This window comes from Corvus cornix, chromosome 1 (genome assembly GCF_000738735.6).
Source record: "Corvus cornix cornix isolate S_Up_H32 chromosome 1, ASM73873v5, whole genome shotgun sequence".
Lineage (NCBI taxonomy): Eukaryota > Metazoa > Chordata > Aves > Passeriformes > Corvidae > Corvus > Corvus cornix.
In genome coordinates, this window is record NC_046332.1 from 99905475 (window position 1) to 100482190 (window position 576716).

Below are 576716 nucleotides of genomic sequence, written 5' to 3' on the forward strand. Positions count from 1 at the left end.
ATACACCAAAGTATATACCAGTAAAATTTTCAGTAATTTACAATATGTCCCTGCAGAAAATAGTAATTGAAACACAGTTATAGATCACTCTTTTCTGGTATGTATTCTGGAAATAATTCCAGCTTCAGCTTAATTTCATTTAATTTTTTTAATGAAGAAGTCCTATTTGAAACCATTTGACTGGAATATATCAAACAAAGTACAGTGTTGATAAAGAGGTAACATTGTTATAACTTTAAATAGTATTCCTACATTATACCACACCTTCTGTAAGTCATAAAATATTGGAAGAAAATCAGAACTCTATTTCTTATAGAAATAAACTGTTCATAAACAGTTCAGTACAGCTCTGGGTGCATCATGTTCTAATTGCCTCTGGTGAGCAATAATATTTAAAAGATTTCCAAATAAAAACATTTTCTCTCCTACGCAGTTTATATCTGCAAATGTTAACTGATCCTTTTAAACTATTAAAAGGAGATTTTTGAAAAACTGTTGTCCTTATCTACAGACTGAGGAACAGGCATATCTTCCAGTTAATCAACAACCAAGCTGTGACAAGAACCCAGAAATTCTAAGCTCAGAACTTGGCAGATGCCTTCTGTCCAAAAGGAAAGGACAGAAAAAAATCTGAAGAACATATCTGAAAATATATTTCAAATATATTCAGCAACAGATAAACATGACTAAGAAAGCAATTACAACTAAAGCATGTCAACAGTGTATACTTATAATTAAAGTGAGGCTTATGATTTGCTTTCCCAACACTGCATCATAAGAACTCACAAAGATCAGTATATTGTTGTTTAGTTAATGATGCGGAGTGCCTTAGTTATGACTTTTCCTAACTTTTGAAGCTCGACATCTGAGATTTTAATAGTCCTGTTCCAAAATCTTATAGTATAAAATGAGTAAAGAAGTAGAAGTGATTGATTCAGGATGTTACTGATGCAAAGGAACTGTCAAGATTTTAAAAATATGCAGTAATTTGCATTCATTAGAATAGCCATGAAAATTTCACAGAAGAATAAAAGTTGAATCAATTCTCACGTGGGAGGCCAGACATGTCAACAGCAACTAGGTGAAGAAGAGCTCCTTCAGCCCATTCTTCCTCCAGGAGGATGGCTCACTCCCAGGAGGAGGCTGGATGATCACTGATGAAGATTCTGCTTCCTCTCAAAGACAATGGTGGTGCAGTCTCAGGCATGGTAATAGAGTAGCTAGAATAACTGGAATTTTAGAACCTCTCTTAGAGTAGATCGTATCCTTGTGCAGAGTTGGTATGTACACACTGCAAGTCTGCATTGCAAAAGTTTTTCTGACTTCCTCAGTAGCTTCCTTGAGAAAGCAATATTGGGAAAACAACAAACAGGCTTTTCAGTTTTTCCAAGTTTGATTTAGCAGTGAAAAAGTACAAGCAGTGTCAAAGTACAATATCCTCTGCTCAGTCTATTTTTAAAATTAAGCACAAAGAAGGTTTAATGTTTAATAGCACTTTTAATACTGAAGATTTTTATGTCAGAATTTTGATTTAGCAGAGGGATACAAAAATCTGCTGAAATCAGAATACAAGGACAATATAGTAAGTGCAACTTACAACTGGATCACAATACGCGTCATAGCCATTTCCAGTCTCCCTGTGGACACTTTCATGATGTTTGGCATCCTCAGTCGCAGGGAAGGAATGCACAGGTTGAAGCCAGTTCAAGCACGTTGCTCTCTTTGAAGTTCATTTTATTGATCATTACTCTGTGCTAAGCCATGTATATCCTTTCCCCATGCTGGTCTTGCTGACTCAAGAAGACATTCACACCTTTTTGATTAACTCAGGGAAAACTCAGTTTATTAGCTGATCCACTCAACTGATCCCACCCTACTTTGTGTTGAGATGAACTCAGCTGATGTGCAATAGCTGTGGTCAATAAGGTTCCTGAGCCCATCTCTTGCCTTGTGAGCCCTCTTCCATTATAGGATTGGTCCATCACTCCCAAGCACATGATGCCAAAGAGCTCATCAGAAATTATCAGCAATTGCTCCACAGACTACAGGTAACAAACCCTTGAAACAGCAGAATTTCTCCAATGCCATGAAGCTAATTCCAAAAAGAAGGGTCAGGGTTCACTTAAAAGTGATTTTGTATGTTATTCTGGGGGATGGGGAGCAGAGAGAAACGTAGAAAGCAAACACCCTTCTCCCCTGTCCAGAGAATAGCATTTTTTTTCTAAAATAGAGGAGAAAAAATAATTGCATGGAACACTTGCTTTTTTCCCCTAATTTTTCTCACTGCACTGGACTTTGGAGGGCCAAAATGGAGCACCTGGGCTCACTGCGCTGCTCACCCTAAGCAAAGCATGATTTATGCATCATAGAGTCTCCTTATATATCACCCAAAGAGTAGAATCTTACTCTGGTGGGTCTTATACAGCAGCTTGACCAGAGGAAATCCTTTAGGAAGAGGATGATACTAAACCCATGCTCTCACATTTGCTAAGGTTGGAACTGACAAAATATTTGGGTTTATAGATCTAGAACCAGAAGAAAACATGCAAGTAAAGCATTTTGAGTTGGACCAAAATTAATTAAATGCTTCTTTTTTCTTGCCAAATAAAGCAAAAACCAGAAGGCGTATTTGAAGGCTTTCCATGCAATCTAAAAAAAATCCCCTTATTGCTTTTGAAAGGAATTTGAAAAAAAAAAATTCAAAAAAGCAGAAGATTTATGTGTAGAAAGCTGTTGGACAATAGCTGTAACCTTGTTCAGTAATTCAGTAATTTTTATATTCTCTGCCCAGGACTTAAGAGATCCAGGTGCATCTCTGCCTGTGGCAGTTTGGACTCACATCCCCTACCTCTGAGACAAAGGATTTTAATCACCAAACCATAGGATATATGTCAGATTGCTCCCCTTCTATTGCAGTCTTTTTAGCTTTGGTCATGCTCAGTCTTTTCAGCCAGAAGCAGATGTGAATAGCATCTCAGGCTGCTGGCGGGAGCGTTAAGGTGGCGTGGCCATGGGTGCTGTGAGGAAACCCCAGCCCCACGCTGCATCTGTCCCCAGCTCTGCTCCAGCTGAAAGACTGTGCAAGGTGTGAGGCACCAGAATTCAAGTTCCTGGCCAGCTGCACCTCTAATCAAGTGCACAAAGCATCTCTGTAACCATAGGAGAGTAAAAGTCTGTGCACGCAAGTTTACACAACTGAATCGTCCAGAGGTGTGGTTTTAAAGGCACAAAAAGGATTTTAATCCAGCTCTTCCAGATAAAGAATGAGTTGGTCCAAAGGGCCACTCATTTTGTTGGCTTAGATCTGTTTTTATTAACGAAAAGTAATGATCCTATTCCACTTCAATTCATAACTTTTTTCACAAAACCACGTTTTTCAGAAAATCCTTGGAAAAAAAGAGTAATTTCCTCCAGCTCTATGCCTGGCATTGTGCTGATATGCAAAATCACATTATACAATGCAATAGAGCAGAATATCTGATGGAGAAAAGAACCATAATGACAGCTGCTTTATAAGCTTCTCCTGATAAATACGAATGGTTAATATAAGAATGTATATATATGTATATCCAGGTTAGTAATTTCCATGTCCTAGCTATCTGTCTTCTATCTGGAAGAATATTGACCTGATGGTCTTCCACAAAACCTGAATATTGCTATTCTTCTGCATTGTTATCAAGTTAATTAGGGAATAGGGCAATTCTCCCACTGCAATTCTTCCATCTGTTTCTGCCTTACCAGTTTCACATATTATGAAAATGTGCCAGACAGCAGCTCCATCCAATATGTTTCATGTTCACAGTATATGTATGAAAGACGGTTTAGTATCAGCAATTAAACATTTACTGGCCTTCATTTTAGCTCAATATTTCTTCTGTGGAGGGGAAAAGCTCCAGCTCCTGAATGATTTGTCACAGTGACTCTGTAGCATGTATAAGGCATAAGGAAAATTGCATTTCAGCCCACTTAGGGGCGTGTCAGTAAATTGCTAAAGGATAAAATCCTGATGCATATAAAACACTCTTGTTTACATGATTATGTTCCTGGAGGTTCCAAAAAATCTCTAGATTGCATTATGCTATATCTTGTCCAAATATTTAGTGAAAGGCAGCCCCTACCTCAAAGAACTTATACCCAACATAGACAAAAAAAGGAGTAGAGGAGGCTAAAGCATGCAGGGCAGGGAGAGGCCAGGCAACAGATTTCCCCCAGTAAGCAGGAACACTGGCACTGCCTCAATCCCAAGTCATTGCTCTAGTGACAGAAACACACAGCTGCCTACAAGGATAGCAACATTTCCAGCTATCCACTTTTGTCCACCCAGTAATAGTTTATGTCTGAAAGAAAAAAAAAAGGAAAAAACAAATTAAAAACATGGTCAGTTGCTGCATGAGACATATAAAGGCATACACTGTCGTTCATAGGGCTGGAATGAAGCAGCAACCCAAATCATTGCAGACAGAAGAAAAGTCACCTAAGCAAAAACAGTAATCCATGGGTTTTTGGAGTCATTGGTCCCCAGGGTCAGGAGCTATCCCAGTCTTACTGGTAGTTTTCTGTCATGAGTATAAATATGTATCAGATTGAGGCAAAATAGTCCATAAGATGCAGCACATTTATAGGGTTATATAGGGAAGCAGAAAAAAAATGCCTTCATATAACAATGAAGGCTACACTGAAGAAATCAGGTGAAAAAAGAGACCTGGTTAGGAGGGTACAGTCTTCTGAAACTCTTTTAAATTACAGTACTTACCATCTTTGTCATTTCTGTGATATCAGGGCACTCACTATTTTACTTTCCAGTGTTTCTGGCTCATACATAATACTGAAATGCCCAGAATTTGATGGCATCGTGTACATTATCATCAGCTGATAAACCACACAATCTAGTCTAAATCATCTGATGTAGAATTTCTGAGGTTTTTAAAGTCAAATGAAAGAATCTTCTGCTTCTTCTTCCTTACCAACTTCAAATTACAGTGAATATCTTGTAAGCTACTGGACAGCCCTGTGGGTCTGAAAACTCATACTCAAATGCAAGTGGTATTTGTCAGAGTACTGTAGTTACTAAAAGTATACATTCCTTGTAAATGTCTTATCTATATAAGGAACACTTTTATCAGACAGTGGCACAGTAATAAATATTAGGATTATGCAGGCCTCCAAATTGCAAGAGATCACCTGAATAGCTATACTTACCAGAAGCTCACTCTCTGCAAGAAAATAACATTCATTGATATAAATGGCAGGCTGCTTCATTATGCAAGAGCCTGATTCTGCAAAAATAATTTATATGCATGTATTTAATAAAATTTATTCAGAAAATGTACTCAGCACCTGCAGACTGATTTGGATTCAAATTGTCCTGGTTTGAGGAGTGGAGAAGTTTCTCTCCTAACTCTACATTTGTCGACTATAGTCAAAAACATATGTTTAAAAAAAGCTAAAATACACACAAAAGGCAATAAAACAAAGATACAAAACCCCACCCAACCCTCCAAAAACCCCCTACAACTTGCCTACAGAAGAGCACCATGTCTTTTTTGCACTGCAAGTACATATTTTATTCAAACAGTCATATTTTACCTAGTAACATAAGATAGAAAAGCAGAACTTTTAAAACTGTGGATCACATCAGCACAAACATACCTTGCACTTCAGCAAAATGTGGCTACAAGTGGTTTCCTCCCAGCTGCCCCTGTGCCGGTGGAAGAAGTTTCGAACCCTGCTCTTAGCTGCTCACCGCTGCCTCTCCATGCAATCCCTCAGCCAATCCATCAGCCATGCCATCTGCCAGCTCCACTACCATCTAAGATCTTCTCACCTGCTTCACTTAAAACCAGTCAAGTTATTTAAATATATTTAAATATATGGTCCTATATAGGAATTAGAATAACACGGCCAGGCACCCTTCCACCATGACAGGCAGCAGCCTCCAACTGAGGAGCAGCAAAAAAGGAGCACCAAAGGCAGTATAGGGAGAGGCAGGAACAGCGGAGGATACTTGCGAGAGCTAAAGTCCCCACTCCTGCATTTAAAAGCATTTCATCCATTTTCCTGTCAGAAATCCTGAACAGAAGTAATGGCTGTAAATCTCTTCTGTCATCTGACTTTTTGTGTTGGATGATTTGTAAAGAGGTGTATGATACAGCATAATTTTTTTCTCAAGTCCATAAAAATCAAAGTGCAATATTTTATTTTTGAGTGGTTGGATACAATCAGAATGTATTTGCAGTCTGAATTACTCCAAAGCTTTGTCTGAGTTTGGAGGGGTTTTTTTTGAGCTGACATGAATAAGCACACTAACTCATTTTCCTAATGAGTTAGGACTTCAGGATTTCCATGGTCTGTAGCTGAGGACTTCCTTTCTCTTGAGCTTTTGCTGAAGTTGGCTTGCCTTTTTTTTTTTTTTTTTTTTTTTGGTAACACGTGTGATGCCTTTCTGAACAAAACTGTAGGATTTATCTTGGAAGCCCTGGGATTCAGAAGGCATTACAGAAGATGGACTCAAGCCAAGGGCCCTGCTCATAATGTGGGAATGAATGAGATTTGGTACTATAGCTCCCTCAAGACGATACACAGTCATGATCTGCAGTTCAGTGTTGAAATGAATAAACACAAACCATTGTCATGCTTTGAATAGGCAAAAGAAAACATTTCAATGAACTCCAGATTTTTTTTAATAATATTTTTTCCTAAGAATTTTATAATTTCTATTCCTAGGAAGGTTTGGAAATCTCAGCAAGGTTTGGAAATCTCTTGATTTTGTCCTGTTGTGAAATGAAAATAAGTATTGAGATGCCAGCAATTTCGATGGCAGCTCTAAAAGTAATATGGCTCTAAACATGTATAGCATTTTTTTGGTACTATATTGAAACAGAGTCATGGGTATAATTGCAGATATGTCAGGACCCTTAAAAGACTAACCCCTCAGCTTTCCCCATAAGCCACATGGTGACTATGTAAGTATACAACAAATCCTACAGGGGATATTTTATTCAGTATCATCAGAAAGAGGTTTTCTCATTTCTATTTCTGGATCTTGAGTCCCATGTACTGTAATCTCAATTGTAAATACAATCCACCTAGTTATAACAAAACGTCTTTGTAGAGCACACACAGCCTTTGTTTCAGGGCCTGATGTTAGAGGAGTATAAAGGCTACATTCAAGGCACTCCAGTGTGCAGCTGGAAAAATGGCTGGAAAATTACTTCCTGGCCCACAGCCAGCCCTAAATTTGCTCAGGATATAATGCAATACAGGACGTGCAAGGCTCTGATCCATATCTGGTCTTAACCTGAAATGGGGAAAAACCACTACTTCTGTATCTACAATTTGCTGCCAGTCATGTATTTACAGCACAGCACAAGTCCATGTTGCCAGTCAGGATCCTGGGAGCAGTCACGTGTCCATCCCAGGGCAGTGTCTCCCCCTGGTCCCCATCACCAGGCCTGGTCCTGATGATATCCCATCCATGGACTAACAGTCTGTCCCAGCCTTGGCCCATCCCTTTCCCCATGGAGGGGCTCAATGTCCAGGGCTGGGGCTGTCCCACTGTCTCCCAGCAGCCCAAGTCCTGGCTGGGGAGTCAGATGGGCCCTGGTTGCCACATCCTGCCCTGATGTGGGGAGCCACTGGTGCTCCCAGACCCCAGGGAGTCTCCAGTCCCTGTGGGGCCCTGGTGTCATCATGTATTGCCCTTTTGTGAGGCTCTTCAAATTTTAAAAAAGATGAGTGGTAAAACATGCCATTTTCACCTGTTTCTCAGAGTACCTATGAAATCACTACTGAGAATTGAACCCATTTCAACTCATTGTAGCCTGAAGAAATGGAAAAAGATATCAATTCCAAAATGAAATATACTGACTGCTTGGTTATTTTTCCAAAGAGAAATAGGCAAAACAGAACAAGAGAGGGGAGATCTCATCCTAATATATCCACAGGGTTAGAAGCATCACCTGTTCTGTGGGAGCTTATGTTTTAATCAGAGAGTGAAGATTATTATAACCCCTCTGCAAACAGCTAGGCCTAAACAATGGGCTGTGGGGTACACAAAGGGATTTCTTGATGGCCTTTCTAATACTCCTTGCTTATTCACTGAAGCAGTGATCAGCTCGTCTGTTGGCTCTTCTTTCCTCTGTTCACCCTCCAAGGTAATGTCCTACCTTTGGGCTAGAGGGTGGATGAAGTCAGTATCTCCCTGGCTTTGGGGAATCCACCTCTGATTTTATTAAGCCCTCTCTTGGGCCCAGCAGGTCTTCATGCACCCAGAACCAAACTTATGCTGAAAAAGGGACCAGCATGTACCAGGGATGTACACCATTGGCTGGCTAAGCACAACCGCCTTCAGCAAGAGCAGACAAGGTGGCCTGGAGACAATAACACAGTGAATTTACACAGAAGGGAAATTCTATAGAGCAGTAAAGGCCACCTCCAACTCCTGCCTCTGGACAGGCCTCTATCAGAAGGACTGATCTACTCTCCATCCCCTTTGTTGAGTGTGGCATCAGCAGCTGAGGCACCAGCACAAAGGAGCCAATGGCCCCAGAGAGGGCAGTGGTATGTATCTAACCCTGGATGGGACTGTGGGGAAAGTCAGTGACTTCTGAGCCTCTCCCTGCAAGCACTAAGCTGGAGATACACAGCCATATCCTGAGCTCACCCCCAGCACAAGCACAGGGAGGATGTTTCCACTTCCCAAACCACACTCTCCCCTGCTTCCAGCTCCCATTGGACCTGAGGCTGCAGGTTCCCAACACCGTGAAAGATTTCACCCTGACATCAAATGTTAGAAAGACAGAAAGATCACAGAATAAATGCGATCAATAAATGAAAACCCACTACAAACATGAGATATAATTGGAAATATATATCAAAAGTAGGTCAAAGGACAGGAAAGAGGAAGCCTCTTCTCTTCTGCACTGAGCGAATCACATGAGAGAAAACTACCACTTAAAAATACTTCACATAATAGAGTGAAAATCAGAACTATTGAATGTTCCGGTCACTAAGGAAGATATTTGCTTTAGAATAATGTAAAATTTAACTGCATTCATGACAGCATTGACAAGATTTCCAAGGTGATGTTGTAGCACCTACATTCACACAAACACAGAAAACATCTGAAGATGCTATGTGCGTGTTGGGTGTGTGTGAGAAAAGGGAAGGGCACAGTAGGAAGTTGTGCATTGATGGTGATCAGGCACAGCATCACCAGGGAGGGGATTGTCCCACTCTGATCTGCACTGGTACATCCTCAACTTGAGTCCTGTATGCTGTTTTTGGCACCACAATATAAAAAAAGATATTAAGCCATTGGATGTCCAAAGGAGGGTCACAAGGATGGTGAGGGAGTCACAAGTGTCTGGAGGGGAAGCTGTATGAGGAGCAGCTGAAGTCACTTGTTTTGTTCAGCCTGGAGAAGAGCAGACTGAGGGGAGACCTCATTGCGGCCATCAACATCCTCACGAGGGAAAGAGGAGGGGCAGTTACTGACCTCTTCACTCTTGTGACCAGTGACAGGACTCAAGGAAATGGCATGATGCTGAATCAGGAGAGGTTTAGCTTGGATATCAGGAGAATGTTCCTCACCCAGAGGGTGGTTGGGCACTGGAACAGACTCCCAGGGAAGTGGTCACAGCACCAAGCCTGACAGACATTTCAAGAAGCATTTGGAAAACATTCTCAGGCACATGGTGTGATTCTTGGGGTGTTCTGCATAGGGCCAGGAGTTGGACCTGATGATCCTGATGGGTGCTTTCCAAATCAGCATATTCTGTGGTTCTTTGATTCTATGATGTGGACTGTATGAACTGTAATTTAATTTAGTGGGTTCTCTGAGAGATTTCAAGCTCCAGTGTGACTGTAGTGCTGAGTGCCTTCATTACTGTCTTTCTACTGCCATACATTGCTGAAATTCAATGGAATTATGACACATAAGCCTGAGAAACCCTCATTAAAATGAAACTAAATGGGGAAATGGAAAAAGTAAAGTTTGCCGGGGGTAAGTTTTTCTACCTTCTTTTCAGGGAGCTGGAGCTCAGAGCACTGGAATTTCTCCCCAAGGCAAAACAAAAAAATTAGATGTCATTTTGCAACTCTTTAACTAAAAGTGATTTCAAACCTAAGGACTACTTTTTTTTCAGGAGAGAAGGTATTGCTTCCTTCAAAGTAGAATTAGCCAAGGAAAAAGAAAAATGGCTGTGAAAAGAGGAGAGATTCAAGAATATTCAAAAGAGGATCCAAAGAACAACTACTACCCCAAATGACAGACAGTTCAGAAAGTAAAGATAAAAAGATTCTGAAATACAAAAAACCCCCAAAAAACGAGGGAAGGAAGCAGAGGCATGTATGTTTATTATTTTGTCTAGTTCTGTATCCTTCCTGTGCTAACTGAACTGGAGGATAATTGTATTTAGAAACCCATATACATCTTGGGCATCTGTTAACTTTCATCTGTCCTGTATTACTAAGGAGTAACATATAAATCCAGGATGCTGTAGGCTAGATTTAAGGAATTCAGTGTGTTTAAATCACTGTGGTGTCTGGAAGCTTAGGACAGGCTGGGGGCCATTTAGCCCCATTTCTGTGAAGAGACAACAGATATCCATATGTTATCTAAGAAGTGTCTCAGAGGTGCCAAGGCTGGGACGAAGACCAGTAGACCAAGAGAAGATGGAACTCATATGTCTATCCTTGAGGTCCCAGTACAGCAACCTGGTTAGTGTTTAGCTAGTTAGCCACACCAGAGCTGAAACGATAGGCAAGGATAATAGGAGAAAGATACAGTCATAGTAGTAACTGAGCTTGCAAATTGCATTCATCTTAAGCTCTTGGTCTCAAGCCAGAACGTCTTCATTTAAATTATATGTTGAAATACCACTGCCCTGCCCTCTTCCCTCCCCCAACCACCACCACCACCACCCCCAGTTAATTAATAAAAGCCTCTTACTGAAGTGCAAAGAGTGAAGCACTGAAAATACAGACGCATTTTGAGGGCTTTTTTTCCCCCTCAGCCACCTCCTTTCTGCTTCATCAGAATTAGCTCTGAGTTTGGGAAATTTTATGCAAAAGTCCCTCTGAGCTTGCTTGCTTCTGCCTCCTACAAAGTTTTTTCCTACTGGTTTGTGACCCCACTTCCCTATCAATAAGTCTTCTCAGCGAGCTGAACTGGTTTAAAATCTTGTAATATGGCTATGATACCAAGGAGGACTCATCCATGGAGCTTTCTCCGAGGGCCACTCGATCACATTAGGTGTTTTTTGGTTTTCTTTTTTGGTTAGCTGGTTTTGCTTTTGGTTTGCTTTCTTAGCTAGAAACTTATAATATTAGTCTTAGCCTCCGGGCAGTAAAAGGACTAAGGGGGAGAATTGGAGGGGACAATGCTTATCTGAGGTGCTCATGTACTGGAGCACACGATCATCAGTTGATCACCACTTTGCCACTTGTGTTACAGCTGGCAGTGTTTGCATTACATTGCAGTGTTTGCATTACCTTACAGTGTTTACATTACATTACAGTGTTTACATTAGCCCAGCATTCCCTGACCACCTCTAGCTGTGAGACAGGACACTGCCATTTTAGAGTTGTGAAACCACAAGCTGGAAGTATTTCAAGAAGGAGGCACTTCTTACCCATCCATCATCAACCATCTCCTCTACATTGTCAGTTACTCTTAATTTACTTTGTACTTTTAAAAAGCCCAGTCTTTACTACAGCAGCAAAACAAGGCCATCACCACACCTATCTATTATTAAACTCAAACTCAGTTATAAAGACATATTGCAGTCTAATTAAAGCGGTGGGTGCCCCACTCCAGCAGTGATCATACTGAGCTCCAGAGCCCAGGACATTACCAGGTGACTCAGCCTAGGCCAAATAGTTAGCTAATGATTAGTGCCATTTATATTTGTTTGATCTTTGATAAAGTTGTTTCAGATCATTTTTCAATCACACAATGACAAGGCCATTCGAAGCAAAATCAAGTACTTTTTGTAATATGAGGCAGCACAAATCTTGGAAGTAGATTAATTACTTTTGCTTTAGGAGATGGAGACTATAACTACAGTAAAACTAGTTATGGCTGGAAGGGAGAGGTCAAAGGAATGAAAAAGATAAAGCACTCTCCTTTCATTATATTTTCCTGTGAAGTCAGTGGTGCATTTTTATATCACTACTCTCATATAACAGCAAGGAAGGGACATAATCCAGAGTACCAGTGACTTTAAAAGGATGTGACACCATTAAATGAATTCCAGTTTTAGTGGTGATGATATTTATTATTTTGGATTTGTAAAATGACAAAACATACTCCCATTATTAATACGATTGTACAGTTTTGTGCACAAATCATCATCTGAAATATTGCAAGAACCTCAGTGCAGAAGAGCTAAATCTGCCTTCAAAAGCCGAGCAGTTGGGACAGTTTTCAAAGAGCAGTATTGACAGCCTTGTAAAGAATTTCGGGAGATAATCATGGATGTTTGTCATTTTACCTGTTGCAAATAATCTAACTGCAACACCTTGAGACCACAGTTCACATCACAGCGCTGAGCTGAATTTGGAGTAAAAACCAACTATCACACCAAAACCATGCAGTTCAAATAGCAAATAGCCTCGAAGAAGAAAGGGCACCATTCAATAATGTGTGGTAATGAATTCCAACTGTACTTCTCCCATGACAAGCTACATTCCCTCATTTCTGCTAAGCTGACAAAATCTTCATTTTGTGATGTTTCTTCTATCAAATGTTCTTACAAGTTTGTTTCTACAATTCTTGCTTAATTGTAGCTTTTCAGTATTAATAAAAAATATTATTTCTGGAATGCACACATTTTCCTTCTCTTTTTCATACTATTAAAAAATCTCAGTAGAACAAAAGGAAGTGCAACAATTTGGGGGAGATGAAGAAGGGAACTGCTTTGCAAATGGCAAATATTTTAAATACTAAAATTTAAAAACAATGCAGAAAAAGCTCTTTAAAAGATTACTTTTACATAGGAGCTATGTAAAAATAGATACATAGAGCAGAATAATCTATATTTTAGAGCTTTGTCAATAACAAGATAAAAGAAAACTACAATTACATCTATTTGTAAATAATAAATAACTGATACCAGTCTTTTTTACTTGCTAGCTATTTTAATTTGGGATTATCTTTGAAATACATAAAAAGGCAGAACCAGAAAGGCTATTCCACCATCTCCTTACTGTAGTATAAAAGGCTTACTTAAGGGCTGTAATAGAATAACCCATTTTTTATGGAAAAAAATGGATCTACTTTTGCTAAAATGGATCTTCTTTTTAGTAGTAACCAAACCTAACATTTACAAGTCTCAGAATGTGTATGTGGAGGGCATATTTCATATCATCTATGTCACATCAGTTAAAACTGCTATATCAATGAAAAAATAAAGCATTCCTCCACTTTTTTTTTTTAATAATAAAGCATATAGTGTTAAGTGCATACTGGAAACACATCTTGTTTGCCTGTTTGCTTCAGCAGATGTGGTGGAGATAAGGAAAAGAGCACAGAAGGATTAGAGACATTTACGCTACCCTCCCAAGCTCTTTTCTACTGCTCTCATTAACTGCTCTGTTAAACTGGCTAAAAATGTTTTACCAGCTTAATGGAAATGGCATTTCACAATTATTCTTCTTCTCTAAACTTCCTCTCACTTGAAGGCGAAATAATTTGGAGTGAGAGGAGATCAGAGGCAAGTCATAGGTTAGGGATTATGAGATTACCAGGGCATCCGCAGGAGGGTATAATCCTCAACAGGACCCAGCAGGGGAGATTTCTCTGTTGTTGCTCTGTGTGATCACACTGAAGCCCTTTGGGGTCTCTCCCCTGTCTGAGCTCAGGCATTTCTGTAGATTCCACAAGACAACTGATTTTTGTTGTAGGGCCCAGCACGATGAGTCCACCTGACTAAAGAAAACAATGAGAGCAATAAACAAACTACATGGGAAGCAGCACACAAAAGCAGGAAGTCCTGTTTTGTTTGTGTGTGTGCAATGACTGTGCCTGTAATGTCAGATGCATTTACGTGCTTTTGGACATGACAAAGTCTCATTACATTATTTATTCCTATTCTATGCAGAAAGTAGGTACTATTGGTTTAGCTTTACTTTGCACATAGCTTCCAGACTGATTAGACTCATAAAATTTACCAACCACAGACTACCAGCAATAAAGGAAATTTGGTGAGTTGTAGTTAAAAATATCATGGTTTCAAACTCAAATACAGGACACAACAACCAGATGATGTGCAAAGAATGCTTTTGTATAACAGACTGTGTCCATTGCCTCTGTACTAGCTGGTTTTTCCACAGCTCAGCAACACAAATTTGCCCCAAAAGAGCTTTGAGAATGCCCTTTCCTTATGAAGGAAGGGTACCAGGCAGGACAGTGGACAGGACTGGAACATAATCAGGGCGGCTGCGATGCAACTGGGTGATTCAGGAAGAAACAGCTGCTCACCTGACCTTCAGCCCAGTCACGGTATGTTTGGTACAAAGGTCCCTGAATTTGTCCTAAGAAAGCTTGCTTGGGTGCAAGATCAGCCCTAACATGGAAATATAGTTCCCCGGCATGCTTAACACTCTAAAACTTAAAAAAAAAAAAAGAAATTATTTGGAATTCTGAAGGAGAAGATTAAGGCTCTTGGCACACACACTGGGAACAAGCTATGATATGTCCCATCTTGATGTCTAATGACATTAAGTATTATCTTGGATCATGCAATACAGCAGAACCAGATGGGATGTGTCACTGAAGTACATGGCAAAAAGCAGACAAAGAGGCTTGGAAAAGGGGAGAAAATAAGCTAAAGGATATGACCAGCATCCATAGTTCTGCTTTCTTGCAAAACCATCTGATGCTGAAATATAAAAGAGAAAAATAAAAAGTAAAAATATAGTCATATCTTTACTGCAGAAAGAGTAAGACATCAGGCAACCCACAACTACGTTGATGCATCAAAACCATCCAGGCTTCAGAATATGTGTCACTCTCACCAATGACCCATGTCAGGAGAGGGACACTGCCCAAGGTTCCTGCCTTATCATCATTATTATCTCTTTACTGCTTATGCATGAGAAATGAAAACATTTTGCTCGTGTTGTAATTTTATTTACCCCAAGGCTTCACTGTGCAGAATACACTGCAATCCCCATCGAGCAGTGACAGACTCACAAGGGGTCAAATCCTCCAGAATTTCTTGGGGATACAAAACACATTGCTTGCTGTTGTTCTCTTTACTTTTTAGTCACATACTGCCTTTTCTGCTCCATATTTTTCCCTCCTGTTGTTTAACCATGCTTGTGCCTTGCTTTCATAAAGCTGTTACTTTCTCATGTCCCTATCTCCTAATATTCATCAGTAACAAACAGAATTTTGAAATACTTGTTCAAACTGTGATAAAAACAATATTAGTTTTCACACAGGAGTTAAGGGAATATTCTGCTTCAGATCCAATCTTTATTGGAGAAGGAGGGAGAATGGTCTTACATTTTTTGTCAAAAATAATTGAATGCTTTTACTCCATTTTCTTTGAATTGCTACATGGTGTTTAGCTTGGTTGTTCAGATTAACTATTTAAAAATAAAGCAATTCTCGGTGGATTAATGAAATCAACACATTGAATGAAATGTACAGACTCAGGTATGTGTTATTTTGGTTTTTTTTTAGATGGTGGAAGGCTTTAGAATGGCTTCTGCTGGCTTCCATTCCACGCACACCAGCTATTAATATGCAGGTGGACCGTAAACTCTTCAAGACCAAGACACCCTGCTTCTATGTGGCTACAACAAACTGACCATGATCCTCAGTCTTCATCTGGCTACTGTTCCAAACCAGACCATGAGTCTGGAGACAAACTGAACAGTTCAAGCTCCTGTGTGGTTTGATTTATCAGAGAGTATTTGCTTTGGGAGTTGAGACCCTCGCTCTTTGCATTTGGAAATAATTCTTGATTTTGGGGCAGAGCCATCTGTTTCCATAAAACATCATTCTCTTTATGGGATCTAACAAATTATCTCTGTTTGACTTCCACAGGTCAGCTCTGAATTTACACACTTGATGTGCTATTATGTATAAATATCTGTATGTACAAGTCTTCATTACAGAGTAGAAACCAGCTGAAAGGTGATATTGTTTCAATTGAAAAAAGTTCTAATGATTACTCAAAGGAAGTGCAGTGATTTCTGAGGAAGTGATCATTTGACTACATTCAAGAAAGCATCTCTGAAGAGTATCTGTAACTACAGTCTTGATTCATATTATAGAATAAAATTATCAGATAGACTATAGTGAGAGTAGTGCAGACAGAGACAACTGATCCTAATCAAGACTCCTTACTATAATACAAGGAAGCAGAACCATCAGATAGCTTTTACAAAATATATAGAAATGTTTGCATTGAAATGATAAAATATATATATGAATATATGTTCACCTTATTGAATACATACTCCAAAGTGTTTTCAGCGCTTTTCTTCTAATGGATGTTTTTCTCAGGCCTCTGCTCTTGTTGAAGCCATACTAAAATTGTTGTCCTTGATTAAAAACATTTGTATAGTCTAATTTTAAAAACTTTTACATTTTCATCTTCTTTCATGGGGAGCCTCTCCTTCAGCCTAATCACACTCGCTTCAGCCATGTTGATGCAAGGCAAAGCTGTGACAGCCTTCATATGACCCAGTAAGAAACATGGGTCTCCTCTCCATGGGCCCTTCCAAGCCAGTGCTATATCCTGCTATTCAACATAATGTTTTCTCCTGTAAGGGATTTTTAGAAACCACTCTGTAAAATATCCCTTTTTTTTTTTATAAGTCTGCTCTTCAAAACAAAACAAAGTGAAAAGGATTGCTCAAAAGTTAATGCAAGCCACATTTCCACATTTTTGCTGAGACCAGCCATTTCCTCAGAAGTGAAGTTCTGCAATTTCCTCTATCTTTAATCCTCCTTCCTCTGGAGTAACAGTTTCCCCTGTGGAAAAATAGATTATTGACCTGAATTTTACCATCAGGTGAAATTTTTTCAAGTTTAAATCTCCAAATCAAACCCCTAAGGAAATAACTTACAAGTGAGTGAAAAAGTATAGATAAAGAAGAGCCCAAATTGCTAAGTTCATCCCATACACGCAATTCTCTTTTCTCTGTGTCTCTGTATGGATTTATGTTCTCATGACCTTACAGAGCCAAAGTCCAATGCAACTAATTAGCACTCCTGTAAGGTTCACCCTTAACACAACCATTCCCAGGGAAGTGGCAGGACAAAGGTATGGGAGAAGATTAGGTCTCAGTTTGCTCTCCACTACATTCTGTAGTTGATCCTTCCCTGTATCCCACTCCCCTTTCTTTCTCTTGTCTGCTGATTTGGCAATTCCTGAATATTAGCTCTAAAGCTAAATGTTCAGTGTAGTTGGAGAGGGAAAAAAATGAGCTTGTCTGTATCAAAGGGAAGGAAAAAAATATAAACTGAGTCCTATCAGGCATAAACCCCCCCCCCCAAAAAAAACAAACCCACAGAAATCAGAACAGCCAGCCCCCACCCCCTGCAAACAAACAGCTGAGTGAGCTTCAAGCTGACCCAGTCAGATTCCTTGTTTTATCAATAAATTGCATTATCTCTGCCTTGATTATTTCCACTACAGAGGGTATCTGCAAGGTTATCAAGACCCAAGTGACTTAATAAGATCACAAAGAGATACAGCTGATAATTGTTTTCTGACAGGTTTATGTCCACAACTGATGTGCCTTTTAGGAGTTTGATTTTTTGCAGACAAGTCTAAGCAGAAACATATGCAGTGCCTTATCATGATGGAGTCTGGGGTGGAGCTGGGGAGAGGCAGAGGGGGAGGTGGCACTGATCTGAAGCAAGGAAGCCCCTTCTTGTCACTCAGCCTTGAGAACTTCTTAGCACCTTGTTAAATCCACTGATAAATGCATATCTCAGTGAAGCTCCAAGAGGACAACTGCATGTTAGGAGATTTTACTTTACAGATTGCCTTATAGACAAGAGAAATTTGATTTCTGAACCTACACAAAAGGCTTGCTGTGCTTTGTGAGTGTATTGATCTGGCAGCACTACAGCAGCTGGGAGCTCAAATGTCTGTGCTGCTGGCATAATCAGAAACATGCTACATGCAGGATGCAGCAAGCTTCAAGAGCTTAACAAGCCAGATAGGGGACCTGTCAATTTTTTTCAGGGTTAACAGCAGGGTAAAGAAGCAGTGTATATGGGGAACTATCAAAGCAATTGCAAAAAAGAGATGAGGGAACGACAAAAGAAAATTAAAAAGCACACAAAAATCACTGGAAGATACAAAAGCACCTGATTATTCACCTACTGTACAGATATGTTAGCTTAACAGTACTTAAGAAAATCCAATATGCAGCCCAATTGCATACAGTCTGAAAAACAAATCCCTGTTTCAAAATGTCTGGGTGATATCATTGTTCTGTGTTTACCTTTCTCATATTTTCCAGCAGTCCTGAAGCCCTCCTATGCTGAGCAAAGCTTTTTATGGTAGGAAAGAATCTGCTTTGTTATTCTTAATGTTTTCCAGGCATCTTTCATCATATTTTTGGCTTGTGAATATATTTATATATTATTTTAATCTTGATTTCAGTACATACATGTTTTGTCCTAATAGCTTTCTGGTAAATGTATGAGCTGACTTTCCACAGTTTGCATCTTGATATAATACTTGTACCTGACATTTTCTGAAATTATGGGTTTTGTTCAGGCAATAGCACAGTGCACAAAAGAAAGGTAATAGTGGTGGTTTATAGCATGTGGATTTGGCTTTGAGGTTAGTGAGTAAGTCGTTAACATATGGTCTATTCTTGCAAATGCTCACACAGAGAGCTCCTCCAGGGTACAAGGAAGCACAATGAACTGGGAGCACTTCCTCCGCATGACTTTGCAGAGTGCTTCTCAGTTTTCTTTTTCTGGAGGCACACCATGGAGGTAGAAGCTGAAAACCTGTCTGTTCTGGTCAGGGTGAATGCTGCTGGAACGATGAAGTGTGCTTTTTTTGCTCCTTATGCTTGTTATTTGTGAATCATGTTAAAAGTACAGCAATATCAGTTCTGCTTTCTCCTCTAGTATGTGAGTCTCCTGAGTGTTCACTAACCAGGCTTTGCTAGGTAGCTGCCCTCACTACACTGTCATGGTGCTCAGAATCAAACAGGCTTTTAAAACAGCTTTTGTTTGTCTTTCTTTTGTGCAGTTAAATGTAGAAACTACTTCTGTAGTTTTTAATTAATGAAAAGGAAGGTCCAGAGGAGGATTAAATTTAAACAGCAAGTGTCCCTGACCACACTGGTAACATCTGGAAACCAGCAGTTATCTCTCTTGGTAGCTGTGCAATTACAGAATGTACCTATGAGTGAAAATCCTCAGTAATGCATTACTCTTCTCTAATGGCTGTGCTAGGGAAAGCATCCATTGACAGGAAGACTGGATCTTATTCATCCATCTAGATGAATCAGACCTAACTGTGTGCTAGAAATATATCATTCCAGTATCTTTGCTTTGGTAATCAAGAATTTAGAAATGTGGATGCATTGAGCATTTTATAGAGATAGGTACATTCACCACAGAGCTAAACATACCATTTACATCTTCATGATAGCCTGTATTCACTCTGAAAGAGAGGTATGTATCTTTAAGACTTAAGTGTCAAAATTGTGGCTGTCAGCCACAGAGCTCTTTTGAGCTAATAGGAATTTGTCCCATAAGTTGCAGAGCCCACAAGCCCAAGTCACCAAACCTTCTGTTCTCTACTACTCAGCTGGAGAATATGACCAATATTTAAGACTCGCTCTTTAATGGGTAAGGCATGGAGAAGGCTCCAGAGTTCTGGGAGTCCTTGCTCAGGAACCACCAAATTTAGAATTTGGACATCTCTGAACATATCAAATGTGCTTTCATTTTAATTCTTTTTCATCTCAGAAGTTAGCTATAACAATATCAGTTTTCCAAGAACTAGAGAAGGGTGGCAAAGCCATGGGATTTCTTCATTCCTTTTGTAACAATGAACTCACAACCCAGCATGCTGGGTTCCTGCAAAGAGGAACCTGTATGCCTTCATCAACTCAGTACAGAAATCAGGCTCGTGCTTCAGGAGGACTGCTTCATGAGACATTAAAAATACAGATGAACTCATTCACATTCCTAGTTCTCCTTTACTTCCACTAATGGAAAAGCAGCATTAGCTACAGAAAAATCCTTTATTGCTCTACATGATCTCACTCATGTCTCTACTAATCTAGGCCTTGGTCAGAAACAATGGATGCAATATTTCTTATTGCAAAAGTGTGTGAAGCGCTGGTTCAGAGTCAGGCACGGTTGAGCTGCTGATGGGCAGAAAAACGACACTGCAGTGTCTCCTCTCTCATGGGACTGGCTTACAAGTAGCTCGAGGCAGAGTTAATGGGGGGACTGTGCCAGCCCTCTTGCTTCTGCCTCTTCCCTCTGATAAGCCTGAACCAATGCAGTTGTAGTAGCTATCTACTTACTTAACACACTGCTTCATCTGTCTTTTCTCCTTTTCTGTGCCTCTCACTGTCTTTCATCTCTCATCACATGTTGAGATCACTAGGTCATTGAGAGAAGGATTGATATTTATTTTGTGTTCATAACATCTATTTTGTGAAGTGTTAAATGGCATCTGTAGGCACTTTCAAAAAACAAGCGAGCAATATAATGTCTTTTGAGCAATTACTGTGGCAGTGTTAAGATGTATTTGCCCCATCGAATGAAATGATGCTTACAAAGCAAATAAAATTCACTCTGGAATGTGAGGGGTGGTAAATCAAAGTAAGAGGAGATTAATATAGCAACTTAGCTAATCTTACTGACTCAAAAATACTTAAGTCTGCTTAGCTTACAGTACAATTGCTGGAAATTATTCATGTTGTTTTCTATCTTTTCTCCAGGTTTTTTACTACTGAAATGGATTGAGAGCAGCCCTGAGAAGAAGGACATGGGGTTGTCAGTTGGTGAAAAGCTCAACACTAGGCAGTAATATGTGGTTGCAGCCCAAGAAGCCAAAAATGTCCTGGGCTGCATCAAAAGCAGCATGGCCAGCAGGTCGGGGGAGGTGATTCTGCACATCTACTCTGCTCTTATGACACCCTGCCTAGAGTGCTGCTTCCATTTCTGGTCCCTGACATAGGAAGGACACGGACCTTCTGCAGTGAGTCCAGAGGAGGGCCACAAAGATGCTCAGAGGGCTGGAGCACCTCTCCTATGAGGACAGCCTGAGAGAGTTGGGGTTGTTCAGCCTGAAGACGAGAAGGCTCTGGGGAAACCTCATAGCAGCCTTTAAATTCCTAAAGGGTTTTTATAAAAAAGATGGAGAGAGACTCTTTACTAAGGCCTGTAGTGACAGGACAAGGGGTAACAGTGGTAAACTGAAAGGGGGTAGACTTAGATTAGATATCAAGTAGAATTTTTTTACAATGAGGATGGTGAGACACAGGAACAGGTTGCCCAGAGAAATTGTGGATGCCCTATCTCTGGAAGTGTTCAAGGCCAGGTTAGATGGAGCTTTGAGCAAATTGGTTCAGTGGAATGTGTTCCTGTCAATGGCAGGGTGATTGGAAGTAGGTGATCTTCAAGGTTCCTTCGAAGTCACACCATGTTATGAGTCTGTGATTGTGTGAAACACCACTAATCACAGTGCAGTCTGCAAGAATGAAGGTTCAGTCACATTGTACTGGTACACAGACTCCTTACTCTGTTTGGAAATTAAAACATATAAGGACCAGATTCATCTTAGTAACAACATGCCTTTATGTAACAGACGTACTTTAAAGATCTGACCTAGATCTGGAACTCAGCCGTAGTATTTAAGGAAGCAGCGGGTAAGCCATTTTAAATCTTGAAATCATTAAGATCTTTCAAATCATTGAGAAATGAAATGCCTTTGGTCATGTTAGTAACTTAATAAAATAATTTGGATTTCTTTGTTGTTGTTGTTGTTATTGTTTAATTTGATAGTATCAGGAGAAAGTTACATTTGGGACACCGTAAACTGGAAAAATTCACAGGCGTGTTCAATTTCATATCTGTGAAGGCAGCTGTAGCAAGAGGCTGTCTTTAGACTCAAACACAAGTTTGGCACCCATATTTCCTAATACTTCAAGCACCTGGATCTAAAACATCACCTGTGTTTTAACACTGTGACTGGTTACATTTATGGCAATGGCTACAAATATGTGACGAGAACAAAAAACATTGATGAGCAAACTTCTCTATTTTTCTATGACTATTCAAAAATACATAAATGTGGACACAGTGGAAAGGATGTATCCATCAATATTTTAAGTGATATCTTTAGCACATATGTTCAATAAAGTGACTATGCTTTCAGTGGACCTGCTCTGAATCTTGTCCTGCAATGATGTATACACACATACTCTAAAAGCACAGCCATCACCCTTTCAAATGACAAGCGTTCAGACAGAGAGAGGGCATTCATTCTCTAGTTGGCACAAAGCACTTCAAAAAGTAAAAATATTTATTTGATTCACTAGGATTTAAATGGTTTTCCAGGAGAACAGTTTCCAGTTACTACTCTCTATTTGCAGAAATGGGACTGTCATTCAGGGTTGCCTGTGATTTCAATTGAATCTGCAACAGTGATCAGGAAATAAAAGACTTCTAGTGAAAACATGTATATCCTTGGCTAGCCAGTTGCCCTACAGACCTTGTGCTAGTTTTATATCTGGTTGTTGCTATCTAGATGGTGTTTTGTTCAGATCTCAGCATCTGTTTTGTTCCCACACAAGCACACATTAAACTTCTCTTCCTACAATATTTAAGTAAAGCCTCTTGCCTTCCAGAGCTTTCTCAACGTTGCAGCTCAGAACACACAAAATATCAGGTGAAGCTGAAGATTGTGCTCTTGAGTCTTTGACAGTATTTATCAAGGCCTTCCAGGTCAGCAGAATTCAGAGCTTCTTGTTCTTTGCCAAATTTAGGACCTGGTTACAACAGCTCATATCCAATTACCACTCAGCAGTTAAGTCATACCTTTTAGGTAATGGCAGTTGATATGAATGGACTTAATCTAAATTCTGCCCCTTGGACATTATCCCTGAAGACTTCAGTAAGAACTTGACAGACCTATTAGTTAAGGGTGCACTCATGGCTTCTTAATATAATTTTGGCTTATTAATTAATGAACCATGTAAATCACATTCAATATAGTGATGAGGTGGCCTCAGGTCAAGTAAGTATGAAGGTCAAGGAAAGGAGGTGAATAAGCTTCAGGGGTTTGTAGCCTTTGGCTGTATATGCTCTCTCTTCTTTGACATACCTGGTTATTTCATACAGCCAGCACTGAGGCAGGGGTGTCTCTATCAGCATGGAAAAAGCTACCAATCAGCTAGGAATCTTTCCCAAGATCAGAGAACATCTAAGAATGAGTCCTGAAGCAACCTGCAGAAATGTCATTAAAAGAAAACACCTTTTTCTTCTTTCCACATTTCAAAGGATTCATTGTATATGTGACCACTTGGTCTTGGAGGAGATCCAAAAGCTCTTTCTTTGTGCTATTTTCCCAGCCTAGGGCTGACAACCTAAGAAAAATAATGGAGTTGGACACATTGTACTCTTCAGTCATACAAAACAAAAAAAAAAAGGTCATAAACACATCCATTTCAAAGGGGAACAGCATCCTCATGTATTGCAGGGGACTCAAAACTAACAGATCTACCCAGGTACACCACTAGTGAGCAACAGGCTAAAAGATGGAAACTAAAAAATAAAGCCATAGGAGCAAAAAAAGAAATGAAAGAAAAAAAAAAATCACAGAAATGAAGTACAGGTTGTGAATTATCAGACAAATTACAACAAAGGCTGCTAGGATTATCACAAGTACAGTACAAGAAACAGTTGGAGCTCTGAAGAGGTCTCATGGTGGAGGGTAGCTCCAAGAAGGGTCTGTCCTCCATCCCACAAGAGGAAGGCAGCAGCACTGCAAGGAAGGCTGCTAGCTCCCAAAAGGCCTCCTGCCCAAGAGGCTGCCTGCACCCCAGTGCTCCTTTGCACTGCAAGATTTCTTGTCATGGGAACAGATTGTGAAGCCAAAAAGGGGACATTACAGGAGTCTGCAAAGTGGGAGCACCTGCACCAGTCCCAGGTGAAGGTAAGCCATAGCAGACAGAAGCAGGAATGTAGGCTGCCCTTGTGTCAATATTTGTTTTTCCTGAATGCATCATCTAACAAGTATTTTCCTGGAGTCTGGCTGTTACTCTGTTCTGTCTGGGCACCTTCAGAGCACACAAGTGCTGAGTGTGAGTCATGCCAACGTGATCCACATCAGCACCAAGAAACTTCAGCACAGGCCATGGGATGGCAGGTTATCCCATGTGAGTGATATCCCCAGCAAGGCCATAAGCCCCAGGGAGCTCAGGGCATACCTGAGATATCACTAGCTAGGACAGCCTATATGTGTTGAAAGAGTCTCTCTTTAGTCTCAAGCCATTCATAGGGCTATTTCACCAGGATAAAAAATCTCAGCTTTTCTTCCCTTTTTCTAGGGTTTTGGTTTGTGCAGGCTCGTAGTTTTTTTGGAGAGCAGTGACAGTTGAATAACTGGACTGGTAGAAAAACCACCAAGTTCCTATACTGTCTTTGCCAACTTGTTGTATGACTGACAGCATGTCATTTCACTTTTTGTCTCAGTTTTCTACTAGTATATGAGGATAACAATAGTCCAAGTGGTTTTGAGAGACTAAATTCACTAATGTCCTAAGCCAAAGCCCATTGAAGTCAATGGAAAAGCTCTCAATTACCTTGAAAGGCTTCAGGCCAGACCTTGCTTATTCAGTCTTCCAAGAAGCATTTGAAAACCCTTAAAACAGTGACATATGTGTGCAAAGGTATTGGTGGTTACAGGACTGAGGAATAAACTTTTCAACTGATACAAGTACACATGAATAATGCTTTTTGACGTCTCATTTTTAGTGAACTTTACTTCTTCTGGGAAAAAAATACATATAAAACAAATAATGTCAATACTCACAATTGTCTTCAGTAATCTAGAAAACAAAGCATTTATTCTGTTAACCACAGACTCCTGTTGATTTGGACAGATCTGAAGGCAATGCAGTCATGTACAATACCTGTCATTCTTTACTAATTTATGGCCAGTCTTTGCAAACCTTTGTGACAGGTTTCAGTTGATTGACAGCTTGTGGGCCAGAGACACACAAACAGGTTTTAAAGCTCCAAGACAGACCTAATTTTCTCTAATAAGATTAGATTCCTCCGTATAAGACTGCCCTATGAATAGAAGGCTGTCATTTATAGTGGTCTATCTACTGTTATGCTCTACAGAGACTGACAGACTTTACTGAATCTCTGGACTAAGGTCAATAATCTTGTAGATTTTTTGGGAGACTTTAGGGTGACAAGGATCAATCTGATGTCAAGGTCTTCTCTGCATCTGGGTAACTTGGTAGAGAAGCTCAGCGACCAACTGGTGTGTAACAGAAAGAAAGCACCAGTGCTGGCAGGGATGATGATGTCTAACCCTGTTCTGCTGAAGTGAGAGCAGGGAAACCCCACATACTAGGTAGTTCATGTTGAAGGAAACAAAGAGGAGAAAGGGGAAACTTGCCATTTTAGAAGCACTTGGAAATGGCTAAAGTTAAAATTTTGAACTATGAGATATTTAAAAAATAATTTTCAGAGAAAAGAAATTCAATTGCTGACACTGAACTAATTTAGATACAATCAAATTGTTCACTTCAGTTACAGACACAATGAAAAAACTAAGTCAAATGTTTTAGTGTTTTCTATAAAAAGATGCCCTGTTTCTTCACTATGTGGCAATCTTTACCTCATTGTTTTTAGAAATCTTCACTATCTGCCTGAAAAGATTTTAAAACATCAGAACAAAGCACTTTCAGTTGAAGTGAAACATATTATTCAGAACAGCTTGCTTGTTCCTCTGTATTTCCAACGTGATCAACAAATTAGAACACCAAACACACACCATTATTCATCCAGTCCTAATTAAATAATTGCTTAGCAGAGTTGTGCTCAAGGGTTCAGAGTCCCCAACAGTTACAGAGTATAGAAAGAGAGAAAGTGGGAAAGATAAGGTTGCAGGGGAACTCTAACCCAGTAACCCAGACATTTTGCAGGCAGTAAATTCAGAACTATTCTCATAGTAATTGACATCACAAATGCTCCAACCTGAATATATTGATTGCCAAGGTCAGCATTTTAGGCAGCAGCAGCCAACATCCTCATCCATTAGCCCTGAAATATTGATTTCAATCAGGAAAATAGAAAACAGAAAAAAAAATACTCCAGCAATAAAATGATCTTTCTCTATCTTTCTCTCCCAGACATGGGAACAGACATGCTATTTAGAGTATATCAGTATTTATAGGATTGCTGAAAACCCATATGGATTTCCCGTTCCTCAGCCTATTAAACATGCATTTGTATTCAAAATGGCTGAAAAAAATCACTTCAAATGTGAAACCAGATAACAGACAAGAGCATAGCTTTAGCTTTGCCCTGCTTGATACAGCAGGATGGATCTCAAAACTGCAAGTTTCTTCTTAAAACAATTAGAGAAGGTACAAAGTGTTTTTCAAATGAAACCTGGTATTTGCCAAATGCTTAATTATACAGCAAACACTAACCACTAAGAAAGTCTCCCAAGGCTAGAAACTCTTGTTAAAATTGTTTTCTCAATGATTATTGCTTCATCTTTTTAAGCGATATTACTTAAAATGAAAAACAGTGCAGTTAAAAACAATTCACTAGATTTTATAAACCTGGACAGAAGTAAAAATTTTTCCCAAACACTTAAACAGTTCACAGTATGTATTTTTTTAAAAACAAAAATAACAGTCAATGCCTTTTCTGGCTAAATGTGTGACTAAATATTATTCAATGCTAACTCATATCACTGGGTGAAACTATGCTGTAGAAACATGCTTTATGAGGATGACTTTAACTATTTTCTAAATCCATATGTAAAAAGGAAAAGTAAACAAAATTCTCAGAATAACTGACTTCCATGAGCATGATCCTTTTTTAAAAATAACATTCCTTGTTCCCTGCTAGGAATACTTAATTTTTGCTTCTTTTCTGTCACATGACAAATTTTCAGGAGGAATGTAGTGAGGCTAGAATGAAGCTGAGCAAACTGACTGCTGTATGCATAAGGGTTTAGTGGCCAAAAGCAGGTGGACAAAGTCCACCATGTGGGATTAAAAAGCTGGCACCCGCACAAATAGAGCCATGCAGCAAGAGCTACAGCAGTCATAACTTCAGCAAGCAGTGCACAACAGAAAAGTGATGGTTGTATCCCAGGAAACTTGAAACACGTAGCAAAATACAGCATGGCTCGAAGCGAAATTGATGCCTTTCAATTCAAGGGCACAGTAAGAAAAGGTAGCACAGTAGGTGGTTATACAAAGTAACACTGAGATTGACCTGACTATTTTTGGTCCCAGCATTTATGTCTGTGAACTATCTCCTGGAACCAGAACAATATACACACTGTATGTTTTCTTTTTACTCTATTCTAGTCACAAAATTAGTCCTGCTTCAACATGTTTGTATACTGCTGCATTACATCTTGGAAACTTTAGTCCTACTAAGTCTTAAATCTATGTTGTCTCTTCCTTCCTGTAAGTTTCCACTATGTATTAGCAGACTACACATGCACAATGCAAATATAGCTCTTTCCTAGAGAAGAACACAACAGCTCAGTATGATCCCAACTTGGACAGCAGCAGAGGGAGGAAATTTCTGCCAAGAACACCAGGAAAAAGCACCATGGGAACCATTAGGTTTACGCAGAGGAAAAACACATCGTTAATGCGAATGACCAGTGCAATAAAACACTGAAACATATTCCTTTATCAGTTTGTTCCCTTGGGAAAGTGAAGGAGTGAAGTCACTCACTTAGACTTGCATAAGCTGTTCTAAAGCTCCCAATCTATCTCAATCTATTTTAAGAAATTACTTGTTTGGAAAGAGGGAGGGAGGAAGAGGGAAGAAGAGGGGGAAAGTAGAGGAGACTAAACTAAATCCTCTTTTTCTCAGAGGACATCACACTTCAACATAATGGTGTAAATAGAAAAAATTGCAGGAGTTGACTACGAGGATAGGCACAAACAGCTCAGCATCTGCTCTACCTGTGTTCCAAAGCAGCCAGGTGCAAGGCAGAAATGGTCTGCATAGTTTCAACGCCCACACATACAGGTAGCTTAGAGCAGGGGTGAAAAAACCACACTCAGTGATGTGCCAAGGCCCACTTGCAGCTGGTAGTAAGCTGCAATGCCGGTGCAGACATGGAGAGATCAGAGAAGCTTTGGCCTGAGCCATGAACATAATTTATTGCATCCTTCCTGAGGGCCAGGGCTCACCTGCTGTCCCTGGACACCAGCGCCCACATTATCAGAACAGGACCTAAAGTGGTGGGAAATAATTGAAATCTTTAATTTCAACAGTCTTTAGGACTGTTAGGTTTTTCCATAGAAAAGATGTTTTTCTCTGGTCTTCATCTTTCACAGCCTATCCACTGGCTCTCAGCAGTGAGGCAACTACCTACTACTCTGGTTAAATCAGCCATGGAATAGTAGTAATTTTTCAAAAGTGATTTTTAAGAAGGAACTTGAAAATAAAGAGTGATGGATCAGTAATTAAAGCAGGATGACAACCTTACAACATTCATCCCTAACGTGAGTAAACAAAAAGGAGCAGTAGAAAACTGGCCAACCACTATAGCTGGTCTATGTAGTAAAGTCAAAAGAGAAGCCCCTCAATACCTAATACTACAGCAATTTGTATTATTATGTAATCTCTATTACGTATTGATTTCCAGCACAACTGGCAGGACTCAGTACAAAGGAATCAGGCCTGCTGCTTGCACATAGGGTCAGCAGTTTGCGTCCTCCCTTCTCTCCAATGGTCTTAAATTAGATAAAGCTGTCCAAAGCTATTGCTGTTTTCAATTTTATCCTGTCTATCATGGGCCAAATAGTCCTGTGAAAATCATCCATTCTGCTCTCACTCCAATTTTACAGGAGGCACTCAGGTGACTTTACTTAAACTTTCCAAATGTATGTCTTCAATGAAGGAGAGCAAAATTTCATCCATTGTAGAAAAATCCCAGTTAACAACAGACAGAAACTAGCTGCCCTCTTTTACTAAAACATCTGTCAAACATCAAGTTTAGCAGTTCAGCATGGGTGGAAAAAATCTTACAAGGCAATTTATGAGTTCTTCTTTGTCTTCAAAAAAAATTAAAAAGATTTTAACCACTTCTTATTTCTCAGAGAGTCAGTTTAGATAAATATAGACATCAGCAGTATTTTCAAGTGAGACAAGTTACCAGTGATTAAACAGTCAATGCCTTTAAATTGAAAGTATTTCCTTCAAGAGGAGAGAACATTCACTTCTCTGGAGGAATTGGTTTAAACAGAAAGCTCAACTTTATCAATATTGTTAATATTTTCCACCTCTGACTGCAAGGTAACTAGAATTAGTGGAGTCCATAGTCTAATTTCATTGGGTGCATATTACCTAAATTTTCAAGGATAGAAATATAAAACTTGATTGTTTTTGTGCACGTCCCAGCAAGCTGAAAACCCCAGAAATATTGTCTCTACTATCTGCTACATTCCTGGCTGGTTGAAGGTTTATGGCTCTTTTGCCCTCTTAGTCTCACATCCTGCTCTAAACCAAATGTTATCCAACAACATAAAACTCTTTTATACATAAAAAATAGGAAAAAAATTAGTTGAAGTGGAGTGAATGACAAATATTGGAACTGAATGAAATCAAAGTCTAACATGCAATCTACGTAGCTGCAGGTTGATCTGCCCCTGGGGTGGACTTGGAAGAACAAACAGCCTTTGAGAAAGACTCCTGTGGAGATTCAAAGACACTTGAGGAATATACAAGTACTGGAGGAAAGAGCTGTGCAGAAAGCACTCCTGGTAACCACACATTTAGCTCTTCAGATATACAAATATGAACAAAATATGCTGGCTGGGCTCCTGCCTGCTAAAAGAGAGATTTTTCTATCATGTTTTGCACAGAGCTAGACTTTTAGGTCAGCAGTCATGTATAATGCACATCCTCTATAGATATTAGGAAATGTCTGTCTTTTTGACATCATTATGGATACCGACTTTTTGCGTCTGGTTTAGAAAAATGCTAAGCACATATTGAAAAAAATAACTTGGGAAACAAAACATTTTTTCAGACATACAGCAACAAACATACCATGACTGCAAATCCAAACACATTTACATCAGTTACTATATAGATATGGATATTGATTCCTAAACTCTTATTCCCTAGACCAGACTGTTGAGGCTAAAGAGATTACACGGGGAAAGTTTAACCAAATCCTTTAAAGGACCAGCTCAGGCTGTAGCAGCACCTAAACAACAATTTAACCATAACATGATGTTATTCATGGAAAACAGACAGCCTTTTCCTGCCATTAAACATGGAAAACCACTGTAGATGCAGAATAAGCAATTCTTTCCCCCTGTGCAAATGTGTCATTTGTCAGCCAGACCCAGGAGCAGATGAGTATTGTGATCTAGTACCACTTTCATGGCTAAAGCAGAACAGGAATTGAAAAAGACCCCAAACAAATAGAAAAGGTACTTGAAATGTTTGAAGACAGTCCATGTCTAGCCATGGGAATTTCTCTACTGACCCCCTCAGACCAACACAAATAATTTATTTCCACAAGTATAATGTCACTGCACATCAAACACATACTATGGCTGCAAGAACCAGGCCAATTCTCTCCATGTTGCCCTTTTGTATCAATGCCATTAGCTCCCCAGCACATCAGGTCTCTAGTGCAGGAGATGAGTATTTGTGCATTACCATGAGCCTTTGTCCACCCTCCCTGACAGATTGGGATTTCATGGTCTCTGGGAATATTTATGTTTGCTAATCCATTTTGGATTGCCTCTCTTTTGTTTTACATCTAAATACGATACTCCTGTGGAAACTGGATTAGCAGGAAAATACCTTTTATAAATGAATTAAATAATTCCAGTCTTTATTCCTTAGAAAATGAGAAAGCCACAGAAACAAAGACATTGGTTATCTTCTGTTAAAGGTTTTATAGTGCAATAATCATCTATAAATGAACACTTTCTTGTGTCAAATTTATAAAAGAGAGCAATTAAAATTTTGACAGGTACTGCACTATAGATTGTTGAACAGAAATATCACAAAATTGTGCTCTGTCCCTACATAAAATTGTGACAGCTCATGTGACAGACTAGGAATATATTTCAATATCAACCACATAAGCTATAATACCTGACCCAGAATCTAAGTGGAATGACTCCTTATGATTTATTTGGCTCTTAGGTAAGGCTTCAGCCCAATTGATTAGCTGTCAAGTAACTACACTGTTATTTCTGATGACTACACTATCTTAAACCAATATTGAAAAAAATCACAAACAAAACAAATCAACATCCCAAAAGAGCTAGCAGTCAATAATTATGGTAATCCCATACTGGGAAAATAAATCAGCTCCAGTGTAAGCAGATGAGTTTTAAACATCTTCATATGAGAGGGTGGTAGCATTTCATCCATTAAATATAAATGCAGATACACATCTGGTCACAATATTTTATTTAGCCTTTGCAGTAGCACTAGTATTGAGTACTGGCCATTCTGCTGTTCTTCCAAATAAAATCCTTTCCTTTTTCCTTCTTCAAGTAAACATAGGCTTCCGAAGAGCGCTGCTGGCAAACTCTGTGCTTTCCCCAGCTTTGCTTCCAAACACCTCCAATTCAAGTTACAACAAATTGCACCTACAAATTCTCCACAATCTCCACAGTTCCAAGAATCTCATCAGCAAGAAGACAGAGAAAATATTTTAGGAAACTGGCAAGAAAAAAAAAAGCAAAATGTTCTGCAGAGAAATCAAGGCTCAGAGCCTGATATGAAAAGGGTCTCAGCGATTGTGATAATGAATAGCACAATGCCCAGTACTCAGGTGCTTGGCCCCGGGAGCACAACTCTGTCGTGAGTCAGATGTTTATTGTTTGACACAACAGGACAAGCATGAGGAACGTGATTCAGCTGTGAAGATTGTGTTAACAGTTTTTAATTAGATTTTCTTTTTCAAAACAATTTCTTTGCATGCTGGTGAAGGAAAAGATAAAGCTATTTTTTTTTTTTCTATCAGATTGAAAGCATCTCTCCTGGAAAGGCATGGAATTCAGTATTTCTGAACATCACAAATGAGCTATACTTTTATCCTAATTAAATGCAAGATTATAGCACTAGGCGTTTTCTTTAACTCTGGTATCACCCACTCAGTTGCAGGGTTAGAAGAGCAGCTCACAAACCCAGGTCACTCACGATGTGTCTACTGGCACCAGACCTCCCTCTCTACTCGAGGTGTGAGCCATCACTGTGCTTGTGGCAACTTCCTGTCTGTCAGACATAGAAGACAGTAACTAACATCTGAAAGCCAGTGAATAAAGCTTTGCAGGGCTCTTTATTGCTGTGCTGAAGAAGATGGCTGGCACAGCCCTGCACCACATGACAAAATGAAAGAAAAGATTGCTGGAGGTCAGATATCAGTGTGGAGATTTGAAGATCATACAGCTCATGAAGTTATGAAAGATGTGTAAGTCATCTCAGAATCTGATGCATTCTGAATTGCTTTGATTCAAGGACTACTTAAATAAATACTATTATCAGGAAATTATTTTTAATTGATTTTAAGTTTCTTTGAGAGAAAAAAAATGTATTCTCAAACTGATGGTAATGAACTTCATTTTAAGCAACAGCTTAATTCAGTGCTTCGGATTGTGACCTCCTAACTTACATGGGTCAGTCACCCCACAGCACAAAGGCTCCTGTGGTGCAGAGCAGTGAGGTGACTTGAAGCAAATCCCCTCCCTGACCCAACTTACCATGCATCAGTCCAGTCTGCAGAACATCCCTGATACATGTAAAGCATATTCCCTTCAGAGGAAATGGAACCTGAACTTGTGCCCCAGATATCTATTTATATGTAGGTTACTGCAACTCCGGATGGGGACACTGAGGTCTGCATAAAGAAGTAAGGCACTTCACCACTTAATCTTGTGGCATTTATCAAACATGCACAGACCTAAGAAAGGCCTCAAACCATGAGAACCCTCCTTCAATGGCTCCATAATTCTGCATAAAGTACTAAGTACTGCATGTGTTTCCTATTTGCTGATGACTGACAGTCCTCAAATCACCTTTGCTGCTCCTTCCCTCCCCAAGAATTAAAGGATGGAAGTCTTTATCCAGTGTAGTGCTCTCACCCCTTTGCTGAATCCCTCTCTTTCTCCTAATGTTCTTTGTGGGTTTTTTCCCTTCCTATTGCTTCCTTCTATAATAATGGCAAATTTCAGCATCCCTGGAAATACAAGCACAGCCTAACTCCAAGGTCCATTGTAAATCTGCACTGTAAGTGTACTGAAAGCTTCTTGAGCAGCTGCACAAGCCCATGCCAGACCCAGAAGGCTGTTAAACTGCAAGAGGATTGGCAATCCATGGCACAATAAATTAGGTGATAAAGCAGTTCTCCTAAACCTCTGTTACACCACCTGTCCTCTACCCACCACAGCAGGCAGGGCCATTCCATTCCATTCCATTCCTAGTTTTGGCAGAAAGAGGCATGCACCCCATATCCTGACTCACTCCTGTGGCACTACATCCCTTATTAGCGCAGAGTTTGCTGTTCCTTGGCAGCAGTCTGCTCTTAAATTTGAGGGCAGCTCAGACAGTTAGAAATAACAGGTTCTGAGCCATGGCTTCTTCAGATCTCTCTTACAGAGGCAGCAGGTTTTTGAAGAAAAAGAAGTACAGATTTTGAAATCATTTGGTTCAACATCAGATTAGGAATATGTCAGCAGCACAGATAAAAAGATAATTAGGTTTCCAAGAGACCAACTTTTAAAAAGTAATTAATTTTGTTCAGGGTAGTCAAGAAAATTCACAAGAGTTTCTCCTCGTGGCACAGAAGGTAAAAAGAGAAAAGACATCTGCCTTATGAAATTTTAATCTCCAGCACAGTTTGCAAAATTATATATTATACAAATACATTAATCAGGAGAGTTCTGTGTCTTCTTTGACTTCTTGACCATTCTTATGTGCCAAAAATGTAATTTTTTTCAAAAATATGGAAGTGCCAGGAGGATGCATAAGGTGCTTCTAAGGGAGATAACAAGAGCTCAGAAGTGGGGAAAAGATGGAGAATTGAAATGAAATAGCAAAGAGTGTTCACGTCAGTCATGCAGGCTCTCATATACACCTCCCCACCTCTTTGGCAACAGATTTAAAAATTGGAACTTGAAGGCATCTAGCAACTCATCTAAACTAAACAAACACCAGCAGAGCGCATGATCTCTCCTCCTCTTTCCTCAGATTAATCCGATTTACTGCATCCTGTCAGAGATATGGAACAGCTAAGGTGCAGATAATTGTTCCTAATAAACCTGGGATTTTTCTTATGGTTTTGGCCAGGAAAATATATTAAGCCAGACTTGAGAGTTGTTTTATTTCCTATGAGAGCAAGCGAGGATGAGGAATGGTTCTCAGGTTTTGCGGGAATGGCTAGGTTGGGATTTGCAGATGGTGCCAGGTTCCCTCTTCAACCCCCCAGCACTAATCACTCTTGCCAGTGTCCTCTCCCCTTCTGCAGGCCTGGCTGGATGTCCTGAAGCTTCTGCCGCCCCATCCCCTCCTGGAGCTGGACCGCTGGCACACATGCTGTAAACTTGTTCATACACACAGGCCATATTTAATTAGCTACTACAGCCTAATAGGAAGGCCATAAAAGCCTTCATTGACTCCTTCTGTGTAACACTGCAGACAGCTCCAGTTACTCTGTCTGCTGAAAACAACTCAGTCAACCAGCTGTGATGGTCAGCAATCCAAGTTTAGCATGTAACTTCAGTTACAGTGAGAAACCATGATTCCCTTGTTCTGCCTTTTGCACGTTTTCTCCCAGTTGGTTAATGTTTTCCCCTTCTTGTTTCACGTATGAAGTTATGTATATTAATTTCCCTTCTTTATATGTATCAGTTCTAGAAAGTTCTTTGTTCCTCAACGCCCCCATTGGATCCTTCCCTGAGTCCCTCCTATGTGTTGTTCCCATTGGTTCCCTTCCTGTCAATCCCACCTGCTTGTCTCTATCCCATTGGCTGAGATCCCTTTCCCCACCTATTCTGTACCCAGTATAGGATCCCTGGACCCTTCTACCAATGGGTCTCTTTGTCCCTGTCATTTCATGGGGTTAAACCTGCGTGGAATGCATATGGAAAGTCCCCTCTCTTTCTTCTTTGCCTTCGCCTGTGTGCCTGCTAAACAGTGACAGAAGGATACAGCCCCTTTTGGGTGAGGGGCTCTACCCCTTTTTCATTGTGTGTTGGTCACTGAGTGCCACCTTCCAGAGGGGTTTCAGTGTTGACCTCCGGGCTTTGTTGTGTCGGCATGCAAGGGGTAAAACCCCCTTCTGCCAGCTCCCAGTGGCTGCTAAGCCATCACTTCTGGATGGTGCTAATGGTGAGAGGAGGGAGGTTAAGGATCTACCCTGGGAGGGCATGCAGAGTGCCCAGGCCTTGAAGGAATCCTTCTAGGTTACTGTTTGTTTGTTTAGCATCAAACTAAAGGGAATAATAAAACAAGTAATAATAATAGTGAGTAAGAATAATAAACCAGTACATGTCCTTATGTCAAGGGCTGATGTGAAGAACAGTTCTTGAAAATGCTGCTGCTTTCACACTGATACCTGTAGCTGCCTCTTTTCCCACTAGATCTTGCCCCAGGTGCCCTGTGTTGTGGCTGGGCTTCCAGCTGGGCTGAACCCAGGCTGCTGCAGCTGCCCTTTGCCTCTCAGCTGGGCACAGGGCTGTTCTCAGCACACCTGCAGCTTCCCTGTGTGATGCTCTGGTTTCCCCCAGCAGACGCAGACGATTTAATCATTTCCACAATAACTTTTTGTTTCATTTCCATGACTTCCTCCGCTTGATGGAAGACAGGGATGATTGCTGCTAATGTTAACATGTCACTGGGGCCTGATGTTGCACATCTTTCCTTACACATAATGTTACGCTTTGGCAGCAGTCCTTAGATGAATAATGAAAATTTAACCAAGTAAAGGAATTACAAGATCAGGCCCATAGTGAGATTTATAAACACAGTAAATGCCTTAGATTTTCTACACTGAGTCTCCTGTTACTTTTTTTTTTTGCCATGGAAATACTGAGATCGCATGAACCAGGGCAAACGTGGGTCACAAGGATTAATATACAGATTCATCGTGTCTACAGTATACAACTGTACATGCTGGATGATCCAAAAAATAGTGAAACCTAAGATGAAAGTACACACAATAAGGGAATTTTGATCATTTAAACAGCTCTGTTCATTTTATAATGTTCCGTTACCCCACAAATAATGTAGCTGTCATAACAAATAGTAACAGTGATAGATACTAAGGAAAGCTGGATGGCGTGCAAGGCTGTGGATATAGCTCCAGTGCTCAGATCTGAATTGACTTTAAACTTAATATTTCTTGGACTTCTCAGCCCTGGCAAGGGCTGCTACAGTATTTCTCAATTTACAAATCTAATCTGTATCAAATAGCATGTAGTAAAATGTAACACTGAGTTGACCTGAGCACAGTTAAGGCCATATATGGTTTTTACAGATGAACTTGGGTAGTTAGGTTTCTATCTGGAAGACTCCCACAGACCTCAAGAGCTTCTCAAATACCTTTAAAAAGCAAAAAGGGAAGAATAACATGGCCTGACATTTGCTAGTTGGAACTCTCCATCACATCTGCAATGAGAGGCTCAGTGCAGCTGCTGTCAGCTTGGCAGCACTGCCACTTGCTCAGTGTGTTTAGAGCAGTGCCCCATTTTCAGATGGTTGAGATTAGAAGATGATAGGTTAAATGAGGTTGGGAGAGACCCAGTCTACCCTCCAGTCCAAAGGGCCAGCACTGGGGTCAGACCAGGCTGCTCAGGGCTTGGACCAGTAAGGCCCTGAAACCCTCCAGGGATGAAGGCAGCACACCCACTCAGGGTGACATGAGTGGCCTCCTCATGGGGAAGGTTTCTCCCTATACTCAGCCTGAACCTTTCTCATTCCAACTTGTGGCCATTACTTCTTGTCTTCCCATCCTGTACCATTGTGAGGAGTCCTACTCCATCTCTTCCATGACCCTTTGGTGGTGCTCGGGACTGTCAAGTGTCCCAAAGACATCCCTTTTCCCAGCTGACCCAGACTAACTTCCCCAGCATCTCCTCATGGGGCAAGTGTCCAGCCCTACCACCCTGGGGGCCCTCCCTTGAGCTCCCTCCAGTCTGTCCATGTCTTTCCTGTGCCAGGTCCCAAAACTGGACTCAGTATTTGGATATGATCTGGCAAGTGCCACACAGAGGGGGACAATCCCTTCCCTTGACCTTTGAGCCATACCCCTGGTTGCACAGTTTAGGAGCTGCTGGCTGCCTTTGCTGTCAGAGCACACCTCCGTGGTGTTCAGCTGATTGCCCCATCCTCTGACACTGTCGTTGCAGGGGGGTCATCATTTCTAGGTGCCAAGTATCTGCATCAAGGAAAAGTGCTTCCGAACACTTTGGGTATATATTTTTAACGACCTCTGTCAACAAAGAATGAAGATGTTTTTGCCAAGTTTAAAAAAATTCAGCAACATTTTCTTCAAGCAACAGTCATTCCCCAGTCTCTGGGATTCAGGAAATGCATTTTTCCATCTTCTGAAAAAAAGCCCTAATGGTAGCAAAGCTGTCTGTGAAGAATTGCAGGCTGCAGAAGGTTGAAGGGTAGCACGATTGAAATGCCAGAATACTTTTGGCAGAAAAGCTGTCTCATGAAACCAAAACGTTTCTTCGGAACTTGAGTTCCTGCACAGCTCTGCAGAAATGCCTCGCTGGTCTGTAACATCACAGAAAGGCAGGCCCTCCTCATCATTTGCAACCACGGTGTTGCAAAGTGCTGTAACCTGGGCAAAATGTAATCCAAGCCATTCCTTTTAGGAATGTGCATCTGACACTTGGGTTTGGAAGGGTGCAGTTCAGGTTTCCTCATTTTCACACAAACTAGACTTGTCTTGAACAGAAATTATCTATTCCTTCTGGTTTCGATCATTTCATATGACTGAGGGTTCCTGATTCCCTACAGCACCTGCTTCAATGGTAATTCAGCCATAAGACACCACATTTTATTTATTCTTTAACATAACCACAGGGTTGCTTGCAGAGATTTGAGTATGATTGGAAAGAGAAAAACATCACTTCAAAACCTATGAGGAAATTGGCTGGGTATCGGCCAAAGCTGGTCCAGCTGGAACTGAGGGACATCAGCCCAATATTACCAGAAGTAGTGCAGATCACAGAAATTAGACCTCTGGTGTCAGGAGCTCACATGTGCTTCAGGGACTGCAGTGAACAGCTCAGCTCAAGAGGGACAGATGCATCTGGCTGTTGGCTTTGCTCAGGGTAACAGAACATTAGGCTGTGTATTTAGGCTCTGTGAACAATTATTTACGATGCTGGGAAACATGCATAGCTTATCCTAGGGGTATCCTTCTAGTATTACTTCATTACTTCCTCTGTGTGTATACCCTGCTTACATTGAAATGTTTGAGTAGCCAATCCAAGCTCTCAGAAGTTAAGAAATGCCAAAATTCAAGCAGTTCTCCTTCACCTCTCTCATGCTTGGGGTCATGTTGTTTTACTGCCTACACATCAACCAAAGCACTAATTAGTTCAAGCTATGCAAATTGTTTTAAAAAGCTAAAAAGCCTAGTTTGCAATTTAAAATGGGATCCAGATGCCCTCATCACTTCAAGGGAGAAAAAAAATGCATTAAGTGGTAACTGGATTTTTGTGTTACATGGCACACATCCAGGCTGAACTTGCATATAAAAATAAACCTCATGAGTTCATTGTTCCGAACTTACAGCCAAATGTCCTCTTTGTCTTCGGTTGACTTTGTTTTGTGACTAAGTTGTATAAAACATACTTTACAAAAAACCCAGTAACAGTAACTAGTGAAATCTAAATAATACAATTATTTATTTCTTTGCATGCTTCTAGATGTTGCACAACCTCTGGATATTCTGATAGAATTAATGTGAAAATAGTCTAAATATTCACTTATTTCTCTGTTCCCATAGAAACTCTGACAGCAATGATTCATACCTAAGAATTACGAAGTCCCTGACCATGCAATTTGTACTGTTCTTCTCCACAAGGCTCCAATAGCTCACACATTGTACTGCAGAGAAAGCTCACCTGAAGGACAGATTATCTATTTTTGTTTGTCAGCTTCATGTTCTTGGAAATGCACAGCCCTGTTTTTTCACCACAGGTGATTTGCAAAAAAATCCCTAGCAAAAAAAAACCCCATAAGCAGAAAAAAATCCTAATCACAACTATTGTGTTGTGCCATGGTGAGGAGAGGAAAGAACTGGATTTGCTCTGCCAAACTGAAGCACGTGGGATGAACGTAATCCTGCTGTAAATGGAGAGGGACCCTGCACAGCAACTGTCTCATACACCACAAGAAGGGACAACACACCAGCTGGGACAAAGTGAGGGGGTAAGGTCCTGACAGTCTCTCTCCTGACTCAGGCTCGTCCTTGCCTGGCTTTTCATACTCTGCACAGCAAGAGTGTCTTCCCCAGAACAGCTGGAAAAATGGAAACAGCAACTGACAGAAAAATGTCAAGCAAAAAATGGACCCATCATCTCCAATCTGGACACATGCTCTATGTAATTAACCCTTCATACTCAATATTTCCCTGGAATTGGGACTTTTCAGACCTTTTCAGTCCTTAGTCTTTGTGTCAAGACCATCAACTGAGGTGACAGAGACACTGATTTTGACAGCACTTTGGTGTTAAAGCACTTGCTTGGTGAAGCTACCTAAGAAAATCAGCTCTGTCCTATGGCAAAATAGCTGAGGGACATCACTTACCTCCTTAGCAACACAGTGCTTGCTGAAAGAAACACAATGAATGGCTACTCTGGCAGGAAGAGGTGAGGTTGGTGCAGTTCATGAGGGTTTTTTGCCCTCAGAATTACAATGGAGGAGCAGAAAAAGATACACCAGCTCCACTACTGCAGAGTCATTTTCCACTATAAGGATGTGGTAGCATGGCTGGCTCAGTAGTGCACAACACACAGTTGAACTTCGAACTGAACAACTATTTTTGCTCCCGAGGTTTGTCAAGTAGACATCAGAGAATCAGCTGCAGAAAACACCCCATAGCTGCTACCTGCCAAGTGATTATCAGTCTGTTGTGCAGTGCTGAAGACCAGCTCTGACACTGACATTCATAAAGAAATACCCAGAAGATTACAGTTGTTCCTAGGCTGCAAGGACAAGCCAAGAAACATAAAAAGAGTTACACCTGGGAGTAATCTGGAAATTGGGTGGTGGAAAGGAAAGTCACATGGAGTCAAGTAATTCTTTTCCAGGGCAGAAAATAGATACTGGCCTTCCATCATAGAGCAGTGGAGAAGTCCTGATGCAAGCCCATCAAATCAAATGACTGTACCTATGGAAACTTCCAAGGTTCAATTTTTAAATGAATGCAAAATAAAATTAAATCATATGAAAGAGAAAAACAAAACAAACCTTTAAAACCCCCTATCATTTGGTAATGATGCTCATTTAAGTAATGCTACATTTAAGCATTTTTTTTTCAACATTAAAGTATATATTTGCCTAGAGATTTGTGGGTAATAAATGAGTAATAAAACATATTTCCATTTACAGATGCATTACAAAAAGAATCTATGGTATAACAGAAAATAAAATTATATATGCAGGGACTTCTCCCACTTCAATATCTGTAAATGCAGTTTGGTTGGTTAACACAGTGGCTCATGAGTTCTGGTGGGATTGTCCCATGAATAACCATCAGCAGGGCAAGGAATGGAAGGTAAAAAACAAGAAGCACCACTGGAGTTCATTAATGAGCATGAAATTGAGCATACACCAAGCACAACGAGTTCCTAACAAGCTTCAGACAAGTTGGTCAGACTTGGTCAGACAAGTAAACAACCCCTGGTTAGAAGTATCTTCAAGATCAAGAGAACTGAACAGTGAGCTCCATTATGCTTACAAATGATGCACAGAACTGGTTCGGAGCAGTTTTTGCTCCTGCTCTTTTTAGGCCTTATGCAACATTTGGGTGTACTGGATAATTTACAATGGGCAGAATTTTTCAAACACAATTCCCATCACACAGTGCAGAGAGCCCAGGAGCAGTGGCAGTTTCAGTACAGTAAAAATAACTCAAGAAGGCTCCACCTGGGCTCTGTGATACACAATCACACCGTGGTGCTCATTGCAGCAGATTGCATGGGTCAGGAAGAAGGAAAGCATTTTCACTCAATGACCAATTGCAGAAAGGGAAGTCCCCATGGGTGTGATCCTGATGAATAAGTAAAGGTAATGTCCAAGTTGGAAGTGTAATTTAAAGCATTAACACTGTAATTTCCGTATCAAGAGTATAATTTAAACTCCTTATGGACTGCAAACACTGCTTTTGGAAACAGAGAAAGACTAAATGGAGGGTAAGTCACCAACCAGGAATGTCCAACACAGATCAAACATCTGCCTAACTACATGGTGTGTTGATGTGGCAGCTTCCAGTGTGCCTCAGAAACCCAAAGTGAGGGTGTTTGAGACACGAGATAACAGTTACTGTAGGCTGAAAATAGAGAGCTTTTTGTCCAGAATTTAGGCTGCTTGGCTCTATCTACTGTAGTTTATCTATTACAGTGTCAAGGTGTGTTCCTAGTGCTCAAAACTTAATCATATGTATTGTTAATTTACTAGAACAATTACTGGCAAGCCTTCAGAACATCCTACTATCACAATCTGCAGGTGTGGTTTCAGAGTTAGCAGAGCCTAGAGACCATTCCCAGCTGGCTGTTTTCCTGCAGCCGCTCTGTGGTGGGGGGAGAGAGAAGGTGATACTGTGGGTGGAGGTGACTAATCCCTGCCAGCTGCTAAGAACACTCCTGGGCATGTTCAGCCCACCACTGGGGATGTAGCCCTTGCATCTTGTGAAAGATGCACCAGCTGGGAAGAAATGGAGTCAAATCAAGTTTCATTTCTGGCTTTTTTTTTTGCCACCACTGATTTTTCAGGGAGCCAAATCTCTAAGGAAGAATATGTTCCATCTCTTCAGTTGGGACTGATGCATCTACCATTGGCAGTCAATACATTGATCATTTGTAGTTTAATTGAGATGGTTGACTTTGATGCCACAGAAATGGCTGAGACTTAATGACTGTTGGACACAGAGAAGTACATAGAAGATGGTGTGGCCACACCTTTTTGCATCCAGCCTAGATCTGCCTAACACAGGAGAAAATACAACACATTCCTGCAATTATTGAGAGAAGTCCATCAAGAAACTGTTCACAGGGTGCCCATCTCTTGTAGGAATAACACTTGGTGTGGCCAGTCCCCGTATTCAGCTTGTCTCATGGGGTTGACACCTGGTGTCCCTCCATGTGTTTCTAGTTCCTGTGACTCAGCAGGATTTGATTGTGAGAACCTGAGAAATCCAAAGCTCAGCCCACACACGACAGAGATGCTGCCGACGGGCTTGGAAAAGAGCTCAGAGCTGGTAGGGTTTGCACTGACCAGTCAATTAAGACCGTGCATCTGCTCTCTGTTCATGCTTTACAGATTTTTATTGCTTTTTATAGCAACAGATGCTTTTAGTGGCACTTTTAGTCACCCCAGTGCTTTCTCACCTCTTCTTGGTCAAAAACCTACAGTCTTTCCTTTAAGGTGTGGAACTTGCTAATGATGCCCAGGCTGTAGCCATCTCAAAAGAAGGTCACTGCAGTATATTTGGCAGAGGAGGAGATACACATTGCATTAAAACTATCTGAAGATGGAAACTTACAACTGGTTGGTGATGGATGTTGTATTGGAAGCATGAAACCAGTGATCTGCAAGAGAGACCAATTACCTTTTCATTTAAATTACTGCCTCCCTCTCCATCCATGCTGAAGAAAGCTGAGCTATAGATCTCAGACTACAAGAAGGAAGGGAGACTGACTGGCAGGCTATGATGATGGAATTCAAACTGATGCTTTATCCAAAAGCAGCTAGTTCAGTACATACAAGTCTGCAGACCTTCAAAACGTATAATTTTGGATAGAGGTCAGGAAAAAAAAAAAGAATGGGAAAGTATCTAAGGAGAATGGGTTATTCTACCTCATTATCACTAGGGTTTTTTAGGGTTCAGTTTTGTAAGCTGTTGTCTTCTGGTTTAGAACTAAGTACAAATCTTTAAGGCATGAGATGCAACTTTAAATGATAGTAGAGATTAGAATTGGTACAGTTGGGGTTTTTTTAATTCTGTTTAAATAGAGAGGACAACAATGAAAACAGTTGGGGCCACACTAGAAGCCATACCAGACTGAAATCAGGCAAGGGTAGCAGTTTCTCACTGTTTCCTTCATTTTTGTTAAGAAACCTTGTCCAATCTCCTTGAAACAAAGATATCAGTGACTTCAGAGCAGCAGAGGGTTTGAGCTAGATAGACAGATCACAGAATCACAGAATATGCTGAGTTGGAAGAGACTCACAAGGTTCATCAAGTCCAGCTTCTGACCCTGCACAGGACCATCCCCAAAAGTCATGACGTGTGCCCAAAAGTACACACACACAAATGGCAAAGCTACAGTACACTCACAGTGTCTCACACTCCAGCAAACCAACCCTCAAGCAAGGGGTTTTGAGGTTGCTGAAAGCTGTTGGGATTGCCTGACACCCACGCCAGTGGCTGGGCATCCCTCTCAGATGCAAAGGCTCAGTGCAAATGCTCAGCTTGGTGTATGAAGAGGGGAGGGGGAGGATCCAAACGCATGTCTGAACATGGGGTCTAGGTATGGCTTTAGGACAAACCATAAAATAATGAAGAAAGAGCTATTTTAAAAGTAAAGTTTGCATTGACTCAATTTGTCCATCTTGTTCTTTCCTTCATCTTTTCTGATCAGTAGAGATTAGATACATAAATAAAGTTTTCTGGGCTAGAACTGCTCACTAGCTTGCCAAACAGACTTGGACAGAGGCTTTTAAGGTACATTGTAAGTACAGAGTTACTACAAATAAGCCACAGAAATGACTTCTAGGGTCACTTTCCTCTTGCCATGCCTTTCCCTTCACGCAGCACGACAAGCCATGCTTGCTTTGCAGCCAGCAGCTGCAAGCAGCAGGGGACTTTCCATGGAAGTCCCCTGTACAAGGCACACAGGACATCTCTGAGGCTGGGGCGAACAGTAACGAGCAGCACCCTGGGGCAGCCACAGGGGTTATCGGATTTCTCAGGGCATGGCAGAGGAGCATTACCACAACTGGGTCACTGTGCCACTGGTGACCACAAGAAGTAAAATACAGCAATTTAGTAAATTATCTGTAATCCAGAATAAACAAAAACACATTTTCACTTAGCACATTCCCTGAAGTCTCTAATTGCTCCTTTCCAACTTTTTACTAGAATAAACACTTCTGTTATTAATGTAAAGGAAGCAATCTGTCTTTGAGTGTGCTTTTTTTGTTTTCTTCCAAAGGCTGTCCACAGGGAGGAATTAGCATGATCCTGAGCTAAATAGTGCCTTCATTTCCAACAGTGCAGCCCCACTAATTTCAGAAGCCTTCAATTTCTCCACCTCCCCCATGTGGGGAGATTGGAATAAATTATTAAAAATGCCAGCCCTCCTCTTTCCTTTCCACTTCTGTGGGAGAAATGGGTCTTGAAGTGAGCAGACCACATGGGCTCTTCTGGAGCTGTAAGGCTGTGAAGAGAAGGGAAGGAAAAGGTTGGAAACACACTCATGGATGGGGGCCATGTATATTAGAATCTGGGAATTAAGAAGCATTCACTGGATGTTACAAACATTGTCTCCAATGGGGTTTTTCCCCCTCCAATGCACAGAGACAGTAACAATGGTCAGTAATTCAGGCAAGGTGTTGCAGATGACTGAGGGCAGGTGTCTTTGACCAGAAAAGCAAAGCATGACAGCATTGCTACATATTCTTTTCGGTGATCAGTGGAACAGTTCACACAGTCCAGATTGCCTATGGATGGGGCAGGGATCATATGCTGAGAAACAAATCTAGCCACACCTTAAGATCAACATGCTAATTAAAACATTTAGGATCTCTTGTGTCCTTCATGTAATAGTTCCCAATTTGCACCTATTACTGCACAATTTGTTGAACGCTATGTAAAATATTATAAGGACAGATTCTGATTATTTACTAATATGTTATAATAAAAAAACCCTTCTAATATGCTTACATTAATTATTAGCAATTATTAACAATTAATAGGGAAAGCTTCTTTCTAATTCAATTGGAAATGAGGGCCAAATCCAGCTTTAGAGGTTCACATTTGTATTTCTGTTTGCTCCTAGCTTTACTGAAATAATTTTCTTAGGTGAGTGCTACTGTAAATGCTTTTATAGGTTTTGCAAAGGACTCATCATCATCTGTCCCCATGACCCATCTGTACCTCTGCTGGAATCACAAAAGAACACTGAGGCAACTGAAAAACAAAACCAGTACTGGGAGAATAATGAACTTCTGATCATTTGCAGTCTGCTTCGATTTTCCTTTTGTTTGCATTTGTCAGAAGGCTGGGATATGCCTCTGCCGAAGGGGAGATGTGCTGTGGGTGGAACAAATGTGAGCAGGCGGGGATTGGATAAGGTATACACAACATCTGCTCTCAACATGAAGCCAACCTCCTGGCCCCTTGGCAAGACTGCTTTCTTAGGTCCATGCTCATCACGGTGGTACCTGCAGCCTCTCTGAAGATATGCCACTGGGATGGCTTCCTCCATCTGACCCTAAGTGAACACAGTTACATGTCAGGAGGTATAAAATGCAGCATAGTCTATAACCAGTTTCTTCCCAAGATTAACTAACTGAGATACGTATTTTCAGCAACATGATGCCTCTGTAAACAGGCATGCTGTGAACCAGACAGCTTAAGCAAGAGAAGAGAGAGATGGAGAAAAGGGTAGAGAGAGCTTGGGAAATGGGAGTTTGGAAAGAAAGGGAAAGGCAGAAAGAGAAAATCATGCGGAAAAACTGTCTGTCATTTCTCTGAGAGATGGATGCTGCTCAGTGACAGCACTGATCCTCATGCAAGCAGGCAGTGCAGTTACTGCTCACTGAAGGAATCTGTCATTAAGCAGGCAAATATGTAAAAAAAATCACAAAACTGTACCTTTTTTAATGCACGTTTTTTGGGATGTTTTTAAACAACCATGTCAAGGCCCTTGCCTGCAGGCTATTGTTGTCCACAGTGACTCTCCATCTGTCTCACATGCACACAGGGAAAAACCACATTCATCATTATTGATTACTTTAGGTCTTGAAGGCCTTTGTAATGGAAAGGCCGATGTCAGTGTAAGACAATAGATAAAGTGAGACCTTTCCCAGGGTTCTTTGTTTAGGCTCAGCGGGTGCCTCAGGCACTTTGTGTATATGTCTAAACCAAACATCAGTCAGAAACCTGTCATGTCCGTGGGATACAAAAAGCTGGTATCTCAATGCATGAGAGAATTTCATCACCAGGGTCAAGTTTACTTTGAAGACTGTGTCATGAGGAGAGAAACGTTTTGGATTTTTAATTGGACAAAAGTCAGTGTTGTTCATTTCTTGGGTCTCAGATTGTCTTAAAACTAGAGATAGGATCCAGAGTTTTATTGCAACTGGGACTTTGACATCATGAACACTCACAAACACTGGAAATCACCCATACTCATGCTTTATTGTAAATCTTGCCCATAAAATCAGCGGACAAAATTACTCTTGTTGAGAAAACCCCCATTACTTCAGCCTATAGGAACAAACTGGGATACAAAAAGATGATATGCAAAACTGAGCTACAGTAGCAGTACCAGTTTCTATTGGCATTTTTGTGTCATCTACTATAAGAACCCAGAGAACAGCTGTGGTCAGATACCCTGCATTGTAAACTGATGTAGAATAAAGCTTAAAAGGCTTTTTACCTTTTGCCATCTTGTTTCCAAGACAATTATAAAAAATCATTCAATTTTGGGAAGGCAAAGGGAACAAATATTTAGAAACATACAAAGAGATTTAGTGAAGAAATTTTTTGCAGAATTTTTTGCAGAATTTTTTTCTTTCCTTTTTTCTCTCACATTGTTCTTTATACAAATAAACACAGCATATGTACTCCATCTAACTTCACAATCAGAGAAAGCTTTTAACCATTTCCTTCTTTCTGTATCTGATTTTATCTAAAAAAAAAATTGAAATTTTTATTGAAATTATTTTGAAATAATTTATATTGAAATTTTATATTGATTTATATATTTTATATATATTTTATATATTGAATTTATATTGAAATTTCAGCTTGAGCTACTTAAACAGAAGCTAGGGAAAATGTAGAAACAAAAAGAAAGCTGAACATAGTAACCTAAAGACATACCTTAAGCCTATCTGCAGGACAGTCAACTACACAGCTGTCTGTGGAGTACAAGAGGCTCTTAGTCATGAGGAAACAGCTGTAGGAGAAGTTGTATTGTCTTCTTTCTCAGACTTGCACCTTCCAAGACTAATTTCTGAATTTTATCAGTTCACTGAAAAAGTCATGTTTTTGAAGCCTGCACCAGCACCCCAGCTGAATACTAGAAAAATCAAAGTAAGGGATGTGGCCTCCTCTCAGAAGGTAAAAGAAAGGATCTACAAAAATGGAAAAATGTTAGGGTAGTTTAGTAGCCATTCAGCAGTGTTCCTGCAGGGTGTTCTCCTCTGCAACACCACCTATGCTGTGTTTGGCTAACTGCTCCCACTCACACAAACCCCACAGCAGTGCCTAAAGCAATACACCATGGCCCTGTCTTTAAGCTCAGTCATTCCTCTTCAGGTATTCTTAAGTGCTTTGCACTACTATCACTGTGAAGCCTTCTTGGAAGAGCAGGGAAGTCAAGGACTCCCAGGGTTGCAGTTAGGTACTTGCATCTGAGAAAGGAATTTGTACAAAAAAACCTCCCGAAGCCCATTTTTAATTGGAAGTGGCTAATGGCAGGCATTTTTGTAGCCATGCCTATCCAAAAGTCAACTTGACTTTGCAGGGCACCTCAGCACCTTGGGACTTGCATGCTTTCACCCTCACTTCCAGGGTTTTCATTGGCAAATAAAACAGTGCATGGGGACTTCTCTGGTCAGTGGAATAGGTTTGTCTAGACTAATAAACTCTGAGGATGGCCCATGGTATTAGATATGCCCACATCAACCAACTTTCTCTCAAGCAATTCCTGAGCATGGTTTGGGAGTTGGAGGGTTCTAGGGACCTTTCCCAATAGACACCATGCATGAAGTCTCCCAGCTGCGAGGTGAAAAAAAATTCCTGCCATAAATGTAGGCTATTCTGTGAGCCAGTTGACTTCAGTGCCCAGGAAGATCTTCATTCATTTAATTTATTAATGCATATCTAGCTGAAGACGGTGAAATCTGGTCTGTCCCTGGGTTTGCCTGACTCTCACTGGTACTGATGTTAGTGCACTGGAGCCACATCAGTGTGCGGGAAGGAGTGAAAGATCAATAGTCCCAGAGAGTGAGTAAGAAAGTATCTGCATTCAGCCTGTCCCCCAGAGTGCTCCCACGCTTTGGGGAGTGGATTCTTGTTCCTGCTGGGGAGTTGATTGTGTGTTTTTTATCTAATGACTCATTAATGGATATACATTCCCGAGGAGCTGGAACAGGAAAACCGCTGTAATTGTGTCATGACAGAACAAGCTCTATGGAGCTCTAGTTCCACTTAAAGAGAGGAATTTTAATGATATTTATGAAGGAAAAACCTCCTGTATGTCATTAATCGCTCTAGTCAATGACTAAAGAAAGTAGTACATAATTCAAACATACATTTGAAAAAATATGGATGAATCAATACAAAATTAATTTTTAATAATGGCAAACTTCCAGGACTAATTAACTTGCTAGGCTGATATACATGATAACAAAGACTGGTATATCCAAACTAGAGATGGATAAAACTTGAAAAAATAATTAGAAAAACAATTCCCCCAAATACTGATTCAAATCAACTGAAGATAATAAAAAAATTAATGATGATTCAGGAAATATTTAATCTCTTTAAAAAGAGTATTTTTTTTTTATCACAAATAAACTCACTGGTTTTAAATAAATGGTAAATAAAGCTACTTAATCTCAAGAGAAAGAAAATTAGGTCTTATATAAGTTTATTCAAGTTTTAATTTTGGAATTCAAGCAAATGCTAGGATTGGTAAAAAGATGCTATGGCACACACTTCTTTCAAACATGCTAATATATTTTAATGTGACTTTTTGAACATGTTCAAAGCTATTTTTGGAAGACATGGGAAGACTAAGACATGGGCCATGTTATATTCCATTTCCAAGTACTCAGAAGTTTATACTTGCACTAACTATTATTTTTATTAATTTATTATATTTATTATTTTCCCTTTTTTTTTAATGTTTGTTCTTAATGTTTTTCTGGTATTATTTTTCTAGGCTGTTGATCAAACTAAATTGTTCACTCAAAAGTTCACAATAATATATAATTCCTGCAAAAAATCATGTCAGTGTTCATGGCATCTGCTACTGTAATGTCATACACAAACGAATACGATATCCTCATTCTTAACAGGCTGAGACTTTAAGTGGTAGAGATGTGAGAAAATGATTTAAGATTCAGAATGGAGCTATCTGCAGACTAAGGTAACAGTCAGGGTTAATGGAGGGCAGAATCAAACAGGTGAAAGATCTCTGAGGACAACTACAGGAGAAATAGGAGGGACCACAAGGTTTCCAAATCCAAAAACACAGCTGGAACTGTAAGATCATCTTTCAGTCAACAATAAATTTGAGGCTGCTTTTTTTACCCCTCTTTTTTTAAACACAGACTTGAAATTCCTACCTTTGTCAAGAATTCAGGCTTGAACATGTTCACCTCAAAATTATGACAGCATTTATATGACAAGATGCTGCTTGGTAGACACAAAGGCTGGAAAAACCCCTTCTAACAGAGTGTCTGTGATTTTAGCTCCCACTGAGTACAAAAATAAATGAAATAATTTACTTTTCACATTTCTTACCTAGATGAATGCCAACAAGCATTAATACTAATTTTTGTGAGCTATTCCAGCATAAAAACAGAAGGAAGCTCTAGGTGTACTCACAGATAAATCAGTAACTGTCAATGAGGACAGAATTAATTTTTTCCAAGTTTGCCTCATGGTAAAATTGAAGTACTTTGTCTTCACTGATTTTTTCCAAAATTATAGAAAAGCACGTTATCTACCCTGAAGTAAAATACATCTTTCTCAGTAAAAAACATCCCACCTGGATTTTACAGTGAGTTCTGAAAATTGTATATCCCTTCTCATGCTTTTCCAGACATTATATTGATTGCTACATAAAATTACTGAGTTATTGCAGCTGTCACTGTCTTTTGAAGGTTATGCAACTTAAAATAGTTAAACTAACCTTTAGTCTGACCTTTGTAAGCCATCAAAACATTATTTGAAGCAGCTCTGTTTAACCATTGATGATTTTTAGGTACATTTGAAGTAATATCTGAAAACCGAAGGCCAGTGTCTCCTTTGGGAAGATTAAATTCCACTTCCCACACAATATTTTCTAACATTTTTAAACTTGCTTTACTGAAAGTAAATCAGTCATTGAATGAAGAACATTTTCTACTATTTATGAAATGAACAAGCCAGCAAGCAAAAACCATTAGTTAGCCAAAAGCTTCCTCATCCATTTGACCCCCACAAGGGCAGATTCTTTTCTAAGGAATTTAGGTATTATATAGTCTCAAAAGCAGCCTGTTGAAACAGCTGTGAGAGTGAATGCAGATTAAAAGCATGAGGTAACAAACCACACTGTGGTGAGGATAAACTAGCTGTTAAAACGTGAGCCCTCATAGTTTTAACAAGTTCTGAGGAAAACAAGCAAAACTGAAGTGAGTACCACAGTAGGGCAAGAAGAAGGGAATCCATCTGAGAGGCTGAATATTTTGCTCATATAAACAAATTCACTGCATATTAGATGTCTGGTAGTCATAATACATTCTTGTAAAATGGAAAAAAACCCCAGCCAACCACTTTTAGATTTGGTCTTTTGTGCAGTAATTTAACGGGAAGGGAGTGGTGACCCTTTGCAGAGCAGTGATCTGGAACTGTGGACCTGAAGGAGGGAGGCTGGCAAAGGCTGCAGGCTGATGTCATTGCTGCCTAACAACACATTCCTGGCTTGCCTTAGTATTTCTCACTGGACTGACTATGTTCCATTTGTCAGAATTCCTTGAATTGTGCAGCAACAAACATATGTACAATTAATTTTCTCATATCACATACTTAACCGTATAGTGTCCTAGTTTGCCTTATTCTGGTGCTATTGCTGGTATAATGTATTTATTCCACTTCCTATCCATAAGAGTGAATGTAAAGGAGTTTTAAAGAATACCATTAAGCATTTTAAGCCTTGATATACAAACATTTTCAGAGAAGAGGCTAATCATGAATCTTGTTCCATTTTCTCCAGCCCAAAACTCCCATATCTCTTACAGAAAATATCTCAAGGTTAAACCCGACCTGCACTGAACAGGAGAAAATGTCTTACTGAGGTAGGTATTAGAAGGGGAGGAGACACATTTTTCATCTTTGTTTACATATTGAAATACTTAGATGATAGTGAAAAAATAGAACTATGAGATTACTTTAAACATGTTTCTTTGTACTCTCCATGCTAAGCACACCTTGGTGATTAGACATAAGACAGTCTCCCTGCTCTCAGACATGTCCCACAAAGTCATCTATAGCTTCCAGCAAAGGGTTACCAAAGCCTAAACAATTACTTTGATTACTCTTCAATATGAGTAAATTTGGTCATTTTAAAGGACAAGCTCCTTTTGTTTATTACCAACAAAGAAGATGTAAAGAAGAACATAACATTTGATGCAGTAAGACATAATTTCCATTTGTTCTTTGCTCTGTGCAAGTGAGGAGAATTATGTGCATCAGGATTTGCCAGTTCAAGTATGTTGCAAGGAACAAGATTGCTTCTCCATGCTGTTCCCTTGCATACATTAAGCTTTCCTGCCAGGTAGTGTGTAACTCTGGATTTGCTGCCAGGATAGCTCTGGTGGACAAACAGAGCTGCATGTGCAAAGCAGCCACGTGTACAAAGTGGCACGATTTTTGGGCTATTTGAGCCCTGTCCTACAGTTCAAACATGGAGACTTGTCTAAGAAGATCTCGCTTTTTTGCTATCCAGTATCTCCCCTTCGCTGATTAAAGCCAGTGTTTTAATTTGGACTCAAATTTCTACAGAATGTTCTTCACACAAACCATCCACAGCAATGAGGCAGCTTTCTACTTGGAGAAGGATCAGGAGACTGAGACCCAATATGCACCCACAGCTTGTAACAGCCTTTGTTCCCTTTATTTCACAGAGGTGTTTGAACTTTTTTAAAGGACAGACACAGCCTCTGGCATTTAATACCTAGATGGTCAATGATAACAGATAACTAATTTAAAACACAGAGGTATTGTATTTGAAAATGTTGGCCTAGTGGTTTGACATGTGTACTCAAATACCTTGGTAAAATAATTTCCCTTTTGTTTGTATAGAGATAGAGCAAGAACCTTACTGTGACAGAGGGAGTTAATTCAGCTTTGGGCAGTAGTAATTGAGTTTAGCAGGAATTCTACTAGTGATGAGGAAGGGGTCTCTAAACACTGTGTGCATTATGTCAGGTTGTAGTTCTGCAGCTCAGCTGCTCCATTCTGCATTCTCTGGCTCCAGTGCTGCAGCATTAACATTGAAAAGAGCAAATACAAAACAGTGCATTTTCCACAGATTTGTCTGCAACCAGTCAGTGTGACAGCCAAGGAATAACTGCAGTAGCTCAAGTGCATTTCTGTTTCTGCAGAACAGCTTCTGACATACAGAAACCTTAGTGCTCAGGTCTCTGCTAGGAAGGTGAGATTTACTCTTTGTACATCAAAGGCAGAGTATCAACAAGCTGTATAGAGCTGAACTATTTAAAACAAGTTTATGCTGTCTGAAGAGCAAACAGGTTGAGTTTGGTTTCTTATTTTCATTGTTTTTTAAAGAACATTGTTTTTTAAAGAACTGGAAGAAGTGGTGCTCTAAAGGAGCTGGCTGTCCAGAGTGCCACTGCACAACCACAGGCACCACACCGGCACAGGGAGTGCTGGCTCATTCAGTCCCAGTTGAGTGAGTAGGGTCAGCCACTGTGAATATCACCAAGTTGTTCTGTGCCCAACTGTCACCCCAGCACAGCCCCATCCTTCATGGGGTCAGGGGATCCAGGGGGAGCCATTGGCAGGGGATCACTGTTGGAGCAGCCCACAGGATGTACCTACCCAACCATGAGGGAACTTCCTTTTGTGGCTGTACCATAAGAGCAGGCCAAAGGGCAGACAGGTTTGAGCCTACTACCTACAGCCATCCTCCTCATCAGAAATGCAGAGCTCTGAAATCAAGTGGTGGTCAACGTGCTATAACTGAGCAATCCAAATACGTGTCTATTCCAGAAGACTGAACTTGAAAATGTTTCTTCTGACCTTTCTCAAATGCTGTTCTTTATCGTTGCCAAGTAGAATTCCAAGCAGTTTAACCAGAGAAAGATTTGGAGTTGTGATGGATGTGTTTGGGGGTCATGACTATTTTTCAGTTTTGTAGATGTGTTAAGCACAAGCTGAGCAATGTTTTTTAAGGCTCCTAGACCTCTGACCAACTCAGAAAGTTGTTTCCCTACACCATGCCATCCTCATCATGTCAAGGAAGTTGCAAGAGGCTTTCTGTTTTATTCCAGTCCAGTGACACACATTTCATCTTGTCATGCAAAGGAAAGCAAGCAAGGCAGTAGAGGAGGAGTGTGAATTTACTCCACTTGTCTAAGCTCACATGTAGGTCATGAATGTTGTGATCACTGGAACGTGACCTGACATGGCACCGCAGTGAAGTAATTTAGCAAGTGGTAGAACTGTGGTGATATGAAGCAAACACTGTATCAGTGATTTCAATTTGTGTCTGCATGCGCAGGTGTCATGGTTAAGCCCTTCTATTTCAGGGGGCACTTCTGATCCTAAGCATTCTTCATTTATCAAAGACAATGAGTCCAAAATGTGAAATGCAAGTTAGAAGCTAATTGCTGTAACAGCCCTCCTTACAGACAAATTGCCAATGACATTATCTGTCTTCACCAGGCCAAAAGAACAGACCCAGTTCCAGCCACAGTTCCTCTTCCTACCAAACAGCCTTCAGACACATATTTTACCCCACAAAACTGAGAGACAATAGCTGTTTACACTGTTTGCAAATGAAATTTACATCTTCTTCCCATAACTAACTGGCACACAATCACAAGGATGCCTTTGCTATCCTGGACTCCAGAACTGAGCCTTGTGGATGTCAGTCAGCACGCTCCTGAGAAAGCTGTGCACTCCCATCCAGGAGTCCATTGGTATGCTCAAATGAGCAGCTCAAGACACAGCCCTTCTAGCTCCTGTCTGCATGTGTGTGTTGGGAAAATCTTTTTTATGGAAGATAAATTATGGGTGCCCTTCTCCACATTACAGTTGTTTTTCTGAAGCCCTTAAAGGTTTTTACAGCAGGAAAGAGCTTACTGAACCTCTCTTTTTAGTCTCTGTACTCACCTAGGCTGAGGCAAGACACTTCAGTTGCAGGCAGGTATCTCACTATTCAAAATTACTTCAAAGGTATCTGCTTCCTTTGACTTAAATCTGAATCCCAGACTTGTTAGGCACTTAAAAACCTAGGAGACAATTACAAGCTTCCCAACTATCTTTCTGGTATCAAAGGCAGACAGAGGGACAATTACTCTAGAGCACTGAGAGCAGCATTATTATTTACAAATAGTGTTAAGAGCAGTCTGCCTTGTGAATTCTGTTCTGATCATGTCTATCAGTCATTACACTAGCAGAGAAACTCTGGGAATTGTGTGTGTGCCATCTCTTTCAGGCAGATTACTCTTGTACAGTGTCGTCCTCCTGTTTTGCTACTATAATAGAGGGTATATTAATTTGAAAAAATCCTAGGGAAAAAAATGTTTATCTCTCTTGCTCTGTCTTGGAGACTGGAGGGAAAGCCATGACAGTAAGAAAAAATGCATTGTGATTGTGCCTTGGTAGATCCTTATTTAGGAAAATGAGTGTGATTCAATACCATGGTGTACAATGTGCTTTCCATGTAAGAGTCTCATTGGCAGCCATTGGCTCCAAATGAACAGCAGCAATTCTGCTGACTCAGAGAGGAATAAAAAGCCTAGAGGTTAATGCTAAATAACTACTTTTAAAGGAATCTGTATTTCTTAAGAAAAAGGAACTAAAGTTGTAAACTACCTGCATAACAAATTGTAGGCATTTTACTGCTGGGTGTTGTGCTAGTTTCATGGCTTATGGCCTTGTTGTCTGCATAAATTACAAAAGATCAGAAAAATAAGTTCTTTCTTTTAATATAGATCCAGCTATAAAGAAACAACTAATCAGTGAGCAATATGTGAAGCTGTCTTAGTAGAAATGGCCTTTTCAGAGAACATGGAGTGAAATCAAGCTTCCTCTATTTGAGACTGACAGTTAAAAGAAAGGTTTTAATCGAGGTGGTTTCTTGTGTAGGCTTCCTTGTATTTACACACGCAACAAGTCTTGAAGAGCTCACTTTTAAGCATACAAAATGAAAACTTCATCTTGCATCAAGTTGTTTATGACTGGTCACCCTCCAAAACCATGTAGCTATCTCCCAACATTTTGATTTGTATTGTACCTAGTCTGTAGTGTGGAGCAAGAGCAAGGAAAATGCAAGCCAGAGGAAGTACTACACAGGGAAGTTCTCCACCTGTGTCTTGTTCTTCTGTCTTCACAACAACTGCCAAACAAGCATTTCAGAAGAACTTGGAGAAATGGAAGGGGGTTTATTCTCTTGTGAATTAAAAAAAAAAAGTAATTTTCCTAAACACCACACAGCTATCACTCAAAACTTCTACAGATGGATAATAATGTATGTGATATTTTAGGAGCCAGTGTTCAAAAAATCTCCCACTCTTTTTTTTTTTTTTGTAATATCTTTTTGAAGTGAAAATTGTGTTTTGCCAAACCCTGACTTTTGTCTGCAAAGTTCCTGATTTTATCAGTGTTCTCCATGCATTTATCAAGGCTAGAAATATCCATTCGTTTTATTCACATCCTCCGCTTTTTTATTCCATTCACCAGAAGGAATTTGCATTTGCACCAGAACAACTGAAATCCAAGTTTTCCCTTTTCCAATCTAATTCAGAGAGCAAAAGAAAAAGTAAAGAAAAAATTTTTCAGTCTTTATTGATCAATGACTCATAATAGAACATTCTGTGTGTACTCTCAGGATAAATTCATGAGCCACAGGAAAATGTGGGTTAAACGAAACTATTTAATAATCAATGGAATGCCCAGCTGTGCTGTGCAGTGGTTACAGACCAAGAGGAGTCATATTTTAAAGGAAATTTGCCAAGTCAAATCAATCAAGTTTTGTTCTCTGAAGCTGCAAGTCTCATTGAAAAAGCAAATATGAAGGTTTCATACTTTTAGGTAACTGCCCAGCATGTGATTTCATATTCAACTTGTGCCATTCTATATTTACTGTAGAAAAAATGCAATCTTCTAGCAATCACTGGAGGATATGTTAGGTTAAACAAGGACTGGTTGATTCACAGATCTTTAAAAAACAGTGGGGAAGGTGCAGAATCTTAATTGTCGTTAATCATCCAAAAATAAGTTCAGAATTGCTGATAAAATATGCAGGTATTAAAAAGGTTAGAAGAACAGTCAGAGCAATTTTTCTGCCCTGTACACCATGCCCAGTCAAGCAAAATGTGTTTTCAAAACAGAAGCTTGGGCAACTGGGAAGAAAGAATGGAGATCAGCCCTCCACAATGGGGAAGTGCCTTGGGGCTCTACAAGACAGCTAATTGAGCAGAACACATCATATTTAAAAGCATAAAAGAGTTTTGGATGGAGAAACTGAAATAATACTGAGTGGCAAAGGGATGGCACTTTCTCTGAATATAGCACCCATAAGCTCTCTGCTAGAACACAGTGCTCTTTGGGGAGATCCAGCTTCAAAAAAGGAGGCTGAAAATCTGCAAAGAGCTTAGGGATGGATGGTTAAAGCAGGAAAATACAGCTGTTTGCTAGAGACTGAAAAACCTCATCTGTTTATGTTTATTCAAGAGGTTAAGAAATTACTTGATTACAGCCTACATACATTTACAGTGAGGGAGGGTTTGAACAAAAATAATGCCTAATGAGATACAGTACTTGGAAGATGAAATGCAACAAATTCAGCCTTGGACTCTAAAGTTCAGTGATGATAACAAACCAGTAGCTAATAGATGTGTAACAGATTTGCTGTCTGTTAAAAGTTTTGGGGACAAAAGTGAATGGGGATCCAATTTTCCTTGCCTACCCCCCTTTGGAGCATGGCATTGCAGAAGCACAAGAGAATAAGCCCAGAAAAGGGTTTCTGCTTGTCCACACCACCAAACCCTAATTTCCTCCCTGGCCCTCCTTTAGGCCACTGTAAGAAGCTCTCCCTGAAACAGTTACGCACATGTGGCCAGTTCAGAAACACTTCTGTGATCTGCAATATCCTCAGGAGATGGAATGTTGCAAATTTCCCCCAGCTGAGGAACTATTACAAAGAACAAATAAATCCATCCATTTGAGCCTAGTTTCCCTTATCTCTGCTCAAAATAATGCTTCCCCACTATTTTATACTACTGTACCTTTCACAGTTTTAGCTTACTGCACATCATATGCCAACTCTGGCTACCTCCTTGCAACCATTCTGTTAGCCATTCAGACACAACAAATTCAGAACTATCAAAAATGCTAAATGAAAATGCAACTGCAGCAAGGAACCTGATGCTATAATATACATACATAATACAGAAAGTAAATAGTGATATGTTATCATAGTATAGTATTATATGTTCTATATCTATTTTATGTATTTATATTTTTATTTGTATGATGTTATATCTGTAGTATAATGTGTTAGACAAAACCTGCTAAAACCCCTTTTTCTCTTGCAGGAAACAGGGCTCGTCTTGTTTTCACATGATATCAAGTGTGCATTTCCTTTAACGACTAAAAAATTTATTAATGATCTTAGAATAAGCCAAAGCCCTTGCAAGTAAAAGTATATCTTCATATCATCACAAGGCTGGTGAAAGAACTTTGCCTTGAAAAATGCAAACACAAAGGAAATATATGGAGATACCTGTAAATCGTCTAAAATTACAAGCAAGCAATTTTTACATACTTACCTTTTAGTCCATTCCCAGGTGCATGATGGTCATCCCATGAGCTCCCTGAATGCTGATCACCAGTCACACACCCTGACCTCTACACACTGCACTGTACCATCATGAACATTTCTACTCAAATCATCTTGATCTTAGGTGGCCATTCATCCCAAAATCACTGACATGACAGAGCATGAGGATTGAAACTCACCTCTCTCGGAGCACAGCCCTTCATCTTCCAGCTGACACACACTCTCCCATAACTGCTTCCACCAGGAGACAATACCCTATCTCCTGAGTCCATACATTTAGAGATGTAATTGGTGGATTGTCACTATGATGGGGCAGAGGGTATCAGAATTTGTGTCATTAGTTGGTTAAGGCAACAGGCAGGACAACAATTCATTACACGGTAGGGATAGTAAAAGTCACCTCAAAATATGTTAGTTACCAGAGGTGGCTGAGTGTCAGAGATGGTTGGAGAATTTTATTCTGTTTGTTATGGCAGTTATATAGCATGACAGAGAAATGTCTTGAACATCTCACCCTGAGTGGCTTCTATTCAAAGCACTGTAGAGTGTTGCATTATGCAGACCACATTTCTAGCCAAATAGTAATAACATCTTTGCTGGTATCAACAAAGCCCAAATTCATAGGCATAGAGATGTAAAAATCCAAAAAGAGGAAATATATTCCCAGTATGGAAATAATGATTGACACAGCTGGCATCTTTAAATTTGTAATACCTACATAATGTTTTACAGGAAAGTCTCTTCTGAGTGGGAGTACTTACTTCATCCAGTAGTGATGCCTGAGGTTCAGGATTAGTTCTGCAGCTCATGAAACAATTTAGGAAAGTTGGTTTCCTACGAAATTGCATTCTTTGTTTCTTTTTTTCTCTTCTACTTATGCAGGAGGAATTTCTGCCCCTAATGTGTTTGCTGCTGTCTTCCCACTCTGGCCCTGCTTAGGCAGTGCTGGCTCGGCAGCCCATGGGCACAGTCTGGCCAGCTGGCTGAGCTCTAGCTGCTTTTCCTTTCTCAGTAGCACAGATGTGTATCACCTCCTCACAGTGCAATTATTTTCATAAAACTCTAAATGCACAGACTGTAATGACTCTGAGACTGCCACCCCTCTCACAGTTTGGACTTAAAGAGGCCAAGGATTTAGTAAGGTACGAGGAAAAGAGTGGGAAGGTGTTAGACAGACACTGTGATCATGTAAGTTGCATTTCCTTCAGAAACCATTTAGTAATTTCATGAGAGTGCTATAAAAGGCACAGAAAATATTTCTCAGCCTCATCAAGACACCTACAGAGCTTGCTCTGCTCAAGTCACCAAAATGGAGACTGAGAGGTAATATGGTTATAGGTGAATAAATGCTCTCCCAAGAGGAAAATAAAGATTTTTTTTTTTTATGTAGTAGAATAAACTGTAAAGAGAATCAACCATTACAATTCATAAAGACAGACAAATCCGAAAAACCCCAATGTTAGCAATGAATGGATTAATTTCTGCCATGTGTGCACAAGTTTTGGTTTCAGCATCCCTCAGTGTGCTCAGATGAGGGACCAGTGGCTTTACCATAGGACATGATTTAGTAGAGACAGAACACCAGGCTCGGTGTAAAGACTGTCTAAGTAATAAATGAGAGTCCAAATAACTGAAAATGCCATTTTGGATGATCTTATGGACTTTTTTTACTTTAAGAATGTCATAGGTTAGCAAGCAGTAATGAGTATTTTGGACCAAACCACTACAAAAAGTCATTGAGTAAAAAATTAAATGCCAAGTTAAAGTTGTCTAAAATCAAAATATACAATGAAAGCGACAAAATGCAGTTATGAGTACAAGGATTAGTTGTACACTACATTACTGAATTACAATAGCACACCTTCCTCCCTTCCTTCTTGCTGAAGTATTACGTACAAAGGTTTATGAAGTGACTAATGTATTAAAAGCTTAAAAATGTATTTAAAAAAATGTATTAAAAGCTTAAAGTTTCGGCCACATTAGTTAGTGTGAACATTGCAACAATGTCCATATTAGAACATAACTTTTCTGTTTTAACAAATCATGATGCTGCAGTTCACAACAGCAATAAAACTGCAGTGCTTATAAATCACTCCATAAAAGAGAGTAATTTTTTTTTTCATGATAACAAGGCTAGAAATATTTCAGTCCCAAATGACTAAAACAATTCTTTGTTTAAATAGGAAGGAAGCTTGGGAAAAAAAATCAAGGAAAGCTGGATATGCTGTGCGTAGAGGGAGAGCCTTATAAGTCACTAATGACAATGTGTTATTTTGAATGAGGAGAGGAAAGGGAAAACAGTGACATAGCAAAGAGATGTTTTAACAATAACACTTTGGAAGTCTCATGAATAGACTCCTGACCTTTACTGCAAAACACTGAGGCACAAGGCTCCTACAGAGGTCTGCATTCATTTCACAAAAATAAATAGTATCAAAGCATTGTTTTAACCAGTCGGAGCAAACACATACATGAGGATTTGTGCTTTAGTGTTGTACTTCAGGCAAACATGAACAAACCCAAGAATAGAAAGAAGTGAAGCACAATGGAGGGAGTTTCATTCAGACCCCCGGACTCTTCTTACTTAAATTAACAGGTTTTCCATGTTTTTTGAGTGGTGATGGAAAGAGTTTTAGTTAATATTGAATGTTTTATTTTATTTATTTTTAATTTTCTGAATGTGGCTTTTGTGCTGTAGATTTCTCACAGTAAGTCTATCCTACCTTGACGTAGCACACAGTGTCTGTCTAGTGTGTGCTACACTAGATAAGGTGGGGAGCTGCACAGAGTAGAGCTGAATGGTACTTGCAGAAATAATGAGCTCCATTTCCATAGGTATGTCAACACCTCAGTCATCAGTACACTGTTGCCACTGACCTGTCTAGACAAGTGTCAGGTAGATAGACAAGCTTCCCCTGCTGCTGTTTATATGCAGGCAGTATGAAACTGTGTAGTCTCAGGGACACTACAAAGATGCAAACCTTAGGCCAGACCAACATGTTACAAACAGTAGCTATACTACTTGTATGCAAGTAGGCTCCTTGGCTGAAGTGCTACCATCTTCCAGGAGCTACAGGGCCACACTGCTGTAAAAATGGGACAAAATGTGAAACAGGAATAATTTGCACTGAACTCACAGCTGGTGTTCACTCACATGTGCTAGCCCACAACACACACTCTGCTATGAGTTGTATGGTCTCCAGCCTTTAGCAAAGATCTGACTTTTCAAGGTGTGAGAAGACAAAGCAAAAGGTGATATTTTTAATTAGCAATACAGTCATAGTCTACACATTCTGTGCTATTGTGCCCTTTAAAATAAACAAGAGGCCGTAGGGGAAGAGTTTGTGGAAAGCAGTGCCTTTGTTTTAACCACAGCTCAGAGGCAGTGCTGGCAAGCAGCAAAGCAATAGCATCCCTGCATATGGCACAGAAAGCTCATTGTAATGAGAGCATGAGTGACTCAGAGCACTGGAATGGGACATGGCACCTTTAACCTCCAGGTCACTGGTTTCCATCCATTTGCAGCTAGCTGGGACTAGAAGTTATTGCCATCAGAGGGGTGTCCAAGTGAAATGAGTCAGTTGTCTCCGTGCAGCCTGGAAGGGACAGCTGCCTAGACCCCACACACCAGCCCCACAGTTATTACCCTGGAATAACACCACTGTTCTCCAGGCTCCAGCCATGGCTATCCAATAATCACCCGAATGGCCTGAAGCTCTGAGGGCCACCAGGCATACACTGCTGCCTTCTGTTTCACACAATAACAGGCATGTTCACCCCACTGAGAAAAAGACAAAGACCTTCTCATGTCCCCTTTGCTCCTCACTTCTCTTTCCTTAGAAAGTTCTGCAAGAAATATTGTCTACACTTCTCTGTAGCTTTTCTACTTTCGCCAAGCCTAAGCATTGAAAAGTGATTAGCCATGCCACAAAAATCACGAGCATTAAAAAGCATATTCTATTGTTCCATTCTCTTTTGATTTTTACATTTGGTTCATATTTTCAACTTATCTCCTTCTTTCTTTCTTTCTTTCTTTCTTTCTTTCTTTCTTTCTTTCTTTCTTTCTTTCTTTGTCTACTGCAAGTCTCACAAAAAGGCCTGTAAAGAAATTAAGATTCTCTGGTACAAACTCAACACAGCTGTGGTCCCAGTTGCTTCTCATCCCTCCCTGCAGAGGCAGTTGGAGGCTGTCTTTGCATTCTCTTAGAAAGCACAAAAGTCTCTTGATCATGTCACGAAAAGTATTTCACAGGTTTTGTTTTTAACTCTGAAAGTTAATTTTCCCCTTTGTGCCATTATCCACCCTGCAAGAGGATTCACATACAAGATCATGGCAAAGAACACTGTGTCTTCAGAATATTGATTTCTTCTTGCATTTTCACATATTCAATTTATTTGCCCATTACGTGTTTCCTCCATATCCCTGTGCTTCCTGTACTTCCAGGATGCCCACTGCATCTTCCCAGTGTTGCTGGCCATGGGCCAGGACCACAGCAACTGACTACATCCATCACTTCAGCAGCTTAATCACACCTTTCCTCTGGCTTCCCCCTTATATCAAGGAAATGGCCTGCAAATCTCACAGATGACACATTCAGGAATGAAAACCTAATCACTGCTCAGTCGAGCCGTGACAGGGCAGTGCTGAACCTTTGTGCAGCAGAGCTGCAGAAATACACCAGGGCAGCAAACCCACCCCTGCTAATTTGGTCACGCAAGGTCCCATCTAAGATGTCCTTTGAATTCAAGGCCTGAAAGTTGTTCACTGAAAGCTTTGTCTGATGTCAGAGGAAGCAAAAACATGTTACCTTCCTTTTGACTCCAGAGACACACACCAGGCTGCAACTATTAAAAGCTTTAGACATTGGATGCTAGCAATGCATGTCATAGTCTAAAATCCCTGCACAGTGCTAAGCACGTAAATATTTAGTTTCATAATATGCAACACTTGCCAGTGAAAAACAGAGTGGAAAGAGGGATGTGATTTTTTTCTGCCACCCTGTAAGAGATGCCAGTGGAAAACAAAGATTCTTCACAAGAAGGTCTACAGATACACTCAGATACCTGTTATCCCTCTACCTATGCATATTTTTACATTTTAAAAGAGGGCTCAAGGAGGAACAACTGCCACTCATATTTAAGCTCCCTCTACCACCAAGGCAAATGGCATTCAGAAGACTACCTGGTACTTCAGAAGACATACCTTAACCACCATCTTCTGCACTCTGTTGGGTAAAGCAGAAGGAGAAAGACAGCATTTCATCCTTTTGAAACTGGGCAGGAATGTAAGATTCAAAGTATCAGAAAGAGAGGATATCATCAGCAAATCTGTCGCCACAGCCAGCAAAGAACTGAGTGTTATGGGCTTTAGTCCAGGACTGACAGGACTCTGGGTGGGTCTGCTGGTGATTGGAGGTGATAATGGAAATAAATATCTAAGGCATTATATGGACTTTTTAAAAATAAATCACACTCAGAGGTGTCTACGATGAAATTTAAGTCTTGTGTGTCTGAACCTCAGTCAATAATAGGCCTTGTATTTTTCACTATATTATGCATAAAGTGTGCATTAATGGATGTTTATGTGCTCTCTCGAGGCTTGAACAAGCACTTGAGCCAAAATTGCTAGGATTTTGCAGTCCAGTATCCTGTTTGAAATAATTATTTTAGGGTGACCAAACCTGAATACTTTTTTCCTGACTTTCTAATAAATGGAAATAACTAGATTTCCAGCTGACTTAGATAATGCTCAAAAACTTAAGGTATTGTTAATTGCATTCTTCTGGGCTGTAGGACACTTCAGTTCAACTGTTTCTGCTCCCTGACTGATGAACTGGGGAAATCAACTCCCTCTGATTTGAACAAAACAAGCAACCAAAAAGAGCAAGCTAAAATATAGCCCCACACTTGGACTTTAGATTCTCCTACTTTAAACTGAACTGCTGTGTCTTTTGAGATCCACTTATTGTTAATAGTAATACTGAGATTTTTTTTAAATTGTACCAAAACTGCTTGAAGCTAAATTATTGTTTCTAATAAAATAAATCTTTAAATATAGCAGGTTATTTTCTCCACCCTGTCTGACATGAGCTATAATCTGGGTTTTTTTTCTCCCTTTCATGGACACCATCTGTTTGTGACCATTAAAATCCATTTTCTATGCTGAAGGGATGGGAATTCAGAGGGATGTGTTCAGCCACTGTCCAAACAGAACTGTCATTCCTAAGGGATCCATTACACTTTGACACACCCAAGTATTTACGAGCTATAAACTGCAGGCCTAAAATGGCGATTAATCACCCTGTGCGTGGGAGACACTGACAATGACAGAGCGTCCTGCAGCTGAGAAGGGAGAGGGGCTGGATGGGGTGTGAGATTTTTTTTTTTTTTTTTTTGAATGAGCAGTGTTATATGGCATCAGGTTTTTCCCCCTACGGCACCTTGTTTCCAAGCCATTTGCTCCGACAGTTCTCACAGCCAATGTTAAATTAACAGATGTCTTGGAACTGGATACCTAATGAGACCGCTACAAGGCCACCACTTCTCAGCAGCATTGTCTCTCTGGAGTCACCACCCACTCGCTGTCAAAGCATCCAGCTGCTTTTCTTGGTGCAACACTCCTTTCAGGGCAGTTTGAGGGACTGGGTGCAGCTCTGACACCGGTTTGAGTGAGCACCCTCATCACATCCAGGCACAATCACAGCAAAACAGTCACGTGAATGAGATTCCTGAAGACTTTTTCCTGTTATCTCTGAGGCAAATTGTATCCCCCCATTACAAAACTGATGCCGTTATAAAACTGATTAGAAGCAGCACTGTCTCTGAAGAAGTCAGACAACACAGCAAATGGTGTTTTTCAGCTAAGATTTAATACAGAAGAGAGATAATTTCAAGACTTTTGCTCCATATGGCAGGGGAACACATCACATAGTTCTCACACCCACATAAGAAACTGCATAAGGGAACAAAGAGAAGGAAATACAAATGCTGGTTAAAAAAATGTAAGTGCAAGGACAATCAGAATATTTGCTCTGAACACTTCTGAGGCTTTGCAAATCCAACAGACTACTGTAAAATTTAGACGAAATTTATAGCAAAATCAAAAAATCACAGCCAGTGCAGAAACCACCTTATTTTTATACTTGCCAGCCTAATATTCTAGCTCTGTGCATGCCCAGAAAAGCAACTGTCTTGTCTAAGCTGAGCTTCTCAGCGCCTACCAGCCTTTGGAGATTTACAAACAAGGCTCCCGCTGCTTACGTTCCCAGGGGACCCAAGCTCACAGGCATGCTCAGTGAACACCAACACACATCCACAGCACTTTCTTAAGCAAGGCACCATAGACACAATTCTGTTTCATGAAATAGAAAATAAAATAATGGGAAAATCATGGACAAGCTGGAGCAGTAGATCTTAATTGTGATAGATTTAGTAACCATTGTGCATTCAGTGAAGCGTCAAATGACAGATGTGCACAGATACTTGGGACTGAAACTGCACTCCCCATTCCTTGCTAAGTGTTCTCACCAGTGGATTTCAGGGCCTGAACCATTAAGCCTGTTCCCATGCATTCCTCATCTCCAAATCTTCAACTGCTTTTTTTCACAATAGGACAGACACAGCAGTGTCCCAATGGCAGCCTGGGCATTCCCCCTCAGCCCCAGCTCTCCCACTTTCCAGGTAAGTTCTCTCAGGCAAGTAAAGAAATGCTATATAAAAACACCATTACCAGTGGCTCCTTTGAAAGCAAATGGATGATTTTATCACCTGTATCCAGTGGGATGACTTTAAGCCTCTGCTGAATCCTTTTTAGTCTGAGCATCCTGTAGGATGTGAGCTGGCAAAAGGTACCTGTGCTTCATGGTTTCTACCAGCTAAAATCCAGGTACCTTCCCGCTTAGTGTGCAGTTCTGATTACCATCTCCAACCACCTCTCCTGTTGCCTATACTTGCAATTTAGGTTTCCAATTCATATTGAAAAATCCCAGGCCTGAAAACAGGGATCTAAGAGGTCACCTTTCTTCACTCCTGTACCAGACCTGAGCCCTCAGTGACTTAAGGCTGTACACCTTGAACACAAATGATAGCATCATCTTTATCAGACTGTGAGATGCCATTGAAATGGGAGTATCCTAAATGCCAAGAAAAATGAGTTAAAAAAAGCACACAATGCTCATTCAGCAGACCCCAGGAAAAAATATTTGCTGGCATGCTACAGCCAATTTATATCTCTCAGTACCATTCAGCCACACTCACGAGAAACATGGTTCAGAGAGCAGCTTATGCATATTCCTCAAATTCTAGTACATGGAATTGCTGACATGTTTTTAGATATTTTCTCCCTATTCTTAGGTTATACCTCAAGGATGACGTAATAACTCTAGACCTGTACAGTAGCTGAGCAGCTTTTTCACCTGTATCCTATGAGATCAAAAAGCTGTATGCTAGTGAGCTGTAGTAAAGAGGGGCAGTGCATTCCTTGGTTCCTCCCAAATGCTGTGAGCACTCTGGTTTTCTCTACTGCATCAAGCAAATGAAGACCAAGTTACACAGTACAGATCTATCTCTAAAATTTCTCCAGATATTCAGAGGTTTGGGGGATTAACCCAGCTACTAATGAGGCTGTTGATCTTAGGTAATTGGAAAAATACTACAGTGCTCATTAATCTTAACAAAAGCTATTTAAGGGCAGAGTGTAAATATATTGATAAAAGAGCCAGAAGTTAAAAAAACTACTCTGCCACCTTGTAAAACATGCAAACTATTTGCTTTCGGGGGCTCTGGCCAAAGATGTAAACAAAAGTCTGAAGAAATTCGCATTAAAATTTGTTCCTTTTCTTAGCACTGAAACACGATGGAAGTCTCGTACTCGGCGAAAGAAGGCGGCTTGCGAAGTTTGCGGCTTGCTGGTTTTTGGCTGGCTGACAATGCCCACGCCGAGAGGCCGTGGGACGGCAGGCAGCGATGGCTGCCGAGCTCTCCTCGCCGCGCGGCTGCTGAGGAGCCGCTTCCAGAACGGAGTGAAACCGCTGGATGCAGTAGCTGGAGCGAAGAGCTCCCCGAGCGGGCACACCCCACCTCAGCGACAAGAGCCGGGGCTCCTAGGGGGTTGTCTGCTGCATTCTACGTGCTACTGATACCTAAAAGGGAGGCTTAAAGGGCTTTTTATCGTATGGTTTTGATATTCCTTGAGCGCAGGCTCTGCCTCCCGCCCCGCACGGGCGCGTCCTGCAGTGCGCGGGCGCAGCCGCTCACGAGGCACGGTTCCGCAGGGGTTTAAGCGCTGCCTGAGGCGGGAGCGCTCCTCCCAAAATGTCCCCGGACGTGCTACAGCTGCTGCTGGGGGACGAGCCGGGGAGGCGCTCGGTCCCCTCTACCCCACAGGCACCAACTCCCTTCCCTCCCTCCAAGTCCATGACGGCGGGGTGACAGAGCCGCGGAGCAGGTCGCATCCCTGCTCGTACAGACGCCTGCCCGCAGCCGAGCATCCCTCCCGCGCGAACACCCGCACCGCCCCCTCCCCATAGGCAGGGGCGGGTTCCCTTTGTCAGAGGCTCCCGGAGGCGTCCTCCCCGCCCGTCCCCCGCCTCCGTGCCCGGTCGGAGCGGGGGGACCGCGGGGACCGCGGGGTCGCAGCCGCCCCGGGGCGGGACCCCCCGGCAGCGCCGCGACCTCGGGCGCCACCTGCTGGCGGCCGGCGGCGCTGCAGCGCTGCTCCCGCAGGGCGGGGCCGCCGCCCCGGCCCGGCCCCCCCGGCCCCCGGCCCCGGCCCTCCGTCTCTCTCGAGGAAAAGTCGCTTCCCGAGGCATTTGCGACCTCTCGTTTGGATTCCCCCCACCCCCGTTTCCTGTTATCACAGCAGGGCTTTGCAGCCCCGTGCGCAGGGCGGGGCGCGGGTGGTTCCAGCCCGGAGCGAGGGGGGCGCGGCGGCGGCTCCTGTTACACGTGGCTGTGATCTCGGGTTTTGCGCCACGGGCTGCTGCTGGAAAGTGCCTCTAAGAGGGTGGCTGTTCTTAAAGGAAGACAATATGTCTCCTCCAGTTTTTTGTGTAACCCGTGATCTGTGCATCTCACTGAGGAAGGAGAGCATCAGGTAGCAGCAGTAGGCTGCCTTTGTTGCCTGTACGCACTCCGTGGAGTCAGCAATGCTGAATTTTATCCAGGAGATTTGCGTAGCTTTAAGTGAAGGCAAGCTGCCCCTTCCAGGAGGATGTAGAAACAACAGGGAATCCAGCCTGAACTTCACATCCCAAGCCATCAGCAAAAGCTAGTTTTCCTTCGCAGACATTTCCTCTGGAGTCACAGAGAAACCCTGAACAATGAGCACCAAGATGCTGGGAAACACCCTTGTTCTTTGCAAATAAAGACATCTCAAAAAGAGCCTGAGCTCACATTCTCGGTTCCAAATATTCAGCTCTTGCTTTGCAACTTGCAAAACATCCTCAGTGTCTGAAAGTACTGGGAAGAGCCCTTGGGCTGAGCACTACATCCTGGTACCACTTCGGCAGGAGACCTAGGAAGGCCTGGAGCAACTCTTCCCAGCTGAGCAAACACAGGAACCTCTTGATATGGGAAAATGAAAAAATCAGAAGGACAGCTTTTCCCATGCGCCTCTCTCGCTTTATGCCTAGGCCATGGTGAAGATAAGTTACACACACACATGCAGCTGTGAGCAGGAGCAGGGAAGAAATTTTCTGTGCGCCCATGTATGACAAGGACACAAGTGAAACAGTCCTTAGATTACACCGACAATATTGCTCAGCTATGCTGTGCTGCAGATTCACCAAAACAATCTAGCAGTCTCTGTTTAAGCAGTATCCTCGTCTGTTTCATCCGAGTCCAATTCCCACTTACATAGAGAACAGCAACGCCCTAGAGCTATTTACTCACGTGTTTCTGGAGAGGAGGTGATTATTATTGCTGGTGGCTCTCAGAAGAAATGTATGTAGATAAGATCTAAGGAGAAAATGAAAAGGAACAATGGTCATTTGGAAACAGGCTATTCTCTGAGGGTGATATTTTCAAGCAAGTGTTGACTTGTGGGGTCAATGAGAAGCTGAGTGGGAAGAAGGTTGATACAAATAAAGTACACACAATGAGAGGCTTGACTGAAGTTGAAAAGTTTATGGGCTTCCTCATAAAATTTCCACTGCTCCCTTGTTAAAGGCCACATTGGAAAGTTCGTATGAGCAGCTTATCATGAAACAGTTCATGTCACTGTTTTCTCATCCTGATAGAAAGCAGAAGAATCCATTATTATTTTAAGCAAAGTTTTGAACCCAAAGGTGGCGGGAAGTCTTATAAGTAATTCTTTGAAGAGAATAAAAGAGAAAACATCATTACAGAGTTGCATTACGAATGCAGAAAACAGCATTTGGAATATAACAATTCATGGCTGCTAAAGCAAGCATTCAGTGTGGATTCTTCATTTTCCCATTCTCCTTCTTGTATTAATCTCATCTACATGCCTAGGGCCCACAGGGTGCCTCGCAAACCTGTGATGACACACTGCATCCATCCTCCTCTGTTCCTCCAAACTCCGAAGGAGAGACTGCTGCCTGCTGCCAGGACGGAGTGAAGGGGAATGCCTGCACAGATGGGCTCCAGTCTCAGCCAGGATGTGCACAGATGAGGGGCAGCCAGAAACTGTGTCTTAAACCCCACCTCAGCTGGGATTTGCCTTTTGACCCACAGGCAGGTAGCTAACTCCCCTCCAAGCTCCAGGGGCTCTGGGAGGGCTCCAAAAGCGAGTAAAGGGATACCGTGGGCCTTTGGGATTTGCATAAGGGTGCAAGTAGGGGTTTAATGTTCACATAACCTTTATCAGCCTTCAACACTGCAGAAGGACCTGCCCAAAAACCTTCCAATAAATTGAACAGTAAATTCATAGAGCAAGATATTTGTGTTTCATTACTGGATCTGCTGTATTGCTGCCTGACATATTGCAGCATCTGTGAACAATATTTCTGTTCATCCTTTTTTGCATATGGCATTTTTAAAATGCAGTTTTCAGGGATCAAAGCTGTGGTCAGGATTCCCAGTATGACAGTATTCTTTTTTTGTTAAGTACCTGACATCACACCTAGTGCACATTTTTGCTAGGTTGACATACCCTTTCTTCTGTTTTCTGGTGAAATATTAGTTTCATCCAGGATAGCTTCAGGATATGATTGATCTAAATGTATGTTTTTATAGAGCATGTGTACTACTGCAATATCCAGATATTATGGGCAGTAATTAGGAATTAATTTGAACTAGGTATAGTAGAGTTTATTAAAGAAATTATTGAAGTGGTTTGTAATTAAAATAATATACTAATTTAAAAGATACTTTTGCTTTTATTTTAAAGAAACAAGTAATAGCAAACACCAAAATAATTAGCTTTGTTAGATCAATTACTAAAACAGTAATTAAAAACCCAACTGTATTCTTTATATCACTAATGGGAATCTTCAAATTAATCAGCTGCTTTTTTTTTTGCCTGTTTTGCAATGCAAGCCACATAATCAGATTTTTGAAAACTGAAACTTAATTCTCTCTTTCAGTGGCAAAGATGTATGAAATAAAGACAGATGGATCTTCTTGAACTGAAAAGTTTATTGAACACCAAGCACTTTTTCAGCAGATACACATTCATATTTCCTGGTTGAGAGGTAGAAGCAACCAAAATATGTAATAAGCCAGGCACTGTTGTTTAGTGTAGGTTCCGTTGATTTGAATAGGTTCTGTATGATACTGTTAGTCTATTAATATGTGAAGATTACATACCCTGAGCCACTGCTTAAAGATGTATCATGTTTCCAAAAGGCTGGTTTAAACATAAGGAAAAGCAAGGAAGTACAACAGGGATATTTGGAATCTATCTGTATTTTGGGGGGATTTTTGAACCTTAGCTCTGTGACCAGGAGTATGGACAGGATCAGGTCCAAGCTGCTTATGAGCGGCTTCATCCAGGACATCATCAGATGGCCAGGGAGGCAGATAGGAGAAGGAGACTGCCAATTAAGAAACAGTCAAACCTGTTCTTTTCTTTTATTTAGAAGTGTTAACACATCTTAAGGCAGCAGACAATGTCTGTGCAACACACTGCAAATGCATAAAAAATGCCTCTTCTGAATGGATTTCTCCTTCTTCCAGGGAAGCACACATAGAAAGTAGGGGTCAGTTGGACTATCCATGACCAATGACTGTTGTATGACTGTAGCATCTTATGCTCAAGGAGCATGGTAATGACCATGATAATGACCACATTTATTTTTTCAAAAAAAGAAAACCTTTTATATTAAATTAGATGCCTAATTCACTGGGGCACGTTTAATGTGACGGAATTTGCACCCAGCTGCAGCATCTGGAAGTTAACATTACAGAATGAATGAGTTACAGTATGAACTGAGACCTGCAGAGACATGGAGGTGCTTGAGTGTCTCTGCTGCAAGTGAGAGCACTGTGGGCAGTGTGACTGGTGCTGGCTGGTGCTCAGCACACACAGCTTGGAACTAAGTCTCCAGGCATCCATTAAGATGCTTGCAAACAATACATTCTTCTTGCTTTTCTAATGATGGATGATTTCCTTCTCATTCTGCTAGACTAAGGTATTTTTTGACCAACCTCATCTAGTAGATGTCGCTGCTCATTGCAGGGGCGTTAGACTAGATGACCTTTAAAGGTCCCTTTGAACCCAAACTATTCTGTAATTCTAAGATTTACCTTCTTGCGCCACCTCCAGATTCGTGGGCATTGCAAAACCTCTATTAGGACTGCTGTAATTTGCAATATATCTGTAGTGTGCCACTCAATTTCTTCTGTTTAGGATAGAGTGTGGACTGGAAGCCAAAGAGTGAGTAAAAGTACACTTCAAAACAAATAAATCTATAAATGTAAGTCAAGACAATTAATGCTAAGGCATAATAATCCTATCTGACCAGTGAATAAACTCACTAAGCAGCTAACAGAGAAGAAACTGGAATTCCTTTATGTATACAAGAAGAAATCTATTGCGTAGAGATTATGGAGGTTTTCTGCCTTTGGGTTTGCCTCACACTACCTTCACATATGCTACTAAAGATTTTCTATTTCATTTACACATTTATATTATATTCTTATGTGAGGCAGCTACCCTGGGAAAGTAACCCAAGTGATAAATCTGGGCAGAGAAACCTTGACCTACACCTTAGTTTTCTTCCATAGGAATGATAGTGTTTACTGCTCTGCTAATGCAGGAGCTGAGCTGCAAGAGGAGCTTTAAGCTTGTGTATGAGATGATAGCAACCATTTGCCCTTGCTTGGGTCAGTCTGCTCTTATCCCTTTATTTTAGTAACTAGGTTTCTAGTGGGGCAGGATCTTTGCCAAGATAGATCTTGTCCTTATACTGATACTTTTGTTTTCTACATAGATACTATTTTTTTCTTGGGTATTTCTTTTTAAGATGGCTTCAGATTTCAATCACTACAATATGAGAGTGTCTCAGACTTAGATAAGTATTTCTTTTGGCTTCTATATGAAATGGGAAAAGCTTTGTGGTTTGGTTTTTTTGTTTGTTTTGTTTTTTAATCCCAGTTGCATGGGGAGAGACCAGAAGCACAGAGATTTTATAGCTCTGATTCTCAAACACAGTGAGCTGCCCAACTCCTACATGGCAGAAATTCTTCTGTGTGTTAGAGAGTCTGAGCATGACTTGGTTGGAATCACTCAGAAAGCACGTGGCTGACTGGGGAATCTGGACAATGAATTGGCCTCCTGTGTCTCCAGTGAAAACAGGCTTGGTGCATGTGCACTGAACAGCCCTCCAGCACCAAAGGATGAAGATAAGTAAGCAGAGGGCTTTGAAGAGGGTGCTACATCTCAGCCAAGGGCCTTTAATGAGTCTAACCTGATCCTCTCTTTCAGCATGGCAGTACCTTACAGCATGAATTATTAGATTGTACTGAGAGGAGGCAGTTCATTGGTAGAAATTAAAATCCAAAACACAATTGCATTTTCAGGATTTGTGAGGCATAGAGAAAAGAAAGTGTGTTCATACCAAACATTTTTAAGATGAATATATTGGTGTCATTACTCCCCATTTCTGACTCAGTGTCCACAGTGTATGTGTATGAAGCGATGAATTTTTCCTGACTGCATTTGCTGAAAGAATTTTGTTAATTTTCACTTTAAGCACAAGAGCACATGTGCTACAGTCTTTTACACGTCTTGCTTTCCCTTTTAACCCACAAAATATTCCCTTAAAATTTTATTTCTAAAGACTACAGTGTAAAAAAAAGTAATTAAATGGGACATACCTTTTGGAAAATCTGACATTTTAATGGAAAAAATCTTCACTGAAAATCTGCTGTAAAGATGGTCCTGTTTTATTTAGCAAAATAGATACGGCTTTGAGTACCCATTTTTGGTTTTTTCTTTGTAGCACAAATAAAATGAAAGTATTTGAGCATTAGTGTGACAAGGGGGCAAAAATGCACCATGAGTTAACTGCTACCCATAGAAAACCTACAAAGAGGTTTATTTAAAAAGCAAACACTTTGCACTTACAGAGGCAAAGCCTGAATGAACAATTGCAGTCTCAAAAATGCCTTAAGCTGAGGGGTTTTGCATTTCTTAGGACCACTAAAAAAGTGAATTCCCAAAAAAAAAGCTCATGCACTGAGACCATTCTGCTATTAGGTGCCCAGGACACAATCAGGACTGTTACCTCTAGGTCACCAGCCTACACAGATATTCATCCTGGTTAGACAGTGTGCCATGCACTTAATAAAGGTCTTCTTTCATCCCCTGCAATCTTGTGTAAACTGTCACTTCTCCAGAGCTTTGCAAAGTGTGAATTCAAGCATGCAAACTCCTAACGATACAACAGGAACTTGTACCAGCACAATCCAGCTACCACGTTAAGGTCAGGTCTGGAGTTCACTGTCATCTGTTGGAGACACCAGTCATCAGTAAACTCCCAAATAATGTGTTCATTCAGGGATACAGTGAAAGAAAGTTCAGTTGAGTGGCAGGAGACACCAATATTTACATATATTCCTGTACTATGAAGTACTGAAACACAGTAAAAGCCTTTGGAAGTGAGATATGTGGGGGTCTTTTCTCCACCGGCTGAATTTGTGCTGAGGTCGACAGCTCACAAATGAAGTCTGTAGCAGAAAGAAGAATAGAAGCCCTTATCTGCTGTGCTTTCCTGATATATAACTGCATTTCCTCTGTCCCTAGACATGAACACCCCACATCTGCCCACTCTTACCCCACACTCTGTATGGGGAAAAGTAGTTGTGCCACTTGTGCTAGTTAATTTTTCTATAGCTTGGTATCAGATACATTTAGGATGGTAGCAACACCCTAATACAGCCTCTACTACCCCTCCCTCATTTATGATGAGGATTTATTTATTCTCTGCTTGGACTTGTTTACTCAACAAGTAGTAATGATTCCACACTGCCAAACATCCATGACATTTGTGACACTTTAATGGCAATTGTAATTTCCTTTCATGCAAAGGAAGAGTTCTGGCAGCACAGTTCAGCAAGGGCAATCATCTTTTCTGCAAAAGAAACTGCCTCTGGAAGAAAATCCCCATTTTGTGAATATATTTGGGCTTGTTTTTTCTCTACAAGAAATTCTCAAAGTTTTCAATAAATAAAATTAAGACAATCAATGATAAATTTAGGAATAGACACAAGCTTTGTGCTTGTGGTATGCAGCAAGGATATGAAAAGTCAGTGATTAGTCCTGGAAAAAGAGACTTTGGATGCTGTCTTTTCTCCATTCCTCCAAAAGTCTTTGCAGCCCCGTGTTTAGATCCTTCACATACAATACAGGAGAGTCGTGTTCAACTCTTTGCTCTGATGTATATTTAAATTGTTTAAAGAGCTCCAACAAGGGCAGTAAAAGAAATCTGACACACTACTCCCTAACCTTTGTCGTCCCCCCACCTTCTCCTCACTCCCTCTCCCCCCCAAGTTACTTTGTGGCCAAAGTAACTTTTAATGCCCTTTGCAAACAGCGTCAGAGCAAGTGTTGGATGTGGAACTCACACCAAGCAAATGTGCTGTTCACCACCTCATGTGGCTGTAAGAGATTTGCTCCTACCTGGATATTCCAGCATGGAACGAAGAAACCCTTCCTGACTAAACTGCCCAAAAATATTGGTATGTTCCCATGAAACACTTCTTTTGAAATACGAACCATTTTCAGTTTTCACAGGAGAAGCCCTGAGTCAGTTACCTCCACCTCTTTGCACACTTGCTGTTGCATATAGCACATCTTAAGGGAACCCATCTTATCAAGAATTCTGTTGGTTTCTGACTTTTTGGGGTTTTTTTCTGTTCCAACTGTAGTTTTCCCCTTATCCCAGACGAGGGCAGCTTCTTGTTCTTCCCACCATCCACTAGAAGAGCTTATCTCCTGGGACACTAACACCCTTCAGCTTTTCACTGCTGTCCCTGCAGGCACAGCAGACACTGCTGTCACTGGTACAACGATATCAGCTTGCCTGTACCCTGCATGGTGTTCATCCAGCAGATGTCAGAGTGGTTCAAGACCCAGCATGAGAAGCAGGGCCTGTGATCAGGGGACTTCTTCCAGTTTTTTACTAAAAGCTTTGTTCACCCTCTCTTCTTGACTTGGCAGTCCAGAGAAGACTCCTACAACTCTGTCTCCTTTGTGACTTCCCTCCTGATCCCATAAACTGTTGGCAGATTTATCATCTTTTCCATACCAATGCTCCATGCAGCTGAGCTGCCTTGCTGTGTACAGCACAACCCATCAGAGCACTGGAGTCATGGGGGCTATCCCACAGTGTCCTGGCAGGAGCACTGGCTGAAGAAGCAGCTTTGATGCAGTGTTGCAACTGGGCAAATGGTTGACTAGCCAAAGGGTTTTCTTAGAGGTCTCTTTGTTCTTAGCTCTGACCCAGAGATGATCAGTCTGGTAACTGGTTTGATAAAGCCACGCAGAGAGATGGCACTTTTATGCTTCCCTCTACTTGCAGAGCAGCAGTCAACTGCTGTTAGACAGGTCAATAGATAGTTAGATAGGTTAGATTTTAGACAAGCAGCTCCTACAGCAGTTCAACAAATGGGAGGTGTTCTGATGAAGAGCAGACTAAATATGCTCATTCTGTAGCTAGTGAAAATGTAACTTTTCTCAGTTGCTTTCAGGTTGTGAAGTAGCTTTTTAAAAGAGCATCTTAATCCACTGTTTGGCATTGCAAGTTTCACACCATGGACCATCTGCCTCTTGTTTACCCTCTTCTCTCTGGTCCTTCTCTTTCATTCTCACCTCATATTAAATTTCTGGCTGAAGATATGCTGAACAGTTGGTCTGAACAGCAGAGGCACCTGACATCTGTTTTCAGAAAACAAAGCTAATCAATTGACAACTCAAGGACCAGACCTTTTGGGGGTTTTACATACACTTCTGAGAAGCTACTGACAGCAGCGTTGCCAAAAAATCTGGACATAATGCTCTGTAAGAGTAATGTCTCCTTAATCTGACACAACTCTTCATGGTACTAAGCTCTCTTGAGCATCACAGCTATTATACTCTTACCAGTATTAAGGACTGTATACAAATCCTTCCTTCTTCATATCCTATAAAAAATAGCATTCTGCATCACCCATGGAAAACAGAGGCCATTTTGTATTGTAGATGATACTGTATCTGTAATCCCAGTGTGCACACATATGCATATCTACAGCTTTCTGGTATCTCTCAAAACAAGTACACAGGCATACATATATATGCTATGGAAAAGAGGCCTCGGGAAAGTATTTCTTCATAGCAGCTTTAGAATACATCAGAAATTTCTATGTAATATAAGAAAAAATGTTCAGGTCTGACTGCTCTGACAAATGACTGCCCACCTGCACAGCAGGTACTTCAACTGCAAAGCTGACAAAACACTTGGCAAGACTCTTGGGGACTGAGTTATTGGTAAGGCTCAAAGCCAACATGAGTGCCACAACTAGAGCTGGAGAGTTGCCTTCCTTTACTAAATTAAATATGTATTGCCACCTACTGGCTATATTGCTATATTACTATAACAAACCGGTGATTGCAAGGATACAAAATCAACCACCTGTGTTCTCTCCATATGAAAATTATATACACTAGTAGGAGAATAATTAAAAGTTTGTTTCCATCTTTTTTTAGTGAGGAAATGATACTTAAATAGTTTTTTCTCCTTTTACAAAATATATCAGTAAAAACAGTATTGTACATTTAGAGGTTCCATCATGTGGCCATATTTGGGTATGAGGGTATAATATGACTATTAATAAATGTAATTAGTGTCCTGGCTGCCTGTACCCGCCTCTTTTCTTAGACACACACAGTATGTCTCAGGGAAGAGGACATATTTTTAGTCTGTCTGACAAAAGCAGAAGAGATCACAGTTGCTGGTTGGCTGTAGGTACTAGAAATATAATCAGATTTAAGCAATGCTGTGGTCACAGTCTGGCTGAAGAATGGTCATGCATCAATAAATCTACTGTATAATTTCTGCTGTTTGCAATCTGAATCAAACTGCACTAAAAGCGCTGCTAATTATCCTATTCTATGAAGCAGCAAGGCAGACTGGCATCACATTCTGAAGAAAAAAATTATATGAGCACAGTTAATCTGTAAAATAATATAGTACTGCAATAGTGCGTTTTTCCAAGAAAATCCAAACAAGATCTAATTCAGGGATTTTGGTAAATGATAAAGACAAGTTGCATTTGATTCTGGTCCAACCCAAGCTTTGCCAGTAAAAACCCAAGAATTACACAGGATGATGAAAACCACCTTCATTTACATTGGCTCTAAATTTATTCTGCCACCTTCCTCCAGCTGATTGATGTTGTATAATATGAATATTATTCTACCAATTCAGCGGGTAAAGGGCTTTTTCAAAGCTTGGATGCAAATTACATGGCTTAACTTAAAAATAAAAAAAAAAAAATCAAATGTGGTTTGCCTGAATTTATAGCGAAACAGGTCAGAGAGTGCTCACTGAACCTGCACCAAGTGAATGGATAAAGTCAGTAACCTTTGGCTGCTGAATGGAGGGGAATAGTTGCAGAAAGGAGTTTCTTAGTGTAACCAGAATCACAAGAGGATGTTTTTCACACTTCCTAAATTATAGCCTATTACATAGTGTTGTAAAGTAATCTTACCATTTATCTTAGTCTGCAGTAAACTGAAGTATCTCTACTCAAAGATGAGATTATCTTCAGAGAAGTTTCAGATACAATAATTTAGGTGTGTTGACTTTATATGTTTAGCTGATTTCCTTATATTTATAAATTGTTCCTGTGTAGGAATTGTTCCTCCTACATTTCACATATGGCTATGTTTTCAGATTTCATTAGTGTCAAGCACAATGCAATGAAGGAAAATTACATATTCAGCAGAAACCTGTATTATATAACTACATAAATGCTCTCTTCAAAAATTGGCATCAGCAGTAACCATTTCTAGTGGGACACGTACCAACAAGCAGTCTCAAACAAACAGCTACTTGACTTTCATAAACAGAAAACTGCTCAGTCCTTTCCTGCAATTGTTGGGATTTACTTTGAGGATTTCTATTGAAAACAGAAACTGTATTCTTAAGTTAAGAGAGCTCTGAAGCCATTCTTCAGAAGACACTTGGAGAATGAGCAGTTGATGTCAGCTTATCTTAGAAAGCATCTGTGAAAACATCTATGAAGGGTAAGCTATCATGGGTCCATAAACAGTATTAGGTATTAGACCATCTCCTCTGAGAAGCTACAGTATGCTGAAGTGCTGTGCAAATATGGAATTAGTGTAGCCTCACAGTTTGCCTCTTTACCAAGTAACGTTAAGGTTCTGGAAAGAGAGTAGGGTTAGATAAGATATTAGAAAAATACTCTTTACTGTGCAGATGATGAGACACTGGAACAGGTTGCTCAGAGAAGCTGTGGATGCCCCATCCTTGGGAGTGTTCTAAGCCAGGTTGGATGGTGTCCTGAGCAAAGTTATCTAGTAGAAGGTGTCCCTGCCCATGGCAGGGGGGTTGGAACTAGGTGATCTATGAGGTCCCTTCCAACACAAAACATTCTATGATTCTATGATAGCTCTGCAGCAGCACTTAGATTGAAAAGCGGGAGCATCCAAAATACTTATTTCAGGAATACATATATCTATAATTTTTTTTTTTTTTTTACCCTGGGGGTCTATAATACAAGTTCCTTTTAATCTCTCTATGCCATACTTCTGTTTTAATCTTCCCCTGTGCTCTTACCCTTTGGTAACTTTTTACAGCTATAAAAGTTACCTGTTGTAGGCAACTAAATTTGCAGATTTTTGGCAGCTGTGAAGTTTAAAATAGTGCACAGCATGGCAAAACATGATATTTAAAATATGGTGAGGACAAAGTGCTACCTTTTGTTTCAGTACCAACACCCTTCAAAGAGAGACGGTGATGGGAACAGCCACTGTGTGCTGGAATTCCCGTGAAAACTAACCTGTGAGCAGCCATGGGATGGCGATCTCGATCCACACAAGTACGGTTTGAACACCAGAATGCCGGAAGACTTGCACAAAATAAGTACACCCGGTCACTTGCTCTTCATCCAAATCCGTAGCAAGTTAATCAATTCCTTTTCTCTCAGCTAGGCTTGGTGTTAGTAATGCCACTAAGATCTACAGGCTGAGAAGTCTAATGTTTATCCACCATGCAACAAGGAGGGTTTTTCAGAAACATTTTATTAGAGACTTCAAAAGTATTCAAAGAGAATTTAATAAACTGAAATATTTTAAGATACATCCAGTGGCATAATGAATAATGGCACTTATAAAAAAGTGATCAATTTTATATTCAGATTCTCTGTACTCTTCAAATTCAAATTTGTACACTGTTTTCTATTTCAGGTTCTTTTCTTTTTTTTCAGACATCAGATTAAACTTCAGGGTAGCTACTGTAGAACAGGTACAATCATAGATATTTTATCAGGTAGAGAAACTGAGTTGTAGTATTAGAAGTGACAGTAAAATAAAGGAAGACTATTTTTTTTTTAAGTGAAAATCTTGTCACACAACCATGGTGATAACCTTGTAGTCCCTGAATCTGATTTGGATGTGTTTAATAAGACAGGAGCTGAATTTTCTTCAGGTATGTCACAATCTGAGGTCTCTGTGCATAAGCAGGAGGTCAGGCAAATATGAGTCACATCAGCAAAACCACAAACAAATAACAAACGCACAAAGTACCTTTAAAATATTTCAAGTTGCAGCTCTATGTTTTGAAACCACACTAAGTTTTTCAAGTGCTTTCCATCTTCAGACTCACTTGAATTCAAATTCCCTTTGTGAAAGAACAGAAGACATCAGAACAAGAAATGACAACATACAGTTGTGTGGGGACAGGCCAGCTCTATTAACTGCACTATAGCACTACAGCATATTATACAGTGAGAAATGCTCTAAGATCCACTTCAAACCCATCGACTTGCAGGAACATATTTCAGACTTGCTTGAATCCCTGCTGGTCCCTGTCTGCCAGGGCCATGACAGTGCATACATGAAGGCACATAAAATTAGTTAAAGCTCTAACAGATTTCAATTCCACTTACTAGACACACTTACTGTGTCTTTCCAGTCACTTGGAATTTCCCTCACCCTTCTATGAAGATTAAAGCAAGTTAACTACTTTTATTCAATTTGGAGACTATATCCAGTCTCTAAATTTCTTCAAAGGGAACTTCCAACTGATAGCTCAAGCATAAAAGCCCAAAGAATAGCCAAAGGTGTCTCTCTGAGAGCTGTTGGACACTGATTGCTGCTGGTGCTGCATTCAGATTTTTAGAAGGTCTGCACCTTTGAGAAATGCTCCCACAATATGCATGCAGCTAATTCCACCAGTGAACTGCTTTTTACCTGTAGCATCCTACAGTTAGAGATCATGTTGAAAATAACAGAAAGGTTGAGTTTCCCAGTCAAGACCTGGATGTTTAATTTTTGTTAAGCTCACAAATTCTCAGAGAAGCATTATTTTTTGGCTTATCCACACAATAAAGTTAAAGTACAGATAAAGAAGTGTGTGGATTTACAGCCAGTTTTCCATTGGAGTCTTGAAGCAGCTCTCTGTATGTTCTAAGGTAAGTCGTTTGATACGGTGCTCTCCCTGTAGGTGTTCAAGCCAAGAAATAGCATCAGATGTCTGGTCAGTTATCAAGTTCAAGTTTCATTTACTGTGCACTGACTTCTCAAACAAGCTTGGCTTGAGCAAGATCAGGAAAAGAGTGTGTCTAATTGACAAGTTATCAAGGAACTGGAAAAGAATGGAAAAGAGCAAAACAGAAAGCTACAACTAATTTGCAAGGGAAAAGTTTTCATACTACTGCCTTTTTAAAACTTATTTTTCATGTGGCAAGTGGCTGGCTGCTGCCCAGACTTTCAGAGTTCAGTGCCATAAACAAATGCAAGAAGATTCCCTGATCTAATTCACTGAAACTCTCTAAAATGCAAATGATCTCTGATGAGCAAATCAAAGCCACCTTCCTTTCCAAGAAACTGGAAAAGAATGGAAAGGGGCAAAAGAGAAAGTTACAACTAATGCAGGGCAGAGAAAATTGCCCTGATGCTCAGCACTAAGCAGCATTGGCACCAGGCACAGAAATGCACCTGCTGTTATGTCCTATGACATCTCCTGTGTTTGTGGGGAAAGGGGAATAGATCTGGATATATTCAGAAAGGTTCAGTACAGCTTAGGCAAGTTAGTGTCCCTTTGTTAAGTTATAGCAGGAGTTTTCAATGTATGGTCTGTGAAATCAGGAAATAGGTCTGTAAATGCATCTGAGAAGAGTGAACCTCTTCTGAGTGAGCTGCAGCTTATCCTCAGGTCTGAACTTCCATTGGGGAAGCTGGCGAAAGTCTGCAAAGCAGCACTCTGTGGTTGAGGAGAGGTTCTTACAGGGCACCTGGACATGTCAGCAACTGCTTAAGAGTAACCTGTGAAATACCATAAGAGGCTCTGCATAAATATGGTCAGCAAAGACAAACAGCTCTGTGTTTGCTGTGTGGGGTCAAGAACACAGACAGGAGCCACTGTTTTACAGATAACTTCTCTCTTATCCATTCACACCTTAACTTGCTCTCAGCTTACATCTGCTCCTTGTAGCTTTGTCTACCGGTATAGTTGCACCATTACAATAAAAAAGGCACAGTTTTACAACTGCTGACTTTGCAATCTGTGCAAAATCCCTTTGACCAGGCAGCTCTCTGTCAATGGATAAATGGACTCACAGCACACATGCTGTGACTTCAAAAAAAGCTTCAAAAAGTTTCTGGGTAAGGAAAAAAAAGCATACTAGGAAAACCTGAATATATGATAACTCCATTCATACATCAATTTCAATTTGCCATATCAGATCATGTTGCACCTGGATGTTTGATGTTGTCAAGGATGATTTAAATTAAAGTGCAGCTTATCTATTAACACAAACCCTCACATTCCCTCAGACTCTTCAGTGCAAAGATCATATCTTTGACTTTTGTGAAGTGCCTGAAAAAGAGCCCTAAAAAGCCGTGAAAAATACTAATATTATCTTTGGAAACAAAGATGTGATATATGAAGTGAAATAACCTTGAATATATAAGGGAAAATTCTCTATATTTGAGGCCAAGATAATAAAAGCAAATACAAATCTGATAATTCCATTTTTTCCACAATTTCAATCCACACACTGAAGCTGTATTTCAGATAAGCTGATGTCATGTTCAAACCATAGGCAAAAATTTTCAGTGTCAGAAAGTGCAAACTGCAATTTTCAGTCATTAGATTAAAAAACTGATTCTGTAGCTGATTAATATGTCATGAATGTTTTTGCTTGCGGTAAAAAAAACCTCTGCTTTAATCTGGTGACTCCAATTATTAAACACGTTGCTTTAGTGTGCTTAAATCATGTTGCCCGTGGAGTCTAGGAGAAAAATCACTCTAACTATGAATTACTCTTTATAATTGTCATCTTTAGAGCCCTGAAAGCTTAATCCTCACATTAAAACACCTAGTCTATCCCAAAATTCTCATCCTTGAGGCCAAAGCCCAGAAATAATATAAGAACTCATGGAACATGATATGAACATTAGCATATTTAAAATGTAAAAACTTTATCAGATGGCCATAGCAGATGCCATCAAAAGCAGAGCAGAACAATCTATGTAGAGTAGTATTTGAACATTTTCCTATCTGGAACCACCTGAGATTTGTAGAAAATCCATAACAGCCTGCTTCAAAATAGGTTAAACCTACTGGTAGTCCAGATCCCATTCCTACTGTATCCCTACACTATTATTTTGCAGTATTTAAAACAACAAATTCTCAGCAGCACCTTCAGAACTTGCAATGCTGGACCTTTACAAGGAAACACAAGGAATGTTGATGGTGCTTACCAAAGAGAGAATTCAACCAGAAGAGTCCCAGACCCCTCTTGACACTCAAAGATGCTACTGACATCCCAAAAGGCAGCTTCTTACACAAACAAAGAAAAGACAGACATGAAGTCACATAGTAGTGTATTGGGAGGAATGCTTTTTGGCTTTTCATGTTTAATAGGAAACTTAATTGTATAAATATGTTATACAGTGCATCAAAAATTGAACTGTAGAATATTACATTATGAGAAAGATTTTAAGTTAAGGATGTTCTCCGTAAGAGTATGACCAATATAATGTTCCAAAGGGTATTCAGGTAGTCTGTAGTGTGAAAGCACATAAAGTGAGAAGAAAGGATTTTGCTACACTAGTAATGAATCCAAAATGGGTACTTGAACTGACTGATGGAGCTTTTGGTGAAATCAGGAGCAGAAAGGAAGCACAGGCCACTCAACCACTCCTACAAGATTCCTAATTTTCCTGATTTTTGGTCTTTTTTTCATTTTTAATTTGAGTGAAATTTACATCTTTAAGAGAGGCCATGGAAAGAACATGAAAGTATCAAATGTCCTGATGATTTGCACTAATCAGGAACTCCATCTTGTGGCCACCTCACAAGATGAGGACTGAGGGCACCAGCCAAGTCACATGAGAGGTCATCATGCACTTGCATGATATCCCCCAAAATCTTCACTAAAGAGGAATTCTTCTCTTCCCACAATTCTGGAAGGAGTGCAGCCCCAGGCTTGTCTTGAAAAAATTTAGGCTGAACTGAAGAGGATTTAGGTGGTTTTTTCTCTCCACCTGTATTCTTGGGATAATTTTTCATGAGGCATTGATGAATTCTAGAATCTCAGACAATAGTAGTCTTCTAGCCAGGAGTGTAACTATCTGGGAGAAATATGAAAGGTGTTTTTCACTTCCTACAGTTAACCTACAAAGCAAATGACTACTTCCACTAAAAGTTTGTCATAACACAATTGCCCTGCTCAGCCCCTCAGTAGAGGGATTAACACACATGGAGGGCAGAGGCAAAGGGCAATTCGTGTGTGCCACTCCTGCCTCTGAACAGGAATCCTGGGGGGCACAGACAGCACAGGACCCCTGGCAGGGAGGATATGGCGGATTCAAGAGTGGAAGAAGAAAAGTGAGCTTCTCACAAAACTGTCTGCTCTTAGCAAAAAGAGAATAGGGAAGAGCAGACAATGAGGAAGATCAGAGACACAGGACAGACAGTGTCTACACTCAGAGCACGACTCTCTACACGGAGAAAGTGGGATGTGGCTGCCAGGGAGCTCATGCAGTGGGATGCTGAAAGTATGCACAGAGCAGGCTCTTAGTGAGCCAACAAGCATGAATGCATTTTGCTTTATGTAAGCATGAGAGAAAAGCTGTAGCTGAGGTTATGTTGCCATGGAAGCCCAGAAAAAAACAGAGCAAAGCTGCTCTCCCATGAGATTGGCTGGTCTTTATCTTAAGGTGTTGAGATACAGACGCTGCTCTGTTGTACTTACACAACCGTGCAGCTGCTAGCACTGCATTTCAGGAATATTCAGAACTTGATAAGGCCCTCCTGGGTCCTTCCCAGTCCAGTTTACACTACTCTTAGGTGGGGGAGATGTTGTGTTCTCTGATCTTATATTTTAACTACCATCTGGAAATTTATTTATCGACTTACTGTGCCTTTTCAAAGCAATTGTGGGCAATTGAATGTACTTCGAGAACTCCTGAGAGTTCTCACTTTTGAAAAACCACATACAGAGTTCCTTGCTGGAAGAAAGTCACATTTTGGCAGAGATATCAGTTGGTGAATGGCTTTGTTTCATCATAGAAAATGGGGCCACAGAGAGCTGAGATATAAAGGAAGTCTTTTAATAGCAAAGCAGAATGAAAGCTGGGAATTGCTTCAGCCCACTAGTATGAGGACTGCAAATTTTTTACAGTGAAATCAAACATAGCAAGTTTATTCTATGCTTCTGTTCCTTACTGTTTTCTTCTTTAGTCACTGTATTTTCAGTTAGTTTCAGAAGTTAGTTCATTTTCCCCTCAGATGAATTTGTTTCAACTCTATGTTCTTATTTAGACACAGGGTGTTTTTAAACATCACTTCTGAGGACTCCTAATATTTGCATTACTATGGATGAACCCATCTAAAGACTGACAAACAAATCACTACCACTAAATGAATCCTCTAAACACATTTCCACTTGTGCTATTTCTTTCACTTTCATAGGTATCTGTAGTCCATTACTACTCCTGACAAGGGAAATGCATCCACTACCATACTGAAAGGGTACAATATGCATATCTGTAGATTATGGCTTTCATTTTTTATATAAAAAGGGAAGTTACTGGAGTAACTGGTTATACTGGAGTTAACTGTATGTTCCTTTATTCATAATTCTAATATGCATGATAAATAACTGCAGCTAGCATGAGGTGTGTGTCTGATTCCCAAAATACCACGTCTTTGAATGCAATAATGCACTCATTTCCTAGACAAGGCAGAGCTACAGATAAGCATTTTACTATTGAGTACAGAGTGACCAGAATGAAGAGACTAAACAGCCCAACTTCATTAACTTGCTGTCATGGGTTAGCAAGCATAGTCCTGGAATTGATTTTCCTGCAAAGAGGTGCTTACAGCTTCCTCTGTGACCTGACAAAACCTATCAGCTGGCCAGTTTGAATATGGACAATTCTTTAAGCCACTTAGAATTCTGACCGCCTCTGTGGTCCACATTTAAGAATGGACAAAGCCTGGGAAGCTCTCTCCGTTGCTTCCAGCCAGAGGACTGGTAACTGGGCTGGGCCCTGCCAGGACCTGTTCGGTTGGGTCGGGCCAGGCCACAGCCATCCTGGAGCCGATGGGCCTTGTTCCACCCACGACCCCCCCCAGCCCTGCTATATGCAGATGGGCTCCTCCCCCTCTCCAGTGAAGCTGAAGATGAAGATTCAGATGAAGCTGCCCACTGCCCGGCAAAGATCATGTGACCAACAGCGATAAGCAACATTCCAGCTGTAAGGCCCAGGTGAGATTAACCCTTTTAGTGCTGTGAAGAGCTGAAAACCTGAGGGAGGAGAAAGAGGAGATGCTTAAAGCTGAAATTCTGTTGTAAAGCTATGGTGGTGATGGACAACGATATATCAGAGTACCCATTGTAATTTCATGAAGGCATGGGGGGTGGAGCGTTTGACATCTACTTGTGAGCAAAAGTACCTATGCTGAAACAAGCAAATGCTGAAGCAGCTGTAATTTGATGAGAAGTTTGAACAGGGAGAGATGGAAGTGATGAGGACTCTTGCTCCAATTGGAAGGAGAAGACCTCTGTTCCTAGAAATACTCCCAGAGATGGTCCTAGAGATGAAGATGATGAGGACCCTTTTCCTCCCAGGGAAGGGGAGGGCCTCTATTCTTAGAGATGAAATGCTCCCAGAGATGGGTGAAGAGAACTTTTGTTTCTGAACGGCTCAACCTTAAAATTGTACCCCAGTAGCTCAAGATTGGACCCTCGAAAGCAGTTGTGGGAAAAGCGGAAGGGACTCTCACATGATGCGAGCAGAGAACCAACCCGGGCGGCTGTCTTGTTGTGATAATGTCTCCATAGCATGAGCAAGAGAGACTCCTCTTCCTAAATGGACTGAACAAGGTTATTATGGAAGTGGTAAACAGACTGAACATCTCAAGGGTTGTCTTTTTACATTGTCACTGGGAGAAGGGAGAAAGGTGGGGGGAGGAGAAGTGTTCTGAAGGTGTGGTATGATTTTACTGTTTTTCCCCTCTTTTAGGTCTATTAATAAACTTCTATATATTCTCTCAAGTTTTGTGCCTGCTTTTCCTTTCTCCTAATTCTTATCTCACAGAAGGTAAACAGTAATGAGTATTTTGGACCAAACCACTACACTAAATTGGTGTTTCTGCCCAGTTACCAACTGAACCTGCTACACTTGCCTTTCATGAACCTTTTAAATCATTATTACGCTTTTATCAGTATCAATTTTCAGCAAATCACCATTTCATTTAAACTGGAAGGAGCTGTATAAATATAAGAAAGAATAATGACTCTTCTGAAAGCTGAATTGCACATCCTTGTAGATGACGACAAGTGCTAACACTTAGGAGCTTCTTTCTCTCCTGCTTCCCATTCTTTTTGATTCTTGCAAAATTTCCCTCTCAGAATTGCCTCTGACATAAGCTTAGCTCACTGTAATAGTTGTTGTGGTTTATGCCTTGACAAGATGCAGTCCTGAGCTACAGAACAGCAGCACCCAGGGACTCTGTGAACTGTGACCACACAGCGACAGAGGAGAACCTTTCTTCACATGAAACTTCATCCTGTTTGTTCCTGTCACCAGTTCCACAGCACTGCTCTCCATTCAAAATGCGTTCATGAATGTTAGAGTTTCATGTTATTGACAAGAATATGTCAGAATGTTGTAAGCAGCTGGAGCCTAGGAAATCTAATGTGTCTCAGTATTACTGTCAGTGGGGTCCCCAACTACCTCCTAATGATAAATGAATAAACTATCACTAATATCAGTGTGAGCAGACCCCCTGTTCCCTATTTGAATAGTGGAGTTCAAAACTAAACTTTAATGTATGATTTTGAACATAAAGAAAGTTTATATCGTTTTAGCACTTCAGTGTTTTAGAGATAACATGATAACATCATGTATGCACAAAAGATATGTTTATAAATATAAAATAAATATAAATATCTATGTGTATATATAGAAAAACAAATATAAAAATAATATAAGTATGCTTATATGTCCTATGCACATATTTTAATTTTCCTTTTTTTCATAACCCAGTTCTTTCACATGCTTCCCTTTTCTCTTGCAGATTTTCTTTGCAATATATTGTCCTGTTAAAAGAGATTGAATGAATGACTAGGGAATAAATGGGAGGAGACTTCATGCTCAGTTTCATATTAATTTAAATTTCATATAACTAACACTGCAATAGGTCATAATTGCCCCAAATAGGCCCCCTACATGGCAAGTCATGAGTTTAAGAAAGAGGGAAATATGAAGAAAAATAAGTTTTTTAGATCTTGTTTTCTAATTCCTCACAATTTACTGGTCTTAAGATAAATTCTGAAGTCTGTGAAGAGCAACCAAAACTAAAGCAGTAGAATAGGAGTAATCATTCACATAGCACTAACACAAATGGATACAGCAGAAATTAAACTGGCAAAAGATAAGAGGCTTTTTTTCAGGGCCCTAAGGGAGTCTAATTAACTTATTTCCAAATGGGATAGAAACATCATACTAATTTTACTGTCAGATATTTGGCTAGAAATCAAGAGGTTCAAAAGACATTAATGGGCAAAAAGGTAACATCTGACAATATAGCAGACAGGCTCACATAAACGGTGGGCTCCTTAATTTAAGAGTTCCTGAGGACATACTGAGAGCAGACAAATTATGGGCTGCAAAAAGGAATCTGAATTAAGTACCAAAGATTAATCATACCAAAAATAGACTATCAGCAATTTCCTTTCCATGTAGTAAGAGCTACCAGCAGTCTGGAAAATGAGCTATAAGGCTCAGAAAATAGGTTGCAGGGTTTGCTCTGACCTGCTGTGCTGCTATGGGATTCAAGCCGTCAGCATATCAGCATTGCATGTAAGTACATGAAATCATTACTGGATATAGGCATGCCAACTCCTCATTTCCATTTATTACTTTTTCTTCCAAGGTCATGAAAAAGTATCTGATGAATGTGCAATATTCCAGATGATGCCTGACAGAGCAGGCCACTTGCAAGCCTTCATTTATTTAATATTGCTGACTGACTGATGCTCTTTTCAAAGGTGAATTTAGGTTGGTGTTAATTTCTTTGATATTCTACTTTTGATTAGCAGTGTTTCCAGTGCCATCTCCTACAGCAAAAAATGGTCCATCATCTTCAGGAATTTACCATATGTAATCCAGAAAACTTAAACCATGTTCTTTTTTTTTCCACAAAAATATATCAGACGGGGAGAAGGTTGTTAAAGGTACAATATGCTGTTCTCCTGAGACAAAAAGCTTTCTAAAGGAATGATATTTATAAATAAAATCTACTGTTCTATACTAATTAGATCTGGTAAAATACAAACCCTTTCCAAACATACATTGTAAATGTAAGCATGTAAATTCTCTAAGGAAAGTAGCTTTGGGGGTAGAAATTCCAAACGCAAGGTATTTCAGAACTATGATGGACATACTGTGGGTTTCAGCCATAGTCTACAAAGAAGCATGGAAACTTTTTTTTCCACTCTTATAAAACATTTTTTCAATTAGAACTGTAAGCAACAAACTGTTCTCTTAACTGCAATTTTCATGAATGCTCACTGGTTAACCTTAGACAACCATTTTCAGCCATTCCCATGTTTTCCCCTCACTGTATGTTTGTGCTCCCTCAGGCCACTGACTGGTTTGGACACATAGGACAACTGCAGAAACAAAAAACTCCAAATAACTTTCTGAAATAATTAAGATTTAATCAATTAGTCTAAGATCCACTTCAGGTAGCTGCCTGATGCCTTGACTCCCACTGACTTTTTCCCATGCAGATGTCTTCACACCCTTAAATGTGCCAAAACCCAATGCTCCTCTTTCTATATCCAGACTACAACTGAGATGGTAAAAACTCTGGCAATGAGACAGTAGTAAAAACTGGGGTTAATCTTATCCAAGCTTCATACCCCACCCTATAAATAATTATAGGCAATATTTACAAGTACCACTGAATATTTGTGGTTTCAACAGATATAATTCTAGTTTTATCATATATAATTTTTAAATAGTCCTGTGGTTTCAACTATAGGTGCTACAATTCCAGTTCTCTCTCTGTCTGTTTAAATTTCTTTGGCCTTAGAGCAATAGAATACAGAAATTATGTAAAAGAGGATCCCTTGATATCTACAAAGTCACCATGTCTGCGAAGTAAAATTCAGAACAATACTCAAGGAGAGAACTTAATGAAAACGGCCATTATAAATCTCAGAACATTTCAGTAACTTGTTATCTCTATATAGCAATGTAATGACTCTAAGAGAAGAATAAAAAAAGAACACCCTCAGGTAAAATCACTGTGAAAATAGTTTCTGTTTCAGGAAAACAAGATTAAAAAAATAAAAATAAGGATCACTACTCGCCTCTTTAAAGGATGAAAAAAAAGGAATAAATACTCAATGACTCTTAATTTGTTTATTCCACAGAATTGCTTCTAGGGTAAGATGATATGCAAGCTAATTGCAAGGAAACTGGCTGACTACTTAGCAAAAAGAAACCTGTGTAGCTCCTCTAACATCATCTGAGCGTTGTGAATGTGTAATTCCTCTCAGTCTGATTCTTCAACACACCTACAGCATTTTTGGCGGACTCTGGAACTACAGACCAGCTGAGGAAACAGCCTTGAGCAGTGCCAATCATAACATTTTTTTAAATCGTGAAAACTTTAAATTATTCAGGTCTAGTACTGAGTGAAGCCGTACAAACCTACTGTGTGACTTTCCTTCTCTTTCTCATATTGTACACAGGACACAGGTTCCCAGTGACATATCCAGACTTACAGCACATCTTTCAGCAGAGTAAGAACCAAAGGCAACTTCTAGTCACCTTCCTTAAACGATGGTCAGTTCTTTTTTTTCCAAGGCAACGAAACTTCAGTTTCAAAAGCACTTAGCCTTGAGCATTTCTGGACACACTCCTCTGCACCTGCAGCCGGAAGGTATTTGCTGTTCCAAAATGCGTTCCTTCCAGGCTTTAAATTTCAAGATGATGTGAACAGTGATAAAAGATAAGAATGTGTCTGTGAGTAACTGACAATTACTAACCTTACACCTGCAAGAGATACATGAACATACATACATGAACACAGAGTTGAAATATCTACCATATATTCCCACATGTGAAATACTTCCCAGTCCATTCTCACCCCTCTCCAGAAACCAGACATGGTTAGGCAGCAGTATAAAGGAAAGATGAGACATTCACAAATTGCTGTGGGGAAATTAAATTACATTACATTTTTTCTAGTTAAACTATCAATGATCTTTCTAGTCACATGCACAATTCCTGGACTATTTTTAGATTTAGCTTCTCCACTTTATGCCAGCAATTCTCTGGATGCCAGTGATAATCTCATAGCATCTCATGGGGTTATTGTTATCCATGCCTCTGAGCATGACTCTGAATGAGCAAACTGCCAAGGTATCTGACAAGAACAGCTAAGCAAGAGGTGGTTTGTGTGTCACAGAGATCAGTATTTGGTAGTCCCTAAATTGCCACATCTATGTGTTCCAGCCCCATGACCCGTAAGCTGCTTTCTGCAGTGCTGAAAGTCAAAGAAGAGCAGCATGGAGATGACTGGGAGAAGACATTCACCGGAGAAGACATTCACATTCTTCACATGTGCAGTTCTCTACTGAGAGCATGAACAGCAAAGCTACAGTTTCATTATAAACATGAATCAAAATCAACAAAATCTACAAAGGAGTCATTCCTCTGGCTTTAAGGATCATTGGGTTAGGAACAATCTTTCAAAAAGTATAAAATTCATCTCTTCCAGGTCTGATGACAATCAGCTGGTCCAATACACAAGAAATGCAAAGAATTCAGTTTGGGGTGTTTGCACAGGATTCAGTCCCCATCTTGAGGGGCACCACCACAATGAGAAAGATTCATAATAAAATCTCACTCATCCCAGTTATTTCACATCTGTCTGTTTTCTTATACAGTTACACAGTAAGAGGATACATGTTGTAAAGTGCAGTTATCTCCAATAGTTGGTCGGGTGCCTATAGCTGTAAAACAGAAAAGCTATTTGGTATTATCAGGTCATTTGAGTGACCTATCTGAAATCAGACTGCTGCACTCAGATTGGAAACAGGCCCCAAAATGCATAATTCTTGATAATACCCATGCACACACTAGCTCAGCAAGCTAGTGAGAAAGGCAAATGGGAAAGGGAAGAGTGAAAGTATTTAACTTCAGAAGAGATGTACAAATGTTTACATATTTTACACCAGTGAGCAAGTCTCAAAGCTAAGACTTATTTTTCAGACCACTAATTCTAAAATATTACTAGTTGTTTTATAAGCTGGGCAAAAATATTTTATCAACATTTCTTTTGCTGAAAATGCTAAGCTGGATCAAAGACATTTCAGAGATTGATATGGTTCACAGCTGAAGCACGCTGCCAAGTACTCTGTGGGAAATATATTCTCTGTGCTGTAGAGTCACATTTTATGATGATAGCCAGACTATTTTTTCTACGATGTAAAGAATTATATTTTCTTTGTTAAAAATGCTCAGCGCTACTGACATCTTCTCAAAGCATTTGATGTGAAATGTGATAACATGTTTCTTTGGACATAATTCTGCACACTGATTAAAAGTCTATCTTTTAAATGTAGTTCAAATTATTTTTCTCTGGTAAATTCAGCTGACAATTTCCCACAAGCCCAAGCTGCTTCTAGGCAAGGACAACCAGCCAAAAAAAAAGTATTCAATGTCTTTTAGGTAGAATGTACATGTACAGGTGTTGCTGCCATGTAATTCTGTAAAAGTATTTGCAAATACTTTCAAAAGTTCTGGTTTCCCAAGCTCAGGAAAAATCAAGGTTTGTTGATTGTTTCAAGCACCTTTTCCTGATAGTACTCAGTTCAAATATTCTTTCTATTCTTTATCCTGCTGAACAAAATGCTTTTGCAGAGCGTTTTGGGCTTTTTGTGCTCCTTGTTTTACTTTTTTGATTCTCCGGCTCCCCTTTCATGAGCTTTTACTTACAAGCTAACCTGGACCCACTCACAGTCTGTGTTTGCTCTTGGGAATCATATTATTTCAGATATCTTATAAATGAGCTTAAATTTTCCTGCATTTATGTTAAGAGAGGCTCTGTTCACATCCAATCTTTAACAAAATATTACTACTGGAATAATGAGCCGAAGGCATACAATTGCAGGTCATTCTGAGGTTCTGGGTACTTCTTGGTTCCTAAAAAGTCTATTTGTTGTTAAAATGTCATGATACTTTGCCTGTAGAGCAGCTGGCAGTAAAGAAATTGGGCTCTATACAGACAGGAGGGCTTCTTATCTGGAAAATACTTCACAAATATCCTCAGATATCATGTTGCATGATCATATATTTTTGCTCATAAAGTTACAGAGTCAAAGTACTTTTCAGCAGCATATGAATTACACATGAAAGCTTTAGTATAAATATTAACATTCCTTAGCTAATCAGTGAGAAGTGAGGAAATGTTAAAGCCAAGACTTCTTCTTGCAGCCACCAAAGAGCATTGCACTGGCAAGACTTTAATTTCTTTAGTTATGTTACCAGTTCAAATAACTGCTTTTACACTTCCACAGCCCAGCTGAAATCCAGCAGTCCTCTCTCAGTTTTCCATCCCCTTTCACTGCAAAGGCTGCTGCAGCTATTTAGTGTTTCCCTAATCAATGTTCAAGCAAATTTATCTCACATGTGTCCCCCTATCCTAAGGTGTTTCTTTTAGGTCCACTACTGTGGAGGCCGGTGGGCCTACAGACCAAAGGACAAAGGGAGTCCATTGGTGGGACTGTCCCTAAGTCCAGAGATCCTCCCAGGTTAGGGTGACCAAAAAGGCTTCCCCCAGGCTGCTTTGTTCCATTATGTTAACGTACCCCAGTTCTGTTTCCCCGGTTGGCCCGTTGGCCTCCCTGCCCCTTTTTACCTAGTATGTCCCCACTCCAGAAGGTTCTCCACTCCCTATTCCCCCACTGGCCCTTGCCCCATTGCTACGCCCTCAGAGTTTCCCTACTGGCTTCCTTACCCTAGTCCCGCCTGTGTACTGCCCCTGCGCCCTCAGATCATTGTCTCTGACGCTCCCTCTGCTCCCGTATATAAACGTGGACCCTCCCCTGTTCTTCGTCTTTGTCCCTGGACCCCTTCACGCGAGTGGCTGCATTAAATCTCTCCTGTGGAACCCCATACGAAGACTCTTCCTGGCTCTTTACTGTCAATCCATTCCTGGAGCTATCCGCACACGCGCGTGCGTGTGTGTGGACGTGTGTGCAAGTGTGGTGGCCTCGCCGAGCAGCTTCCTCCTGGAGACACTTTTGGGAAGGTCATGGCACTTTACCATCCAGCCCTGTGCTGCAACACACTACACTGGAAAAACTGTGAAAACTAAGTGAAATATCAGGTACATTAAAAATATAGAATTTTTGAGTATTTTACTATAATCAAATGAAAACACACCTACAGCCATTTATGCATGACTGAAAATAGTGGCACTAGTGAAGACATTTCTTCCAGAGAAATAAGATAATACCACTTCTGACTTCATCCTTAAGGACTATTTTGTGTATAGTCACTTCATTTACCACTTGTTTTAAGATCAGATAAGTTAAAAGCTGCATTTTGAGCAGCTACTGAAAATCGTTAATAACTCTATCACAAATTAGGTGCAAGTGTCTGGTGCCTGGAAAACTGCTGTTCTGTGGGAGATAGTAGTTCTTCATCAGCATAAGTTTGCTGTATTTTACCAGAGAAGTTACATCTGGAATATGTTAGAAACCTGCTTTCTTCTGTGGATTTTGGACAGACATTGCCCAAAGGGCCAGATGAGACTATTTCATTTACTAATGATCTGGATTATGATAATTTGATTCTACCAGAAAGTTAGAGGTAACTGGTATGTGTAAGGATGTGATTTGAACATTTTCTGTAGTACAGTCAAGGAGAGCAGCAGCTGAGAGTTGTCTGCCCAAGCTGGGGTGTCTGAAAGCCTGTGCGCAAGGAAATCATCCTTTGTTAGCTTTCCAGCAGGGACATAGTCACCTTCAGAGAACCACATGTCCCAACCATAAAATGGGTCAGATAGAGCTAGGTAAATTGAATCTCACCTTTTCCCGCAATTTTGTTTCCATGTAACTTCATAAAAATCAAACCACCACCCATCACGCAGAAGTATGGGGTTACTTAACAGAACATGGGTGGGAACTCAATAACTAATGCCAGATGATTAACTGAGTGATTATCATTCAGCTGCTTCCTCAGTCAGAAACTTCTAAATACTTGGGAAATAGGTCCTCAGGAGGCCCCTTTCTGAAGGCTCCTTCTTGTTGCAGCAGGAGCAAATTCAAAGTTCTTCAGACTGTGCATCTCTGCTTTCAACCTTTATTGTACTATGGATCTATGCAGTGATTTCCTTCAGCTATCCCATTGCTGATTTAATAATCTTGTCTTTAAGTGTATGACTTAAGTGCTTGACTCCACATAACTAATTTGCTTAATTTAGCCTCAAAGCCAAAATATGACTGAAAAGCTCAGTGTGTGTTCTTTAATTTACATTCCAACAGAAGAAAGTAATTCCTGTACTGCTCCAGCGTTTTACATAAGTGGAACTTCTCAACAACTGAATTTCAACTGGCTTTTACCCCCAAAACCAAGGATAAGACCTACATTACCCATGGTGACTAACAAGCTTCAGCTCTCTTTCTTTGGTAGTAGATTTTTTATAGTACCTCACAGGCTTCTTACACTTACTTTTTCTCTTTGTCCAAAGCACCACGGTCCAAGACATATTCTGACAAAATATTGCAGGATTTGAGATCGAGAAAGTACTTCAGTGCTGCAAATATTCACTTTTAATTATTTTCAAGAAAAGGCTTGATGAATTTAGAGCTATGATTTTAGCATAAGGCACCCTGTAGCAATCACCTTGATTGTGATTCACTTACTCCAGCTTCTTTTCTAGCCACAGCAAAATGCTGTTAGTCAGCACAAATCTAACAGAGTCAAACCCACATCCCAAAGCATGTGGAGCCACCACCAGATCAAACCAGGTATCAGGTAGCAACTTTCACTTGCCTCTTTTCAGAAAAAGTCCTAAATATTAAAGAATGGTCTCCTCATACAATGGCTTTGCAATGGTAATGAGCTCCCTGCCTACAAATTCTTTCAATTGGGGCAACTGGTGTGCATGATAGATCTAAACCCAATACTTCTAAGGAAGGAAGAATGGTCTGCTAGGTTCCTTTTAACAGTCTGCAAGTCCTGCTAACATTTCTGGGATACCAAAACAAGTCCTGGCAATATATAGAAGGCAAATATTCAGGAACCTTCAGGAGCTAAAAGAAATACAGTTTTATATTTCAGATTAATACAGCAGAGTCTAACCACTATGAAGACAAAAAAGCAATAGAAACAGAAAAGACAAAGAGGTGTCTCAAATCCCTTTTTACTAAGTTGGAGAACAGATGACTTCACAAATGAGAAAAGGGGTAAGAAGCATTTTTTGGTTTGTTTTTTTCCCAAGAAGTGTAGTCTCACAGCAGACACAATATAGTTTATGTATTTGTCTCAGGAGGTTGGTCATACAGCCAGGTCTGTAAAACCGTGCTGTAAGGCCAAGTTCCTCCCTTAGATGCACATACTTAATTCCCATTGAGAAGACAAGCCATAATACATCCCAGAGTAGAATCTGATCCTTTTCTGTTCTCTGGTTTCCTGGTTGCTATTAATGTGTGGACTAGAACCAGAACACCATTTACTACTTGCCAAAGTTCCCTACTTCCATGCCAAACTTGTGTGGAATTAATACATTTCAATGATAATGCTTCATGTCTCCTTAAAAGTTTGTTACAAATTAACTCTTAATTTGGTGGAGCAAGTGCACAAAAAATACAAACACACAGACACCCTTAACCAGCATCATAACATAATATCTCAAGAAATGAGCATTGCACAAAAACTTGAATGTATTTGAACTGCTTTCCATTAATTTTTATATCCCCAAATCAGTAATGCTATGAACATGCTCCTTCCTGTTCTGGTGCTTAAGAGAGCGTAAATGGTACCTTGAGACCTGTATTTTACTACAGAGACGCAGAAACAGAGACATTTGTGATATTAAACATGTGCTCATGTGCTCAGAATTACCATGAAACACAGTTATCCCATAGCTGAGGGAAGCAGCGTCCCCCTCTGCAAAGGCTGCGTTCATGAGATCCATTAAGAGCTCTGGCAGACCCTGACTGTGACAGGCTTAGTGTGGCCCAACAGAGCAGGGAGCAAGGATTAGCACAGCCATATATCCAATTTTATCTATATCACTGCACACAGTTTCACAGTAGCAGTCCCCTCAGAAAGCTCAGCGTGCACAAAGCAATTCTGTCTACAGCTAATGGGACCTGGGTAGGATTCAGCCTGAAACGTGTCACTAATCTGATAACACACAGGCACCATGGCCTTGAAATATCCACCATTCAGCCTTGCAGAGCACAGGACACTGGGTCCTTGTTTAGCTCATCATCTGCAGTACATTCCCACTGTGCTCTGGACACACTGTCACCATGTATCCTGAAGGAAGGGTAGTTAGGGCATGTGTTTGCTTTTATTGAGGAACGAGAAGACTAACAACCTTGTAGGCTTTAGAAAAATCGTACTTAAACACATCATTTTATTGGCACATCTTTAAAAGCAAAATAGGTCTACTCTGCTGTCGTTGTTCAGAAAGGTAAATGAATCTAAAACTGTTATAATCTCAGTTTTTGACACCCTTGGCATGATTCACCATTTGCTAACTATAGCATTTTCTAACTATAAAATAATTTGGATGTTAATTATAATCTAAAAAAGACAAGTTGGTTTCAATTCAAAAAAATACAGAGATAACTGGTTTGTAGCACTGTGAGAGGAATAAAATGATATAAATACCAGTCTGTACAGAATTTAGACATAATGGAACAGCATTTAAGCAACCATGACATTATCAGCTCTTGGACCAAAGTATAGACTTTTGTGACCACATAACATGGGTAATTTGCTTATATGCTTTCCATATAAGCATATAAGAAACAAATGCTACAGTGAGGTTCTAAACCCACAAAATTTCAAAGTTTCAGTCCAAGAGCTTGAGCAAAATGGTCTACCTCCTTTTACTAAACTAGATACGGGCCTGAACGTCCTTTCACTCTGAATTCAGACCAGATTCAATGTCCATTTTCATAAGCTGCCTAGTCATAATTTCAGATTTTGATTCCTGTTCATAACATGATAGCATAGGCTCAGTTCTGCTGTGGGAGGCAATTCGAATATGAAGAAAAAGTTATTTTTAAGATCTGTCCACAAATGTGGAAGCTAGCTTGCTGAGCTGTAAAATCTGTTTCCACACTTTGTTTTCTTTTTCCAGCCCATCAGGTCTTTGTAGAAATAATCCACACAGAGATAAGCAATAGTGTAGGAGCAGGTTTACAAACACACTTTCAAAATGTGGAGCATATATTCAACATGTATAATCCAAATTTAATAGAAAGATTATCTCAATTTGGCAATTGTAATGTTATCACTTTGATGTTATAAAATGCCTCCAATTTTACAAAGGCAACATTTACTATACAAACTCATTTTCCAAGGAATAGCTTTGTAGTTGTAATAATCCTCTTGACAGATTTAATGGTCATTTTCAAAGCTGAAGAAATAACATTGTTTATTCCTTTTACTGTTAATTTGAACAGAAGATTTAAAAAAGAAAAAAAATACGTTTAGCTTAGTATCTCTCAAATTTCAAGAGTATTTTGTTACAGCTGGCACATTTAGGAAAACCCTAAATATGCATTTTTGAGAGAGATGTGGAAAAAGTCAGGTAATAATAACTGCCCCTTTAGCAATAAAGGAAAAATGGTTTTCCACCTTTTCTCAGTCTGTTACACCTAAGCTACCCCCAGTGCATCTCCAAAGTGAAGTTAATGAGAAAGTTGTATCTATTTAAAGTCTGTAAAGCCACAAAGTGAAGCTATTATATGTACAAAAATACATACACATCCACCTTTTTGCTCACTAAGTGGGCCACAGGAAAAGAAATTAGATAAATAAATAAATATATAAATACATTTGAAACTGTAGTCATAGTTAATTAAGGCTTTCTATTTTTCAACACCATCAGATTTTTTCTCCCGTTTTGGTACTATGGAAGCAAAGAAAGTGTTAAAGTGCATACTTTTTCTTATGCTTCTGGCAGTCTTCTTTGCATCATTTAGTAATGGAGCAGAGGGAGTCCCAGTTCAAAATAAACAAAACAAAACAAAACTTTGCATATAAATATGTTTGAGCAGAAAACTCATTAATCTGTTTCTCAGACCTGACTCTCCATATCAATACCTCATAGCAAAAAAGCATTCAGATTCTTGTAAAACAACAGCACAGTGGAGTGGCTCTGAGGTGAAAAATGAGCAGATGGAGATCGAAAATGTTCAATCCAAAGCTGCAGACAGAAAAATGCACATCAAATTACTGTCCAAAAGTGCTCAAAAAGTTAGAAACTTCTTATAAGCCCAAAGTGGTTGTGGTCAGGATTTGGGGTGTTCTTAAGTCCTACAGCATGAATGCAAGCAGGTTGAAAAGAGGATATGACCTGCCTTCAGTATTTACCTGATGTAGTAAACTAAAGCCCAATTCCAGAATCCCACCACCTTTTGGATTTCTTCATCCTTTAAGAAGAGTATTATCCTGGGTTGTAGTGTATTCTATTACCATCCTCAGGAGCTGTTGAAATCAGGTGGGGCAGTGTTTCCTTGCCTCCTCCCCCCAGACTATCTTTCTGTTAATTGCCCATCATTGTCCTGCCGCATGACTCAGAGATAACTCCCTCCGGACTATCTTCTGTTAATGAGCCTAATCAACACTTTGCCTCATGACTCATTACCCCATTGTGAAATGCTCCACCCAGAGGGAGAAACCAAGCATTCCATCCTGGATATAATCTGAGACTCTGAACACCACAGACATCCTTGCCACTCGATTCCCAGAGGACAGGAGCTACACAGCCACCACTGGACCTTCTGAGGAGGAGCAGACCCTTTCTACAGGATCACTGCTTCAATTGAACCACATTCACCACTTCAGAGGACTGCAGCCACCATCTTATTGGACTGCTACCACTACCCTGACTAACAGGGTGTCAGGCTGTATCCTGACTCTGTCAATTTGAATCAGTGTTTTCTGCCTTTTTTTCTTTTTTTTCTTAATTTCCCTATGAAATTGTTATTCTGACTTGGTACCTCCCACTGGTTTGTTTTCAAACTAGTACAGTATTTGGCTGACAAAATTTGGACAGGAAAATTTTTTGCTAGGTTTGAACACCTTAGATTCCTTGTGGTCTAGAAATGAACCATGCCAAGATGCCCTTTTTTGCTAAAGACAAGTGGCATGGCACCTCAAATGCAAGCTCATCTGTGTTTATGTGTATTGATTTATCTCTTTATATCCATAGGTATATGTAAATATATGTAAAGGAGTGGCTTGAGTGCATGGAGGCTTGTCTTGGGACAGGTGACAAAACAGCAGAGAGATATTACACTGAAGCAATCTGATTGTTCTCTGTGAAAAGACAAATAACCTTGGTAGCTGGTCAAAGCACAGCCTTTGCCACAATCCCCTGATTAACAAACCAGTGGCCAGTAAGGCAGGTAGGAAAATGGACAGAGTGGTGTCTCAAGGAGTTGTGATGAGTAGTGCACAGTCCCACTGGCAGGCAGCAACCAGTAGCATCCCTCCATCTATTTATCTATCTATCTATCCAACTAACTGTTAATACAAACACACAACCTATATCCAAGGTCTGAGAATGGATGGTGTGAGAAGAGGTAGATTTCTTCCAGAATACAATTTGGGGGTTATTATTAGTACTAGTAATAAAAATTTTCTCTGAAGATATGCAAAAGCTATATTTAGTTGTTCCCTAGGTTCCCATTTTGATTTGTTTTTTCCTTCTTTCCCTGAAACAAATTTACTGTAATTGAAAGGAATCATTCATGATTTACACAGCTTATCAGCAGGGTGTTGTGGGAGGACAGATTAGTGAGTTTTATTGCTGTGTTTCTTATGAAAGAATGAGACAAGAGAAATAATAACCCAGAGCTTTCATAGCAATAGAGAAGGAGATAATCTTCAGGGTGACCTATTTTGGGATTCAGAAAAACATAGTAGAGGAAGTGAGCTGTGGAGTGCCAGACATATTGTAATGCAATTTCTTTATTATGAGTTATTTATATGCATTGGGATTTATACCAGTTTGGTTCAAGGCATTTACTCACTCTCTATGTGCTGTGCTATCTTTTGAGAGAAATAAATTCAAAAATATAAACAAATGTTTTGATGTCCACAGGAGAATTTTCCCAAGTTACCAAAACTTATTTCCATTTCATTTCAAGTCACTAATAACAAAGCCACTGTCCCAGTCGGTAAAGAAGGCAAGTTTTTCAGAATCATACCAAAAAATAACCAAGTTAGGTTATGTTAAATCAGGGAAGGTAGAGAAAAGGAACAGTAACATTAAGACATGCCATGCAAAGCAATTTCTTCATCTTTCAGCAAGGAATGTCATTTAACAGTGTGATGCAGAGACACTGTTTGGTGTCATCATGACCATAGATGTTGGATTAAGTTGCCTACTGAAGACAGTGGACCACTTCTTGTTTATCTTTGATATGTCTGTGACCACAACCTGTAAGTCAAAATCAATGCCTTTTTCAGAAACAAATCGGAAGGTGGTACAGACTGTATCTGCTGGTTTATGCTGCCATCCCAACCCTGAGTATCTAAACACCATTATCAGGCAGTACCACCCCAAGAGAGGAATCCAGCCTGTGCATAAACTATGTCTCATCATTCCCAACTTGTGGATGTTTATTTTTTTGGTATCAATTGATTCATCTTGGCCGCATTTTCACATGTCAAATTCCACACTACCACAAGCAGCAAACTGTTACAGCTGAGGAATGATCATGGTGGGATTTCTGCTGCTGGCCTGTCTGAAAAAACCTTTGGATGCTGTAATTGCTATAGTAAATGATAACTTCCATGTGTCTTTATACCTGTCTAACAACTTGTTCCCACCTTGGTTGCCCACATCATGTTTATAGACAGAGCAGTTGATGAGTGGCAGTACACACTCCCTAAATACCAAACTTCCAGGCTGAGCATGTACTACAGAAGTTCATCAGCAATTTAATTTTGTGTTTTGTTGAACATGAGGGTTGTTAGAAGAGACAAGGAGGATTTCGTATTCTCAATCCCTGCAGAAATCCTTCTCAGCCAGAAGTACATTTTTCTCCTCAAGGAGAAAATAACAAGAAAAATATGTGATAAAAGATAAAAAATAATTTTTCCAATGAGACATTTCCTTAGTAAATTAGTTGTTCAAGAAATCTAGCATAACATTCCTATATGGACCTGAGTCACGAAATCCATGCTCAGCCACTTAGTTCCTGTTGCAGACCTGGGCTTAAAGGCTGAAGTTTCTGAGGAATGCCCCCACACAGGAACTGACCTACTCACTTCTAAATCATGAGCTCCATTCTAGGCAAATAAAGTACACAGAGTTATGAAATAGAAAAAAGAATGCAACACATTGTGTGCAGCACAAAAAGGCCCAGATTTTGCTGTGAGAGGGCTGGGATTTCTCCCCTTTGTATTTCCTGCCATTTTTCCTCACATGGGGCTGTTTTATCAATTAGCAGCACATGTGTGAAATAAAGGTTCAATTAAATAGAGAGAACCAGCACAATTATGCACATTAAAACACAGAAAGATACTGGCATTTATTCAGTATTATAATCTGCCTTCAGAAAGCATTACACTCTGGGACACAAGCCATGCAATTGTTTCTAAAGAAGAGATTTTCTCCAGAGACCACTATTGTTCTAGGCAGGAGATGTAACTTTACTCTCTTAAAAAGATTGCTATGGAGAGACAGGGCACTGTCCATTGGGTTCCAATTCCAAGAGATGCAAACAAAAGTTGCCTCTCTGTGCATTATTAACTGCTCAGACTTATACCATAAACAGCATTAATTTCAAGAACAGGAAAGTCCATATCCTACAGAAAGGTCAATGAGAAAGATAGCCTTCTTTAAATACTGAAACAAAATGTTTTGACACTCTAAAGCTCATACTTGTTCCTTCGTTTTTCTCAGCAAGATGCACTGGGCAGCCAGAAGTTCTGGGTCACAACTCATCTTTTTACTTTTAATCCTCCTTCTCATTGCATTCTGCTGCTTGCTTAGCCCACAAGGTCTACACAGCTTCCACTGTCACCAGAGCTCAGCTTTACTCCACTAATGCACTGGATGCCTCCCATAGGCCAGATTCTGCTTTTTAACAAACTGCATATTATATGATTTGTATCTAAAATTAATAAACATGTCTATTTTACTGATAATGGTATTGGAAATGGAAGACAGCTTTCTGACAGGCTCAGAATCATACAGATGCAGAAGGGTTCATTAGCTACTAGTGCAATTTCAAACCATGGCATATCAATTTCTGCTATTTCTAGCAAGAAGATACTCAATTCCTTCATTGTGATGATTGAAATTAATGATAAAGAAATTAAAATCCAAATTATTGAGCAAGGTAGATGATTGATTCAACTTTCTGGAAAGGAGCAGTTCACCTGTTTAATCCTCTATCAGAACACTTCTGTCAAGATATGATTAATGGACAAAGAACTTTTGGGATTTTTTTCCAGAAAATGGTGATTATATAACTCAGGTAGGGTTAAGGTGCAGAAATGTTGGGAACCACTGTAATAAAGGACAGAATTACTTGGAAATGTTGTATAAATATACTTCAGATTTGCCCTTCATGTACTCACAGACCCATAGTGGGAAAGCAGAATTGATACTGAAAGAAGTACAGTGAAAACTGAAGACAATAAACATTTCCAGTCCTCAGTTTCATCTTGAAAGCTTCTGCAATCTATGCACTTTCTATGTGATAACTTTGCACTATTGGCCTGCAGGAGGTGGCATTTAGAAAATATTTGTTACAATGAGACTGATCCTACACTACGCGTGCCCATATGCATATCTAAACTGCTTGTAGGCATCTGTTTGCTAAGGAATATCCCAGTGTCCAATCTCTCATGGCGCCCATTTACACAGGAACTGTGATTACACAGCACAAACACAAGTACAGAGCACTGACAAAGAGTCTGTAATTCCACCCAGCCTAAATTGGACTTCTGTTTAGCAAGGCAGGATTAGCCATAACTCATTCTTATAAACCATCTGAAATTACTACACATGGTCAAGAATGATGATACACAAAACACATGGTGCTCAGTAAATCACACCAAGACAATGGTTGCAACTGCTGACATGAGTCTGGTTTTGTTACTAGCACTGTGGAGCTCTGCAGATTACATCATACAGATGGTTTCTATACCTGGCATCCATTCAACCTGCACATACACTTAACCACCTCCACCTGTCTGCTTAGCCAAACCAGTAATGGAAAAAAAAAAAGCCAGGCAGCATATAAATCCATCTGCACTGAATACAGAAAGTTAATATTAAATGCTGTGCAATAGAGAAGTCCTTTAGATTTCAAAATGGAAACGCTCCCATTTAGAGAAGCAGGGAGTTCAGTCCACAGTTGACGCAGAAAAACTGAACACTCTTACGTGTTTAAGCACAGCAGATACCATGAGGGTACAACATTTCAAAACAAAACCAGCAGGTATACAGCTGTCTACTCAATCCTACCATCAGTCAGTATTGTCTTGCACTGTTAGCCTACAATATCTATTTTCTTCAAACCTATGTTATAGGGTCCTTGCTTCCTCAAACACAATGGCATCAAAATCCCAGAGTTTATTGGCAGGGGATATAAATGAAGATACAGAGGAAACACCTACTCAGTTGAAAAAAAAAATTTCTTTTTCCAGAATAAGAATTCTGACATGGGCCGGTGATAAATATGTTTAAAAAATTAAAAGTCATTATACTCAAGGGATAATGATTTCATTCTCTTTCTCCTCAAAAGGAAGATGATCCTCAAGCTGAAGGTTAAAAGCTTTCCCATTCTTGGCATTATGACACACAACCTGGCAGTATTTGAATGGAACAGAGAGATGGCCGCTCCTTGGCAAATTTTATGCAGCTATGCATAGGAGAAGGTGTGGGGTTTTGTTATATTCTCCTTCTGTATAAGCTTTACAGTTATGCATCTTCTTGGGTTGTGTTGTTTGCCATATTATGTTCTTATAATGAACCACAGGCAACTCTTGTCTTTTCCCGGTACAGGGAAAGCACCAGTTATTCACACTGCCTAAGTCCCGCACAGCTGTAATTCCAAGGTTTTCCTACACTGTAACCAGGATGGAAAGACTTGTAACCAAGGTATTGAGGTTGCTAAGAATTAATTATGAATGGAAACATGTGTGAGAAAGAGATAGCACTAGAAGAAACAGCATAAAAAGGGTTAAAAAAATAATATAGTGAACAAGGCAATTCCCAGTCAATCACACTGAGGAATGTGTCAAACCCAGACAACACACACTGTGATAAGACCGCAGCAGAAATTACTCATTAATGTAAGACATTCTGAGAACAGAAAAATGGATGGCAACAAGGCTGCAGAACATCATACACACCATCCCCTCCTCTTATCACAACAGGAGAATAAACACTATTCCTAAATGGACATGAAATATTTATTTTTAAAAGTAATTCATCACTGCCAATCATGAAGAACCCCAAAGCTGTGACAAGGACTCAGGACCTAGTTTCCCTGGTCCTTTGTGTCCCACACAGTGCCAGACCACTCAGGCACACTTGGTGCCTGTAGTAAGTGGAAGTAAGAATGAGTGTGAGTAGAATCAACTTACTCAGAGCTTTTGCAAGCAACTTTCACCTTTCCCTTCCTTTTAGACCTGATCTGTTTTGCTATATCACTTACCAACAAATTTCTCTGTATAACATCTATACTAACACCATACAGCCATGTGCATAAGGGCGACCTGTGTTACGAAGTCTTAAAAGAGTTCAAAAGATTTTTAACCAGATAATAATCTAGAAATTAATATTCATCATTATAATGTTATTAACTTCTTTTCCCATTAAGGATTTTTGTCTTATAACACATTTTCCTCAACAGTTCTTGGGCAATGGGAAAGAGGAGAGCTTTTCATCTTCCTGAACTCAGACCACAGGTAACTGTAAATCACCTACCAAGCAGGCTGTAACAATGATTGCTTTTGAGCTTTTGTTATCTGTCTGGACTAGTTTACAACCATACTGTGCATTCATGGGAACAAACTGTTTGTTAGTGGTGTCAACAAGGAGGTTCTGAAGTATTTCATAAGTTTTGAAACAACAACTATTATTTTAACAGCAGTAATTTTCCAGTTACTGTGGTAGGCACACCACCCCATGTGATTGAAGACTGAAGAGTGTAAGAATGGAATATTTCAGGAGGTCAGGCTTCCAGGCAAGAAACTGAGCATCATGACAGAGCTGCCAAAAGCTTTCTGGAGAGTTTATGGCGAGAAAATAACAAAGGTCTTCAAGAAAAAAACTGGGAGGTCCTCTTTCTCTGAAAGTTGCCATGCAAAAGTTAAACATGGAAACTTCCTAATGAGCACTGTTATTGTTTTCTGTTTGACACAGAGGGTAACAGAAAGCAGATGTTTCTGCATAGCCGTCTTTAAGGAAAGGAAAGGAGAAGAGGGATGGAGGAGGGAGAAAGGCAGTTGGACATAAACACTATGGCTTCAGAGTACAAATTTATTTACAATATGTACACAGTTGGGAAGGGGCAAAAAAAGCAGCAAAATTATTTTCCAGGAGGGATGTAAGGCATACACTTAACTTTACACTGCATATTAGCAACAGAGAGATGTTAAACAGATGTTTATTTGTAAAAATATCCATAACAATACATCTCCACAAATAAGCTTAGGAAATATGTGGTCACATGCAAAATTTAAAGGAGAGGAATACACATTGGAGGAAAAGGTTCCAAGACAGAGTGGTTAAAACCAAAGAGACAGATGTCTACTCAGAAAGGCAAATCATTGAATCATAGAATGGTTTGGGTTGGAAGGGATCTTAAAGATCCTCTAGTTCAAACTCTCCTGCCATAAGCAGGGACACTTCCCACTACACCAGGTTGCTCAGAGCTCCATCCAACCTGGCCCTGAACAATTCCAGGAATGGGACATCCATAACTCCTCTGGGCAACCTTTTCCAGTGTCTCACCATCCTCACAGCAAAGAACTTCCTCCTAATATCCAAGTTAAATCTCAACTCTCTTAGTTTTAATCTGTTCCCCCTTGTCCTTTCACTATCTGTCCACAAAGAACATCACTCTCCCTCTTTCTTTATGATCCCCCTTTGAGTGTTGGAAAGCCCCAATGAGGTTCCTTGGGAGCCTCCTCTCAAATGCAGAAGTGAGATTAAGTGCCACCTGGAAGACAGAGTGACATGGAACAAAAGTGCTGAGTGGTGAAAGATGTCTGCATCATCCAGGGAAAATAACACCGTTCAACTCCAAAAGCCTGCAAAGATTTCTAGCCCATGGAGAAAGATAGCAGATCAATTTCAAGAGGACAGTTTTGATTATGCAAGAAACACAGCTCAAAAATCTACCTGGATCTCAGACTAGGACCAAAACCAATGATAACAGTTTTAAAGCACCAACGCAAAAAAGAATGAAATGTGTGCACTTGCAAATACGAAACTGTATCCACCAAATGTTTGTGTGAACAGTCATTACTGAAAAATAAACTAAGTTTCATAAAATATTGCATACTTAGTAATTTTTTCATTTGACTTAATTCTGCATTGCTTCTGTTTTTTGTCGGATCTTCTCTGGATTTTCTTAAAATTTGTATGAGGGCAAAAGTATTCATAACTTCTGTGAGAAAAAGAGGCAAAGGACACTGACCAAATGAATTCAGGGAAGTTGATGGAATTCAGACTGTTCATCTGAAGAGTAAGAATATGTCCTCCAAAACTTTCATCTGCCATTTCAGTATCATATTTGACTGGACTCCAGACTCCTCAATGACTCCTGCATGGCTGCTGGGGAGTGGAGTGAGCATTAAAGTGACAAAAACTCTGTTAGGCTCTTCCTTTCTAAGTACAATTTTAATCAGAAATTGTTTGGATTATTTTTGTCTTTTTCTATTTTATAATTCATAGGGGGTGCACAAATGTTTGGTTATTTTATAACCAGTTTTATAAGCATCAGAAGACGTCACAAGAAGGTTTATGAAGTATGTTATGAAAGCTGTTTTTGTTGTACTGAGAGACATTTTTGCAGGAGTTCCTAGGAGCCCAGGAAACTCGGGAGATATTCTTTATTTTACCTTGCTTTGCCCCCACACCTTTTTTTTCTCCAATATTTCTGAGTCAAATCAGAAGGAGAAAACATGCAAAATATTAATCAATGGTTTCTGTTATGCCCACAATAATTGTGAATTAAAAAACTGAGCACCCATCACAGCAATGCATCACAATCCACCCCCAGAGAGACAGACACCTCTTCTGGCCTAATGTTTGGGACAAACCCAGTAATATCAGCAAAGATCCAGGAACAAATTACAAGAATCTGACTGCAGAAGTGAAAAGTGAATATCCCAAGCATGGTGTCTAGAGGTGTATTAGTGGGCTTGAAGAACAGAGAGTCAGTGGGTGACTTCAAAGCAAAGGGCTAGAAACTAGATATCACAGAAGAAAATGACACAGAAAGAATAAAACATCCTGTTCTGCAGGAGGTTATAGACATATAAAATTATCAGAAACACAGAAGATACACAATCTCATTCCAAGTAGGATACACCTTTGGAGATGCTAGTTTCTGCTTAAGAACAGATGATCACTACAAAAAAAGCCATACTTAGATTATTTTGATCAACAAGAGAAGCAACCAAAGAAATAATTTCTCATTCATTAGAAGGCACTGTTTTGTGACAAAAAGTGAAAACAGACTAAAATGTTCATCTAAGAGGATATCTAGATGTGAAAAACACTTTCTACACATGTATGAGGCAAGGTGGTTCTTTCAGGAGCGGAGATCAGGAGGGGAGTATTTTCAGAAAAGTGCTATATCCCCATTTTTAAGCATTGAAGATTGTGTAGGGAAGAGAAAAGAGCTTATGAAAAGGTCTAATAAAAATAAGTGTAGACAGTGAGATAAAAAACTTGAGGTTTTGAAGGCATCCCTTTGGAAAGATTTTTCTCCAAAAAGCCAGTATTTATTTATTGTAATACCAGTAGTGTCCATAATGCAGCTACAGATGGTGTTTCTACACCTGCATTTTACTTCAAATTAGAATTGCACTGTGAAAGTAAATCTTGTGACTGACTGTTCAGCGTGCTTAGGTTCATGCACACCATGTGAATTGGACTTAGGGGATTTTAGCTGAAACCTTAAGAGGCACTTTAAAAGCAGACTGGCACAACTGAACCAGTAATGAATATCCATGCCAGAGAACCAAATGACAGCAAAGAAAACCTTGACTAGACATTTCCATGCATATTTTCATCTATGATGCCCTCGGATTTTTCATTAGTTCCATGTTGTCTTCCTTTCATTTAATAACCTTTGTCTTAGCTGCCAAAATAAACTTCATCAGCTTTTGCTGCCTTCTTCACGTTCTCCTCAACGAAGTCAGCAAACAGGCACATATATCCTTCAGCTCAGCTCCTTCTGCCAAATAAATTTATAACCTTGCTTGGAACCCAGGCTGTGGAATATAAACCCAATATGTGAAACCTCTTACTTACATGTTTAGAAAAGTGATCTCAAGCCCAATGGTGTAATTTTAACAGGCTCATGTTCATGTTGTGTTAGGCCACCCACTATCTTGAGTGCGTGATTTTTAATTATTTAAATATTATACAATACAAAGCATTTCCTAAACACTGAGCTTTAATGCTTGCAATTACTTTTGGCCAGAAATAAGGATTCCCCCACAGAAACCATAATTTTGTCAGCTATACACTGAACCCTTCTTAGGGATATCTGGGATCTGTGGTGAGGTTGTCAATGGATTCCTACTCTCTGCTGCACAAAGGACAGCGAGCATTACCCCATGGACCACAGGGTTGAGTTTAACCATGCTAGCAATCTGAAAAATGTTATCAAATATCAAAGGAATGTAAACAGACCACTTTTGAGAGTATTTTATAATGCCAGCTAGAAAATAGGTTGAGGTTAAAACTAATTTTTCCTAGTAGCAAAGGTTTGTTAATCCTGGTGCTCTGCCTTTAGCAATCTAGTCTGCCAGCTTTTCCTCACATGTATAGTCTCAGTGAAGCAATATTACTAGGTCTCATAAATCTCTGGATATTTGATAGTTTTCCTAAAGCCTCAGATCATAGTTAAATAACTGTAAGAATTTCAACTTCAAACCTAATTTTGTTTGTCAAGGTATCCTGAAGCAATACTCAGCAAACCAAAACAAAAAATAAACTCAATTGATTTTATAATCATGATTTTATTCAGGATTTCCAATTCAGAAATCCCATTCATGGCTTTTTAGTGTTTCAAAATAGTCATCAAACTTGATAAAATGGTTCTTGAGAAAAAAATGAATGGTTTGCTTTTATTTCTCTGTTGATTCTACTCCATGAGAAACCTATAAAATAACTTTATCTGTACTACTTGGCAATATAAATGGAACTTCAGTTAACTAAAAAAAACGACATAGCCAGGATTGCTATTACAGCAATATTTCAGTCCTTAATGCTCTGAGTTATTTTTTACTCTATCTATGCTTAATGTAAATGTTTTAGCTGAAGTATGTAAATTTCAACTTCATCAGTTCCTTGTGATTCCTAATTAGAGATTGAATAATTTATATTTACAGCATAAGAAAAGTTAGAATCTTACACCAACTCCAAATATGAAGACACAGAGAGAACCTGAACTCATGATAACAGAAGTGCAATCTGAGAATTCAGGACGAAATATGTTTGTGATGTGAAACTACAAAGATCCTCCTGTTGGTTCCATAAAGTCACACCTAGTCTGTGCTTCTCCACTGGGCTAAGGTTTCTGCTTTATTACTGAGCATGCCAGCACTGAGATGCTCGAGGGGAATAAATGAGGATAGAACCTGGGATCCAAGTAAAACAGAAACCTACTGCCATTCTCCATACAGTAATCTCTAAAGGCAGCAGCAAATTAGCAAAAGTTGAAAAGTAGCAACTGTGGACCCATGATAACTGCAAGATAGGTCCAGACCCTACCTGGTTTCATCCCTACTTTTTTTCATTCTTTTGCCACCTGGTGAACAGTTACATTTTGATAATTCAAATAAAAAGGACAAACTGTTAAAGCTTAAAGCTGCAAAGCACTGAACTACAGGACAGTCAATTGGTATTTAACATTTATTAATATGACAAAATAAAGGTATCGATTACATGAACTTCACATTTTTTAAATATAGTTAAAGGCTGAACAATCTATAAAATCACTGTGTTTTTTTCTGTCAGAAGAAAACCCCAAAAACTACTGAGGCACCATGTTATTGGGCTACCATATGGAAAGTGTTATATAGAGGATCACCAGTGACTGAATTATTTTTGTTATAGGCTAATGTAGTCAAGCAATGAAAGATTTGTGTGTTAGCATGTAGAGAAATAATATGAGGGAAAAAAATGTCTAAATCTTTTTGGCAGGAGACCTGAAACTAAAGAAAATCACATCAAAAGCCAGGAAGCTATACTTATAAAATTCCTCCCTGAAAACCACACTGCGATCTCCTATTACATTCATTCATAAAGCTTCTGGAAATGGCAGTCCCTGATGCACACATGGATTGTGTAGGTATTAATTAAGATAGGCCAGGTGGGAAAAAAGGGCTCATATGGGGGGCATTATGTATTAGATACTTGGTGTTGGGTTCTTCACATGGGACTTGCAGAACTTTTCAGAGTTCAAGGCTTAATTTGAAAATGTAACCCCTTGCTTTCCATGGGAAGGGACACTCAAAGTGTGGAAAAAACAGGGGAAAATCTAGTTCTCTCTTCCATAGCCTCGTAAACCATCTTCCATCCCACCTTTCCATCCTTTTATCAGAGCTACTGCCTCAGAGGTAAAAAGCATATTAAATCATGGTACAGCCAGGGTTGTGTCAGGGCCTGTACTTCGTGTATCTTCAGCATGCTCTGGAGACTGAATCTCCTCCTCTGCCTGGAGGCTCCAGGGTTCATGAGTCTATGGAGCTGTTCCACAGTAACTTTCAGAGAGAAAGTAGCAAGTGGGACAAGTAGGAAAAACCTAAGCAAATACAAATCTGGTGGATTTCTCAGCACTTTCCAAAATACACCATGAGGAGACTGAAGTGCATGAAGAGACTTATTGCCTGGCTGTATTGAGCTGAAGAAATAACTTTTCTACCCAGAACCTGGAGTCAGAGATTCCATAGAATGAAGCAGTTACATGAGAGAGACAAGTCTTTTCATGATTACCATAGCTACATTATAGCATACCTGGTTTTTAAAACCTGGTGAAAAAACCAGCAGGAGTATTGACAGCCATAAAAGGCTCTCAAAAATAATTTCACTTTTTAAAAATTATTAACTTCAATTTCATTTTGTTTTCCTTTTTTGTGTTTTCTTTCTGTTTACTGTCACTACCATTCATCTGGAGCCATGGAACACACACAGTGTGAAACCAAAATGGCAACATCATCAAAAAAATTGGTTCTTTGTCCACTAAGAACCGGACCAGTTTCTGGCAAGACGGGTCAGTCAGAGCTTTTGCAAACCTCTGCCAAAGCAACTGAGTTCCAACTACAAGCAGGAAACAGATACTAACTTTCCATTAGCATTTAATTAAAGGTAAGCATGTGTGTTCCACTTGTGCCTTTACAAATCATGTAATTGCTGCTTTCAAAAAGTACACTTGAAATATGGACCCTAGGGAATCTTAGGTTCTTGAATCCAAGAGATATTTTTCATAGAGATTCTGAACATGCTCTCTCTATACCAGCTCAGTCCCAGTTTAGCAGTGGTTGCCACTGATAATGATGATGGCAGCTAATGATGATGAGGTATAAAAGAACTGTGGCTGTGTCTTAGCTAATCTGATCTATACATTGTGGCTTAAACCTACTTAACCATACTTGTAGCAACTGTGTGATTACCTAAAGGACAGCTGATTCTGAAATTCATATCATATTCTTGCCAGTATTACTTTAAGACTATTTCTGGTAAAGACAAAATGGCATATCTGTATACTAAAATTGCTTTAAGACAACTTCTTCATCCTAAAGGCAAAATATCTATCACTTAGCTTAACATTTGTACTGTAAATAATTGCAATCTTTATGAACTGCAAACCAAATGATGGTAAGTCTTTCCATTATGTTGTTATTGACCGGGCAATTTTACAGACAGCATCCTGTACATATCACAGAATAACAGGTTGGACAGCACCTCAAGAAATATTTGGTCCAACCTTTCCTGGCAAAAGCACAGTCTAGACAAGATGGCCCAGCACTCTGTCCAGCCAAATCTTTAAAGTGTCCAACACTGGGGAATCCACTGCTTCTGTGGAGAGATTATTCCAATGACTGACTATTCTCAGGAAAATTTTCCTCTTGTGTTCAATCGGAGTAACTTGTATCCATTACCGCTCATCGTTTCCATGTGACTCCATGTAGAAAGGAAGCCTGCATCATCCTTGTAGACAGTCTTTAAGTACTGAAACATGGTGATAAGGTCTCCCCCAAGCCCTTCTTTTCTCAAGACTGAACAAACTCAGTTGTCTCAGCCTTTCCTCACACAGCAGCTTCCCATTCCTTTGACCATCTCTGTGGCCCTTCTCTGGACCCTCTTCAGCATGTCCGTGTCTTTTCTGTATAGCAGGGACTAAAACTGAACACAGTATTCCAGGTATGGCCTGACAAGTGCTAAATAGAGAGGGACAATTACTTCTTCATCTTTGCTTGGTGGTGATTCTCTTGTTGATACAACCCAGCATGTCAGGCAAAGGAGGAAATGAGGGGGGATGAGCAGGACTCCCCCCACACCAATTCTGAGCTGTTATGTCCATTCACCCCAAGTGGGAAATGGTGTCTTCAGTGGGCAAAGCACTCTTATCATGGGGCCTCACTTTGGTCCAGAGATGACAAACTGGAATAAAAAACATAGCTAAGACCCAAAATTAGGGGCAGCATTTCATGAAACAATAACAAGAACTGTGTTCAGTCCAGCAATAGGACTAATAATTGTCATCCCACTAATTTCCCATTTTGCATTCTAGATATTAAGAAAATACATGAACAACAGCAGCCATGAGGTGTGCTTTGGGATAAGGATTGTATGAAGTACAGAAAGATTTTCCTAAAACCTGAGGGACGTTCCTGTAAGACATGTTATATATGACCCTAGAAGCCACAGGCCACTCTTATATCACCTTGGTATGAAAGAGCTCCTGTGAGAGCTCAGAGCAAGATTGGGAGGATAGTCCAGAAACTGCTCATTAGCTTTCACTTGGGAGATAGCCATGACTACAACCTCAATAAACATTTCCCTAATAAATCACAGGGAATGAGGGAGACCCAGGGCCAGTCCCATTCCAGCAGGAAATGTGAAATACTACTTAGGGACCACCAGGGCTGACAGACCTATCCACAAGTCACTCTGTAAAAAGTAACGATTTTGAGGGAATAATTATGGCTCATAACAGACTACATGCATCACAATTCAGAAATTATTTGTCCTCTGACCAAAAACATTTGTCTTGAACACTGATCAATATTTTAGTGGCAAGCTCAGCATCAAATGAAAATTCATATCTGTTTGTTGGAATAAATGTGCATAATAAAAACTGTGAGTCATTGAGTACAGTTTTAAGTAATTAGAATGCTTTCTACACGATGCTGATTTAACTAAAATCAAAAGCCTACTCCTCCCCTACAGGAAGACAAGTCTAATGAAGGGAGTTGGAGACTCTCAAGGTACTGCTGCATTTCAGAAAGACAGCAGCACAGCTGCAAACCAAAAATGGCTTTTGTGTCCAGCATCCAGAAGAAAAAAAGTCTTTACCATCCTGTGCAACACATAATCAGTACAAGTTTGCACAAGTTTGTTTCTTTTAAATAGATTGAATTTTAATCAAATGTAATTTGAATCCTGGGGCTAAATTTGCCATCTTTTGGTACTTGTTACTTTGCACTGCTCCTCTCTACAAGGTGACTTAAACGTACTTTGGAGGAACATCTGTACTTTCAGAAGTCTGAAGAAATCAGCAGTAGATGACAACAACCTGGCACAGGGTAAAGAAGGTTTTTCCTACCAAGTATTTGCCTTAGCAGCTTGGAAAAAGTTTGTTCAGGGATGGTCCTGCAAGGCAAAGTCTCGAAAGCATTCGGCGCAAATGCTGCTTCCCGGTGATGGAAACCCATCGCCGCGCTGCCCCGGGGGACGGCGGGTGCCTCCGGAGGCAGAGCCCGCGGCTGCGGCAGGGGGTACACCTCCACCAGCGGCCGGTCTCGGCTCGGGGCCGGGCTTCGTACCGCCCGCCGGAGTGACACGGCTTTCCCCGGGGGAGCATCACCGTGGCTCCATGCCCGGCTCCGGGGCAGCCCGCCCTGCTCCGCCCGGGACCACCCGCCCCTCTCCGCCCCGGCTCAAGGCGCGGGGGAGCGCTGCCGGAGGCGGGTCCGCCCCGCCCCGCCCGGTTATACGGCCCCGTCCCGCCGCCCGCCCGCGCTCCGGCGCTGCGGCCGCCCCGCCGAGGGACAGCCCGAGGGACAGCCCGAGGGACGGCCCGAGGGACAGCCAGACAGCGCCGGGGCCGCCTGCCCGCCCGCGGCCGGGCGATGGTGCCGGCGCCCGGGAGCACCCTGCTCGCCGCGCTGCTCGCCGCCGGGCTGGCCGCCGCGGGCAGGTGAGCGGGGACGCGGGCGGGGGGGCGGGAAGGACCCGGCACCGCCGCCCCGCTCCCGGCGGCTCCGGCCTCCCGGGGCTGGGGGCCGCTGTCCGTCCGGCGGCCCCGCGGGTGTCGGGCGCTCCCCGCCGTGCGCGGGGTGCCCGCGGTCCCTCCCGCGCCCGGGTCCGCGGGGCTCGCCCCGCCGGGGGCCGGTCCCCCGGGCCGTGGTGCTGAACGGCGCCCGCCCGGTTCGGGGGCTCCAGCGGGCGTGAGCCGCTTCCCCGAGGTACTCGCACCAGAGCTGGGGACTCGTGCTCTGGGAAAGGCGGCAGCTTCAGTGACGGTCCAAACTGGGGGAACAGCTGCACCATCTGTGGAAAGGTGTGGGCGCCTCCAGTTCTTGGTCTGCCAGCACAAACGGGCCCTTCACAAGCAGCCGGTCATCACAGGTGTTGGGTTCTAGGGAGACAGGTATACTCTGGAAACAGAATGAGATTTTGAGAGGATCAGTAAAACCACTTACTCCAGACCAAGGCATTCCAGTGTTCCCTCTCCCAGTTCTCCAGAAGCAGAAGTGCTGCGGCAAGGAAATGGCTCATAAAAGGAGAATTCGCAGCAACTGCATATGAAGCCTTCAAGATGTTGTGTGGTTTATTTCTTTAGTATCAGATTTGTGAATGGAAACTTTTGTCATCAACAAGTTGCAGTGTGCTGTTCCAGCACGTGTGAGGCTATTTGAGTGGTCAGCTCCTCAGGAACTGGAAGTTCATGAACTCCAGACCTGCTCTTATATCTTAGAGAAAACACATTTGTTATGTCTATACCATCTCACACCATTGTTGGGGGTGGGGAAAAAGAACTCTTTTCTGGGAAGAAGGGGTTCCTTCCAGTCAACAAAACGTGGTGGAGGGAGCCTGTCCGGTCTATCACTGGGGTATTTTCATATGAAATGTTTCTTTTCTTCTACCTTCTGTCAGCATTGTTGCTGTTACTGTTCATTTCCTTATCTCTTTGCTGTTTTCAGTAAATTGTTCTTACCTCAATCTGCAATCTTTGCCTATTGTGCCCCCAGTTCTCAACTCCATCCTGCTGCAAGGGGAAGGGTGAGGGGAAATTGGGGGAGCAAGAGAGGGTGGCAAGTGGTTGGTGGAGAGTCTTGGTGGGGGGACTAAACTGAGGAATACCATTCCTAAACCACAACAGCAATACATGTTACAGCAGCAGTGAAACTTAGTCCCACTTAGTTTAAAATGGTGCTAATGGCTCACAGCAATCCTGTGATAGCTAATGCAGCCAGCTCTTTCTTTCAGACACCTCAAACTCAGGCAGCCCTGGGTTGTTGTGGTTACTATTCATCTTCACTGTGTTTTGCTAGATGTCACATAGTGCTGTCAGCAATACCACAGCCACATAAAACCAATTACTTCCCTCCCACCTGGGCACCCTGGACTGCTAAGTAGCCACTTGGTGCTGCCTCTCAAAGGACAGAGTTCTTCAGTCACCACTCTTCCACTGACCTGCGCTGTGATCCGACCTGCAGTGTGTGCCTTCTCTTGCCTTTCTTCTTCGGTCACATATTTTGGCTGCAGGTTCTTCAAGGCCAGGAATTTTTTGTACACTGAGCAGACAGTGACAAATCCAGCCATCTCACTCAGGTACTTTAGGTAGTCCCTCTGAAATCCTACAGGAATATAAGACAAGGAGGCATCAGAAGTGCCCTGTGCCTCCAGTCTACATTAGTTCTTCCCCAATATCCAGGAGGGTTCATGTGACATTCTCCCAGAAAGGGTCTCCCTGCCTGAAAGAATCTCCTCTTTCTAAATTTCTTTCTTCTTCAAAAAATGCTGAACTCCTGATAGAAATAGCTAAGCTGATGGGTGTTGTTTCTTCATGTGTGAGAGGGACTAACCTGGCAAAACTGGTTTTCCTCCCAGATTTTGGAATCTAGTTGATCTTTCCCTCTGCCAAAGGTAAGTTTTATCTTGATGCTTGCTGTGGAAGTCAGAACAAGTGAAAGACCATGTCTAGGGCAATATCTATAGAGTTCAGTTATGTTAATTTAATTTGCAGCTTTATGGAACATTTCCCAGTTTTAAGGAAAGTTTATACTGAAATCTTGAGAGATATTGTATACTTTATAAAGACATTGTTTTCTTGATTTTAAGGTGAATTATTAAATAAAATATAACTGAGTAAGTTTTTCCTGTGAAAATGAGCACCTTTTGGAAAGGAATGAGATCTTTTTTTCTCCAGGCTTTAGGCATTTTAACCTTCCAGGGGAGTCATGGCACTATCCAGATGCATCCAAGGGGATTTTCTGGGATGTAAGCAGAATGTACATTTACTACCCAGGTGAATTCAAGGCCACTTTCTCATCCGCAAGCAGAACATATGTTCTTTAACTTGTATACTTGGCAGTGATGCAAGCCAGTGGCATTTGGATAACAAAATGGAAAAAGGTTCTTTTATTGTCTGTAGATGCAGAGGTAGGATGCTGATTTGTCACAGACATGCACAGAGGAGTTATAGCTGTTCAGTACACTTTTTCACCTGTCTGAAGATGTACATGTACGAGTACATGTACTGCTGTAAACTGCATCACTGGGTTGATGGCAAAGGTTGGGTGGCTTCAGAACAATTTATTCCAACAGTGAAGATTTTTCACTTGCCAGGTGACATGAAGACCATCTCTTTGTTTAGAGCATCTCAGATACATAAGCTTATGCATTTCGTCTGAACTCCCTTCTCTTTCCGATGATACAACGGAGTAACATCTTGTATCTTTGAAGTGTAAACGTATATGTGTTCTACTAGTTTGCCTCAGTGATGTTTGAAGGAACTGTTTTGATGTGAGTGCAACTGTTACAGATAAGCACAGGAGGATACATGCAAAGCACTTCTGTAATGTGATAAAGTAATACCTTTTTTGTGCCTCAGACTAAAAAATGCAAAAGTTCATGCCAGATTACTTTTTTCCCCCATTTTTTTCCATCATGAGATTTTTGTTGCAGTGTGTTGCCCCCTTCAGTACCCCAAATCACTTACTATAAAGCTCTCACCAAAAAGGTATTTTCAGGGTCAAAAACAACACTTTGGACTCTTTGAAGAAAATGCATTTTAAATTATGGCTTGGATAAAGCAATGGGGACAGAGGATTTTGGATAAAGGAAAGAATTTCATAAAGGGGACAGGCTGTGGTAATGGACAACTTAAGTAACAGCAAGCAGAGGCAGAATAAAACTAAAGCCACAGCACTCACAGAAGCACAGAGGAGATCTAGAAGATTTACACAGTGGTGGATTTCCATCTGATTTATAATTTTGGCAATTAACATAGCAGGTTTTCCAGCTCTTGTAGCTGTTGATCTGCACAATGACTTTGAACTCCCTGGACTTATTGGCAGGTGAAATGGACATTAATTTGTATGGTCAGGGAGTCTCAGGCATGCTTGGGACTATGTGAACTTATGCAATCACTTTGCATGTATGAGCATGCTATGAGCCTGCAAGTCACTAGCTTTTATGGGGATGACTGATGTTCACAACATGGTTTTCTGTAGAATCAGTCTTTCATCATCTGAGGCAATAGTGCTGTCAGTTATGGCATCATATATTCCATCCAATTGTTCATGTGACACAAACTGAGGCAGCCCCATTGACTTCACTGATATTAAAATGACTCATTCTAGCAAGTGAGCTGGCTGTATTTTTTGCCTGTGCCATGTTTCTCATTAGAAATGGTTTACCTTGCATAGTTAATTTATTGCAGGTGAAACATTTCCATCATCCCTGTTTCTCTGATCAAATGCAAGTTTGCATTCCTGTCTAGGAGCACTGCCCTAGGTTTGGTGAAATGAGAATGCCTGACAGTGGATAAAACATAAGGGAAACGTACAACAGGGTGTACAGAGGAATGGACTAGTGCGTTTTCCTGAGGGAGCTAGTGTTTTTCCTTCCTTACGCAGCTCAAGAGCTCATGGGCAGCTGGGGGCTGTAAGCCAGCCTGGGGTGTGTCGCTACGGTTCCAGGTTGGACTGCTGTCCTGGCTGGAGAAAGAACAAGGGCCACTGTGAAGGTAACATTAACTTTCTGCTTGTTTCCTCTCTGTGGCTGCATACCTGGTACTAATAAAGGAAGGTTTCTTACATGTCTGCCAGAAGGTACAGAAAGAAAACTTCTGAGGAGTGAAATCTTCTAACTCTATGAGAGAGTGAATAAAACATGCTTGAGAGACCATCTCCTCTAAAAAAAGAGCAGATCTTTGGGTAAATAACACCAATCCATAACTTGCATGTTCAGAAATTCTTAGATCCAGAAGGCACCATCTGTTCTAACCTCCTGCACAGCCCTGGTCAGGGGTTATACTGTTACAGCTGTTGAGTACATACCACAAATGCAGTGTTTTCTGATGCCATATAAGGACCCCTAAAATGATTTCATATCAGTTGGTATCCTTTATCTTCAGAGTATGCAGCCTCTGAGAACCAGAAGGTTTTAACTTTCTAAAAATATAAATAAAACTCAAGCAATAAGTGCCCCTGACTTGAGCTTGAGTAGCCAGCTAGAGTTCTGGTCTGTGGATCGTTTGCTTAATGAAGAGACAATGACTCTTAAGACACTTCTAATTTGTAAAAGGTCTACATATCCCAAGGAGAATGCAGTGTGGAATCTCTCTGTCCAATTTTACTTGGGCAAAACACAATAAAATCATAAAATACATGTTTTAGAAATCTTTTTCAGATGTTGCACCTGTTGTCCCAGAGAGTTTGGCCTTTTATATCTAGTGAATTTGTCTAGAGGCTTAAGATTATTAATTGCTGAATACCCGTATACTAAAAGGGAAAGATGCTAAAATGTCTCTGCTCTGTATACATTATATGCCATTTTAGAAAAGGAAGAAGGGTTTATTGTAGTATTTCTTGCATTGCTTAATCACACTTTAGTTTTGATGCAAATTAATACCTGGAGGGACAACTGGCAAATGTAACTTTGATCAGCCAGTGAAGTAGGTTGTCTTTTTTTAAAGCGATAGGTTTTCATAAAATTTGAAGACTCTTCTTTGGAAAATCACTTTAAACCACCTATAATGTAATTCTGCATTGTAAATCCAGATGTGGTGTTTTTCTCTGCTTCAGTGCTATAACACTGCAAGCTGGTCTTTGGCTGTCTTGCACCTCCTCAGTTATAGCAGAGGAATGTGTCCATCCTATGGGAGAACATCCCAAGCAGGAATCCTTGGGATCGCAGGGGAACAAGCTGGTCTTGCAGTGTGCCATGCTGTATTCAGGGATGGAAGAAGTGTTGAAAAATGCCTCAATCTACAGAGTTAGCACCTTTGGTACATCTGAATGCATCTGTTAATAGAGGGAAGATACTTGAAGTCAGAAAAATGAATGTTAACATTAATTTTACTATATGCTAACTAAATTTTCCTATAGTTTGCAGATCAGCTTAACTAATAAGGAATTGAGATTCACATCCTGGTGCACACTCTTTCACTGTTTCTCCAGAGCTAGTCCTGGTTTAAATGCATGTTTGGTTTGCTCTTCCAGAATAACCACCATGCTGAAAATCATAATGATTTCAGGAGCCTTGAGGCTTATAGAACTCAGCATTTAATTTCTGATTGATGATCCAGAGGGTTTAGAGTTGCTTTTTAATGCATCCAGGTTAAATGTAGCCCTCTCAAATTATTGTAAACCTGATGCAATTATACTTACTGGGATGTGTGGTAAGGACAGTTGTCTGATGACAGATGTGCTCTGGATATTCCACCATGGGATAGACACGTTCCTCAGCTGTAACTGGGGAGATCCAAGACCGTAAAACTGCTGTAGGATTATGTGTCTCCTTTGGCTCTAGGAGAGTGCTGTTACCTCTTTTCTGCTCCAGATGCCAAGCATAGCAATTCAAGCTGTTGGCCAGCTGCTTCCCACATAGGCTTCTTAAAAAAAGGAAAAAGGCAAGAGTATGAAACTAAATGTGAGTTGTAAGCATTGCAGAAAAAAAAAATATGAGGGAGAGACCTTTTGTCTTTATAAACCTGGAAAAAACCAAGTTCTTGTAATTTTTGTTAGCGCCACTATTCTTAAGCCCGAATAAAGTGCTAATCAGTAGTTACCATGCTCAGACCAGAGGGAGAGGTATGGAGGATGCTGAACGTGTTCAAAAGTTTTTAGGCAACTAAGCAGGGCAAAAGTTCTCCAATAGAATATTTTTAACTTCTTATTTTTCTCTCTTCTTTCTCTGCCTGACTCCACCAGCTACCTGTGGACATGGCTGCAAGTATGGCGAGTGCATGGGACCAAACAAATGCAAATGTTTCCCTGGGTTCACAGGGAAAACCTGTAATCAAGGTTTGTGCATATGCTTCAGAAAGGAGACTGCTGGTTTTCCATTTCCTTATCTTGTACTATGGATTGTGTCATCTTCCAAAATAGTAAACCAGGATATTTTCTTGTTTACCTAGAAGAACTTAAGAATTTTAGGCTTTTGCATCTCAGGCATCCCAGGCAAGCACTAAGCCTCCTTCAGCAAACAAAAGTTTGAACCTATATTGTGTATCTCTTATGGGCTGATGACAAGTGCAAACTGGCATGTTTATAGTCAGACACAGAAAAACTATATAGGAAAGTACCAGAAGAGATGGGAGTCAGTTCCACAACTCATGTTATTTTCTTAACTAGCAACCCATGTTTATTTTTAAACTAATCTTCTAATCAGAAAAACATGCAGTTGTATGCTAGACATGTAGTTTATCAAGCTGCCCGGGTGGTTTGTCTATGCTGATGGTATTTCTGAGAACCACCATTGGTAGTCCTTAAAATTGCATTTTAAGAAACTTTAAATGCACCATTTTCCCTCCATAAACTTGGAATTCAACATGGAAATATTTCAGTTAATACATTGGTAAGAACTCGGCTTTTTTTCTCCTGTTCCAAAATATGAGACCCCTGTTTTGGATCAGATGAAGGGAGGAGGTCACTGCATGGAGAGGCTATCCTACTGCAGTGCAGATGAGTGAACTGTAGGTGCTATGATGGAAGCATGACATAAAGGCCACACAAATGACTAGGTCTGTCCTTGCTAGCTTCCTAAGATCCTGCAGACTTTGCTTGAAACTATTGCATTGACATGCTAAACACATTTTTTTATAGTCAAAACAGCCCATCTATTACACAGTATCCTTCAAACAATATACCCTAAAGATGTACTATTAAGTATTTTGGAAAAATCCATCTTTTGCACTTTTGATGTTTCTCACAGGGAAAGAAGTTTATTCCTCAGAACCACTAGAGAGGAAAGGGAAACAGCAGCTGTGTTTAAATATAACAGATACGTAGATACCACTTACAACTTCAGCCCCTAAACCCAGAAGTTTAACCTCAAAAATTATTTGGCAGCCTAAATGTTACTAAAACGCAACAAAGAAGCCCCCAGCTTTTAGGTGTTTTCTGTGCAGTAACTCCACATGCATTTGACATGCTCTCCATAGGCAGTCACATCAGTTCTGTGCACTTCAGTAGGTTCAGAGACGGAGGCTTGGAGGAAGCACTGCACAAACCTACACATGCAAATTCCCTATTATCTCCTGGGCTTTTCTTCTGAAGCATGGCCAGGATTTTTTCAGTGAAGTGGTGGCTGGCACAGGCCAGAAGTGTCCAAGAGCTGTTTGTTCCATCAGCCAGGAGTGCTAATAACCACTTTTAATTTACTGGCAGATGTAGCCTTGGTCTGTCCTTACAGCAGAATGTCCCGCTGAGCAAGCTCAACACGAGCTAACTAAAATAACAGAGATAAGGGGACTGTATTAGTCTGCCACCAAGTCTGAGCTAAATTAGTCTTATCTCCATAGGTTCTTTTTTGGAGCTGTGTATGCTATCTGTGCATTGTGAGAGATAGGTGCAGATAAGCACTTTTGAAAATGTATTGTCTAAGTGGAATAACTTTTGTTCTCCAGTTTGCTCTCTAGTTTTTTTGTTAAGAGAGTCTTAGTTATTTAATGGAGTCACACTAGCACAAAAATCCAGTGTGATTTGCAAGCAGATAGGTTGTCCTTTTTCAAACATACCCTATGTTTAAATAATAGAATGCAGCCCTCTCTCTTCCCTGGACTGAGCTGTAACAAACACTTGTGCACCTCCACAAAGTTTATGCTTTGAATGGCCTGGAGGTTTTTTTCCTGTGGTCTGCAGGGTGTGACACAAGACCAGATGCTTTTCCCGTTAGAAGTGGAGCTGCTCAGTGCTTGCCTGGAGAGCTGCATCTTTACTGAAATTATGTTATCGGTCATATGTGCTGTTAAACACATATTGAATAGGCTGCATGTGCTGGTGCATTCTGTAAATGAGTTCTGTCTGCTTACAAATCACAACAAGAAGTAGAGATGTCAGTTCATGGAAGCCAAAAACACAGCTGTTGTCCCCTTGTCATAGGCCAAATATCATGGTCAGCACTGCTCACCCTATACCTCACAAATTAAACGGTTTAGAATTCTTTTTCTCCCTGCGAAGGATAGATGTTGGGAATTTGAAATTGATTTAGTTTCTGAAAAGTCTTTAAATCTTGGATTTTGAGAAGGATTTAGGATGTTTTATTCTCAGGATTTTGAGATTTTTGAGATTGATCCTTTTAAAGTCACGTAATTATTATCATATACTGTATTTCATTTCTGCTATTGATAACCTTGGTGCCAGTGTGTAGCTCAGAAAAATTAAAGTAAAAATCTTTGTTTCACTTTATCTCAAACTGTTTTGCTATTCTCAGTCTCATGTTTTTGCCTTTCTAGTACAGAGGTCAACTGGAGGACTATAATCAGAGAAACCCAGAAAAATAACTCCCAAAAAGAGATTAGCTACAATTCTCTCCACCCCTCCACTTCGTCCTAACAAGCGGCCAGATGTGGCCAGAGTTTACATTAATTTTTCAAGTGTAGAAGTCTGTGTATGTTGGTTTTACTAGCAGTCTTTCAGCCAGATGGTCTGCTAAACTCTCATCTTGCAAGGGGCTGGCTCATTTTCCATCCAGACGATTTTACTCTGGGGAACTCAACACATTAGGCACCATTATCCACCTATATGCATGAATATATGTATAAAAGCCCAGCACTCAGTCAGTTCCAATGACTTCTGCAGATCTGAACGAATGTGGACTGAAGCCACGTCCCTGTGAGCACAGATGTATGAACACACACGGCAGCTACAAGTGCTATTGTCTCAACGGGTACATGCTCATGCCAGATGGCACATGTGCAAGTAAGTAACAGAGCTGATGGAACAGGCACACCCAAATAATCTAATCACATTTAATCCCAGCAGATTTTCTTCTTGTGCTGAACAGATTTAGTTTATTCGGGATAGGGTCTTTGCCCCAGTTCTCTGGTACTGTCACAGCTGAAAGAGACTTCCTATTTGGTAGTTCCTGGGTAGAGTAAACAGGTCATACTTATATTTTGGTGTTCAGAGGTGTTTTTGTCCTGATAAGTCTTTGATAGTGTTTATTCAGATGAGGAACAGCTAGTACGATCTCAGTGTGTAGTCCTGCCAGTTCATCTGTTGAATAAGGATGACTGAATGTATTCAAGCAAAGCACCAATACAGATTACTTTTTACTGCGCTGAATTTCATGCCATTATTCCTTGCTTTACCTTTCTGTGCTCCACAATTGATTTATTTTATCTGTGTTGATATGCTTTCCACAGTTGATGAAAACTGTTCTTGCAAACATTTCTTGTGTGATCTAAGGCTTATCTAAACTTGTTGTAAAAATAGGTATTTCTACCTATCTTCTGTGTTTTAAGCCAGCATGAAATGGAAAGCATTCTGCTTTTTAAGCCAACCTGATTTTTCAGACCTGAGGAAGCTTCTAGTTTTTCAGTGACAGAGTTTTGTTTGTAGAAAATATCTCATAGTTTCCTGAATTTTTAATACATTAATGTATGAATAGCTTTATTTATAATGAATTAAATTTTGTTGTTCTAATTAATTTCTGTGTTCATCCATATCTAACTTAAAATTAGTGTGTGATTCCAGCCTAGAATTTTGCTCTCTTGTTATTTTAAATCCTGTTTTTAGGTTCTAGGACATGTGCCATGGTGAATTGCCAATATGGATGTGAAGAAGTCAAAGGGCAGGTGCAGTGTCTCTGTCCATCAGGTGGCCTTCAGCTGGGACCAAATGGAAGGACATGCATTGGTATGGTTAGAGAGCTCACTCTCAGCTTCTTTTGTGCAGGATCCCCGAAGCCATAAGATTCTGGGGAAAGGTTAGGAAGTACTTAACCCTCCTTGCTGGCTTAAATAGTGCTTCATGTTATTCTCAGTGTGATGTAAAGTTTTCATGCTTTTTTAAAAATAATTTTTCTTGTAATATTGGCCATGTAATTCTTCAGATAAGTCTCATCCCCAGTACATAATTCAAAATTTTGACATGATTTAGAGTCATCAGCAGATTCAGTTTCTGCCTATTGCTATGAGGCCATTAAATACAGTGCTTTGCCTGCAGGAAGCTGTCCTGCTGGCATAATGTGTTATAGGATTTGGGCATTTTGTTTGGATGGGGCTTTCTTTTATTGTGATGACCCACAATACAAACTTCTCGATCTTTCTCTAGAAGCCTTAACATTACCTGTGAGTTTCTTGTGATGAAGAAAGCATTGCTTATAATACTTGGTACTGTGTTCTTCCACAAAGTTAGTTCACATTTTACTGCTTCACTTATAAGAACACGTGCGAAAGCCACCACCAAGTGTGAAATTATAGGACTTACTTATTAAGCTTATTTGTGATAAAAACCAAACCACTCCCATGCAAATCCCAGCAAGTTCTTTCTTTCCCATTTTACCTTCTTGTGGATCTGACCAGCATCCCTTTTCCTGCTGCAGACATTGATGAATGCTCCACTGGCAAAGCTGTCTGCTCTTACAACCGCAGATGCGTCAACACATTTGGAAGCTTCTACTGCAAGTGCCAGCTTGGTTATGAACTGAAATACACCAGTGGCCGCTACAGCTGTGTAGGTAAGAGTTAGCCCATGGATGCTCCCTCTTCCTTCTTTTTATTCCCACAGTGTGCATCTTCCCTGTTGTTGCCTCAAGCATGTTGGCTTGTCCTGGGGATGCTGCCTCAGAAATGGGTAAAAGATGTCACACAAAGAATATTCTTGATGGTACTTTGAATTTTTCTCTGTTTTTTCTTCTGTAGTCTTATGAAAATCTGAATCACTGGCACTTACAATTTAAATTGCCTCATTGTACCAAGTCAAGTTGGGCAAGAGTTTGTTGCCAGTTGGCAACTGCTGACTAAAAAAAAAAAGCTATTCCTGGTAAAGATTTAGTTAAGGAACCATTTTTTGTTGTCTTGGCTTTCAAACTGGGATGAATAAGCAGTCCCACAATATTTTTTTTTTCTTCTTTTCATGTCATTATTGAGGAATGTGAATTAAGTGCCTTCAGTAAAAACAGTTATTTGGATGGATAGTACAGAACTTGGGGGGTAAAAAAGTATGAAAATAGTAGGTTTCAATTACTTTTCGGATTTCTGTTGCATGGCAAAATTTCTCCCTAACAAAAATAAATACAGGCAGAAAGTTATCTTGACATGCTCAGGTGTTAAAACAAATGTCAAAACACCCTTACTCATGTTTCAATCCATTAGTTGAATGCTGGAACGACAGCCAAGTATAAGTTACTGCAGCAGGTGCTGTGGGAGTATTGTTCAAGCTGTTGACTACACAAGGGCCTGGAAGGGTTAGAACTACTATAAGTGCATTAAAAAAGACAATTAATGTGATTTGTTTATATTTAATGAATATTAGAAGTGAGGGGTGGGAGGGAGATCATAAGGCAGGTTTGGAGACTTAAGTTTGCATTTCATGTTGTCTGCAAATCCTGTGAGATTTAAAGTGGAAAAAATATTTACTTTTCTCATACAATATGTGTGCATGGGGCAAAAACTGGAAAGGCCTCAGCAGTCAGGATTTTATTTGCAAACCTAAATCTCACTCTCAGACACACCAGACTTTTGAGTCAGTCTTCCTGCTACTTGTTTGTTTGCTGACATACAAGAGGACCTGTCAGCTGCTAAAAATGATGCATTCTGGATAAAATGCAAGTGGTGCAAACATTTGTGCACCAACATGACTCCTTCATGTGGGAGAAATCAGAAACATCAAATACTCTTGGTGCCTGTACAATTTTCTGTGAGTCGAATGTAGTATTTTCTACTGAATTTTCCTGATTATACCTTGTTTCATGCAGCATCATATGTTTTCTGGAGTGTTAGAGGTAGATTAAAGATCTTGACATCTTGGCATGCTCAGGGTAACTTTCTATTACATTCTTTCTACAGTGAATGAATGAATGAGAGACTTGGTGAACGGTTTTTTGATTGATGTCACACATTCTCTTGGTGCCTTGTGCATTGTGTTAATAGACGTCTGTGTACAACCTATAGTTTGAATCCTCTTCTCAGTCAGAAAATCACTGCATTCACTTTGTCTTTACTGGGATGCTCTACATTTTCCATGGATGCATATTCCAGCATCGGTTCATTTGGAGCAGACACCAAGCATTCTCTCCTAGTGTGAATTCTGCTTCTGAGGGTCACTGCACTGTCATGGTCTAACATTAGTGCTTACAGTACCTGGAAACAGATGGGTGGCACAAGCAGGCTGTCATGAACCTTGGGTCTCAACACAGTTTTCACTGAAGCATTTATATCTTTCTCCAGATGTAAATGAATGCGTGACAAATACACACAGGTGTAACCTCCACGCAGAGTGCCTCAACACCGAAGGGTCCTTCCACTGCAAATGTAAACAGGGCTACCGAGGAAGTGGAGTTGATTGTGCTGGTGAGTACCACTGGATGTCAGGAATGGTACTGTATTGTTTTTCTCCAGTGACTGATCATTACAAGGCATGTTCTCAGAAATGTCATGCTGAACAGTGCTGCAATACCAACCAAGCAAGACCTCTCCACAAAATAATATATTAATTGTATGACTCATAATATAATTAATACAAGTATCACTTGTTCAAATTAATTTTGCCTGTAAGTCTCCAAGTCTCATAATATCTCTAGGAATTGCAAGCAGAACAGAGAAGTGAATTTGTCTTGAAAAAACAGAGAAAATAGTTTTAAAAATCTACTGTGATTTTTCCATGAATTCCCAAGTTAGCCCCTTGGAGGGTTGTGCAGTCCCTCCCAGAAGAGTTTCAGGCTAACTTAGCAAAAAATGAGAAAAGGGAGGAAAGCTGTGACTTCTGTGTTAAACTGTTTTCACTTAAAATTTTGCCTTTGTTTGTCTATTGAATATGGAAGACCTCCTATAAAGATGTCATTTCCCACTTTAACTGCATATGATCCTCCAAGAAGAAAGAAAGAAAGGCTGTTCTTGTATATTTAAAATGAACCTTTTAATTTCTACCTTTATTAAACCTGGCAGATGTTTCTCCTGAAACATCATTAAAGATGTTTTCCTCAAGAGGACACTTGACTCCTCCTCAAACATTTTAAAAGTTTTTGTCTACAGCAGATGAAGCCTACATAATATATAAATCTTTTCAAGTAATTCTTGATTAGCTATGTATTATGATTATACTTCATGTCACAGATGTTCTCTGAGTCCCTCTATTATTCATGTTCCTACTCCCATTATGATAGTAATTGAAAATTACAATACACATTGATAAATTAATATTTTCACAGAATATTTTGTGTTGCAAGGGACCCATTAGTCCAACTCTTGGCTCTGCACAGGAGAGCACCATTTTCTTAAGTTTCAACTTCCAGTAAAAAAATGTTGACTTTTAACAAGCAAAAAGAAACACACAAAAATCTGACTGATACTGAAAAGTTTGATATGGACATAGATTACCACAGCAGAGCTGTTTAGAACATTCTTCCACTCAAATTCAATCCTATGAGCCAGTTTCCTTGCTAGTCCACATCCCTTGTGATACGTCACTGTAGTTCACTGAAATGGAAGGATGCATTTGACTGGATATCAAAGCAAACTGACATGACACATATGTCACATATGTTGATATGGTTTTGTTAAAACAAAATGTACCACAGGTGAAATGTTAAACAAATACATCAGATCAAAATAGTCTGGGGTTTTTTTGTTCATTTATTTGGCTTTTTCTTTTTAATGAGAAGGCAAAAATTTCCAGAGAAATTTTCTTGTTGACTAACTCTATGTATAAAATATTCCTTTGTCAAGCAAAAACAATTCAACGAGAATGATTGCTTAAAGATGAATAACAGAAATATTTTCACTTGTGGAGAGATATTTTTTGATGTCTAGCCCTGTAAAAAAATCGGTTCTGAAGTCAGATGATTCCTATCTTCTCACTGGTGTTTCTCTTACATAGTTTGCCCTCTGTCTACTTCCTCATGTCATATTTCCAGTTACTGAACTCCTTCCAGAGGAAGGATCCATGCCATTCATAAACTTAATAGAATACACTAAATGGAAAAGAGATTTAGTAGAAGAGAGGATAGAGGAATAACACACAGTAATGACAGCAGTCAGAGCCATAGGCAGAGGTCAGCCTATGGTGACCTAAGCTGAGGATCCAGCTAGAAAGATGTAAACAACAAGAGAGGAAGAGTAAAATACAATCAGTGGTAGGTGAACCCTGAAATGCAGTGGTGCTAAATAGAGACTGGTTTCTCTGGTGGTAATTCCGACACGTATACCTTATTTTTAAAAGAAAAAGGAGGAGACTCTTTTAGGTCTGAATGTTTCAATGGTTGATTTTTACTGCAATCCCCAAGAACATCTGACCAGCATAACTGATGGGGGCAGGACATGTCTTGCTATGGGGGAAAATGTTTTTTCAAACAGTGACACAAACAATTGGATGTACCAGCCTACAGTGAAAACACTAAGTGTTCTCCATGTCATTTGGCAGTTGTGGAAAAGCTTCGGCTTTTTCCTGCAGCCAAAAGAAATTTTGCTATTGGGTTTAATGGGATGAGGACACCGTCTTGGGAATTTAGGGGCTGAAGGCTGTGGCTTCACACCTCTTTTGGTGACAATGGCTACAGTTCCTGTGGTCCATTCCAGCTCCCAACTGATGGGCCTGGGCTTGTGCTGCAGATGAACAAAAAGCTTCTTAAATAAGTCTCCAGTACTCCACATAATTTTTCCCACAGAGCTGGAATCCTGTTTTCACGGGGAAGCATTAGTTCTTTATAGCAATTGTCTCTAGTATAAAAAAAACAAAAAACCAAAAAAAAACTGGCTACCATGGAAGCAGTATTTGCTTTTTTTAAAAAATGAAAACCATTTTAATATATAACTTAATTTTTGGAGTATGAAAGGAGAACAACTAAGCACATTGTTTATAATGAAACTCCTATGGCTACAACTCCTCATGCCACCAAATAACCTAATAAGTGAGGTAATATATAATTCGCTGTGCACAGAAGGTGGTGGAAATTCTTTCATTCAATTTGTATGTCAGTACACTATCTTGGAGAAAGCTGCTGAAACATCAGGCTGCAAACACTGTTGCTGGTACGAATACGAACTGTGATTATTAAGGCACCCTTCTGCCATTTAACACTCCTGTATGTATGAAACATTAGAGACTATTTCTGAACTGTCTGTAGCACACATTTTGTTTGAGAATCCATAGAGATGGATTGATTTGAATGATCCCTAAAAGGGTTCTAGTCATTTCCACATCTGGCCTCTATCTTGCTGCAATCTGTTGCTGTTCTCAGGTTCATGTGTTTCCTGATTTCCTATTGTGCATTGAAAACCCACATTTCCCCTGCCACATGCTTCTATGTGCATTTCAGCTTTTATTTAAGAATAAAGTTTCACAAGGTTCCATAAGCAATTAAGATTCCTGGGAAAAAAATGAACCTATTTTTGTTTCACTTTTTTGGCCCTACAAAATAACAGGAAAAAGGATTACTATCTTAAAGTCTACAGGCATCACTCTAAGGAGCTCAACAATGACACTCTTGTTATTGCCCAGCTAGAGGCAGAGGTTACTCTTCTTCATTATGCTTTGCTGGGTATCTAAATGTCAATAAAAATTCATGCTGGCTCTCTCTCTGCCTATTGTATTACTTGTTCATTCTTGGTGATAGGGTAACCCTTAAACCCCGTATACGATTTTGCTTTCTTATTAACTTGCCAGTCCTGAGAAAGGTTTGATTTGACATAATAAAGTTTCAAAGCTTCAGAAGCGACTGTGGTCATATCACTGGTGGTATTCTTAAAATTCAATTCAGTATGGAGTCAAATACTGCTGTCACCCTTTAGTGAGTAACACTTAGGCTTTGTCAGCACACATTTCCTACTGGATGCCTTGCTGGCTGGTGTAGTCATGTATTAAGCACAGTCCAGCATGACAAACTTGCCCTGATTTCTCAAAGTATCCTTTCCTAAATAAGACAGTAAAAATTTTAGAAATGAAATAGAGTATGAATACATATTGGTAGATGATGTTCCATGGTGTTTAGAAGAAAATAATAGCCCAGAATATGTCTTTTTAATGTATCTGTGAAAGCTTTCAGACTCTCTTAAGACAATCTAAAAGAGGTTGATAACTTTTAGAATGATTTCTGAAAGTATGTCATGCTAATCTAATCTTTACTCACATCTACAGACTCCACCTACACATGGTAAGCGGTTGTCCGTCTCCCCCGCCACTGCTCCAACTCTTATATAGAGAAGCTGTAAAGGGAGCTATGAAAGGATTTGTAAGCCAATCTGCTAGGCTTGTCTCTCAGCAGGTTTTTAAATACACTGTGAGGTGTGAAGGTGGAAGTAGTGGGGTACCTGCTGGAGTTCAGAGCAAGCTGCCTCCTACTGCATCCCCTGTATGTTCAGGGCCAGCACTGGCTGCAGTCACAGGGTGTGGGGAAGGAAAACAGATCAGTCTGTCCCTCTCCTGTATCATCCCCTGAGCACTTCCCTTTACACAGTGCAGGACAGAGTCAACAGGTTGGCATATGCTCTCTATGAATTTTTTTCAACTCAACTTTCACAACTTCGTCATTAGACATCCTACACCAATCAGTTTCTGTGAGTTTATAATTTTGTATAGCAACTGATGACAGAAAAGTTTTACTTTTAGCCCTCAGCCACCATTTGTCTTTGTTGTTCTACTTCTTGTCTTAATTCTCTCTAATTCAAATAAAGAAGATACCTTTGAAAACTGAGATATTTTCATATTAGGGCAATAAATAGAAACTGCATGAGCAGGAGGCATTAATCTGCATGCTTCCTGATTGAAGGTATGTAAGGAAGAGCTGGGGTGGAATGCACTACATTTCTTTGCACTTTCCAAAATTCTCTGCAGTTACATGGACAGATATATGCACAAATGTTTGTGACCAACATCTCTGCATTTATCTACATGTCTTGAGGTAAAGGGTCCTGAAAAATCACTGCCTCAGCTATAGAACCCCAGAGTGCCAGCGAAGGCGAGCTGCTCATTCAGGCAAGTCCACAGGCATTGGATTGGAATCCACAGATTCAAAAGAACAGGCTGAGTTTAAGGTGGTGTATCCTTACATTGCATTAGTCCTCCTGCAATTTATGGGTAGACAGAAAAAGCTTTAAATCCACACCTCTGGCTACTCTAAAGCTGAATGCAGGTTAGAAGGAGACGAGTGCTGTCTCCTAAAATATGCTTAATGTCTAGAGTCTCTTTGTCTCCACAAGCATGGAGATTTTCATAGTGCAGCAGCAAATTGGAGTGTGCAAGCACATGGGAATTTATACATTTTCATCCCCCTATTTTTCTCACTCCTTTCAGTTGATTTTCCACACTGCTAAATTTTGCACATCCAAGGAGATTGGTTTTCTGACACCACGGAGGTTATTATGTTGAACTGTAAGAATTTTTCATTTCATGAGGAAAACTTCAAAGCAGAAACTAAAAGCAGATGTTCAGGTTTGCTGAGCAATCAGTCCTGTGGCCTTGAAAATCCCCATAGCCTCTTTATTAAAAGTGTGAAGTTTCTCGTTACTGATTGTCAAGAGGAAATTTGTTTGGAATTAAGCTTTCCTGTTAATTTTTATTGCTGAATTCTGAGTTTAGACCCAGGGAACCTTACATCCTTCATGACATCATCCTTCAGAGGATACTTAGTGGAGTATTAGGAAAGAGTTTACTTCCAAGTATTTGACAAGCAAGCCTACAAGTTTTATCCAAAAGAAAGGAAGAACAAATCCTCAATTCTGACTTTTATTTTATTGGCACGTTTACTCCAACAGCAATCTCAAAAACACCTGGATGCTACAGTGAGCACACCAAGAGTCATTCTGTTCCTGACATACTAATAGCATGTAGCTGCACTTGCCATAAATAAAATGTGACAAATTCACAGTGATAGGATTGTATTTTCCAGGAGTGGGGAACTTTCCCCTTTTCCTACTAGACTGCAGTTCTATTCTATTAAGTGGTGTTTTCTCTTGTGCTGTGTCTCCATGAAAAGAAGCACAGAGAAAATAGTACTACCCAAGGTTCCAAGTCCAGTCCATCTGTCTCAAAGTACTACTATAAAACTTTCATAAATACAAAGTGAGGAGAATAGGAACATATTCTTGCCCTGATAATACGATCATTAGACAGCAAAAGCAGAGGGAAATAAAACCAGCTGTCTTCCACCATAATTTTTAATCCTAAAAGACTGCAGGTACTGCAACGTCAATACTGATTGAGAATCAAAGATGGGAAGCAGTATATGAGGCTATTCTGATGCACTGATGAAAATAGTCTCTCTCTATGAAAGAGCTTTTTTATAGCACACTGGAACTGCTCAGCTTTCATTGTTTCCTAGGTAGTTCACATAAAGGACTCAAACTGCAGAAGGCTGTGAGTAGTTTATGACATGGTTGTGCACAACATTTGATAGTAGTATCCAAAAGGCTAATTCCAGAATAATTAAAGTAATACCACTTTATCCAAAATTATAAGCTATAGTATTTCACTTTGAAGAGGAATCATAAAATGGTAAATTCTCAGGAAATGTTACACTTATGTTCTAGTCCATCTTGGAATTGCAAGATGGTAATAATTTGGCATTCTTGGATGCTTCTCTGAATTGTGGTGTTTACCACGTACAATTAAATATCCCTTAGAGCTAAAAGAAATATGATGGAGCAGCTTGATGTAGGTCTTCTCAAAATATCCTCCATTTCAGTAGCTTTCAGCCTGCCATGGAAGGAAAATTAGGCCAGAGAAGTTCATGAAAGATAGCCAAGAGAAATGCTCATTATTTTTAGGCTGCAGTTGTTGTGCAGGGGATCCCAGCTCCATGGACAATTTTAATCCACAAATTGAAGCAGGATTTTTTTTTTGTTTTTTACCCAAGCTCCAGTGTAAAAATAATTTAAGTAAGGGGCTCTATGACCTGTGTCACTCCTGTGTTACACGAGAGTCCAAAGAGATCATTACAGAGGATTGCTTTGGTCTTTTCACTGTAACTCAGACAGAGCTGTCCATACAACAGAGCTGAGCAAGTCGTGTGTTAGGTTCTGTGCAGAACTGAACTTGTATCTTGTTGTAGAGAGTTTAATTCTATGGGTCTCTGGACCTTGTAAAGAACACCATGGTCCCATTGCTGAATGATTCCTTAGATTAATATTTTCTGTTTTCTTCTTGGTTCTAGTTATCCCTGAAAAGTCAGTGAAGGAAATTGCAAGAATCCCTGGAACAGCTAAGGACACAATTAAGAAACTTCTTGCACATAAAAGCAGTGTGAAAAAGCATGAAACAATCAAGAATGCAATCCCAGAAGCAGCTGAGACACCACCTTCTAAGACCCACTTGCAGTTACTGGACTATGAAGGTGGTATTGGTCTTGGTGGGAGCTACAGTGAGGAAGAGAAAGAAACTGAAGCTGCTGCAGAAGAGGAGGCAGAAGAGTCAGATGAAGAGGAGAAGGAAGATTTTGAAAATCAAATTGATGAAAGAAGCCTTAGAGGAGATGTCTTTTGTAAGTTTCTTTATTTTTTAAAAACTCTGGCTTCAATGTAAACATATATAAACACTAAAAAAATCCTCACAAAACACAGACACTTTATCAGAATTTACTTGTAGAAAATGAATCATAGAATCATAGGATGGTTAGGTTCTAGTTAATGCATTTGAAAATACATTTGAAGACTTTGAAAAACACAGCAAGAAATTGCACAGCATATTGGAACTAGATGATCTTTAAGGCCCCTTCCAACCCAAGAAACTCTATTATTATAATTGGTGTTTAGTACAGCTATCTCAGTCAAACATTCTTCAAAAATATGGCAAAAATATGTAATATGAAAAACACACACTGTCAATAGTTCATTCATTATGTTTTCCCTTTTCCAAAGTATGGAAAAATAATAAATAATATCCCACAGCAATTAAAACTATAATAATAAAAATGAAAAAAAAAATAAGTTAACATTCAATTTATTGCTATTTAACTTGGAAAGACAGGTAAGTATGTATTTTTTAAAGGAAAGATAATTTTAAAGTCCTCTGGAAAAAATGGTCTGTAATATTGTAATACTGTAAGACAGCCAAGAAAAAATGTAATTATTCACTTAATACATCGGAGAATACAAACTTCTTTGCCAAAGGCATGTTCCTAAAATTGCCCTTTTTTTTTTATTTTCAGTGGTAATTGGACTGTTTCAGTTTAAGCAAAGGATATAGACTAATATTGCTACCTCAAATTATGCCAGGGAGCTGATAAACAGAACAAAGTCAGGACTTTGCTCACCAATCTCCTCCCTTCCTGCAAATATTAACAGTGAGTGCTAATGGCATGTTTCAAGTTTGCTGACAATACCAAAATGTGGAGAATGACCCATTCATTGAAGGGCAGCACTGCTATTAAGATCTGGCCAGGCTGTGGAGGTACTGACAGGAACTTTATGAAGCTCAACAAAAGCAGATGGAAAGGGAGAGAAAAGCCTCATGCAACATTATGGATTTGGGATGACTGCTTAGGAAGAAGCTTTGCAGTAAAAGGCAAGTTTTGGACTTCCCATTACAAGACAAATGAGGACACACTGGCATGAGTCTAGCAGTGCTCCACGAGGGTCAGGGGCCTGGACAACATGAGGAGAGGCTGAGACAACTATTTTTTCCAGCTTTGACAGGGGAGGGCTAAGAAGAGACCTTATAGATGTCTTCAGCTATTTAATGGAAGGTTACAGGGAAGGAATAGGCAGACTTTTCTTGAAAATATACAGCAATAGGACAGGAAGTGATGAATACAAGTTGGAACAAAAAAAATTCCCATTAGATATAATGAAAAGAATACTTCACCATGAAGGTGGACAAAATTTGGGACAGGTATGCAGAGAGGTTGTGAAATACCTATCCTTGCAGATATTCATACTATGACTGAACTGGGCATTGAGCAATCCCCTGATCAGGAAGTCAGACTAGGCAAACTAAAAATGGCTCTTCCAACCTACATGATTCTGTGATTCATTCTGTGTTTTCAACCAAGAATTTCAAAGTAGTTTAGAAAATAGTGTGTGTAGACCTGCATCCTGGAAGATGCTTGGATTTCTCTCTGGTACTGTAGGCACATAACGTCACAATTCAGGAATCAGTAATATTTCTAAAAAAGCAAAGCAGCTGCTTCCTAGCTGCATGCATCTGTTTGTCAGCTTTTAACCATATGAAATGGTGACAAATTTCTGACTAATGGTGCCATGTCTCCCCAGTGAAGGATCCTATGCTCAGGACGTCACTATCCCTCTAGCCAGCCACACCTAAGCCCTAGACTATGTCTTTACTCAGCCTTTCACTCCTGACTAGCATGTGCCACTTCCTCTGAAGAAGTGGCCCTTCCCTCTTCTGAGGATACCTTCATAAATTACTTACCTAAAAGAGGTAGCAGGTGCAGGAGCTGATGTAGAATTGGGGTTGAAGTTTCCACTGTATGGTAAACTACCCTTGGGGTTCATCCTTGCCATGCTGGTACTGCCAAATGCATTTGAGAGTCCCAGGGCAAAGGATTAAGTGACTTGCCTCTGTTCTCTCACAAGAAGCAATAAAACACAGGTCTTATGATGGTCATACGTTTACATTTAGAGAACCATGTGTCCCACACATTTCCACCAAAATACTATCCTGAAGAAGGACATAACTCTTCCCAGTCATGCTAATTAATCCAAAGCTGGCCATAATTTTGCAGAAACTGTGGAGAAAGTGAGCAGAAGATAGTTGCAATATATATGTTGATGTTTGTTAAGATTAGGTTCTCAGGTACTTGGGCTTCTTCATGAAGGTAAGCTAATGTGCCAAGAAGGTGGTGTGAATTGACCAGATATGTCATATGAATGTGATTAGACTGGGAAGGACTCAAAAAGATTGACTAATTAACAGCAAAATGCTTGTGGAACCTGAAAGGAGGTTTACCCTTGGCAAGGGTGTTTTCCCCTGCAACTGTGATTTCTGTAGGGTTAAAAGCTTTTATTTCTTGACAGAATTGCGGGTATATTGCTGATCTAGCACTTTAAGGGGCACACTACTAATAGGTTCCATTAATATTTACTGTAAATAATAAATTATTTATAAATAATACTCTTATTAGTTATAGATATATTTATTCAGAATTTTGTGCCATAAAGGACTATGGCCTTTTCTGCTTCCTCAATTGTGAGGCACGGCAGCCTGTTAAAAAAAACTAAAACCCAAGTCAGCCCTTCTATCCCTTTCTGCCTTTCTGGGAGGGAGGGCTGGCTGGCTGGCTGGCTGGCTGGCTGGATGTAACTCAGACATCAAAACAGGTGTCTTTTTTAGCCTGCTTGGACAGGTCACGAAGGATTGCCAGGAATATTGCCCCTAGGGTAGGGCCACCCTGCGTTTTGGTTAAAAGGACAACGGGCTCTGCTCTATCTGCCTGGTGATTCAAGGGGAACTTGGTCTCCTGTACTGGGCTACATGACCTAATGCAATTGCAAAGGGGGGATTATACAACCTTCCAGTTGAGTACTCAGTGCTACTCTATTTGGAGTGCACTAATTTTCCAGATTTCAATTTGATTGAGGGCACACAGAGAAAATCCTTTGTCCATAGGAAAATCCAAAAAATATTTTGTTGTCATGATGATTGGTAAGATTATTTTTCAAGCATCTTCCCAACAAAATCAGGACATTTGAACACCTTATACCTGGGCTAGGCAGAGAGGAAGAGTCTACTTGTTTCTACAAAAACTACCCCTACAGCTGACAGCAGTAACAATGAATATTACTGCTTGAAAATATTAAAGCATTGTGGTTCATCTGTATTTTTTCCTATAGTGTCTTTGTTTCAGTCACATTTGGCTGGAATTTTCCCTTACAGATGTAAGAGATTTATATGCTGAACTTGCTAGAGAGATTTTATTTTGCTAGGGGATACTGGCAGAAAGCTGGTGTGGTACTTGATGCAGAGATAGCAGCATGCCCAAGATGTAGTTCCACTAGGTTCGTGAACTCTGTATTATTTGTGGCTTTCTTGTTTGATACCAACTGTGATTCAAGGACTTAAAGAATTGTGCCATGTTCATTTTCATTTTGAATACATTGCTTAACTGTGTTTTCTTTCCTTTTAAATTTCCATGTGTTGTACTTGATCCTTGCTATCATAAAAATTCAGTCATGATTCAGGTGCTTAATTGCTTGAACATTTGGCTTTAAAAACACTTTCAATTTTAATGATATTGAGTGATCCTTCAGAGAACATCATTAGCTCAAATTTACAGCTCATAAATTTGTACATTTTTTCCTTTCTTTGCTGATGTCTATTCAGCAGATTCCTTTACTACAACATGAAATTCCTCCATATAATCCCCTCAAGTATTCACATAGCATCTGCCTTTTGTATTATTAATACTGGTATTGTTTGTCTTCCAGGAAGAGTAGTTAATTAGGAAAAATAGAAAGGTCTCCTTAAATTGATGTGTTATTTTATCATAGTAGTTTTACTACAGAATAAACATATAGGGAGCCAGAGAAAAAATATTGTAGAGGGAAAAAAAAAAAAAGGAAATATTATATGGAGATGGAAATTATTAAAATAGGCCCAGCTACCAAAATACTGGACCTTTGTGAGAACTGCTACTCACAATTTTTTTTTTAAAAACCACACAATAGCTAAAGATAGCAAAGTGAAGCCCAAAAAATTTAAGAAATGTTGAAACTAATTCATCAATGAAAACTTAATTTTTTTAATATATTTTTATATCTTATGATACAGTCTGAAATTACTTCAAATTACTATTTTCTGTGGGATACTTGCCTTGTCCAATGTGAAGGAAGGACCCGTCCTGTTGTGAAAGGTGCAGTTTAATAAATATGAATATTTATTTATTAACAGATGAATTATTTATCAATATGATTATTCATCATTATTTATTCATTATTATTAAATAATATAATAAATATGTCCTATTTACTGCAAAATTTGCAGATGTATAGAAAATGAGAGTAAACCATAGTATTGGAAAGCTCTTTATTACATGAGAAATGCCCTTTCTCCATATGGAAGAAGACACAGAGAGCTGGACCAAAGTATTTGGTTATATAAGCAATGATTGTAGAGATGCTACACTCAAGGTACACTTAAATAATTAAGTACAACCTTAATTCTGACAGTTTCTAACATTTCAGTGCTTTTTGGATACCACTGGTAATCCAGAATGGTATTGCCAACTGCAACCGAATTCTATATTCTGTACTTCATCAGGTTATGAAATTCCCATTGGGCTTAAAACTCCTGTAGTATCACGTAGCCAGCCACATTATTACATGGAGACACTTCCTTTGGTAGCACCAAGAATGATAAAGAGAGTTTGGTTTCTGGCTTATTTGGCAATACTAAAAGTGGTCTGCTTCCCTTATGGCTTCACAGATCTTAATGCTGAACAAGAGGGCTCCCACAGTTAATCATGATGTTTGCTCTTAATCTTATTATTTTTTGATAATTACACCACTCTGTGAGCTATTAATGCTCAGATCACAGCTCAGTTCATAGCTGTACATGTCAGACTTCTGGCAAATGTAATTTTTTCAGAGCAGGATGTGGTAACAGAGAAATGGGATATTCAATGTGAGTCCAAAATAGTAGCATACCACATACATAGGAAGCTCATCTTAAATTTACTACATCTTATATTCTGCTTGGTTTTTTTATGGTGCCCACTCTGTTTTTCTGGTTTTTGGTTTTCTTAATGGGCTTGATGACATCAGTGGTTAAGAACATGTGGCACAATGATATGAAGGGGTTTGTATGCAGAGATTACATATTAGCTATTGCTGCAGATAAGTAGATGGAAGGGCATCTGCAGTACAGAAAGGATGGACTCTGTTGTACCTGGAGTGGGACATATGTGTTCTTTTGTTGGTGAGAGTTTGTTCTTAGGGAACATGAAATGAGACCTGCCTTTCTGTAAGACCACTTGACAGCAGAAGAGCTAAAAAGACTAATTCTGACTTCTGCCTATTATTTATGAAGGAGTAAACTTCGGATCCTGGCTATGTGTGAGGATGGTCTGATGTAAAATGTAGGCACTTTTCATGCAGTAAGGTTTCTCTGAAACCCTTCTGTAAGCTGAACCTTACAGTTTCTCATAATATGCAGCTGATATCTTTCAGTGAGTGCAAAACCTGACTGTAATGCCTGACTGAAAACAAAAACAGATTTGGAAATAAAACTGGACTCTTTTTCTGTCCATGAAAGTTCTTTGCTTGATAACACATAGCTACACCTGCATGTATCTCTCTCAAGTGAATTCAAGTGTAATTCAATAACAAATAAATCATCCTGGCAGCTGTTGTCTTCTGTTAAATCACCCCACTCTTTCCAGAACTGATCATATTTTAATAGCTCTCTTCATTTTGGCAAGGGTTTTCATAGCCTGACCCTCTTCCATGAAGTACAAGGCCAAGTTTATGGCATGACAATAAACTTAACACCTAATCTCTATGTGCCTATTCCTAAATGTGTATATGTAAACATATATTAATTGGAGAAAGATGTATTTTAATCCTTGCCTTAAGTATGAATATTATCCAGGTGATCTAAGCAATGGTCTGGGTGAGGGGAAGGCTACAAGGACAACAAGAGAGCACATGCTCCTGGCAATTTATCAGAAAGCTCGTAAGATTGCATGAGTCTTCTTCCTCAGCTCAATTCAGCACCTCTGGAAGTGCCTCCAGGGCCTCTTTGTTAGTGTGTGTTTCACTGGGGTACACAGAGCAATTTTTGACAGTTTTGAAGGAGAACAAAGGTGAAGTGGATGGCATAGCCTTTATGGTGTTATGAAGCTCTTGATTGCAGTAGTTTCTAAGTATATTCTTAAAATTAAGTATGTGTGAACATGTTGGAGTATTTAAATGGAAAGCCCTAGCTCAGTCAAACGCATGGGAAAAAACCTCCCTTCTGAACAAATGTGCATCCATGGGAAAGTATTGACTTTTAAAATATTTGGCATTTGCATATATGATACAATGCTGAGTAGGGAAAAGTAATTTCCATAGGTCCTATCATCTGGCATTTTTGAGGAAGTCTGAGCTTTTCTTAGCACAGCTGCCCACAGGGCGTGGCTGAAAAGTGAACTTCAGTGTTCCAGGCTTTCCACTAATACATTCTCTAAGCAGTAATCCAAAGGCTTCTCCCTCACTCCTCTAAAATGGCACTTTTAAGCTCCTCCTGTTTTCATTGGTGTGCATGAATATATCACAGGTATCACCTGTTTATGTGTTTGCAAGGATAGAATACCAGTGAAAGCAGATCTTCCCCTTATGTCATGTGTGATTAGTTACTTAGGGTATGCATAACGAAGTTGAGACTTATGATTATTTTTTGAGTGAGAGCACTTATCTATTAATCACTTGAAATAATACAACAAAAGCTTAATTATAGAACTTTAAAATACTTATAGTAATTTAGAGTATTACTTAGCGTAAACAAGAATATGTAAGCTTCTGTCTCACCAGATAGGAGAGGATTTCCCTTGGTCTCTGAGGCTGAGAAATAATGCTTATTGAGTAACCACCTCTTTCAGGCTAGTATCTTAGAGAATGTCCCTAACATTCATTGGCTGTGCTGCTTTACTGACTCTTCCAGTTTGGCACCAGACACATCAACCAATTTTTAAAGAATAACTCACTCAGGGGTTTCCACTGAGACTGGTTATCAAAACATCAGTGTGTGCTTACCAGCTGTAGCAGGGAGGGTGAGGAAGGGGAAGGGCAGCTGCTGGAGCCTTTCTTCCCAGCAGACAGCAGAGCTGATCAGGTATTCAGGAGGACCCTAGCAGAGAGTGTGACTTCAGAAAAATAACTTTCTGGGGCTTCTGTTACAGCAGCACCAGCTATCACTGCCCTGAATACAGGGCTGTAGGCCTTTGATGCCCTAATGTTTATGGCTTTTACAGTCTCTGACATTATCCATTTTTTGAGGCTGCTGTTGGCAAAGTGCTGCCAAGTCTCTGCTGAGTTCTGGTAGAATTCTCTCACTGACTCTGGTAGAGTTCAGTGCAATTTGATCCTTATAGCAAGAAAGCAGATCAGCCCACTAAAGAAAGATCAACATTTTATGACCTTGTGAATCTGTAATTCAATGAAGCTGTAGCTCCAGTGCTTATAGGTTAGAAGGCTCAGTGCTGTGGAAAACAGCAATTTAAGCAAAGTTTTAAAACTAAGAGTATCTAAGTGCACTTAGGAATCTGGGTTTGGTGGTGGAGTGGAAAATACATATATTGATTTATTTAAATAAATGATGGCAGGTAGTATAAAGGAATAAAGTTCCATTTTCTGTTCCTGTGATGACTCAGTACTTGACAAGTTGTTTTCCCCAGTTCCCAAGGTAAAAGAAGCAGCTGCCTTTGTCCCTCACCTGGCACAGAGGAAAATTCCAGTGTCGAGACCAGAGCAAGAAGGTGGCTTATTTTTATTATACAGCATTTATTTTCCTGTGTATTGTATCTTTTTGTGACAACCTATGTTAGCCAAGTCAGAACCAGTTTAAAAGCCTTTAACATAAACCAAAGATTTTGTGAACACTTTAGAGAAAGTACCTGGCCAAACTATGCTGCCAGTTCCAATGTGTCCTTTTCCTGTTTATAACCCATGCATAGAAAGTTTCCCCACATTAGAACTTGACTTGCAATTGAATTTCACTTGAATAATTTCATAGTCCTAAAAAAATAAAGTAGCTTCTATAGTCTATAAAATGAAAACACGTTGCACAGCACACAATAACCCTAAACAAACAAGACAGATGTGCTGGTTGACATTTTTTCCAATTTAGAAAGCAGTAGTCTCAGAAACAACAGATTTATACAGCAAAGCTCTCAAAATGCCATGTCTCTGACTCATGATAAAATACATTAAAATAACAAGAAGGATGCCTCTTTCTGAGGAAATTCAGATGGCCAACGTATTACTCTTAATCTGATCTGTCATGTTTGCATTGCACAGTGTTCCTTTGTGTGTGTAATGCTTCTCATCTGCACAGTCACGAAGGCCGTGGTGTGCTCTGGCTGACACCCTTTTTCAGTGTGCTCCAAAGGTCAACTGATTTGGGCTATTCCCAGCACCATGTAGTTGGAGTATGAGGCACTGATATAAGGGATTCTTCTCATGGGAGGCCAGTTTCTCCCAGTGGATAGAATGGGAACTTGAGCTGACTGCAACTACAGCAGTGTAACAAATGGAGAATGGAGAGCTCTAAAGCTGGCAGATCTCAAATAATTCCTGATGCTAGAGTTAAACACTAACACCTCCTCCTATACTTGGGGATTTGCAGGCACTCGGTATACAGAAGTCACAGCATATAAACTCATGTGCAGATGCAAGATTGGCAGTAAAAAGACACTGAGCTAAAGAAAGAATCACTACATAAATTTGAATATTTTGCTTTTTTGAAGTTTCATCTAAGTCAACACTATCTGAATTCAGATTATAAATAATTTTAGAATGATATGTACATTAATAACTGTATGAATACAGAGCAAAATGTTTTAACAGTACTTAGGATATAGTGCTCCTATTATCTCTACCAATTTTTTTTTCAGTTGATTGCAGCTTCAGTCGAGGGGTGTGTGACTGGAAACAAGATACTGATGATGACTTTGACTGGAATCCTGCTGATCGAGATAGAGGTATTTAACTATGTGTCATCTAGATAGGCTTTGATTTGATGGCTTACCTCTTCCAAAAAAAAAGGGTGGTGGGAGGAAACAGAATCCCGAATTCTTCTTTTCTATCAGTGGGTTTTCTTTATAAAAGAAGAACGTAGGCAGAGGACGCTAGTAGTGGATATTGTTTCTTTGAAATATCCAGTAGCAAATGGTAATCAGCAGCATATTTCAACACAAATAAATCAAAATGTAAGAAAAATTTTTAGAACATAACTGTTCTGAATTACAAACTACAAGGCAATGGAAACCTTATCAGCTACGTGTTGTGTCTCTCCAAGATTGGTAGGACATTTAATCACACATCTGTCATTTAGATGGATGTGGCAATGTAGTCACTCACATGGCTTAGACATCATGGGGAAAACTGCTCAGAAATCTCAAACTTGGCGAGACAAACTCAGAATAAGCCAAGGGCAAGGGGCTATTCAAGAACAACCAATACATGAACAGGTACCAATGGGATCCTGCTAAAACCCGAGAAAGAGTTCCATGAGAGCAATGTGGGACTGCTGGGTGGGTGTACATAAAAAGGTGTGGACAGGAATGGACAAGTTTGGTTGAAAGGATGTCTTTACCCCTGTTGCAGAAGTTGCTGCAGTAGTGACCAGTGGATCCTACAGATCCTGCAGGCTGCTTGCACCAGTTCCCACATGCACATTCTCTCCCTCCTCCCTTAGAGTCTTTCCATGTTAGTCTTTCTTCACTAATCCTTCCTCTTCTGCTCCATGTAATTCCCTAAATCCCTTCTCTGTGCTGTCACTCCCAGGAAAACCTTACCCTGGCCTTATCCTGTCTCCCTGAACTTATATCTGGGGATTATGACTCATTTATGGGCCCAGATGTTTTATTCCTTTAAGACTGTGTGTGTTTGTGACTTCATTGGTCTTCCAGGACTTGGGAAATAAGCTGTCAGTTCCCTTGTGAGTTTGTCATCAATGCAGAGGACAGTGGAGAGAATATTGAGCTAGCTCAAGTACTGAAATAATCTGATCACAGAGGCACAGCAGCATGTTTCAGACTGTTGCATTTGAAAAACAGATGGTTTTGCCTTTGAAAGATGGTGCAAGGAAGAATGACTGTAATTGCCAGTGAAATATGAACTCATCTCCTCTGTAAACTGATCTGACTTCCAACAGTACAAGTTCCTTGCAAAGTACACTCCCTACTGCTTTTCTCCAGTGTGATTTTAAATTATTCAAGTAAACAAGCTTCAGCTTCCCCTTATTTTCTTAGCAAACATGGATTCAAATTGCTAACAAATAACACGAGTGCATTAAAGATGATGTTTTTAAAAATTATTTTCTTTTTACAAGGCGATGGCTACTACATGGCAGTTCCAGCTTTTGTGGGGCACAAGAACGATATGGGGCGTCTGAAACTTCTCCTCACTGACCTCAAACCAAAGAGCAGCTACTGCTTGATTTTCAGTTATCGGCTTGCTGGTGAGAAAGTGGGAAAGCTTCGAGTGTTCCTGGCAAACAAAAAAACTGCTCCTGTCTGGGAAGAGAATAAAGGAAAAGATGAAAAGTGGAGAACTGGAAAAATAGAGATATTTCAGGGGGCTGAAACAATCAACAGTGTAAGTATAACACAATTTATAAGCCAACTACTGTAACCAACATGCCGGTTTAATTTCCTAACCCTCAAGAGTTCCACCAACTGTTTTATAGGCATCAGCAATCAAAAGGCTTATCTGAAATGGAAACAGGAGCCCACAATTTAGGGGCCATAAAAGTTATCACCTGATTGTAATTTCAGAACTGAATCTCCCCAGTTGGTTAGAACACTGATGCCAGTAATTCTGTCATTTTGTAAAAGTACTGCATCACATCATAAGTTAACACAAGTAATCAAAATCTGCCCTTAACATCTCATGCAACACAAGCATACATACATGCCGGAAAAAACGAAAATTTTTCATTTGATAGAAGAGGATGCTCTCAAACCACACTAAACCAGACCATTAGAGCAAAAGGAGACATCATGTATAATCAAGGGGGGGCCATCACCTTTGGATCAGGGCATACCAACAGGGAACACTGTGCACTGATGTATGCCTGGAAACTGCCTCAGTCAGGACTTCAGCCAGTTTCTCCTTGAAGTTCTGGGGTCTGCTTTCCATTTGTGTGATGGAACATTTTCAGTGCTGTGTAAAGACTTTTACTGTATAATTGAATACAGTGAATATAAAGGAAATGCAAGCCCTTTTCAAGGTTTTTTGCACAGCTGGAATGATGTAGAAAAACTCTTAAATAAATAAGAGTCAGACTATAAAATAAAACCAGACATCCTATTCATAAAAATAAACATCCTCTTCATATATATAGTATACATACTATACTCAATACATACGAGAGAGTATAAATATATATAGTATATACACACAAAACCTGAGGAACCAAATAGATCAAAAATGAACAGTTGTAATGTCTTCAATAAATAAAATGCATGAGCATCACATACCGTGATAAAACTACATTATAGGAGGATTTCATTCAATTTGTATTTTTTGTACAATAAAAATAAATAATCTTATTAAAGTAATCCATTTAGCATTGTAAATCTGTGCAGAGGATTTTACATCTAGTTCAAATAATGCTCAAAAGTTTTAAAAATGGCAAAGATTCAAGTCATTAAGTCCTTAAGTCATTAAGTGTTGTAATAAAATATTCTTCATATATAGCATTATAACTAATTAAGAGTTCCTAAATGTTTGGATAAACTAAATTTTTACTCTTAATGCGTATCTTTTCTTATGACAGGTCACTTTTGAATCAGAACGTGGGAAGGGTAAAACTGGAGAAATTGGAGTGGACAATGTTATACTAATTTCTGGTCTATGCCCAGAAGATACCTGATAATGGACACTTGAGTACACCAGATTTAATCCTATTTTTCACATTTGCCTTATTAGTAGTGTATTTTTCGATTCTTTTCTTTTTTTTAAAAAAACACGCAAAACTATAAAATTGTGCCTTGAACCTAATGCAACAATGCAAATAGAAAAAGTGATGTGCGAGATGCAGATTATGCTTTTTTACGAGTTATTCTAATTCTAATACATGTGTTGAGTGTAATACTACTGTATTTTATAATCCAAGGTCAGGGTTTCTGAAGTATTATTTTTCTGGCTTTTTTACAAATTCTACATGCTTTTATTTCTTAAAATCTTCTCGAGGCTATTCATTAGTCTTCTATTTCATTTCTTCTACTCCACAAGAACATAAAGCAGTATTTAAGAGGATGTTACTACTTCTGGTGACATAATTTTCTTACTTAGTGGATATGTTGTTCAAAAAATCAGTATTCATCACCCTGTGTGCAGTAAGGCAATCATACACAGAGCCAAGGTGTTTGTTGATTTACATACTTGTGCAAAGATGGGTGCTAGGTGGAAAATCCACAAAGCCAGCACAGCAAGCAGAAATGATGACCACTATTTAAATGTTAATCTTGATATATTCCACTTACCTAGTATATATTCAGTGTTTACTACTCTACTATTGCTGAGTTGTGCTCAGCTGGCTTCTTATCTTGGGCAGCCTGGTGGCCTTCATTGTTTACTATTGTATTATTGCTGAGCTGTGCTGAGCTAGCTTTGTTAATTTCTTCTTATCTTGGATGTCCTGCAGTAGCACACACTTCCTCCCAGATTTTGTTACCCCTCTGGGTCTATGATCTTTGAAGCATGTCAAGCCCTAAACTTTAAAAAAGTAATTCTATTGACAAATAATTTGTCTTAAACATCAGGGAAATACTCAATCTATTGAAGAAGTAGGAAGAAAGGGAGGAGACTTCATTTCTCTTTTGATGGAGCTAAGCAAGTTGTAAGTGGATTCATGTCTTTGAGGAATATTTTCATTACCAATAAAGTATGTAAAATACCTTCTTTGTCATCAGTGTCTTTGAATCACACAAATCATTGTTAAGAAATGATCCCTTTACAGTTTTATAAGCATTTAATATTCACCATTAACAGATGATGTTACCAACTGGCACAGAAAAACAAGAGCAAAAAGAATGACCCATTCTTAATGTTTAAGAAGCTTCACATTATGTACAGACCTTCAGGAACAAAAGGCTCCTGCTGGATTGCAGGCCTACTTTGACCCCATTAGAGGTGAGAAAGAATGATTTTCATTGTCCAGGAGACAGTATGACCTAGTGGCCACAAAATAAGGCTCCTCTTACACAATTGAAAAAAAATAATCTTTGTTGTGAGCTCCTTCATGACCCTTCAAACATCAGCAAAAGGGGGGGAGATTATCCACCATCCCAAGGAGCAGGAAGGTGAGCAGAACTTTCTCCCACAGACCAGGAGCTGCCACCCACTGCCATGCTTGCCCACGCACACAAGAGTATGTGCATGTACAAATACACATTTGAGAAGGGACAAGGATCCAGGTCACATTTCTGAAAGGAAGTCAAATGACAATGCTGTGGAAGATAACACTATTTCTGTCGTGTGATCTCTGCAGAATGTACCTAATGGCATGAGTTCCAAGAGAACAGAGAAGCCCATGGAAAAGCCCTGGTTCAGTCAATGTTCAGTTAAATATGTGTACATACATTTTTCTCTTGATTAGCTCTGTGTATCCCCTTCCACGCTGGCTGCTCACTGTTTATTATTAGTGACTCTCTTATTTTAGTTTTTGTATGAAGAAGGGGACATCCAAATTGACTGAATAGAATTTCAGTCTAACACTAAAGAATTTTGAAGAATTCAGCCTATATGAAACTAAGCTTTTTAACAAAAACATTACACCAGTTCAAACACCTTGAATTGCACCTACGAAGCTAGTCAGGGATGCTTGAGAGATTCCTTGTTGAAACACAATATTTTTTGCACTGTGCACACAGTTGAGGAAAGGGTAGGCAAAACCGAAATATCTAGAAAGTTTACAATGGCTATGTAACCAGGAAATGCTGCTTTTTTGTTAGAACTGGTTTGTGTTACAAAACAGATACTCTGAGAAGTGTGCATGGACTTCAGCTTTGACATGGGAAACTGTTTCCTGGTGTCTTTGGAGCTGCTGAGGAAATTGCAGAAAAAGGACTTGGGAAAAGCAAACTCTCTTTAATCTCAAGGCAAAGACTTTGGTAGCTTCAAAGTGAGGGCAAAGTTCCTTCAGCATCAAACTGGATGCTGACTGTGATTGATCTCAGGATGCCTGAATAACTTGGTCACAGTAAGGCAGAACAGTATTTTTCTGGATTCACTCCTCCTTGTCTGACTCTGAAGTTGAACAGTTCTTACTGAAGATCAAGAAAATGAAAGTTCAATTTTACTGAAATAAAATTCTGTGTCTAGTTTCAAAGAGCAATAATTTATGCAGTGCCTCTAAATACTAAGAAGCCTAAGAATCATTACAATCTTGAGCACGGCAGTGTTTGAAGTGCAAATGAGGTACATGTATGGAGCAAACTGAGTCCACCTAAAAAAGTGCAGCTGGGCATTTCTTGCATGGGCAGTTACTAGGCATAGAAAGATAAATACTGCCTGTGGAAGGCATAATATCTAAAGGGTATTAGCTCAATACACAAACAACAGAGAGTAAACAAACAAACACGGTCTCATACGGAGCTGATATTTATTCATTGTTGGTTGAGTCGTAGCCCACCATGAATCATCACTGGGACAAATACTTTACTGGTAGAATTCCATCCAAAAGTCAAGTCAAAAAGATTTCATGGAATGAGTAAGAAAATTATTTGCACAGATCAGTACAAACTAACTGCAATAGCTGCCATAAGACCATCTGTAGTAGATACAGAAGTGGTTTCCCAATTGTTTGCAGTGGATTATCATACACCTGATAGCTTGCATCATAGTGGATGAGAATTTTAGCAAAATAACATCTGAATAGCAAAACTGAAACCTTTTTTTGTTGCGAATAAATTCAAAAATAGCTTCCGCAAAAGCAACAAAATAAATCCATTCTGTATAGACAATCAGATAAACCACATCAGCACATCAGCAAATTAACTGGATTTGTTTGCAACATTCATTCTGAAGATGGAACTGCTAAGGGCAAAACCTCCATGTTTCTCCTTCAGATGAAAACAGTTAAAAGACATATTATGCCTATAGTCATTAATGCCTCAAAATGTTCCTGACAGTTTTCCATTACTGTGAAATGTGGAATCCATTATCTGCTTGATTATTTTAGACAGCAAGGAAACTGCACTGGGAGTATTTGAGAAAGTTACAGTTATGCTGTAATCAAGTGGCTTGAACTTTGATAACATTATTAGTAACTCTTAAGTCTGATAACACACTTTAGAGATGGTACTCTGCCCACAAGTTAATGGAAAAAAAAGAGCTTCCAGCTAATTGCCCAAATCTGTACTGCATCCTTCAAAAGCTACTCAACAGATGCGATCACTTAATCTTGAATGTTGTAACAAAAGGTTTGAATCACTTTTCTTCAGCTGCCAGAATAACTAACAGAAGCATTTCATTTTGACAACAGTGAATACATGGAAATGCTGAAGCATGTTCCCAAAAGATGGTTATCTTTTAACCTGCAGCTGGCAGGAACTTGAAACATTTTCCAGCTATTAGATGTTATATTTATATACTAACAAATGATTCCCAAATGCAATTTTTCAGGATCACAAAGGTCAAGATGATGAAGAGAGGTTTTCAATGACTGCTGCTCGTATTTACTTCATAATTGCTATATTGTTAATGACAGAGTCCTATACCTGCATGTATTGGAGGTATTGTAACTCATGAAAATATATTAAAGAAAAGTTAAATAGCAGCGTGAATAGTAATTTACTTGGTCGTATGTGCAACTGTTACATTAAAGCTCCTCACAGCAAAAAAATTTTAATAGAAAATAATTTCTAATTTTGACAGTTACTAATCTCTCAAATACCTGACTTTAAAGTTTGATTTCAACAAAAGTAAACATGCAGTCTCTCTAACCCTCCCCAGTTCTTCAGGAAGGGCACATTATACAACCGTTGAGAGAATTGATTATTAATTTTTTATTTGGGGAATGCTAAACTGGGGAATATTCAGCCTTCTGTGAGTCAATGATTTTTTTTTTTAATAGCTTGATACTCTGAAAACCTCTCAATTTCTCAATATTTCTGTAATGCCTTATACCAATGTCTATTTCAGATATACTTCTGCAACTTCTCTTTCAATAGATTTGAGAAATCATTTTAAAAGTGATCCTTTTAGGTCCTCAGATTAAAGCTAACTTAAATCACACATTTAGAGTGTTTTATTAATTAATCTAAAATGAAAGGGAGCTATTTCAAAGCCAAATATTATGTAAAATTATACAATATATGATAAACAACTAGTGTATTTGATGCTGATAGAAATAAGGTCTGAGCTAAAGGAAAGAGCATGTCCCTAGACTTGCCTTAAAACAGCATTTAATTATTTTTTTCATATGCTTCCTTTTACTTCCATAAAAAGATGGTGCTTCTCCAACAAGTTGGGTGGTTTGCAGGAGCACTAAATAGCTCCTCAGGTACATTCTGACAGGGGCCAAGTTCAAGCTCTCCCTCAAATGATTCCCATTAAGAGCTTGGGAGTCAAAATGCTCAAGAATCACTCCCAGGAGGCAGTTCACATGCAGAAGTGCCACTTTTTTGGTGTGTAGAGGAGGAGGTGACATGTTTATTTTTCTGCTGCTTGTTGAGACAGACAATAGCAAAGTTAGTAGTTCATTCAGGTACTTAAAATCTTTGTCCAGAGCTGACTGCCCTGCTGCATTGCCTTCTGCTGTGGTACAGCAAACATCAGTGCTTAACTTTGATGCCCAAAATCTGTTTGCTGAACTGGACACCTCTGGGCCACAGTCAGTAAATCTGACTTAGGCAGATAAAGCAAACAACCAGAGTCTGGTCCTTGGTTTCAGGTTGACAGCAGTTTACTGTTAAATCCCTGGGGTTTGATTCACTGCAGGTTATTACAGTTATTATAATCTCTGTATTTTGACTCACTGCAGTATTATATTTTCTTGCTGTATTTGATATCTCAATTCATTGTATTTTTGTGTACTGCATAAGGATTCATCTTCCCACTTGAAAAATGACTCAATTTACAATTATACAATACCATAAAAAAAAAAAAACCAGAAGTCACAAACATGATAAAATGGTACAAAATAATGATAAAACCTTTTAGAAATACATGCCATAAAGTAATCAGAAGCTTTTGAAATATTTCAAAATCACCCACAAAAAAACCTATTCTCCCCATAGGCATTAATTTTATTCCAAACTAAGTAATGTTCACAGCTGATTTTAAAAGTACTAGAACAGATACTGTACTCAAGAAAGCCACATTTGCTTACAGTGAGTTAATCATTTGCATCACCTTCCTGCCCAGGATATAAATATATGGGAGTCCTAATTTTCTATGGCTTCTTTGAAACTGCCAGAACGTTAAAACAGTCACCCTTTGTAGAGGCAAGGGGGCACTTGTAGACTGGCCCAAGTATGTGCATTATTGAAAATGTATGCGAAGGTGTGAATAGATAATAATGTTTGCCTTTATGGTTCAAGAGAGTTAAACTGAAAGGCGGCTGCAAAGAATCTTGTGATACTGAGTGACTGTGCAAGCAAATGGGATACGAAAATTAATTGTGGGTCACCACAAGTAATGGAATAGGAGTAAATAACCTTCTTTATGTCTATATAGTCAGTGGCTCCAAATTAGCTAATACCTCTAAGGAAAATGATCTGAGAATGACTGCATTTTCTTTTGAAACTCACTTGCACTGAAAAAACCAGAAAAAAGCACATCAAGTGTTTAAATGTCCCCTGTCCAGATCCAGTTCCTATATATTTTTCCCATGTTTCCTGTACTGGCATTGCTGTCCACCAAGCCATGTAGTGATGGAACACAGGAATAGTTTGTAGCTGATCTACTTGCTGGTTCCTTCAGGAGGAGAGTCGATGCAGTCACATCATTGTCATCACAGTTTGAGAGCTTTCTTTAACATCTAGTAACTATTTCAAGAGTACTGTGTGTATGTAAACAACCCCAGGACTGCCACAACAAATTAATATTTGGCTCACCAACACCTGACTGGTTCACTGCCTATGCATAGAAGAAAAGGAGACATAGAGAGAGACAGCTGTTTATCTCAATTTCCCTCAAGTGAAGTACTCTTCAGTGCTTAACTAATCAAGTTACTCAGATGGCTTCATTACCCTCCAGTGACTCTGGCAGAATTTCTTCATAATCCTCCTGGCAATTCAATTTCAGGTCTTTCAGGAGGTATGATACCCCCACTATGTACTGGAACTCCTGCCAGGAGAAAGAGCCAGGAAACACATGGGAAATATCTCTCATTAACACTACCCAATTAACTTTATGTGCATCATCCTCATAATCCTAAATTCAGCACATTCCAGTGTTACAGAAAATGCACAGGAATCTCAGGACATGGAAATAAACAGCATGGGCAGCCATATCAGGAGAACTGAGCAGCGTTACTGCCAAGCTCGTCCACTGCTCGGTGCTGGAGGTTTTATCTCATCACACATAAGCAGCATCAATTCAATTGCCAGCCTACAGAAATCCAGGGCCTCATCCACCTCCCTCTCAGAACTGGATCAGAGCCTAAAAATGTGAAAGTGACTCTTGAAATGAAACAGCCACCCAAGAAGTCATTCTTTGTGGGAATCAACACACTTCAAATGCTGTGATGGAAGGTACTCTCATGAAATTAAATCTGTCTGAGTCCCAAAGTATGGCCCAATTCTTGGATTTTTGGAGTCTATGGATATGACATTTATATAAGATTCCCTTCCACATATCATTAAGGATGGAAGGAGATAAAGTTTAAAACTCTTTGGCCCCTATTTAATTTAATTTTATTCAATTATAATGCTTTGCTTCATGGTGTTCATACTATTTTTTTCCTCACTTGCTAGTAGAAAGGTAGCGAGCCTTTTTATGAATAGAATCACACTTCTAGATTTTGGCTTTTTTTCTGGGAACTCTAAAATCAATATAAATTTAGACTTATTGACAGGATAATGTTTTCTTTAAACAAAGAAAACCTTAAACTGAAGAAAGCTCTCCAGAAAGAATTACAGTAGTGCACCATGAAATGAATGTCATAGGTCCTGTTATAACATTAAGATAGGACATAACTTTAAAAATAAAGTAAAAATATTTTAAAAATTATTAATAAATAATATCCATGCATTTGGTTTTGTTTTTTTTTTTCTTTAAATAGAACCATTGTTTCAGAAAAAAAAATAAATTACAGAAGCTTATTTGAAGCATATACTATTCTCTACAGGAACCTTATGATGGACATTGACCAGCATTTTTCCAAGTAGTTCTCTGGATACTTAATACTTTCCCAGCTGGCAGAATATCTCACTTTGTTGAATAGAAGCCTATGTTTCTAGAAATGCAACTACTCATCACAGCCAATACTGAAGTTTCAAGGAAGTTGTCACTGTTAGAGTAGCACTGATATTATCCTGGTAAACCATACAAACACATAGATGGACACATATATCATTACACACATACCCATATATGTATTAATTTAATGAGTGTATAATTTTTGTTTTGATTTGCTTTACTTCAGAGGTAATTGATAAAGCATTATTGCATCTGTTCTATAAGTGGGAAATTGGAATAATGATCCCTTATTCATTAAATCAAAGACAATTTAATGGAGATGCCCAACCAGTCTTTTGAGTGAGAAACCAGTCTGCAGGAGGGGCATCCTCAGTTTTGATCCCTTCTCTAAGGAGGGCTAATCACAAGGAACAAGCCAGGCTCCTTTTTTGCTTTCCTGCCAAGGGAGCTCTCTGCTTCTGTAGGAGGCAAGGCACTTTCTGTTGAGGATATAAGGAATCCTGTATGTACTGTTCTCACAATCACACAGGTAGAGAAAGATTAAAGAAAACTGGCATTTAAAGCCTTGGAGTGTCGCGATGGAGCTCCAAACGGAAACTAAACTGTGAACTCTTGCAACAAGAGCTGCTGCTGAGTTCCTGACATATGTATGCTGCAGAAATACTTCAAAATATGTAACATAGGCCACTGGATGACATGCCACATTTGGACCTCGAAGGTCTGATCCTGTTCTACTAATATGGTACTGTGCCATTTCTGGACAGTCATTCTTCATCTCTTGTTTCATAAAACTCTTTGGCATAGGTAGTCTCCCACACTTTTTTGCCGTGTGAGACACAAAGACAAGGCAAGAAGGAAGCCTGATTTCAACTGTGGCCTTCAGCTAGTCAGGGCTAACCACTGCATCACATGTTCAATCACTGATGAATTCATGAGTTTGGCACAAACACATAGTGAGTTAGGAATTGAACAGCATTAGCAATCAGTCTATAAAGCAACCACTGCAGCATTAGCAAGGAAAGGTTTGAGATCACTCAGTGATGAGCACTGATCAACTGGTTCACTACAATAATTTAATAAATTGCTTATCTAGGTTTTTTTACATCCTATACAAGAATGCAAGGCTTTTTTTCCCTGTGTGATTAGTAATGGTGATGTTCATTATATCAAAATAAGGAAAAAGTGGTCTGCAGTACGTGATATTCTTGCCAAGACATATTTGGCACCTTCAGGTAGGTAAAATCATATTACTGACAGCAAAGGGCAACACAGACCTCATAAGTAAATGAAACCAAAAACATGTGTTAAAAAATCATACCAGCTCTTTACTATATCTGAGTATAAACCCCAGCATCATCTGTAGATTTGCTATAGAGCCAAAATCCTAGAAGTATTATCTCTTAAAAAATAATTTTAAACACCTATGTAAAATATATGTGAAAGAGGAAAGCAGTGCAACAAAGACAATGACAAATACCTTTGCTTTGACTAAACTACATCAACTTTTAGATGTTTACTGCATAATCTGATATGTCTAGCACACTTCATCATATCCAAAAGCTATAACCCTGTGAAATTTTATAATTATTTTCTTTGTGTATACAAATACTCCATTTATCATCCCAAAGACTAGTTGGTTATACCAAAAGTAACACAATACCATGTTGAAAACAAGAAGTTTTACAATGGGGTTTTTTGTTCTGTTAGCCTTAGGTCTGATACTCATTTACCTTGCATGTCACACTGCCTTTTCAAGCCGTGTTTGCTTGAGAAGGACTATATCATGACTGAGGTTAAACTCACATGAATATCATCTATTTTTCATTCATCTCAGGGAGTTGAACAGAGATGAACACTGAAGTAAGGCCATGCCCTGCACAGGACCAGCATCAAGGTGTCCCTTTTGCCCCACAGCCACATCATGTGCCAGATCCACGCCAGCCCAAAACAGCCGGCAGCCTCAGTGGAAACTGCCCTCACACCTGAGGCTGCAAGGGGAGAGCAAGTTACTTCCATGGCTGCTGCCCGCTCCAGAGTGCTTTCACCTTACGGCAGGCCCGCAACAGCACAGGAGCCCACAGTGAATACACCTGCCATGGTCACCTGACAGCAGAATCACAGGGTGAGTTAGGTTGGAAAAGACCTCTGAGATCATCAAGTCCAACCCCTGACCCAACACCAACCTGTCAACCACACCATGGCACTGAGTGCCATGTCCAATCTTTCCTAAAACACCCCCAGGGACGGTGACTCCACCACCTCCTTGGGCAGCCCATTCCAGTATCTAATCACTCTTTCAGTGGAGAAATTCTTCCTGACGTCCAGCTTAAACCTCTCCTAGCACAGCTTGAGGCTATGTCCTCTCATCCTGTCACTAGTTGAGTGGGAGAAGCAGGCCGACCCACAACTGCTACAGTCTCCTGTCAGGTGGTTGTAGAGAGTGATAAGGTCACCCCTAAGCCTCCTCTTCTCCAGGCGAAACAACTCCGCTCCCTCAGCCACTCCTCATAGGCCATATGCTCCAGACCCTTCCCCAGCTCCGTTGCCTTTCTCTGGACACGCTCCAGCACCTCAGTGTCCTCCCTGGAGTGAGGCGCCCAGAAATGAGGCCACGGGTGTGGCCTCAGCAGTGCCGAGAACAGGAGAAGAATCGCCTCTCTGGTCCTGCTGACCACACTATTTTTAGTACATCGGGACGCGGTTTCTTTTTCCGGGAGCACCCCGCGCCAACCGCAGGGCTGCCCAAGCCCGGTGTCCGCCAGCGCTCCGGCAGCACCGGGGCCAGCGCGCAGCCGCCCGGGCCGCAGCCGCGCGGAGATGGCGGCGGAGCAGGAAGCGGGCGGGAGGCGCCATGTCGGGCCCCGCTGCGGAGGTGAGGGCGCCGGCCCGGATGCCGGGGTACGGGACGTGCGGGAGCAGCGTTGTGTTTCCCTGGGGGCAGCAGGAGTGTGGCTTCCCCGCCTTGGTGGTGCCCAGGGAGCTGCTGCCCTTGCCTTGGCGCTGGCGGTGAGGTCGGGGGGTGGTCGCAGGAGGCACGAACCGCCCAGCTGCTCCCCAGCCCCGGTTTGCCCTTCAGCGCCGTGCAAGGCCCGGCTGGCCCTCGGGACCGAGGGGAACGGAGAACAGCGCCCTGAGAAGCGGGGGAGGGTTGGCAGGTAGGGCCGTGCCTGTTTCTCCTGCCCGGGCTGTGCCACGGGTCTGAGGCGCGGTGGCATTTCGCCTCTGAGCAGGACAGCAGTAGGTTAAACTTAAGCTAGAGGGGTCCGGGGATGTGTAGCAGGAACGGGTATGAGGTGCCAGGGGAGGTTTAGGTTGGACATTAGGAAGAATTTCTTCACAGACAGGGTGATTAGATGCTGGAATGGACTGCCCAAGGAGGTGGTGGAGCCACCGTTTTGGGAGGTGTTTAAGGAAAGACTGGACGTGCGATGGTCTGGTTGGACAGGGTGGTGTTGGGTCATAGGTTAGACTCGATGATCTCAGAGGACTTTTCTGATCTAATTGATTCTGTGATGTTTAATGAAGGATTTGGAGAAAACCCCGCAGAATTAGCGTGCCCGTGGCATTCTGGATCACAGTTACAGAGTGCACTGGCCTACCCGTTTCCTGGGAGCGGCTGCAGGCAGATTTGCAGGCTGATCTCTCCCAAGTTTCGTGGGCTGGTGTCTGAGCTGGAGGTTCCAGTGGTGATGCTCAGCCGCTGGTATCGTGAGCCTGACCCCAAACCTCGGCCAGACAAGCTGTCACCTGTGGCTGGCTTCCACGCCAAGGAAGTGTCAGCTTCTTCCAAATACACACGGCTGGACTGCTGCTCCCAGCTGCTGTAACTACCCTTCTGATTTATATCGGAAGCGGCCGTAATTCCACTCACAGAAGAGGCTGACCTTGGAAACTGCAGGATGGATATCTGTGATGGTACTATTATGGGAATTCTTTATGTATTTGTTATATTAGTCTCCCTACAGCATTGATGTCTTGAAATAATGCACATGTTGGCACAAATACAGAAAGGAGTTAGAGTTCATGCTTTTAAATGTAGTGTTATTTTAATAAATACATAAAAATCCATTTAATTTCAAGTGTATTTCATCCTTTATTTGAACCAGTACATCATGTGTCTTTGATCAAGATTCTCGAGTATTAAGAAATTATTTACTTTCGCTTTTAAGTGTTCTTTTAGCATAAGGAATTTTAGCAGACACTAATAATATTTTACAAATACCGTTTCTTTAAGTCATACTCTTTATCCATTCAGGATGGATGGCCTTTTCAGGAGCATATATACTCTCCTGCATACAAAGGATTTCTTTTTAAAGGAAAAAAGTTTTATAATTTTTCAGTGGAAAACCTGTGAAACAACAATAAAGTGGTATCTAATCTAAGTATGGCCCTGGCAATGGTATGACAAATAGAAATAGTATAGACCCAAGACTTAACTGAAAAAATGAATGTTAAAGCAATGCAAAGACAGTGTTCATTTGACAAATGATGAAAAGCTTGCAGAAGTTCATAAAGCATGTTTTTATTACTTATGTGTTCCATTTTTATATGAATTTGTCAGCACAATTTTCCATAAAAAGACATTGCAAACTAAACATTTATCTTTGCTTGTAGTGTGCTAGAATTGAAGTTTTTGCTAGCTCTATATGAATAAGAATAATCTTCAAAGCTATTTTGTAAAGGAAATGTATTCAAGAGAAAGAATTGCTTATTTCTCTCCAAAATGATTCATTTTTTCTTTGTAAAGTATTAAGTTAACAAATGTACTTTGGATGGATATGTCTTAAATACATTTTTACTTAACTGATTTAGGCTTCTGTCTTCAAGACAGTCTGTTTTGTTGGACTTTTGTGCCAATACAAAGCTCAATGAAAGAAGGAAGTGTGATCCACTTTAGGAAAGCTTTTTTTAGATTGAGGTTGTCCAGGTTTCAAATCAGTACATCTGCAAGAGGATATAAACAGTATTTATGGAGACTGAAAGATAGAGGGACACACAAGAGAAGTCTGATGAACTCTATTACTTAAAAGCGAATGTTAAACCTGCACCTCACAACATGTTCTTCTTTTCAGTAGGTTTAAAAAGTGCTAATTACACTTGAGTAAATGAACAAGAAATTTAAGATGAAATTACAAAATAGTAGAGGAAAGCTGTAATGCCAAGAAAGGACATGGGAAGTAACATCTTTATAGGGAAAGAATTTTCAGTCTTTTGTAGTTATAACAGAACGTGTAAAAGTCTGATTTTTTTTTCAAGTATTGGCTGCTGGAGCCATGATGTGCACAACAGTGTAACCTTTCCTTTTCAAAAAGGTATAAACTCCTAATCATTTTGTCTGCGGTGGAAAGATGGGAAGACTAGAGCCTTACAGCTTTAAAAGAAATGCAGAACAGTTTCCATTTTTTGTACTTCTAAGAGCATTATAGTGTATAAGCCAATCTCAATGTACTGGGAATTTTGAATTATGATTTCCCAGTGTTTGGAGGGCGATGTTACGAATGCTTCTTGTGCCCAGACATTGAGTAGAGGGAGCAGAGCAGCTGAGTGATACAATCCCAGTGGTGTTGAGAGAGCACCCAAACATTTCATGAACTGACACTGTTACCTGTATAAGGCAATACAGTTAAAGTATGTTGAAGAAACTAGCTTCTACTTGGAGATGTCACAGCCTTCCTGAAATTGTTTCGCTGGTTTGCTGTCTGAAGTGATTGGAAATACGAATATGAACATTTGCATCCATCCAGATGAACAGTTTAGGAGACTAAACTATATTGAATAAAAGTAGTTAAGTAATAAATGATGACACAAATCTGCTTAGATCATATTTCTATCGCCAGGTATTTTTCTTGAGTGAGGCACAATGTTTATAGCATCCTCTTGCTGTGGGAAAATAGTGAAACATTGTTCATGTTGTCTGTCAGGTTTAATAATTCTTTTTTGTTACAAAATCAGTTACTGTTGGAAAAACATGAATGTTAGGAAATGAACAACTAATTCCACAAAGTGCAAAAAGCTCTTTTTCACCCAGTGAAGTTTTGGCTCAGTACTGAAGCGGGTGGTGCTAAAGGAGTGATAATAGCATTTTCTGCTTGGCTTAGCTTAAGTTTTGCTCTTCATGATAGAGATATGTTGGGAAAATGCCAGATGTATTTCTAACAAGCTTGGATTTTTATGCAGATGGTAAGCTGTACTCTTTAGCTTTCAGGAGACTCTGTTAATGTATAATCACAAAAATTATTGTATGATTTGTGAAAGATTGTGTGCAGCCTCACCAAAGGCCTGAATCCCATGATAAACTTTACTGTAGAAGCTCAGCTTAGTGCAAAATACATGTCATAATCTGTGTCTCTTCTGTAGCTAGATAGCATTGTCATGTCTGAGTCATTGGCTTAAATTTCATTCAACACACTTCTTTTCCTCTCTATTTGTCACTTGAGACCAAAATGGGAGTTCCTGTTTAGAAAATGTGCCCTGTGTGTCAAAAGCCTGACTTTTGACCTGCTTGAAGCCCCAGCTAGTACCTCATACTGACAAGTAGTGGAAAGTGGCTGAGAGAAAAGGGATTCCTCTGCCAGCTTTGACAAGGCTTTGTCATGAAGATTTGAAAAACCAGAGAGCCCCATGGAACATTTCTGTGACCTTGTGCTGAAACTAGGAAATGGATTTTAGAATAAAGTTAGTTAATATTGAAAAATAACCTGGTTGTAGATTAGAGAAACCACACAAGTGTTTCTTTATGTGAAATGGTGCAAATTTTAAAGGAAATTAAAGCCCACGTTGTTTATACATAATTACCAATGAAACTGTTGATGACAAATCTCTCAGAACTATATATACATTTCATTATTGCCCCATTGAATCACAATGTATTATAATGTATTGTGAGTCTGTATAGCTGTCCTATTGTGGAAGAGATTAGCTAATACCTCCACTTGACACTTGTAATCTGTAACTTGTTAAAAGTAAATTTCATAATTTTTTAAACTCCTTAAAATTATTTTATTAACAAGGTCAACAATATCAATAGAAATAGAGATTTCATGTCAGTGGAGTAATTACTTGTAACATTTTTTGTGTTTCAAGTAGTTAACTTCATTTAGTAGAAAAATTCATGTGATTAAGGAAGACAGGATATAGGAAAAGCTAAAATATCTTCCAGTGTGAATCAGTTTAACTGTAAATGAAGTTATTAAAAGGAGCCATTAGCAACGTAATGTCTCTGCTGGGATGTGTATCCTCTCTAACATCAGCTGAGCATCCTAGAACTCAAAACAGCTGTAGCTATTCAATTTCTAAAGTATTTTCTCATTTAGGTTTTGCCATGGAACAAGTCAGGGTTTAATTCGTCTGGTGTAGCTGTAATATCTTGAACATTTTCATGAGCTCTGGCTTACATACTGATGTCAAATGAAGCCAGTGGCTAAGCAGCTTGTCTGGTAAGGACAACAGCTTTTCCTATCTCATTAAATCTATGCATGTTTGATCTTATTAGAAAAATGTGCTGAGAGCTCTGCATTGAGGTTGATCCCTGAGGCTTGAGAATTTCATTATGTACTCTATTGATTGTTTTATCTTTTTTCTTTTTTTTTTTAAGAATATAAGAATTCTATTTTAATTAAAAGTGGGGAGTCTAGGAGAAGGAACTCCAAATAAGGATTAAAAATTGGCCTTGTAAAAGAGGATACTCGGTGCATCTTCACATGAATGTGATACACTCTGCCACCTCTCCTCTTCAAACTCCCCTAATTTGGGAAGAAAGCTGTGGGAGAATGATTTCACTGAGAGAAACACAGGGTCGAGACAGTATGGCTCCAGATTAGTTGAAAGTGCTGTAGTTCAAGCAGTCGCTGATGTAAAAGATGCAGAACAAAGCTACTTCTCCATAGTGCTGTGTACTTCACTGCTTCTGGATCTGTGAGTGAGAGGTGACTCTTGGTCAGTGAGGTGTCAGTGGTCATGGACAGCTGGAAATTACACCGCTGTATTGCCTCAATTCTCATTGTATTAACTTAGCTTTATTCATGTGGCTATTCTTTGAAGATGAACTTTACCTAGTTCTGTATTTTTTCAGTGTGGGAGGCAGTCCTGTAGAGAGGCAGGAAGAGCTCTGCTTTTTGCAAAAATGAAATAAAACCTCCAGTAAGTGGTTTCTTGGTGACATTGATGATATCTGCTCTCCCACTGTAGATAGGATGGAGAAATGTTTTTGGAGTTGGAGGCTGGCTGTGAGAATTCTCTGATTTCTGATTAGGCTCTTGAGTTTAAAATAGCATTTGATAATTTTCATAGTTTATATGGGATTTAGGTTGCCCAAAGTAAGTTGGTGTTTCCAGGATTATGCTATGCACCATCTCTGCTATAGCATTAACATTTTTTAACACAACAGTTGCAGAGAATTTATTCCAGTGTATCATGGTTTCACCCCAGCCAGCAGGAAAGCCTCATGGAGCCTCTCATTGGAGCCGTGGCCCCACCAGCAGGTCTGGGGAGAGAACTGGAAGGATAAAAACCAGAAACTCATGGGTTGAGATAAGCACAGTTTAATAGGAAAAGTGAAAGCCACACACATAAGCAAACCAAACCCAGGAATTCATTCACTGTGTCCCACAGGCTGGCAGGTGTTCAGCCATCTCCAGGACAGCAGGGCCCCACCATGTGTAATGGTGACTTGGGAAGACAAACTCAATCACTCCAAATGTCCCCGCCTTGTCCTTCTTCCCCCACTTTATATACTGAGCATGATGTCAGATGGTCTGGAATATCCCTTTGGTCAGTTGGGGTCACCTGTCCTGGCTGCGTCTCCTCCCAATCTCCCATGCACCCCCAACTTCCTCACCATCGTGGCAGTAGGAAAGGCAGAAAAGGCCTTGGCTCTGTGTAGGCCCTGCTCAGCAATAACAAAAACATTTCTATATTATCAACTCTGTGCATAAGTCCAGAACACAGCCCCATACCAGCTGCTGTGAAGGAAATTAACTCCACCCCAGCTGAAAGCAGCACACACTATTAGGAGTACTTGACTTCTGATCCTTGTCTGGGCTGTAGTCTGGATTTTTTTCCAGTTACATAGAATTTCTTGTAGAAAAGCTCACCTACATTGAAGGTTGGGATGAGGGAGAAGAAGACTGGTGTTCAGCCTTCCAAGACATTCATACACACTTGCTTGGATGCATTCTGAGTTTGTCTTGGTTTTTCAGCGTTAAGACAAAATGGGCTATGGCTTTACACAAGATAAGGTGTAAAGCAAAGACAAAGCATTTACCCCAAATACTTTTGGAGAGGGCAGTGTTTTTCTCGGGGACTGAATTTGCACTTAACAGCAAGTGTCTCAGGCTGTGGTTTTTTTTGTTTGTTGGTTTTCTCTTAGTCATTTTACTGTTTAAAAATGTTCTTACTCAACTTGGCATTATTACAGGATGGCTATATTTTAAACCTGAGGTAGCCTGATATTCTTTTTTTTTTTGGAAGCGAACTGGCTTACAAGTTTTTTATTGATTGTCATCATTTATTCTTGTACACACAAGTGACTCATTATACCATGCAGTCAGAGTGAGAGCTCATAATGATTTGGCAAGAAAGTGCCTCATCAGCACAGCATTACAGAGTCTCATTGTAAATATGAGCCTTGTAACCTTCAGTGTACATTTGGAACTCAAACAGATGTTGTCATGCATATTTGGAAAGTCATGGCAGTCAGTTGAAGTCCCTGGTGACTGGAAAAAAGGAAACATCACTTCCATATTAAAAAAGGGGAGAAAGAAAGATCCAGAGAACTACAGACTGGTGAGCCTCACCTCTGTGCTTAGGAAGAGCCTCCTAGAAGATGTGCTAACACACATAAAAGACAGGAAGGTAATTCAAGGTAGCCAGCATGCCTTTACTAATGGCAAGTCATGCCTGACCAACTTGGTGGCCTTCTAGGATGGAGTGACAACAAGGGTTGACAAGGGAAGACTGACCAATGTCAACTGGACTTGTGTGAGGCCTTTGTTATGGTCCCACATGACATCCTTATCTCTGGATTGGAGAGATACGAACTTGATGGATGGACTCATTCTTATTTAGTGGATAAGGATGGATGGATGGAGCCAGGGAGTTGTGGTCAGTGTCTCTATGTCCAGGTGGAGGCCAGTGATGAGTGGTGTTCCTCAGGACTCTCATGGGACTGGTGCCCTTCATCAGTGACATGGGCAGTGGGATTGGTGCACCCTCAGCAAGTTTGCAGATAACACAACAGCAGGACAGGATGCCATCCAGGGGGCCTTGGACGAACTTGAGAAGTGGGCCCCTTGTACTATATCAAATTGTACAACTTCTCCATCTCCTACACTTTGCAGGTAATTTTTAGGGTTATTCCTTTTAATGGCAGTTCTATGGATGAATAAATCTTCCCCTGTATCATCTTGTGTTATAAATCCATAGTTGTTTTTCCACAAGCACCTCATGAGATTCAACAAGTCCAGGTGCAAGGTGCTGCACCTGAGTCAGGGCAGTCCCAGACATGAGCACAGACTGGGAGAAGAAGTCATTGAGAGCAGCCCCGTAGAGAAAGACTTGGGGGTTCTTATGGATGAGAAGCTGGACATGAGCCAACAGCGTGCACTCATGGCCCAGAAGGCCCATGGCACCCTGGGCTGCATCAAAAGCAGCGTAGCCAGCAGGTCGAGGGAGGGAGGGTTCTACTTTGCCCTCATGAGACCCCACCAGGAGTGCTGCATCCAGCTCTGGGATCCTCAGCCCCAGAAAAACATGGACTTGTTAGAGCAAGTCCAAAGCAGGACCACAAAGATGGTCAGAGGGCTGGAGCACCTCTCCTATGAAGATGGGCTGAGAGAACTGGAGTTGGTCAGCCTGGAGAAGAGGAGGCTTTGGGGAGGCCTTACTGTGACCTCATGTTGTGACTTTTTATATGGGCAGATAGTGACAGACCAAATGGCAATGGTTTTAGATTGAAAGAGGGCAAATTTAGATTAGATGTTAGGAAGAAATTCTTTACGCAGAGGGTGGTGAGGCACTAGAACAGATTGCCCAGAGAAATTGTGGCTGCCCGATCCTTGGGAGTGTCCAAGGCCAGGTTGGGTGTGGCTCTGAGCAACCTTGTCTAGTAAATGGCATCCCCTGCCCATTGCAGGGGGGTTGGAGCTAGGTCCTTTCCAGCCCAAACCATTCTGTGATTCTGTCATTGCTAAACTGAAATGCCTTGTGCCGTTGTGGGAGGGATGAGGATGTTTGTTTTCTACTGCACAAAACTGTGACGCTACCATTTGTTCGTTCTTTTTCTTACAGCTCTACCTTAACAAAGATGCATGATTCATTTCATAACTTAAGAAAAAACCCTAGTCTTTCTGGGATTTCTTGTCTCTTGGAATTAGGAACACAGCAGAACAGTGCTGACTGAGTTCGATTCAGTTAGTTTTATAAGTACTTGCTCAGCAGCATTTGTCAAATTGCATTAAATCAGGTAGAAAAGCGGTCAAATTCCAAATTAAAGAAAGAAAGAGCAATATACAAACAATAGCTGAATAAGGGATAAACCCCTTTCCCTTCTGTCTGTATCCCAACATCGATGGACTCTACAGGGTTTATTTGCCAAAATTAGGCAAATACATACCATAAAAATGTGAAGTCTCCTAAAGGTCACAGGGTAATTGTTTTATCTTTTTTCTTCACAGAGGCTGGAGTTACTCATGCACATTTCAAAAGATTCCATGGGTTTGCTATGCCACAGCTCCCTCAAGTGGTAGAATAATTTTCCATTTGGAATTGCAGCTTTATTTCTGTGACACACTTGTATTCTCTTCAAAAGGTTTTGGGGCTTCTCCCAACTTACGTTCTGTCTGATTTATAACAGAAACAACAGAGTTCAAAGAACAGGAGTCTGAGCAGGGAAGAACTCAGGCTTACTATACTTGGGTTCCCAGTGAACTTCGGCTAGAAAAAACGGCAGTATTACAACTGCGTCGGTAATTTCAAGTTTCTTCTTATAAGAATGCAAAAAACATGTTTTCTACAGTTGTCTAACACAATCATGTTGTGCCTTGATTAGAAAAGATGCTTGATATTCAGACTTGATATGAAATGCAGTGCACTTTTCCCAGTATTAATTAATGAGCTTTGCTTCATTCTTTGAAAGAAACCATGGTAGTAAAACGAACTGTTGGATTACTTTATATGGTCTTTTTAAGTTGAGGAATCTCTGTTTAATTTCTGTTTGCATAAAACAATGGTGTCAAACCTTGGTGATAAATCTGGTCATTACATGATTTATAGGGCAACAAATGTACAAACAACTTTTCATTGTTTTCATCACACTTCCTTTTAATTTGGAAATCAAGATGAAATTTATGCTTGAGTGGTTAGTGTAGTATTTCAGAAGTATGTATTGCTTTTCACCTTGAAGGATTCTAAAACTTTTTGCCAACTAGGTACGCACAACAAAGCCAGGACCATTCCTAGAATATTTCGCTGCAGAAACCTCTCTGATGTCCCTGATAATAATAATATAATATAATATAATATAAATAATAATACCTTTATTCAGTGATTTTTTTCTGCTGTTTCTTATGCTTCTCCCAACTACCAGTAAATATCCCTCTCCATTAAAATATTTAATTACTTTTTCTGTTACTTTTACTTAACTTTGCATATTACATTTGAAGGGAGTCAGTCGTACCTCTTTGCTAGAAGTTGTACATTTTGAGACAAGCATTTCCTTAGAAGTGATTGTTTTGACTTAAGTGTGAGGAGTCTATTAGGTGGTTTAATTTCCAAAATTATTTTAAAATAGTTGCCTATAATTTGATGTCCATATTTGTGTTTTCAGTTTGTTTATTTAGCAGCTGCTGAAACATTTACAAACTTGAATTTAATGTTGCATGAACTTGAAAAGTCAGCACATGACTAAGAAAATTTAAAATTTCTGATAATTAAATTTATTGCCATAGTGTAAGAGTCCTAAGGTAGAACCTTGCCATGCTGGGGGGCTGTGTAGGATCAAGTAGATAATGATGAGCAAGGACCACTACCATGAAGCAGGTGATACCCACAGACTCAGCATATGGATCTTGCATGTGGATTTCTTACATACAGATCCTCACCCTGCAATATTAGAGAGGAAACTTCCTATGAAGCATAGTCCTCAATGAAATATCAAAATACCTCACCTTTGCCACAGGGTAGAAATATATGCACTGACAAATTATCAGCAGAGTAGTTTGTGTCTGATAATTTCTTTGTGTGTCCATTGTCCTATATGCTAAATACTGAGAGCTCATGAAGTCATCTTGCCTTAGGTAAGTTTTACAGTGTGTGAGCATAATACAACGCATACATAGACACAAGATCTGGAAGAAGCACAACTGATTATAAGGCATAGCAGTCATACTGCGTTAACATTTAACTGTCACCAACTCTGCCCTGGATTGCATGAAAAACAGTAAATCAGCAGATAATAATTTTCTAATGTCAACTTCTTGGTATTCTGGAGACAGAGAACTGTTCTTGCTTTGTGAGGGCTCTCCTACGTTACAAAACACTTCTTTTTGTTCACAGCCTCCGTGTGTTCCTGTAGCAGAACAGAGGAGTGGATGCACTTACATGGGCTTTTTAGTATGATGATGCATAGGGTTCAACTTAAGTATGTGAAAACTGCATCCTGGTTCTCTGATTTTGAAACTTCTTGAGTAATAACATCAAGTTTCTGTAATTGCCATTATTGAGGTTTTGTAGGACTTCAAAACGTAAGACAGGAGTGTTTAAATACAGCTTAAGGGAATGCTGAGAACGTTCACTGTGCAGGGTGGGTTGGTTCTGTTTGTATAGAAAAATGTCTTACCCTCTCTGCCTTTTGATTTTGTGGAACTCTGAGGTCCTACCTAAAGTTGGAACTTGTTTCTGTCCTGCAAAAGACAAGTTAGCTGGTGGTGGTCATAGAAACAACAGAGTGTGCAAATTATACAGCTGTATCTCTTGTCCCTCCTCTGCCCCTGTTCTCAGGAGTTTTCATCATGGAAACAGTGATGCTGCAAGAAACCTGCTTGTGATTCCTTTCCCATATGGACATGTGTAGCTAGCCTTGTCTCTGTCAGGCAGATGAGTTTTTCTGGAGTAGAATCAGGATGTATGCAATTTCAGACAAAACACTGATTTTGTGCGTAAACTAAGACTAACTGTAGAAAAGAGGAACACAATACTTACAAGACACCATTCATTTCTGCATTCTACATTTAATTCTCCTTTTTAGCAGAAAAATAATAGTAGGAGTAGAAACATTTTTTTGTATGCAAATTGGCAATAACAATGCACTGAGCATTTTTTGATCAAAGGACTTGATGAAAAGGAATCAAAAGGAAATACTATTGAAACCATGAGATTCTGCATTCTGAAGACCCCCTTTGATTTTCCTTTATGCGTCAGAGTATATGGGAGCATGCTTTACTAATGCTACAGCTGCAAGAAAATACAGAGGGATCTGTCTTTAACCTTCAAGAATTTTCAAAATTTGTAGATATCAGTGTTTTGAAACTGTTTTGCTGGTGTCACTGGTTTTGAGCTGCCCCGTCTTGATAATCCATCTGTAATATGATGCCAGAGCTAGTGAGGGAAAGGGCAGCAATAGGACCTCAGGTAAAAGTCACTACTCTGACTTGCATCTCTGATAGCTCTAAGGAGAAACTTTTGAAAGAGATGCAGCATGATGTCTTGTACAGCAAGTGAAAAGTTGAGGGTCATGTATGAACCAGGATGGTGTTTCAGGCTTCTGTACACCATTTCAAGAAAATGGTGGCAAACTCAGTGATATATACAAATAAAATAGAGTAAAATAGCATAAAATGAAAAGAAGACCTTGTGTGAATATACAGAAGATGAATTAATGTCATAACTGCAGGAAAGGTGATGATCTTTCTTTTGTTTTCAGGTTTAAAAATGTCTGACCTGGAAAATATTGTACGCAGAACCCACAGTATTGAAAAACTACTGTCTGAGAACAATTTGCAAGATATTGAGGATCATCTTAAAGAACTTGAAGATGTTGACATGACTGTAGAATATCTTCAGGGGACAGATGTTACCAAGGCTGTATACAGAGTACTCAAGAGCTGCCCTTCAGAAGGGTTGAAAAAGAAAGCAAAGCAGTTATTATCAAGATGGAAAACACTTTACAAGAATAACTCTGCTCAGTCAATGCAACTTAAAAAGTCCGTTTCTGTGTATGTGAAAGAGGAAATGGAGCATCTTGGTGTAGTTCCTAGAGAGCAGTTGCTGTCTGAAGGACCATGTCAGCAGGAGGCATTAGATGGTACTAGTTCCAACATTTTGGTCCCATCACAAACTGTTAAAAATGCGGTATGTAACAATGCAGAAGGCAGTATGAATCAGCATTCTTCTTTTGAGGAGCAACACACTGTTCATGAAGATTCTAAATCTGTTGTTAGCAAAGCAAGTCTGCAGCAGCATCCAATGAGAGCTCTGAGGTGTAAATGTGTGGATCTTCTTTATAAAGCTTTGATTGGTTCTGCCAAAGATGAAGAAGAAACTGTTAAATGGCTAGAGTTAGCTAAAGACATTGAAGAACATATTTTTGTTCTTCATGCTAAAAATGATAAAAAGTACAAAAATTGCATTAGAAGTAAAATCTCTAACCTTAAGAACCCTAAAAGTTGCCACTTAAAACATAACCTTTTTTCAGGGACTTTGAGCCCAAAGGCTTTTGCTGAGATGACAGTGATGGAAATGGCCAGCGATGAACTGAAACAGCTCAGGGCTCTGTACACAAAATCATCTGTTCAGGAACATCAGCTTCCGCAGGTTATTAATGGCACACAGACAAATAAAATAAAATGCAGACGCTGTGAAAAATTTGATTGCACTGTAACTATGATTGCCAGAGGAACTCTCTTTCTTCCAGCTTGGGTGAGAAACACAAACCCAGACGAACAAATGTTGACTTACGTTATTTGTAATGAATGTGGAGAACAGTGGTATCACAGCAGATGGATTTGTTTGTAATGCTATCTCTCTTTAATAAGGGATTTGGTAACGTGTATGAGAACGTACCTCTGTTGAAACTCTGTAATTTTAAATTCTGCACTGATATTATGTGAGTGCTGCCACTAAAAACCTCAAAATCAATTTTTAAAAAAACTGCTATTGTATTTTTAAAGATGACTTGAATGAATCTTACGTGTTTTTAAGTAATCTAAATAGGTAAAGAAATAAAATGGTAAAGAGGAAAAAATGGTTACACTGTATCTGAGTGGAATATTTGCTAGTTAATCCATTAAAAATATTCTAAGTGCTGCAGTTTTTTCCTGAAGGGACTAGATACTTGGAAATTTTTTTTTATCTTCAGGAGGAGTTCTTTCACAGAACATAAGTTTAATTTACAGTAAACAAACTGTTTCCAGAACTGTAGTTCACATACTTGTGTGCATTGCAGAATGTTCAGCATGGATTCACTCCTTAATTAAATCACTATTTGCAAGCAAGTGTTAGATTATTAAGTTGGTTTGAGAGGTGATTTCTAACAGGGAAAAAGAAACAAAAAGAGCATTAAAGGGGGAGAAAGCAGCTAGCAAATTAAAGCAAGAATTACATTATGCTTTAGTTTTATTTTAGCTCCTGGAAGGAAAACAGGAGCTGTGACAGTCTATCAGTATGCGGGCCAGATTTATAATGTAAGATGGTATGGCCTGCTACTGCAAAGAAATTAATGCAGGATCAGATAATGGATTGTTTCAGAAAATGATGTAAATATATTATTTATGTTTATTTAATAAAATTAATAGGAGTTAATAACTTTCTGAGTGAATATCGTCTCTGGAACTGGGACATCTGTCCTGAACTGAGAAAATTAATGTTTTTGTATAGTGCTGGTTACCCACAAACAATGAATAGAAGGAAATCCAATAGCAGAATTTTTTATACATATTTTTGTTCCAGAGTCAACAGGATTCTCGCTGATTTTTTACAAGAAGTATTTATTTTTTTAAAAAAAAATTAATTCTTCTCACTGTGAGAGAAGTATCTTTTACGTATCTTTTACGAATGTGCAACAGGCATTTTGCACTTCAACGTTAAAATGTATCAGCAGAGCAGAGAAACCTGCGGAGTATTTGCTGGAGGAATTGAGGACAGTTGTGCACCCATCTGACTATGACACAGCTGAGGCTGGTCGGCTCCTCTGGGCTGAGCTGCATGACCTCTTAGAGAAAGGAGTTGGGGGCATGAAATGAGAAAATAGCTGAACTAAAAGCCAGCTAGGACTGAAAGACAGGCCTTTATCTGTATATGGGGAAAATTACATGTAACCTGATGTTGCAAAGAGACACTTAACCTGTTCTACTGAAAAAAAGAAGAAAAATCTTTCCATTCTGTGAAGTGTTAACAGTTAACTTTCAGCGGCATTACTTAGATTTTTATCATGTGAAAAAGTGTGTTTTAGGGGAATTGCACTGATGTAAAATACACATTAAAGCTTTAGGCCAGACCCCCAATGTTCAACTGTGTAACCAAGGAGTTGCTATCTGGCCTTCCTTCCCGGCCCTTACTTGTGTGCTGAAATTGATGCTTACAAGTAGTCCTGCTTAAGTGGGAGGACTTTTGTGTACAGTATTATTGTTAGCTTTCAATGAAACTACAGGAAAGCAAACACTCCTGTGTTAGTGGATCACAGTAAGCACAGGATTGTGTGCAGTCATTTTGAAGGTCATGGTCCTATTGAGGAGAGCTTTATGCCAGCACTGTGCTGTGTCAGAACACCATGTAGCAGAAGACATTATTTTAGCTGTGAACAGCTTATAAATAATTTCTGCATGCAGTTCGTTTTGAAGCCATTCCAGTAATGTAGAGCTCATCCAAGTTTTATCTTGGCAAAGGGAAATGTAAAAAGGCATGGAGGGTGTTTTTGACAGAATATATTTCAAGGGTAAAATTTGTATCTGTAACACTGACTACATTTGTGACATAATATATAACATCATTTTCTTTTGAATTGCCCATCACTAATATGTAACTGTGCAGGCTTAAAATATTTGACTGGCTAAGTTGATATGCTTTGTCTCAGCTAACTTGCAACTACATAGTGTGTACAGCAGCAGGAGGGTGTAGATCACTGAAGTACAGGAAGTATAGAGTCCAGAAACAAAAGAAACGCTTTGAAAAGTGAGATTCTTTTATATTGTTGAAGTCTCTTTTTTTTTTTCAGTTCATTCCAGGTGAGAAAAATATCTCTTTTTTAAGCAGAGACAATTCATTTGGGTATGATGTTTAGCATGTCCAGGCAGCTACTCCTACAAGGACCGTGACATTAGAGGTGATCCCCACAAACACAGGAGAAATGTAAGCTGAACAAGGCTAAAGTCTGTATTTGTCTCCACAGGGTTTTCCAGAGATTCTATAAATTCAACTGCTTCTTGAATCCTGTGATTTAACAGCAGCAATAAGGCCTTAAACATAAATTGCGCTCAAAGATCAAGCAGCCTGTAGCTGCAGAACTTGTGATACATATCTTAAGAAGATGAGAGCTAAATTAACAATGAATTTTACACAATTTTCAATGTAAAAACAAAGATACTATTCTATATCTGAAGTGCTCTATTAATTGTACTCAATGTTGCTCCCTTAACACCAGTAACAAAACTTCTGGTTCCTAGAGATCCACTGCCAGATCCACTTCTGTTCTGTTGAGTGCCTTTTCTATCTCTGTCATACCCCTCTTACTGTGCACTTTTTAGGGAGGTACTCAGCTGCCATTTGTTGTTTATAACTCTTTCTTCTTTTCAAAACCAAAAGTAAATTTGTGCTGTTTATTTTTCATTTAAAGTGTATTCGTTTCTGTCTGTTGTGCTATGTATGTTTGCTACTAAAGCAAAGAACTGCAACTCTTTAAACAAAAAACACCTTTTTTGTGCCAAGAAAGAAAGTTAGCTGGTAACAGGCTGTGATTAAGGAGCAAATATGTCGAATTACAGTCCTTCAGGGAATCTTCAGGATGTAATGGCCCAATTCACTGACTGCCTGGAAGATAAGGAAAGAAACAAGAGTACTTTGTTAATTTCTTGGATTTGCTTGGGAGTTGGCTTGTTGCATTCTGGTATTAACAGAGCCATGAAGGCAGATGACTTCATATCCCCTCATTTTGTGCTGCTGTAATTCAGCCAAGAGGTGACAAAGTCATGTTTTACTGAGGCCATGTCCTCACTTGCCAGGATGGAACATAGTCTCCTTGCCAACTACAGATGGTAAAAAGTATTATTCACAAACTCTTATTATAAGAGAGCTTTGCTGATACAGACCTTCCCCTACACACACACAAAAAAGTTGTCCATTATTTTCCATTGGATGTTTTTTGTGCTGTTCACTCTGATGTGACATAACACCACTTCATGAATACACCTCTGTGAACAAAATCCTTAAGGTGCAAAGTCAGCTTTCAGATGAAGGCGTGTGTGATGGAGCAGCAAGGGTGGGTTACTGTGCAGGGGGAGGCGAGCCAGGAGTGGATGGTGAGTGTCAAGGCATATAGGGACAGTGGCTTCAGTTAAAAGGGTCACTGTCCAGCAGCACCCAAACAAGAGCAAGGCAGGTCCGGTGACAATAATCTGCCAAAACTCCAGTGAGAAGCAGGCAAGTCTGGGGAGGTGCTGTCGGATGGAGATTTGGTGCACAAGGTGGGGTGCAGGAACAGGATCACCAGGCTTGTACAGTGTCTGAGCTGAAATGGGGCTATTGCTGGCAGTGGGAATCTGAAGCAGCTGCCCCCAGCAGCACTGCCCCAGCCCTGCTGCCGTCCACTGGGATGGTCAGGCAGCAGCCTCGGGTGGGGCAGCCCCACAGCAGCCACCACTGGGACCCTCCCTGCCTGTCTGCAGAATTTAAACGGGAGTGATTTTGGTGCACATGTTTTAAACTGCATCCTAGCTGGGCATGTTCCTCTGTCTGACCTCAGAACTGGCAGGTGTACTTCATGTGACCAGCCCTCAGTGGCATTATTTGTTCTAAATTTGTATTGTTCTATAGCACTGTTGGGTTTGTTACATACACGGTATGTAACAGTGGACACAGAGAAAAGGGCCTTCAGTTCCTGATCCTCAAGCACTCATGCATGTGTATTAACCATGAGAGCAACCCTGTGATGCTCCATTATGCCTATGAAATCATAAGCATAGTAGCCATGGTTACACCATAGTTCTTTTCTATTTTCTTATATGTTCCCATGTTAAAGAAATAAAAATACATCTTATCTGAGAAATTCAAGAATTTTGTTTCTAAATAGAACTTGAATAAATTTCGAGGTACCTGGACAAGCTGAAGAAGTGGGTCCAAGTGGATCCTCATGAGGATCAATGAGGCCAAGTGCAAGATGCTGCACCTGGGTCAGTGCAACACCTGGTATCAATACAGGCTGGGAGTTGAATGGATTGAGAACAGCTCTGAGGAGAAGGACTTGGGGGTGCTGGTGGATCAGAGGCTGGATATGAGCCAGCAATGTGAACTTGCAGCCCAGAAAGAATCAAAAGCAGCATGGGCAGCAGGTTGAGGGAGGTGATTCTGTTCCTCTACTTGGCTGTCGTGAGACGCCACCTGCAGTGCTGCATCCAGCTCTGGGGTGTCCAGCACAGGAAGGACATTGACCTGTTGGAGCAGGTCCAACAGGAGGCCACCAAGATGATCAGAGGGCTAGAGCATCTCTCCTATGGGGAAAGAATGAGACAGCTAGGGTGGTTCAGCCTGGAGAAGACTGTGAAAACCTCATTGAAGCCTTCCAGGACCTAAAAAGGAGCTTATATGAAAGATGGGGACAGACTTTTTAACAGGGCCTGTTCCAGTAGGATGAGAAAGGAGCATAGATCCAGACTGGACAGACTGACTACATTCAAGCTAGGAATACGTTTTTTCACAAGAGTGATGAAACATTGTAACAGGTTGCCCAGATTGATGGTGGCAGGGCTCTGAGCAATCTATCTAGTTGAAGATGTCCCTGCTCATTGCAGGGTGATTGGACTAGATGATGTTTAAAGGTCCCTTCCAAGCCAAACTATCCTGTAAGTCTAAATTTCCTCACATGTATGCAATGTGTTTCAAAACAAAATCCAGTGTTGTTTCAAAACAAAAACATGATAGCTTCTCCCCAAAAGGTATTAAGTTCAAAGTAGAGTAATTATTTCCTCCACTTCTTAAATGCAGCTTTTTCTTCTTTATAGGTCATAAAATAATGCCATAACTGATCAGAACTTATATACCTTAGCATTACCATAATTTAAAATCCACTTTCCTACCTCTCCAGCACTTACTTGTGTTTTATTCTAGAACTGGATGAAAGCAGATTCCAGGAAAAAAGTGCTTAAGAATTTTCCAAGTCCAGATTTGTTAGATAAAAATGGGTCTGGTATCATCACATTTGCCTCTAGCATGGCCTGCCTCTTAACAATCCTGTTCCTGTCAGTAGGAGACATCTGCTTTTGTTGATACTGAGATCTTGTTTTCCATTCCTTGGGCCATGTTGATGTCTGATCCAAACAAGACAACTCTACAAGTGGCAATTCCAGTCTGATTGCATCTGCCTTATGATCAGAAGCATGTGATGACTGCTTGAGCAAATGGGTGTACTTATGTCTGTCATCACCTATCCCTCTTGATGATGTGGGAACCTCTTTAATTTGTTTTCTTCATTTCAATTATATTTTGCCCTTGTGGGGAGGTTGTAAGAGCACAGAAAATACTCTTATCACTATTTCCTTTAGCTTTTTTCCCTGTGATCTTATTTAAACAGTCAAGTTGGTGTTATTCTGAGTTACTACAGAAAAAAAAAACGTGCCTGGCTACTTTTTTAAAATAACGTGCTTTGTATTTTGATGAATTTCTGCATTGACACAAGCACAATTTTAAATGTTTCTACTTAAAAAGCGAAGCTGCCTTACAACTGTGAGTTTGCATACCTGGGCCCTTAGAGGGGAGCACAATGAGACTACTGCCTTTGATAAATAACTGACCGGCAAATACTTGATAAAGGCATTTTCAGGCTTAATAATGCCGGGCATTCTAGAGCAAGTAAAAGTGTTATCTTTTCCAGTGAACGCTCTTAAGACAGCGCACGATAGTGATCGATGAAAGGTATGGCTCTCACTGGGGCTTTCTGTGCCCTGTCCTGGCTGGGGGCACAGCCGTTCCCGTTGCCCGCTGTTCCCCCGTTCCCGTGGTTCCCGTTGTTCCCGTTCCCGCTGTTCCCCCGTTCCCGTGGTTCCCGTTGTTCCCATTCCCGCTGTTCCCCTGTTCCCGTGGTTCCCGTTGCCCGCTGTTGCCCGCTGTTGCCCGCGTTGTTCCCGCTGTTGCCCCCTGTTCCCGCTGTTGCCCCTGTTCCCGCTGTTGCCCGCTGTCCCCCTGTTCCCGCTGTTCCCTGTTCCGCTTCGCCCCTTTCCCCTGTTCCCTGTTCCCGCGTTCCCCTGTTCCCGCTGTTGCCCCTGTTCCCGCTGTTGCCCCTGTTCCCCGCTGTTCCCCTGTTCCCCGCTGTTGCCCCCTGTTCCGCTGTTGCCCCTGTTCCCGCTGTTGCCCCTGTTCCCCGCTGTTGCCCCCTGTTCCCGCTGTTGCCCCTGTTCCCGCTGTTCCCCGCTGTTGCCCCTGTTCCCGCTGTTCCCCTTGTTCCCGCACGTTCCCGCCGCTCGGGGCTGAGCAAACTCCCATCCCGGGGGCGCGGCCTCTGGGCGGTGGGCGGTGCCGGGGTCACGTGGTGCGCCGGCCCCGCCCCCTGCCTGTCCGCCATGTTTGTTCCTTCCGCAGCGCCTGGCGGCGGTGGCGCAGCCCGGGACCCGGACCGGCGGCAGGAGCGGCCATCCCCTTCCCGCGGGCAGGGATCGGCCTCTTCAGCGCGCCCGGGAGCGGCGGCAGTCCCCTTCCCGCGGTCTGGAGCCGAGTCAGGTTGCGTTATTTTCCTTTCCCTTGTGTCCGTGTTCTCCGCTCGGTCCCCCGCCGCTGTCCGAGATCCCAGGCGGGCTCCCCGGTGTTCCCTGGCGCAACCTCCAGGGAGCGGGAGGACAGCCCCGGCCGGGCCCGCGGTGGGAGAGCGCCCCGGGTGCTCGCCAGAGCCGGTGCGGGTGGCGGGGAATGTGGCGTGATCCGGAATCCCGTGACTCCGGGGCAGGCGGTGGCTCCTTTGGGAAGCGGCTCTAGCCGGTGCATGGCCGGTCGCCGACCCCGCAGCGCTTCCTCGCCACTGAGAGAGATCGCTGGTCTGTCAGGGTGAAACTCGGCTTAGTACTTGTGTCCTCAACACGTTTCACATTGGGAAAAGAAGAAATATTAAAACTCCTTTTATCTCCTTTTTCTCGTTACTGTGTGCTTGGAGCGGGCTGCCCAGGGAGGTGGTGGAGTCACCGTCCCTTGGAGGTGTCTGAGGAAGGGCTGGACGTGGCACTCAGTGCCGTGGGCTGGTCGGCAGGGTGGTGTTTGGCCATAGGTTGGTCTCGGTGATCTCAGAGGTCTTTTCCAACCTGCTGGGTTCTGTGCTGGAGAGGGGCCGCCTGCTCAGGGCGCCCTTTGGTTTCACTTCTTCTTTTTTGCAGCAGTGACTCGGCTCAGCCCCTCCGCAGGGCCGGGGGAGTTCCCAGTGGCGGCAGGTGGCTCTGCGGGCTCAGGTGTGGTGATGGCTGGGTAGGGAAGGATGGGGATGGGCCAGGACTGGGAATCGCTTATGTCTGGGTGGTTAATGGGCTGCTCTCGGTGTAAGTAATTCCGTGTTACATATAACTTGTATAAAGCAATTGAGTGGATAACAGAAGAGGGCAAGAAAACTAGTTTTAAAAGCCTCCATTAGTGGCCTTTATAGTAAGGTTACATATAACTACATACATAGCATTTAAGTTTTATTAGCTTGGGTGGAACAGTCAAGTAGGGACCTTCTTGGCTAAGTTTTGTTCAGGAATTAAAATGCTTGTTTGCAGATAGCTGTCATGTAGCCTTCCATCTTACGTGTTGTTTTCCTTCTTGTCCACAATAATTTACAGCTATACTAAATAAGCATGTGGGTTTTATTTGTCTTTACTTTTAAAGTGTTGTGCAACACTGAAGTTGTCAGTGCTCGCTTTTTTTAGAGCAGGGGTGGCTGTGTGTGACTAGGTTTTTTTGGTTTTTTAAAAGTGTTTTTCCATGACTTTTTAGTAGCATAGAAGGTGACAGGCTGTAATGGCAGACTGGAGGGAGAGCAGACATACCCAAAATAAATCCGAAACGTTTTTTTCTTAGTAGTTTTATTTTCAGAGAAATCTAACCTAAGGATGGTACAGCTATATCTGTGTTTCATACCAACATCAAATTTATAATTAACTGTTACTTTTCTCTGTCTTCATTCAGGTTGTATGCCTTTACTGTCTCAATACATAAAGTTAAAAAGCGACAGTGTGTATTTAAAAAAAAGAAAAAAGATCTAGCAGTGGTTAGCTTTTGAGTGCTCAAACACCATCAGTTTCCTTAAATCGAAAATATGTGGAAAAAAAGAATTGCAGAGGGTCAAATAAGATATTTAGACTTCAAGCTTTGTTCTATTTTGTGTCAATTTCGTAGTAAATCCTGGGAAACAGATCTTCCAGCTCCTTAGGATTGGAATTTTACATAAATGTTTCACAATGAATAAAAACTTCCGGGCAAAAAGGCTTGTAAGAAGTCCTTAGGGTTTGTTAGGTTATTTGTTGTTTTTTTTTTTTTTGAATAGTGTTCATTCTCTTGTGTGTTTTGTTTTCGTTTTCAATCTCTGCAGAGCAGGCAGTGTGTTGGCCTGGTACAGTGTAACCCACTTAATGCCCTAGGGATGGGGCTTTCGTCACAGTTATACTGGGAAGAATATGAATGTACAAGGTAGCCTTGTACCAATAGAGGCTGCTATTACTAAGATTCCCTGAAGGAAAGGGGAAACTAATGCAAGGGAGAAAGATGAGCACATTTGAGCAGAAATAATTGCTGGATAGGTTATTGAGAGAGTGGAGGCAGTAACAGAGAAGTAGGTTGCAAGGAGAATGTCAAATAGCTCAGGCATTGTTAGCAGTCTTGGACCAGGAGCAGCAGCACCGAAGGGTGTTTTGAAGTTGGCTAAAAGTAACAGAATATTTAAGTTGGAAGATGCTTAACTGTGAACTGCTGAGAAACGTAAATTCTGATGAAATCCGAATAAATAAGTTTGCTCATTCTACTTGAACTTGTGGAATGAGGCTGGAAGTGAAGGTTAGGCTTCTACAAGATTAAACTGGCAGAGATACTAATGTAGGTATTTCTCCTGACATTTTCTGATTGACTTTGTGTCTAGCTAGAAGTTAGAATAAATGAAGTGATTCTGGCAGTAGGTACTGGAATGATTCCATGATCCAAGGGTTATGTGAACTTCAGGATTCCTTCCCTTGGCCACTGGTTCTTTCATAGTCCTGAGTCATGCCAAGCAACTGTTTGAACTAGAATCCTGAGCTTCATAGGAGTTAAAAACAACCTTACAAAGAAATTGCCAAATACAACTTTTTTGGTATCCAGATGAGTGCTAACAGCTGAATGACAGTTCATTTTGGGTTGGGCTCATATGAGAAATTACAAGTAAATTCTAGTGATATTATGGTGTTAGATCAAGCATATCTAGGCTGCTTACAACTAGAGGCAATTTTAGTCTGTGTTTTCTTCTGGATAGATGTTCAATAATCTGCTGACAGGTTATCTTCGTAGTACAGTGGTGAAATCACAGATACAGGAAGGAAGACTTGCAAGGAGATTAGGACTTTGGTAGGTTGAGCTGTATGATTGAAGGGCTTCCAGGCAGCTGATAAGTGGCTGTCAGTAAAGGGGTGTTCCTGATCCACAGTTCTTACGTCAATGCCCCGTGGAGGGGAGGGTCAGTTTGGAGGCTGACTAATGTCACTGCTTGTAACATATCCAAAAGTACAAAACCTGTAGCATCTTGACTTCATATCTGGATGTTTTCGTTTGAATTGAGAAAAAAGTATTTCAAAGTCAAAAGGCTTGTGGCTTCTTATGCACTAAAAAAAAAAATTGTGCCACTTAATTGATCAGGGTGTAAACCACTACCTCCTAAATATAAGAACAAGGATTGGCTAAGGGGAGAAAAGTGAGAAAATGTGCTTCTGTCCTTTCTTTTCAGATTTTTGGAAACTTGCAGATCTGCTATAGACAACAAGTTTAACCACTGTAGTGATTGAGGGCTGAGAAATGTAAAAACTCCACAAACAGTAAGTGTTAAAAATTATGTAGTTTTGGATTCTGCTCTTTCTGCTGCAACTCTGGTAGTTCTTGGGACTTCTTCTCAGACATTTCACAGAGAAGTAATTAATGTCATTCTTTGATGGGCCACTGTAACTAACAAACTATGTTTTCTATGCTTGCCTGGCAATTATTGTCAAATGCTTTGTTTGTGTGAAAAAAACCCACTACTAATGAGGGAGGGAGTTTACATTTCTATTGAAAGGCAAGTGTTTTTTTCAGTCAAAATACTTGCAGTGGTGTGCCTTTTTAAACTTTTAATCTGATACCAGTGGTTTAACAAAATACGGTGGCTTAGCAAATAAAATTGTTAATAAGCTTCAAAACTGAAATGGATGTGCTGTATATGTGTAAATTTGAGGATAGGAAGTTATGAAACATGGTCAGTGTTATGCTAGTTGTAGAACTGCTAATTCTGCTTGTCCATAACTTGAGTGTGTTTTCTTAAAGACGGCCCCTTTTTTCAGTAAGTCTTGGCTGATAGCACATGAGGTTGTAAGCAAACATGACTAGTTGGAACAAACCTGAGTCTGTCTTACCTTTAACAGCTTCAGTTAAAGGACAGTGTAGCACATAGCCTCAAGAAAACCTTTAGGTTTAGTCTTGGTTTCATATAGGACGTGGCTCATCAGTGAGCATTGAATGACAGTGATAACTGAAACAAATTTTCTCACCTGTTTCCAAGTCAGGAAGTAAACACAAGTGGAGAAGCAACTGTCTGGAAATTAGAAGTGTCCCTTACACCTGTTTCCTCAAAAATGCTGAGGCAGTTCAGTGGTGGTATTGCAATAGATCCAGGTTTTGGTGCCCTATTAGAAAAAGGGGAGCGGAGGTGAGATTTCAGTTGCTATGTGTGTTTTTTTGTTTGGGTTTTTAATGGTGTGCTGCAGTGGCTGGTATCAGTGTGGTAAAAATGAAACTGTAAATAGGTCCAATGAACTGGATTTTGTAATGCAAACTGATTTTTCTGAGGTTGCTTAGCCTTCTGTCTTTCGTTGTGACAGCAAATATTTGGACTGATAATGGAAATATTTGACTTGCGATTCATTTCAGTGTTTAAAAGGGACATCCTGAAAGGCAACAATTAATTTACTTTTTTGTATTACGGTATATGGTCATGCTAGAAATTACATTAGTAGAAAATGTTCCCCGCTTTTAACAGGAATACCGAAGTCAGTGATTTAAGCACTGTAATCCTTCTAAGTTAGTGGAAGCAATTCAGAAATGGTTATCAAAATGAAGCAGGGTGGGGCTGCTTTTTATTTATTTGCTCTGACTCTCTTTGAATATTGAAATGATTGAAGAACATGAGGGAAAATTACTCTTGTTGCAGACTCTTTGTCTATTAGGTTGAGAATACTTTTACATTAAGTAGTTGTGTAGCTCACTAAGAAATAACTGGAACAAATAATTACCTGTAATTCTATACTGTGTTGCAATTCCCGATGTTGGGTAAAACAATCAGATGCACATTAGAAATTAAGCTTTTGTTTTGTTTTCAGATGATGAATGATGATTGAACAATTGAGGTAAAAAATGTTCAGAAACATCATACTGTATGTAAACCATCCCTTCCAAAAATACTGTCAAAAGCACATTATACAGATAAATTATGTAATAGGAGTAATAATATTAATTCTTGTAGTGTTGTAAGTATTTTATCGTTGTTTTATTTGTTGGAAAAAACTTAATTCTAGCCTAGCATGACAGCTTCTGCTGTGGAAACTTAATGTCCTGAAAAGCAACGTTGCCTGCAACATCACAGAAGACTCTGTAGCTTTTGTGTTAAAGGACACAAATGGTTTGTGGTTGGTCTGTAATTGTCTGCCTAGTAAAACTAATTTTATGATCCTCAGTCTTAGACCTTACTGGAGTGGCCCACATAGTTGAAATTGTGCAAATTAACTTTGCAGGTTCTAGATGCATGATGTACTAGCTACTGTTAACACTTTCCTTACATGTATTTTGTTTAAAATGTGGCTTTGTGGACAATTTCATGATAACTGCCATCGATAAAAATGCAGAAGCTAAAGAAACCAGTGCATAGTACCAGTCAGAACTACTTAAGCCAGTTATTTATTCACACTGTGTCTTTTAGGGAACTTCTGATTTCTGCAGGACTGGAAAAATAAATTGTAACTTGTTCCCTACACTGGAGTGGAAGAACAGGAGAACATTCAGTACCCTCTGTTCCCACGAAAGCATTATTTATTAAGAAGCAGCTCCTATCTAATGGTGTAGAAACAGGAGGCATAAATGAATATGCTGGACCATTTTCAGGAGTTAAGCATAAACCTGTAACTCTTACGCAAGTAGTCCAGTGACTCTAAGGCTTTTCACATGCATTAAAATGTATGTGTTCATAACCTGAGCCATAGCTGTTACCCTGTAGCTCTCTGAAGGGTAAATGAACAATCTGCTCGTCGCTTCTAAGCAGCTTTAACGTCATCATACAAACCTGTCGAGAATTAAGGCTTCATAAACGTTGTTAATTACACAGTATAAATTAATTAAATTACTTGCTCTGAACAAGTTTTTAATGGATGCAGTCAGTTCCTTGTGTTTTGAAGTTTTTTTTGTGTTGAGGCTTCAAACTACTCCTGTCTTACTGTAGATTATGTCTAGCAAATAAATATTCAAAGATGGAAAGTCACTGATAAAAAAAATTCCTGAAATTTCTCACTCCTACTGTAGGCCTTGATTGTAAGGCAGCAGAGAGTCATATGACTCTCACACCAGCTTGTATCAGGTACTAATTCTACCGGCACACTGTGGGTGATGTATATGCCAGTAATGCTAATTACTACTAGCAAGACCGCATTCCTTCCTTCAAAGAAAGAGACGGACTGGGCAACTTATGACCCATTTCCATTTTAAATAGATGCTATTTTCAGAGAAGCCTGTTGGGGTGAAGCCTTTGAACTCTTTTACTATCAGGCAGGTTTAGGAAAAGTTCTCCTCATACAGAAACTTCAGTTTGTTAAACAAACTGTTTTTTGTTTGTAACAAACTATGTTTGTTAAAATTAAACTTTAGCCCCAAGCAACTAAAACACCATTTTACAGTATTAGATGACACTACAGTTGTGAGGGCAAAGGTTGGGTACACAGCACTAATGAACAAACCACTTTAGTGCTAAAGGGTTGGGTTTTTTTAAAATTTCTTTATAAGTCTGACAGTTAAAAAGCCTTCTTTGGTGTCACTAATTTGCCATCCCCATGCTGGCAGCCAGACTATTCACTAGCACTTCCAGACTTTTTGACAGTTTTACTATGGGAAGTTGACACCTCCTAACTGAACTGTCACTGTAGGCTTGGCCTAGGTATCTGGCATTTTGAGTATCATTGAAGTAGCAACTGCTTATTTGCTTTTGTGGTAGTTAATAGTATTCCATTCATCAATGCTGTTCTGAAAGGAGGAAACTATAAACTATTGAATGCTTGTCTAAATAAAATTACAGCATTTGTTCTGTAGATAACTGTGTTGCTAGTGCATTGGTTTAAAAAATAACTTTGGTAATAAAATACAGCACTGAAGTGACTAGTTCAAGGCACATGCTCTATAAAATTCTCTCACTCCACTTTTTTCCATAAACCTTTTCTCAGTGAACGTAAATGAATAATTTGCCTTCTGAATGTAATGTGATACCCCTTCAAGCACAAAGTGGGGGTGGTTTGAAGGGTTTGGGGGTTTTAAAGGGTTTTAAGTGACAGACCAGTAATTTATACAGCATACTGCTTAGATGCAGACTGCAGTCTGTGAAGAGACACCTCTTAAATGTGGTATTCTTGAGCGGGTATTCTTACTGGAGTGTATCTACAGTTCACCTATTTAGTGGAGTCCTGGTTTTGTACATGAAACTTGATGTTGGTGGACTTGAAAACACATTCTAGATATTTATGTGTGCAAAATTTGCTGCTCACAACTATTTTCCTTTTTAATGATTTCCTTAATCTTTACAGGTCTAGGAAACCAGGAGGATCTTTTCCCGTAACAATGGCAGCAAAATCATCGCTCCTTAAAGTAATACTGCTAGGAGATGGTGGAGTTGGGAAGAGTTCCCTCATGAACAGATATGTCACCAACAAGTTTGATGCACAGCTGTTTCATACAATAGGTGTGGAATTCTTAAATAAAGAGTTGGAAGTTGATGGACATTTTGTTACAATGCAGATATGGGACACAGCAGGTCAGGAACGGTTTAGGAGCTTGCGGACTCCTTTCTATAGAGGTTCTGACTGTTGCCTGCTAACTTTCAGTGTGGATGACTCTCAAAGCTTCCAAAACTTAAGCAACTGGAAGAAAGAATTCATTTATTATGCAGATGTCAAGGAGCCTGAAAGTTTTCCATTTGTGATACTGGGTAACAAAGTTGATATTGATGAAAGGCAAGTATCTACAGAAGAAGCCCAAGACTGGTGCAGGAATAATGGCAACCATCCCTATTTTGAAACCAGTGCAAAAGATGCTACTAATGTTGCAGCAGCCTTTGAAGAAGCTGTTAGAAGAGTTCTAGCCTCTGAAGATAGATCAGATCACTTTATTCAAACAGATACAGTAAACCTTCATCGGAAACCAAAACCCAGTTCATCTTGTTGTTGACTTAAATTTCTTTTTGCCAAATTACGCTCTATAAAAGAATGGGGAAGGTGTAGTAGATAAAATAACAAATGGGTTTCACTCCAATATTAAAATCTTAATATTCTGCTGCTTTCATGGGGGAGAAAAAGAAAAATGTCCATTCATGGGTGACCCGTTATTGAATTAGTGATGCTTTCTGTTTAGGAAGATGTCAAGTAAAAAAATAATGTAAGAATGTAATTTGCCAAGTTTATTCAAATGATAAATACTTTGAATATAATTAAAACTTGAAAGTTCTAGAAGCACTACTTTGGAGAAGCTGTTCTGGAATTCAGGCACAAAGATACTTTTATATGTGTATATTTTTATGAAATCGGCATTCCACTTTTGTTTCATTAGATGTCAGTTTCTTAACAATGCTAGATATTAAACTTCAGTCTCACTACATTCCTTTTGCTGTGAGTGGTACTTCATCTCTAATGTGGTTATTATAAGTTAATATTTACCTCCAGGTCTTCTAATTGCCTAATGTTGCTGTAATTTGTGTAGGTTTATAAGTAGGAAATAAATTTCCTACATATTTAATGTCCATTTTTTCCCATCTACTATTCTAATGCTGCACTAATTTTTCCAGCGGTTTAATGCAAAATACTGATAATTTTTAAAATTAATGTATGTCTTTGCCTTAAGTCCATTCTAGCATGTTTCTGATCAATAAGGTGAAAAATCTGAGTAACTGAAGTATAACCGCTTTTTGAAAAAGAAATGCTTTATTCAGTCAGCTTTAATAGCACTTGAAAGGATCCACATTACAACAGTTTTGTAGGAAAACTCCTAGTCTACAGCCTTAGAAGTTCCAAACTTCTTGTTCCTGTTAACCTGAGCTATGAATGTGTTTACCAGTAATATCTGCACTGTGATATTAAGGATTGGCAATACGTAGAGAACTCAGGAAGCTCTTGACTTACAGTAGATTTTGACAGCTTTCAGCCCTAATACAGGTATATAACTATAGATAGTGTTTGAGCTGAATTTGATCCTTATTTAAATTGCTATTTTAGGATATGGACTTGTACATTTAAGATAATGTCTTTTATATTACTGAATTCATTTCATAATGATGAACAGGAACAAACTCTCTATTTAATGGACAGTCTTTTTTGCAGTCATGCAGACAAAACTACAGGTGTATTTGAGGTTTCAGGTGCAGTTTAAGTGGTAGAATACTTGTATGAGAGAAATTGTTCAGTATTTGCTCTCAGAGTAACCACTGTCCTTGCAATTGCAAAATTGCTAGTGCACTATTGCTTCCATCTGTAATCCATGTGCTAACAGGCACATGTGGACATGTGGTCTGAGAAAGGAAGTCTGAGGCTGCAGGACAGGCCATGTTATTCATTAAACAACTGCTTTCTGTACAGCAACTTTTTTGTTCAATAGAAAAGCCTTTCTTGAGAGTACATTACCAGCAAGTATTTTATCTTAAAAGTATCTAATCAATCTGTACCAGGTGTAATTATTTGGAAGTAAAGCTTGCAAAAACAAACCCTTCTTGTTGCTCTTAGTACGCTTTTCTGAGTGTATTGTATTCTTGCTTGAACCTGTCCAGGACAACTTTACCTGGCAGATCTGCTACTCCTGCTTAAAAGTGCCATCTTTTTACCTTTTGTGCATTCCTAAGTTTGATTCATTCTTGCAGTCCTGCATCTACACCAACTGAACTGTGTTTTAAACTTCAGTCCTTGAGCAGTTAAATATAGGTTGAACTACTTCTGTTATGTTTAATTTCTAGTCAATGAATGAAAAGATCTGTGAAGAAAATCTTAGCTAATGAGAGAGCAAAAAGCTTTAGAAATTAAGATTGCTTGTGTTAGGGGCTACCAAGCTAGTGACATGAAATTGTTGTAAAACTACTACCTTAGTACTTAAAGCTTCCTTTAACATTCATTTTAGCAGAGATTAAGGTTGAAACAAAACAGGAGCTGAAGATACTGTGACTAGAGTACTATAGATACCATTCAAATAAGATTTCTAAAAGGGAAAAACGAAGGATGAGAACCACTGTGGTCTTTCTTGTGCCCAGGTATCCATCTGCGTTTTCCCATCTGACCCCTTTCCATGTAACATCCTGATTACCAAGCCTCCATCTGAGAAGTAGGTTTAATAAAGTTAAAACATAATTCCATAGAAGTGCATTACTCATGCCCTGGGAGCTGATACACCACAACTGTACACTAATCACAAAAGTAGCTAGTAAAGAAAGGGGCATAGACATGTAGTAAATAAGACAGTATAGGATTTATGTTTAGGTCAGGAAGTGCTCTCAGAGAGCAACTACTGAGTGCCTACAGAATCAGAAAGCTTCTGACATGCAGGTGTAGGTGACAGGTATAAAATCATAATGCTTAATAACAAACATTAATTTCTGTACTTTGTAAAAGCTTTGTATCATTCCATATGGATGTAAGGTAGGCACTTGTGGCTTATGTTTCAGTTCACTGATTTGTTTCAAGAGCTAACAGACCTCAAATATTAGGGGGTCGTGTTAGCAGTATTTGGAGCTCTGTAGATTGACAGAGCATACTGTGTAACATTTATGCAAAGTCCAGGTGTCCTTTGAAATGAGAAAAAACTACTGTTGTGGCAGATTGGTTAGACTGCTGAAAGCTATGCTTGTAAGAACAAAGAGCACAATGGGAAGGGGCAGAAGAAACTGCCTAGGACAGCTGACAGCTCATGTCACAGCAAACTGTATCAGTGCTTACATAAGCTGCTTCAACAGCTGCTCCGTACCTCAAATGGATCTTACTTCAAGTCACCTGACAGCTTACCTAAACAGTAATAGAACCTTGTAGAACATGGAGTCTGAGTTGCATTTCCAGCCCAAATTTATTAAGGTCGATTCATGTTAGCTTGTGCTAATGTTCTCATCTCCTCATGCTTGATTTTTGAACGACTTAGGGTAACTCTAGTCCCTTTAACTCATAAAATTTTTATTGTCTTTATTGCGTAATGCAGATTATCTCTGTTTTCTTGTACTGCAATAGACTTTGCTTTGAAGTCTTACTCCTAAGCCCCTGAGAGGGTGGGAACATAATCCTTGCAAAAGAGGTGTCTCTTCATGGAGAAACTGTTCGGTGAAGCATGCTGGAACTGCAGCTTTCAGACCTGGAGTGAATTTGTGAGTTTAGTTGATCACAAGATAAATTTCACCCATCGCTTCAGCTAGTGGTCTTCCAGCTGACTGAGTAGAATCATAAACTAAAGCATAAACAAGTGTTTGTCCATGTACAGAGAACTTGGAGCTACCTCCCCAAGGCCCTTCATAGTTCTATCACAAGACAATACTCCTGACCCACAGACTCTCTAATGACAAAGATGATGAGCTAGGACATAATTCTTCCATTCCTGTGGCCAGTAACAGTCTGTCTTCATAAAGCCTAGGTGGACCTGAGACTGCATTTCCCATCTACAATTCCTATATTCAGAAGAAAGAGGGAAAGATGTAAGGGGGGCATAAGAACAGGCAACATTTGGCTAACTGCCTTCAGAAATCAGGCAAGAGAGAAAATGCTTTTATTTTACTTAATGTTCTACTGCAGCAACAAATACAATTATAAAAAATGCAGCTTCTAAAAGTGGTGGAAACTGTTAGCATTAATCCTTCATATTTGCCAAGCCTTTTCTTCCTGCTATGTATATGATTATTTAATTTAAGTATTTCCTCAGTGAGTTGTAACTGTTAGTATTTTTCCAACCATCATGCTACAGGGGAGGAGGCAGAAAATAACTGCAGCTCAGTGGCTCCTTATCATATAATCAAGAACACTTTACCTCAAGTGTGTTTCCATTCTGTACACAGAAGAAAAAAAGGTGATTTACATGAAATCACATGACATTATCAAAGTGCTGTACAATGCAGTTTGTATGCAGTAACATTGCAAAGACAACTATTCCCATCTTCACTGGCCACACCACCAGATAAGAGTTATTGTGGTTATCTAGTTTTCTTCTAAATCACTTCAAGTATACTCAACAGGCATCCATACATCATTCCATGTTTTATTTAAGGTAAATATTGCAACCTCTATATCATGTTCTTTTTTCTCATGGAATATTTTACAGCGACAGTTTAGCAGTAAGTGCAGAAATGATGGCTGACTGTACACTTATAGCACATACACACGTGGTCCCCTTAATTATACAGACTATGCAAAATGTACTTCTTAGCACAGCATACCACTTCCTTTGGAAATTACTTTTCAGACATTTAAAAAAAAGTACAAGAAGATAGCTTATACAGATTTCCTGCAAAAAGGAACAGAATGCTTAAAAGACTGTAAAGCCAAACAAAGTATTAGGTACATATATATGCCAAATGATCTATTTAAAGATTACTGGTTTTTGGAATGATGTTATGTTTTACAAAATGGTTCCTAAAACATATTACAATGGAATAGGAGTCAGACAGGCCAAAAAATGCCTTTCTGAAACCTCAACAAATAGAGTTGCATGGTTCAAATATCCTCCTCTAAATTCATTTACAAGAAGAAAATTTCAGCAGTTGCAGAAATAACGGGAAAAAAACATGGGTTTAAAGATGTAAATTTAGTTTGGGGCTTTTCGTGTGTGAATTACAATTAATGTCAGGGCAGATCTGGTGGTTCTGGTCTACTTCATTGTTGATGCAACACAGCAGCTAAATATGTATTGCACTAAACATACAGAAAATTTGAAATTACATGCTTTTAAACTTAAAGGGTTTTTCTCAAAATTTCTTGAAATACTGGAGACAGAGCTTTTCTGATCTATCAATTTTTTATTGAGCACTTTATATACATACAATTACATGTTAATAAATAGAGGCCTGATTTACTACCACAAAGTATAATGTTAGTCTGGTTAGTCTGCAGAGTGAGTACTCTAGTGAAAGAATACAAGTAGGAAAGTTTATAATAAAATTAAGCACTTAGGCCAAACAGTCAAGAAGTCCCTTTTGCTCATATTAAACCAGCTGTCTGGCAACATCTTTTCCATTTAGGTCTGATTTCCTCCCACCCTGTATCAGAGGCTTACACTTTGCATATGCATTAACACATAATGTCTCAGTTTCTTCTTTTGTACTTCTGCAGCTTCTGACAGTTTAAAACTTTGTTTTCATACCACATGAAAGGAAACTTCTTGAGATACACATTTTAACCAGAGAAGCTTGGCTGTTCTGATCTATATCAGCAAAAGAAAAAGCTGCTTCAGCATCCAATTAGTCAGTCTTCAGAAGATGAATATCAAACATGCAGGGGACTAACCAGAAGAAGTACAGTTCAAACAATCAGGAAAGTAGGGGAAAAGCACTCACTCAGGAAATTAATTTATTCAGCTTAAAAGGTGTTTCTTCCCAAGGAACTGGACTTTCCTTTCAAAGGCAGTGGATCGAATAGGAGTATTGAGTTCATAAAATGGGTTCATTGCAAACTGGGGAAAGAAGAAAAACACATCAGTAAGCACAATGCCCAGCCCTGGAAAATATCACTTCAGGTGACATCGACTACTAGCTTTCAGCCTATTTAGTGCCACTAAGGGCACAGAACTCCTAAACAGTCCCTGCTTTCCAGGCCCTTGCATTCTCCCCATACATGTGCAGAGCCATCCCCTAGCACCAGCTCCTCAGAACAAATCCATCACACCAGTGGAAATTAGGATCGTCTGAGTGCCCACAGGAGGCTGAGATGGTGATGCTTCCCATAACTGTTTGCCATGACCCCATCTAGTGGAAGTACCACCAGGATTTGAGAACAAGGGCTATGTGTTCTGAGAGCAAAGCTACCAGGCTCTGTAGAACAGTCCTTTCATTATCATAATTAATGACATAAAACTGTCACAAAATGCATCACAAGAAGTTGCCCCACAACTTCTCTGTTGCCCAGAGAAGCTGTTGATGCCTCACCCCTGGAGTTTTTCAAGGCCAGGCTGGATGGGGCTTTGAGCAACCTGGTCTAGTGGAAGGTGTCTCTGCCCATGGCAGGGGAGTTGGAACTAGATGGTCTTTAAGGTCCCTTCCTACCCAAACCATTCTAATCTATTCTAGAAAAAATCACTGGACTAAAGTGAAGAATTCTAAAATCACAGTTTATAACAATTTTGAAAAATCTATTCTGTTTAATGGAAAATACAGCCTTTGTGTCACATGTTACCAGCTCTGGCTGATGTGGCCTGCATGGGTGCTTATACAGGGTCCCAAGAGAAAATATGCTAATACAGCCACACCTGAGCATGTACAGCAGAACACGCTTAAAAGTACTGCAGCATAAAAAATGAGTTCTTACCTTTATATACAACTCATAAACATCAGTAAAGAAGTTCTTAATTCCATCTTCTTGCCTTACATCATGAAGCATTAAAAATCTCATATGTACAGTAATTAAGGAGAATAAAACTTTTAAAAAAAGACATGTAACTTGTCCTGAGATAAGCATTTACACCTAATTTGGCATATAGCTAAAATGTTTAGCTGCACATGAAATAGCAGTTACTCACAGGAGGAAGCATTTAAAGAAGTAATTGAAGCAATGAAATTTGGAAAGCATTACCTTTCTATTTTAACATCCCCCTATCTGAAAATAATCATCTCTCTATCCAAGGTTGCTCTTTTAAAAATGATATTATTCTGAATGTGGATGATGCTCTCTGCACCTCTGCCACATACCCCTGAAGTTCAAATGACATTCAATGTTACTTGCTATATGTAACAAATGGTTCACAACAAACAGTTCTAGGACTACCTGCACATAGTATCAAGCCTTGGCACTGCATGTTCACCGTTGGAGTCACTGACACCAGGCATGTTCACTGCCACTTCTCTAGCACGGTCGAAGGGGTGGGAACAGAGAATCATAAAAGCTTGCTCAGAGCCTCTCATACCTCTTTACTCCATGTGAGCTCCTCATATCATTATGTTATTTTAACTCCTACAAAGGTAAAACTCCACCTTTCCAATTGTTCCCAGTTTTAAACAGCTGCAGTGCCTTCCAGCATAGTTCTTCGTGAAGCTCCTGACTGACAATAATAGTGAATAGCCAGAGAAATCTGTGCCAAACTCATTCTGTCTAACTTACCCCTTTCTGGCAAAAGGCTTTTCTTACAAAAATACGAGAAGAGATAATAGGGAAGGATATGTCCAGCTGTGACGAAAGCAGAAACAAACCATTCATTAAACTTGTCCACAGTCTTCAAATACATGTTGTTAGAAAGCCACATGTTCTCATCTACCAGGTCAAGAGCAGCATGGGCAATGAACTGGTTGAGATGGCGATGATCATCCTAATGCATTTCCAGAAGACAGTAGATTAGTAATTCAGTGAAAGAAATGAAATATAAACAATAATTTGTTCAAGTTGCTATGGAACCAGTGTTCAAGTTACATAATGTTACATATAGCCTGCTTTTCTGTCACATGTGCCATCCTGTAAATGAAACTAGTATATGTTGTCATGGTATTTGGTTTCAAGGGAGAAAAGAGGTCACAATAAAAAGATCATGACAAAACCAGTCTTGAGAGCAACAGAATCAGTAAAGCCTGTATTTATATCTCAGGAATGAACTCAAGCATGAATTCTTTTGTTTACTGATGGGCAAACTCCCACCGCTAACTTATTCCACAGCAGAGGCTCTCATACGTCTTTCTCTCTTCTTTGCAGACATCTGTTTTTGTGATATTCACAACAATGTAGCATTTTTTGGACTATAACGTTTCTGTCAAATTTGGCAGAAATTGACCCATAGGTTACATTTTGTAAAAGCTGGGGGACAGATGGAGAAAGCAGAGATACAGACGACAGGTATGCTGATAAAATCACCTAAAGATTCTGTTTTTCTCATGTTGTTTACCTAGAAACAGGATTGTTTTATTTTGTTTGGGGTCTTCTTTTTTCTAAAACCTAGTGCAGAAAAACATCATGCAACTACTATTAAATACATGCCTGCAGATGTAAATTACATCTCTTCCTATAATAAACATGAGAGTGATCACAGTGTTTGGCCCATATACTTTGTAGACAATCTAGAGCACCAGAGGACATCTGCCAAGAAGAGATACAGGACAAAACCGCACTGGAAGCTTTTATTAGACTGGAAAATAAATAGTCTTGCACTATTTTCCATAACAACAGGATGCTGTTACTGCTACTCTCACCTCCCAGTTTCTCCCTCAAACCAGCTTTTACACATCCTCACACAAAGTCTAGTCCAAGTAGCCTTATTTATGATCTTTTATGGGACATTAGTTCAAAATACAGATGATGCCATGCAGTTCCAGTCAGTGACAGCATATACTTCCATTTTTGGATACACTCACAGATCCACATACCTTTTATTTTGAAGTCTGCTTTTTCTCTGATGTAATACGACTTACGGATAGATTTATTCTTTTTCCACTCTTAACACTATTTATTGAGTAGTCTTACATTTCTCACATTTTCAAAGTCTTTATTTATCAATATAAGTTTTAAACTTTCCTACTTAAAAGTGAGTATGACTAATGAAGATGATTAAAAAATTAGGTATTTTATAGCATAAAAAATAAAGGAATGAATAGAGCTTTCAATTTTATGTTCCTTACTTTACCTTATTATTGTATATGAATGCCTTAAAAGTAAGTGGCATTAAACAATGAACAGCTATTATAAAACCTCTACACACTAAGAGAAATTACCAAAGCAAAACTAAGAAACATATTCTATAACATACAGCAGGGAATGTTTAAGGAAGCTGTGTTTTGTGAAGAACTAGTATAATCTGGCAAAGACTTTTTAAGAGACTTCGGAAATCCAGAGTTCTACTCCCTATGAAAAAGATTCTGTTTAAAAAACCTTGAAAACGGTAGATAGTACTTTTAACAACATGCTGGTCATGCTTCTAATACACTGTAAAATTATAAAAGAATCACAGGAGTCTCACAGAGGGAAAAAACACACCTTTGACTCTACTTTTCCCGGAGGCAGAAATTCCATTTCAAATATGGGATTATCATGATGACCAACTATCACGAAGTAGAAACTTCCAGACATTCTTCAAAACAGTGCTCCTTATAAGAAAAAGACATGCTGATGAGTCTATATACAAACTCTTAATCCATGTAGAAGAACTCCTAAAAATCAGTCAACGTGCTCCCATTCATATCTACCAGAGGCTAAAGAAAGATGAACATTAAGGTATGCACATCAAGAGGATGGAGCCGAGCTCTTGGTGGTGCCAGCCACCAGGGTAAGAGGCAACGGGCAGAAACTGATGTCCAGGAAGTTCCACCTGGACACGAGGAAGACCTCTGCTGTGCGTGTGACCGAGCACTGGAACAGACTGCCCAGAGAAGCTGGAGTTATTCCAGAACCGTGTGGACACAATCCTGTGTCCTGTGCTCCAGGATGACCCTGCTTGGGCAGGCTGGGCCATCTAGATGCCTGTGGTCCCTCCCAAGCTGACCGATTCTGTGATTCTGGGGGAGCCGGAGAATATCCTTGGGAAGTGGACCTGGAAGTGAACCTAGGTACCTAAACCAATTCCTGCCCTGCTCACCGATGATTTACCCCGTGGGAGCCGCCAGTCACCCGGACGCAGCGATCCCAGGCCGTATCGCACCCGCCTCCATGGAACCTCCTCGCCTGTCTCTCCCCGGGCCCTGCTCACAGGAGCACAAAGGGGAAGGGCGGCAGGCGGCGGGCGCCTCCTCCCTCGCACACGGCGGCCGAGGGACAATCCCACGGCTCCATTCCCGGACACTCCACAGATAACCGGAAAGGCCGAACCATCCCGCCGCCCGCCGGCGTCCCCGGGGGAAGGGCCGGACTCCGCGGGGCCGCCGTCCCCGGGCGGGCCCTCGGCACAAGGGGGAGAGGGAGGCGGGGAAGGAGAAGGAGCCCAGCCCGTAGGGTCCCGCGCGGGGCCGCCGCCTACCCTGCACCGCGCCCCGTCCGCCGCCTGCCCGCGGCCCCCGGAAGCGCCGCGCCCGCCCCATCCGGCGCCGCCGTGACGCCTCAGCGGCCGCCGCAGCCGCGCCCGGAGCGGCCCTGCCTTGCCCTGCCCTGCCGAGCCCGGCCCCGAGCCCGGCCTCGCTCCTCGGCCCTGCTCCCGGCCCCGGCGCTCTCCCCGTGGGTAGCGGGAGGCTGCCCCGGGAAAGCCCGAGCGGGCTGAGGGGAGGCGGGGACGGCGAGAGCGCTCGGTGTCTCGCCAGCTGTGGGTCGAGCTGCGAGTTAATAATGCCCCTTTTTGTTTTGGTGTTGTAGGGCAGGATGGCTTCGGTTGAAAGGGAGACATTGTCCCAAGAGGAGCTCCGGAAAAGGCTGTATCAGACTTTTAAGAGCCGAGGCGTACTGGACACACTTAAGGTGTGCTTTATTTTCAGCAGGTGCTCCCTGTGATCCGCTGTACTGCTTTAACATTGAGAGCCTTGACAGCCATGCCGAGTACTCTTCCCCTCAAAGTACTATTTTCGCCACAGCCTAGTTAGTATTCGGGGGGTGTGTGGGGGGTGTGTTGTGTTTGGGGTTTTTCTCCCCCTCCATATACAAGGTTCTCCCTAAACGGAATGGCTTTTCATTATGCCTTGGCCTCGGAATCTTTTTCAGGAAGGTTAAAAGCCTGTATTAGGTCTTTGAAAATATCCATGTTTGAAAAAAAAAAAAACAAAACTCAAGCAGGGGAGAGAACAATAAATTAGAATATAAAATAGGAAGGGATCTCTTAGGTCACTGGCTGTGTTTATTGCCTACGATAAATAAACATGCTATATGAAGAATACTTCTAAAATACTACAGTTCTGTTTTAAAACTACTTCATCTGTTTTGTCCCTGTCTGCTCGTTCAGGAGAATGTATTGGGGAAAAAACTCAAGATCAATATTTCAAAAATATCATCGATAATCCTATAGCCAAGAATTTATTGTTCAGGACGATTTGTTTCTGTGTTACTCATCTCCATACCAAGCTTGTAATGCTCGAACCATTTCTTGTTTAACTTAACGAATATTCTGTCAGGTGACTTCCGGTTTAAGTCAATTTTCCTGCTTTGTTTTAGTTGTCTGGAAAGTTATTTCTGCATTCCTTTTCTGTACTAGGGATGGGTGCTTACCACCTGCACTTTGCCACAAGATGTTTAAGAGGTTTCTGTTCTTGGTTGTTTTTGAGACAACATCAGCTCTGTTGAAGTTGGTTGAAACTGGACAAGTTCAGAAATTAATAAGGAAAACAGTTTTTTTCAGTTGTGTTCAAGAGTTGAATTCAGTGATCCTTTCCAGTTCAGATTACTCAGTAGTTCTGTTGTCAGCCTAATTTTTCTTGAAAACCATGCTAAAATATCAGGCTAGTCTGATGATCCAGCTTTGTTAAGTTTCAGTAAGTATTTTGTTGCATTTTGGTGAAACACTGCCTCTTTATTCAGTTGTGTCACTGTTGCATACCTGTTGTTGAAAGCTTAGAACACTATTTGTGTCATGATCTTTTCCTGTAAGTGGTTTGTATAAACAATTTATATAACTGTATAATGAAAACAATTATTTCTTCCTTTTATGGAGGGGAGATCTTCTGATTTTAGGTTACTTTTTTCTCTGTTGTAACTCATAGAATGCAAATAAATAATTTTAAAATGCCATTTAATTATTATTAGTGACTGTAGGTCTTTTTGGTTAGTACTCTTTTGCTTCCGTATAAAATAAATGATAGTAAAGACATTGAATTTTTTGTTTATTTTGACATCTACTTTTGTGATGGCATGAGCAGCTTCTTGATATGAGACTCAAAAGAGGACCAGTGAGGGTTCCAAGAACACCTGAAATGGATGCCATATCAGGAAGGCTTTATTTAAGCCAAAGGGAAGGAAAACAGGAAAGCAATGATCTGAAAATTAAGCTGGGGGTCCTAGAGTGGTGTTTATGTGAGCTCTTGCCTGGGAACTTCTTTTCAGTCCTGTTTTTGATACATTTGAGGGAAAGTCAGGGTTCACTGTATCCACCACTAGAGGGTTTTGAAGAAAGGCATGGTGTCTAGCTTTTGCCAAAATTAGTCTGCCCTATTGCGTTCTGTAGTAAACTGAGGCTCCCTGTGGATTTTGAAAAATTAAAACTCTCATGGAATCACATGTAAACTGGTAATACAATGTTTTTTTCTGTATCAGACACAGCTCCGAAACCAGCTAATCCATGAACTAATGCACCCAATTTTGAGTGGAGAACTTCAGCCACGGATGGTTCCAAGTGAAGACAGTTCACTTTTGACCACTGCTTCCAACAGTTTGGTGGCAGATCATCTAGAGAGATGTGGCTACGAGTATTCACTTTCTGTTTTCTTTCCAGAAAGTGGATTAGAGAAGAAGAAGGTAAGTTCAGTATTTTGCCTATTCCCCGATGTCTCTTTGCTCTCTGGGGCTTGTCATATTCTAACAATTGAAAAAATCCTTTTTTGTGATACGGAACACAAAGATAAGTACAGCCTCTGAGCACCTCCACAAAACATTCCATCATTCAGGGTCATTTTCATGAATACTTTAAACTGGCAATGAGCTAATGATGCTGTTCTGGAAAGGTGCAGCCACAATCTGTGTGGCAGAGCTCTTGAGAACTGAACCTGATGAAAGGTCATTTGGCCATTCTGTTCCCTGAAAATGTGGTTCCTGCTCAGTTCAAGCTGTTGTAACTACAAAGTGTGGCTGAAAAGGGCAGTCCTTCCCCTCCCTTTCCTTTGCTTCTCTCTAAGTGTGTGATAGGGTGAAGTTGTTTCTAACTGAAAATGAATTTTTTGACCTGGTGAGTAGTTAATCATCATTTGGATTAGTGAGCTCATCTGATTAGTATAATAAATCAAGAAAAGAGACAAGGAAAGTAGCAAGGACATGTTGGGGTAGGGAGGGAACAAAACACTCTTTTCACGGCTTCAGCTGATGATGAAGCTACATGCTGGCTGCCCTATGTCTGAAGTAGTGAAGATAAGTAAATGCAGAACAGCAGGCTTCTGGAAATGATTTTACAGGCAGTAAATTGATCTTTTGCAAATGGAAAAAACATTTACAACTGTGAAACAGTGCTGTTTGCATACTTGAAATTATTTTAAATTAGTTAACCTTTTCCAAATGATCTTTCTTTTCCCCAAAGCTGTGGACTATGCAAGATCTTCTTCAATTGATGAGGATCAATCCAAAATCCAGTCTTTACAAATCACTGGTAAAGTTATTTTGATTTTGAAAATAAGCTTAAATTACAGTGGTGATGAAAATAGACTGGCTAAAACTTCTTTTCTTTCTTACAGACTTCAGGAACTCGGAAGGAAAATAAAGGTACAAAATGTTTACATGTGTGATGCAGACAAGGATAATTGTGTTAGCTTCATTTTTGTTAAGATGTGAGCAATAAAAAATCAGATTTCTTGAGTGTGTGTGGGTATGGAGTAATCTGGATTTAGTCGGATTTTGAAACTTGCAGTACACCAGGATGATGAATGTTGTATTTCAGGATTATCCATCTCGTATTTGTGGTGTGGATTAACTGTTAATATTCACTTACAAAATAAATTACTTGTACATTAGAAATATGAGAAAAATCTGTAATCAGGTATTAAATATAATGCTCTTTGGAAGCTTTTCCTGCTAACTTTGGAAAACTCAGGTTTTGGGTTGCCTTTATAACATTGTATTAGCTTGCAGAATATACTTCAAAAGTTACAGATTTAATTGACTTTCCATTGTATTGTGTAAGAAATAATTCTTTTATCTACAAGACGAAACCTAACTATACTGTATTACCTAAAGGAGCTTGATCTTCAAAAACCCTTCTTGCCTATAGGCCTCCTAGTTAAGTACTAACAATCTTCACTCTCAACTGATCCTGGGAGTCAAGAGACATGGATGGGAGGAAAAGTTGCAAAAGTACAGCTTTTGCTGACTGAGATGGACTGCATTATGCTTATAATAAAACCGTAATTGTTCACAAGAATTGATTTTTACAGAAATACTTGTTCTTTCTGTAAATCAGATAGGTTTTCTTGTACACTGAAAATTGCTTTGTTAATTACAGGCTCAAATTCCATTTTGGTATGAAATCAGAACTAACTTATCTGTTGGATCTTGCTAGGTTTCCTTATGCAAATTTTAATCGGACTTACAGAGCATCATCTAAATAGGGAAACTCTTAACACAGAAACTCAGACCACCTCAGTGCCTCCTTTCAGAGAATCTCTTGGTAAGTGCAGGCAAGTCTCCCCATGTATTTTCATACTGGTGTATGGTATAGCTTTATATAGATTTTGTATGAATGATGTTATTTCATTACTTACTCAAATGCAGCCTAAAGTTATAATGAGGAAAGGTCATGTCTGTCACTAGTACATGGAATTTTAAAATTTTCTTAAAATAAAGCAAAATCAGGATAGGAGTTTTTTTTAAAATCATTTGTGTGTTTTCTTAGGCATTTAGCTAAGACCTTTGACAAATGGACTGTAACGTTATTTGTTGAAATATGTTCTGGAGAACAGAATTGTAAATGCATGGTCTCTTTGAGCAAGTTAGGCATAGATTGGGAGTTCTTGAATTTATAATATGCATGCTGTTATTAATATATTAATACCAAAAAGCTAAAAGTTGCATACAAAAGGAAATTCTTGTCTGCCCATGGTAAAAGAGGGTGAATGAGTATGTAATACCACAAATAGTGCCTAAACAGCCAAGTGCCTTCTCCTAGGTATATGTGGTGTTTATGTTTATATATGTATATATAAAGCAGATAAATGGCATTTCTGTGCTGCCTCTGCTTTTGTGCCACACAAGTCTTTCTAGGATAGTGCTGCTTGGATAAGCTGAAGAATGTCCTGCAGAGAGAGAGATTCCTGCAGCCTTTGGTAAGGTAACTGCAGTGAGTGTTTTTAAATTATGGTGGATGTGTTGTTTTTTATAGCTGAGAAGCTTCAGCTGATTGATGAGCAGTTTGCAGACTCTTATCCTCAGCATCAGAAATTTGAATCTTTAGAAGTAAAACTTAATGAATATAGAAAAGAAATAGAGAAGCAGCTTCAAGAAGAAATGCGTCAAAAGGTATAACTCTGGTTTATGAATCTGAGGGAGACGTTTATTAATTTTGACTTTACATGTTGCAAACTTTTAATACTTAAGGTAAATTGAAAGAAAAGATCTAATCCTTAGTTACAACAAGCACAGAAGGCTAAGTTAATCCAATATCTCTTGTTAATTTGATGATATAACATGTATGTTTGCCATCCCCCTTTCTTGTTAAATGTGCACAGAATGTTAAGCTTTTTATTCTGATGTTAATTTGTAGCACAACATTTACTTACTCTGATTGTCTTAATTTGGTAAATTTTGTCTGCTCTTTGATTATTTTGTTTTATGGAGAAATGTTTATACCACAGTTTTAATTTTCCTTCCCAGTTAAGATTTTGATGCTTGAATTTCAATATGATGCATAGCCTCTGCAAGGTATGAGTTACTGTTGTGTAGCTTGACAGACAGTTAATTTTTAATACTGATGAGAATTTGCATTCTATTTCAAAGCATTGCACAGAAACACTAAAGTCATAACAGACAGTATTATGAATAATTTTTGATTTTTTTCTTCCTATAATTGAAGACAGCTCTTCTAGAGAATTTTCCTTCATTTTAGAGATAAGATTAGAATTTTGTCACATAATCCTGTGATAATCCTTATGTCTGAAAAATGGAGCAGAGGGAATATACTGCATTTCATTTAAATACATATTTTTTTCTTCCCCATAAATTTCTGTCAAGATCATCAGTTTTTTTGGATAGAAAAAAAATAAATCAACTGTGTTTCACATTTCAATATATTTTTTCACTAATTTCTGTCAAGATCAGTAGTTTATTGGTATATAAAAATGATAATCTAATAATCAGAATTCTTCCACACACTTTAAAAGGCACTCAGCTGATATAAACTGTTTGAAGAACTCAGTGTAGTCACCATTTTTTCAGTCAGACGGGTAGAAGGATGGAGTGTTAAAACTCTCTTTTACCTTCATTCTTCATTTAGTCTTTATTCCCCAACTGGCTCTGTCTTTTTTGGTATGTAAAGCATGTTAATTTGTGTGTTGTGAAGTTTGTATCAGTTTAAGCAAACCAGCTGTAACAAAGGAGATGGGAATCTTAACCAGATGTAAATCTCTTCTAAATTCAGTTAGCTTTACATGAATTACTTAGCAACATGATGGGAATTACTGTACGACATTTCTAATCAAATTTGTATATATACAAGTAATGCTGTACTGTCTCACTGTTTCTTTAGTTTTTCACAAAATTTATGACCACAGACCTGAATTCCTTGATCAGACATTCCTACTGTTCTTTTTCCATTCTTTAATCTTTTCTCCAGTCTCACAGTTTTTCTGTCATACTCTTTTTATTCTTTTGCTCAGTTTTTCCTCACATTTTTTGTTTTGTATGCTTGCTTTCCATTTTCTTCCAAATTTTTATTGTAATTCTTTATAATCCCATTTGCTCTCACAGATATTGTCCTTCACACACTGTGTGGAATCATGTTCCCAGCGATTCTTCTGTGTAGTTCCAAGATTGTGCTTTCCTATTTGTGTGCATTTACTTTTTTTTCAGTTGTGCTTAGAAGTCAGTGAATCAGGACTTCTCTTTCTGTAACCTTCTTTAGATGAAGTTACATGTTCTGCATTTTTTTCCATTTCTGGCACTTTTTTTTTATATCCTGGTGAATTTCTTGGTTTCTGAGCAACTCAGGGTGTGGGTCTGTTTCTGCTGTTTCTGGTATCACTAGTCAAAAGTGGTTCTTTGGGAAAGGGACAAGAATAAAGACAGTGTCAGAGAAGGAGTTAAACTGTGGCCATTCCTTAATTCCAAGCAGAGTATCACTCCTGCAGTGCAGTTTTCTTCATAGGCTTCTGTTCTGCTCTTGTCTAAAGCTGATAGTTTCGTGTAACATCTGCTTTGGGATGCCAGGTAAATACATGAAAACAATGTGAGATATGCAGATAGTATGTGCTGCTAAGATACTGTTATCATGGTAATTAATTTTTATCAATTTATCATTTCCTAACAAGAATTTTGAGGTGAAATTTTGGATTGTCTTAGGAGGAGTTGTCTTTGTTGATTTGAAGATGGCCCTATTTAACCCTCTCTTCCTCCTTTATGTAAAAGCTTGAACATTTTAAAGAAGTTGAAATAGCAAAGATTAAAATGGAGGAGAAAGCGCAGACCCAGAAAGAAATCTCTGAGCTGCGCCATGAGTTAGAGAAGACGCATCAAGCAAAGTCTGAAGCCTTGATTTCTCGTGAAAAGAATGCTATTGAGAGACTTCAAAAGCAACAAGAGGTAAAGTTCCAAATATTTTTTCCTAACCTTTTGCAAATGATTCAGTGAGTTGGTTAGACTTTCTTTTATCTTAGGGAGATTTACCTTCAGATCTTGCTTGGCTTATTAGGGAAAACTTAGAATTCACTTTTGTTCTTATAAATTAGGGGAATGCATTTGGCAACTGCAAGAATGAGTATGGTTAAACATCTAAGTAGAGATTGCTGGAAAAGGAATAGTTCTGCAAGCTGGGATCTAAATGTAGGAAATGCTTTTAAATCTGTTAATAATTTTGCTGAATTCAGATCACTGATTTTTTTTTTTCACAGAAAGTTGAACATAGCTTTTAGTTGCACTCAAGTTCTTTTAGCAGCTGAGAAGACTCTAAATGGAATAAATAGCTTGTATGGTACAGATAAGCTGTTTCTGTTTATATATTGAATATTATGAATAACCACCATCTTTACCTACCATGAGGTAGCATCTCATTTCATTTCTTTGAACACTTGTGTTGATGAGTTATTCCTTTGGGCTGTTAACTCCTGGTGTTTTGCCAGGGTAGTAACTGTTACTACAGCACACAATAATTTGTATGTAGTTCTCAACTGCTTATCCCAATCTCAAACTGTTCTCAGTTTCTGAAAGAACAGTTTCTCTTCTCTTGCCTGTTTGCCTTGCCACCTCCCTGCTATCTGCAGTAGACCTTCCTATCCAAATAATAGTCATCCACAAATGTTACCATATTTTTGCTTTGATGTGGTGGTTTTATGGCTTTCTTTGTCTTGTTTTTTTCCCTGAGAACACGTGGTATTGGTTAACAAGGCAGTTGTGCAGGTCTCTATATAGATTATTATAATATTAAACATTTTATCACCATGCCATGAATTTATTTCATGGTTATGTCCTTTGAAGCTGACAAGAATACATCTATGTTATGCTCTCAGTCTTATTCTGTGGGCATGAAATTAATTCAGTAATTAAAAAAACCCCTACCAATGACTAGATCAACACAGCTGTCAAGTATTGTGTATGAATATTTGATTTCTCTTATCAGCTTCTGCACTCACTGAGAACTTTGTTTCATTTACCTGGGGATTCTTTTAACAGAGTTCAGGTATATTTACATTAAAGATGTCAAGTCATTTAACCCTTCACTATGATTGCCTTTATGTCCAGGAAATGTGGCTTGAGAAACTGCTCTATTTTTTGTACCAGGAGCAGCAGCTGAATCTGTCAGCACTGTCAAATGCACATAGCTTTCAAAGTTGATATAAAGGTCCATATGGCAAAGTCATAATTTTCTTCTTAGATTTTTTTTTTTGAGAGAAATAATGTCTTTTGTGCTTAAGGGCAAAAAAAGCCATTTTTATTAATAGGAAGATACGTGGGTTTTGGTGTTAATATGTTCATCACTTGGAGAATCCCTTTTACAGTTTTTTATGAGTTCTATAAATTAAACTGCAAAAACTGAAAAGCTGTTGGTTTACTCAGTTTCAGTTTTAATTCATGTTTTATCAGTGGGTTTTGGTATTTGTTTCTTCAGTTACATTTTTGTGAAGAGCATACAAAACCTGTTTATTAAAAAAAAGTCAAGTGTTTGAACATGTTTATTCTGTAATTTTCTAAAACAGTTTTTCCTTTTACATGAGTTTTAATCAGTGCTATATCTTAAAGGAAGAGTGTTTATGGGTTGGCAGAAGTGACTGCATCTAGAACATTTTTACTCTTGAGTGAAAGTAGAAAGGGAATTAAAAAAAGATACTTAAAGTCAATTCTAGATGTTATTTCATATAATGGCTGTAATAAATGGTATTTATGGAAATAAGTTCAGTCAGTCCCTGAAGAGGATCCTTATAAGTTCGAATGTGTTAAACAGTAAATACCGTATAAAGTGTGAAGTAAAACTAAGGACAATATTTTGTGATTCAGATAGAAGCAAAGGAAGTGTACACTCAGAGACAAAGTCTATTGAAAGATATTGAAGCCATAAGGACCAGGGAGGCTGAACTGAAGCAAAGGATGGAGGCATTTGAAATGTAAGTTGCTGAAGGATGTGTACAATGCTAAATGATGCTTCTGCAAAGCATGCCTCACGGTGTTTCTGCTTTTGTGATGTTGAAATAGATTATATATCCTAGAAGTTATGTTTTATGTTTTGAGCAGTATTGTATACTGTCTCTATTAGAAGGGATACCCCATACAAAAAGATGTTTCTGGTTTTTTTTCTATTCCACCTTGCCCAACCGAAACAGTTCAGCATTGCTTTGGAGGCAAGGAAACAGATGTTTACTTTCAAGTGGTTAAATTAAAAAAACCCAACCCCCAAACAAAACAGTATGTATCCCTAACACTCACGAGATACATACATGGATATTTTGCCTCATTAGCCCTATGTTTTGGGGTTGGTTTTTTTGGGTTTTTTGGGATTTTTTGTTACTTAATAAGATCCTCAGTAAGATCAGTTTCCTTTCATTAAATAAAAAAGTAACAGCCATTTTTGGCTAAGCTTTCATTACTACTTAATGTTGTTACTTTGTCATCTGTTTTCCATAGCAAAATGAGTATCCTGCTAAAAAAAACCTGGGTTTTTTATCAACCCAGCAGAGGGTGCTGATAGAATAGCATGCTCAGCACTCTGTCCTCTGAAGTGTTCCTGGTGTGGGAAACTGAGCCAGGGTTAACCCGGGATAGCTGCATAATTGATTGGTACTGAATTTTAAGTAGGGCAATTTAGTTTTTGTCACATCTCCGTGTTCTTAATGAACTACAGTGACAGAGTCTGATGATGATTTCAAATTGCTACGGTATTCCAAGCAAGCACATCACCCTTTGATGTCTATAAATGTTATTGTAAAAAAGAAACAAAACCCCAGACTAAAGATTTGATTTTATAACTCGTCATTGTCTGTATATTTCTGGATATTTCAGCACCCAGAAAGTTCAGGAGGAGAAAAATAAAGCTATAGAAGATGCACTTCGGCGTCGGGAGGTTGCTGTGAAGAACATAGAGGAGACATATGACCAAAAGCTGAAGACAGAACTCTTAAAGTAAATTTTTCTTTTGTGTCTAATAGGACACATGGTATTTCCTACAAAAACAGATTAATAAACTCTATAAGATCTCTTTAAAAGCATAGCAAAGCAAGGACTTTGAAAATATGCATTTATGTTTTTATTTTAGTCAGATTGAATTTTTTACATTACTGCTTAGCTATTTGCTAGTAAGCTTGCTATAGAAAATAATTCTCTTTTGGTTATAGGTTATATTATTGCTGTAGTTTAAATTCTGTGTCAATAGCTGGAAAAGAGATGTGACATTAGCTTAGACAAGAGGATCTGAAGCAGTATTAGTTACTTCCTTTGACCACAGTTAAAAGGCCTGACCATTTTATGAATGCAGAAGAGGCATGAAGGGGAAATCAGCGTTAAAGAGATGCTACAAGTGTCTTGGAAAAGGAGTGAGAGACGCACTAGTGTACAGACAGACTGCCTCTTACCTTCACCCTTTCCCATTTTTGAAGAGGAATTCTCTGATATAGATCTCCCTCTTTTATTGGCTACCTTGTGCCCGAACCTGGTCTTAACGTGTGACTTCTTTTGGGGTGTTGCAGTGGGTATATCCTAACTTTGCTGTTGTACTTGTAGTACGTTGGTCACTCGAAGGGTTCCTTGATAGTTCAATGCAGACAAGTGCTCTTGCCGTGTCATGAACCTGTCTCAGGCAGTTAAACCAAATGACTGATGTATCATCATTTTTTATTGCAAGCCAGTGAGCAGTATAATCTGTGTTTGTAGGTCTTTAAATTAAAGAGCAAAGATGTTGATAGTAGGTTTTGATAAAAATAATACCTCAGAATTTGATGGTTTTGTTAGAGAACAGTGAAATGCAACTAATTGACTCACCTTGGTATCTTATTTTATCTAGTCTATAACAGCTAGTTACAAATAGTGATTGTAAAGTCCTTTCAGTACATGAGGAGAAGCAAAGCATTTTAAGGATAAACTGCTGCTTGGCTTATTTTATCAACATACAAAATATTTTAAGGCATGCTGCAGGTGTTCAGAACGACAAGATCCATGTCCTTTTTTCCCAAATCATCAATGAAAAGTATTAAAGAACTACTATTTATTGTACGGAAGTAGTGAGGATTGCTAGCAAATCAATTTTTTTTTTTTTTTTTGCAGTAAACATTAAATGCTGTATTTGGGAGAAGGATCTGAATGGTCTGCACCATTTGCAGAAATGCAGGAGGGTGGATTTGGCTATATCTGAAACCATGAATTATGTCCCAGTCATGTAAAATGCTTTCTTAGCTCCTGTAAATTCCACTACAATGGAACGGCACAGTTGGATGACTACTGGGCTTGAATAGTGGTGAACCTGGGCAGTGCTCAGTGTCTGGCTGGTGACTGGTGGTGTGCAGAGAACCCCTGGGGCCAGTTCTGGGGCCCTTATTATTGTTATTGTCCAACAGCTTCATCTGGATGTGGGCACAGGGCATCCTCAGCTTTGAACATGAGGCTTAATTAAGAGGAATCATTTCCACAAAAAATGGCAGAATTTCAGCTCAGGCAGACTTTGACAAGGAAATCAAGCCAGTGCAAATCTTAGGAATTTTAACAAGGAGAACTCCAAAGCTCTGTGCATGGGACAGAGTATAGTCCTATGAAGTTGTATAAATGGGGAGAAGGAATTGGCCGAGGAGCTGTATTTCTGAAGAGGAGGTGGATGAGTTACAGTGAATGCCAGGTTGATTATGAGCCAGCAGCATGCTCTGGCAAATAAGGCAAACAGCATGATGATGGGTAAGACTAGAAGCAGCATGGCCAGCAGGCTGAGGGAACTTAGCGTCCCTTTAAAGGTACTGGGGAGGGCTGTGCTAGGAATACCATGCCCAGGTTTGGGCTCCTCAGTTCAAAAAAGTCATGAAGAAACTGGAAACTAGTAAAATCTGTCAGGATAGTTACTGGATTCTCAAATGTGACCTTTCCGTTCATATGATGGGGGCTGGAAGTTGTGGCTTGGGAGATTTAACTTGGACATAAGGAAAAAATCTACTGGAAGAGTAGTGCAGCATTGGCACAGATCATCCAGGGAGGTGGTGGTATATATGTCCTTTGAGGTTTTCAGGACTTGGCCAGGAAGAGCCCCAGCTGCCCTGCTGTACAGGTGGCTATAGGCTGGCTTTTTGAGGGGGTGGTTGAATGAGATGATTGGCAGGGCCCTTTCCAACCCTTTTGGTGGCTCTGCAATAGTTAATTTTGTCAATAAATAACTGCATGAATATTTCTAACCATAGCATTAGTATGGTTAATAATGGTAAGAGAACATGGCGTTACTATTTAAGTGCTTGCCTGATAATAGTAATAATTACAAAGTATTTTTAATGTGCATTTGAGATTACAGGAGAGTACAGATGTATGCACAGTTATGTAAGGTAAGGATATGTATTTTTCTTCTAGTGTAGGATAGTCTGGGTCTAGTTTGGGAAAGAATGGAATTAGCACAAATGCCTGTGCGTGTGTGCACACACGTCATTTGGAAATACATAATTCTTTTTGCTTCTAGATATGAGCTTGAATTAAAAGAAGAATACATAGCCAGAACCAATAAAGTTACTGAAGACGAGAAAAAAAATAAAGGTAACCATGTGTCTGAGGTTGATAAAGTACCTGTTTATCTCCAGAACTTTTACTGTCATATGCCAAACCACTGTTGTTACTGAACGGTCCTGGTGTTCCATGGTACAAGGGACAGAAAAGCCATCACAACGGGTGGCAGTTCAGCAACAGTGACAGTTCAGCCACTCATTGCTGTCCAGAATGCAGTGGGAACCATACACTGCTGCTTTGCACAGAGGCTGCAAAGCATTCATGGTTTTTCAGTGTCCCATTTCCTTCGGAAGTCCTACTAGCTCATTCAAGCTTTAACTGGACTCTGATAGTGTACCCTGGAACAGTTGCCAGTTTTGACATTTATTGTGCACAAGATGTTTAATTGGAGCTTGCGGAAGGGAGCCAGAACAGATAACAGACTTTTAAGTTAGGGACATGTAAGAAATGATATATCACAGGCATATGAATTTGATTTACTTAATTCTAAATGTGTATATGCATATGTATACATTTATACATACAGCATGATTTACTTAATTTTGAAGGCGTGTCTATGACATTCAGTCATTTTTATGTCTTAAATTCAATTCAATTTTGAGCTTAGCAGCTTAAAACTGTTTTCTGCTGATACAGTTTTTTACTGTAATACTCTACTAATTTTAATTCAGCATTTGTAATCCTCCCTGCAGAGAAAGCTATGCTTTTGCATGAAGAAGCCATTGCTGTTAATTCAAAAAAGGAGGAACTCAAGCAAGCTGTATCACGCACCAAAGAGCTTGAGGTAATTGTAAATATGAATTTAAAGAAGCCTGTATTCTAACTGGTGCAGTTGAGGTATTTTACAAATAAAAAAGAAAATGTGAAATAAAAATAATCGTTAAGTAGTACAGCGGTTCATAAGCTTCTAAACTGTTCTTTATCTGCAGCTGGATTTGGAGTCAGTGAAAGCCCAGGTTCTGTTGGTAAATAAACAGAATCAGTTGTTGACAGAAAAACTGAAAGAGGTATCAGACTATCCTTTGCTAAAGGAGGAGAAATTGGAGCTCCAAGTGCAGAATAAACTACTTAGGCAACAGTTGGATGAGACTCGCAGTGAGAACCAGCATCTTCGAGACAGTCAGTTCGAATGACTTATTTTCTTATTTCTCTACAAGTATTTGTTTAGAAGTAAATTTTCATTATAATGCTTTCTTTGTATTATATTTGCTAGTAATTTGCATGAAGCCCAAGCTAGTGTTTGGTATAATTAAACAGTCCTTGGCATAAGTTTATTTTCTTTGATGTGTCTGTATGGGAGAAATCCTGAATTAAGCAGTAGCTGTAATATGGAAGGATATCCCTTGCACCCTCTGAAAAAAGCAGTGCAATATTTCTAACCATAGCATTAGTATGGTTAATAATGGTAAGAGAACATGGCGTTACTATTTAAGTGCTTGCCTGACAATAGTAATAATTACAAAGTATTTTTAATGTGCATTTGAGATTACAGGAGAGTACAGATGTATGCACAGTTATGTAAGGTAAGGATATGTATTTTTCTTCTAGTGTAGGACAGTCAGGGTCTAGTTCTTAAAGGACTATACCAGTGAAGATTTTCGCCCTTTGTAAAAGGAAGAAGAAAAATATCACCAAGTACTTTATTCAGACAAAGCCTTTGTTATGTTCCTAAAATCAATTCAGCTTTACATATTCATGGAGTATTGTGTAGAAAGGTGCGCACTCATTATTCTTTGTCTGAGTGTCCAGTGTTTCCCTTTTGGGGTAGAGCTGTCCCAGCCCTCAGCGGAGTACCTGGCCTGCCAAGTGGAGCTGAGGAGAGCAGAGCATTCTAAGAAGCTGGTGCTGGATGAATTTGAAAGTCATAAGCAGACGTTGGAAAAGCAGCTACAAAGTGAGGTAAATTATTATTATTATTAAATGATTTGAAACTTTTCTTCTTCCCATCATCTCTTTTGCAGTTATCCATCTGCTTGTGCAGGCTGCTTGATATGCAGTTACAAGGATTGTTTGTACTGTGCTTATTTTTATGTTTTCTAAAGAAAACAAAACATCACCACACCAAAAAACTACCAAAAATTAAACCAACCCAACATGACCAAAGTAAATCTCACTGAGTCAACAAATTATCAGTGCTGACTTTCAGTAGGATACTATGTGTATATGGTCTCAATGGACCTGAAAAATATTTAGAAACCAAGTATTCGGCCAGTTGAGATTATACTTTTTGTTTGAATGATGCTGGTTTTTGTTTTTCTCTTGATTTCCTATAGGTTGAGCGTTGTGCCCAGTTAAAGGCCCAACTGTTAGACTCTGAAGCTGCTGTCAGGAAGTTAAATGTGCAGGTTGAAGAACTGAAACTGCAAGTGAAACAAACACAGACAGGTTTGTATCTTACACCAGAGCAGTCCTTTATGAAGGACAAGTGTAAGAAGTTCCAGAAGCTTAAAAAAGCTGCAGTTGCAGCTAGAGCTAATACATCACCAGGGAGTAGATGTTAAGTTTAAAATCAAAATCTATTTAAAGCCCAGTTTAAAAAGCAGACTCATTACAATTTCCTTTCAGAAAACAAACAGATAGGAGGAAAGGAAAATACTCCTCCCTGAGCACTTGCATATTTTTACTGTCTCTTTTTCCTTCGGTATGGAGACATTAATGTTTGATGATAACATAAATGACATTCTCCAGCAGGCAACTTGTGTTTTAAAGCATTTTGATTCTTGAATGTTCATAATAAAAATAATCAATCTGAAATTGTATTTTTGTACCTCAGAAATTTAAGTCTAACTCTTAAACAGATTTAGTCAAGTTTAGTAATTTTTGCCTAACTTATGCTTAACTTACCTCATATGGGTGTTAGAAACAGGCACTTACATAAAGCAGTTCAGTCTGCTGAAGAAATGTACTTTTAAAGATACTTGTCTGTCAAATTGCTAATATCAAGTATTATAAATAAAAGGGTTGGTATGTATATTTAATGTAAAAATATGGAATTCAATTCTGCAATGATTATACATTACATACAACATGTGTTGCATCATAATTCAGTATATGCAATACTTTATATTATTCACTAGTGATAGGTACTTATTCATTTATGGTACATGTATCAGTACCATTTGGAATTGGAAATTTGTTATATCAAAATAGCAAATATATATTTTAATTAAATGACTGAAAGTACTGTAGGAGCTTTTATTTTACATCAGAGTTAATGAAGTCATTGAAGAACCATTTATGTAGAATAAAAACAAGGTTGTAAATTTGCCGAGAGAGATACAGCCCCATAGGTTGGTCTTTTGGGCTTGTTGAAGCATGAAAGTGCAAGGAAACAGACAACCCCAAAACATTCAGTTTAACTGGCAATTTTAGAGTACTTTTAATGAACAAAAAAAACAACAAAAACATTTTCTATGTGGTGTGTTGTTTTTCTCCAAAATTATTTTTTGATCTAAATAAAGTGAAACTGTTAAGACTTGTGGCATGCCCTGTATTCCTTAGGCTTTTAACAGCGTGATTAGATATAATGTGTCCAAAGTGGGAATGTTTTCATGTTTGTTTATTTATTTGCTTAAACGTAATTTAAAATTGTAGAGTACATACTTAATGGTAGTTTTATGTGGAAGAATTATATATTTAAAAAATAGCAGTGGTAATTTGCAGCTTTGGAGCTGCATTAAAAATACATTTAAATCAATTTCAATTAAATCATTAAATTCTCGAAACGTAAGCCAATTCCATGGTAGAATAATTTTGATCAAACTGGAATTCAAATGCCACATTTTACTGTGTCTGTTTTGTTGTGGGTCTCTTGTATCTCTCTTTAGTGTCACTGACTTTCTCTTGCTACCATTTAGCTCTGGAAAATGAGGTGTATCGGAACCCAAAACCTTCGCTCGTCGACCGCTCCGTCCTGGACTTCCTTGGTGACAGGATCGTGCCCCATGACATTTACATGGATGGCACATTCCTGAGGAATCCGGGTCTGACTGATGTGGGGAGGGTCGGCACTGTGCCAGCGCCTGGCTATCGACAGCAGCTGCAGCCACGCAGTGCTTCCCTGGACTCTGACCTTGAGAGCATCGCTCAGGCCCAGGCAAGGGTGAAGGAACTGGAAAAGGAGGCTGAGTACTTGGAAGAAGCCTACAGGAGCTACCAACACAGAGTCATGCAGAATGCAGCTGCAAGCAGAACACCAAGGAAGATGCAGCCTCCTTTAATTCTGCAGTGTCCTCTTAATAGACACCCTTTGACTATCCAGCATGAACTGCTAGAGGATAATCCCAGCTCCCCACATTCCCCTCTGAGCAGCCCAAGAGGTGAAGAACACATCAAAAGAACTGGGCAGGTCGATAACTTTAAAACTCCCTTAACCCCACCACACAGAGGAGCATCTTCTTCAAGGCGCCTTTCTTCTACTCCCATTCCCAAATCGAAGAGAGACATCAGTAACAGGAGAATTCCAGATGGTAAGTCAATATTCTTAATGGGGTGCAGTATTGGGTTTTACTTACTGTTCATCTTGGGAAGAGAAAGATTTAGCACTTTTAGTCTTTTACTCGTTATTTGCTAAGATGCAGCAGAAATCAGGAGATGTGGTTTTGCAGGAGACAGAGTAACCAATTGCTTGGAGTATTTCTTCCTCCTGGAAACAAGTACTGGAGAAGTATGTTGAGGGAAGTTAAACATGCTCTAGGGAGCTTTCAAGAGAAGACAATGCCATATAAATCACTGCAGCTGTAACCTTGCGATATAGAGAGTTTAATTCAAAACTTGCTGTTAAGTATAACTGCTTTGCAACATTAACTGTAATTTCTTAAACCTCCTATATTTCTAACCTTTCCTTTAACTGTTGTAGTTAAAGTGTGTGGCAGAAGCTGTCTTTGGCTTCTCTTAAATGGAGCTTTCCAGTCTGAAATGTCCAGATTTCCTTTTGTTTGTCCTTTTTGCTGTGACATCTCTATCAAATACTCCTGAGCAATTGTAAGGAGGAAGGTTTTAGTGTTCGGTCATGACTGGAAAATTTTAATTTGCTGTTAGTATCACAGTTTCTAATAATTGCTTAGTCTTTTTTTTTTTCTTAAGGACAGTACTCAGAAAAGCAAGCAAAATAGAAATGAAATGAAAATTTTTTAAAAAATCTCTTGTTTCAAATTTGCAGTACATCTGCTTCTTGGCTCAAAGTGGATTTAGTAGGATGAAAAAAAGAGACAGTAACCAAAAAAAAGATCAGCTTCTCCATGAAGGAAGGTTAAATACAAGGGCAGCTTAGTTTGGAAGAGAGGTGGCTGAGATGCGCTGTGGGAAACCTGGAAAGCAATGAGTGATATGAAAAGGGTGAAAAGGGTTCATTTGATTACTGCTTCACAGACCCCAGAATCCTGTGACATTGGAAGGAAATGAAATGGAATAAAATAAAATGAAATGTTTTTTCATACCATGAGTAAGTTGTGTAATTTATTATTCTCTGTCAGGCAGATCCAAAAAAGTATTGATTGAAGAAAGGTCGGGGTGGGTGTTGCCAGAAGTAAGATACGAATATTCTCCTTTTTTAATTTTAGTTTAGTTTTGTTTGGTAATGGGCACTGTTAGAAACAGGTCACAAATACTGATTGATTGTGGCTGTCCCTGTGCTTCTGCATGTAGAGTATCATACTCTGTTACTGGTAACATATTTGAGATTTGAACTACCAAAGCAGTCTTTTATGTTGTAAGTTCTCTCTGTCAGCTTCTGTATAAAGTACCCACAGACTATTTGTTTAGCACTGCACACAGACAAAATCTTTCATAATACTAGGGTTTTGTTGAAAATTAGGGAATGTTAAAACTACAGTTGCGTGCATAACCTGAAAAATCCTTCCTATCTTTGTACTTTTCAGAAGCTAGTTACAGGAGGGCAGATCTCTTTTTTCCATTCGATCTGTTCTGTGCTTAATGCATGAAACTGGTTCTGGAGAGGGGTAAGAGTTGAATAACAAAGGAATGCATTACCTGACTTAAGAATTGCAGAAATGGGGTGGTATGGAGTGTAGGAAACCAGGCTGCAGCTGGGTGATAGGATCTTCAGGTTAGCTTCAGTGCTAACATGCTGTTAGTGTGATTTGTCAGCTCCCAGTTAGACTGCTTCCCCACTGAGATGTCACTTCTCTCTCATGAGTCTTCTGAGGAGTGCTTTTATACTGGTATATGTATATTATTCTTTTCTGCTAGAGATGGTTGAAGCAGCAGGTGTGGTTTTGCTAGAAAACTCTTAAGTCATTCTGGAAGCTTCTGTGGAGCTTTTCGGTGCTGTTGAAAATACCAGTCTGAACAACTCAGGGTAAATTTCAAAGGTAGAAGATACCATGAATGTGAGTCTGAGATTGGTTTTTCCTTTAAGTGAGGGTAAGTGCTCAGCTGTCAGCACCTGTCTCTGGAGAATGAAAGGAAGAAGTATGTCCTCCTCTGAAACACTTGCAGTTGGCAGATCCAACAGCTCTTTTACTGCGTAATCTGCCAGTGGAAGGATTATGCAGTTTTTTCCTTTAAATTAGCTCATGCATTTGACTGTTTTACTTCCTAAGTCCATGCACATTTGGACCAATAATGCATGTGTTGTACAGCCAGCCTTGTCTGAGGAATGGTAGGACAAATAACTAACGCAAATTGTGGGATTTTTATTCTGCAGATGCCAAGAGCTCATCCCTTACCTCTTCACAGCGGAGTGTTGACCAGGTTCTTTCTCCTATTTCAAAGCCATATTTGCTTTCATCTTCTGAGTCTGTTCCTTCCTCACCATCCAGTCATGGCCAGAAAATCAGGTAACATTGTTTACAAAGCAACATTTTTAACCTGCTTTTTAAAGAAACATGTATCTAATTGTTCACAGTGATAGCTGCTTTTACAAATCAAGCCAGCCATTAATTTTATACGTGAGAACTTTTCTAAAGGTGAATAAGGATTTCCATTTTGAATATCATGCTTCAAGTGGAACTTAGTTGTAAAAAACCCAAACACTTTGGTTTGCTCTGAGCAAAGCTATGTCTCTTTAACTGTGTCTCTGTTTTTCACATCTGTGACCTGACTGATGAGCTTCTGCTAATTGAAGCATTTGAATTTCTGCTGCCTGTTTGAGAATTTAAATCAAGGCAGTTGTACATTCTCACTTCATTCATTAACAAACTGTATTGCTAAATTTATTACTTTTTTTCCTTCTCTGAAGAGCTTGGTCATGTGCCTGTTTTCAAAATAGGATTTTCCAGTCTCCTTTGCATGTAGGAATGGGATGGGTAGCACAACTTTTCTCTTTTCTTTTGTTGCTTTTTTTAAGATCTTCTTAAGGTAAATTAATAACTTGACAAAATTAGGCTGCATTAAAATGACTTTTCTTTCATCTCTGTATCTCCTATTTCCTTGCCTGAAGTTCTTCTGTTCTTAATGGCCAGTGTTCCCTCCACTCTCCAAAACTAAGAACATGTGTCTTCAGAAGCAGGTCTAGTATTTAACTTCTAGTAATTTTTTTAAGATGAGACAACTGAATTGTCCTTAACCTGCTAGCCGTCATTCCTGATTTGATGGCTGAAGAAAGCTTGTGCTGGGGCACCTCTAGCAGGCATTTGTAGGGCTTTTTTATTTTGTTGTTATCAAGGCCTCAACATACATTTAATGCAGAGAGGGTCTCTTATCTGGTTAGAATTTTGGGAGAGCCTTTATGGTTTTTGTCTTCAAAATGAGCTGTTGGGATTTTCAGGGACTGTGAGGTCAGTTTCCTTTAAGTATTCCCTTGAGGCTGTGTCTCCTTTTTCCCTACTCATTCATGTTTTCTGTGGTGTGTCAGATTTCCTGTACTTCTCTGACAGGCCTTAAAAAGTGAAGGTTGAATGTTAACCTGCATGTTAAGGTGACAGGGGAAAATTCTCTAATCCTGTGAGGGACTTCACTTCTTTGAAGGATTTTATGGACTCCATCCTGTTTGAAGAGTGAACAATATGAGCAGAGGCCAGACCTAGGTCTGGGAAGGCAACTATGGTTTGTTGTTGATTTCTTGGGTTTCTTATGACAAAGCAAGGGTATAAGGTCCCAATAATTGTCTCGAACTTGCTGCTTTCCCAAGACTTTATTAAAAGAAAAACATTCTTTTGTTGCATATTTTCTAATTTCACGTGCCTTGGACTGTTTTCTGTTACATGAAATATTTGAGAAATGCATGTGTGGGCTTTTCCAGTTATTTACTCTTATTATTAGGCAAATGCCACATCACTGATGTGTATTGTGGGATTAGTTTATGACCTGTAGATTTTAAGTGGTAATGGGAACTTCTTTGAAAAGAAAAGAAAAGCGAATATGATGCTGTAACATCTGTGACAAGCTGTTAGAAGTCAGACCTCAGTCAGTGGGGAAGAACAATTGCTTCTATGACTACAGGAGCTCCTCGTTTATTTATGTTCCAAGATAAGAGTGGTATGAAGGAAGCCAGTAAACACAGACAGGAAGACTAGAGTGGTAAGGCAGATTATTACCTAACTGTTTGTTTGTTTGTTGTTTTGGCCTGAAGAAACCAGTTGAGGGTTGTTACTGAGGCATTGGGTTCTCTGTCTTTTTAGCAGTGTTGCAGGACACAGTATTGAAGAAAGTGGCATGTGTGTCCTTGAAACTTGCACCCTTAAGAATTATTTAGCACTTAATCATTTCTGTGAAGGAAGGACTCAAAACATGAAATAGACTTCCAAAAACTTGAAATTTCATTTACTCTGTGCTATTTAATTGACAGGGTATTTTTCCCCGCTGACATCACTGAACTATCCTTCTGACAATGCAAATTTATTTATCTGTGCCCAGATTCACTTTTTGTTTATGAACAAATCTTTTTGTTGGGGGTATGTTTTGTATTGTTTGTTCTCCACTTTTGCTCCATGAAAGACCTGTATTCCTTAGAAATTGTAAGCACAAACATACTTAGGCTGTGATGAAGAGCACCAGCTGGTGTGAAGTAAGCTCCTTTATGAAGTGCTGATGCTGAATTTCATTAGTGACCTGCACTCCTTTTACTGTTCTAGTTCTGGTCAGAGTTTAGGAGCTGGGTCACGTGGGAGACATTATTCTTTCACATTATCTTTCTGATGAGATAAACGGGGATTTAGAATGAGGGCACTAGCCCCATTTTTGATAGAACCCAGATTTTCACCCCTGCATCTCTGTTTTGCCAGACATCTAATCCTAATACATTTCAAACACATCTGTTAAGATGACATCAAAATGGGAATTAAACTGTAACACAGAGCTTAAAAAGGCAAATTTCTTAATTTTCAGTTGACTGTCACAATTCATTGTATTTCTCCTTTTTTGTTGTTTTTTCTTACTCCCTTGTATTTTGTTTTAATGTAATGATTTTACGTCACATAAAGGCCTTGGGGAAAGGCTGCAGGGAAATGGAGTGGACTTTTACTAAAAGTTAGAGAACTGGATTTAAATATCCTGTATTTGAGTCAGAAAGTTTAATGGATTTTAGTGTTGGTTTAGTCTGTTGCTTAGCGAGTGAATTTCAGATTGCTATTTGCTTAAAAGTTTAGCATTTATATTTATTAAATTATTTATATTCTTCCTTATTTTTTCAGACTTCAGAGTCAACAGACAGATAAACAAGATTTCAGCGATGTCCACAAACCAGAGAAACTAAGGTATGAGGATCTTGAAGAACACATTTATACTCTTGAAGGTAAGTTTTAGTGCATTTCAGACAGTTTGTTTAACCTTAGGGCTTAACAGTTACAGGACAACTGTCTTCATAGTTTTAAGACTGTACTTGGAGAGAAAAAATTCTGACTGATTTTGGAATTAAGAAAAACAAATATCTCAGATGATGAGGGATTGATTTTCATCATTCTTGCATCTTTAGATAAGTGTATGTAGTAATAAGCAGACATTAAATTGAGTTGGTTCTGAAATCTGTGATGTAATTTTGTTCAGAAATCTTGCATAACCTTGTTCTGATTAACGCTGTAGGTCTGACCGTTGTTTTGGAATGTTTTTAAATGGTGTAGAATTCTTATTTAAACAGAAAAATGTACTAGTATGTGAACTAAATTGAGGTTTATTATATTTGCTGCATAAATTAGAACCAGGTTCTAATTCTAAAGATAAGTTTCTGTGGCTGTTGTATGCACTCCTAATTTTTCCTTCAGTAAGTGAGGCATAAATAGTATTATGAATTAGAAGTTGCTCTAGGGTGTGTGTAAATGTGTGAAGAACTCCTGCAAGTATGCTGTCATTAATCAGCATCTCTGAATAGTTTTGGAGCATATGGTTAAGTTACTGAAACCTGAATTGTATCCTAACTTCTTTTTCTCTGAGGTCAGCATTTTATTTATTTGCATTTCTGCTCTCTGTGATTGCATGCTATAAAATGTTTCCTTCTCTCTAAATGCTACAGGGTCAGTTTTCAAAAATCTTTGATGTAACTAAGGTACTGTAGAAAGAGGAGGATAATAAAACTTAGTGTACTTTATAGCCATTTGTATATGGAGTGAGATATAGAAGCACAGTTACTGGCCTTACTTAGTTTTTCAGCATTTGAGTGACATCCTAATGTTGAACCTGAGCAGCCTGATCTCTCATGAAACTGTGGGTTTAAAGTAATGAAGTTGTCAATGAGAAAGCTGTGAACAGCAAGTTAATCTTTCCTATTTCCAGATTTTGTTAGGTCTGTAAAGTCCTGAGGCTGGTGGACATGTGGCATTGTGTGGTGTAACTAAACTCATAGTTGGTGAAGAGATTGTGATTGCTGTATGGGAGAGTTAGGGATATTTTCTTTGAAACCAGTGATTCTGACTGGTGTGAGTGGTTTCCTGGGTCCCAGACTGGCTTATGCTTTTGGTTGTGGTTAGGTCATATGGAAGGTGGAGTGGACCCCTTGCTCATTCTCCTGACCCTGTGAGAATATGGCTTTCAGTATTTTAAAAGGAACTAACCAAAAAACGATGTTTGTTTAAACAGCAGATGTGCTGATAGTGTTTAGTGATAACTAGCAGAAGATAATGCCTCATCCGTGCATTTCTCTGTGAAGCTTTACGCATTACTCAGTTGGGTTTATTTATCTCATTTAGCTTCCTTTTTATAAGCTTTAAATGTATTATTTGAATGTGAACCAAGCCTGTAGCCAGTAATGGTTTCTATTCATCTCACATTTTAATTAGCCTTATAATTATTTGCTTAATTTTGTATGAGAGGCTTTTGGGAATATGTTACATATTTCACTTTTATTTTATTACATATGACAACAGACTGGCATTTTCTTGGAAATTAGGGCTGAGTAGATGCTGTGCCCAAGTAAGGTATTACTGAATCATTTGGTGATGTGTGGTGGTCAATAATTGTAGGAGTTCACATGTGCTGATGATTTCTCAATCAAGAGTACTTTAGTTGGGTCAGACTGCATCAAAAGACAATCTCAGTATATAGGAGGAAATCAGAATGGCTAAAAAGGGGAGGAGGTAGCTCAGGAGAAGTGGCTGGGAGCGGCAGGTAAGAAAGTAAAATCTGAGAAGTAAATACAGAGAAAGATACAATGAAGGACAAAGTGGATAACAGTAGGAAAAAACAATGAATTAAAGGAGGTACCAGAAAATATGGAAGTCTTTTAATCCTACTGTGAGTGAGTTCTAGAAAGAAAAGGTCAGCAAGTTCTCTTGGCAGCAGCTGCTTTTAGGTGATGAGCTCATCTTAAGGGAATAATGCATCTCTTGCTGTCCACCCTTAAAAAGGGAGTGAAAGTACACAGAGTTACCTTTTTTCTCCTTTGCAGAGTAGTTAATTCATTTTATACTGTAATGGTTTTGGTTTGGGTTTCTTTGTTTGCTTATGTTGTTAGCATTCATTTTGAAGTTAGAAGTAATATTTAACCAGGACAAATTTATGAAAGGAATTTTTTTATTATTTAAATATTACATACCCTGATGCTTATTGGTGCCTCATATGGAAATAATGTTTTTGTTGATAGCTTTATAATTTAAAGAGAGAGCAACAAAACAGAATAGATTTTGAGTGTGATAGCCCATTATTTTGGTCTTACAAAAACCCCCATATATAGGAGTTATATTCCTAGGTGAAGCTGGTAGGAATTACTCTTGCTTTTGTAAGAAACTGAAAACATTCTCCTAACTTAGTTAGACTGACAGCTTGACAGAAATTTTCCATCATGCTTTCTATAGTTCCTTTCATCTATAGTTCCTTTAAAAGAGTTCTAATTTAAAGAAATTCAAACCATTCAGATAGAGGCTGATCCATGTGGTTGACTTGGTTTTTTTCATGCAAAATATTTCAATTTTATTATAATGTGAAAAAGAAAAATGCTTGATGGTATTTGAAGGATGAAAAATTGATGTTTTCTAAAGCTTCACCCAAAACCTAAAGAGATATATAGGGTATCTGTGCTCTGTTACACTAAATGCTTGGGAGAATAGTCCTGTGTATTTCAGGTTGGCTATCTAGAGGTAATGGCCACATCTTGTTTTATCTCTTTTTTTTTTTCTATCTCCCATCAAATGAGATAATAGCAGTCTGCATACTTTGCAAGTAAATAATTAAGAAGCAGTTGAGTATCACAGCAGTGATCAAAGAGGAAGGACAGTAATTGTGTTTTTGTGAATTCAGAGCCACCTTTCACGGGGAGAAGATAGTATAATGCAGAATACCTGAGTTAGCAGCATCCATCCTGTTCACTGAAGAAGGCAATGATCCCATTAAAGAGTGTGTCATCAAATAGTTAAAGATTGTTTTTATATTCATAAAAAGGATGAGCTGAACTTGGACATACAATTTTTCTGTGACTTTTATCTTGATTATGTAAGGAAATGAAAACATCTTGGGTTTCTGTTGTGTATTTCTTCAGTTTTGGCTTTATAAACAGATGTGTTCCAATAGCTAATTTCAAAACTAACAATTCTGTAATGAAGGAAGCAAGTACAGCCTATGATAATTCTTAATTCTCAGGGAGATGATCAAGTTGAAGGGAAAATGCTCAATTAGTGCTGATATTTTTGTGTTCTAATTTAGCCATTCCCACACTGAATCCATTGCTGTGCTCCACTTTTGCAATTACAAAATAATGAAGCCATTGTTCAAATTTCTTCTCCAGCTCAGGGGGACATACCAGAGGAGTGTGAAAGTGATGTCTTGCATCCATCTGGGGACATCGTTGATGGAAACCATGTCACAGCCCCTGTACCAGCAACAGCCACTTCATTGCAGGACTTAAGTGAGTTCTCAGCTCAGACTCAAAAGAAAGTACCCTTTTAAAATGTCAAATGTGTATAAAAGTCTGTATGTATGTATGCTGGTGTGGTTGAAAAATTTTCCAAAAAGTGCAAGTTCTGTACTAAAGAGGAAAGAGTGTTTTCTTTTGCTGTTCTGTATGAGGATTACTTTTTTTCACCCTGGTTTTAGTTAAATTTGGTTTTAATTTAAACATTCTTGCCACCCCTCCCAACCCCGTTGTCCAGCATCTGGTGAAATGATTTTTTTTTTCTTTAGGGTAATTATTAAATATAATTTCTGTTCTTGATAGGAATGAGACATTAAATATTTTGGTTTGAAGTATTTTATGTACTGCTTGTCTGGATTTTTTTTCAATTTATTTTTGACTGTTGGTGAACTGTATTATCACAATGCAGTTTTAATTCTTTGGGTAGATGAGAATGATTTCAATCAGCATATTGTTCTAGATGGAAACATTATGGTTCTTTTTATTTAGAGAAGAGCTTTGTAGCTTCTCATGATTCCCAGTACTGAGTTTGCCCATCTCATTGCTATTTGATGCTGTTCTTTGTAGTCAGCTTTTTAAATACACTGGTCACATCAACAGTATGTCCTGCAGTAATTTTCAAAGGGATTTTAAATACTTTGCTTTTTAAATATAAAGAATTATATCCAAACCCATTGCAGAGGGGGAAGGAATATAGTAACATGGAATTTGGGATAATTAAGGTTTAATGAGAATGCTCATGAAAGGAATGAGAAGTGCAGTGATCTATCAAATCTCTGGCCTCTACTTTGGCTCTACTCCTTAACTATTGGTGAGTCATTTATCAGTTTAGAGGTGGGAAAACACATTACCCAATACTCAAGAATAAGTTTGGTGTGTGTGTGTAAACAATATATCCAGTTGTTCTCCATTTACTGCTAACGTTATACAGGAACCTGGTACTTACTTGTATGCTCTTGTAGTGATTACTGAACTACATAAATCAAATGACAGATGTTGAAATAATTTTTCACAGCAGTGCTGGATCAAAGGCAGATTGAAGAACAGAACAGAGAAGTTGACAAAAACTTCGAAGAAGAAAGGAAAGGAAGAGAAGAAAGGAGCGAGAAAGAGCAACAGGACGCTTTGGAAAGTGAGAAAAAAGAAGTGGAAAAGCTTAATGAAGAGGTGGTAATTTAATTAATTTCTGACAGTGATGCAGCTCTGTAGTCCCTTGCAGTTTAGGATTGTTACATGTGTTACTTAGTTAAAAATAGATTTAATTCCATGAAGTGAAAGTAGTAGAGACTGAGTTATTTTATGTACTTGTGTGATAAACCAGAGTGTCACTAGAATGTCTCCTTATGCCAAGTAACTTTTTCACTGGAAACAGATGCTTTTCCTTCCATGCTTCATGAAACTGGAAGTTACAGTTTTATGGCCACTGTCACCATGCTGTTGGAACAAGCTGAACATTTGCTGTCTCCGTGGTGTGGCCACTGCAAGTGGGACACCACCAGAACATGTTAATGTCCATCTGTTCATTAGCCTCTGTCAGGGTGTCCAGGGTACTCTGGAAAGCAGAGGGTATAAGGAGACCTTGAGTTTGCTTAAATCCCTTTGAGCTTAAACACTCCATGTTTGTTTATGTAGTGTTCTGGATTTTTAGGTCCTGTTTAATGCTGTTTAGACTGGTATGTTTACTGAGGTTAACATGAAATTCTGCATTTATTGCAGGTACTAAGGTATAAATGTATTTTCCTAATCAGTATTTAATTTTTATTTTTGTGTCTTAAAGTATATCCAAGACTCAATGAAAACAGATGAAGAAATAGAAGATAAAGGGGAAGTAAAATCTGAGCATAGTAACACTGGTGCTGAAAATAATGTAAAGGATCCTCCTTCAAATCCATTAGAAAAATACATGAGAATAATTCAGCAGAGCAGAGAGCAGGAACTGGCAAACAAGGTGATTACTCTCAAAACACAGTTCCAAAAATATTATTGACCAAATTTGTGTCTTGCTAGGCATGCTTAGGAATGAAAACAATATTCACATTTTTAAGTTTTTCTTCATGTAGAAACTTTATGTAACAACCTGCAGAGTGTCTGGATTTGTGTAATGTTTGGAAAAGTGTGATGACCCAAAAGAAAAAACACTGAAAACTTTCTTCTATAAGGGTTGCTGGTGTTCTCTGGGTAGGAAGTTTTTTTGTTTTTTAAGGTACCAGGACAGTATTTAAATGTCCTCAATTTTTAGCTTAAACTGCGTTTAAATACAGTTTGAACCTACACAGGTCAGTTTGTGTTCCTCTAACACAACTGATAGAATTTATTCTGGCAAAATGGAAAATTGGACTTTTAAAGAAGAGGTATGGGTGGGTATTACTTCAGTGAGGGAAAGCAGGATGCTTTTCTTCAGACATGATCCCAGTCTAAATTTCCAAAGTGTTACTATTCTAGGTCCAATGTAGCATTTGTAGAAATAGGGTTGGTCATTCAGAAGATTTTTATTTTCAGTTATGTGCCTTCAAAATACAGATACTATTAGAGTCACTTAAACTTTGACTTTAGAACTGGTTAGAGAAAGTGTATTTTCCTCTTGGTTGCCAGGATTCAAAAAAAGAAGACATAAGAGAAGTGTCACTTTCAGAAGGACTTCTAGCTACTGAAAAGGATGACAGGTAAGGCTCCTGTATTAATCACTTCTAGAACACCATATTAACAAATAGTAATAATAAATTCTAAATTAATACATAGATTTAATATGAATTACATTAAGAGACATCTGCCTCCTTAAAAAGCAACATAAATTAGTAATCAAAGCAAGTGTGTTGGAAAAATTGAGGATCTTTCCAGTTCTTGTACATGCAGGTTAAGCACTGTTTGGAACTCACAGCTGAGAGCTGCACTCCATGATCTGTTTCAGTAGCTGTGGCAGTCACAACTCTTTACCTGCAACTGAGCAGCATCCAAATTCCTTGACAGAGAGCTGGAGTTTGAGGGATTGTTCTTATGTGATGACCCCCTGGGTGAAGGTTTGTCTATGCTGCACCTCGCCCATGGTCTGTTCCTAGCTTTGACTTTTCAGTAGCATCGTGGCCTTTTAACACACTTTATTCAGAGATTTTGGCTGCCTGCACTGAGTTACAACAGCCCAGGCATTTCCTCTGGTTCTCTCTACACATTGATAAATAAGGATATGTAGGTTTTAGTTGCTTGCAAACGATAAACCAAACAATCTTCCATCAAATCTTTCAGTTTCTTTGAAGATGGAGAATTCAAAATAAGCAAAAAATGTGGAGCAGATAGAAAAAAAACCCATAAAGGTTCACCATAACCATAGGAATGATTCTCTATTATATGTGCTGTTGAACATAGCAAGCCCTACCCTGCTGCTCCTGAATTGGCAGCAGTTGTGTTGTTTTCACTGGGTGAGCACAACAGAAGATAGCTCTGCTTTTTGAGATACAGGTGATGGCTTTCAGTTAATGAAGGCCCAGATCCTCCTCCTTTAGGGCTGGTTTTATTGCCAGCAGTTCACTGAAACAGCAAGAGAATTGCAGCAAAGGCAGTCTCTTAACTATTGCTTTAAAATGAGTATTAAGATTTAAGATAAACTACATTGGACTCATAACACCTTTTTTTCCTCTCTCCTATAATCAGTAGTGTTGCAGACATTTCTCATGGAGATGTGGATGAAAGCTTCTGGTGAACAATAGCTACTGATTTTTTAATTGTTATTCTTATTATGAGAAAGATGTTTTTACAGTAGGTTTCTGTGTGTAATAAATGTTAGGCACCAACATTGCAGGCTGTGCAATTATAAATTAATAAAGCCGATTTTGATCTGTTTCACCATTTCAGTCATTGACTTCAAACAGTGAGTCCTGATGTGTTACTAATCCAGGAGGAAGCCCTTGGGTGGGGTGGGAGAAATAACAAAGCAGGGAACAAAAACTGATCAGTATGTTTGGGTAGATTTGTATTGACACTGAATTCCTCTAAACTTTGTCAACTTTGCCAACCCCCGCCCCCCAACCCCTTCTGCTCCAAATGGTTCAAAGTATGGTGGAAGAAACAAAAAATTCCATCATCATCACCTGCTTTTAAAGGTGTCCTGTGGAGGCACTTGGCTCACACAGTTTCAGAGTGTGGAGTGTGACAGACCCAAACTAAGGTGCCCCTTCTACTGCTATGGCAGGGGCATCCACTTTCAGAAGCAGCCCCTCTCATGGATCACCTCGTTGGTATTAACCAGCCCAGAACGGAAAGATTAAAATAAAAATGCTATTTAACTCATCTTTATTTAAGCTTTGTATTTTGTGGGTAGATTATAGGCAAGATCATTAAACTTTATTTACAGTATAAAATACAGTAGTTTTTATCAATGAAGTAATTTTGGGTGGCAGCATATATTACAACTTGCACTGCATTTGAGGCTGCTCATCTTGACCTAACCTACAAGAACATGAAGCCAAGTTTGACAGAATTTAGGGGCAAAAAACAAAGTTCTGTCTTGAATTCACTGGATGTTGAAACACAATGTATCAAAACCGTGACAGATCCAAACTTTGCTTTTTGAAATGAAGCTAAAATGTGAAGTGGTGGCTACTCTAATTTTACATGCTGCTTAATTTGCTGTTGCAGTCACTCTGGCCTTTACAGAATTTCTGAGAGACTGCTCCTGTTGGATGTTGGGAAGGGGTAGTGCTTGTTGCATTATGCTGGCCTGGAACAACTACCACTACTGCATGCTGCACACAGCTGCTGCTGCAGCTGCACCTGCAGGGCAGCCCTGCCCCATGCAGGAGGGCAGGGAGCTCTGGAACAGAAGCTGTTTCACTTCAGATAGAGATGTAAAGCCTAGAGATGCACTGCCATGGAGTAGCTGTAGGTCTGGGTTCAAATAAGCATACACAAGTGTTGTCTATTATCTACAAATATTTATTTTAACACTTGGATGTAACTACAGGAAGCCCTTGGCACTGATAGAAAATATTGATTCACTGTTAGGTTACAAAAATTTATACATAGCAAAATTTAATGCTCTTTACATAAAAATATTAGACTACTTAAACAAAACTTCAAAAACTCCCAGTAATAGCTACACTGAATTAGAAAAGAATTAGGCTTTAAGACACTGCCTCCATTATTACCCTTATGCAAACACTGGGCTAGAACATCACCTGCATTGCTGTAGAAATGTCTCCTTCATGCAACAGGTAAGAACATACACTAGGCTATTTTGTCATATTTGCTCTACATCAATCAACTTTGCCCCTTTTTTGAAACTGTCAAATTAGACTTCAATATTTAACAAAAGAAATTATATTTGAAGTTGATACCCCCCAAAAAAATGCCTTTTCTCTTAATACTGATTTGAAGGAATTTGTGCTTCCTTTGATGTATATTCAGCAAACAGTCAAAACTACCAAACCACACATCAGCTTAGCAGGGGTATGACTTGAATATTTAATTTTTTTCAAATGAATGATGTATTTTTACTTTTCCCCCCCAACATTTATATATATATATATATATATATCATATAGAACAAACACCAAATATACCATCACTAATACTCAAGATATCACTGAATGCTTCTGAAAAAAACCATTAATTAGAAGGCAGACTTCTATGGGAAATGACTTTAAAATGGCACCAGTTTGTTTGTTGGTTTTTTTTCTGAACACCGTGTTTTCTTAGTGTGCTAATTAATTTGTAAAAAGGAAAACATATAAGCACTGACTATAAATTTGCTAAGCACCAAGATAGAGAAAGGTGGACATCCTGTATTTTATGGCTGCAAATTTTATTGTTAGTGTAAAACTCTGCAAACTTTCTCATCTGCTCATTTGGAATAGTCAGATCAGTGTCATTTTAATAAGGTAACACTTTCACTTACTTAAAATGTAGGATAATGGTCTCCTGCCACTATATAAATGCTAAGACATTTATCGAAAATAAATATTAAGGCAAAGCTGACATTTATTTTCAAAGAAGGGGATCATTATCCAGATCCAGGGATCTACATTCCATTAAATAGTTAATAAAAAGATTAGAAACTGGGACATTTGCTCGACACTCAGGTGAGCACAGGGACATGACAGCCTCATCATGGATGCATGTGGCACAGGAGTGGAGCTGCTCCCGTGGCCCAGGCAGGGGCGTTCCCAAACAGCCCCCCTGCAACCTGGGAGGTGCTGCAGCTGTGCCACCACACAAACACGAGCTCCTCTCAGAAATGCCAGCTGGGCACGGGTTCCTTTGGGAGGTGCTCAGTCGCAGGCCATGCCTGTGCCTGAGGTCTGCACAGATCTACTGCCTGCTCGGCACCTGCCAGCGTTTGTGCAGGGCGGCATGCTGTAGAACAAGTCAAATATTAAATACCACAAGTCTCAAAGAAGAATAATTTGGTCACTTTTTGTAAAGTGTTGCCTTTTAAAATGCCTGGAATAAACCATCCATTCTCTGTTAGAAAGGATGGAAGATTACCCATGGGAAGATTTCCCTAAAAAAGTTTTCCAGGAGCTGGAATGTGAAGCTTTTACACTTCTAATTTTGTTTGGTAGACACACATCTGTACTGCAGAGCAGCTATTTGCTGATTTGTCAGAGCTACAGAATTCTTCTGCTGAATTACTGTGGCAAACATTTATGTGTAAGAATTGAGTTGCTCTTTTGACCGAGACTGGATATCCTGAAGCTCCTGCTCTTCTTTTGCTTTGATATCTTGGTAGGCCTGCATTTTGCTTGCATCCTTTAAGTAGGCCCAGTTAGAAGACAGTATCATGAGGAAGTGGATCTGGAAGAGAAGGGTGAGCATGATGGCGAGTGAGCATGTCAAGAGGCAAAGCAAGCTGCTAGTCAGATTAATAGACGCTCTTTAAAATAACGACCAAAAAAATAGTTATTCTACGTTAATAAGCATTCTGTTATTAAAACAAGCACAGAGGCTATTTTTCAAAGATCTCTAGAATTTGGCATGCTAATAACTCAGTTATTCACAGTTTAGAGAAAGTTAGTACAAGGATATTAAAATGAGCTACAGAGTTGTACGGGTCAATTAAAATGCAGAATGGGGGGAAGCAGGAAAACAGTTTTGTACATGGCAGTATACAGAATCTGTAAACTACGAGGTGCTCAGAAGAACTGCTTTCTAAGGTCGTGGTGTTTATGCATATCCAAGCCCAGAGCCCGGCAGGTCTTTTCCCCCAACAAGCAGATGAGAATTCCACCCTCCCCCTGGAAAAAAACCTGAAACTGTGAACTGTTTTATTTATGCGAACAAGGCTACATTAACACATCGAAAAATTAAACATCAAAACATGAGTCCAAAACTAAGCAAAAGCATGCAATCTCTGGGTTAAGAAGTCTTAATCTTGTATTTTTATAGCTACATTTTAAACTTCCATTGTCCAACCTCAGGTGAAGAGTTTTATATTGTATATAGCAAATGGCTCCTTTTTTTAAAATTATTATGTGTTTGTTGTTCTAGTTTGTGCATTCGTCTCTTGCCAACTTCTTTTGCCCATACTTCATGCAAAAACATGTACATCTGAAAACATTGATTCACTTCTCCTTCTTTTTTCTCCCCAACACTGTAAAAAGGTCCCTGTGATCTATGCATGGTTTTGCTTCCTGTGCAGTCATACTTACATTTTTGAGATCTGGCTACTGAGAAATCAGTTACTAAAGTGCAGCCATACAAGAACAGAAGTTATTCATATGCTGTTTCTTACTAGTTCAGGGTCCAAAAGAAAGAATGTGATTGTTTTACGCAGAGCTAAGACAAGGATTTATTTTTTGAGAGAAAGAGTATCATTCGGCACTTACTTAAGAGTAAGAGAAAATAATTGATTTCATCATGCATGGAATCACTTGGAAATAGAAGCAAATTAATTCATAATACCTGGGCTTCTGATCTCTGCTAAAATAGACTGGCACTACTTCATTATTCCCTTGCTTTCACACCATATGTATTTTGTATGCTTGGAGGGTATTTGTATTTGGTGTTCATGGTGGAGAATAAATTAGTACATCTGACCCTGAACTGTTCCAGTATTTGTTTGAGATGACTGTTAGAAATCAAGTGGAGACTTGAAATGAAAACATCCCCTTCTCAGAAGGATGCTTTATAAACGCCCCTACAGTAACTGAATCCTCTCAACATGAAAAGATAGCCAGATCTCATCCACATCATAGTTCATATACAAGAAGTCATTTCATTAATCTGATAAGCTAAACGATGCTTACTGAAGCTATTTACAATTACTGTAACAAAATTCAGAAAGCTAGACTTTTAGTCTAGGGTGTCAGTGGTATTTCAAGCTACGCAATGCAGCTTTTTACTGGGCTTATACAATTTAGAATTTAGTGCAGCAATCTTCCCGACTCTTAAACTTCAAAACAGCATAGTTATATGTAGTAGCCATCATGTAGATCAGCTGGTGGAAGAGAACAAAATACAGGAGAGTAAGATACAACAAGGTGACGGCTCAAGCCCACTTGGGCAACTCTCGATACTTTTACAACAGATGTTACTCTGAGCTCCTTCCAGGGTGACGATGCAAGATAAATAACCTGCCATTTCTCTGGGGAGGATAACCCAGCACAAACCCTAAGGCTATTTTGTCAACCAGCTGTGAGTATTGGGCTTGGCTGGCACAAGGTTAGCAGCTGGCCACTAAAGGAAGTGTTAGACAGAGGAACAAGTCATCTTGTTAATGTCCCTTTTCCCAGCCGCTACCTGGAACGGGCACTGCAGGGTTGGACCAGTCAATCTGCCTGGGTCCAGGCAAAGGAAACCAAGAGGTTACAAGCAGCTGATCAAATAAACTACAAAAATGAAAATAAATAGTCGAAATAAAAGCAGAAACAGTGGACAGAAGTAGGATTTTGAAAGGACATGCAAATAATTTTTTCCTAAGTATGTGGGAGGCGGGTTAAGATGACTTCTTAAAGCAAAAGTTGGGGACCTGCTGACTTGTGATGACCAAACCATAGCAGCAAATAGTGGTGATTACAGCTCACCCTCCTTCATGTCTAGTATCACTACTTTTAATATACACAAAATTTAATCTAAAAGCATCTTAAGCCTAAAATTAACATTTTAAATTATAAAACAACAAAAAATACTACCCACCAATGCTATGACAGTGGCACCAGCTCCAGCACAAGCCACAATGAACAGGTGATAAGACATGTAGAACTAGAGAAAAAAACATGTTAAAAACATTGAAGTAATTCATTAGGAATAGTACAAAATGCATTTCAAGTGTTCTAGAGAGTAAGGATAATAAAACAGTCTTTGTAGCATGGTAGCAAAGCTCTAGAAAATACAAATGTACTGAAAATAATTTTTTTTTGATGATGTAACAATTGCTTCAGTGTTATATTTAAAGCAATCTCTCTACACTCCTTGCATGAGTTCTCTCCAAAAACTTTCATCAAGTATTTACTACAGGGTGCCCAAGTGACCTGTAGTCAAAAGCTGCACACAGGTTAAGTTTCTATACCTCATTTGTGTTGCAGATGTTCTCTAAAATTGGGCCACAGGCTTTGCCAGGTACAGCATTCCAAGGGATAATACCTGAAATACCACAGAAAAGAAACCACTAATTTCAGCAATCAACACACACTTTCTGTTCCTCTCATCTTTTCCACCCACTTGCCAGTTGTGTTCCCATTCTGGGCATCCGTGCGTTGACCAGTACAGCTTTGAGCTGGCAGCAGGAATTAAAACAACTCCCTCAAGTTATGCTTTCTCCTCACACTGAGGGCTGCTGCCAAGGCATGTTCTCAGATGTGGTTTTCCCATCTGGCAGCCAAACAGTTGGTTGGGTTTTTGCACTTTGGGTCCAGTTGCACACTCTGCCTACTCCCCCACTCAGCACAGAAGAGAAAATCTGCATCTCAGAGGCACTTGGCACCTTCAGGATAACACTTACTAGATGAGGTTCTACTTGAAGAAGAAACTACTGTAGAAGGGTGTGAATATAGAGCTAGAGGGAAGAATTACAGCATTTTTTTTCTGGTTTCGTTCCAATAGGTAAAAAGCATCAAGTGAACACTGCTACAAGAAAGTTCAGTCTGCTGCACCTCATATACTCCCAATTACTTTTCCTACATGATTGAAAGTCTGAAAAGTCAACAGAATCTAGCAGATGAAAAATAAACTTTTAGGCCTATAACAGATGTAAAGCTTAAGCAAAACCCACTTGAATTAAGAGAAACCCAGTTTGTTTCCCCATACAACTTTGCATTTCCACCCAGCTGGTTGGAATTAGCAACTCTATAAGCAGCAGGTCATTGAAATTATCTCAGGATGGCACAGCTTTCAGAAAGATTTTATAGGATTGACTTCCAAGTCAGCTGCTTCTCTGCAACTGTTGTATACAATTCCAGCCTTTCAGCTACCACTTCCATCCAAAAACGTGAGGAAAGCTCAGTGACACCAGTTGTCTGTTAGGGAGCTGCTCTCTCCCATCATGCACTGAAACCCAAATGGTTTTACTGATCAGGGGAACAATACAGCACAAATACAGCTGCAAAACAGCCAGAAGAAACAGGAAGGTGGAGGAGCACATCTCCCTTCACTCCTAGGCTTTGCTGCTGAAGAAAATGTCTTCCCAGCCTCTTGCTGTGAGCTGCTAAAATAGAATGTAAATGTTTAACTGATTGAAGACTTCTTGCTTTTAAAATTAGTATATCTTTTCTTCTACTGGACTTACCCGGACAGGAGAGCAAAGCCAAGCTTTCTTACTTTTTCAACTTTGAATCCATTTTCTCAGCTTTGAATGACTTAGTCCAAAGAAAGAAACATTCCTAGAAAATGCTAGCTAGAATGAAGCCAAAAGTAATGGTGACAAAAGATCTTCTGCACAAGGGAAGCTAAAAAGATTAACTTCAAGAAAAACTCACCTTAAGAAATGAAAAGCCTGACCCTATTTTAAGTTATTGTCCCAGGTTCCTTAGGTTTCTGCATGTCATTGGAAAGTAGCATTAATTCATTATTAGTTATGGGCAGACTTTTAATTGCAGGTTTTTGTTTTTTTAACTGAAAGTAATTCTCAGAGCAACATTCAGACATTTACTTCATCTTTAAATGTAAAACAGCTTTCTGAAAGAACATAATATATGCATATGGGTTCAAAACCCACAATGTGGTTATTTATTTCTCAGCACTGTTTCCAAGAAGTTTATTTTGAGGCTGATCTATTTTCAAACCTAATATAACAGTATTGGAAACCACTACAAAATCATTTCAGATAAGTGACTTGTCACTTCAGTGAAATTGATTGCATCTGGAAAAAGATCAGTGTAATGTGAATTAATTAGAAAAGTAATAGCACATTCAGAGATGGAAGATACTTTTGCATTTGATTCATCTGATAAGGCTGAGACAAAACTACTGAGGAAAGACTGAAGAGAAAGGATGAAGTTTTTAATGGGGATTAAAACGAGTACCGTATTGCCTGATGTCCACGCAGATCTGGTCCCCTGGCACGGTCACATTTGTCTGAAAAGATTTGATGACTTCACAAGTTGACCATATGTTATAGAACATAAAGACAGGCACAGCTGAGAAGCCGAAGACCCCGAGCCAGGCCACTCCAAGCACATAGGTGAGGAAAACAAACTGGGCAGAGAAAACACAAACACTTTGTGTTTATTCTTTGAAAAGACTACTTAAATTTTCCTTTAAAATTCTTCAAAATAATCTTTAAGCATACTTTCAGAATTCAAATAAGAAAACATTTGGTTTCCAAGCACACAAAATCAGTATCCTCATTGCTTACAAATACTATGGTAGTTTAAGTGCTACTGAGAAAGTAATTCAGGCATTTCCTTTTTCATCAGCCTGCTTGAGTAAACAGATTGCCCTCAAGAAAGAGCAGCCCATTGATTTCTCAAGATTCTCAGCTAAGCAGGGATGCTAGTCGTAGGCTAAAACCAATAAATTCCAACAAAAATCAATTTAAGGGTTTTTTTTAAAATTAACTATAATATACCAGCATTTCTGTACAACTTACAAATCAAAACCACACAGTGAATCAATGCTCACAGAGCTCTCCCATACTCCCTGATTTATTGAAATCAATTTGGAATGTAACATTTGAAAATACCTCTTTTTGCAAACATACCATGACGGTTAACAGCAGATCTGAAGGATTCAGTTGGTCTAATACACATTGCCAAGCAGAAAATGAATTAATTCACATTAGAGAATCATGGATTTGTCCACTGAAATTTGCTGGTTTGGGTTTGCTCTTTTAAAAAAAACTACATTACAAGCATTTTCTTTGGTAAGATATAAGATGTGGCACTGATTGCTCTGGAAATCTCCAGCTCCCTCCTCCCACTGAGCCCTGTCCCTTTTCCCCTCCTCTTCTAAGTGTTATGGTGAAACAGTAGTTCTGGCATCAGTTCCTAGCTCCCCCCTCCTGGTGAGACTAGGATTTGGATCCTACTTGGAAGGTGGGGGAATGCTGTTACATCTTCTGTGCTCTCTTCTCACTGTTAGCTGCGGCTGTTCTCTTAGCTGTAGGTGGAATGGAAAGCCTTTACTTCCAGTAAAGCACTGGTGTCCTACTGTCTTACTTAAAACTTAGTGCCAGAGGACAAAAGCAAGGATGGGAAAGGCTCTCAGGGGGGAGGATTCTCAGCCTGACCCAGAACCAAGGGACTGAACTAATGCTGCACTGGTGGAAGTTTGCATCCCCCCAGGTTTTTTCCAGAATAACCAGGCAAGTGTTAGAGCAAAAGCTGAACAACTGATCAGGTTTCAGCCAACGGGGGTGGAGTGTGGGGAGGTGGAAACTCTTGCGAAGCTATGGCCCATAAAACCCCAGCTAGACTTTAATTTATAGACAACTCAGCTGAATACCCTATTTCATATTAGCGCCTATACCAGACCTGTATGTTTTGTGTGAGAATTGAAAATCCTCTCTTTGGATTTTGGGAAGGAAAAAGTAGACCAGGTTAAAGGATTTCTGTAAATACACTACAAATGAACCATGAGTTTGCATATGTGTATGTGGAAGTGTGCATGAGAGGAAGTGCACAAAGCCTTTAACTCCTAAAATAGCCAGGAAAAAATAGACTCACTCTCACATTTAATGTGGTAACTGTGGGAAATGGCTATTTTGCATTACCAGAGCCAACAAAAATAATTTAGGGAAGATGGACGTCTTTCTTCTGTAACAACCTTATGCAAGATGGGACTGTCTTTCAGGACTTTGCTCAGCAATGTAATGGAAGAAGAAGAAGTACAGAAGCTCTTGATCAAAGTGGCAGAAGATCCCTGGATGTCCAAAAGCCTGTTGCCTGTCCCCAGCTGCAGTCACTAGTCTGTTAAGTATTTTATCTCCTCACAAACCTTATTCTTGCCCTAAGGTTTTACACAGCAGCATACAGGCACTTTTCCTGTCACCACCAAACATTGATGCATCTTACAAGAGCTCTAAGCCATTACTCAGATGGTAAATTCTCTCCTTCATTGTGTGGACAAATATGGATAAACATGAAAACATGTTGTTCTGCTGTATTTCCATGTGTCACACCGGTGTTTGTATAAGCAGCGACAATCATGTGCCTGCAACTACTCAAATGCACAAGCAATTGTCTGCACTGATGAGATGCATGGATGTGTATGTTTCTATTTTATTTTGGATCTTTTGAAAATACTGCTTCAGATCTAATTTTGCTCCTTGGTGAAGACCATGCTTGCTAGAAAAAACCTGAGCAAATAGCTGCTTAACTGGAAAATTATCAGATGCCTTATTTTTATTAGCTCTCGAAAAATTCAGTAAATACCCAACAGCACAGTGGAAAATTGCTAACTCTCATGAAAATAAACATGCATTTCTTTTGTATTTAACCAGCTGAAAGTACATATTTTTTAAGTACAGGATCTAGACTGTATATTAAAATGCAACAATCACATCAAAAGCCTCTTCTCTTTTCACCCACACTTTCCCGTGGGCGATCTGTCATACTGCTTAGCTTCCTCCATAACTACGAGCTTTGAATTCAGATTTTCAGTAATAGCTTTGAAATCTTCTCTCAGAAACGCAGTTATGGCTGTTCTTGCACGGTGTGCCCTTGGGGACAATGTGGGTGAGAAGCTGAAGTTTTATTTTTAGTTAAACTTTGCTTACAATTTTCTTCAAATACAGAAGTATACGGAAGAGAATATGGCTGGTAACTTTAGAGTTCCAACTGCTTTGGCTTTGTGAAAAAGCCTCGCTGTTCTATCTGTCTGCCTTTTGCCATCTGCAAATCAATACTTGATTCAAGTGCAAAGATGTTGCGAAGTTTCATTCATTCATTACTGTTTGTTGAAGGATCCAGACACTCAAGCACAATTGACTATGGAAGTCAGAGCCATTACAGTTTGATATTTAAATAGCTCTGCAAACCACAGCCATTTTACAGTCTGCCTTTAAGCATCACTCAAGTGTTCCACGTTTAAAAGCGCAAATTTCATTTTGGCTCACATTTAAGTGTTTTAAAATTAGCAGTCTCCCCAGTTTAGTTTAGACCAGTGGGTTCAGCTTTATGTCAGGGGAGGCTATGGCAGTTCCCACCCAGCCCATCTGCAGCAGTTTGATTTGACCAAGCACCCTTGAAGTTCAAAGAAGAACCAAGACATGGATTGACCCTGACCACCCACAAGGAGTTAAACAAAGAAGGCAGCAATATCCTGGTGTTCAAAACCCAGGAGTCAAACCAAGCCCAAGGTTTTAGCCAGCAAAGACTGCTGTTCTCATTTCTGATCCCACTCACCATTCCACTGATGCAGCGGCCACAGGCTGTTGTTTTGAACTCTCCATGCAGCTCCTTCACAGCACTTGTGGTATAAAAACCTTCTGCCAAAAGGATTATTCCATATAAGAAGAAAAATGATGCAATGCCATAGATTACATACTGCATTAGCTGTATTCTAAAACGGAAAAGAAAAAAAAGATACAATTAGATTTCAGTCCTATAAAAACAAAGTCAGTCCTCTCAAATTATAATAAATGAGAGATAACTCCTAGAAACAAAGTTCAAGGCTCCTTAGCATTTTAAGCAAGCGGACTGCAGGAAAACACTGGTATGACTGTGCCCCTTCCCAGGTAAGCAATCCTGACGTGCCTTAGTCCTGCACCCACCCGAGCATCCCCGGCTGCTGCTGCAGTCCTTACATTGACTGGTGTTTGTCACCAGGTTAAAGCTGCAATTTCATGCCTCCACTATGAAGGTTTTCTTTTTCCTCTTACTGATCCTGACGCCTCACTTGGGAATGTCTGACAGGGACAAAGCAGGGCCTTGAAATGGCAAAGCATGGAGCCAAACCCCTGACTGAACTACCGGGCTCTGTGGCCATTCCTTCGGCTTAGGGAAAGGAAGCAGTCCCTGAAATTCATCATTTCCACCTGTGAAATCCAATTAACTTAAGTTTGCAAAAATTTCTAAATTCAATAATACTTGTCTGATACAAAACTCAGCAAACACGCAGTGACTTCTCCTGAGACTGCTCTACAGCCTGGAAGGGTAGTTCCAAGTGAGCTGGTAGTTTCAGTGCTTTAAGTCACAGCGGTGTTGAGTGCCTCAAAATGTTAAAAATTCTCTTAAAAAATGAAAGAGTTATTTAGGAAACACTTCCACTTTAGGTATTCTGGAACCACTTAGAGGAAGATCATCTCAGGGCACATGGTATAAGCACTTCCCTCAGATGGTATTTGAGAAAGTTTTTGATTCCTTAAACATCTACCATCTGCAATGACATTCTAACAGTATTTTTCCTTTAGCTAGAAGAGGTAGATGGAAAGAATGATTTCTAAATACTATCAATCAGATTCTGTATCTGAAGCTAATTGTTTTGGAGGACCAGAATGCCAGATCTTCCATACAACACTTCTGGTCTCCAAAAGTCATATTTCGTTATTAGCATGATTACTCCGGAACTTCTTAAAAGGAATTTGATTGTTGGAATGGTTGTTTTGGATGAAGCTATTCACAAAACCAAGAGGTTAAATTTATACATCCACACTACCAGTTTTCTGAGGATAAATGTTTTCCTCAGATTATTTTTTCCCAATTCTTGCCACTCTCCACAATGTAGCTGCTAACATAGATCTCCAAAGAGTATCTGAATGTTTTAGCTTAAAGAAAATTAATGACTACCATTTATATAGTTAAATGTTACCATTGTATCAAAATAGAATATTGCTCATTTAAAATTTTATGTTGGAGGTGTTATCTTTTTTTTCCAACCTGATAAAAAATAACAGGATACGTCTGTTTCACCTGTGCTGTAAAGCACAAAAAAATTAACTCAGGATTTCAGAGAGCATAGAAGAAATCATTTCACCATCATTGATAGTCCAGGAGAGACTCAATGCATGCTACCAGAAATCAGTAATAGGAAAAGGGGTTAAAAAGTCTATTCCATAGGGTGTCTTACTAATGTATTTTTCTTTTTTTTTTTTTTCTTAATGTCTCTGTAGCCTGAAATTATTTGCCCCTTTCTAACACTTCTCCCTTGCTATCCCCTTCGCCCAGAGCCGAGCCCTGAGCTGCTCTGGTAGGAATTATGCATTTCCCCAGCTGCTGGTGCTGACATGGCAAGAACCATTGTCAACAACTCTCCAAACCATAAAACTTGCTGCCTGTTACTGCTGCTTTTGCAATTTCTTCTATTTTGCTCAAATGGAGACTGATGCAAGCACAGGGTGTTTTGTTACCCAGTTGCTGAAGAACAGCTGCTTACATTTTCTTACTAAATGTTGTGTCTAACTGCAGGGCCCTGGTGGCTCATGCCCTGGAGCTGGGGACACACTGCCTGGCCACAACCAGGGACTGAGCGTGTCCAGTGCTGGGAGGCAGGACCCCAGCGGGGAGCAGGCCCAGAGCAAGTCTGGAGACAGAGTGGAGAGCAGAAGCCCTGAAATGGTGCTGTGGGACTGGCACCAGTGCTCAGAGGGCATGCAACAAACTGGCAGGTCTATGCCTGCAAGCGTATAAAAGGAGTCAGTGACAAGAGAAATCAAAAAGAAAGTAAGAATTAAGTGTGCTGCATATGGCCCTGATACCAAAGCCTTCAAATATCACCCTAAAAGCTGTGTCCTGCTTGCTGCCTGTGCACCCCTGCATGTGCCATGCCCACCGTGCTCGTCACAGGGGCCCCTCATCACAGCACGCACAGCCAGACTGGCTGCCGGACATGGGACACAAGGCAGCACTCCAGGCCTTCCTCTGCCCTCACAGACGAGCCTCAGGAACATAAAAGACCCAAGGTTATGTCCAAAGGCTACATTTGCAGATCTTTCCAGTTTTTTCTCTTTTTTCTCATATACCAATCCAGCTTCTTCTGAAGAGGGATAGACAGAACCATGCTTCCCTGTTACTCCTGACATCCCTTCCAACTTTATGTCATCAACAAAAACTAAAACTACTCTCAGAATAAAATTGTTACCCCTTGTTCTTTTACAGCAGGCCCTGGTAAAAGTCCCTCTTCAGCTCTCTGGTAGGTCCCTTTAGGTGTTGGAAGGCTGCTGTAAAGTCTCCCCAGAGCCTTCTCTTCTCCAGGCTGAAAAGCCCCAGCTCTCTCAGCCTGTGTTCATGGGAGAGGTGTTCTAGCCCTCGGATCATCTTGGTGGCCTCCTCTGGACTCGCTCCAACACGTCCGTGTCTTTCCTGTGTTGAGGACCCCCAGAGCTGGATGCAGCACTGCAGGTGGGGTCTCACCAGAGCAAAGGGGTAGAATCCCCACCCTTACCCTGCTGGTCATGCTGCTTTTGATGCAGCGCAGGATATAATTGGCTTCCTGGGCTGCAAGTGCATATTTCCAACTCATGTTCAGCTTTTCATCCAACAGCACCCCAAGTCCTTCTTGGCAGGGATGCTCTCAACCCCTTCATCTATATATCAATACATCAGCATGTATTGATACTGGGCATTGCCCTGACCCATGTGCAGCACCTTGCACTTGCCCCTGGTGAACATCATGAGGTTCACACAGTCCCACTCCTCAGGGCTTTCAAGGTCTCTCTGGCTGGTATCCTTTCTCTCAGGTAAGCAAACTGCACCACTCAGCTTGGGTGTCATCTGCAAAGCAGCTAAGGATGCACTCAATTCCACTGTCTATGATACTGATGAAGATACTAAATAATACTGGTCCCAATATGAACAGGTGTACCAGGATTCACACTTTGGTTCTTTGTATGCGAGCACCAATAAATGACTGAGTGCTGTTACAAAAACAAGCAACCTAATACTCAGGAGCGGAGACTGAGGTCTGAATCCATCTCTAGTTATTTAGCATGAGGGTGTTATGATGAATAACGGGAATGGGAGGCATACTTACACTTCACTCAGCAAAGCATGGTCACTGGCAGTCGTGGAGAAGTGCTGCTCGAGGATAGACACAGTTCCCGTGAGTGCCACGTGGCCACAGCCACAAAACAACGCTACCCCCGAGAAGCAGAGAATGGTTGCCACGAGCGAAGCATATGGCACTCCTCCTAGGCACTTAATGCAACATTCAAAGCAACCTAAGCAGAAGAAAGAAAGCAAAAGAAAGGTCATGAGCAAAAAGCAAATTATGAGGAAAAGAACATTCGTCCTCCACTTGGTAAAAGCCACAGGGAATAAAAGGCCCAGGCATTGACATGCTAAGCAAAAAATCTATAGGTGGTACAAGACAGCATCACCCTCTAAAGCAGTGACCTACAGATCTGTTGGTATGGACTCAAAGCCCAGAAAGTGGGCTGAGTGCTTCTGTCTTTACAGGATCAAGAGGAGATCGATGAGACAGCCTATGAAATGGAAAAAGAAAAAAAATCACTGTCTAAAGTGATCCATCGCAATTCAGCTGCTCATCCAGGACTCACCGTGTTTCAGCATTACTAATGGCAGGAGCACCAGCTATGATGGCAACACTCTGCGAGCCAGAGTGCCAAATACTCAAGATAATAAAGGCTTTTGGAAAAGTAGGAGGTATTTTGCACTTTCATTGGAAGATGAATAAATTTAGGTCTGCAAAACCTAACTACCCTACACTCTCCCAGTACTCTCAAGTTATCTTTTTATATAAATCCATATGAGGTTACAGGGATACAGACACTTTAACAATAGAAAAATTGAATGGGTTCCAAAGAGTAACAATTTTTGTCGAGGGCAGCTGTATGAAGCTGTATTACACAGACAATACATTTCCAGCTTTTTATAGGATACACAGGATTTACAGTGATCCCTGAATACAGTTTGCAGTAGCGTAATCAACTGAAATGCATTGTTTAACTGGTCTGAGTTAACAAAACACCCCCCCAGAGCTGCTATTTGTATGAACACTGTAATAAGGAGGTTGCAGCTGAATTGCCAGGTTCCTTCCAACTGCGTGGCCTGAAAACCCATCTGCTTACAAAGCTGGGAAATGTAAATCGGAAACAAACACAGCTTTTAACTGCGCTATAATGGTAATGGCAATCCATACCAATTCATTACTTCAGGGTGATGGCATTAAGCTGTCTCCATTAATGTGCATTTCATACAACTGCACAAAACACAAGCCATTAAGACAACGCTTAATGGAGTGGCCAGCATCACACGTCGCAGGACAGCCACTGCTGCTACGGCAAGGCGCTACACGGACAAAGCATTTGAAGGCACGGAGACAGCTGGCAAATGAGGACATCACGTCACATCTTCCCACCCAAAAACTTCCTCACAAAGATCAGCAAGTCTCCAGCCGCCACATGAGGCAAGTTTATTTTTATCCCCCTCCCTTTCCCACTAATGAATGAGTTGCAGAGCAAGCACTTCCGTGAGGCACTGGGGAATAATATGTATCCGATAACTGAAAGATTTCCCATTTCATAAGTGAGAAACTCTTCTTTTAGAGAGTCACTAGCAAGTGCCCTAGTCAGGCTTAAGCAGCTATCACCATCAAAATGACTTACGAAACACCACTTCACTAACTGCAGAAAGATTTAATTGTATAGAAACAAGCCTGGGAAGCTTTTATAGTCTACCCACAGCTGGAGTCCACTCAGTAGGAACTATCTTCATGACAAAAATACTGCCAAATGAACAAACACTGCAGCTCGGCAGTAACAGGCCAAACAAAATCCAAATGCACGCTATCAGAGGAAATCATCTCTAAGTTTCATTTTATCACAGAGGTCCAGAGCTGAGTTCAGACACCAGACCTTGCAGAGCAATCCTCTGCTTTGGGGAACCTGCCTGAGAGCAGCTCACATGCAAGAGCAGCCATACATGTGAGGCTGGCTCACCTCTTCAGCATCTGCTCCCAGGTCAGGCCCAAACCTCCCAGAGTTAATTCAAGAAATGCACCTGGTGCAGGATTAGCCATGAAAGATTATCCAAGACTAACTAGGCTTTGACCCAGCAGACAACACACATGTGGTCACAGTCCAGCTCAAAACAAACCACTCTTCGGGCCACACTCCTAAAGCAGGAGACCCAACGCCTGATCATTGCTCAGTGTGTAGAGGCTGATCACCTAAATCATGCTGACCCCACAGACTGCTTAGCAGAAAGATCCTATCAAAGACAGGAAATAAAAACAGCTGGAAGCAAAACCAAGAGACTGACAAGATCCAAAAGAAAAGCTGCTGGTTTCAGAAAATGGTAGCAGCCTGACGAAACTAAAAACTGGTGTAGACCCAGGAGTGATGCTTAATACCCCATACCGCCAAGCCAGCTTTCCAGGCCACTGGCAGAACATTTGCCCTGAGGAGTTTGTTGGATCCCTTACTCAAACACATGACAATTATCTGCCACTAATCCACAGACCCTCGAACACAAGGCAACAGTGGCAGACCCCCTCTCACCTCTCAGCAACTAGCAGCTGCACAGATCGTCTTTGTGGCCATACTCTTTGTCTTCCTCTGCAGTCCAAGTAAAAAGGCATCACAGAATTTGGGTGGCTTTCATTTTCTCAGTGCAGAACAAAGCCAAGGGACAACCTCAGAGGTGTCTAAAGCAACCACATTATTTTGGGCACAGAAAACTGCCCAAGTGCGGAACTGCAGGAACTACTCACCTTGACCCCAAGACTAAAGCAGGAATCAGAGAGACTTTGGTACACCTGGAAATAGCACACAGCCATCTTGCAAGCACATGAAGCATCTCAAACCAGCATGTTTCCAAGAGACAGCATCCATCCATACGTAGTCATTCTGCACCCAAATTGACAGCAGAGCTACACAGCCTCCTGCCAGAGGGTAACTAACTGCGGGACACAACCTCATTGCAGTGCTGGGGCTGCCAGACCTCCCCCCAGATCCCACTGTGAACACTCTTTATGAGCAGATTAAAGCCATGCCTAGCCTGAGCAATAAAACTGATTTTATGATTTTAACAGAAGACTAAAACAGTACTGCTAAGAGCAGCTTTCAAAACCAGCTACAGTTTGAAGCTCATCAAGAACTAAGATACGCGTACCAAGCTTCCCAAAGAAGCACTGAAGCAAAGCAGAGGATTTCTGAAAACAATTAGAAAGCTTTCCAGGAAGCCTTTATGTTCTCTCTCTGTAACTCCAAGTCAGCAACTATCTTCACACAGTACAACTGAAACCCCAGGATGATGTTTGTCTAGCTCATGTTCACAAAATAACTTGCTAATACTCTGATGACAACTGCAGGCTGAAGGCCTGTGAACTCAAGCTGACAAAAATAAGTAGTATTAAAATAAGTTCAGCTCCAATTTTCTGTTAGTTTTTACTTTCCATATGGCCAAAACACTGAACTGTTCAGCTGTATACCCACTTCCAATGAAACAGTGTAAAATGATTTAAATATGAAACTGTACAGCACAAACACACATCACTGCATCTCCCCTTTCAATGGCCATTTTGTACGAGGCATCACTAGAACCTTTTGTGCAACTCAGCAGAATAAAAACATTTTTTGTCCTCAGGCTGGCGAGCAGCAGTTGCCATGGAGGCAGGTTAATAACAGCCCAATGATTTGCCCAGAGCTGCCTGTGATCTTGGCTACAGATTTAACACACTCTCAGAAGGAGGCCAGCTAAAACAAAGACTGAGATTATTCTCTAGGGAATGAATGCTATTAAACACACACACACACAAATATTCTTGCTAAAGGACAAAAATAAAGAGAAGAGAAAGAAACAGGAACCAGCTATTCTTTTAAACTCCTGGAAGCTATCAGTCACAGGAAATTGGTAAAGGACGAACCTACATATGTACATAAATCGGCAATGAGTTGCTCAATGTATGAAGAACAATTATACAATCTGCCCAGCAGTGTATAGCCTACTGCATATATGCAGGGGCTTAGCCATTGAATTTCCCATGCCAAATGGTGACTGTGTGGCTAAACCTCCATTGGTACTTTAAGTACAGCTTTAAGATTTAAACTCGGAACAGCAAGGTAATAGAGAAATAATGGAAAGTGGTCTTAAAATAAAAAAAGAAGAAGAGGCAGTTCTTGGACTACCTTATCCTACTAAGGTCAAATCTGTGCTTTGGAAATGACAAAAGACAATGCAATAGGATCAGGTAGCTTCCTTGATTATTCCTAGGGCTTGCTCTAGGAAGATCATACATCATTCAAGCCCAGACTTAAAAAGCTGGGACAGGCAGATGTTCACAAAGCCATGCCTCAAAGCAAAGCATGGAAAACATGATGTAAAGAAGGAATATCCACACCTCCTGGACAGAAAACCAGCCTGTTGTCTAATGTTCCAAACACCTCCTAGGTTGAACGAGTACCTCAGTGCACCTCTGGTACTAACCACGGGCCCATAGCCAAGGTCACTATGGAACAAAAAACCAAGGAACCAAGAAAACCTGAAAGGAGCTTTGAAAAGCTTTCCCTTTCAGGGAACTAAACCTCCAGGATCCTGTGACTGTCTGCCATGAGTTAGTTCCCACTTTCTTTTCTTTAGAAGTTTGTTTTCTTTCCCTCACATGAAAGATAAAGCAATGGGCATCATTTTCTCCTCACCACTCACTTCCTGTAATTGTGTAATGCATTTTAGGAAATCCTGGCCTGTCAGACACCAGCCCAGTTAATACATGGCAGAAATTGCACATCATGTTCCACCACAGAACCACAATCTCTGTTGGCTTCAGCACCACAGCTCAGGGAGCAAGTGGGGAGGAACTCTTTTAACAAAAAGAAGGTTGCAAGAAATCCAAGGGAAAAAAAGCACTAGGCAACACCTCAAATGAAAGCACTAGAGAATATCTTAAATGTAGCCATCACATATAAATCGGGCTCATTACTACACATCCACAGGAGCCTAGTGTTGGTAGCACTACTCCCAATTCACAAATAAATGTAAGAGGACAACTCACTACTTGACGCTCACCTCCTGCTTCCCCAGTGCTGAAGATTACTCAATGCCAAGCATGAATAATACCCTTGGAGTCCTAAATCACCATGGATCTTTGTCAGAAAATGAACTTTATGTCAATGAAAGCAAATGCCAATTTTACTGTCTGCCACCCACCGTATTTTTTAAAATTTCCATTCTGAATGGCTTATGCATGCTAGGATGTACATTTTCCTACATGCTGCATGATTGGCAGCCATGGGAGAAGCAGTGAGGGATGTGGGAATAGACTAATACCTCAGAAGCAAAACTGGAATGTACTTCTTTCTTCTCTGCATGAGACTAAGCCAATATCTGGCAATAACTCCTCACATCTGTCACCCACACCTGCAGCCAAGGGTCAGTGGCAACACAGTAAGATAAAACATTTAACCTTACAAGAGTAAGTTTAAAGCCTGTGACAAATTTCTCTCCACACTTTGGTAAGGATACTAAAATAAAAAGGCTCTGCATTAAATCACATGGAAGTCTTTGTCCAAGCTCTATCCTTACCCATTGCTGCTCATCTTAAATTTTGCTGATTTACAGAACACGACACACGGCTAAAATTGCTGTTACTACTTAGAATAAATGTTCACTCACCACACTTCTGGATTAACATTAAACAGACTAAATAAGTGATAAGCTCAAATACAGAAAATCCTTTCTTCTCCTCCCACAAACCTCTTGAAGCTCTTCCACAGAAAACTTCCTTTCAAGCTCAGTATTTACTAATTTTGCCTTTTTGTCCAACACAAATAAGAAGTTGTGAAATTAACTTATACAGAATTTAACTCATGAGAGCCAGAAAACTTAATATAAGTGCACTTTAGTCTAGCCAGGTTGATAATCTCCCCACTGTATTTGCATTCCCCTCTTCCAGGATTGTTAATCAATAACTCCTTCCTGGCCAGAAGAGTCCCTGTGATGGAGGGGACATGACCTTTGGAGAACACAGCCATCAGGGCTGCCACAAAGGATCAGACCTGAAATGCAGCAAGACATCTCTGTTATCCTTCAAAGTGGCCAGCACAAGATGCTACTTCCAAGTAAAAACCTGTGAGATCTGGGGTGGTCTGATCCATCCAGTAAATCTCATCCCAATCTCTACTATTTAAGAGCTACCTGAAGAACAACTAGCTCCTTTCTGAAGGTCATCAGCATTAATTGTAACTTCTCCAGTTATTCTTGATACGGATACAAGATGTTTGGTTTCAGCACTGTCATACAGCTAGTTCCCCTCTTCTGAGAAGGTATTTATTCTCTGTTATCCATTAGATGCTTCATGTGTAGAAGAGAACTAAAAGTCCTTGCTCACACCTCCTGTGCTGGAAACCAACACAGAGAAAGCAGGAGAATTGGTGCACACTAAGAACAAGCATCTCACAGCCTGGAGGAACCATTATCAGACCCTTTTTCAAATCCACAGAGCACCAAGTATCTCTGTGGTATTGTATGAGTAATGATAATAAGTGACTCCTGAATTTGTCACCAAAAATACAGTAAGCACAGGTTTCAAATCAAGCACTTTTTTTTTCTACCATGATTAACAAAAACCCCACAAACAAACAAAAAAGTCCAAACAAACCAAACAACCTTTCAGAGGTTATCAATGTTCATCCACAGCAAAAGCTATTTTTTTTTCTCTCACTAAAGAAAAAATGATGTTCAAATTGGAGAAAAGGCTGTTTTACCAAGGCAAGATTTGTTTCTTCTGGATGATGTTAAACGATGCAGAGAAGACTCTAAGAACAGATAGCAGTAATCATAACCCTCTTTTTTTTTTTTTTTCTCTCCAAATCTCTTCTTCCAAATCAGCAGTTCTTATAGGAAAAAAAATTGCACTCCTATTGCAGGAACCAAACCTGTTTCATGCAAAGACAGATGATCTGAATGGGTTTTTTACATGCCTTATCCAGTTTACCTTCTTCAAATTTAGTGAAATACACACACTCCCCCCATCTATATCATTCCAACATCTGCAAGGCTCATTAAGCTCACAGGTGTTCTGAAGTCATCTTTTTCAAACAGTGAAATCTACTACAATAGAATAGGAATCACTACATCCATAGTTATTGCAAGTGCCCATCCCAGGTGTTTGCTGTATGAGAGAAAGGAGTTGGACCTGCACAGGAAGAAGCTGCTGTCCCATGAGATGGTGGGATGAGAGAATAGCTCTTTACTGCATTTGGACAAAGGTCAGGCAGAATTTTATTTTAATTTATGTCTTCTCTGTTTTACTTTTGGCCCATGAAACAGTGGAATCCACAGCAGAAGAAAAACATCTAACTTATATTTTGGAAAAGGCCTTACTTCAAACAGGTTTCAGTGGGAATTGTTGAGGAGGGATATTTCTTAGCCTTAAGCTACTTCTGCAGGAAAAAAATAAGCTGGTGATTTAAAAAGAGAGACTTCTCACATAAGGGGCAGATCAGGCACTATTGATATAAGCTTTGGTGTTATTTCTCCTGGAGACTTGTTCTAGTATTTTACTATCCAAAATAACCCTCGGGATTCAGTGCAGCCTGAGCATGTGGAAGCGCTCATTGGCACACAGAGCTCCAAGTTCAAACACATTGTACCAGCAAGGGCAGCTGCTGCTCCAAACTGGGGCTGTAACTCAGCCGACACATCAACAACTCACTGCTCAACACGCCTGACGTCCCTCCTTCCTTTCTGCCCTTGCCCTGACCTCCCTCCCCTCACTTCCCTTATTTTTGTTTCCTTGGAAAAACGCTCTGGAGGGTCAACATGCAGGAACTGCTGCTTCAATAGGTGCCAGCCAAGGCAATGATTTTGGACAAACTCAAGGTAGAGAGGTAAAAGAGATGAAGCAATGGGCAGACTGCCAAAGATATCCAAATGCCTGGAGGTCTAGACAAGCACAGTGTGGAAATACAAAGGCACCTAAGCATTTCAGTTCCATGAGTGACTTCCACAGCTCTGTGAAAATCTGTAAGGACATTTGGGTTTCCTTGATCCAACCATCCTCCAGACCCACCTGTAACTTGGCTGACATGATTTTTAAACCTGACTTTTACTTTAATCAAAGGTGAACATCTTACCTGGAAGACTGGAGTTGAAACTCTTAGCTCCACCTTTCTGCCAGCTGTAACTCACCTCACCCTCCACCAGCCTTCAGCACTCAGCAGAAGAGCAAGACTTTTGCCACACTGGATTTCAGCCACCGCTATCGACCGCTTCCCCAGTTGACTCCTCCCTAAACTATAAAGAAGCAAACGAGAAACACAACCTCTCTCTCCCTAGAGCTGAGGGCCAAAACCAGTGTGTGCGTCTGGGTGTGGGGGTATGTGTATTCCAGCATGGCAGATCTCAGATTCAGAAGGCAAATTCTCAATTTAAGAGATAACTGAAGATGCAAAGATCTTCCCAGACATTTACGCAACTATGGAACAAGAGGAGTAATAAGAAACCTGAACTGTAACTGCAGAAGTCCTTTGCCCTGCAACAGCTTTCATGCAGGTATTTCCCCAGCTGAATCCTCACCACATCATTCCCAAAACTTGAGCTTGTTTCAGCAAAGGAGCAGTAAGGCTGTTTCAATGAGATACTCCACATTCACATGCCCTTATGTGCTCAGAGAGCAGCTGAAACACCTCCCAGCATCTGGGGAAGCAAGTTTCAGGGGAAAAAAAAAAAAAATATTCCCATAAAGCAAACAACACCCACCCAACCTGGAATAGTGCCTACAGCTAAGCTCATGTCAAACAACTATTGCAAAGTTTCTCTTTCTAGAGAAAAGATGGTACTTTGCTTTCTGGGGAAAAAATTGTTTTAGCATTTGAAAGGCTCATTAAGCTTGCAGGTGTTCGGGGATGTCTTGGCTCCAGCACTGCAGTGAATCTCCCACACTGACTCTTCCCTTGTTGCTCAAGTGCTGAATTCAAGCTTAAATTAGGGAAGTGAGATCATGTTGTACATGGAGATGCTGGGAGAAGAGGTGGATGCCACGAGGACTGCCACAGAGGTGCCCTCATAGTGAGGTCCATTTGGACACTGACGGAGGAGACAAAGGCACCCAAGAAATCACGTGTCTTGTCAAAGCAGCAGAGGGTATTTCAGCACAGCAGCCAGTCCCACCCGGCAGTGGGGAGCTGTAGGCCAGTGCTGAGGGGAGGCATCTTATAGCAGGGATTTGTGTTGGGACTGAAGTGACATTTTCCCTCCAATCTAAGTGACAGGAGCCAAGACCAGCATTTTCACAGTGGCTAATCCATCACTGGCAGGTTGGTTTTACTCAAGACCTGTTCAGAGAGATTTAATTGCTGCCTAAAAAACTTTTAATTTCTTCAAGTGCAGCCATTTAAAACATCTTCCCTTGAACTGGCATTTCTGGGCTCTGGCAGTGGGGTTTTTTTTACCCCATCAACAAGAACTCTTTCATCCTCAACTCCTCCATGACAGGCACATTTACCTACATGTTAGCTCAGAAAGACTCCCAAGGCAGACTGAAAAGGGTTCAGTTGCCTAAACAAGGGTTTCTAGCACCATTTTAGGTGCCAGACTCCCAGCTGCTGTAACAGAAGGCTGTGCATCTCCGTGTCCTGGCTCATCTGTGCCAGCACATATGGACATGTCTCATCACTGGGGACAGCTGAAGGGGCCCAAGACCCTGATAACCAGGGCCTAGCCTGCTCCTTCCATGTCCTTCACAGCCCAGGCAGGCAGCATTCATAATCTACCACTCCTTCCCGAAGCATTTCTTTTGTGTGTAAAATATCCCATGTGCACTAAACGTGAAGTTTGGAAATGTCTTCTGGCAGCCCCAAACCTGTCACCCAGGCAACTTATCATAAAATATGGTAAAAATTACTATTGATACTGAAGACAGAGATCATAATTTGTGACCTAAGTATTTGGGGGGAAAAAAGGCCATTTGAAATACGTAAATATTTGAATCCTAAAGCATAAGAGTATGAAAATATAATGGAAAGGGGAAGGATGAGGCAGCAAGCTTTGGTGAATATCTCCCTGCATTGCTATTAAAGTCTGATGCGGAGGCAGGCATCTTCAGCAAACAAGCTGTCAAGCAGGCTTCAGTCAATCAGCTCCATAAAGAGAAGAGGATTCTGGATAGAGCTAGCTGCAAAGGCTGGCTCTGAGCATATATATCCCTTGCTGTGCCATCCATCAGTCAGACTGGAATTTTCCAATGTGATCAATCATAGGCTTGATTTCAGGTGCCTTTCTGAGATGCTTCAAAACTCAATTCCCCCACAGACCCTTAAAATAAAGCTTCAGGAAAACTATATAGGATCTTCTTGACGTCTCAAGCTGGACATCAAAAGGACAGGCATGTAGGACCACCAAACCATTTTTACAGCCTCACCTGAAATCCTCCTTTAGACCCTGACATACACACTTAGTGCTTCTAACAAGGGAAAATTGCAAACCAAACCACAGAATGATCTCTAGGAAGCACATTGTAGGATACCAGTAAGTCAGATGTGCTGTCACTGCTTTAGTGTCATTTCTGCATTTGTGGCTGATGAGTCTGATAGATTCATCCACATAAACCCCCATATTATTTCATCTCATCCGTAAACAGTTTTGAAGCAATTGGGAGCACAGTTAAAAGGAAGCTGTCCCTCACTACCCATTTTCGTCTTTCAAGCATTAACAATGAAATTCAAATTTATGTCAAGTATTCATACAAAAGAAGTAGACTCCTTACAGCCTTAACAAACAAAACAAGAAAAACAGAGGAATGTTTATCTTAAATTGTTAGGACTACTACAAAGCATTAAGTTTATGCTACTACCATTTCTGATCTCTTTATTTCCCTTTCACCCAGCCCTTTATTTACCTTGAATCCCCAAAGGACTAATATTGCCTCTCAATGCTGGCACATGATGGTACCGGTGTGGCCTTGAACTCCTGTACATCCAGTGGTACCTGCCAATTTCCATTTCTGGTCTGGTGATCACTGCCAATTTTAGGTGGTAAAAAGTCAGTGTCACCAGCAAGTTTTAGTTCAGTACTTTCAGTCATTTAACTTTAAAAACAAGAGCCCAAAAAAACACACTGTAGTTTCATAACTGATACAACATAACCTTACAGACTAAGGGAGAGATTAGGAGGGATGATCAACAGGGAAATGCTCACACAAGTGTTAAGAAAGGTTGAATAGCTGAAAGTCCACCTAGGATTTGAGTTAAAACACATAGGGAAGGGCTTTCTATTCCTTACCCCCACCCACTCTAATGTCTCCCTCTCTTTGTCCATGACAAAAAGCTCTGCTCCAGAAGTAAAGGAATGTAAAGTGATAGAAAATCACATTACCTGTTTTTAAAAAATACTCTAATGCTGTCAAAGAAAAAGGTTATTGCTTTATGTCTAGGTAGGGCAAACACAAAGGTTTGCTCTGATACTTTCTTATATTAAAAAAATAAAAGTTTGTGGGCTTTATTTCACATAGGCTCTGCTCACATCCAAAAATCTGGACCAAGTGTGTTAAAAACTATTTGTCCCAGGTTCATGACCAAGAAGAGCAGTCCTGCTTCTCCTTGTCTTTTCAGAGGAAGCCCAGCAACAAGACCCCACATGCGGTAACTCACCTCACCCACTCACACACTCTTTGCACACTCATTGGCACAGGGTTTCTGTGCCCCTGAAAGAGACCACTGGGGAAACAGCATCAAAGCACTTTTGAGCCTACATGTCCCCCATTGGTACCCCTATAGCCTTGTCAAAGCTGTCAGGGTGAGACAGCTTTTATTCCAAATGCACCAGGGTCCCCCTCTGCAGTGGCTAAATGAGAAAGCAACCATCATTTCTGGCTGAAGCAAATCCAATTCAGCAGTGTTTGGGCACGTGGAGAAAGTGAAGGTTGTGGGGATGAAAACCCTATCTACTGTAGACCAGATTAGAGACAAATTTCAGGGGGTAGGAGAAGTAGAAATGCCATAAATTTCTAGCCTTTGAGGGGCTCAGAAGGTCCTGGACCTGGTCCCTCTCTCATGCGGTTTTGCTGTTTGTGCAGTGAGGAGCTTGGCACAGCCGTATTTGCATATGTCAAGAGGACAAAAAAAATCTTGGCCTTGAATCCAAATGTTGGATCTAGAGATTTAAACCAAGAATTTGTTCATCTTCTTTATCAGCAAATGAACTCCAATACTGAAAGAGTCTTTTAGGTTTTGTACATAAATTTAGTATCAATAGCTCTCTAAAGGATACTTTGTGGCTTAGTAATTTTCCCCTCTCTGAATCTCACACACAAACCAGCAAGCAGATGTCAGTAAACCTTCCACAGAAGACATTATTCCGTGTTGTATGGCTTACTCTTCCTCTTACTTGTCTTAGGAAAGACAAGTTCCACATCTTATGAGCATAACAAAATGCAAAATGTGTTGAAAATACTGGTCCAAAATGACTGCACACTCTCAGGATGATATCATCTTCTGCTCAGAGAGGAACAATCCTGCTTGTGAGATCACAAGGAATGCCATAATAATTGAATTGGATATAAAATGGAAATGAAAATTCTTCGCTAGCACTGCATACCTCCTCTCCTCTGCCTCCCCAATGTCTGCGCCCTGCCTTTTTGAAGCTACTTACTGGACACAGGTAAAAGATTCAGACTTAAAAAAAAAAAAAAAAAAAAAAAAATTAAAAATAACCAGCTGCAAAGACTTCCAAAAAGAAAAGAATTCTTCATTTGCACTGCAGCAGCATCTAAACCAAACCTTTGACATCAAGATTTTATCTTACTAGCTTGAACCCACAGTTTGAGATTTCTCCTGCAGTGGCCACAAAAAGCACTTGTTCAGAGCAGCAGAGCAGGCAGCTCCTTTTCTCCCTTAGCCTGGGGAACACTGGTGAAGTCACCTGTCTGCTGTGGTACAAATATCAAACCCTGAAACACAGAGACAGCATGTAGACTTTGTAGCATCATTTCTGTAAATGAAAATATTCTATGGAGTTGGTTTCTTTAATTAGCAGTTTCTGGTTTTGCAGTAACAGGGCTCCTTTCATTAGGAGGCAGTTCAAACTCCATAAGGAATCTCAGTTTTCCCACTGCTGTGCAGAGACACTTAGCAATGGCTATTTGGTAGCCCTTAATGCATGCCCAGCACGACCTCTGAAGATGAAGAGAATCTCTGGGTGACTTTGCTGGGACCCACGCAGGCCCACTCATGTAAAATCAACACCCAGTCAAAAGCTCCCTGGGCTTCAGTGGCATAACAACTACTGCACACAGTCTGTACCCACTGGAATTTAACTCTGTACCCCGAATAGTTGGGAAGGAAACAGGCTTAAAGGGCTTCTTTACCTTTTGCTTTTTGAGGAACTAACTGCATTAATTGCATTCCCTGGTCTAGGTTACAATACCCTTCACCCACAGCCAAGCTCCCATGGCTCAAGGCCTCCTGTTGGAACCAGGTTGTCCTCAATCCTGCACAGACACACCAGCTACAGAACTGACAATGTTTTCATGCCACACCACGCAGGCACACGGATGGCGACCATGGTGTTCAATATTCATTGCGATGAATCATCTTGCACGCCTGTAATAAAAATTCACAGGGCTCAACATCCTCATGCTCACTGCCTTTATAATAAGGTTTTAGAGGAAACAGACAGTTTTGACATTTATCTGTCTCAGCTGATGAAGCAGTCCATGGGAGCAAAGAGAGGATGTTGTTTCGTCATTGATGGTCTGGTGATGAATACTGGACAAGGAGGAAGGCTGGCCAGAAAATGGGGAAGGGTCAGAGTAACTGAAGGAGACCTTCCCCCCTCTTTGCTTCCCTCTTTAGCCTCTTTGCTCCTGCTGCAAAATCCACTGTGCACATACAGTGCCATCTGGGTTTCCCCCACCCCCCGTTACCATATCCCATGGCACATATGTCTAGGTTTTTTGCTTTCACGAGGTTGTTCAGATCAGTAGGAGTACATTCTCCGAGTATTTTTCAACCCCCTCCTATTTAGAAACCAAATCCTATTCATTAAAACCTAAATCACTAAGCCTGCCAAATTATTATCCCCAGAATATCGCGTGTCCCAGATTCTCCCTGGGCTGGACCTCTCTTCCTACAGTTGTATTCTTCAGGGACTTAGAGCAGTTATTGTTGTCAGTGGATCTGAAACACTAATCAACTGCTTGAAATGGGGAAAAATATGCAGCATACTAAAAATCTTTGAATGGCTTGACAGCTCTGATACCACTGTGTGAGTCTACCATTAAGTGGGTACCTTAGAAATTTTGGTTGATGATCATAATACATATTTTAAAAAAACCCTTTTTTTTTCAATTTGTTGTAATGAAAAATACATCTGTGATGTATCAAAATGTCATAAGCTCACTGTGTAAAAATAACTTTCCTAAAAGTGAAATAGACTGCACGACAATCCATTCCTTTCTCATGTGTTTAAATAAAGCTGTAAAGTGCAACAACTGTACAACTGGGTGTAATAGTGTAAGAAAAGAAAAGTATTTTCTTTATATTTTGACTAGTATATGCTTATCTATTTAGAGCTTAAAAGCTGAAACATGGCTTCATATACCATGAGAATAATAAAGCTCACAGCTATTACTGAGCACGAGATCTTCTTTTATCAAGAGCACATAAGCAGGGAAGAGCCAATTAAAAGGGACCTTTAGTACAGCTGCTCAAATTGGTCTCCATTATTCCTCAGCACAGCATAGGCAATTTGAACATCATATGTATTCATATAGAGAAACTACACTCTGGTATCATGGCTTTCTTCTATCCCATGTGTAATTGGTGAATTCACCATGGTCATCCACAGTTGGGGTTTATTTTCTTTTTTTTCTTCTTTTTCTTTTTTATTAATTTTGCAACTTGGTAGTATTTCTCACAGTTAAGTGAAAAGGGAAACTTCTTGTCTCTGTTAATGTGTATCAGGATCTATATCCTTCACTGCTGATGCAAAACGGCATTTCGCTTTTCTTATTTATTCCACCTCAGTAAATCTGCCTGCCCAGTCCTCACATTTTGATTTAATTTAATGCCTGCAAGATATACCCTGTCATTTGTAATAATTTTTAAACCTTCATCTTTAAAATGCGTCCAATATGTCCTGCAGCCCTGCAAAGTATCTGTTAAACATTTTGCTTCAGCTTTCATGGTGTTCTCCTCTGATAAGGGCTGCTGGTACACAGCATAAAGCTGACTTATTTCTTATCTCCATCAACATGGGGGTTGTTCCAATTCCAATTAAAAAAACTGGGGCAGCAGCCACTCATCTGGGCGCAGAGAAACAAATGTCAGATAAACACGGAATCCATCAGCTGCGTAGTATCACTGCCTGAATCATGAAAATAGTTAAAAGATAGAAGGGGAATTCTATACAGTTTAGCAAACTTTAAGAATCTAAATAATTTTCAATCATTTTAATTTATCAACCAGTAATTATTCATAAAGCACATTAGCTTGTGCAAATTGTCTCAGCTACACTGCAGTCCAAAATAGCTGGCTGTCCACATCTGCCACAGAGATGGGAAACACAAACCAATACCTGTGTGACACCACCGCTCACATACGACTGCTTCAGGTGCTCAAACTGAAAACAGACCTCACTGCTCATGCCAAGTGCTCTGGAAGCATTGCTCTCCAGTGTTCTCCCAAGTACCGGCAGCCCGGTACACAGACAGCATGTAGTCCTAGCCCAGCTTCCTCCAAGTGTTTATTCTACAAAACTGCAGTACATCAAGAAGGTCCTTGCATTGAAAACACACCCCAGAAACATGCAGCTTAAAATTCTGGTAAAGGGAAAAAACCTCTTAGCTTAAAAGTATGATTTGCTATTAGTTAAATGCAGATACTTTCCCCAGAACCTGGCAGTGAAAAGCATACAGGGTGTGAACTTGAATACCCAAAGCAGAATGCTCATCATCTTCCCTTGCTCAGACTTAGCAATTGCAGCATCTCCCAAACCCCTCCAGATGATGGTTTATCTCCTTAGGCTTTGCAATTAATTTCTAGAAGAAAGAGTTAAAAGACCCTGTGATAGCACTTCAACTGCTTCAAGCTGTGGCAGTTGCCTTGAAATCACTGGATCTAGGGCATCTCATAAAGGATGGCCATTACCAAGTCCAGGTGGGATCCTAGAGGGAGAAGTAAATGTTGCAAGGCTGGCAAGCATGTGAGGCATAACAAGAGTTCTGGTCCAGACTAAACGGAGGAGTCATCTTCTGTTTTATACCCCAAAATGAAGCAGCAGCATTTCCCTGCAGGTTTCTTTACACAGAGAAAAAGCCCATTTTCCTCCCTGGGAGCTGCTGGTAAAAGAGCCCTTTTGAAACATTCTGACATTTGAGAAGTACCTGATGCCTGCTGAGCCCATCTGAAAACCCAACTGGTCTCGACAGATTTAGCACTTTGGAAAATCTGCCCCTCAAAACCAAGTATGACTCCTCCATGACCACTTCACAGCAGTAACTTTATAAGGGAATCTGGTCTATTTGTTTTACTATAAAAATTAGGACTGTTTCAGCTTTCTGCACTTTATTTGATGTGAAGCATATTGAGAATTTAAGTGAATATACAGAGCATAATGTGAGAGACCATGTGTTACTTTCAGGAATCAGAGGACCGGCAAGAACAAAGCCTACAAGTGTTACATACATACACCTGTGTAACAGATCCAAAGCATAAAATTATCATAGAAAACCTAGGAAATGGTGGTAACATTGGGATAGGAGGCTCCCTTGCTTGCATTCGATGAAAGCAACAGATCAACCACCTTGACTTGGAAGCAGATTTACTGTTCTACATGTTGTGCTTTCATCCTTGCCAAAACAAAAGGGAAGCCATAAACTCATCATAAACACACTCAGCAACACATTTTGTTTTGCACAGCTGCTAATGCATACATATAACTTTCTTTAGTATTTATTGTAACATGAATTCCATCGGTTTAAAAGGAGCTTGTCAATCAGGAGAAAGAATTGCTGTAATTTTTGAAGAATGATCAGTTCAAGGTGGTTTTATAGTCAATCTATCCAGGACATTTTGTACATTAATTACTCAAAATCTGCAGTAAGGTGGGTTATTGTCCACATACACTAATGGCTTTCAGAGTTTAATCTCTCATCAGCGGACCTCCTTTTGTGAAATCCCTAAGGGATTATGTAGTACTGTGTCTAATCACTTGACAAATTTCATTTACTTGAAACTGAAGCTCATTTTATATGAAGTGTGTAGCAGAAGTCAGATTCAAAGTAGGAAAACAAAATCTGTTACTGGACAGTACCAGGATTTATCATGTTTATATCTGAACTGCTTAACAATCGATGAAAGAATTCTGCTTGGGGAAATGCATTAGTTGTTTATCATCTGCTTAAGCCTATGAGATACCAGATGAGATACTCAGATTGCTTATAAACGATACACAACAGGTTAAAAAATATGACTCAAGTAAAAAGAGAGGAAATTTTAAAAATTTTGTTACTGTAGTCTACTACACTGAAGAGGAACGGCTATTTGACATAAATTATACGACACAGAAACAAAATATCCCTTGCTGGTTGAATTTACGATCTGAAGTTCAGCACTCCAAACCAACCAGAATCACCTGTGAAGCTGGGATGGCTGAAGCACCTCTCTTTCTGCATTGCCATCTCCCTACCACAGAACCATTACCATGGAATTGTTCTCTCCATTAAGCAGCAATTCTCAGTGATTAACACATCCTGAAATCTAATGTTGCAAAACTCACTGCATTGTTCCCCCTTATCATAGTGCAGGCAGATCTCTACTAAAGTGCAATTTGCCAGATGACACCATAGAAAAGGAATTTTAAAAATAAGAGTAGTATTTGGCATCAAGCTCACTACACGACGGTTGTGTGACATTATAATGTATTATAGGTTGCTATAACCTAGGTCTCCCACACTGCATTGCAAAGCCTTGCTACATGGCTAGTCCCGATGAAAACACCAGATTACGGCTCTGAAAACAACAACCACACAGACACACGCTACCTCTGTAAACCAAATTAACCAAAATCTGTCAAAGATGCAGCAATAACAAGACTTCTTTAGCAAGCATCATTTCGGGTAGGGTTAGGACAGATTCAGAGCAAATACAGACACAGACAGAAAGGTTGATGCTCTATTAATTTGTTGTCAAGCCATGCAGGAAAGGACGGCTGAAAGCCCGAAGATGCAGTAATGATTGTTTAAGAGCTATTTGAAAAAGTGACAAAACTGGCCTAAACCTCTTTAAGCCCCCTGAATGAAAAGATTTAAACAGGCTATTGTTAGACCCCATGGTACCTTTTTTCTCTTGGCTTTGTTCTGCATTTTCCTCCGCTGCAGTTTCCATGGCTGGCTTCATACCATCCACCAAAAATGCCGCCCCCCCTCCCCCCCCAGCAAGCACTTTTTCTCTTCGCCTCCTTTCTCACTCCCTTCCGTCTCCTATTTACAGCGGCGGTGATTGAGCGGCTCTGTTCTCCCCTACAGTAGATTACAGTCTTTTCCAAAATGCCAGAAAAGTCTTGTCAGCTTCAATTTCGCTCCGCTGACTGGTCCACGAGAAGCTGTGCCAGCTCGCTCAGCTATACGTCACCACGGTCCCCAGCTATAAAATAGCCATCCTGAGGCTCGGCTTGCCACACCGTGGGGACCAGCATCACCCGCTCGTGCCCCCTTCCTCCTGCCCTCCGCTCTTCCCCTCTTTCCCCGTCTCCCAACAAATGTTAATCGATTCTGCGGGCAGTGAATGGATTGGTGGCATCGGGAGGGGAGATGCAAGTGAGAAAGAAAGGAGCCCCCCGGCCGCCGTCTCTAAGGGGAGTGCACGCCGGCACACAATCACAAGGCTCCCTTTCCCATGGGACCTTGTTATTATGCTTTGCATTTTGATTTATTCCACATGCCCTCTGCTCTTTCAAGGGGTGGGGGGTGATGGGTCTGTTCTCTCTGTTTGCTTTCTTTGCCGAGAGTTCCGCTCACCCACGGCAAAAGGCTGTGAGAGAAGCATACAAGCAACAGTGGGCATATATGTATGTACATGGAAATTTAAATTCTTTGACTCGAAAGCACAATGGAAAAAAAAAATAAAAAAAATCCAAGCAAGGAGACAGGAAGCAAGCTCAAGCGACCTAAAATGCACGTGCAACACTTTAAAGGATAAAATGTTTAAGAAAACACAACTTGGGCTTTAAAAGGAGGTCTGCCACTAGAGCCCTAAAGCCATGCTTGGGAGTGAGCACAGAGTTGCTGTTCAGCATGTTTGATCACTCCCCTAAATCCAGACAGACTGCAGTGTGATCAAATAAGCTGTACTTGGGAGCAACAAACCCAAGACATGCCAACGTTGCACTGCCTGAGGTGACTTTAGGTGTCCCCAGCCCGCTCCTGTGCTGGGGAGCCACAGGGCAGGGCAACACCACATAGGGGTATTGTTCCCCTCCCAAAATCCGGGACAACTGACACATTTAAGGCTGTACTGAGGCTAATTAACCTTGCCTGTCACTTTGCTTGTCTCAATGCCTCACAGTGCAACACACCACACAGGGCACAAGTGCCCAAAGGCACCCCTTTGTGTGTGTAGGACTGTGGAGCAAGCAGGGAGTAATGGCCTTTGTGGTCCAGCCACTGCAGCCAGTTCTGCAGCCCGCAAGGACGCCCAGTAGATTCAGCAAATGCTGGGGATGTTAAAACCTACACCCTGCATGTTCCCTAGAACAGATTCAAACAGGAGAGTGGGAAGAGGGAAGCAGTCCAATGATTTGTAGCTGCAATTTAGTCTCTTCTGGTTGAAGTTACTACACCCACAATTTTGCTGTGCATTTTTATTTCTAGATGCCTAGTGAAAAGCACAAAAGCCCTCAGACCCAACCATTAGAGAAAGTTCCCTTCTTTAAGAAATTAGTGCACAAACCCTCTTCTCTCACCACAGCTAACACAGCTGTTATTTTGCTTGGGGCATTATTGCTCAGACTTCAGGCTTCAGCACAGCTGCCAGGAGGTCTTGGACATACCCTAAGGTTTTGTATCACAGCATCAAAACTTGATGTCAAGCATTTGCCTAAAATGTTTCCTTGGAGTCCAGGAAGAGTCTGCAGTTGAACTCCCACTGCAGCAGACCGCCCTATAAGCAGGAGGAAGTTAATTTGTAGATGGCATGAAGTATCCTCAGGAGTCAACATGGGGCAAGGGGTTGGGTTCCTGAAGGTAATCAAATCAGTAGCCACAGCAGAGACCTCAGCCCAGGTGGCAAGGCATATTGTCCAATCTTCCTCTCCAGTGCTCAGACAGCAATCCATACACAGATTGAAATCCTTCCCCATCAAGACCATGCACTGCAAACACACTCCCTGAAAGAATCAGCTGAAAGGTGAAAGCGTGGGTGATGAGTTCATTATATTCTTTTAATCATTACTAAAAGTTGTTGGTGAAATGACTATACAAAGAAAAGGTTCTACAAAGAGTGGTTTTTTTCCCCATTAAACATCAGTAAGACTGAAAATCCATACCAAATACACCCTCCTTGCTGAAAGTCACACAAATTTTAGTCATTGGTCAAAGCAGTTGATTGCTTCTGACATAAAATTCTCTTCCTGGAATGCCTCATTGTGCAGTTGGTACTTCTGCCACAGTCTAGATCTCTCTTTCTTAATCATCTTTGCTTTTAGACTGGAAGGTCTAAAACTTAAAAAGGTTGCAACCTCCCTTCTGACTACCCTAAGTTACAAAAGGCCTGTTCATAACCTAATTCAAGTGGTGTAATATCAATGCACTTATCAGTATAAATACACAGAAAATACACACATAATTTGGAATTTCCTTTATTTAAACAGAAAATACATACCTCTGCTTACAGACTGTCCCTGGAGGAAACCCATGATTGTAGATCTCCCCTCTTTACTGGTGAGACCTACTCCTTCAAACAGCTGCATACCTTCCTACTGGTGAGCAGAATTTGTTAGGCAGGCTCAGGACTTCAGAGCTGATGTTTCAGAAACCCAAACCTAACAGGCTGGGAGATTATTTCCTCGACTCTACTCCCAGGATAACCCCTTTCCCAAACAGGCAAAGAAAAATCAGTGCACAATACCAGAATCAACTTAACAAGAACTTGAACTGAAGACTTCAAAAACCATCAAGGCCAACTATTCAGAAGCATTAATTCTGCCTACTAAATCATCCTCTGAAAGCTTCAAGTGATACATGAGTGTAAAGTTCTCTCCCCTCCCTTCTTACTATTTATGTATGATAGGTTTTAAGCACTTATCATCCTAAGTAATTTCTTGATTTTCAAAGTTCTGCACCATAACTGGTAAATACAGCAGATAAAACAAACGGTATGATTTCCTCCAGTGCTAACATGGGTGCTGATCTTGTGCTTCAAGCATTAATCTCAGCCAGCAAGTTGTCTCATTCAATGTTCCCTCCCTTAAACAGATACATCCTTACATCTTTGTTGTAATATGTGATGAGACTGGGAGACATCAAGTTTATGCCTATGACAACACAGCAAAAGATTAAACCACAAAAGCAAAAATTAAAAAAAAAAAAAGAAAAAAATCTTTAAAGACTGATACTCAGCAAAAACCTGCTTGTACAGACCAGACTGATTTAGATAACCAGCAACCAGGGCAGGCAGCTAGTTACATTTGAGGAGTTCAGCCCAGCAATTTATTTGCAGAATAAGATAAAAGTGGAAATGAGGAGAGGGGCTGAGCAGCAAGGGTTTCTGCTGCTAAAGCACAGCTCTGAGCCTACTGCCAAACCTCAGGATGAATAGCAGCAGAGGAAAGTATGTGAAGGCACTACAGACCAAGTCACATTCACTGCAAAGTAGTTTTTTAAAAAAGGCTTAAATCTATTTTATCTAGGTTTAAAAAAAAACCAAAACCCAAACCACACATTTAATCATTTTGCTCAGTCAATTAAAATAGCACAACTGCAGAAGTTAAAAAATATATTAAAAACCCCATTCTGTTCATGCGCCAGTTCCTTTTGAACATCTATCTTTAATGTCACTGAATCTAGTTTACATTCCTGAAGGCTGAGAAGCTCTACCATAAGCTACAGCAAATTCTTCACAAGCTTTCAGGAGATGAATACACACTTGCCATTTCTACAAAGGCTTCACAGAGCTGTAATAAAGAGTGTTCTCACATAGCTGAAGAGCAATTTCAGATTGTCTATGTGATCCAAGACTCAGAAGTTAAAATACAGAGATTGTCCCTCAAACAAGACTGACATATAGTCCAAACAGCTAATTTTAAAGACAACTTGCAGAATACCTTTTTTTTAAAAATATGTAAGAGAAAGAACAAATACATGTGAAGCCACTTGGTGCAATGTAATTGCTTGTGTTCAGCTTTAAACCAGTTACCAAAGACTTGCTTATAAAACCCAATCCAAATACTTATGCAAAAGCAGGCAAACTTTCCATGTGGATAAAATCAAAGCATGACAACAAGTTTTCAGTTGTGCAGCAGTCATATATCAGGCAAGTACTTGAAAAAAAAAAAAATTGGGGTCCATTCTTTCAGACATACTAGGTTAGTAAGAAAATGACATCCAAATTAATTAACAAATAACAGCGGGAAATCCCTGCACTTATACCACAGCATAAAACACAGACATGAGTCTGCACTGCACTTAGGGGTCTCAATCTCAGATTTCTGTAAGAAAGAGCAAAAACAAAGTCTTAAGCATGGATAGTGGTTACCTCTGCAGCCAAAGAAAATCACTGAGTTAACCAATGGAGCTAAGTCCAGGAGGGTAAGCAAACCTTAACAGTGTGAAGATGCCAGTGCTGTGACTCCCTTAACGAAGCCTTGTGAAGATGTCAGTGACTGCTGCCAAGCTAAATGCCTGGTGGCAAGCAGCAGGCAAAGGAGATGTCACTCAGCTGTTGGGTTACATACAGCTCTCTGTCCAGTCTGCCTGTTTCCAGCTGGACCACTGCAGTTACAGCCACTGCTGAGAATCAAAGGTAATAAACAGCCCAGATCCAGAACATACACCAATAGCTAACATACAGTTGGAATACAAAGAAAGAAAGAAAAAAAAAGCCTTAGAAAGTGAATAGATGGTTCTACATGGCTTTTCCAGTAGCTAGGTCTCATCAAGTTCTCGTCTCAAAGACAGCTCAGATTGCAGAGATGTGAAGTCTACCAAAGAAAAAAAGCCTGGAGAACTATAATGAAAGTCACAATGAAAGAAAATGTTGGTGTGTTCTTAAGCAGGTGGGAGCTCCATTTCTGCTTATGAAAGGCAGTCAACAGCACAGAAGGAAATAAGTAATTTTAAAAAGCGCTGGACTTTATTTATCTAATCTAAGGGCCTTAGTAACATTTTCCTGGGTGTAAGAAACTTGTATTAAAAAAAATCTGGGGAAAATAATTCATAACTCTTGACAGACAAAATACAGGAACTCAACCATGCCAAAGACTTCTGAGGAAAGGCAATACAAATGGCAACAAAATAGGATACATTTGAAACCAAGCTGGAAGCAACGTCTCCTCTTGCATCCCTCTCCTGTGAGGCTGCCTGAAGCAGCACCATGGTTTTGGCAAGCCAGAAAGATACGCTGACAAACTAGAGGCCATTTAGACTATAGTACAAAGAGCACAGAAATACAGAAAATGAAAGCCAAGACTTCCTAGCATCTCCCCCAGAAAAAGCTTTCATTAGGCAAGTGTTCAGAGCTCCAGCTCCAATGGCTGTCTTCACCTTCTACTCCAGGTCCACAATTTTATGGCATAGTTTTCTACAAGTGTACTGCATGTCCGGTTTCAAATGCTTTAACATTACAATGAGGCAGCAAAACAAGGCTTTGAGTTACCCAATATCCATTCATTTTTCTCTTCATCTGTGGCAAGATCCTCACACATGACTAGTACATGAAGCCTTCAACAGTACTTCAAATGCTCCTCCAGAATTTTAAGGGCTACGTTTTTGATTTTGGCACACATAACCACCTTTTCTTGCTCCCTCTGTCTGCCAAAACTGAGAGGAGATTCTCAGCTATCATGCCTCTGCCTTGTAGTGCAGGAAAATAATATGCTCAAGTCTTTTGTCTTTGTTGCCTTAATTCTGCACCTTGAAGACAATCCAACATACTTCTGCTGTGAACCTGCTTCTCCAGTACTGTTGTCAAAGCCTACTGCCATCTCAGAAAACTAACTAGAGCTTCTGAATACTTGGACATACTGAAATAGCATCCTAGATATTTATGTCGCACTTGCCAGCACTCAAGTAGAAGTGCCTCTTGTACTTGCAGAAGAGCTATTTCTGCCAGCAATTTAGAAGGCAGCAAAGGTATCATTATAATATACTCCTGTTAATACAGCTGCCTTATCTCAAAACACAAGAGCTTGAGGGGCTACCTGTTGATTTTTTTTCTCTATCTATAAATAAATGTCACTGAGTTCAGCCTTGACACAAACTTATCTTTTTGCTCCACAAAGTCAGATTTAATCAGACAATCCTCTCTTAACTTTACATCCAGTTCTGATTTTCAAAATTGCCCTCCTACTCTTTGCATAGACTTCAGCATCCCACCTACAATCTCATCTATTCAGTGCTCGTTTTGTTCTTCAGTCTTGGCTTCAGTCCAGTCTTTTCACAAAGCGTGGAAAAAAGCAGGAAAATAAAAAGAAGTGCAAAACCCTACAGCTCCCCAAAAAGAAACCAGGGGTGCTCATTATAGAAGGGTACCTCACACTGTGCTGTGTACTGGGGCTACACATGGGGAGGGACAAGGATGAAGAATCCTCCTAGAATGTCACACAGGATTCCACGCGCAAACCACAGATGTAGATATGTGTATGTACACAAGCAGAAAACACGTCTGTGTGCATATTCATATGTACATGAAGAAAATGCATACGATTATATAAATGTTTTTACTGAACTGTAAACCATGTGAGCACCGTTGGAACCACTGTGAGGAATGCATACTACTTTACAGAGTCATGCAATAGGTATTCAGTTTGATAGCGAATGCAGAACCATCCCAGTGCTACATACTGCTACAGACTTCTCCAGCTCAAGGTTTCAAGGCCAGGAACCAAGTTACCCAAGATCAGACTGGAGTTTGCAATAGAGCTAAACCACGCCTTGTGAGCACCATTACCTGCTTGCCTCAGTATCCTGGGCTGAAAAACTGGCCTCACCAGCCCGAGGCTCTGCCATACATTGCTCCTAGACCCACTCATAGATTGTTGGGCAGTTGTGTGTCAACATTTTGAAATGCCCACCTAACCCAACAGTCAAAATGTTGACGTACAAGAAAGCTTCAAAATAATGACTGGTATGAGGTACTGAAATTCATTGTTTGAAGCTTCAGCACCCTGTAAGTCACAATGACTGTAGCTGTTTCCCTGAGACAGAAAATTCCCATTCCAGTGTAATTAAACTATACTTTGGGAAAGATCCTGGACTAGTTCTGTCATGCAGTGCTGGACAGCCTGTTGAATTGCAAATATAGTTTCTGTTCACACATAAGAGACTAGTCATGAAATCCTCAGTTAAGACACTAACGAAAGGGTCCCCAATTAATCATTGTATTCTTTGCAACAGCAGATATCCTCATTAGGAAAGCAGCAGGACATTAACAAGTCCCACGTTGAGAGTGTCCAATTAACTCATCAACTAAATATGTGCCAAGCAACTTCTCCGGTCTAGCTTTTCCAGTCCCCTCTTTCCAGCTGCAGCGATTGGGATCCCAGTCATGTCTAAAGTAGTGGTTCTTTTGCTCTTTGCAAAGCCTTTGAGAGCGCCGCCGGTGAACAACAAACAACGGCCACTCAAGTGTTTCACAGGTCTTTCACTTGCGCCCATAAAAAGCTAAGTGTGCACTCAACGAGTTCAGCACAATTAAGAAAAAAACCCCACCCCTCTACCTTTATAAACAGGGAATGACTTAACCTGCTAACAACGAGTGTGGTTGGAGCTCCGTCTGGATCATGTCACGCCTCGATTTTTGCCGTACCTCAGCAGTGGGTGATCCTGCATACAAAGTGAGCTCTTAGACAAAAGTGCTATAGGGTGAGTTAAGGACAAAGTAGCAGCTTTCAGCCTGGATTCCCAGATAGGCTGTCAAGTAAAATCCCTCGCCAGGGCAGGATTATTCCCTAGAGTATACATTTCCAACACTTTATCTCGCCTAATTTTCTAAGTGTCTCAAGCTTGGAGCCTTTCAATGTTTCGCGAGAAGAGCCATTCTGTGGCCCGGCAGGTTTTGAGGCTTGGCACAAAGGAGGGCTTGCACAATGGCCAGGGTGCCCCTGCAGTCAGCGCAGAAGGAGCAGCTTCTCCAGAAGGAGCAGGGTCCCTGTCTCTGAAATGGCCTCCAGTCCTGCTGCCTGAAAACCACCCAGACTCTCTTTTGAGCTATCCCTAGTTATATCCCCATTTCTGTTTCTTTCCAAACATGACATTCACTTGTTTTAAACAGCTGGAAGGCATAATTTCTGCACTCTGTTATGACTCAGAGTGAAATTCATTTAGCATCTACTTTTCTTCATCTGTCCCTCGTATCATTCCCATCCCATTTTATTTCTGCTCTGGTTTTCAGCACATTTGTAACCATTTCTCTTGCACTCAGAGCTTCCCAAGTGTAAACACTAAGCATTCTCATTATGTGTTTCCTCTGGAGACCCTGACATTCGTTATTGAAAATGCCCCAGGCATTTTTTATTTCAGTAGTACTACAGACACCTCTTCCATATATATATCACTACTACTGATTCCTGAAGTAGTTATCTGTTCCACCTTTCTGCACCATTTGGAGAGGAAAAGAAAGGAGTTAAGAAAGGGAGAAGGGATGGATATATTAAAACAAACCCTACAATTAAAACAATGAGAAAAGCACAAGGCAGAAACAACACCCAAGGCTCTGGCTAAGGTTCTTTCTTCGGTCTGTAAGAAGAACTCTGAGTGGAAAAAAACTTTACTACATCAAGTGTATGCTCACTGTCCTGAAGGTGACCAGAGGCATGTTGCTCAACATGCGACAGAGCTCCTCTCATTGCAGCTCAGAGACTTGCCCACAGGCTGCAGAAAAAGACCAAGCCATGCCCAGCCAAAATCACCCAGCCCAACTTGCCTGTTCACAAGTTTATTAGTACAGGGAAGAAACTGAAGACCAGCCACAGCTTTAAAAGTACTTATAAATGCTTAATTCCAGCCATGGTCCTCAGAAACTAATTGTGTGTTTGAGTGTAGCAGATACTTCTACTGCAGACAGAACACGACCAGATTGCAAAAGCAATCAAAAGCCCATTTTCTTAGTTTAATTTGCCATTAGTACACTGCAGATTTATAGAGCCAAACAAACAACTATAACTAAATTTTCACTGCCATTTCAAACTGTTTCCAAGCAAATATCATAGCAACGTTATCAGATCATCAAGTTCACTCAATCCCAAATTCTCTACAATAAAACAACACTTACACATGTTTAAAGGAAAACAGAAAATGTATTCCTGAGTATCTCCCTAGTTCTGGACCAACAGGGTCCTGAGACAAACCCCATCATTTAAAGACCTTTTCACAACTTTAAGAGAGAAGGAAAAAAAATCAGTCAGTATTTAACAACTAGTGTTCTAGTGTTTAGAGATTTTTAATATATACTAAACACTGATGAATGTATTTATTTGAACCTCAAATACAATCATATAGATATGGCAACAGACTAAGTAGTATTTCACAGACTCCCTTCTGTTGCATAACTGAGAAGAAAAAAAGTCACGCCAGTTGCAGCATCCCCCATTTCCCGAGCTGAAGGCGACTCTTCACAGAGGGAGCTCAGCGCGGCGCCGCCAGTGAGCACCACTGCCCTGCACGCATCAGCAGCTTGGAAAAGAAGCGATGGAGGCCTTGTCACGGAAAATCTGTTATTTCAGCTTAAACTGCACTTCTAGGGAACAGAAAGTAGCTGCCCGTGTTGCACAGAGAGAACCCCCGGGCTGCAGGGCTGCGGGATGGGTGATGGTGGCCGGAGCTCGCACACCCTGGCAGCAGCAGCCCCTCCGCCCCGTCGCGGTGGCTGCCGGGGAGCGCCCCAGGACCCCGGCTGGGGGGGATGGGGGGTCCCAGGGGCCAGGGCAGCCGGCGCCCCTGGGAACCCGCCCGGCCCGGGCCTTCACGGGTGACCGGGCTCGTCAGCCCCATTCAGCGCCGCTCCCCGCGCACAATGCCCGGAGCCGCGCTCCCAGAGCACGGGCCTCCCCCTGCTCCCGCTTTTATCATCCTTCATATCTCAGCGATGACAGGCCTGAAAGGGCTTCTGATGGGAAATGTGCTTTGAATTAGCATATTTCCCCCTGCATACAATGGAGGCATTAAGCTGCTGCGTTTTGCAAGTCCAAACAAAAGCAGCCCAGGCTGTTTTTAGCATCGCTGTTTGAAGTTTTATTCCCCCTCTCTCTCCCGAGTTGCAAGCATATTTAACAAATTTTCACTCTTTCTGTAAAGAAGGAAGCACGACTGATAAAATCTTATTATTTGATCGGTTTCAGACTTTAGAAGAAAAAGACAATCTTTTGATACTGCAAAGAGCAACACGGTGTCTGTGCACTGCTTCCACTGAAGTGCAGCTCAGGGTCCACCCCCCAGAGAGCTTGTGTGGCTGCCGTCAACACTTGCACGACCCTGTCATCGAGGATTTCCGAACTCGAACACATTCACAGTAACCCAGTAGAAAGGGTCCTGTATTCAGCTCAGTTTTACCCCTGTACCCCGGGCACACTGTTGAAAATACCAGTTTTGAAAATGAGAAACGGAACCACTGTGCTGTAAGGAGAAGCAAAAAAAAAAAAAAAAAAGCCTTTCCCCCATCCTGGAATTATCCTTTGGTTTAACAGGAGAGCTGAACCTCAGAAGTACAACCTTTATGAAGTGGCTTCAACCTAGAAAGTGAATTTCTATTTGCCCAGAAAAAGAGGGCAAGAGGAAGGAGATGGAAATTAGTTCAACACAGACAGAAGAGGAGGAAAAAGCACTCGTGCATCAAAACATCTTTGGGCAACAGCTGCCAGGAGAAAAAATCTACCTCAGCTCAGTGTGTTTGTCTATAATTGCTCATTAACACAGTTGGACCATTAGGGAGCCAGTTTATGGCTTTCTTGGTAAAGAGGCATGTCTGCCTTCCTCCTACATTAAACAGAATTTTCTCTGAGAGGAAGGCATAAGATTACAAAGTCAAAATGCTTCTTAGAGGAAGGATTTGGTGGTTTGGGTTTGGTTCTTCTTCTTCTTTTTCTTCTTCTTCCCTCTCCCAAAATTTCCACAGTATTTATGTAATCTTCTATATGCGGCACAGCTAAGAACAAAAATCACACTCCTTAACAACATGAGATTACAGCAGAAAAGCAGAATGCCAATGAGATCCCAGGCAGGCAGCTTGCAAGTGAGGTGGATATAAAAGCTCTTCAGAAAAAAGCCTGGGTTGCAGCCTGCAGAAGGAGTCTTGTAGGAGAAATGTCTGCTTTGTTCAGACTCTTCTGTTCTGTTTGAGAAAATTTTCCTGAGGATGAGGATCCATTACTGCTCCTTGATTTCTTTTGCAGCAATGCTCAAGATACTCAACACTGCACGAGCACTTTGCTCTCAGCCATCCACTTCCACCCTGCCACATGCCAAGCGGCCCACGCAGCACCGCGCTCCCTCCCGCAGAGTGCCAGCCCCTGCAGATCTGCACAACCTGGCAGGAGAGGCATTTCACTCACTGACTTCCACCACAATGACAGAGCTCCCAGCCCTGGCACAGTACAGTGTCCATATGGCAACTGCGCAGCAGCGACTGAGGTCTGACTGTAGACATCCTCCTCCCTCCGGCAGGGACCCTCCCTTCTCACCACAAGGTCCTCTGCAACACTGAGCATCTACAGACCGAGGGTCTGACCCCTAGTGACTCACACTCTTCTCTGATGCACCAGCTCTGCCAACTTGACTCCCAGGAAAGCTTTTTCATAGTTTCCAGTAGCCACAGGTTCACTTTTAGTGTGTTTGTTCAGGGGCACAAAGGAATCCGGCTGGAGAGGACTACACATTATTTGGCAGTATTTCTCCACCACCACATGAACATTGCCTTTAAAGGCTGGGCTGGACATGTGTTTTCCCATGCTCTGAGGCATTTCACAACTTGGTACCAAAGTAGTAGACAAGGCTGCCACATGTTAGCACAGGAAGGTCTAATGTCAAAGCAAAAGAGAAGGGACTTAAGAGGCCCTTCAGAGGCCTTCATTAGGTCATTAACAGATGGGTGAGAGTAACAAAGCAGTCTAGGCAGGAGAAAAGAGGAATTAAAGACCAAAATGGAGACTGTTTTTCTCACTCACACTGGAATGAGAACTTCACTTTGTAAGTGCTCCTTCTGAGATGACTCCTTTGGAATAAAATCCCACAACAGAAAACAAAATAAAATAGATCTCAGCTCCATTCACATAGAATTCTCCTTATCTCAACCCATGAGACTTTTGCTACATTTTCTCTGCATTACACAGCTGAGGAGGGCACCTAATGTCTAGCCAGGGTCAACCCACAACAGGTGGTAAGAGATCTGACCACTAGAAAGGTCCAGTAAACTCAGCAATGAGATTTTATGCTACTTAGGGATGAATGTCTATCAAAAGAAACTTCAGGTAAAACAGTGTCATAACTTTGAATTTAAATCAAGGAAAGAGAAAGCTGAGAAAAAAAGCCCTCCACTTATTTAGAAATACTATGTCTCCCCTCCACAATTTCTCTTCAGCATCTTGGGGTGTGAAGAAGAAAGGAAGTGAAAAAACTCAGACCAGGGTAAACCAATGCCTTTCACATTGCTGACACTCAAAGGGACACGATCACAGCACTTACCAATCGAGGAAATATTCTCAAATTTCATTTATTCTTCAGATTCACTGGATTCAGACCAAGGATGAATACAGAGCACATGCCGCCATCCGCTGTGGTGTTCTGGCACAGGGCAGCACCCTGCCAACAAAGACACCACTCTTCCTTTCAGAGAGCCCCAAAAAGAGCGCTCTGTGTTCTCATGTGATGAGGCAGGCTTTTACAACTTGGATCACTACAGGGTATTGAACTCTGACGGTCTGCTTACTGAGGGTTCACTTGCTTTATCTCAGACCGCAACAGGTAGGTATGATATCTAAGCTAAAATAAACCATCCTCATCACATTTATTTTGGCATCATGAGTCACTATCTTACTGAAACAAAACTACCTTCTCAGCTCCACAGTGAGTAAGTGCTATTAACTTTTCCAATATCCCACCTACTGCTGTTTTCTGCTGTGCAAGTGCACAGCATAGAAACATCTCAGAATATGCTTCACGCTTCAGCATTCAGTGAGAAGAGGAAGATACAGAGAATGCTCAGGATATACTATGCCTGCTCCTGTAGGCAGAAATAGTTTCTGGCCTTCTATATTAATCTCATGAAAAAAAAAAAAAAAACAAACCCCAAAACTATTGGCACTCACACAAGAGATTGATGTGCTATGAAGCAGGACAAGCTCCACACATTTCCTTTCCTGTCCTTTTAACTCAGTCTAACAAAACTGATTTCGAGGATCATTACTATTTTTGCTACTTTCTAAACACTGCCCTGACTTGGGGATTCTTGCTGCAGGTATCAAGGCAGAGCTGATTTTCAGACTTCTCAGGGAATGGTAGAAATTTGCTAGTCTAAATTTTCTGCTCCAAATGCAAGAGTCCCAGAACTCATTCAGACACACAGATGTTAAAGAAAAAAGTACCATGGCTTTCAAGGTTTCCCTTGGAGAGAGGATCAGGATTCAGAAAACAGAAAATTCCTTTCAGATCAAGGTTGGAAAGCAGAGAATGCCAAATACTGAAGATCTGGGCCACCAGCTACATCATGACCAAGATCAGGAGCGTGATGCAAGTAGGCATAGAGCAGGGTGAGAGGAGAAGTAAATGCTTCCCCCACGTCATCCTATGCATCCTAGTTGGAGTGCACTGCCTGGACAGAGTCCATGATTCTACAGCCCTGAAGTTTCCCACAGGGATCCTTCATGGTCCCAGACATGCTGTACAAGCTGATCCCAAACTGGGGAGAAATAACCTGTGTTCTGCTACAGAGAGGCTTCCTCACAGAATTGTACCACTGAAGCTAAGAAGCCCAGAAACACTCACAGGCCTGGATACTTACAAACACTTTTCTCCCCAAAAGACACGCTCCTCCTTTCTTTCTACCTATGCTCTATCTGCAATGTAACATCACCACAGATGTTGACAGAATTTCATCTCTCTTCTAAATAGATCAAAGAGAAAAAAATTTATATATATGTGTGTGTGTATATATATATATAAAAAAATATATCCCAACTAAGCATGTGGGATGCTCTACAGAAGTGAAATGTAATTTTTCCACAGTTTGAATCATCTGACAGTGTTCTGCTGATCCGTTCTCATAAATATTGTCTAAGATTTTTCCTTCAGGACACAAAATACATACTACCAATACAGAGTGGGCTCTACTTTCCACCCCTGCAAGTTTAAGCACTGTTATGGATATGCTCTGTAAATTAGCCCTGTGCAGTCCCACAGAAAAAAAGAGATTGCACACCTAAAGCTCAGCAGATACTCAGAACTGCAATGGAGAAGGAAGACTAAAAATCAGCCATTTACATCTTCAAATATTTGTCATTTCTATCTCACAAATCACCGTTTTCTTTTCAAAAATAATGCTTCTCAGTGCTCATGTAAGCCCTAAGTTTAGAGACACAGGGAAAGAATTTCTACTCCTCTACAGTAAGAGTTACAGAAGGAGTTTCTGCCTCCATTTCTCCTTTGGACCACATTTCAGCCTGAATTTAACCACTTTGTTATACGGAATAGTTGATGTATATGTAAGTGAATGAGATTAAAGGGGAAAGCATGTTTTTGCTTGGAAACATGCACACAACACAGTGTTGAAAAACTAAGTATATAAACTTTGTGTTTGCTAAGGTACTTCACGAATGTAGAACAGGTGTATTACCCTTTTTGATGCATAAACTAGGCCACAAAAATTACTTCCACAAACTCTAAAATCACGTTATTGATCTTTCACAGTATGTGCCTGCATTTCCAGACGGACTCTTAGCTACAGGGGTCAATTAGATACCACAGATATCTTTAAACTTAACAAATTATCTGAACAGAAAATGTTAACAAATAAAATAGGTTACCATTCATATGAGCCACATCTTCAAGGAGTAGGAAAGCTACTTTCAAGTTATCCTCAGAGGAACATGTCAGTAATTCTTCTCTGAATTTTTAGCTAAGCTATTTCTTTCTTTCACATTATTTTTGAAACTTTATAAAAGTTTTCTAAACTCTGCATGCTAATTAGATTCTAATCCAATTCACCAGATGTGGGCAGTCATCAGTACTCTTCACAAGACCTGTGACTCAAAAAAAAAAAAAAAAAAAAAAAAAAAAAAAAAAAAAAAATCAAAAAATCACAGTTGCTTCAGTTCCTCCTTGCAAGGGAGCACTCTTCAGCATTTTGCTCTTAACAACATATCAACCAGGGCCAGAATTGAGTAGCACAGGCTACATTTCTACCTCACACTGAGTTTCTCCTCTCAATAGTTTTTGTATGATTTCCTGTTTATTTATGTTTGTGCCTAAATGCGACATAAAAAGCATGAACAATTTTCAGCTGCAACAGCAGTATTTTAATTCTTACCAATTTATTTGACAATGCTCCTTTTTAGAGAGGATTTTACAGAGCAAGTGGAAATGGAGTTTTAAATGTAATTTGGTTAAGACTCACACTGCACTTAGGAAATACCTATACAGCAGGGACAGTAACTAGCAGCTATGACATTACATTTAAACACTGGTACCCAATACTTACTCATTAGCATCCTTCTGGAATTCTGCTCCTTTTAAGAAGTTTCATTCTTTTGCTTTAGAAATAGCTATAATCTGCTAATACATGATCTGCCTGAAACCCCCTCTGACAAGTTCTACCAACACAGTCATATTTTTCCCACTTGCACTTTCACATCGTTTGAATGCATGCATTGTCAGCCTCCTCTGCCTCCACCTCTCCTTTCCTACATTATGTGCAGCACTCATTTGTTTCAGATTATAAAAAGCACTAGTGGATTCTGAGGCCACTAAAAAGAAGTTGCCGGCATATGGGATCTGTGGGAAATTTGATCCAGTAGGTGAAATAAGACTTAACTTTAGAGCTGATAAATAGGATAGAAGTTTCAAATATTATTATTATAGAATAGGTTGCATTTTTCCTTTTAAAGTTATGCAGAAGAACTGTGGCCATTGCCCTTGCAGAAAACTGCAAGAAACCTAGGGTTTTTTTTCAGCATTGAGACAGATGGCCCTGGCTTCAAATATAGAAGACCTTCCTACACAAAACAGAGGTGCTGGCACATGATACGTGGGTGAAGGATATTCTGGATACTTGCCTGGGAATGTGTGTACCCAAGAGGTGAAATAGCAGGATAAGAGAGAAAAAAGGAGACAAAAAAGAAAAAAAAGCTAAAAAGGAAGAGGGAAGAAGGAAGCACTAAAGCAGCAGGCTCAGAAGGCATGGTGAAACATGTCAGTGGCCGGAAAAAAATGCAAAAAGCATCACTTTCTGAGCAGATGGGGAGTGTATATGTACCTTTACATGGGGGTTCATATTACTGCATTGATCACTATTTCTGAATACTAAACGGGGCTTGAGATTAAGAGCAAAGAAATGGCTTTAGTTCAGATGCAGGAGGTGGCAGAACCCTTCAGACTCCATCCACTTCCCACGTGAGTGGGAAAGCAGCACTCCGAGTCCTGCCAGAAGGCAAGGTCATACCAAACGCTCAGTGGGTTTCACCCCACAACTGGACCACTTCAGGATCCCCAGCTGGAGACTCTCCCATCCAAGCAGCAACCCCCAGCAGTGCTGTTCTTGCTCACAGTCTTCCGCCCCTGTCGCCTGTCACAGCCCTGGGCTCACAGTCTTTGTCTCCCTCCTGAATAACTCCTCCTGCTTTCAGCCTGTGCTTAATCCTCCAGGAAACCTCATTCTCCCAAGAAGAAGAGTGCTTCTGTACGTAATCTCCAGACAGCAGCTGTGACCCCGGCACCCAGAAAGGCGATCATTGTGCAGAACTGTGGTAGCAGGGGTGAACTTCCCCTCTCCCCCCCGCCACTTGTTTAAGGGCTGCTGGAAGCGCGCTGTCACTTTATGTGCACACACTGCCAGCAGTGATTTTCTCTGGCAGCTGTGGGGTACTTGTCCCTTCACCCTCATTGCAGGCTACCCTCAGAATGTGCACAACCATCTATTTTATTATTTTTTATTTTGCATTTTAAGGGATTGAACTTCCCACCTGCCAACAGAAGGAGCACTTGTTTTTTGCATTCAGTCCTCGAGGCTATGGCAGTATTACTGAAAAGTGACTTTGTCCATTTTTAATATCCAAAAATACAGAACAGCTGTGCTTTCTTGAAGTCCTTTTGTTTAAGAGTGGCTCTGAGACAATACTAAATTCAAGGCTGCCAAAGCTCAGACCTGAACGGCCTGAAAAATTGCCTTTTTCTTTTTTTCTTTTTTTAAGCTAGTTCTCAAGACACACTATACTACCAGCATGTCAGTAAAGCAACAGGTGTTACTTTAAGGCAGAAGAATTTGAACAAGGTAATTCTTCATGGCAGGCTTATCAGCCTTTTAGAACACTCAGCTTTTATTATTCTGACACAAGGCAAACTTACGTAACAGCACAGTGTGTACTAATTTATGGGATAACAACATGGATGTTGAGTTTGGAACACTGCACTTTTGTTTCAGACTGTGGATATTTCCCATACTCCTAAGAAAGGCATATGCTGCGCAAACACTTTTAAAAGCATCCAAGTGGAATTCAATATATTGAAAGAAGCTAAAGTACTCTGGAGTGATTAACAAACACGCTTCAGCAGAATGGCACAAAAGGATAATTAAGATCTAAACCCACAGAAATACTGAGACAACTAAAATCTCTCAAATTTCTTCTTCAATTGATCAGAAAAGCCCACTTGCCCACTGATGGTGTACAGACAGATTGAAAAGTGGTTCAAGATCACTGCCAAGTAACTATAAACCTTCCCATCTTCTAACGCAAATCCTCACTTTTGGGGGATTTAAGGGCTCCTGTTTGGAGACAGTGAGGATATATGCAGCCACAAAGCTGAACAATATCCCTTCTCTGACTCCTGGCTAATGTTTCTTCTTTGCAGGCAGAAGCGCACTGAAAGCCATCCACCCAGAATGCTGGTCTCTGGCAGAGTAAGAGTCAGAAGAAAAATGGTATCAGAAAGACAGAGATGTCAGAAATGGCAAAAATACCAGGGAAAAATGATATGACTTCTTAGTTTTCCAAAATTAGCCTGTTTGACTTATCCTTTATCCCAGAGGACAAACACCTCAAGGACAAAGAAATGCCTCTCTCTTCTAGCTCAATAGAATTTTTCCAGACTCTGCCTATGCAATCCAAGTCATCATCTCCCCACTGAGACAACACAACTCTGGTGAAAGGTAAATGGTCACTATTCATCTTAGAAAAACGGATCACAGCAAAACTATTGTCTCTCCTCTGGCCCTTCCCAAAGTCTCCTACTCACTCCTTGAAATATTGTTGATATCAAAGTCCTTAACCAGAAAAGAAAAACAACTAAAAATCACTCTCAGTACCTTCTCAAAGGCTGAGAGAGATTTCCAGGAGGGATTTTACACTGAAGTACTATTTGTCCACCTTTAGAACACACTTTCCCTTCCCTCATTGGCTAGAAATATACTTAACAGAGGTACATGCACACACACATTCCTGCTAGCTATGGCACACATCTTCAGGACTAGTGGACCTGATGATGAAAGACACTTTGCTCCCACAGGCTGGAGAAAATTTCTCAGCTGTAACTCCACATAGGTGAGCCATTCCCACTCTCGTGCCTGCTTCCCTTGTCTCTTTGAAAACAAACATTTGTACACTATCTGCCATGCTAGCGCCCACACACAGGTTGCCCTGAGTATCTGAACATTCATGCCACAACCCAGCCCTTCTACAGATGAGGTAAAGCCAACCAATTAACATGCTGATGATCCTATCCCATAGTGACAAAAGACTGCAGGCAGCAATGTGCCATGAACATTTACATAATATTATATCTGTGCATGTACAATCAGTGAGCATCAGTGCTACTTCAGGTGGTTGGCATCAGCACTGCCTTCCTCATCAAGTGCTTTGCAGTGAGTAAGCAGCTCTGGGGCAGATCTGTAATCTCTGAAGATGCTGTTTGCCTGTCTTCATCATGTCTACACAAATGAACATATGGCCTTCTAGCACAAGGCCAGCTTACACAGTCATTAATTAGATATAATTTCAGCCTGTTCAATGTATCTGATACAAAAATCTGTCCTCTGGCAGGAATGCCATGGAACTTTGTCTCTTTGTGAATTGACTCATCTGACGAGGAGAAGCAACAATTTTGCCTGTGACCAGGTAAATATCTGTTTATTACAAATGCAGGTTAAGCAGTGTAAACACAGCTGAACTTGCCAGAGGGTTTCTTCTCACCCTCCCTATTTCCCACTACAAGTAGTAGCATGTGATACCCAAGATATCCCCTCTAGCATGTGATACCCAAGATATTCTCCAAAAGCACCATCACAGCTCAGCAAGGCATTACAATGCCAGTAATTCAGTCCTGCTGCCAGGCTCAGAGAGCTAGTCACAAAACTCATGGGAAAGTGCATGGAAGCAATGATCCTATATGCAGATACGCCTCATGGATCTATGTACTTAAGTAGACTTTGTGAATTGGTGCACTTCACTCATTTTTAAGGGAATAATCAAGAAAGAGGATTAATTAGGGCTGAAGACTCAGGAAAGTTGGTATGAAAAATACATTTTTGGTAAAAGGTGGTAAATTTTTGTTCAGATTTTGCCGCATTGCTTCATTCTCTCACACAGCAGCACAAAACAACACCAGGCACATACACAGACCCAGACAGGGATGCTACTCAGAAGTAACCAGAGTACATGATGGCCTAAAGAAGGAGAACTTTGAGCTGTGCTCTCTTCTTTCATCACACACAGCACCGTGCAGGAGTTTGCAATGCAGCATTGTTTGCAGAAAAGCATAGCAAATTCAAGAAGTTTGTAAGAACTTCCCAATAACATATGAAGTGCAAACTGCTGGTTTATGAGGAGAGAGACCTGACCTACAGGCACGGCCTGGAGCTAATGGGGGAGAGGACCTTCTGTGTGAAATGTGAGGAGTCTTCAGCAAAGCAAAGCAGGTACCTCACAGAAAGAAGTGAGGATTTAACAACAAAAGAAAAAGCATTTGAGGGATAGCATCCAGTTGAATGATTTGTCTTTAATGGTACTCAACTACTCCTGAAGTACTGTAAAAGAATTTTTTAATTTCTCTTAGTAGTTCTTGATTATATACCAGTTACAGAACAAAGTACCCAATAATAGTGGCCCTTCAAAATATGGTGATAGATAGAGGTGCTTTTCTGTGGAAACAGATAGGCAGTAAGATCTTGCTTTTGGAAGTTAGCTGGTTCACTGGTTTCCCCTTGAACCCTATAACGTTTGCACATGTTTATTTTTGGCTGAGCAAATAAACGTACTTGAAAGTGCATTGATCCCCACTTTCATGTGAACCTTGGTGGCTTTCTTGGATTTTTTTTCCTAGAGATACAAGTCTCTCACAGAGCTGAACAGTCACAAATTATATATAACTATGATTATTATGATAGAAAATTAATCATAACTTCTCTTCTGTGTTTCATTACAATGGATTATGTTTTAAGACTGACTTCCAGCAGATTCTCAGTACTAGCAGAAAAGTTATATTTTAAACATCTATGCTATACAAATAATGCTGTGCTTATCTAGTATATTCATCCTTTCTCAATTCCTGATTTCCAATTGATTAGAATTTACTTAGCAGTCATTAATTTAATGTAATTCTTCACTATCAGCTTGTGAAGTTGGGAATGGCTGACAATTATCACTGTTGACAAGCACCAGTATCTTCCTCATGCCTCTCTCCAGATGAGGCACCTCAACAACCAGGAGCAAGACAGCACTCGGTGGTCTTTGTACAATCTAGGGTTCCTTACTGTTACCTCTTTTATGTCCAAAGACTGCATAACTATTTCTACAAACTGAGGAATTCCAGGTTTGTTTGATGTCTTTGCCATCTCTACCCCTTTCTCATAAGGAAGTTGAGAAGAGTGATGACAAGAAGCTGGTAATGAAGAATCACTGAACATAGCTGATACTCACATGGAAGGCTCTAGAGAAAGATTTGGCACCTGGAGACCTCAGTCTGTCCTACTAGGCAGGAGACAAACCACTAAACCAGCCCAACACCTGGTAATGCAGTGCTATAACAGGCCAGGGTGTCACAAGACAGGTAGGGGGAAAAGACCAAGGTGACTTTCTTACTGGAATTTAACCGGAGGTAATACGTACCACATAAAGACCCACCCAGCTAGACTGAGTCTGGTACTACTTCCTAACCCTACAGGACACATGCTTAAATGGTACTGCAGAGTCATGAAGAAAATGAAAATATTTGGAGTATCAGAGATTTCAGTTTCCCTCTCAGTATTTCCATGGTCTACATTTTGCAGCTCAAACCATGTGAACCTGCCATGAAGGGAATAAAGCCCCCAGGAGGCTGGGTTTGAGAAAAGTGGACACTTAAATCAGCAGAAGATCAGCATCCATTTGGGTGTAAAGCATAACATTCACACCTGACACTTGTGAAAGGGCACTAGCCTGCCCCAAACTGGCACAATCTAAGCAAAGAGAGGAAAGGCTGGCTGGACAAAAGGAATGTAAAAGCAGACAAATTTCCCATCTCTATCCTTGGTGAGTCCAGCAGAAGCTACTCTCAAACAGTGCTGTATAACAGCTTCAAACAAGTCAGAACTGTCAGCAGAAAGTACTATATGATTTAGTGAGCTGCTTCTAAAAGTTATCTGAAGAGTGAAACTTAACTGCACATAAAAGCCCCCAAGATCTGGTCTTACCATCTCCACAGGGCACTGATCTGGATTTTTGTCCTGTATTTTCTTTTGTTTCCTCTGGTTCCCAAACAAATGCTGTGCTAGAACAGATAATGTGCATCATCCCTTCCTGTGGTGAAAAGACTATGAAGCAAGCCCACATTTCCTTCCACTGCCAAAATCACTTAGAAATTCTGGCAACGCAGGACACATTCTTTATGTTATCTGGCAGCTGTTCAGCACCCTATCTGAAAAAAACCTGATGGCCTCACTCCAGTTCCTGACGGACTTATTCCAGAGCACAAAGCTTCCAGATTATTATAGCCCACAAGACTTCATCCAGTGAGTCCTCCGTCATCTCACTGTCTTCTACTTTTCCTACAAGGCTATGACATTTCTTCTGGAGAAAGACAGCTAATCTGGTATCTTGAAAGCCTTGGCCAGATGAGGAACCTATTAAATCTATGGCTTAGATCTTTCACAGATGAATCATCAGCCTAATAAAGAGTATTACTTATTAGTAGCATGCATTTTGTGTTCCAGCTTCCAGACTCTGGAAATTGTTATGCCACTGCCTTATGAATCCAAACTCTGTCCACTGGTAGAAATATTCCCCCACACAGAGACTGACCTGCTCTTGGATCATAGCAAAACCTCACTCCCTCACAGCTTTTCTACAGTTACTGCTCTCCTTGCAACTCGTGTAAATCAAACCCTTTCACACAGTGCTGAATCTTCATCACTCCTGTAACTGGGAATCAGCTGCGTCCCTTCCTCGAGTGCCCTACAAGAGCTCATGTTGCAGTATCCATCACAGACTATACAGGCCTCAAACTGCAATTCATTCCTTTCTTGGATTGTGACCTACATTGGGTTTCTAGATGCAGTCTCTTTTGCAACTATATCAATACTTTATCTTCATCACCTACAGCTGGTTAAATTAATTAAAAAACAGATTATCTTTCTCTTCTATCCATGCACAGATTCCTCCACTTCAACAACTTCTTGGAGCCCACTGGATTTTTATTAAGACATTTTATGTCATGTATAATTAATTCACTACAGCATTTCTTTACTGTTTAAATGGTGTGACCAAAATTTTCTTATGTATTCTTTTTCCTTATTGGTTAATAAGAATGTAACAGTCACCCTTAACTAGACTGGTTGGACTACGCTTGGGTAGGGGTAGGGACAGCTAATATTAAAGGAATTAGCACTTCTAAGGGTGGTGGGAGAGACAAAAAAAATCCAGGGATTTCTTTTTGAATCACAGCTAACAGCCACAAAGACTTTCATCTCAGCTCCGCAGTGTGACAGTTTCAAATGGCTTCTGCAACTTTGTACAGTGTAGAAGATATACCTCAACACTATTTGACTGAGTTTTCAGAAAAAAAATAAATTCTTCAGATCTATCTGAAAATAAAACACTTTGTCTTTCATGAACACTGTCTAGTGCTTCCTGAGGTCTGTACTCCTCACCACCAGACACCTTAGAAAATAAGCATTAACGACACCAATATGAAGAATACAACCAGAAATTAAATTGTCTTACCTATCTCCTTCCAGCCTAGACCACACACCTCACTGATACAGAATTTCTTTGATGTTTATGGCTCAGAATTTCTATGGACCTGCAACGGGATAGCACTGACACATCTTTGTGTTAAAAACTAAGATAACCTGAATTAATGAATTACTTCCGAATAGCAAGAAAGGAAACGTAGAATAGAGAGTACAACATTTTCTGGAAACCATAATGATTTTCTGCTGAAATATTTAAATGTAGTTAATGCCAAGGAATTTTCCCTTTCTGATCTATTGGGCTGGGAAGTAATACATAATACCATGCCTTTTTGATCATCTTGAATCTCTCCAGCAACAGGCAATCAATAGCCTTTCCAACAACCACAGAGTAATCAAAGAGATTACAGAGGATTAAAACTGAATATCCTTGATACTTTAAGTGTTTAGTTTAAGTCATGTGAAAATACAACATTTAAACATGTTTTGGAGCACATGCTTACTTGGAAAAAGTCCTGGAGTTTTGCTGGGAGAAGACACGTGTTAGAAAGCGCTGCTATTTGTTTTTCCCAGCATACAGGAACTAGTGGTATGAGACAGGATTCTTCTACATTGGCCATGGCAAAGGGTCTATATGAGGGAAAGTAAAGCTATACAGTAGTTTAAACTTACCATTTCTGTTCACCAACACATTTTTATGCACATAATGAAAATCGAGGCTGGGCATACCTGTTCAGAGATAGTTACAGCATGACAGTCCTCAGAGTGGCCAAGGAGTATGGTACACACCCTCCCCATCGATCCATGGCTGCAGGATAATATCCTGAACGAGCAGCAGCCTGCTGCTCTGGACTTCTGACTCAAGCTGCACACCAACTATCTGCTGCTGGATATCGCTTTTTCTTCTTTGTCTTTACATCTCCTGTTCTTTTACTCAGAGTTTGAACTGAGACGCAGGAGATCGAGGATTCTTGTTCGGACTTAGTGGTTTATTACATCTTATCAGTAACACAGCTACACAGAGTGTGCCTCTTTGTTGGAAGGGTGGAAAATGGCCATGAGTTTTTATTTTCCAAGCTTTTTAAAGTCTAAACTAACCAATTATGAGATATGTTTTTACTTACAATCCAATTACTAACTTTTTATGTTCTGCAGTGAGGAACTTTTGACCCAATGACAGAACATTCAGATTTGTCAAGAAGAAGGAGAAGAAAGAAGACATAAATCCACACCCAAAATCCTCCATATTGTAACCTATTATTACCTATATGTTCTAAACTTAATTTTCTACATTTCTAAATATTTCACCCAGTGACATAACTTTTAATTACACAGCAACAACCTCAGTGTTATCACACAATTTAGGAAACTTTCCCCAGGGTTTTGGATCGAATACAGTGTGTTTCTGAGGATCACTGTCTCTCAGCACGGAAAGGCTGAAACTCTCAGAACCCAGGGTTCCAACAGCTGGAGACTTGTCACTTCTACCAAGACCATCCCCTCTCCATTTCTCTGCAGTTGTCAGCAATTGTGAAGAAAATACAACTGTGTAAGAGAACAGCAAAGTCATCCAATACCATAGATATTGCACATACCAATGAAGATTAATATCACAGAATAATTTAGGTTGGGAGGGATTTCTGGTAGTTTCCAGTTCAATGCCCAGGCCAAAGCAGGGTCAGCTACAGCAGATTGCTCATGGCTTTGTGCAGTTCTGCATTGAGTATCTCTAAGGATGTTCTCAGCCTCCCTGGACAATGTCTTCAAATGCTTAACCACCCTCACAGGGAAAAGAAAGTATTTCCTTGGATCTCACTGGCAATTCTTGTGTTCTGGCTTGAGGGCATGTTTTTTCATCCTAATATTATGTATCTCCAAGATGAGCCCGGCATCTTCTCCAAACCCTTCTAATTAGGGCATGAAAGATTATCCACAACAAAAAAAACCAAACAAAAAAACCAACAACAAACTTGTTTTCTTTCCCCTGTTTAAACTATTTCAGCCAAATCTGAAACTGATATACTCTTTAAAGCATTTTGCAATCACACATTTTTTATGGAGGAGCTGAAAACATCTTGGGGGAAAAAAACTCTTTGAGAAGATGTACAGAAAGGGCCTGTTGAAGATCTTATTCTGCATATTCCATATTCACCAATTTCAAAAGAAAACTGACTATTCTGTATTAAAAAGAAAAGAAAGGAAAATCTTCCTTTGTTAGTGCCAAAATCTCCAAGTCTTTCAAAAAAAAAAAAATCAAGAAAATCATATCCTGTAGTTCTAAAAGCTGCTGCAAGAATCAACACAGTATTTTTTCTCCCAGGAAGAAGAAAGTTAGTTTCCCATCAGGCGATCACAACTGAAACAATTCATCCGCATTGTGATTAAATGAAACTTTTAAAATGTACTCAAAAGCTACATTCATTGCTGTAAGGAAGAATGACCTCCCTCATAATGAACTCTGAGACTAGCAGTCAGCTTACAGAGGTTTTATAATGGCCAGTTTTGGCTTCAGAGTAACTGGTAGCTTCATTTTGCATGTTGCATAGCAGATTCGGGGGCCTGCTGAGGCATTGAAGAACCAGACTCAAAAGTCTGCAACTGAGGCTGGAATATGTTATTTTTATAATAAAGCAATATACTGTAAACCTGAAATTTAGCTTTTATTTTAATTTTGTGTTTTGATAAGCACTAGAACTGGATTACTTAAGGCAATTTCAAATGCTATGCTTTAAGTAAGTGAAAAGATGTTTTAAATAAATGAGAAGAAAGCTCCTGATGTACTAAAGAACATGAGTTGGATCAAGGGATGGACAACACTCCTGAATGCAGTTTGCCTACTAAGATCCTAATTCATGTAAGCGCCTAAAGATGTCCTATTTGCACCAGCAAAAGATAACTTATGAAGAAAAGCTGAGGAAGAGCTAGGGTGATGGACAACAGGATCAGAGGGTTGGACAGATGAGCTGCAGAACAGACCTGCTGTGAGAGGTGCACCCCACCACTGCACATCACACGGTTAAATGTTATGAATGGCCTTTCCTACAGATGGATGCACAATTGGCAAAGCTGGGATAGTAGTTGAAAGACGTCTCTGAACCACACCTTTTGGGGTCAACATCAAATTAATGATCCTATTCCACAGACCTCAGTTTATCTTAACTATCAAGAAGGCATTCCATTAGTGAAAAGACCATAAGACAAACAAAAAAACCCCCCTTTGTTTGTATTCTAATACTCAATGTTTAATTTTGCAGGCCTCCTGGCTAGAACAATCTAATTAACCAAAGAATGAGTCAACTGGGAGTGGTGATGGCTGGTAGTGGTGGATGAAGTATTCACAGTGACCTGTACAGTTTCCATACATTTTTCTTCAGCACACACACTTTATTGTCAGAGGTGCAGTGGTAGCACAGGAGGACTCGCCCAAATTAGATTCTCTCTAGCTTGTGTCATTATTAACCACAAGCCCAGTCAGAAGGAAAGAGATGCAAGAACAAGCTGTACAAATTCATTTCATCTAAAATGAAGGGTGAAACACCACAATTTCACTGCAGTCCCCATGAAACCAAATCTACTTTGATGAGTCTGATTTGATGCCCCTCATTCTTGCCTGCACCTTCTCTACAGGCAACAGGGATTGCCACAGCTCTTCAGGCATGAGAGTCTCCCCTCCACTGGCCTGTATCTGCATCTGTGTTACTACTCTTTGTAGCACAGTAACAGAGGCAAGCAAAACATTTGCCATTTTCTTTCCTCTGAAACTTAAATCTACTTTCTGGCTGCAAAAGCAAGCACATGTTAAACACACAAGCACAATAAAAGCTCTAAGACTTAGGCACGATGAACTCAAGGGAAGCATGTGATTCTGCACTAGCAAAAACTACAGTATGCAATTACAATGACTACAAATATTTTATGTAGAAGATTTATTGGCAAACCTCCACAGTGCCTGTAATCTGTAGCACAATTTCCTGTGCTCTTATTAGAGGAAGATAACCTTTTGGCAATTGTTTGTATAAGATGACAGTAATTGCTCATGATAAAGAGCTTAATTAGTGGGAGATTATTACATTAAAGGAAGTGACAGCAAAATAGATTCTGTACCATTCTTATTTTTTTTAATAGTTCATAAAAAGTCTTATAATTGAAAAGAGCACAAGAAAATATTTAACAAAACAGAGGATGGCGATTGCAAAAACACTTTCCAGACAGCTGCAGATAGCTGGACAGCACATCTGACTTTCCCTTGGGTTGTTCATGGGTTTCTTATTGGAAATGGAAGCAACTGTGATATACACAGACTTCTAATGAAATGTTGCAATGGAGTCCTTTGTTACTGTGTGACTGGGACACTGCATGATCACGTGCTTTGCTTTACTCAGAAAAGAAGCCTGAGGAATTTTAATCAAATACAATCTCAACACAACATACAGCATGACCAAAAGTAATCTGTGACACCTTTAGACAAACACCCTCCTAAAAATTCAGCAGTTTCTAGCCTTGGTCAAAAGAAACCCCAAATCCTAAAACATGTGATAAACTGAGAAGCACAGAAATATGAGGATTATGAAGCATGAAGACAAGGATAGGCAAGAACAGCTCCATGCCTGTAGGTGCTCCGAGTTGCCACAGCAACAGAGATAGGCTGGAGGAGGCAGGAAGCAACAAGGAGATATCTAGGACCGCATTGCACCCTCCCATCCTGCAGCCTGTACACACCACTAAGTGTTGGCAGCTCCGAGACATCTAAACTGCAGAGGGAAGGCCACCAGGAAATATGCAGACAGACCCCAAGGATATCCACCCAATATTAAGAGGACTTTGCCCTGGCTTGAGTTCTGCAAGTACCAGCTCCTGAATTGATTTCTAGTCTGATTGACTTCTACCCACCAAAAGAAAAACACAGGCTTAAGAAACAGGGCCTGTGTTAAGAAACAGGGCCTGAGGTATGCTGAACAGCACACCTCAGTGAGCAATTAAGTGCTGATCCCAGCTCTGCCTCAGGTTGAGCTTTTCCTACCAAACCATACCAGTTTGCGCACAGGTGCTGTCAGGAGCACACTCACCCTGGAGAAGAAGCTGCACCAGAGCGACATCCCAAGCTCTCCCTCAACCACGAAGACCAAGACGGATGCTTTAAACATAAGCATCTACCAGGCAGCCAGACACAGAACACAAATAAAGTCACTACTTGCCACGTTCTGGCCTGCCCCTTAATTATATGTCAACAGCACACACTAATGAAAGAAACACTTAGAGCTCAATTCCTTTTCAGCCACTTGAAACTGCTGCTCCAGGGTAGAAAAACAGAGTAAAGCCAATCCGTGTTTGGAAGCAGAAGACCTAGGTTTAAACAAAAACATGCAACCACATTGTTCATTTGGCTGTGGACAAAAATTTAGGTAGAAAAACTGTCTTCAAAACAAGAAGGAAAGTCAGGAAGAGCAAAAGGCTAACTCATCCCAAAACAGGAGTTGACGTGTAAGAGCTCCCCACAGCTGATGACTACCTGCATGGCTGGCAAAGAGAGTGCAACTGGGAAACATGGGAAAGCAACAAACTTCAGGGAAGTAAAGTCATAACCATGCAGCTGAGCTCTGTTTTTCATGATTTAGATCCTGAATTGGCAAGGTGCAAAAGCGCAAGAACAGAACGTGGACACTTCAGTCAGGCACGTGCGTACACTTCAGCAGTGTAGTTTATGCAACGCTTAATCACAAATGGAAATACCTCTGCATTCACTACAACACTTGTCTAATTGACCAGAAAAACCGACCTGGATATGCCTAGGGGTAGAAGACGCAGACAAAGGTCCCTACCTGGGTCCCCCTAAGAAGAGGCCCACCTGGCTGTCCTGAAGCCCCCATCACCCCATGTCTAAGCAGGAGGATGCTGCTCCCCCAGCTCTGCCACCGCAACCCCCATGGGCACCGGGAGCTCAGACGAGCAGCTGAGCAGAGCGTAACAAACATCCGGGTGCTGGGACATGGCCCGTGTGCAGGGTCCACATCTGCCTCTGCCCAAAGGGAATAAGCATTTCATGGAAGCATTGTCTCCAGATGTAAAACTAGTTTCTAAAGCCAAAGAGAACCCGGAAATGTATCTCTCTGCTTGGCCTGGCCTCAGAGCCTAATGCGAGACACTCACGGCAAACCTGGGCTTGTGCCAGCAGCAGTTTGAACGTGGAGCTTTTTTCCTCCTTTACATAGCAACTGGCTTGAGGTTTAAATTCATGATCCTAAGCACGCACAGACACAAAAAAGGAACAAGGAAACCAACCTAGTTAAGGAAGGTGGTAGAAAGAACTGGAATCCCATCCTTCCTCCTGTATGGAGTCACCAGGTCTCTGAGGAAACAAACTGGTAATCTAAGGCAACACGCAAGTCTTGAGACAACACTTGTACTGAGCACATACATAGAAACAACACTGTCAAAGGGCCAAACCCAAGCCCTGCTGAAGCCCAGATGAGTCCTGTAAGGCTACTAAAAGCTAATTTTGCAAACCTGTGAAAAACTTCAAGCTCTAGCAAGATTTTGATCCACAACAAACAAAATAAATCCTGCTCATCTCTATGTGTCAGTAAGGGCAGCCAGTTATGTATGTGGACAGCTAATTTTCATTCAGCTGCTTTCCTCCAACTAAATACATTTTTTGTTCATTGGAAACCATCCAGAAAACAAGTCACAGATGAGCACTGCTACTAGAAATCAAAAGAACAAGTTACTTCTGAAATACAGGATAAACATTTCAAGGCTGGTTATAGCACACATGTATGTACATGTACACTGTATGGAGAAATTATTTGTTCAGGGGCTAACCAGAAGTGGTAAATAATATCTATGCACCACTGAGCTGGACTGAGCACTTTCCAATCCCCCAGTTTTCCTCTCCTCCAGCCAAGAATCTATTCAGAGCAATTCACTGACAGGGATCCCAGCTGAAAAAGCTCTTTCCTCTTTGTAGTGCATCCTTAAGCACTACCCTTGAATCGCACTCTCTAAAAGGCTTTTCCAGCTCACAGGCAAACCAGGCAGCACAGGACAGCGACATCCTCAGTCTGCAAATGACATCATCTGGGTAACATATGGCCCCAATGTGAAAAGCCAGCAGTGCAGAAATTACTTGCACCATCTCCTGTGCACCTGAAGAATTTGCAAGCTGGGCTCCTGTGAATGCACCTCCACTGGCAGGAACTTTGAAAGAAAGCTACAGGAGGTTGCAGAGATGGTTTCACAAGCCCCACTTGCCTAATTGGAAACACAAGCATACTTTTCTTAGCAACTGACATCTTGAGAGACTCGCTGCTTTCTGAAGTACGAAGCATGTGTGCAGGGAAATTCGAGATCTCTTGTATGACCTTTATGTCTTTCATAATCATTCCAGGGAAAAAAAATGCTTCAGCCCTTGGCACATCAGGTGTCCTTTTTCTGACTAAGATGGGATGTCTGTTTTGCTTTCTTTTAACAACGGAAAATCATCATCTTTCCAAGCAATAGTGACAATTTTTTCAGTGGCCTTGTCTCTTGTATCTTTAGTCTCTACAGTGATAAAGCAATGGCAGGTAAATCATGGAAGTATTAAATCCATTGCTATCCCCAACCCAAAGCAGTTGACTGAGCTCAGCCCTCCTCCTCAAAAACTTTAAGCCAACACTTTAAATTAACATGAATCATCATAACTTACACTGTGCTATTTGTCACAAGCGCTACCACATTTCTTTTTGAAACACTGCCCTGTAAACTGCAAATGGTTGAATGAAGTATTTTACATGCACAACTCCCAATCTTAGATTAACACTTAATGGCCATACTCCTCCACTGTTCATATACTGTGTGTGAGGGAATGCCTGTCATAAAATGGTCCACTTCAGGCAAAGCATAAATAAAATAGAACATCATTTAAATTTACAGCTAACTGTGCAATTTAAGATGGGTTGTTTATGAGCATTCACTGAAGAAATAGGCCATGGTTTTAAATACTGAAAAAAACATAGAGATCCGCTTAAGAAACATATTTGCCTTATTTTAAGGTCAGCATTTAAATATCTGCATCTGGTAAACATTTTATTTCCATGGTACAGCATACGAAACACTAAAGAAAGATCCAGTTGCTATTTTAATTCACTTCTGGGTTTTAAAATATGGCCCTATTTTGACACAATAATATGTAGCCATATTTGTTAAGAAAATCATTAGCAATGCTAAGGGAGTATTTCTATGGCTCTACAGCAATAGTTGAAGCTCTTCAAAGCAGGCAAAACATGGAATACACTGAGCTGTTTATCTTCACATATTATTATAGTAATCTATAATATTACAGAAAATTATTATATTAATCGATAATATTTTTCAGTATCTACCATACAACTTAACCACCATTCACCCTTAGTTTAATCCTGTAGAGGAGAAAATTCGTGAACTCCTTGATACCTGAGTCAAACTCTTCACTTAGGCCACCATGATCTATTGCCTTTGTCACTATAATATTCCACTCTTCTGGAATTGACAGCTGCACTCCTGCAAGTCCTGTGACTTACTCCAGCAAAGGCTGGGACTCCCACAGACAGCAGGTAAGTGATACCTCCACCTAGGTACTCTCAGCATCACTTGAGAAGACCAAACCACCCAGGAAGCAGATGAGTGGTGGGAACTGAGTGGAGGGACTGAGAAGCTAGGGTGCTGGGAGATCACTGAGAGTTACTCACACTTGCTCTTGTCCCTGCTGTTCCTTGCCAGGCCCCCCAAGCCAGCTGATGCTGCACAGCCCGAGCTGGCACCAGCACAGGGTGCTGGCTCAAGAGCTATACCTGCTCAGAGGCAAGCAGGGGTGTGAGAGGCCTTTGCATACGAGTGAGGTCTGCATGCACACACCTGGGGGACCGAAACACCTTGGCATCCCTGTGCTGGACCTCTGCTTGTTGAAACCATAAGGAAGACACGTCACTGTTCAGCCATTTGTTCCTCAAGTTAGGAGAGGAGGAGGTGAGCTATCTTCACTTTCCTTACATTAACTTAGCACTTTTATAATGCAGCAAGTCAATACAGGACACAGAACATTACCATGTGCAAATGTGGCTCACACTGTTGAGTAATACCGCTATTTTAAACCCTCTGCTGCTAAGCAACACTGACAGTATGGTTGGAACATTTTGGAAATACCGAATGCTTCAATTCTTCCCCCCCCACACGTGTAAAAAAGCTGCTCCCGCACTGCACATACATCCAGAAGCTATTCAAAGGTGGGGGCTTCAGTTTTTGTCAGGTTAATTCTCCTCAGCATTGCAAGGACCCTGGTCATACTTGTGCAGAAGCAGCCCCTTAAGAGATAAACAAATGTGTCCTCTTGGTTTGTATGTAAGCACCTCAAAGGCACCATTCCTGGAAAGCTCAGCCATCAGCTTCTCGTACTGGATACTCACAGCTAACAAGGAAATGGAAAAAAAATTATCAGTTCCCTTAATTCAAGAACAACCCCCAAGGCTGGGATCCTCTCCAAATATCATACTTACCTGAACTGTGTAAAGCAGGGCAGTTTGTCCCTTCCTGTAAGAGAAGGGTATTTGTGACAAGCACTACAACCCAAAGAGTAATTGCTGACAGCTAACATGAAAAATTTCCAATGTTTGCAGAGCAACAAGAACAGAAGAGAGCATGGGGAAAGCACAACATTTAGTATCGTAAGAGGAAGACTTGGTGAAAGACTTCAGTGAAACTGCATTTACTACACTGAGGAAGACTTATTTTAAACCTTTCTATGTACTTACACTCCAGTAGGAGAAGGGGCGAAAGCGAGCTTGGAAGTCTCTCGCCCAGGGGCTGCCAGCACTTGGTCCCTTTGAACTAATCTCACTTTGTGGAGCAATTTTGCATTTTTCTGTACCAAGCAAGCACTGCAAAATGGCCCATTAATTTGGGTTCCTCTTGGATGGATTGTTTCACAAGGTTTGACCATGTTTTCTAAGGCAGAAGTGTACCTCTGAGATACATCTGATGGAGAAACGGTGCCCAATTCTGATAGAATATACTTCAAACTTTTCATAAGCTTACTCCTCTCATCATTATTCTAATTTATTCCAGAGTACTTCATTTTGCCACAGACATTAGTGAGGTTACAAATACTCATGTCTCTTCAACTATTAATTCTATAGCATTTTTCACTTCACTGTATATTTACCCGTCTATTAACCTACATGGATGATTTCATAGCTAATCATTTCTACTAACACCCTTTTAGACACTTGTGACTTCAACCCTGAAGATGTAGGTGGCTGGAAAGACTTGCTTGTCTTCCTCCTCCCTCCTGTGATCTAAAATTAAAATGATGTGACCAGGACAACATGCCTCATATCCTATACTTCTTTGACAGACAGCACAGGTCTAGACCCAATTTCCACAGAAAAAAGTGAATCACTGAAGAACAGCAAGGCAAAGCTTCTCCTAAGTAAGCACATTACAGCCTCCTGGGGAGAGAGCAAGCCAAGACAGATGTAGAATACACATCTGGGTTTTAAATAGGTACCGTTAAGTAAGATGCTTTAGAAAAAAATACATTGTTTATCTTCCAATTGACTGGAACAGACCCTAATTCAGTCAGATGAGAACTGCAGTACTGTACGATTATGCAGCAGCTGAAAGAGGTCTTCTTACCTACAGAAAAGGCATTTAGGATAGTCTCTTTGGACCATTCTCTGCTTATTCCCAAATAAGATCCAGCACTTTCTGCAATCAACAGGAGCAGGTAATGCTAATCCCATCATGTATGTCTCTCTGATCTGCAAGACAGCTGTCTCAAAGATCAAATGCTGTAGAAGAAAACATTGTTCAAGCACAATGGCCTTGGACATGCACTATTTAAAATCCCTCTGCAGCTATCGAAGGCAACTCTTTTTACTCATTTCATCACGACAAACTGCAAAACAAGAGACTACAGCATGACTAATGAATCCCTCAATTCCCATCTGCCAACACAAGTCAGTCAGTGTTTCACCCACTCGCCCCCAGCCCTTCACGCTCTGGAGCGTCTGTTGAGCCCTGCACCTGATCTGCCTCAAAACAGGATGGCAGCACATGCCACACAGCCAAATCTTCCTGGCAGGGCACTGGACACTCTCCCTTGCTTAGACAAAAGGGTATGTCTGATAGCTTTCTCCTCTCTTGATCCATTGTCAATTTCATTGGCTGTAAATCACAAAGACCACAAAGAATTCGTCTTTGTTTCCATGTCCAATATCAAGGTTTACCTTCAGGACTGCTAGGTATGAGACAGGCACAGATCATTAGTTAGTATGTAATTTAATGATTTGCTCGCAATTTTTCTGTTTTCATTAGAAATCTTTTTTTACATTAAAACCCCCAATGTCAAAAAAAAAAAAAAAAAAAAGGCACCTTCTTTCTGAAGCATTTCTTGCCAAATTTAAGGATGAAAAACGGAGCAATTAAATTAGATATGCTTAAAACAATGTACCCTCAAGGTCCAAACTATTGCAAGGGGGAGATAGAGTGGGAGTGTTGCAGCTCATTCTCCTCTGCCTATTTCAGTTGTCACTCAAGGACCTGATTTGTGAGCCCAGCAAGTCAAAATGATCCTCATTTCCTCTGTTCCCTCTCCCTTTTCCTCAGTTTGTTAGCAGTGGGTCCCACCAAATCTGAAATCAAACACTGCTGCAGTTTTGCTGACAGGTAGAATGCAGAGCACAGATAATCAATAACAGCAGGACGCGCACAGATACTCAGTAACAGCGGAATGAAAATCGACTGAAGGTACCAAGAACAGGAATCCACAGCCATTTTGATGCAAGTTTGCTCCACCTGGTGAAATGCAAAAATGCAACCGATCTGCCCACCCTGCAGCTCTGCTGAGTGAGGGCATTCTTGTTATGCTGAGAAGCAGCCATATGCTGTCAGCTGTCACGATCAGCAAAGGTATTACTGCATTAGCACCTACAGTGCTCAATTAGGGAGAAGGCTCCTGCTGCAGGAGGCAAAGAAAGCAGACTGCTGTCATCCTAGACTGAATCCTCTGCTGTACAGACAAGTTGCAGAAGCTGAACCAAAAAAAAAAAAAAAAAAACAACCAAACCAAAACCAAACAGATGGGAGGGAATATCCCTTGATTAAAAGGACAAAGCAGTAGTGAAACCAGGGCACATTTTATCAAAATCTGAGACTTCAGATGTTCGAGATCATGGCCTGATAGGGAAACGGGTATTTAGCTAAATATCACCTTTCTAGACATGGAGCTCTTTCTCCATACACATGGCACCATTATGAAGAACCAGGTCTGTGCAAAACAAAATGCACAATGAAACTCAACAGAATTGTCCGAGTAAGAATCAAGCTCATGTCAGAATATCTTCTTTTACAGAATATTAAGTTATAAGGGACCCACATGGATCATCCCAGTCCAGGTCTTAGGCCTGCACAAGACAGCCCCAAGAATCACACCATGAGATTGTGATGCCTGAGAGCACTGTCCAAGCGATTCGTGTGCCCTGTAAGGCTTGGGGCTGTGACCACTTCCTGGGGGAGCCCATTCCAGTGCTCAACCACTCTCTGAATTAAAACCGTTTTTGTAATATCCAACCTAAACCTCCCCTGAAACAGCTTCATTCATTCCCTTGGGTCCTGTCACTGGTCGCTAGAGAGAACAGATTGGTGCCTGCCCCTCTGCTTCCCCTCGTGAGGAAGCTGTAGACTCCCCTTAATATTCTCCAGGCTGATCAGACCAAGCGACCTCAGCCATCCCTCATACAGCTTCCCCTCCAGACCCTTCACTATGCATAAAAATGGTTCACATGCATAAAAAACATGCATTGTTCACATACATAAAAAAGGAGAAACAATTTAACAAACTTTTGTGCTTTTAGGAACATACTTAGTAATAATCCAGCACCAAGTTAGCTAAGAGCAGGCAAAAGTTGGCGTTGTACCACCATAAATCCCCCTAGTGCATGCACAGGACACCACAATTAGGAAAGGGATTGTTTTTTCCATTCATCACTTCTTGTTCACAACAATGCAAAGAGCTCCTTGGTGAGAAAATGATGCTAATAATGCCAAAGTTGTGTATTTAATCCCTGTTGGGCTATTCTCTTAAGAGTTGGACTCGATGATCCTTGTAGGTCTCTTCCAACTCAGAATATTCCGTGATTCTGTGAAATAAGTAGTGGCTGCTCAACGCTGGCATAGAAAAAGTCAATGAAAACACACTAGTCATACTGTCATGAAGATGCAAAGGACAAGAGAAAGACAATGGCAGTCATTCATTTTATAAAATGACGTGTTGCTGCAAGACTTTTGGGCAGTGCTTCTCTTAACAGAATGCAGCAAATATGATTGAGTACCCATCCCCCGCCTCTTTCACTTGATTTTCCAAACAGAACAAACAACAAATGTTAGGCAGCATCACCCATCCTCCAAAAACTCTTCCAAAAGCACCTGGTTATAGAGAATGATGCCTGGACTTTCAATTTCTGATGCATCATAACCAAATCTGTCACAGAAAAAAAAAAAAATTCTTCCTATGAAACAGGGAACAATTTGTTTCCATAGCAGCAAGGACAGTGATGAGCAACTCAGGCAAACAGCTTGAGAATTATTAGGAGCATAATGCAGATCAGATGATTTACATACAACATAAATAGTGCAGAAGGTGACGAGAACAAGCAATAGCCTTTGAAGTATGAGAATGATAGAGACAATCATCAGATCTAACTTGTCTCTTTCCCTTTCATCCCTGCACAAAGTCAGGAGAAAACTGTCAGCGCAGATGGATAAACAGTACTGGAGGAGATAGGATGGCACCTCTGAGTCAGAACGCTGTAATCCCAAAGCACCCTTGCAACAGCCAAAATCTGCATGAGAACAGCAGCAAATTTAACAATTTTCAAAGTCAGGTGTAACCTTTGTTTAATCTACACTCTGCAACATTGTCAACTGTTACTGAAACAGTCTGACAGACACTGTACCTCTCTGCTTGTGGACGCTGCACGTCAAAAACAACATCCATTCAAAGCTCCTTTTATTCAGTGAAACAAGTGTTATCTACCCTCAGCTTTGAGGGGACTGGCACTTAAGTTCAATGGGACACAAACCCATGAGGTGAACCCAAGGATCATTTGTCCCTAGAATTTCACACCTTCCCTTCCACTGTTTTCTCATAAATGCCCTAAGTTATTAGAGGATCCCACTTTAATATTGTTGGGTCTTGGCTGTTTAAAACCTTGGACTAGAATTTCAGTTCCAAAACTAACTGAACCAGACATATTGACTCAACCAGCTGCAACAGTTTCTGAAACAGGACATTTGCTAAAAAACCCCAAATTCCACAACACTTAAAGAACAAAAAGTTATGTATCAGCTAAACCACACTGTGATAGAAGATTAAACTCCCTGCAAAGTTTTTCTATGTGAATTCACTTCATTTTGTTTATCATTAATGCTGAACTTTGCTAACAGGCACATTTTGAGAGCAATATTGCTAAAGCCATTATGACACTGCAACCTTGAAGGCACCTTGAAAACTGAGTAGCATTGCGGCTATGCCAGGGCTAATCCACTTAAGAAAATAAAGATGAAATTCCTTGCTTGACATTTCTGAGAACAAGGTGACAGTTTTAACAAACTCGTCATTGAAGGTACTCTGCCTAAGTCAACTCAGAAAGTTTTCACGGAGATTATATCCAGTCTCCAGTACAAATTGTATCCACACAGCCTGATGCAAACACCTAACTGAAAAAATTACTTGGAACAACTTCGTGGACAAAATTATTTTCTTTTATGTGAAGCAACAAAACATTCTGCTGTCCCCTTCAGGTTTCTCAACCCCAAGGTACACAAGACAAAACCTCCCCTCAACTAATGAGCATTGGGCCTGAGACAAGCTTTGAAAGAAGCTAGACCTGTTATCTTCCTCTTTGGGGAATTATCTTTTGTAGCCATCAACTAGTCTTGAAATAATAGCATGGGAAAATAAGCACTATCCATCCCCTAGGAAATAAACATCTCCATATGTATACACAGAAAAAATATCTATAGCATGATGTCTATGGGAACATGGGAAGAGGAATTTCATGTTGCTTAAAAACATAAGTAAATGATGCCCAGCTGTGTCAGATCAATAACCTGGTATTCTGACTCAGTGACAAAAGCAGATGTTAGAAAGTGAGTCTGGCCATTTTTTGCATTTCTTTCCTCTTATACTCCCTGAGGGTTTGGAATTGCTATATTAAAGCTATTAGTGGGTACTTGGAACTTATTGCTGAAATTTCCCCTGAAATCCTGAATCCTTTCCTACCTGTAAATTACAGCCTTTCAGAATTAACCCTCACCATGACAGATCTTACAGAGCTTGAACAGCAGCACACAAGTTTCAGTGACACAAAAAAAAGCCTCAAAACAAGACACAGGCAGGTATCTGCAACTCATTCATATCTATAATGAATTTTGCTATCTCTGTCTTTCAAAGGGAGGAGAGTCCTTTTTTAAGTTAATTCAACTCCTGTTTGCTCATTTGGAAGCACTTGAGGTTGAATTCTATTAAAAATTACTGCAGCTAAGCCAATGTGCACTGGGGATCTTGGCAGAAGAACGCAGGCACATCTCTTTTCCTTTCTAAATGGCAGGAAGGCCCTTTCCAGGAAGGAATATTTTTACATTTCATTGCTCTTTTTCAACCCTCCATTTTTGCACATGTTCCTCCTGAGTTCACACTGTTAGGCCATGTTTCTTTTCTTCCACAGTCTCACAGCACTGCAAGGGACCAAGATGCCGCCACCAGGGTATCACACAGCCAAGCTGGGGCACCTGAATTTGCCGTAGCTCTGAAGAAGCTGCAACCACCGTGCTCAGCCACAACCAGTTCTTTTCTCAGACATATTCGTGTAAAGTAAGGCTGTTGATTTCCATGCAAAGATTCCATATATTGAAGTTCCCACCCTTGTGTTCCATGGAGAAGGCTGCCCACACAGCATGCAAGCTGTTTAAAAGCTGATCCCTGTGCCAGATTGGTTTGCTGTCTAGCCAGGAAATGCTTCTGCCTCCCCCTGCTCAAAGGACATCAACGTTATTCAAGTGCAGCAAGAGCAACCATTATTCCAGCTGAAAGGAACAAAACGTCACCCTTTGAGGATACAAACTGCAGGAAAGCTTTGGGGTGAGAAGAAAGACCTGGGAAAAAAAAAACCCCAAGTGCCTAAAGAAGACAGTCCTCTTTGATCCACAGAGAAAGATCTTGCTAAGGACTGGATCCTGTTTAAAGGGCTGCATAAGTAAGCTGAGAGCTTTCCTAAGCTCAATATGGAAGAACTGCAGTGTTATTGCAGTGCCAGCAGACCACGGTAAGCAAGCAGCACGTGACATTGACTTCACAGAAACCTCTTCTGGTGGCAAATGTTAGCTGAGTTTTGATGTACCTGGCAAGCCCAAGGAGGCAGGGTCTTACACATTTAAATCTCAAACACTTAAACGTAAGCTGATAAAGCACTGCCTTCGTTAGCCTGACATAGCCGCTCCAGATCAAGGGTACCCTCACACCCACTGGCGATGCCCTCCTTCAGAGCATGCCTAAATAGACTCAGGCTAAAAGCTCAGGACAGAAGCAGCCAGAAGGAGCTTAAGGATCACTTGAACTTGTCAGGGAAAGCTCCCTGGTTGCTCTTAGGCCAACAATGCCCTTGTGGCTGAAATGGGTTGGATTAAATTGAAGCACATCAGTCAAGAGGCCAGTCCGTTCAGGCACTCTTGACAGCCAGCACTGCCAGAGCACGGTAGTATGGCAGAGCTCCCTCCTGCCACCCCACATGGTTACAGAGAGAGCCTCCTCAGCTACAAGCCTAAAGTTAGCTGGTAACATGGAAACGTGTTCTCACTACCCACATCCCCAGATGTCAGATTAATTTAAATACATTTAACCATATTCAAAATCTATGTGTTGCCAGGAAAACAAGTGCACTAATTTGTGCCTGTGAGAAATTCAACTGACAAATCCAGAAGCAGCACAAAAGTGATAAACAGGTTAGATAGTGGAAATAATCATGCATTAGCCTTGGCTGTAATTTGTCAATACAAGGCTTTTAGCAAGCAAAAAGCATTTGCACAGAGACCTAGAAAATGAAGCACTGCCAAAGAGATCAGCTGCTAGAAGCAATACTGCCATCTCATGATTTTAAGTGAAGTCTCATGATATTCGGTGCTTCTAACAGGGCTTCTTCAGCTTTTCAACTGTTAAACATGAGCTGTAAGTTGCTTAAAATAAATACAAAGCCAAATTTTCTAGCCAGTTTTTTTTTCTGATAAGAAGCCTAAATACGTAACCTTTAACTATTGATCAAGAGGCAAAACTGATGAACTCAAAGCTCAACATTCAACACCAAACCATGTGCTTTTGGGCCATGACTTCCCAACAGCAAGACTTTCTGCTCCAGACTGCCATTCTCATGAGCTAGATAAGCATAGCAGCTCAGCTCACAGACAGATTCGAGAAGCTCTCACCCCCTGCTCTAACAGCTCGAGAGTCAACTTTTGGGCAGCCAGGGGGAAAAAAAAAAACAACTATAGGAGCCCACACCTTCCTTGGACTACAACTGCCAGAAGGGATCAGAACATCCCAGAGCTTGGAAACTTTTTTAGTTCCTAGAAAAAACTAAACACACCTGATGACAAACCATCCAGAGATCCCCACTCCCCCACTGACAATTTACTGGCAAAAGGTTACAAACAGATCCTAGCTTGATGTTCACAAGCATGTGAAGAGTCATTCAAACCTGAAGCACTGCTCACAGCAGTGCCTTGCTCTTCAGCTGAGAAGGATGGAGACACAACCTAGACATCAACTCCTCTCAGGGATGTTTCTTGCCCCAGCTCGAAGTTTTCCCACCATGCTTCCCCTGGCGTGCAAACCCACTGACTTGCTTTCTGTGGCCTAACAGGAGCAGGGAAGAGCCCTGTACTCACATCAATGCAAAGCACCCTTCCAGTGATACATGCTCAAGGCCTCTCTTGATTTTATCAATTTTATTTCATCCATGACAGCTGGAAGGCTTCTAAGTAGCTTTAATCACCGGTGGGATCAAATTACTCTGGAATGGCAGGAACAAGTTAGGCCAGAGAGCAGATACTCCTGATCCAAAGCAGGTAAGGCTCACCAAGGAGCACACAGGACAGAGCACCCCAACTCCCCCAGCTGCCAGACCCCAGCTGGCCTGCAGCTGCAGCCCAGCACCAAGGCTGGCAGGAGCTGCTTTGAGGTTCAAGACAAGTTTCTCCCAGGCCACATCTGCTCTTGGAGGCAACAAACCCGTAGTCAGCAGAGGAACACTCAGCTTTGAGAGCTGCACTCTTGATGGTAGGGCTTGATTCAAAGGGGCACAACAGCAGATGCGCTAGAAGAGGTTTTCTCATCTTCCCTCTCCCTAACTTCACTTATCAAGGAGAGATTTTCTGGACTATTAGATTTTCAAAGGAGCAAACTAGAACAGCTGGGCTCGTGACTTTTTTCCCTTGCAGAGGAACACCAGTAGGGGCCACCACAAACCCAACTGAGCAGGTTTTCAGTCACATACGCAGGTGTGTAGGTTCATCCACACCAAGGGGAAAAAGGGACTGGAGACAAAATTTGGGCTTCAATTATGTCTCGACCGGTGCTTGAACAAGACATCAAAGCAAGCTTCATCACTGGCAGCCTTCAGAATCTCTTCATGCATTATTCAGTTCTAGCTCCTCTCTTCAGCCTGAAGTTCATTATTATACTCAGAAGAGCACAAGTGAAAAAACAGTAAATAATATTACAGTATTTCCTGGCCATCACATAAAGTGCTGTGGCATTCAGCAAAGAGAAATCCCAGTGAATCTGCACTAAGAGGCCGGGGTTAAGCTGTCATCCCTACATCCTCTTGCAGTTCACAATAAAGCCTCATCTACTGATGTCAAATCTCATTTCTGATAGGAGAAACTAACAGAGGCCAGCTGTTTTTCCTCTGTTTTCTCCCCAGATAAGTCATCACCTCAAACTCCTATGTATACAAAGGCCCCATCCTTATACTCACTGCCTCCTTAGAACAACTACTGCCTGATGAAAGTACATAGAAAACATGCAAGAGGCCACATCTGTGCCCCCAAACAAGATTCTTACAGTTTAAGAATTATAATTTGTCACTGGACTAACAAATGCAGCTCAAGCCAAGACTTATTTCAGAGCTTATACACACCAACGTAAACTTCACTCTGAACTGGATTAAGCTTTTGCTTAATCCAAAAGAAGCTTTCATTAAAAAGCAATTTTTTTTATTTCCTGAGCAGGAAGACTTTCAGGCAACAACATCTAGAACTTCTGTAGGCAGTCTGCCCTGTTCACCTCATTAATGTACTTTTTAAAGAAGCCATAAAGCCACAAATCCTCAAGCGGGGCTGTCCAGCACTGCTTCTGGATCTTGGATGGGGATGCTTACCAGAACCAGCAGGTCCTTTCAAGCCCAAGCAGCAGAAATACCTCTCTTTGCCCCTGGCACTCCATAAAAATGACAACAGCAGCTTCAAGCGAGGCCAGATTAAAATCCCCTACTCTGCATTTCACTGCAGATGTCATGGAGACTAATCCAGGCATGAAGCGGTGCTCAGGGCTGGGTGCACAGTCACAAACCCCAGCTACTGCAAAGCAAGTTCACCTTTCCAATTCACCTACAGGCAGTGCTTGGACTGGATAGGCAGGAATAATCAAACTGTAACAAGCTACTGCTCCCAGCTGTTTCTAAATCATTCTTCTCTGTCTAGTTATGTGTTATTAAGCATTATGGTCACTAATTGACCATCACAGATTAAGGCCATGTAAATCAAGGTAAGAGTGATCAGGAAGAAAGTGTACACATGCTTTTTTCCAACTGCTTATGCTATATATTGGTTACTGAACACACCTCTCAGAGTTCACAGATATCTTCATTTTTTAGACTCTGATAGACTTCCCTCTGTCACTAGATTGATAGTCTATAAAGAAAAGAAAGAAGTGTGACAAAAGATTTTGAGTGTCTGAAAGGTTTCTGCAAAGAGGAATAGAGCATAACATCCTCCCTATTCATCCAGGACAGACAGTGCAGTTGGCTTAAAATGATGATAAAAAGAAATTGAGACTGGTTATTAGGGAACTGTGAGGAGGCGGTGATCGAGGGAAGAGGAATAATGGACAAAACAAAGACAAATGCGCACCCCAGGCGTAAGGTCCAGAACAGGTCACCTAGAGGTGCCCACCCCATCAGTCCCTGGAGGTTTTCCAGAAGGAGCAACACAAATGTGTGCTGGAATTGCACAGAGACTGCAAGAAGCTGGGGGAGAACCAAGGGGATGATAGATATCAGTTTGTTTTCTCATGGTGACATGACTACCAGATTTAATTCACCTTTTTGTGTTTTACAAGTGCTTTCACCAACAGCCATGTATCTATTAAAGAGCTGACAGAAGATTAGCACTTAAAGGAAATGGATTCACCAGAGGTGAATGGCAATCTAAGACATTTCAAAGGTCTGAAGAGAGGAAGAGAAGCTCTCAGACTCAACAATTCACCCCTGCCCCATCTCATGACTTGAACTACCACCTTGACAACACCTCTCACCTTTCAAAACTAAGCAAAGACCCATTCAAAGGCATTTAACAGGGTTTTGGGAACACGGACATTGTAATTTCCTTTTTGATCCAAAGAGTCAGAGGGAATAAAGGCTTTCTCCACCAATTTCAGCTACTCAGATACCTTTTACTGGATGGTGCATGACAGAAAAGGGTAATTCCTTCGGTATTTTGTTGTTCAGCTGTAAAGAACAGTATTTTGAAAGCATAACAATTCTTTCTCGTCAGGTCAGTAAAATAAGGTCGATCATGCTGTGGTTTTTATTGACTCAAGAATAGTACAACTAAGCTCCTTTTCCCCTGTTTTATGCTCATATATGCTAATCCTTTAAAATGAAATTTTATAGAAGTTACTTTTCTTTGTTTAACTATGGAGTTAAAGAAATGGTACCATAATGCTCTGGATAATGCATAACAGCTTTTATCCACAGATTTTTGGCATCTCTGTCCTTAAAGTTGCCACAGAAAGCAATAGAAAATATAAAAATAAGACCAGGAATTTCTGAAAATCTTTTATAGTTCATTAGTGACCAGTTCTTTCCAGTATCTCCTAAGACTTATGCAATTCTTTCCACGCATTGATATTGGCTGCACTCCACAAATGTAACTATTCAACATACCTATTTGCTCTGTTTGGTCATCAGTTTCTTTAAAGCAATTTTTCCATTCAGGAAAAGTCCAGTTATGACTGGACTAAGGTTAATAACCTTAACCACATAACAGTGGCACATTTCAACAACACTGCCTAAAACCCAAAGATATATTTTAAACGCATCCTGACAAGAAGTTAAAACCCAGTCTCGATGGTTCAAAACACTCAGTAGCGCCCTTCTGTTTGTCAGAAGACACTTTAAAATAAATGTTTGCTATTTCAAGGTGAAAATGGAAAATTATCTTGGTGTTGACTGATGCCATTCCCATTGCCCATCTACGGTTGCCTAGTTTCAGCATTATGCAGTGATCACGTGAATGAATTCTCACCAAATGGCCTGACATGTTACATAATGGTTAAACAACAAGCACTCAGGCTAAATCTTCCATTAATGAAGTATTCTAAGGTCTTAGCCACCAACAAAAAATAGTAACAGGCTCTAAGTCTGTACGATAAGGGGGGAGGAGACACCAAATGTGTATTAAATGAGAGCTGAAACTTGACTTCATTACAGAGTCTTCACCTCACAGCAGGCCATTGCAAAAAGTTACGTATGACAAGTTAGGTATGACTACAAGGTCACATACAGCTATTAAGAGTTATAGGAACATATTCCTATTGATATTTAGCATCTATTTAAAATGTGAATTGTGTCTTCTTCACCTAGAGGGTGGTGACAAATCACAGAATTAAGTTTCCTTAACTTAACTTTCCTTAACTTGTGAAGTTTGGCAGTAGTTTGACAGACCAGTTGTCTGACAGGACCTTTGCAAGTAACTGATAACAAAACTACAAAGTCTTTTTCATGCCAGGGATTTCTCTCCCATGGTTATGTGCCCGTATTTCCCTGAAGGGGATGCAGGAGAAATGGGGGAAGAAACAGGACCATACACACCCCACAAGGGTGTGTTATGAACTGTGCAAATTAAGCCGGAGTCATACTAGGTTGTCTTGACCACTTAAGTTTTGAAAATATCCAAGATCAAAGATTCCACAACCTGAATGACTTCCAGCACTTCACCACTCTCACTACAGTTTTTTCCTCCTTATGTCCAATAAAAAAATTTATTTTATTGCAACAAGAGACAACTGTCCCCTGCCCTTGTAGTGTGCACATATAAGAAGTATTTACCTCCACTTTCTCACACATGTCCATTAACGTTTGGGGATTAGACTGGCCCCCCCTGCCTTCTTTCTTCCCTCTGACTCCTCATATACTCTGGTCCCCTAAATATTTCACTGGATTTCTGCTGGATTTCCCTCTCTGATCTCTCAATAAAGCAGTTACAAAGAAGTGACAGATCAAGGAGCAAAAGTCATTGTTAATCTGCTTCGAACATTTTAGTGGTTTTCACACTGACAGAACAGAGAAGAACCAATAAATCTTTCTCTGAATAAGCAGTGATCATAACAAAGTACCCCAAAAGGCGTGCTCTTCTTTTCCTGCAACAGTGAGGTATGTCAATGACTTCAGTCTCATTGACCTCTTGCTAAGAGCCACCACACTTGTCAAAAGTCTTCTACCATAACAGAGAAAAACACTGTAAAAACAACCAAGAGCCTTCAAGACAGCATTTGGATAAAAACCAAACTTACTGGACATGAACAGTGTACTTCTTTTTATTATGAGTTGTAACAGACACCTAGCAAGTTCAACAGGAATTCACATAAAATATTCCAGCAAATCTAACATATACATTTCATGATAAGACAGCAGGATTACAATACTAGATAAACAGTCTGATTGTGTAGAAGAGATTTTTCGTATTTATATGCGTGTATGTATGTGCCAGCGCACATATGCGCACTAAGCATTTCACAGGCTTAGAAGAGGGAAAACCCAAAGACTGTGTTCTGACTGATTTTACAGGAGTAGTAATCTCTTGCAAATAAATACAATTTAACTGTCCAATCCACGACTCAGCTCCATAAAGCCATCTGAGAACCAGCATTCTCCCTCCCTCCCAATAAACAACACATGACCTTCCACATTGGTGCTTCTCTTCACATGAACCACCTCACTATCAGGAGTCTGCAAAAAGCATGAGGCTTCAAACTGACCTACACCAAATGAAAATCATGTAGCAGTCATTTATGGTTTACAAGTAAAATACTTTTGAGTGTCTTACTTAGCAAGTGCATTTTAATGATTTTAAGTTATCAGCGTGTTAACTTAGCTAAATTAAGCTGGCAAAGAGAACATGCAAGAGTGTATAATGCCAAAGATATCATAGTCAATGCACTCATGCTGTTTTGAGGCAGAGGGAAAATACCTGTACAACAGAAGTAACTTTCACATGGGTAGAAAGGTTGTCAAGAGATTACAGAGCACTGTAATACATGTCCAGAGAGGAATTCAAATATGCAGCTTCCACCATCTACTGCCTGATCAGTTTGGCTCATGAGGGTACAAAGCAAATACCTCTGTTTCTACTTCATGGGTTTCCACTTCAACTACCAATCTTCCCAATGGTACAATCAATAAACAGTTAGGTGGCTTCCTCTTTGCTGGAACTGGATGAGGTACTTTTCAATAAAAAAGCAGAATAAAATGGAAAGGGTTTTAAGATAAGACTACAGATAATTGCAGCAAGTTCTCCTCTGCATCCCAAGCAAAAAGGAGCAATAATGTACAATAATTCAGGTCGGGTGACAAACAGCAAGTTATCATCACCCACACTTCCCAAGGTCTCGCTGTCTAACACTAAGCACCTGTTTTGACTGGTCATGGAAACATTACTTTTTTGAGCATACTCTCCCAAGAACTGCTAAAGCAGCAAAGTGGTAACAGCTTGCACCAGCTGGTCCTAGCAACGATGCAGATATAAGTTGCTGCGGGGAGGTGGGACAAAAAGGCATTCTCAACCAGTCAGCTGAGAACTGAAGAAGGAAACAAAGTCCAACAACTCACCGTAAAAGACACTGTACCTTAAAATACCCAGAACATTCACAGCTTCATAGCACAGGTACCTGTAAGTGTTCCAGTTCTTTGCTCAAATTTAATGAATAAATGATACTTCTCTCTTGCAATGATTTATAACCAAATTGATCATTAGTAATGAAATTGATCATTATTAATGAAAAACACAGTAGATTGATCCTCTTAGAAACTGCAAAAGGTAAAACAGGTACAGCCTAACATCTTCACTCAGAGAAGATGCAAGAAGAAAAGACACTACCAGTGACAAGGTCAAAAGGTGAGCAGAGATAAAGGTACAATTGTGGCCAAAAGGCACCCTCCATTTCTCCTCCTTCACTTATTACTTAGAAAGAAATACCAAGATCTAAGCCTGCAAGTGGAAAGAAATACTTTCAGTTTATTATTTTAAGTCTTGAAAATGGAACTCTGCTGAATCTGAGCATCACTGAGATCTATGGCAGATCAGTAATTATCTTTGCACACGCCCCCCTCTGAAAAATGGTCTTACTAATCAAAACACATCCAAGTGAAATTCTATGAGGAAAAAAAAGTCTAATTTTGCCTGTCCTGAATCAATTTCTGGCTCTCCCAGACAGTTAAAGTCCCTTTTCCTAGATTTATTTTAAGAGTATTGAAACAGATTACAAAAATGTTCCTCAAGTGCAGGACAGAGAAGTTGCTGGTAGTCATGGGCAAAAGTTCAATTTTTCATTTTTCTCAATTTCTACAACTGCCAAAAGGTATGCAAATTAAATTTCTACTTCAGTTTATTGCTTTAATTACACAATCTGTATCTTCAGCTTACGTAACAATTATATACTTGGTAAGCAGATGCAAAAGCTAACACACAAGTTGAAGGATGTCAGACTTTGGGCAAGTGGCAGAAGAAGGGGAAGAGACATATCAGGATACAGTGTATTGTCATAAATCATTTTCACAAAGCAGTCACAAAGAAAGCATTTATCTGAAACTGAGTAATTTAGTGCTGTGCCTGTCTGCTTTCCAGCTGCAAATTAAACTCTAGCACAGAAAAGAATGTACTAAACCTGTTCCAAAATGACCAGATGTGCACACTCAAACACCATTCACACCACTCTGGTGAACAGCTGGAGCCAAGTTTTGACAAGGGCAACACTGCAGTTTAGTAGTGACAGACAATATCATGTGAATTATAACTAAGTGATATGCTTCAGCCAAAAACAAACAAAAAGCTAGGGACACTGCAGGGATCCTTTCAATAGCCAGGGAACACTAATGCTAAATTCAAGAGGCAAAATCAGCACTGACCTCTTACAACAACACACAGAGACCCAACAGCTGGGGAGCAAAAAACCCTAACAATTACTATTTAGATGAAGAGACAAGTGCACTTCTGACACATCTCCCAGTCATCCCCCCTTGCCAATCCTCTTGTCCCACACTGTGGTGTAGCCTCAGAGCACACAAACTGACTTTCTTTTTAGAGCAAGTAAACCCAGACATGCTCCAGGAGCACACAAAGCACCCCGGCCAGAGCTAATTTGACATGACCCTCCACCTGTCAGTAAAATGTTCAGCAAGGACACTGGGACCTTATGAACAGTGGTTTCACTCTACAGAACCAACCCTAATGAGCCACACTACTGAGGACACAGCCACCTCTGGCTGCATCTACTGGTGTGCACAGCCCCACCTCGTGCAGACCTGGACCTCCTGCAGAAGAGCCACAGCTCCCACCAGGCCCAGCAAGAGATGAGGGTTTCAGCTGCTGGGCTGCAACAAGCTGTGGTATGTCTCCATTTTGACTAAAAATATCACAGAATCATAGAATGGTTTGGGTTGGAAGGGACCTTAAAGATAAATTAGTTCCAACCCCACTGCTGTGAACAGGGACACCATCCACTAGACCGGGTTGCTCAGAGCTCCTGTCCGGCCTTAAACACTTCCAGGGATGGGGCATTCACAGCTTGCTCTGGGCAACCCATTCCAGTGCCTCACCACTGTCACGGTAAAGATTTTTTCCTAATATCTAACCTAAACCAACTCTCAGTTTGAAGCCATTCCCTCCTGTACTGTCACTACATGCCTTGTAAATTGGCTCTCTCCATCTTTGCTGTAGGCTCCTTTCAGGTCTTGGAAGGCCACAATTAGGTCACCCCAAAGCCTTTTTGTTACCAGGCTGAACAAACCCAATTCTCTCAGCCTTTCTTCACGGCAGAGCTGCTCCATCCCTGTGGTCAACTTGGTGGCCCCTCTACCTGAATAAGCTCTCTAGAAGCTCAGAAGTTGTGCTACAGCCTATTCAACACCACCATTGTAGCATCACTTGATTGTTTTACTTGTTCATGATGTCTGCTCTGCCAAACCAAAACACAATTTAAAGGGAGAGCTACAGAAACTAATTCAAATAAAAAAAAGTATCAAAGAGCTAAAAGGCCAGAGTGAAATGGGTCACAATAACTTGACTCCCTTGTGACGTAACTTTTACCTTCTGAATATTTTTATACTTCATGTGCACCATTTCCTTGGCACAGATAGTATTCTGAACCCTGATCAGCTATTCAAGCACAGCTGGGTAACTATGGTGGGTGGAGAGGGATGTACCACAAAAGCAAATTAAAAACTAAATAAAATACTTTCTTTAGCTTTCCTCATAAGCAAAACTGCCTCTGGAACTTAGAAAACCTATGCTGAGGTTTACACAGATTTATCACCTATGTGATTATTGTGTGCAGCATATACCCAAACAGCTTATGCTTTTGGTTAGGTTTCAAAGAAAGACAAATTAGATTAGCAGCAGTCCCTAGCTAAGCACCCAAAATTAGAGACTATTGAAATGACTTTTTGTTTTTAAACTCTCATTACCCTGCTCATTTTATTTATTTGCTAGCCAGTTGCTTATAGAGAGTAATTCAGATTTGGAAAAAAATCCCAACCATAGCCACCACCTTCACCCATGGGGCCAGGAAGTGCTTCCCAGAGCTGGCCCTGCACACCCCCTGCCAGAAGCAGTACACTGCCAAGCAGCCCAAGTACAAGTTCTCTAACCTCACTAGCCCTGCAGGATTCCTCAGGATGCTGCTGAAGGCAGCCAGGTGAGGCCACATCTGCCCTGGTGCCCACAGCCCACCCTCACTGCAGAGAGAGGGAGGGACAAGTATGAGCTCCCCAGACCCCCCACCTCCTCAGAAGGGCTCCCCACCTCTCCAGCTTTCCTCAGATGTGCACCTTCACACACAGACTCGTGCCAAAACAAGTGTGGATTGCTGGTAGCATGTGGGAGATCACATGCAGGTTTAAAATCCAGCATACACATGGTCAAGAGTGATCAGATGTACCTATTTCTGCTTACTAGCTACACGCATGCTGGCAGATTTGGTATACAGTTGCCTTAGTTAACTGATAAATATTGAAGGTGTTGGAGTGCATTAAAATGATGGGCTCTTCATTCAAACCAAGTATGACTTTCATTCAAACCAAGTATGACTTTAAACTGATTTATTATTTATCCTCCATCTTTTAATAAATTAGAAAACTTAGATTATGCATCTTCTTAAAATAGACCTGCATATTGTATGCATGACAAAACCACGCGCAAAGTTACCATAAAAGCTATCTATAGCTTAGTCAACATGTTTTAAGTGGTCACTGGAGCTTCAACTGAAAAATAAACTTGGAAAGCAACAGCAGCAGACTTGCGTGGGGAACAGTCACTGCTGAGGTCTCAGTACCCACGCACTTTCAGAAGAGAGGAGGTGACTTCAAACCAACTCTAACCTGATCCCATGAACTGAGCAACCCTCAATGGTGGAAACGCCCCAAGTGCCCTCCTGGAGGGCAAATTGCAGTCCATTTTCATCCAAAAGGAAACCAGGTCATGGACTCCAGGACTGCTCTGAGACTTGAGCCAAAGCACAGTGCATAAGGATAAACCAGATTTGCTCCAGAGCCTCATTCCTGGGTCAAAAATAAAATGCAAATGCAGAAAACACCCGCCATCTGTTATGGCCATTTACTTGACTATGGATTTCCCTTTGCTCTCTACATTGAAAATATTTGAGCTTATACATTCCTCTGGTACAATTTTCACTGTGAAATAATTTTGCCTGCAGTTCAAAAGAATTACAAGAATTTGGTTCAGCTTCACAGCTCTCAGTTTTCAGCTTTGTCTGGTGACTCCAGCTCCCATCAGTTTATCCCAGCTGGGGAGCACAGAGGGCCACCGCCTCGTTATCCCCCTCTCATTAAAAGGTTGGTTTATTTGCACACTTGTTCATGATTCCTTCCTCTTTGGAGGGCAGTACTGGGTGCAGCTACTGCAATGCAGTTGATTTTAGGAATACATCCTCATTTACATCTGAAATTTTCTCTGTAGGGAGGCTGAAATAACACATTGCATTGAATGTACCAAACATTTTTCAGCTGAGTAAAAATAGTATTTTAATGATGATTTGCAGTCAATCACACTGTTTGACCAAAGTAAAACAGGGTACCAGGGGGTCAGAAGGGGCTCTTCACCTACCATTTTGTCAATAAGCTTACCAACAGTAGGATAATACTTTTCTTCATGGGTAACTGTCTTTCAGGTCATCAGATAAATACTTTCATAGATGTCTTTCAAGAAGAATAATTCTTTGAGCTTGACAATTCAATTTATTTATCATTCAGGAAATTAAGAGAAAGAAAAGTAGCACAAACAGTAATATTTAATAAAATACCATTTTAACATGTACCTTAAAGTCTGTCAAATCCTGACTTAGCTACTATGCTCAATAATAATCTATATTTCTTGCCACAGCATATGTTCAATTGCATACTCAAAAAAAGAATCCCAGAATCACAGGATCAATTAGGTTGAAAAAGACCTCTGAGATCACAGAGTTCAACCTATGAATACCACCCTGTCAACCAGACCATGGCACTGAGTGCCACGTCCAGTCTTTCTTTAAAGATCTCCAGGGGCGGTGACTCCACCACTCCCTGGGCAGTCCATTCCAATGCCTAACAAATCTTTCCATGCAGAAATTCCTTCTGATGTCCAACTTGAACGTCCGCTGGCACAGGCTGAGGCTATGACCTCTCGTCCTGTTGCTGGTTACCCTGGCAGAAGAGGCCAACCCTCACCTGGCTACAAGCTCCTTTCAGGTGGTTGTAGAGAGCAGCAAGGCCTCCCCTGCGCCTCCTGTTCTCCAGGCTAAACACCTCCAGCTCCCTCAATCACTCCTCATATGCCTCACTCTCTAGAGCCTTCATCAGCTTCAGTGCCCTTCGCTGAAAGAACATGTAAGTGTCAAATTTTCACATGCTCATGCCTGGGTACAATGTCCTGGTAAATGAGCATTCAAACATTCTGATGAAAACTGAGCTGCATTCTGTACAAAAAAGCTGTGTTGCATCTACATTGTTCCTACTGTTAAAAAAAAATTAAGAATTATACATAGGTAATCAGATACTCAGGAGTGTGACTAACTTAAAAAGTATGTCCAGCTCTCCAGCTCTTTTGACAAATTTGACAGCTGTTCTGGCACATATCTTTTCTGCCCTTTTCATCCCTTCTTTCTTCCCCATTCTCACTCTAACAGATGCTTTTATTCTGTTTTGGTTTTTTTTTGTTTCTCCTCCTCTCTTCAGTGGCAGCGTTGGGGGGAGGGAGGGAGGGAGGAAGCGTAGGGTGCTAATGCACAAAGCAGTGCTTGTTAAAAACTGGACATATCCAGGCAATTCGCCAAATCTAATTCCAAAGACCCTGCTTGTGATTCGATGCTAAAGTGGAATATAGCATTGTTCTATCTGTCTGTAGGACACCGTGTCTTCTGTGGAAGAGGAGTTCAAAACAAAAGGACAAAAAACAGCTTGACACTCCCCCCAGCCTCCAAACACACTTCATTCCAGAAAATACCATATTCATTGGCCTTCAGAGTTGTTAGAAATAAATCAAGCAGAAAAAAAAAGGGATTACCTCACAAACATGATGAAAAAACATTATTCAAGTTCACAGCAGATATGGTAAAAGCCAAAAAGAGTAAAATTCTGCTGCTTTTATTAGATCTGCTACATTCAACCTTTGTATTTGGACCTTTTTGCAGTGAAAACTGTTGATGAAGAAGAGATATCAGAGTCTGGCCTGAAAATACCATGATGGCTTGTGTCCTTGAGAAATGTAAAGCACTGACACAGCTTCCCAAACTCTTCTGAGCCAGACTCTGAATTCCGTATTAATTTCATGAGGAATCATTACATAAGGCTAGAAGAGAGGCTGTTCAGGTGAGAAAGCACTCATAACATATAAATCAGTGGCTCTAAAGCCAAGACTGAGATTATTTTATGAAATGAGGGAGGGAGAAAGACAAAGAGAAATTAGCTACACTTTAAATTGTAATGAGTAATAGTCACACACACACTTTCCCTCTCACAGTTTGCCATGTAGCCCAATTTGTCCCAACAGATGTCAAACCATAAGTCAATTTAACAGTGGAAAGAAGTATTAAATTGTGAAATGGGCACAACATGAGTTTAAATTCCAGATGATTTATGCCACATTGCATTACGTATCCAAAATAAAATGCATATACTGACATCTATGGCAGTAATAATATATTGAACTACAGACAGAAGTTGTATGAAAAGATAAATCAAGATTTAACTGACAGGATCCCGAGCACAAATTTTAACTCACTTCCTGTTTAGACAATTTTTTTTTTTTCTTTATTAACCTCATGTGCAAGAAGTGCTACTTTTCCCATGACTTTCCACTTTTCCATGTGCAGCCTTTCCCATCTCTACTGTAATCCCCCTGCTCACCACCCGCTCCCTCTCCTCTTTAACCCAGGCCACTCAGCCATCAGTGGAGCAGGGACTAGGGCCTCACAGCAGATGTACCTCTTCCCTGCTCCAGCTGCGGGGTCTCTCCCTTCCTTTGAAAGACCACTGACAGAGTACACTAACTTGACTTGCAGAGCACAAGGAAAAACTCATCTTTAAAGATGGGTAAACAAAGAGGAAGGGACTGCATGTCTCAAGACCAGGAAAGAGGAGAAGAGCTTCTCCATTCAAAAGTAGCCAAGCATATGAACTCCAGGAAATGCAGCTAGTCTTTTCAAAACCCTAAACCCTGTCAGCCAGCTCCTCTGAGTCACAAAGCAGAGGCTGAGGTCCCTCTGTTGTCTGGATGACCATGGAACTCAGCCTTCCCATGTAAACACAGAAAGCAGTAACGGGCTGGTTGGCAGCTTCACATTTCTGAAGCTCCAGAGATGGCAGAACCCTAGAGAGCTTCAAATCAAAATTCTGAAGTGGCAGCGGACTTCTCCAGAGTTTTTTTTTTTTTTTTTTTGCTTAGTTTTTGGGGGTTGTCTTGTCATTTTGTTTCAGTTTTCTTCTGTCTCCTCTAAAATGATAAAAAACTCTAAGTCTTTCATATTTAGACAAGCACACATAGAAAGAGAGGGAGAAAAGCGCTGTGAGAATGCTGGAAGAAAACTAAACTGCAGGAGAAATCTGCCCTTGGTTTCTTAAAGGCAAGGCAATGCTTGTTCCTCAGCTACAGCTCATTTTGCCTTCCAATATTCTCCTTTATGGTTGCAGCAGAAGAAACCAAAGGGATGGGATTTATGAGCCTTTTCAGACATCATGCTTTTGGAAAGTGCAAATACACACACTAGTTGATAATGCTAAGAGTAAGTATGAATCAAATCTGCAACTCCAAGTCACGTGTTTTCCACAGAGAAACTTCTTCATTTTGAAGACAATAATTACCCATAAAGCACCTTGAACATGTAAACACATGAAAGAGAAATGGGCCAAAAAAATGCAATTCGCTTGCTCAAAGCCATAAACTCAAGAAACAGGTACAGCTATGACTTCGAATTCATGTAAATCACATGAGGCTGGCAGCTACAGCATACTGCCTTAATGAACAGCTTAGCATTTTGCTAAGTCAATATGCTTGTTCTTATAAAAAAAGCTCTTAGGAAGATTCTCAATAACATTTTAATCAGACAGCACTTTCTGCAGTCAAAACCATAATACTTTCTCAATAATGTTAATGTGCAAAACTGACATTAAAAAGCAAGAGTGACTGAAAGGGCTTTACAGTAACCCTACAAATTATTCAACTGCTGCATAAGACTTGTGTTCCTCAATGTTCAATGCACATAAAATACACTGAACCCTCTCACTGCCCTTTAGGACACCCTGCTCTTGACAATTTCAGCTATGAGGAAAACTTGCATGTTGTCTTTTGAGTCTAGTAAAGTTACACACTCCTATTTAATGTCACCTTTAATGAAGGTTAAACATCACAACAAATGAACCACCTTGCAGCTCCTGTGTTCCAAATTCTAACCAACCTGGCTGTTAAGGAATCAAGCTTTTTGGAAAGCCAAGAGTTAAGAGAGCTGTTGCACATGAAGTGTTCATTTAGAGAGGTCATAAGTTCTGCATCCTCAAGCATTTTCTTTAATACCCCATTTTGTAACAAGGCGCTTATTTCCCAATCTGTCTCACAAAATAACTTAGTCGTTCTTCAGTAAGTCTACTGGACTCCTAAAACAAACTACCTTGTGTAACTTTGATAGGATGGTGCACTCTAAAATATTATTTGCTGTTACCACATCACAGGTAGCTCACAGATTAGACAGCCCCTTCACACATTGCTGGGCCAACGTTTTACGCAGAGGAAAAACCCAGCAGACTGGGCCACCACTGACAAAGAAACCCATGAAACAGTCCCTGCTATTAAACAGTTAACACCCTAGGCTTCTGTTCTACACAGGCACACTCACATACCAAGTCTTCTCTCACATGTTTAATTTTTGTATGTTTGTAGTTGTACAAGGTATGACAGGTAAATGACTCAGCAGACATTGCAAAAGCCACAGTTCTAACAGCACAAGGTGACAGCTCTGAGCTATTTTTCTTTTATGACCACGTAGATGGTAGGTATGCAACAGAAGAATCTATTTCTGACCATTCAGACACTTAGAGAAAAGATACCATCAATAAAAATGAAGGAAGTTGCTTATTGTTGTCTCCTCAAAGGATACATTTCTGGCAATACAAAGGTATCACAATTTTTTTTCTTTTAGAGAAACTGAACAGTCACTCCAAAGCAACACTGCTAGATTTATAGTACCACTTTGTTTTAAAAAGGCACAGTTTCTGCCACCTAGCTGCTACATGTAGGTTTAGGTATGCTTATATCTAAAGGAGTTTCTGTATTTCAGAGATGAAAGTTTATTCACAATATATTCACAGTTTTGAAATAGTGAGTGTATTACAGCATTAATTGATACCATTAGATGTACATATAAGGGGAGCTATCTATAGAAGAATTATTACCCAGGAAGGCTGCAGTAAAAGTAATTGCTAGCACTTCATTACTGAAAAATGAACTCATATTTGGGGGTGTCTCTGCATTTTTACAAAAGACTGAAAAATGCAACTCAGAAAAGCCTGCTCTCCTGCAGTTCTGGAAATCAATACAGCACTTCCCAAACAGATACGTGACTGTTAGAAACCCTGGTTTTAATTAATGTATTTTGTAACTATGAAACAGCGTAAAATTTGAAATTATAGTACAATCTCCACCACAGATCAAGTTGTTTCTTATTACAATTGGTTGCTAGATAGAAAACAGTGGTAACAATAGAGTTGCAAAAATAAACTGTTGTGTGGTTCTGGGGAAAAAAAAGAAAAGAGTTCCAAGTCAGTTTGTATGCACATTGCCCCATTACTAGCCTGCAACATCTGTAAGGGGCCAGTAACCATGCTTTCACAAATCATTTCTCTACTAAGCTTAATCATTTGTATCCAAATTGCATTGTACTTCATTTCCATGGTGGTGATCTTCAATCACATTTCCAAGATTGTGCTCATAGCATAAATCATGTTTTGTAGCTTTCATGATAATCAGAAGTTGTTTCCTGGATTATCACATACCAATACATGTCTGTAATTACTTACCTGAAAAATGAAGCTAGAGAAGTCTTTCATTTGGTCTTTAACACAATGTTTCAGCCAAATAAAAATTATTCCAAGTCATGCTTTATACACCACTCCAAATCTTTTTTTTTTTTGCTTCTAAGTCTAACACAAAATATGAATTCTGCTGTCCATTAAAGCAAGCAGGCATTTGCAATAGTAATAAATCACTACTGCAAAGTCTCAAATCAGCTAAATTCTGCCTGCTGTGCACGGGTGTTTTCCAACATGTTTTTTAACACAAGCACGCATATAGAGACCCTGAGGGAGCAGACTCCTAGTATGTTCTGCTGCCAAGTACACCAAAGTATTGCCTCTCAGGCTCACAAGTTCCTTGGTGGTGCAACTAAGGAGACACATCTATCAGTGCATTTCTGAACTGGGACAAATCTTCATACTAAGAAGGATGTGACACTAACAGATTGTACCCTGAAACACAGTTCTCTGAGAATCAGTTATTTACATAAATGTGCATTTGGGTTTTTGGGTTTTTTTTTTCAATATGCATTTTATACTTCCACTTGCACCCACCACCTCTCTGCAGCTTGCCATATAATGGGAGAGGCCAACACTGAGTACGCTGCGAAGACAACTAGTCCAAGGCTTTCCAGAGAGGAGTTATCCACTTCAAAGCAATCTTCATTACCTTTAAAACTATTTAGCTTTGGAAGTTTCAGAGGAGTCATCCACTTCCATAATATTCTGTAGAAAACCACCCCCTAAAAATAAGTACTGCTTTTATTTTTAAGCTCTTCACCCGAAACAAGGCAAAAGCAAGTTAACTCTCCTGTTCTTTGCAACAGTAAAGCAACAGCAGTCTACAGCTTCCTCATGAAGGAAAGCACCGGGGCAGGCTCTGATCTCTCCTCTCTGGTGACTGGTGATAGGACCCAAGGGAACAGCATGAAGTTGTGTCAGGGAAAGTTTAGACAGGATATTAGAGAAAGGTTTTTCACCCAAAAGGTGGATGGGCACTGGAACAGACTCCCCAGGGAAGTGGTCACAGCACCAAGCCTGAGAGAGCTCAAGAAGTGATTGGACAATGCTCTCACATGCATGGTGAGACTCTTGGGGCTGTCTTGTGCAGGGCCAGGAGCTGGACTTCAATCATCCTTGTGAGTCCCTTCAAAGTAGATCCTCATATTTCTTCTCATGGAAGAGTGAATTACTTCAGAACTTTAAAAAAGAAAATTACCATTTTTTGCTCTTACGTTCCTTTGCAGCAGCCACCAATAAGTATCCAGTAAATTGTGATTCTTAGCTTAAAATACAGCACAGACTCAGCCTGCTTTGATGAATTTCATAAACTCACATTAATTGGAAGAAGTTCAGCTGAACTTAGGAACTTCAAATCAAAGATGCCTGCACTGTTCACTGAGGCTTTTTTATTGCAATGGACTTTTAAAAAGTTAAATTTGCCTCCATGAGGCCTTTTGTCAAAAAAGGCCTGTACCAAAGCAAATTGAAACTTATCAGGATAGCCCAATTAACACATAGTCTGTGGTGGAGAATATATAAACCATCTAGATAAGAGAGGCCAAAGCCTCTGTCATTCCTACCATCACATTAATTACATTTACTGGAGACTGAACAGGTGGCAGCAGAGAGATTTGACAAAACAATTCCTTAGTGTGAAGCAGCCTAACACCTAAGGAAGATGAACAGGACGAAAAGAAATCTATGCAATTATTTCACAGCACTGTAAATTAATGACTCTTCCAATTTTCATAACACAGTTTCATTGGAATTTTGCAATTGTTGTAAAAATGCAGCACAAAACCTGAAAGGAAATTCTCCTTTTCCTTCTAAACTGGGGTTTGAGGACCACACACAGATTTTCATCGACAGCTGCTTGTCCCAGACCGCCAAAGCCACAGTGGTGAAAAGATGCTCTAGCAGTGGCTATAGGCAGCTTCTCTTCCCTCACTGGGGTACCTCCCTAACTGGTTTAGTAAAGGACAGATGGTTGTGCATGACCCAATTGAACACCTTTTTTTTTTTTGTTATGGCTTTGGGGAAGGAAGAGAATGTTGCATGCAAAATTCAGCGTTGATTAAAAAGCACTAACATTTGGCTGAGCAAACCCCAATTTAGCCCCCTGGGCCTGTCTGACCCACTAACCACTGCTTCCTAACTGCTCTGTTATGGCAAAGGTTGCCTGAAAAATGCAGAGCTTGCAGAGCAAAAGAGTATGACCTTTACATCAGTTTTGCAACACTTCCTTAATGACATACTATGAAAATTCCCATTCCCACACCCTCAAATTTATTGGTTTTAAACTACACATTTGTAGCAAATATGTAACAACTGATGGAGCCTCTTCAGTGATCAAACAGGGAATGCATTGAAGCATCAGACAGACATATGACATGACTCAAATATAGATAAATAGCAGGATCTCGTTTCTTTATGTGGAAGAAATGGGGGAAGAAGCCCAGAGCATTTTGAGAATTTAAAATGTACTATCCCTGTGGTATGCTCAGTACTTCTCCTCCAGACAGCAAATAGGTACCACCTACCAAAAGAAGGGATTCCGGTTTTGTTTCCACAATTTCCTTTCAGATATGCTTCCTTAAAACGTAAGTCTTTCATAGGCTCTGTAGGCTCAGGGTTTGCCTATAGCCTTTGTGCTTTCCTACAGATCTGCAACAGTAATCCCTGTAAAGAGATTACTAAAGAGAAGAGCATGAAAAGCAGGGGCAGGTAAAGTGGAACACATTTAGCCTTTTCTTGCCAAAGCAACAGCAAAGGTACTAGAGTTGTGGAAGAAGAAACATGCTAGCTACACTTGAACAGCTTCTTGCAATACCATCACCAAGTTTATCAAGATCTGGTGCCCAGCTCAAGTCCCAGATCTACAGCATGCATGAAAGCCTTCATCTTTTATTATGAAATAGAAAAAAAAAATAGTAGATTTCCATTCATCACCATGGAAGAAGGCAGATTTGAAGTAAGTACCAGCCACTAAATGCTCAGAAAACAAACGCCTCCAAAATAATAGCAGGTCTTGTGACTTTTTTTTTTTTTTTTTTTTTAGCATTCAAGGACTACAACAGACAATGGCTGGATAGGAGCAGGAACCAAGAGCAAAGATTTTGCAGTGTTAAAGAACCAGGCATCTGCAGCTCTCTGAAGGACACTGATCCACCTCTTGCAGAGAAAGCAAAGAGATGCTCCCTAAAGAACATGAGACACCTTACAGCCAGCGGGGGTTAATGGTATCTTGCAAAAATGTGATTCTTCAAAAAGGGAGAAGGGACTGCTATGTTTAGATATTATCAATGTTTAATCATTTTACAGGAACGTGGAAAATTATGTTTAGCGACCTCTAAATTCTCATTTTCTCCAAAGATAAATTAGAACTTCAAAGGAAGAATCAGGGAAAATCAGAGCCAAAAACACAGCCTCTCTGTACAACTCATACGTTTGCTTTCCTTTCCAATTGTTCCCAAGCTGAGGGGATGTCCAACACAAGCCTTCAAATTAAGGATTAATTTCATTTCACTGCAGACACAACTCTTTCAGAGGGAAAAAAAAAGGCAGCATAACACAATGTGCATTTCAAACATTTTTTTTCCCAAAAAATGTTTCAGTTTTTTGAGAGAAAGAGCTTTCTAATACAAGTATCCTCCTTGTCTGGATCAAAAATGTAATCCTACTGGTTTTTGTTTTTCTGCCAACATCAACTTTTTAAACCCTGTAAAAACAAACAAATAGTGAAAAAATAAGAATATTCACTCCATCACCAGAGATCACAGTCATGGAGGACCTTACCACATCACTGTATGGCACAGCAGAACAAGGCAGGAGCATCAGGGCATCCAGGCACTATACCGGAGAAGAAGTTGGGAAAATACTTTAAAAAAATGTCTGAAAAATGTCTTGGAAAACACATAGCACAGCTGTCATATGAGAGACTTTGAAACTGGTACTCTGTAGTTGTGACCTGTTGGAAAGACAACCCGATGCAAAATGCTCTTTTTCAAAAAGTCTTTACTGTATTTTATGAAAACTCGTGTTCACCTATCACCCAGCCCACAAAGAGGGCTTGAATATACATTAAAATGGTGTCATCTACATAAAAAGAAAAAAATAGGCACATCATCTAGCTCATGGGAACAAAAACCACAAACAAGGGACTTTGAGCCTTCAAACTAATGAAGCTTCCACGGTTTGAGATCAAAACTCTGTTGCACTCTTGCTTTTCTTGAATTTCCCACACAGAGATATAAAAGGCAATGCCCTTAAAGCTCAGAGGACTTGGATTTAATGCAGTAAACTCGCAGCAGCTCAATTATGTTAACTATTTTAGACACCCATGAGAAGAATAGCATTCAGGTCAGTTATGCACACAATAAAGTTTTCTTTTCACTCCCCTTTTTCTGCTTCCATAGTCCTGGCTTTCTGGACATGGAACAGCATGAGACCCTGTCAGCCACCAAGCCCTGCACCCTGACAGAGTCCCACCAAGGCTTGTGCTTTGTGTTAGCCTAGCCTTGGTCTCCTCCACAGAGATGAGGGGTCTCATATAAACAGATACTACCCCAGTTACTGAGCTGATGGAATGGCAGGAAATGAACAACATGGAAGCAAGGGGAAAGACTCAGCAAAGCCAAATACTGCTAGAGTTAATAATCATGCCCTAATTCAAACCAGGCTCCTCTAAAGCAGGTCAGGTTAATTTTAATTACTATGCAGTTTTTTTCTTGGCTTAAGCCAAAGAGGTTCACATCAGAACCACAGGAACCACTTGGGAGGCAGGAAGCTGCTGCACTTATCCTGTGAGCACCGTGACCCGAATCAATTAGTATGCAGTGCTGCACATTTCCTTAAATCATCTCCAGTGCATACATTCCTGGTCTCACATCCAGGGTCACCATAGCTATGAGGGAAACAAAAGACGCTGGTGACGCTTGCTGGCAGCTGCTGCCCTGCCTCTTCCACGTGTCTGCATGGGGACACAGCTGCTGGGGCTAACATTTGGGAAGGTATTTCCTTGAGCAAACTCCTACCATGCAAATGCAGGTAAGCCCACATACAGCTTCATGAAAAGAGACTGAAGAGATGGCGTTCCCAAGCAAAACTGGAAATGAAAAAGTCTGCATGCCAGTGTGTGACTGAGCTAATGGCCAATTTAAGATTATGTGAACAGAGGTAAGTTTAGGTTACTACACGAACCCTGAGAGGAGGGAAGCTACACAGCCCAGGCAGAACACTACCAGATTTCCACACTGCCACAGCACATACAGGGGCATTGTCGTTACCTTCTGATTCAAAGCCACCTACTCCACAAGGCTTAATGTAACCAAAGTGTGTGTCAGCAGCCACCCCAAACACAAGGAGGACCCTTCTAAGCAATGTTACTGTTACATCTGAAAAGAGTATTTTCCTCTGTACTTCATTAATAAAACAAACAAACAAATAAAAGAACAAACAACAAAAACAGACACCAGGGCAAAAAAGAAAGCTTGTCTTCCTTCCCACTAAGCCCAGAAAGGCCATATGAGTACCCTCCTCAAAAGCCCTTGCAGAAAGGATCACAGATGTCCAAGCCATGGCCTACACTTCGTCCTGCAGCCACAAAAGCCCCTGATCATGCTCATGCTAGTCTCCCACAGATGGGACACTGATGGTGAGTACACAGCTAAGAAGTGCTGGAATCCTGATCTCCTCCTCTCAAGCTTCATGTTTTGTATCATTAACTTCTGCTTAAGAGAAACACAGCTGCCTTGGCAGGTCACACTTTAGGAAGAAAGGCAGTTTCTGAGACAGTAAGTGCAAAAGCTCCTCAAAAGTCATGATGACCTAGGGAAAGGATTTTAAATTAATTGCCAGTATTTCCTAGCAGGAAGCACTGGCACGGTACATCCCAAATGCTGTGGAAGGCCTGAGATGCAGGCTGTCACCTGGGTGCTCTTCCCAGCTGTCTGCTTCAGGACAAAGCAGGGCACACAACAGCAGCCAAGCCTGAAGGCTTTAAGTGTTACAGTTCTATCCATGTCTGCCACAGAAGAGCAAAGGTCACTGCTACAAGTCCACTCATGACTGTGGAAGTCACCTGAGTGTATAAAACGTCTCTGAGTTTACGGAATGTCTCTGGGACCACATGCAGCAGCTCAGGATAAATTAAATTTTGGGATACTGCTGTGATGTCAGTGATTTAGCCTGATATGAGAAAATAGCATTAAAACGGCAAATGAAGGCAAGCTTAACAAGGCCAAGTGTAATGTCCTGCACCTGAGTTGGGGCAATCCCAACTATGCATACAGGTCAGGCAATGAGTGGGTTGAGAGCAGCTCTGCCGAGAAGGACTTGAGGTGTTGGTGGATGAAAAACTGAGTATGAACCAGCAGTGTGCACATGCAGCCCAGAAAGTCAGCTGTACTCTGGGCTGAATCAAAAGCAGCATGGCCAGCAGGCTGAGGGAGGTGATTCTGCCCCTCTACTCTGCCACTGTGATACCCCACCTGGAGCACTGCGTCCAGCTCTGGGGTCCAGGGTCCTCAACACAGGATGGATATCGACCTTTTGGAGCAGGTCCAGAGGAGGTTACAAAGATGATCAGAGGGCTGGAGCACCTCTCCTGTGAAGACAGGCTGAGAGAGCTGGGGTTATTCAGCTTGGAGAAGAGAAGGTCTGGGGAGACCTTGTAGCACCTTCCGGTACCTCAAGGGAGCCTACAGAAAAGATGGGGAGGGACCCTTTATCAAGGAGTGTAGTGATAGGACAAGGGGTAATGCTTTGAAGTGAAAAGATGGCAGATTTAGATTAGAAACTAGGATGAAATTCTTTACTGTGTGAGTGGTGAGACACTGCAACCAGCTTTCCCAAGGAAGCTGTGGGTGCCCCACCCCTGGAAGTGTTCAATGCCGGATTGGATGGAGCTCTGGTCTAGTGGAAGGTGTCCCTGCCCAAGGCAGGGGAGTTGAAACTGGATAATCATTAAGGTACCTTCCAATCCAAACCATCCTACGATTCTATGATTTTTCTCCTGTGTTTAAACTTGGGTAGGGAGAATAAATCTCTCTCCATAGAGATCTCAGAACCACATGCAAATGCAAAGCACAAGTGTCGGAGCAATGAAGCATATGTAACTAAAAGCTTGACATATTTTCTGAGTAAGGCAACAGAAAACACTTTATTTACAAGGTACAGGAGCCAACATAAGGGATGTTTCACACATGCAGAAGAAGACAGACTACTGACCATGTGGGAAGTGGGCACAGCAGTCACGCTCGCAAACACATATGGAAGGAAAAAGGCATGCTTCCCTCCTACTAATCTTACCATTCTCTTCCCTAAAAAAACAAGGGTAAAGGACCAAGTATTTTAAAAAGAATTACAGTAGAAGAGAACTTAAGCATGATGGCATTTTCTGAATTGATAAACCTGCCTTATATGATGGGAAAGATGAAGGAATGCTTTGGGAACTCACATTTTGGCTGGAGAACTGCTTTTCCCCTTCTTTGTCGTCTTACGAAGTCCACTGTCCTGGTTTGGGAAGGGCACGCCCCAATTTAGTACTCCCACTAAAAAAAAAGACCATAAGCCCTCCCCTCCTCCCCCACTCTGGTGGGAGACAAAAGGCAGAGATGATGGGTTGAGATAAGAACAAGTTACTGGAAACAGCAACGAGATAAGAAAATGAACAATACAAGTAACAACTAATTTAAAAAGCGTATCAAGAGAGGGCAATTTACAGGCAAAAATGCTCACCTAGCCACGGACAGTGAAAAACAATGGCAGACACCCTCCATATGCCACGCTTTCCTCCCGCAAGCCATGCCCGTGTTCCTCCCGGAAGCAGGAGTGCCTTACTTCCACCCTGGCAGCGACGTGGGTGGTACAGAATAACAACCCACATGCAACCACACGGCTCCAGGCTCTACCCCCTCATGGCTACTGCAAAGAAAATAACTCTGTCCTGGCCAAAACCAGGACATTCTCATCAGTCTCTTTCCAGAAGTCCTGCACAGGGAGCCCAGTTAGCAGGCCAGAGGAATGGCTAATGAACAAAGATGCTACACTTCCAAGTAATTGGTAGGGTTTCTTTGGGTTTTTATCAACAGAAACTCTGGTATTGTTTCCATTCTCATCCCTCAGTTAAACCCTAACAACTCTGTGGCAAATGAGGAGCATTTCTAATTCTCTATCCACTTTGAACATAATTCTTTTTAAGAGGGTAGGTAATCTTCAGAAAGTAGATAGCCATCCTACAGCCATCACACTGAACAATTTGGCAGGTATCTCTACAGCCAAAAAATGCCAATGCTATCTAAGTTCAACTAATCAAACATGAAACAAAGCACTTGTATGAACTAAACACATTTTTGTAAGGGGGAGAAGTAGCTAGTGCTTACTGCAACTACACTGGTATTTTCCTCAACCTTTTTCTTTGTATGTTCTTATAAGAACAGAAGACTCGATGTGCAGTAATTAACACAGTTATATGTCAGGTTTTAACAGCAGCTGGGACACTCCCATTAGCCTTGGCAACGACACTTAATATTCCACATGTGCCATGCCTTTTTGTTACTGTGGAAATAGAAATCTAAGACTCCAAGCTCCCTCCAGTAAAGGACTTAATTTTGCTTTAAGAAAGTGTCTCCTGACTTTCTGTTTATTTTAAAGCTGTTTCTTTTAAAGTCTCCCTGGTTTTCTTTCTCTAAGAGAGGTACATCACTTACTTGGAAGTACAAGTCAGTCAAGCTGTGCTCATCTACCGTGTGTGAATCACAGGCATGCAAAACCAGCAAGTGCTTCTGGACACCACTTCATGGAGAAAGTCTTCAGTGGAGGATCAAATGCCAACAAGAATAAGGGGGGCAGGGAACTATCTAGCACACACATCCCCTGCCCACAAAACCCAGTGGAAATCAGCCTAGAGAGAGGGAAGGACAAGGTTTGACCATGATATCCAGCACTTCCTCTGTGTAAGGATAATGGAAAGAGCCGAAGCCATTCTGGACAAGCTGGAGAGCTGATGATAATGGGAAAACATTCAGCAGATTTTATGATGACAGCCATAGGAAACATCAAAAAAATCCAGAAATTAACTTTTACAGGAAAATAAAATAATGAAATCTGCAGAGTGTTTAAGGCTGAAATCAATTGAGTCTTGACTCGTGCTGCTACCTCATTCGTGTTTTGTTTCAGTTCCACCCACTCCTCAAATACCTACCTTCAGTCTGCCACAGCTACTTTAAATCAGCATTTTCAAGAGTTTTTTTACTCCTTCCTTGTTCTTTTTTTGGTTTCCTGAGGTTTCCACTGAGGAATAAGAGGAATTTAGTATGTGGTAGATTACAACAATTTCTCAAGCATGGTGTTGCAAGCATATCAGTTGCAGATAAAATGAAAAACCTCAAAGAATTTCAGGAGAAGGTTAAAGATTAAGTATCTATTATATGCTTCTCTTAGCTAAAGTTTGAGGAGAAAAACAGGTATTTTCAAACTGTTTAAAAATAATCTAAAGGGAGAAACAAAACATCGCAGGCTAAACCCAGCAAAAATTAATTAACTGGCTATTTTTCATTCCATCCAGTCATTATTTAAGTCTCCAGACATAATCTGAATGGGGGGATTTTCATCAGACAATTACCAAGCATGAGAAACCACCATTTCAATTTCAGCACAGTATGGGGGAAATGTCTATGAAGTGAAGGTATACATTGCATGAGGGAAATAATTACTAACACGGGCTACATCAGTCACACGTAGCAAAGCCCCCTCGGCATTGCATTCCTCACATTCGCTTATGCAAAACTTTGGCTCAATGCAACTGTTACCAGCTTTAGTACCTAATAACTCCACTGGCTGGGGAGCAGGCAGCAACAATGTACTGGATTCTGTTACATTCCCTTGACATGGCGTGACAAATATCTCAGAGATTCCAAGGCTTTTGTACCTGTGCCCATCACAGAGCCTAAGCAGATGTTACATGAAGTGTTCTTGTTTTTACACCTTGCAAGTCGTGGGTTCTTGACAGATGTGCTGGAGCAGATCCCTGTGCTTGCACCAAGAGAGCTCCAAATACTCCCACTAGTCATCTCTATTTCCTCATGACTTTTCTTTTTTTTTAATGCATGCCTAAACAGCTCAAGAAAAGCATTTAAATTCCCACAAGGGAAGTTCCATGTGGCAAACTTATTTTCAGCTGTGTGCTTAACAAATACAAAAACTCATTTTATGCTTTTGTTTGGGAAAGCGCGTGACATTTATGTCAACACAGTTTTGGTAACAAAAGGATAAGTTTAGATACAAGTAGCAATCACTTAAAATATTCCAAAAGTTATTCCTTAAAAAAAAAACAACAAAAAACCAAAAAGAAACCTACAATATAACATACAGAAAACACAGTGAACAAGAAAATTAAAATTACTTTAGTAAAGAATTTACAAAAAAGTATTGAAGATCCAGCCAGTGCTCTGCACTAGCTCAGACTTGCAGAGTGTTTGTTGGCATGGTGTGTGCTAAGGAGTTCATTCCAGAAAATCCTTACAGAAATTCATAGAACCTAGAACTTAAGAAGCTTTAAAAAGGAGTCTTAAGTTGATGAAAGCACTGTCTTATGCCATGAAACATTTGTGTCCAATCAAAAAACACATATAAACCCACAGAATAAACAAAAAAACCACGAAATCTCTGTATCTTGAAGAGCTAGCTAAGACCCAACAGCAGCCACACTCCCAAATGGGCTCTCAAAGGGTGTCAAGCAGGTGAATGCAGGCAAACAATGCTCACCTGCATTGCAGCTTCACTGATACACACTCAGTATTAGAACTGAGAAGACTCAATGAATATGCAAGCTGGCAAAAACATAGACTAAAAAGTAAAACCAGGCATCAGAGAGTCCCAGCTAGCTGTGCCTTGCTGGCAGCATGAGAGAGTCAGATTCCTCCTCAGTTAGCCATCAGTGGCAGGCTCCTCTGCTCCAGCTCAGCAAAACAACCAATAAGCCCAAGTATATGTTTCCAGTATCGAGAAAACCAGTGCATTACTCAAAACATAATCCTCCTCTGGCTGAACTCCCATAATGTACTCTGGGTTTGGATCTCCTGACCAGCTGCATTGTTAACACAAGGTGTCCTTTCTCTCTGTTTATCCACAAACCAGCACCTGGAAGGCAAGCCAGCTGCTTCCTTACTCCTGCCACCAGGGCAATTCTTGTATTTCCATTGGCATTGAAGGAGTGTATACAAAGACAAGAGCTTTAGGCTGCCATTTGCAGTGACTGCTCTATGCACTTAATAAACATTAAAAAAACCCCAAATAAAATTATGAAGGCTGTATGTTACATTGGATACTTCAAATCAGTTCAAGAAGTCCAGTTTTGTTCACCACCCAGGTCCCAGCTATCTTTGAAACACAGTCCTTTACAACATCTCTCCCTGAGCAAAAAAAAAAAAAAAAAAAAAAAAAATCCGAAACATTAAAGTACAAACACAGCTCTGAAAGTCATTTGCTATGGAACTTGAGGCTAAAATTTCCAAGTGTCACATGCACACAACTATCAAAGCATAAAACAAACACTCCCAAAACTGATGCAGAGAAAGGCACTGAGGTTTGTACCTCTTGATAGCTCTGTGGCTGGCACATCTTTCTGTTAATGAAACATAAGCTCCATTCACATTTTGAAATTGCTGTTAGTCAAACAGCTCCAAAAACAGGGAGAACAAAAGACGTTGAATTCTCATAGTTCTTTGTGTTGCCTGTAAATGTTTCCCAAGCCACAACTCCCCATGAAACCTTTTGAGCCTAAAACCCAAGAGACAAATAATTATGGAGAGGAACACTGCCAAAGCACCAAGACATAGCAGCAACAGAAAGCTAAGAATTAAGTGGTACATAAGATGCTACCTCACCAAAGCTGTCTCAGGTTCACGCCTGCCTGCAGAATAAATGCTGGGAGAGGATCAGGAGATGTGGATTCCTCTCTGGGTACTGTCAAGCCAAGTTTGCTTCCTTTGGGCCACAGACTACATTGCACATGACCTGGAAGAAGCCACCTTAGGAGATGGATGTGATGGGCTCTGTTTTGCCTTTTGACCATTGTGGATATTGACTCAGTAATCCTCCCAGCACAGGATTCTGCACCTGTACAGGGGCTTGCAGGCTCAGCTGGGACTCATCACTTTAATACAACCATCTTTGATGTCCCACAAGGAAACTAAGCTATCTTTCCTTACATTTACTCACGCCAACACAAATCCAGAGGCACTCGAACGGGTTTTAAGGAACCAGCCAGAAGAATAGAAAGAATCTTGATTTCTCTCATACCAATCCAGCCACAAGCATGCTGAAGTGAGCCCTGGAGAATGGGCCTCCCATATGTCTCACCACACACCTCATCAGACTGGAACCCCAGCAAGATGCCACGTGCTGCATTGGGAGCAGGCCTCAACCCCACACTCCAGGGTAAGAAGCACCTATGTTAGACGTACACTAATAAGCATATACATCCATCTTCCACAACATTACCACTGTGGGGCCATGAAGAAATTGAATTTTCTACAGGAGGGCTCGATAAGATAGCCCCCATGGCTCGGTGCAAGCTCTCGGCACCTCAGCAGGAATGGTGCAAGGAGCTGCACAGAGGAGCAAGGTGCTGTGCTGCCTGGGCAGGTGCAGGGTAGGCACTCATGGGGACCAGGTGTGTGCATGTCTGAGGAAAGGCAGAGGGCACACACAGCTGGGGTGCACATGGGGGACGTCAAACGGAAGAGAATCCATCAGTTTCAGTGGGAAGAGCATCCATCCTGATGAGTGAGGCAACACAACAACCCACAGCAGTTCCCTCAGCAAGTGCTTTACCTCAGTGAAATTTCACTGGGTTCAGTGTTCTCCTACTTCTAAAAAGACAACATCACATTTCTATCCAAAAACTATCAGTGGAAATACAACACAAACAGTTATTTTGCATCTGGCTTCAACAGCTGTGTATCTCAGGGAAAAGAAAATACTCGCTAATGAAAATGTGCGCCACTCAGACAACGCAATACCGCTGCATGAGGAAAAGAAAGACACCAGGAAGTGGGCTTCACTGGCTTTAGTTTCAATTTTTTTTCACCTTATCCTGAAATGGACACTGGACTTATATTTTAGAATAAGGACTTCAGATATTACTAAATATTGCTCATAGAAGTTGTGGATGCCCAATCCCCAGATGCTCCTTCCCTGGAAGCGTTCAAGGTCAGGGTAGGCAGGGCTTTGAGCAAGTGAAAAGATGTCCCTGCACACAGCAGAGGGGTTGGATTAATTGATCTTTAAAGGTCAAACCAAACTATTTTATGATTAGAAGACACCTGGAGACTTCAACTGGTTTTTAAAATTCCATAAACAGTCTGAAAAAGACAGGTAATCAGGCACTAACACAGTTCAGAGCTCCCAGGGATGTACTCTATCATCCAGTACATTTTTCTGAAAGGTAACAATTCAATATCTATCAGACATAGAATTCACACACAGGACGGAAGATACCCTCTATCAGAGAACCACACATTTAAAAAGAGTGTAAGAGGGAGAACCTGTAAATATGGTGAAAGCACAAATTGCTTAAGATACTAGGAATATCTGAAATGCACATTTTCTCCTCCACCGCCTTCTCAGACAAGAAGGATTACAGTGAGAAGGCAAAATTAAGCACCTTTTAACAACACAAACAGATGCTGTGGTGATAGAGGAAAGGCAGCAGTATAAAATTTTATATTTCACAGGTTTTATGAGAAGATAAATTGAATATTAGTTTCTTTTCTTTCAATAAGAATAAGGTTAAATATGTTTGAGAGGTGTACAATTTAAGAAAATATGGACTACACCACTGGGCAATTGAAATCCAGCCACCTTTAATGACCAAAGCTAATCAGATTTTACTATTAATGTTAGACACAAAAGATTTCAGCTCTTGCCTGAATGAAGTGTATAGCTGAATAGAAGAAGACTGATTCTCTTTCAGAATTTGCCCCCAGCTGTTTATAAAAAGAAAGCCTGGTTTAGGAAATATTTGAACCTACTTCAGACACATTTCATGTAAAAGCAAGGACCATTTCACTGGGTGGCAACAGCCCCTAAGGTGGAACTCCTGAAAATAATGCCTACAAGAAAGGGATGGTCTGCTCTGGGATGGAAGGAGGAGCTACAGGGACGAAGAAGCAAGTACTGCTGAGGGAGCTGGATGTGCTGGAGAAGGTGTGAAGGACAGGAGATGGCTTCTGGGAATTCCTGCACTGGGGCTTCAGAGAAATGGGATGAGAACCCCCATAAAGACAGGCATCATTTCACCCTCTGTTTGCAGACAGTGTTCTCCTCAGTATCTCTTTTTTAAAAAACCAACTACCCCTAATATAATATATGTACCCACACTGCTCCAACCACTTCTTTTTTTTAAGTAAAAAGCAACAGTTTGGAGAGTACAAAGAAGAAAAAGCGTAAAATTATGAGAACATGCAGTTCCTAAGACATGATGTTGTATCATGCCTTTCAAAGGAACCAAAACTTTTTGCATTTTTTTGTTAATTTTGTAAAACAACAGTCCCCCTCCCCACCTTCTAAGTGAAACACTATGTTTTGGAGAGTGTGTGCCACGATGTAAGATGCCCATGGGTGGGACTTCTCACAGGAGATGCACAAAGCAATGCAGTGGTCATTAATGAGGACCCTCCCTTCAGCTGCTGCAAACCCTTACTGGTGTTGAAAACAGAGTGCCCAAGCTTCGGAAGTGCTGAGGGAGCCAAAAGCCCAAAGAACAACAGTGGATGCGAAGGGCTCTCAGCCTCCAAAAAGGAAAACAAAAACCAGCCTGGCTAAGCCAGTCCTACACAAAAGTTTTGTGTGAGCAAGGACAACTCAAATGGCCTTAATGAGAAGCAGTCCAACACGTCCTTGCCATCAGATGAGGAAGCTCAGTAACAGCATTGGGGCTCCACACAAGGCCTGGTGAGACAATCACATCAGCCTCAGTCTACCTAATGCCAAGGCAACAGTTATGCAATGATAGAAACAAGACGTTGTGTTCATGGAGGACTGGATCCCCAGCTGACAAAGGCTTCTTTTTGTGACTTCTTTTTGAAGTACTTCATATGAAATTTCTGCTCCAAGTCCCCTCTCCTGACTGACCAAACTGCCATTAACTCAGGCACAGCTTGGTCATCCAACAATGCTTCCAAGCAAAGAACTCGGAAGACCTTGGAATTTTGTGTTGTTATTATCATCATTATGAGCAAAATGTTCAAGAAAAGTTTTCTTGTCTTCACTCCCCTTTTCCCAAGTGCTACATTCAGGACAACACATTCTATATGGACATAAATTATATACTTCACACACTTCACAATGTGCAAGACTAACTTCAGTGTTTTTCTAAGATTTTAGGACTGAAATAAAGATGGGCTTCTCCTTAAGATGAATCATTCACATAGATTTAAAACAACTTTTTGATTTCAAACAGCTAGCAACTTAATTCACTGAAGGAAAACCAATTTCATACAGTTAGCAGCAAAGACATTAAAGAAAAATTTTACATGTGTTACCTTGGAAATCAATACTTTTCTCTTAATAAGACAGTAAAAACATTCCTTTGTTTCTATGCCTCTTCCCTCCCCATTCCAAGATTTACTGGACATCAACCCATGCCAGTAAAAGTGTAAGTCAAGAGGAGGATAGTAAGATATGGACAAGAGGAGAAGCTGCCCACTTTGCAGTTTCATTTAATATCAAAAGTTCACATAGGAAAAGAATAGTCTAAAAAATGGGTATCAGAATATGGACGCAAAACATAAGCTTTTTGATGCTGCTACAACAGCTGGTTGGTTTGTTTCAACCATCAGAGCTGCTGAGGCTACAGGAATCAGTACTTCAACGTGTACTGAAAGGGGTGTAGAAAACTTGTAAAAAGCTTAGTTAAAAAGACATTAATACAAGAGGAGTCTGATCTTCACTAAGCTAGGGAACAAACCAGTTAATAAGCATTTAGAAATTAAGGAATTAGGTGATGCGAATTAATTTAACAAAGTAGCAACCATAGGAATTCTGTCAGCTTCCTTTAGCTTTGGCTGAGTAATTAATTTTTTTTTTTCTTCTTAATTAAAACCAGAGAGAGTGCCAGCATCAGTATGTGCAAATTAACACTCGGGCATGCACTGATAGCTCCGCTTTAGCAGCTGCAACCTCTAAGCAATAATGTGCCAGTAGCAAACTAAACCAAAGATACAGCTGTACTTTTCTATCTTTTTCTTTTCTTTTTCCAAACCTCCTAACTTTCACTACTACTTAATTAATTTGCACGTATTGTTGGTTGAAAGGAGAGCTCGCAGGAAGCAACTACTAAAAGTCCCATGCGGAAAGGATGGGAAAGCTGAAGGTGAGTGCTGACTGCCGACGGACACACGTACTCTAGGAATCTTTCCCTCCCTAGGGCCCCATTACTGCTCCTGTTAACACACTCACGCAAGCGCTACCCTCCCCATAAGTTTGAGAACAGAAGTCGCCACTTTCCACCCACACCCAACTCCCTCCACCGCAGCAGAGGGAACAGCGCACCACGTTATCCCAACGGCCCGCAGGATAATCCCCCCTAATGCTCACACCTAAACGCATCACGCCTAGCACAGGGGAGTACTCAGCGCTGCCCGTCTCCAGAGGCACGTCCACTCTCCTCCCTGTGTCCCGAGGCTATCCCCCCTCTCCCGACCAAACTTCACACCCCGGCAAAAACTGACCCGCACCTCTGGGGACGCGGGTCTGGCGAAGAGGGGCTGCGCGGCTCCCCCGCTCCGCCTTATCCCGAGGGGAAGCCAGGCGAGACCAAGGCAGTCCGCAGCGCCGGGCGGCGGCACCGAGACCCGCGGGGAGAGCCGGGGCCGCTCCTGCCTCCCCCCGAGCGCGCCTCTTCCTCGGCTTCTGCGGAACGGACGCGGGATGGAGAAGCTCCGGGCCGGCTGCGTACAACCGCCTCCGAAACTACAGATCCCGCATTCTGCATTATTATTATTATTCTCATCATCAATGATTTATTTTCAGAGGACGGGAGCTCGCCTTGCTGGCGAGCAAGGTCTCGTTGTCCCGCCAGACAGGGTGTCCCTGCGCCCGTCCGCGCTCCCGGCGCGGAGTTCCTGTGGCAGCGGCGCGGAGCGAGGCGGGCGGAGGGGCGGCCGCTCCCCCTCCCCGCGCTACCGGAGCGCTCAACAGGCGGCTGCCGCTGCCGCCCGCCGGGGCTGCCCCGCACCTGCCCCCGCTCCCGCCCTCCCCGCAGCCGCGGCTCCCCTGCGGCCCCGGGCTCTGCCGCAGCCGCGCTCGCTTACCCATGGCTGCCTCGCGTGGTCCGGGCGGTGCGGGAGGCGCAGGGCAGGGGCTCGCTGTGCCGTGCCGGGCTGGGCTGTGCCGGGTGAGCGGGCTGGAGGAGGACAGCGGCCGCGGCTCTCGCTCTGGCGGGCTGGGCTCGCCTGCGGCGGGAGCGAGGGGCGGGAGGGGCGGGGCGGCCCCGCCTGCGCCGCCACAGGGGCCCGGCCCGGCCCGGCCGCGCGGGGCAGGGGGACAGCGCCCCCCGCGGCCGCTGCCGCTGCCCGCCCCGCCGCCGCCGGGAATCGGCGCTCGGTCGCGCCCGCCGCTCCCCGTCCTCCTGCGCTGCGACCTCGCTCGGCCTCAGCGGCTGCCAGGGACGAGCACCCGCTGCCAGGCGGGACCCCTGACCCTCTCGCCTGGGAAACCTTGGGAACCTGAGCTGCGGGCACCCTTTACCTTCAGAGGCACCTGCCCCTTGATGTTTCTCTGACAATGGCAAGGGCACTGCGTGCTCAAACACAACATCATTTCATGACTGTCTATACCCGTGCTCAGCTGTGTGATCCTTATCTTCACAGCCCCTTCTGAAGCGTCTCATGCCGCTTTCCAGCGTCACACAGCACTGCGGGAGCTGCCACTTGAGCGACGTTCCAGCCACACCGCCGTGCATGACGATGCTCGCAGGGACTTCGTCATTCTTTAAGCACTGTGAGGAATGTGTCATGGCTTTAGGAAAATTCGGTAAACAGGACCCTGGAAGTAACAGACTGGGTAGTTTGGGGACATATGGGTGGCTTCTCCCTTAGGAGATAACCAGTAGCCCCTTCCCCATACCTAGACATGTTGGAGGTAAAAACGACAGTGTCACACAGGAGTGATCCTTCACAGGCACTGAAGACAGGTATGGAAGAGAGTGGCAAAGTCAGCTTTTTGAGTTTAGTTGCTTTCCTAAACTGGACTTTCACCATCAGAGCAATTTGATTGCTTCAGTTGCAAAGGCCAGTGCTTTAGACAGAGTAAGTGCATCTACAGTGACTAATATCAGTCAGATTGTGCTGATTTACATTAACTGGTTGCTTGGCGTGCATTTCCTTTGTCACAATAATAGTACACTAATTTTCTGTTATTTATGTGAAGTGTAAGGACATATTTCACTTCTTCCTGTGATCATTAACATATTCATCTATTCAATTTCGTAACTATATTATTCACCTCAAATTGAGATCAATTGCTTAAGAACATATTAATAAAATTCAAAGGTAAAAGAGTGACAGAAGCGTGAACACTAATTTTCAGGGAGGTTAGTTTGTACTTCGGAAATTCAGGCCCCTGCTCCCAAAATACTGTGTGCACTCATTATAAAGTTGCAATGTTAATGTGTGGTTTCTTTGTTAATGGTACCATAAAAATCACAGTCTCCTTGGCCAGAATGATCTGAGGCTTTTGCATTGATTAATGAACATATATGCTTTTCTGGTAAGGTCTGTGGGCTCAACACTATGCAAGCACCATGGAATCAGGGAGTAAATGCCTCTCCTCTAACAGGCAATAAGTGGATTGATGGAGTAAGCCATTTCATAAAGATAGAAAAAAAAAAAATCATAGCTAAGCTGATCACTAGCAAGCTGCTTCCAGATCTCACTGGGAATTAAAGTAGATGAGCTATGCACCTTTGAAAAATTAGATTAATTATGGAAATAGCACATGACCCTTAACTAGAGTGGCACTAAATAGCACTGAAATACGGCAGGAACAAGAGGCAAATGGTAAAAGCATCCCACTGTGTGCAGCACTATGTGCTGGTGAAAGTATAAGTTAATTTCCTTTTTTAAAATAAAAATTGGTTGAAATTTATATTCTTTGAAGTTCCTACAGCATACTGCTTGATTTATACTAGAATCAGCTGAAAAATGTCCCTTAATTCTGAGTGTACTTGCACTTATGAGTAACTTTGCATTACTGAAATCCATAGGACAAGTTCCTCAAGGGAAGTTGGTCAGTGCTGTCCAGATTGGGTTTACACACTTACACCGAAGTATGAGGCAGATATTCCTAAGGGAGTGTAGAAGAAGTTGTCCATATCAACACATTTGCAGTGAGAGGAGGGACTCACTTTCTGCCATCCTCAGAAATGTTGGTCATTTTTCTCTCCAAAGGGAGAGAAAACGCAAAGATAGAAAATAGTGTGTGCATAAATATTGGTTATGGCTCAGCAAACCAGTCAGTGCAGATTTCCACTCACAGAGATACCAAGCCTCTGATAAGTGAAGAGAGAAGTTGACAGGGCTGATGTCAGAAATTTTGGTTCCTTAAGGGAAACTACATTGTAATATTCAATTGAGGTAAAGGAGACAGGAATATTTGAAATTTCTGCGAGGAATAGAAAGTAATGGATTTCATTTCAGAACCAAGATGTCTGGAGAAACAGGTATTTCCCTGTTTGGAAAAGACTTATGATTGGATTCTAGTCCATGTTCTTGTATCTAGCACACAATGGAAAAGAGAAAAGCTGAAGTGTGCAGCATTTCAGCGAGTCTCTGTATTTGAATGGCTCCTTGGGTGCTATAGCTGGTAGCTGTAAGGAAGGGCTAAAGTCCTGCTGTAAATTATGCTGGAAGCCAGACTGATCCAAACAATCTCATCATCAAGGGATTATAAAATGACCATTTGACCAATGCTGCCATTGCAGATTTGATCTACAAAAGAGAAAGAGAAGGTTAGTATTCTGCATTGATTAATGTCATTGTCTGTGTTGAGTACTTAAAACCTTTTCCATAGTTCAGGTAACAACCTGCAAACATTTTTCTGTATGCAGAGTTACCCCAGTACTAACGCCATGATACCAGGCATTTCAAGACACACCTTTACTCCCTGTAGCAATATGTTTGGATTACCTCTTAACCTATTCTGGAGCAGTATGTTCCTCTCTGGAGATGTTTTAAGGAGGCCATTTGATGTTCAGAAGAAAATTTAACTTCAGCCTTAAGATTAGTTGAGAAGAGGCAAGATGGAATGTGGGAGTCTCACTAGTAGTAACCGAGGGCATGGCATCATGTTTTACTGTATTTGACAATTTCCAGCAATTAGTGGTGAAACTGATTTCTAGATTAAGGGAAGACTCATTGCATTTAATTTATTTTCTTCTTGTTTTAATTTACCAGGCTCCATCTGTTTCCCTACTTCTCCACTGCAGAACATCCTAGCTCTAAAGCAAATCCCTTTTTTTGTGGACAGAATGGTGTGATAGCTGCCACTACCTGTTTGTTTGTCTCTGTTTTCCACTCCGACTCTTTCCTCAGGCTGTCTAACTAGACAGATTGCCCTAGGTAGGAAACCTTCCCTATTAAAAACAGAAACAAAGGCAGTGTGTTTCCACTTAATGTTTTAGCTTTGACTAAACACTCAGGTGCATTAAATTTCATAAAAAGATGTCCTAATGGGTTGTGTGTTTCAGTGGGTTCTCAGCTCCCACATCAGCTGTATATGAGGCCCCTTCCCATGGCTCCCTCTGCTAACAGTGATGCTAACGGTTAATCATGATATTACTTCTGGCTACTACACAGGCAGTGTCAGTGGGTAGCAGTCATGGCCACTTTCCAGAGGATTAGAGTGAGTGTATGGGGTGCTACTCTGCTTTTGCAAAAAACCTGCAAACTTCCAAAACCTTATAAAATCAGGGACTCGTAAAACAGCCTCCTTTTGAATGCTAACATGAGTGTATTTTAGCTTCAAGGAAACCAGAAGCGATAAAAACCGGTTTTAGTTTCACTGAGTGTTCCCTGTGGCCTTTCTCAAGGGGGGTTCAGCCATCCTCTCTGTATTGAGCTTCTGTGATTCCACGTACAGTTGAGGCATACCGTGGTTTTTCTCTCCCATGTGATCTTCTGTTCACAGAGGCCGTGGATGTTAAAGACAAGTAAGGTGACAACTGGATCCCTTTATACACTTTGTGCACTTTATATCTGCATGTAAAGAAGAGGTGACCTGTGTGGTCACCTCTCAGCATCTCGATGTAGATCAAGGGGAATGACTCATGCTCTCCTATACCTTTTGTACCTGTTATGTGAAGCTGATCCACTTTAAACTCCAACTGCTGCTACCAAAACTATTTTTTAGTGCTCACTGCAGAGAGCTGTTTGCAAAGCTCGTCCAGCAAAATGCTGAACAAAATGGTTCAGATCATTGGCACTGTGTAGTTTGGGGGAAAAGAGAGAAAGAGAAAGATAAAAACTGAGAAGTAATTTGATACAGTTTAGCCAACATGTAGATACTCCTCCCGGAATTTAACATTCAGGTATGATAGTATAAGAAATAAATGGTCTTCAAAATGAAAACTGTTACTTATTACCAAATAGGTCACATTTCCAACAACTGTTTCTCAATATGTAAATATAAGCTGTGATTGCTTTGAAAAATATATAATTATATATTCAACAGAATGCATATTTTTTCCCAGTGCAGCACAGTTAATTTTATCTGAAAATTAGTGATTACCATTTTGGTGCTAATTATGGAGTACTAAATACATCTTCAGTGTTAAAAGATAGACTCATCTCTGTTTCATATATCCCTTGTAGAACTCACTTGTGGAATTAACAATGTTGCTTTGTGATTTTAGAGGCACAAAATTTTTTTTTTCACTGAAAATGAAGGATTAATATATTGATTAGGACCTCTGCTTTTAATTAGGCCTACATGAGGGACCTTAACCTAAGCACAGAATTTTTCACTTACGTGCATGGATATTCTGTCAGTGCCCCTGAGAAATCCAGGTATGGGGGGCAGCAGAGGGAAGATCACAGTATAAGCTGCTTTTATTCTGGATACACAGACTTGCTTCTGTGCCTTTCTCTGTCTGCATGCCACAGAGATAACCCACGTCTGGTAGGGAACCACATTGGAGATAATATGAGGTCTGAGAGAGCATGAGGGGTTTCAGTAAAGCATTATATAGAGCAGAAAGCTTGCAAGTGAGAGAGTACACTAACAATCTGAAAACAGATGAGTGTTATACAGAAAAAACCACAAGTGGATACAACCTTTCCTTTGATGTGCAGCCCATCTCATTTCATCCTCCTGGTTGGATCCGTGAAATGTAGAAATGCTGGCAACCCTTTGTTCAAGTGAGAGAGCAAAGTCTTACCTCCTGCTATGTGAATCATGATACAATAATCCTATGAAGGCATTCTTCCACATACCTCATTCTAAAACATTTGGGCTGAAAAATTCACTTGAGATTGATCAGAGATGATGAGTTCAGTCTAGAAGGCTTGGATATAAACACTTACTGAAGTGCTTTGCTAAGTTCCTATTGTGGGGTGTGATCATGTGGGCTGGAGAGGCCAGCCTAGGGTCTTTAGGAGGAGCTGACTCAAATGTATGGATTATCCAACATTTTCATTAGTACCACTGGGGAGATTTGAATGCGGAATAATTTGCAAATGAAGAAACCAGAGAGGGGCAAAATGCATACCCAAGGAACATTAATATTCAACTCCAGAGCAACTTCTGTGTGAGCATATATGTACTCATTGCAATATTCTGAAAATAATTGCATACATATGTATGTTAGCCCCACCCTCCAGTGGCATCAATAGGTTTAACCTCAGTTTTCTGTTGCACTGCAAATTAAGGGAAAAGACTTTATTTTAAGAGTGTTGAACACATGGCTGCCATCCAACAACTTCAGTATGGCACCCTCCCAAGAAAGCGCTCCAAGGCAGCCTAATCAGGACAGAATTCCTGGCAAAAGTACATTTTGAGACAAGGCTCTCTCTCTTTTTCCAAAGTAGAAAACTCCTTTGATGGCAGGCACAGAGAGCATTTAAGAACATTCTCAGGTGCCTTTTCTGCAAATTGAAAAATCAAACTCAAAAAGTTGGGAAGGAAAATTGCAGGAGTCATTTTAACACTTTTCCTGATCAAGTTGGGCAGTGGAGACTGAGAAACAGCCAGCTGATTTCAATTTACTTCTCATTTTTTTCACTTCTGTCAATAGGTACAAGCTCATAACTGATTACAGAAGGTTTTAATGCTGCTCTGTAAACATGAATGGTGCCTTAAACTGTATCACAAAACTGAGTTAAATTCTCTCCTAAAGAGCCACTCAGCTTTAGTTTTCTACTAATATACGTTCCAAAATGCTGGTTTGGGTTTTGTGTTGGGATTTGCCCTCCCCACACACAGTATGTTTTATTGTTTCTGTACTGCTCTTCCTGCTTTGCACCGTCCAGTTCTGGCAAAGTGGCTATACCCAGAGTAGTGGTTTGTGGCAAAAATGTGATGTATTGGAGAAAAGATGGGAATGGCTCCATAAGCCAGCAATAATGTAACATCCTTGGTGTGCCCACAGTGCCAACAGGCTGCAGAGGACGGGTGTCCTGGGCTGTGGGGGAGCAACAGGAGCTGGCACAGCCCGACAGGTTTTTCACTGGGAGGTAACAGAAGTGGCTCTAAGACACAACATCCTCCCTCAGCTCTGTGAGATGTGGTTTTGGAAGGAAGGTGTGGCTTCAGATCTGCTGACATCATGGAAATGCTTCACCTCCTTCTGACTTCACAGAAAGCCAAACACATTAGACCTGCCAGAAATGGGACACTCAGGAGTAAAAAGCACAAGCTGTTATGGTCAGATGAGTGAGAGCCCTCCCAAAAAGCCCAACCAGGATAAATGCATCCGAGGAACTTGAAAAATAAAAATTAGATGATGTTTTGATATTAAATGTTGAGTTTGGAAGATTAGTGTAACTTCTCATTCTCTAGACTAATAAACCTGGTGATTTTTTCCTAAAAAAATCCAAACATCTATTCTAAACAAGAGCATTTTCCTCCTGTTTTCAGTACAGACAGCTAATTTTTTGCAAATGCACAAGTACATAACTAAAACATAAAAGCAGGACACACTAGTCACCCACACGTATCCATTCTTCACCCATATCTATCCATTCTTCAATTAGGAGAGATAAAAAAGTAAATGAAAGTGTCAAGTATCTTACATTGGTAATAATTTTATCCTTTATTTATAGCATACATAAGATGGATAGGAGTGCCTGGATTTTTTAAGTAAAGAACACTCTTTTAAGACTCTTTGTTATCTGATTCTTGTTCTCCTGGATACCATGTTCAGCAAATAGAAAAATAATATAATTCCAAGTGAGGAATGTAAAAAAAAAAATTATTAAAACTATATTAAACACGTTCTGCTGTCATAGGCGGATCTGTTTTCTTACTTTTTGTACTTCTTTTTTTTTTTAAAAATAAAGTTCAGGCCAAACATGAGTGTTGCATAGCTGCCAGATAGCTTAGAACATTAATTCTGCCATCCACTATTCCAAGGATATAGCTTCTTTGTGTTTAAAAGATGAAAGGGCCACAGGCAAACCAAACATCACAAGAACCTGGCAGACAAAATGACCCGTTAAAGAAGTTACAGAAACTGCAGCTTGTAAAATTATTCCCAAAAGACAACATCACTTCCAACACCCCTTGGGCTTTCACTGTTTGAAGTCCACCTTGAAAAGGAAGCAGAAGTGCATGCCCAGGCCTTGAAATAGTGTATAAGGGCTCATGCATACGAGGTATCAACGAGGTGATGCTGTGATGAGCACGGAGGTTGACTGCCCAGAGCCCTGCTGGTAGATGATGTGCAGGAGGAACTGGAGACAACACCTACCAGCGGTTTTCAGTGCATTTCCTGCAGTTCTGTAGAAGAGAGGTTGAGGCAGAGGTAAATGAGCCTGGCAGGCTGGCAATTAATGCAACAAACCAAGTGGGAGCCAGGGAAAGCTACAGAGAGGGAGGCAAAGCTCTGCAAGCAAGCCCACTGAGAGAAATAGGGAGAGGAAGTAATGAGCAAAACAGGAGACAGTGATTGTATTTCAGAAAGGGAAAGAAAAAGCTCCTACTACAGCAATTTTCTAAGGCACCAGGTGCTGCTCCATCTGCAGTTACACCTAGACACATCTCTGAGGCAACTGGGTACACGGGTTCATGTCCTTTCTTTCCTATGACTCCCACAGGTTTTGAACCCTACTATTATAGACCTTCAGGCTTAAAAATTCCAGTGGTTAAGTTAGAAATCTGTATTCATTAGAATAATGGGAGATCCCTAGAGAGAGCCAACACTTCTATGCAGAAAATTTATTAGCAGCAGGAACAGAAGCCTGTATCAGCACTTTACTGGTGGATAAATCAGTGGGTTTGCTAATGATGTTTCGGTTCTCTTGATTGAATTGGATTTGTAAGAGAAATGCAGCTGCAGACTGAATTGCTTTATATGACAAGAGAATAATGAATAGCCAATCCTGAACACCCAGGGTTTCTGTATATATGGGATAATTTAGCTTCCGTTCTTGTTGTTATTATTTTATATGCAAATGAAATTATCAATGCCTTTATGTAATAACTTCCTGGATCACATTTATTCTAGAGCTTTTGCCTGTTTGTGTGCAAGAGAAATTTCTTTCCCTCATTTTAGCCAGGGTTTAACCCTAAATTCAGCTCCTGCTGGAGCCTGTGGGAGTTTTATTGTGTTATAGATATGACCCATCCAGAGGACATTGAAAGTGAACAGAAAATATTGAAACTGCCTGTGGTAATGAGGGTACTATTATTTATTTGGAGATAGGGCCCATTACCTTATGCTATTATCTGCATGTTACATGTGCTGGGTTTTGCATATTTGATGTTTACTTAACATGCATATCAGGTTCTTTTAACAACAGTGTTTTGGAGATGGTCTGGCTAAGTGCCCTCATCAGCCTCTTGCTAGGTCGTTCTCTGGGGTTCCAGCCAGTCAGTCTTTATGTGTTTTAAGCTCTAAATAGGCTACTGCTCCCACTCTGAAGGATCACGCCAAACTGAACCAATGCCCGCTGGAAAAGTAAAAAAGGGGATGCCAGCTGGCCAAGAGAGCTGAAAAGAGAAAAAAGAGATAAAATCATTCTTACATCAAGAAACTGCCTTAGCAACGTCCTTATCTGCCGGGTGGGAATAGATCACGGTTGCCTGGTTGGTTTTCCAAACGGCTGAGCTCCCAAGTTACAGTTACTCCTTGCCATTGGAGGTGCAGTTGACAGAGATGTACTGTTGAGACGCACTATAAATTTAACAGATGGATTGTGAAGGCCAGCCACCTATCCAGCAATTGTTTCTCCCACTAGGGGAAAGTCTTACAAAAGCTTCCCTTGGTGTTCAACAGGATCGTGGTGGTTCATTGCACTGCAGCTTTAGAAAGGTTTTGGGTGATTGGCTGCAGTGGGTAGAAACAAACTGGCAGAGACACAATTCCCACCACTTGCACAGCAATGAAGAAATTTTCTCTTAGGTAGGAAAAGAGGAGAGAATAATCTTCCCTCACCCACTGACAGGTCAGGGGCAATGCTGTGGGAAGGGTCTTGGCACTTTCTGCATTCAGCGTTTATGGTGCCAGAGGCACTGACCAGAAAATCTGGTCATCTCCATTAGTCCTTCTCATGTGCTCCGCTGGGAACGGAGCGTCCAGGCAACGGGTTCTGCCCTCCCTGTGGGAGGCAGACAGGAGTGTAGGAGCTGAGAGAGCATCATCAGGCTGCAGAACAGCATGTGCTGGGGTGGAGGGACACAGTTAGGAAGTAGTTTTTGTAAAAAAGAACACGGGGGAGCAAGAAGAGAGGTGGGCTGAAAAGAACATAGGTAATGAGAAGCCCAGGAAACTGCTCAGCTGGATTCTTGGAGATATAAAGTGTTATGGATGTGGCCAGAAAAATGCATCACAGTGCATATTCATTTAATTCCAGGTAGCTTTGTGGGGATGGCGATGGTGGGAGAGGCTGTGTAGGCATTTTTTCCTACATTTCATATACATTCAGATGGTATTTCAGGCCTTGAAAGCGCAGCTGCTAAGCCACTCAACATTTTAAAGGTTGCTCAGCTAAGAAGTATAATAAAAGACACCTCAATTTTTAATCCTGTAAGCCAGAAAATTAAAACAATGTTGGAAAATAAACACAACACAATTTTTGGACACGTTTTCTTTACAATTATTGTAATAATTTTGGGCACCCTACTAGAATAAAAAAATTCTGTATTGTACTTGAGAATCTGCTGGTTTTTTTCAGCATTTTAATGGTTTTATATAAATTCAGACTTCACAAGCCTGGCATGAAGGAAGTTAAACTAGCAAAACAAAATTGTTTAATTACTGGTTGTTAGTAAAATATTTTAAAAATTTCAACAACATAAGTAGTTGGTATGTTTTATTCCAGTAAGATGTGCTATCTTCTTGGTCTGAAGTGAACAATTCTGTCATGCCAGTGGGGACTATCACACTGCAGGCTGTGCCTGGAATGACAGCTTCCACAAAGTAACACAAATCACTAGTGGTGCTAGCTATTATCAATGCATTTACCACAAAAAAAGCTTTAGCTATAACCATGCCAGAGAAACAGATTTCATTTTGTTAGACTTGAAAAAGCAAGAAACACTGCTAGACTAAAAGAGCTATTAAAGAGAAGAGACAGTTAGGCTCTTTTTCTGCTTTCAAACAAGATTTAACTAGTGTTGACACAGAAAGTACAGGACATCTTTCTAAAGCAGGTCTGCACAGTAAAACATACTTGGGAAGGGCAAATAACTAATCTTGCTAAAAGTTCTCCATAAAGCACTGTTGCACTCTGGAGATACATGTTTATGCTGTCACACACTGGAGCTGTAGGTGACCTGAAGAGGGATCTGCTCAACAGAAAAAGCAAAGGAGGGAAAACTGAGAGCTTAATTTTGTATGTCATTTTCTCTATTTTCTGTGGTGATAGAGAAGAGCAGTTCTGGAGTAAGGACTTTCTATAGCACAACACAGCTGTTCTTTCTGATGTGTCCCTGAAAGAATTCACCATCTGGCACTGATGATTTCACAGCCTGTTGCCATGGGACCATCACGTCATCACACATATCCCACACTCAGCATCCTTTCAGAGCAGGACAGTACAGTTGGCATGTCCGAGTCCAGCAGCAGCAGAAAAAGGTGACAAGAACCACAGGGCCAGGACATAGTGACAAAAGCAGCTGCCATGAGCACAACCATCTACAGGGCTTCTCTGAGGAGGTGCCAAGGCAGGACTTCCTGTGTGCCCCCAACACCCAGGGCAGTGACACCAAAACAGGACCACAAACCAGCTGTGGCACTGCTGGCACAACTCTGTTGCAGAGCAGTATCAATGAAAACGTCATGTTTTGCTCAACAAATACTTCCTTGTCTCTAATGCAGTGTGGTCTGGCACCACTGGAAATCCTAAATTCATCAACACATATAGAGAAAATTGATAAAAAGTAGTGAATACTACTACCACCTTCCCATTATGCAGTCTTTTATTCATTTGATTGCTCTTGGTTTACAGTCCATTTCAGATTTATATTCTGCAGTCATGTAAGGATTAATCTGTTTGGAGAAACTCACAACACTTGTGTGTTTCAAGTGCATTGCAGCATAACTGACTGAAGTTTTAGCACAACCTCACCACTTTTCATGAAAGGACAGCAGAAGGGGAGCATTCAGCTATTATTCAGCCATTTCATGGAATATACTACAGACCAAAAATGTGGCCTTTGATGAGTTATTGCTTAAATAAAAACAAACTTCAAGCATTTATTTCTGTTACAACAGTAAGTCCCTGCCTTCTGTCCACGGGGAAGATATTACAGGATCTTACTAATTTTAAAAAAGCTCAAGATACATAATCTGTGACTGCATTTACATTTTTTGCAACTCTCTGACTAAGGACAACTTAAATTTGTGACGTTCCTGGTATTTTATTACACTTTGCAAGCGAGAAGCAGGCCCTGCAGTCTTAACAAGCAGACGTGGAGGTGACAGGAAATGGAATTTCCTATTTAGTTTCTGAAATGTATGAGATGATGTGGTTGCTGGAGGTAGCAGAAACCAGACATGATGACTGAGATCTTTTCCTGTCCAATGCAAAGGATGGGAGTAACACAGCTCTGTGAGTATCAAAATTGGAAATACAACGCACAGATTTTTTCGTGCTGGCTGCTTGTACAAGCCTAGATCAAAAGGGTTTACTGAATTTTGGGCCAAATAACAAGCTGGGTTACATTAAACAGCTTAGCAGTAGATGTGTTCCAACTTGACTGCTTTTGACCTTAATGACAGTAAAAAGTGACCAAACAGGAGGGGTTTCTGTAACTAGAAAAGAAAATGCATGAGATAGCTGAAAGCTGAACCTCAGGACTGGTATTTCAATCTTCATCTTCAGTAGAAGCATGTGGAAAGATTCTAAACACCCCTATAAACAGATCAGAAATCTGGTTATCTTCCTATGCCAACACCCAATGCTAGCTGTCTAGGGGACAGGAATAAAACAGTACTTTGTTACCCCTTCCCAGATTACAGACATATAAAGACAGAAGTGTAACTTCTTTTTTAAGAGGCCCTCATAGATTTTTGCCTCACTTTTTACTGAGTCAAGAAACTGTTGCTTTTACTTAAAACAAAGTCTAAAAGTTAAGGAGGACCACTTTTAACTCCATTTAGAAAAAAAATCCCTACCAATCTGTTCCAGTTTTCTCATCCCTTCCTCCCCGCAAAGGTATGTCTTTGGGATGGCTGTAAACAACAGTCATGGGGATAGCAGCTACGTGTAACTTGGCTCTTCAAAAGGCTTTGCAGACAAAAGATCTCAATGTAGTTTAGGGAACCAGCAGTGGTATTGGCATCATTAGGCTGAAAAGTATTTCCTTTTCAAAAACTATGTATGTTTGCACTTCGCTTGCTCGCCTTCTTAGAAGGATTCATGATTAAAGGGGAAAAAATTTCTTCTATGACTGTGTAATAAAATCCATGCACAGAGAATCTCAAGTCAGAGATTCAGTAATTCTCAGGAGAATTACTCCCTGCAAGCTCACGAGAAGCAAGTCTTTCTCCACTTTTGGCCAAGCAAGACTGCACCATTCCTGGCCTGTTGAAATTGATAGCTGAGACTGATGCCTGTACAACCAACTCCAAAGAATGGACTGAGTCCAAGCAATTCCTCTGCTGTGATAGCCAGGTCTCCAAGACAACACCCAAATAGCAGCGTCATGGTCTGTCACCTACCCACCCTGAGTTCCTCTGTATGTGTCACTGTGTGCCAGCATAGCAATTCCTATGTGAGACTATAGGAAGAGATGTGAAGCCTTGAACACACTCTGGCTATAACCACCCTTCAGAAGCAGCTGAGACTCCTTCACAGGCTGCTATTCTACCTAGAAAAGAGCCCATAAGAATTTATATCCTTTGGACTACCCATGCAGGAACAGAGGAGACAACAGGTTAGACAAGGCAGACAGCTGAGTAGCACACAAATGTGAAAAAATATTTTTGTCACAGCACGAATGTATTATTTATCAAATAATACATTTTCCAGGAGTTTACACTTTTAAGACACCACAATGAAAACAGAGTTGGGATGTTTCCTTTTGACAGACTGTATTTCACATTTTGGGCAATAATCTTGGCCCCTCTCTAATTCTTCCAGCCAAAATGTTCAGCCCAGCATGCCAAAAATCACACTTAAAACTCAAAATTCAAGCAGCTGATTCTGTGTCTTGCTTTTCTCAATTTCTACTCCAAGAGCTAAACTGCTATTAGTGCAACAAGAGATGAAGATACCAATATTTACAGCGTATTTCATGTAATGAATGAGAAGCTTTTACAAAGAGAAAGACACAAGTGACCAAATCTGTATTATGTAATGTTTATGCTTCATAAAGGCTGTTACAGAAATTTAGGTTGCTTTTTATTATAGCTTTTTCCAAGTGTGAGATGTTTGCAGCCAGCCGTTAATGAGACCCCTGTCAAAAAGGATGAATACTTACCCATAACACTGATTGAGAAAATGATGCTCATTAAAATGGTTTAATCTTTTCTCAGGTCACCTGCACTCACAGGCACACTGAGCTGTCAGCTGGGAAATAATTCTAAAAGAACAAGAACACTTGACAACATCACCATATACACCATATACAAGTAAGCATTTTTTCTTTTGGTAGGAAACAGATAATTGCTTCATTTCTATGATACATTTATATCGCACTCCTGGAAGGATTTTTTTTCTCATTTAAGAATACTTTCAGTAGAAAAGACCTATTACATTTTTCTCCTATCTTCAAAGCATCTTCAACCAATCACAAACTCTTCTCCTGAAAATAAGGCTGATTTGCACATAACAAATGAGGATACCAGTTTCTGAAATCAAGACTGATTGGATGACAACTTGTGACTTCAGGGTAATTCCTGCTACTGGAGCTGGGAAAAGCTCATGAGAAACAGCACCACCAGCAAGTGAAGAACTCCCTTTGGGCAGGACTATACCAACAGCTGGCATAACTGAAAGCAAAGGTGCAACCTTCTGAACAAGGAAGAATCAAGTCTGCAGCACCACAGCTGCATTCCAGTCAAGGAACACTGTATCTTTGGGGGAAAGAAGTGTACACGTTCCCATGACTGAGGACTGCAGCATAATATGTGTGTGCAAGAAGGGTGAATGTTACAGACGACTGAAGTGGCATTTTTGAGTTGCTGCTGCATTTCCTCCATGATCACATGTTTTTATGAGAGATATTTATTAGAAATGTAAAATGACACAGGAGACGGAGTAAAAGCACTGCAACCAAGAATTTCCAAGTTTCACTGAATTACCGGGAAAATGTGGTATCTGGACAATGACCAGCAATGGCCCATCCCCTGAAAGGAGATTATTCGGCAGCAACTCTTAAGTCTGCAGTAGGGTGTTCCTCCCTTTCAGGCCTTAGTACATAGTTCCTAGGGAACAATTCATCCAGTTCTCTCTCTTTCTAACCTCACAGCATATTAAAACCCTCTTAAAAATACTTTAAAGAACCGAAGGCAAGGAAATTTCCTTTATATATTTTTTATAAATTTATTTTATATTTTATGTGAAGTAGGAAAGGAATTCAATGTTTATCTTATATGAGGTCTCTACAAATACTTTTGGAGACCAGAATTTCTGCTTCTGCTAGCAGAACCAGCTGGATGCAGAATAAACCACAGCAAGAATTGGAACTTGTGCTGAAAAGTAAGAACAACCCATTCTTCCTTTTTTTTCTGAACTGAATTGCACAGGGAAAACACCATCACCACACTGGAAACATTTCAAATAGGAACAGAGAGATTTATGCATGTTAATCTGCAACAGTGTTTTCCTCCAGTGGATGCAGCAACCCTCCCATTCACTTTGCACTATGTATGGTATTGCCTGACATTGCTGTGAAAGTCCTATCAACACTCCTCATGCTTCTCCGTATGTTAAAACCACTCCTGCTCTAAGTTCAATCTAAGTTCAATGCAGCAGCTAAAAGAAAGCTTTACCATCTAAGAACTGAAGCGTTCTAAGTATGGAAATTTGTTTATGTGAAAAATAAAGTAAATTACAAGGTATCAAGATGAAAATTTATTTGGTCAATGAAAGGAAACCCAAACAAAACACTGAATTTTTGACAAACGAGTGAAGACAAATGCAGGACTGTTAATAATCCTTTTCTCTCTCCTGTCTCACTGAAGTTTTTCAGATTCATCACACCAGAAATATGTCTTGGAAACCGGAGGCTTTTTAATTTCAGTGTTGAATTTAACTTCATCTCATCACATCTACAGTGAAAGAGGTGGAAGTGACATGGAAATGCTGCTTTGAAAAAACAGTAACTACTAATGAAAGCAAAAATATTCCAAACTGCCCCACAGACTTGCTTTGTTGCAGCTGGCTGTTGCAGAGGCCACAGCAACTGCTGGGTGTATTACAAACTACACATGCTACAGAGAAACTCTGGAAACTCAGTCGGCATGAACTGAAGCTAAAATTTTAGTTGTGACCTTCCTCTGCTGCCAGGAAGGCAGATGAACACGTCACTATTAAACCAGCAGAAGGTTCCTTTGCCCTGGCATGGAAATGCTGCAACACAAACCACAGCCCTTCAGCACACAATGATATTTATCAGCAGAGCTTAATGGAGAATCCTTTCAAGTGTTCAGGGTACCATTTTGTAAGGAGCCACTGGTTTTAAACAGCCAGTTCAGCCTCTCTTACACAAACTACCAGTGCGCCTCACTCCACCTGCAGAGCTATTAGTGGGGCAAGCACAACTGGTCAAAAGTAAAGAGTGACAGAAGCAGAACCAAACAGCCAGTGCAGATGGATGAGCACACAGAGAGGCACATCTCTGTGCAGAGGGATGAGTACACATCTACTTGCTTATGTTTAAATTTTGTGCATGTCCTATGCACTTGGCCATTGGAAAGCTGCACCTAAAATGGACATAGCCCACAGGGCTACCTGGCTTCCACAGCTCCATATACATTGTTCAGATACAGTCTATCACTCTAATAAGCCTTCTTTAAAGCTTCAAGCCTTCAAGCCCATTGCTGCTTTTTATTAGAATGGCAAAAATGACTGTAGGCACTGGTCCCAATAGTGCTGTGTCCTCTTAAGTTTCTCTTCTGCTAAACAAATCTCTAACAGACAGGACCACATCAGGCTTCTGCCTGATCCTCCCACCCCTTCATTAAAACATTTTTCTGTATAATGTTGCTTTAGAGTCAAACTCCTGCCAGATAAGTATCAGTCTGGAAGAAAAACTTCCTGCTTTATTATAAACCTTTGAAAAAGAATTCAAATGTCTGGGCTATGGTAATTTGATAAGTTGCATCTTGGCCAGTAGGCTCCTGGTTCTCAAAAAAATCCAAGATTAGCAGACATAACGCTTTCAAGCTATGCTGTGTGAAACAAGATCCTAATACTACCACATTAAATAAGACTAAAAAATGGGATCACTCAAATTCCTAAACAGGAAGACCAGACAATTCCTAAAGTCTTTTTCTTCTCTGCCTTGCTTTAAGTTTTCCCAGTTCAGTGGGTATGGACATTGTTATGTTTATTGCAAGCATGGTCAAGGCAAGTGGGCATCAAATGAGTGAATTTTAGACAGGTTTTATATTCCTGTCCCTTTTGTTACTACTTGACAACTGTATGTGGGTTGAATGGACTGTGAGCATTGCTGACAGACACTGTAAAAAAAAAAAGGCCAAAGAAATACATGCTGCCTTACCAGACTCTCTCCCAAAGCCCCAAACCAAAATCTGCAGTTTGTTCTTTCAGCAGCCCAAGCTGAGGCACCTGACCCTATAGCTCTGTGCCACGTCAGAACAAGTCCAGGTACTCACAGCTTAAGGGGAATAATGGGCCAGTATTTGGGCTGCTTTTTGTCACAGTTCCTATCAAAGATCAGCTGCAGGGCAGCCTCCATTGCCTGGATTTTGGCAGCTTCAGCACCATACAGTCTCTTCATTTCTGCCATGCGCCTCTCCCCAGGTCTTTCTGTAGGCGGCTCCACAGAACGCTCCACCCTCCTGTGCAGGTCTTGATCAGCCTCCACGTATGGGTCCTCAGCTTCCAGCTGCTGCTGCCTCCCTAGACAAAGAAACCATAAGAGATGTAAATTACTGGGCTATCAACCAATCAGGTTTTATTTTACTTCTAAAAATATTATATTTTCATATTTTTGCTGTGTCTAAAAGGCCAAAATCCACATGTTCTAGGATGCAGCTGCACTCATTTTGCATAAAGAGAAATTCCTACTAAATATCATTATAAAGCCAGGCTGGAATAAATGGGGAGAAATTAAGAAGGTCTTGGAATTGAATCCTAAAACTGTAGGAAACCTCTGTATTAGTACTAGTAAGCAAAAATCAACATTGCTTTGTTTCTCCCCAACATCCACATGCCCTGAAAAAACTAAAACAACAAAACAACAAAAACCCAAAACACAACTGCCCTCCCCCTCCCAAGAAAACAGAAACAACCCAACCAAAAAATCCCAACCCCTTCCCCATACCAAAAAAATCTGAACAAAAAGGAGAGTTGTTTCCAAAATCATGACTTAGCAGCTGAGAAAAGAAACAATGCACAGGACAATGCAACTTTAGCTGAACGATAGCCAAGAGAAAATGCAATCAGTTACTACTCTGTGAAAATGAACAAATGGGTCTGTCCTGTCTGCCATTAAGTGCATTCAATGAAACACAGCTATAAGCACTGTGCCTAGATAAACTGTCCAAACTCGGCCATTTCTCAAGACTTGCAAAGTTCAAAGCTGGCAGCCTTACTCTATTGCTTTGAAGACAAACAAAACAGAACCAACATAAATGCATGCATCAGGTCTTTTAAAGAGGATTTAAAACAATTCAAGAGGTGAAACATTTGGACCAATCTGTCAATAAAAATTCTCTGTGGCAAGCCTGATTGGATGCAAGAACTTGATTGTGCACATCCAAATTTACCTCCACTTCCTGGGTACTGCTCTGATGAAACAAACAATGCTGTGTGAAGTCAAAGTGCTATACAAAACTCCCCTCTTATGGGGACATTTCTATAAATGAAAAATCACCCGGCAGCTGAACTCAACAACAAATGACCATCCTCGAAACGGTGTACCAGGCACAGTTCACTACTATGACAGCAGTCGGGTTTTTTTAAACATCAAAAAGGACAGCATGTCCACAGGTCAGGATGCATCAGTCACACACAGGACATGCTTCTCAGTGTTTGGTGCCATGTACCTCTTCCCTCTTTCACCCTAAAGCAGAGATTTAGCTTCTACAACACACATGACATCTGCAAACCCTAACCCAAAGTTAAGTATCCTGACATTTCTGTGTCAAACATCTGCAGTTTATTTTTATACTGGAAAGTACTGTACCGAGCAGCCAACTGTCAGCCTTCCTAAAGGAATTATCCCCTGTACATCATTCACAGAAAACAGGTATTTTAAACATATGATCAGAAACTTCAATTTTGGGATCTGTTTGTCTGACAGACACAGAAAGATTTTGTCCTGTCATTTGAAACACCATTCACAGTTTTGTGTTGGTCGTCAAAGGGTTTGAGGAGTTATTAGCCATTTATTCCAGAAAGCTGTTTCTGTGATTCTGCTTTAAGGGCACACCCCTGAATTAGGCTGCACTGCCAGAATTCACAAGGAAATATACATTAGAGTCCATATGTGTTTTTGGAAGAGTCAGATTTATTTGGTGTTGGGCCATTTTATCCAGAAGGTCTGAATTAAAGAAACTAACATTGCCTACAGAGGGCTCAGCACTTGGAGGACAAGGTGTAGCACCCAGGCTACACCTTGAATCCCACTGAAACCAACTTCCTGGGACACCACACTGCTCACAGCTACGTAACATGCTATTAAGCACAAACTTGATGCAAAATACACTGAACAGTTTTAGACAGAAAAAAACAAACAAGCCCATGCTGGCAAACCAATGTCTCCCACTGTAGATTACACAGCAAAACTCCGGCAATGCAATGAATTGAATCCGTATTTGTTAACTCTCTTGGGCCACAAAGACAATTCCTTGTAATTCTGTGTTGCCCATGGAAATTTTTTATTCTTTTGCTCCACAGCTGCATGGTAGAGACAGCTGCTTCCTTGCTTGTTTGCTGTAGAATGCTCTCTGGTAGCTCATTGCATATACTGATCCTTAAGAAAAAATAATTTCTCTGGAGATAGATAATGAATTCTTCTGTTTGGAAATTAAATGGACCTCTAGCAGAAGCTTTATGATGGATGAGTGGATTACAGTTTAGTGTGCATCAATCTCCATTTCTCAGCACAGAGTAGTTCATAAATCTGTAGATCCTAATTGTAACAATTAAAATAATAATACCCATTTAAACTCCATTGTCAGAATTACCTGATGAATGTCTGGAGTGTTTTACTTTACACTAATCAGAGGTACTGCCCTTGACTTTCTAACCTGACTTCTGCTATTCCATAGCTACTGGTTAAAAAAATCCCAGAGTGATTGTATTACAGAGTTTTAGACACATAAATCAGGTCTAGAATCCAGGCAGAGGCTTGGGACAGAAATCCACTATAGGCACCCACAGTTTTTTGCACCAAAGGAATTTGAGCATAGAACATGACAGCTGTTGCTGGTAATACCACTGCAGCTCTGTGGAATATGTTGTAGTTTCAGATCACTTATTTGTGCAGAGATACTACTGTGATAAACTCCACAGCCATAGATAAAATCATAGAATGGCTTGAGCTAGAAGGCACCTTAAAAATCATCTTATTCCAATCCCCCTGCCACAGGAAGGGACAGTGTCCCCCAGACCAAGTTGTTCAGAGCCCCATCCAGCCTGGCCTTGAACACTGCCAGGGATGGGGCCTCCAGAGTTTCTCTGGGCAACTTGTTCCAGTGTTTCACCACCCTCACAGCTGGCAGCACTATTTCCTTTTACAGACTACCAAGGAAAGAAGTCATGAAACTAAATGGGCATGTGAACTACTGCTTTTCCAAAAACAGTATTTCCAGCCAAACACAAACATAAGGAATTGATAACAGAGAAAGTATTGTCCTATTGAGATGCACACTAAACTTGCTTTGATGGGGCAAGGGCTGGGAAGTAGAACTGCTGTAATTTCCAGCAGTCTGGATTCTATCCATTACCTCAGAGTTTACTTTAAAAACAATACAAAGCAGTACAACTTGAGCTAAATGTGCAACTACCTCTTAATCAAAAAGTCGACAACAAGAATCTGACAATGGAAATACAAACAAAATTATAAACTGTCCATAACCCTGAGCCTACGGAGACAACCAGAATTTCTCTGAAGCAAGCAACACATACTCATCAATTAAGCAGATAGTATGGTTTATCAAAACACTAATTCTCAGCCTTCAGCAATGAAGTCCCCAGCTCATTCTCAGATCAGTTTCACATTCCAAATTCACAAGCCATTGGGCTGCTAAGTTATAAAAGTAAAACAAGTAATTTTTACACAATTCTAAGTAGTTCCTCCTTCCACTTCACACAGACTAAAATAAACAGGCTTTCTTTTACAGCATTCAGCTTCAACTACTGGCAAGCTTCCCCCAGTCAAGGAACAGTATTTTGTAAATGTTCACAAGATAGGCAGGCAGCTGCAGTGGTGGTTGGTTCCTGCACAAAGGAACAGCATTGCTGACGTTTTCCCAGTTGGTCAGTTCCATTTCTTTTCAAAGATGTTCTTTCTTGAAGTGCTTTTCAAAATTAACTTATTCCTACTAAGTCCAGCTCTGCTGGGAAGTCATCGCTACCTGGCCAAAACCAGTTGGGACATCTTTTTCCAAACACAGTAAATAGAATTCTTCAACCATGAAGAAAAAATTCAGACCTGTCATAGTTTGCCCCCAGTGTCCTGGGTAACCTAAAATGGTATTGTATTCCATATCTTCCTGTGCCCAGGAAGTGTCTCTTTAAGACCCTGGATCTGGAAATGGAACCGTGGGGCCAGCAGGTGCCGGTCTTTTTAAACTCGGGGTTGCTCAGGCAGAGCTCTCTTTTGCCTCATGGCTCTCACTCTTTGCCTTTTGTTCTTGCAGGCAGAGAGCTGAGGCTCCCCTCTGGTTTTCTTTTGTGTTTTTTTTACGAGGCAGGCAGGTGTTCAGCCATCTCCAGGAGAGCAGGGCCCCATCACACATAACAGTGACTTGGGAAGACAAACTCTATCACTCCAAATGTCCCCTCCTTCCTTCTTCTTCCCCCCACATTATATACTGAGCATGATGTCAGATGGTCTGGAATATCCCTTAGGTCAGTTGGGGTCACCTGTCCTGGCGGTATCTCCCCCCAGTCCCCCATGCCTCCCCAACTTCCTCACCAGCATGGCAGTAGGAAAAGCAGAAAAGGCCTTGGCTCTGTGTAGGCCCTGCTCAGCAATAACAAAAACATTTCTGTATCATCAACCCTGTGTTGAGTGCAGATTTGAAACACTGCCCCATACCAGTCACTGTGAAGGAAATAAACTCTACCCCAGCCAAAACCAGCACATCTACCTAACTCATGTCCTGTGCCATCATCAGTAATTCTAGGCCTTATGAAAGAAAGTTTTCGATTCCTGTTTCTCCCTTCACCACTTTTCCCTCTTTTTATGGGTGACTTTTAATCTGGCGTGTACTAGCTGAAAAGTGAACAAATACAGACAACTACCTCCATCCTCAGGGACTGCCAAAAGCAGGAGAAACAGTAACTAGTATTAGCCATTCACTGCATTTCGGCCTTCATAGGCACACAAATGATCTCTTACATATTTTCAGCAAGACTATGACCTAAGCCCTTCAAGACATAAGCTATTTTCCCCATAGGTCCTTAGAAACTCAGATGCCTTGTTTCTCTTATTTTATAAAAAGGAAAGTGCCACACACTTTTTGTAAGTTTGATCCACTTTACATTTCTTTCTTTCTTTGTGATATCCTTTGCGAAGCTTAAGTAGTAATAAAAAAATAAAATTCCTGTCCAGAATTTATCCTTCTTTTACTAAAAGAAAAACTCCAACAAAACAAAGAAAATAAAACAACTTCAAAACCAAAACCCAAAGAAATTCCCTCCATGGAAATCTCCATGGAGAGACTTTGCAACATTAAAAGGAGATAGAAGTAGAGAGGGTAATTAGTAATTATCTATGTCAGATTTTTAATGAAAGATTCATACCCAGCATTGTGTGATTTCTTGTACCATTTTTAGCTCTCAGTATTTATACATCCAACCCCCAGCTCACTGGAGCCTGTGATCATATGGCATCTGACAACATTTCTTATTCAGACATTCTTCCCCACAGGTCTGTAGGTGCCCACACTCAGCAGCCTGCCATGTGCTGCCCCACACAATGGTAGGTAAGGTAAGAAACCAAGGGCTTGCTCCTCCCAAGCGTTAAATGCCACTACTGACTTTCAGCTGCTTGCTTAGTTAATTAACACACTATTTTTCAAGGAAATACTGCACTTTCTCCAGTCTTGATGTGTTTTTAATTTTCCATGATTTCAGACTGAACTATACCCTGTTCACATATTTGTCTGTTTATTTTAAATGATGAATTATTTTCTGTTACTGCTGTGTGTGCACTTTGCAAGCTTTTTCATCTTAAATGCTACCTGAGCTGATCTTGAGCAGCCCACACTAACAGTTAAAACCACTACTCATTTATACTGATTAAAAACTCCTAGTTCTCTTTTTGAATGCCACTTCCCACGAGCCTATCTGCTGTGTTAAGTGTTCTGCCCACATAGGCTCCTCCATGCAAAATGCCAGCTTCTTCATCTTCCTAGAAAAGCCAAATACCTTTATCATAAACCTACATAAGAGGTTTTTTTGAGGTGATAGAATCAGACCATTTTATTGCGCCCATACTTTCATGAAATGGGTATAACATGGAAGATCAAGATCTTTGCCTCAAGGAATTCCACCAAAACAGGGATTTAAATCAGGATTTGTAAACAGGATATTCAAGGAGTTTAATTTCTGCAGAGCTCCGCAGAGCTCTGGATTTCCAGAGGGCTGGAATCTCAAGTACTACTCTTTATCAAGTGCAAAGCTTTGCAGAACAAGAGTTTCCATCAGTGGGAGTCTGCAAGATACAAACAATTGTGACTTACCCCCACATCTATAAAGATAAAATATTCTTGGTTGCTAAAAACAGCGTGGTCTTGCTTGCTGGAGGGTTCCTATGGAACACTAAGTAACTTACAGAAATTGTGGAAACATGCTGAAAGAGAATGATGATTTTATAGCAGAATCAACAGCCTTGCTCTAGACATAAGCTGGTTCGGGGAAAACAGACTTCTTTTTAAACTTATTCTTAAATTTAAAACTTTGTGCTTGCAAAAGGTGTACAAAAGGATTCCCCATGACACCATGTAACTTTCCCATTTTTAACAGAAGTCTGATCTCCAAAGACAGCTAGGCCTTATCTTACTATGCCAGCAGTCTCATCTATACAGAAAAATCAAATGCTGTAGCTGACTGGAAAACACTAACTTGGAATAAAAATTACTTTTGGTGGGAGTAATTGCCTGCAATGTTAAGCTTTCGGTCACCAGTCATGATGACCATGAAAGAGAACTACCAAAAATGCTGAGGATATGAAAGCTCCAAATATCTACACGGACAAAGTTTCCATCTGCTAGTTGAAGAGTGAATGAGTTAAAAGAAATGGACTATTTCACCACATATATCTACAAGCAACGCAATATTCTCAAGAAAAAAAGAAAACTTTCTCTTACAGGCTTTGAAGTAAGAGCAGATGTGATTCCTTGGCAAGCTTGTGGCAGTCTGAAACCATGGTTCCATGGACATTTTTCCTTCCTCAGCTACAAAAGCAGCTTATGCAACTTCTGCTCTCCTCCCTTAGCTGCGTGCTCCAGCTCCCAGGCCCCTCACGGATGATGTTACAATTGTCTAAGGGGCAACACAAATAATCCTACAAAAAAAAAAAACGAAACCAGTCCCCCCAAACAAACAAACAAAACCCCAAAACATTGTATTTAGTTCTAGTACAGTTCAGTGCCCTGGAAACACCAGAGCAGGAGTGAATGCATAGGAAGAATTGCCTGGCCTGGCTTTGGCATCAAGTCGTATTTACTGAAGCACAGCTCAACTGAAACCTATTGGTAACAGCAGGAAATAATCTCAGGTAAGAGAGTGGACTCCCTCAGACAGACTCAGTTGCAACAGGCTGTCTAAACAGACAGCAAGCAGATTTTGCAAATCTGAAGTACTCCAATACCTACTCTTTCACTCTTTCAATTTTTCTACACATTTTGAAGAGGACAGTTCTGTAGAAACAGGGCAAAACTACTTACCAACACAGCAAGTGGAGAAAAACTACCTTTGAAATAAAAATTAATAGAAACCAAGAAAGCAAGATTAGAACGAAGGTGGTCCACTTTCAGGTTTGCTACTTAGTGTATGCGTCACTTCCAAATTAATTAACCACATGTCTCACTGTAATTAATCTGTAAAATGAATCTAATAATTTAAAGAATTAATTATCTCACATTATTTTGTTATTTGCGTTAAGTAACTGGCAGAAAGTTATACAGCTAACTGGAGAATAAAGAAGCCGATTTCTGTTTTAGAAATAGGATTAAAACCCAAGAAGGATTGTTGTGTGGTCTCCAAAACAAACTGCCAAGGATCCTACACAGAAATAATATAAGCCTTCATGTCCATATTTACATTAGCACTAAGCTACACTGGTTACTGCCCAGCTAAACATCAAATCACCTTTCTTTTATTTTTCTTCTATTACCTTGCACAGTGAAACCCTTAAAAAGGAATATTTTCAGCCCAACCAGAAAATGCACTGAAACAATTAAATCCCAAGAACATGAAACAATCAGCTAGTCAGTTGGAACTTCAAATGAAAGCCTGCTCTAGAAATTTGATTGCTCTAAATGTAATTCATAATCAGGGATTTGTTGATGAAGGCTAGAAAACACAGAGGTGAGCCCTGTGCAATCAGGGGTCTGTATCACACCAGAGGCACCAAGGTGTCTGTATGCTGGTGCCATCTGACAGAATTAAACTGATAGGAAGTTGCTGACTGACCACTGCTTAGAAATTAGTACAGGATCAGGCACTGGCAGCTGCCTCTAGTAAGGATCAAGTCTACTTCAATAAGATTAAATACAGACCAGCTGACTCTGCACTCCCATCCCCCAAAACAACTCCAATCTGTTACTGATGGCAACAATGCTGACACCAGACAAAGACAACACTGCTAGAGTAAACAGAAGGATTACTTAAATCTATATATAACTATGTCTTCACATACATTTATGGCACAGTCTGAGAAAACTGAACAAAGAAATGTTAAAATTTAAAAGTGTTACTTTAAAAGCAAACCAGAACACTGAAGAAACATGAGTTTCACAATAATTTTTTATGTGTACCCTGAATAGAAATTAAACACATGCACTTGGAAGAAAATGCTTCACGATGCACTGAGCCGCTAGACAGCTAAATAATACTGAGTTTGGTGCTTTCAGGAAAAAAAGAAAGAAAGTAGCCTGTGTCAGTCTTCTAGATCAAACTCACAAATTTGAACTTCACACTGAAATTTCTTTGATTCCAGATATACTACAGTGCTGAATTCAAGTTTGGTTCATTGTTTGATATGAGAAAGCTACTTTATCAAAAACACTTGAAAAACATTTTTTTGGAGAGCAACCTGCAACCATGTTGCTGATTTTCTGGAAGGAAGTATACTTAGGCTATGTAGTGACCTTTCAGTTAACTGCCAGGTCCAAAATTCAGTATTACCACAGACATGCAGAATGAAATAACAAGGTCTAATCCAGAGAAAATTAATTTCAGCAAGTAAATACACTTTTCCTCCATGCTGCTATGTGTGCTGCCCGACCAAGAATTTGGAAAGAGACATCTGGAAAAAGGGTCATACTAAAGGAATCAGTGAAACACATCACAATTTGTGAAAGGAAGGGCTGAGGGGTAGCTTTGGAAACCTAAGTTTACCTATGACCTTCTGAATTTCTCATTGCTCATTTCAGCATTCTAGTAAATTAAATTAAGTATACTTAAACACAAGGGTAATTGCTACGCCCAGTATTAAAAACACAACAAAAAACATTGGGGAAATATGCCAGAAGAAACCTGCAGATGTGCATTTATTGTACCTTCCACATAATGGGAATGTTTGACTTCAGAAGTAGTTCCAGGGTATGGTGTTGGAGCATGAGTCTGAGCACTCTCTTTTAAAAGAGACAGCTGGCATCCCACCTGGCAGAAAGTTAAGTTGTACTTCTTAGTACTTGGGAGCTCCCTATCTCCTCTCTGTTACTTCAACAGGATAATTCATACATGAATGAAGTATTTCAGTGACTTTACATGAAGCCCATCTAGTCTGACAGCCTGCTCATGACAGAGCAGGGCGTCAGTACCTAACGCCAAGGGAAGGATGCAAAAGCAGGGAATACAAACCCCTACACATCACCAGCATCACCTAGTAGAAATGGAGAGATCAGAAAAATGCAGATGCTTCTTCCTGCACTCCTCCAAAGCCAGCCAGCTGCTCTGCGATCTACCACCTCAACACCTCCTCCATCAGCATGTTGCAGATGATGCAATCTTCACAGTCTGGACTCTTCTACATTTACCAGTGGCCAAAAATCCCAAGGAAATAACAACTGATGCATTTTAAAGTGAGTCTTCCAACGCTCACCACAACCACATCAGAAATTGCAGACCTTCTAGAAATCAAGGTATTCTGCAGGGCTTGTACAAAGTGAGAACAGCAGCATTGGTTTTAGCATTTGAACAACCACAGAAAAGTTGAGGCCCAGCATGCTCTTTGGAGACCTACATTACTTGGCAAAGTTACTACAATTTCTGTGAATACAGAGCTGACTTTTAGAGCAACAATCACTTCAGCAACTACAAATGAAATTAAACCCAGGAGATTCTTAGCCAGCTAAATTTGAACAATAACACTCAAAGGTGTAACACCCCTGTTATTTATTTCAGTAAAAATACCCATTTAAGGTTTAGCCTTCATTTTTTTTACATTACCTCTATGATTTCAGTGTACCAGAGCAGTGTTCTGACAACTTCAGACACTTGTCCTTGGAAATATCGGGGGAAATTCCGACAACTACATAAACAGCTTTGGGTACTTTGGAGGCCAGCACGAATTGTAACAATTGTAACACTGATGAACAGCTGGATTGATCTGTACTGGGTACTTCACAAGTGTTTCTCAGTATGTTACCATACCAACATTCTCTATTTTTCTGAGCGACAGGGAAATGCTATCACCCCTGTATTAAAGGTCAAAATAAACAGAAAATGGACACAAATTCCTAGAGCAGGAGGTGTTCTAGATTCCTCGGAGTAAGCTTCACAGCAAATGACATCACAAGGTGGCACAGGTGCTCAACCCAGTCACTGGGAAAGACAAGAGGGACAATGTTCCCCTGTATCCTTAGGGTTCAAGATGTATTATCCTTTGGGTATAAATGACTAGCTTTTTTCTTCCTGGAAGGCATATGTGAAAGACAAAGACTATTACTTGGGATATTTGTTTCTGAATTCCACCTATGCCATAAGCTTTTGTGGATCTAGTCCCAAGTGGCACTCTCAAGGCTGTGACAAAGTCGGTACAGGCCACCCAAGTCTGAGATGGGTGGCCTAACAACCTCTGTCTCTCACTTGATTTTTAGCATCCAAGGAAATGAGTTTTGAAAAGACCCAGGCAGATGGAAGTCTCCGAACTGTCAGTTTCTGCCATGCCAGCACCCACATTTCCCTAATGACAAAGGATGTGAATTCCATCTGGATGCTTCTGATAAAACTGAGGCACAGTGAGAGGTGCTGAAAAGCAAATGGTGCCTCTGAAATCTTGGCATTAACAACACCCCGTTAAAACTCGCAGGGGTAAATTATGTGTCTCCAAGCAAATCTGTCTGTACAGGGGATTTGCTTTATAACAGAGAGACCTAAAAGGTGTAACACTCAAGGGATTTTGCTGCCATGCTCTGTTGCAACTTCTGAGCAGATTTTGTAGATCATGAGTGTAGAAAGCAGACATCATCATTACATCAATTTTTACCTTGGTGTCTGGCATTTGGTTTTCACTATTACTCCAGTGCTGAATGCCTTGAAATGAAACATTCTTTCTACAACAAAAGCTCCCCCAGTAGATATCAAAATAGGTTGTGTAAGGAAACACTTACTTCATAGCCCACAATGTCACTGTCCACTTACAAGGTTGAAAGTATCACACTAAAAGCAGGTGAATTCAGATTTATCAGCAGAGATCTAAGATACAGCTCTCTCCTAATAAAGATCATTTAGAGATCCAGAAATGCTGCATGTGGCACCCAGATGGAACCAGTAGTTGAGGAATTTTAGGGGAAAGTGCATAAACTGTGAAGACAGACTGCCCAAGCTGAGTGATTAGCACAGAGATGCTTTTATGCCACTTTTCCCTAGAGCTGTGTCTGTCAGCATGGTCTCACCTGCTCTTTCCCACAGCAGCTGCAGCTGCTTTCACGGGCTTCCCTGCAGGGACAAAGAATGAAAAGGAGACTAGAAGAGCCACTCAGAGCAGCTGTAGATGCTAATGGAATAAGCAAGCAGGCAAACCTGCCTTCAAAAAATTACCAGCACCAGTTCTGAGTGTAAGTAGTGTCTGCATCTTCCCACACCAAACTGTTTCCACATGAAGCAATCTTCCATAACAGCATTCTGAAAGGAATTTTCACTCTTACAATAAGACTGGGGAAGGATTCCTTGTTCGACATGTGGCCTCAGCCCTGGAGCCCACCTGTTGGTTCTTTGCTAAAACTTTGCAGAGCCCAAATATGTCACAGCAATACCTTCAATCCTTGGAAACCTCACGGACACAAAACAGGCACTGACACTCTGTGTGATCTAAAACTGAATTACCACATGTATTTTCTTTGCAAAGAGAAAGTTCCAATGGCTGATCCATCAGAGCAAGCTACTGACCTGTTTCCATGGGATCCTTTTGTAATCAGCAACTACCAAAAAACAGTTATCAAATGCATCTCAGATGGTGAGAAGCAATGACTTGTCTCTCCTGTTTTTATTCCTGTATCCTCATGACAAGTCCAGTCAGAAGGAATTTTACCATAGCACTGATTTACCAGGGCAACAATAATACAAGATTACCAGACTTCTCTTACTGACTCACGAACAACTTAGGGATAATAGCTTTCTGGGAGAAAGATTAGCTGAAATTCTGTATTTGTTCAGCAAAGATGTTGTCAACAAGATGCATTTTGCAACAGGGATGACAACTAAGTTAACTGTTAAGCAAAAGGTCTGTAAAGAACAATCATCTCAGATATATTGTTCATTATTCTACCACTGGAGGCTTTTGCTTACTTCCTGCTGAGGTACTCAAAGTCCCTTATAAAGATAAATAAACTGAAACTTTCAACAAGCCCCCTAGTGTATGTACTGTCTCACTACAATAAGAGGAACACAAGGCAGACAAAGGGTGACAACTTCAAACACAGGTTTCTGAAGTTTAATATGTATTTTCATATTAAGACAGCATTCTTCGTTTCCATCAAATGTAAGAGGAAGTAGAGGTGTTCAACATCTTGGCATTCCTCTTCAAGTATCATCTACACTACAGTCACACTGAGTCACATGTGCTTCTTCTCCCACACTCCCAGCTATAAACCTGCTGTAACTCGAATACCAGTACTCCACAGCATGCTTAGAAAGAACTAAGACCAGTACAGCCACTGGCAGGTAGGGAACTGGCATTCCAGGTCCCAGCTCCACTCAAGTCTCCAGGCTGCATACACGGGAGCCTGATCCACAGAATCCACAGACGCCACCTAGGAGCTGAAATCTGTGGCATCCCTTAGCAGAAAACAAAAAGCCTGGCCTTGTTCTGGTGTACTTTCAGGGGGTGCCAACACTGTCAAACAGGCTCATTCTGAGGCATGTACAAATAAGAAAGACTTTACATATAATTTCCAGATATATGTATTAACTCCCCCCAACTCTCCAGAACACACAGCAGAGGATATCCATTTCTGACTGCCTCTGGTCTGGTGACACCAAAAGCGCAGTTTCCTCGGCAGCACCTCCAGCTTTCTAATGTCTCTCTTTCATTACTTCCTGCAGCAGCAACACATAGGTTCACACAGCAAAGCTACACATTCTCCTAAGCTCGAATTCTGTCTCTAGCGTAGGATCCAAGGACATTTTCTTGACTATCAGATATCTTACATATGGCTGTGTTTCCAAATTCATAAACTTTGTATAAAGATAACCTGGTCTGTCATGAAACATGTAAAACTGTGCCCAACTGTTGCTCTCCAGACTAATTTTGCAAGTAGAGATTAGTTTTCAATATGAAAGCAGTGAAAATTGTGGCACTCTTCCTTCTTTCTCTAGTAAGGAGGCATTTTCTCAGTTGTTCCAGTTGCTTCCCATACCAAATAACACTACCTCTATGCTGGACACAGTGTGTGCACTTGAGAAGATTCTGCTGCTACACAACAAAAGGTTCAATCATCAGGATCAGAGATGTGGTACAAAAGGAGTAACTTTCACATTGCTTCTTCAGTTCACAAAAGAACGTGTTTCAAATGCATCTCTCAAGCACCCACACATATTGCAGAGAGCGCTCTTATTTCACAGGCATTTCTCAGAAGCTTCAGCAACTCAGCTTCTGAAGACTGTGGCTAAAGTTCATGCCAAACAAGGCTTTTTGGTTTGTCAAAAAGTTTGTCAACCAAGGCTGTTAAAGCCAGGGAAGTTGAGTAGATATGTAAAAGTTCACCATCCACACTGCTTGGACAGTTTAGGGTAGGGAAGAAGAAAGAAAAAGAAATGGTGGGGACCAGGAGTCTTTAGCTCAAGAATTTGAGCTACAGTCTTATGAAGAAAAGGCAGACTAAAACAGGAAAAAGCATTTACCAAAAGTGAAGGAAAGAAGGAAAATATGGTGGCAAAACCCCCAAATCAAAGTCTACTTGCCACGAGGCACGCAGGCTTTAAACAAAACCAAAAGCTTCCTGGATCTGGTACGATTCAAACAAGTTACAAAACATGGAAAATTCCATTACTTCCTCTTCACAGAAGAGGCAGAGGCAATTATCATCTTTCAGAGAAAAAGAAACCTGAGGGAAAAAGCCTACAGACTGCAGTTTTGAAACAAACATCTTCATTCACCATTTCCTTTCATTTCTAAAAAAATATTTTCCATCTAGCATAAAAAATTTTAAGTCGAGACATTATTTTTGGGAAAAGCTGGAGGGTATGCGTGGGCAATACAAACAGAGGCTTTAATGGAAAAAACTAGTCACAGCATTAACAAATGACAGACTATTATCCTTCAGTAATGAACTGACATGATGGTACTTTCCCCTTGCTTTTCTCTGTTTTTAAAGAAAGGATTCTGTCTGTGTCCTGTTAACTACTACAGAATGGTTCTCAATGTACTTGCAATGCTGTATTCACTCAATTATAGTAGAGACTTTCTCTTATATTCAAAAGGAAACAAAGAAAAACTATATAAGGACAAACTACATGTTTCAAAGGCTAAATTTAAGTGTAATAAGAATGTGCAATTAGACAATTTACAGAACTGTTAGGTTTGTGAATCTTCCTTTCTTGGTTTTTGCCCTTTTAATTCTTGCAAATGTAAAAAAAAGCAACTTACTGCATTCTGTCCTTTACATCTAGGATGCCTGGAGAATCTGCTCCCATACCTAGGTCTGACCGGTATGATAACTTAGGAAAACAACTTCATGCTTTTCAACTGCCGGAGGGAAAACTTAAATGCAACCATAAACATTCCCAAGATGCAGAGTGTATTTGGATCACCAGCTACATGAAGAACCAGAACAACAGACCAGCCTGACAAGAAAACCATCCGAAAAAGAGAATCACTATATGATTGCATATGAAGAAACAAATGAAGAGGAATTAAAACTGTCTGTAAGGCATTTTAACCAAATGCACCATCTATCTAAAATATGAGATAAGTTTGTAGTGCTTTAGTATGTCTGAGTTCATAAAGCCTCAGCAAAACTTTGGTCATAATTACTTCTGGGCATTCCAGGAACACGTAATTGACTACAACACATGATACAATATAAAAACTAGTAAGAAATTGATGTGACTTCAGAGACAAAAAAAAGATTTTTTTAGAAGAGGTTGGTTGTGAACTATATCACTGCAGAAGTGTTAAATCATGCAGCAAGCTTGCCAGTTTCAAAGCCCTTACTTTGCAAGTCAGCCAATCACTGCAAATGCCCACCGTGAAAACAAAACAAAAAATCCTACAGAAGTTAGGAATCTGCTTCTTCTTCAAGTTGGTGGCAGCTACCAATAAATGAAATAAATCTGAAGTTTTCTTCTTTGGCTAGTCTGACACAACTCTTTCTCATCTTTGAAGGTTTTCTATTTGCAATTAGCATTAAGGCTTGTATGTCACTATCTAGGCTCAAATGCCTTTCACAGAACCATGGAATCCCAGAATCATTAAGGTTGGAAAAGACCTCCAAGATTGAGTCCATCTCATTCCCACCTACACCTCAGGCCTATTTAAGTCTTTCACAGTTAAAGGTTCCAAGATCTTATCCCCTGATGTCTGTGATCATTTACCTCCAGCAAGTTCTAGCTTAGCCATTATAAATGAAAAGTCTGACATCAGCTAGGATTCCTTTTAATCCATTTGATTATCCTTCTACATGCTGACGAGATATCTGTGGGTGAGGAGTGGGAACCAGCTATATCTCATTTGAAAAATCAAGACTCACTACACATGTCCAAAATAGCTGCATTAATGTTGCATAGTATTTCCTAATTTTGGATGGCTAGAAAAACACCAAACTAATGGAGGTCATACTTCACAAAGATTAGTATCCCCTTCCTTATGTGCCAAATTCCCCTTCCTATTTGCCCCATTGCTGCTCTGTTCCCTTGTGACTCACACTTCATTAAGCTGCCCATAAATGTGAATCAAACTCTTGCAAACTCTGCTTTAAAAAGAAGAGCAAGCTATGTGTCTTCTCCCAAGTGAGTACCAGGATGCAGTGGTCAGAGGATGTGAATTCCACCTGGAGCCCCTTACTGATGCCAGAGGAAGAAAACATGAGACACAATCTTCCCCTTAATGTTCCCTAACGACTGGCTTTTGCTTTAACTGATCATCAAGGTCTCTATTGGTATTCCACTGTAGCACATCCAAACAATCTCATTCTTTTTAAAGGCTATGTAAAACTCTTGCCTCACCCTTACAAATGTCTCTTTCATACATGGAGGACTAAATTGCAGGAATTACTGAGGTTTATGCTACCCAAGTTTCTCTATAAATCTGCTCCTAAGGTAGGCATGCTCAGGACATGCAGTTTGGGATTAAAAGGAAAAGGCAGTAAAGACAAAAGACTCAAGTAACTGTGGGTTTCTTCGGCGGATGCATTATCTCAATCTTCTCAAGCATCAATACAGAATGACAACTGTTCTTAAACACAGTATGAAAGATATAACGTGATATAGCATCATAATGGATTGCTTAATGAACCTCTAAATTTAATTCTGTTCATAAACAGCAATCAGGGAAATTAATAAAACTACCTCTTAAAGTAGAGTAGTAGTGCCTTCAACACAGTCTCCATACCAGCTTGTTTCCACATCATCAGGGAAATAATGATTTTCCTCTCCTCCTGCTGCTTATGTTTCTTGTTTTGAGAAACTTCAACAGAATAAAAGAATTATTCTATTCTCCTTTTCCCTCACCATGCAAGAAAAAATTATTGCCGAAAAAGATCATACTGTATTTTTAATTACTCACAAAATTAGCATTTAGAAAGCACCATTCACCCTAGATTTCTATGTCACTTTTAAATTTCATTTAACTCAAGTACTTGTTGACTTTTTCATGCTTTGAGGAATTATAGATGCTTACTTAGTAATATCCTCACTTTATCAGGGAAGCTACTAAAAAAAACTGAGGCATGCAGTAGTGAAAGACCAGAGCCTGCTTGAATTTGCATGAAGATCTGCAATAGTGCCACTGAACTGCATGGAGTTACACTCATCCAGAACTAGGCTACTACATAGCACACAGCAGAGACCAAATCATTCCAAAAGGCTCCAAGTACCACTGTGATGGAAAGAACAAAAGTAAAATCTGTATTCTGAGTCACAAACCTCTTTCCCAATTCACCTGCTCATCATAAAGAATCAAATCATATTTTTAGAAAGAGCAGCCAGTGAGGGGTCAGGAAGAAACTAAATAACTTTACCAAGGTCATACAGGATATTTGCAACAGAGAACATCTCTAAGCCCTGATTTCCCAGTTTCCAGGATGCCACCTTATATCAGTCACAAACCTTTAAACACCACTAATCATAATAGTTAAAATAAATAAAAAAAAAATGTTCTTCATTCCCAGAAGTAGCCCAGTGTCTTAAGGCATCATGTAGCTCATCAAAGAACATTTCAAGAGAACATCAAGCTGATTCTGCAAATGAATGATGAGAAAAAGATTCGTGTCAGGCATGAGAGGAAATATGTGTGCTAATGTCTTTACAAACAATTTGATGGGTGTTAACGTCTTTGACACGGGTCTTAATGCCTCTACTGACTTTGGGCAGCAGGTTCATTACCGGGACCAGGCAGCTTGGCTCCTGAAGTAGACAAGGCTTCGCACAAGCCTCAACTTCTGAGCTTTGGGGTAAAACAGTAGGTTCAACAGGGGGATATGGGGTAGCCAGTTCGGGAAGGCTGCACCTTCCTAGTACCACAGCCAACGGGGAAAGGAAGAGGGCAACATGCAGCCGGGAGTTAGGGTAACAGGGAGGCTGTGCCCTCCGAAACCCTGAGAGAGAAAACCCATGGGCGTGTGCTCTGGTGGACTCTCTCCCTTTATTCCAATAAAGTTGAAGGACTCCTCCGTCTCCTTTTCGGACATAAACCTCTGGCATTGGTGGATTTTCCTGACAGGCACTACCACAGAGCTCCTTAACTCACTTCCCTCTGCTAACTACATCAACTGTGCATCACACTGATGAGAAGTGTGAAGTTGTGTTGTTACAGCTCACCCTCTGATACCTGCTGATCAAAGAACTTAAACCACTTTTTCTTTCCCTTCCAATCACTGCCTTTATTACACGTTTTTAGAACATTGTCTCTTTCGGAGAAGCGGAGAAAGCTCTATTAAACATTCATTCTAGGTATTTCCTACTGGAGTCATGTGAGGAAAGTTCTTTTTATCATGCTGCTTTCTTAAAACAGATAACAAATTTATCTGCAACATCAGTATAAGTAAAGTGTCAATAAAGTACAGAATAATCCTTTACTTCTTATAAGAATTTCACAGAAACAAATATCACTAATAATTCAGAGGATCAAGATCTGAGAAAAATCTTAAGGCTTTGGCTTGCATTCCCTACCAAAGGACCTGGGTCCAGATCAAGATGCAAAACAAAGAGAAACTTGTGGTATAGTACATAATGAAGAGGATGCAGGGGAGAAGAAAAGAAAGGGTCATGAAACTTTACTGTCTGGTTAGCCAAAGAATAACAAACAAAATGGCTGCTCCATGCTATAAAACACATTGAGGCTTACTCTAGGGTTCAGGGATGCAGTGAAGCATTTCCTGTGGGTTCCCCCCTCAGACATACAGCATATTAACTAGATTTAACCGTAACAATTCTGGAACTTTTTTCCTCAGCACTGAAGATTAATATTGTCTTCTGGACAGAAGCGTTATTCTCTTTGCAGTCATAATTTTCTCTCTCTCACTGAAAACATTCAAAACATTTTCTGAAACTTACTTCTGATGAGTGGTACTTAAGTGCACCCATCAGTTCTGCCTATTTCATTCTGGTTGGCTGGCTCACTTGCAGTGCCTGTTTCTGTGAATTCTTACAAAACCTGTAAATGCTGAAGCCATCCAGCACTCAATGTTATGGCCACCAAATACCACAAAACACAGAACAAGCATAGACTTACGCAGCTCTTCTCGGTGCCTCTCTGTCTCTGCAAAGAACTGGCGAAGCTCCTCTGTGATCTCCATATTGCTCAAGTCATATTCTATCTCCCCTTCAGACTCAGAGTCTTCCTCCATTTCAGAGTCCCTTTCAGCATCCTCTTCCATTTCAGAATCCTTGTCAGCATCCTCCCTCTCCTGGTAGGCACCTGTGTACTGCTGAGCTTCTGAATAATATGGAGCTCTGACATGTGGTCTACAGCTGGAAGAGTAGTTTTGGGTATATGGGAGATCATTCCCACCCCAATCTGAGTAATGGCTGCTTGAAGAGGCTGCAGCAGGATGCCACGGATGCCACGGCAGGTGATAAAAGGACTCCATGGCTTTCCTGTAGGCTTTCTGGTGCCTACGCATCCAGCGCATGGCTAAGTCATAGTGTCTCCAGTACCTCGTGTACACTTTCTGAGTGTACCACGGCTCGATGTCTTCCTGTGGCCAAAACACATGGGGAGGGGGAAAGAACACAAAAAAATCAACCACACACCACAGCTCCAATGCTCCCCCCCCCAAAAAAAGGAGGTACAAAGAGAGAGAGAAACAAAGAGGGGAGCAACTAAATGCAAGCACAACGCTGCCTTTTAATCCTTAGTCATCCTTTACCTATGACAGAACATGGAGATTTGAAAAACAACATGTGTGAGCACTATGCATGTGCACCACACCTCATTACTCCTACAAGAGACTGTTTTCGCATCAACACAACTACCAGTGAAGAACTAGAAATAGAGAAGTTGTAGAGTTCAGAAGGTATTTTCCAAGTGTTCATGCTACTACAGTGGGAATCAGTTCTTTTTAGGAAATACACTGTGTGGATATATTCCACAATTCCTTAGACACTCACATGAGTTGTGAGAACTGAATCACTCCAAGGTGTAGCTATTGCAAGCTATACCTGATTTCCAAATTCACAGACAGAAAACACAAGAGATTAAAATTCCTCTCTATTAAACAAATGCATTCATTTTTATCCAGTAACGTATTTCCTCCAGTAATGTATTTCCTCCATCTGCCTGCCAAAATTTCTCAGGAAAGGTCAAACAGCAATTCAGACAAGTTCATATATCCACTGTGGCCTCAATCAAAACCAAGACTGTATTTAGCCAAATGCAAGCTGCCAGTAAATCTCCCTTTTGTATCCATCACCAACCAGAACATGAAAAGAGGCAATAAAGTGCCACTGATAAAGTACAGAGAAAAATAGCTCTATAGAAGGAAACATACTGTAACACACCTTCTCCTGTCTTCCAGCTAATCTTAGTTTTCCTTAAAAAAGTTTCATGCTGTTTGGATTTCACCAGGAATTACAAAGCCCAACAGTCCCTCTAGCCTTAAGCTCCCTTCATAGAAGCCATTTCATCTCCCCCCTCATCCTACTCTCAAAAAGCAGGGTAATAGAGGATCTTAAAAAAAAGCCATAAAGTAGACTAGAGCCTAGAACAAGTAAACTAAATAGCAAATATTTTCTTGCTTTCCCTCATGTCTTAATTTCCATAGAAAATCTTTTATCTGGACTACAACAGAATGCCTCTACTTTAAATTGGAAAATTTTAATTAAACCATTTTTTGGCAAACACTCAAAACTATGGCAAAACTAGCTGAGGTTTTCAGACATGAATGTAACATTTACAGTCCTTTATTAAGGTTGGGTTTTTTTGTTTGTTTGTAGTTTTTTTTAGTCACAGGACAAAAATCCTTAAGTCTGTTTTCTTGATCTGCACTGGCAATTTGGTCCCCTTAAAAGAATGATTCTCTGGGGGAAAGAAATCCCAAGGCAAAAAAGAAAACTCAAACCAAAAAATACTTTCCATTTAACACTATCCAGAGAGGCTAATTTATTTTACTTATATTTGTTTCCACTTTCTGGTTCTCAGACAATAATGCAAATGCTAGTGAGTTTAGACTAATAATTGCAACTCTCATGATACACTTCTTTCTGGAAAATGGAGCCCATCATTGCATAAGAGAGCAATGCTGTATCTTTTTAAAGTCATTGCTAAGTGCTCTCAGAATCAAAATACCTTCAGCTAATAGAGTACATAAAGAAAACCCTCCAAAACAAACTTGCATTCCTTAAGGTATTCCTGATCAAAACCTGTAACCTATTTGTGAAGGGCTGTGTAGCTCAGTTATTGTGATTTAAAAGTGCAGACAACTCATCCTTCCTGAAAAGAAAGAATTCATGGAGATGAAACTTCACTGATATTCTCTTCTTGGTCTAACACTGCACTGCTACACCACCATGCATTTTGGAGCATTTATTTCCAAGATGAGTGGGTAGAAGGAAAGCATCTGCCTTCCATATGGAATTTCTTCATCCTTAATCATCCAACTACCTAACAGCCAGGATGAACAATGTTTTATTTACTGCTTCCCTTTGCTTAAGAATGTCACACTGACTCCTCATCCTTCAGCAGACAGATGAGAACGTCCTGCTATCAAATCTGATACATTAACAGGTTACTTTTAAAACATTTTGCCTATTTTCTTCCTTAAAAATGAAAATACTTTAAAATCGAGTTTTGAAAGACCATGAAGCTTGACACAAGCAGGTATCTCCTACATTCTATATATCTGCAAAGAAGACAATATATTCTTTCAAAGCTCAAAAATTATCTCCAGTTCTTCTAAAATGTTTCTAAAAAGGAACTTGATGACATTACTGAAAGCTCTGGAATCGAGTTGGTTGATTTGTCTGGCTGACTAGCTCCAGTTGTTAATTTAGGGGAAAGGAAGACAAAAAGCCAGTTCATGCAGACAGAACTATGATGCTGGTGCTTGTCCAACTACTTTTTGTGAGGTTTTTTATGTTGAAAACGACCCTTGAAAACCACTCTTACATTTGAATTTTAAAAATACATCTGTTAAAAAAGTAATTACAGACATGTTTTACATTGGGGTGGAAAAGGGAAAGGAACACTTTTAGTCTCACTTAATTCTGTGTCTGTGCTTTTTCAGCTGTGGAATAAATGGAAATAAGAGATTTCCTCAAGGAAACAAAAGCTATAAATCTAAGGCAAATGATCAGAGTCCTCTGTTATTCTCCTGTTATTTCTCTGGAGTCTTCCCAGGAGTAGACAAATCACGCATTGTTGTAATCTGAATTCTATTTTCAAAGCAATTTAGCTACTTCTAATTTTTACATGTCTGCACTCACAGTTCAGTAAAAGTGTTTATATGCATTTTATATATAAAATGGGACTAAGTTATCACATAGAAACCTGTAAAGATCTCTTACCATCTCTTGTGGAGTTTGTTCTGGTGATGATCAAGGTGAACTAGAAAAGAAAATAGTAGCCTTTTAATTCATAAAAATATACATATTAAGGTGGTCACAGGCACTGAATGTATTTTTTGTTACATTTGAGTACTATGACCTACAGCTGTTAAATATCCCTTCTCTGTTGTGGCGAGTTGAAGTCTCTTATTTATAGATTTTGATTGGCAGCAGTAAAAATCCAATTCTTTAGAATTCCCCGCTACAGGAAGAAAGCTAAAAGGGAGCCTTCTACAAAATGCAGTCTAAAATGCTGGAACTGAACACTCCTCCCATTGCTCTTCTCCTTCTTTATGCTCCCACAACCTTTATTTTCCAAGTTAATGCCAAACAAAAATCATAAACTTAAAGGAAACAAATTGTTCTTACTTTTTAGCTGTGTCTGCACAGGGACTTGTATAAAAAAAGCAAATTATTGAACCCATCCTGATTCCACTCATGCAGTAAGGTTTCTGTTTAACCAGTGGTTTTGACCACATACAGCCCCTTCTTTCTCTTTTTTTTTTTCCCCTCCAGCATCTGTTCCTGCCTCCCATGAAGAAAACACAGGTCAGTTCAAGTTGCAACCAGATTTTTTAAATGTGAGGAACAGGTTTAAGGAAGAGGAACAGCTGGACAGGAAAAAAATAAAAAAGGGAAAAATAGTTGTGGGGGTAGAAAGGGAGAACAAGAGCTCTACAGCCACCACGCAGGATTTATAATCACCAACATTTTAGTGTGGTTTACCAGTATGTATCACTGAGAAATATTCTTAATCTCCTCTTATCTGACAATTATTTTATTACACTAATAGGTTAGCTGCTTCATTCACATATTTCTCCTGACATTCTCACCCTCAACTTGAACTTTATTTTAGGTGAGTGCCAGTGAAAAGTAACAGAAATGGAGTACACTAAAATACCTATTGCTACTCTTACGATATGGTCAAATGCTATTCCCAGAAACACTGGAATATAGCCAAGACAGCACTTAAAACTGTTATAGATTTATACCAGGATAACACCAGGGTTTTTCAAAATGCCTATGAATATAGTACATACACTGGTTGTGTTCTACCTCACATTTAACAATACTGATTAAAGACAACTTTCTGTCTCTTAAGGTAAGCCACATGGCATGAAAGCAGAATGGAATGGTCAGAGAAAATGCAAATCATGCAGCAAACACAAAAGCAAATGACTGTCCTTTCCAAACCCCAGAAGCTCAAACCCTTGGTAACACCAATCTGTCTGCAAGAAGCCCTGCATACAGGAGCAGTCCCACTCCAGTTGATGGGACAATTCATGCCAGCAAAGGCTGCAGATTCAGGCATTAGGCAACCAAAGCATGTGAGTCACTGGATTCTCTCCTGCCTGCTCGGAGGAAGAAGGAAACCCAGCACTGAGATAACTGCAAAACACAGCAGTGACTTCTAACACTCAAACCCCCCCCACACATAAAGATTGCTGTGCCATCCCTCTTTGTGCATTTCAAATATCTCATTTCCAACCATAGCCTGCTTCAAAACTTTTATCTCCTCTCTCATGATGTACACATATACTTTTTGTCTCTTTCCCATATACATCTAAATACTGTCAAGGTTGCCATAATGCTATTTTCTCATACTTAAAAACCTAAGCCCATGGTAGCTGATTCATTAATTTTCCACTTCAGAAAAGTAGGTGTGTCTAATATTCATATTCACTCTAATTCCTACACAGCAAAAAATTCATTGAAAGAGCTTCAGAATAAACAGAAATCAGGATTGAGCTTGATGTAAATAATTTTTTAAAGCAGTAATTGGTAAAGTCTGATATTTTATTATTAACACACAACATGTACATATGCTTTCTGAAAGGGAAGGAGTGGAAAATCCCTGGCAAAACCATCCAACTATATTAGTTTACCAAATATGAAAAACCTGTTTTGCCAAACACAGAAACTTTAATTACTTTTATAAATTATTTATGAAACATTATACTACAAATATAAAGCAGAGCATAAAAATGCTGCAAGTGAGGACACTAAATTAAAAAATGAGTTTGTTTTATTTTCAGTTGAATTACTCTTCCAAAACAAACTACATAAAATATGAAACATGACAAGCAGCAGAAAATAAATGTAATAGTTCTACTTCTACAATTTATACTTAAAATAATAAAATATGAACCAACTGAACATATGAAACTCACCAGCAGATGTACAATTTAAAATGGGAAAGAGATTTGTTTGCTTATACTGATCATTAATGATGGAAATATTTTTCTACTTCCTTTTCCCAGTTTTAAAATATTTCTCCACTGAAAATGAATCAGGGACATACTCCCTTTCATCAAAACATCTGTCCCCTTACCCCTTGAGGCAGCTGAGCATTAATGAAAATAAATAAATCTGATGACAGTGTTTAAATTCCCTTGGAGCCAACAGAAATTGAGACAATGTCTGTCATACAGTGAGACACACCTCAACACACTGGGGTTTATAACTTGGTAAGTCCCACTCTGGGACAGACTAGTGGTGTGTTGGATATAGTGTGGCCACATGGAGGTAACAGGGAGAGCCCCAAGCCCAGTGCAGGATCACTGAGGGTTCCACTATTTAGGACATCCATTGACACAAGATTATACTAACCTGTTGCACGACATTATGGTAAAAAACATCGTATGTTATTAAAGGAAGGTGGAATTTCAATAAATTCAGCAGGTTTCAACAAAACACATGAAAACAAAGCTTTCATAAAAAAGCCAACTATGTTTGAAGTGTCCCTAACAACAGCCAGCTGACCAGCCCCTCTGCCCACTGCTGCTTTTGTCCCTGAAGCGAGAAGTGTCTTCAGTCAGGCCAGAGCTACCCTAACTCAGTATCCAGTTTCTGGCAATGGCTATTAAGAGATACTCAATAAAATGTGACACTAACATATTTATACAGGAATTACTTTTCCAGGTACATTTGTCCTGATTTCAGCAAGTGGTAGTTCAGACACTTTTTTTTTTCATCTCCAAACTGGTTTTGGCATTTAAAGCCAAAACCCCCATGAGTAATAGGTGTTTCCAATAAATCCCCTGGCAGTAAATTTCACAGTTTAGGGATTAAACATAATTTTCTGCTGTATATTTTGAACTCACCCTAGTACATACTAGCTAAAAAAATGTGAACATAACAACATCAATAGTGTGCATTCTCCCATAAACACAGGTTCATTTTATACTTCAGATGCTTACTCTTGGTGCAGAATTATCACCAGAAGAGGGAAATGTCTGAAAAGTGGTCTAATATTCTGTGCTTCAGATTAACACTGTGCATTGCTATGGCGTTAACTTTAATACCGAAGTGCCCTAGTTATAGTCACGCAGAAACACAAGCCTGTGATTGCTGGGACAGTTGGCAGCAAGTTATTTCTCTTCAAAAGAAGGGGTAAAAATTCCCAACACTATACACTGCATTCTGGTTTGTGAATGGCTGTAAATACTTGTCCAGCACTTAGGATACAGTTATGGCTGCTTCTCATCCCAACAGGAGCGCTATGAAGACCCACCTATCACTCTGATGTCCACATCAATGTCCTTAAAACAACAGTAGCAACTCCTGTGAATGGAAGGGAAACAAATTAACATCATGCCAAATAATGTTCTCAAACTTCAACATATGTACTACAGCTCTTTTGGCCTGATCAGAAACCGAGGCAGTGTAATCCATTGGGCCTTCCCAAAAGAGGTTTGTTTATTTTTTTTTTTTTTTCTCCCTGAGCTCCAGGCCATAGACCCAAAAGCTACTTCGGCCAAAAATGAGAGGGGAAAAAATGAAATGCTAAAAGCTGTACAATTATCAGTAGCCCAGTTAGCTTATGTTTCATATATAGCTGGTCAGTTTAGTCATAAACAAGGAAGAGGATAAAATTTCTCCTGTACAGCTTTTGAAGGCATAAGTAATTTCTCCTGTACAGCTTTTGAAGGCATAAGTAATTTCCTGGTCGCACAGATGTCGTGTCTAGACCCCGGCAAGTGGCTTAAAGGGCTCGCAGAAGCGATGAGCAGCTCTCGCCTCTGCAAACAGGGCACACAATTATATCCAAAGGCTGGCAGGAGCACAGGCCTTGTGCCCCACGCTGCCCCCGGCCCCAGCGCACAGAGAGCCGCTCTCGCCCGAGCTCCCTCCCCGCCGCCTCAGGCCCGGGGCCGATAAACTGCAGAGAAGCGGCAAAATCCCGCGCCCGTACCGGCGCCACCCCCACCGCCCGGCGCCACAACCACCGCCCTTGGCCCCGCCAGGCGCCCGGGCTCCCACATTTCCCACCCGAGCCCTTCGCTTTCCCGCTCCCGCCGCCGTTTCGCCCCGGCTGCCACCGCCCTCAGCCCGGCCCCCTCCCCGGGCGGGAGGCCCGGGCCGCAGCCTGCGCGGGGGCACCGCCGACCCCCACCCACCCGGGCAGCGCGGGGCTCCGGCGGGCGAGGGCAGCCGCGCACAGCCGCCTCCCGCGCTCCCTCGCTCCCTTCCGGCAGGGCCGGCGCGGCTTCCCTCGGCGCGGCTTCCCTCGGCGCTTCCGCCCGGCGCTCCCCGGGCCCGCGGCGCCATCGCGTGGTGTCATGGGGAGGCGCCGCCGGGCCCCGCTCCCCGCAGCCGCCCCATGGAGCCGCAGGCCCCTCACGGAGCCGGCGCTACGAGCTCACAGAGTCACAGGATCAATTAGGTTGGGAAAGACCTGCGAGATCATCGAGTCCAACCTATGACCGAACATCACCTTGTCAACTAAATCGTGGCACTGAGTGCTACGTCCAGTCTTATTTTAACCACCTCCCTGGGCAGTCTATTCCAATGTCTAATCACCCTTTCTGTGAAAAACGTCTTCCTGATGTCCAACCTAAATCTCCCCTGGGACAGCTTAACATTATCTCTTCTCGTCTTGTCACTTGTTACCCGGGAAAAGAGACCAAGAAGAGACCTCCCTACAGCCTCCTTTCAGGGATTTGTAGAGAGCAGTAAGGTCTCCACTGAGCCTCCTTTTCTCCAGGCTGAACACCCCCAGCTCCCTCAGCCACTGCTCACAGGACTTGTGCTCCAGACCCTTCACCAGCTTCATTTCCCTACTCTGGGAAGTTCTGAGTTCCTGCTGTCCCACCTGACCCCCAGGTGCCATCTCCAGTCCCAGCGCACACACAATGCTCACCAAGCTGAAGTGTTACTCAAAACACGCATGCGCTGCAGTGGTGGTGTGGCACTGCCATACTTTACCCTCTGGTTATTATTTTTTCCATAATTCTTAACTTTCTGTTCAGGTTCTGTACTGAGCTAGTATTTCACGGGACTGTGTGTGAGCAGTCCCTTGGGGACCTGTCACAGCTGGCAGAGCAGGAATTGCTTTTTCCCCTGTGTAGCATTTTACACTCTCTATATTAAATTTGCCAGCTATTGCCTGGTGCCATAATGTTGTTGTGTGTTTCTTCATGGTCAATAAACCCCTCAGCTGTACCATACTGAATAGCCCAGTATCCTCAACAGACTGTGCCATCTCATCATCTGTGCCTTTCTCCAGACAACTCGTGGACGGGCTGTAACACTCAAGTATGGCTCCTGCTACTGATCCTGGCAAGAAGGACTCCCCTGGGTCTTCTCTCTACTAAGGCTATTTGTCTTCAATACTTTCTGTCCTTTTAATTAATACTTTTGGTACAAAAAATCCACCCAATATCCCTGGTTTTCAGCTCTTCTGGTGTGCTTACTGCTCTAGCTGCTTGCTTGCTGAAAATTTTAGCAGCTCATATCGAGTCAACTTCCCTTTGTTACCTGCTTTAATTAAAAAACCCCATTGTGAAGCATAATTGCATATTGAGTGTCATTCATATAGCAGATTTCTACATGTATTTCCCATATATCTATTGAAGCTATTTTTAAAAATAATTTCTACTAATTTGCCTGGTATGGGCATCAGATTTAATAGTTCACAAGATCTTCTTTAAAAGTGGTAAAAATGGTAAGATGTAAATATATTTTCAAATTGTTAAGAGCACTAAGTCACCCCTTCTAAAATGCTAATGGCTTCTCCATTGTCTATGTATTCTTTTCTTCCAACTACTGTGTCACTCTGTGGTTTACTATGGGAGTCAGGCATCTGTGCAGAGCTGAGAAGTCTAGATACTGCAGTGGATTTAGACTGTGGTCCTGTTCAGCCCCTGCATCACGAGTGTTTTGTGATTTCCCTGTGTATGGCCAAAAAACTCATAGAGAGCGTCTCTGTCTCTAAGAAAGAAGTGTATTAGACAATCACTGGCCTCCTTTGTCTGATGGGCACCCAATGCACTCAGAGACTCTTCCAGCTTTTCTTGCTCTGATCTGTGTATTCCTAGAGGCAGATTTGTGTTGCTTTATGCTCACACATTGGTATCTGCTTTTACACATGGCAAACTGATGGCTGAAGGCTGTGAACAACAGCACATCAAGGTTATCTTGGATAGTCAGTAGGTTAAAAAAAGAATCAGGCAAATCATAAATGGACTGTCTACTAGTCATCAAGACACAGCTCTGGCTTAGGAAGTCCCGGTGCACTAAGAAAGAGCTGCTCTATGCTTTCTCTATTCATTCCTGAGGACACTGACATGGGCCACTCTCAGAAAAACTGGTGATGGACCATGCAGACCTTCAGATGGAGCAAATTATGTTGATATGTGATTATGTTACATATATATTAAAATGAAGGCATGCTTTCTTGCTCAGCTGCTGCACTTTGTATGGGAGAAAGGCATCAGGGCAACCTGTGCAAAGGTATGGCATATGTGTTGGTTTTGTTAAAGTTATCAGTCTCGGGCAAAGACTTCAAGTAATGTCTTACTGATGCTGCTATGCAGATTTTGAAAACGCAATCAGGCTGCTCTTAGTTTTGTAATATTTCACTTTAAAATACTACTCTTTTGGGTAGTCTTACTTACAAAATGTACATTCTTCTGGTTCACCGCTTCTTGCTTATTTCCTTCTATCTGCCTTACTTACACATATTTGCACTTGCACTGTTATTGTCTGGAAGCACAGAAAAAGTTATCTTACGGGATCTACACAAATATCACATTATATTAAATTTTCCATTTCTGTTCCTTTCTTCTTTGCCTCTGTTCCGTGAGTTCTTTTACTCAGTGTTCAGATTAAAATGCAGGAGATGCCGAGCTTTTCTTCTGACTCAGATGTTTATTATTTCTTATCTATGGTACAGCTGCATGGAATGTGCCTCTAAGTTAACAAGGTGGAAGTGGCCCCCGAGTTCCGCCTTCCAAGGTCTTTTAAAACACAAACTACCCAATTATGGAATGCCAACTAATTTATTTTTACTTATAATCCAATAACTAATCATTCATGTTCTGCACTGTGGGTTTTTTTAACCAATACCAGATCATCCAGGCTTGTGAAGAAGAAGGAAGAAGAAAGAAGAAGAACTAACCTACACCCCAAATCCTCCATCTTGTTACATGTATATTACTATATCCCAGAAACCTAAATTTTCTGAACCCAGGGTTCCAACAACATTAAATAAGCCTTTGATTATATGCACTTTTTAAACTGTGAAATCAGTACTTCTTGTCTGCTGAAAACCAATTTCTTCCTTTGTGTTTCACCTGGTCACTTTCCCTGGATCACTTCTGAATCTTTCACTTCACAAAATATCTGCTGCTGTCTGAGCTGTGTTTTCCTTGGAAGACTGTGTAGATATTTAATGAGCTTAAAATCTACCTTATCAGAGCGGAAGGAGCACCCTGGCAAGGTTTGCTTCTAAAGGAAACCTCCTTATGTGATCCCTCCCATAACCCAACAGTAGAGAAGCTCTCGCCTTCTCTAAGTGAGACCGAATTCTCTAATTAATTTTTGATTGGTAAATACATTTCTTCCACACCCATGAAACATAAAAAATATAAACTGAGTCTAGAATGAAGTGAATACCCCTACAATTTCTTTCTCAAAGATAATGCTTTGGTGATGAAAGCATAGCTCCTATTGATTCCAAGGTGAGATCTTTTCTCATGGGCTGAGGGCCAGAAGCATCACAGGGGAGCTTTGGTTTTATTAATCAGTTTAGTCCATGGTGTCCATAATGCAGCATGTCCCTCTTGAACTACTTTCTTCCATGACTGTGTTCCTTGCAGCTTTCAGTGTTGCTCCAATAGGCTGAAAATAAGGGCACTATTTGCTGGGAAGTGTTTCCTGGCAAGAAAACTAAATGTTGGACTAGACTACCTATTAGACTACTGAGATTTCTTCATAAGAAACAGCATTTGCAGTTGTCAAGTCTTAGAGAACATTTGTCAGCTACTCAGATTCATTAATGAGCCAATTAATTTCATTTACTTATTCTTTAAGAAGCTATGAGTTTAATGACTGGAGGTTTGTAAAAAAAAGGAGTAGAAATTTTAAATCTGCAACACACTTACATAAGCTGAAAAAACATTCTGGGCATCAGATCTGAAGGGGAGGTAGTTTCCAGCACATGGTGGCGATGACTGGAAGTTGGAAAGTAGGCAGTAACCTATTTTTCTTGTTCTGCTGTTCAAGAATCCTACATCTGTCACACCCAAGTGTGTGGTTCTGCACAACTTGTGCAAATTTTTATGTAGACCATTATTTTGCAAACATTGTGTTACTGAAGCGTTGCTCTACTGAGTTAAACATAATCCAAATTAAGTCACCTTTAGAACTGCAGATTGTCCAAGGTGTTGCAATTACTGACTCTACTTGTTCATTACTAAGACAAAACAATATTTTACATTATTTGTAGCAGATTTTCAATCATTATGTAAATTCCTTGTTTGGACTAAAACAAATCCTTCTTAGGACTAGGTCCTGTATAATGTGAATCTAAAATTAATAAAATTTACAGGAAAAGATACCCCTTTCGGGGGGAAGTAGGCAGAGGGGGAAGTGTGTGTCTGTGTTTGCCTGTGGGAAACTACATCTGAGACTTCTCTTACTTACATCTAGCTTTCTGAGGGACAGGCTACCAGAGGCAGAGTTGGGGAGAGGTAAAATATCTTAAAGACAATTTTACTGCAAAAGAAAATACAAAGTGGATCTGGACTTCTAGACCAAAAGCCAGTACTTTTATCCAAAGTTAGATGTAACTAATATCTCTCTTCTGTAGCTCCTGTGGCCTCATTGTACATGGATACATGTTAATGAATTAAATATCAGCAGCACCTCTAAAAACTTTCCCCAGTGGACAGGGGTAATATTCCTTTTGCTGTCTTTCTGTGCTGATCTCTGCACCTGAGCTAGTCACTCTTCAGATACCTTAATAGCCACGGGCAAAGCACAGTAATGCATTTTGGGTGCTGTTCATCTGTTGGTTGTCTACTTTGGGTAGACATGAATCACACCGCAGAAGTACTTTTTTCTTCCACTGATTTTCAAACAAGCCTGAGGCAATTCTCACATGGTGCTGTTATTGCAGGTGTGTACGTTTAGCCTGATAAATACTATCGAGAAAAACAATACAAGTACAAAAAGAAAAACAATACAAGTGCAAAAAGTTGCTAAAGGAAAGTAATACTACGGATCATGAGATAAAAGCCCACCGACGTCAATAGATGGCAGCATTGTAAATGGTAAAGCAGACCCTTCTCTCTGAAACAGCGGCACAGGGGAGTCTGACCTGGTTGCTCCGAAGGAGTAAAAGATCTGCCAAATAGCCCTGACTCGCATACCTCTGGCTTGCTAAAATATGCTGTCTCCTCTCACCTTTCAAATGGCACAGTCTAACTTTTTCTTGAAAGCTAACAAAAGAATCTCGAACCGTGCAGATTTCCAGAGTCTGAAAAGCAAAAGAAAATGGAATATTCAGCTAACTCTTAAATGTCCGTTCCTGGACACTTAACACTGGAACGTGTGGCATAGCAGCTTACCATGACTTAGATCAGAATTTTATGTGGTAATTGTATTCAATATGCACACACAATAAAATGTTATAGTCTTCCATTTTCATCTTTGAATTTTACTATTTTGGTATTTAGTAATTGGATTTATTTCACATGTCATTGTTATTTTTGGCATTATTATACAAGAGCATTTTTATTAGGAAATACAGATGGCATAGAACTGTTTCTTTTATATGAAAAAAAAGTAATTGTTTCACATTTGTCGTTATTATTTTTAATTGAGAAAAGATTACTAATGCTAGAAGTTCTTTACATTCAGGCAGTCAGCAGCTAACATGTGAAGAGGCAACGGTAAGATTGAAGACTGTAAAGACATCAGAAGATGTGGCCAGGTTTTGATTCCTTTGCCCAGGGACAGACTCTGCCTTGGTTGGATCAGGTAAGAGTTGTGTAGCCAAATGGCTGGGACCACAGCAGTGAGGGATGGGACTGGATCTCCTGATAAATCCTGTTGTTCTGTAGGCTGAATAGCTTCCACCCCTCCAGCAATTCTCCTGGCTTAAGCGCTACAGCATACAAAGTGTCTGGTGTCAGCTTCTCCTGCCTGAATGTAGCCCCGAGAAAGGGAGCTGAATCAAACTGCACTGTACCTATCTTCATTATTCCCCTTCTTCAGTGTTTGTAACATTACTAACTCAAAAGGTTCCCAAATGCATATGGAATGCACACATACTAAAATACCACCTCCCCTAATTCAATTCCTAGACTCTAGTCCACAAAACTCATGATATCTAAGTTTATTCCCCAGACTAATATTTAATCCACTCAGTATGTTATTGTTATAAGAATTTTCAAATTACTTATGATCAGTGATGAATAAATAACATTCTGCACTTTAATACAGTATTGGTCAGGGTTTTTTTTTCTTTTGATTTTTTTGTTTGTTTGCTTTCCTCTCTGCTTTGATAAATATGGCAGGTTAGGGATACAGCTGGCTTCTTAAAAGAATTTATAGGGTTTTACTGGTTTTATTTGTGCACTGAATGTCCTCATTGGTTTTTGAAATATCATGAACTGCCTGAGAGGTATGTGTAAGCAGATTCCACCAAAATGAATAGGCAACTACGAGTGGAAAGTGGTTCTACAAGTCCTGTGGCTTGGGGTCAGTTTTCTCCATTATTGTCCATGTGTTAACTTCTGCATAACCTTAAAAATCAGCCTTTCATTGACCAGAGGTTAGTCCCAGAAGAACTGAATAACATCTTGAATCCAATTAAAATCACTCAGTTACGTACTTTGTCAGGTCTTGTAGCTGCTTGATTTATTAGCATTGCCCTCCATCTTTCCTCTCTTCTTCCTTTCTTCTGTTATTTCTTGTACCTACCTGTTGTGTTCATGGCTATTAATGATGGCTGCTTGTTTGTGACCATAGCTTGCTCTCACCATGAGTTGTTATTGCAGATTGCCTCACTGATGATGTTTCTGTGACCCTTTGAATTTCCACAGTTGTGTAAAAAATGGCTGTGCTCATTACAGTGGGTGATAATAATTCTACACATAGCTGCACCTAGATCCTGGGGCAGACTACAGCATGCTGACCAATTTCCCTGCTACAGGAGGTCTTTTACAAGGTGTTATCTATATCCTCTGCTATCAATGTCTTTAGTCACAGATACTTTGAACTGTCACTAGATGTGCACTGGGAAGGAGTGCAGAGTATAGATTGGGTATTCACCTTCTCCAAATAAGGGGAGGCTGCCTGACCCTGCAAATGCATTGCTCTCAGACTGAGAATGACAAGACACCTGTTACACTGCTCCAAAAGCTACAGAATGTTCTGGACACAAGGATAGGAGATGGCAATGGCTCTTTAGTTAGGTGCAAAGGTGGATTGCAACCCAGCAAAGTCAGTCGCCACAGCTTCTTCTGGCAGCCAAGGATTTAGATAACCCACTGCAGCCCAGTTAGGAGGCACAGCTTTGACGTAGGAGTGACTTCTGAACTGCTCGTAAGTATCCTGTAGCCAAGGAGCTACATGTGGCTTGTTAGTATCAGGGATCTTGAGATTTTCCAGGGTATTTCTTTAGGCATCAACATTAGACTTGTGAAACTTGAAGCTGACTAAGGAGCTGACTAAGAGGGAGGAGTGGGAAAAAACAGACAGATGTAGTAGAAGATGTGCATGACTTTTAGGTCCTTAACTCACAAGGTGGTATCCAAAGATGAAAGCCATTTCTGTGGTTTTCTGTTCCAACCAGGAAGGCAGCTGGGTGTCCCAGGGAGTTACCTGAAAAACTCTTGTACTGCTACCTGTATTTATTCTATCAAACCTCTATCAACCTTCCAGCTGTAGTGCCTGTACTTCCTTTAGAGTCTTTGAAGTCCTGCATCTCCAGGAGATAGAGACCCTATCAAGCTTCTGAGCTAAGCTCTCTGGCTGCCTTCATTGACCTTAGACCAAACATAGATACAAGATTAGGTGCTTCTGCAGTGTATTTAAAGGTAGGTGAGAACAAAGTGAAGAAACTGCTTCATGGAGAGATCTTTATCTGCAGCTGTTTTCCCAAAAAGAACACATCTCTCTTTCTTTTAGGTGGCAATGAAATGAATGTGCCTCCTCTGGTTGTCAAATAGCTTGCTGAGTATATCACTTCCTTAGAAAATTGAACATCTGGGCTTAATTCCCTTCTAAGCCTCAGAGGCTTAATACTTACCCCCATGAGAACAAACAAACCACTTACCTCTCACTGACCTTGAAAGCCTGACTCCTGTTTATAGGCCAGCATCAACATTTTGTTTTTCATTCCAGCTTTTGTATGTGTTCACAGACATTTTTTGGAAAGCCATTCTATGGGCTTATCCAGGGATACTGCAGTGCTCCAGACAAAAATATTTTGGCCAACATAGAGAAAAAAATCCAGTCAGCATGTTGCAGTAGGAATGACTAATGAAAAAAAAAAAAGTATTTTGAGCATCATCAGTTTGTTTTACTTCATTTTTCTAGTCATGAATTGGACCCATCTCCTCTGTATACCTACCTCCACTATGTTATTTCAGTGACAATGCTCTCCTGGGTTGGCGTTTGCATGGAAACATTGGCTATTTCTCTCTCAGTGTAGTTTGTCCTTGTGCAGAAATACCTGAGTACCCACCACAGTGAAGGCCTCCCTAGGAAGGAGGGCATAGGAAGGGAAACAACTTTTCTCAAAAAAACTTATGTGAGGGCTCAGGGAGGTGAGTCACATCAACCTTGCCCTCAGTTTATTCTCAGCTCTTAGCCATGGGATCTGACTATTGGTGATCTATGAGAAGCTGATTTCTGCTTCTGGGCAGGAGATGTGAAATCTGAGTCTTGAAAATGTCAGAAGTACTTGTTTATGCATTGCGTGGTAAATGTGCAGGAAGACCTCTGCTATTGAGGTCTACTTAGGTTGGATGTACTGTTTATGGGGATACTGCTGATTTATTTGTGTATAGAAACACCAAGGCAGCTTGGACATACGAGATTTGTTCTACAGCAAATCTCCAGCAGCCCTATCTAGTTCTAGAGCTGGCTGAGCCAGTGCTCTGGGGTTGGGTTATGCATAGACAACCAAACTTCAGGAACCTTCGCACATACAGCAGTACAGAAACTCCAGATGAATGGATCTATGCCTCAGATTTCTTCCACCAAAAATTCCCAAATCAGAAAAAAGAGCTTTTCCAGGAGATCCTAGCTCCATGCAAGCCCAAAGGAGTGGCATACATGTAACATTGTACTGTTGGTTTGGGAGGCACAAATTCCCACAAATCCTGAAGGCTTTACTTAATCTTTCTCTTCTCATTGAATAAAAGTCAAAGTTTTGTTCTCTCTGAATAGAAGTTGCCGGAGAACGTCAGGTATGGCAAATACTGGTTTAGAATAGTGTTGGAAACTATTTTGGCATATCTAAATTAAATGTCTTTGTGCAGAAATTGGTTTTATAACACTGGAAGCAAGTGCATTTTCATTTGAGAATTCATTAATTGCTGTTTCTGGGTCTCATTATCTGGGTTGTATTTGACTGAGACATTCTGAAGATCCTTGAAGAATGGAAAAATGTGAACTTTTAAAGAAGCTGGATATACGTCACGCTGCTGGGATGGCTCCTGTTGATCCTGTGTCCTTTTAAGCCTTCTGCCCCTTGAGTAATTCTGGTATTGTTTCCTTGGTCTCTGATAAACTTCATCTATGAAACCTTGGCACATACTCAATTTTTCTCCTTTGGAACTGGCCTTGGGCTTGGAGTGCCCAGAATCCTCTTTCTGCAGCAATGATATCTCCTTTCATTCAGGTTCTCTGTTCTGGCATGTAACGGTCTTTCTGCCGCCTCTCCTTGATTCATTTCTGTTTCTATACTTAGACCAAAATGTTCTGTGTCAATTAAAACTCTTATTGGCCTTCTTAGATTATCCAGATCCCCACTCAGTAATTCCCTGCTTGCTTACTTCTCTCTTTAAATTGAGGTTTAAGGAAGCAGCTGAACAGTGTGTTAATGAACACTTTGGCCCATGAAATGTTCATGTGAACAGAGGATGAAAAAATTGTAGTGACTGGAAGAGTTCAGATATTCTGTAGTTTTCATACTGACTCCTTCTTTCGTGGTGTTAGCCTGGAGATGGGGAGAGCTTGAACTGGACTGGATGAATTGCTCTGGGAGCTCATAGCCTCTTCCCTAACATTCTCCCTTCTGAAGATTCAGTGGGCTTTTCCATCATGAGACTGTGTATGAAATGTATTTATTGCAGCTGACATGCTCAGGGTCTTCTTGCTGTGGTCTGAGATGTGAGTGAGAAGTTGCTTAGGATACCTGATGCACATGCACAGTCCCACCGCATGGCCAGAAGTGATGTCTGTGATGGTGCACATAGGGACCCTGGTAGAGGAAGGACCTTGGTAAAGCTCCTAAGATGCTGCATGTGTGGTTTTATGAGTGACAAAGTTAGCAGTGAATAGCTGCCCAATGTCTCCATAACAGGCTATATGACATGCTGGCAGAAAGATGGCATCCCTGCTCAGCTATTAGCCCTGAATCACCATCCATGAGAATTACAGTACAAAATAAAAATGAGAAGATAATACAACCAATGGCGAGAGAAGGAAAACTCTGTATGAGAAATGAAATTGCAGTCTTCATGAATTCAACACAGGGAATTCATAATATCAAAGTACTTTCAAGTTGTACCTACAGAGATTCCACGGATCATTGCATAACAATTTACAGCCAGTTGCACTGAAATAAAAAATAGATGCAAAGTTTTAATTTCCTGGTCCTTTTATCCACAAAGAACTGAGCATTTAAATGATTACTGACATCATCCTTCATACAATTTCTGCAGAGTAGTCAACAAAGAACTAATGACCTGACTACATCTGTCATACTGCATTGGATTGGGCCAGCATTCAGTAGTGACCCTAAAGTCTATAAAGACTGTAAAAAGCATACAAGTGCATGTATTGCCTTTGCAAATGTTTGATGATAAATTGAGGTGGCATTAATTCTCAAATAATTAATTATGAATTGTTCATCCATTCTCTTAATTAAAAAAGTTCTTTACAAGTTTTATCTTCCCTGTTTGGTATCCTATGATTTACTGCTGAAGCATCTCCCTGTTAAAAGAGAGCTTGCTATTTCCAGAGAGACTCCTATAGAATGAATAATGAAGTACTTTTTATTAAATGACTGTGAAAATCAAAATCTTGCTACCACTATTTCATGGAGGGTTTATCTTAGAAGAAAGGAGACACACATGGGATTGAACCAGTGTGACAAGAAATCTTCAGCAGTAGAGATGATAATCTGCCTCTACAAAATGAGAGACATGCTGGTGTGATAAATAATACTTGCTTTGAAAAGCAAATGCAATACTTGCCCATTCAATTTCCCAGGCTTGAATGTACACACAGTCTTACCAGACAAACCAGCTATTGCTTCACTTCAGTTATTTTGTATTACATTTATTGTATGTTGCACCCAGAGACAGCATCAAGCTGCCATACACATTATATAGACACCAGCTACACAAACCAACCACGAATATGAGCACTGCCCTATTGTAGAAAAGGAGACAGAGATTATTATTTGTACTGTAAGTAGTTGGAAGGTGTTCAAATGCTGCTGTAATGGATGAAATATGACATAAGTAGATAGATCCAGAGGTAGTTCCAGAGATTTATTCCTGAGAACATAATTCCAGTCTACACGTCAGCATTCTGTGATATACTTTAAAAAAAAGGAAAAAAGCTTCTGCACTTGCATTGTTATTTTACAGGTTTATGGGGACATTATAAAACTCCTTAGTCAAGATTTTTTTTGCTGTATTTAGAATACTATTCCTAGGAAGTAACAATTTATGAGAGTACAAACAGTGAAAATCCTCTCAGAATCTTTCTGGCTGGCTTAGTTTGTACAGAATTACCAAGGTTTATTTTATTACTATTGATTTAATGGTGTTAGGCTTTCAGAAGGTATTTTCATGAATGAATGAAACCATATTTCTAGGTTTTATCCTTTCTCAGAACAGCTAGGACCTGTTCTTACTTTGAACAATATGGAGGCCATACTGTCACTGCCTAAAATTATGACGGTTTCCGTAGCATCTTTGCTGTACTGCATTTATCCTCAGGTAAGGTAACACCTTTCCAGCTGCAGTTACTCTGAGCTGATGTCATTTACTCTCCCTGCTTCAGAAGTTGTATGGGTGAGCCAGCCCTGCGGATATGTCAGGAGAAAGCAAGAGGAGCAGCCTGTTTCTTGCAAGTGTGACCACGAGAGGAGGAAAAGGCAGCAGTGTGACAGCATATTTGTAGGGCAGCAGTAGGAGATGGCAACTGGTGGTGCTGTGTGCCAAGGTCTGAGTTATTTGAGTATAAGATGATCCTCAGGACAGTTTGCCCTACACATGCAGCTGCTTGCTTGGAAATAAATAATTTTTGATGCATCAGTCTAGTTCCAGCCCTGTGGGTGGTTAACAGGACGCAGCCTGCACTACATACTTTCATTATCTTTGTATCCAGGAGTTTCAGGGGCTGTGTAGCCTAAGGGTACCTCTGACCACTTTGTTGACTAGAAGAAAGACTGCCACTTTGACATCCTTTAGTGCCATTACAAGTGGTTGGGGGCAGCTGCAGTGAAGATGGGGTAGTGATGATCACTATGATGATCACACTCACTATGATGAGCAGTGATAATGCACAGGGCTGCTACCTCCAGGCCATCAATCCAGCCTGGAGGTGGGCAGTCCTACTACTTCCATAGGACCTTTTACTGCTCTCAAAGGGCCCCTGACCATTGTTTCTGGAAATAGTGGGATGTGAAAGTGGCCAAGGGAAACTCACGTCTTGTTGTGTGAGGTTGTTCCAAGTGAGGCAGTGCTTCTGCTAGAGCATCTCCTGTGGTCACAATATGGAGGCCCCAAAGTTGAGTTTCAAAAGCAGAATTCTAGGGTGCTGCTCTGACTCCCTGGTAGGCATGTTCCTAGAGTCTTTATTGCAGCATGCCTTTCTAGGTGAAAAAATGCTGCACCAGTTTTGTGACATCTTCCCAGAATTCCTTAAACTTTTCCAATAAAACTGCTGGTTAAACCAGAAAACCTACAGGCAAATCATTGTATCATAAAGTTTTAAGAGATTAACTTCTTCCCCTTTCACTCCTTTCCTCTCATTTATCTCGTTACTGTTCTCATTGCTCTAGAATTTACAGAAATCTGTAACTTGGTATTTTTCATTTTGAAGTAGAATGCTCTGCCTTTTCTTGGCATCTAAATACTATTCAAAATTCATTGTGTTACGTTGTCTGGGCATTGCTCATAAGACATTACATTTTTCAAACTCTCAAGACACATAGCCTTCAAATTTTTTAGTTTAGATGAATTTTGGCTCATTATATCTTCCTAGAATAGATTTAACTGAGATCACAATGTCTTCATTATCTTGTAATGATTATAGAAGTCTTTCCTTAGCACATTAATACAAGTAACACTCTTTGACACATTTATAAGAGTTATCAACTAATGAGATAAAGTTTTCACGTGTATACAACCAGGCCACATTTCATCAACCTTCATTAAACAAGAAAAATAGAAGGAGCACAAATCTAGTTGGGTTGTGCTGATGCACAGCCAGAATTTTTTCTCTTGATATTTCCTCCCTCTGCTACTTCAGGAATTTTGATGACAGAGCTTGGAACATAATAATATAAAGTACACTAAATGGTAAAACTTTTAAAAATCATTGTGAATTCCAGTTCTATTTAAAATGTTCAGGGTGTGAGTGGGGCCGTGAGGGGCAGCACAGGTGTAGGGTGGTGGTGGCAAGGGCACATTTCTGCTGGGGGATGCTGGTGCAGCTGATAGGGCACACCAGGAATGGAAGCAGGAAGGGATGAGCCTCAGCGATATCTGGAAAAGAGTGTTTTTTTGAGTGATCTGGATAGTTGTAGAGGGAGTTCGCTAAAAAGTGAGAGGATGTTAAGACCTGGGTGAGACAAAGTGCCAGGAACTCCTCCAGGAAGCTGCAGTTCTGACAGGGATGCAGAGAGTTGGGATGGACAGGGTTGGCACAGGTTGAACTGTAAGGATTTGTTTGGAAAAAATGAAATAATAGTTGCTACATTTGAGAGAGCAGGGAGAGACCAGCAGTTTGGAGATGTGGAAGCATAAGCCTGAATAAAGGTAACTATATTTATAAAGGAGGTGGAAGCAGGAAGGTAGGCAAGCTAACACAAGGAAAGAGGAAGGGGACCCTGGTATAAATACTGCGTAACTTTGGAAGTGCAGTGGTCACCTCTTTAAAGTTGTTGCTATAGCTGCAAAAATAATAGCATGCTAGCTTTCATCAAATTTTTTTTGATACACATTTTGACAACTGAATTTCAGAAGTTTAATTTCTTTAAACTGGGAATCTCACTGCTATCTTTTTGTACTTGTCTAAACTGTCCAGCCCTTATGTAGGCTACTATAGGTCAAAGAGAAAGTATCTTTCAACTCACATTGACAGGAGAAAATTTTCAGCTTTGATAGTCATTCAAACAAATTATTGTCTGACCCTGCAACAAGAATGGTCATAAAATATTCCATCTGTTCACAGCTGTTTCCTTGACCATGAACAACAGAGCTTTCATGATCATGTTCCAAAACATCACAAATAAGCTGCACAGGAAACTACAAGAAATACTGACATCAAAGAAGGAGAGCTGCAAAAAAAAAAAATCTTTATTTTTCAAAGCCTTATTATATTTAACCTGCTGCTCAAGTGCTTGAAAACTGTGTGATATATAGCTAATGTTTAAATACCCTTTTCTGAGAAGTGCATCAGTGCATGTTCCTGCGTCAAATTCAAGGACTCTCACAAACAGACAAAAAACCCAAGATGATTCTGCACCTAACTAGATGGGGGGAAAAGTTTCACAAAATATCTGTGGGAACAGCTTCCAGTCAGGGTAAAGAGAAGAAGACATTTATGCAATTATAATTTGATATTCTCTATGTTCTGCCTTCTGGTTTCTAAAGAGTTTCTCTGCAACTGAGATATTACTGGGGCAGAATTGGTAAAGTCCAACTGTTTCAAAGCAAACAAACATGGGGAATTTCTGTCACAGAAGAGTTTGTGGGTGGTTTTTTTTAATGTTTTTTTTTTCTAGTAAAGGCATTTCAGACTCAAATGGCATGATTCCTTTTCATGGATTAAAAAACCCATAGCAATTTGATTAAATGATTACAGTTCCTGGCAAGAACATGCTGGTAGGTTTTTTTGTGTTTCAATCAGGTATAATCAGGCACTGCAGCAAACACTGCAAGAAAACTGGAGAGCAGTGAAACAAAGCAGAAATAAGCCCCATCAGAATATTGTGCAACACAACCTGTTTTATTGGCATTACCTAGCAGTGGTTGCAGCTTATTTAGAAGTGCAAATGGGAAGCTGAGCTGTGTTAGATATCAAATGTTAGAAACTTGGGTTATTTCCAAATGTTGCAGTGCAGAGGAATTGCTTTGAGTATGCTCTGTCAAGGTCTGGGTTTTACTTTTGTTTACAGTGTGTGATTATTAAAAAAAAAAAATCTCCATTTGGTCCAGGTAAACACATCATTGGTTCTGAAGAGCTCCAATTTTCCACCCAAGCAGGCGATTTTCTTAATAAATATTTGATTTACTTTGGCAAACATCAACATTTAAATGGCAATCCCTCCACATCTATAAAAAGCACAGCAACTCAGAGCTTGTTTTTCTCCTATGTCCCCTCCTGGACCTATCCTACTTTTTTCCTCTGTTCTTGCCTTGCTTCTCTTAGTAATAACTACTATAACTTCTAGCTCCTCAGAAAATCAGGCTTATTGCACAGATGTTTCTCTCTCCTCTTTAAAGAGGGAGTAGAGACCATGGTCAGCACAATATGCAGCATCCTCCTGAGCAAACTGCCTTGACTGCAAACTGTCCCCTGGAGCATGGAGGCATTTGAGAACAGAGATGTTGATGAAAACAGCACAACTGAGTGCTTCCTTGGAAGTGGGAACATTGCAAACTGGCTGGATCAGTCTGGTAGGAAATAAGGTTAATGTCCCCAAGGGCATCAGTCCCCACTCTTTTGTGGTGTCACTTACACAGGGTGGAGAAGAGTGTAGAATACTGAGGAGCTTTCTTCTTACTAATACTGATGAATATCAGAGAATCAGACCTTTATTACTTTATCACATTAGATAAACCATTGTGCTCTGAACCATTTTTTGCTATGCTTTCTGGTGATAATTACAGTAAGAAGAAGGTGACGGAAAACTTTGCCTGAAGCATTTTTCTCCCTTCTTTTTTCCTTCCTTCTCTTTATTTAGCACCTTTCTACAAACATTGACTATTGCATGGTGAATTTTAAACAGCCAAAGAAAGGCTTATTTAGCATAGGAAATGTCAATAGAACAGTATTTATGTAGCAGGATAACATATGTTCAATAAACACTCAATCATGGGTCCTGTCTGCATGTGGAAGAGCAGTAGGTGGAGACACTGAGAGTTCAAAAATCAAAAGAGATCCTCTGAAGGCTGCAGAGCACAACTTCTTGAAAGCCAAGGAGAGTTTTCTCCCCAGCTCTGCACAACAACTGTAAGAGTGGTAGTAACCTTAATAAAATATTTCTAAAATGCAATTTGAGAGAGAATGTGAGGAGCTGTGTTTATCCACTGTGCATTTTTTAATAGCATTTCACTTCTCCCATGGGTACAGAAGTAAGTAATTCTCTTTCTTTCTTGGTGTTGGATTTCATTTTGTGTACTCCCTAAAGAGGGAGTTCAATTTTATCTTAATAAAATTTTGACTTGAGGACTCCATATGGAGTCCAAAGTACTTAGTGTTCTCAAGAGCTGATCTGAAATAAAGCAAATTAAATAAAGATGACCATGCAAATAGTCTCGTGACACATTCAGCTGACATTTTTTCTGGTTTTGATTTAATTTCTTGTAAAAACTCTGACCATACACCCAGAACTCAGCACTGCAATAAATGCCAGTATCTTGCACTCTCAAACAGTGTCTTGGGACAGAAATTCATCACCTCTTGCTGTCTTTCTTCAGGAGCAGAAATGAGGCCAGGTACAACTCTTATGACTGGAGCAACAGAGATGGAGCTTCCAGCTATATCTACATCAGTTAATGGGAACTGCCTGCGAGTGCTGCCTGCTGGTGTTGCTGCATGATGTGGGGCACTGCACCCACTGTCCTCTCTAATTCAAGCTGTTGTGTGCCAACTGATTATCCCTGCTGACTTTTGAACCATAACTGGAAACTTTTAGGTAGTGTTAGATGAAATGCTCCTGAACTATAGCAGAGATCACTAACGATTTAATGGGGCAAAGAATGGAGCCTAGCAGTGTTAAACCTGAAATGTGCCTTGGTGCTGTTTGATTTACAAGAATAGGCATGGCCTTTCTGATTTTCTGCTTTCTACCATTAAATGCCTCATCAGTTATATGCTGGATTTATTTGGTCATGCTTTACTTCTAAACTCAGGAACTTCCTGCTCTGTTTCTTTTCCCGTAGACATGGCTCTTTTTCTTGTACACCCTAACCCCAGTTCACCTGTTCTCTTTCTTCTTTGACAACTTCTTTAGCAATTGTTGAAGTAAGAAAATAATCCTTTTCCCACATCCCATAAAGTATTGCCATGACCCATGGATAGAGCTGAACTCTGCTCTTCATTCACCAACAGTTGCCTGCTTCTCAGTATATGAGAATGCTGCAAAACTCATGTTTTTCCTCTCTTTGCTGGTGCTAGTAAAGGGGAGGCTGGAAAAGGCAGAGACATATCTTTTATTTAGGCTAACATTTTTTAATGCTGATTAGACTCATCCAGAGTGAAAGACAAGCTCCCTTTTAGGACTTTAAATAAATAATGGCATGCAGTGGCCCAGCCCATCATCGTTAAACACACTTTCATAGAGGGTCATGAACTCCATACTGGCCTCATTAAAGCCGTGAAAACTCCATCAGTGCTTATCTTTCTGTGTAATGATTTAATTGAATTTTCTTATTGCTGGAGCTTGTCATTATGCCAGTGATTTTCATGCTGACTTTCTAAACTCACAGAGTTTCTGCTCACATCTAAATAGTCCAAAATTGGTTTTATCAGTGTGTAGTCTGCTGGCAACATACGAGGCCTGAATAAGCAAGAGATTATTTGGAGGGCTGGGGGAATTTTCTTAGTTTTGTCTTTTTACTTAAGGATTTAATTTTCTGCTCTGTTTTTTTATTCTTTCTTTTGAACAGAATACACAGTAGACTTTCCAACCTGTAACAGTAGCCTTAGGAAGCTCCTGACATGTAAACAGGAGAAGCTTGGACTCATTAGTATGTACTAGATAAAGCTGGACTTAATTTGGCAAAAAAAAGGCGCATGTGACAAGAAGCTGAGTGACACCGAAGTGTTAAGCTCTAATCTAACATTGTTCTGGGAAAGCACAAACCTATTCAAGACACAAGAACTTCTACATTAACATGGGATTGTGGCTGAGAATTTAAATGCCGCAAAGCCGGAGGAATTTCCACAACAATCAAATTTCAGACCTCTGCGGCACTGAAGATTAATATTAGTCTGGGCAATGTTTTTCTGTGATGAACCCATTAAAAGCTTGGATGAGGAAAGACAGCTGTGAGGTGGAATAATTGAAAGACTTGGTGGTTACTTGTGAGCAAGCAGAGATCATAGACACAGGACACTGACACTGAGGCGTACATGTTGGCACAAAGTATGCATCAAAGAGGGTGTGATCCCCAGCAATAGGGTGATTCATGCCTCAGCTGCAAATGGCTGAAGAGGCAAATCAGTGAGACTACAGGCAGAATAGAATTCAGAATATTTTTTTATCTTGGAGTACGAGCTGTGCATTTCGACTGACTCTGTAATGTCCAGATGTTCACCTTACCTCAGCTCAGCTGCTGCATACAGCTTTGAACGCCAATGATGCCTTATAAATGATGGAGGAATAAATAGCAATTGCCAATCATCTTACATTTATGACTTAATGTTCAAATGTAATTTTCTCTATTTACCACCTCTCTAATTTGAATGGCATGATTTTAGAAGTTATAGCCTTCTCTCTGCAGTAGACTTGCTACTTTTTGAGGGCAAAGGAACCACTGTGCCACTAAGCAGGTGCACAGCTAAATTTTGTATCATCTTGGTTTTTCTTCCTGACTTCTGGTTCTTGTCCTTGATACAGTGAATTTTATTTATGGTGCCTAGAAGACATTGAGTCCACGAATGATTATGGCCAGACCTGTGGGATGTCTGTACTTGACAAGCAGACATTTATGACATTTGAACATTTGGGAATTTTTGTATTTGCTGATGAGGCTGGAGCCAAGCAAGTAGCTTTCTATGAGAGAACATAACCTGTGGCTGAAAACCATAAAATCCTACAAAACAACTTTGATACTGACACAGATGTTCTGATTTTTTTTCTGATAAAACCCCAACTTTGCAGGGGAAGAAAGTGATATTTCATGGGAAGATAGAAATATGAAGACAAGTTCTAGAAAAGATGCAGTGAGTGAATATAAGAGGACTGACACAGGACAGAGAATATAAGGTTGCATTTTGCATACTTTACCCTTGAAGAAAAGGGCTGTAAGTTCCATGGTCTTCTCTTTCTGTCATGCTGACAGCAACCTGAAAAATGTTTGTGACTTCATTAAATGGGCAGAATACTTCTAAAGCTTAATAACATTAGCTGTTAATCCATATTCTGTACTTGTAAGTGATGATATAAGCTTGGAGTATCCACTGATTCCAGTTAAATTTTTCTGTATTTGCCTATACTAACAGAGTACAATTCACTTTGATATTTACAGGCTATTATTTGGCAGAGCAGCTTAGCTTTAGCGTGACTTGTAACTATGAATGAAATTTATTTGTACATTTTACAAATTTTTAAGGTACGATGCCAATACATTGCACTGAATAAGATTAGCAATACTGGGAAAACCAAATGAAAGTCACAAAAGGAAACAAATTAAATCAAAAAGTAGAAAGATGGGATTGCAGATGCCGCAAGAGTTATGGTTGTTTTACATTTGTGTTACATTTATTCATGCTTAAAAATGGAAACAGAGGATGTAGAAGTTCAGTTTAACTGACTGCTTTACATCATTCCAGCTCTTGATGAGATTTTCACTGTAACACTATATTTTATCAAAGCCCATCATTAAACTTATTGATCCCATTCTGGGGGGTGGGATCAAGGTTTTCTTGAAGTGTCAGGTGCTTTAAAGAATGTGGTCCAAAAAGTCTGAAAGCAACTTTGAATTATAATTTTTCAGAATGAGTGAGAACTCAGTTTATATATATTACTTGTATGGAATATATTAATATTTATAATGAATGCAATCGTTTGTAACATATGACATAATGTTTAATCTACATATATATTGTATGAATGTGTAGCACATATATTTTATGGTGTGTATATATATCTGTAGATACATATATGTTATAGGATGTATCAAAACAAAGTTTCATCGTGCTGCCAGCAGTGCATCAGGGTTTGCAGCAGGGGCTGTGATGTTGTCTATTTCACTTGCCTAACTAATTGCTCAGGGAAATGTATCCACTGTGCGGCTGTGGTATGTGGGATGGTGTGAAAACGGGCTCTGCTAGACGACCTCTAACGGGGTAACAAATAGCACATCCCTGGGAAAAGAGAGCAATGGGCTCAGCTCCCCAGTGACTCCCGTGTTTGGGGCCCCAAGGCATCAGGTCTGGCTCACCCCGAGCCGGGCTCCCCTCCGCCGGGGCACACAGGAAGGAGACACATCGGTGATGTGGCATCCACAGGAGAGGGCTCCTCTGTCTGAGCGCATGGAGACAGCAAACGATGCAAAACTTCCAGAGAAACACCTCCTGGGAGTGCACGTTCTCGTCTCCTTCAGACAGTTGTCTATTCAGCTACACAGTAGCAGTCCCAAGGAAACTTTCAGGATTATTCCTTCATTGCTAAGGGCCTTCGTGGCCCCAGGGGGAAGTTGGTATCCTTAGTGCTTTGAATCATTCTTCAGGAGCCTTCTTTCAGGCCTGGCTCTTTCCACTGGCTAAGTAGCCCTAATCTGGGTACTCTGAGTTATCTTATTAATGATGCCTGCTGTGAGCAGGCATCCAGTTTTGAGATGTTCAGCACTTGTGTTAGGCAAATAAAGTAGGCAGTCTGAATAGATGCCATTATGCCAGAGGACTGCAGGGACAGCAAGTGCCAAGTTTAAGATTATATTCTACAGACAGGAAGCTTATTGCTGCTCTCTAACTCAGCAAGCCAATTGAAAGCCAATCCCTTGAACCAAAAGTGAACCAGTTCTACTTATTTCTAATTCCAAGTCCAATCACAGAAGGGAAATAATTTGTTTTGGACTTGTATTTGGAGATGGGAAAACTGACATGCTGAATCTGGATGTTTACTTTACATATTTGTCATTTTATTTATGAAAAGTCATGGAATCTGAACAACCAGTTAGTGAATTGCTTGCAAAACTTGCTTTAAATTTTGTATATATTTTATCTAAGTACTGAAGTATGGGTTTCAGCATATTCCTTTTTCCATTTTCAGTGCTTTGATTTATTCTGTCAAAACTTCTCTGCCTATCCTGTAAAATCATGCACTTGGAAATGGTTTATATGCATGCTTTCAATGTTAACCTTTTGTTTTCTGTTTTATATGCTTATGACTGTCAATGCACATTGTGAAAATAAATGGCCTTCTTCAAAAGGATCTATCCTATTTCCATCCACTGTATGCTTGACACTTCCGGGAAAGAGGAATGGACAAGGAGGGAAATTAAACTGGAGCACACAATAATAAAGGTACTTTAACTTCTTTTCCCTTCCTCAGCAGGCTGAATCAATTTTAGCTGAACATTGGAGAATCACTAAGAAGGGTCCCATGCTTTTGAATAAAACAGGTGTTAGCTGGCCCTCAGCTCTTTCTCTCAGTGCTGCAAGGCATCTACTATGGCATGTGGGGAGTGTTGCAATCTGAGCTCAGCACTGAATCCAGTTCTGCAGAGTAGCATCTGGTATGGAGGTGACAGTTTCAGGCTTTCTTACCGTTTTTACCTCTGCCTGTAAGTACAAAAACTGCAGTCCTTTCTCTCCTATTCAAAACTGTCCAAGCCTTTCCAGTCCCAAAAGCTTTGTTTTGCTTTCCATGGACAACCACGTCTTTATTCTTGTCCAAATGATGTAGCTGGGATTATCTGCCCTCTCTCTTTGCAGGTGACATAGACACATGCTTGCAAAGGTGGGTTGGCAGGAGAGTTCTCCAAAAACACCCGACACTTTAAAGAGGAAGGTGAGAGGACATTTTCACTGTGGTTTCTGGACCGCTATGTTTTTATTAAAAAGAATAAAAAATGGAAAGAATAATGGTACTGGTGGAAGCGGTTTTTCTTCTGGTGCAAATTCCCCATTTACATGGGCAAGTCATCAGTATGATATGTTACTGTAACTGTATAGCTGTGCTATGAGAAGGCAAGTGCTATCCAGGAATAACTTTAACACCTTGAGCTGAGGGTGTGGTGAATGGGACTCACAACTGAATTTGGATGCCTGAATGAAGAGCTGGTTAAGGCAGAAAAACTTTAAAGGGCAAATCAGGCCTCTGACATAATCAAGAAATTATTTCCAAATGGAAAAACCATCTAATTTTTTAAATGATTCACTGTAAAAGGAAACCTTAATAACTTTCTTGCTTAACTTTCTAGACCTTTGCAATCCTTTCAAAAGGAATGTAGGCATGAACTGTTGCAAGAAAGTTTGAGGTGAAATAGATTCCACTGTGGAATCAATAGCTGGACATTGTATTGTTTTTTGTGCTTTCTATGCAATAATTAAAAGGGTTGTCCTGTGGTTACTCTACTGTTCTGCTGCCTTTCTAATTTGCTGTTGTGGGAACACAAAATTACTTGTCCAGTGTGTCACTCAATGTATAGCAAAAGGCTTGAAATGCCTTCTATTGAAAAGGCAATTACCTCTTTTCAGAAAAAGCTGCTTAATGACACAGGACATGTACATAAAAAAAGTAACAAATCTATTTTATAGCCTTGCTGTACACTGGACTTCTCACATTTCAGAATTCTTACTCCTGAGGAGCTTTTATGTATGTGCGGGCGTGTGTGCGTGGGTGTGTGTGAGAATCAAAGGAACATGGTGTCCTTTGCTTTAATAGTTTATGTTATTGCTTTGTGTTTTGCAGTCCCTCTGGCCAATCTGCATTTATGAACTGAAGAGAATAGGAGCCAGGGGCCTAATATTACTGTAAATTAGGTCCTGAATTTCTACTCAAGTGATTTAGTTTTGAATTTAGCTTTTATTCTAACTACTTAATGTACAAAGATATCACATTGGGAGTTAGAAGGTTTGCCTCTTCCCTCGGCAACAAGAAAATGGTAGTCAAGGAGTGAAGAAGAATGCTTCCCTTTTAAACTGTTTGGTCTGGGCTTTTGGGATGTCTCTCAGATCTTTATATGGTCTGCCTCAGACTTTCAGTAGTCCAGTTAATAGGGCTACTGGGATCTTTAATTCTGAATAGAGAAGGAGCAGAATTATTTCTATCTGTAGAGAGGAAAAAACAGTGGCTATGCTTTTCAGATTCATTTGGAGCAAGAGACTGTTTATGTTACCAATCTAAAAAAAAATTTGTATTCTTTAATAATTTTATTTTCTACAGTTGCTAAAAGCAAACTGGGTTAGCAGAGAGGAAATTCATGGAGTTTACCTTTTCCTGTTTCACAGTTTATGAGACACTTACTCTGTGTGGTAATATGATCAGATTAGACTGCTTCTTCCATTCCTTTTTCAGCAAATGTAATACCATGTTTATGGGCCTGTGTTTATTCAGATTCCTAGGAATACAGCCTATCTTAAGGAAAACTGCTCTGGTGTGACGGAGAGGGATTGGGCCAATCTAAATAATTGCCTCCTCTTTTTATACTGTAACTATTGTAATATTAACTCTATCAAAAATTCACTACTTTTGATTTTTCAGTGGCATTGTACATTCACGTTACAGCGGGGATTACTGTAACACGCATATATCAAACCAGGAGGCCCGTGGAAAAGAAATATATATGGACGGATTCTTGATAGATGTTTCAGAGATGTTTATTTCTCCAGCCGCATGGCCGGGATCTGCCAAGGAGCTCTTACAATCACGGGACCCGAGGGTCCTTGCCCGCGCAGGGGAACACAAAACAACCAATGGGGAACGAGGCTGAGCAGGGGCAGGGAAACCCCGTGTCTGTGCCCTCAGGGCCCCTCTCCCAGGGCTACATGGCAGGGGGAGGAGACCCCGACACATTCAGATTCAAATTTTCACAATAAATTGTCATTGTTATTTCATATAAAAATTTCACCCTCTCATCCTTACTGCTAGAGGTCATGTCAGCAGGATTTTTAATTGCATGAGATTTTCAGGAATTGCAGTAATATGTTTCTGTTGGGATGATCAATGACCTTGGTTAAAAAAATAGTGTGGTCCCATGTAATGGCAGAAACTTCCAGATACACTCTCAGCAACACACTCCCAAACTGAAAACTAACTGCTTAGGTGAGAGCAGTGCTTTTGCCTCAAAGTGAATGCAGGTGTCCCAGCTAACAAACCCCCAGGATCTGTCCCAGGAAATCATCGTGAAACTCCAGAGAATGGCTTGAGCACTTGGATGTCTGGACTTTTGCTTCTTTCCAATTGACTTACCTTGGTGTTGGTCTGTTCCAGTGGTTGGGACATCAGGGAGGTGAAATCACCCCACAGGTCTTTGCTGTGGAGGCTTCACACAAAGTTCTCAGGACACAGACACCTACATCCACAATGCCTTTATAACTTCCACAGGCCTGAATGCAGCCTAGATGCAATATACTTGGAGTAATAGCTGCTCATTCACTGAGTATCACTGTGTGGGATATGCCCAGCCACTGCCCTGGAGGGATGTCTGCTGAGACAAAAGACTTTGCAATTGCCCAGCAGGACTCCCTGGAAAGGAAACAACTTTTGGGTCATGGCGAGGAAAGGTAGACCCACAATTCTTTGGGGGACCCTATGCAGATCATTCTGTAACCCATTGGTCTGTCCCAGACCCTCTGTAATCCATTGGTCCCCTTGCTGATCCCCTGTATCCCTATAAAAGAAGACCAATTCGCCTCTGTAGAGAGAGAGCTGGTCCCTGGCTCCCCCCTTCGCCGGAGGGGACCCACAATAAAGCTCCCTTCGTGCGGAACCAGCCATACGGGTCTCTCGTCTCTCTCTCTGGTCTGGTTTGGCCTAGAGACTGCCCTGCAGAGCTGAGCTGGAATCACGAGCTGATATCACTAAAGAGCTGACAGCTTCTGCAAGGGCTACTCTGCCAGCAGCTGAGAGGAAGACACCGGACCTCGGGAAGGTGATTCCTTTCGGGACCATCTTCCCGGACCGGTCATCTCTTCCTGGGTCACAGCCTCGGACCCCACCACCAGCTGTAATATCACTGGATTGTTCCATTTGCTAGTTATTTCAGTCAAGACAAGCCAATTTGTCCACAGATGTCAGCGGCCTGAGACCAGGCCCACATTTTGCAGACAGATTATCTAAGGTCATGGCTGTATTATTGATTTCAGAAACACTTCTTATATCCTGGATCCAGATGAATCCTCAGGCCCCATCCCACATGCCATGGTGGCAAGTTTGCATCAGTTCCTCCACACTGAAACCTTTTAATCCTCCTGTGGAGGTATGGCAAACTCTGAAGGGTAAGCTGTAACCTAAACAGCTGTAACTTGTGAACGCAAATGAATGAGGATGAGGAAAAAGTCCACACAAAGGTTTCTCACACCATTCACTGGAGCAAGATAAAGACTATCTCTGAGACAAGCTGCTGAAGTCATGTACTTACCTAGCATGGCGTCCATGCTGCCTGTCCCAGATGATGGTTGGCAGTGGAGACTGCTGGAGTGCAGATTTGTCTAGCAGGAGGTTTGAGTCAAACTGTCCAGGGTGTGACAGATGTGAGGCTGGGGTCAGTGATGAATGATGAGGGTCAGCTCTCAGTGGTGACCAGGAGCTTGGAATGCCAATCTTAACTGGATGGTTGACAAAGAGTTGAGGCCCATGGCATGTGCCTCATCTGTGGAGGCTTAACAGTGAGAGTGTTGTGAGGCAAATGAGGGATGGCTGTTGAAATCCTTAGGCATGCCTATCTCCTTCCAGACAAAAACAGAGGGACAGACACAAAAGAGTTGCATTTTGAATCTCACATTGGGAACTTGTCTATGCATGGCTGCATTGCATTTTTTTTTTAATTTTTTATGTATTTAAATGTTTGTGGTTTAGTTCATTACAATTCTTAAAAGAAGACTCTTGAAGAAAAAGTTGGTTTTTATCCAGTGACCTACAAAAAGTAATTGCTGTCTTTCCAGACATTAATTAAAAATTAATGATCAGAGTAGTCCAGTAGCAAAACTATTCTATTAAAAAGTAGACAATTTTTGAAAAATGCACACCACAGATGCTTATACTGCTACTCAGGAGGAAAACAAGCCACCTATTTTGAGAACTGCACTAAGAAATGTACATTGCAGTAAACAATGCAGTCCCTCCTGTAAGCCTGCTTCTGTTTTTTTGCTGCAGTACACAAAGGTCCCAGCAGCTCCCTCCCTGCTCCTTGACAAGCCTCTGCCACCTGGAAAAGTGGTCCCATGGCGTCCAAGCTCCCTTGGACCCACTGCCTGCCTGGGGGCAGCTGTTCCCTCCTGCTGGCTGCACACTGCACCCTGGCAACATGTCCCAGGCTTGAGCTGAACTGTCCTTCTCAGCAGAAAAGGATTGATACCTTTGTATAAATCAAAAGCCAGATACCCAAGCTTTTGTTTATGCTGGAGCAAGCCCCAGCAGCACAGCAGGGCATGGAGGCGCTCGGTCTCCATGCATGGACAGGTTTGCCTCTGACCCCTGGGCACAGGCCCTGGCTGCTGCATGTAGAGGACCACCCATTCCTGGTCCCACCTCCAGTGCCCCAACAGGTTACAGCAGCATCTTCCAGCCTTCCATCAACTTTGGACCAAGCAAAGGTGGTTTGTTTTCCTGCACGGTCCACAGGGGAGGGGGACAGCAGTGCTGGAAAGCAGCAGCTTTGCTACCAGCATGAGCGCTGGCTGGCTCTGCATCCAGCAGGTTTCCTCTGGCCCCTGGTGAAGCCCTGCATATGCTCTGGCACACTCCTGCACCCCTGCTTCTAGAGCACAGCAGTCCAAGACCATCTGTGCTTTCTCTGTGCTATTATGGGATCAGCAGCTGGCCGTGTCAGCTGTGTCTGCTCTAATAAATTAAGCAGTGCCAGGGCACATCACTGGACTTGATTATTTATATTGTTAAATTATTGAAATGCCCTTTGGCTTGCTTTTGGCCAAGTAGGGATCTCCCAAATGATTCGCAGGCACAGTCCAAGAAGCTAGCTTAGGCCAGGGACTGCTCCCAAGTGTGGTGTAGCTGCAGCCACCCTATTTTACAGAGTAAGAGAGTTTAATAGCATGGATACAGGCTGTTCCATGCCATTTGGCCTCAGTGTCAGAGAGCAGTTTCAGGCAAGCTTAATTCAGAAATCTCGGCATGGCTTTTTGTGTACAAATATTCTTTGTGCCATTAGAGGAGCATGAGCTTAAAATTCCAGTCCTGAAAAATAAATCCATCTCATGAAAACAATTGGGGGAGTTTTTTTCTCATTTCTGTTTGTTCCTGAAGTATCTGTCCTATTTTCTTTGTTTGAATATTTTTTTTTCCCCATCTGCTCATATTGCTATGCTGTTTGTAGGAGTCATATGGAGGCATTGGCTTTTGCTCTTAATGTTTTAGGGGACCTCTTTTAGGATGGAAAAGTAAGCACTAAAGCTGCAAAAAGAATTTAGGCATTTTCTTCCATCTGAGTAAAAATCCATAAATCCCATTTCATACACATTATGTATTTATACACCCATTATATATATATATATATGCATGCACACAACACATTACTTTCCCTTAAAGATAAAAAGTGTCTTATGGGCTCAATATTCCTTATGCACCTTAATGTGCTTATAAATAGTCACAGATCTAAGGTTTTTTTTATTTCCTTCTGTGTTTTATTTCTCTGTTAATTTCTTTTTCCAAAGGATTAAATATTTCCCTACAACACGGGTGTTTGTTATAAAAAAATACATTTAATTTATTCTCTGTTGAATCAACCCAAATATTCAAGCTTTTCTTTCTTGGTTACTGTTTCAAATCTAAAATTATCTGTGTAAACTGAAGACTTAACACTCGCTGTTCCTTGGACAAACTTAATGTCTTTCTGTATTCCAATACAGGAACGACAACGTAAGAGCAAACAGTTCTGCTTGTGTCCTCACTCCCAGCTGGAGCCACTGAAGTGTGCATTTGGGGCTGTGAACATTTTGATAGGAATTTCATCCTTATTTTAGGCATACATTTAGAAAACTTTCAGCAGTGGAAGAGACTGCATCTTGTCAAGCCACAGCAGAGCATTCTCTTGATATTCCCATCTAAGCTTCTTCTTCTGCCCTGACCCAGAGGAAAAGCTTCATTTCAAAAACCCTGATGAAATCATCAAATGACAATCATGAATGAGCTCAGCTTTAGTTTGCTACATTCCCCCAGGAGAAACTTGAGTCTGAAAAACAGTTCTGGGGTGAAAGAGGCCACTTCCTCAAGTTTCCTTGGGTTCATTTGAGAAGGAAAAGTCTTCTAAACCTACCCTCTTGCTCCTTGAGTTCATCAGCAGCTAACAGAAAAAGTTTTCAACAGCCTTCTGATTTTTACCAGGAAGAAATATTGCTTTTCAAGGATTGAATCAAATATCTAATTTTAGCTTTAGATCTTTACTTATTTTTATATGACATCGTATATCTTACTTTCATTATGAGAATGATGTTTGAAACCTCCAGAAACTACTCTCAGCCCCGTGGATTTGGATTTCATCTTGTAGTGCTTCTGCTCTCAGCCATGGCAGCAGTGGGGTGCCACAGGAGGCAAAGAGCTAGACTGCTGGCAGCAATGTTGAGCTTGAGAATGAGGTTCCATACGGCTCACAAGAGAAAAGTAAACATGTGAATCTCCTTGACAGTGCACTGGAGAGTGAAAAATACATAACGAGACAAGGAGAAGTTTAAGATCTATGATTGCATGATGCTTTGTATTTGAACAAACAGCCAGTTTAGAATGAAGTGCTTGGAGGGAAAACAAAACAAAAAAACAAAAGCAAATTTTGGCTTCAAATATTGAGTCATTCTGTGGAAAAAATTTTATGCCTCTCATGACAAAAGGGAAGAGAAAGAAAGGAAAGAGACACAGAAGGCAGAGCAGAGGATTGAGAAGGAGTCATGCTCAACAGAAAATGATGAAGTCAAATCACAGAGTAAATTCTAAATCAGAGAATATGCTGAGTTGGAAGGGACACATCGGGATCATTGAGTCCAATTCTTGGTCTTGTGCAGGAAACCTCAAGAATCATGTTTGATCGTGTCAGGGACTGTCAGGGGTTTAGCTGATTTAAAGCCTTTAGAAATCTGTATAATATACTCACTTATTCTCACAAAAGAAAAGCAAGGAAATTGTTTTATAATTTAACAAAGGATTTGTTCCAAGTTCTGTGGACCCTTTATAGATTTCCTGCAACTAATTCACTTCATTTGGGCTCAGTGAAAATCGTTAAAAAAAAAAAAAAATCAATCTTTAAACAATGAGAAACTTTTTATATCATATCTAAAACGGCTGTTTTTGCATAATTTTGTCTTCATTAATAAATCAGAGCATAGCACTGTTTGGTAGCAGATATATACCCATGACATCCATTTATCCTACAAGAAGAACATAATGAAGAGACTAAAGAAAAATATAACTGAAATTTATTGGAAGTGATTAAAGGACAAGGAAATTTAGAACAATAGATTAAAAGCAGAAAAGCAGATAATTAGAATTTGCTGGTGCTTCACAGTGTGGCACTATGTCTGTTGCTCCCAGTCCAGCCTAATCCAATTCAATCCCACCAAAGTTAATCCACCCAAGTGAGCATGTTGTTGCCACAGATAGGCAACTGTCTGCCTGTGGTGATTGAGGTCTAAAAAATGTTATTTCAAGCAGTGTTTTAATGGTGAAGTCTCTGACCTCCACTCTCCCCCTGTGTGTAGATCAGAACTGAGCTGGCCATGTGGTACTTTCTCCTGAGCTCCTGGGTGTGGGTACCTGCCCCAGGCACCTTCTGACTGCTAGCTGAGCTGCCTTGTGTTCAGCTCAGACACAGCCAGTGAGAGCATGGATATTACAGGGGACATGAGCAGTGAAAGGATCGAGTCTTGACCTAACAGCCTTGGGGTTATGGAAGAGATTAAATGCAATGTATTTTATAGAATCAGTGGGACAGTAGCCATTCCTCTCCTGCCTCTCCCCCAGGTTTCATTAAAATGACTAGCCAAAGGATTAGGGTAGATTTAAGTGTGAACAGAGGGATGTTCTGAAACCTCTTTTAGCAGAGGTGCTCTCCACCACATGATGGGGAAATGACCAAATGATTGTACAGCCTTCATCTGAGCTGTAGTCACAGCCAGAGTCAGCTAAAGACATTCAGCTCTCTATGGAAAGCTCAGTGTTTGTGAAGAGGCTTCCAGGTGGGTAAGGGGAGGGGAAACAAGGAAATATATTGGGTTTAGATAACGCTGAGTATATGAAACAGGTGTATGGATGAGTTAGGCTGGAGAGACCAGTGGAGCTTTTGGGAAGCTTAGAAAAAGAACAGTACTTTTGGAGAGCAGAGATGAGGGCAGGAGCCTGAAGTTTCTTCCTCCTCTTATTTTCCCCTGAGATACAGAGCTTCCACTTCCCCCTGAGACCTGTCAGGCAGCAGAGTATGTCCTCTGTCTCCTGTGGTGACCTGCTGCTGATGCCTTGAGAGGCCTCCTAGAAACAGAGACTAGACAGGAGTAAAGGATTAAAAGAGGTATTTATTTGAAAGGCCCTCAAAAGTACACCCTGGGGAGCCTGAAGCTATTCTTTAAATGGACCAAGATGAGATCTTCACTCTTTTATAGGCTTGGTTCATTTGCATAGCAGGGTTAATTCTCCAATTAAAGCTTCAGTTTTCCCCACAGCTTACCCCCCCCTTAGTGGCTCTTTGGTTCATACTTTTGGCCTAGGACAGTCTTGGTGTCCTTGGAAAGCAGGGCTGGAGAGGCTTTGTTATGTCTACCTAGCATGAGAGAGCAGAAGTTAACAGGCTACAAGAAACTTCAGAGTCACACACCAAGCAGTACAGAATTTGAAAAATATAAAGGTTAAAACCTAAGGCATCACTGCTTCTCCAGTCCCCTTACAGGCATCCCCCACTGCTCACCCTACTGTGCCTCTTGGCCTCCTGGGCTGGGAAAGGATGGGGCCAGACAGAGATCCTAGAGGAGGGGCTAGGGAGCCACAGGTTTCTCCTGCAGGAAAAGGCCCTCTTCTCCAACCTGTAACTCCCCTCAGAGGACCAGCTGGATGTGTCTTACCTTCAACAACTCATTTCCATGCCAGTGGCTGCCAATGTGCCTTTGTCTGGATTTGATGCATCAGGGCAAAGGGAGTGATCATCAACTCTAGCAAGATCTGCCACTTTTTAATGTGTAGGTGTGGGGGGTTTTGTTTGGAAGGTTTTTTTTGTTAGTTTCTTTTCCTATCAGCAAGAGTTAGGCTGCAGTTTGATGCTCAGGCATTGAGAAATTTATTTGATCTTAGAATAATGTAAATAGTTCCAAGATTCAGAGGAACACAGAATACGTGCTAAGAAAACTTTGTGATTAAGTTTTGTAGATCAACAGAAATAACTTACCAGGGTGCTTTGAAGACTTAGAGCCACTTTATTGTCCAAAGTAAAATCAAAGAACATGATGGTATTATCGGAAAACAGAAAATGTACTGCTTTTCTCACTGCTTTACCTTCACTTGAGAATTCTACTTTTTCTTTTAAATTTGCAAGATAACAGAGCCAGTGACTCTTGGAGACAATGAACTAACCCAGTTAGCCTTACATCAAGCTAATATAAAGCATCTGATGGTATTTCCATTTCCTGAAGCATGGGTTTGGAAGTATTTGAGTTTGATTTGACAGATGGCTAAAAAATATCATCCTTCTCTGTAAAAAATCTGCCCACGTTAATGTTGTTTTGATTCTTTTGAAATTCTTTGTTCAGCTTTGTTACTAACTTTAGATAATAAGACCTTTTCCACTTGCTTTTAACAGCTTTCATGACTCCAGACTAACAAAGCATCACAGTTTGGTCATTTGTCCTGAGTTCACTTTGATTTCTGTTACAACAAAATGCCTCCTGCTAGTCAGATACATAATTAATAGTAACATGACGCAGCTATTTCTCCATTAATATTTCTAGGTTTCTGCAAAAAGCATTTTCAGCCTTTGTATTTTTGTATTTTGTTTTTTTTTTTCCTTTTTGGTTATGCTTCTGTGCTTAAAGAAATAACAATAATTATTTCGTTCTTTACAAAGATTGAAAATGTCCTTCATCTAAGATCTAAAAGCCAGATTATTATTTGCACCAGGAACTAAGTCATGGACCAAGATGCTATTGTGCTTGGTGTTTTAAGGATAGGCATAAAAATGGTCTTTGCCAAAATGAGTTTATGAGCCAAATGCAAAAGGAGAGGCACTAGATAAAAAAGTTACCAGTGCAGCCCAGGGAACTGATAAAATACCATTGGTCATCATGGTATGTTGGGTTTGCACAACTTTATGCAGAAAGAAACCTTTGTTTTCCCTGAGACTGTGTGCTTATAAAATCTTATGACAAGGGGATTAAAACATTCACAAATACAGTTCCAGAACAAGTATGTATAGACAGAAGCATATTTGCAAACATTTCAAATATCTCTATTTTTTTATTATAAACCCTCCAAACTGGGACTCTATATCTCTATGAGGATGGAATCCTGGCACACTCCGTTTTCATTTGCAGTGCAACTTGTTTTAATTCATCCTGTACCTTTGATAAGATGTGCAAGCTCCCAGCTTCCTAATCAACATTTGCAATGGCCAGCTAGGAGCTGAAATCTTTAAGTGAATCTGGCTTTTGATGGACTAGTGATTCACAGTACAGTGTGGTAGACACTGTATATAGTGTGATTAAAGCCCCTTCTAGTTGTTTGACTAGAGGAAAGTTCTTCAAAATTATGAATTCCTTTGTCTCTCAGTTAACACTCTTAGTACAACCTGTAAGCCAGTGAGAAATATGATCTAACTAAACACTGAGGTAAGACAATGAAAGACATTTCCTGTACTCATGACTTTTGATAATTTGCTGTTTTGCGGAGTGAATTACATGTCTGAAAGTTAGTGTTACATGTCACACTGGTAATAAAGTTTGAATTGGAGAGATCTAGTCATGTATTCAGGGAGACAAAAGTAGAGTTCAGCTGTTTGTCAGGGAAAAAGATGCCAGACAAGGTAGAATGCCAAAGCCAACATTACAGTCAGTCAAATCAGTTGATGATGCTTCCTTGTTTTATGTGGATTTGATGTTGCTCCCTTAAGAATGATATCATCTGCCCTGCCTGGGCCACTTGGCTGTTGCTGTCTGTCTCAGGCACTTGCAGACCAGATGTGTCTGGTGTGTTGGTGATGGGGCCGAAGTCCCTTTGAACTACACTGGGCAATAAATCCACCACAGCTGCAACACAGCAATGGTGAAAGGAAAGATAATACCCTCTAAAAACTAGCAAACCTAACTCTTTCGGAGAAGTATAAGAGCCAAGACAAAAATACTCTAAAGATTAGAGATTACAATAGTTTAGTGGGTTAGTCTAGAAATAGCTTTGGAAAAAACGTAAAAAAATTTGCTATATGGTTTCTAGTGACTAGAGGGAAAGAAATGCCTATATGTTTATATGGGATTATGCAGCACTGGGGAACAAAGACAACAGACCCCCTTGTATGTCCAAAGAAGATCAGTTCATTGCCAAAAATCGCCCCCTCTTTAGACCCTTAATGTCAACCGAAGCCTAACAGAATTTAACAGCAGAAGGGCACCCATTGGCTGGCGCAGCTGCAGTGCTGCTGGCCACGCGTCCTATCACCCAATCAGCTTCCCGCTCTTTGCTGTGCATGCGTTCCTCCAGCCAATCACAGTCTCACTGCCAGCTGTCACTCACCCGACTCTCTCCTCACTCCCAATTGCCTCTCATCCCTCGCCCGACTTCCAACCGTCCAGTCCACAGCTGGGCCTTTCCCACAGGGCCTTCTGGGGAGCATAAGCCTCAACCACTTTAACAAATGTAATCCCATATTCCACAGGATTAGTGGCAAATTGTGCTGGTTTGGCCAAATTTAGAAATATATCCTCTGAGAGAAGGCAGGTCACCACCTCTCCCCCCACCAGGTTCGGGAAAAAATAAATTTTCCTCAAAGGAAAGTGAAAGAGATAAAAACTATTTATTTAACAAACACACAGGAAAAGGAAAATATGCTAAATAACAAAAGCTCTCGCTGTGGAGAAAAAACCTGGGAAAGTGTTAGAGTCCTCCCTTTGGTCTCCTCGGAGCTGGGGCTTGGCCCAGGGCCAGGCCCTCTGTGCTCTATGGAAAGTCCTCCCGATGTGCTCTGATATTGAAGCAGTCCAGTAGAAAAGGGAGAAAATCCGAAATTCCAGGGAAGGAATAAAGTTCAACTCTGAGTCTCTCTCCGGAGAAAAAGAAACTGAGCAACTGGCCAGAAACTGACCTGGGAGCAGCAAGCCGGGTGCTTCCTCCCTGCCCTGCCGCAGCTGGGGAAAAAAAGTTGCTATCTCTGTGTGACCTTGAACAAGCTGCAAACTGCTTTGAAAAAGTTTTGCTCAGTTTTTCCTTCCCCCTCTCAGGCTCAGTTTAGAGGCATAGAAAGGCACAAGAATTAATTTCTGGGCATAGGGCAGCGATATGGGATACACATCATAAAGTCACGCCAAGACACAAATTTAGAATGATATCTTTAGTTTAACTTGCAACTTCTTGGGCATAACTAAAGGAAACAGATATGATTCTAATATTTTTCAAATATATGTTGTGATTTTTATTAGCATAGCTATAAGATGGACATCTCCCAAGATTAAAAATCCTGAATAAATTACTCGAGCCTATGAAACTGCCTCACAGGTAATGATATCTTAGCTGTGCTTTTAGATATTTTTATCATCTGTAACTGTTCAGGAACACAGGCAATATTCTTTGAGGTACTCAATTACCCCAAGAACTTGATTTTGTTCTGATTAAAAGCTGTACCCTGATGTAACAAGCTGGCTCTATTGTCAGACATTGCAAGACTCACAATTGAGTCTTTTAACTCCCTTTGAATTGGGAGACTGACATCTTTCAGAATGTTGTCTCAGTTTTGGAGACAAAACTTCAGGAGGAAACACTTGGGAATGATTGTCTCCTCTGAAGGGAAAAGGACCTCCCCTTTTCCTCCACCAATAAGACAAGTGGGTCACAGCAAGTGAAAGTGGAAAAAACCTAACTGTTTATTAACACCAAACAAAACATGGTAGAACAGAAAAAAACCCCACAAAATACAATAAATGCCCAGAGACATGCCGGACACATGGGCTCGGACCAGCCTGGGCTCCCCTAGAAGCCTGCTGGGGCTGCTCCTGCAGGCTCCCCAGACCGGTGAGGAGGGAAGGGAGGCAGTGAGGCAAGGGAAGGGAAAAAGAACAAGAAAAAAACCCAACAGAACGTTTCTCCCACTAGCCGGAACACAAAAGAAACCCAAAAAGCAGCACAGCACTCATGGCACCCTCCCTCCTGAGCCCCGCCGAGACCCCGAAGCCCCGAGCTGTTGGGCTGCACCGTTCAACCGCCCCGCACTCGGTCCCGCGGCTCCAGCCCCGCCCCCCGGGCCCATCTTAAAGGCACAGCGTCCTTGGGCATTGAGCAGACGGTTAAGGAATAAAACAGCTTCGTAACATCACCCCAGGACAGATGTGCTGACCAGAGTTCTGGGGTGCAAGCAGATAAAATTATTCCATTTTTCCCAACACCGTTGCAGAAGATCTTGTCCGCACAGGGAAAGTGACAGAGCGTTTTCCATCTGAATGTTTCAAACAGGGAAGACCATCATTCTCCAAGCAGCAATGGTGTTTTTGTTTCTCTTAGCAAAGTCCCTCATGTGTAGGTCTTTGTCTTCCAGACGTCCACAAGGTTACAATGAGAGGCAGAGCAGTGATAAAACAAACAGCCTGAGTTTGGCTCGATGGTTTATCTGACATGTCACAAAGCATGGTGTTTTATTAATGTTGCAGCCACACCAAAACAATTCAAAGCAGAATACTTAATCTCAGAAGACAAGATTTGGTTGGTTGTCAGTATCCTCTTGGAAACAGAGGTTCTAAAAGCCAGGCCAAGATGTTTATGGATTGGCAGACATTAGTCTAATTATATTTTAGTTTTTGAGCATGTCTTCTGTGGTGACTTGATCTGTTTTGTCTACTTGGTGGTGGCATAGAGTAGTTCCAGGTCTTGATACAACATAGCAGGGTGTAATTTGTGTGATTTCTGCAGACCTGGATGACATAAAGAGCATCAGATTTAATGTGACTAGAAGCAAAGATGCTTTTCAGTCAGAATTTACTGAACTGCTGAACCTTCACAATGGTTTCATTTCCATCAAATTATGCTGAAAGTGTCTAGCTTTTTTTACTTTTCTACTGCATTTCTGTTTTGAACATCCTTCCCCCAAGACTAATATGCATGAAGAGGACTTCATAGAACATGAAAATGGAGCATCTGTGATAGCTGATCCTGAAGTCAACAACTAAAAAGATAATGAGGTTATTTCGTATGAAGTGGACCCAGCTGACAGAGCGGATTGTTTTGTTTTGGTTTTTTTTAAAATATTATAGCAGGTAATATTTTTGTTTAACACAACTTTTCACAATGTAGCAGTTATGGAACTATATGTATCTATATTTCCAGAAAGATGAGAATTGAAAAACAGGCAGATTGCATGCTTTCAATTTCAATTTGAATGCTTCTCCTTTTCTATGATCACAGGCTATAAAGAAAATACCTCACTGATATTTTTGGGAAGTGGAAAAGAGAAATGAACCTCTCCTCAGTGTCCTTGGTTTGCATGGTGCTTTTGAAGAGCAAACAGGGAAGTTCTTATGTCTGTATAAGTAAGGGACAGACAGCTGTGAGTTACTTGACACCTCAGATCTGAAGACTCCACTGAAAGAGACACCAGGAAAAACAGGGAAGCTTCGGAGTGCTTAGGAAAATATGCTTACTCAGTACGTCACTGGGGAGCTTTTGTCATAGGTCGAGACCACAGAGAATTTCAGTTTGATTGAACTTCTGGAAACCTGTGTCATTCTGCATCTGAGCAAGTCACTCTTTGAAGTGCTTTATTGTAGGGAAAGGCTTGAGAAAAGCTCTCAGAGAGCCAGCATCTCAGTGATTTGGGCCCTGATTTATGATGGTGCCAGCTCCATCTAAATAAAGCTGAAGACATGCTGACCTGTGATGTCCACAGAATCACTTAGGATGCATGTGACTGACTGCTCCCAAGGCTGCTGTCTTTGAAAGGCTTTGTTGGGAACTTAACCAGGGAAAATCCTTCTCAGGACATTTCTGTTGTCAGCTCTCTGCACAAAGATTTAACTTTGCTTACCACCCTCCAAAGAAATCTAGCTTTTCCGAGATGGTTCCTTTCCTTTGGTATAATCCTATCCATGTGGGAAGAAGTGTTCTTGAGTGGGTATAGAGCATGAAGTCTGTCCTACTGGACTGAACTGGGTAGGATGAAAAGACAAGGCATGCACATGTTCTCTGCATCCCCTCCCAGCTGGTGCCTGCAGCAGTGATTTATCCAGTAATGAGCTAAATAAAGAAAGACAGTGTATCTTTGCTCATTACTTTGAAGCAGTTGAAATTAATTTTGCTAATGAATTAAATACATCTAAGTGTTAGAAACTTAGGAGAGCAGAGAATGACACTGTAATTGTGACAGGCTTGTGGAAAAACGTGAAGATTTTCCCAGTGGAAGTGGATCTAAACATCCTAGTAGTTCAAGAAAACTATTCTGGGAGAAATCTATGACTACAGACTTCTTTTTCTATGCCAACTCTTCTATAGAAGCTCTGGATTTACTTCTCACTATGCTTTGTGGGGCTTAGTGTCTCTGTCCTTAGTATCATCCTCACTGATTACTATCCCTGTAGGGATATTTCAATTCAGAACATGTCTTGTTTTCCCCTAAGCATGTCAGTCTGGGTCAAAATGAGGTGGTGCAAGAGGCAACATCTCCTTATAATTTCCTCCAAGAAACACCATGAGGGAAGAAGTTCCCTGCATCTTTCTGCTTTTCCCACCAACTCTCTGACCTGCTTCATAAAGTGGGCCGTGACCACTTGGCTGGACACAGATGTGGGTCATGCCACAGAGAGTGTAGCATTTCATTAGTGGCATTTGTCCCAAGGGTCTGCAAAACTAAAGTAGGTCTCGGTTACCTTAATCCCCTGTTTTGGGACATTTGAACCCTCCCAGCAGAATTCTCTTTTCTGTACTTCCTTTTGCCCATTGATCAATAGTTATAATTAGTGTCACTGATTTCTCATCATTAAATGCTGAAGGACACTACAACTCTGCCTTTTTCTCATTATCTTTCATTTGTACCATTTTGTTCTCTTCTATCCCTCTGCCACCTTCATTTTCTTTCTCTTCTCCTCCTGTGAGTTTCCTCTTTTCAAATGCTGCCTGACTTATCAGTGCAGTGTCTGCAGCCAACAATACTATTTGGATATCCTTTGTTCTTTACAGACACCTCCTCTCTGATCTCCAGACTGGTGTCCTTGTTGCCTTCTTCCCTGTTGTGCTTGGCAGACTACAGCAAAACTCCAGCTGGGAGCCCGATTTAAGTTTAACACCATGCTTATTCGTTATTCTTTCACTCTGGCTGCAGCTCCAACATTGTACTGGCTATTGCCTTTTTTTTTTTTTTTTTTTGTAGCTACTGTGAGCCTGAGAGATAGAAGTGGGGTGTTTCTACACAATAATCCTATTATCTAGTGAAGTTTTATATGCCCAGCATGTTTTTGTTGAACAGCCTTTCTCTCATATCTTTCCTGGCTGTTCAGGAGTGCTTCAGATCTCTTCTGTGCTTAATATCTGCTGCGTGCTTACCCTGGGAATGGGGCTGCCAGAGGGCACAGAGAGACTGGAGATGTCCAGGTGCCTTTTCTCAAACTGAATTAAGTTAAAATACAAAGGATGTGTATGGAAATGGCATATAAATCACTCAGACCCTTATCAAAACATGCACCCCCATTGCAGTTAATTAGAAAATTTAAAAAAAGATAGGCCTAACAAAACAAGCTCTTGATTAAACCTAATCACACCTCTGCTCCTTGGTAAATGTGATGTATAGGAATTCTGAAATTTGCCTAATTACATTTGGATTCAGATGTGTCTTGTTTCCCTCTGCTCTTAGCTTGCTGCTACATGAGTTCTAGATGCAGAAAAATTTTCATGGGTGGGATGTGCCTACTGAGGGCATTCTGAAGCTAAGGAACAGGTAGAGGAACATGTGCTCTCTCAAGTACATAAACACACATGTGTATGTATAAGTATATACACAAATGTCCATAAGTGTGTATATCAATATATGTCTGTAGGGACTGAGCGAAGCGCAGGAAAATGGATGCCAGCATTAGTTTCAGGCAGGTGAGGCAATCAGATGGTAATTATTTTATGTTTACAGACTGTCTAGGTATCTCTGCCACCTGTTTCTCCCAGACACTCAGAAAAATGGTCCACATCTTTTTGTGGCGCAGAAATGACAAGTGAGGAAGAGGTCAGACAGGTTGATAAGGTGTTACAGTCTCCAGATGACTTGTGGCTGTTGAAACACAGGTCCTTAGTTAGAATGTTAAATGAAAGGACCTGCTGGGAGCTGTAATGAGAGCTTTGCTTTTTCATCATCTGAAAGAGGATCCTGGCCATGAATGGTTGATTTGAAATGGTGCCAATATGAAGAATAAATTCATATTGATACTGACATTAGTTTTAGCAACACTGACAGTGACAATAATGATAACAACAGCATTATCATAGTAGTAAACTTGTGACAAGCACTTTGTGTGCATGTTACAAGATTTGATGCAGGAATTGTCCTTGTAAAAGGCCATGTAAGTATTTAAATGTCAACATGACTTTTTAAACTAATGTGATCAGAAAATGGAATGTTCAATGGATACAGTAGGTAAAGTTGATGATTACTAACAAATATTACAGGACACTTTAAACAAAACAGAGACCTGTTTGCAAAATGTTGACAACAGTAAGCAATGTTAACCCCCAACTCCATTTGTTTATTGTTACCTTAGGTGTAATGAATGCTGTGTAACAGCAATGGTAAACCCCTCTTTAAAATGATCTGCCTTTAAAAATGCAGTTAGGATATGCTGAAGAAATAAACCTGCCTCATAATGTTTAAAAGCTTGCTTTTGGTAAAAATATATATTTTGGAAGAAATCGATAGTATTTCTAATTGTACTTTGATTACCTCTTTTTGTACACTGATATAATCCAGTCACATTTCCCCTGGTTTTTTTTAATTAAAAAAGGCAGGACAGTGGCATTATTCTGTAAATTCTTCATGGCCGTTGAGGTTTAAAAATTATAACAAAGACAAAAAGAAATTCCATAGGAATGTGCTCCTAACAAGAATTAGAGTTAGTTAAAATAACTGTTGATATTAGTTTGACACACCTTGCTAGAAACCACACAAGTTTCTAGCAAGGTAAAGAAACAGTTTGGTGCTTTAGCATGAGAAATACCCATTTCCTTGATGTAGATCAAATGAACCATCTTCTGTCTATGCAGTAGCACTCCGTTAACTCTTACTGTAGTAAAAGTGAATGTTGTGTCAAGATAACAAGTACAGACTTCTTGAGAAAGAGCAAAGTACATTCTTCAAATATCTGTATACTTCAGACATGATCTATTAGGAGCAAGATGGTCTATCGCTCACATTATCATCTGCTCCATCACAATGAAAGAAAATTCTGTAAAATGGAAAATGAAAGGCAATTATAATGTAAAGGATAAAAAGTTCTATAAAACATATTTTAAAAATACAGCAATAAGAAAAGCAGAAAACTTTATCATCTAAAAATTGCGTATTTTGCTCCAATATATTGTATAGATCTCCTTTATACTTAAACTGACATAATATAGTATTAGTTCAGTGTATTTTTGGCATACAGTAAGTATAAATTTCTTTCAGTAGAGGACCAAAACATATGTTTTGAAATCCAAGTCCTGTAAACAGTAATATGTACAATAAATGCCATATTTTGGAACTTTTTTCTATATTCATTTTTGCTAAGTCAGGAGTCGAGGGGATTTTTGCTCTGGTAAATAGAGCAGATGTTTTTTTCACCCACACCTAGATATGTCAAGTTTAAAAAGACGCAAATGGAAGGGAAAAACTTGAAAGATTTAAATTCACATTAATACCAGGAAGAGGAAAGAAGTATTACTTTGTCTATAGCTTTGGAGCACATGGAAAATCTCTAGAGATGACTGAGATAAATTTCTGCCAGGAGAGTGTCATTTGTCACTGTTTCTGACCTTTTTCCCCATTCTTTCTTGAAATCCCTTTTTAATATCACATTAAAAAGCATAGAGGGTTTATTCCTCATGATAGCAGACTAGTGTGCACTCAGTACAGCCCCACAGGACTCAGAGGAGCACCTTGAAGTACATGGGGTTTTAGTCATTCATTTGCTATTAGCAGGCAAAATTGATAGTTTTATTTTACAAAGAAAAATGTTTTTCTTGATGCATGCCATAAATATACCACTGCTGGAACAGTATTTGGCTCATCTTAATTGCAAGAATGGGATATTTTTTCTTGAGATACGAATAGGACTTGGGCCTCAGCATCCCATTACAAACTATAAAAACTGCAGTTTTAAGCGGATCGATTTCTCTGCATCTTAAAATACAACCTCATGAGAGAAAGGTGGCTACTTCTACAGACCTGGAAACAAGCCTACCTAATTTTTATTACTGCCTGTATGTGTATAAGAGTTTCTGTTTTAATATGCTGCCTCAGGCCTTGAGGTTCATGTTCTGCTTATAGACTTATTTTTCTAATTGCTGAACAGCAGAAACTTTCTGTGATTCACTTGGAGTGGGTAAATGCTTTCAGAATAGGTTTTTGTTATGAGTAATGCTTTTAGAGCTGCACTTAAGACAGCAGTCACATTGGCAACATACTTACTTAACTTGTTAATTTTTTTCTTTTTTGATAGCATAAATTTTTCATAAACTTTAAGTAACTGCAGGGGAAAATCAGGAAAAAGCCCCAAATCCCAGCATCCTTTCTCTGGACTATGTGAAAAATAAAATTCTTGAGAGCCTTTAGAGTTGTTTGCAATACTGGGCTTTGGATGTAAATGCCAATGGTAAGCATTCTGTGTTTGGTTTGTAAATGTATTTTGTTTAGATATAGGTAAAAAATAATTTTTGAGCTGTAAGTCTTGCCTTTTTGCAAGACCTTGAAGGGGGAGCTGCCCCCTTTGGTTTGCAGGAGGTACAATTCTGACTTCTTTCCAGTAAAGCATTTAAAAGGATGACAAAGAAATCCTTACATCTACTAGCAAGGCCAAAATAAAAAAGGAACCCCCCAGCTTGTTTCAATGTGTACCCTTCGCATCCACGCCTTCAGGACTACATGTAGGTTTAAATTCTTGGAAACTTGAAACAAAACGCTGCTTCATTCAGGCTGTTGTAGGTGACAGACTGACAAGAAGCCAACTTATATGGTGCCTCTGAATCCTTCACACACAGAACACACAGAGCTGCTGAGGAGGGGGAGTTGTTCTGCAGGATTTGTGGAGTTTTTGATGGAAAATGCACAGTCATTGAATTTAATAGCTTTCTTTGGCTGTGGATTTTGTTTTGCGTCATTTTTTTTCTTTTGTTTTGTTTCATTTGTGTTTGGGATTTTTGTTTCCTTTTTTGTTTGTTTTTTGTTTTTAATAATAAGTGTACCTTTTACTGTAAAGCAGAATGACCTGCTGGAAACAACATATGGTTTTCTTTATATCAGATACAAGATGTGGCTTATTACCTCTGAAGATAAGGGGTACACCATCAGCACTGTTTGAGAACATAAGTGAAAGTCTTCTATGACAGCAGAAGATAGAGTGCTGCAGTATTTTATCAAAACTCACCTGCCATTGGTTTTGAAGCCTAAGGATGTTCTTTTCTTGTGAGCAGAACAGAAAACTGTCCCTTTGCATAACAAAACTACACTTACATTCAAAATGCATGATTATACCTTTCTGATATAGGTTTTCACCTTGGGGAGAAATGATATATACATACATATATGTATGCATATACATATATGTACACAGATTTGAACTGTACATGGGGATATTTTGAAATGAAAGGAAGCTGCAATGAAACACATTGGTAAATCAGGTTTCATTTCCTGTAGCTGTCTCCTGCTTCCCTTTGACCTTTAATGTCATCGACACAATGCTTGCCATGATTTAATGTGTGTCTGTGCCTCGTTCACTGGTGCTTACAGAAAGATTTTCTTCCATTACTTGGCCACACTTGTGGCAGACACCACTGGCTGAGACTTTCTGGCTCCTGCCAATCCAGGATCTGCCTTTGATTTCTTGTTTCTAAAAAATGCTAGTCCAGGGGACTCCTCAGCCTGATGTACCATTTTCTTTGCAGTGCTCTGAAAGTCTCAGAACAAATTCCTGTATCTCACCGTCTGCCAGAGAAACCCATGTTTCCATCTTTTGGAGGCCCAGTAAGATCAGAATCACTCTTCCCCCTTTTTCCCTAACTGTGAAGAGGCAGCAGCTGTAATCAGGCTGCTCTGCCTGGGTCAGCACCCATTGCAAGCTCATGACTGCCCAGCAGAGCCATGACGCCTCTCCTGGGAGTCACCTCGCTTCTCCAGAACACTCCAGTCAGGGGATGTTGTGTCAGGTTTTAAAAACTATGCAGGAGATAGTTCTGATGACTTGAATCTCAATATAAAACGCTTATCAAGAGGCAGATTGCAAGTCCAATTACTTGTTGATTAATTAATTTTCCTTAATTAAATTAATTTATTGCAAGAGGAACAGCTACTAGACTTCACAAGGGCAGGAGTTCTTGTAGTACTGGAATATATTGGAGTATTAACCCTTTGCTCTGGCATGGGACAGAGAGTACTTAAATGTGTCCTGTGAAAATGAAAATGGACTTCATGAGAGACACACAGTTTCCAAAGAAGCAATTTTTGGAAATTCCCAGGAGCAGGATATGAAAAAAAAGTTGAAAAAAAAAAAAAAAAGTGGCATTTAAAACTCCTTGCATTACCAAGGCAGTGTTCTCCCACCTCTGTAAAACTGTCTGCACTTCCCTGCTCACCCCTCTTTTCCTGAAACAACCACTGGGTGAACTGAATCACAGAATCACAGAATTAACTAGGTTGGAAAAGACCCTGGAGATCATGAAGTCCAACCTATGGCCTAACTCCACCTTATCAAATAACCATGGCACTGAGTGCTATGTCCAGTCTCTTTTTAAACACCTCCAGGGATGGTGACTCCACCACCTCTCTGGGCAGCCTATTCCAATGCCCAATCACTCTTTATATGAAGAATTTTTTCCTAATGTCCAGCCTAAACTTCCCCTGGTGCTGCTTAAGCCTGTGTGCTCTCATCCTGTCACTGGTTACCTGGGAGAAGAGACCAACCCCTGCCTGGCTACACCCTCCTTTCAGGCATTTGTAGACAGTGATAAGGTCTCCCCTGAGCCTCCTGTTCTCCAGGCTAAACAACTCCATGTTCCTCAGCCACTCTTCACAGGGATTGTGTTCTAGACCCCTTATCAGCCTTGTTGCCCTTCTCTGGATGTGTTTGAGCATCTCAGCATCCTTCCTAAACTGAGGGGCCCAGAACTGGACACAGGACTCAAGGTACAGCCTCACCAGTGCTGAGTACAGGGAAGAATCACTGCCCCGGTCCTGGTGGCCACACTATTCCTGATACGGGCCAGGAGGCTATTGGCCTTCTTGGCCACCTGGGCACACTGCTGGCTCATGTTCAGCTGCTGTTGACCAGCCCCCCCAGGTCGCTTTCGCTGTCTACCTGCTCTGTCCCCAGCCTGTAGTGCTGCATGGGGTTCTTGTGGCCAAAGTGTAGGACCTGGCACTTGGACTTGTTAAATCTCATATTGTTGGATTCAGCCCATCAATCCAGCCTGTCCAGGTCTCTCTGCAGAGCCCTCCTATCCTCCAGCAGATTGACACTCGCTCCCAGCTTGGTGTCATCTGCAAATTTACTGATGGTGCACTAAATCCCCTCATCCAGATCATCAATAAAGATATTAAACAGGTCTGGGCCCAACACTAATCCCTGGGGGACACCACTAGTGACTGGCCGCCAACTGGATGTGGCACCAATCACCACCTGTATGCTCTCTCCAACATGCCTCCGTGTTGCTGGGAGCTGGCTACTTTCTCTTGGATGCCTCATTCCAACAGTCATCCAGGATGAGCTAAAACACACCTTTGAACCACCTGCCTCCTTTCTTGTAGGCCACTTGTCAGTGCCCATCTCGCTCCTTATCCTTCTCTTACCTCCTCAGTTCCCATCCCTCCAACTGCAAAGTGCTCAGGAAGCCTCCTCAGGCACCTAAATGTGAACTCAAACTCCTTATTCCTGATGCAGGAGCAACAGAGGGATCATCTTTGGGTTAAATTTAGCCTCTGTTCTGCAAGGACTCCCCCCAGGGAATAGGGCTTTTCCAATATGATTGGTTTCCTAAAACTCTTTTCTGTGTGGGTTCTCTATTTTCAACAAAATGGTCTCCATCAGAGAGGCTCTCCTTCTGAGGTGTTCATCACCTCAGTATGGGGTCTGTGATTTAGCAAGGACAGATTCTGGATGGCTTTTCATCTCTCACAGGTCATTGATCAGCATTTCTCCTGCATGGACCCATGTTGTTATTTCACCACAGATCTGTGACTTTGCCTGCTGCCTGGCCAGGGGAGCCTGGCATATTTCTTTATTTCTGAGACAGTTCTTATGTTAAGCTTTTCTTGCATTTCAAATATTTATACAGCATCTCTCAGGTGAATTTGTTCATGCTGTCTTGAGTAGCATCTCCACCTCCTTTACAAAGGCTGTTTATGCAAAATTCCTCCCTGGGGAAAATCCCCCGATGCCGAGGAAATTCTGAGCTCCCTCTGCAGGTTTTACTTCAGTTATAATATGGATTTGATCCATCTCCTGTGCAATGGCTGTTGTGATCAGGGACGCCTTTGTTAATACTTTTCATGCTTAACTGTTTTATTTGATTCCTCCTTGGAGAGCATCTTTGCAGTGCTCCTCAAAGCTGTATTCACTCTGACAGCCTTCCCAATACCATACCTTGGGGAATTTTAGTTTTCAATTGTCTTGGTAATCGGTGTGTTTTGATTGCATGAAAATTTCCTCTTGTATGTCCCAGCTCCTTTTGTTCGGTGTATGTCCACAGTGAAGAACCCAGATTTCCAGCAAGTGCCAGTCAAAGGAACTGAAAAAACATACGTGTCCTGAAAATTTTCCTCCAGTCCCTATATACCCACTCATCCAAATCCACACAGGCTCAAAATGCTCCAGAAAAATCAGCAAATGAGATAAGAAGAAGCAGCATGTACTTCCAGTTTCCTGATGAAGTTCAGGGAGAAAAAATTGTTTCTGCTAGAAAGTATTTATAATCGTTAAAAAAAAAGCAGTAGGAGGATGAAGAAATTTGACTTTCTGCTGCAAGAAGAGAAAACAGCCATAAGCAACCCAGAAGTCCTTTCTTACCTCATCAGGGTATCACTTTCATGGTCCACAAATTCTGTATTCTGAATCTAATCTTCCCAGTCAAATGTCACAACTAATTTATTCCCACAATTTCACTTTTAATCCAGTGTCTCAGCCGCCAAACAGTGCAACTGGAGCTTGGTTTGCAATGAGTAGCTGTTAAAGGGGTAAAGGCTAGTTTCAGTAATTTGCTGCGAATCGCTGGCATGGGGGCAGAGCTGATGAGGGACAGATTCCTCTGGGTTTCCAGAAGGAGAAAAGGAGGTCTGAAAATACAGAAGCAGGGCTGGGTCCATTAGCAGCAATTATCCTGTAGTGCTGTTTATGCAGCCTGATCAGCTGTAAAATTTTGGGCAGTGACTTTTTGAGACTATTAACCTTTGGTATCTAAAATGTGAACTTGAGCTAAGTGTTTAAATGCCTTTGATGATCAATGGAGGAAACAGGCATAACTGGGTCAGATTAAAAGTGTACACTGCAAATGTCCAAGGACCATTGGATAAATCCCTCTTGCTGCTATTTTCATCCGTAGAGAGTCCATCCTTGATTAGAAAGTAGAAAGCCCACCGTGGCTGTGATATAGCCCATGTCTATTTATACCATATGTATTTTATAAAGAAGTCAGAGAATGAATGCTCTGTTCCCTGGACTTTTGGTGTAGCTGTTGTGCATGATTGGTTGTATGACCAACTTTGAGTGATCACTAAAGCATTTAAAAGAACAGTTTATGGAAAATGAGATGCTCTGATGAAGAATACCCTTAGGATAGAGAGCTGACATAAACTGAACAAGCAGCCCAGCTCAGTCTCACCAAGCTGTGCCAACCCGGTTTAACCCCAGAGGGTTGTTAAACTTGGGATCAGGAGAGCTGTGGCTTGGGGCTGTTAACCAAAGCTAATGCAAGGTGAAGGGGGGTGTCAAAACCAGGAATCCAGAACACAGTAACAAGATTGTGTTAGAGAGACAGAGACAGATCCACTTCAGCCCTTCTTTCACTGTTTTCAATGTAAGGATTGGGCTGAATTTTTTCTTAGTTTCTCAATGCTTCGCTCTGTGCTAGTGCTCACCCCCACTTTGCTTCCCTGTCCTTTTTCACTGGTTTCTTTCTGTGGTACAGAAAGATCACAGAGCGGCTGAACAGGTGGAAATCATCTCAGCTTTTCTGGTCTGTTCATTCATTCTCTGGTTTATAAACAGGCATTCAATAAGGCTTCTTGAGGAACCTGACATAGATCACCATTAAAGCCAGGTTTCTGTGTAAGTTCAGACAGACTCCTGCCTACACCACCCTGACCCTACCCAAATCCTGCAGTAGGTTGGGTATCTCCCTTTGAGCTGCCTGCTCCCTGGCACAGGCAGAGTGTAGAGTAACCATGGGATGCTGTTTGTGTAAGTCTCACTCTCCTGTAGTCCCTGCTGCTGGACACAGGCCTGGGCAGTAGTTACAGGAGTCATTTCTAAGGCACCTTAGTTTGAGATTGTCCCAGTTAGTGCAGACACCTTTGGTACAGCTGCCAAAATTCAGCAGACAAGGAGAAAATAACACTGACTGCCTTAAATGTCATGGGAGACAAACCCATAGGGCAATTTTTCATTTAATCTTTATTCTGTCTTTTCTATTACCCTCGTTGAACCTGATGGAAAATGCAGGCATTCTGCTCAATTTAAAACCAGGCCTGTGGTGGCTGGTTGGCCTGTGGCACAAGGGACAGAAAGAGCTCTTGGTAAGACTTTCTCTGGTGCCAGAGACTCACCGGTCAAGGTTAGGGTGACCAGAAAGGCTTCTCCCAGGATGCTTGTTCTGTTATGTTAATCTATCCCAGTTTGGATTCCCCGGTTTCCTGTCAGCCTCTACCCCTCGTCACTCCCCCAGAGCTTCCCCATTGGTCCCCGTTCCCTAGTCCGGCCTTTTCCTCACCCCCAGATAAAACTGAGTTTTGGGATCGTGTTTGGATTTGCCTCTGCACCCTTTGACAGTGTAGCAGCAATAAATGCTCCTGGCAGAACGCACACAAATGCCCTTCTCGACTCTTTGCTGCCGACTGTAGCACTGAACCCACCCGTGCATCTGTGGGGGCACGCGGGACCCCACGGAGCCAGGCAGGGACAGTATTACAGGCCACTGGATTTTAGCCATAGAAACACAGGTAGGAATAAATGCCTTTACATTCTAAATAAATCTAAACCCTTTTGCAGTCAATAAAAACATTCTTGTTGACTTTTTTTTTTAAAAATGCAGTTTGCAAAAGACATGCAGGTGTTAGAACCACAATATAAGAATACAAATACTTTTCCCAGAAGGATTTTGTTTTGTTTTCTTATTTTTAATTTGTTTTGAAAAGTCAATTTAGTGTTTTATTGGTATTTAATAAGTCTAAATTCAGCTCTTTACATACAGTGAAGTTTCATGGAGCTCAAGTGAAGCTCTTTCCATTTTGGGAGACTTAGCCTACTGGATGTCAGCTTCAGGCAAGTCTCTCCTCTTATTCATCTTGGATTCTTTGCCACTTTTTCTACACCTCCTCCTTAAACAATTTGTCTTTTTCGTAGTCCTCCTGGTCTTTCATTGCCTGTAATGTAAAATAATCTTTTGTCTATTTCCTCCATTGATCATTAAAAGCACCAAAATATTTAGCTCAAATGTGTGTTGTGGATCCCAAAAGTTGATACAATTAATACATTTTTTGACAATTTCCATGTTTCACCTTTTCCTGGGATAGGTCTACTTTGGCTATCATCTCCTTCAGCCATAGATTTATATGAGAGTCTTCTGGACCGGAACCAGTGTGGTACCTTCAGCATCAACACTGGGACAAATCCCTCTCTGCACTGTTTCGAGTGCTTTCTCCTTTTCTCTTTCCTGCTTTACATTGTTTCACAGCTTTTTTCTACTCCTGACTTGGAAAATGGCTACATCTTAATTCATCCGTGGCAAAAAGGAGAAAGAGAATGGCTTAGCGCAGTTGGCTGAAGTCTGATTCCTCTTAATTGCAGAGGGAAAAGCAGTGTTTAATTTGTTTGAAAAGGTAGTTCCAGGTTAAAAAGTGTCCCTTGACAGCTGAAGGGGAGTTCATCTGACAACAGTCTTCTGTATCAGTGCTTGTTGTCCAACCCTCTGTGGTCAGAGGAGAAAAGTGAGCAATTCTCCTAATCCTGAAGGAAATACCTGTAACAGATGATGAAGGCCCCCAAGTTAAACTAGTGTTAATGTCTGGAGTTATATGAGATGATATCACCTCAGCAATCTTTAGTTGTCTTACAGAGAGGTTGCGTTCTAGAGGAAACTTTTAAAATAGTAACTTCAATAGCATTTCAGCAAGTACAAATTCCTTCCTACTGGTTACCCTGTTGCTCAGTGTTTGGATTTGTCTTGAGCTAGACAAGCAGCTTCATTTTGCCTAAGGTAAATCTCTCTGTGCAGCTCTGGTGCCTGCTAGTGCAGTCCTGTAATGCCACCTAGAAGATGTTGATAATTTTCCTCTCAGCACACAGAGTTCATTTCCTTCATCCTCTGTCTAAACTCTGTCCAGACTGAATCAGAGTGCTGTCTGCTTTGCATTTACCATCCATGGTTCCTACAAAAATGATATTTTGAGGCAAAGTTCACTCAAAATGTAACACTCAAAAAATTTTATGGAAATTGTCACAACCACTGTGGAGCTCTTCCCTAGAGGACTCAGCCTAAATGCTCATGTTATATTGGAGCCTTTCAGACAAGTGCTTCTCATGTATAGTGCTGCTTGATGAAAAGGACATCAGAGTCACTAGAGGGAAGGAAAAAGCTGAACCAAATTCTGTCTGGGTGGAGTATGAAGGAGCCCCACTGATTTTATATGTTTTAAACCGGGTTTAGCTGAATAGTGCTGGCAGAAATGTGTTCCTCAGGATGGTGGAATAAAATCAAGTTGAATTCTTAATTCTCTGGCTGAAGGAGCAGTAGATAATAACCTGCTACTGATGGCAGAGAAAAGAAAATACAGATGAACATGGAATATACTTTTGCCTTAAATTTTGAAGCTGGGCATTTTGCACTTGCCTTTTCTATTACTCGGAGTTCCCTATAATTAATCTGCTTTCAAAAAAAAAAAATCAGTTTATTGTTGCTAGGCATGAAGAGCATCTACAGGGAATTACTAAAGTAGCACCTGCATTCCTGGTAAAGTCTGAAGCCAGCAAGAAATATATTTTCCAGCTCAGCCACTGACTTGAAGAAGCATGGGGAAATGGAGCTGAAGAGAGGTTAAGTAGGAATAAAATACATTTGTAAAGCACTCGATAGGTGTCTAAATGCTAATAGCAGATTGCTGCATGGCCTGTGGCATAGGTGGCTTCCTCTTGCTTTCTGCCTGCCACCCCCCTGTGAGAGGGCATCTTGTCTCTGCTCAGGGAGCAGCTGAATAGCCTCTTGCCACCAGATGCTTTTTTCTGCCTTGAGTGTTGAGACTGGAAAACTAGAAAACTTTTGTGCCTTTTGGACAGAAGAACTCATGTCTTGCCAGCAGCTCATGGTATGCGTTACCTGACTGGCCCAGTACAGTGATGTTCTTCTCTAGAGGAGCTGGGGAAGTTGTTTAACCTAAAGCTGGCCAGAGGACACAGGTTTCTCAGGTTCTGCAAGTGTCTATACTGCTCCTGGCTCTGTCTGTGCTGTAACCATCTCTGTTTTTTAGAAGGGCTACTGTAATTTAGAGGGGTGAGACTGGGAAGTCAGATTTCAGTGTGGATCCAGATATGGACTGACAAATTCTGAGGTCTGTTTTATTTTACCCTGTCCCTGTGTCCCTCTTGAGTATGATCCTGTCCAACCTGGATGAGCTGGTCATCCCCTTGGCTCTCAAGGGTTACCTGGATGACCCAAAGATATTTTTGTTTGTTTATCTCTTAAACACCCACAGAAAACTCACAGCAAGCCTCAGTGTTGACACGCTGTGAACACTGGAGGCCTATCCTCATATCTTTCAGGCAGGAGTTTGGAAGAATTTGTATATTTGACCAGACTGGCATATATCTGCTAAGCTCCAGACACATCTCGAGCACACATGCTAGGTGACTGTGCTCTGTAAGGACAGCAAAGCTAAAACTTGCAGTAGACATCAGACAGCTTCCAAGTGTAATGTGTGAGCTGTTGGAGCTTAAATCCCCACGTCCTGAAAGCACAGGCTCAGTGTGCATGCACACACCATCTATGGGGTAGAATAGACACATCCCCAAAGCTTTTGATTTGCTGCATATTCTCTGCAAAGGGCTTATTCATGATTTCTTAGCAAATGTTTGCAGCACCTAGCTGTGAAGGAATACTGGCAGGATGAAGATTGTGGGTAGAGACAGCACACTGTACCAGGTGAGCTGTCAGAGCTAAGCAGGCTTTCTCAGGCATGAGCCCTTCTTGGCTACTAGTGTATATTAGCCAGAACACAGGGACTCCTGGATTAGGATGCAGATTCCAGCACAAATACTCTGCATATTTGTCCAAAACAAATATTTAGTTAAAGGAATGTGAAAATAACTAATTAGGTATGTGACTGTCTATTTTAGCTCATGCCCATCACCAGTATAACGAGGACTGATGTTACTTAAGTATCTAAATTCCTCTGAGTTTTCATTTCCTTTTTAAAAGGCTTCCTGTATATTCCTTCTTGGCACTTTTGTTATCAAATATTGTTTGCCAGCTCCAGGTAAAAAACTCTTTTTAAAGATTATCTGTTTACAAAATCACATATTGATATCTCTGTATTCTTATCAGGAGGAGAAGGGTACTGTGTATTTCCTCTACTTTATCAGCAGAATCATAAACCAGCAGCTGTTATTAAAGCTGAATAAATATGCTGGCAGTGCTGCAATGTCTTTCGGTTTGAAATCAGACTTTAAAGTATTCAGCTGTTGGTTTCATTGTTGAGACCTCAGCTGAATAGAAATCTTTATGAAAATTTCTATATAGAGAATTCTAGAGTCAAGTTCACTGACACTCAGTAAGACAGAATCCTCTAATGCCTCTAACTTTACAGTCAGCAAACAGCACCTATCACCTCAGGGAAACTGAGTGTGTATCTAATTTTCATTGTTAATTACTATTGGTGAGTTAGGTGGGATATATGGAGGAGAGCCAGAATTCACTTATGTTAATTTTATCATCAGCTTTTTGTTCTTTACTCCTGTCATTTAGAGATACCCTATCACACTGTACACCTTTTTCCATGAAGAAGAGGTAAGGAAAGAATAAGTAAAATATAATTTCTCTTTAGATAGGTCTTCTTTACATTCAGGGATGCCACTGGTACCTGATTTTCCACCAAGGTTAAGATCTCTCTAATCTTCCTTAAAGGCTGCTGTAACAGTTAGGTGTCCATTTATGCACTGATCTCTTGGAAACAGTCCTTTTAGGAATCTCCTTATTCATTCAGGCTGTTCAAATAATTGCCTATACTAATAAATGGATTATCTAGATTGTGTTTCATTGCATGCTTGTGTCTCACGTCCTTATAAACAATCTGCTCTGACACGAGGGAAGTCAGGAGGCTATTTTTAACACATCTGAGCAATTGACTCCCCATGGCACTTAGAGGTTATATTTATTTATCTTTCGAGCAGCCAGGCTATATGTAAATATTGAGAACTGGGAGTGCTTCTCCTTTTATGTATGGATACATATGCAGGTGCTAGCTCAGCTTCATCTCAAGATGATACTCAAATATATATTCCTTCCTTCTTTTTCTCTTAAGGTTATTTTGTAAGGGAAAGGATTTTTCTCTGTACAAGTAGAATTTCCTGCACAATAGTTTTTGAAAGAAGTCTCTAATCTTCCACAGGAAAGGAATAAATATCAGTATTGGATAGCAGTGCTTATAATTATGTATGACCATGATATATTTTGCTCAATTGTAGTTACTGCTATTATTTTTAAAAATTGAAGTATTGCTAAAGCCAATTTGATTATTTTATAGTTTTCAGACTAATTCTGCCTCACATAATAATGACATTGAGTTTATCCTGGCTTATCCCAGTATTCTGTAAAGGCCATGGAAATTTAGATCCTCAGGATTTTCTAAAATGAACAGAACAATGTTCTTTTCTCTCTTCACAGACCTATGCCCCTGTTTTTTTTGGGTAGAAGAGAGAAGCCCAGAATTTAGCCCTCAGTCTAAAACCAGGGCAGTTGCTTTTACCTGGAAGCTTCTCTATGTCTGCAAATATCATTTACTGGCATGAAATGCAGAACAAAGCATGGAAAGAGATATTTATAACAAAGGATGTGCAAACCTTTTAGGAAATAATAGAAACAAATATAGGTAGGAAATGTGTAAACATGTGTAAGCAGCTGCTCTCCAGCTATACTAGCTGTTGAAAGAATGTAAACAAAATGTAGATATTTAAGTCATGATTTTAGCTACCTGTGCTGGATAAATAAGCATTTCATTTGGATGGAAATAGCATAATTTATACTTACTGTGCACATTCCTCCCTTCTCCTCAGAGCTGGTAAGATTATGAATTTAGCTTTGACACTTTCAAAATTGTCTTACTTGACAATCAAACAAAAAATATAATTTACCAGCTTCCCACAGAAAGAGAAAAATTATTCAGAGCCACTTAATTGTTTTAATCAGATAACATCATGGTATTATAATGTAAAATATGTTTTCTAACTGTAACTTAATAGAATGGTAGTTTGCATATTTTATATAGCTAAGCAAAGTGAATCACACAAAGTAAGTATGATTTTAATCATATTTGAAACAATATGCTCAACTCAGACAGTAATGGAAAATTGAAATTATTGAAATTTAATTTATGGGTTGTTTTTAAACAAAGTTGTTGTAATTGACATATTCCTTTGTCCATTGGTTTTATTCTAGTTAAATTGGGTTTTTTTAATGTAAATTTTGACCAGTGCTCTCTGGAAAAAAATCCCCACCCTGTTCTTAACTAGTGGAAAGAACTTCTGTGAAAGTCACATGAGAAACGTTCAGTAATTTCTTCATAATCTTTTGTCACTGGAGGTATGTAAAGGGTAATTTAAGTCATCCAGCAGCTGAAAAGGCATTAATGATTTGGATTTTAAGCATATGTTTTATTATTTGCAGATAGCCAGCTGAAAAACTGTCCTCTTAGTACCCTGGAAGCCCTAGGCTCAGAGTTTCTGACTTCAGAATCTTTGGAAATTTGTAAAGGTCTTTGGGCTTCCAGGCTCCACAGGCTATGGTGGAAGATTCCTAGTCTGCCTGTATCTCCACAGGAATAGTTTCCTGTATCTGTCTCATCTAAGAGAAAAAAAAATAGATTTTTAAAATTCTGGTTTGTTTCTCCACAAGATAGCTGTTCAGCAGGAAGTTTCAAAATGTCTAAGTTTTGTTCTTGTAAAGAACTTGAGAAGGGTGCTGCAAAAGTTGGCTGTTACTGGGATCTGAACTATAGTGTTGCCAGACCTAAAGTTTTCGTTGGTTTCTGTTGCTTGCTTTAGGCTGATGGGAGTTGTAAGGCAGCTCTCAGTGGGAAGGTAGTGAGCTGTGTGATTTGTTAATGTGGGGAGTTCCAGAAGAGACCTCTCTGGGTGACAGGGTGGGCAGTCTGTGGCTCTGCTGATTGCTCGTGTCTAACTGCGGGCAGCTTGTTCAAAGCCAGGAAATGCGGAACATCTTTTGTTTCACTGAGAGCACTCAATATCTCATTATCTTACAATACTAGAACCACAGCAGCAGGAAATTTGGCTGAGGCAACCAGAAATCTGTAGTAACTTTTCCTGAGGACTCCTGGACGCTGAGTAAGCTCCAACAGATGAACAAACATGATGTCTATCTTCCAGCAATGTGAGATCAGGCCACACAGTTCAACTTTGCTTTGGCAATAAGCAGTAAATAGAAAATTACCATGACTTGAGGAGGATCTCTGATACTTCCACATCATATTCCTTTAATAGTATCATAAAGAAACTAAGGAAATCTGAATTAGCTGAAACTACTGCAAAGTGAAAGCAGAACTGCAGAGCATGCCACATCGAGAGAAAGCTCGGTCATTGTCATTCACTGTCACACCAGTGGACTGTGCAGGGTAAAGTACTTCAATTGAGTGATGCAGTTCAGTATTTTCATGAATGACTTCAATGAAAAAATAAGAGTGTACCTTGCAGGCACAGAAATCACACTGAAAGATACAATTAGAAATCCAAACTACCCCAATAAACTAGGGAAAAGTCTCACAAAATATATGAGGAAGCTGAGTGTACAAATGCTTCTAAAACTCAAATAAATTGTTCCATGATTTGGTAGGAATAATGCAAGATGGAGCAAGATGTTGGACTGAATAAAGGCAAAATGGGGAAAGCTGATGTAGAAGATCACCTTGTTATCTAGTGATGTATGTACTGAACGTGACCCAGCAATGCTCTGCAACAAGATGCACATTGTAGTGAGATTTACAGCAAAAAAAACCATATGGTTTGAGATGCTGAAAATTACAAAAAACATTGAGTTCAGAATATTTACACATTAAAATTTTTACAAAGATTTTATACCACATCCAAAATAATAAAAGCCATCTTATTTTACAGCATGTTATCTCAGCATAATCAGGAGTTCCTGTGAAACCTGTCATTTCAGGGTAGTCCCTCATGGGCATACACTTCTGCTGCAGGGAGAGCTGTAGTGACTTCACAGCTGCATAGGTTTTAATCCTGCAGTCAAACAACCATGAAAGAATCAAGCCTCACTTTATGTGTAGGGCAACCTCTGCACAATCAGCATTACAGCAAATGCCAGACAAGTCTGTGGATATACCAATGGCAGATGTAGCAGATCATTGCAAGCATGACCTGCACAGATGCAGTGCAGCTTTCCAAAATGTTGCACTGAAGCCTTGGAGTTTGCAGTACTTGGAGCATATTTGACAGAGTGTTTTGAGAGAAATGCAAACTATGTGGACACAATACCAGTGAATATTTGAATAAAAAGATCACAATTTATTCCTAATTACCCTGTTATCTTCAAGGTTCAAGTCTGGTGTGTTCTGGCAGAGAGGAAAGGATGGACATAAACATATGTATCCTCTGGATACTACAGAGGAGGTTCAGATTAAATATTAGAAAAACTTCATCACTAAAATGGGTGGTCAAGCACCGAAACAGGATACCCAGGGAAGTGGTGGAGTCACTGTCCCTGGAAGTTTTAGCAAAATATAGATGTAGTGCTTAGGGACATGATTAAGTGGTGGACTTGGCAAGGCTCTGTTAACAGCTGGACTTGCTGATCTTAGAGGTTTCTTCCAACCTTAATAATTCTATGATTCTCTGACCCTCTTCTGATTGTTTCTTCATTCCTTGAAGAGTCTCTTTGGAAGCATTAGTGGGCTTTTCCACAGTAATAAAAAGATTAAATTCTCTCTCTTTTGATTCTCTCTTCTATTGTAACACTTTGTGTGTGACAGGCTGTTCAAAATCTTGTCTTTGGTTATTCAAACACAAGGAGTCTGGGGAATAAGAGGATTATTATCAGAAAGATTACAGTATGCTTACCTTCTTTTTTTTTCTTGAATGTGTTAGACATAATTCTGTAAGCATATTTTTTGCACTTACCTTCACATGAATATGTGGAATGTTTTAGATTACTTATATACTGATTTTAAATATTATGAGAAATTACTGAAAGGAAGTGGAAAAATACGAAACCACCAAGCAAAAAGCATGGAAAACAACAAAAACTGTTAACAACCCAGCAACCTCTGGTGAAGATTTTATATCCACCAGTTAGGCAAAACAGCAAAGTAAACAAAATAAGGGCATTATCTTGAGCTATTGTTGTTCTTCCAGTGTTATTGAGACACTGGGTATTCACCTCATGATAAAATAGAGATTCCTGCATTTTATTTCTATTGTAGGTTTGTTGCAGAAGTTTTTATGTCTTCTTCAGTTTATAATTCGATGAAGAAAACAGACAATTTGAAGTCTTCTGAGGTTCTGACTATTTGAACTCACAGAATACCTTTCTAAAGAGGTTACTGAATAAACGCCCATAGAGATTCTCTACCCTCTTAAAAGGATACATTTCCTGTCCCAGCTGATCACTCCTATCTCCTAGCATAGTTTCTGCATCCTGCTTGCTTAAACATCACAACAGATTAATGTTTACAGTATCAGTATTTCACTATTCATTTCCACAGTTAGTTATTTTATTGTAGTTGATCCTTCTGAAATAAAAGTGCAGCCAAGACATTCCCACCATATGTATACATACTACAAATGGAGTTGTTGCTGTTTTCTTAAAATGAAATTATTAGTTCCAGTGGGTTTGTGCTTTAGACCAGTTATACACATGTACATTGCAGATCTTGTTGCTTCAAAGAAGCAATTCTGAATATTGTAAAAAACATTCTATTATGTCTTTGAGCTTTATTTTCAGTATCTCTTTCATGTTGCTAAAACCTGATTACTTTTGGATGCAGTATAATCAATTTATTTGCTTTTTCTTTGAGAGCTAAGCTTGAAAACACTGGAAAATGCAATGCAAATGTTTCTAAATTTGTAACCAAAATGAAAGGCTATACTTTTGTTGAATTGTAGTTTGATTTTAAACCCTTATTTAGCATCTCTGCCAAGACATGTATACTAGAAGTCAATGATAATTCCCAAAGGAAAGTTGATTTCCCAAGGTTGTCACAAACATTTATATTTATGAAGGGAAAAGTGCAGAGACCAAAGTTTTCCACAGACCAAGAATTAAATCCATACATTTAAAACTTTTTGTGTGATGGTATTGTCATCCTGTTTCACGTTATAAGGAGGATTAAGAATATTTGTTTTGGAAAATTGCCTCTGAGGATTTTATTTTTGTGAAAGCAAAGGCATTGTTGGGGTTGAATCAGCATCCTATGCTGATTGAAGAGTAGAAGTAATATTACATGAGTCATTCAAGATAAATTGCTGAGGCTTTAGAGAGGAACTCTTGGTTGTTATTGTTTAGAAACTGTACTTGCATCCTTCACATTTTGAAAGTAATTGCTTACTTTGTGTAGCTATTAATGCTAATTACTTTGCAGGAGCTAACGTGACAGGCTATTTGTTATCCTTGAAGGTATGAAGTGGAAAGTTCAATGTGTCAGCTGATAGCATTTTTCTGAAGTACTTGACAATTCCCAGCTTGTTTTCATGATTCTGAAGCTGGCTTAGATGACATTTTATTTCTTAGTATTTTGGCCTAATCTTTGGTGGCTGAAGCCTGTTTGAGTGTCACTTGATGAGCAGTGGATAAAACATTTTCACAGAAAACTTGTATTATTCAACATTTTATTATATTCAGTTGTCAGCAAATTTTGTTTCGTTTTGTTCCATATTTTATAGACATTGTAGCTCTCAAGTGCTGTAGGTAAAGATCCAGAATTTGTGGATCTTTTCCCAAAACTGAAATCAAAGTTCCGTAAAAGGATCAGGCAGGTTTTCTGATTTTCCTATGTTCAGAAAGGCTTTTATGTAGAAAAATGCTTTGTGTGTGAAGGCTTAAGATGACTGATCTGTTTGCCACAAACCTTGCACATTCTGTAGAATGATAAAGCAGTTCCTTTTTCTCCCTCCTCTTCAAGGTTACCTTGCTAAGTGTATATATGCATATATTTGCATGTATGGTTTAAAGTCACTCACAGGACTTTAAGCAGGATTGACTTGGAGTTTGGTTTTTCTTAGCATGGGGGAATGTTTATTGCCCTGAACTCCAGAGGCCAAGTGCTCTGCACATAACTCAAACAGAGGGCACTTTTGGATGTAGGGCAAATATGCCAGAGACAGGAGAGAGATACAGGAACATAATGTTACTCATGCCAGTGTGAATAATGTCTGTGACTTTACAAAGTAATGCTAGGGAATAATCAGTATGTGAAAAAGCTAAGGTAGTCAATGAAAGGGAATGGAATCCAAGTGAACTGACTTTTCCAGTTCTCTAAATATCAGAGAGATTCAGATTCTTATTAAGGAGATTAAAAGCCTTGTGGGAAATAAACACCATTCTGAAGCCCGAATGCATTCTTTCTTGTCAACCAATGTGATTATTGATACTGAAGTTTCAAAGCTTGCTGATGACAGAGGTACATGGCTCTGCACTCCAGATCATCTGAAACACATGACAAAAAAAAAGAATATGTGATTGAAGAATAAATTTCCACACTGATGCTATTTGCATCGGCACAAAGTTGTTTATTTTTAATATTTATTCAACAGAATATGCGTATATTAATACGTATTCATATAAAACCCCCTCATCCTAAAATGCTTCTTTATTAAAGTAGTTTTTTTTTTTTTTTAGTAATTAATAACACATTTTTGACCCCTTAGGTTTAAACAACCATAGTAGTGCAGTTCGGCTAGAAAACAAAATACATGTGGTTTATTTGATCTAAAGTAAGTGGCCTAAGACCACAGCGTTTGCTGCAACATGTGCCATTATCATTCCTGTGTTAACAGGCAGTTGATCCATTAAAGTGTGAACCAGTAGGTTCACTTCTGCAACTGTACAAACATTTATTTTGCCTGAAAAAACAATTGTTTATGGAATTGTTATTGGATTTGGTGCACATATAAAGCATTTCATCTTCCCCACAAAATCTAATAGCAGCACATTTCATTGTATGGGAAGCATAATCCTGTGCTCTTTGCTGTGTGCTGTCCAGCTGACTCAGGTGAAATGGGTTAGATGGGAAATGTCAGTGTCAGGAAAGAACCTTTGCTTGTATTATATACCCTTTAAAGCATTGTATCTTCTAAAAAGTACCCTTCATACACCAAGTCTAAGCAGGCTGACAAAAAGCAAGGTAAAGCAGAACCTAATTTTACAGTGCAGACACTTCAAGTATGCCTGAAACATTCCTTGGGTTACGGAATCCATGGACAACTCTTCACATTAACTCCCTGAAATCAAGCAGAACCTGGCAGCCTTTGAAATATCTGCACCAAGATCGAAGGTGGTGTGTTGGTGCTCTCAACCACGAGAGGTAAACTGTGAAAATGCTTGGTAAGACTGTATCTGTATCTTACCAATTAAAAAGTAAAAGCTCCAGAAGCCAAGGATTTGTGGTGTAAAGCTAAGGGATTTGCTGTGGTTTGGTGTATTGCAAAGGCAGTTGACGTGCAGTGCCTCTTATTGTTTGGATGGGAAACTTCCAACAAGCATGTTATGAGAACTGTTGAAGAAGGGATTGCACATCCAGCTGCTACTGCTTTTTTTAGGTATTAATTTGTCATGCATAATTTCCTATTATTTCTTGTCATGACATATTCTATTAAGTTATTTTAGGATATAGGTTGTGACTACAGCTGGCACTGTATGTCACATTATATCACATCAAGTAGCAGCATAAGGTAAATGCTTGGTTTGAGCTTCTGATTTTTTCACAAATGGAATAGTTAGGAGCATTCAGGTGCATGAAATGTACAGGGTAAAGAATGAACACACCAACTTGTGCCTTCTAAAAGGGTGGAAAACTCAAGAGCCTTTGAGGGTCGTATGTCCCCAGGGCTGTATCCCAGCACTGTCACTATGTCCCTGTGGAACCCTTGGCTTTGTCCCAGTATGAGTGTAAATCTGCCCCTCTCCCAGGCTCAAGTCTGTTTTCCTTTTCCTGGGAGCCCTCTTGCTTTGGAGAAGGAAAGACAGATTGTGTTTTGAGCTTTGGAGGCTGCAAACTGAGCATGGTCCCTTCCTTTGCCCCAGTGCTGGACATTACAATACATTTGGATGGGCTCAGCAGTTTATGACACCCACATCTGGACACTTGAGCTTGCTCACAACCTGGGGACGTAAGGAGACAGGCAGGCATTTCCTCACCCAGTTCCCAGCCAGGGAAGTGTGAATGTGTGAACTTGGGCTGATACTCCTATATATCAGCATGTTACATCTGATTTTGCTCAAACTGATCTTAGACTGCTGCAAGGATTTGGGAAAGCTCCAGCTCCCAGTGTTTACTAAAGACACCAATCTGAGAAATGTTGCACCGGGACTGGGGCTGATGTTTCTTAGCTGTCCATGGTGAAGTCAGAGGTTCTGTCTCCTGCCTTTTCCCCTTCTGCAGCCCTGATGTGCCAGACCTGGCTACAACAAAACTGCCAGACTGCTGCCATGGCTGATGGGTTTCTCTTCATGCAAAACACCTGAAGGAGAGACAGCCCCCTGAGCAAGTGGTTTGCCTTATTAATTCTCTGATAAAACATGCACTGGGTTTCAACTGCAGTTAAATTCTTCCAGCAAGACTCCTTAACTGCTGTACTTTTAAGCATATGTCTCCACATAGATCTCTGGAAATCAGGCACAAGGTGTGTTACTGTCACAGTAGGATACAGCTAGGATACAGTTAATTTCTTCTCAGTATCTGTTACAGTGCTGGGTTTTGGTTTCAGAATGAGAATGGTGTTGATAACGCACTGATGTCTTGGGTTTTGCTAAGTTGTGTTTATCCTAAATCAAGGACCTTTTTTCCTTTGCTCATTCTCTGCCAGTGAGGAAGTGTGTAAAAGAAAGTAGAGGGACCATAGCTGAGACAGGTGACCAAAACTGACTAAGGGGATATTCCACACCATAGAACATCATCCTCAGTATATAAAATGGGGGAGTTACCTGGAAGGGGGATCTATCTGGGTTTGGAAAGGGGGGTCTGGCATCGGTCAGTGGGCAGTGAGCAATATTGCACATCACTTGTTTTTATTTACCATTATTGTTCTATTTTACTTTATTTTCAATTATTAAACTGTTCTTATGTCAACCTACAAGTTTTAATTTGATTCTCATCCCCATTCCACTGGGGTGGGGGTGGAGAGAAGGGGGGACTGAGTGAGTGGCTGGGTGGTGCTTAATTTCCAGCTGAGTTTAAACCACAACAGTCACTGACTTCGTCATGCATGCCATTTGTGAGATATTTTGCTCACAGATGATGATGTGGATCTGCCAATGGATCCCCAGACACCAGTAAAAGACCTTTTGTTTCCAAGTTGCTACCAGTCACAACTCTCAGCACTGACGTTTTAATTCCCATGTATTTAGGGGCTATGAATAAATATAGGCTGGAAATAGAAGCAATAAGGGCCTGTAACTGCTTTCCTGGAGAATTGATGGGAGAGACTTAATTAATTTTTAGATAGAAGAGAGCAGGAAAAGGATTGGATAGTATGTATGCCTGTGGTGTTTGTGGGTTTCATCACTGTGATCCATACATATCCTTCCATTGCCATGTTTTCTGTTTAGAGGAAAAAACAGATTTCCTTCTGTTCCCATGTTTTCAAACTGTTAGTGTCTTATGAGCGTCCAGTGAGATTTTGAGTCCTTGGGTGCTAACCTCCTCCCACCCCTAGCTCTTATCTAAGTGTTCTGATGCTTCATATTTAGATTAATTAATCTGTCCAGTTAGGCTCAGATGCCACTTCCATTTATGTTGGCTAAGTCACTCTCAAGAGCTAATGGTCCACTAATGCAGTCCTACAATTCCCCCTGTGAGTCCGGAAAGACAAACAAGTTCCCAAACCATCCTCAGTGAAAGATCAGAGCAGCTCAGCATAATGTAGTATCAAGAATCACAGGAGATGTCCGAAGACTTAAAAGATAACATGCATAAGCAGAGTACCAGAGAAGACCCATTAAATGGATTGTGACTTTGTAGTGTGATTAAAATCAGTTGGACAAGGGTAATCCATCTGTGCTGATGCAAGAAAACTATTCCTGTGAGTTAATGGTGTGTTAAAGAACATGCAGCATTTTTGTCTTCTAAGAACACAGGAACATTTCGTTCAGACTAAAGGGCTGTCTAGTCCTGTACTCTGCCTTTGACTGCCACCAGCAGTGGCTATGCAGGGCAAGGATAAAGAGGGGCCCAGGGGTAAAAACGCTATTTTTTATCATTGGAACTGTGGACGTCTCTGATGAGGAAATATCTCTGGGCAAGCCAACGAGAGCTACATCTGACTTCTAGAAACAAAACGGAGATTTTATTTGAGCTAATGGAAAATGTAGATTTCCATGGGGCTAGGATTTCAAAACAAATTTTGAATTTTTCACAGCAGACATGTCTGTTTCTATTAAATCTCTCAGAATCAAAAGTTACTTATTTTTATCCCTCTAGGCTCTGCTCTCCTATTAAGAAAATCACCAGTGTCACGACTCCAAATGTATATAAAACCAGCCTGTTTTTTGCAGTCTAAGACTGCAAGTGTCCAGTTAGTGATGAACTGATGCTGTATCTCTGAGACAAATGCTGAAATATAGTTTCATGTGTATGCACTTAAACTTGAAGACAACAAGGGTTCAATGATGCCTGCGTGTACATGAATACCCAAGTGCTGGGGTGTTGTGTGAACTCTGGTGGGCGTGGACCATTTTTGTGAGACCAGGAGGAGGTAGTGAGACTGTGAGACAATGTCCCAGTCTACTGCATCAACTAGTATGGAAACAAGGAAGACAGTGTGGTAATCTACCAGCCTCAGCTCCTGCTGTTTTAATTCTTTTTCACAGGGGGTGTCAAGTCTGGAAATCCTACCAGGTGTTTCAAGGCACAACTTGTGACAAGACTGAAAACCAGTCATTGCTTTACTGTTTGTTTTTGCCCTGGACGCTGTGCCAAACCTGGTTGCAGAGAGTCAACTTGCCTGGACAAGTCTCCTGCCCTTTTCAGGATTCAGACACTGGATAGTTTCCAGTAACTTCTCTACCAAAGATTGAGGTGCAACACATGCTGCTATGAAGGAACAAAAAAATGAATGCTCTGTAATACTTATTTGTGGTAGTCTATTTACCCAATACTTTTCTTATTCCACATTGTTCCCCACTTTCCCCTGCCCCTAGCCCTGGCCACTCCCTCGGGTTCTCCCTAGTGGTTCCTGTACCCCAACTCTGCCCATGGACTGCCCCGGGCCCCTGAGAAAACCCCCCTGCTGCCTGACTGTGTGCTCTCTCTCAGTCTTTGTGCCTTTGGGCATTGCTGGGACAAGATGTAACCATTAAAGGTCCTCTAAAACCCTTATGGAGGGACCCTTCTCACCTCCTTTGCCTTCACTGTGCTGTGGAGCTGATAGCTGCTGGAGCAAGAGTGCAGAGCTGTCCGAAAATGACTACAGGAGGACAGAATGGCTCTGAGCTCCCAGGGAAAGCTGCAGCTTGCTAAACCAAACCTAGCACTACAACACTTATTAGCATCTTCATGCCCAATACCCCTAAGATCAATACTGCAGCAGTCTGAAATATGAACACAGTCAATTTCTTTTTTACACCATTGAATACAAACTTTGTCTTTTATCATCTATATGTCAAAACCAAATTAGCTGCTCATGTGAAAATGAGTGATTCAGAAGCAACTCCTAGTTTCTTGCTGTTTCTCTAGTTGGATTACAGGCACTTGAGCCTATAAGAGGACAAGGCAGTTCTTTTATCTACTTCTTTTATCTAGACCTTTTATCTAAAAGGTCTTTGGATGTATTTTTTTTCCTCTGGGGATATCAGAATTATTGGTGATTAATGAGGATCGTGGTTTCAGGCCATGCCCCTAATAAAGTTACGTGTCAGAGAGATCCAAAAGTATCTGCATGCTGAAAGGAAGAAGTGGAGAATAGTTCATTACAGGCTGTTACACGAAGCGTTCTTGGGTAAGGATCTTCCAGCACAAAGGCAGTCACAGAACTCTCATTGTCATTTCCAGAGTTTCTGTAGACTTATTGCAGTACCTGTCACTGTGTCCTGGTTCCAGCAAGGACAGGGTTGATTTTTGCAGTAGCCAGGAGGGAGCATGGCTAGGACCTGGAGGTTGCTCTATACCACCTCATGCCATTGCCAGGGGTAGAGGAAAGGAGTCTCTTCCCGGGAAAAGGGATTCCTTCCTGTCAGGTAAATATGTTGGAGAGAGTGGTTGGGTAACCAGTCTCTTCAACATGGTTGCATGTGAATCACTTGCCTCTCTCTTGTACACTTTTAAAAATTAATATTGTTGCTAGTACTGTTCATTTTCTTATCTCATTGCTGTTTCCAGTAAATTGTTCTTATCTCAATTGGTGAATTTTGCCTACTGTGCCTCCAATTTTCCCCTCCAGCCACCTACAGGGGATGGGGCAGTGGGGAGTGAATGGCACGTGGTTTTACTGAGAGCACTTAAGTGGAGAATACCATTTTTAAACCATGACACTCTAGCATAAACAAGAAACAAGCTTGGGGTTCCTCATAGACTGGAATACATAATGTGATTATTTCCCATTGGCATAGACTGAGAAATTGGTTTCCACTATTTCTTAAACAGTAAAACACCCAAAAATACATTTTGAAGAATAAAAAGATTAATGCCTTGTTTTAGAATAAAGGGTCTTTTACCTTGTTGTATCTTCTATGCCTTCCATAAATAAATGTTAATTGTTAATACAAATAATAGGCTACATTGTCATCTAATCTGAAATTGAACTGTTTGATGCACTCTGAGTCATTTTGAAAACGGAGCATATTTGTGAATAAAGAGCATCACATTAGGCATACATTTTCAGAAGTCAAATCCTAGAATTGCTTAAACCCACACTTTGGAGCCTGAGAAAGGTGTTGAAACACTTGCACGCCCAGGATGTCACCTGAAGTGGGAGGCAAGTCACATGGAGTTTCAAAATTGCAACTGGGGACAAAATGCAGTATGAAAACAAATGGATATATTTCTGGGGACCAGAAATGCTTCAGGTGAAGAAGTCTAAGTAGCTGAGTTTTATACTCTGAAGCATAAGGTTTCCTACAACCTTATGGAGAGTCTTGTGCTACCTTCTGACCCTGGATGGTCAAATGCCCATAGAACTCCGCCTTCAGTGGGAATTTCATCCTTGCTCCCAAGAAAAGACTTAGACTTGTTATGCAATGTGTTTTCGGACATGTTAGGCACTTCTTCCCTGTCTGAGTAAGGGGATTCATACATCAGAGAGCAATCCCAGCTCTGGCATACCCCAGTGACCACTGCCTGCCAAGTTCATTCACTGATCACTGGAGAGCAATCCACCTCCATGGAGTAGGTAGATGTAATTTTCCAAAATAAAACCTTACAGAGTCAGATGTGAGTAGAAATGAAGAGGCATTTATTAATGATGCCTTTGGTTAAATATTTATGGGAAGCCATAACTCTTCGTGGTATTTTAAGTATGGTATTTAGAGATTTATTTCCCTTTCTCCTCTTGGATTACTAACATTGATGCACTTTCATAGACTTTGAATTAGCTCCATGCCAGCAACAATTGCATTTCTTCAGAGAAAGCTTTGGGGTGTGATACAACTGGACATCTGGGTCTTTTTGTAATATGATGTGTTGTCTGATGAGAGCTAATGACCTTCTGGATACTACAGATATTTCCACCTGGGCTAGGTCAAGGCTTTCTAAAGATACAGTTCCCCACATCTTCCTTCCCCAAACAAACTTGTCAATAATACCAACTAAGAAAATCCCAGTAGAGTGGAGAGTTTCAATCTGTGTATGCAATCTTTTTTTTATACTACCCATTAATTTATATGGCCAGTAAAATCACAGAAATCACAGTCTCTGGAGTCTGGGAGACAATCAGCTATCCAGACATAGATGTCTGATTTAGGATGAGCTACTCTTGAGTCTTCATTCGCCTTGATTAAGTTGCCATGGACTGAAATGGGAGTTAGACACCCAGTTAGTATTTAGAAAACACACACTCTAGGCCAAATCCCTCCCAAAGTGTTCAATGTTACCTTTCAGCACTGGTTTCAGTTGCCCATACACAGCTGTAAAGTGCCATTTGAAATGCTCCTGGGGCTACCAACTGGCCTGGGGGCCACTTCAGAGAGGTGATGGACTCTCAGAGGTCCTATTCCATATCACACAGCCTTTGGTTTTACGTGACTCAGAACCTACATTCGAATGCCTGAATTCTGCTGTTAAATCCCATATTAATTATGTTGCTCTAGGAAAATAGCTCCTTGAGAGAGATGCTCTTCTTCAGTCACGCAATACAGAAAACATGTACACTGTATTTGCAACCTCTTCATAATAACTACCTTATTACTGATTTTCTACAGTTTTTCTTCTGGCTTATTTTTAATAATGTATTTACTTGGAACACATTCCTGCCTTTTGTGTGTGTGTATGTGTTTTCCTTTGCTTTATCTACATTACGACTTTTTTTTGTAACTAATAACAAAAATATACTTCCAAAATTAGCCATAAGCTATCTTTATTTTATTTTTTCATAACTATTTATTTTTGAAATGTGTTTGGATTTTGTGCCAATGTTATTATAGCTGTTTACTTAGCACGATGCTTTTCATTCCACTAATAACTGTTCTCCTGAAAGATGAACTAATTTTGCATAACTGAGTGTGCAATTACAGTCTCTTTTCAAAAACTGTGAAAATCCCTTCACTTTCAAATAATGTATTAGATGATGTTGATTGTTTACATTTTAGGCATAAAATTGAACTGAGTTATATGCATTTATTCCTTCAGGGCATCAGAATGGACAGAAAGCTATTGCAGTTATTCAGCAATGTAAGCTAACATCAGAGTTCATTTCAGTCCTTGTACAGAACTGCTTGAAAGTTTTTTGTGTAAGGATAATGAGATAATTTTTTTTAAGGCTGAATTTTATTCAGTGTCTCATGATCTGAATGAATTTCATGTATTGCCTCAAGATCTGAGAATTAGCCTGCTTGTTATGGTTTTCATACATTTGATTATCTTCTCTATATATAAATGATCATTTAGATGACTGATACAAATTTTCTTGATGGACAAGTACTGGTTGGACTATTTTTGTTAACATAAAACAAGCCACTGCCACTGTGATGATCAGATTTATATATTACCTGCTGATTCACTCAATTTAAAGCTCATACAGAAGTTGCAGTTTTTTTCATGGGACCTGGGACATTTTGAAGGACACAAGAGCTGACAGACTGCCTAGTCCATAGACGTGACACTATTAACTTCAGTCACATGAGGTTTAATCCCCAAATGCAGGAGGCAGAATAGCTGCTGCTTGTGTTTGTGGATTTTCCTCTGCTTACATGCATGGAGAAGAGGTGCTAGAGTCATACTCAGCTTTGCTGCAATGCCACTATGAAAGGCTGACTCTGAAGTCCTTCCTCAAAGTTCATAGAATTTTTTTTCAGGAACTTCTCCCTTATACTGGCTTCAAACTCATTTCCTTTAGAAAGAACTGCAAGTTGAATAGAAGATATCTCATAATTAAAAATATTACTACTTCTTTAAGGATCTAATTAGTTTTACCTGCCAGGTCAGCTTCATTGATTTCAATTAAAAAGAAAAAGAAAAGACCTGCCAAGTGACCTACTTCTTAATGTATTCAGTAAGATCAAGGTTGGAGCAGCAAAATGTTTTAATGAACACAATCCCTGTTTGCTGAAAGCAAAACTATTACTGATTTCTTATTGATCTGAAAAAGGAAGGTACAAACTAGGTTAGAGGATATTTCATGTTTTTTTCATTAAAAATCAATGAAAACAAGACTGACCTGTTTTATTCCCCTTGTGTTTACGCTTGAAACATATTAGATCATTAGGGGAACAGTAATGGTTTAATTATTTAGACCATTCTTAATTCAAATTGTAGAAGTGGATGGAGTTGCCTAACTATAAATAACAAAATGTTTTTACATAACAGTATCGGGGGAAATGGCGTGCTGGGAGTCAGGTTATGGCCACAGAACATTATTATTAATTTATGTCATGACTTCAGAAGTACCATGTAACATTAGGTTGGACAGGAACATCAGAGTTAAGAAGAAAAAAGGTTTCAGATCAGGCTTCAGTAATAAGTGTAAGTAATGAGTCTCTTCTCTCTTTGAAGAGGGATAATGTTGTGTGATGTACATTACAGCTCGTACACTGGTTGTCTAAAGGGCCATCTCCAAGGCTCGTAAAGCAAATAACACACATTGTTTAGCCAGATATTGCATTGTGGAGTATTATGGTGATGGCTATGTCTCTACAGTAAAATTAAAGTGCCAAAAGGAGTGACCCTGAGCACTGGATCCCTGTGGGATGGTTACCTCTCACTCCAGCTCTGCTTTGGACCTTTCCAGCTGGCTCTACCAAATTTATGTAGGCATTGGAAGTGTGGCTGTGAGCTTGCCATTGCCACTTTTTCTGGTCTTGGTGCCAGGGATTGCTGCCTGGCACTGCCTTTTTTTTAAGCTGGCAGTAGAAACACAGCCAGTTCAAGTTCCTTGAAGCCCAGTCCCAGTAACTCTTTCTCAGACATACCATGTTCTTGCTGCACTGTGACAGCAGTGTCAGTAAAGTGCTTTTCTTGGCAGTGACAGCTTTTGTGAACAGAGAACTTTCAAGCTAGGCTTGTAGACTGGTTAAGGAGATCAGCTCAGTTGTTGGGATCTGTCTGACCTTTCTGGCTTTTTTGACCTAGAGGCTGTTTGTCTCAGTGATCTCAGTGCAATTATATATATAATAGAGAAGTGCATGTTACTCTTTGTTAGTGATTTTACAGGCTTTAAATGCACTGTTTTCTATATTCACCTTGAGCTTTTGTGCAAAAGTCCCCTAGCACAGCACTACCATTAGTCTTAGCCGGGAGACTTGTTTTGTCCTACATTGAAGGGCTCCAAAGGGCTGAGGGACGTGGCCCACTATTCTATTCCTTCCTGAAGCATAGCATTTTTCTAATGGATGCCTGCAACTTAAAGCAAGCTTAAACCAGTAATGACTCCAGCCTTCTTCTTTAGGCAGACATTCAATCAGGCTTTGGATGACTGGTTGTGCAGGTGAAATCTAATCTATTTTTGCTGATTTCTGCTATCATGTTTTCTACCATTTGTATTCACAAGTGGAAAATACCCTTTTTAGGCTTTATATACCCCTTTATATGACCCTAATGCTTTTAAACATTTTGTTAAGTAAGTATTACCTATGCCCGTTTCAGTTCAGCAGCAAAATCCCCAAGTAATTTTAAAACAAAAATAATATTTCTTCATATAACTTCTTCAGAACCCTGTTCAGTCAATAATTTGTTTACAAAGCCTTCACACTCTTTTTGTAACATTGCCACAGCCAGGATTAGACTAGCAACTTGGTAATTATAAAGTGAAGGTGTTTGGATCATATATCATTGGATCAGTTTATTAAACTCAGCTTTGGAGAAGCACAACAAAGTGGTTAAGGAAAGAGGACTTTGTTATTCTATAATGAATTTTTACACCAAAATTCAAGCGACAAACCATGGCCTGTTGAATTCTCATTATTACTGTTATTATTGCAAGTTGCATGAACTTCTTATGTACATGACTGCAATGTCAGATACAAAATAGGGTAGGCAGATGTTCTGCTCTGTGTATTTTGAAACATGACATGTAGTTAGGTTACTTTCTTAGCAGTCTTTTGGAAAACCAGTGCATCTTTGATGCAGATTGAAGTGTTGATTAAAACCCTCAACAACTTTGTTACCTAACCCTGTGTTTGGCCAGGTTAGGTTTTGATTTGCACTTTGGTTTTTGCCTCCCTTTATTGTCATGTGTTTTTTAGACAAGATGAAGATCAAGCAGTTTAACTTTCAATGATTAAATTAACACAGATTTTATTTTTTTAAACAAATTTACCCAAGAACCAGCCTCACGCAAGGTTTTGATGGTCACAGGGAATTCTGTCTATGAGCATTTCTATGTTTGGAGGAATAGAATTGGATGAAGGCCTTGCAGAACCATGTGCATCAGGGCTTAGATGTGTTTTCCTCTGCTAATGTTTGGCAGGCACATGGGATAACAGGAAATATGCAATGTGTAGTCCTTGTCTGGGGAAGGAACCATAGCAGGTGTAGCTGAAAGGCAAGATTTAAGGTAAGCATCCTTTTCTGAGCATGAATGTGGGCCTAAACTTTCTTTTTCTACATCTTTTTATCTTTTTTTTTTTTTCAAATTTATCCTCCTTTGGACCTTGCTTTCTCCACCCTTGCACCCCCTTCCCATTAGTCTTTCTTGAGATACGAGAAAGCTTCAAATGCTCACATGTTACAATGTCCTAATCTCCCATAGAGAGATGTCAACTTGCTGGAGGCAGTTTGGGAAGTAGCTGAGGAACCAGGGCTGTTTCTAATAGTTCTACCAAAGGGGATGAGATTACCCCCAGTTCAGCTTTGATGATAGCTAAAGAGATTATGGAAATTACCTGTCTTCTCTTTCCAGGTCAGTCCCCTTGAGTCAGTCCTGGTCATTTGGCTGGAGGTTTACATCTCTATGGTTTCAGTTCTACTCCTTCACTGGGGAGACCTTCCATACCTGCTCTGGGTCCAGCCTGTGAAGGGCAGGATCTCTCCAGATGGCAATGTGCCCTGGGGACAGGGAGAGGAGTTTACCATTAATGCTCTATCAATTCTGGGAAATAAAGGGGGCAGGGAGCTATTCCTGATGACAATGCCATGTGGAATGACCTGTCTTATATTCATACAGCTTGGAGTTTTTCACTGGGGGAATGAACTGCCTGTAATCATACCTATCCCGGGTTTCCTTTGGGATACGGGTAGTGTCCCATAGACATAATTTACCTTTTGTGCTGGGGAGGTGGATTGACTTCAAAATATCTGAAGTGTAGTCTGAAGTCTGTATTGCAGTCTATTGGAGAGATATTTTTTCAGTATGAAATTGAGGATGTGTCTGGCATGATTTGGGGTATTGCATAATGTGGAGTGGAGGTGTTTGAAGGTGAAGAGCTCATTGAGAAGGAGCTGAAGGAGTTTGGATGAGCCCGCACACAGAGGGGCTGTAAGAAGGCTGAGTAATGCCAGAGATAAGGGGTCTCTAATACCTTCATGTCCTCCCTTTGGTTTTCCACAGTCCACTGCCTTCCTTGTTATCTTCCTTCTCCTTCCCACTGCTGCAGACTTCTTGAACATTCAGTCCCTCACAGTTCACATTCACTGATATTATTAAATTACTTCCTTAGAAAAATTGGAGCTCCTTCTGAATTTTCTACTGTGCTCCATTTTTTTTTTTTTTTTAGATGCTCAAAGCATTTTTCCCAAAGCCCTTGCTGGAGAAGATTGCATCAAAACATTTGTCTTTCTTCCTTCAGCATTAAGAGGCTGGGTGTGAATTGATGATAGGAGGATGAGAGGCAGCTGCACTGAATGCTAATCTGACTCACATACTACCTAGCTCATATTAAAGAGCTCAAGTTAAAAGTTTGAATGACCTTTCATGTTCACAGTGTGCTTTTAAAGTGTGATCCCTTCCCTTAGCGAGCACTGAATTGTGCCCTCTTTTCCCTCCAGGTGTGCACCCACTGTGTAGCTGATACACTTTGGTCACAATGAGAGCCATGGTGCAACCAAATCAATTAATCCCATGTGCAACCAAAACAAGTGACTGAAACTCGCCATTTTAAGAAATGTTTATTTGTTTGTTTTTCATTCACTTTTTGCTATGTATTTCTCCAGCACTCTGTCAAGCTTGCCTTGCTCAAGTACTCCCAAACGTGGAACACTGCTGCTAACCACACATCCATATAAATTTTAAAACGCTTAAATCAGTTGATGAGGAAGAGTGAGCACACTTTTAATTTCAGTACAAGTGGAACTCAACTATAATAATACTCAGGGCATTATTGGAAGCATACCTTTCTTTTAGTACAAGTATGCTAATCGCTTCTCAGTCTGCGACAACTCTAAGTGCTGTTTTAGTAGCATTTCTCATCAAAATTGCTTCAGCATTTTAATTAAACAGCACTTGTTTAATCTCCAGGTCTTTTAAATTGGTTAAACACTCCTTAAAGAGTATTTTTCTGGCTCAGAAGAACCCCATTGGAACTATTTCAAGGATGCAGGCCTGGCAAGCAGGAAGGGAGATGGCTGGTTACTTCCCAGGTGTTTTGGATTGGCAGTGTCTTATAGCAGGGGCAGGTTCTGATCCTGTCAGAGGGAACCCTCTTCACAGCCATGCCAGCAGCTTGGCTTTCTCTCCCTCTTTGTACTAAGGTAAATTATCTTTCCATATATTTTTGTGTTCAATGCTCCCTTACCCTGAATTTCTTTACTGCACATAAAGTCGAAGGAAGCTATGAGTGCTTGTAGCAGCATTAACACTTAGGCTCTTGGCATTGTGGCAAAGTGCCAAGTTTTATGCTGGTTAGAGACTTATCTGGCCTCTCTAAGAACTACTATTCAAACAGAAGAAATATAGCATTGCCTTTCCTCTGAGGTACAGCCACAAGCAAAGGAAGTGATCCACTTCATAGACTGCTAAGCCCAGACACTCTTTCAGATAAGTAAAGTAACGGTGCTGTTGGGAAATGGACATACTCACATAAAACACATTTCTGTTCTTTTGATTTCTTCCACTTCCAGTGAGAACTGCTACTGGATTGTAACACTGGCTGAAATATATTGGTTACTGAGGAGTCATCCCGCTGAAAAAGGGCTGCTTGCATCATGTTACTCCGTTGCTACTCTATTACTCTCTTGCTGCCCTGTTCTCATGATGAAGAGTTGTTGTGCCAGGCCTTTGGGAGGAAAGTCTAGAGACGAGATGTCTCTATTTAATATTTAATCTATTTAATAAAGAAGTCCAGATACCAGAAATAGGTTTTTAATCCTGCATAGTACATGACATTTTTCTAGAGCATGTATTGAAGGACACCATCTCTGGCTTCTTTAGTATTTTTCCATTGTATTGATTTATATTAGTTTGCAGAAGATGCTATAGTGGCATTATTTCTCATTCCTTTGAGAAATGATATTGGATTTCATTTGGCATGTACTGTTGAAAGCTGTATCTGATGGCAGGCAGATCTCACATTCACAAAAGGCCTCTAGGTTTTATCAGTTAGCTATGGTATTCAGTTTTGGAAGACTGATTACGCTTAGTATAATTTCAAAGGCATCAAGTGAGTCACATCTTTCTTTTAAATTTCTTGTTTATGTACTGTACCTTCTCTCTGTCATGTTGAGGTTTATATTCCTGCCACATTTGGAAAAGGCTTAAAGAAGATACCTTGCTATGGTTGCAGTCCAAGTTCTCTGCTACACCAGTGCTCTGCTTCCAAAGGCAGTCTCTGCATGTTGTATAACAGGTTTATTGAAAGCTATTCTCTGCAGGGGCTTTTGTATTTCTTTACAAATAACTCTATCTTATTTCATAGAAACAGGATTTTTTAATAATTCTTTCTGGTTTCCCTGGAAAATTAGACAGAATCAGGTGTAGTTGTAATAAAGTTCAAAATAAAGTGGAACATCACAGAACATATCGCATTCAAACATTTATACATAGTGTAATGAATGATTTTAGAGAGGGCACAAAAATGCTAAAAGAAATAAAATAGAAGCTTTATCTTGAGAATCCTTACCATAATCGTACATTGTTTGGAGAAATCATGTGGAACAAACATCACCTCTGACATTTACATTAATAGTGTGATTTCCAGAGGGATATTTCAGTTCATGTCTTTTCCCTCTGTTTTCTCTAGTGGCTGTTCCTTAGGCTGTGTCTTAATATAATGGATAATATAAATCTCATGATTCTTCAAATGCAGAAAGTGATGCTTTTCAGGTTGTAAACACTTTTGCCCTAAAAGTATTCAAAAGACTCTATTTGTATGCATGCACTAGGGACTCCTGCTAACCAGCTGGTCTGCATCCACCTGCTATTCAGGGCTCTCCCTCTTAACTTTTCTTGGCCTTCTGTATTCTGTCACAGAGCAAAACTTAATTAATGCTTCTGTCTTAACTCCAGGTAGATCACAAAGCAGCAGTTTACAGGACCAAAAAAATAATACTGCTTGGTTTTGATTATCCATCTATTTTCAGGTTAGCTTAAAGTACTTTACATGAAAGGAAGAAGGTGGCATTTTTGGAAAGGTTAAGTATCCATGTGGGTCTGCAAGTGGCTCTGTTATTTATTGATACCCATTGAAAAAGATACTTCACATTGTCAGGAAAAATGACCAAAAATCATCTGAACATACAAGCCAGGTAACTTCAGGAAGCTGTGCAGTCCTAGGGAAAGGGAAGGTAACTATGGTGGTGAGTCTGCCTTGCTGCTCATGTTTGGGAACAGAAAAGTCTGTGGCAAGGAGGGAAATACTTGGGAAATAATCCTCCTGTGAAAGACAAATGAGTAAGGGGATTTGTTTGATTAAATCCTACCTGTGCTGAATAAGTCTTGAGAGACTGCAGGAAGTGTTAAAAGAGGAGTGAGAAAATTTCACTGCTTGAGAACAGAGTTGACACTGCTGGGATGCTCAGGGAGCCAATCCTGCCCGATGGGGACCCCCTCACAAATGCTTCTTTTTCTTTTCTTTTTTCTTTTATTTTTGCATCTGGAAAGAAGTAGGAATACAAGTGGAAAGTAGCAACATTGCCTGCTCGGCACTCAAAAAGAAGGGATGTAACTTTTGTTTTTGGTGAGCTTTTTTTTTTTTTGGTTGGTTTGTTTTGGTTATTTTTACTTCTCTTTCTTTGGGTGAGTGATGCTTTAGCTTTGATGAAATATTGATGTAAGCAGCCAACCATTACAGGGACATGTGCATAAGTAGCACATGTATTTCTAAGACATTTCCAACATTCAAGCAAGCCCAGAGCAAATTAGGCAACTCCGTCTAATTCTGTAACTTTTGAATTAAAACAATCTGGATTAAGACTCTTCCCACACAAGGCTTGTTATACTCAGATATGGCTCCTTTTCTCTTGTTCCACGATTTCATAAGGGGTGGAAGATCATCCACCTCTGGATGCAGGTGGCCCATCTTAGTTTCAATAAGAACTGTCTGGGTACATCTCTGGACAGCATCTGGCCACTAATGAGAAAATGGGGACATAATAAAACAGATTGTTCCTGTTCTCCTCACTGACTCAATACCAACATGTACAAAGTATTCCAGTTTGCCAAATGTCTCACCATGCCCTTTTCTCAGAATATGAACAAAGATCCCTCAGAAATAGTCTGGTCTGTTTCTGTGAGCTGTAGCATAGAGTGGATGAAGGTATTTCAGTTATCTTGAGTGGAAAGCACTTGCCATTATTCCCAAATTTGATTAGATGGAACATGCAGACAGCAAATTGACATACATTATATTTTAGCATATGAGTTTATCAAAGAAGAAGCAGTCTGTGTGTGTTGGAAGAATGCAAAAGACCATTTGCAATGTCTGACTGTTTGTATAAGCACAGCCAGTTTAACTACTCTGCTGCGGCAGTACCATCTGTCAGATCAGCTATAAGGCATGTTTTTATATCACAATAAAGATCCAATGATAGTTCCTCTTTCATCTTAGAAAGAGTGGGCAGAGAAAATGGTGATTTTGTCTATCATTTATGTCTAACTGTTGCCTCACAGGTGCCAGACTAGTTTCTATCTTTTTCCCCAGGAAAAAATATACGAACAAAAAAATCATCTGTGTCATCATTACCACCACCACTATTACCAAGAACTAAAAAAAAAAAAAAAAAAAAAAAAAAAAAAAAAAAAAAAAAAAAAAAAAAAGAAAGAAAAAACACTCCTCACAACCCTTTCCAGCTTCCTCATCATCCCCCAGAAAAACATAGGTGCCTCAAACTTTCTCCATTTTGACTAGCATCTTCTGGACTCCCCTTTCCTTTGTGTGATGAGAACCTGGGTCTGATGGGAGCAGTGTCACCAACCTTCTCTGTGGTTTCTGGCACTGCTTGGGATGTGGTGGGTTCTCAGCTTCTGACATATAACACCAAATGTTCAAAGTCATCCCTGATTTATTTTCTGCATTTTTCACACCTGATTTTCAGACCAAAGATCATTTGCTCATGTAGCCCCATAGTCTCAGTTGATTTCATTTTGTTAATGAATATGTATTTACAAAAGTGTCAAGATAGTTGAATTTTCTTCTCCTTTTGCCTCCAAGAGAAAGATAATTTATGTCATAAGAAGGTGAAAATTTTTCTCCTTGAGGGTTTTCCTAATAGAGGAGGAGGAGTTCTGAATGAGAGCTGGACTAGTACAGTGTGCTAAAATCATCACTAGGTCTGTACTTTGTAAATGAAGTCTAGAAATGCATGGTGCAATAATTTACGCCTGGTGAAACATCTTATTAGGGCCATGAAGTTATACAAATTAATTATCCCCTAGGCTTCTAGGTCTCTTCTGTGTCTGGCTGTGGAAATAAATTCCTACAAAGGACAAAGGAAAAACTGCTTCTGCTCTTATACAGGGAAATGGCTCCATTGCAGCTGGGAGAGTGGGGCATGCATCAAGGCATTGGCACACGAAGCAGGTAAGATCCTAAACAGATTCCTTTGTTTAAGGTCATTAGGTCTTCCTGTGCCTCAATTTGATGCCTGTGCAATCAAAGTAAGAGCTCTTCCACACTTTATTATTCAGTAAAGTGCTACAAAGTATTTTGAAGTATGATGAATAGCAGATTTTTTCCCTGAGAATATAATCTTAACTAGATCATCAAATCTTTTAGTAAATCTTTTTGGCTATAGTGACAATGTCTTTAAGGTCACAACACAGGACATGAAAAGTCACTTTGGGGTATGTGAGGAAGCTGCCCTTTCCCTGGGGTGCTCATGAAACCCTCCCATTTTCCTGGCTCTTTGCTCCCCTCTGATCTTTGCCTTGGGACACCTCCTCTGTTGGGTGTGGATGGAGATGATGTGGCCGTTTTCCCTGAGAGACACGAACCACTGCAGCTGTGCCCAAGGTCACTGTCGGCAGCCTCCACTGCTCCCAGAAAGTCAGCAGTAGCTTCCATGCAAGTGTTCGTTCTCCTGGGACTGCCAAATGGCACCAGGTGGTGACCTTTCCCAGGATGGTGCTGAACACAGAGGCTTAATCGCCTCCCTGCTTTTACTGCAGCATGTTTCCCTGTAACATGGCTCCTGCTCACTTGAGCAGGCAACTTCCTTCTCAAGCCTTTTGAAGATGTTGTATTTCAGTTGCAGTACCTCATAAAAAGCATATTGGAACAAGCTAACCTTTAAGAGGATTTTGCTGACCTACAGTGACTTCTTTTATAATTAAATCTGGCACACTCCAGCTACAGGTTCTGAGTCACCTCTTCACATCACAGCAAGGAGCTACTGAGACCTCCAGCCCTTTGAAATTACAAAAATATTTTGTAAGACCATTTTCTATGTTGATTGAGTTGTAGCTACCTTGGGAAAAGTCTCTGAAACCTTTAAAAGAAACAATTTCTTGTCAGCTCAACGTGACACTCTTAAAAGACTGAGTATTAGGAAACTATTTCATTAAAAAGGAAAAGAATTCTTACTGAAACTTTTAGATGTGCCAAATCCCTATTGACAAGACCTTTCACTTACCACAAATGAGATAAATGGAAATATCAATGTCATATTAGGTAAGCAACTAAATGGAAAGAGTGAGTTTGAAGAGTCAAAGAACCCATTGGGAAAAGCAGAGCATATCTTCAATGGGCTGAAGAAATGAAAAACATTCTTCAAACGACTGCTTTATCAGGATGTGAAAAGGCCAAGCCTTTATGCTGCTATAATTTATGGATATCTCCTGTTTGTAGGACAAAGTGAAATAGAAAAACTTGATCATATTTCTGTTGGAGGAAGAAAAGACTCAGCCTCCCTTCTGTTTAAAAACTCAAATTAATTTTAACTCAATTGCCATCTGTATGGCTACCAAGTATGAAAAAGTAGGCAGAGGTGCACAATGTAACTTTGGAAGCACACTTGTGAAAGACAATGGTAGCAGGAACTCAAAAGCCACATCTAAAATTAGGACATGGCCCTAAAGCCCCAGTTACCAAGCTCTTCCCTCCTTTGGGGGGGCTAAAAGTAATTGCAATCTGATCTCTTCAGCTTTTCTTTCCATTTTGGCTTTTATACACATACTATCATCATGATTAATGAAGACATCATCATGCACTAAAAACATTACATTGACAAGTGCTGCAATTAATGCATCAAATATTACACTCAGTTCAAATTCCCTGAACCTATGGAGTTCACTTGAAAGCTAAGTCCTTCCTCTGGGCAAAGCTCCTAGCTTTCATAACACTCTTGCTGTAATGCAGAGGGAAATAATAACCACCCCTGTCCCCAGCTGCAATTTCTGAAGCTTTACCATTAAGTCATTTCTAGAATCAAGAGAATATATTGCTAGCTTTATTTTTGTTCAACAGCAGTAACTTCTGGTGGGTCCTTAAACTCAGCCTAAACTCATTTCCCTGTGTGATATCCCAAAGAATGGATGACTTTCCTGGCCTGTTGAAAGAGCACAGTCAGAATTAACTTGGAGAACCAAGTCACTACTGTGTTGTACTACAAGTCACACAGTTTTCCCTGCTCTTACCAAATTTTAAATTATGACTTAGTTAATATTTAAAAATAAAACCAACCCAAACCGCTATTTTCTTTTCTGTTCTTATATTAGAAATGTGGGGTAGAATTCAACCTTGGACAGCTGCGAAGTGCCCACCCAACCATTCTCTCACTCCCCCTACTCAAATGGACAAGGGGACAAATTAATACAAAAAAGCTTGTGGGTTTCAAGGAGGACAGGGAGATCACTTACCAACCGGTGTCACAAAAGCCAGACTCAGCCTGGGGAAGTTTGATTTAATTTAGTGCCAGCTAGAAATAGACAGTTAAGTAGGATAGTGAGAAACAAAAATAAAATTTCTCCTGCTTCTTCAGAGACTCTACTTCACTGCTTCATTTTCAATTCTTCTACCTCCTTCCCTCAGAGCAGTGCAGGGGAATGGGGATTGGGGCATTGTGGTCCTTTCATAGCAGTTTACCTCTGCCACTCCTTCTTCCTCATGCTGTTCTGCTGCTCTGTGTGGGGTCCCTCCAATGGGCTACAGTCCTTCATGAACTGCTCCAGTGTGGGTCCTTTGCACGGGGTGCAGTCTGTCAGAAATGGACTGTTCCAGAGTGAGCTCTCACATGGGCCTCAGGTCTTGCCAGAAAAGCTGCTCCAGCATGCACTTTCCACAGGCTGAAGCTTCCTTCAGGGTGTGTCCACCTGCCGAGGTGTGGGGCTCTATGGGCTGCAGGTGGATGTCTGCTCTACTGTCAACTCCATGAGCTGCAGGGTGACACCTGTGGTTATCTATGTGGGTTACAGGAGACTCTCTGGAGCATCTACTTCCCCTCCTTCTCCCCTGACCCTGGTGTCTGCAGAGCTTTTTCACCCCCATTTTTTTCTCACTTCTATTCTCACAGCTGCTGTGTGTCATTTTTTACCCTTCCCTAAACATTTTATCAGAGAGATGCCATCAGTATCTCTGGTTCAGCTGTGTCTGGGTCCATCCTGCAGCTGGCTGGGACACAGGTGCAGCTCCTGTTTTTTCTCACAGAGACCACCCCTGCACAGTTCCCTACTCTTAACACCTTGTCAGTAAACCTAGCACTTCAAGGTCATCTGAGAATCTATAATGATCTGGTTATTAAAATTATTAGAGAGGTGCCTCTGTCCAAATTAAGGTGCAAAGGAGACCATATGCTGAAGTCAGTAGTATGGATTTTATTTAACAGTAACTGTGAGGTGGAGAGAGAGATAGAAAGAAATAACGAAAGTGAGGGGGGAGAGAAAGAGAGTGACAGAGGCAGATTAAGCAGAAAATATCACCACTCCATGGATCCCAATGGTGTCACCTTTATTTCATCTCAAGTTCCCTAAGTTGGCTTAACTTGGAGTCCAAAGATCCAGTCCGAGGCATATTCAGGGAGGGGTGGGCTTTGATGGTCATGGCTTCTTTAGACAGTTTTGCTATAATGGGCAAAAAGTCCTCCATAGCAATGTTTAAGCCATTAACCATAACATTCCAATGTCTCACAGAATCTGGCTGGATGCTTCAGATATGCTGTACTGAAGAGGTGATACTGTCCATACAAGCTTCTCCTTAGTGTCAGTAGAGAACATCACTAACTTTCGCCTCACTTCTATCTCATTACTGATTTTATAGAGTTCTGTTATTAAAAAACATATTATCATCTCTGTACTCGTAGTAAGCAGTCACTTGTGGTTTGAAAGGTAATGAACCCATGCTGAATGATGTTCACATAAGAAGTTATGGTGGGGAGCTGGTATGACACTGGTGATAGGTGTAACAAACTGGATGGGTGATTTGTGGCCCTTATTTCCTGCAGATGCTTGCAGTTAGCTGGGGTTTGCTCAATTTCACCTGGCTGTAGCTCAGAATTCTGTTTCAGATTGATATTGAGAGTGTTTAATTCTGAGGTTCATAGATATTATGTGTCTCTTCAGGTCTGTGTTGGCTATCGTCTGCCAAAAGGAATTTATCTTGACAGCATGGTTGTCAGTGTTCCCAGACCAAAACAGGCCTTTGTAGAGGAGTGTGAAATGTGTGCCCCAATTTTCTAGGCTTTCCTAAGGCTTGCTGTATGAAAGGCCCTCTGTGAGTTTGCCTATTCATTCTGTTCAAATCACTGCTCAGAAGAATGGGAAACCTTTTTACTTGTCTCATTCAGAGTTGGCTTTTTTAATAGATGAGCCTTACAGATAAATCAGTTTTCTTTATTCTGTCAAAGCGAAGGTTAAGACAAGGGTTCACAATTTGGAAACAAGACACAGGGCAATGAAATGAATTATTAACAGTGCCCTTGTATTTCGACTCATAATCTTTCCACTCCTGTTACATTTCCCTTTCTAGATATCATTTATCAGCTGGACTGAGAGTAAACCTTTGCATCCTTTCCATCTGTGTAAGCTGCTGAAAACTTTTTTCTTTAGTATTTGACCTTTCTTTATTTCCCTCATTCCCTTCATCTCTCTCTCCTGTCTCTACTCCCCCCTCCCATCCCTTTTTCAATCAACTGGTATACAGATTTTTTTTTTTTAATAAAAACTGGGATCTGGGGAATACATTTCTTGCTGCCTAAACTCAACTGCCCAGCCTGGCTTATTCTGAACATAGATCTAAAACAGACTAATTTCGCTGATGTAATTTCTCTGGTGTTGTGCCAAGCTAATGCATTGTGGGGTTTGTCCATTCCACCATACCAGCCTCACTATAAGCTACTGCAATGGGTTTTCACTCACCCAGTTCATCAGACCCACTCCAGCTGCAGCCCAGATAGCCTGCTAAGTCATGTGCTAATGCAGCAAGGCTTTGCTGTGTTTAGCTGCACTAATCTTATGCACTAAAATCCTTTGTGAATAATACAAATAAGAAAACAAATAACCATACAAAGACATCTGTGCATTGAGCCTGAGAGCTCTACCTCTTCCCATATTTTCACTGAGCATGTACAACAACAAAGAATAATTTGTCACAGAGTTTGATTTCAATCCCTTCTTTTACTGTTGTAGAAGTACCAGGCGAGCATTTGTTCCTCATGTGTTCAAAGCCTTCTATTTTTTTGATCTTAATTTATGTCCACTGTGCAGAATGTATCTGACTAGAGCAAACAGTTATTTATATTCCAATTACAATCAAGGAGGCACAGCAGAGTCTCTTCCATCTCCTGCCTCTAACTTAGCCGTATGGGTTGTCACTAAATACAGCATTTCAGCAGCTATCAGACAAGCTGCTTTGTATTCTTATGAATTTTCTCTTACAAGTAAAAATCCCATGAAAAAACAACTGCATATGCAGAGCACAGAACTGGAAGTAATGATTTTATTTTTTTTTTCTCTGCTTGGATAGAAATTGGATTAATGTCTACTTCTTGGGTTTTTTTCAGCAGCTTTAAAGTAATGAATGGGGGAAGAGGTCAAGGTGTTGCTATTGTTCCTTTTTCTGAAGCGGAGCTCAAATTCAGCCTACTATGTCCCCGTGCCTGTTGTAGCAAGCACAGCGTCCCTGGGTCTTCTTCTGCCTCAGGGGCCAGTGGGCACTTGTGGTCATATGCTAAACCTTCCTCCCCTCCGAGACACAGTGGCCTCATCCATGTGATTTACTGGGTACAGTGTGGGTATGAGCCCTGCAGGGTCCTTGCCCTCCTGTGAGGGCTGCTTGGGTGCTTGGTTTGGGCTAGCCAGGCACACGAGCATGCTCACAATCCAATGGGATGGGTGCTCAAGGCCATTCTATGGGCAGAGCCCTTGGGGCTTGCAACAGCCCCAGGACTTTTCATGGGTGAGGAAGGTCTGGGAGCACAAGCTGCCCAAAGGAATATCCTGGCTGACATGAGGGCAATGGCCTTTGCACTGTGCATGGTGGATGAACAGCACTGAATGAGTTCCCTAGTCCTCCTGTGACCACAGGTTAAGGCTTGTTGAAAAGCTTTCCTTGCCCACCCATGTTCCATTTGACTCTGACTCTCTAATTGGGGAGGACAATAAGAGGTACGAGGGCTGAAGGGAACCTTAGCACCTCATGAGTCTGCTGGCAGAGCCAGGCTGTGTCAGTGTGGCCTCACTGTGGTGCTGTGAGGGGTAGCTGAGGTGCTGGCCATGAGAAGACAAGGTTACACTTTTCTGGTCAATTCACCTTTCTCATTCTGGCATCTCCAAATGGCTCTGGGCTGCTATCTGTGTCTGCCCTGGGGAGATAGCCCATTACTGCAGAGAGATCTGTGCAGCCCTTTCTCTGCTGGGTAGTATAAGCAAATGTTTTGTTTTCTTTGTTTGAAAATATGAATTTGTGTCCCCAGCTACCTCGGTGGTTAGCTTCCTCTATAATTAACAAGTGTTTATGCTTTCTCCATGGGGTACAAGTACAAGTCAATCTTTACTTCCTTTCCACTATATGCAGTATATTTTTGCCAAGGCTCAAATGCTTTCTAATGTAGTACACTCCATCTCTTTCCTAAAATCAATGCTTCCAAACACAATTAGCAGTGCTGTAATAGACTTCAAAATATCACAAAAGAACTGTGAGCTAGAGGGCTCCAAGTTACCACTGACAGTCTAGATAAGAATATGTTAGCTCTGCTGTTGGAAAAAGAAGTTCAATTTTCCTTTTTTCACTCAGATGACAAATTCCAATATTATATGTTATAGAAATAATTTACATAATTACAACTGTCATTGATCTATGCTGAATATACTGTTGAAAGAAAATATATTTATCATGAAGTTACAAGATAGCTTTTGTTTCCCTTATACAAGGCTATTTTTCTGTTCCATTTGCATGCAACTAACTGAATGTTTCAGAAATTTTAACTCTACCTTCTTAGACTTTTATGACCTTTAGTAAGTAAAAAAAAAAAAAAGGTGTTACTGCAAAGTGTCTGTCTAAAAGACACCTTAGTACATTTAATCTGATGACATTATAGACTATTTGCTTCCCAATCTCTTCCATGAGACCTAAATCACAGGTTTAGCAGTAAGCCTATAAAAAAGTGCTGGTTTGATGGAGATGGAAAAGTAACTGGACAGCTTATTATAGGTCATAGAGAAATGCCTGTCATCTGCTGCTTGTTTCTTTTAGAAAAAGGTACCTCAGGTTTTGCATGGAGGATACCTTGCCAGACTCACTCACTGATTGCTAAAGCTGGGACCGGAACCCTACAGTTCTGAATAGCAGACATATGTGTACTTTGTTGTTGAAACCAGTCTCTCTCCTCATGGTGATGGTCTTTTCAACTCCTAAAGCCATATTTAGGTACTGTTGGTGGCAGGCTGCCTTGACTTTAAAAAACAAAAACACACACAAAAAAGGCTCTTTTTACCTCCCCTTTCCTTTTACAGAAGACACAGGATATGCAGAGCTTTTATTTCTAAATTTAGACATCTGGATATGACTATAAGAGGAAAAATCTGGCATCTGTTTTAAAAAATAAATTGTGGTGAGAAAGCTCTGCGCATATTTTTGATAGATTTGCTAAGTACTCCTGCCAATGTAATAATCTTCCAAAATAATCCTGACAATTCACTGAAGAGGCTGAGAGTCTGAGTAATTATTGATTTTATCCTTTAAATAAAATTCATAAATACATTTTTAATTTGCTGTGACCAGTGAAATGGAATCAACACATTGCAAATGCAGAAATCTCTCACTCGGCTGTGGTTGGGGTTTTGCTAAAGGCAAAAAAAAGAACTGTAACAATCCATTGATTTCAGTGAGCTGTTAACAAAACTTGTGATCATTGTAGGCAGGTACACTATTTCCAGTCAGTTCATAGATTTTCACACCTTCACTGAATCGACATTTCAAACAAAAGCTTCTAGCCTAGCTCTGAGGAAACGTGACATTGACTAATGCAGGAAGTTGTGCATGTGCATGCAAATATTTGCAACTGCAATTTAGGAGCACTGCACATAATTTGTACATCTGGGAAGGGAAGAACGCATATATTAATAACTATATATATAGATAAGCTACAGCTGATCTTTAATAACTAAGTTGTGGAACTAAATAAATTTCTTTTCTTCTAGTCTATGTTGGACAAGTTTCTGTCTTCTCACAGAATCACAGAACAGTTTGAGCTGAAAAGAACCTTTAAAGGCCCCTAAAATGAGAAGGGACATCTTCACTTATACCTCGTTCAGCACATACTAATAGAGGGTTCTGATCCTGCTAAGCCTCTGTGTGCCACTGCAAGCCAGATCAATTAGTGTAACTTGGTATGGATCTTGCTTACATCAGTGCTACCTGTAAACTCTTGCTAGGGAATCTCTGTCAGCCGTAGGAAAAGCCAGTAAGGCTGTCTCAGGTCAGGTACCAGTCACATCCAGCAGTGATGCAAAAAAGAGTACTCATTGCCAACTGAAATGCCACTGTCAGGTCCCCTTCTGAGCTCCTCAAGTGCCTGAACCTTTGAGATAACCAGGGGCTTCCCCTTGCAACTCTGCCTCCCTCGCCCCGTGGTGCTGCAGGCTGCCTTTCACTGGCAGTGGGGTAAGCTGTCACCTCGGCACCCCGAAGCTGCCACTGCAGTGCTTTGCTCCTGCTGCCTTTGTGCTGCTGTTCTTGTTGTCTTGCATTTGCACATCCTAAAGATTATGTCTCTTTTGCAATCTTTCTCATTGAAAGTGATTGCCAACAGAGTGAGTGAGAGTTTCCTTCTCCTTTTGTTTCTTTTTGTGTTTCCCTGAAAGTCACTTAAATCCCTGGAGTCTCTTGCACACCATCAGCTACAGATTATGCAAAGACATTTTTATGTACTTAAGCTTGTCTCAAGCCTGTCCCTATGTTTTTTAAGATGTACAGAATATCCATTTTCTTTCACAGTCTGTAATTTACTGGTGGAGTCCTTAGACAAAGTATTGTTTAGATCCAGAGCCTGAAAGTAAATATAGAAAGCAAAACATAATACTATCGCTGAGGCATTGAGTTTTAGAATGAGATTTTTTAAAAAAAGAAGCTCATGAGTGTAAATCAACATTTGTCAATGTAGGCTTAGGCAGGGATTTCCTTTGTGAACTATTACTGTTCGTTATGGAATTTCTCTGAAGACTTTGCACCTAAGCAAAAATTAAGTGATCTGAACTGAAAAGGCCATCCTCAGGTTGCTTAAGACACGACACCAAAACAGAAGTGTTGCTAGGGAGTGTTGCTATAGAAAACAGTTAGTGATGAGACTGAATTGCAAGTTTCGAAATGGGATCCAAATTTAGACGACGTGGCTGTTTATGTGGACACAGGGACGTCATTGATTGCGTTCAGTGTAATTGCAAGGCTGAATATTCTAACAAGGAGATGAAGTTGCCCTTGTGTCTTCAGTCCAAAGAATATTGAAGTATATTTACCCAAGGGCTAACTTTGCCAGATCTCAGGAGAGACGTTGTTCATACAAGCAATTAAGAGCAGTCATTAAGAAAGTCCTGTAAAAATGTGAGACCAGTCTTAAAATCCCTTTTCTAAAGTACAGAAGGGCTTTTATCCTGGGCCTCACAATGCAAGTAGAAGTATTGACAACATGATAAGAATTACAAATATATAAATATTAAGGCAGTGGGAGAGGAGGAATGCAATCCTTTCTTCTCAGCTATTTTGTCTGGATTGGGTCCCACAGTGCTGAAAATTCTCCCTATAGATTTCCTCTGCATTAAATGAAAGCTAGGTGGCAAATAGCTTATTTATGACATGAGTGCCTACCTTCTCTTAGAAGCAATGTGAAGGAAGTCCTGAAGGCCTCCTGTGAATTGTGGAGTGCTTTCAATTGTCCATGACTTCAGCAGGTTTGATGATACTGAACATTTCACTGGAGCAATTTCTATTACACCAGTTCTCAAAATTACAGAGCACAGAAAGCACTGACATGATGTCATGGGGTTCTGACAGCTGGGTCAATTACATACCAGTGTTTGAGTGGGCAATAGCTTAGGCCCACTTAGTTTTAATAAATAGCATGACAGAAATGGATAAAAAACACCCACTGCCTCTGCAGAATGACCCATTTCTGTTTCAAGGGAGAGTGGCCCAGCTTTGGGATAATAAATATTTATGTGGAGTTTAGCAAATTAAAAAAAAAAAGTGTTGTAAGACTGATATTCTGTAATGCTGAAATCCAGAGTAGAGGTACAAACAAACAAAAATGTGTTTCTCATTGACATATGTAGATTAGATGAACAAAATGCAGACTGAGGTTGAATCTTCTTGGAAAAACAAGTTAAAATTCTGCAAATTACCAGAGCGAGAATAACATAGCCAAATTTTTTTGCTAAGAAAGCTAGATCTTTAGTGGTTATAATTTAATCAAAGGTAATTTGGCACCATCACACTATGAAACTCTGTCACTGTGCATGTTTTGGCTGGGATAGAGTTAATTTCTTCCCTGAAAGGGTGGTTAAGCAATGGGACAGGCTGCCCAGGGAAGTGGTGGACTCACCATCCCTGGAAGTGCTCAAGAAATGACTGGACTGGCACTTAGTATGGGGATTTGTGCTGGAAACAGTGTTGATGACACTGAGATGTTTCTGTCATTGCTCAGCAGAGCTTGCACAGAGTCAAGGCCTTTTTGCTCCCCACTCCACCAGACAGTGGGCTTGGGGAATGCATGATTTTGGAAAAGAACACAGCTGGGACAGCTGACCCCAACTGACCTAAGGGATATCCCGCCCCATATGGTGTCATGCTCAGCAACAAAACTAGGGGGAAGCCTGGCTGGGAGGCTGCTGCTTGGGAACTGGCTGGGCATCCATCAGTTGGTGGTGAGAAACTGTTTCCACTTGCATCACTTTTCTCTCTTTGCTTTAATTAAAATTAATACAATTCATACTACTATTACTATTTTATTTTATTTCAATTATTAAATTGTTCTTATCTGAATCCATGAGTTTTCTCACTTTCACCCTTCCAATTCTCTCCCCTGCAGAGCCACTGAGGGAGAGTGAGCAAGTGGCTGTGTTGTTCTTAGCTGTCAGCTGGGGTTAAATCATGACAAGCAGCTATATGGGCTTTCCAGTAATACAGCACAGTTGATAACAAGCATTGGTGTTACAGCTGCTGTCTTCCATTTCTGTCCAATTCATCTGTCTCAGCGCCTGAAGCTGTTCAGCGAGACCAAGGGAAACAACATTAGCCTCTTTATTATTTATAACTCATTTTTTTTCCCTGATAACACTGCAATACCATAAACACTGTTTCCATGGAAACTCAAATAAGACAAAATTACCATGGATATTGTTGTTTATACCTCCAGGAATATAGGTATCTAAAGTTTCAACCTGTTCCTGCATGACAAAGGAATGCAGAAGTGATTGATATTTTTAATTACTAGGTAATATTGTCTAAGTTGGGGAATTTCTTGAATTGCAGTGCAGTGTGTTGCAATCTTGTTATCCAATTACATCTCATACTTCTCACTGAGTTTATTTCCTTTGAAAGCTGATCTTTTAAAAATGCAATTAGAAGTTCCTTGTGTCTGTAGACTTTGGTGATGCTGAATGGTGCATTACATTTACGTGATATGGAGTAACAGCATTTGAGGATTAGGAAATCAAAAATGTCTTTGTGGGTTTTGTAATGGAGATGGATAAACCTGAGGCTGTATGAGAAATTAAAAGCAAAATTAAGTGACCTGAACTGCAAAGCCCATCCACAGGTTACTTAAGGCATGGCTGAAAAGAGAAATATTTCCTTTGAGTTAACAGCTGGCTGGAAAAGTATAGACCCTTATTTGAACTTCAAGAGCCAATTACCCCTGGCTGAATGACCTAACCAAACCATAGACTCAATAGTTCTATAGTAGAATCTGAAAATCTAAAAATAGGCCAAAGGAACAGCTTTGGCAATATCATAGTGGTAGGTATTATTACCCTAGTAGTAGGTAAGGAGTTCTTATTTCATGCAGAATGTTACACAATTTCAAAAATGTGTTTTTTCCAGTTATGTGAGAACAAAATTTCTGCAGAACTGCAGAAATTCACTCTATCCCATTATGTGAAAGAAAGGGGTGTCTATCTCTTATTTCTCCTAGTAAGACGCTTAGTGCCCTTTAGTAAAAAAACCAAACAAGCTTTGGTTCAAAAAAGCAGAGCTTGAAGAAGGATGTCTCTCTCATTCGGTGGATTAGACACCTGAAAGGTGTTAACTGCTGCTGGTGGACCTTTAATTATTTATGCAAGGTGGAATTTTATTAAAAAGGGGCACTCAGAGCAAGTCCTCTCAGCTGTCAATAACAAGCATGGTGTTCTGAGCACTGCTCTGTGAAACAAAGCCAAAACCACTCCTGCAGATATGAATTAAAGGAAAGTTCCTTGGTGAAGTGGTAAATCAGAGCTGAGGCATTTTGGAGAAAATCTAGGACAGAGCTAGGGAATAAAAGCAGCAGCTTTTTAAATTTAGTCCATTCTTTCCTTAACTTTCTTACCTTTCCTTCTTAGAACTGAAACATTTGCTCTTGTGGTTTAATGGAACATGTTGTGAGACTTGAACAGAGTTTTTAACTCTGACTGTTTTTTGAGAATTTGGATTTGTTTGTTTGTTTTCATCACAGCCAAATCTATTTTGCAATCAGTTGCTTTGCAAGCATATAAGTTACTGACAATGCCAATCTGCAGAATAATGCCATGAATATTTCTGCTTCTCAGCCAGAATGGCTGCTGTGTCCTGCTCAAGGAAACTGGAATAACTCTTCTCTCCTTGGACCAGAAAGCTGTCTTTTTTTTTTTTTTTTTTTGCACCTCAGTAAAGGTATCCCCTGAGTTAAAAAAATTTTTTTGCAAGACAGCACAGGAGAACTTAATTAGGTTGATGGATGGGCTAGTAAAACATTTTTTTTGTCTACAATAACAAGATACAATAAAATTATTGCTTTATTCTGATGCTGCACTACAGCTTTATGTTGGCAAAGAACTGAGATATAGTTTTGCTCTTCAGAACCAAATAGCCAAAGAGGGGTCTACCCATCTGAACAATTCTTGCTTCATATTGTGCTCTTGCATATTGCTGTATTTCACTTTAGATATTCTTGTTTCCTTCTGTTTTATGCAACGTGCTTCCTATTCTTTTGTGTCTTTTGAACCAATTCCCTACAGAACCAAGGCTGAGATCCAGCTGGGTCCTCACTGGATTAGCAGATACATTACAGGACTTAGGGGAAACTTGTGCCTTTCTAGAATAGCAATTGAGTCTGTGGAGTTTGCTCAAAGAAGAGAAAAGTAACGTATCTATGGACCATCATGTCCTGTGATAAGCTCAAAAATATCTATTATTTAGTAGATAAAGCCTGCAGGACTTCAAAGTCTTGGGAAGGACTCCTCAAAATACATATGTAATTCCTGCATTGGATCTGCTCTGAACCAGTGAACAAATGTGCCTGGGACTCTTCTCCGACACCAATGCCCACTGGCACGCAAACATTTCTCTCCACACTTTCAGCTGCCTTGAGAAGGTAGCTGCACACAAGTTGTTCATTGACAGTGTGTGAAGGTGTGTGTTGTCTCCCCAGCTGTGCCCATGAACGGGTTGGCAGACTGCTAACTGGGGCAGCCCAAAGCGATGCCAGGGGCTGTTATTATAATTGAGATGGTTTAGTTCAGCCTCCCAGAAGTATTCCTACAGCTGTGTTGTTTACTGGTGTACATATAGCCTGTGACTTCACCAGTCCATTTCTGTGTTCAATCAGAAAATAATTCAGGAGGAAAGGAACCTCTGGAATCCATGTGGTCTGATCCCCTGCTCAAAGCAGAGTCACTTTCTTGATTAGAGCAGCGAGCTTCAAGCCTTCTCAGTGCAACTACTGAAACTCTCTGAGGATGGAGAAATCTGCCTGGACAGTCTGTTCCAGTGCTTGGCTACTCACTTTGAAACATCTTTGTCCAAGTAGGTATGGGTCACATCTCACTGATAAGCATCCTGCTGATTCTTCAGGATGTCCCTCTGCAGGCAACATATTCTTGCAAGTTATTGCCTGGATTTTGTAGTGTGCAGCCACAGGTGTGTGTTGCTGCACATTCACCTTCCATTAAGTGGCACAATGGAATGGGCTCTGTGTGTAGTCTCAGCTCAGCCCAGCTCATAGGTGGAACCCAAAAGGATTAAACACTCCTGAAGGTGTATCGTGCAGTGGTGAAGAAAGCCAAGAGCCCAAGACTCCCCAGCCCCTTTTGTTTCCTTCTAGTGCCTCATTTTCGTTTTTTTTTTTTTCCCCCTTGTAGTCCTTTCTGTTGCATATTTTCAGTATTTTTTGGCTTCTCAGACATGGGAAAAGAGATTTGCTATGGCTTAGAGGAGGTCAGTCTGAAACAACCAACCTGACTAAGAAACAAAGCAGAGTGGATGTGGGTCTGTGTATTGTATTTGTTTGGCCAGGTTTTGGTAGCAGGGAGGCTATAGGGGTGGCTTCTGTGAGAAGCTGCCAGAAGCTTCCCCCATGTCTGGCAGAGCCAATCCCCAGCAGCTCCAAGACATATTTGCTGCTGGTAAAGGCTGGGCCAATTAGAAATGATGGTAACACCTCTGTAATAACAGATTTAAGAAGGGAAAAAAAAATTATTGCACAGATGTAATTGCAGCCAGAGAAGAGGAGTGAGAAGATGTGAGAGGAACAACTCTGCAGACACCAAGGTCAGTGCAGAAGGAGAGGCACAAGGTGCTCCAGATGCTGGAGCTGGGATTCCCCTGCAGCCTGTGGTGCAGACCATGGGGAAGCAGCCGTGCCCCTGTAGCCCATGAAGGACCACGGGGATGCAGAAACTCACCTGCAGCCCATGGAGGAGAGATCCAGCCTGTGGAGGAAACCCACACCAGAGCAGGTGGATGCCTGAGAGGAGGCTGTGAACCCATGGGAGGCCTGTGCTGGAACAGGGTCCTGGCAGCAACCTGCAGACCTATGGAGAGAAGAGCCCATACTGGAGCGCGTTTCCTGGTAGGACTTGTGGGGGGCCCATGCTGGAAGGACTAGAAGTGCCTGTAGGACTGCACCCTGTGGAAGAGTGACCTGTGCTGGAGCAGTTTGTGAAGAACTGTCTCCCATGGTGCAGCAGGAGGACTCTTCTCCCTGAGCAGGACAAAAAAAGATGTGATGAACTGACCGTAACCCCCATTCCCTGTCTCCCTGTGCCACTAGTGGGGAGGAGATAAAGCTTGGGAAGGATGTAGGGGTGGGGGGAAGGTGTTTTTATGATTTATTTTACTTATCATTATCCTGTTCTGATTTTGTTAGTAATAAATTCAATTAACATCCCCAAGCTGAATCTGTTTTGCCTGTGATGGTATTTGGTGAGTGATCTCTCCCAGACCTTACTTCAGCCCATGAACCCTTGGTTATATTTTCTCTTTCCTATCCACTTGTGGAGGGGAGTGATAGAGTGGCTTTGGTGAGTGCCTGGCGTTCAGCTGGGGTAATCCCCTATGGTCTGCAACAGCATCAGGGAGAGGGGTCTCTGTAGTGAGTGCCTCCTGCTCAGCTGATCACCTGCAGCAGGTAATTGCAGCAAGCCTTGAATTCTGTGTGCTTGGATGTCATCTTGCTACCACATCATGAGCTGGCTACCTCCTTGAAGGTGTCTTCCATTACATTCTGTGAAAAAATACAATTCCTAGCTATCCTTTCTTAGCAAATGTTAGTGTGTCTTTGGCTGTTATTTCCTCTAGAGGAAAGAATTCCATAAACATCAGACTGTGCTATGGAACAGATTGCATTGTTTTCAACAAGCCAGGGCAGAGGATTTTAATCACTAATTAATTTAATTACAGTGGAAAACAGACTAGCAATGGAGATGTTAGCACAGCCTCTTGGTCTCAGCTGTAACAAATTCCTCTACTTCCCCACTGCACAGGAGATGTCTATCCCCATGTCAGCAGCTCTGCCGGGGCCCTGAAAGTGGCAGGGAAGGGTGGGGAGGTGGGGCTGGGGCCTGAGGTCAGGGACACTGGAATTGGGCAGGCTCAGGCTCTGGGTGGCATTCACTGGAATGTGTCACTCAGTACCAGGGCCCTGTGCCCATGGTGCCATCGGGGTCTGGCATGGCCTTGAAGGGCTGCTCTCAGTTCACCACCTTCTTCGGTGATCTCCTTCTCTGCCTTAGGTCTCCTCACAAGTACATGCAGCTAAGCCACCCCTGAACTGTGCCATGTCCACAGAAAGTAAAAGGAAACAAAATCAAAACTCTGATATCAACCTTCGTGTCTGTGAAACACCAGCTTGTCTTCACTTTGTCATGCATTGTGCTCCCGCCCCCTCAGTTTGGTTGTCTTTAAATATACCTAGTGGTTTCTTTGAGATCATGCAAATATAATTTAAAATATCTCTGTGGAAAGAATTTGGGTGATTTTCCATCTACAGACAAGGTCTAAGACTAGTTCTGGCTTTTGTTGTTAGGCTTTCTCTTTGACCTCATAGAAAAGCGTTATGTTACAAGATTAATCACACTGAAGATCATGATATCTCCTTGTGTCAGCCTTTCTTATCCAGATTAAATAAAATACTATATGACTATATTGCTCTATGTGCTAGTATAGTGGTTTGGTCTAAAATACTCATTACTGTTTATCTTCTGTGAGATAAGAATTAGGAGAAATGCAAAGCAGGCACCAAACTTGCACGAATATAAAGAAGTTTATTAACAGACCAAAAAGAAGGGAAAAAAAAAATTATACCACCTTCAGAACTCTCCTCCTCCCCCCACCTTCCTCCCTTCTTCCACTGACAATGTAAAAAGACAACCCTTCAGATGTTCAGTCTGTTCACCACTTCCATAATAACCTTGTTCAGTCCATTTAGAAAGAGAAGTCTCTTCTTGCTCATGCTATGAAAAACATTATCACAACGAGACAGCCGCCCCCTTCCAAATATTGTTCAGTCCATTTAGGAAGAGGAGTCTCTCTGCCTGCGTGTGAGTCCCTTCCCCCGACTTGCAGCTTTGCCCGCAACTGCTTTCGAGGGTCCACTCTTGAAGTTTTTTGGGGTACAATTTTAAGGTTGAGCCGTTCAGAAACAAAAAACAGAGGCCCTTCTCCTTCCCTGGGAGCAAAGGGTCTTCATCATCTTCATCGTTAGGACTATCTCTGGGAGCATCTCTAGGAACTGAGGTTTTCTCCTTTCCCGTTTGGAGCAAAAGTCCTCATCTGGTCCATCTCTCCCTGTCCAAACTTCTCATGAAATTACAGCTGCGTCAGCATCTGCCTATCTCAGCGCAGGTGCTGAGATCACAGGTACGAGTTGAACACTCCACCCCCCATATCTTCATGAAATTACAACGGGATACTCTGATATATCATAGCTTTACAACAGAATTTCAGCTTTAAGCATCTCCTCTCTCTCTTCCCTCAGGTTTTCAGCTCTTCACAGCAGTAAAAGGGTTAATCTCACCTCGGCCTTGCAGCTTTGCAGCTGGAATGTTGAATCTTTTTTATCGCAGTGGAGAGGGGGGAGAGCCGAGCCACTCCGGCTGCCCACGGCAAGGCAGTGGGGGGGGTTCCACGGGTGGAACAGGTCCATGGCTCCAGGATGGCCGTGGCCCGGCCCGGCCTGGCCCAAGCAGGGCCTGGCTGGGCCCGCTGGCCCCCACACGGGCCCCGCAGCCACCTGTGCCAGCGCTGGAAACGAGAGAGAGCTTGGAGGGGGAGTTTGTCTATTCTTAAATGTGGATCACAGAGGTGGTCACAACTTTAAGTGGCTTAGAGAATTGTCCATATTCAAACTGGCCAGCTGATAGGTTCTGTCAGTTCCCAGAGGAAGCTGTAAGCACCCCTTAGCAAGGACGTCCCTTCCAGGACTATGCTTGCTAACCTATGACATCTAGAAATTACCTTTCAGTTATACTGTGTACCCTCTAACGTGGGATATTTGGTATTTAGATATACTGAATGGTGTGATTATAGAAAGAGAGGAAATGCCCTCGAGTTGCAGCAGGCAAGGTTTAGATTGGATATTGGGAAAAATTTCTTCACTGAAAGGGTGGTCAGGTATTGAAATAGGTTGCCTAGGGAAGTGGTGGAATCACGACCCCTGGAAGTGATCAAAAGGCACTTGGATGTGGTGCTTAAGAACATAGTTTAGTGGTGAACAAGGTTGTCCTGGGTTATCAGTTGGACTCAATGGTCTTAGAGATCTTTTCCAATCTTAATTGTTCTATGATTCTATGATGCTTCCTATGGGAAGATGAAGATGAGGGTGGGAAAGTAAAAATCTTAAAAGAATATTAGGAGATATTTAAAGAAGATATAATCACAGAGAAAACAAAATAGAAATAATTTCCTGTAGCATTGCATAATCCTGGACTTCTGGCACAATTGTGACTAACCATTTGGTATTTTCTGATTTCTTTAGTGACATCATGGTACCATGACATAGACAAAACAGTATACAATTTTCAGTGAAGATGCATCTGATTAATTTGGTGCAGGCTTTTTAAAACCTCGCAGTATGTAATGATTTTTTTCAAGTCACTAATTTTTTTCATAGCTTTCTAAATCATAGTGGATTTTCTCAGATATAATTCTATGGCAGTGTGAATGAACAGGAGTACTTTGGGTATAGTACCTTGAGATTATTAAAAACACAGTTCCATTGTTTTCCAAATGTGATTGAAAATGGTATTTTCATTACTTCTGAATAAATTTCATCTCACCTGTCTTTTGCCTCTGCCTACTACTATTTTTCTGAGACATTAAATGGGTTCTTGAGATGTTTTGTCTATGAAAAAGAAATGAGCTTTTATATTCAGGTCAGCATTGTGGTCTGGGAAAAACTGTCCTGAGATTATTATTTTTCCATAATTGCCTTTTTCTTGGTTGTTTTTGAACAGCTTTCCTCCCAACTCCCTCTTATTCAGGATGCTTGAGGTGGAAAAAGGTCCCTTAAATTCTATGTATGGCGTGCACCCCGCTTCATCTCATTCTACCGAGTGTGAATAGCTTGAGTCTGAGGAGGGATTCATCCCAGCTGCCTTGCACTGCCTCGCATACATTATCACTGTTGGCCTGTGTGTTTGGTGTGAGGCGAGCTCCAGGAGGCTGGGTAGTGCTGCTGCTGCCTATTACCTGCTGTAAAGCTCCAGGCAGTCAGTGTGCATAGCGAATGGGAAGCCTTCCTGGGTCAGTGACCCCTAATGCACCTGGGGTAGAAGCACATCTCATCTGAGGCTGTGTAAAAAGCAGTGATTTTTTTACCTGGGGTCTGTGGATCCCTGGAGGCGTGTGAAAAATTGTGGAGGAACGTGTAAATTCAGAGCACACACAATAATGCCAGGAAATGTGCAGGGCTGCAGTTTCTGGGCAGGTTGAAAACCACTGAAACAGTCTGTGTTTGGAAAAAATTTTCCAAATCACCACAGGTAGACAGGTGTACTTGTAGGAATCTTTTGCAGCAAATTCTTCAGCAGTTCTTCAGCCTGTCCCACCCTCTGAGTATTCCTTGGCAGGCAAATGTGAAAAGGACCAAAAAAAAGAGTGTGTGGTAAAGAACAAGTGGAAATATTTGATAAAAATGGAAATGTACATCTTGTTGATCTACGCTCTTTCAGGGTATGTTTAATAATGTCTGATCATTTGAACTTCAAGAGAGCAGCATTTAGAATATAACATGTTTTATATTCGTTATCATGACAACTCTCCTCCCTCTCCACTTCCCCTGTTGAGGCTACATGTACTTTGTTTAATAATAGAAATTCTGATAGGTTTTCTAGGAGAGCAAAACCTCTGAGAGCACAGTTCAATTCATAGTTACAACTGCTGCCTAAGTGTGGTGCTTTTTATTAATTTTTGAAGCAGCAGTCAATTATTGAGTCCTCAGATTCTTTTTCCTTCTGTGTTGAAGGGCCACTGTAAGGCAGTACATTAAGCATCCTCTCTAACAATAAAGATATCTGAACCTCTCCATCAAAGGGTTCTGTATCCAATTATTTGCAAGCTCCTTGCAGATATGATTCTATGGAGTAAATGGAAAGCATACTTCAGTCATTCTCTGCACTGATAGTAATTTAATAAAAATAAAAAGCTATTGATTTTTTTGTTAGCTGTGTTAAAAGACCACTGTAATCTTGGCTTCGCTCTGCTATTGGTAGAGAATTTCCCAGAAAGTAGATTTTTTACTTTTCCTGGGGCACCATTTATTAAATGCTATCTTAATGTGTACAGATGATTAGTTTAGCTGAAGTGGGGGAAGATTTATAATACCTTCCTGTTATTTAACTTCTCTTAGTCAATTCAGGTGTTAGAAGCATTTGCAGAGATTTATCTCCTGTACTTTGTGATTCTGTTTCTTCTATTCCTTAAGCCAAATGTGCCTCTGAGCTTACTGAGCCAGCACTTACTGAGCCAGCACTTACTGGGCAGGAGCTACTTTTGATGGAGATAGAAAATAACATTTTATTTGCTGACTTTTATTGAAATAACCACTCTAGGATGGAAGAGGAATTTCACCTAAGCTGTTCAGTAAACCTCAGCTTCAATAAGGAGTTAAATCAGTAAAGGTGGACTCATGGCAAATGATTTATTTGTCTAAAATAGTTTATCTACTCTAAACTAAACTGTCAGGGGTATGCCTTCTCAAAAAGTTTTCATATAATCTATTCCCTTTGGAAGTTTCTATTCATCTACATTGACCATAGCTAGAGTCTACACAATTCTTTAAGTGAGTTGTGAGTTTCAGATGTTGAAAAATTAGGTGTAGTCTTTCATTCCATTTTAGGTGCACTTGTCTCTCTCTGAAACTGTTTTCTGTGACGCTGAAACATAAGATTTTGAAATCCATTTGTCAAGTATGATTAATCCTGATGCAGTCCCAGAACATTTATGCAGGTACATGTCTTTGTAGGGAAGGGCAATGAAGCTGGTGAAGGGGTCTAGAGAGTAAATTCTATGTGGAGTGGCTGAGGGAGCTGGGGTTGCTCAGCCAGGCTTGGGGGTGACCTTATCACTCTACAACTGCCTGAAAGGAGGCTGTAGCAAGTTAAAGGACAAGAGGACATATACCCAAGCTGCACCAGGGGAGATTCGGGCTGTGCCTTAGGAGGAGTTTCTTCACAGAAGGGGTTGCCAAACGTTGGAAAGGACTGCCCAGGGACATGGTGGAGTCACCATGCCTGGAGGTGTTTAAGGAAAGGCTGGACGTGGCACTCAGTGCCATTGTTTAGTTGACACGGTGGTGTCCAGTCAAAGCTTGGACTTGACCTCAGAGGTCTTTTCCAACAGAAATGATTCTGTGCTTCTGTGATCTACACCTCTAACTCTTTTAAAGATTTAGAGCTTTTGGTTGGCATCAGAGAGTCCGTCTTTATTTCCACATGTGCTGGTTTTGACTGGAATAGGCTTTATTTTCTTCATCGTAGTCAATAGAGGAGCCATGTTTGTATTTTTGCCGGAAACAGTGCGGATAATACGGGATTGTTTTTGTTATGGCTGAGCATAACCAAACAGAGTCATTTTGTTATGGCTGAGCATAAAAAAACATAATGAACAGAGTCAGGGCCTTTTCTGCTTCTTGCTCCACCCCACCAGTGAGCAAGCTGGGGGTGCACATGGGTTGGGAGGGGATACAACCAGGACAGCTGACCCCAACTGATCTGAAGAATACCCCAAACCGTGTGACAACATGCTCAGCATATAGACCTGGGGAAAATGGAGGAAGGCAGAGACATTTGGAATTCTGGTGTTTGTCTTCCGAAGTCACCACCACATGTGATGGAGCCTGACTTTCCTGGAGATGGCTGAACACCTGCCTGCCCACGGGACGTGGGAAATTAATTCCTTGTTTTGCTTTGCTAGTGTGCATGACTTTTGCTTTACCCATCTAACTTTGTCTCAGCCACGAGTTTTCAGTTTTTCTCTTTTGATTCTCTCCCCTACCCCACTGTGAGGGAGGGAGACAGTGGCTGTGTGGAGCTGAGTTGCTGGTTGGGATTAAACCAAACAAAAGCTCTATTTGGGGTGGCAGCTTCCACTTATCCCAGGCTAGCCTGGCTAGGTAGATGCTTCCTGGTTTCTGCGAAGTCCAACCCTTTCCTGCTCTCCGCCGCCATGCCTAGTAAGCCCTTCTAATTCCCTGAAGACCTCAGTCATAGAATCACAGAATGGTTTGAGTTGGAAGGGACCTTCAAGATCATCTGATTCCCTGTCATGGACAAGGGAACCTTCCACTATTCATATAATAAGAGGTCTTGTATTTCAAGAACCACTGGTTTGTATGATTTTATTGGCAATGATATCCAACCTTCCACTATTCATATAATAAGAGGTCTTGTATTTCAAGAACCACTGGTTTGTATGATTTTATTGGCAATGATATCCAGTCTGAGGTTTTCTGAGCCATCATTTTAACACTAAGAACATTTGTTACCAAAGTAACACAATAAGGCAGATTCACAATAATTTGATGCACTTCCTTGAGAGAAAGATTTTGACTCTACAACTCCAGTTTCACAGGCAAAGATATTTGGAGTAAACCCTTGGCCTCCAAATTCCCGTCTATTTTACTAAAGCTAGAATTTAACTTTTTTAATTCAAGGGAGATGTAGTTTGGTGTTTGTACCAGCTGAGATCCTGACTTGGGGTGTTGTAATATCACACAGATGTGATCAAAAATGCAAAAGTGATAGTTATACTAGAAGTCAATTCACAATTCAGAGGATAACAATCCTACCACAATTGAAGAAGAAAGGAAGATAAAAACAGTATTTAGATGGATTTCTCAACACCTAATGTTAGAATTGTGAACAGTGACAAGTCTCAGCATTGCTGTGCCCAGCTCTTGCAAATGCAGGCTATGTAGTCACTTCTACTGCTTAGAAAGTGAAGAAACATCCCTGGTTGTAATAGCTGCTTCACAGTTGACAATTCTGTCTTCAGGCGCATGTGTAAGGAAGTGCATATACCAGCTTGTTGGGGAACTGTATTGCTCACTGAGGCATAATGAAGTCTCTCAACTGTAACGAAAAATGTGTCAGTAAATCCTGCACAGTAGCTATAAAATTACTTCATGTGTATATTGAAGCCAGCAGCAAGTGGCAAAGGTCGCAAATACAGCATGAGATATGGAGCCAGAGCTCCCAAACTGGGTATACTGCGGTGATGCCAATGCCCTCATAAGGCAGGTGCAGACACATCTCACCACTCAGCTCTCCAGAGAGTTTCAAGGAAAGGGGGGGGGCACACCTGGCAGCATTCATATTAGATACCCACTCTATCTCAAGCACAATGTCAATTGACAATGACAGTCGTCAATGTCAGTGACATTGTTCTGAGCAATGTCATCTGTAGGTTTGTTTCAGCTAAATACACTAAGATCAGGAAACAGTCACAGGATATCATAAGCCTTATGCTCAGGAACACTGTATGCTGATGATTTTGTCTATACAGTGCTTGACCAGTCAAGGACAGCAGCACACAGTCCTCCAGATGGGAATCACAGAATGCTTGAGGTTGAAAGGGACCTCTAGAGGTCATCTTGACCAATCCCCTGCTCAAGCAGGACCACCTAGAGCTGGTTGCCCAGGACCATGCCCAGACTGGTTTTGAATATCACCGAGGTGGGAGACTTGACAACTTCTCTGGGCAACTCGTGCCAGTGCTCAGCCACCCTCACAGTGAAAAAGTGTTTCCTGATCTTGAGAGAAAACTTTCTGTATTTCAGTTTGTCCCCATTGCCTCTGGTTCTGGCACTGGGCACCTCTTTTCTGTCAGTTTGCTTTCCAGCTGAGGGGTCCCCAGCATATATTGGTGCAGTGGGTTGTTGTTCCTCAGATGTAGACTGAAGATTAATAGGTTTGCACTTCTCTTTGTTGAATTTCATGAGGTGACCTGAACTCCATCATCTCATGTTTACTGCAGCCAAGACTGCCTTTGACCCTCACTTTCCCAACAAGATCTGGTACGAGGTCCAACACAGTGTCTTCATTGACTCTTCATTTGGAGGAGGATGATATAAAGAACCTCCTGGATTGCTTTTTCCCTGTACTGTTGTCCTCTAGAAGATTTGGGGCAATCGAAGTCCCCCCTGAGAGCCAGGGCCTTTGAATGTGAGGCTAAACGAATGACTTGCAGTAGGCTAGTAATCTGTGACTGCCAGTGTCCTTCCTGACCATATGTTAGAAGTGGTACAGGCTCTTAAGGAACAGGACACTTGTTTCAATTGCCTCATTGTGGTCAGGAAGCATCTGGTCATCTCTAGATGGAAGCTGGCACAGCTATCTTGCTCTTCAGCTGTGGCACAGCAGTGCAGTACTAGAAATCCTGCTGTGACAATTGCTGTGATGAGTTATGGAAAACCCTATGTATTTCCTTTGTCCTGAATTGACACCACCAGTAAGGATCCTAATTCTAGAAGTTTGGCATGCCCAGCATTATAAGGTTGTCAAAATCATGTTTATTGTTCAGTGTTCTCTGATAGAAGCCATGACTATGGTAACTGTGAGGAGTACTTTCTATCTTGCATTTGGAAAATCAGTGATCATACTTATTTATGCATGCTGATACTGGACACACTCTGCATATTATGTCTGTGTGTTTCAGAAGTTGGGTATTTTCCTTCAGAAACTTGTGAATGCCCTTTCCAAACCATGTCATATGCAACACTGAAACTAAAGAATGTGTATATATCTATCAGGGTGCATGTGTCCTATGCTGATACTGCATCCCCAGTGAATAGTTTAGGTACAGACCAGTCCCAATCACTTATCCCTCTTCTATCAGTGAGGCAGCTGTTATGACACAGTGAGGGGAGTCCAAGACCTGATTGCTATGGGTGTTGCTAGAGATGCTCCACTAAGGTCAGATGGACACACTCAAAAAGGTCCAAAGAGATCACTATTATGTGATCTGACAGTAAAATGATAAGATTGCTAGCCATCAGATCAGGTAGTCTTGGAATTTCTGGGGAAGAAAAACAAACATGGGATAAATTTTGTACCTGATGCTGAAATAATGTAATATTTAGCAGATAGAGACATTCAATAACAGGTCATACTCTGGTCCTGCTACTATCAGATGCATATCTCATAATAGCTATCTTTTTACATCTTGTTGCATTACCAGTTTTCAGGAAGGAAAATAGAGAAGGCTTTCACAACCTTGTATAGCAATGGTCAAATTATGAATTTCCTACAAAGTTCAGTCAAAATCCTATCACTTTTTGTAAAGAGCTTTCCTGTTATTATATCTAAAAGTACTTTAAAAAATAGTAAGAGTTGGTTAGAACATTTCCTACATAATTTTAAATAGGAAGTGAAGTTTTCTTTTAATTCTTCTATGTCTGCTAGCTGTTTACTTCACTGAGGCAGAGTATAGTTTTTATGAATGATGACATATAACCTAGTTTCCAAAAATACTTTGGATTTTCCATATTGTTTCTGTGTCCCTGGGTAACTGATCAGAAGAAATGGTATAACAGCCTTTTAAGTTTTTTTCCCTTGCTACTGTGGTAGAAGCTGTTAGACCCATCAAACTGATAATGAGGAATATACCTTCCATCAGCCTATAACCGTGAAAAGAAAACCTTCCCAATTACTGTTCAAATTCACTGCCTTCCTTTGCTCTAACCTAATTTCCTTAGTACTCAGGTCCTTTTCTGGTACACAGTGTATTTTTCTAGCACATTCCCAACTAGGAGGGAGTACTTATGGCTCACCCTGTTCTCCTTTCTTGTTCAGTGTTTTTCTCAATGATTTTCCTCTGATTGTGGCCAGTAATCAGCCAGCAGCATCCTGCTTTGGTGCATTCCTGTACTGCTTTCATTGCCTACACCTTACAAAAGGACTTCTAGAATAAAAAAAATTACATTGTTAGGCTTTTTCCAAGTTCTACTCAAAAGCTGTTAGCAGTCACTAGGATAGTTTGATATTACTTATGACCCAAAAGTAAATGCTGTAGTTTGATAACCAGTCACCAAAGCATAATGAAAATGTGTAATTAAAATGCTTAGTTTCTCTAGACAATCTCATTTTTTATTTAAAAATTTATTATTTTCTGGTGAGCATAATTTTTTCACTGTTAATGAAACTGCTTGTGTTCATTTCATACCTTTCTCTTCAGAATGAGTAGACAGCAGCAGAGACAGATCTGATGAGATTCTTACTTTAGATCTACCTCACTTTAGAACTCAGAAATGCAGCTAACTAAATCTAAGGTAGCCCTCCACAGCTCCCATCAAAGTCTTTCGTTGAGAAATAAGCATTTCTGGGACATGACTCATCTGGCTTATTTTAGACTGCTCCTTCAGGATGACGTGAATCACACCTCAGTGGCTCTTTCTCTGAGCTGATTATGAAAGACACTGATGGTGGCCGAGTCAGTCAAATCCCATCTCTCCTGTCCACATTGTACATCATGTGTGATTGATGTGATTGCAATTCACACTAACTCAGCATCTGAACTTGACATTTTATTGCTGGTGTCTGAAATCATAAAATCATAGCATCACAGAGTCATTACAGTTGGAAAAGGCCTTCAAGATCATTAAGTCCAACCTTTGACTGAACACCATCATGTCACCAAAACCATAGCACTAAATGCTATGTCCAGTTTTTTTCTTGATCACCTCTAGGGATGGTGACTCCACCACATCCCTGAGCAGCCCATTCCAAAGCTTGGCAACCCCTTCACTGCAGAAATTATTTCTGATGTCCAGCCTGAATCTTCCCTGGCACAGCTTGAGGCCATTTCCTTCCTCTCATCCTGTCACTGGCTGCCTGGGAGAAGAAACCACCCCGCTACACCCTCCTTTCAGGGAGTTGTAGAGAGTGATAAGGTTTCCCCTGATACTCTTTTTCTCCAGGCTGAACAACCTCAGCTCCTTCAGCTGCTCCTCATATTGTTTAGTCTCCAGACCCTCCACCAGCTCTGTTGACCTTGTCTGGACAGGCTTCAGCACCTCAATGTCTTTCTTGAAATGAGGGACTCAGAACTGAGCACAGGATTCGAGGTGCAGCCTCACCAATGCCAAGTACAGCAGGACAATCACTGCCCTGGTCCTGCTGGTCACACCATTCCTGATAGAGTCCAGGATGCCATTTGCCTTCCTGGCCACCTGGGCACAGCTGACTCATGTTCATTGTCTGTCGACCTGCACCCTAGGTCCTTTTCTGCTGGGCCCCTCTTCAGCCACTCTTCCCCCAGCCTGTAGCATTGCCTGGGGCTATTGTGACCCAAGTGTAGGACCTGGCACTTCACCTTATTGAACCTCATACAGTCAGCCTCAGCCTGTTGATCCAGCCTGTCCAGATCCTCTGTAGATCCTTCCTACCCTCCAGCAGATCAACACTGCCACCCAAATTGTAGTCTGGGAACTTGCTGAGGGTACACTCGAAGTCCTCATCCACATCATTGATTAAGATATTAAACAGGACTGAATGAAAGAGCAGAAAAATTTTTGTCTACACAGATGAGACAATTATCTCTCTAATTTGGGGAATTATATTTTTAAACATAATGGAAGAAATTATATTAAACAAAAATATATATAAACAAATGGGGTAATTGTATCTTTAAACAAAAATTATGAGCTCTTTTGATACCTTAGGCAGCTATACATTCTTCAGGAATCATAGTGAACTGCAAATGATAATTAGCTTGATGATTAAGTTACATATTTGTAGAATTTGTTAGAATTGTAAATGCAATGAATGCTTTCCTTTAAAAAGCATCACAGAATCTTTGACAGATGCAGTAGAAAAAAAGGGATATTTTTGAGTGTGCTTGATAGGGATAATAAAAAAAGAACACTTCCTTCTAGCCCCAAGGTGGGGTTTGAACTCAGGAAGATATTTCTGGTAAAGCCTGATTCATAAAGTTCTGAAACAATCTTGTTTGGTTTTTTTTTTTGTTGTTTTGATTTGATTTTGTTGTTGTTGGGGTTTTTTGTTGTTATTTTTTTTTCAGTGATATTTTATGGCTGTTTGAGTTTCAAAGAAATCAAGCAGACAGAAAATGCTTGTAGTTCACCTGCTGCTTTTAAGCAGCAAAAGATATGAGTGAATTATATTTTCTTTAATACAGACATCCAAAAAGTTTTAGCTGCCTCCGGTGTTTAAAGAAAACACGTAATTGGCATTTCTGTGAAGCAAAATATATGTGTGCAATCATGGAGTACCACTAGCTCAGAGACTGTTGTGACAGTCTTCTGCAAACACAAAGACCATATCACAGGATTTCACATTAAAGAGGACATAAATTATTTCTCAAAATACTTGAAGAATCTTCTGGGAGCAGAGCAGTACCAAGTATAGAGGGTTTACTACAAAATCTCCTTGCCATAGGCACTGAAATACTGCTCAGTTTTCTCAAATAAACTTGTCTCTACACATAGTCAGGTTGTAGATGTGTCAAATTCATTTGGAAAAGGATCTGTGACAGGGAAAGTGCCTATGGTTTTCCCACATGGACATAAGTTCCTGCTCTGGTGTTGCTGTGTTCAGTGATGAGAGTACAAAACAAGAGACACTTCATGAAGGGTCCTAAACTCTCCCTCACCAGATAAAACATGTTTATTCTGAAAATAGCCCTGGGTGGATGATTAAAAAAACCTGAACCTTATTCCCTCAGGACTACTAATACTGTCTTGTCTCCATATAACTCCTCTTGCCTCCACTTCCTTCTCTACAATTAAATTTTCATTAATTTCTTCAAAGAGATGACTTCGACATTACAGGTACTCTCTGGACTTTGATTTCTTTATCTTTCTATCACTCCTTTCCATTCACAAATATAAACCTCTCATTTGTTTTTCTCCATTTTGCTTCTGTTATCTCCCAGTGTCTTCAGATGCCTTTCTTGTGCTCCTGAGTGTTAGCTGAAGTGTTGCCCCATTTTCTCCATTTAAGAAACCCACCCACAACCCTCACCTACCATTCTAACCCCTTCCCAGACCTTTTTCCTCCATTCCTAAGCTTGTTATTACTCTAAACTCTTTTCTTCATCCCATCTCCAGTCTTTCCAATATCCCTGACATATCTCTAAAACTTCTCTCACCAAGGCCTTTGATGACAGCAGCTGCATCTCAGGTCCACAGTCAGCTTATCTTATTCAAGCTGTCAGGCTCATGCAGTGTGTTTAACCAGGCTTTCCTACTTTAATTCTTGCCCTTCCCCAGGGACTCTGTCCTTTCTGGGCTACTTTCCTACTCTCTAATCATGTTTTTTGGAGACAATTCCTTTAACCTTCTCTGGGTTTTCAGTAGCTGTTTTATGACCCTATCAGCATGCACTGTCTTTGAATAATTTCATCAGAAAACAAACTCAGCTCTGGTCCCTAAGAAGACAGCCAAACATATTTTCTCTTGTACCAAATGCTGGTTTTTCTCTTTGGTACTTCCTTCTGAGTGTTCAGGGATACACTTTACTTATCTGTGACTAAAGGCAAACTCATTCTCTCAGGGCCACTTGGCAGATATATGTCCTGTTTGTTCAGTCTTTAGTCAGTGGGGTTATGGCTGATGACTGGAATGTTACAGCAGTATGGCAGTTCAAATAACAAATAACCATAGAGTTGAACGAGATGGAAATAAATCAATATTGAAATGAACGGTGCATTACCTGTGAGAACACTTACATAAAGAATATTTATTGGCATTAAAAGATCTGCATTTGAGTCTATTTTTCCATCTAGTTGAGCCAATGTCTTTGATACTTCCAAAACCAATACGTTTTGGTGATGTTGAATGAAAACATTTTATGTAAATATTGACCAACAACATCCAATGACATGCATGCTAGGTTTTGAATGCAATTTGCAAACTAAACCATTGCCAATAATTTGCTTTCTTTTGGTTTTGCCAGTGTGCTGAGGAATGAGAGGTTCTCTAGATATAAAATGGAGATATATCATAGGGATATGGAGTCAAGGTGATGCAACAAGGATCTGACTGTTCCTTTAGATTACAGTGTTAATAAAGTGATAAATACTCTATTCCCAGCTTAATTTTAACACTAAATTTGAAAGCAGTATACTAATAAATAGTAAAGGCTTGTAAAAGAAGTGTGTAAGTCCCACTAAATTTCCATCTAGCTTTTCATTGCAAAATCAATAATGTGAAAACACAATCAAGTAATTGTGAGGGAATGAAATAGCCTATGAGCTTGCAGTGATCATATTGGGTAAACCATGGCTTTATCTCTCCCTATTGATTCTTTGTCCTTTCATTTACTTGATACTCCATGGAAATCTTTTCATTAAGCACTTGTGTTTTCTTAAAAAGTTACAATCAAGGCTGACAAGTTTATGTCCATATTCACCCGTGCATGAAAGTACAGGAGGAAGATATGAATTTTTCTAACTTACTCTTCTGTGAGGCTTTATTATTCTCCATGTAAGAACAGCTTCTCTTTGATGTCTCATCTTTAGAAAAATAACACATTTATCTTCATTATCACCTTTTGATTTCCAATGCATATTGAAAATAGTTGTTGAGTGAAGCAGACTTGTAAGTTGATGGTTTGAAATCAGAACCATAGAATCCTTTAGATTGAAAAAGACCTCTTAGATAATAGATTCTAACCACTTGCCTAGCAGTGGCTGCCAAGTCCACCACTAAACCATGTCCTCAGTGCCACATCTACCTGTCTTCTAAATACCTCCAGGACTGGTGATTCAATCACTGCCCTGGACAGCCTGTTCTGGTGCTTTATAACCCTTTCAGGGAAGACATTTTTCCTAATATTCAGTCTGAACTTCTCCTGGTAAAACTTGAGCTAGTTTTCTGTTGTTCTGTCACTTTTTACCTGAAATCAACCTCCACCTGGCTACAGCCTCCTTTCGGGGAGTTGTAGAGAGTGATAATGTCTCACCCTGAGCCTCCTTTTCTCCACAGGCTACACAGCCCCAGCTCCCTCTGCTGTTCCACATCAGACTTGTGCTCCAGACCCTTCACCAGCTCCGTTGCCCTTCTCTGGACTCGCTCCAGCACCTCAATGTCCTTCCTGAACTGAGGGGCCCAAAACCAAACACAGGATTTGAGTTGTTGTCTCACCAGTGCTGAGCTGGGCAGTGACACTCACAGAATTGTCAACCAACTGTCAATTGACAGTCACATTAAAAATAAATCTGCTGCAAATATAAATTTTGAGCATCATGTGTTTCTGAAGTTTCTAAGCTTTTCAGGGAGTTGTGTTCCATTCATTTTGTTAGAGTGATTTATGTACCAGTTTAAAGCTGCAGGGCATAGAAGAAACATCTTTTCGGCATTTTGCTCTTGACTTGAGCCACCAGTTATCTCTCAAGGTTCTAAATGTAGAAAAATTTTCTTGTGAAATTGGGCAAAATCATAGCAAAATCATCAGACCTCGGATGTGTTGAGTTTTTTTTTATTTTGTTTTGGTTTTTTTGATCTGGTAGTGGTGTTTTGAAGAGCTGATCACCTTAGCAACAAAGTAGGTTTTACAGGCTGCAAACAATTCAAGAGTCTGTTGAACTGACAAAATGGCATGGTGCAGACAAAACAGCAAAATGAGTTGTGTGTCTTTTGGGACTGCTACAGGAAGGGATAAGGTCTTTCTATTCAAGAAAATTTTGACCTTGAATATGAATTTTTTTCCCAAATGTGAGTATAAAGTGTGTCTAAACACTAAAAGAAATGATGTTGCAAATGGCATTGTAGATGGTTTTGTGAGTTCTAATTTTGTAATGCTGCAATTTCTGTCATGAATGTATTTGAGTTGCCAGGAGAATATGTTCAAACCAGGGGCTGGGGGGTGCAAGAGGGCCAGCACAAGGATAGGTTTCTGTCTTCCTGGCAGTAGCACTGCAAGCAGGGTGCCTTAGGGGCTGACCCTGGGTTGTGCTGTTGAGCTGAGTACATGACAGAGCCTCTTGAGCATGGCATAAGGCAGCTTGGGTACAGTCATAGATCCAGGAGAGGGACACTATGGCAACCTTGAGGTCCTCAGTGGCTGAAGTGGGGGATCAGGGACCCAGGACAGCCACTAACACAGCTCCTGAAAGGCTTAAGGACATCCACCAGCTCTTGTGCTCCTTGGTTGGCTGTTACTGGAGGAGCTGGGTACAATTTTCTTTTTTTTCCTACAATACCTTCAACTGTGTTATGAATGTAGGTGATCAATTAAAAACCTGCCTCCTTGAGTGAGCATGATCCTGGGATTTTCTGGTCTGTGAATTACTGTGATTGCTTTTTTTACTTGACTGTCAGTATTTCAGGGAAGGTCATAAGTCTAGTTATACTTTTTTCCAGTTCTTTGTCCTGGCTTATATTATTTTTTTCTAATCTCCTAACTAAAATCCAGTACTTTCACCATATTTCTCTTTTTCCCTCTAGGGCATTAACTCCTTCTTTCTGATTCTGGCTGTCAATGAGGGTTGTCCTGGGAGTACAAAGGCGGGTTCAAGTGCTAGTTTGCTGAGTGTGCTTAGGTTCCAGAGAATCAGCCTTTGGTAAATGTAGTGTTGCAATCAGAAGATTTTTAATAAAATCTGTTGAGTCCGTTGCTTTTATCCCCATAGTGAAACGTAACTCTCTTTTATTCTATATCTCAGGTATGGGGAATTATAAGAGAGAATTGAGCTGTGAGCTGTAAAACCTGCCTGCGGAGGCACATGGCAGCACACAGAGGCTTATCTCCCCCGGACCCTGGGGGCAGGAGGTGTCACAGGGCAGACCCCTACGGAGAGGAGCCTGCCAGGAGCTGCCAGACAGGCAAACAGTGACTGACCACCCCATGAAAGGACATTGAGAAAGTGTGTTGCTGATGTGACAACACGGGATAGGTCACGCCGTTCAAGGAAATACTGTGCCTTAGAAAAGTGTATAAAACCAGCTCATTCCTTTGAAAAAAAGTTCAGATTCCCTGCTGGTCCAGGTCCGCGATTCAATCGCTGACACTCAGGTTTAAGATTGCATCCACTTGTAGACTGTAGAAACCTAAAAGGAGGTAGAGGAGCAAGGAAATTCTTATCATATCTATATCATCAACTAATCCTTGATTAATCCTTAATTGAGCTTTTCTCAAGGCCACTTTTTCTCTGTAGACAATTTTACTTGGAAGCATTCATGGAGAGGCAGGTTTTGACTGGGTTCTGAAACATTCTTTAGAGGAAGAGACTGTCTCACCAGATACTTGTTCACATGTCATGAGTAGACAGAACCTGGTCTGGTTGAAGAGGTGACAGTCTGGGTTACCAGGAGGTATTCTGAGCTCAGCTCACCTTCGGCCACTTAGGGATGCAGTAGACCCATGTTCAAGTTGGACAATACCCAACAGCTTGGAAAGTGGCCAAGCAATGTGACTGGCATGCTTACATACATTCCTGTTTTTTGCGTTTCATGGCAGATGGAGCTGGGATTGTCCAATTTCTTGTAAGGGGGAAGTATCTGGTGCAAAAAGAAAAAGCCTAGTGAATTCCAGCATTTGGACCAAAGATAAGCCCTGCAGTAAAACAGCCAAAACAGAGGTAGGCAGAGAATTCTTCCAGGCACATTTCTATCATTTATTTTCTTGAAAGCAAGAAGGAAGTACAGGAGAAAAGAAGAAGTATGGATGGATTTCATTCAATTATCACTAAGGAATTCTGATCTAAGACAGTAAGTTAGAGAAATACTTAAAGTTAGCGGAACACAGAGTCTTAATCCAACTATTTCCTCTTGAGTTGTTAGATTTGACAGTTTATTTGAGTAGGAGATTGAAACAATCTGTTTTTGTGTGTGCATAGCATTATATTTGGAGTTGGTCAAATAGTAGAAAACTGTTAATATGTAACTGAGTCACTAAATTATGGATCAAAAGCATTTTAAGCATACATATTATATTACAGAAATGGTTAAAAATGCCTTTCTTTTTGTCCAGCTTTACTGTATGCTTAGGTGTGTGTATAGAGATGTGTCTGCCCACACACACACTCATACCTTTAGGTAGCTTTGCTTGAATTCATCATCAAGTTCCTCAAGCCAAGTGACTCTGTGTCCATAAAGCCTCCAAAGATCTGTGCTCAGGAACTTTCCTTTCCTCCCTGCATCCCAAGGCCCATGCTTCTCCAATGGTACATCACCACTCCAATCTCCAGACAAGAGTGTACTTAGAGGCTTGGAAAAGCATGAAAAAATTTGAGCTGGGGCACAAACTTGAGACCCATGTTATCAACATGACATGGTAGCAAATGCACTATATGCAAAGAAGTTCCTGTTGCACCACAACTCTTTTGTACTTTTCTAAACCTTTATCTTCAACTCTGTCTGCAGCAGCCTTATCTCAAACAGCCTGCTCCTTACAGAAAACTGTGATGTCCTGATAGATCAATCACCTATTCATAATAAGTTCTTGAGGTCACAACAAATGCCTGCAAGCATATGAAGAGTGTGAGTGGGCATAAACAAGAGGTGGGTTGTACCAGTCATGGACAGGGCAATACATCTCTCTGGTCTGTTCAGCAGATGAATCATTCATTACAACCTGAAGAAACAGGCAAAACTGTGTGGAGCAAACTGAGGGTATAACAAAGTGAATGAATGCAGCAGTACCAGATGGAAAAATGTATTTCTCAGAATCTTTTTTTTATTAATATAAAAAACCAGATGGCTATAGTTATCCTGTCTTTAGTACGTTGCAAACATTTTGCTTCCAACATGTTCTGACTTCTCTGTCAGTACCAACTGGCAGTATAAATTACCTCACTAAACTTTGAACCCATAACAGTTAGATATGAAATTTAAGCTGGCTGAAGATCAGGCTTGGCTGCTATGGACACACTAAGTGCATCTGCAGAGGAAGCTTAATTTTGCCTTTTCCGGATACCTATCTTAAAAAGGGATGGATTGCTGTACAGAATCACCTCTTTGCTCAATATATAGGGAATCTAAGCTTTGGCTTAAGGTGATATGACTAAGTTTTAGAAGGCTTATTATAGAGAAGAGGAATCCTGTTTTAGTAATCCATGTGAAGACTCCCATGCATTGCTGTTCTTAAATATAGATTGCAGTTGGCAAGGGCAGAGTTTAACTGTTCTGTCTCTTTTAAAAAGGATGTGGTTATCTTATTCATTTTGAGAATCAAAGAGATTTCCTGTCCTGGAGGTGATGGTCCATTATGATCCTTGTAAGAAAGGCACTCAGACTCCATAAGGCATAATTTAAAATGCTATTTATTAGCACTAACACTGGAGGATAAACTAGTATCAATAATCTTACATTCCTTTAGATGCCAGAAACCACAGTTCATGCAGTTGAAGGGGCTTCTGATCCACATAGTGCAGACCTTGGCCGTAGAAGAGGTTGGGTCATTTTGATAATTTGAAGTATTATAAATTTTCTTACAAGAAAATGGCTCTATTCATAATTTCTACTGTCAAACTTAGGAATTTCTTGTTATTGATAAAGGTGGGGTTAGGGTGGTGGCCTAATCCCTGGTACCAAGTGGAAGCTGCCTGCAGGCTGCTCCGTTACAACAAACTGGCTGAGTTTATCCTGCAAGACCTTTGTGTGCACAACACTGCCTGAAGGCCAGGCTGGGCTTGCAGGACAGCATTGCACAGCACAGCATGGGCCTGAGCTAGCTGCTATGGGGATTGCTGTCTCCTCAATGTGCAATGGTCTTCAGTCAAGACCACTGTAATGTCTTCAGAACATCTGTGGAGCTCATACAAGCATTGTCTGTGTTTTTTGTGGAAGCTTTGTAAAGCTTGTTAACTATGCACATAAATTATTTTGGGGCATTTCTGCTAAATGCCCTTGTTCCTCTACTATATGTCCTGGGCTTTTTACTCAGCTGCTCTTCTGCAACAAAGTGATGCACACTAAACTGAGGAGGCCTTAGCAAAGCCCCACACATGATGTCTCTGTGAAAGAAGCTTAAAACGTTGCAATATCAAATTGACAGCTGGGACAGATGCACGGAGCAGTGATCCAGGCTGGTTGGAAAGGTATATTCCAAGATAACTTTTATGTCAGACTTACTGTTAGGAAATTTTGCACTGAGATGTGTGCACCTGTTTTCATGAAAGTCCCAGGGTGACTTTTTGTGTCAAACTGACATCTCTTCCTGGAAGGAAAGTTCCATTTAAGATGCTTTTTTATCTCAGTCTCTCCCAAGTACAGATGTGCACCCTTAGAGGTTGTGAGCAAATGGCCTTGGGACTTCTGAAATGCTACTTTTGCAGCTAACTAATTCAATGAGTAAATAGATTTTCTTCCAGTGAAAGATCAGATATCATTAATGTACATGGTAGTATTTTCACTGTGGAGACCATCATCATGGGAGATGCTGAACAAAAATACAGATACTCCCTGCTCTGAAGCATACCCAAAGCACTGGGCATCACCTGCCCTTACACCTTGTTTCTGGCTTCTCATCTGGTAGGTATTTTTTTCCTGTCCTTGTCTTCAGATTCTTTATTGTACCCTGGTAATAAGTTTTTCCTTGAAGCCTTATGCTGAGGTGTGTGTATTTGGTCTCTCATAAAGCTAAACAGAAAGGAAGAGTGGTTTTAGGGGTGCTTAAAGACAGTTTGACAATGACTATATAGGGAAACATTAGAGAGAATGCCAAATTTTTGTTTCAGGTGATTCTGATTCAAGATGATTCTTTTCTCTTTACTTTCAGCTATCCCAATCTTGAGCTAATAAAGCTCATCTCCCCAAAGTCACCTATTAGTTTATAATTTTATTGCTTGGCAGAATCTCAACTCTATTCAATCCTCTCCATGCTTTAACCCTGCAACCAGGCATTTCCCTGACTTTCTCTCTGCAGTTATCAAATTACATTTTTTTATATGTAGTTTCCATTTTTCCTAGCCTTGGTGTCCAGACAGTGCAACTTCCTCTTCACACTTGGCTGATGAGTTTCTTGCTACGCTGATTCTAGCTGATCAGGCAGTCATGAATTTTTTTGTTGTTTAAGGAAGTTTCAAAACTTTCACAAGGCTGCTTTTAAAGTGTTTCCAGTCCTTCAAGCTTTCTTTTTAGATATCAAGGTCCTTCAATTTTGTATCTGGCTGTTTTCCATACAATTTGCCTTCAAAGGTATTCTTTTGTTTCTACTCATTTTGTTTAAGAAGTAATAGTTTTCAGTTGTAAATTGAGTATATGCTCAGTTTGCTGAAGGAAACTTGTTTTTTTTTTTTTTTTCCTTAAAGCATGTATCTAAACTATTTATGCTATCATTCATTCTGTTGTGAAGGACAGGACAGAAGTCCCCAGTTTGGCTTTGCTGTAGTTTGAGCCTAACTTTAAAATATTGATTCAGTGTATGAAGGGTTGATTCAACCTTGATCTGGTCACTACAGACCATTAGTCAGAGTCCTTGACTTTTATCACTCCCAGCTGTAGGCTTGGTCTGGATGAACACCAGGTGCTGCTCCTGGAAAGCTGCTAAATACAAACTTGGTCTGAGAAAAGGGGCCACTTAAATAATTTAATTCATAACAGATGGACTTCCTTAAATATAGAAGTCATCATGATTCTATGGAAAAATGCCTTTTAGAATTGGGGAAGGGTCTGTGAAAAGGAAACACTGGAAGTTTCTCTGTCTATAGGATATTGAGAGCAACTTGGCAGTTATAGTTTGTGTGTAGGTAATATGCAATTGGAGACATTTTCTTCTTGAATTTGAAGTTTCTAAAACTTCAATCAGCTGTGACTGAGATTTTGGACAGAAAGATCATAGTAATTACGAGTGACATACTTGTTTATCCTTTTAACATAAGCAGAAAAAGGCTGTTAAGTGATTGGAATAATTCAGATGAAATGAGGAAAAATGTTTTATATAATCAAGAATGAATTTGCTACTCCAAGAACTAGCATTTATTATGGAAACTTTTGGTACTTATGCACTGTGCAAGGGTACTTACAAATACATGCACTCAAGAACTTTGCACAACAATAATGGCTGCAAACTAATGAAAATAAGCTTAGGTCAGATATTAAAACACACCAAAACACTCTCAAAGTAAATCTCAATTTAAAAAACCCCCCACCATTATCACCTGTGCTAGGATTTAATAAAATAAAAACACATTTATGTAATAGTATTTTTATTTTGGATACTAAAAAAAAAGTATTCTGACAAGATTCTATTTGACCGACTCTGTGATAACAGGAAAAAAAGTGCTATTAAAAGGATCTTCCTCATGCCAGACCTGGCTCACTGAAGTCCAGATATGTGTTGCTAAGTTTATGGATGCCAATTTTTGACCGAGCTTTTCAATTTTTGAAACTGTTCATTAAGGACACAGAGTGCCTACATAATTTTTCAAATACTTGCATATTGAGCAAACTCAGTTATATAAACATCTTGAGTCTTGTTTTTACCTTACAAAGAATTTGCTACGGAAATTAAATTAATTAAAATAACCACTTTTTCCAATACTTATCTCTATGTGTGTTTCTTAGATACCCACAGACTTCTGGAAATTACATGGTTATTCTGGATATTTAGGAAAAGACAGCTACTACATCCCCCAGCTAGCTCACATTGCAATGTGTACCTGAGTGTCTTAAATATCTTGAATATTACCATCTCTGATAGTAACACTCTCATTTCCTTGGGAGTATCTTTCTGTTACTGCAGTTCCATGGTTTTCATATTGCTGTACCTCAGTCTATGGAAATCTGATGGCTAGATTGGGTCCTTCCTTTGTGTAGGTTTGATTTCACACATCTGGATCTGCCTGTACTGAAATACATAAAATCTTTTCCTTGGAAAGCAATAAATGACTTTAACTCAGCATGGTGAAGGAATAGAAATTTCTTCTCCTTCCTTCCACTTAGTGCTGTGGCTTATTTGGAAACTCAGAACTCACAGAGATCTTATTTCAACTGTTTCAAACTTTTTCTATAATAGATACCATTAATTTGTGTTACTGCTTTTTTGCCTTCTTTCTATTTATTATGAGGATCTGACCTCAGTATGAACCTTGAAAGATTGCCATCCAGAAGCATTAAAGAGATTTAAATCCCCTAATGTTCAATGTTTTAAAAACTATTTTATGATATGCCAATTAAAGATGACATGCTGCAATTCCTCAATTGTGAGTGGCTGCCTAAAGTAACAGGATCCCACAGAGTACATTACAGATATGGCTCAAGAGAAAATTGGCAGTATGTCATATTTCTCCTCTTGCCCTTTCCTCATTCCCTGAAAAATGCAACTTTAAAGAGATAAGGAATTCAATAGATTATTGCTGTGTTGAAAGATGCCGTTTTTCTTGGAGAGAAAGTTGTAAATATTTGTAAGTAAACAATGGCCATCCAAAGTGGATAATTCCTGCTGCAGGCAATGTAACTCCTGGGGATGGGAGCCTCTCCCTTCATAAATATTTTCCAGAGAAAGGTATAGAAAGCTATAAACTTGGGCGTTACTGCTAGAGATGATCAGTCTTAATGTCCAGGTGTCCTTTCTGACCTGTCTTAATGGTCTACTTCATCTGTTTGCAGCTATGACCACTCCATAATCATTCTGAGAGAGTGGATGGCAGCTACCACGTTTGGGGGACAAGAGAAAATGGAATAGCTTTGGCACACTTGCTACCATGTTCTCTACACTTTTGAGAATCATTTAATGTTTCTCCTGTACCACTCAACCCACTACTCTGATTAAATGGAATGAAATTATGAAGGAAAATGTATTCTGGACAAACCTGAAGCCAAATCTATCTTTAGTGGAACGAGATGCAATCTCTCATAAGTTAGGAGGAGCTGCACCTTCATATATTACAGGTATATTTGACGAGTTTGCGTTCTCCTTCTGTTTAATCAAATGGATGGATTAAAAAAGGATTTACACGTAGGGAAAGGGAGAAGACAGAAGTGGTTCCTATTAGTGCTCACATGGGAAGTGCTATTCCCCCTAAAAGGACCATTCAGACATAGCCCTTCTTGGCTTCTCTGTGGCCAACAAAAGTGGCAAAAGTCAGATTGCAGATCTGAATATTCTCCATCTATTCACTCATAGCCATTGCCCAATTAAACTACTGAAATTGTCTCTCAGACCACCTATATACAGCTGACAAAGTTAACAGACTGAAGGAGACATGAATGAGTCTTCCTGTTTCTAAAGTTCTTTTATATGCTGTCTGTTAACCTCTAAATATAAAAAATTTAGCATAGTTATAAATTCCAGCACTCTTTAATCAGCACCCAGGAATAGTATAGATATTGCAAAGGGGCCTTGGCTGAGCCCTAAATAAGCAGCTCTTTCAGAGATGCTCTTAGTAGTCAAAGCATATGCCTGGCTGTTGGGTTTTGGGATTTTTTGTTTGGTTTTTAGGTTGGTTTTTTTTCACTTAAGGATATATTATGTATTCATTTTATGTATGTCTTATCTCTACCTTGCCTCATGCTGGAAGGCTCTTTAAGAAAACAGTTTAAAGCCCCCTCTGTATGGGATGAACCAGCACAACTCACTGTGAACTGCAGAATGCCTGTGTATCTTTGGTTCATCTCACAGGACTGGATAGCACAGGGTAGGGCTTTGTTATCTTCCAAAGCAGAATGCCTTTTCAGAAAGCGCTTCACTGATAGGAAAAGTTCCCAATTTTTGAAATGTAAAGGGGACAAAAAATGTTACATTTTCTGTGATGTCTACATCTCTTCTGTTTTCTGGGGGAAGAGCTGATAATCAGCATGTCTATGTTGCACCTTATCTGTGGCTTCGGTGGAATTTCTTGCAAAGCAAAAGCCGAAATCTTGAAATTTGCAGTTGGTGAAAACAAGATGTTCACTCACAGATTGAGATAAAAGTGACAGATGTGAATAAGAAGAAAGTTCTCATCACATCCAGCCTTTTTTCTCAAGCCAGAGACCCCCTGTCAGACACTGATCTCATAGCATCACGCAGTTGAAACAGAGATTATATTTGGTTACTGCTCAAATGGGAGATCTCCGGGGTGAGATCCCATGCTGATGTAGAAGCAGAGTAACAGGTGTCACCCTTCCCAAACCAGCTGAGATCTGAGAAGAGTTCAAGGAAACAGGGGTAATTTCATTTGCAGCTCAGTAAGAAACCCGAGTTCCCAGGGCAGAGGTCTGCATGAAAACAGTCTTTAGTAAAACCTTTTTGAGACATGATCCTTTCAGTTTCTAATTTCTGCAGCACTTTGTGACCCTCCTCAGGTCAGTGCAATCATTAGTTGGGCCTGTATAAATTACATCAAGGACAGGTGGGAATGAGAGGGTAAGGCAGCAGCAGCTTAAAGAGATTTTTGCAAACAGAGGTATTTAGCCCTCAGGGACTTTATGCCAGTATAGTCTTTATCAAGCATATTTTGCAAGAAGCAGAAGGGTCTAATTGGGATAGCATTGGTTTCAGTTTCCCTTTTCCACTGAGAAGGGTAGAAGAATTTGGTAATAGAGAATGGGTTCTGTAGTATCATGGGGAGGTGGCAAATTTTAACAAAATAATATTTTTATAAAATTTATTTCCTGCTCTTATGAAAACATTTTAAAAAGTTGCACTGAAGATGAAATCCTTTTACTGCAACAATGAGATTCCATCTACAAATATTTAATTAATTTCCTGAATTTAGGCGTCTCTATATAGATGTCCATGTGGGATCTAGGGTCTTGATTTGCTTCTCCACACAATGGGACCTGATGCCAGTTGAGGTGCCCTCATTTATCTCTCCTTGTCTCCTGCTCTTCGTCCAAATGAGTCTGGGGGTCCTTCTCTCATGCCCAGCAGCCCTGTACATACGTCTTTGATACACGCCACACTTCTACACAATTTTAAGGCAAAGCTGTTTTATATGCTGATTGGAGCACATGTTCAGTGTACAGGAATGGGTTCAATGTGTCCTTGTATCTTTGGAATAAGGAAATAAAATTCAGCTCCAAAAAGCCAAAAAAATTGACAAGAAGTCATCTCACTGCTGCAGTACCCCAGGCAGATCCAGTTATGAGCCATTGAGTGTGGTTGCTTCACACTTGCCAGCAAGAAAATGTCAACAACAGGAAAGCTGTGAAGCCTTGTGATCAGGGCTTTTGCCTGGAAGGAATTTAAATGTAGCTTCAATTCTTAGTCTGAAAATTCGTTCAGTAATTTATTCATTAATTGTTTGCAGTAAAAATGAACATAGAGGCATGCAACTGATGTTCCATAAAATGTGGTGTGTGTTATTTATGTGCCTGTGTTTCTTACTCGCTGGACTGATGAATTCTGAATTTGTTGATATAAGGTGAAAAAAAAGAGCCCCAAACAAGCAGGAACAAGAAAGGGTGAGTGGGGTGTTCGTGTGTACTTTTACACTCCTTTCCTGCCATTCTCAAAGCCCTGTGCTTGACACACTTGACAGAAAGGCTGGTGATTTGGATGTAAACACTCTAATGACAAGGAGAGAGCTCAACCAAACCCCTGCTGTCTGGGTAATCACTCCTTCAGTACAGCTGCAATAAGAACAAAAATCATGGACATAGTCTTCAGGGGTAATATTTCAAGCATTTAGATATTGCCATGGTTTCTCTTTAAAGCTAAAATCAGAAAAGATAATATTTTCTTGGTATAATGTAAGTGCAATGATTTGAACAAAATCACAGAAAAGAGTATTCTATAAGGGAATTACACTCCACAAGATTTTCTGCAAAGGACAGTTTCAAATATCTCGAGCTGGTATTTTTCTCACGTCTGCTTAGTTTTACAATAATTGGTATCTTTTTGGTCCCCAAACAATGTAAGATTCTGGCCAAGCATTTTGCTAAAATGCAGCGCAGGAAATAGCTCTGCAATGAATTAGCACCTATTTTGCAAAAAATTCTGTATTTCTCTCTTAAAACAGTAAAACAGACAAATGCATGAATGTGAAGTCAAAGAGTCAACTTAGCATCTGGTTTTCAAAATTTTACTATTTGCACAGATTGATTAATCCCTGGGTTTCTGTTATCTGAATGCTGACCATAATGACTTCAGAGATGGATTATGATGAATCAATTAAGTGTACCAGGTCATCTGCCAGAATATACTCTTACATCAAAGGAGGGCTGCATCCAACCCCAAGAAAAGAAGAGATATTACTAGTTGAATCAGCCTAACAGTGGTTAAAAATCTCTTTTCAAGGTTTCTTTGAGGACATCTGTGTTTGGGTGATATATTTCAAGAATAAAATTTGTGAGAACATAAGTGATCTACAGGTACAAAGCTAACTAGCTATCACTAGAACAGAGTATGCAGTATTTTCTGTTCTCATGTTGGGACACACCAAAACTAGTCTTCCATGTTTCACTGCAAACTCTTATGTCATAACCTTGGGAAATATGCAACAGCTCTGCAAATCAATCAACAGAATTATACTCTCCTTTTAATATAGCTCACTCTCTGCTGTGACTATGGCAGAGAAAGGACAGTTTGGATTAGTGTTTAATCAGTAGGTTCTCCAACTTGGTCTTGAAATGTCAGCTCTTAATCTCCCTTGCCTTGAAAAGTGAAGATATTGGGATTTGATATTGGGATTTGATATAATAGCTTTGTCTGAGAGGTACAGTCGTTCTGCCAATACTCATGTCATAGAGAGACCTGCTCATAACCCTGGGCCTTGCATTTCTACTGCTCTGGCACCAGGCTCCATTTCCTGAGACTCAATGGCAAATTCGTAAGTTCTCTCTGTGCATTTTCTTCAGCTTTAAATGTATGAATTTGCAGCCATTTAATTTAAACACGGGGTCAAGAAAAAAAATGATAGCAGTAAAATACTAGTTTAGGAAAATTGTATGAAGGATTTATTAATGATGTGTGTGCTAAAAGTTATCATATCACAAAGGTGATTTAAACCCCATATTTTTAGTATTCTATTAAAATTAGGTACCCAAGCATTTTTCTCTGTGCCCCAACATATCTTTAAATAGAGAGCTCAGTTAAGTAACTGATTTCATGGAGGAAGTTTGCCACATAAAAAAGGAGAGAGCTGCCAATCTCTAATGACTTTTCTGTGAGCTCTGTGGTGAAAGTGGGAAAGACAGAGAAAAAAGTGAGTAGGATCAGCAGAAAAAGTAGTGGTTTCATGAATTTTGAATCCAAATACTAATGCCTCTGGCTGCTTTATAACTTTATCATATTGCAGTAACTCATAAATGAATTTCTTAAAGGCTCGTCTGAAGTCTTAGCTGGTCATTCTGTCACTGTAAACTTTTCCAGCAGAAAAAGCAGCAGCAAATATAGATCACTGATTTGATAACTTAGATCAGAGTTGGAGTTGGTGTCCATGGTGTTGGAGTGACCATGTCTTGCTAAGGAGGACTTAGGAAGCAATCCTGTTTTCCATGAGTTCAAGCGGTACTAAATCTTTGTTCCCATGACAACCAATTTTAATTATCTGAAATTCTTTTAACAGTAGTTGAGAGAGTGAGTGCCCTATCCAAAGCTGAGTTGCTGAAGTCAAGGAAAGATTCACAGATTATGTGAAGAATGTAAGTGGCTTTGTGGGCACCTAGCACAACCACAGTCCTCACACATCCATGGTGGAAGACTTCCAGGGTGCTCTGCTGCTGCCTTCTGTCCTCTGAAATTTGCTTTTCTCCCATGGAATTGAAGTAAGGGATTAAAGGTGGAGATAAACTGCACAGCATTTTGTCCAATTAAACATTCTGGATGAGAAGAGCTTTCAAATCTTGTTAGCATGAACCTATCTCTAATGATTTCAGTAGACTTTGTGGATAACAGTAGACCAGCACCAAAGGTCAAGTCTGAACATACAACATGAAATTAGTACAGGTTATGCAAAAGAGATTATTTTACATAATACTTCATAACAAGCAATATCACATGAATCTTACTTTCTAGGGTATCATAAAAGAATTTTTCAAAGTTTCTGTTTTTCTCATTTCCTTTACAGTCAGGTAGGCAGTTTCCAATTATTTCAGATCAGATTGTTTTGTATTTTTCCTCACACACTTATATGACAGCTGGTGAGGGGTCAGTAGCTCTGACCGAGGAAGAGGTGACTGGTCTGGAGAGATGGTCCCAAAAGGAATCGCCTTCCCGAGGCCCGGTGTCTTCCCTCAGCTGCTGGCAGGAGGGCCCATGCAGAAGCTGTCAGCTCTTCAGTGATTGTCAGCTCGTGATTCCAGCTCAGCTCTGCAGGGCAGCCTCCAGGCCGGACCAGAGAGAGGAGAGGCTCGTGTGGCTGGTTCCGCACGAGGCAGCTTTATTGGTCCGGTGAAGGGGGGAGCTAGGGACGAGCAGCTCTCTCTCGCAGGGGCAGAGGGCTAGCTTTATAGGGATACAGGGGGTGGGTGTCAGAGGGTAAAGGCCAATGGGTTACAAAAGATCTGCATAGGGTCTCCCAGAGGCTTCTGGGTCTGTCTTTTCTTGCTGTAACTGAAGAGTAGCTGCCTTCCCAGGGAGGGTCCTGCTGGGAGATTGCTCAATCTCCTTATCTCAGCAGACATCCCTCCAGGGCAGTGGCTGGGCATACCCTACACGTTTATGACTTCACACCTAAAAATCCCACACCTGTTTAATCTGAAGGACATTAACACTACAGAAAAATGTGAAAGAGTTAAAAAGCACATCCATACTTACACTTGGCTTGTTGGATAGACTGCAGATAGCATGTGCTACCTTCTGTATTTTTTTATGGTTTTGTGTTAACTCATGGTAAAAGAAATGATCTAATTTTCTGCAGAACATTTCTGTACTCAAATTCTTTGTTACCACCCACACCCCTCCCAAACCCCTCTTTCCCTTTTTTGTTAAATGTCATGAAAGCTTTGGGTATCAATGCCATGGTAGTGAAGGTAGAACATGTAGACTCAACAATAGGTCAGACTTACTGCCATCAGCTGAGCCCAAGGCAACTTCAAACAGAAGGACATCTCCTGAAGCATGTAGGCTAGGGCACAGTAGAATCACAGAGTCCTGATGCAGGGCTGTCACTGGGAGCATGAGGTGTCCAAAGACTGGAGATGATTGACTAAGAAGTTGCAGCTCAGTAAGAGCTATGCAGAATACCCCATATGAAACCTTAGCTTCACCATATCTCACAGAATGTCTGACACGCTCCCTGATGATGGGATGCATCAGCCAGTGGCTGCAGGGGATGTGTTGGGGTCCCTCCCTCCTGCCGTGTAACCCTGGGAGAGGGGCCCTGAGGGGACAGACACGGGGTTTCCCTGCCCCTGGTCAGCCTCGTTCCCCATTGGTTGTTTTGTGTTCCCCTGCGTGGGCAAGGACCCTCGGGTCCCGTGATTGCCTCAGTTCCTCGGCAGATCCCGGCCATGTGGCTGGAGAAATAAACATCTCTGAAACATCTATCAAGAATCTGTCCATGTATATTTCTTTTCCATGGACCTCCTCGTCTGATAAACATGTTGCAGTATCCCCACTGTAACAGGGATGACCATATCCTCTCTGTGCACTTTGAGGTTTTTTTTCAAGTGAAAAATATAGCAAGTAATTTTTGCTTCCTGTAATTTCAGATAATGTGCAGATGTGGTTTGTGAACTCCCAGAGTCAGATCTCATGGCATTCAGGGAAGGCATCATTACATTTAGACAGAGGCTGGAATCTCTGATGTAGTGATTTACTCAAGAAAGTATGGAGTAAATATCTTAAAGCAAACTCCTTAAAGTAAACTCCAGATTGAATGAATGTTGCCTTTCACACAAAACAAAGATGCTTAATTACTTACAAGATGGCAGCCTTGAAAAATTAAACTCTCCTGGTGTTAGATCCTATAATCCTGTTTGGGGGAGAAATTATGTAATTAGTAAAGTGGTGTGGGAATCCATTACTTTTTCCTGACAAGGTACCAAAAGATGAAATTTCAGAAGAATTCAGATGAAGAGTCACAGAATCACTGAGACTGAAAGGGCACCTCTGGAGATTTTCTTGTCCAAGCCTTGCTCAAGCAAGGCCAGCAACAGCAACTTGCTCAGGACTGCATCCTGAGTATCTCCAAAGGTGGAGATACGTCTTTGGACAACGTATGCCTGTGTTTGATCAGCTTCACAGTACAAGAATTGTTTTCTTGTGTTCAGATGCAATTTCATGTGTATTCAGTTTGTACCCATTGGCTTTTGTCCTGTTATTGGGCACGAGTGAGCAGAATCTGTCACTCTCTTCTTCATTCTCTTTTACCAGGCATTCTACACCTTGTTAAGTTTCCCCTAGAATTTTCTTCTCCTGTCTAAGCACTCCCAGGTCTCTCATCCTCATCACTTTCATGGCCCTTTGCTGGACTCACTCCAGTACCCCTGGGGAGCCCAGAGCTGGACCCTCCCTCAGCCTGCTGCCTATGCTGTGCCTAATGCAGCCCAGGAGGCTGTTGACCATCTTTGGTCACAAAGGCACATTTCTGGATCTTGGTCAGCCCAGTGTCCCTGAAGATCCCCAGATCCTTCTCTGCAATGCTGCTTCCAAGCCTGTAGCCCCCAGCCTGTCCTGATGCCTGGGATTATTCCTCACCAGATGCAAGACTTTGCGTTTCCCCTTGTTGAATTTCATGACATAACTTTCAGTCTAATTCTCCAGCCTGTCCAGATCCCCCTAAATGGCAGCACATCTGACTGTTATGGTAAAACCTGTCCCAGTTTTGTATCATCTGCAAACTTGCAGAGGGTGCACTCTCTCCAAACATCTAGATAATTAATGAAGATGTTAGCCAGTATTTGCCTCAGTGTTGATTCCTGGGATACTCTACCTAAAAAAGTGTGTACAAGGCACGAAGTACGTTGAGGAGGACCTCAGTTCCACCACACATTTTCCTCAAGTCTGTAATACAGTTTAAGCTGAACTAAAGTAAATCTTAATCATAACTTCCCTAAAATAAGAAATCTATGTCACTACAATGCCATTATGTTGTGGTCCCAAGAATGTTAATTATATCTTTTCCATATATTTCTATCTGGCCTCATGTTATTGAATCCTAGCTAATTTTATGCTTACTATTCTTTTTTTTAACACAAGTATAATTGTCATGTGTGAAGATGGAAAATAAATTTTACCCAGTAACTTTGTATGAGTGAGAGAATGTCACCCTCATAAGATTTGTAGGGTGAAGTGATTCCTTTTTCTGCACTGGCTGGAAAAAAATATAGAGAAGCTATATAAGGCCCTTGCAGATCTGAAATGGAAAATGGGTGGTGGCATAGGTAGCACTGATCTTCAAAGGTAAATACAGTGTGAGAAAAGTTGCTTTGACTGTAACTGAGCAGTGCCAACCAGTTAAGGAGAAGTTAGCTTGGAAGCAGAGGAGCAAGGAGAAGGAAATGAAATTGTTAGAGTTCAGATCACATACATTGAGACAATAGTTTCCATATATCACGTGTGAGATTCTTCTGCCAAATGAGAAAGTATAATTGATTTTACTCACAGAGAGTTATGGCAGAAATGAGAGGAAGCATCATAAATCTCTACCAAACACTGTAAGTGAACTCTGTTCATCACCTTTTTCTCCACTTTCCATCAAAGCAAGTGGAGCAAGAGTTCTCAAAAGATAAAAAAGTGGGGCAAGAGTACTGAAAGAGACAGTACTAGGAAAAGATGAAAGGGCATTGAGCGTTTTGTCTCCAAGTGTGGATGTGATGCCCTACACAGCTACAAACAAGTTGCAGTCATTAAACAAGTGAATAATGAGCTTCATGGCAGGTGTTGGCTGGATTTTTTTTGTGCCACTCTCTCTGCTCCATGCTCTGTGTGGGCAGTGATAGGGAGTCAGAAACATCACCTGCCTGCTCAGTAGGGATTATACTGTCCCTCAATCTCAATGAAGCTAAAGCTGGAGAATATTTGCCACCAGCTCATAGACAGCTCAGCCATGCTGTGGGCAAGGAGTGATGAAGCCTAACACACAACTGGCCTTTGGAAGGTCTAGCCTCTGTTGTCTCTGAAAGGAGCTTTCCCTACTATGGCAGTAATTGGTCTACAATCATGCTGTGATTCATATCTCTGGTAGAGAGTAGAAGCTTCCACTTCTGCTTTGATGACTGACAAGAGGGTGAAAAGTGAGAGAGAAGTACCCCCATCTATTCTAGGGTAGGTAGACTGTCCCTCAATTAGTCATCTACAGGTTAACAGTGGAAAATATTTCAGTGTGTTATTTCTCTTGCTCTGTGTTTCTTTGGAACCATTTTCCCTCCATCAGCACATTCTCCCTCATCGCTTCTCTGTTGTAGATGAATGGACTTAGGAGATGACAGACTGCATGTTGTAAGGAGCTGGTTTCCATGTGGATCCTCAAGTGCTGGTATGGTCTCACCCCACTCTCAAATGCAGAACACTTCCTATGTCTCCTTGCCTAGGAAACTAGAGTGGCTTTTGTTACCACAAGTGAATTTACTTTCTCTTGCCCAGAGTTTTTCTCTCTGGATTGCTGATCTTTGATGATTTTCACTGATGTTATGGTGGTGAAAGCTCTGGGAAATATTTCTTCAGCTATTTTTTTGCCTCTAATAATCTGATGTGATCTTCTGATACGGGAAAGTGAAGAATCTTCTTCCTGTTTTGGTTTCTCATAAATGTATTTGGACACTCGTTTAAATGTCACTGGAATTTATATCATACATTTCTACTCAATACTTAGAGATCAAAGCAAATCCTTTTATTCAATCAAATGATCTCATGGGTGAAAAGGTAGCAAAATCCTACAGTGAGGGAGGACAAGAAAGAACAGAAACAATTTCAGTGCTCAGGACAGGAACCTTAGGGTTTGATACCTTTAAGATGGAGCAGGTGTTTTTGTGAAGGTTGGAAGAGACAGGCAGAGGGAGAAGTTACTGGCAAGTGCACAGAATGTGAACAGTAATACTTGTGATAGAAGCCAGGAGAAAAAGGACAGTTGAAAAGACAGTGCTGAGAAAATAAAGCACATGAAATTATAAGAAAGGAAAGATACAGTTCCCTATCCCTTAAATTCCTCTCTCTAGGTTATTCATTCTACCTGTAAATATGGTGCTGCCAGGGTGCATTGCTTCATGGTCATCATGATCATCGAGTCCAACTCCTGACCCTGCACAGGACACCCCAGGAATCACACCATGTGCCCGAGAGCATTGTCCAAACTCTCCTTGAACTCAGACAGGCTTCGTGCTATGAGCACTTTTCTGCAGTGCCCAACCACTCTCTGAGTGAAAAACCTTTTTCTAATAAATATATCCATTCTATTAGATATAAATTATATCCCTTAATGTCACTCTCAGGCAATCAGGCAACTAAAGCCCAAGGCATGCAAACATTGAAGCTTCTGTGAAACGAAAGGTCATCCTGCCCCATTTTCATACCTTTCCTCAAGAGAGGCCTTGAGTAGGTGGGAAAATAGTGCTAATCAAGGTGCACAATAACAAAAAATCCACAGTGGCAGCACGAGGATATCAGATGAGATCTCTACATTTGTGCTAGAGAAAGACCCCCATCCTTCATACCCTGACAGAGTCTGGATGAGTGTGGTATACACAGAATGACAGCTCCTAAGCACTGGCAGAGATGTGAGTTCCTTGAACATATTTCACACTGAAATCAGAGGAAAGTGTCTTGAGCAACTTCTCTGTGCATACTGGAATGCCTGCGCCCAGAACCCAAGTCTGAGAACACAAAGCCTGATGTGCACAAGGATATCAGGGGCACTACCCAAGATGCTGGCAGACAGGTAGGAATGACTGCACCCCAGTGGAGCCTTCCTGGTGGCCTCCACTCTGGGAATGCTGCAGCTCAGCAGCTCCTCTTCTTGCCATAGAAGAACACAGAAAGTGTGGACAAGTGATATCGCAGCACAACAGGTGAGGTTCCTACTGCTGCCAATGCTGACAGCTGAATGAGCAGAAGAAACAACTTAAAATACTAGGGCTTAGAAAGTCCAGAGTAAATACTTCCCAAAATTCTGCCACTTTAAAGCTGATATAAAGGGGTTTACTCACATAAGTATTTCCATGTATTAAAATGGGATGGCTCATGTGGATGCATCAGGTCTTCGGCAATGTTTGGGGTATTTTTTTTCTACATATAAGGTTTAATATTACTATTGTTGTCTTTTCTTACAAAGATAAACAGATTTTATCATGGTGTGTCATATGGTTACCTCTTTCTAGTTAGGTTTTATAAATACTACTTTACATAATGTTTTTAATATTATTTGCCTCTGCTTTACATAATGTTTTTGATATTATTTGTCTCTTTTCCTGTATCATTGCTAATGTCTACATTTGTATCAAACCGATGAGAATGTTTTTATTGCAGTTCATTTTACTGACTATACTGAAATGAGTTGCAAATACATAATGCACAATTTCCTCTTAAATCAGTAAATTCTCATTCCTTTTAATCACTTTGTGTGATGGCTTGCTTCCTCAAATCCGGTGTATTTTGTTTCCTGCTTTTATCATTTTCTTTTGTAGATATTGCTGGCCTTCATCTGAAAGCTGTTCTCATAATCAGGTAGTATAACCACAGACTTTAAGCTTCTTCCCAGCTTTATCCTTTCACATATGATGGATGAGGTCTGTTTAAGCTATAGCCACCAGTATCAGCATTCAGGTCCATGCACTGGAGACAATGGGGAGTTTGCTGTACCTAAGGGGGCTGAGATACAAGGGAATGAGGCAAGCTGAAAAGAAGAGCTGCAGTAAGAGAGTTTGGCAAACTTTTTCACAGGACAATGACAGTGACCTGCTCACTCCCTCTATTTAAGAATCACCTGGAAGTAGGCTTTGCTTGCTTAAGCTCCTTTGAATTAATTGCTATTGCTCTCAGACTTATTATTAATGTGTGCTTTGTCACTGGTAATCCAATTCATGTATTTTATACTTCCTCCTTGGCTCAAAGTCTCATTAAGTCTCCAAAGACAGATATGTTGTCTTCCAGCGTGCCCACATATTTTTGTAAACCTCTGCAAAATCAGGTCCAGTGGCCTTGTCTTCAAAAATTTTTACTGACAACCTGCCATGCAATGGACTTTAAAAAGCGTGTTAAAAAAGAAAGTGAACAATTTGTTTAATGAACATTTGCATATATTTTCTGTCATATTTGCATGTTTAAAGTGTTTGTAGAACTGTGATACGTGAAACAAAAAATTTTATGTACAAATCATGCAAACACTACATAGTACAGACTCCAGACAGCAAGTGATATATGAATATTGCATCTGACTCAGATGAGTCCCAGTGTTGAAGACATTACTAGTAAGTAATGGGTGACTTTTGGGAAATTAATTGATGATCTCAGACTTTCTCCTGCTGGACAGTTAACATCATCACATAAATGAAATCATTATTCTACTGCTTCACAAGCTTGGGAGAGAGATAATTAATTGGACAGGTAAAGTAGCTGAACGACACCTTGTCTTTAAAACAAGGTGGCAGCTAATTAACAGGATGCTACGGTGATAACTTTTATTCCCACTGCCCTTGCATGTCTTCTTTATGTTGACCAATAGAGCTTCTAAGGTCTCTGAAATAGATACAAAATCTTCACACAGGTTTCTGCAATTCCTACATGAAGTAGATCATTTTCCTGTCAGAATTTTATATGAAATGTTTTCTAAACCCTTTACAGATGACTGGAAAATGAAATAAAATATGAAAAAAATAAGATGATTTTAAAAAACAGAAGTAACAATATGCAAGAATGCAGCTTTATTTAAATAACTTACATGGGGAGAAAAAACATTCTAGAAATTTTTCATCAGCTCAGAGCTGTTAAAGAAGAGTGTATTCTACTAAAAAGGGTTCAGCTATTTTCAGTACATATACCCAAATATATGTATTATAAAATTGAAAGGTCAGTTGGTGCCTCAAGACAACATCTCCTCTATCAACCCCTTGGAAGGCAGTATCAAGATGTATTATTCTTGACCCTTGTTTGTCTGACCAGTTCTTGAAAGTCTCTAATAATTGAGATACCCATTATCCATCCAACAGCATTCCCACAGTGTTTAGTTCAACTTGCTTTTCTCATTTTTCCTCATGTCGGCACAAACTCTTCCATGTATCAGCTTAAGCTGTATCTTGTCCTACTGACTACAGATTTGGGAAGCAGTTTATTTTGTCTTCTTTGCACCAGCTTTTGATGTACTTTTGTATTTTTCTCATATGCCTTGTTCAGCATTCTCCTCTTACTGCCAAGAAATCTGAGTTTGTTCAGTTCTTCCTTGAAGATCATGTTTGCTTGACTTCTGAAGGGTTTTGCTACTTTTCTATGGAATCTTCCCTTAAAACCTTCCTAAAATTAATTTATATATTAAACATTCCTTCCCTTTTTACCCCCAAAACCTTGTCCTGTGATAGCCCATTTGATTTTCTTGACAAGATTTTTCCTTGACAAATCCATGACCTCAGTCATGACCCATGTACTTGTTGTTTACAGGGCAAGAGATCAAATCTTCATCTTTCTCATCTCTAAAGTATAAGCCAGATGTGAAGTTTCTCATTATTGATTAATATTTTTTTTCCATCCTTATTATTACGGCAGTGTTCAAGGAACTGAGAATATAAGAATTTGGCGTGGAATGAGGGGTTTGAACATTCTTCTGAGAGCTGTCAATGAATAATCAGCTCAAGTATAGTGTATGAGTGTCAGTAAAAGCTGTAAAAATTCTTGAAGTCTTATCTGTTTGGTGAACTTGTCTTAGAAGACATGGTGGTCTTATCATGATACACAAAGAATTTGAGCATCCGTGTCTAGAAAATGTCAAACAGAACCCACTTCTGCATTGCCACTGCAAAGCTAAAAGTTATTGCTTTCCCAAGGACTCTTTGCTCAGCATGGCACTGATGAAAGGTCAGATAACCAGTGGAGATCAGCAGCAGTGTGGAACTGTGTAACGAGATTTACATAAAACTTGCCAAGTTAATAGAACAACAGAACAGATTGGTCTTATCCATAAAAAATCATGATTTACCTGGAAACGTATAATACAGGCGAGACAATAATTATATAGGCATCCTGATAATTTCATTTCCATTTAGTAGTTTCTCCTCCAAAGTTTGTTTTCCTGTTGGGAAACTTTCCTCATGGGTTATTATAAAACCACTTCCCTTGCCTTTAATACCTTCTCCTCCCACACATTTTCATAGCCTTCTCCCCAGATGTCTCTCCTTAGAATGTGAGTAGGAAAAATAGAGCAACAGTAAAGCCAATAAGACTTCTTGCTCCCCCATGAAAAACAAAGAATAGCAGCAGATATAGATGGTCCCTCTCACTTCCTTGCAGAATAAAACCAACAAACATGAAGGTGCATGAGGGACTGCTCTCCTCAGTTCCTCTTAAGAAAATAAAATGCACATGACATTAGTAATGAAGTCCTGCTTTGTCACTTAGTACATTCTCAAAAACATGCTGTTGTTGCTGAGAATCATATAGAATAAAACTAATAAGGCAATAAACAGCCCTTATGGGTTTTGGCACAATTTCATCTTTGAGAAGTCTCCTTCAGGGGACGCCCAAGCAGACATTTGTGCAACGAATAGGAGTGCTGGAGATGGAATATCACATCTGCTGCAGAGTTTATACCCTGCATAACACTACTGCAAGGAGGCACAAAGAAGGAAATAACGCAGTGCAAATGTGGAAGGTTCAAGTGGGATTTAGGGGAAGAGGGAATTCTTATGTTGTTTCAGGCCTCCTGTGGATGCACTTTGGCTGGCAACCGTGTACCTGTAATCCTCTTCTCTCCTTTCACCAGACCACCACTAGATTAATTCTCATGTCTCTTGCTGACAGGTTTACTAATTACCTCATTAGTTCCTGTGAGTCTGCATTCTTCCATTCAGTGTGTGAGAACAAATAAGCAAAGACAAAACAAAGACAAAAATTCCACAGCAGCCTGGAATTCATTTGTCAGGTAGCACAATAGTAATGTATAAGGAATTAATGCAACAACAACAAAAAAAGTCCTGGTCAAAATAATTACATTTCATTTATGCCAGCTGCAGAAAGGCATATATGGTTTGATTATTAATTGGAACACTATATTGATCAGTCTTATAGTCATGTTTTCCTGGAGACCATGCCCTCAAACTTTACCTGTGGGCACTCTCTGTGTATTGAGCTATTTTTAAGTTGCCATGAAATGATTTTCTTTTCTTTTCTGTAATTATTTTACAGTATTATGTTTTTTCTAGGAAACTCCTATTCTATATGAAAGAATATCATTGTAAAACACACATATTGTAGAAATACATATTAAAAATATAAAAAATAGCTACAGCTGTGCATATGTTTTCAAGATGAAGGAAAAGGACTTTTTTTCCTCTATAAAATACTTAAATGCCATTATTTATTGACTACATATTAATCTTATAATTCCTAGATGAGCAAACCTGTTTTGGAGAAGGCAATCCTGCACATCCATTTTTAATGCTAAAAACCTGCAAAGCTTCCTAAAGTCTTATAAGCTTGGATTATGGGAGCTAGTTTTGAGTCATTTCTTTAAAAAGCCCATCTCCTTGTTGTCCAAGCTCTGCCAAGTTTACAGCTTAGCCTGAAGAGGGGTATTGTGTGCAAAACAATGTGCAAAAACCTGTGTTCATTTTTTGTGTGATTTTCTCTGTTCTGCCAAACACGAATGCATAAAGTCCATCGTTAAGTGTCTGAAAAATTAGTTTTCATTAGCACAGTCAGCAACTCCCACGCACATTTGTGAGGTATTTCGACACTTCCGAAATACACATACAAAGTTTTAGAGCCAAAGCATGCCCTTTTTTTTTGAGATGACAGACTTGGACTGTAACTCTGAAAGTTAAAATGGGTGAAATAGGATGCCTGGATTAAAAATTGCTTTGTAGACATCTTAGAAAGTAGGTAGAAGGCAGAGTTTCAGAAGGGCAGTACTAACAGTGCACAAATAACATAGGAATGAATAAATTACAGAAAGTATCAGTTAATATAAATGAAATAAGATGATGTACCATGGGATTTTTGTGGGTGGGAATTTCACACCTAAACAAGCAGAGAAAAGCATGGCAGCAGTGTGAATGACAGCCCATGCAAGTGACCACAAGATGCTACTTACCATGGAGCCATCCAGATGGCAAGGGGGTTTGGAAGCTCTCTGTGTCAAAGTAGGGCCTCCTCTAGTGTCAGACTGCATTGCTCAAGACTTTGTCCAGTTGAGTGTTTAAAAACACCAAGGACAGAGGTAGCATGGCCACCTTTCCAAAAAGTATGGCCTCGCAATGACATTGAGCAGCTCTCTTGCCATTCCTGGGTGTATTCAGCAGGCAGTGGCTTGGGTATTTCAAGTTCCTGAACTTGATCTTCCTTTACCAAGGGTAACTTTTCCATGCTTCAGACTTTCCCACTGGTCTCAGAAGCCTGGGATTCATTCCTAGAGGCCAGTGTTGCTAGGAAAGACTGAGGCAAGTAAAACATTGAGAACATCAGGCTTTTCTGTGTCTTTTGTTGCTGACAACAAATGGGGCTGCTGCCTCATTTGGAAGCAGGCACACATATTCCCTCATTTTCCTTTTTCTGCTTATGTACCAGTAGAAGCCCTTCTTGTTTCCTTTCACCTGTTGTTTTTTTCAGCTGCTGTGCTTATCCTGTTTATGTTAGAGTTTAGTGAAGAGCTCATTTTTCATTCATGCTCATCTCCTGCTGCCTCTGCTTGATATTCTGCTCATTGAGTTGGTCCATTTTTGAGCTTGGAGGAGAATCAACCAGCTCTGCTGGACCCCTCTTCTCTCCAGAGCTGTATCCTGTGAAATTCTTCCAAGCACATCTCTGAACCAGGGTTGTGATTCTGCTGCTTTTTGCCTTGTTTCCTCCTCTCAGGATCCTGAACTCTGCCATCCCATGATCATTACAGACAAGGCTGCTCCTGACCTTCACATCCCTGACTGTCTTTTTCTAAGTATGAGGTCCAGAAGAGTATCTTCACTTTTTGACTTCCAGTTCAGCTGTGCTGGGATGTTGTCCTTAATGCCATCCTGGATGGTTTTTCACACTGTATCACCTCTTCAGCAGGTATGAGGGTCTGAAATCCTGAGATTTCATCCAGTTATCTGAAGGACTCCAGTTGTACAGGCTATCCCACATGCCAGTAAGACTGTATGCCTGCAGATGCACACAGACCTTTGTTCTTCCTATTCTTCACACTGCAAGCACTGCTGTACAGCTCTTCAGAGAGGCACTCAGATGTGCTGATTTCCCAGAAAGTGTATGAGATTTTTCCCCATATGTCTGGGAGACATTATCAACAGTCTGAATCAAAAAGGAAAACATGAGTAATATCAAATTTGTTTGTAACTTTCCAGGTCTACTTCAGATTCAGAAAATTGTATCACCATGATGCCTTGGTTAAGTGTTCAGACACCATTAGATGTATCCCTCAGAGCACATTATCCTGCCTGTAGAAAAACAGATCCTGATTTAATCTTGGACAATCTACAAGGACTGGTTTAAGACTGAATTAACAGCTGCCTGTAACAGTGTAGTCAGATTCAATATCCTGGTAAGTGAAAAGAAACTCAACACTGAAATGTATCTTCTGGTAAAACTACCAAAAAGTTAGCAGATGATTAACTAGAAAGTGGCTAAAAGCATAAAAATATTTCAGACAGTATGGAGACTGTTTGAAGGCTCAGACTAATTTTTTGTGTCAGTTGATGTGCATCGCAAATCAATGTTTTTGGTTCAGAGTAAGCGTATCATAAATCAGAAAGGACTTGAAGAGGATCTTAAAAAAGAAAAAAGGCCATGCTAAAGGAAGAGAAAGAAGAAAACTCTTGAAAGTAAAACTCTGCTCAAATGAAGAAAGTACAAAAAGACACAAACTCTGGGAAGTTAAAAGTTAAGTCACAGAAAGGCAAGCCAAAAAAGATTTTTATGAGAAAATTGCTAAAAGCATTTAAACTAGCCATAAAAAGACAACTTAAAAAAAATCATCGGAAGCAGGAAGCCTGCCAGAGAATCCATGGGGCTGATAGCTGGCATAAACATGGAAGGATTACTCAAGGACAAAATGTCATGAATTGTCTGTATCAGTGCTTGTTATACAAAAAGTTAGAAATATTCCTAAATTGGTTATAATCTTCAGTAGGACAGGAGTTTGAAGAACCCACTCAAATCTAAGGCATGGAATATATTGTAGAATAAATTGTCAAAGATGTTAAGATTTTACTTGAATGAGATGATATTTGCTCACAGGTTTGTAGGGAGTTAGCAGAGAGAATTGCTGGACTGCAATGGATAGCAGTATATTACCTCTAGACCAAAGAACCTCAGTTTCAGGCAAATATGAAAATGGCACGAATTTGGTTAAAATGAATCTAAGAATGTTCTAAAAAAAAATTGCACATTATAAAGAAAGACACCTGTGAGACTGGCAAAAATAATAGCAAAATATAAAATGAATGGAAATGCAAATAAATATTAATATAATGATCAGGACTCTATTAGAGTTTTGTAGAAGAAGGTAATACCTTACATCATCTGTCAAGTTCTGAAAGGCTCAAGAGATGCAACAAAAAAAGAGGGTCTGTATAAAAGAGGATCTAACATACATGAGTTTTGAAAAAGCTTTGGCAAGATTTGTCAGTAGAAGCTCTTAAAGAAATGAAACAGTCAGAAAATGAAAAAAGGAAGATGGTCTCATGAATTAATAACTGTATAAAACCCAGAAAACAACAAAAAGAGATAGATGGATTGTTTCCAAAACAGGAAGAAAGATAGAGCATGATCAGTGACATCTTGATCAGTGCCACTCAAAATTTTTATCAGTTATGAGGAAAATGACATGAATGAAGAGGTGACAAAATCTAATGACAGTAAAAAATTATTCAACATAATGAAAATTAATACTGCCTATGAAGGTTTGCTGAAGGGTCTTGCAATATGGAGATTGTAAAGATAAAATGGCAGGTGATAGGACTGTGCAAAGAGGCTGGTAAGAATAGCAGTTAGTCTTTTAGGGGTTACTGTTTGTTGCTTTTTCACTTAGTTATATTATCTTGATCTAAAATGAAAGATAAATCAGACCAGGGCTCTTTGCAGAACATTACTAACCTTTTCAGTATTACCTGACTGTCCTGTGTCAATGCTTTTACTCAGTGGAGCAATGTGGAAGTCAACCAAGAAAAGGATATTTTCATGCTTTCCAATATGAACAGTTAGAGTCCAAATCAATTTGTTTTGATTTTAAAAAATGTCCCAAATGATTGGTGCAAAAATCAGAAAATGTCTGATAAGATTTACTTTCATCTCTTGGCAAATTATTTGAAGAGGAAGTTTTTTTTTGTCACTTAGTATTTGGCAAGCATTTTCCACCTTGCCTCACATTGATCTGAAACTCCCTTTTGAGAATAAAGACACTGTAGGGATATGTTTGTGCATTACTGCCTTTCAGATTTGTTATGTAATAAATTTAATCTGTGTGCATCCTCAGCAGAGATTGAATTTTAAATGTCAAATGGATCCACCAAGGGCACAAGGAACTGGAAAAATAATTCAAAATACTTTTTGAATGTATTAATGCAAAAATATGTGAATTCAGTAAAACACCATTAAAGTGCTTCAATGATCATGATTATTTTGGAGGGTTTTTTTCCAGCGTAGGTGGAGACGTCCTGCATTTGATAGATATCTGGGTTGGATTTTATGTTTTTCTCTTGAAAGCATCAGAAAACCTGTGTGTGTGAATTTTAGCTGTTCATAATCTGACACGAAGAATTTCCTTGCCTGTCTCAAACCTAACTGTGGTTTGAGTATGTAATACCTGTGGGTTGCAGCATCAGCCAGCCCCCTTGGGGCAGTGCACATCCTACCTTACTAAGCATAAATGTTAGGCAGAAAAATGTCTGTCTGGACAGGGAGGGGCTAGTACTATGGTATCAGCCATCAAAATCCTACTCCTACAAAACCTTTGACATCACTGATATCCTGCAAATGCCTTTGTTTTGCAGATGAGAAAAACATACCGGAAAATGTAGACTTGATTGTAATGGAAAATTCATACGGAAAAAAGCTTATAAATTTCCTTTTCATAATGTATAGAAAAATGTGTATCATTTTCTCCAAGAGCAAAAAAACTGGTTTAGCATATCCACACCAGCAGTGAGCTTGAGCAGGGAAATTTAATAATGTTATAGTATCAGCAAAATATTAACCATATGTAGTGTATCAGGGAACTTCAGTCAAAATAAAAGAAAATGGAATATTGTTTTCAAGGTGCAATAACCAATAAGGTGGTTACTAGGTCTTCTCCTATGTGGCGGAGGACGTCACTCTTTGAAGAGCCTGGCAATCTTCAAATGCTTTTAGGAAGCTGGTGGCATAGAGCTGCTCAGGCGTTCAGCAAAATCCATGGCCTTGGTATGTTCTTCCCTCAGCATAAATCTATACCTATGCTGCAGATTAGAGCACTGCATTGGAGAACTCAGAACAACTTTGCATCTGGAATTTGGCAAAGCTAAAACCCACTGTTCCCTTAGAAGTCAATAAAGCAAAATCAAAAATTCATTATGTTCCTTTGTCTCTGTCTGAATGGCACTTACCCTGTGTATATCCAGAGCTGTGCAGACTATCACAGACAGTATATTTTATGCAGGATATGGAGACATTCAGGAAGAAGATTTGCAATGTTTTGGCCTTCCAGCTGAAAAAAAAAGCCTGTTTCTTTCATTATTGGGTGTATTTCATTGAATCTCCTTCACAGGAAGGTGAACTTTGGGAAATATTAGTTGCTTTCAATATTTCAATATTGCTTTCAATTTCAATGAAATTACATTTCTACCATTCTTGGTGCTATAAGTCGTATGGATTCATAATTTAATATCTTTTCCAATGAAAAACCTGAGACATCAGATTTGGTGTCAGGATAAAAACAAACAGAAACAGTAAGGCCAAATAGGTATGAATTCTAAGAACATAATAGAATTTTCCAGGTCAAAAAGCAGGAATGAACTCTTCAGAAAGGAGAAAAATAGTTTGTCAGACATTGTTCCTTTTAAACCCGAATTAAATCAATTAATCTACCCAGCATTCAGACAGAGTTTTAGAAACCTTGGCAAAACAGGGACCACTGAAATGAGAATTTTTACTTGCTGAAATAAAGTAAAAATTACTGCCTATTTTTTTTCTTCTTAAATGAGAGCCATTTTCTTCACTCAGAAAAATGCCTCCACAGTGTATTTGAGAGCTCAGAGTGTGTAAAATTGTGCAAATCAGTTTTCTGTCAGGCTGGATACTGAAGAACTCATCTTTTCAGTGAGGATGTGCAAATAATGATGTTAATACTGAAATTACTCACCTCCAGAAAATAGAATATTGTTTTCATTTAAAAGGAAAACTCTTCAATGTTCTTTCAATGACCATTACCATTAGGCATTACTCTGATTAGATATCCCTTTGATCCATGTGGCCCAGTAGGAAACATATGTAGAGAGAAAAAAAATTTTTTCTTTATATCTATGGGCCATTGTCTTATGTATTCAGTTGTTAATATAGGTTTTTTAGGTTTGTGGAGGGTGTGGAGGTTTGTGTGTTTCTTCTTGAAATTATCACAAGTAAGTGAGAAACTAATAGTGCCTTTTTGGTAGAAGACAGTAAGTGTTCAGCAGCTCTGTAAACACCTATTACCTTTTACCTTTCAAGCCCCCATACCACTCTGTTGGTATCTATATCTGTGTTAAATCCAGGTAGATTTTGTGCTGGAGTGATGCTGCAGAAACCTTTCCATTCATCTGAACTCCAGGTGAATTTTCAAATCTTAGCATGTACAAATTAGCTCTGATAATATCGTAAGATCTTTTTGCAACATTTATCAGCTCTACTGTCATTTCACCATGGAGCTGCTGAACCTCTCTAGGAAACTAGGGCAAAACCCATGCTCATGAGACCCTGAAAAAGGTGGTGTGAGGACCCTGACTGTCAGGAGGGACTCCATCCATTCCCATAAAATGTCAGCAGGAAAAACAGACTACTACTGCAGAAAATTAGAAAGAACAGGTCTTTTAAATACTGTAGACTTCAAAATGTCAGTAATGTTTTGAGTTGGTGCTTTGTAGAACTGGCTGCCCTGTTGTGTCTCAAGTTGTGATGTCTGTTCTGGAACATGGTAGCAGAAGCTAAGATGTCCTTGGGCATATTTTCTGGCCAAGTTTTGTTTGCACCTTGGGAACAGAGACAAGTTGTTGCCTGGCAGCTATTATATTTTTTAAAAATTTCCAGTAAGGAGAGAGGCTCCACACTGGTAGTTCAGGTTCATCCCATGGTCAGCCTATATTTTGTGGTCAGGCTCTTTGGTGTCAAGCAGTTTAAACTGTAATAAGTGGTGGAGTGCCTTTGTCATTTCACCCATGGAAAGGAACCTTTCTTTACCCTTGCATTTACCTAAACTTTGAGCTGGGAGGAAGTGGGTCAGTCTCTGTGTGATTCATATATACCTAAATCAGACCATGGATAAGTGCTCTGCAATATCCAGAAAAGTTACTGAAAAGAACAGAAATGGTTAAGTGCTGTTCCTGGTCACATAGAATGCAATCTGGCTTTGCTGATTTAGTGCCTTTTTGAAGTGTTGACTGTCGAATCTTTATTGAGCACTGGACTTGCTGTAATTTTATTGCTATTTCTTATAACCTAAAGTTTTGGGGTCTTGAGTATTTTAGGGATGTTATCTAGCCACACACCCCCAGTCTAAACTCACCTTAGTACCAAGTAGCTCTACCCAAATCCATTGATGGGGCATGGTTATCTGACAGCAGAGGTATAAACACATGGGAGTGATAAAGGTATCTTTGACAAGCTGGACAGTCTCAGTGGGGTTTACTCCCAGTGAGTGTGACCTCTCATTCTCCTGCCTTGTTGTATTTTCTCAGGGGGTGAGCTCTGCACACACCTACACGCAGGCTGGTTCCAAAGGGGAGCTAGAAATGTGTTGCATCTTATACAAAGCCAAAACCTTGCTAGTTGGAAAATTTTCTGAAGTGCTCCAAACACCCTCAAAAGCAAAGGAAGCAATCTGAATTTATCTGCTGTCAGAAAATAAGGGAGGGACTCAGTGCCTGCATTTTCCTACCTCTGACTATCTATCAAAAAGTTTAATGATATAACCTGAAGCATCACATTAGAAAGAAAACATAGGTGGAGGTTAAAATCAGGATATTGTCATGATCAAACTGACAACAGCAAGAGATCTAAAAAGAGACTGTTCTGCAAAACAGTTTCAAAGATTAATTGGTGAAAAACAGTGTTATTTTAGAAGCTCCCATCAAGAAAAACAACCCTCCAGAAGATGTTAAAAATAGAAAAGTATGAGTTTGGAGATTAGCATTTCCAGCTGAGGGAATACCTAAAGAGAAAAAAATTTGAATGTTGTTGCCTGAGAGGTTTTCAGTTATCTATGCAGATTGAGAAAGGAATTGAGATTCCGTGCGAGGCTACAGGCTCTACTGCTCAGAGAGCCTCTTTGTTATGAGACTTCTGAACGTTCTGCTTGCAATGCCAAGGAAATTATCCTCATTATGAAAGCAGGATATTCAGGATCCTTCTGAAGTGGTGAAAAAGTCTGAATTAGAGAATTGGTTGGGAGCAAGAAACACATTTGTGTGAGGGACTTAGTTCTATTCAGAGTTTGACAAGTGTTTGTTTTTCCTTGTGTGGGATGCAAAAATGTGAAAGAGGTCATAGTTTCATTCCCCAAGTCAAACTGGGCATGCAGCTGCTGAAATATCTTATAAATGGTGCTATGTAATACCACCACTTCAAATGGATACACCAATACTTTTGTGCATCAAGTGTTAGAACAGGTTGCAATACCCTGGGCAGGTGTTCTCACCCTGGGACTTCTGAATTTACACACCACGTGTCTAGGTGGCTGGTGGGATCACTGCTGTCATGTGAAAAAGAGGTCATGAAGCATCCTTAAGGTTTATTAATCTATCCCTGCTCACACTGTGTTATACTTTGCTAGTCATGTGCTTTACCAAAACCCCTGTTCCTTGAAAGAAACATCCCTTTTCTCAGTTGACTTGCATGAAGAGCTTGTGAGACATGGTATTATCCAGTATGATTAAATGTGAGAGCATCTGTCCCTTGTTTTGAGGACATAGTGTTTTTCTTTTTCTTCTTCATTTTGAAAAAGCCGTAGAATAACCAGGGAAATCATCAAGTCTGATAATGATCAGCTTGGTGAGTGACTGAGACATCAGCACCCTAATTAGACCTCCTTACACTTGTTTGTGATTTGTTCCTGTGCTCACAGTTCTATGAAGTGTTTGATATATACCACAGAATGAAACGGTACACAGTGGCTATGATTACCCTTAAGGGTAAATAAAGAACACTCTCAGTCCTGTAGCAGTAACTGTCTCTTCAAAAGCTGCCCTTTCCTGATAATTAAAGGCCCATTGGACTCAGTGTCATTACTCCTACTGATTTCTGTAGGAACCCAGCAGGCCCCTTCTTTTCCACTCTGTTAATTGGAGGCTGCTTTTTCCTGCCAGAATGATGGAAGATGTGGCAGGAAATGTCTAACCCTGGCTCACAATTCCCACCATGTCCAATATCCAGAGTTTTCCAGCAGCTGAAGAGTGACAGTAGATTTTCCTCTCCTTTTTCTGTGATCATAAGCTCTTGTCAGATGTGCTCGGTGTTTCCAATTCCTGCTCCTGCAACTGTGGGAGCCTGGATTTAGCAGGGAACCACTGCAAAACTCCTGTCTACGTACCTTCTGTGATGGTGGGAACAACAAGGGATTTAGTTGTTGTAGCACAAAATAAAAAGGATGCAAACCCCTAACCCCTCCTGTGTTGGAAAAATGGCACCAAAGTCACTTTATTTACTGCTTTAAACCCAAACCATTCCTGTAGATCTCTTCCAGTAACAGAATATCATCCTGTGCTTGTGAATCAACCTTGCCCTTATTTTCATGGAGTGGTTTGTATTCATGTGTGTGAGTGGTACATCTTGTCTGTGAATGTCTGTGGTGTCTGAAAGAATTGTGAGCTTTTTCTTGCTCTTTGTTGAATCTTCTTTTCCATCGAATCCTTGATGCTATTTTAATACATCTATAACCATTTGCTTTTTGGAGCACATTCCTTTTAAAATTGTGTTCAATTCAACTCAATACCAAGCAGAGCCCTTGCCATTTGCCAGGAGAGGCTAATTTTGTGATTGTGTATTAGACCTATAATGTGGGTAAAACTTATTACTACTGCCATAAGCTATTTCAGATCAGCAAAAGTATCTGTGATGTGCATTTTGAATCTTCTTAATAAGAAGAACTGATGGCAGCTGAGCCTCTGCAAATCGGGGGTTTATCAGTGGAAGAATAAGGAAGTGTAAAAAAGGAATATTCTAAAGTAATCGGTAAGCAAAGGAAGTCCTGGCTGAGAAACCAGACCATATAGTTGCCAAGGAAAGTATTTTTTTTTCTAATTAAGAATCTCTTATTAAAAATGAGCAAAATAAACCTGAAGACAGGCAGCAAGAGGAGTCTTCTTTCCCTGTGAAGGTAGTTTAATTTTTGATTACCACTTTTCAAATCCTGGTACCATAACCATGGCAAAAGGACAGAATCCTTCTCTGAATACTTAAATGGAAAATCCATGTCATATGTGGAGGGGGGCAGTGAGGTGCAGTGATGGAGGTACCTGTCAGCTGAACTGGGGCACGTCTTCTCCCAGGTATGTCGCCCACTTTCACCCTGTGAACACTGCTGGCTTAGGAAGGGTATCAGTCATGTGGGTTCCTCCTCTAGAGACTTGTTAGAAGCACAGGATTACTCATGAAAGGGAACTCTCCAGAGACTCAAAAGCAAGCCTGCACTTCAGTGGGGCACAGGTTAGATCCCGCTGCTCAGGGCCTTTCCCAGGGATGTCCTGAACAGTTCTTCAGGAAATAGATTCCACATCCCTTGTGGAAGAACATGTTCTAGAGTTTGGCTGCTCTTCCTGTCAGAAGATTTTCTCCTAATATCTAAGCAGAATTCCCCTTGTTGCAACATGCGTCTTTTGCCTCTCATCTTTTTCACTATGTATCTTCAAGAGAAGTGTGACACTTCTTTTTTCTAGCCTCCTGTTAGGTGGTTGAAGGCAGTAGGAAGATCCCACCCTTAGACTCCTCATCTTGAGAATGCTCCAAGATGTAAAAAAAACCAAAAAGAGGCTTTGGTAAGACAGGTGAAGGAAGGAAGGTCATTGATAGTCTGTCACATAAAAGATGGAATATACGTTTAGAAAATATTAGCTACGGAACTAAAAATGTCAAGATATGTGGAGTGCAGGTTTCATTTTGTTGTTTGTCACAGTTCTGAGAAAGAGAGAAGGGCTCTTATTTGAATCACATCTAGCTGTGTAGCCCTACTTGCAATACAGATTTTTATGTCTCCTGGTGTGACCTCGTGTCTTCCAGGTACTAAGACAAAGGAGGGTTTATAAAATACATTGGTAGTATTCTGCTCTCAGCAGCTTTTCACTGATAGAAACATCCAAATCACCTCTTCTTCTTTTCCCAAAAATCCTTCAGAGGCATCTTTCTTCTGCACAAGTGCTTTGATATGTATGCAGTGTACTAGCTGATGTTTACCACTGTGATAAACAGCAGATTTTATCTCCTTGACATGTGTTGCAAGACTATCATTCCCTGCAATCACAGTGTTTTATACAGCAATATTGCATTGCAAGCAGATGCCTCTTTTGATTTTCAGGCACAAGTTAGAATGTTTTTAATGCTACATATTTTAAAATATTTCACACAGGTGAATATTTATGTTTTGAATTATTCCCCTCACAGTTTACCTATTTAAAACCTGATCTAGTTTTTTGTTGTTGTTGTTTGTTTCTCATTCTTTTGTCATTCATCCTCCCTCCATTATTTTAGTGATAGCAGTGTTTTCTATTCTAATATAGCTTGTAACATGCTGTTGACTGATTCATCTAGGTATGGAAGATTTCAAACAATTGAGTAGCATTTCTTGCACCAGCTGGAATATGCCTGTCTTGTTTGATACTGACACCTTGTCAATATTCCTTCTTTTTGCTTATAGTCCTTCACTGACTTCATTATTCCTCTAACCTGTCACTCCATGCAAAACAAGCCATAATAATTTTCACTGTTCAGAACAATTATCATCCTGTATTCTCAGACAGAGGAACATTTTGAATTGTGTTGCTACAGGAACCAAAGCAGATAAACAACTGCTCCAGTGTCCACCCCTGAGGGATAATGCTGGATATTATTGCCAGCTGGACTTTGCACCACTGATGACAGGTCCATCACCTTCCCAGGGACTGAGGTGAGGCTGGCCAGCCTTCAGTTAGTTACCTGGATCCTCCTGCTTGTCCTTCTTGAAGAGAGATGAAGAGCTGCTACAAAGATTGCTGCTCCTGCCATGTTCCTACCATGTTTTAGAAGAATTATCTTAAAAAAAGACTATTTTTAATTATTGTTTTGACAAGATTAATTGATAGTGAAATACTGTGATTTGTAATTCCCTAGACCCCTGGTAACTTTTTTAGACCAAGAACAGTTGCTAACTTGCAGACCTCCAATAGAGATGCTCATTTTAACCAGAAACTGCATATTTTATTAGCTGGAGTTTTTAGATACTTTCTGTCTTCAGCAATGGTAGTCTTTAGGTAGGTATCAGCCAGTCCTAATGAGTTGCTGTTGTTCAATTTGCCAGTGCATTCCAGCTTTTCTTCTACTTCTGTTCATGGGCTGTCCTCACTACTTGAAATTTCTGGTACTGGATTAGAAACTATATTTTGTTGTGAAATGGTGGGAAAGTATTATTCAAAGAATTCTTTTAATTTATTTTCATTGTTGCTTCTTTTTAGCTTTTGCTCATCTTGTCTTGAGATTTGCTAATTCGTTAAGGATCATTAGGGTTGGAAAAGACCTCCAAGATCATGGAGTCCAACCTTTGACTGAACACCACTGTGTCAACTAAACCACAGCACTTAGTGCCACTTTGTTTTTTGAACACTTCCAGGCATAGCGACTTCACCACTTCCTTTCTTGTTTCTGTATTAGCTGAAGACATTAATCAGGTTTCTGTTACATCTAGTAATTATTCTCCCTATTCCCTTTTTTCTCTTCTATCTTCATTTCTGCACGTTGCCAGTGGTGGCTTGCTATTTTCCCTATTGACTTCTCTTGGGTCAGATTTATTTCTTCTGAATGAGGTCAACTGCACTTCAGTAGATTTTTATCTTTGGTACGTACCCAGATAATTTCCTCGGTTATGGGCTTATTTTTTCTACTCATCATGTAATTTTTTCCATGCAGATAAACTTTTAAGACAATTCCATTCCGACAAGAAGAATTCAACTTTAAATGATCTTCTGGGGAAGCCCCAAATATTCATTAGCTGTCTGGAAACCCTGTTGCTCAGTTCAATAAGAGCACTTCTCTTAATTAAGGATAAGAATGAACTTCACCAATGGAAACTGAAGAGGAGATATCAGGGGATGAGGAAATGAGAGATTTTCCCGCATGGAGTATTTAAAGCAGTGACCCCAAAGTGAACTTAAACTACTCCTACAGACAGCAAAAAATTCAAAGCATTTGACAATAACCTTTAAGGTGAAGGATGAATGCTGAGGGAGGAAAAAACCTCACCCGAACCACACACACATAAAACCAGTTTCTGGATTTATAGATTGCTACAGGGTACTGAAGGTGGTTAACTTGTTCTATTTCTGTAAATCTCTCTACGTGGAATGGTTCATCCAGATAGAGAATCAGTGATGCTACTTCTATTGTAGCTCTATAGTGTAAAATAGTAGATAACTTTCCTAAAGATTATTGATAATATTTTCTTATAATTACTCAGAAATCCACATGTATTTGTGATTTCTAAGAGTAAAGGAACTTGTATTTATACCTAGAAGAGAATACTTTCTCAACCTCAACCTCTCAACCCTAGCCTGAGAGATCTGTTTTCCTAGCTTTGTTATTCCTGGTGAGAACAGAAATCCACAAGGGCTTCCTCCTTCATAACCTACAGGTTTCTCTACCCTGCAGCCATTCTGAGTACTTAACGAGCTAGCTTCTGAGTCAGATGCGAGAAGGTGATATATTTACAACAAAATAAAATTGCCAATGGAAGTCTGAAAACTGAAATAATTATCACTTTATTTCTCTCCCCATTTTCATCATGATATCATAAATTAAGTTACCTTTAATTCTCTTGGAAAGGCCTTTGTAGCTACAAATCCAAATGGTTATAGCATGAAGACAGTCCATTCCTCCTCCTAGCCCTTAATTCAGTTTGCACCTCTGCCACTGGATCTCAGCTGAAAAATAAAGCATGATAGAAAAAGACACTGAGGTTTTTTTTGGTATTTCTAAGTTAGAAAGAAAAATTTAACATTTTGAATGGATAATCAGAACTGAAAGAGCTTTTGGTAATTTTCCTTCCAGAATTCTCAAACGCTGAACTTCTGCAGCTCTCAGCTTCATTAATTAATAGTGTTGAACTTGCCCAGAACCATGATCTGTGCCTCAGGATTCTCCCTGACTGTGTTTGGGAGCTCACAGATCCCAGTGATGCTGCACTACACTGCATCTGATAAGTGCTGGCCTGTGTGATGCCTGCAAGGTTCTGCCCTGCAAAAGTAATGCTAAAGCTAAATCATTTCACAGGCAATCAGAGAGTGGCTGCTGATCTGGAAGGATGAATGTGCCCATATTCATTATATTGCATACTCAGTGCTCCTCACATCCACGGGAGATGCCATCTGTGCTCATGAGAAAATGGAGACAGTGTTTGTACCAATCACTGTACATGCTACACAAAGTGGGAAAGTGCTTTGCACACCATTTCCCTTGGATTCCTCTCTTCCCCTGGACAGTGTTACTTACTAATGTTTTGGGTTGTTGGGGCTTTTTTTCCTTCTGAATCTAGAGCTTGCAGAAATGGAAGTACCACCATGAAGGAATCCAAATAGGGTTTCTTTTTTCCAAACATATTAGAAAAAAGTCCTGCAAATCCATTTTCCTGATTTTTTATTTTTTTTCTGGTTCTGCAAGAAGGATATGGTGACAAAAAACAAGTTGCTTCTGATAGTATTTCTAACTGGAAAATATTTTTAAAGAAATAGATGCATGAAATGGCAGTCTTACTGCTTTTACATTCTTAAGTGAAAAATTACCTTATTAATTTTCCAATGGTAGAATTTTTTACACAAATATTAAAAATCACAAATTGAAAGAGAAACTTTCAAATTATTGGCTGGTGGAAATTATATTAATTATGTATTTTGAGCATTTGTTCCAATCAAGCAGCAATTCAGATTTCCTTCCAGACATCCTATTTCTCCTCTTTTACTGGTGGAATCACACAGCATTCCTCTCACGGCCTCTGCAGTCTGATATGTGCATGAGAGAAGAAGCAGAATTATTTCTATGCATCAGGTGAAATGGCTACGATGGCTGGAATGAATGATGATTGCCAGGATTTCCATTGTGAAGGCAAATGAGCAGAGAATACTATGGGAGAAAGAATCCTTCAATCAATGCAAGCACTGGAGCTGTAGCCTTCAAAGGCCCTTATTCAAGACACAACTATTAGCATATCCAAAATGCCTAATGCAGGGCCATGTTTCAGCACAATAGCAAGGTGTTGTCATGCAATGTTCACTGAAGAAACTTCTTTGTAGTGGAAGAATAGCCAGCTGTGCTTTCTGTGGAGTAAGGAAGAGGGGTGGAATAAGGAAGAGCCAAACCTGTCTGTGAGAACACACATGCAGAGGTTCTGTCCATCTATAAGTGCTGTTTGAATAAATATCTGATTTTGCGATCCTAAATTCTTTTCAACAAAGATATAATATTAATTTGATAATTTATACATTGTTTTTTATGTTTCAAGAAAATGTTTGAAAGCAGCTCGGGTTTGTATCTATGACCCAGAGAGGGCTGTACACATCCCAGTTTAAGTATCTCTTCTGTCATTCTTAAGGGGGACAATCAAAAAAGAAAGGTGTTAGTTTCACTTAATGCTCAATGATGCCCAGCTTTATTTTTTTTAAATTAACTTCTCAAAGCTCCTTTTAAAAGGAACTATTTTTATGTCAATTTTTAAATTTTACCGTTGGAGTTAGGTAAGGTCAAGATCCCTCCCCTCTGTACACATTTTTCTCACCTAATTGCAGGCCATTCTACCATAATCATTGTTCCAATGACTTGTCTTTTGTGACCAAAATGAACAAGCTAGTTCACATTGTCAGCTGTCTCTTAGGATGTTGTGGCTATGCCTCCTAAGAAATAGGATATCCAGTCTCAGCTTGTGCAGTCTATCAGGAGGAATTCTCCAGATTCTCAGATGCTTCTTGTAAATTGATTCTTTCATTGATTCATTATTCCCTGAATGTAACACATTCCCTGCAAAGGGTAAACAGCAGAGTGTACTAAGGCATCTCCAAAGCTAGAGGGAATTTCCTGACATATTATCTGTTTACTCATTCACCCCAGCTAATTTCTAAACCTAAAATTTGCAACTGTCATGAAATTGATGATTAGGAGTTTCTCTGATGATCTATATATCATTCACAGAGTTTGAGAGAATCACATGAACTAGAAATATTTCTGGTTTTTTGCCATTGTTGTATATCCTTCCATCTTTTTGGTCCTGATGCTCTGAATTTAGCAGCTGCAGTAGCTTTTACAATGAGAAGTTTACTGAAGACACCGTTTCAAGATAGCACTTACCTGAACTCATCCTGCTTTGCATGCTGGTGACCTATTTCAAGACAGTCTACAAAGTCAGAATGAACCAACACAATGCTTTCTCTACAAATTCGTCTCAGAGAAAAATCAAACCTTTATTTTTAATTTCAGACATCTTCATTAATCCTGCAGCTTTGCAGAGATGTGATACGGATAAATTTGCAAATAAAACATTTTGGTAATGATGCTTTTTAATAATGTTTTTCACTTCTGCCTCTTAGGCTGCCTTACCTCTGCAGTGATGTAACTTCAATAATACTTAATATAAAAATTGTCTAGTCTTATATTGAATTCTGACCAACACCAACAAAACTTGAAAGAAACAAAAAAGGCAAGAAAAACAAGAAACCACTATGGGCCAGGCTGGTCCTGCTTGCTGGAACTCCTTTCCAGAGAAGATGGTGATAGCCAAAGGGAAGCTGACACAGTTGATAGTTACTTTTTCAACACAATGGATCAACTGGGATGTATAGAAATGAAGCCAAAACCACCAATAAATCTGCACTGAACCATTCTACCCATTCAGATTCTGTCTTCTTATTCTGTGAAAATCATCAGAGAGAACACGCTATTACAAACCAAGCCAAAATTAATGCTCATAAATATGTGATCAGAGAAAGGCAGAGTCCCCAGATAAAAGATTAATAATGGCTGAATGGCCTTAACATAATTCCTTTGATTCATGGGACCATGGTTATAGCACAGGGAAATGCCATTGCTTTCAGATGAAACAAATGTCTTTGTATTGACTATCGAAAGCAACAGATGTTCTGCAAACCACTACTTCCACAAAGGGACAGCCTTGGAACTATTTTGTAAACAACCTAGCTTAAACTTTAATACATGCACTTTGAGGATGGCTGTGTGACAGATGGGTTGGGCAAGCTCTGTAATGCAAAGGGCATCTAACTGAATTTGGAAAGCCTCAAGCAGCCTGGTTTGTTATTTGGAAAATAAAATCTGAGAGCCCTTGCCTGTGTTTGTACATTTCCATGTGTGTGCGTCCTTTTCTGTGTAAATATTTATGAGAAAATGAGACCTTTTTCTTAAAAATGTTTCAAAACCATTATGGATCAGTACATATATAATATATATATATATATATATATGTAATTTTCTGAAAATGTTTTTCCATGTTTGATTGTTTTCTTTCATTAAGTGATGGGCTTATGAACAGACACTTAATGAAAGCATGGTTTAAAAGCAGCTGGGAAAGTCCAGTGATACTGGGAAGCTATTAAACTGTTGTCCTCAGGGTCTGTCCCTCAGGTGTAATTCCTGCAGTGTGCAGCTTACAAAGATACAACAGAGCACCATGAGGTCCTCATCAACTGAGCATTTTCTGACACTTCATCATGAGAATGGCAGAAGAGAGGTGCCGTTTCAGGGGAATCGCTGGGATGGACAGGTGTCCAGCACACATCACATACACATACATCTAGGGGATCTAATTCTTGCCAGCTCTACCTGCTTATTGCCAGGGGACAGTGAAGGCTGCCCACTCCCTGATGGATTGGCACTTGTGGCAGCATCACTGGATCAGGGGTGGATAGGCCCAGACTGGTTTGAAATGGGACTCCTGAGCCCTTGAAAGGTGGAGGTGGTGATGGAGGTGGTGATGGGAGCAGGTACTCGTGCCCTATTAGTACCCCCAGTACCTGTTAGTATCTGACACTTGGTATATCACTGCTCTTGGCTCTCACTGCAGCTTCTGGTGTGCTTCATGGACACCTCCTATTATAAGGACTTTTTCTAGTTCTTGATACACAAGATGCTTTTTCAATACCTTTTGCGTGGGTTCAGCTGGAAAATAAATACAAATCTGCACTTTTTTCATTTTACACATTGAGTCTGATGGCACCAGGAGATATGGCAGCTTTATTTTATAAGAATCTTTGTGTCTACCTATCATGCACAATTTTAAGTTGTCTTACCTGAGAACTTCCACCTGCTGTTCAGTTTCAAGAAGAAAAGTGATTAAATCCTCTTAAAATGTCCCTTCCCAAACAATACCACAGTGAAGAAAAGAATAAATCTCTGGATAAGGCAACTTTCTATGTTTTGGAGGGTGGTTTTTTTTCATTTTTTTTTTCATTTTTCTTTCATTTTTTCATTTGCAAGGGCTAAGTTTGCAGGAGGACTAAATGTTTTGAAGTTTTGTGTAGCCTATGCACCTCTCTCTTGCAAAACAGAAAAAATTATTGAAGTTATGTACTTTTAAAGTCAGTGAACTCTGATTTGCTTATTTCAGCAGATATCACCATTGACAGACATTTCCAGGCATCACTCTGCTCTTCTGGTACGTATATCACTTAGAGGTCAAGCTTTAACAGGGCTCTTGTGCATGTATTTTAAACAGGAGAAATAGTCTGTTAGTTGAGACTCTACACAAGCCTGCATGGTCATTTGGCCTTGAAGATGGAATTAATGCTTGCTTTATTGAAAGGGACATAAGATATACTTTTAATTTAATTGAATATATGGGCTTTAAGAAGGTACTTAAGTGGCTTTCCTGTTGTTCTCAGTGCTGAAGCCTTTGAAAATTAATGACTTAGATACCCAGGCAAAAAAAGGAAAAGGTTATTGATCTGTCACTTGTGAAGTTGGTAGATGAAAAATACCAGGCTGTTTTGGGTAGATCGCAGTCAAAGAGGAACTATTAAATCTCTCTTAATAAAAGTAATATGTATGAAAAATGGATTGCTGCCTATTTTCACTGACTGGAAAAAGAAAGAATGTTAAGGAGATGCTGACTATGGTCTTATATAATACTGACTGAATGCCAGTGAGGGGATGTACAGTTAAAAAAAAAGGCAAAAAAAAAGCTAGACTAACCTGCAAATCTGTATTACAATGCATAATTTCCATTTCCAGAGAAACATTTCTTAAGATATATTTGTGTGGATCAGGAAAGTTATTGCTCTGGTATCGCCCTTAGGTAGCCCATGCAGTAGTGTCCTATTACCTCCAGGGACAGCTTGAACAATTGCTGTGCTAGTGCCTTTCTCCTTCAAAGACAGAAATTTGCATTGAATTCAGATAAGGTTGCATCCTGAATGCAAATATGATCATAATTAATACAAAACAGGGACAGGCATAGTACTGCACTATTATGGTTATACTGTAAAATCCATTATGTTTATAGGAAGCTCCTGACAGAAATAGCTTGCCTTCTTAAATAGCACTAATGAAAAAAGGGACAAAAAGTCATTGATAAACTGCCACCACCCCTATGTCCTTGCAATATATTAGCCCAAAATAGCACATTGACGATGTATAAATCTATGGAATTATGATGGATAAACACGAAGGGTACAAAAGCATGCGTTTCCAAGGGCATTTCCATTATGCAGCCCACTACAGTGAGTCAATAGACTTAATATGTCACTGTCTCATAATTAAAAGGGGAGGGTTACTGAGGACTTTTTACTTTATTGATTTATCAAAGTATCAATGGGAAATTAGCATATTAAGAATTCTGACACCCAGAATTGTTTGTCTTTCATTAGAATTTCTCAACAGCCAGTGAAAAGTTTCAGTTTCCTCTGACAGGCACAGTGGTGAGTCTCTCAGCTGCTGTTCAAGTCAGTGGCAAAATTCCCACGGATATTGGAGCAAGATTTCTTGGAATAAAATTGAGGTTGATGATGTTACCTGTGTCTCTTTTCTCCTAAAGACAAATTACCTTATCTCTGGGCCAGGAATCTTGGCTCTTATCCTCTAGATGCTGCCAGTCACTGCCCTAAATCTTGCCCAGTGACCTCAAGAGACAACCTGTCCATGTCCAGTCCTGGTACAGCGATGCCTCATAGCTCCTATTAGCATTAACCTCACCTAGACTAGGGATGCTTGCAGGGTCTGCCCTGTGCCCACTGATCCTTGTGAGCCCCAAACTTAATTCTGTAGGATCAGGATGGATCCATGGCCCCTTCAGGCACAGAGCTGCTCTCGATGGCCCAGTCTGCCTTAGTGACTTCTGCACTGTGCATGATTCTGAGGTCCTGAAATGAGGTTAAATGAGCTTGATTTTGCTGTGGTCTCAGCCAACCCCATGCAGTAAGTGAAGAATGAACAGATTGTGGAGGCACTGCTATCAGCTGAATGGCAGCCTGTGGTGGCAGACTGACGTGGGGTTTTGGCAGGAGCTGCAGGAGAGAGATGTATGAGTAAGAAATTAATTGCTGGCCCTAGCAGATGCCATGTGCTTCATTAATAAGAGTTAACATTAGTAACACTAAATAAAGTAATATTAATCTATCAAATCTAGTTTTGAATAAATTTATTCAATTAAAAAATTAAATTAATTTTGGTTCAAAATAAAATTCTACAGAAGCTGGTGAGGCTTTATGCAACTAATTTAAGGCATTCTGTAAGAAAAGGGCTCACAGCAGCAGCCTCAAGAGCAAATTTGATTTAATGATCTCTAAGTATTATTTGCTTTCCCTCTGGCAGATATAATTAGTGTCTCCCTAACACCCTTAGAGTCTGATTTGCCTTAATTTAACATAAAATCATGAATCAATTATTTTTTAGCTGTGTCACATATCTATAATTCTGATCAAGAACAAGCTACATGGAATGAGCCTGAACTAGTAAGTAAATGCTGGGGCAGACTTTGCTGGCTGTTTTTGTCTTTGTGTGGTTTTTTTTTTGTTGTTTTTTTTTTTTTTTTTTGTTTGTTTGTTTGTTTGTTTTTGTTTTTGTTTTTGTTTTTTAACAGAAGGCTCATATTGGCACATCTTGATGTTTTGGGCAGTATTCCAGTGGAATTTAACTGGACTAGCTGCATAACTCAAGCGGACACTCTTTGGTCCAGTCAGATCCATGAGTGCCCTCAACATGAAAAAAGATTCACCGTTTCAGTATGTGCCTGGGCTTACAATTTCTGGGAATTGAAACAATAAACTCTCCATCCTATTGTGTTTTTTGCAGTTACCTGTCTTCACAACCCTGCCTGTTCTGATTAAACATCATTTGCTCTCCTAGACCTTTGGACTGGCCTTTTCAGTATTTTTCATTTCTTGTTTTTTAAATCTCTTTGTGTGCTACAAGACATTCTAGGTAGTCTGGAAAAGACAGGTGAGTGTCTCTCAACAGGAATAAAAGAACATAGCTATTCCCTGACACACAATACAGACAGCTTTCCGAGTGTTTTATTAGTGATGTTCACAAGCCAATGAAAAGCAATCAAGCCAGACTGGCAATCTAAAACTGAATAGAAAAGGGATCCAACACTGAGCTATGCAAAATGCAAGCTGAAAAACAAAGGGCTAATGCTATTTACATGCACAAGAGCTGATTTAAGAAGGCCCCAAATTATTCCTTTTCAGAGATAGTGAAATTGTCTCATTAGTATGATGGTACCTAAAGTCTTTTCTTTTTGAAGCCACAGTTAGAATTAAATAATATCTTTTCTCTGCTGTGGCTGCAGCTCTTTTTCGATTCAGTATTTCATCTTCCCATGTTACATCTTACCCAATCAAGTTAAATGTTTTAATACTTACTGATAGTACTGTATCCCACACCATTCTGTGAAGCATTTCAAGTTCAAGATGGGTTGATTATAATGTGGCAAAAGCCATTATTGTAGGAAGCTCTCTGGTAGATCACCACCAGTCATGGAAAGCATTTGTGCATGGTATTTCCAAACAAGGGATTGTGTCTATGTCCCTGAATAAAACAGCATCATAATCTGTGGATGTTTGCAGGACGGCAGGAGGCCTGAAAGTGGAACACTGACTTCAAAGAGAGGGTTTGGGGGGAAGTCTTGTGAATCTTGCCATTTGCTGGAGCAGATTGAGAGTCAAGGAATGAGAGAAGCTATTTGTGAGAGGGAAAGCACCTGGAGAAAACACCACTATCATGGCACAAGACCAAGGAAAGGCATGAACAACCAGTTCTTGTAGGGCACAGGTTTCTAAATGCTCACTTTCTTGGTTCTGAAGACACTTGATACATCTGGCTTCTTTCAGCAATCAAAGCAATCAAACCTGGCAAAGTGAAAGGGGGAGAGAAGTTGGATCTGTTGATTTTGTAGAGACCAGAGGAACTGAGGAATAATTTTGCAAAGAAGTGGCGTAAGACCTCAGCAGGACTAAGCATTTGGGCCCTCAGGGCATGATATCTCTACTACAGCTATGCACAGATGCTCTCCCTGTCACTCAGGCTGGAAAAGCCAGACAGCAGGCCTGGCATATGTACAAACGCCTGTGCTCAGTTTATTTAAATATATACTTAGAGAGTTTTGTGTACTGAAGGCTGCAAACTTGCTCTGTGCCACTACTGCGTTTTGGAGTGGAAGAAAGAATGGATCTTGTCAAGATCACAACATTCTCACGGTCTGGCTTTGCCCTGGGGAGCCCTGCAGATGGCCCTTGTCATCTGTGAGGGGACAAACCAGCTTCCCAGCACACCGACACTGGCTCTGCCTGTTCGCCCGGATGCTGAGTCCTTGATGGGGTGCAGGCTCACTTTGCTTCTGCTGCTGGGAGATGCTGCAGTTCATTTAAGCCAACAGGCTGTGTGTACAGCAGGCTGTAAGCAGGATTTATTTCCTTTTTACCTCTCCAGTTGGACTTACATAGAGGGGTCTTTTTGCTCTACACTCCTGTGCATACAGGTATGCTTGAAAATGCGTTCATACATTTAGTGGACAGAAAGCACAATATCTCAGTCATTCTTGCTGATCTACATTTAAGATATTGAGTGAAAGGAAAATATGTGTTAATGGCACAGTGTGTGGGAAAAAAAGTAGGCTGTGATGACTAAAATACTACTTTGTCAAGAAAAGTAGCTACCCTATGAAATATTTCATAATCCAGAGGAACTTCACAGATCTCAGTTTATCCCTCATCTCTCAAAATATTGTACATGTAAATCATCTGCTTAAGATATGTGGGATTCAACTTGTGCTTGAACTTGTTCTTCACCTTGTCAGTTGCAATATGGACAGATTCCAGAGAAATAAATATATTCCAGAGTGGATATTCCACAAATAATGCAAATTCTCATGTGCTGAAATTTGACATTGGACATAATTTCCAGTAAAAATTCTGTTTATGAGATTAGGCACAAAGAAAGCAAATTCTTTCTCTCTCTCTCTTTCTCTCTCTCTCTCTCTCTTTGTATGCATGTATTTGGTCAAAGACTGTTTCCTGAATGACTGAGTCTTCTCTGACGGATCTCAAAAACAAATGTCATTTTGTGTATGAAATTACGCATTACTCAATTGTTCCAAAGTGGCAGACTGGGTCTTTCTTTCTTTTTTTTTTTTGAATAAAATCTGATTTTAATCATCACACTTGTTATTAAAATTTCAAAACAGGACTTTATACAGTCTTGGAAAAAACCTCCTCAATTGAGAGTTACAGAGCAAGACATTGCCTATGTTCTGTTGCCAACACAAGAAACTTCCCCATGGTCAGAAATCAAGCAGCCTTATTGAGAATGTAGTCACACCCACATACTTTAATGGGCATCTACCAGATCTTAATGGCAATGCTTATAAACTGAGTACAGTTTAGGAAATATTATAATTATGAAATACACACACACACACATACGCACACAAATATATATATATATATGAAGGACTATGTACAAAAACCAATTGCAAAACCAGAATTTTTTCCTAGTTGCAACAGTGAGTTGTGGCTGCTTTTCATGGCTAGTGACAAAATGGCAAGGAGGAGTATGAAACACATTAGGAGATGGAGAAACAGAGGCACTGTGAAACAGATTTTTTTTTTCAGGCCCCTCACACACTGATGGAAGGTCTGATGACAGTCTGTTTAAAAGCTTACATAAAACAGCTGTGGGTCAAAACATGCCCTGTATTACAAACCCTAAATCAGACGGACTTTACTGTTTTTAATCGAATCTGGATGTATATTTCAACTTATTTGAGGCCTCATGGTCAGAAAATACAGAGTTATTATATGGTATAAATGTAATCAAAATTAAGTTTGAGATACTGAATTCACCTTTAGATCATTCTCTCTCCTGGTACAGGTTTGAGATACTACAGGCTTGAGAAATGCTGTATTACAACAGTGACAGGGAGTCTTCCCTAACCAAGCCCCCACCTTGGGTGTAAGCATGATTCCTTGCAAAGCTATTTATAGGAATATGATCTGTGGCAGAACATCAGCCCCAGATACTACACGATAGACTTCTTAGCAAATAATCTGAGAAAATCCATTATTATGATAGTTGTATTCTGGGAGTATAACTAAGTGCACATTCCCATGTGATAATAAAAGTGCATATTAATATTGGGTTGTCAGCAGTGTGCAAAAAGGTTACCAACATCATGAAAGAGAAAAAAGGTCATTTTTCATTTCCACAAGTTGATTTTAATTAACCTGATTAATTTGCATATCCTGTTGCTTCTGGCAATAACAAATACTGAATTGTGCCAAACATATACTATGAATCTGATAGAGAGACCTTTGGCAGCTTCGCATTCAATGATTCACAGCAACATGCTAAACCCTAACAACTGTTCCTTCTGTGATGTTTAGTGCGAACAAGAAAGATAAATTGCAATTTAACCAGGCTGGATAAATGAGCCCATTATCAGGTTTAGTTCACTGTCATTCTGAGATGACAGTTAGATAAAAGATCTGTACTTTACTTGGTATTACAAATAAGTCATCATTCCAAACGGACGTCCCTTTGGAATTAATAATTTACTTGTTCCCATTATCTCGGTATGTCTGGGCAACATTCTGCTGGCTGCACTATCAGCAGAAACACAAACAAGCAAGATGCCTGTAGGAGTCCATTGCAAGGTTTGGAGAGCTGTAAATCCACCCTTACAGTTTCCGTGCTTGTATCACTTGCCTTCTTTGGTTCCTTTCTTCGTCTGCCTGGAAGGGTTGTTTGGGTAGAATTCACATGCTACAATCGACAAGTCACATAAGGATGGCTTTGAAAAATGGGTGCCCCTGTGCCATCGCCGTCATGGTATGTAGCATAGATATTTGTAAAATTCTTCTTATCCCCCTCATTTTCAACATGTCTGCAACTGCTAAGCAGTTGTCTATGACCAATCATGAAGGGCCCATGCTTTGTAGGAATCCCTTATGACAGGTTTATATGTTATCTGCAATTAAAAGAAATGTCTGAATTTGTCCTCTGGAGGGAGCCTAAATCCTGAGTCACGGGTTTGTTTGATTTTTTTCCTTTAGTGAAAATTCATCTCTTCAATGAATTACCCAATTCCCAGAATGGTTTCTGGAATCAAAAAGAAAAAAAAAACTACTCTTAAACTGACTTGAGGCAGTGTTGGCTGATGGATATATATCAGTTATTCAGTGTCCAAGGCAGCTATCAATATACCCATCCCTACATACCATGGACATTCACAGACCAAAAGCCATGACCAAAGCTGGTGGGTGAGTTAATACTTCTGACAGGTCCAGAAAATTGCATTGTAGATCAGGAAAATCTGTGCCAGTAGAGGAAGTTCTTCAAATGGAAGCCATTACCAACAAATGTAGACATATAACATGTAGGCTTCCTTCAAGCAATCATTGTAAAATCTCTGAGTACTTACCTCTATAAAGAAGCTCTCATAATTTTTATAGCTTTGTACAAGTCTTTTAGGAACCTTGGATGGTCATTTTAATTATTGCTATTGAAAATTTTCCAAAGGAGAGTTACCATTTTAACTGTTCCATCCTCCTACTTCTTATGCACTATCTTTTACAATGTTTCTTGGAATGTTCTTTACAACCTTTCACCCTGAGCTATCTTTCTGGACCCCAACAGGTAGCCAGGTCAGTATCTGAGTTGCAGGCACTGGGAGAGTACCTGACCCTTTAACCTGTGCATCATTCCACAGCTGTAAGAGAGAGCAGACTTGAAATTCACCTCCAGCCTGCTCTCCTGACTCACTATAAACAAATCAATCACCTGCTTGCCTTTTCCCTGAAATTACAGTCACCCCTGAAAGAAAAGGAATTTGCATACATTAGCTATTTTTTTTGGAGCTTGGCTTTATTACTCTGACAAGAACATACCATTTCTGGCTGTCACTTCTTGCACATTCAGCTGTAGATGGGTTTCCTAAAGGTCAAGTTATCTCATCTGAAAGAATATCAGTATGGATTGAAAAGCATGTAAGAGCGTAGCTGGCGTAGCTCTCCAGTGAGACAGCAAGGCTGACTGAAGCAGAATTCAGAGGTCATTTTCTTATGGTATCAGAAATATGCCAAATCAGAAATCTGCAAAGCAGTGACATGGTGCAAGTCATTAATCTTTATAGAATGTTAGGAACTGGAATTAGGTGCTGGATCGTGTGCCAAGTTCAGAAGGGCAATACAATAATTACTGTTCAGCAGAAACCATGAATAGTCCTTTCTCTCATCTTTTTTTGTGAATATCTGTAACAGGATGTATGCTCAAGTGTACCTGCAAAAAAAAAAAAAAAACCCTCTGCAGCAACCATGCTTCTTCAGTGCTCTGTATTCCCCAGGTCTCTGCCTTTCCTTGCCCTTTGCAGAACTGCAAGGGTACAGGGAAATCAATTCAAATCCTCACACAAGAACATATGGAAGCTGAATACACATATTCAACAATGGTTAGCCAAAAGAAGGGATTTTTTTTCAAGTCTTCAGCAAGTGCTGCCTGCAGGGCAGCATCCTAGTGGCAGCTGAAAGAGCAGCAGGCCATTCTTAAAAGTTGCTTGATACCTGAACTTAGTCTCACTGACTTCAAGCATGAAAAGTAAATGAAATCTCTGTACACCACTGCTACCTTTGTGATCTGAAAAGTCTCCTTGAGAGATTGAGATGTACTGATCAAAGAATCATTTAAGAGACAGAGACAATCAGAGTTCAGCTCTATTCTATGCCCAAGCTCTAAGTGAGGTTTGTCTACTTGATACATTTGCTCAACACCACAAATAATTTGGATCATGCAGCTCCCGTCAGTGGACAATGGAAGCTGCTGAGAGCGGTCTTTATGAAGTGGGAGTAGAAAAGCCATGCTGAAGAAGGAAGGTGTGTAAAGCATTTTGTGCCAGCATTTGGTTCCCTCTACTGCTTTTTGTTGTTGTTCTGACAATTTCAGAGAACATTCAGTATAAAACATAAATGTGTGATTTCTGGATATAATGTTATATAACATATAATTTTCACCCCTAACACACTTTTTTCTTGCCTTTTTTATTCCATCTAGTGATTGAAAAATTGTAGAACATATAGGCAATGCTTGCTTACTGACCTTTTTTTTCAGGAGTTCAGCAGTGATTCACTGGTGGATTAGAATACAAAAGAAAAAGGAAGACGATGTCTCTTGAGCCAGGAATAACGAGTTTTCACCGTATGTGGTTCAACAGCAGTTGTTCTAGAAAGCAAACCACAAGGTTATCAACACAGGAAAGGCTGCTTGAAAAGGGCAATACAGTGATATTTGAAATAACATCTCAGAACACTGTGTTTTAAGAAAAGAATAAAACCGAAGTAATTTATTTATGATTGTGTTACTATAAAAAAATATAAGGGCATTGGATCATGCACAACACAAACTCTCATTTTATCAGAGGTTATGTAGAAACCTTATCCAGAGGAAAAGCTTTCTGAGTATCAGCTGGTGTCTAGACTGCCTTTCCCCTCCCAGATTTCCCTGCTGAAATGCTGTAACCTTATTGATATTATTGCTCCTAAGCCTGATTTAATTCAGAGAAATGAAAAGGGAATGTTGGCAAGTTTAGCATTGTACAGATGAGTATGGTCCAGAGGTCAGTAGGCCTGAAGCTAAGCATGCATTAGCATACTTTTTCTGTAATAAGGCTGATAAATCCTCCAAAAATGGTTAATTTCCAACATTTGGATATTTTTACTGCATTGATAAACTTAAAATAGAGTTTATAATTTAAATGCCTGATAGCTACCAGGCCTGATGATGTTTTGCAACTTCCTATTTGCAAACGAGAAGAGAATATGGTTCTATTTGTGCAGCATTTGTGGAATAGCTGGTTTAATACAGATTTAATGTGAAGCTGCCTATTCGTCCATGGACAAGGTCTTTGCTATTTATTATTCATCACTCTTTAGCTTAAAATATGGGAATAAGAAAAATACCTTATGAATTCAGTTATCTGCCAGATGCATGGAACAGTCAATTGATCATGTTAAAACACTCATTAAAAAGGACTGAGTTCTTAACTCTGTGAAAATCCAATTTGAATAAGCAAAATCTTTAATACAGATTTGAAGGGATATGCCTTGTTTTCATGTTTTATATATTTCTGAAAGGCATTTCTACTCTGTGAATGTAAAGCTTCTTGCTTACCCTCCTCAGAATAAACATTGCTGCACAAGTGCAGAGACAACCAAGTCATCTGCAGGGTATCAAGAAAAATTACCCCTATCCTTCAGGGTGATCCAACAGGGTATTTGCTCTATGGGATTGACTACCCAAATGGCTAAGTGCTGCCTGGAAGGTACTGAGTACTTCAATGCTCAGTGAGGCACTTGGGCCTCAGTCTCCATTATCTTAATGCTGTTAGATTTGAATGCATCTTTAAACTGAGCAGAGCTACTCTCTTTAAAGCATCTCTAAAGAAAACTTGGACCCTATGAGAAGATGGAGTATTTGGCACCCTTTAGAGTCAGCTTCCCTTCCATTTTCTTTTGGTGATTGTCACTACAGCCTGAAAACAAGTTTATGCAGTTCTGTATGGAGATCATTTTATAGAGTTAGAAATCTATAAAGAAAATTGCAGAAGGGCCAGGAGCTTCAGAGATCAGGAGAATCAGCAGTGCTCCTGTATCACTCACAGCGTGGTGCAGCAGGGGGTGCCGTCACATGCAATCCAATTTCTTTGGAAAGATGATGGAAGACGGGTTTTATCACGCATGCCACTTTACTTCTCAAATGCAAATATGGATCTCCATAATTTATAGCTTAGGTTTCTTTTAAAGTTTATTTTTTTATTGTCTCTCTCTCTCTCTGTACAATTGTGCAGATATGCTGTTTGAGTAATTGCAAGAGTGGAGCTTTTCTTTGGAAGAGGGATCTAGATTACGCTGTGAGGCTTCCAGTGACGCAACACATTCTGATCATTTCAGCAATTTCCATTTCCAATTGTCACATGGAGAACTGTGCTCTTCACATACACAGCAAGTCAGAAACCTTGCATAGGGGTTGTCTGTTTTCACTCACAGCAAGGATGGGCAGATCTGTTCAGACAGATCTGGAAGAAGTGTTTATCGAAAAACATCAGTCAGCTCTGGATATAGCCAGTTGGATGGTAGAGTTTCATCTGATCCTTCTGCTAGAATTACTCAGGGACATCTCATAAATCAGAGGGAAGACAAGAGCTGTATGCTTTGCATGGATCCCACGTGTTTTAGCCATAGGCTGGGATTACCACAGTCCTAGGCCCTATCACCGTGTCCCGCAGCCGTAGGGAGGAGGAGAGAAGATCCAGCAGCAGGAGTTGTGCAGCAAGATTGATTTATTTAATTATTTTACAAACTCTTTTATAGACTTTTTTCTTCATAGTCTAATTGGACAAGGATCAGCCACCCCTTGGGGGTGATTGGCTAAAATCCTAAAACATCCATTGTCAAAATATTTTTCTACTGTACTATAAACAAGACTTTTCAAGGCTGCAGGTGTTTGGTTGTTTACATAACTCTGCTACTTCTTCCGTGAGAGAGAAAAGTCTCTCATGGGCTTAGAAAATAGCAAGAAAATCCTTGCTAGCAGCATTTTTGTATCTACAGGCTGGGACTAGAAATCTGAAGGAAATAGCACAAAGTGCTCTCAGAAAACAATTATGATGCTCTCAGAAAATTAAGTCAATAGAAACATCATACAAAATCTGTTCTTGTGACTTTTTCCATGAGATTTCTCAGAATAAAACCTTTTGAAAGCACGTATAACAGAGGAATTATATTGTAAATGAGTGGGAGGAATTTGTCTTCTAACAAACTGAGAATTGCTTCCTTGGCTTTCTTAGTAGCCTAGAACAAATTATCTGGGGCTTCATTTTCTTTCAGTAGAGCTGTTCCTCTCCTACAGCCAAAATAATCTATCTTCCCGGCTGTAAGTATTTTGAGGAGGTTTAATGTGTATCTCTTCACTGATAAATAAATCCAGCTTCTCTGTAGGATCATGTACCCACCTGATATGAGTCTTTTGTTTGAAAAGGATGATGCTGTTCATGGAACATCCAACTCTCAGAAATAGCACTGTGGAGTAAAAGCTGACCTTGAAAACAACAAGGACATTTGCAGCTTCCAGTAATGAGACAATACATGACAGATGAAGGGAGTACCTGGAAAAAGGGCAAGATGGTGGAGGATGGTTCATTTGCTGTCTCTGTGGAGCAGTTGTTGAGGTCAGCAGCTCAGCTGAATTCTGGGGAGGAGGGAGGTGTGGAGGAATTCAAAAGCCCATTCACACTCACTGTGCCTGAAGAGAAGCCACTTTCTATTTGCCTGTGGCTGGAGTCCAGCTGAAAATAAAATTGCTGATAAAAAGAAGCATTAAGTTACCTCCCTGGCCCATCCACTTGCTGGTGCAGCATTGTTCTCAAAAAATAGACCAATTTCTGATTTTTGCCATGACGTAATTTTGGAGCTTGGATGATTGTGCTTTTCAAGGAATTACCTGTGGAAAAAAACCTTCAACCTTCTGACTCAGCCAAATTTACACTGACTATTGTATAACTATTTAGACTGCTATACTGCTAAAGATCATCTGATTCCTTTCTGCTCTTCAACAGTGTACTGCTGTTTTGGCTGCTGATAGCACATGGTATCCGTAGACACATAAACAATGACCCCAGACACTGACCAGTTCTGGAGCTGAGGCAGCCAGCACATAAGACCCCAAGCTAACCCTTGGTACAGCACACAGGTCAGTCCAATAGGAAGAAGATACCAAGCCTTCCCTCACCTGCTTCCCTTACTCTTCCCTCGAGGGCCATCATCAATACAGACCTGATGCACTGTGATCTGAACAGCACTTGCCTTCTACATTTTTCCCCTCTCTGGCACATTTTTTACATTAGTAGTTCAGCTACATCATATTCTGTCCTATTTCTGATTTCAGCTGCAGCCACAGAGAGGCAGGGGAACCCATTTCATCGGTGCTGCCTGAGTACAGCTTCAGGATGCCCTGGAGGGCAGCCAGGGTGCTTCAGTGTGTCCAAGAAAGCCTTGAAGGATTAAGCCTTGTGGTATCCCTGTGCATGGTGGAGAGGTTGAAACTAGATGATCCTTAAGGTCCCTTCTAACCCAAACCATTATACGATTCTATGATTCTATGATTCTATAATTCTATGATTCTACAATTCTATGTTTCTATGTTTCTATGACTCTATGATTAGAGTGGCAGACAAGGGTCCTGTTGAGCGCCTGTGTCCCTGTTCTCCACTGCCTTTGTGTCCCAGACCTCAAATCACCAGGTGAATAAAACCCAGTATGTATTCCATGGAGCCAAGAGCGCTTACACTTCTTGGGGACACATGGTGATTTGCAATGCAGTGGAGACACATGAATTTATACCTTTCTCAAAAGCTTAAGCTGGCTGTGATTGTGTGTCACTTTTCAACTATATTTTGAGGGGGGCTGATGACTGTCCATGTCCATGTCCCTGATAGGCAGACCCCCAACGGGATCTGAGCTGATCCAGGAGGAACATGCACAAGCTCAGCTGTTGTTTGAGTCCACATCCTATTACCATTTCCAGCATTATCTGCTATCTGCCTTCCCCTCTACCTCATGTATTAAAGAAGATAACTCAGCACTGCTGGAATAAATATAGCACAACACTCTCCTGTCAGGGTGCTTACTTCATTAGTCAAAAAAAGAATGATTCTCATAGTTTTTCTCCTTGTAATTTTCCTGAAAGGCCCTTTTTTATTCCTGCTGGAGGCCCTGTATGTGTAGTCAGCCATAGCATAGATTGTCTAAACCATTATTTGAGCTCTCTGTAAGTAACCCTTTCAGCAGCATTACTTATTTTGGATTAAGAAATGAATGATACCAGGACTGAGATCTTAATTTTCAGACATTTTAAAAATAACTGTTACAGTTCTTGTATTGGCTTATATTGCAGTGGGCTAGTCAGTGCTGGGTTAACAGTTGAACATTATGACCTTAAAAGTATTTTCCAAAATACAATTTTATGATTCTATGAACAGTACATAGCCCTTCCACACAAGATTTAGCACAGAGAAGAGTCACTTGATCTTGGACTGAGTCAGCCAAAAGTGAATTTTGGAAGAAGCAGTGAGGTTTTGCAGTCAATTATTGGTAAATGTGTCTATTTCTTGTCAGAACACATCTAGGCAAGATGCTGAAGGGGTGATTCTTCCCTGCAATTTCTAATGTCTCTGATCTCCATTCGTTGCACGTCAGGACCACAGGCCACATGGCCACTATGGGCTGCAATAGGCTCTGTACACTTGACCCCATTCCTCCATTTCTACCCTCAGGAGACCATGGATAAAAGGCCCTTCTTTAACTTGGAGGCTGGCTTTGCCACTAAATACTGCTGTGGGTGTACATCACAAGGAAAATCTTTGCAAGTGCAGTTTATTTTGAATACTTCAAATTTTAACAGCGTTTAAATGGACACTGTGCTGTCTCTCAGTCACGTGATCTCCTTTTTGTTTCTTTCTTTAGAAAAAGTTAGCCTGAAATATTTATTTTGGTCTTTTGTATTCCAATTTCCTGTCCCACCAGAAATACAGACACAGTCTACTCTCTTTTCCCCAGAGGACTCTGTGGATAACTGAAAAACACAAGTTTTTTATCATCAGAAGAACAAAAGCAGTGCAAAGTGAGAAAGAGGACATGGATTTCTAGCCAGGTTACTTAAAACTCTTTCCCATGTCTCTTTTTAAACTCTTAATTAATTTGAGCACCTGCTAGACACTCAAGTCTTGAGAAAACTCAACAGACAAGTTTCTCAGTCCCCTAGCAAGGGATTAAAAAATTGAAGAAGGCAGCAGATTATATCTCAGAAATAAGAAATGAACAGTAAGCAGAAGCCTTCAGGGAAAAAAAGAAAAATCAAGATTTTAACTTTTTTATGCAAAAGTAAGCTGAAAGAAAGCATGTGTCTTCATGTGTCTATCCAGCTCTGGATGACATGAAGTAAGACATTGGAGGCCAGGAAGCTTGTTAAACAAACCTTGATATGGAATGGATCTTGATTTTAACAAAATAATTATGATTAACACTGCTGATCAGGAGGAGTGGAAGGTGCTTCCTCTGCAAAAGATACTGTAGTATATTCCAAGTGGTAATACCAACACTTAATCACACTTTCCAAAGGATCACCTCATAGAAAAACACTAAGTAAGAAACAGGTTGCTGCAAAACTGATTCATATGATTTCTCTTGCCAGATGTCATTAAAGTGTAATTTATGATCAGTGGCCTGCATATCAAAGCTTAAATAGCTGCACCCTCTTTCAAATAATAAGTATTAGGGTCACCTTTTTTTCTCCTGTACTGAAAGCTGAAAGGGACTGTCTCTGTTTGGATGGCTGATTCCTGAGCCAAAATCAGGGAATTTTCATGATGCTAATGGAAGAGGGCAGAAGATAGCATGTGAATCCAATTTTGAGGATAATGAGTCTGCTTTCCACTTTGCAGAGCTGGCAGGCTGTTTTCAGATAGAGCTGTAACAGCACATTTTCCTCATCCTCTGCCCTTTCCAGAGGTTGTTTGACCTGGTATCCACTTGTCAAATGGTGCAGATTGCCAGAGACCTGAGACATATCTAGGGTGTCAGAAAAGGTATCAGGTGGATTTTTCTCTCACAGTAGATAATGGTACCAGAAGGATTGTTTGGGACTCCAGACAGAAAAGCACATGACTGTAAGAAGAGTCAGAGAAGGCTGGATCTGAAATGGCAATGACTGTAGGTGATACCAGGCAACCAGTAGGAGAAAGGTGCAGAAATACTTTGAAGCTCAAGTACTTGTTCCTTCTCTCACTCTGTGAAGTTTTTATATCAGGAATTTAGACGTCATTCTCCAGCAAAACTAGGAGTCGGGGTGTTTTACACATAGATGGACACAACCCCCATCACAACAGCCTCTGCTTCTCTCCATGGTCTCTTTGGTCACTTTTAAAAATCAGAATAAATGATCTGAGGGTGGAGATACAGTTGCTAGGACCTATAATTGGCCTCACATGAACACATGGCTTCTGGAGTAAACTGCTGCTAAGTTACAGACAGGATAGAAGAGAAAAAACAAACTTAAGAAGATTAAATATAGCTTGACTCTTATTCCTGTCCCACAGCCAGTTTCAGGGAATGTTTATCATGTGCATTTTTGAGGTAAATTCTGCATTCATATTTATCTTGTTGCCAGTTCATATTCTGTCACAACATAGTTCCCCATGCGGAAATCATGCCCTATTTTTATGCAATTTATAGTATCTCTCTGAGATTAGTCTAGCAAACTGCCAGGTTTGTGTGGATAAAACTACTGTACTAGAATAACTTATGAGAAAAGCTAGAAATTCACATATCAAGGTGCTGACACACAACTGGCTCTGTGAATTATTTACCCTAAGTGTCCCAGCATGTGCCTGTGCTAAATTATCAGCTGTACCTTTTATTCAGTTATAACTGAGGTGCCACAGTGTTTATCAGGGCCTGCTGGTGAAAGAAAATCTTGAGGCTTGAAAACATTTATGAACAGAGATGGTTAAAAAAAGATTGTTTAAAAGCCCTGTGTTTGGCAGGCTACCCATCTTGAAAATCAGGAAGCACTGATATCTCCCTCCTGGAGTTCCAACTTAGATACAAAATCTGACAGAACGTCAAAATTGAAGTACCAGACTAGCCATAATTTTATGCAGAGAGCCCTCACTAACCAGGATATATCCTTGTGATCACCACTGCTGAAGATCAGATACACAAACCTTGGACAAGTTCTGTGCTCTTGCTTCACGGGGAGAGGTGTAGTCTCTGATCTAGGAGTAGTTTCTAGACTTGCTAGCATTGGACTGAAGGATGGAGGAGACATCTAATGTCTTTTTGTGGTGTAATGCACAGTGCTCTGGAAAATTTTGCTAAGGTCAGCTCTGTGATAACCATACCTGTGCAAATGGACATCCCAGGGAGAGTTATAGGTGTCTGTGTTTTGATGAAGGACTAGAAATATGAGAAGCTGAGAAACACCTTCATATCTGAAGTTCTTGTAAGCATTGCTGAGCTCAGTCTGTGGTAGAGTCAGGAATAACAGCAGCAAAGCAGTTGGGATGAATTACAAAGAATTTCAGTAACAAAAAAAAAGGGAAATAAAACATTTTAGAAAGAGCTGCTGAAATTAGGTGTCTAACAGAGTCCACCTCCTCTCATGGTTCATAATTGTGCTCTGAAGGCAGTACAAATTTTCCTTCTTTGCCTAACAATTATTAATACTAAAACTGAGATCATATTACAGTCATGCTTCTGAATCTCCCACCCAACTCCTTGTTTAATATCATAGGCAGGGTTTCTGCCAGTGTTTTCTCAGGGGAGTAGCTCTACTTAATGAAACAACTAAATTTAAATTTGTTTGGTGGCCTGAAAGTCCTCAACAGTATTACAGGCTTATAAACACGGTGGGAAGAAAATGATTCCTGAGAAATGAGAGTAGAGTCAAGCTGGGGATAAATATCTTAAATTGTAATCTCAGCCACAAACCCCATTTCAGGAGCAGAGAGCAGCCAGAAGAGGTCATGATCCAGCCTGACAAGGGATGAAATTGGCAGCACAAGCATGTTAAGCATAGCCACTGAAAGAAAAAAAGATGCTGGGCTGAAGTGACAATCAGATAACAACTGATGTGGTAAAACAATCCATGAAAGTTAGAGGTCCCTCTTAGGGAGAAAAGTTACCAAGATAAAAAGTCTTGTGCTCAGTTACACTGTTGTAACATGGGTAGCAGTCAGGTATAAAATAAATAGCATATAAGAATTAAACAAAATAATTTCTAACAGCACTAAGTAAAAGCTTTTTATTATTCTGACTGATATGAATGTTATGGACTGCTTATAGGTTTGAATACTAGTAACATTAGAACTGTTTTAAGCCAGATCACTTCTGGACCCAGTGTCCCATTTACTATCACAGGAACATCAGTGTAGAAAACCAGCTGTGTAGTTTGAGAGCTAGGCCTGATCATGGTGTAAGGCAAGCCTTATGGAAACTGTGCTAGCACATCTTAACAAGTGGGTAACAAGGTACTTAAATGTGTCTGAGATGTGGTTATGAGTGGCCAGTGCCACAGGAGTATTTACTCTGAGAGGTCAGATACTGGGGGGTCAAATCATCCCCAGAGAAGGCCAGCTTGGCCTGGAAGTGTTTTTCTGACTCTGAAAGGTGCTCAAGCAACATTACGCAGTTTTGCTTGTACTTGCTCCACTGACACTTCTCAGTTCTTCATCACCTTCAGGGTTTTATGCTGCTTCTCAGCATTGCAACACCAGCCAGCTAAATTTGGAGTTGAACTATTTTTGAACATCAGTTTTTAGAAGACACTTTGTCAATGTCTAGCTAGTTTTTGTTTTGTCTTTTGCTTTTGAACAGAAAGTTTAATAGCATATACCAATGAGGTGACACTGATCACTGTTCTCCTTTACACTGTGTCCTATACCTGGCTCTCCCTTGCTAGCAATACCTCATTCTTATCTCTAAAAGTTCCCTACCAAGCTTTCTCCTTGCCCTGATTCAAAGGAGCACCACATTTTCTGTCCTACATGGCCTGAATTACTTCATTGACAACTGCTTTTCCTCATATAGGCTCAGTGGGCTAGTTGGCCTGTTCAATGGAAGGGACAGCCAGGTACAAACAGAAAGAGAAATTTTCTCTTTTTTTGGACAATTTTAGCCCATGCAAAGGACAGGAGAGTGAGGGAGTCTTGTTCTCACTGCAGCTCCACTGATATACTTCTGATGATGATCATCAGTGTGTGTGGAGAGATGAAGCCCCAGCAAGAGCAGCTGTTAAAGTGTCTTGCCAATACAGCCCCTACACAGATGGGAAATACAGTGAAAGGTACAAGATCTGACTGGAGATCCTTCTGTGAATTTGTGAGGGGTTTTTGTTTGCTTGGTTTGTTATGTTTTGTTTATTTGTTTATTAACTGGTGAAGCTTCTTTTTTTGAATACAAATATTCCTGCTAAAAACTCAGTTAGGAAATGATGGACAGGTCTAGGATAGCAGTGATACTTGTTTGGAACAAGAAAAGACAAAGTGTAATCTTGGCTAGTGAAAACAAGAGGCTTGGGGCAGGGAGGAGAAACTTAGTGAGGGTGAAGAGCCATCAAAGATTTCCCAAATGGATCTATCAGGGACAGGCTGCATGTGTTCATCCTTCTGTACCTGCTTTCCTAAACAGGAGGCAGAGCGTCCCCTTCCAGACACCCCTCGGTGCCTTCAGATGTGTCCTGTGTGTCACCTCTGAAGGGCAGTAGTACCCACAGATGGAGAGAGGCATCCTTCTGTGCTCCCCTGGGAATGCTTGAGCAGATTGTGTTCTTCAGGGTGATTAGTTTTCATCCCAAATTGCAAACAACAGCTTTATGAGGTTACTCAAACAGTGGTTTATCCAGATGAAATCTTGTGTAGCTTCTGACCTGACGACATTGTGGCTGACTAAAATGGATTTTGAATGCTCACATATGGTGTTACCGAGTCTGGATTTTGTTGTCAAATGCAGTTTCATGTCAGTAGGCAGAGTGTTGAAAATGTTTATTCATCACCCCACCTGAAAACAAGAATCTTCTAGCTCCTCCCTTCCAGCTCATTACATTTATTTAAGCATGGTGAGAAACATCATGAGGAGAATATTTTTTATTTATTTTGCTCTATGTAAAAATAGATTTATCATAGTGGTGGTGGGCTAAGCCTGTCTGGCAGCTAAGCCCCCACCTTGTTCACTCCTCCATTAAAAGGGGGAGAGAATCTGAAGGGCAAAAGTGTAAACAACTGGTGGGTCAAGATCAAGACAGCTTAATAAGTGAAGGAAAGCTGCATGCACAAGCAAAGGGATTTGTTGTGTGCTTTCCACTGGCATGCAGATGTTTATCCAGTTCCTGGAAAACAGGGCCTCAGCATGCAAAATGGTTACTTGGGAAGGCAGGTGACATAAATTGAAACACCTATGACTTCCTCCTCCTTTCCCTAAAATTTATTGCTGGGCCCATCGTTGTAGTATGGGATATCCCTTCAATCAGTTCACGTCAGCTGTCCTGGCTATGCCTTGTCCCTGCCAGGGTGCTGGGTACCTGAAGAGAAATTGTTCTTATCAAGACTGAGGGAAAGAAGCCATGAAGTATCTCAGCCTTTTCCTCATCCTTTGTCACCATGTTTTCCCCTGCTTCCAGTAAAGGAGGGAGATTCTCCTTTGCCCTCCTTTTTTTTGCTAATGTGTTTATAGAAACATTTTTGACTGCCTTTTACAACAGTAGCCAGATTAAGTTATAGCTGGGCTTTGTTCCTTCTCCTTTCCTCACTGCTTAACCTCACAACATCCTTGTAGTCCTCCTGGGTTGCCTGCACCAGCTTCCAATGGTCATAAACCATCTTTTTATTCCTGCATTCCAGCTTCTTGTGAGGCTTGTCCTCCATCTGTTGGAGTGGTTCCTGATATAGTGCTTCCTATTAACTCACAACTCAAATTGTGGGTTACAACAATTAAAAGGTATATTGAAGAGTAAGTTTTCTAGATGTTTCACAGGGTAAAAATGTCTTGGTCCTGGGGGTACCACCAGCCCTGACCATTCCTTGTCGCTCAGCTGGGTTCCCCCACCTTGCCCATGGCTCAGAACCCATTTCAACCCCTCAGAATCCTCCCTCCCTGCTCACAGGAAGGCTTTCTTCCCCCACTTTCTTTTAGCTTTTTTTTCTTTTCTGCTTTCTATATCCAAACTGAGTTTCTTGCCCAAGCACAGATCTTAAACACGAATCTTTCTAAACAACCACAACAGAAATATTTCACAGTGAAATTATGATGCATTTGCACTCATGAATACATTGACTAAAAGGCCAAGTTTCAAGAAAGGGAAAAAATGAATGGAACACAAAAGAGTCAGGAATAGTTTGTAGGTAAAAATATGGAACATAATTTAGGTGTAATTGTGAAAGTGGTTGTTCCAATGGAATATGGTGTGTGGATATTAAAAAAGGATGATCCCTAAGAAATAACTTCCAAACAATTGCTTTCTCCAGCGTCATTGGTTTTGATAAAATTAGGATTTTTGAGCTTTTTCTGTGTTCTGGACTGATTCTTCCTGCCTTATTTGGGCTGAACATTTGCAACACATTAAAATATTCCTTCTGCTAGAGCCTGAGTACATGCTTGCACTCAGCAAATTCGCATTAGTACTAACATTTTAAGTACTCAGCATTTTGTTGCTGCAGTGAGTTTTCTCTGCCATGTTATGTGTGTAGTTTTCCATGCCTGCTTATTAAATTCACAGTGTGAAGGGTTAGGCTACATCAGGTCCAATCCCCACTCAGATTTGAGTGCTGTGTAGTTTCTGACGGCCTGACAGCAGGAAGAAAAATGACCTCTCATTCATGTTTTTAAGCAGCTACCTTCAGATTGTTTAGTATGAGGCACTTGACCTCATGACATGGGTATGTAAGAGCTGGGTCAGGATTTAATTCCAAATTACTTTTTTTCTTTTTTAGTACTGCTCACCAAAGTCCCTGGTTACTGTGATTATTGTTGCACACACTTTACATTGGGTGAAGAAATGTCCAAAATCCCAGGCCACAATTTCAATTAACAGACAAAAAGATATCTTCCTGCTAGTGTTGGCACAAAAGTTTAATACAGAATTGGCTTGCAAACTATATGCAAGTGGACCTTCCAAACAGTTTTTTCAAATGAGAGTTTGGTGTATTGACAGGGAAGTTGAGGGAGGTACTTTTACTACTACATGCAAGTGTAGTTTTTTTTTCTCAGCCAAAGCTTAAGCAAACATCATATTTTAGAGGAATTTAGAAAGTAATGTAACCAAGTCATATTTATTTCTGTGTCTACATTCCATTTCTCTTTTGAATGAACTATTAAAGAAGGAATTGAACAAAGGTATGACAATCTCTTCCTACTGATGACAAACAAACCTGAAGTAGAAGATACAATAAAACTGACAAAGCAGCATGAAAGAGGAAGAACGAGAGCTCAGATTCTGGCAGCTTGAAGCCAGGATATACTCAAAATTTTAGAGCTGACGTAATTTGACAGCTCTGATGAAATCCTAGGTGTATGTATGCACATTCAGCAAAAAAATATAGCCATGAACTCTATCTGTCTTGACAGGCTGCCACTTGAATGGATACTTGATTAATATTATCTTTATTCACAGTGCTGCTTGGCATGAGCAAATGAATTTCAAAATATCGAGCTAAATGCTTTCATAATCCACTATTGCAGGAAGGATACAGTGCAAATGAGACCTGGAAAATGAGTCCTACATTAAATGCAGTCCATCACTTCTCCAAAGGTTTGGCTCATTGGCGTATACAGGTAGACTTCTACATTACAATAATCACTAGAACACATATTTTGTATAAATGCAGCTTAAATGATTATTCACGCTAAAAAATCTTTTTACAGGTTTGCTGAGTAGGGCCTTTATCTGAAAAAATACTCTTCTCTTTTGTGAACTCTAGGCTATCATTTATTATACTTTTATTTAGCCTTGATTACAATTCCTTAGAATTTAACTATTTCTTTAACAACTCAATCCAGAAGAAAGAGGATCCAGCACAAAAGCTGTCCTATCAGCAACCCGTAATTTTGCAAAGAAAATGTTCTAGGGGTAAATTTTGGGGCACTTATTTTAATGTGTTTTGCTTGTGTTATTTCCAACTTTCCTACTGGCAATGTTTTGTTCCTGTTTCTAGGGATGCATTTAGAATATGAGGGACGCTTCAGTTCCACTTTCCCTCTCTTGTAATTTTTGTTCTGTAATTCAAACCGCTGGTATTTGACTTGGCTTCTCCTGGAAGCTGTCAATGCTGGTTTTGGTTGCAACCAGCATCATAATATTGGAAATACTGACCTTCTGGCTTAAAAAAAGGAAGGACATCTAGGGTGTTTCTGTATTCTCTTGGGTGCAGGATGGCAGTCCTTTTTCACAGTTGCAGCTGTGTGTGATTTGGAAACAGCTGTGCTAAGGCTTCTCAAGTCTGTACTAGAAATTCAGCTCACAAAGGGCTTACACATGGAGCGCTTTTTTCCCTCCTGGCCAAAACAAAGTGATATAGGTGAAAGCATGAACCAGCTCATGAGAGGAACCAAAGCCTGAAGATGGTGTTCCTTCAAGAAAGAGTTCTCATTATACTCTTGTGATTTTCACCTGGCAAATAATGGGGCAGTACTCAGGTGCTTATGTATCAGTGTCATCTGAGATGCCTTGGGACTCCTGATACACTCATAAGCCTGCAAGAGATCTGCACCCCTTTGGCTGTAGTCCACCTGGGACGAGGGAGACTTAACTGGCACAAGATGTCTTATGTCAGTTTGGTAGATTTCTATATACACCCCCTCTCAGTTGAGTACCCTGTGGTTGTTGTAAGGACAAGGCAGAGAACAGAGAAGGGAAGTTCACATTATGTATTCTTAGAATGAACTGTAGATTAGAGAAGGCGTCCCACATTTCTGCCGTAACTGCTAATATGAAAACTCATGTTTTTCATAGCACTTTATGAGTGTGCCTTTCAGCAAATGAGTTGTTCTTACCACAGTTGCTCTGAAAACTTGTTCCTGGCCCTACCTGAGTTGTGCTCTGGAGAAGAGGAAGCTTGAGCACATCAAGCCATGGATATTTTGTGAGTGAGCACTCATGTAGATATATGTTTGCCATAGAAACTGGAAGGTGTTCTTTTTCACTTTAAGAAGGGTTGTTAAAGGTGGAGGTTGCTCATAGAGATGTTCCCTGAAAGCAAGAAAACTGTGCTGCAGAAACTGAAGTGACTTAATTCATCTTTATCCATAAAAATACATTTAAACACAGTTTCTTTACTGTTCCTTCTAATCCTCACACGGACACAGAGTCAGAGGCAGACTGGTTATGTTGAGGTTCCCCAGGACACTATGTAATAGAACCAACAGAAGGTACTGTTTACTACAGAAAAGCTCATGGTCAAAAAAGCACATTTTCTTTTTTTGTTTGTTTCTTTATTATTTTTCTATTGTTTTCCTATGTCATGCACAAGAAAATTCAAGAGCATTTGTTTCATTTTTCATTCTGAGAACAGAAAATGTTGTTGCAGTTTTTGTTTGGATATGTGCCAATTTTCCTTCCCAGTCTAGGACAAGGTGATTTGGAAATTGCCTTAATAGACGGCCCTGGGAACTGTTCCCAAATAATGAACACTATTAAGTAGCCAGATCTAGTTCAAGGATGATGACTTGGGTAATTCTGTGTACAGGAACATGCTGGTTTTGCTTTGCAGTACAATTAGTCTGTGCACCTGCTTTATTTTAAATGTAAGCCATATGCTTGGTTTATGAAAACCAAACATCTGCCATAGAGTTGCTAAAATATGTACCTTAAAATATGCTTCTGATCTGCTGCTATATATCTTAAAGGAAATAACCAAAAACACACATTGATATTTTAAGTCTGAATTTATAGTTGCTCCTCATTTAATTCACAGCTCTTCTCAAGAACTGTACTTTTGACATGCATAAGTCACTTGGTCTAAATATGCCTTTTATACTACTGAATCATCTTTCACATATTAACCAGAAAGCTTGCCTCTCTTCCAGAGTGAATATATCTCATGAATTTCTCTGCTTAATAGAACTGGGATTGAATCCTCTTGACCACTGCCTAATGGGGTTTACCCTTGAAAGATTTAAGCCTGGTTTATCTCCTGTCAATTTCTAACAGAGTAAGAGGCACTGATTGATGGAATGACCGTTTAAAACTACACACGTATTTGGAAGCTGCCATAAATTTTCTTTTTGCAATGGTATTTGCAAGAAACAGACTGAAATATACCGTAGAGTAGACGAATGTGAAGGTCAGACTGTTTCTTCTGCTGTAACAAAAAGCTTAGTACCCTAAGTGGTGATAGCTTTTACTAACCAGAAGAACTATTATCCTTGGTATTTCCGAACAGTGTATTAAGCTAGCCGGAAGTTTTTACTTTATCTCTCTTGCTTACTGTGACTAGAAAATACAATTAATACATTTCATGATTAAATTGTCTAGTCCATGTAAAATGTAGCAGTACTACTTCTGCTTGTGTTAAAATCAGCGAGCCATCAAAAGAACTCGATAGTATTTTCAACATTGTTTTAAAATACCAAGCTAGAAAAACAAACTAAAACATGCATGATGGCTTTTTGTCACTAAACCGCCCTTAGGCAATAACCAATTGCTTACACAGAGTAAGAGCAAGAGGGAAAAGTTTGATCTCTCAGGACCCTAAAAGTGAGGGGTCCATGTTTTCCATGCCTTTTCTCTAAAGCATTGTAATCTCCAGTTACAAGTGTAGTCTCCATTTTAGGTATATCTAAAGACATGGCTGTTAAAAAACAGCCTGGATTTCTTCTGGTCAGAGATGTATTTAATGGGAGGAATTAGTTTTAAAAATCACCTGCTTCCTGAGCATAGTTTGGATAGCAGCACAGGACAACATTGACTCAATTTCTTATACATTCTCTTCTTGGGTTTGGATAGAGTGTCTTTCAGGGTGTGGGGGGAAGAGAGGGGAAATGGGGAGAGGATTAGGTGTCTTTAAATAAGGCTATGAAAAGTAACAATGACATCACTACAGTGAAGTATCCATCTTGCCTAGCAGACAACTGTATGAAACCATCTTCCATTAGAAAATGAAGACTGTTAAATCAGAAGAATTTCACAGGGATTTCATTAACAATGTTATGAGAATAAACTTCCTTAAACTTCATTTCCAATGGAAATAGTATACCATTTTGTGTGCTGTGTGTTAACAGTAAACTTGAAAGTCAGTGGTTCTTCCTAATACAATAATTTGTAGTTCACAAAAGAGAGAGAAACTGAGACAGAACTCAAAACCCAAGTTGTTCATTTTTCTGTCTTAATACCTTAGTGCATAAAATAGATATGGTTTCATTTTTTCTTATCCATTTGTCAAGGAAAAGGAAAAGTTTAAGTTTGTGCCCTGTTTTTTAAAAAGCAGCTAGCAACTAGTACATGAGGGAGAAACCTTTTCATCTAAACAGATTTTCAGTGCTTATAATATGTTTGCAGAAAATAACATTTTTTTTCCCTTGCATCTGTCTGCAATGCCATCTGCTACTGTGCTTCAGGCAGCTTTGATTGTGTAAACTCAGCTTTCCAGTTTGCCAATGTAGTGACTTTGAAAATGTATCCCCATTCATCCCCTACTAAGACATTTGGTGCCTTCAGCAGACCCAGTGCAGAATGTACCAACCTCATCTACAGTGAAAACATTTCTTGTCTCCTCACTTCTGCTTGTGCCCTCTCATATGCCACAGCCATCATGTCAAGCCTTAGGGACAGATAACAGTATTCTGTCTGTCACCACAAATTTGTATTTAATACACATCTATAATGACTTTTAATTCCATTATTGGATTAAGACCTTCATTCACAGTTTTTTAGTATCTTACAACATTCAATCGCTCACAGCTATTGAAAGACAAGTTAGTACCATCATAATGAGCAATGCTACTACAAACATACTCTTCTGTGTTTCATTGACCTGAACCAAATCTTAAAGTCTTGTCCTTTTCTGGACTGCTTGTGTAACCATCTCTTATGCTGTTCTTGTACACTTATTTATCTATTCTTCCATGGGGTGTAGTGGGACAAATCCTTCAAATCCCTTTTTTTTTTCTTCTTGAAAAGCTCCCACCTTAAAACATCCTCTTAGAAGTTGTTTTAGCCCTTGTCATGGCTTTAGTCAACATGCTTCCTGCATTTTATTATATGATTGTAACAATGTGAAATAGCCAAGAAGAGAAGGTCCTCAGGGACAAGTCAGAGAAGTCAGACAAAGGCTCAGCCATAACAATATCATGTTGCAAGAGACTTTTTGCACTTCACAGAGGCAAAGTTTGAAGAGATGGGTAGTGTCTGTTTTGTTTTTTTTCCCCAGCTGTATTGGAAGAAACACACAGGATTTTGAAACACAAGAGCCCTTCTTGAGCTCTGAAGGAGGAGCAGCATCACACTTCAAACTAAGAGTGAACTGGTAACAATTGAGTTTAACTTAATTACTGCAATCCATATAAAACTGAGAGAAAAGGATGATTGGTACCTTTGGAGCAGAGAGAGATGCTAGCAAGGACATTGCTAATATTTTAATATTTTTAGTCATTTTGACACAGCAAAAAGAAAACCAGGTAATTATTACCAGTGGAAGTGAGATGTTACCAGAGGTGGGAGTAAATATTAATGTGCCAAAATAATCTCTGTCTGTGTGCAATTTTGAGTATCCATTAGAATGATGAACTGAGTTTCCAGTGTCATCCTTTGGGTTTCAATCCTTGAGACTCAGGACTGAGTTGTCCCAGAGGTGGGCCAGTTGTTTTGAGAAGCATATTCTCCTATGGACAGCCATGCAATTCTGTCCTTCACTCACCACATGAGCTCTTCCATGTGAGTGCAACACCCCTGTTACAAGGACTGAGAAAGATGTGTCACACCAAAGAGGGCATATGAAGTGTCCCACCTGGCTTTCTTGAGATGTCTTGTGCTGTGATCAATACTGATCTCCATTTGAGTCCCATTGCTCTGAATGAATGGGATTGGAGACCCTGAGAGAGACAGATGCTGTTTTGTCCTGTCTATAAACTTCTCTCAGAGGAATTGCATGCCTCTGAAACCTGTGCAAAGAGCTTGCTCATCTTTCTAGGACCAGAATACATGAATGTATTAGTTGGAGACTGTACCAGCAGAACCAGGTTTCACCTGAAGTCCTTGCAAATGAGCACAGAGTTTTTAACCTGGATGGGAAGAACCTGGAGGTGCACTCCTGCAAAACCTAGCAAGATATCCTTGTATGCTCACACCTTTCTAGCCAGTGTGGAAGACATGAGGGCCTTTACTCACAGTATGCAGCAACTCTGGGGCTAGACTCCTGTAGGAATTATGCAAATACCTGGGTAGTATATGCACTACAAGAGTTTCTCAAGAATTATGTGAATCATGAGACAGCTTGTTATGGCAAACACAATGTGTTCAAGACTTTCTTCTGCTTCATCACACAATTAAAAAACAAATTTGATATATTCCTACGTCAGAGAAGGCCTGATTCATGCATTTTTAATTGCTACAATGAAAAATAGTGGAGAAAATGCAGAAGTGAACAAAGCTGTGGGAGTTGGTGGAATCAATGCATAGATCAGAAAGTAGAAAAGCTCATTAAATTCTGATGGGTGAACATAATTTTAAATGTAGATGTTTTAAATCCAGTTAAAGTACCAATTTTCACTTTTTGAGACCAAAGCAAAATAAATATATGTATAATAATGTCAAATGGGTAATTTATTTGAAGTCTGTAATATATTCTATGGAAGAAGTAAGTTTTCAGAAATTTGCCATTTGAAAGTGATTGTGAGATGAAGGGTCAAAAATAAACAACACTAGAATTCTTGCTAACACCAGGAATTAAGGAAGCTGAGGCTAATGCCTCCTCAGACCAGATGCTCTTGGTATGTACAGCGCTGGGTGTCTTAGAGCATGACAGTATATATAGAGGAAAAGGCATAAGAATTCTCATCAAATGAAGCTGGATGTGTTCTTCAGAGGTCACTGTATGGCCTGAGACAGTTGAGTGAAAGGAATGGTAATCTCACTTAGCGGAACAATTAAATTCCCTTTGAAAGTGATGACAGTGCTATTACTCTAAATAGCAACAGGTGGACTAAATGTGAAGAATTTTGGCCTGGAGTATCCTAGCTTTGCCCTAAACTGTGGCATGAAATGAGAAAATGAAGCAGGGTGGAATAACTAGGTGTTAATCTAATTTTAAAAAGCCATCCTATAGTCTAAAGCTGGCAGAGGCTTTACAGTCGCCTGCAGAAGTCATGTAGAAGTCCTCAGTTCCTCTCAGGTTCTATGGAGAAAGGAGTTGTGCCCATATGCGCAGAATATTAGTAACATGTCTGTCTTTCACTGAGTATGAAAAGCATGGACAAAAACTGCCCACATCCATATACATGCCTGAACAGCCTGCTGGAGTCTACAGCTTAGGGCAGAGGAGACAAGGTGGCAATGATTAATTTCCTGGAACAGGATGCCTGGGTACTTAGTAGAGAACACGGGCACACATTTGGACTTTTAAAAATAATACCTGGCAACAGGAGGGATGAGACACCTTGGCTGGGACGGAGGACGCTGGGACGGAGGACACTGGTCCAGGTCAATTTGGCTTTAAGTGTGCAGAATATTCCTGGAGTTGTGGAGCAGTACTTGGCTTTGTTGATAGAGAAGCAGAAGCTTAGAAGGACCTACGGGACTAAGCAAGGCCCCAATGGTTTTAGTACCTCCAGGGAAACCAGACTTGTGGGAACTCCAGTGTCTCAGTTTCTCTGAGAGTTGTGCTCAGCACCTGCACACTTAATTCACTGAATGAATAGATTCCCTGTGGGTTTTGTTTGTTTACTTTTTTTTTTTTTAAGAAAAGCCTAACTTCTAGGGTTAAAAGAGGTCAGGCACTCAAAAAAGCAATTCAGTGATTCTCTGTGATTCCAGAAAATGATGGCATGTTTCTTTGGAGTCTTTCACATAGGACTGGGGTAATGGTGGGGCAGGTAGGGATGACAGTATACAAATTTTTAAATTTTTTTTCACACTGGGATTGAAGATTCTGAACGAAAATGGAAGGTAAATAATCAGGGATAAAATCAGCCCCAAACAAACAGACTGAAACCATACATGTAATAAAGAGGTCAGTTTTGCATTATTGGGGAAATAAGGAATACCAGTGTCTGAAAACAGCTAAGCAGCATTTATCTATGGAAGAGAATAAGTATTCTCATATGGCTATGAAATTGAGATATTATTCTTTTCAAGCATTAAAGGCATAAGGAAAATAGGGAGGGAAAACCCAGGCCCATGGATACCTCAGACCAAATCCACCATTCATACAACATCACTGGGATAATTCGCCTTCTGGTTGATCTCTCCAGACTGTCACAAAGCATTGTGAATTATGCTGGAAGTGAAGGAGCAGAGGGAGTCACAAACAGTGCTGGCAGTTCTGGTCCTTCTATGATGCACATGAGCTGCATTTTAATTCCCATTCCTAAAAGCTGGGTTTTTTTCATCAGATATGATTTTTAAAATGGGAAAAGCAAGACATAATTTTCTCAGATTTATTGGTTTCTTTCTTCTGCACTCAGACTGCCCCAACTCCTGTGCTTTTTATTATCCCATTACTGTTTTAAAGAATAACACCTCCTCCTCACAACAACAGCGTAGAAGATAGCCAAGAACTGAGAAGACTTTCAGATTAACACAGGCTGGTAAGGGTGTTTTGTGAATAATGGACAACAGTTGTTCTGTGAACCCTTTAGTACTTACTAATTGTTGATACTTGCAGAAAACTCTCCTTGTCATTGAAGATTAGGTTGCCCCTTCCAGTGCTGAGTTCCTATGAGTGTTACTGGGATGTAGCTCATTACATTAGAGCAAATAGCTTGTACAGACTAATATTTTAATGCCTGTCACCAAAATTTCTCTATATCATTACTTTCCTTCTGCAGAAGAATTTGTATTTCCAAAGTATATATTAAAAAAGTAAATTCTTGGTGGATTTTACTGGAGTTACTAAAATACATTTATAGTAACTGTGGCTAATTCATAGCTAGCTATCACTTCTTTCATCACCTATGATAATTTAGAATGAAAACGTGTCATTGTTTTTCAAACTGAAACATTCTTTGGATTGTACAGTATGGCAGATTACAGGATTTAGTGGTTTTCAATTGCCATCAGATTGAATTCTCCCACTTACCTCTTAAAACAGGCTCTCTTTCTCCAGCATTGAATAACTTAAATGATTTCCCTTGATATCAAACCTAGATTAGTCAGATGTGAGAACAAAGAAGAGGCCTTCTGGCTAACTGCAAGTAGCTCATGTCCTCCTGTTGAGCATTTATCAGGCCATTGAAAGTATTTCAAGTAAGTGCTAGCTCATTGCCTAATTTTATTCCAGGTAGAAGTCTCCATTGAAACAAACCACTACATTAAATGAAACTATTTGATACCACTATGTTCAGGATTGTCTGTATCATATTTTTTAAATGTCTGCAGTATAAAACACTCTAAAACCCTTTCTGGATTTAAAGGTCATCTTTGATGGCGTTTATTTGAGATGTGACTTGTTGGAGATATGTATGTGCTTGGCACACTTAAAAAAAGAAAAGCAGAGAGATAAAATTATCAACTACCTGGATCTGTGAGGCTGCTGCTTTTGTCTTTAGTGCAAGTGAGAGAATACTGAGGATTATGACATTTATACCAGTCAAGAATGACCTCTACCTGTCAAGAAGTGGGTTAGCTGCAATATAAAATGGTTTTCACATTTTCATCTGGATTCAGGTAGAATGGACTTGCTTAAGGCTTAAATATGAACTAATCAAATGGGCAGAAAAAACCTCCAACATCTGATAACACTGTTGTGCAGCACTGAGCTATGTAACTACTATAGCTGCTGAGTTTTATGTGATATGTTAGGTAAAAAGTTTAAATTAGATCCAAGTTTCCTAGCCCACAAACTGATTCCAATGTCAGTCAAAAGCAGGCATCTAGGGAAGTGTGCAAGAAAATGGGTGCACATAGCGCTTTGCCCCTTATTCTCCTGCCATCATTGTGTAGATCTCTGTCATATTCCCTTCAGCCATACCTTTACTATGCTGAAGAAATCTAATTTACAAAGTCATTCTTCATGTAGAAGTCACTGTTTATTTCTGATAACTCTTCATGCCCTTCTTCAGCTCATCTCTAATTATATTCTACAACTTTTGATATAAGAGGATCAAGACTGCATTAAGCAAACAATGCATTACATAGGAGCATAATAAAGTTCTTTTTTTCCCCATCTTCTATTCCTTTCCTAATTAATTTGAATACTGACCTGCTGTTTGGGTAGGTATTGAACAAAAGTTTTCTTTGAATTGTCTATGATAAAGTCAAGATTTTTCTCCTGTGTTATAACAGACACCCCAGAGCCCATCATTTCAAGCACTGAGTTTTGCATCCCCTGAATATAGAATGAAATCTACTTTATTTAATCTGACCTTTTATTTACATTCACTTGTCTTTACAATGTTCTGCCAATCTGGACAGCTCTAACACATATCTTTGGGGATGCTGTTCAGTCTTTGTAAACTCCAGTTTAGGTCCAATGAACTTTTTTTGTTGCACTGTTCATGTTTACAGGTATCTGGAGTGCTTTATGCTATTTGCTTGTTTCCATCCTTCTTGTAGCTAGGCTCAGGAATGGTATAAACGTTTTTAGGTGCCCTGGGTGAATAAAAAAACCTCTTGGTTTCAATGCATCTGGGCACCAATAGGCCCTTAAACAGTAACAGTTTGTCCTGCAACAGATTTTAATATCCATTCCCATATCCATCACAGGAAGATTAGACAGGAACATAACCTTCCAAATGGCAAATCAACACCCTCACGTGTTTCAGCCTTAAGTATTCATTAATATCTTCCTCTTGTTTCTTTAAAGTTTTGACATTTACTTAAGTAATTACTGTCACCTCTAAATGGCTGCCCATATTTTGTCCTTCACCAGTATTATTCATGCCTTTGTTTCATCTTAGCTCCTTGAGCCAGCCTTTATCGTATCTGCCAGGTGTACTGTGCACACATATTTTGAATTAATCTCCCTAGACTGTCAGAGTGTAAGGAAGTTCATTTATTCAAAGGAGAAGGGATGAAGGAAGGGAATTCAACCTGAGATACCCTGGTCTTGGTTGTCTTTGTGAGTTACCTACACTGGGCAAAATGCTGCTTTCCATGTGAATAGTTTCAGTGCAAGCAAAGACAATGTCAGACATGAGTAGCCTCAAGTCAAATCTTTTGCCATCAATATGCCTCAAAACAAGCTGATTATTCTTCAGACTCTTTCATTCCAACTCTTCCATTCCATTCCATTCCATTCCATTCCATTCCATTCCATTCCATTCCATTCCATTCCATTCCATACAGCTTTGCTGCATTGCACACACTTCCATCATGTAAAATCTCATAGCAATGTCTTTTCCCATCACAAGTGAGATGGCAGCCCTGATTCAGCAGCTGGGCACTTTATTCTGCAACCCATCTCATACTTGCATAAGTAAATGCTTCCTGAGAGTTCAGTGTAGTTTCCACAGCTAGGCAAGTAGATTTGCAGGTGTAAAATGACATGAACAGCAGTGCAGTTGCATGAGCCTTCTCCTTTGTGGAGTTGGTTGGTCTGACCCTGAATTGGAAGGCTGACTGCCTGGGAAAGTTTGGGGTGTCATGTGGTGTTGCTTGAATATCTCACTGATGGGCTGGGAACTCAGCCCTGGTCCATTGGTGTTAATCCATCAATATTCACATATAAACAATCAAGAATGCAGGATAACTTGGCAAGGAACTGAAAGAGAACTGGAACATCTTCTCTTTTAAGTCAGGCTCATCTGGACTCAGCGTGACCCCTTCCAGGTGATTTGGAAGTACTTGGCTCTTAAATTAGAACAAAGAGTGTCTCTGAGTGACAATTTTCCACTTGGAAATGAGAGGCAAAAAGGAATCAGGAGGAAACTAATTATGAGTGTATGCTGAATAAACCAAAGTTGCTATTTGAATTTTAAAAATGTTGAAGAAATATATGAAGTGAAACTGCTCACACAAATTGGTGAAGACAGTCCTGAGCAGATTTTGCCAGTGCACAGTGGGGGCTGTGTAAGAACTCTTAGATCCTCCTGAGACAGGAGGTCTGTGGGAATGCTTTGAAGGCAGATAATGAATACAGTCAGGAAGAGGCAACTGGGAGATGCTAGGAAAAGCCCACTGAGTGTTGAGAAGAATCACACCGGATATCCATCATCACAGGCTCTGTCTTTGATGTGTGCTTTGGTACAAAGCTTTGGAAGAGAAGAAAATATAACTAAAGAATTCAAAAAAGAAAGTCTAAGTTAGCCACTACAAAGTTTATCACTTCTGTCTTCAGCTGATATAAGTGACTGCTATGCCAATAGATGTCCCTAAAGGTATAGTGATTTGATCCATTATGCCTTTTTTGAGTTAATTGTAGTTTAACTTCAAGCCCAAGGAGAATTTCAACTGGAGAAACAAACAAAAATAGTTTAAATATTTTTTTAAAAACGTTGTTCTTAAAAGAATATTGCAATTGCATTAAAAAATACAGAAAGAGAATAGCAGTTTGAGTTCTTCTGTGTTACAAAGGCTGAATGGTGCCTGTAGGTGTATGTCCTATTTGCCTTCTGGGTACCTTTAAAAAGCTCTTGGTAACTACTGAAGGAAATATAGTAGTTACTGAAAGGACTTCTGGTTCTTAACTTGTAATTTCAGAGAAAATCACTCATAATCTTTTTTGTTTTGTTTTGTTTTCCCTTTCTGTAGATACGTGTTATTAATTTTCTTCTGCCATAAATATTTAGGGAAAATGAAACTTACTTGCTCAAACATTCACTTAAAACAAATTTAAATTCTTTCTCATAAGCAATTTTCTCATCAGATAGTCATCAGGCTTTGCACCTCTCTTCCCTGAAACCTTACGATTTGTTAGCTTATAAACCAGTCCCTGTGGCTCAGGCATGCTCTGAGCTCTGGGTTTATTTGCCAAACAGACCAAACATAGATTTCCTTCCCTGTGCTGTAGAGTTCATATCAGATACTGTGCAGTAGGTTAACATTTTCTGTGCAAGAGGAAAGAGAGAGATTTATTTTTTTTATTTTACTGCTCTTTGTTGAGGAATGCAACTCCTGCCATCTTCAAAGGATCAAGACAATTTGTAAATTAATATACCAGACATTATTGCACTGAAGCAACTTCAGTTTGAGTTTATGCAAGTAAGCTGTAGTTGCAGGTTTATAAACCAAGAGATCATAAGGTCGCATTGAACTGAGGTTGCAAGTTTGATGTTTCTGTACTGAAAAAATTTCCCAGCTTTCATAGGAACTGACAGATATTGTAGCTGTGACACCATTGTTACTTTTATGGTGTAGGCACCAAGTGTTTGGGGTTTGTAAACAGAAATGGCTTTAAAACTCTGCAGTGTCAGTTTGGGACTGGACCATGATTAAGATGGGAAAAAAATCTTGTACCACTCCGTCTCCTTAATTTTGTATGCCACACGTAAGAATGGAAGAGCCTTCCTTCAGTCTCTCTGTTGACTCTTGCTTTGCTCTGTATTTAAGAAGATGCCAGAAACTTTCCAGGGCAGCCAGTTGCATCGCATGGATTTTGCACAGTAACTAAGTGGCCCCCAGCTGGGCCCGTGCAGTTTCTTCATGAAGCTTTTTTTCAGCAAAGGTCAAGAAATGTGACTTTTGCAAGCAAACACAAATAAAGGGATTATACTTTTTGCTGCACTGTGAGAAAGGGAAATTGCTGTCTCTGATTCCCATGGTCAGTTTGTGTCCTCACATCATTCTGGCAATACCAAACAACTTCAAGCCTGCCCAGTTAAACACAGCTGAGGCTGCTCTGTGTTTCTGGAGGAGTGTAACCACAGCAGAGCTGGCTGCTGACTGTAGCACCATTGTAGCTGTGAAAGAAGTGCAAATTAACAACCCAAACTGACATTTGTAACTGCGTTATACCCGTCTGCACTTGTCTGATGTTGGGCTACACATATTCCTCCTCTTTGTGTTGATATACATTTCAAGATGTTACCAAAATAAATTAACAAATAAGCAAATGAAATGGATTTAAAAGTGCTGGTATTTCTTCAATATATTTTGGCCCCCCAAAAAGTCATACTAAGAGCTTCTAACTCCAACTAGAAAGCAATTCCATGATGTCTCATGGAGGCTGTAGTTTGGCTGCTGTAAATTTCCGTTCCTCTCTATATCCTATATATAACAGAAGCAAGAGTCACCTTTCCTGTGCGAGAAGAGCCCTTTTCATCATGAGTGTCAATGACCTGAAAATGAAGTTTAGCCACTTGAAGCAGACAGTACGAGAGAACTAGTACAGGAGATGACTGAAATACAGCTTCTCTGAACTAGAAGGAGGACATTTCCAAGTCTTTGCAATAATTTTTTGATTAAGGAGAAAACATGCATTTTGCCAAAACCCTACTGGGTACCAAAACCAGATTAATCTGAAATTTTCAACCCCACACTGTGCAGATTGATACACTCATCACCTCTTTAAACTCCAGGCTTACAACACAGCTTATTAACTCTCTTCTTTTCACAAGTCACTCCATGTTATCACCTTTTAAAACCTCTCTCTAGAAAATTATGGGGTTGTATAGAGCCCACATTCGCACAATGTAAGATAGAAATTTACACTCACAGATTAAATTATAGATTGTAGTTTCTTCTCTAAACTTTTTATTTTAACTGATTTATAACTTCCAGACTGCACAGTGCAAAAATTTCTAACATTAACTGAGTGTAATTAAATAAGTTCTCTGAGTCTTTTAAAGATTCTTTTACAGTTGTGTTTGAATAAATAGGAAAAAAACTTTAAAATAAGCATTTCAGGCCTCATTTTCATAATTCTGAGACTTATAAATCAAGAAAAGTTCAGTGAAAAGTTTTCAGTCTTAAAATTGTCAAACATTTAATATAAAATTGCCTACCACGAGCAGATCAGAAATTATCTACTATTTCCTATTTTTAAACTAAATATCCCTTCTTCAGTCAGCTGAGTTGGTAACTGAAATGTTGCTGAATCTGATGTCAGCCACTCATGGAAAAAGGAACCATCTACAGTTTAAACATCATACAGGTGTTTCAAGTCCTGGGCTCAGGCACACCAACAGCATGCTTGCATCTGTAGTTAACACATATAAAATGTTGTGGCACATAAATGGATGCAACCATAATTCAAGAAGCACTTGACTGTGTTCCAAAATGCCAGTCTGAGAAAAGCACACTGAGATGTGGTTGAGGCAATGGAGTAGCTTTTAAGAAAAATCAGAAGTAAACTGCTAGTGATGTATTTACATGTTGTCACTTCTTAGCCCAACCGAGATATCTTGAATCTGTGTGTGGATTTGCCTTTTTTGAGTTCTGAAGTCAGATATCTTGGCTTCAACCAGGTTCAAAATTGGTCCTTGAAGTACAGCTTAAGGCCTTCCCGTTGCTTTACATTGTATTTTGCTCATGTTTAAACTAACTATAGGCATCACAGGATCATTAAGGCTGGAAGGGACCTTCAGGATCTCTAGTACAACCATCAACCCAGCCCCACCATAATCACCCCTAAACCATATCCCCAGGTGCCACATCCAGATGCCTCAAATGCTTTCAGAGACAGGGACTCCACCACTTCCCTGGGCAGTTTATTCCAATGCCTAAGCCCTCTTTCAGTGAGCCAGTTTTTCCAGTATCTCATCTGAACTGCCCTTGGCACAACTTCAGGCCATCTTTTCACTTGAGGCCTGGCAGAAGAGACCAACCCCCACCTCACTACAACCTTCCTTCAGGTAATTGAGAGCAATGAGGTTCCATTTGACCCTCCTTTTGTCCAGACTAAACAACCCAGTTCCCTCAGGACTGTAGGAATTCAGCCTTCAAATTTAAAGGCATCTACAGCATGCACATTTGGTGCCTGAATCTGAGCTGGACTCTACTCCTGCTGCTCCGAAAGGCTGTAAAATTAAAGCCTGCCAACAAATATAAGGTATTAGTGTATGTTGCATTTTGTCATAAACATTAGTGATGTGAAGAATTCAGGGATGAAAAAGGAATATGTAGATATATCATAGTTACATTGGAGACAGATCCACTTAGAGAAATGAGATAAACTTTCACACTTCGGGGCTTAACCAATTCTTTTTGATCACTTCCTGAAAGACATTACAAGATGTGGATGCTTAAAATAGCAAGGGACTGGATTCACAAATCAATCCTTGGTTCTGTTGATTAAGACCCAGAGCCTGAAATATTATTCCCTCCATGAAGAAGTAATTCCCTTAATTGTTCATGACAGGCTGTTTTTATAACATTCTCTGAAACATGTGGCACTTACTGCTCTTGGAAATAGAGTGTTGAACTTAATTAATCACAGCTCTAGGCTTGGCCATCCCTAGACACTGTATCCAATCAGGCACTTTTGTTACATGGAATTTATTGTCCTATAACCTTTAGGTACCTTAAGCAAGACAAAGCAAATATCTTATTTTTGAAATGCTGACGCATAAGGCTGAGTGGTGGTGGGGCCAAGGGACCTTGTTTTCATTCATGACCTTTTTCTCTGTGATACTTTAACACAAGCAGATGTCTGCATCACTGGTGAACCATTCTGCCCTTTGTTTATTTCTGCTCATCTTCTTTTTCTGCAGATGCTTTTTTTCCTTTCTTTTGTGGGACAGTAAATCATAAATACTTAGTACTGATGCCCAAGAGACATGCTAACAAAGTCCTACTTTACAGGTGAGTTCACTTAGAGTTTACAAAACCTTCAGCTCTAATGGCTGTATGCCACAAACTTCATAATATTTGCAAAGACATTCTCAGAGGATCTTCCTATTTCAGTTTAAGATCCTTTTCTTCTTGGAGTTGGTAAATTGCCAATTGAACTTTTGGTTACTGAAGGTGTGGGCAGACACTGAGTACAATTTAAACTCACTAACAAGAGTTTTATTTCTGCACTGTAGACCTTAGCACTTCATGAGACAATTATGGCATCAAAATAAGTCATAGCTGAAGGCACTCATTGACAGTCAGCAGACTCCTCTGATGCTCACAGGAGCTATAGGAAGGCTGACATCTCAGCTCAGGACAAGGGACTCAATTTCCACTTGCACAAAAGTGGTGGAAAAAAACCCAAGCATGAAACGGTAGTTGAGGATAGATCCTAACTCAGGGGTGCAGGCAGGAAAGGCAATACAAAGAAGTCACCTGCTTGACATCCCTACATCCTGCCACAATGTTCTGAGACAAGTGCAGTCAGAGCACTTTCCAGATTGTCACGATCCGCTAATGCAAGCGGGGGTCGTGATGGTTCGTTTATCGATCTCAGAGTGTAAAAGGACACAAGAGATTTCAGTTTTAATCAAAACAGTGCACCTTTATTAAGTGCCCACAACACAGTAATGCAATAGAAGAGAGTAAGAGAGAGAGAGAGAGAGAGAAACAAAGTAGAGAGGGGGAAAAAGAGGGGCAATAGCTACCAACGGATGAGACGAAGTCCTCGTGGTCTTCCGCCAATAGATTCGTCTTCTTTCCGTGGGGAGATCTCCGATCTCGGTTATTTCAGAAGGTCCCTTTATAGTCCTTTTCAGAAGCGAGGGGCAACTGGCCAAGAGGTTGGGAAATCTACAGCCATTGTTACGGGGTCCGTTGCTTTGGGAAACAGGTACAGGACAGACGTACAAGACAGGTCATTCCTTTCCGCTTCAGCGCAGTCCTTCCCCCCTGGGCAGCAAGAACGGCACAGTCCATCGTGACCTGCACTAATTTTCCTCAGGAATGCGTACCAGTTCCCAGTGGGCACACCCGTAGGCAACACTTGGCAGACAATCCCACCTCAGCCAGGCCAGGACTGCTGTGTTCAGTCTCTGTCTTCGGCGATGATCGTGAGGCAGATGAGGGATTTTCGGACCGTCTCTTACATATGTGTGCCACATTTACTCTTTTTAATATTTCTGAACTAATAATACTGCTAAGGAGGTAACAAAATTTGAATTTCTGCCTTGTATTTCAGCAGAGTAGGGTTTCGGTTTTTTAATTTTTATTGTTATTATTGCTAGTTGTAGAAACCACAAAATCAGAGGCACAGGGTGGTTGAGATAGGAAGGGACCTCTGGAGGTCATCTGGTCCAACTCCCCTGCTCAAAGAGGAGCACCTACAAATGATTGTCCAAGACCATGTCCAGATGACTTTTGAAAATCTTCAAGAATGGAGACTCTCACTTGCTCTCACTTTCACTCACAATTCCCTGTCTCTTAATTTAGTTCTCACATTCAGAAGGAAACATGCATCCAGTTGTATATGGAAGTATGTGTGTGTGTGCATGTGATGCTTCCCCATCCTTTTTTGATACTGGGAGGGGGTCCATACGAGAGAAAAAACTATGGACATCCTTCAAGGTCCTAGAACTTTTTGTCTTTGGGTAGGACTTATTTGATCTACATTAAAAATCAACAATCCTTAGTGGTCTAGTACAAATCTGTTTGGTGTCCCTTGAGTACAGTGGCACATGAATGAAGCTGCAAACTCATTATGATATTAAGAGCAGCAGACTTGTCAGTGTGTCATTATTAATTGTCCTAATTAACCATCAGAATAGCATGAAAAGTTTATGAAGTATTTTACATATAAGGCAGCTTTTTTTTTATCCCAGAGAATAACACAGTTAGAGCAATAGCCTAACTTTGGAGCTGATTTGTAATCCCTCCTCCCTCTGTTTGTTTATGAAAATGTTTTCTTTAGATGTCCCACCTTTTCGTAGAAATAAATGTAAAGAAAAAGTTGGCATTTCAGCAAAAGAACAGTTGCAATTCTGAATCTAACTCTTTGATCCATTTACAGGGGAAATCCTGGAGGCTGAATAGCAGGCAATACTCCCAGTTCTGCAGCAAGCTCCTCCACCTTGTCACTAAACAGTGACAGGCCTGAGCCGGTTGCATGTTACAAATTAGTCACTTGGTTCAGGAGAAATTGAGACTGTGGATGCAGCATGGAGATATCCTCCTCAGGTTTTCATTCCTTTTCCTGTTGTTTTGTGCTTTGTATTAAAAAAATACAGTGAAGCTGAGTGGGGAGGAAGAATGGCATTCAGTGCACTAACCAGGGCACCAGACTCGGCAGTGCATTTCCCACTCCCACAGCTTCAGCTCTGGCCATACCCAGCACTGAGCCATCTCCACCAGAAGCAGGAAAATCAGCCCAACTTCTCCTCAGCTTGGTGACCGGGTTTCTAAAAGGGATCAAAGACCTTAAGAGTCCCTCCAGGCACATCACTACACTTTTATTTATCTTGACAATATTTAAACTTTTGATTTGTATGGATTTATGATTTCGAAAGATGCCAAAAGGAGTTAATGTCACATTGAAGCAAAATATTAAAACGTACATCTGCAAGTTTGAGACATAATGCCTTGACTTAGGTACAGGTTGCACTTAACAGAACTTCTGAAGCCTCTTTAAATGTCATTGTGCTCTATGTGATATCCTTTAGAGCCTGCGACTGCCTGCCTTAAAAGATTTCGTTTTCATGTGCTCTGAAGCATGTACTGACAATAGAGCCTTCAGAATTACCTTTGGCAGTAGACTGCATGAAAAATTCTTGACACTGTGTTTCACTGGAAAATTTTATTCTTAATTGCTCTTTGGTGAGTTCTAAAAGCAGCTGTAGTTATAGTAACTGCAGTATAGTTGCAAAAGGAATGGACAGAAAGCTAAAGAGAGTATTTTTTTAGGGGCACTGAAAATTGTAGAGGTACAAGTGAAGAAAGTAGCGAAGAAAATATTTTCTTTTCTGCTACAGCTTATGTTTAGACCTCAGCACTTAACCTTGAGAACTGTCAATACCATAAGCACCTGAAGACCCGTAAGGACTCCTTTCTTTATTTCTGAAGTACAGTATACAGACTAATACCGATTTCTTGAACATTGAGTGTGAAAAGACATCTGGAATGCTTACAATTAATTCTCTGAGTCTGATATTTTAAAGAAAATTTGAAGTACATATTAGAAGTACCTGGTGAAAATAACTTCAGTTATTTCCCATAATCACAGAATATCCTGAGTTGGATGGGACCCACAAGGGTTATAGAGTCCAACTCTTAACCCTGCCCAGGATACCCCAAGAGTCTCACCATGTTCCTGAGAGCATTGTTAAACACTTCTTGAACTCTGCCAGGCTTGGTGCTGTGACCACTTCCCTGGGGAGCCTGTTCCAGTGCCCAGCTACCCTCTAGATGAAGAACCTTTTCCTGATATCCAACCTAAACTTCCTGTGACTCAGGTTCATGCTGCTCCCATAGGTCCTGTCACTGGTCAGAAGGGTGAAGAGATCAGGCACTCCCTCCACTTCCCCTCATGAGGATGTTGAAGACCACAATGAGGTCTCCCCTCAGTCTCCTCCAGGCTGAAAAAACCAAATGACCTCAGCTGCTCCTCATAAAATTGTCTTAATAAATCTAGGATAAGATTTTTTTTCCTTAAAGTACAACAAAACATGTTCAGAAAAACCCAAATGCTTTCAGACACTCTAAATTTGCTTTGAATTTTTTAGTCACACAAATTCAGTGAAATACAGTAACAAAGTTATATCCTTTCATATACTCAAGAAAATGTGCGCTACCTTTAGAAAGAAAATTTATTGTATATTTAGAAAGAAAATACTGGGGGGTTGTGTGATACAAAATTTTCCAAAATGAGGTGAAAGAGTCTAAAAGAAGGCACACATTAAAACAGTCTGAGTAGCAAGCTCGGGACCAGCTGCCTCTTTCAGGCAGCTTGTCCTTTCTGTATTACTCAGCAGAGCACATTTGATGGTAACATGAAGGAGATATTTTGCTGTGTGTGAACTGCAGGTTCAGTTTTTACGTCCATGGCACAGTCTTCTGAGTGAGCAGCCTGTGTGCATCCAGCATGTTGCAGGTGTGTGTGGCGCTGCAGAAGTGTACAGAAAGCTGCTGCTGCTGCTGCTGCGGAGTGCTGGACCTGCCCTCAGATGTGCCAGGGAGTCGGCAGACTGCTGTGCTGCTTCCAGGCACAGGTAGTCTCTGTTCACATGTTTATCTTACAGACCTAAAATGCCTCTTGGCAAAGAATCTTTGCCTTCCTCATGGCCCCCTTCTTCTCAGGTGCTGGTGGTAGTAAGTGCAATTCACTGACCACCTCTGTTGTTTCATGTGTAGCCAGCAAATTTGGATGGAACTGTGATCACCTTCCCTAGGACCAGATGAGAGAGTACTCCAGTCAGACTTACTGAGTCCACAAAATACACAAGCATCTTTTTGGTGTTGTCTGCCTCAGGAACTAACAGCAGGGTGGAAGACCAGTTCTCAGGGGCCAAACTTCTTCCTACAGTGGATATCTGTCTAAATTTCCTCATACTTCAGTTTCCACAACCTAGAACATATCCTATTTAGTTTGGACTTCCATTCTCTGTTCTCGAAGTAGTTCCAACAACTGTGTGATGGGATTATACATATTTTATGTACGTGTGTTTTAGAACACATAACCTTCTGAGCATGTTACAAAAATGCACAGAAATTACAGAGAAAGGGGCCTTGGTTGGTTTTGGTCAAATAAAATACGTTTGGTGTTAGAAACTGTTCTTGGTTTAACTCTAATGGCTCTTTCTATAACACTCACTTTGGAGTGATATGCATTGTTTTCCATTTTAAAAAAATGGCTGATAAAATGGTATGCATGAAAAAAAAATGCTTGACGGAGTGTTGACACCCATTCATTGGGATGCAATCTGACAGTTTAACTTGAGATACAAAAGCATACATTAGTCTTGATTGTACCATGGTAAGAAGGATGGGATCAAGCCTGGTCTGAAGAAAGCAGGCATCCCCCAGCAACATCAGCTTTTTGCCTTCAATGGTGCTTGAGTAGCTGACAGAGTGGTAATGACTTAAAAAGTGCAATGTCTAATTAGAGTCACGTCTGCACCACAATTGCTTCAGGACAATTCAGCAAGAAAATGCTGTTCTTGGAGAACATTATTTCTTCAATCCTTTAAGAAAAACCTAATCTGACTCCAAAACTGGCACATTTTTTCCTTCCGGTAGTACACAACGTTGTGGAATCTAATGGGACATTGGAAAGGCATAAATAATCCATCTAAAGCTTCCCAGAATGGGAAGTGTCGCAGTATAGAAGGAAGATGAGCTCTTTGAAGGCTGAAATATCAATGTACAGCAGCTGGTTTATATCTGTGGGATCTTCATGTTCCTGCAAATAACTGTAAAATTGGGCATTTTTTTTGTTTTTTAAGTGAGTCTGTACATCTTCTGTGTAGTGACAGAAGGCTGGCTGTCTTTGTGCTCAAGCAGTACTTTGTGTAATCAGGAAAAAAAGTACAGACATTTGTTCTGCCACCCTGATGCAGACCAAGGGCCAGACTGCTACACAAATAACTCTGAAGTAGCAGCAAGTCTACTATAGTTTTGAGCTGCCTGTCTTCAAAAGCAAGGAATTAATCTGACAGGAAAGCAGTAAACAGTGTGTGTGTTTCCTGCTACAGATACAAGAGTGAGAGTATGGAAGATCTTCGAGATCCACGGATCTTCAGCTGCACAACTTATTTACCACCTTGGAGGTGTATCCACCAAGCAGCCATCCCCATAGGTGAGGAAATGAGTTATAACTGGCAGAAGCACTGTAATTTAAAGCCTTATCAGCAAAATTTGGGGAAAAAACAAGGACTTATAAAACAGTTGTCTGAAAGCAATGCCAAGCAAACTAGCAGCTCCCATGCTTTTATTTTAAGGGGTCTCTCTCTAACCACCCTTCATAGTGAATGGGCCTTAAAACTCTTCTTTCTGCTTCTTTCATCAGGCATTCAGCTGCAATATGCTTCAGTAATTAGCAAAATGCAGATAGAAATGTAAACCACATTCTACTTGTAGTTTTCTATCAACAAGTTGGTGGATTTTTCTTCACAAAAACAGAGGGATAAATCACCTCTTCTAGTAGCCAGTTTTTGCATAGTCAGCTTGACTTTGGTAGCCAGTTTTTGCATAGTCAGCTTGCGTACTGGCAGAAATACAAAATCTAGGATAAAATAAGGCTGAGTTAAAACAGCTTCAAGAGGAAGATGTTCCCATGGAGACAAGGTTCTGGAGCAGATGTTCTTCTGGGCAACTGGCAGGGCAGAAGCATCATCTGACCTCTGTGTGTGGTCATCTCTGAAGTGACTATTTTTTCTGTAGAGTGTCATTCTTCATCAGCTCAGGAACTTGTTGACAAACATTCATTAAATATTCAGCATTAGAATTTCCCTTGAAACACTTTTTACCACATTCTACAATATTGCAAGGCAGCTAGAAGAATTTAGTATGCTTTACTTTAACAGTTCAATTAATCTGGATAATGTCAGGACAATGTGAAATTGCTTTGGCTCTGAGGGTCCATGCCCTGGCCTGCAGTAAAGGCGTAAATACATGTCAGCTTAAAGGGATCTCTGACATTGCCCATAACAGAAACACATGTGCAGATCTGTGGCCTCTGAGCTCTGAATGAACTGTAAAGTATATTACAAGCTAAAATCCCTTTCAGAGGTCTGCACAGGGAGTGTGGGCTGCAGTTAAGTTGGCATATGATAAAACAAAGCATTCTGTTTCCAGCATCCACTTGGGAAAAATATCCTCAATCAGAGCTTGACAAAATTCCTGAGATAACTTTCTGAAGTACAATGCCAACAGTGTTCAAAAGGCACACAGGCCTGAAAGCTCAGCCCGAGGCTGTGACCTGATAACGCAGAATGAGGGTTAGTTAGTGACAAAGCAAGTTGTGGGGAAAGTGAAACAAGTGAGAGTGCTGTGGGTCAGGTAGAGGCATGTCTACCGACTTATCAGAGTTAATTTTTCATAGCAGTTTGACGTTTAAGCCTTTATCTCAGATAACAGCTAATGGTGTCCTTAAATTATCTTTGCTTAATTAAAAGGACTGTGTGTCTTGCATGAAGAACTGTTAGGGCTTTTTTGTGTTTTCTTTTTTTTTTTTCCCTCCCTGCAGATAATAGTGTTCTTTTATCTACATCACAATTAATGACAATTTCTAGAATATGCAGTATCAGGGAGCTGTGAGGCTGTAAAAAGATCTGGAAAGCCCACAAAACTTGTATAATGTATTTACCATACTTCAGGTATGGTAAATGCTGAAATAGTGTTTTTATCTAGTAGTGTATAACGTAAACGTTAAACATGTTACAGCAAAGCATCACAATGCTTCAAAACATCCTGGTACTTGCACTGTGTAGTCTTATGAAATGAAATCTGCTAGAGACTTCTAGATAAAAGTCTGTTTTTAGTGAAATGAAAATTGGTGGTTGAGCTGTGTTACTGATTGTATCTTGCTAAAATTTTCAGGTGAAACAGAGAATAAGTGTAGAATATATATATTTCTAAATTCATAATGAGAAAAAGCTTAAAAGATATGGGAGTTGCAGTGAAATGAATCAATTAATTTCAAAACAATTTTAATTTAAAATCCTTCCCTTATTCAAAACAGCAGCCCACTTCTTTTTAACACACACAGACATGGCTCTTACATGCTTCTTGCATGTGTAGGGTATGTGTGCTCTGGCTTCTGCATAAGACAGAAGAAAGACGGAGGCATCTTTCTCTTAGTGAGACACCAATTTAAAAGAGGAAAGTAGGACCTGGTAAGAGACTGAGTAGTTATTTAGAGGAGGATCATTGCTACACTCAGCTGAGTGCAGTGGGGAAGGTGGACGTCTTTTTAGAAACAGAATTTGTAAGAAATGTGCACTGATTATAAACTGATGACTTCTTATTGTTTATCTTTGTTCTGCATCAGAGCACAGGGATTTGCATAATGTGTAGTTGTCAGCTAGAAGTGAGGGAGAGGTACAGGCAGGTACCCCACTAACTCACCCAGATGGGAGCGAGTGTGCATTCTGTAAATCAGAGGGCAGTGGTGCACTGTCAGCTGATTACAGGAAAGGTGAGAAACTCCCTCTCACTGGAGTACTCACTTTCCCTGGCACAAGCTAAAACCCTTTACAGAAA

General features: G+C 40.4%; 7 protein-coding genes across 26 annotated transcripts; 4 read left to right on the top strand and 3 right to left on the bottom strand.

The window, feature by feature from the left end:
- Nucleotides 1-116366: 116366 nt before the first annotated feature.
- EGFL6 (EGF like domain multiple 6) lies at nucleotides 116367-149549 on the top strand. Of its 2 annotated transcripts, XM_039550540.1 has the most exons (12): nucleotides 116367-116517; nucleotides 120464-120573; nucleotides 122762-122854; nucleotides 125633-125752; nucleotides 126572-126691; nucleotides 127380-127514; nucleotides 129226-129348; nucleotides 136143-136469; nucleotides 144321-144401; nucleotides 145539-145625; nucleotides 146978-147243; nucleotides 148427-149549. In XM_039550540.1, exons 1-12 carry the CDS (start codon nucleotides 116450-116452, stop codon nucleotides 148520-148522), a joined length of 1626 nt encoding a protein of 541 aa, XP_039406474.1. In that variant the 5' UTR covers nucleotides 116367-116449; the 3' UTR covers nucleotides 148523-149549. The 2 variants fall into 2 exon arrangements, with proteins under 2 accessions (XP_039406474.1, XP_039406475.1); XM_039550541.1 differs by lacking the exon at nucleotides 144321-144401 and having other exon boundaries at nucleotides 116368-116517.
- A 9074-nt stretch (nucleotides 149550-158623) lies between these two features.
- Nucleotides 158624-174834, top strand: TCEANC (transcription elongation factor A N-terminal and central domain containing). 4 transcript variants are annotated; one of them, XM_039550552.1, is made up of 2 exons: nucleotides 158624-158890; nucleotides 170936-174834. In XM_039550552.1, exons 1-2 carry the CDS (start codon nucleotides 158836-158838, stop codon nucleotides 172024-172026), a joined length of 1146 nt encoding a protein of 381 aa, XP_039406486.1. In that variant the 5' UTR covers nucleotides 158624-158835; the 3' UTR covers nucleotides 172027-174834. The 4 variants fall into 4 exon arrangements, with proteins under 4 accessions (XP_039406486.1, XP_039406490.1, XP_010392707.1 ...); XM_039550556.1 differs by having other exon boundaries at nucleotides 158845-158916; XM_010394405.4 differs by lacking the exon at nucleotides 158624-158890 and adding an exon at nucleotides 158923-159173.
- A 3925-nt stretch (nucleotides 174835-178759) lies between these two features.
- Nucleotides 178760-188392, top strand: RAB9A (RAB9A, member RAS oncogene family). 2 transcript variants are annotated; one of them, XM_039550647.1, is made up of 3 exons: nucleotides 178761-178932; nucleotides 182147-182234; nucleotides 186228-188392. In XM_039550647.1, exon 3 carries the CDS (start codon nucleotides 186262-186264, stop codon nucleotides 186865-186867), a length of 606 nt encoding a protein of 201 aa, XP_039406581.1. In that variant the 5' UTR covers nucleotides 178761-178932; nucleotides 182147-182234; nucleotides 186228-186261; the 3' UTR covers nucleotides 186868-188392. The 2 variants fall into 2 exon arrangements, with proteins under 2 accessions (XP_039406588.1, XP_039406581.1); XM_039550654.1 differs by lacking the exon at nucleotides 182147-182234 and having other exon boundaries at nucleotides 178760-178932.
- Nucleotides 188393-190892: 2500 nt separating this feature from the next.
- Nucleotides 190893-196845, bottom strand: TRAPPC2 (trafficking protein particle complex subunit 2). 5 transcript variants are annotated; one of them, XM_039550693.1, is made up of 6 exons: nucleotides 196792-196845; nucleotides 195816-195925; nucleotides 194019-194163; nucleotides 193170-193255; nucleotides 192203-192318; nucleotides 190893-192069 (listed from the first exon to the last, which is right to left on the bottom strand). In XM_039550693.1, exons 2-5 carry the CDS (start codon nucleotides 195906-195908, stop codon nucleotides 192220-192222), a joined length of 423 nt encoding a protein of 140 aa, XP_039406627.1. In that variant the 5' UTR covers nucleotides 195909-195925; nucleotides 196792-196845; the 3' UTR covers nucleotides 190893-192069; nucleotides 192203-192219. The 5 variants fall into 5 exon arrangements, with proteins under 5 accessions (XP_039406627.1, XP_039406600.1, XP_019138282.1 ...); XM_039550666.1 differs by having other exon boundaries at nucleotides 190893-192318; XM_019282737.3 differs by lacking the exon at nucleotides 196792-196845 and adding an exon at nucleotides 196425-196672 and having other exon boundaries at nucleotides 190893-192318.
- Nucleotides 196846-196894: 49 nt separating this feature from the next.
- OFD1 (OFD1 centriole and centriolar satellite protein) lies at nucleotides 196895-237919 on the top strand. 3 transcript variants are annotated; one of them, XM_039550577.1, is made up of 23 exons: nucleotides 196895-196985; nucleotides 197121-197222; nucleotides 199005-199205; nucleotides 199978-200046; nucleotides 200132-200159; nucleotides 200953-201060; nucleotides 201772-201908; nucleotides 204012-204185; nucleotides 206094-206200; nucleotides 207093-207212; nucleotides 209734-209807; nucleotides 210470-210561; nucleotides 210707-210896; nucleotides 211546-211676; nucleotides 212051-212162; nucleotides 213635-214246; nucleotides 216445-216577; nucleotides 219371-219471; nucleotides 222889-223008; nucleotides 224030-224181; nucleotides 224792-224962; nucleotides 225607-225677; nucleotides 236233-237919. In XM_039550577.1, the coding sequence occupies exons 2-23, from the start codon at nucleotides 197127-197129 to the stop codon at nucleotides 236345-236347; spliced, it is 3114 nt and encodes a 1037-aa protein (XP_039406511.1). In that variant the 5' UTR covers nucleotides 196895-196985; nucleotides 197121-197126; the 3' UTR covers nucleotides 236348-237919. The 3 variants fall into 3 exon arrangements, with proteins under 3 accessions (XP_039406511.1, XP_039406514.1, XP_039406518.1); XM_039550580.1 differs by having other exon boundaries at nucleotides 224033-224181; XM_039550584.1 differs by lacking the exon at nucleotides 236233-237919 and adding an exon at nucleotides 226660-228057.
- On the bottom strand, nucleotides 227282-334453 carry GPM6B (glycoprotein M6B). 9 transcript variants are annotated; one of them, XM_039550602.1, is made up of 8 exons: nucleotides 334287-334453; nucleotides 252175-252294; nucleotides 241351-241537; nucleotides 237786-237942; nucleotides 234465-234636; nucleotides 232514-232587; nucleotides 232141-232206; nucleotides 227282-229800 (listed from the first exon to the last, which is right to left on the bottom strand). In XM_039550602.1, the coding sequence occupies exons 1-8, from the start codon at nucleotides 334288-334290 to the stop codon at nucleotides 229651-229653; spliced, it is 930 nt and encodes a 309-aa protein (XP_039406536.1). In that variant the 5' UTR covers nucleotides 334291-334453; the 3' UTR covers nucleotides 227282-229650. The 9 variants fall into 9 exon arrangements, with proteins under 9 accessions (XP_039406536.1, XP_019138279.1, XP_019138280.1 ...); XM_019282734.2 differs by lacking the exon at nucleotides 334287-334453 and adding an exon at nucleotides 272164-272206; XM_019282735.2 differs by lacking the exons at nucleotides 252175-252294; nucleotides 334287-334453 and adding exons at nucleotides 267232-267312; nucleotides 272164-272206.
- A 6804-nt stretch (nucleotides 334454-341257) lies between these two features.
- Nucleotides 341258-378440, bottom strand: GEMIN8 (gem nuclear organelle associated protein 8). Its single transcript, XM_039550704.1, has 6 exons — nucleotides 378326-378440; nucleotides 377440-377489; nucleotides 373887-373926; nucleotides 370615-371080; nucleotides 351476-351722; nucleotides 341258-343179 (listed from the first exon to the last, which is right to left on the bottom strand). Exons 3-6 carry the CDS (start codon nucleotides 373887-373889, stop codon nucleotides 343077-343079), a joined length of 819 nt encoding a protein of 272 aa, XP_039406638.1. The 5' UTR covers nucleotides 373890-373926; nucleotides 377440-377489; nucleotides 378326-378440; the 3' UTR covers nucleotides 341258-343076.
- Between the last annotated feature and the right edge of the window lie 198276 nt (nucleotides 378441-576716).

Excerpts from the sequence above, each read along its gene's own strand:
- EGFL6 (XM_039550540.1), top strand. The coding sequence starts at position 116,450 with ATGGTGCCGGCGCCCGGGAGCACCCTGCTCGCCGCGCTGCTCGCCGCC. Across the intron at positions 122,855-125,632 it reads AGGGAAAACCTGTAATCAAG|ATCTGAACGAATGTGGACTG; the intron begins GTTTGTGCATAT and ends TGACTTCTGCAG. Across the intron at positions 147,244-148,426 it reads GGGCTGAAACAATCAACAGT|GTCACTTTTGAATCAGAACG; the intron begins GTAAGTATAACA and ends TTCTTATGACAG.
- TCEANC (XM_039550552.1), top strand. The coding sequence starts at position 158,836 with ATGGCGGCGGAGCAGGAAGCGGGCGGGAGGCGCCATGTCGGGCCCCGC. Across the intron at positions 158,891-170,935 it reads TGTCGGGCCCCGCTGCGGAG|GTTTAAAAATGTCTGACCTG; the intron begins GTGAGGGCGCCG and ends TTTTGTTTTCAG.
- RAB9A (XM_039550654.1), top strand. The coding sequence starts at position 186,262 with ATGGCAGCAAAATCATCGCTCCTTAAAGTAATACTGCTAGGAGATGGT.
- TRAPPC2 (XM_039550693.1), bottom strand. The coding sequence starts at position 195,908 with ATGTCTGGAAGTTTCTACTTCGTGATAGTTGGTCATCATGATAATCCC. Across the intron at positions 193,256-194,018 it reads TGCTTTCGTCACAGCTGGAC|ATATGAGATTTTTAATGCTT; the intron begins ATATCCTTCCCT and ends TAATTACTGTAC. Across the intron at positions 192,319-193,169 it reads TTTATGAGTTGTATATAAAG|TTTGCAATGAACCCATTTTA; the intron begins GTAAGAACTCAT and ends TTCTTTCCCCAG.
- OFD1 (XM_039550577.1), top strand. The coding sequence starts at position 197,127 with ATGGCTTCGGTTGAAAGGGAGACATTGTCCCAAGAGGAGCTCCGGAAA. Across the intron at positions 200,160-200,952 it reads AACTCGGAAGGAAAATAAAG|GTTTCCTTATGCAAATTTTA; the intron begins GTACAAAATGTT and ends GGATCTTGCTAG. Across the intron at positions 207,213-209,733 it reads CTGAAGACAGAACTCTTAAA|ATATGAGCTTGAATTAAAAG; the intron begins GTAAATTTTTCT and ends TTTTGCTTCTAG.
- GPM6B (XM_010394409.4), bottom strand. The coding sequence starts at position 259,672 with ATGAAGCCAGCCATGGAAACTGCAGCGGAGGAAAATGCAGAACAAAGC. Across the intron at positions 237,943-241,350 it reads CATGCTTTGCTGAGTGAAGT|AATACAGCTAATGCAGTATG; the intron begins GTAAGTATGCCT and ends TTTCCGTTTTAG. Across the intron at positions 232,588-234,464 it reads CGTGGACATCAGGCAATACG|GTATTATCCCTTGGAATGCT; the intron begins GTACTCGTTTTA and ends GTGGTATTTCAG.
- GEMIN8 (XM_039550704.1), bottom strand. Across the intron at positions 351,723-370,614 it reads GAGGCACCGAGAAGAGCTGC|GGAGGCAGCAGCAGCTGGAA; the intron begins GTAAGTCTATGC and ends TTCTTTGTCTAG. Across the intron at positions 343,180-351,475 it reads CCCATTATTCCCCTTAAGCT|CTCTCTTGGCCAGCTGGCAT; the intron begins GTGAGTACCTGG and ends TTCTCTTTTCAG.